Source organism: Ranitomeya imitator, chromosome 1 (genome assembly GCF_032444005.1).
Source record: "Ranitomeya imitator isolate aRanImi1 chromosome 1, aRanImi1.pri, whole genome shotgun sequence".
NCBI classification, from domain to species: Eukaryota; Metazoa; Chordata; class Amphibia; order Anura; family Dendrobatidae; genus Ranitomeya; species Ranitomeya imitator.
The window spans coordinates 782,233,623-782,810,338 of record NC_091282.1 but is presented as its reverse complement, the minus strand read 5'-3'; the positions used below and the strand labels follow the sequence as shown (position 1 = coordinate 782,810,338).

The 576,716-nt window shown below is 47.2% G+C and overlaps 1 protein-coding gene, 1 long non-coding RNA gene and 1 pseudogene across 2 annotated transcripts; 1 reads left to right on the top strand and 2 right to left on the bottom strand.

The window, feature by feature from the left end:
* Nucleotides 1–186,812: 186,812 nt before the first annotated feature.
* UNC79 (unc-79 homolog, NALCN channel complex subunit) lies at nt 186,813–492,664 on the bottom strand. The gene is made up of 51 exons (XM_069737139.1): nt 492,479–492,664; nt 475,625–475,745; nt 439,164–439,468; nt 436,434–436,604; nt 398,294–398,389; nt 387,701–387,756; nt 387,362–387,491; nt 381,811–381,875; nt 381,496–381,584; nt 375,894–375,934; nt 356,416–356,444; nt 355,689–355,924; nt 355,106–355,277; nt 354,614–354,844; nt 353,940–354,130; nt 353,598–353,721; nt 352,031–352,171; nt 351,726–351,947; nt 350,200–350,427; nt 343,781–343,928; nt 343,316–343,395; nt 343,069–343,217; nt 319,097–319,254; nt 303,246–303,427; nt 257,449–257,650; nt 253,433–253,612; nt 253,047–253,115; nt 252,486–252,772; nt 247,962–248,144; nt 246,533–246,695; nt 246,169–246,321; nt 244,671–245,804; nt 243,808–243,909; nt 239,439–239,522; nt 239,120–239,222; nt 238,900–239,040; nt 238,780–238,818; nt 228,465–228,577; nt 228,300–228,385; nt 225,633–225,806; nt 225,341–225,409; nt 225,135–225,245; nt 224,094–224,198; nt 217,413–217,490; nt 200,731–200,820; nt 200,473–200,648; nt 200,202–200,388; nt 198,678–198,875; nt 198,119–198,196; nt 188,821–188,862; nt 186,813–187,801 (listed from the first exon to the last, which is right to left on the bottom strand). The coding sequence occupies exons 1-51, from the start codon at nt 492,498–492,500 to the stop codon at nt 187,601–187,603; spliced, it is 7,935 nt and encodes a 2,644-aa protein (XP_069593240.1). The 5' UTR covers nt 492,501–492,664; the 3' UTR covers nt 186,813–187,600.
* LOC138658113 (large ribosomal subunit protein eL37 pseudogene) lies at nt 206,748–207,103 on the top strand (annotated as a pseudogene).
* A 33,215-nt stretch (nt 492,665–525,879) lies between the features above and the next one.
* Nucleotides 525,880–536,779, bottom strand: LOC138658112 (uncharacterized). Its single transcript, XR_011317349.1, has 2 exons — nt 536,610–536,779; nt 525,880–526,139 (listed from the first exon to the last, which is right to left on the bottom strand). It is a non-coding gene; the product is annotated as an uncharacterized lncRNA (long non-coding RNA).
* Between the last annotated feature and the right edge of the window lie 39,937 nt (nt 536,780–576,716).

Genomic DNA, 576,716 nt, shown 5'->3' with positions numbered 1-576,716 from the left:
AGATCAGCGGTGACATCACTGAGAATGCCTCCTATCCATCACTAGAGATCAGCTGTGACATCACTGAGAATGTCTCCTATCCATCACTAGAGATCAGCGGTGACATCACTGAGAATGCCTCCTATCCATCACTAGAGATCAGAGGTGACATCACTGAGAATGACACCTATCCATCACTAGAGATCAGAGGTGACATGACTGAGAATGCCTCCTATCCATCACTAGAGATCAGAGGTGACATCACTGAGAATAACACCTATCCATCACTAGAGATCAGAGGTGACATGACTGAGAATGCCTCCTATCCATCACTAGAGATCAGCGGTGACGTCACTGAGAATGTCTCCTATCCATCACTAGAGATCAGCGGTGACATCACTGAGAATGCCTCCTATCCATCACTAGAGATCAGCGGTGACATCACTGAGAATGCCTCCTATCCATCACTAGAGATCAGCGGTGACATCACTGAGAATGCCTCCTATCTATCTCTAGAGATCAGCGGTGACATCACTGAGAATGCCTCCTATCCATCACTAGAGATCAGCGGTGACATCACTGAGAATGCCTCCTATCCATCACTAGAGATCAGCAGTGACATCACTGAGAATGTCTCCTATCCATCATTAGAGATCAGCAGTGACATCACTGAGAATGCCTCCTATCCATCAATAGAGATCAGAGGTGACATCACTGAGAATGCCTCCTATCCATCACTAGAGATCAGCGGTGACATCACTGAGAATGCCTCCTATCCATCACTAGAGATCAGCGGTGACATCACTGAGAATGCCTCTTATCCATCACTAGAGATCAGCGGTGACATCACTGAGAATGCCTCCTATCTATCTCTAGAGATCAGCGGTGACATCACTGAGAATGCCTCCTATCCATCACTAGAGATCAGCGGTGACATCACTGAGAATGCCTCCTATCCATCACTAGAGATCAGCAGTGACATCACTGAGAATGTCTCCTATCCATCATTAGAGATCAGCAGTGACATCACTGAGAATGCCTCCTATCCATCACTAGAGATCAGAGGTGACATCACTGAGAATGCCTCCTATCCATCACTAGAGATCAGCGGTGACATCACTGAGAATGCCTCCTATCCATCACTAGAGATCAGAGGTGACATCACTGAGAATGCCTCCTATCCATCATTAGAGATCAGAGGTGACATCACTGAGAATGCCTCCTATCCATCACTAGAGATCAGCGGTGACATCACTGAGAATGCCTCCTATCCGTCACTAGAGATCAGCGGTGACATCACTGAGAATGCCTCCTATCCATCACTAGAGATCAGCGGTGACATCACTGAGAATGCCTCTTATCCATCACTAGAGATCAGCGGTGACATCACTGAGAATGCCTCCTATCCATCACTAGAGATCAGCGGTGACATCACTGAGAATGCCTCTTATCCATCACTAGAGATCAGCAGTGACATCACTGAGAATGCCTCCTATCCATCACTAGAGATCAGCGGTGACATCACTGAGAATGCCTCCTATCCATCACTAGAGATCAGAGGTGACATCACTGAGAATGCCTCCTATCCATCACTAGCGATCAGCGGTAACATCACTGAGAATACCTCCTATCCATCACTAGAGATCAGCGGTGACATCACTGAGAATGCCCCCTATCCATCACTAGAGATCAGCGGTGACATCACTGAGAATGCCTCCTATCCATCACTAGAGATCAGCGGTGACATCACTGAGAATGCCTCCTATCCATCACTAGAGATCAGCAGTGACATCACTGAGAATGACTCCAAACCATCACTAGAGATCAGAGGTGACATCACTGAGAATGCCTCCTATCCATCACTAGAGATCAGCGGTGACATCACTGAGAATGCCTCCTATCCATCACTAGAGATCAGCGGTGACATCACTGAGAATGCCTCCTATCCATCGCTAGAGATCAGCGGTGACATCATTGAGAATGCCTCCTATCCATCATTAGAGATAAGCAGTGACATCACTAAAAATGCCGCCTATCGATCACTAGAGATCAGCGGTGACATCACTGAGATTGCCTCCTATCCATCACTAGAGATGAGCGGTGACATCACTGAGAATGCCTCCTATCCATCACCAGAGATCATCAGTGACATCACTGAGAATGCCTCTTATCCATCACTAGAGATCAGCGGTGACACCACTGAGAATGCCTCCTATCCATCACTAGAGATCAGCGGTGACGTCTCTGAGAATGCCTCCTATCCATCACCAGAGACCAGAGGTGACATCACTGAGAATGCCTCCTATTCATCACTAGAGATCAGTGGTGACATCACTGAGAATGCCTCCTATCCATCACTAGAGATCAGTGGTGACATCACTGAGAATGCCACCTATCCATCACTAGAGATCAGCGGTGACATCACTGAGAATGCCTCCTATCCATCACTAGAGATCAGCGGTGACATCACTGAGAATGCCTCCTATCCATCACTAGAGATCAGAGGTGGCATCACTGAGAATGCCTCCTATCCATCACTAGAGATCAGAGGTGACATCACTGAGAATGACACCTATCCATCACTAGAGATCAGAGGTGACATCACTGAGAATGCCTCCTATCCATCACTAGAGATCAGCGGTGACGTCACTGAGAATGCCTCCTATCCATCACTAGAGATCAGCGGTGACATCACTGAGAATGCCTCCTATCCATCACTAGAGATCAGCGGTGACATCACTGAGAATGCCTCCTATCCATCACTAGAGATCAGAGGTGACATCACTGAGAATGCCTCCTATCCATCACTAGAGATCAGAGGCGACATCACTGAGAATGCCTCCTATTCATCACTAGAGATCAGCGGTGACATCACTGAGAATACCTCTTATCCATCACTAGAGATCAGCGGTGACATCACTGAGAATGCCTCCTATCCATCACTAGAGATCAGCGGTGACATCACTGAGAATGCCTACTATCTATCTCTAGAGATCAGCGGTGACATCACTGAGAATGCCTCCTATCCATCACTAGAGATCAGCAGTGACATCACTGAGAATGCCTCCTATCCATCACTAGAGATCAGCGGTGACATCAATGAGAATGCCTCCTATCCATCATTAGAGATCAGAGGTGACATCACTGAGAATGCATCCTATCCATCACTAGAGATCAGCAGTGACATCAATGAGAATGCCTCCTATCCATCATTAGAGATCAGAGGTGACATCACTGAGAATGCATCCTATCCATCATTAGAGATCAGCAGTGACATCAATGAGAATGCCTCCTATCCATCATTAGAGATCAGAGGTGACATCACTGAGAATGTCTCCTATCCATCACTAGAGATCAGCGGTGACATCACTGAGAATGCCTCCTATCCATCACTAGAGATCAGCGGTGACATCACTGAGAATGTCTCCTATCCATCACTAGAGATCAGCGGTGACATCACTGAGAATGCCTCCGATCCATCACTAGAGATCAGCGGTGACATCACTGAGAATGCCTCCTATCCATCACTAGAGATCAGCGGTGACATCACTGAGAATGCCTACTATCTATCTCTAGAGATCAGCGGTGACATCACTGAGAATGCCTCCTATCCATCACTAGAGATCAGCAGTGACATCACTGAGAATGCCTCCTATCCATCATTATCGATCAGCAGTAACATCACTGAGAATGCCTCCTATCCATCACTAGAGATCAGCGGTGACATCACTGAGAATGCCTCCTATCCATCATTAGAGATCAGAGGTGACATCACTGAGAATGCATCCTATCCATCACTAGAGATCAGCGGTGACATCACTGAGAATGCCTCTTATCCATCACTAGAGATCAGCGGTGACATCACTGAGAATGCCTCCTATCCATCACTAGAGATCAGCGGTGACATCACTGAGAATGCCTCCTATCCATCACTAGAGATCAGCGGTGACCTCACTGAGAATGCCTCCTATCCATCACTAGAGATCAGCGGTGACATCACTGAGAATGCCTCCTATCCATCACTAGATATCAGAGGTGACATCACAGAGAATGCCTCCTATCCATCACTAGAGATCAGCGGTGACATCACTGAGAATGCCTCCTATCCATCACTAGAGATCAGCAGTGACATCACTGAGAATGCCTCCTATCCATCACTATCGATCAGCGGTAACATCACTGAGAATACCTGCTATCCATCACTAGAGATCAGCGGTGACATCACTGAGAATGCCTCCTATCCATCGCTACAGATCAGCGGTGGCATCACTGAGAATGCCTCCTATCCATCACTAGAGATCAGCGGTGACATCACTGAGAATGCCTCCTATCCATCGCTACAGATCAGCGGTGGCATCACTGAGAATGCATCCTATCCATCACTAGAGATCAGCGGTGACATCACTGAGAATGCCTCTTATCCATCACTAGAGATCAGCGGTGACATCACTGAGAATGCCTCCTATCCATCACTAGAGATCAGCGGTGACATCACTGAGAATGCCTCCTATCCATCACTAGAGATCAGCGGTGACATCACTGAGAATGCCTCCTATCCATCACTAGAGATCAGCGGTGACATCACTGAGAATGCCTCCTATCCATCACTAGAGATCAGCGATGACATCACTGAGAATGCCTCCTATCCATCACTAGAGATCAGAGGTGACATCACTGAGAATGCCTCCTATCCATCACTAGAGATCAGCAGTGACATCACTGAGAATGCCTCCTATCCATCACTAGAGATCAGAGGCGACATCACTGAGAATGCCTCCTATTCATCACTAGAGATCAGCGGTGACATCACTGAGAATGCCTCCTATCCATCACTAGAGATCAGCGGTGACATCACTGAGAATGCCTCCTATCCATCACTAGAGATCAGCGGTGACATCACTGAGAATGCCTACTATCTATCTCTAGAGATCAGCGGTGACATCACTGAGAATGCCTCCTATCCATCACTAGAGATCAGCAGTGACATCACTGAGAATGCCTCCTATCCATCACTAGAGATCAGCTGTGACATCACTGAGAATGCCTCCTATCCATCATTAGAGATCAGAGGTGACATCACTGAGAATGCATCCTATCCATCATTAGAGATCAGCAGTGACATCAATGAGAATGCCTCCTATCCATCATTAGAGATCAGAGGTGACATCACTGAGAATGTCTCCTATCCATCACTAGAGATCAGCGGTGACATCACTGAGAATGCCTCCTATCCATCACTAGAGATCAGCGGTGACATCACTGAGAATGTCTCCTATCCATCACTAGAGATCAGCGGTGACATCACTGAGAATGCCTCCTATCCATCACTAGAGATCAGCGGTGACATCACTGAGAATGCCTCCTATCCATCACTAGAGATCAGCGGTGACATCACTGAGAATGCCTACTATCTATCTCTAGAGATCAGCGGTGACATCACTGAGAATGCCTCCTATCCATCACTAGAGATCAGCAGTGACATCACTGAGAATGCCTCCTATCCATCACTAGAGATCAGCGGTGACATCACTGAGAATGCCCCCTATCCATCATTAGAGATCAGCAGTGACATCAATAAGAATGCCTCCTATCCATCATTAGAGATCAGAGGTGACATCACTGAGAATGCATCCTATCCATCACTAGAGATCAGCGGTGACATCACTGAGAATGCCTCTTATCCATCACTAGAGATCAGCGGTGACATCACTGAGAATGCCTCCTATCCATCACTAGAGATCAGCGGTGACATCACTGAGAATGCCTCCTATCCATCACTAGATATCACAGGTGACATCACAGAGAATGCCTCCTATCCATCACTAGAGATCAGCGGTGACATCACTGAGAATGCCTCCTATCCATCACTAGAGATCAGCGGTGACATCACTGAGAATGCCCCCTATCCATCACTAGAGATCAGCGGTGACATCACTGAGAATGCCTCCTATCCATCACTAGAGATCAGCGGTGACATCACTGAGAATGCCTCCTATCCATCACTAGAGATCAGCGGTGACATCACTGAGAATGCCTCCTATCCATCACTAGAGATCAGAGGTGACATCACTGAGAATGCCTCCTATCCATCACTACAGATCAGCAGTGACATCACTGCGAATGCCTCCTATCCATCACTAGAGATCAGCGGTGACATCACTGAGAATGCCTCCTATCCATCACTAGAGATCAGAGGTGACATCACTGAGAATGCCTCCTATCCATCACTAGAGATCAGCGGTGACATCACTGAGAATGCCTCCTATCCATCGCTAGAGATCAGCGGTGACATCATTGAGAATGCCTCCTATCCATCATTAGAGATCAGCAGTGACATCACTAAAAATGCCGCCTATCGATCACTAGAGATCAGCGGTGACATCACTGAGAATGCCTCCTATCCATCACTAGAGATCAGCGGTGACATCACTGAGAATGCCTCCTATCCATCACTAGAGATCAGCGGTGACACCACTGAGAATGCCTCCTATCCATCACTAGAGATCAGCTGTGAAGTCTCTGAGAATGCCTCCTATCCATCACCAAAGACCAGAGGTGACATCACTGAGAATGCCTCCTATCCATCACTAGAGATCAGTGGTGACATCACTGAGAATGCCTCCTATCCATCGCTAGAGATTAGCAGTGACATCACTGAGAATGCCTCCTATCCATCACTAGAGATCAGCGGTGACATCACTGAGAATGCCTCTTATCCATCACTAGAGATCAGCGGTGACATCACTGAGAATGCCTCCTATCCATCACTAGAGATCAGCGGTGACATCACTGAGAATGCCCCCTATCCATCACTAGAGATCAGCGGTGACATCACTGAGAATGCCTCCTATCCATCACTAGAGATCAGCGGTGACATCACTGAGAATGCCTCCTATCCATCACTAGAGATCAGCGGTGACATCACTGAGAATGCCTCCTATCCATCACTAGAGATCAGAGGTGACATCACTGAGAATGCCTCCTATCCATCACTAGAGATCAGCAGTGACATCACTGCGAATGCCTCCTATCCATCACTAGATATCAGCGGTGACATCACTGAGAATGCCTCCTATCCATCACTAGATATCAGCGGTGACATCACTGAGAATGCCTCCTATCCATCACTAGAGATCAGCGGTGACATCACTGAGAATGCCTCCTATCCATCACTAGAGATCAGCGGTGACATCACTGAGAATGCCTCCTATCCATCACTAGAGATCAGAGGTGACATCACTGAGAATGCCTCCTATCCATCACTAGAGATCAGCAGTGACATCACTGCGAATGCCTCCTATCCATCACTAGATATCAGCGGTGACATCACTGAGAATGCCTCCTATCCATCACTAGAGATCAGAGGTGACATCACTGAGAATGCCTCCTATCCATCACTAGAGATCAGCGGTGACATCACTGAGAATGCCTCCTATCCATCGCTAGAGATCAGCGGTGACATCATTGAGAATGCCTCCTATCCATCATTAGAGATCAGCAGTGACATCACTAAAAATGCCGCCTATCGATCACTAGAGATCAGCGGTGACATCACTGAGCATGCCTCCTATCCATCACAAGAGATCAGCGGTGACATCACTGAGAATGCCTCTTATCCATCACCAGAGATCATCAGTGACATCACTGAGAATGCCTCCTATTCATCACTAGAGATCAGCGGTGACATCACTGAGAATGCCTCCTATCCATCACTAGAGATCAGCGGTGACATCACTGAGAATGCCTCCTATCCATCACTAGAGATCAGCGGTGACATCACTGAGAATGCCTACTATCTATCTCTAGAGGTCAGCGGTGACATCACTGAGAATGCCTCCTATCCATCACTAGAGATCAGCAGTGACATCACTGAGAATGCCTCCTATCCATCACTAGAGATCAGCTGTGACATCACTGAGAATGCCTCCTATCCATCATTAGAGATCAGAGGTGACATCACTGAGAATGCATCCTATCCATCATTAGAGATCAGCAGTGACATCAATGAGAATGCCTCCTATCCATCATTAGAGATCAGAGGTGACATCACTGAGAATGTCTCCTATCCATCACTAGAGATCAGCGGTGACATCACTGAGAATGCCTCCTATCCATCACTAGAGATCAGCGGTGACATCACTGAGAATGTCTCCTATCCATCACTAGAGATCAGCGGTGACATCACTGAGAATGCCTCCTATCCATCACTAGAGATCAGCGGTGACATCACTGAGAATGCCTCCTATCCATCACTAGAGATCAGCGGTGACATCACTGAGAATGCCTACTATCTATCTCTAGAGATCAGCGGTGACATCACTGAGAATGCCTCCTATCCATCACTAGAGATCAGCAGTGACATCACTGAGAATGCCTCCTATCCATCACTAGAGATCAGCGGTGACATCACTGAGAATGCCCCCTATCCATCATTAGAGATCAGCAGTGACATCAATAAGAATGCCTCCTATCCATCATTAGAGATCAGAGGTGACATCACTGAGAATGCATCCTATCCATCACTAGAGATCAGCGGTGACATCACTGAGAATGCCTCTTATCCATCACTAGAGATCAGCGGTGACATCACTGAGAATGCCTCCTATCCATCACTAGAGATCAGCGGTGACATCACTGAGAATGCCTCCTATCCATCACTAGATATCACAGGTGACATCACAGAGAATGCCTCCTATCCATCACTAGAGATCAGCGGTGACATCACTGAGAATGCCTCCTATCCATCACTAGAGATCAGCGGTGACATCACTGAGAATGCCCCCTATCCATCACTAGAGATCAGCGGTGACATCACTGAGAATGCCTCCTATCCATCACTAGAGATCAGCGGTGACATCACTGAGAATGCCTCCTATCCATCACTAGAGATCAGCGGTGACATCACTGAGAATGCCTCCTATCCATCACTAGAGATCAGAGGTGACATCACTGAGAATGCCTCCTATCCATCACTACAGATCAGCAGTGACATCACTGCGAATGCCTCCTATCCATCACTAGAGATCAGCGGTGACATCACTGAGAATGCCTCCTATCCATCACTAGAGATCAGAGGTGACATCACTGAGAATGCCTCCTATCCATCACTAGAGATCAGCGGTGACATCACTGAGAATGCCTCCTATCCATCGCTAGAGATCAGCGGTGACATCATTGAGAATGCCTCCTATCCATCATTAGAGATCAGCAGTGACATCACTAAAAATGCCGCCTATCGATCACTAGAGATCAGCGGTGACATCACTGAGAATGCCTCCTATCCATCACTAGAGATCAGCGGTGACATCACTGAGAATGCCTCTTATCCATCACCAGAGATCATCAGTGACATCACTGAGAATGCCTCCTATCCATCACTAGAGATCAGCGGTGACACCACTGAGAATGCCTCCTATCCATCACTAGAGATCAGCTGTGAAGTCTCTGAGAATGCCTCCTATCCATCACCAAAGACCAGAGGTGACATCACTGAGAATGCCTCCTATCCATCACTAGAGATCAGTGGTGACATCACTGAGAATGCCTCCTATCCATCGCTAGAGATTAGCAGTGACATCACTGAGAATGCCTCCTATCCATCACTAGAGATCAGCGGTGACATCACTGAGAATGCCTCTTATCCATCACTAGAGATCAGCGGTGACATCACTGAGAATGCCTCCTATCCATCACTAGAGATCAGCGGTGACATCACTGAGAATGCCCCCTATCCATCACTAGAGATCAGCGGTGACATCACTGAGAATGCCTCCTATCCATCACTAGAGATCAGCGGTGACATCACTGAGAATGCCTCCTATCCATCACTAGAGATCAGCGGTGACATCACTGAGAATGCCTCCTATCCATCACTAGAGATCAGAGGTGACATCACTGAGAATGCCTCCTATCCATCACTAGAGATCAGCAGTGACATCACTGCGAATGCCTCCTATCCATCACTAGATATCAGCGGTGACATCACTGAGAATGCCTCCTATCCATCACTAGATATCAGCGGTGACATCACTGAGAATGCCTCCTATCCATCACTAGAGATCAGCGGTGACATCACTGAGAATGCCTCCTATCCATCACTAGAGATCAGCGGTGACATCACTGAGAATGCCTCCTATCCATCACTAGAGATCAGAGGTGACATCACTGAGAATGCCTCCTATCCATCACTAGAGATCAGCAGTGACATCACTGCGAATGCCTCCTATCCATCACTAGATATCAGCGGTGACATCACTGAGAATGCCTCCTATCCATCACTAGAGATCAGAGATGACATCACTGAGAATGCCTCCTATCCATCACTAGAGATCAGCGGTGACATCACTGAGAATGCCTCCTATCCATCGCTAGAGATCAGCGGTGACATCATTGAGAATGCCTCCTATCCATCATTAGAGATCAGCAGTGACATCACTAAAAATGCCGCCTATCGATCACTAGAGATCAGCGGTGACATCACTGAGCATGCCTCCTATCCATCACTAGAGATCAGCGGTGACATCACTGAGAATGCCTCTTATCCATCACCAGAGATCATCAGTGACATCACTGAGAATGCCTCCTATCCATCACTAGAGATCAGCGGTGACACCACTGAGAATGCCTCCTATCCATCACTAGAGATCAGCGGTGAAGTCTCTGAGAATGCCTCCTATCCATCACCAAAGACCAGAGGTGACATCACTGAGAATGCCTCCTATCCATCACTAGAGATCAGTGGTGACATCACTGAGAATGCCTCCTATCCATCATTAGAGATCAGCAGTGACATCACTGAGAATGACACCTATCCATCACTAGAGATCAGCGGTGACATCACTGAGAATGCCTCCTTTCCATCACTAGAGATCAACAGTGATATCACTGAGAATGCCTCCTATCCATCGCTAGAGATCAGCGGTGACATCACTGAGAATGCCTCCTATCCATCGCTAGAGATCAGCGGTGACATCACTGAGAATGCCTCCTATCCATCACTAGAGATCAGCGGTGACATCACTGAGAATGCCTCCTATCCATCACTAGAGATCAGCGGTGACATCACTGAGAATGCCTCCTATCCATCACTAGAGATCAGCGGTGACATCACTGAGAATGCCTCCTATCCACCACTCGAGATCAGAGTTGACATCACTGAGAATGCTGCCTATCCATCACTAGAGATCAGCATTGACATCACTGAGAATGCCTCCTATCCATCACTAGAGATCAGCGGTGACATCACTGAGAATGCCTCTTATCCATCACTAGAGATCAGCGGTGACATCACTGAGAATGCCTCCTATCCATCACTAGAGATCAGCGGTGACATCACTGAGAATGCCTCCTATCCATCACTAGAGATCAGCGGTGACATCACTGAGAATGCCTCCTATCCATCACTAGAGATCAGAGGTGACATCACTGAGAATGCCTCCTATCCATCACTAGAGATCAGCGGTGACATCACTGAGAATGCCTCCTATCCATCGCTAGAGATCAGCGGTGACATCATTGAGAATGCCTCCTATCCATCATTAGAGATCAGCAGTGACATCACTAAAAATGCCGCCTATCGATCACTAGAGATCAGGGGTGACATCACTGAGAATGCCTCCTATCCATCACTAGAGATCAGCGGTGACATCACTGAGAATGCCTCTTATCCATCACCAGAGATCATCAGTGACATCACTGAGAATGCCTCCTATCCATCACTAGAGATCAGCGGTGACACCACTGAGAATGCCTCCTATCCATCACTAGAGATCAGCGGTGAAGTCTCTGAGAATGCCTCCTATCCATCACCAAAGACCAGAGGTGACATCACTGAGAATGCCTCCTATCCATCACTAGAGATCAGTGGTGACATCACTGAGAATGCCTCCTATCCATCATTAGAGATCAGCAGTGACATCACTGAGAATGACACCTATCCATCACTAGAGATCAGCGGTGACATCACTGAGAATGCCTCCTATCCATCGCTAGAGATCAACAGTGATATCACTGAGAATGCCTCCTATCCATCGCTAGAGATCAGCGGTGACATCACTGAGAATGCCTCCTATCCATCGCTAGAGATCAGCAGTGACATCACTGAGAATGCCTCCTATCCATCACTAGAGATCAGCGGTGACATCACTGAGAATGCCTCTTATCCATCACTAGAGATCAGCGGTGACATCACTGAGAATGCCTCCTATCCATCACTAGAGATCAGCGGTGACATCACTGAGAATGCCCCCTATCCATCACTAGAGATCAGCGGTGACATCACTGAGAATGCCTCCTATCCATCACTAGAGATCAGCGGTGACATCACTGAGAATGCCTCCTATCCATCACTAGAGATCAGCGGTGACATCACTGAGAATGCCTCCTATCCATCACTAGAGATCAGAGGTGACATCACTGAGAATGCCTCCTATCCATCACTAGAGATCAGCAGTGACATCACTGCGAATGCCTCCTATCCATCACTAGAGATCAGCGGTGACATCACTGAGAATGCCTCCTATCCATCACTAGAGATCAGAGGTGACATCACTGAGAATGCCTCCTATCCATCACTAGAGATCAGCGGTGACATCACTGAGAATGCCTCCTATCCATCGCTAGAGATCAGCGGTGACATCATTGAGAATGCTTCCTATCCATCATTAGAGATCAGCAGTGACATCACTAAAAATGCCGCCTATCGATCACTAGAGATCAGCGGTGACATCACTGAGAATGCCTCCTATCCATCACTAGAGATCAGCGGTGACATCACTGAGAATGCCTCTTATCCATCACCAGAGATCATCAGTGACATCACTGAGAATGCCTCCTATCCATCACTAGAGATCAGCGGTGACACCACTGAGAATGCCTCCTATCCATCACTAGAGATCAGCGGTGAAGTCTCTGAGAATGCCTCCTATCCATCACCAAAGACCAGAGGTGACATCACTGAGAATGCCTCCTATCCATCACTAGAGATCAGTGGTGACATCACTGAGAATGCCTCCTATCCATCATTAGAGATCAGCAGTGACATCACTGAGAATGACACCTATCCATCACTAGAGATCAGCGGTGACATCACTGAGAATGCCTCCTTTCCATCACTAGAGATCAACAGTGATATCACTGAGAATGCCTCCTATCCATCGCTAGAGATCAGTGGTGACATCACTGAGAATGCCTCCTATCCATCGCTAGAGATCAGCAGTGACATCACTGAGAATGCCTCCTATCCATCACTAGAGATCAGCGGTGACATCACTGAGAATGCCTCTTATCCATCACTAGAGATCAGCGGTGACATCACTGAGAATGCCTCCTATCCATCACTAGAGATCAGCGGTGACATCACTGAGAATGCCCCCTATCCATCACAAGAGATCAGCGGTGACATCACTGAGAATGCCTCCTATCCATCACTAGAGATCAGCGGTGACATCACTGAGAATGCCTCCTATCCATCACTAGAGATCAGCGGTGACATCACTGAGAATGCCTCCTATCCATCACTAGAGATCAGAGGTGACATCACTGAGAATGCCTCCTATCCATCACTAGAGATCAGCAGTGACATCACTGCGAATGCCTCCTATCCATCACTAGAGATCAGCGGTGACATCACTGAGAATGCCTCTTATCCATCACCAGAGATCATCAGTGACATCACTGAGAATGCCTCCTATCCATCACTAGAGATCAGCGGTGACACCACTGAGAATGCCTCCTATCCATCACTAGAGATCAGCGGTGAAGTCTCTGAGAATGCCTCCTATCCATCACCAAAGACCAGAGGTGACATCACTGAGAATGCCTCCTATCCATCACTAGAGATCAGTGGTGACATCACTGAGAATGCCTCCTATCCATCATTAGAGATCAGCAGTGACATCACTGAGAATGACACCTATCCATCACTAGAGATCAGCGGTGACATCACTGAGAATGCCTCCTATCCATCACTAGAGATCAACAGTGATATCACTGAGAATGCCTCCTATCCATCGCTAGAGATCAGCGGTGATATCACTGAGAATGCCTCCTATCCATCGCTAGAGATCAGCGGTGACATCACTGAGAATGCCTCCTATCCATCACTAGAGATCAGAGGTGACATCACTGAGAATGCCTCCTATCCATCACTAGAGATCAGCGGTGACATCACTGAGAATGCCTCCTATCCATCACTAGAGATCAGCGGTGACATCACTGAGAATGCCTCCTATCCACCACTCGAGATCAGAGTTGACATCACTGAGAATGCTGCCTATCCATCACTAGAGATTAGCAGTGACATCACTGAGAATGCCTCCTATCCATCACTAGAGATCAGCTGTGACATCACTGAGAATGCCTCTTATCCATCACTAGAGATCAGCGGTGACATCACTGAGAATGCCTCCTATCGATCACTAGAGATCAGCGGTGACATCACTGAGAATGCCTCTTATCCATCACTAGAGATCAGCAGTGACATCACTGAGAATGCCTCCTATCCATCACTAGCGATCAGCGGTAACATCACTGAGAATACCTCCTATCCATCACTAGAGATCAGCGGTGACATCACTGAGAATGCCCCCTATCCGTCACTAGAGATCAGCGGTGACATCACTGAGAATGCCTCCTATCCATCACTAGAGATCAGCGGTGACATCACTGAGAATGCCTCCTATCCATCACTAGAGATCAGCGGTGACATCACTGAGAATGCCTCCAATCCATCACTAGAGATCAGCGGTGACATCACTGAGCATGCCTCCTATCCATCACTAGAGATCAGCGGTGACATCACTGAGAATGCCTCCTATCCATCGCTAGAGATCAGCGGTGACATCATTGAGAATGCCTCCTATCCATCATTAGAGATCAGCTGTGACATCACTAAACATGCCGCCTATCGATCACTAGAGATCAGCGGTGACATCACTGAGAATGCCTCCTATCCATCACTAGAGATCAGAGGTGACATCACTGAGAATGCCTCCTATCCATCACTAGAGATCAGCGGTGACATCACTGAGAATGCCTCCTATCCATCACCAGAGATCATCAGTGACATCACTGAGAATGCCTCCTATCCATCACTAGAGATCAGCGGTGACACCACTGAGAATGCCTCCTATCCATCACTAGAGATCAGCGGTGACGTCTCTGAGAATGCCTCCTATTTATCACCAGAGACCAGAGGTGACATCACTGAGAATGCCTCCTATCCATCACTAGAGATCAGTGGTGACATCACTGAGAATGCCTCCTATCTATCACTAGAGATCAGTGGTGACATCACTGAGAATGCCTCCTATCCATTACTAGAGATCAGCGGTGACCTCACTGAGAATGCCACCTATCCATCACTAGAGATCAGCGGTGACATCACTGAGAATGCCTCCTATCCATCACCAGAGATCATCAGTGACATCACTGAGAATGCCTCCTATCCATCACTAGAGATCAGCTGTGACATTACTGAGAATGCCTCCTATCCATCACTAGAGATCAGCGGTGACATCACTGAGAATGCCTCCTATCCATCACTAGAGATCAGCGGTGACCTCACTGAGAATGCCACCTATCCATCACTAGAGATCAGCGGTGACATCACTGAGAATGCCTCCAATCCATCAGCAGAGATCATCACTGACATCACTGAGAATGCCTCCTATCCATCACTAGAGATCAGCTGTGACATCACTGAGAATGCCTCCTATTCATCACTAGAGATCAGCGGTGACATCACTGAGAATGCCTCCTATCCATCACTAGAGATCGGCGGTGACATCACTGAGAATGCCTCCTATCCATCACTAGAGATCAGCGGTGACATCACTGAGAATGCCTCCTATCCATCACTGGAGATCAGCGGTGACATCACTGAGAATGCCTCCTATCCATCACTAGAGATCAGCGGTGACATCACTGAGAATGCCTCCTATCCATCACTAGAGATCAGCGGTGACACCACTGAGAATGCCTCCTATCCATCACCAGAGATCATCAGTGACATCACTGAGAATGCCTCCTATCCATCACTAGAGATCAGCGGTGACATCACTGAGAATGCCTCCTATCCATCACTAGAGATCAGCGGTGACATCACTGAGAATGCCTCCTATCCATCACTAGAGATCAGCGGTGACATCACTGAGAATGCCTCCTATCCATAACCAGAGATCATCAGTGACATCACTGAGAATGCCTCCTATCCATCACTAGAGATCAGCGGTGACACCACTGAGAATGCTTCCTATCCATCACTAGAGATCAGCGGTGACGTCTCTGAGAATGCCTCCTATCCATCACCAGAGACCAGAGGTGACATCACTGAGAATGCATCCTATCCATCACTAGAGATCAGCGGTGACATCACTGAGAATGCCTCCTATCCATCACTAGAAATCAGTGGTGACATCACTGAGAATGCTTCCTATCCATCACTAGAGATCAGCGGTGACATCACTGAGAATGCCTCCTATCCATCACTAGAGATCAGCGGTGACATCACTGAGAATGCCTCCTATCCATCACTAGAGATCAGAGGTGACATCACTGAGAATGCCTCCCATCCATCACTAGAGATCAGAGGTGACATCACTGAGAATGACAACTATCCATCACTAGAGATCAGCGGTGACGTCACTGAGAATGTCTCCTATCCATCACTAGAGATCAGCGGTGACATCACTGAGAATGCCTCCTATCCATCACTAGAGATCAGCAGTGACATCACTGAGAATGCCTCCTATCCATCACTAGAGATCAGCGGTGACATCACTGAGAATGCCTCCTATCCATCACTAGAGATCAACGGTGACATCACTGAGAATGCCTCCTATCTATCTCTAGAGATCAGCGGTGACATCACTGAGAATGCCTCCTATCCATCACTAGAGATCAGCGGTGACATCACTGAGAATGCCTCCTATCCATCATTAGAGATCAGCAGTGACATCAATGAGAATGCCTCCTATCCATCATTAGAGATCAGAGGTGACATCACTGAGAATGCCTCTTATCCATCACTAGAGATCAGCGGTGACATCACTGAGAATGCCTCCTATCCATCACTAGAGGTCAGCGGTGACATCACTGAGAATGCCTCTTATCCATCACTAGAGATCAGCAGTGACATCACTGAGAATGCCTCCTATCCATCACTATCGATCAGCGGTAACATCACTGAGAATACCTCCTATCCATCACTAGAGATCAGCGGTGACATCACTGAGAATGCCCCCTATCCATCACTAGAGATCAGCGGTGACATCACTGAGAATGCCTCCTATCCATCACTAGAGATCAGCGGTGACATCACTGAGAATGCCTCCTATCCATCACTAGAGATCAGCGGTGACATCACTGAGAATGCCTCCTATCCATCACTAGAGATCAGAGGTGACATCACTGAGAATGCCTCCTATCCATCACTAGAGATCAGCGGTGACATCACTGAGAATGCCTCCTATCCATCACTAGAAATCAGCGGTGACATCACTGAGAATGCCTCCTATCCATCACTAGAGATCAGAGGTGACATCACTGAGAATGCCTCCTATCCATCACTAGAGATCAGCGGTGACATCACTGAGAATGCCTCCTATCCATCGCTAGAGATCAGCGGTGACATCATTGAGAATGCCTCCTATCCATCATTAGAGATCAGCAGTGACATCACTAAAAATGCCGCCTATCGATCACTAGAGATCAGCGGTGACATCACTGAGAATGCCTCCTATCCATCACTAGAGATCAGCGGTGACATCACTGAGAATGCCTCTTATCCATCACCAGAGATCATCAGTGACATCACTGAGAATGCCTCCTATCCATCACTAGAGATCAGCGGTGACTCCACTGAGAATGCCTCCTATCCATCACTAGAGATCAGCGGTGACGTCTCTGAGAATGCCTCCTATCCATCACCAAAGACCAGAGGTGACATCACTGAGAATGCCTCCTATCCATCACTAGAGATCAGTGGTGACATCACTGAGAATGCCTCCTATCCATCATTAGAGATCAGCAGTGACATCACTGAGAATGACACCTATCCATCACTAGAGATCAGCGGTGACATCACTGAGAATGCCTCCTATCCATCACTAGAGATCAACAGTGACATCACTGAGAATGCCTCCTATCCATCACTAGAGATCAGCGGTGACATCACTGAGAATGCCTCCTATCCATCACTAGAGATCAGAGGTGACATAACTGAGAATGCCTCCTATCCATCACTAGAGATCAGCGGTGACATCACTGAGAATGCCTCCTATCCATCACTAGAGATCAGCGGTGACATCACTGAGAATGCCTCCTATCCACCACTCGAGATCAGAGGTGACATCACTGAGAATGACACCTATCCATCACTAGAGATCAGCGGTGACATCACTGAGAATGCCTCCTATCCATCACTAGAGATCAACAGTGATATCACTGAGAATGCCTCCTATCCATCGCTAGAGATCAGCGGTGATATCACTGAGAATGCCTCCTATCCATCGCTAGAGATCAGCGGTGACATCACTGAGAATGCCTCCTATCCATCACTAGAGATCAGAGGTGACATCACTGAGAATGCCTCCTATCCATCACTAGAGATCAGCGGTGACATCACTGAGAATGCCTCCTATCCATCACTAGAGATCAGCGGTGACATCACTGAGAATGCCTCCTATCCACCACTCGAGATCAGAGTTGACATCACTGAGAATGCTGCCTATCCATCACTAGAGATTAGCAGTGACATCACTGAGAATGCCTCCTATCCATCACTAGAGATCAGCTGTGACATCACTGAGAATGCCTCTTATCCATCACTAGAGATCAGCGGTGACATCACTGAGAATGCCTCCTATCGATCACTAGAGATCAGCGGTGACATCACTGAGAATGCCTCTTATCCATCACTAGAGATCAGCAGTGACATCACTGAGAATGCCTCCTATCCATCACTAGCGATCAGCGGTAACATCACTGAGAATACCTCCTATCCATCACTAGAGATCAGCGGTGACATCACTGAGAATGCCCCCTATCCGTCACTAGAGATCAGCGGTGACATCACTGAGAATGCCTCCTATCCATCACTAGAGATCAGCGGTGACATCACTGAGAATGCCTCCTATCCATCACTAGAGATCAGCGGTGACATCACTGAGAATGCCTCCAATCCATCACTAGAGATCAGCGGTGACATCACTGAGCATGCCTCCTATCCATCACTAGAGATCAGCGGTGACATCACTGAGAATGCCTCCTATCCATCGCTAGAGATCAGCGGTGACATCATTGAGAATGCCTCCTATCCATCATTAGAGATCAGCTGTGACATCACTAAACATGCCGCCTATCGATCACTAGAGATCAGCGGTGACATCACTGAGAATGCCTCCTATCCATCACTAGAGATCAGAGGTGACATCACTGAGAATGCCTCCTATCCATCACTAGAGATCAGCGGTGACATCACTGAGAATGCCTCCTATCCATCACCAGAGATCATCAGTGACATCACTGAGAATGCCTCCTATCCATCACTAGAGATCAGCGGTGACACCACTGAGAATGCCTCCTATCCATCACTAGAGATCAGCGGTGACGTCTCTGAGAATGCCTCCTATTTATCACCAGAGACCAGAGGTGACATCACTGAGAATGCCTCCTATCCATCACTAGAGATCAGTGGTGACATCACTGAGAATGCCTCCTATCTATCACTAGAGATCAGTGGTGACATCACTGAGAATGCCTCCTATCCATTACTAGAGATCAGCGGTGACCTCACTGAGAATGCCACCTATCCATCACTAGAGATCAGCGGTGACATCACTGAGAATGCCTCCTATCCATCACCAGAGATCATCAGTGACATCACTGAGAATGCCTCCTATCCATCACTAGAGATCAGCTGTGACATTACTGAGAATGTCTCCTATCCATCACTAGAGATCAGCGGTGACATCACTGAGAATGCCTCCTATCCATCACTAGAGATCAGCGGTGACCTCACTGAGAATGCCACCTATCCATCACTAGAGATCAGCGGTGACATCACTGAGAATGCCTCCAATCCATCAGCAGAGATCATCACTGACATCACTGAGAATGCCTCCTATCCATCACTAGAGATCAGCTGTGACATCACTGAGAATGCCTCCTATTCATCACTAGAGATCAGCGGTGACATCACTGAGAATGCCTCCTATCCATCACTAGAGATCGGCGGTGACATCACTGAGAATGCCTCCTATCCATCACTAGAGATCAGCGGTGACATCACTGAGAATGCCTCCTATCCATCACTGGAGATCAGCGGTGACATCACTGAGAATGCCTCCTATCCATCACTAGAGATCAGCGGTGACATCACTGAGAATGCCTCCTATCCATCACTAGAGATCAGCGGTGACACCACTGAGAATGCCTCCTATCCATCACCAGAGATCATCAGTGACATCACTGAGAATGCCTCCTATCCATCACTAGAGATCAGCGGTGACATCACTGAGAATGCCTCCTATCCATCACTAGAGATCAGCGGTGACATCACTGAGAATGCCTCCTATCCATCACTAGAGATCAGCGGTGACATCACTGAGAATGCCTCCTATCCATAACCAGAGATCATCAGTGACATCACTGAGAATGCCTCCTATCCATCACTAGAGATCAGCGGTGACACCACTGAGAATGCTTCCTATCCATCACTAGAGATCAGCGGTGACGTCTCTGAGAATGCCTCCTATCCATCACCAGAGACCAGAGGTGACATCACTGAGAATGCATCCTATCCATCACTAGAGATCAGCGGTGACATCACTGAGAATGCCTCCTATCCATCACTAGAAATCAGTGGTGACATCACTGAGAATGCTTCCTATCCATCACTAGAGATCAGCGGTGACATCACTGAGAATGCCTCCTATCCATCACTAGAGATCAGCGGTGACATCACTGAGAATGCCTCCTATCCATCACTAGAGATCAGAGGTGACATCACTGAGAATGCCTCCTATCCATCACTAGAGATCAGCGGTGACATCACTGAGAATGCCTCCTATCCATCACTAGAGATCAGCGGTGACATCACTGAGAATGCCTCCTATCCATCACTAGAGATCAGCGGTGACATCACTGAGAATGCCTCCCATCCATCACTAGAGATCAGAGGTGACATCACTGAGAATGACAACTATCCATCACTAGAGATCAGCGGTGACGTCACTGAGAATGTCTCCTATCCATCACTAGAGATCAGCGGTGACATCACTGAGAATGCCTCCTATCCATCACTAGAGATCAGCAGTGACATCACTGAGAATGCCTCCTATCCATCACTAGAGATCAGCGGTGACATCACTGAGAATGCCTCCTATCCATCACTAGAGATCAACGGTGACATCACTGAGAATGCCTCCTATCTATCTCTAGAGATCAGCGGTGACATCACTGAGAATGCCTCCTATCCATCACTAGAGATCAGCGGTGACATCACTGAGAATGCCTCCTATCCATCATTAGAGATCAGCAGTGACATCAATGAGAATGCCTCCTATCCATCATTAGAGATCAGAGGTGACATCACTGAGAATGCCTCTTATCCATCACTAGAGATCAGCGGTGACATCACTGAGAATGCCTCCTATCCATCACTAGAGGTCAGCGGTGACATCACTGAGAATGCCTCTTATCCATCACTAGAGATCAGCAGTGACATCACTGAGAATGCCTCCTATCCATCACTATCGATCAGCGGTAACATCACTGAGAATACCTCCTATCCATCACTAGAGATCAGCGGTGACATCACTGAGAATGCCCCCTATCCATCACTAGAGATCAGCGGTGACATCACTGAGAATGCCTCCTATCCATCACTAGAGATCAGCGGTGACATCACTGAGAATGCCTCCTATCCATCACTAGAGATCAGCGGTGACATCACTGAGAATGCCTCCTATCCATCACTAGAGATCAGAGGTGACATCACTGAGAATGCCTCCTATCCATCACTAGAGATCAGCGGTGACATCACTGAGAATGCCTCCTATCCATCACTAGAAATCAGCGGTGACATCACTGAGAATGCCTCCTATCCATCACTAGAGATCAGAGGTGACATCACTGAGAATGCCTCCTATCCATCACTAGAGATCAGCGGTGACATCACTGAGAATGCCTCCTATCCATCGCTAGAGATCAGCGGTGACATCATTGAGAATGCCTCCTATCCATCATTAGAGATCAGCAGTGACATCACTAAAAATGCCGCCTATCGATCACTAGAGATCAGCGGTGACATCACTGAGAATGCCTCCTATCCATCACTAGAGATCAGCGGTGACATCACTGAGAATGCCTCTTATCCATCACCAGAGATCATCAGTGACATCACTGAGAATGCCTCCTATCCATCACTAGAGATCAGCGGTGACTCCACTGAGAATGCCTCCTATCCATCACTAGAGATCAGCGGTGACGTCTCTGAGAATGCCTCCTATCCATCACCAAAGACCAGAGGTGACATCACTGAGAATGCCTCCTATCCATCACTAGAGATCAGTGGTGACATCACTGAGAATGCCTCCTATCCATCATTAGAGATCAGCAGTGACATCACTGAGAATGACACCTATCCATCACTAGAGATCAGCGGTGACATCACTGAGAATGCCTCCTATCCATCACTAGAGATCAACAGTGACATCACTGAGAATGCCTCCTATCCATCACTAGAGATCAGCGGTGACATCACTGAGAATGCCTCCTATCCATCACTAGAGATCAGAGGTGACATAACTGAGAATGCCTCCTATCCATCACTAGAGATCAGCGGTGACATCACTGAGAATGCCTCCTATCCATCACTAGAGATCAGCGGTGACATCACTGAGAATGCCTCCTATCCACCACTCGAGATCAGAGGTGACATCACTGAGAATGCTGCCTATCCATCACTAGAGATCAGCGGTGACATCACTGAGAATGCCTCCTATCCATCACTAGAGATCAGCGGTGACATCACTGAGAATGCCTCCTATCCATCACTAGAGATCAGCGGTGACATCACTGAGAATGCCTCCTATCCATCACTAGAGATCAGAGGTGACATCACTGAGAATGCCTCCTATCCATCACTAGAGATCAGCAGTGACATCACTGAGAATGCCTCCTATCCATCGCTAGAGATCAGCGGTGACATCACTGAGAATGCCTCCTATCCATCACTAGAGATCAGAGGTGATATCACTGAGAATGCCTCCTATCCATCACTAGAGATCAGCGGTGACATCACTGAGAATGCCTCCTATCCATCACTAGAGATCAGAGGTGATATCACTGAGAATGCCTCCTATCCATCACTAGAGATCAGCGGTGACATCACTGAGAATGCCTCCTATCCATCGCTAGAGATCAGCGGTGACATCATTTAGAATGCCTCCTATCCATCATTAGAGATCAGCTGTGACATCACTAAAAATGCCGCCTATCGATCACTAGAGATCAGCGGTGACATCACTGAGAATGCCTCCTATCCATCACTAGAGATCAGAGGTGACATCACTGAGAATGCCTCCTATCCATCACTAGAGATCAGCGGTGACATCACTGAGAATGCCTCCTATCCATCACCAGAGATCATCAGTGACATCACTGAGAATGCCTCCTATCCATCACTAGAGATCAGCGGTGACACCACTGAGAATGCCTCCTATCCATCACTAGAGATCAGCGGTGACGTCTCTGAGAATGCCTCCTATTTATCACCAGAGACCAGAGGTGACATCACTGAGAATGCCTCCTATCCATCACTAGAGATCAGTGGTGACATCACTGAGAATGCCTCCTATCTATCACTAGAGATCAGTGGTGACATCACTGAGAATGCCTCCTATCCATCACTAGAGATCAGCGGTGACCTCACTGAGAATGCCACCTATCCATCACTAGAGATCAGCGGTGACATCACTGAGAATGCCTCCTATCCATCACCAGAGATCATCAGTGACATCACTGAGAATGCCTCCTATCCATCACTAGAGATCAGCTGTGACATCACTGAGAATGCCTCCTATCCATCACTAGAGATCAGCGGTGACATCACTGAGAATGCCTCCTATCCATCACTAGAGATCAGCGGTGACCTCACTGAGAATGCCACCTATCCATCACTAGAGATCAGCGGTGACATCACTGAGAATGCCTCCAATCCATCAGCAGAGATCATCAGTGACATCACTGAGAATGCCTCCTATCCATCACTAGAGATCAGCTGTGACATCACTGAGAATGCCTCCTATCCATCAATAGAGATCAGCGGTGACATCACTGAGAATGCCTCCTATCCATCACTAGAGATCGGCGGTGACATCACTGAGAATGCCTCCTATCCATCACTAGAGATCAGCGGTGACATCACTGAGAATGCCTCCTATCCATCACTGGAGATCAGCGGTGACATCACTGAGAATGCCTCCTATCCATCACTAGAGATCAGCGGTGACATCACTGAGAATGCCTCCTATCCATCACTAGAGATCAGCGGTGACACCACTGAGAATGCCTCCTATCCATCACCAGAGATCATCAGTGACATCACTGAGAATGCCTCCTATCCATCACTAGAGATCAGCGGTGACATCACTGAGAATGCCTCCTATCCATCACTAGAGATCAGCGGTGACATCACTGAGAATGCCTCCTATCCATCACTAGAGATCAGAGGTGACATCACTGAGAATGCCTCCTATCCATCACTAGAGATCAGCGGTGACATCACTGAGAATGCCTCCTATCCATCACTAGAGATCAGCGGTGACATCACTGAGAATGCCTCCTATCCATCACTAGAGATCAGCGGTGACCTCACTGAGAATGCCACCTATCCATCACTAGAGATCAGCGGTGACATCACTGAGAATGCCTCCTATCCATCACCAGAGATCATCAGTGACATCACTGAGAATGCCTCCTACCCATCACCAGATTTCATCAGTGACATCCCTGAGAATGCCTCCTATCCATCACTAGAGATCAGCGGTGACATCACTGAGAATGCCTCCTATCCATCACTAGAGATCAGAGGTGACATCACTGAGAATGCCTCCTATCCATCACTAGAGATCAGCTGTGACATCACTGAGAATGCCTCCTATCCATCAATAGAGATCAGCGGTGACATCACTGAGAATGCCTCCTATCCATCACTAGAGATCGGCGGTGACATCACTGAGAATGCCTCCTATCCATCACTAGAGATCAGCGGTGACATCACTGAGAATGCCTCCTATCCATCACTGGAGATCAGCGGTGACATCACTGAGAATGCCTCCTATCCATCACTAGAGATCAGCGGTGACATCACTGAGAATGCCTCCTATCCATCACTAGAGATCAGCGGTGACACCACTGAGAATGCCTCCTATCCATCACCAGAGATCATCAGTGACATCACTGAGAATGCCTCCTATCCATCACTAGAGATCAGCGGTGACATCACTGAGAATGCCTCCTATCCATCACTAGAGATCAGCGGTGACATCACTGAGAATGCCTCCTATCCATCACTAGAGATCAGAGGTGACATCACTGAGAATGCCTCCTATCCATCACTAGAGATCAGCGGTGACATCACTGAGAATGCCTCCTATCCATCACTAGAGATCAGCGGTGACATCACTGAGAATGCCTCCTATCCATCACCAGAGATCATCAGTGACATCACTGAGAATGCCTCCTATCCATCACCAGATTTCATCAGTGACATCCCTGAGAATGCCTCCTATCCATCACTAGAGATCAGCGGTGACACCACTGAGAATGCCTCCTATCCATCACCAGAGATCATCAGTGACATCACTGAGAATGCCTCCTATCCATCACTAGAGATCAGCGGTGACATCACTGAGAATGCCTCCTATCCATCACTAGAGATCAGCGGTGACATCACTGAGAATGCCTCCTATCCATCACTAGAGATCAGAGGTGACATCACTGAGAATGCCTCCTATCCATCACTAGAGATCAGTGGTGACCTCACTGAGAATGCCACCTATCCATCACTAGAGATCAGCGGTGACATCACTGAGAATGCCTCCTATCCATCACCAGAGATCATCAGTGACATCACTGAGAATGCCTCCTATCCATCACCAGATTTCATCAGTGACATCCCTGAGAATGCCTCCTATCCATCACTAGAGATCAGCGGTGACCTCACTGAGAATGCCACTTATCCATCACTAGAGATCAGCGGTGACATCACTGAGAGTGCCACCTATCCATCACTAGAGATCAGCGGTGACATCACTGAGAATGCCTCCTATCCATCACTAGAGATCAGTGGTGACATCACTGAGAATGCCTCCTATCCATCACTAGAGATCAGCGGTGACATCACTGAGAATGCCTCCTATCCATCACTAGAGATCAGCGGTGACATCACTGAGAATGCCTCCTATCCATCACTAGAGATCAGAGGTGACATCACTGAGAATGCCTCCTATCCATCACTAGAGATCAGAGGTGACATCACTGAGAATGCTTCCTATCTATCTCTAGAGATCAGCGGTGACATCACTGAGAATGCCTCCTATCCATCATTAGAGATCAGCAGTGACATCAATGAGAATGCCTCCTATCCATCATTAGAGATCAGAGGTGACATCACTGAGAATGCCTCCTATCCATCACTAGAGATCAGCGGTGACATCACTGAGAATGCCTCCTATCCATCACTGGAGATCAGCAGTGACATCACTGAGAATGCCTCCTATCCATCATTAGAGATCAGCAGAGACATCAATGAGAATGCCTCCTATCCATCATTAGAGATCAGAGGTGACATCACTGAGAATGCCTCCTATCCATCACTAGAGATCAGCGGTGACATCACTGAGAATGCCTCTTATCCATCACTAGAGATCAGCGGTGACATCACTGAGAATGCCTCCTATCCATCATTAGAAATCAGCAGTGACATCAATGAGAATGCCTCCTATCCATCATTAGAGATCAGAGGTGACATCACTGAGAATGCCTCTTATCCATCACTAGAGATCAGCGGTGACATCACTGAGAATGCCTCCTATCCATCACTAGAGATCAGCGGTGACCTCACTGAGAATGCCACCTATCCATCACTAGAGATCAGCGGTGACATCACTGAGAATGCCTCCTATCCATCACCAGATTTCATCAGTGACATCCCTGAGAATGCCTCCTATCCATCACTAGAGATCAGCTGTGACATCACTGAGAATGCCTCCTATCCATCATTAGAGATCAGCAGTGACATCAATGAGAATGCCTCCTATCCATCATTAGAGATCAGAGGTGACATCACTGAGAATGCCTCCTATCCATCACTAGAGATCAGCGGTGACATCACTGAGAATGCCTCTTATCCATCACTAGAGATCAGCGGTGACATCACTGAGAATGCCTCCTATCCATCATTAGAGATCAGCAGTGACATCAATGAGAATGCCTCCTATCCATCATTAGAGATCAGAGGTGACATCACTGAGAATGCCTCTTATCCATCACTAGAGATCAGCGGTGACATCACTGAGAATGCCTCCTATCCATCACTAGAGATCAGCGGTGATATCACTGAGAATGCCTCCTATCCATCACTAGAGATCAGCGGTGACCTCACTGAGAATGCCACCTATCCATCACTAGAGATCAGCGGTGACATCACTGAGAATGCCTCCTATCCATCACCAGATTTCATCAGTGACATCCCTGAGAATGCCTCCTATCCATCACTAGAGATCAGCTGTGACATCACTGAGAATGCCTCCTATCCATCACTAGAGATCAGCGGTGACATCACTGAGAATGCCTCCTATCCATCACTAGAGATCAGCGGTGACACCACTGAGAATGCCTCCTATCCATCACCAGAGATCATCAGTGACATCACTGAGAATGCCTCCTATCCATCACTAGAGATCAGCGGTGACATCACTGAGAATGCCTCCTATCCATCACTAGAGATCAGCGGTGACATCACTGAGAATGCCTCCTATCCATCACTAGAGATCAGCGGTGACATCACTGAGAATGCCTCCTATCCATCACCAGAGATCATCAGTGACATCACTGAGAATGCCTCCTATCCATCGCTAGAGATCAGCGGTGACATCATTGAGAATGCCTCCTATCCATCATTAGAGATCAGCAGTGACATCACTAAAAATGCCGCCTATCGATCACTAGAGATCAGCGGTGACATCACTGAGAATGCCTCCTATCCATCACTAGAGATCAGCGGTGACATCACTGAGAATGCCTCCTATCCATCACCAGAGATCATCAGTGACATCACTGAGAATGCCTCCTATCCATCACTAGAGATCAGCGGTGACACCATTGAGAATGCCTCCTATCCATCACTAGAGATCAGCGGTGACGTCTCTGAGAATGCCTCCTATCTATCACCAGAGACCAGAGGTGACATCACTGAGAATGCCTCCTATCCATCACTAGAGATCAGTGGTGACATCCCTGAGAATGCCTCCTATCCATCACTAGAGATCAGTGGTGACATCACTGAGAATGTCTCCTATCCATCACTAGAGATCAGCGGTGACATCACTGAGAATGCCTCCTATACATCACCAGAGATCATCAGTGACATCACTGAGAATGCCTTCTATCCATCACTAGAGATCAGCTGTGACATCACTGAGAATGCCTCCTATCCATCACTAGAGATCAGCGGTGACATCACTGAGAATGCCTCCTATCCATCACTAGAGATCAGCGGTGACCTCACTGAGAATGCCACCTATCCATCACTAGAGATCAGCGGTGACATCACTGAGAATGCCTCCTATCCATCACCAGATTTCATCAGTGACATCCCTGAGAATGCCTCCTATCCATCACTAGAGATCAGCTGTGACATCACTGAGAATGCCTCCTATCCATCACTAGAGATCAGCGGTGACATCACTGAGAATGCCTCCTATCCATCACTAGAGATCAGCGGTGACACCACTGACAATGCCTCCTATCCATCACCAGAGATCATCAGTGACATCACTGAGAATGCCTCCTATCCATCACTAGAGATCAGCGGTGACATCACTGAGAATGCCTCCTATCCATCACTAGAGATCAGCGGTGACATCACTGAGAATGCCTCCTATCCATCACTAGAGATCAGCGGTGACATCACTGAGAATGCCTCCTATCCATCACCAGAGATCATCAGTGACATCACTGAGAATGCCTCCTATCCATCACTAGAGATCAGCGGTGACACCACTGAGAATGCCTCCTATCCATCACTAGAGATCAGCGGTGACGTCTCTGAGAATGTCTCCTATCCATCACCAGAGACCAGAGGTGACATCACTGAGAATGCCTCCTATCCATCACTAGAGATCAGCGGTGACATCACTGAGAATGCCTCCTATCCATCACTAGAGATCAGCGGTGACACCACTGAGAATGCCTCCTATCCATCACCAGAGATCATCAGTGACATCACTGAGAATGCCTCCTATCCATCACTAGAGATCAGCGGTGACATCACTGAGAATGCCTCCTATCCATCACTAGAGATCAGCGGTGACATCACTGAGAATGCCTCCTATCCATCACTAGAGATCAGCGGTGACATCACTGAGAATGCCTCCTATCCATCACCAGAGATCATCAGTGACATCACTGAGAATGCCTCCTATCCATCGCTAGAGATCAGCGGTGACATCATTGAGAATGCCTCCTATCCATCATTAGAGATCAGCAGTGACATCACTAAAAATGCCGCCTATCGATCACTAGAGATCAGCGGTGACATCACTGAGAATGCCTCCTATCCATCACTAGAGATCAGCGGTGACATCACTGAGAATGCCTCCTATCCATCACCAGAGATCATCAGTGACATCACTGAGAATGCCTCCTATCCATCACTAGAGATCAGCGGTGACACCACTGAGAATGCCTCCTATCCATCACTAGAGATCAGCGGTGACGTCTCTGAGAATGCCTCCTATCCATCACCAGAGACCAGAGGTGACATCACTGAGAATGCCTCCTATCCATCACTAGAGATCAGTGGTGACATCCCTGAGAATGCCTCCTATCCATCACTAGAGATCAGTGGTGACATCACTGAGAATGTCTCCTATCCATCACTAGAGATCAGCGGTGACATCACTGAGAATGCCTCCTATACATCACCAGAGATCATCAGTGACATCACTGAGAATGCCTTCTATCCATCACTAGAGATCAGCTGTGACATCACTGAGAATGCCTCCTATCCATCACTAGAGATCAGCGGTGACATCACTGAGAATGCCTCCTATCCATCACTAGAGATCAGCGGTGACCTCACTGAGAATGCCACCTATCCATCACTAGAGATCAGCGGTGACATCACTGAGAATGCCTCCTATCCATCACCAGATTTCATCAGTGACATCCCTGAGAATGCCTCCTATCCATCACTAGAGATCAGCTGTGACATCACTGAGAATGCCTCCTATCCATCACTAGAGATCAGCGGTGACATCACTGAGAATGCCTCCTATCCATCACTAGAGATCAGCGGTGACACCACTGACAATGCCTCCTATCCATCACCAGAGATCATCAGTGACATCACTGAGAATGCCTCCTATCCATCACTAGAGATCAGCGGTGACATCACTGAGAATGCCTCCTATCCATCACTAGAGATCAGCGGTGACATCACTGAGAATGCCTCCTATCCATCACTAGAGATCAGCGGTGACATCACTGAGAATGCCTCCTATCCATCACCAGAGATCATCAGTGACATCACTGAGAATGCCTCCTATCCATCACTAGAGATCAGCGGTGACACCACTGAGAATGCCTCCTACCCATCACTAGAGATCAGCGGTGACGTCTCTGAGAATGTCTCCTATCCATCACCAGAGACCAGAGGTGACATCACTGAGAATGCCTCCTATCCATCACTAGAGATCAGCGGTGACATCACTGAGAATGCCTCCTATCCATCACTAGAGATCAGCGGTGACATCACTGAGAATGCCTCCTATCCATCACTAGAGATCAGCGGTGACATCACTGAGAATGCCTCCTATCCATCACTAGAGATCAGAGGTGACATCACTGAGAATGCCTCCTATCCATCACTAGAGATCAGAGGTGACATCACTGAGAATGCCTCCTATCTATCTCTAGAAATCAGCGGTGACATCACTGAGAATGCCTCCTATCCATCACTAGAGATCAGCGGTGACATCACTGAGAATGCCTCCTATCCATCACTGGAGATCAGCAGTGACATCACTGAGAATGCCTCCTATCCATCATTAGAGATCAGCAGTGACATCAATGAGAATGCCTCCTATCCATCATTAGAGATCAGAGGTGATATCACTGAGAATGCCTCCTATCCATCACTAGAGATCAGCGGTGACATCTCTGAGAATGCCTCTTATCCATCACTAGAGATCAGCGGTGACATCACTGAGAATGCCTCCTATGCATCACCAGAAATCATCAGTGACATCACTGAGAATGCCTCCTATCCATCACTAGAGATCAGCGGTGACACCACTGAGAATGCCTCCTATCCATCACTAGAGATCAGCGGTGACGTCTCTGAGAATGCCTCCTATCCATCACCAGAGACCAGAGGTGACATCACTGAGAATGCCTCCTATCCATCACTAGAGATCAGTGGTGACATCCCTGAGAATGCCTCCTATCCATCACTAGAGATCAGTGGTGACATCACTGAGAATGCCTCCTATCCATCACTAGAGATCAGCGGTGACCTCACTGAGAATGCCACCTATCCATCACTAGAGATCAGCGGTGACATCACTGAGAATGCCTCCTATACATCACCAGAGATCACCAGTGACATCACTGAGAATGCCTCCTATCCATCACTAGAGATCAGCTGTGACATCACTGAGAATGCCTCCTATCCATCACTAGAGATCAGCGGTGACATCACTGAGAATGCCTCCTATCCATCACTAGAGATCAGCGGTGACCTCACTGAGAATGCCACCTATCCATCACTAGAGATCAGCGGTGACATCACTGAGAATGCCTCCTATCCATCACCAGATTTCATCAGTGACATCCCTGAGAATGCCTCCTATCCATCACTAGAGATTAGCTGTGACATCACTGAGAATGCCTCCTATCCATCACTAGAGATCAGCGGTGACATCACTGAGAATGCCTCCTATCCATCACTAGAGATCAGCGGTGATACCACTGAGAATGCCTCCTATCCATCACCAGAGATCATCAGTGACATCACTGAGAATGCCTCCTATCCATCACTAGAGATCAGCGGTGACATCACTGAGAATGCCTCCTATCCATCACTAGAGATCAGCGGTGACATCACTGAGAATGCCTCCTATCCATCACTAGAGATCAGCGGTGACATCACTGAGAATGCCTCCTATCCATCACCAGAGATCATCAGTGACATCACTGAGAATGCCTCCTATCCATCACTAGAGATCAGCGGTGACACCACTGAGAATGCCTCCTATCCATCACTAGAGATCAGCGGTGACGTCTCTGAGAATGTCTCCTATCCATCACCAGAGACCAGAGGTGACATCACTGAGAATGCCTCCTATCCATCACTAGAGATCAGCGGTGACATCACTGAGAATGCCTCCTATCCATCACTAGAGATCAGTGGTGACATCACTGAGAATGCCTCCTATCCATCACTAGAGATCAGCGGTGACATCACTGAGAATGCCTCCTATCCATCACTAGAGATCAGCGGTGACATCACTGAGAATGCCTCCTATCCATCACTAGAGATCAGAGGTGACATCACTGAGAATGCCTCCTATCCATCACTAGAGATCAGAGGTGACATCACTGAGAATGCCTCCTATCTATCTCTAGAAATCAGCGGTGACATCACTGAGAATGCCTCCTATCCATCACTAGAGATCAGCGGTGACATCACTGAGAATGCCTCCTATCCATCACTGGAGATCAGCAGTGACATCACTGAGAATGCCTCCTATCCATCATTAGAGATCAGCAGTGACATCAATGAGAATGCCTCCTATCCATCATTAGAGATCAGAGGTGACATCACTGAGAATGCCTCCTATCCATCACTAGAGATCAGCGGTGACATCACTGAGAATGCCTCTTATCCATCACTAGAGATCAGCGGTGACATCACTGAGAATGCCTCCTATCCATCATTAGAGATCAGCAGTGACATCAATGAGAATGCCTCCTATCCATCATTAGAGATCAGAGGTGACATCACTGAGAATGCCTCTTATCCATCACTAGAGATCAGCGGTGACATCACTGAGAATGCCTCCTATCCATCACTAGAGGTCAGCGGTGACATCACTGAGAATGCCACCTATCCATCACTAGAGATCAGCGGTGACATCACTGAGAATGCCTCCTATCCATCACCAGATTTCATCAGTGACATCCCTGAGAATGCCTCCTATCCATCACTAGAGATCAGCGGTGACCTCACTGAGAATGCCACCTATCCATCACTAGAGATCAGCGGTGACATCACTGAGAATGCCTCCTATCCATCACCAGATTTCATCAGTGACATCCCTGAGAATGCCTCCTATCCATCACTAGAGATCAGCTGTGACATCACTGAGAATGCCTCCTATCCATCATTAGAGATCAGCAGTGACATCAATGAGAATGCCTCCTATCCATCATTAGAGATCAGAGGTGACATCACTGAGAATGCCTCCTATCCATCACTAGAGATCAGCGGTGACATCACTGAGAATGCCTCTTATCCATCACTAGAGATCAGCGGTGACATCACTGAGAATGCCTCCTATCCATCATTAGAGATCAGCAGTGACATCAATGAGAATGCCTCCTATCCATCATTAGAGATCAGAGGTGACATCACTGAGAATGCCTCCTATCCATCATTAGAGATCAGCAGTGACATCAATGAGAATGCCTCTTATCCATCACTAGAGATCAGCGGTGACATCACTGAGAATGCCTCCTATCCATCACTAGAGATCAGCGGTGACATCACTGAGAATGCCTCCTATCCATCACTAGAGATCAGCGGTGACCTCACTGAGAATGCCACCTATCCATCACTAGAGATCAGCGGTGACATCACTGAGAATGCCTCCTATCCATCACCAGATTTCATCAGTGACATCCCTGAGAATGCCTCCTATCCATCACTAGAGATCAGCCGTGACATCACTGAGAATGCCTCCTATCCATCACTAGAGATCAGCGGTGACATCACTGAGAATGCCTCCTATCCATCACTAGAGATCAGCGGTGACATCACTGAGAATGCCTCCTATCCATCACTAGAGATCAGCGGTGACATCACTGAGAATGCCTCCTATCCATCACCAGAGATCATCAGTGACATCACTGAGAATGCCTCCTATCCATCACTAGAGATCAGCGGTGACACCACTGAGAATGCCTCCTATCCATCACTAGAGATCAGCGGTGACGTCTCTGAGAATGCCTCCTATCCATCACCAGAGACCAGAGGTGACATCACTGAGAATGCCTCCTATCCATCACTAGAGATCAGTGGTGACATCACTGAGAATGCCTCCTATCCATCACTAGAGATCAGTGGTGACATCACTGAGAATGCCTCCTATCCATCACTAGAGATCAGCGGTGACCTCACTGAGAATGCCACCTATCCATCACTAGAGATCAGCGGTGACATCACTGAGAATGCCTCCTATCCATCACCAGATTTCATCAGTGACATCCCTGAGAATGCCTCCTATCCATCACTAGAGATCAGCTGTGACATTACTGAGAATGCCTCCTATCCATCACTAGAGGTCAGCGGTGACATCACTGAGAATGCCTCCTATCCATCACTAGAGATCAGCGGTGACACCACTGAGAATGCCTCCTATCCATCACCAGAGATCATCAGTGACATCACTGAGAATGCCTCCTATCCATCACTGGAGATCAGCGGTGACATCACTGAGAATGCCTCCTATCCATCACTAGAGATCAGCGGTGACATCACTGAGAATGCCTCCTATCCATCACTAGAGATCAGCGGTGACATCACTGAGAATGCCTCCTATCCATCACCAGAGATCATCAGTGACATCACTGAGAATGCCTCCTATCCATCACTAGAGATCAGCGGTGACACCACTGAGAATGCCTCCTATCCATCACTAGAGATCAGCGGTGACGTCTCTGAGAATGTCTCCTATCCATCACCAGAGACCAGAGGTGACATCACTGAGAATGCCTCCTATCCATCACTAGAGATCAGCGGTGACATCACTGAGAATGCCTCCTATCCATCACTAGAGATCAGTGGTGACATCACTGAGAATGCCTCCTATCCATCACTAGAGATCAGCGGTGACATCACTGAGAATGCCTCCTATCCATCACTAGAGATCAGCGGTGACATCACTGAGAATGCCTCCTATCCATCACTAGAGATCAGAGGTGACATCACTGAGAATGCCTCCTATCCATCACTAGAGATCAGAGGTGACATCACTGAGAATGCCTCCTATCTATCTCTAGAGATCAGCGGTGACATCACTGAGAATGCCTCCTATCCATCACTAGAGATCAGCGGTGACATCACTGAGAATGCCTCCTATCCATCACTGGAGATCAGCAGTGACATCACTGAGAATGCCTCCTATCCATCATTAGAGATCAGCAGTGACATCAATGAGAATGCCTCCTATCCATCATTAGAGATCAGAGGTGACATCACTGAGATTGCCTCCTATCCATCACTAGAGATCAGCGGTGACATCACTGAGAATGCCTCCTATCCATCACTATCGATCAGCGGTGACATCACTGAGAATGCCTCCTATCCATCACTAGAGATCAGAGGTGACATCACTGAGAATGTCTCCTATCCATCACTAGAGATCAGCGGTGACATCACTGAGAATGCCTCCTATCCATCACTAGAGATCAGCAGTGACATCACTGAGAATGACGCCTATCCATCACTAGAGATCAGCGGTGACATCACTGAGAATGCCTCCTATCCATCACTAGAGATCAGCGGTGACATCACTGAGAATGCCTCCTATCTATCTCTAGAGATCAGCGGTGACATCACTGAGAATGCCTCCTATCCATCAGTAGAGATCAGCGGTGACATCACTGAGAATGCCTCCTATCCATCACTAGAGATCAGAGGTGACATCACTGAGATTGCCTCCTATCCATCACTAGAGATCAGCGGTGACATCACTGAGAATGCCTCCTATCCATCACTATCGATCAGCGGTGACATCACTGAGAATGCCTCCTATCCATCACTAGAGATCAGAGGTGACATCACTGAGAATGTCTCCTATCCATCACTAGAGATCAGCGGTGACATCACTGAGAATGCCTCCTATCCATCACTAGAGATCAGAGGTGACATCACTGAGAATGCCTCCTATCCATCACTAGAGATCAGCAGTGACATCACTGAGAATGCCTCCTATCCATCACTAGAGATCAGCGGTGACATCACTGAGAATGCCTCCTATCCATCACTAGAGATCAGAGGTGACATCACTGAGATTGCCTCCTATCCATCACTAGAGATCAGCGGTGACATCACTGAGAATGCCTCCTATCCATCACTATCGATCAGCGGTGACATCACTGAGAATGCCTCCTATCCATCACTAGAGATCAGAGGTGACATCACTGAGAATGTCTCCTATCCATCACTAGAGATCAGCGGTGACATCACTGAGAATGCCTCCTATCCATCACTAGAGATCAGAGGTGACATCACTGAGAATGCCTCCTATCCATCACTAGAGATCAGCAGTGACATCACTGAGAATGCCTCCTATCCATCACTAGAGATCAGCGGTGACATCACTGAGAATGCCTCCTATCCATCACTAGAGATCAGAGGTGACATCACTGAGATTGCCTCCTATCCATCACTAGAGATCAGCGGTGACATCACTGAGAATGCCTCCTATCCATCACTAGAGATCAGAGGTGACATCACTGAGATTGCCTCCTATCCATCACTAGAGATCAGCGGTGACATCACTGAGAATGCCTCCTATCCATCACTAGAGATCAGCGGTGACATCACTGAGAATGCCTCCTATCCATCACTAGAGATCAGCGGTGACATCACTGAGAATGCCTCCTATCCATCACTAGAGATCAGCGGTGACATCACTGAGAATGCCTCCTATCCACCACTAGAGATCAGCGGTGACATCACTGAGAATGCCTCTTATCCATCACTAGAGATCAGCGGTGACATCACTGAGAATGCCTCCTATCCATCACTAGAGATCAGCTGTGACATCACTGAGTATGGCACCTATACATCACTAGTGATCAGCGGTGACCAACTTTCTAATAGCCTTTTGTCCCAATTAATCAAGGTGTTTTCGCCAGAATTCTGACGTAAAAATAAACAGTGTACTCCTATGCCATTTCAGGCTGGCTCAGGCTTTTGTAAATGTGAGCAGAGCTGAGATAGGGCGTGATGAAGAGCTCCTGGCTAATTCAAGCCAATGTATGCTGCTAAGGTTTATGACTAATAACAGCAGAAATATTCCCCAGTCCCTGAGAGAATTAATATTTATTGAGAACAAAAGTTGAAGGATTCCCCAAATGCACTAAGAGTAGCATGAATCTACTAGTCTTTATGAATCGCGCTCTTTGTGTTTTAATTCCCATTCATTTTTAAAATCTCTTCTTACTGTCAGTGAAGGGAAATGTTTATTTCTCCAGGATGAAAACTCTTCACAAATGTATCCAGTTCTGAGCTAAAGATTCAGAAATGCAGATTGATACACTTTACCTGTACTGATACATTATAACAAAATTAGAACATCTAAGTTATTACATTAATTTTTTTCAGCATTATCTAAACTAGATAAAAATTGAAACAAACCCTCAGCTGTCAGATGAATATTCCTATTTCTCACACAGATGTTGATCGGGTAGGATTTAACCTGCTCTAAACCCCGATGTAAAACTATTCACACCTCCAAAGTGATTGCAGATATTCGCCTCCATCTCCCGAGCGTTGGAATAACTGGGAGCTGTCAGGTCCCGCTATCACTGTTTCCTCTGAGGTGTCAGCCAGTTTTTAGTTGTGACAGGTCTGGGATCCAGCGATACGTAAAAATGTCAGGTTGAATATTTGTTGGCGTCTATAACAAGATGACATTGGAGTAACACCGCGCCCGCCTCCTGCCCTGGTCTCATTTGATTTGTTCACCACCCGGCACATATTCTCAGCTCCAGGCTACGAGCTTCGTGTCACCCGCTGCTGGCATCGCCCTAATAATCTTTCCTGTCACAGGATACTTTCCAGCTGTCTTATCCGATGCATCTAATCAACCTGCTGGGGCGAGTGCTATTATTCCACGTGTGCGGCTGATTGGAGTGAAGCAGGACGCGCACCCGACCCAGCCCACCGATCGGTCACACAGCGCTCAAGTAGCACTTAATCTGATCGACACTTCAAAGAGTCCGCAGGTATCAGCGGTCGGACCAAGATTAAAAACTTTTGATGCATTGTTGATTTACTTTGTAGTGAAAACTGAGTGTGGCCACGTCTGCGAGAGACTGCATAATAATATAACAATAATAATAATTTTATTTATATAGCGCCAGCATATTCCGCAGCGCTTTACAAATTATAGAGGGGAGTTGTACAGACAATAGACATTACAGCATAACAATAATCACAGTTCAAAACAGATACCAGGAGGAGTGAGGGCCCTGCTCACAAGCTTACAAACTATGAGGAAAAGGGGAGATACGAGAGGTGGATGGTAACAATTGCTTTAGTTATTCGGACCGGCCAAAGTGTAAGGCTCGGGTGTTCATGTAAAGCTGCATGAACCAGTTAACTGCCTAAGTATGTAGCAGTACAGACACAGAGGGCTATTAACTGCATGAAGTGTGTTCTGTCTTCTTCCACGTAGGATGCTGTGTGGATTCCAACATACGGCTAAACCTTCATCCACATCCCAGTAAACAGACTGTGTTGATGCTTAAGTCTTATTTATTAGGGTGATGATAACCAAAACTATAACGTTGAACAACAATGGTGGACAGTATTCATAGTAGATGATCGAATAGTGAATGATGTTGATGTACAAAGTGGATGTTCAGTGAATAATCATAGTGGATGACTGATTATAGTGGATGACTGGTGAAAAACTGTAAAGAATAACAGCATTTCAGTATATGCACATACAGGGTGCAATCACATAAATAACTGGGACATTACAGCAAGGATTATACAGAGTGCATTACACAGTAATTCTAACAGCACTGCCCTATTCTATACAAGAATGCATCTATCTACATGCAGAGTACACCTGAACCTAACTGCAAGCTGCAAAGCACATCTGCCTAACTATATCTGACTATAGGAGCTGCATAAGGCTTAAATACTAACACAAACATAAGATGCATTAAACCTTTATAAACGTACCGAGATCCGTTAGGACAGGGGTAAGAAAGTAAGCGAGACAGGAGCACGTGTGCCTCTCTGCAGATCTCAGGAAAAATGGCTACTGAAGCTTGTCTTCACAAGAAGAATGTGGGCGGAACTAACCCATAAGACATTGCTCTTAGGAGGGAAAGGTTGGTAAACAACATGAAAAGTAGGCAACTGATGACCTCCAGTGGCCACAACTTGAATAACATGATAATTAACTATGCACATTAAGATGGGCAGAACACTCCCCGCTTGGCGTCAACAGATGCCACAATTAGGTTCTTTTGGGGAAAATAATAATACAAGCTCGGTAACGGGTCTGAGGAACAGTTTGTTTTCTCCAAGCTCGCACACTCTGACCTTTACTTTCCGCACTTTCCCATCTTTACTGGGAAGGGTCTTAATGACTAGGCCGAGTGGCCAAACGTTCCGATGTGACTGACTGTCTTTGACGAGTACAACATCGCCAGATTGAATGTTCGGGCGGTCTTTCTGCCACTTTGTCCTGCTTTGCAGAGTGGAGAGATACTGTTTCCTCCATCTATTCCAGAAGACGTTGGACACGCTTTGTACCTGCCTCCATTGTCGTCTGTAGAGGTCTTTGTCATTGAATTCTCCGAGTGGAGCTTTCGGGACACAGGTTTTCTGTGTGAGTAACATTGCAGGAGTAAAGATGGATGGATCTCCAGAATCACTAGAAAGTGCTGTCAGTGGCCTGGCATTCATGATGGCTGAGACCTCTGCCAAGAACGTGGATAAACTCTCTTGTGTAAGTCTGGTGTTAGCTTGCAAGAAGATAGAGTCTAATATTCTGCGTGCTATCCCTATCATCCTTTCCCACGCACCTCCCATGTGCGAAGAGTGTGGTGGATTGAAGGTCCAGGTACATCCTTGCTCACCTAGATACCTTTCCACATTATCGATGTCCAGATTGGAAGGGATTTGGAGTTCTCTTGCCGCTCCGACGAAATTCGTACCTCGGTCAGAACGAATATGCTTCACAGGTCCTCTGATTGCGATGAAGCGTCGAAGTGCGTTTCTAAAACTTGATGTGTCCATCGATTCGATTACTTCGATATGAACGGCTCTGACGGACAGACACGTGAATAGAACCGCCCAACACTTTGCTTCCGTAAGTATTTTTCTAGTCCGTCGTGTAGCCACAGACCAAGGACCGAATACATCTAGTCCAACGTTGGTGAAGGGAGGTTCAGAACTGAGTCTGTCGGGTGGAAGATTGGCCATCTTCGGATTTTGGAATGTGCCCCGGAGTTTGCGACACGTAACACAGTCGAAGATGAGTTTGCTCACTCTTCTCTTAGCTCCAACTATCCATAGTCCAGCTGCCCTTAGGTTTCCTTCAGTGAACAAACGGCCTTGGTGTCTCACCAAGACATGATGGTGTTGAATCAGCAGGGTTGTTACGTGATGACGTCCAGGAATTATCACCGGGTGCTTCTCTGAAACTTCTACCTCAGCTTCTTGAAGACGACCACCGACTCTCAGCAGCCCTTCTTGATCGACAATCGGATCGAGCTTCCTCAGCCCACTGACCTCAGGAATGGGTTGTCCCTTGTTGAGGTTGTCTATTTCTCTGCCATAGGTTTCTCTTTGTACGGCACGAAGTATTATAACCTTGGCTCTTTCCAGGTCGGGAGCAGTAAACGCAAGCCTGCAGTGATGCCAACCTTTACAACGTCTCTGGCTATCAGGTAGTGCTGACTTGTAGGACTGGGTTACATGAAATAGACAAGCTATAGCTCGAACAAGTGACTTCCATGTGGAGAACCTGCTGAACCGGTGAGATTCGAGGTGGCAGCTTGAAATCTCTGTATGTAGAGCAGACACTTGAGGTCGGATCTCTTCGTCTGTGTCTGGACCCACTAGTTCGAAAGTTTCAGGCCTGCTGATGTGGGACATCGAACGGTACAAAGAGGTAGGACCTGTGAACCATGAAGTGTCCTTCAGATGACTGGGTGCAACGGATCTAGTCGCGTGGTCCGCAGGATTGTGATGAGTAGGTACGTAGTGCCACTGATTAGGGTCGGTGGATCTTCTTACCCGAAGTACCCGGTTGCTGACGTAGAAGCGTCGTGTCTCGTTACAGATGTACCCCAGTACCACCTTGCTATCGGTGTAGAACTCTGCATCCCCGATCTTCAGGCCCATCGCAGCCGAGACCAGCTCGGCCAACTCAACTGCGAGGACAGCAGCACAGAGTTCCAGTCTGGGTATCGTGTGTTCACGAAGTGGCGCCAATTTCGTCCGGCTCATAACGAACCCGATATGGCATTGTCCGCTTACGTCTGTGGATTTGAGGTACGCTACTGCTGCAATCGCTTTGACTGATGCATCACAGAAAATACAAAGTGTTTGCGTTTTGACCTCTGTGGATGGCACAGGAGCATACGGTCGTTTCACACGAAGGTTGGTCAGGGCTTCAAGAGACTTCCTCCACTCTGCCCACAGGTCAGCCTTTCCCGCTGGAAGTGGATCATCCCAATCAGTAGTGTCTTGGGTGAAGTCCCTGAGCATCAGCTTTCCTTGGATGGTTACTGGAGCTACGAACCCCAAGGGGTCATATAAACTATTCACGAAGGAAAGAACTCCTCTGCGCGTGAAGGGTTTCTCATCCTTGCTGATCTGAAAGGTGAAGGTATCTGTCTTCAGGTCCCACAGCAATCCAAGGCTCCGCTGCTTAGGAAGGGGGTCGATGCTGAGGTCTAAATCCTTTAGATCGCTGGAATAGTCTTCAGAGGGAAAGGCTTCCATCAACTCTCGGCTGTTGGAAGAAATCTTGTGTAACCTTAGGTTAGACTGAGCGAGCATGTCACGAGTCCTCTTTAGTAGACTGATTGCGGCCTCACTTGTCGGTGTGGACTTCAAACAGTCATCCACGTAAAAATCCTTTTCCACAAAGGACCTGACGTCCGAGCCATACTCTTCTTCACCCTTTTTGGCAGAATCTCGGAGGCCGTAGATTGCGACCGCTGGGGAAGGACTGTTCCCAAAGATGTGTACCCGCATCCGGTACTCTGCGATGTCTTCGTCCGGGTCATTGTCACGGTACCAGAAGAACCTCAGGTAGTTTCTGTGTTCCTCTTTGACGAGAAAACAGTGGAACATCTGTTGTATGTCGGCCATAAATGCCACTGAATCTCTACGGAAACAGAGTAATACTTCCAGAAGTCTGTTGTTGAGGTCTGGGCCCGACAGTAAGACATCATTCAATGACACGTCTTCGCATTTGGCACTTGAGTCGAATACCACTCTAATTTGACCTGGCTTCTTAGGATGGTACACTCCGAAGATGGGCAGGTACCAACACTCCTCTCCGTGTCGAAGTGCAGGCGCAATCTCTGCGTGGTTGTTCTGGAATATCTTTCCCATGAAGGTAAAGAAATGTTCCTTCGTCTCAGGTGACTTCTGAAGCTTGTGTCTTAGGGAGATGAATCTGCGGTAGACCAATTCCTTGTTGTTGGGTAGGCGTCTCCTCTGAGGTCGAAATGGTAGAGGTGCGACCCAACTATTCGCCGTATCCTTGACTATTTGTTCGTCCATGATGTCCAGGAATATCTTGTCTTCTATAGACATCGCTACCTTGTTGTCTTCCTTCGTCCTGTGGAAGACTGTACATCCTATATGGTCTTGTTCACCTTCACAGGCGTGGTCTTCGTTGATAGGAACTGAGAAAGGGCAAGGTAGGGGAGTGCTGCTCGGTAGTTCCTTTACCAGCAGACTATTGTGACACGGCTGGAAGAGAGATGGACGTCCATTTTCTAGTGTGCTGGTAAGCATACTGTTGACTGAGACCGGCTTGTGTGCTCCTCCTAGACAGACATCTCCTACAATGACCCATCCAAGGTCTTGCCTCTGCGCGTATGGAGCATTCAGTGAGCCGTTGATATATTCTCTAGTCTTGTGGACTCGTAGTATATCTCTTCCCAGAAGTAAAGCTTTTGGCGCTTCTGGTTCCAACTTAGGTATCAGGTGGGCTATACGCTTCAGGTGGGGGTGATACGTTGCCACCTCTGGTGAAGGTATCTCAGACCTGTTGTCAGGAATCTGGTTGCACTCCAGGATGGTCGGTAGTGACAGACAGGTCTGGCCATCCATGGACTCCACTTTGTATCCGGTTGCTTTCCTCCCCGCCGTCTCGACAGTACCTGAACATGTCCTAAGGGAGTAGGGAGAACTGGGGCCTACAATGCTGAAGTTGTCAAAGAAGATGGACCTGGCTAAAGACCTATTACTTTGGTCATCTAGGATTGCATATATCTTGAGCGCTTTGTCTCTGTGGCCTGTTGGATAGACTCGGACAAGGCAGATTTTTGAGCAGGATCTTCCTCCCTTGAGTCCCTTACAGATCTCCGTACATTGAGAGGTGACCGCAGGGGTGTCTTCGACGGTGTTCTTCTGTTTCTCATCGTGCTCCTCTGCTTGTGACAACACTCCTGGAGGTGGTCCAGGATGCAAGGCTGTATTGTGATCCGTGCTGCTGCATTCTGCACATTTCACGCTAGCTCCACAGTTCCTGGCGAAGTGAGAGGTCGTAGCACAGCATTTGAAGCAGATGTTGATTTCCTTGAGGAAACCTTTGCGATCGTCTAAAGTCTTCTCCCTGAAGGCTCTGCACTTTAGTAGAGGATGTGGTTTCCTGTGTAGAGGACACTGCTTACTGACATCCTGAGGTTTGCTCTCTTCCGTAGGGGGCTTAGTTATCTTGTGTGGAGGACCTGTGGAATCAATATCAGTTTTATGGACTGCCACGGGTGTCTTACTGGGTTTGACACCAGGGGTAGTGGAACTTGACAGAGTGAAATAAAAACTAGGGTCATTTCTGATCTTGGCTTGCTGGGTGACAAACTCAACAAATACAGTAAAAGGAGGGAATGGTACGTTATGAATTTGTTTATACCGTGAGCCATGTATAATCCACCTTTCTTGAAGATTGTAAGGAAGTTTTTGTACTATTGGATTGACACCCCTAGCAGTGTCTAAGAATGCCAATCCAGCCAAGTGACCTTCCTTCTGGGCGACCTGTAACTCAATCAATAAATCACTCAATTCTCTAAGTCTTTGATAACCCTTGGGCCCTATCTTAGGGAAATCATCAATTCTTTTGAATAAAGCATTCTCTATTACTTCTACGGACCCATAGCATTCGTCAAGTCTTTCCCACACTTTACGTAAACCTATGTGTGGGTATTCTATGTTAATGTCTCTTAGTCTTTTAGCATGCTCGACCGATTCAGTTCCAAGCCACTTTACCAGGAGATCTAACTCCTCACTACTAGAAAGGTCCAGTCCCTGAATGGCGTTCTGGAACGAAGCTTGCCATGACCTGTAGTTTTCGGCTTTGTCAGTGAACTTTACAAGTCCTTTTGTTACCAGTTCTCGGCGGGCAAAGAACTTTGCCAAGTCTATGGTGGCTTGATCAGTGTTGGTACGAGCCGGTATGTTATAGCCATGTCTAGTGTGTGGTGCATCACCATACCTGTGAGACGCTCTTGGCTTCGGACAGTCTGCATAGTACCTTTCTGGTGAAGAAGATGTCTCTTTAAGGTGAGGTGGGAGCTGTACCTTCTTCTCAGTGGAACGATAGCTGTGGCCGACTCCTCTGTGTTGGACGTCTTCTTGTTTGTAGTAGCGAAGTTCGGGGTTAGATCGATGATAATCGGCGTAGGCTGATCGTTGTAGTCTGTCGAGGGTGTTGTCCATGCTGGAGTGTCGATGAACGTACTCTGCGACGCGCTGAGCTGGATCTTGCTGCTCTAGATCTGTTCCAAGAACGTTGCTGCGTCCCTCATAATCAGGATCCTTCATGGCTTCCAAGTACTCTGCCTTAGCTATTGCAGCTGCTGCCTCTTTGTCTACCATAAGTCTTTCTAGAGACACTTGCAGGCGCGCACCTTCTGCTTCTTGCTCTGCCCGCAAACGTGCGGTTTCAGCCTGCAAACGTGCATTTTCTGCTTCATGCTCTGCTTTTCTCAGCTTTAGATGCATTTCTTTCTCGGCAAAGGAGGACCTCGCTTTGGCTGCTTCAGCTTCAGCACGAGCGACAGCAGCCAGCTCTGCTAATGATGACCTGTTAGAGCTTGCTCGTGACCTCGTTTTGAGTGAGGATGTGCTGTTTCGAGACATTGTGCGCTTAGCTGCGTACTGCTGAGTGTTTTGGCGGGAAACTGAGTCTAGGTGCGGTGAGCTTCCGTGTGGCAGGAATGATGTAGCTTCTCTTGGCGGGCTGCAGTATAGTCCCGTGGCTGTATGGCGGCTGCTGTGATACCCGAATGCGGAGCAGTGTGGGTGTTAGCGGTTCCGTGCAGTCTGAACAACTACAGCCTGCGACCGGCTATCAGTTTCGCTGAAGGCAGCTAATCTGTTCTTACTTTACAATCACCGCCTGCGACTGGCGGTCTCGTTTTTCACTGTTCTGTCTTCCTCCACGTAGGATGCTGTGTGGATTCCAACATACGGCTAAACCTTCATCCACATCCCAGTAAACAGACTGTGTTGATGCTTAAGTCTTATTTATTAGGGTGATGATAACCAAAACTATAACGTTGAACAACAATGGTGGACAGTATTCATAGTAGATGATCGAATAGTGAATGATGTTGATGTACAAAGTGGATGTTCAGTGAATAATCATAGTGGATGACTGATTATAGTGGATGACTGGTGAAAAACTGTAAAGAATAACAGCATTTCAGTATATGCACATACAGGGTGCAATCACATAAATAACTGGGACATTACAGCAAGGATTATACAGAGTGCATTACACAGTAATTCTAACAGCACTGCCCTATTCTATACAAGAATGCATCTATCTACATGCAGAGTACACCTGAACCTAACTGCAAGCTGCAAAGCACATCTGCCTAACTATATCTGACTATAGGAGCTGCATAAGGCTTAAATACTAACACAAACATAAGATGCATTAAACCTTTATAAACGTACCGAGATCCGTTAGGACAGGGGTAAGAAAGTAAGCGAGACAGGAGCACGTGTGCCTCTCTGCAGATCTCAGGAAAAATGGCTACTGAAGCTTGTCTTCACAAGAAGAATGTGTCAAATAAGACATTGCTCTTAGGAGGGAAAGGTTGGTAAACAACATGAAAAGTAGGCAACTGATGACCTCCAGTGTCCACAACTTGAATAACATGATAATTAACTCATTGCACATTAAGATGGGCAGAACAAAGTGTATGAGAACATGATATGAGGAACCTGATTATGTTTTTGCTTTTTTGAAAGGGCCACACAGGGATCGTTAGGTTAATGCGTTGAGGCGGTAGGCCAATCTGAACAAATGAGTTTTTAGGGCACGCTTAAAACTGTGGGGATTGCATGATTTTAAGAATACGCAGCCCATAGATTATTTATTTTTTTTTTTTTATAGAACCATTGATTCCACGGTGCTGGACATGAGGAGTTACATACAATACACAAATAGAAATGACAATGCACACACTAATAGTGACAGACAGGTAAAGAAGGAAGAGGGTCATGCCCTTGCGGGCTTACATCTTACTGGATAATGTAGGAGACAGTAGGTTTGGGGGTCTCCAGGTCCGGCGTCAGCACCCGGCGCACCCGGGCAAGTGCTGGGGCCCTGAGCAGGCAGGGGGCCCACTCGCCGTCAGGGACACTGGCGTGCTATAGTGCCGGCCCCCACGAATTGGACTCCCGGCCTGCTCCGGGCCCCGGCACTTGTGATACTTACCTCTCCTGGTTCCAATGCTGCAGCGTCTTCCATCCTCTGACTGTGACTTTCAGGTTCAGAGGGTGCGATGACTTCACTAGTGCGCGCTCTCTGCCTGAGCAGTCGCAGCACAGAGAGCAGGAAGAGGCTGACGCTGAGGAGTCCAGAGCAGAGCAGCGCCAAGCAACGAGGTCAGTATTTCATTTTTTGTAATATTTGGAGGAATATATGGGGACTATCAGAACGGGCCCATATATGGAGCATTATAAGGGGCTAATTCTATATGGAGTATCTTATGGGGCCTATAATATAGGGAGCAACTTATGAAGCCAATTCTACAGGGAGCATTATATGGGGCCAATTCAATATGGAGCATCTTATGTGGCCAATTCCATATGGAGCAGTATATGGGGCTAATTACATATGGAGCAGTATATGGGGGCCAATAATATATGAAGCATCTTATGGGACTAATTATATATGGAACATTTTATATCGCCAATTATATATGGAGCATTATATGAGGCCCATTATACATGGAGCATCTTATGGGGCCAATTATTTTTGGAGCATTATGTGGGACCCATTCTGTAAGGAGTATTATATGGGGCCCATTCTGTATGGAGCATCACATGGGGCCCATTCTGTATGGAGCAATATATGGGACTCAGTATACTGTATGGGGCTGATCATATACTGTATGGAGCATTATATGAGGCCCATTATATATGGAGCAATAGATGGGGCCCATCATATACTGTATGGAGAATTATATGTGGCTCACTATACTGTATGGAGCATTATATGGGGTCAATTCCGTATGGAGCAATATATGCGGCTCATTCTGTATGGAGCACTCTGTGGTGCCCATTATACTGTATGGAGCATTATATGAGGCTCATTATTCTGTATGGAGCATAATATTGGGCTCATTATTCTGTTTGGAGCAATATATGGGGCTCATTATTCTGTATAGAGGAAGATTTGGTGCCAATTATACTGTATGGAGCACAATATGGGGCCACTATACTGTATGGGACAATATATGGGGCTCATTATTCTGTTTGGAGCAATGTATGGGGCTCATTATTCTGTACTAGATGGTGGCCCGATTCTAACGCATCGGGTATCCTAGAATATGCATGTCCACGTAGTATATTGCACAGCCCACGTAGTATATTGCCCAGTCACGTAGTATATTGCCCAGCCACATAGTATATTGCCCAGCCACGTAGTATATTGCCCAACCACGTAGTATATTGCCCAGCCACGTAGTATATTGCCCAGCCACGTAGTATATTGCCCAGCCACGCAGTATATTGCCCAACCACGTAGTATATTGCCCAGCCACGTAGTATATTGCGTAGTATACTGCCCAGTCACGTAGTATATTGCACAACCACATAGTATATTGCCCAGCCACGTAGAATATTGCCCAGCCATGTAGTATATTGCCCAGCCACATAGTATATTGCCCAGCCACATAGTATATTGCCCAGCCACATAGTAAATTGCCCATCCACATAGTATATTGCTCAGTCACATAGTATACAGCACAGAGCCACGTAGTATACTGCCCATTCACGTAGTATATTGCCCAGTGACATAGTATACAGCACAGAGCCACGTAGTATATTGCACAGCGGCGTAGTATACAGCACAGAGCCACGTAGTATACTGCCCATTCACGTAGTATATTGGCCAGTCACGTAGTATATTGCCCAGTCAAGTAGTATGCACCATATCCCTGTTAAAAAAAAGAATTAAAATAAAAAATAGTTACATACTCACCTTCCGGAGCCCCCGAATCGAAGAGGCCGGTTACCGATGCTCCTCGCGCGCTCCGGTCTGAAGAGTGCATTGCGGTCTCGCGAGATGATGACGTTGCGGTCGCTTCGATCCCGGGGCTCCGGAAGGTGAGTATGTAACTATTTTTTATTTTTTTTTTATTATTTTTAACATTAGATCTTTTTACTATTCATGCTGCATAGGCAGCATGAATAGTAAAAAGTTGGTCACACAGGGTTAATAGCAGCATTAACCGAGTGCGTTACACCACGGTCAACGCTGCCTTTAACCCTGTGTGAGCGCTGACTGGAGGGGAGTACGGAGCGCGCACTGACTGCGGGGAGGAAGGAGCGGCCATTTTTCTGCCATCGCTGATTAGTCGCGGCAGCCATGACAGGCAGCTGGCAAGACCAATCAGCGACTTGGATTCCATGACAGACAGAGGCCGCGACCAATGAATACCCGTGACAGACAAACAGAAGTGACCCTTAGATAATTATATAGTAGATAGCGGACTATACTGTCCGGTTTCTGAGCTAATGTAGAATGTGCAATAGATATCAGTCATGTAATGTAAGAAGTAAGTGAAATCTTTGGCATTGTACTATAACTATATTTCTCTGCCGTATCCGTGCATTATGAATTGTGGTATGAGTTAAAGGGGCCCACCGGGACTCTTTCGCCCGGGGCCCATGAAAACCTGGAGCCGGCCCTGGGGGTCTCAGCAGCTATGGTGGGGGTGAGGTGGCAGCGGGGTCATTGCAGGTTGTAAGCTGTTCTGAAGAGATGGGTTTTCAAGCTCCTCTTGAAAATCTCAAGTGTAAGGCATAATTGGACGTGTTTGTGCACAGAATTCCAGAGGATTGGGGATACTCGGGAGAAGTCTTGCAGGCGATTGGGTGAAGAATGGAGGAATTTGTGGAGGAGACAAGGTCTTGGGAGGGCCGAAGACTATGTGTGGGTAGATTTTAATAGATTAGTTCAGAGATATATGAGGGAGACAGATTATAGTTGAAGTATAGAGGTGGATACGTTAGGGAGTTGGGAGCCCATGAAGGGCTTTGCAGATGGGAGAAGCGGAAGAGTAGCGAGGACAGAGATTGATTAGGCTACTTTCACACTAGCGTCGTTTGGCCTCCGTCGCAATGCGTCGCTTTGGAGAAAAAACGCATCCTGCAAAGTTGGCCGCAGGATGCGTTTTTTCTCTATAGACTTTCATTAGCGACGCATTGCGACGGATTACCACACGTCGCATCCGTCGTGCGACGGATGTGTCGTGTTTTTGCAGTCCGTCGGGACAAAAAAAGTTCCATGCAACGTTTTTTTGTCCGTCGGTTCCGATTTTTCCGACCGCGCATGCACGGCCAGAACTCCGCCCCCTCCTCCCCGGACCTTACAATGGGGCAGCGGATGCGTTGAAAAACTGCATCCGCTGCCCCCGTTGTGATTTTATTTCAAACTGCACTGCGATGGGCCCGTACCGATGCTAGTGTGAAAGTAGCCTTAGTCGTGCAGCAGAGTTAAGGATGGACTGGAGAGGTGGGAGTGTTAGCAGTGTGGCCACAAAGGAGGATATTGCAGTAGTCCAGGCAGAAGATGATGAGGGCATGCACTATTATTTTAGTGCTATTATTCCTCGGGGGGCCAGCGTGGAAGCTGTGGGCAAAACGCGCGTAGGGGCGCGTCTTGGCACTAATGGAGAAAGAGAAGGGTAAGACTACATTATGGGACTACTAGTCCCTTTTGCATTTGTGACATTTTGGGTCACTGGACCATAGGATATATCCCTCTTATATCTGTGCAATAGTGGGTCTTTGTAGTTGCGCACTGGCACTTTATCATGTTACAATGGGTGACTACTGGAACTCATTTTTGTCATAATCTATGCCCCTCTCTGTTTCCATGGTGCAACACTGATTGTTTTTGGTGCACCCATATATGATACTCAAATAACTCTGTATGTTATATCTCTTTGGAAATATTATTGGATCATAGTTTGTCCTTTTTAGTGTTAATAAAATATACCTTTTTATACAAATTTTGTGTGCTTCTATACTTTATTTTCTTTGGTTATCATCTGATTACATCTTGTAGCGCCCGCATCTCTGCCTGCAGTCCCTCTCTCCGTGCAGAGACACCAGCGTACTCACTACCGTGGCCTTGCACCTTCCGGGTCTGCTGCTGCCTGGGGACCTGTGTGCTTAGGGCGTGCATGTACACTTCCTTTTCCTTAAAGGGGTTGTGCTCGTTCCTCTAAAGTGTCCCCATCCAATAGCTGGAGGACTTACTATTTAAAGTATCTCCTCCAACATGGAGGTGCCTGTGCAATATTGTGAGTTTATTTTCCAAACACTCTTGGAAGTTCTCAGGTCCAGTGATTGTATCTCAGCCCGCTGCACCCGCCAGTGCTCATCTCAACGGCAGCTGATCCTGCTGAACCGCCAGTGCTTATCTCAATAGCAGACGATTCCACTGCCCCCGCCAGTGCTCACCTCAACGGCAACCAGTCCCACTGCACCTGCCAGTGCTAATATCAATGGCAGCTAGTCCCGCTGCACCCGCCAGTGCTCATCTCAACGGTAGCCAGTCCCGCTACACCTGCCAGTGCTAATCTCAATGGCATCCGGTCCCGCTACACCTGACAGTTCTCTTCGCAATGGCAGCTGGTCCAGTTGCACCTGTCAGTGCTCATCTGAACAGCAGCCGGTCCAGTTGAACCCGCCAGTGCTCATCTCAACAGGGCTAGATCCCGCTGAACCCACCAGTACTTATCTCAAAAGCAGCCTGTCCTGCTGCACCTGCCAGTGCTCATCTCAAGAGCAGCCAGTCCCACTACACCCGTCAGTGCTCATCTCATCAGTAGCAGGTTCAGTAGCACCTGTGAGTGCTCACCTCAATGGCAGCCAGTCCTGTTGCTCCTGCCAGTACTCATCTCAAGGACAACTGGTCCCACTGCACCTGCCAATGCTCATCTCAACGCCAGCCAATCCTGTTTCTCCTGCCAGGCCTCCTCTCAATAGCAGCCAGTCCCGCTGCACCCACCTGGGCTCATCTCAACGGCAGCCGGTCCAGTTGCAGCTGCCAATGCTCATCTCTCCATCAGCCGGACATCGGGCCACCTCAGCTACTCGTTCCTAGGAGTCAGCTGCCATCTACCCAAGTTCTATCCTGGAGTAGGACCTGGACGACCTTCCTTGTCTCTCCTCGGATCTCAGTGTCGTTAGCTGCTATGATCCATGGTCAGATTGGGTGAGGCTCCTAGTCACGCCCAGCTAGATCTTCCTTGGGCTTCGGCACACTGGTTACAACACCCAGCCAGTTACAGTTTGCACAAGCCATGGAATCCGCAGGCTCCCAAGCGTCTTCTATCTTGGACCTACACCAGGATGTCTCTCACCAGAAGTATCAGCAGGATAAGATTCTGTCCTATATACGAACTGTGAATACCCATCTAGACATGCTGGAAGTACCGGCCACTTTCACATCTTCTCAGACGGCAGTCACCATGACGGTAACCCACCAGGCTGCCAGTTATGCACTAGGCTACGGACCTCGTCTGTCGGCTCGTCCACGCTTTGGCAGAGATCCTGCCCTGTGTTGGGGGTTCATTAACCAGTGCACACTTCATCTATCTGGTGAGGCCCTAGCATGGCTCAACCCTCTGTGGGAGAGAGGGTATCCGTCGAACCTACAGTCCCTCTTCGAAGCCTTCCGTTTTTCCTTGTACTCCACTCCCTGATGCATTCCTCTGTTATATGTGAATGAATATTTGTACTTCTGGTATTTTCAGTTACCCTTGTTTGTGTTGCCTTGTTCATCGGGTTGGTGTACTGCGAGGCACGGCAGTGCCCCTGTTCTCTGGGTGGGGGAATGGAGGGCTGATTTAGGAGATAAGGCAAGGGTGGAGGCCCGGCATCTTCACCTTCAGAAGTATCCCGGGGAATAAGGCAAGCCAGGGCACCCCATAGTTGTTCTGGCGCTGCCCCCAGTTCCAGGCCCTCACCTGCTTCTGCTCCCGAGGCAGCCTCTGCACCTGTGCGAGATCCCTGCCTGGATCCTCGCTCTCTGTCTGTTCCTCGGCAACCTGATGCTGTCTCTCTCTCCCCCACTTCCTGGCACGCTGCCAGCAGGCCTCCAGGGAGAATGCTTAGAACACGCACGTGTAACGTGTACCTCCGGTCTCTTAAAGGGACAGCGCGCATTTAAAAAAAATCTTAATTAACCAATGGCGGCTTACTGATTACTACTTCTGGCCTCTCCGTCATAGGGAGGGTGCCGGAGCAACGAGTATCTACTCTTGATATTTCCGGTTCTGTTCCTGTTCTGACTGCGCTGTAATAGCATTCCATTGTGCACTCTGCTTATACTGTTTGTTTCCACAGAATATCAGGGTCCAGTTGTTTGGCAATCCTAAGACGACTCCTGCACCTTTATACTCAAGTGCCATCCCGTTTCACCACCCGCCATCTGTATCCCTGGACTACGCTAAAGGTGCCAGAGCCAGCTTTCTCTCATCTACCCTGAATCTGACTACCCTCACCAGAGCCAGCTTTACATCTCATACCTGGTGTCTGTCGGTCTGCTCCACTATCTCTGCTATATTTGTTTACTTGTTTGTCCCACTGGGACAGCTGCCACGTGTCCGGGGTCTAACTGGAGGTAGCATCTGTGTCCCCCAAAGGGCCGGACTGGCCATCGGGCAGTTCTGGCAAATGCCAGAAGGGCCGATGGCAGTAGTGGGCCGCTCGAGTGTGCCGCTGTCGGCACACTCCCGGCCCCGCATTCAACTATACCGGCGTCATAGACGCCGGTACAGTCAGTGGCCTAGGAAGGGGGGTGCGGGTCGCCCCGGGCGGCACAATGCGGGGGGTGGGTCACAGGGTGACAGACTGCAGGGCATCAGGAAGAAGCCGGGTGTAAGTGCAGCACTCCACCAGTCATCTGGGTCTCCAACAAAATGGCTCCGGGAGGCGGAAGTGATGACATTGCCAGCTGCCACCTCTAGCGGAAGCACAGGGCGCGCCTGTGAGTACTGTCCCCCATCTTCCTGCACATGTGCTGCCTGAATTCCGGGCTGTGCAGCGCCATCACTGCACACTATGGAGGTGGCCCAGAAGTGGCTCACACTACCCAGCCAGCCCAGTCTGAAGAAGCTGACTGACCCCAGCTATGGAATGCCTGGACGTCAGCAGCACCCGCCGCTGCAGGACCTGACCAGGGCTCACACCGAGAGCTTCAATGAGGCCATGACTGACGGCCTGTACCGGGTGATCCAGGTGAGGAGCCGGCCCGGCTCTGCATGGGACTTGCTGCACTAGGGGTTATGCAGGATCTTTAAGGACAGAGGCTAGTTTTGCTCTTGCAGTTGTCCTTTTCTTCCAAAACAATGCAGACTTTTGTTTTTGAGGGATCATTTGTATTTTTTTTCCTTGCACTTTCCCGTATAATATGCATAGAGTCGTCAGAAAAAATTCCCAAGTGCGAGCGATGAATTGGTGAAAAAGCAATGTCTCCTCCCTTGTTTCGTTACGTTCGTCTTTGTGCTGTAGAAATAAGCCGATAGCCCGATTCCCGGGGCGGAACGATGGCGGCGACACTAAACTTGTGAGGTTTTATGTTAGTGGCTCTGCTGAAATGTGGATTGTTGCCAATGTCCGCGCCCCGCGGGCTTGTGTTATATCTGGTGAGGTGCGGCTTTTATTCGTGCAGTTTGTTCGCTTTTATGAAGCACAGCAGTATTCCGCACACAATGGACGGTACAAGGTAGATAGAATTGTGCTAATCTCTCAGCTGCGATTACCATAACACCGGGAAGGCTCCAGGTCACTGACAGCAAACAGAGATCATAAACATTACAGAGGAATTCCAGAACAAATAATAATACAAGTTTCAGAATGATCTTCTATTACACGTCACCAGCTCTGTGCTCACAGTGTGCCACACATAAAATACAGGGCACCAAACTCAGGAACAGCCCCGGGCGGCAAAAGCTCTAGCTACGCCCGTGGAGTTGAATGCAATGATGGGGAGAGAGGGTCTGCTGTCGCTCCCTCTCCCATCATTCCCCGCTTTCTGCCGCTTACACTGCGGGTGCGCGATGACGTCATATCATTGCGCACCTGCTGTGTGACCGGGCGGGCAGACTGCAGCTGCTGAGACCGGAGCCAGGAGCAGCGCGGGGCAAGAGGAAAGGTGAGTAGAGTCAGTGTTTTTTTTTATTATTATTACATGGCATGGCTGCATTACATTCTATGGGGCTGGGCAGCGCTGCATTATATTGTATGGTGGCTGTGCTGCACTACATTCTATGGGGACTGGCTGCATTACATTCTATGGGACCTGTGCTGCATTACATTCTATGGGGACTGGCTGCATTACATTCTATGGGGGCTGAGCTGAAATGCTGGATATAGCTGTAATTATATGTTATATAGTCGTGTTACACTCCCCTCACTTCTTGTAATCTACAAGTGTACAAAGATATTATACAGTCACCATGTGACAAGTGGGCCTGTGTGACTTCAAATGCCAGGGCTAAATTTTAGTCCCAGTCCAGCCCTGGTCCCCCAGGTATTCCACTCTGGTCCTGTTCGAGGGATCTTACTACGGATACCTGGGGCTCATTAGTTACGACCCCTTCGGAGCCCCCCGGTCCGAGGTTCCACTCAAAAAATAAAAAAATGTGAATTTCATCACCTGAGCCTCCACTTCCATTCGTTACACTAGTGTTAGGGACAGGGAAGGATCCCTGGTCTCGGGTCACCTGACAGCTGTGTCATGACAGGAACCTTCTGGGAAGGCCTCTCCAAGCGAATCAAGGATGAACTGGCTGGGCGGGAGGTATCGACCTCTCTGGATGACCTGATGTCCCTGGCAAACCGAATTGACATTAGGTTCCAGGAGTGGACCAAAGATGTGAACTGTGATAGAAGATCGGTACTCTTGGCTCCCACTGATCATTATGCAAGTTCCTGCTGCGACTTCCTTCCTTGAACCCATGCAGATTGACCAGGTGAAGCTATCCAAGCACCGCCAAGAGGTTCGATGTGCTGAAGGAACATGCTTCTAATGTGGCAGATCCGAACACTTCATTCGTTCCTGGTCCGAGAGACTGGTAAACGCCAGTGCTTAGTGTCGGTAGGAGAGGCTACCCTGGGCAAGACTTCTTCCTCTCCATCATTGACCCTGACTGTATTGGCCTCCTGCAGCAAAGGATCTTTGGTTGAGTTGGCCAACATGGATTCTGGCTATATGGGCAATTTTGTTCAACAGGCTGTCTTTGAGCGGTATAAGATCCCGATCCTATGTCTCCCGGATCCGTTGGTGATTTCTTCAGCGGATGGAAAGCCTCTTCCCAGACCATACAGTTCATAACGGAGCCCATGGAGCTTCAGGTAGGGATGCTACATTCTGAGAAAATTTCACTTCATGTGTTGTCTGGTCTCTATTATCCTCTGCTTCTAGGTCTCAAAAACACAAACCTGTTCTGGACTGGAGGTCTGAAGAAGTACTCCGTTGGGGTTCAGCTGGTCACAAAAAGTGACTTGTTTCTGCGCCAGAGGGAGAAAGCCGACGGCTGGGGGCCAATATTTGTAGCCTTAATTTATTAAAAAAGAAAAACTGAAATATCACATGGTCATAAGTATTCAGACCCTTTGCTCAGACACTCATATTTAAGTCACATGCTGTCCATTTCCTTGTGATCCTCCTCGATATGGGATAGATAGTTAGATAGATAGATAGATAGATAGATAGATAGATAGATAGATAGATAGATAGATAGATAGATAGATAGATAGATATGGGAAAGATACATAGATATGGGATAGATAGATAGATAGATAGATAGATAGATAGATAGATAGATAGATAGATAGATAGATAGATAGATAGATAGATAGATAGATATGGGATAGATAGATATGGGATAGATAGATAGATAGATAGATAGATAGATAGATAGATAGATAGATAGATAGATAGATAGATAGATAGATAGATAGATCAATATGGGATAGATAGATATGGGATAGATAGATAGATAGATAGATAGATAGATAGATAGATAGATAGATAGATATGGGATAGATAGATAGATAGATAGATAGATAGATAGATAGATAGATAGATATGGGATGGATAGATACATAAAGAAATATATCTATCCATATATCTATCTATAGATACAGTACAGACCAAAAGTTTGGACACACCTTCTCATTTAAAGATTTTTCTGCATTTTCATGACTATGAAAATTGTACATTCACACTGAAGGCATCAAAACTATGAATTAACACATGTGGAATTATATACTTAACAAAAAAGTGTGAAACAACTGAAATTATGCCTTATATTCCAAGTTCTTCAAAGTAGCCACCTTTTGCGTTGATGACTGCTTTGCACACTCTTGGCATTCTCTTGATGAGCTTCAAGAGGTAGTCACCGGGAATGGTCTTCCAACAATCTTGAAGGAGTTCCCAGAGATGCTTAGCACTTGTTGCCCTTTTGCCTTGACTCTGCGGTCCAGCTCACCCCAAACCATCTCGATTGGGTTCAGGTCTGGTGACTGTGGAGGCCAGGTCATCTGGCGTAGCATGCCATCACTCTCCTTGTTGGTCAAATAGCCCTTACACAGCCTGGAGGTGTGTTTGGGGTCATTGTCCTGTTGAAAAATAAATGATTGTCCAACTAAACGCAAACTGGATGGAATAGCATGCCGCTACAAGATGCTGTGGTAGCCATGCTGGTTCAGTATGCCTTCAATTTTGAATAAATCCCCAACAGTGTCACCAGCAAAGCACCCCCAAACCATCACACCTCCTCCTCCATGCTTCACAGTGGGAACCAGGCATGTAGAGTCCATCCGTTCACCTTTTCTGCGTTGCACTAAGACACGGTGGTTGGAACCAAAGATCTCAAATTTGAACTCATCAGACCAAAGCACAGATTTCCACTGGTCTAATGTCCATTCCTTGTGTTCTTTAACCCAAACAACTCTCTTCTGCTTGTTGCCTGTCCTTAGCAGTGGTTTCCTAGCAGCTATTTTACCATTAAGGCCTGCTGCACAAAGTCTCCTCTTAACAGTTGTTGTAGAAATGTGTCTGCTGCTAGAACCCTGTGTGGCATTGACCTGGTCTCTAATCTGAGCTGCTGTTAACCTGCGATTTCTGAGGCTGGTGACTCGGATAAACTTATCCTCAGAAGCAGAGGTGACTCTTGGTCTTTCTTTCCTGGGGCGGTCCTCATGTGAGCCAGTTTCTTTGTAGCGCTTGATGGTTTTTGCCACTGCACTTGGGGACACTTTCAAAGTTTGCCCAATTTTTTGGACTGACTGACCTTTGTTTTTTAAAGTAATGATGGCCACTCATTTTTCTTTACTTAGCTGCTTTTTTCTTGCCATAATACAAATTCTAACAGTCTATTCAGTAGGACTATCAGCTGTGTATCCACCAGACTTCTGCACAACACAACTGATGGTCCCAACCCCATTTATAAGGCAAGAAATCCCACTTATTAAACCTGACAGGGCACACCTGTGAATTAAGAACCATTCCCTGTGACTACCTCTTGAAGCTCATCAAGAGAATGCCAAGAGTGTGCAAAGCAGTCATCAAAGCAAAAGGTGGCTACTTTGAAGAACCTAGAATATAAGACATATTTTCAGTTGTTTCACACTTTTTTGTTAAGTATATAATTCCACATGTGTTAATTCATAGCTTTGATGCCTTCAGTGTGAATGTACAATTTTCATAGTCATGAAAATACAGAAAAATCTTTAAATGAGAAGGTGTGTCCAAACTTTTGGTCTGTACTGTATATCTATAGCTATATCCATAGATATATCTATAGATATAGCCATAGATATATCCATGTTTCCTAATGAACAATATGTTTCACTTAAAAAAAAAAAAAAAAAGGCGTGGGCTCCTGTGCAATTTTCTGCGCCAGAGGGGGAAAGCCGACAGCCGGGGGCCAATATTTGTAGCCTTAATTTATTAAAAAAGAAAAACTGAAATTTCACATGGTCATAAATATTCAGACCCTTTGCTCAGACACTCATATTTTAAAGTCACATGCTGTCCATTTCCTTGTGATCCTCCTTGATATGGAATAGATAGATATGGGATACATAGATAGATATGGGATAAATAGATAGATAGATATGGGATAAATAGATAGATAGATAGATAGATAGATAGATAGATAGATAGATAGATAGATAGATAGATAGATAGATAGATAGATAGATATGGGATAGATAAATAGATATGGGATAGATAAATAGATATGGGATAGATAAAAAGATATGGGATAGATAGATAGATAGATAGATAGATAGATAGATAGATAGATAGATAGATAGATAGATAGATAGATAGATAGATAGATAGATAGATAGATAGATATGGGATAGATACATAGACAGATATGGGATAGATAGATATGGGATAGATAGATATTAGATAGATAGATAGATAGATAGATAGATAGATAGATAGATAGATAGATAGATAGATAGATAGATAGATAGATAGATACAGTGGGGCAAAAAAGTATTTAGTCAGTCAGCAATAGTGCAAGTTCCACCACTTAAAAAGATGAGAGGCGTCTGTAATTTACATCATAGGTAGACCTCAACTATTGGAGACAAACTGAGAAAAAAAAATACAGAAAATCACATTGTCTGTTTTTTTAACATTTTATTTGCATATTATGGTGGAAAATAAGTATTTGGTCAGAAACAAAATTTCATCTCAATACTTTGTAATATATCCTTTGTTGGCAATGACAGAGGTCAAACGTTTTCTGTAAATCTTCACAAGGTTGCCACACACTGTTGTTGGTATGTTGGCCCATTCCTCCATGCAGATCTCCTCTAGAGCAGTGATGTTTTTGGCTTTTCGCTTGGCAACACGGACTTTCAACTCTCTCCAAAGGTTTTCTATAGGGTTGAGATCTGGAGACTGGCTAGGCCACTCCAGGACCTTGAAATGCTTCTTACGAAGCCACTCCTTCGTTGCCCTGGCGGTGTGCTTTGGATCATTGTCATGTTGAAAGACCCAGCCACGTTTCATCTTCAATGCCCTTGCTGATGGAAGGAGGTTTGCACTCAAAATCTCACGATACATGGCCCCATTCATTCTTTCATGTACCCGGATCAGTCGTCCTGGCCCCTTTGCAGAGAAACAGCCCCAAAGCATGATGTTTCCACCACCATGCTTTACAGTAGGTATGGTGTTTGATGGATGCAACTCAGTATTCTTTTTCCTCCAAACACGACAAGTTGTGTTTCTACCAAACAGTTCCAGTTTGGTTTCATCAGACCATAGGACATTCTCCCAAAACTCCTCTGGATCATCCAAATGCTCTCTAGCAAACTTCAGACGGGCCCGGACATGTACTGGCTTAAGCAGTGGGACACGTCTGGCACTGCAGGATCTGAGTCCATTGTGGCGTAGTGTGTTACTTATGGTAGGCCTTGTTACATTGGTCCCAGCTCTCTGCAGTTCATTCACTACGTCCCCACGCGTGGTTCTGGGATTGTTGCTCACCGTTCTTGTGATCATTCTGACCCCACGGGGTGGGATTTTGCGTGGAGCCCCAGATCGAGGGAGATTATCAGTGGTCTTGTATGTCTTCCATTTTCTAATTATTGCTCCCACTGTTGATTTCTTCACTCCAAGCTGGTTGGCTATTGCAGATTCAGTCTTCCCAGCCTGGTGCAGGGCTACAATTTTGTTTCTGGTGTCCTTTGACAGCTCTTTGGTCTTTACCATAGTGGAGTTTGGAGTCAGACTGTTTGACGGTGTGCACAGGTGTCTTTTTATACTGATAACAAGTTTAAACAGGTGCCATTACTACAGGTAATGAGTGGAGGAAAGAGGAGACTCTTAAAGAAGAAGTTACAGGTCTGTGAGAGCCAGAAATCTTCATTGTTTGTTTCTGACCAAATACTTATTTTCCACCATAATATGCAAAAAAAATGATAAAAAAACAGACAATGTGATTTTCTGGATTTTTTTTTCTCAGTTTGTCTCCCATAGTTGAGGTTTACCTATGATGTAAATTACAGACGCCTCTCATCTGTTTAAGTGGTGGAACCTGCACTATTGCTGACTGACTAAATACTTTTTTGCCCCACTGTAGATAGATATGGGATGGATAGATACATACAGAAATATATTTATCCATATATCTATCTATAGATATTTGCATATATATATATATATATATCTATAGATATTTCCATAGATATATCCATATCCATGTTTCTTAATGAACAATGTTTCACTTAAAAAAAAAAAAAAAAATGGTGTGAGCTACCGTACAATTTTCTGCGCCAGAGGGGGAAAGCCAACGGCCGGGGGCCAATATTTGTAGCCTGGGAAGGGGGTAATACCCATTGCCTCTTCTCAGGCTATGAATATCAGCGCAGAGCTGTCTGCATAGCCTTTACTGGCTATTAAAATAGGGAGACCCCCCCAAAAAATGATGTGGGGTCCCACTATATTTTATAGCCAGAAAGGCTATGCAAACAGCTGCGGGCTGATATTCATAGCCTAGAATGGGGCCATGGATATCGCCCCCCCCGGCTACAAATACCAGCCCGCAGCCGCCCAGAAATGGCACTTAGCCCCTCTCTTCCCACTCTCGTGTAGCAGTGGGATATGGGGTAATAAGGGGTTAATGTCACCTTGCTATTGTAAGGTGACATTAAGCCCGGTTAATAATGGAGAGGCGTCAATAAGACGCCTATCCATTATTAATCCTATAGTAGGAAAGGGTTAAAAAACACACACAAGACTAAAGTATTTTAATGAAATAAAACACAACACGATTTTCATATTTTTATTGCACACCCAGATCCAAGCGAAGCCCCAGGTCTCCTATAATAAAAAGTAAAAAAATAAACCAACCGTATACTCCGCAGTCCAATTAATAATGAGTGTCCTACGAAGATTTCCCCTATAAAACAGTGACATCAGGTGGTGTCACTGCTCTATAGGGTCTCCCAGTGATGAACTTACAGGAGACAATGGCTCCTGCAGTGCATCACTGTGGTTACCTGAGTTCAGGCTCTCACTTTACAGCAATGCTGCATGAGAATTAGGGTTAGGGGACCTCTTTCCCAGCAGCGGAGGGATACACAGCAATCCTCCGCCAGTCAATTCACCACTGGAGCCCCTGTAGAGCACTGACATCACCCGAGATCGCCGTGGGACCCTTGTTATTAATTGTACTATGGCAGAAAGGTAAGTATAGGTTGGTTTATTATTTTCGTTTTATTAAAGGAGACAAGGGCTTCAGGGAATTAGGTGATTGGTAAGTATGTAATCTGTATTATGTCTTGTGTGTTCTGTATGTGTTTTTTTACATTCAACACATTAGCCGAATGATGGGACTACTACTGTCCCATCATTGGCTAATGTGTCACTCACTGACAGTGTAGCAGGCATAGCCCGATGGGACTTGTAGTCCCATCGGACCATGCCTGTATACACATACACACACACACATTACTATGGCTATGTGCGGGGGGTCTGCGGTCTGTGCAGGGGGGTCTGGAAGCTGTGTGTGTGTGTATGCGTATGCAGGCATCGGACGATTCCAGCATACACACACACATACAGCCCGCAGACCCCCCGCACAGCCTGCAGACCCTTCCCGCACAGCCCCGCAGACCCCCCACAGCCTGCAGACCCCCTCGCACAGCCAGCAGACCTCAGCACCGCCCACAGCCCAGTCACTCTTGATAAGTGACCGCTGTCTGTGGAGGCTGGGTCCCGTCTACTGATGATGTCATGTCAATTTCCAGAGTCAGGAAATTGACGTGACGTTGGTAGATATTAGCGGCGGCTGCAGCCTGGGGGTTATGTGACCCAGACTCAGCCGCCAGCATAGCGCCGCTCACAGGCAGTATCGGCAACAGAAGGTATTTACAAAATTCATTAGGGGCCCCGGGGGGATACATTGGGGGGTTAATTGAAAGTAGTGGACAACCCCTTTAATGTGAAAAAAATAACTTTTTGAATTTACCAAATGGCTGCAATGAAACAAAGGGTGACAAATTTAAAGGGATCTGAATACTTTCCTTACCCACTGTATGTGTGTGACAGCATACATAGGCCACATCTTGGTATTCTCTACCAATCTGCCAACACACAGGAGGGACGTTCACCAGGCTCTGCCAAGATTAAGAACCGTCTCTGCATTTTCATCCTGGACTGCTCCTATTTCTGCCCTGACCCGCATGGGAGCCAATCCTAAGGAATGAACTGCATAAGCAGAAGACGCCTTTGTATCCCTTAATCAGGCATTCTCCTCGGCTCCTGTGCTGCATCGCCCAAACCATAAGAAGTTCCTCATGGACGTGGATGTATCTTCCACAGGGGCCAGTGCCGTTCTAACTCAGAAGTCTTCATCCAGTTACATGGTGTCCTCTGTCTTCTTCTCTAAGCTCTTCTCTGCACCGGAACACAATTACTCTATTGGCAATAAAGAAATGCTCACGATAAAGCTGGCTCTGGAGGAGTGGATGTACTTGTTGGAAGGAGCGTTGCACCTGTAGTAATATACACTGTCCACAAGAATATTGCTTATCTGCAGTCCGCACAGTGGCTTAACCCTTGTCAAGGCGGATGCTCTCCAGGTCCTTCAAGGCCTCCAACCAGGAGGAGGAGTGACCCCTCAAAAATAATCATTCTCTCTTTATGTGGACATTTCCTTTTTCTCTGTGCTAATTATTTTGGTCTCCTGACCTTTGGCAGATGACCAATATTTACAGTTTGGTTGTTACATGCCATATTACAATAAGGAACGTGTTATGTGTACATCGTTTACCCTATGCCTGATACTTTAAAGTGTGGAACAGTGCAATGGATTTTTTTGACACTGTGCGCCACTTGTCCATCGCCTTTTCCTTATAATGTGAGTTTTTGGTAATATTATTTTGTGTTAATGTTATTTTTTTTTTATATATGTTTGGATTTTGTACTCTATGTATCTTGTAGGTTATATGGATGTTACTTTGGATTTCTCATCTTTCTAACATCGTCAGTCCAATAGCCAAGTGGAACGAATCAATTATCTCCTAATTTTCTCCGGCACTTTGTCCATGCTCACCACAGTGACTGGCCTGAACTCCTGCCTTGGGCTGAATTCTCTTACAATAACCATGTGACTGAGTCTTCTGCCACATTTCCGTTTATTTGTGGTCTATGGTCAACACCCCAAGGTCCCATTTCCTGTGGCTGTCACCTCCGATATTCCTGCTGCTGATTCCTTCATCAGGAACTTTCCTGAAATCTGGGTGGACACCAAAGTGTCCTTAGTGAAATCCTCTGAATTGATAAACTGACACGCATATAAGAGACATTTGGATATGCCTCTGTTTCATCCTAGTCTAGCTATCATTTAAGTATATCTATCTGAAGATACCGTCCTTTAAATTGGGTTCTTGCTTCATCGGCTGCTTCGAGGTGTTGAAAAGAATTTATCCAGTAGTCTACAAACTCAAACTTGTCTACTTCGAATCACCATTTCCTTCCATGTGTCTCTTCTCAAACCTGCTGTCAGTTCTTTTTTCAAGGTTCCTGGTACGACTCAGGCTACTGTCAGAACTGAGGTAGAGAATATTTTGGCCACCAAGAGGGTAAGAGAAAAGACCTTCTTTCTTCCAAGGAGCCTATGGAGAACATCCATGCCCCTCTCCTTCGGGAGAAATTTCTGGCAGGCTTGAAAAAGATGGGGCCTAAGGGGGAAGGGGTACTGTAGAACTGGCGTCTCTGCCGGTAGTCCCTCTCTCCCTACAGAGACACCAGCGTACTCACCACCACTGCCCCTGTCCTGCTCCTTCCAGGTCCGCTACAGCTTGCTGCATCGCCAATGCTCTTCTCAACGACAGCCAGTCCCACTGCACCCACCAGTGCTCATCTTAATGGCAGCCAGTCTAGTTGCACCAGCCAGTGCTCATCTCTTCTTCAGCCAGTCCTGTCTGCCGCTTCAATTCCTGTCATCTTTCTCTGCCTGCCTGCATCTGTTAGACATTTCCTTGGGACGCCCAACTACCCGTTCTTAGGGGTCAACTGCCATCTACCCAAGGTCAGTCCTGGAATAGTCCAGGTGGAATAGCACTTTTAAGCATTTATATGTGTGTCTCTATGACATACAGTACAGACCAAAAGTTTGGACACACCTCATTAAGGCTACGTTCACATTAGCGTCATGCGACGCTGCGTCGTCGACGCACGACAACGCATGCGTCATGCGCCCCTATCTTTATCATTGGGGACGCATGCGTTGCGTTGTCGTGCGTTTTCGGTAAAACGCACAACGCATGCGTCGTTTCACCGCACCTGGGTGGCGTCGGAGACGCTACATGTTGCATTTTTGTAGCGTCCAAAAATCGCACGCGTCGCACTTGCGTCGCTCGTGCATCGTCAATGCGTTACAATTTCCCATTGAAACCTATTGACAACGCACTTGCGTCGCGTGTGTGCGTCGTGCGTGCGTTGTGCGACGCATGCGTCGTTAGATAAAATTAAACAAAAAAGTGTCTAGACAGTGTCTAGACAGTGCAAACAGTGATAAAAACATCCCCCATATATAAAGAAAATGTTTGGATTGTTTGTCACTTCTGCTGCAGGCTACACATGAGACTAGACACTACTAGACACACTACAAGATTGTCTTTTCATCCGCTGTCCAGAGATGTAAGTATAGAATGATTCTGTGCATTTTCTACATGTTTTTTAAAATTGTTTTTGCAAGTTGTGTATTATATTCTGCACTGTGGTTTTTTAAAGATATTGTTGTATTTTTAGTCTGGTTGTGATGTATGGCGTTGTATAGAATGGCGTTTCATTGTCTGCGGCCTGTTCTTTACAGGATAGATTTTTCTTTTCCATTTTTTGGTTTGGTGGTGTTTTTTGTATTCAGTTGTGATGTTTTCTTGCCTTATATGATGGCGTTTAATAGTCTCCGGCCCTGTCGGTTTTATTGTTAAGTATGGTAGTATAGAATGATTCTGCGCCCTTTTATTAAATGTAATAATTTTTTAATGCAAGTTGTGTATTATGTTCAGCACTGTGGTTGTGTAAAGACATTGTTGTATGTTTCTGGTTGTGATGTATGGCGTTGTATGGCCTTTTATATTGTATCCGTCCCTGTTGGATTTATTGTAAAATATGGTGTGTTATTTCTGCCCTTAATTTTTGGGGGTTGATAATTTTTACCTTTCAAAAATCTATTGTGTTTTTTGGGTTTGTCCATGCATACTGTACTTTAAAAAAAAAAAAAAAAAAATACTCTTTTGGGATTACTACATAGGGTCTGTTGTAGATTAGTTTTCTTATCTTTAGGCTTTTGTTTACTTTGGCATTGGGTTGTCTCTGCCATTGTTTCTTTTAATCAATGTGGCAGTGTTGTTTGCTCATCGTTAGTTCAGTTGGAGTGCAATGTTCTTTGTGGTTGAAATGAAAATGTTTTTTTTTTTTATATTGCTGGATTGTGCATAGGAGCATAGGATCAATGTTATTTTTTTTTTTTTTTCAGAATCAGAATTGCATTATGGCCAGCGATACCAGCAACACCCCACCGCTGACGAGTCCGGTGAGTACATGATCTACTATTGCTTACTATATTCGCTGTCATTTGTAGATGGGTCACTCAACTTTTTGGTAAACTATTTTGCAGGCTTCTTCAAGTGAGGAGGAGAACCAGGAGGAACAGAGGGAGCAGGAGCAGGGACCACGGGGCCAAGCTGTGGCTGCAGGACGGAGAGTAAGTTTTTATTTCAAACCTATTCATTTTTTTTGTGTAATTTTTTTGTTTTTGCGGGTATGGGGGGTGGTGGGAGGGGGTGGTGGTGTTTGTGGTAGGTGGCGGTGGAGGAAGTAGGAACAACTTTTTTTTTTTTTCTTGCAAACATTAATATTTTCCTTTTATTCTAGGTTTCACAACGGGCCCTGGATGAACCACTGGATATTGACCTGATGGTGGCATCCATAGAAGCACGGGGCCCGTTGTGGGACAGCCGTGACCCCCGGCACGCGGACCAGGGCATATTGCGGCGTCTGTGGTTAGAGGTGGCACAATCGCTGTGGGATGGCTTTGACAGCGCTTCCCCCAAGGCCAAAGCTAGTTTCCGTAAGTATTTCCAAAATGCTGCTGTGACCCATCATGCCAGGATTACACAACCGTCTGTGATGTCTTCTATTGGTATTGCACACGGTTGCGTAATCGTTTTCAATATATTCTCTAAAACATTTTTTATTTTTTTAATTTATACACAGTTAAACAATTGAAGACCAGATGGCGCTCCATGAAGGACCGCTTCAGGAGGGGCCTGAAAAAGGAGGGACAGAGCCGTAGTGGTGCTGCCGCTTCAAGGACCTCGGTGTACAAGTACAACCGTATACTGCAGTTCTTGCCACCGGTCCTTGAAAGCAGAGAGTAAGTATAGTACCTATGCACACACCTAGTTTTTACAACATGCATATTCACCTACTATATTCCAGTCACGTAGCTTATTGCCCAGCCAGTTATTTTGGCAAGTACAAAGTATAGAAATGAAGAAAAAAAGGAAAGCTCAACGAGGCGTGAAAAGTAAAAAATACATACTTTTATCCTCTTCAATAATAAGCAGAGGATGAAACATCAGCACAATACAATAGACACTATGTACGCGTTTCAGGTGACACGGAACATCCGACCTGAAACGCGTAGATAGTGTTTTTATTGTATTGTGCAGATGTTTCATCCTCTGCTTCTGATTGAAGTGAATAAAGTATTTATTTTTTACTTTTCACGCCTTGTTGACCTCGAATTTTTTATTCATTTCTGGTCTTCTCACACTTGACACAGCGGCTCCCTTCTGTGATTACTACAATGGAGAGCTTTACTTACTAGTAATTTCCCTGAAATCATAAGTATACAGAAAACAGAAAGATAGTAGATTGGCCATGCCCAGGCAATATTTCATAGTGGAGTAGTATAGTGCCCATCCTGTTGTATCCCAGATTTTTTATACACAAAAAATTAAAATATAATAGACACGTCATACCTTCAACTGCAAGGCAGGTTATGTTCCCATGGTTGCTCAGCTCGCAGGACCTGTGATGTTGTCTCGGTCACATGACCGTGACGTCATGGCAGTTCCAACGTAAGCATAATTGTCTGGCGTTACAAACCGCAACCATGGGTGACTATTTGTAATTAAATAAATGCATTTTTTTTTAATATTGATGGTGCATATGCAGTGTCAATATTAAAAATAGGTTAATATTAATGGCGGCAATGGATACCTGGCGGTAAAGTTAATTAATGACGCATGTGAAATGTGATATTTAGTATAGTAATGGTTTCATTATGTTTTCACAGAACACACAGCAGCACCCGCGAGCCTGTCCGACCCTCTGGAGCGGTCCTTTGTGAAGCGCCATCTGAACTGTCGCAGCCATCCCACAGCGAGAGCAGGTCTGCACCACCACAATCTGGCGAACCGGCAGCCGGTCCATCAGATGTTCCCCTGGCCGAGGCCTCTGGCGTTCCTTCCTTCGGGTCTTCCCGACAGCGTCAGCGGGCCTCGGACAGGGCGGTCATGCCCGAATTTTTACATTTGAGCACCGTATTTCAGAATGGTTTCAAGGCGCTGTGCGATAAAATGTCCAATATCGAGCGGCGTCTTGAAAACATCGAATCGGATCTCTCGAGGCCGGCCAAACATTTTTTTAGTGCCATTCACAAGGGCATGGTTGAACATCTTACGCCGGAACTCCAGATTTCGGTCATGCAGGGCTGCAATAATGCATATGTCACTGCTCTGCAGCAGGCTCGGGTCATGCAGTCAGCGACAAATGTGCCCGCAGTACCATCGCTGGCTGCCATGACTCCGACTCCTGCTGCAGAGCACCACCACAGAGCTCCGCGTGCCGAGGGCCACCGCCACCGCCACCACAGAACAGAGCCCCAAAGTTCAGAGCATGACAGGCCTTCAAGGGCACACAGACGGGAAGCCGACCCACACCCAGAGGGAGAGAGGAGGCAAAAAAAGAAGAAGACAGCGACGACAAGCACTACGACCTTGGCTATGGCTGCTCCCAAAACTACCACCAGAACACAGCCTGGGTCGACCCGGAGCACACCAAGTACCCAGGCTGGGTCTACACGGAGTACACCCAGTACCCAGCCTGGGTCTACAAGGAGTACACCATCACAGCCTGGGTCTACCCGGAGCCGGAGTAGCCAGCCAAGGACACTGGTCGTCCCTCCTCCTCCCTCACCTCCTGCTTTGGCAGTCTCGCCACCATCAACTGCCTGGATTGATGTCGGCATCCCGTCTAGTGTGATAGACTATGCTGCTTCCTGCCCCTCGTCCTCCTCCTCGGTCTCCTCAACACCCCCAAAAAGTGGGGGATATCAATCCCCTTTAATCGCTGATGTTGATACCCCCTAACATTTCCCATTCCCTTTTTTTTTGGTGTCTCTAAATAAAATTTATATTTTTAAAAAAAAAAATAGTTTTTATTGTCTCAAATAAAGTTTGCACCAAATCACACCTTGCGCCGTATACACAAATCTTGTCTTTGTAACACCTGATGTGCAATGTCTGACAATATTTTTTCTATTTTTTTTTTTTATTTTTTTATAGGGCTGTCGCTCATTGTACTATCAGATGTTACAAACACAAACAGCATTGCTCAATATGTCAAGTTTAAAATGTACCATCACACAACGATTTCAGTATCGATAAAGTTGGTTTTTGTGTGTACCGACGTTATCTTTTCTGAAATCGTAAAACGATTAGGCCCCTGCTGTGTCAGCGAATGATTTGGAATTTTTTGGGGTAACTGGTCACACGCTGTCATTGTTGGATCGGCGTGTTTGACACCGATCCAGCGATGTCTTTGTTTTAAACAAGGGAATATTGGGTTACTAGCGCAGTGTTTTAAACACTCAAATAAAATGTGAACAATACCCCACAAATATAAAAAGGTGTCAACCACGTCCCTCGCCGTCATCTTTCCGCACTGACTGACACTGTGATTCCCGCCCGTAAAGCAGAGCACACCGTTGACTTAATAATAAACGCTGTGCTGTGCTTTAGGGCTGGCACAGTACGGAAAGCTGACGGCGATGGACGTGTCACACACCGGAATGTAAGGGTTTTTTGTATTTTTTAAAATTACATTTACAATGGTAAACATCGTGAGTGCGGCCATAACACGGGGACTTGCTCTTTTTTGATCGCTGGAGAGCTGTCTGTGTGACAGCTCTCCAGCAACCACGCGACAAATAAACAACGATCACGGTCCGGTCGTATCACTGGTTGGTCTCGTTGGATAATAGTTTTATTAATGTACATTAAGAATATTGGTCAGGTGAGGTGGTAGCAATGTTCACAGTGTCGCCACTATTTGACTCTGGACGATTTATAGCATCCTGAGTACAATAGTGTTAACTCTGTAGAGTTTTGCAAACATGATCGTCTCCCTCCTTGTCAAGCCAGGTTCCATATGCAAATAGTCTGCAGGATTAAAAATGGTTGACAAGGTGGGAGCCGATTATGTTATACGTCAAAACTATGGAACACACAAATTTTGTGGGACACACATTACTTTCAATAAAATTGGATTTTATTACTATTACTATGGAAAAAAGTATGGGAGATTTGTTTTTTGAAAACGGAAAGGCACAAGAACTTTATTTCAAAACACAACGCATTAGACAATCAGGGGACATTATAGGATGGTTAAATGACATGGACTCCACAGTGTTTACATGACATCATAATAACAAGAAGAATTAAACCATTTGATCTTGCCATGAAACACGGCCAACATCTGAAATAAAGTATGCAGCAAATTGGTCCCTCATATGAGCAATCTCCACAGTTGTCCGCAGAGGATGATCTTGATAATCAGGCAATGGATTTTGTATGGGTTCATCGAGTTCCACGTTGACTCTCTCTTTATCAATAATAAAATTGTGGAGAACCACACACGCCTTCACGACCTCATCCACTGTCTCAATTTTCAAATTTATAGCGGATCCTAAGATACGCCATTTGGAGACAAGGATTCCAAAGGCGCACTCCACAGTTCTTCTGGCCCTGGACAGTCTATAATTAAATATAGTTTTGGTGCGGTCCAACCCCCGACTGGAGTACGGTTTAAGTAGGTTGCCACTCATTTGAAAAGCCTCATCCCCAACAACAACAAATGGCAGGGCCGGGCCTTCGGTGTTGGGAAGAGTTCGTGGATGGGGGAAATTAAAATTGTTATTGTACAATCTTCGGCCCATATCAGACTCCTTAAATGTCCGTGAATCATTTGCACGGCCAAACGCTCCAATGTCCACAGCGAGAAACCTGCAGTCCGCACCTGCAATTGCCATCAGCACGGTGGAAAAGTATTTTTTATAATTAAAAAAAAGAGATCCACTTCTTGAAGGCTTGGTAATCCTAATGTGCTTCCCATCCACGGCTCCAATACAGTTAGGGAAAGAACACACTTGTTCGAATTTTTGGGCGTTGGCCTGCCATATTTCTCTTGTAGGGATGGGTAAAAATTCCTCCCGGAGGTTGTCCCACAATGCGCGGCATGTGTCGGCAATAATACCAGACAGTGTGGAGACTCCAATCCGAAACTGGAAATGCAGTGATCTCAATGTCTCTCCGGTAGCAAGGAAACTGACAAGAAGAAAAATAAATAAATGTAATTAATTAAATTGATTTGAAAACATTTTTCATTCATAATTACAATCCCCCACCCCACAATAGCAAAACACATTACTTTAAAAAATAGCAAGAACATATAAATCCTTCACATTGCATTACGTACCGTAGAGTCACCAGCAGACGTTCCTCGGGGGAAATCGATTTACGGAGCTGCGTGTCCTGCCTGGAAATGCTTCCTTCCACCAGACGCAGCAGATATCGGAAGCTGTTTTGTGACATCCTGGTGTATTCGAAGTATTTCTCCTGGTTCTCATTTAATTCACCAAACAGACAATGGTAGGCTCCACGACTCTCTCGGACTTCCACTATAGGGTGTAGCCAAAAACGCCGACGACTCCTTCTCCGTAGTTTGTCTCTTTTCCTCTGTTCATGACAGGCAATAGCATAAGCAATAGCAAGGGCTAATTCCAGCTCAAAATTGAGGTAGATACTCTCCATGGTACGCTCCATCCTGATGCTGTATGGTTGGAAATAATCTATGTCGGGGTATATATACCACTATTACATTAATACCCACCCTCATCTACCCATTGGTGGCATTATCTATTGTCTAGACACTAGACCCACCCTCTTCTATTCATTGGTGGTGTTATCTAGTGTCTAGACACTAAATTGTGTGTAAAGATATAATCATTGTTTGACAACGCATGCGTCGTAAAACGCTGCGTTTTTTGTAAAAACGCAACAAAAACGCACAAAAAACGCTGCGTTTTACGACGCATCCGTCCGACGCTTGCGTCAAAAAAGGTGCGTTTTTGCGTGCGTTTCCGATCCATCGTGCGTTGCGTCGGCGACGCAGCGTCGCATGACGCTAATGTGAACGTAGCCTAAAAGATTTTTCTGTATTTTCATGACTATGAAAATTGTAAATTCACAATGAAGGCATCAAAACTATGAATTAACACATGTGGAATTATATACTTAACAAAAAAGTGTGAAACAACTGAAAATATGTCTTATATTCTAGGTTCTTCAAAGTAGCCACCTATTGCTTTGACGACTTCTTTGCACCCTCTTGGCATTCTCTTGATGAGCTTCAAGAGTTAGTCACTGGAAATGGTCTTCCAACAATCTTGAAGGCGTTCCCAGAAATGCTTAGCACTTGTTGGCCCTTTTGCCTTCACTCTGCGGTCCAGCTCTCCCCAAACAATATACATACCTTCCGTTGATCTGTAACGTCCCACGCTGTAAATCCATCTGAAGGGGTTAAAATATTTTACAGGCAGGAGCTCTGCTATAATGCAGCTGTGCTCCTGTCTGTAAAACCCCGGGGAATGAAGGTGATGTAGGTCAATGACCTATAGTTACCTTCATTCGCGGTGATGCGCCCTCTGCTGGATGTCCTCATATGAACTCGAGCCTGGGAGCTTTCCAGGAAAGTTCCCACGCTCGAGGTCATTTGAGGACATCCAGCAGAGGGCGCATCACCGGGACTGAAGGTAACTATAGGTCATTGACCTACACTACCTTCATTCCCCGGGGTTTTACAGGCACGAGCACAGCTGCATTATAGCGGAGCTCCTGCCTGTAAAATATTTTAACCCCTTCAGATGGATTTACATCGTGGGACGTGACAGATCATCGGAAGGTATAAAGAAAACACTCCTACCCCGTGACCATAGACCTACCAGAGATTAACACCACACCAGGATCTTAATCATTAAAATTAATTTTTATTATACAATTCAAAATAGCAACATTACAACAACATATAAAATCAAATACCAGTACGCACCACAGGACAATAATATAATAATAATATAATATACAATATACTAGCAGCAATACCCAGAGCAATATAGATCCCTACCAATGTTATATTTATAGAATGCAGTATCCAAATTTAATATACAGCAAAAAGAGCAATTTTTACAGAAAATATTGATATGAAACTATATAACTGTTGAAGTATTAAAAAGAAGACTAGATGTAATAAATAAAGTGTTTATATGCTACAAAAATCTATTCTATCACAGAATGATCAAACCAAGGTAAAAAAATATATACACAAAAATCCGTGAAAAAACTAAAAATCATAAAAAAATATATATAAATATATGATATATATATAAGAAAAATGTGCCCATAAGACAGTCAATACATATTCTGCCACACACTAGTGTATATAAAAAAATATGCTGAAGTGCTGTAAACCAAAAAAGAAATGCCACATGCAGGAGTATGCAAAATCCAACTGATTACTATTACCAAATAGTGCTTCCTCACTTAAATGAGTAAGATCACATGAAAAGTGCTATGTGCTGTGCATATGAAGACTATATATCTGTGCCACAGAAAACAGGTAATTGCTCAGCTGTAGGTGATGTACTGAATACAATAGAGCGCTGTGATATCTGGGTTACAATAAAGCGCACACTAAAAGTGCTGTGTGCTGTGCATATAAAGAGTCTATGTATGTGCCACAGAAGCACTGGCGTAGGAAGGGGGGTGCGGGGGGGGCGGTCCGCCCCGGGCGGCACAATGCGGGGGGCGGCCGGCGCTGCAGGAGAAGAAAAAAAAAAAAAAGACGCCCCTTTAAATCTTCGGGCGGCGCCGTCCGCCGCCACGACCAGGGCCAGCTCCCCCCACCACCGGACCCCGCCCCCCGCTCTATACTCACCTCTCCTGGTTCCTGCGGCGCCGGCAGCTGCAGCGTCCTCTGACTCTGCGACGTCTCAGAGCAGAGGGCGCGATGACGTGACTACTGTGCGCGCCGCTCTGCCTCTCTGTCCTGAGCGTCGCAGAGCCGGAGAGACGCTGACTGCACCGGACCTGCGCTAGGAACGGGAGAGGTGAGGATTTTACTTTTTTTTTTTTTCTTTATGTCTGACTGTCTGGGGCTGGGGCAATGCTGGACACACTGGGGCAATACTGGAGACCATGGGGCAGATTGCTGGACACACTGGGGCAATACAGGAGACCATGGGGCAGAATGCTGGACACACTGGGGCAATACAGGAGACCATGGGGCAGATTGCTGGACACACTGGGGCAATACTGGAGACCATGGGGCAGAATGCTGGACACACTGGGGAAATACTGGAGACCATGGGGCAGAATGCTGGACACACTGGGGCAATACAGGAGACTATGGGGCAGATTGCTGGACACACTGAATACTGGAGACCATGGGGCAGATTTCAGGACACATTGAGGCAATGCTGGAGACCCTGGGCAGACTTCTGGACATACTGGGGCAATACTGGAGACCATGGGGCAGATTGCTGGACACACCGAGGCAATACTGGAGACCATGGGGCAGAATGCTGGACACACTGGGGCAATACAGGAGACCATGGGGCAGATTGCTGGATACACCGGGGCAATACTGGAGACCATGGGGCAGAATGCTGGACACACTGGGGCAATACAGGAGACCATGGGGCAGATTGCTGGACACACTGGGGCAATACTGGAGACCCTGGGGCAGATTTCTGGACACATTGAGGCAATGCTGGAGACCCTGGGGCAGACTTCTGGACACACTGGGGCAATGCTGGACACTGGGGCAGATTGCTGGACACACTGGGGGTAATATGCTGGACACACTGGGGCAATGCTGGACACTGGGGGTAATATGCTGGACACACTGGGGCAGACTGCTGGACACACTGGGGAAAGGCTGGACACACTGGGGGCAGTGCTGGACATACTGGGGCAGATTGCTGGACACACTGGGGGTAATATGCTGGACACACTGGGGCAGATTGCTGGACAACATGGGGGTAATATGCTGGACACACTGGGGCAGATTGCTGGACAACATGGGGGTAATATGCTGGACACACTGGGGGCAGGACTTGAGGCATGGGCAGAATGTAGATACGGGGCATGATTGGAGACACGGGGCAGGATTGGATCATGGGGCAGGACGGATACGATGGAGGCTGGTGGGGCAGGATGTGGAGATCATATGGGGTAGAATGGATACTCATGAGGGCAGGATGCGAGAACATATGGCTGGAGCCAGGAATGAGAAACGGGGCCAGGGTGGGGAATATTATTACCATAGGGGCTAATTAAGGGATATTATTACTGCAGTGATGTATTTATTTTATTTTTTGAGTATACTGTTTTAAATGGGGGGGCGGTCCTGTTACTGTGCAGAGTGACACTATATCACCTTTTTTTCTTCATGTGATGTAATGTAGAAGTTGTGAAAAATTAAGTAATGTGTTCTGCAAGCGGAGCTCGAGATAACTGTGTTATTTCCTGCAGAAACGAGTCCTGGCTGGAAGGAATGATGGCGGTCTGTGCTGGATGAAAGATGAAGGACTTCACCTAGAGACGTCACTGGTGAGTCAGTGTTACCTATACACTGACACTATACACTGTATACTATATAGAGGTCCTGTGTATAATGTCACCAGTGATCTCTGTATTACCTCTACACAGACACTGCATACTAAGTACAGATCTCCTGTGAATACTGGCACTTATGGTGATAGTATTGTGGTTTTTTTTTTTATTACTGATCAGTATTGTAGTATTCAGTCACTATGTGGTGGTAATATGTGGTCTGGAAATGGTGTTGTGGTATTTGTCCCTTGTACAGTTAGGTCCATATGTATTTGGACAGAGACAACATTTTTCGAATTTTGGTTATAGACATTACCACAATGAATTTTAAACAAAACAGTTCAGATGCAGTTGAAGTTCAGACTTTCAGCTTTCGTTTTAGGGTATCCACATTAAAATTGGATGAAGGGTTTAGGAGTTTCAGCTCTTTAACATGTGCCACCCTGTTTTTAAAGGGACCAAAAGTAATTGGACAGATTCAATAATTTTAAATAAAATGTTCATTTTTAGTACTTGGTTGAAAACCCTTTGTTGGCAATGACTGCCTGAAGTCTTGAACTCATGGACATCACCAGACGCTGTGTTTCCTCCTTTTTGATGCTCTGCCAGGCCTTCACTGCGGTGGTTTTCAGTTGCTGTTTGTTTGTGGGCCTTTCTGTCTGAAGTTTAGTCTTTAACAAGTGAAATGCATGCTCAATTGGGTTGAGATCAGGTGACTGACTTGGCCATTCAAGAATATTCCACTTCTTTGCTTTAATAAACTCCTGGGTTGCTTTGGCTTTATGTTTTGGGTCATTGTCCATCTGTAGTATGAAACGACGACCAATCAGTTTGCTGCATTTGGCTGGATCTGAGGACACAGTATGGCTCTGAATACCTCAGAATTCATTCGGCTGCTTCTGTCCTGTGTCACATCATCAATAAACACTAGTGACCCAGTGCCACTGGCAGCCATGCATGCCCAAGCCATCACACTGCCTCCGCCGTGTTTTACAGATGATGTAGTATGCTTTGGATCATGAGCTGTACCACACCTTCACCATACTTTTCTCTTTCGATCATTCTGGTAGAGGTTGATCTTGGTTTCATCTGTACAAAGAATGTTCTTCCAGAACTGTGCTGGCTTTTTTAGATGTTTTTTTTATCAAAGTCCAGTCTAACCTTTTTATTCTTGATGCTTATGAGTGGCTTGCACCGTGCAGTGAACCCTCTGTATTTACTTTCATGCAGTCTTCTCTTTATGGTAGATTTGGATATTGATACGCCTACCTCCTGGAGAGTGTTGTTCACTTGGTTGGCTGATGTGAAGGGGTTTCTCTTCACCACGGAGATTATTCTGCAATCATCCACCACTGTTGTCTTCTGTGGGCGCCCAGGTCTTTTTGCATTGATGAGTTCACCAGTGCTTTTTTCTTTCTCAGGATGTACCAAACTGTAGATTTTGCCACTCCTAATATTGTAGTAATTTCTCAGATGATGTTTTTCTGTTTTTGCAGCTTAAGGATGGCTTGTTTCACCTGCATGGAGAGCTCCTTTGACCGCATGTTTACTTCACAGCAAAACCTTCCAAATGCAAGCACCACACCTCAAATCAACTCTAAGCCATTTATCTGCTTAATTGAAAATGACATAACGAGGGGATTGCCCACACCTGTACATGAAATAGCCTTGGAGTCAATTGTCCAATTACTTTTGGTCCCTTTAAAAACAGGGTGGCACATGTTAAGGAGCTGAAACTCCTAAACCCTTCATCCAATTTTTAATGTGGATACCCTCAAATGAAAGCTGAAAGTCTGAACTTCAACTGCATCTGAATTGTTTTGTTTAAAATTCATTGTGGTAATGTCTATAACCAAAATTCGAAAAATGTTGTCTCTGTCCAAATATATATGGACCTAACTGTATGTAGTATTATTCGGTCACTATGTGGCCTGGTCATGGTGTGGTGGTATTAAGTCACAGGTGTGGCATGTGGGGGTGACACCATTAGGCCCAGTTTAAGTTCTACAAAACAGGAAAACCGTTTTTGGTAACCTTTGTGTGTGGGGGGGGGGGCGCCAAACTCGGGAACAGCCCCGGGCGGCAAAAGCTCTAGCTACGCCTCTGCACAGAAGTACTACTAAATCTAGTGCTAAAAAAATTATTCGCTCAGCTACGAGGGATGCACAGGATACAATAAAGCACCGTGCTATCAGAAATACAATGAGGCGCACACAGAAAGTGCTATGTGCTATGTATATAAAGAGTCTGTATGTGCCACAAAAGGTTCTGCTATATATAGTGCTCAGCTGCGGGGGATACACGGGATACAATAGACCGCTGTGCTACCAGGGTTACAATGAAGTACTATATACTTATAACAAATGCGAAAGGGATCTAAAAATATATTGCCAATATATACCTTGGGTTGCTGAGTCCTGTGGGAAACGCACCCCGACGCGCGTTTCGGAAGAATTCCTTCGTCAGGGGGTGTTCTGTCTAAGTCTGAAGGGGGTTATATACCAGCGTACAACCTATTCCTAGCGCCACTAGTGCCGGCGGCGCATGCGCGGTCAGGAGGATCCGGTGAGCCGACGTCACGCCCCACGTGACCGGACGCACGGGCCAGAATACCCGGCGTTACCAAGGACACGGGGACGCAACAACAGCGCACGGAACACAGACCGCACATGCGCTCCACCAGGAGCGCAGTATAGGAGGTAACGCGTTACCTATAAGTGTCCAAAATCATCTGGTTAGATACGTGTTCTCAACATTAAGCCATAAAGGGAGGGATTTCATATATTTGCACTCATGGAGACTACTGCTGAGATAAAGTAATTGCAGAGTATTTATAAAATGAACATTTAGGTAGCAAATCCAATTGGGTGTACTTGATTCAATAAGCAGAACATTTAGGCACAATATGTCTCATGATAAGAACTATATATGGGGTAAAACCTATTACTACTTTATGTATTTCCACACTTATGTTTTGCAAATATCATTTGTTGTTAAAAAATGTGATCATATATGGATTAACCATGTTAAAGTGTCCCACATGACACATATCCCTTGCTTCCCATGTATTTACCCAAATGAGAATTATCCAATATCAATATTATTTGTGTGGATGTATGAGCATAACTACATATATATGGCAGAAATATATAAGTATATACACCACGGATACCCTCTTACATAACACATAATCTTCGGGCTCAAAATCATGTAGGTGGCATATATACGTGATGTCTAGAAAAAATTTTTTTTTCTTTTTACTATCACAAAATATAAAGGAATATATAAAAAACAAAATACATATAAAGTAGATTTTTGTGATATTTTGTATCTGTATGAGCAATATATATAGGTATTGTTATATACATCTGGTTTGGCCATATATGATGTCACATAGGGTATTGAGATATATTTGATATATATACTCATATGTATTTTGTTTTTCATATATATCCTTGGTAACGCCAGGTACTCTGGCCCGTGCGTCCGGTCACGTGGGGCGTGACGTCGGCTCACCGGATCCTCCTGACCGCGCATGCACCGCCGGCACTAGTGGCGCTAGGAATAGGTTGTACGCTGGTATATAACCCCCTTCAGACTTAGACAGAACACCCCCTGATGAAGGAATTCTTCCGAAACGCGCGTCGGGGTGCGTTTCCCACAGGACTCAGCAACCCAAGGTATATATTGGCAATATATTTTTAGATCCCTTTCGCATTTGTTATAAGTATATAGTCCTTCATTGTAACCCTGGTAGCACAGCGGTCTATTGTATCCCGTGTATCCCCCGCAGCTGAGCACTATATATAGCAGAACCTTTTGTGGCACATACAGACTCTTTATATACATAGCACATAGCACTTTCTGTGCGCGCCTCATTGTATTTCTGATAGCACGGTGCTTTATTGTATCCTGTGCATCCCTCGTAGCTGAGCGAATTATTTTTTTAGCACTAGATTTAGTAGTACTTCTGTGGCACATACATAGACTCTTTATATGCACAGCACACAGCACTTTTAGTGTGCGCTTTATTGTATCCCAGATATCACAGCGCTCTATTGTATTCAGTACATCACCTACAGCTGAGCAATTACCTGTTTTCTGTGGCACAGATATATAGTCTTCATATGCACAGCACATAGCACTTTTCATGTGATCTTACTCATTTAAGTGAGGAAGCACTATTTGGTAATAGTAATCAGTTGGATTTTGCATACTCCTGCATGTGGCATTTCTTTTTTGGTTTACAGCACTTCAGCATATTTTTTTATATACACTAGTGTGTGGCAGAATATGTATTGACTGTCTTATGGGCACATTTTTCTTATATATATATCATATATTTATATATTTTTTTTATGATTTGTAGTTTTTTCACGGATTTTTGTGTATATATTTTTTTACCTTGGTTTGATCATTCTGTGATAGAATAGATTTTTGTAGCATATAAACACTTTATTTATTACATCTAGTCTTCTTTTTAATACTTCAACAGTTATATTGTTTCATATCAATATTTTCTGTAAAAATTGCTCTTTTTGCTATATATTAAATTTGGATACTGCATTCTATAAATATAACATTGGTAGGGATCTATATTGCTCTGGGTATTGCTGCTAGTATATTGTATATTATATTATTATTATATTATTGTCCTGTGGTGCGTACTGGTATTTGATTTTATATGTTGTTGTAATGTTGCTATTTTGAATTGTATAATAAAAATTAATTTTAATGATTAAGATCCTGGTGTGGTGTTAATCTCTGGTAGGTCTATGGTCACGGGGTAGGAGTGTTTTCTTTACTCCGTGTGGTGGTGGTAAACACACATCTTTTCACAGAGTACCTGGAATCACTACTTTAAATAATTTATGGTATATGTGGCATAGACATAGATTTTGTGATATTCCGTGGTAACTTCTGTGTTATATAATTCATCGGAAGGTATGTATATTGTTGTTTTTTTATTTTTCCTTTGTTACAGAGCGAGGGTCTTCAGGTGGATTGAGAGTACAATAAAATATTACAACAACCTGTGTGTTTATTTCATTAAAATACTTTTTAATAATGTGTGTGTGTTTTTTTTTAACCCTTTCATACAATTGGATTAATAATGGATAGGTGTCATAATTGACGCCACTCCATTATTAATCTGGCTTAATGTCACCTTACAATAGCAAGGTGACATTAACCCTTCATTACCCCATATCCCACCGCTACACGGGAGTGGGAAGAGAGTGGCCAAGTGCCAGAATCGGCGTATCTTCCAGATGTGCCTTTTCTGGGGTGGCTCGGGGCAGATGTTTTTAGCCAGGGGGGGGGGGCAATAACTGTGGACCCTCTCCAGGCTATTACTATCTGCCCTCAGTCACTGGCTTTACCACTCTGGCGGAGAAAATTGCGCGGGAGCCCACGCCAATTTTTTCCGCGATTTAACCCTTAAATTTAATAGCTAGAGCGCCGAAATTTTGCACATACACACTACTAAAATTAGTAGTGTGTAATATGCAAAGAAAGGGGGATATGACATGGTTTACTGTATGTAAACCATGTCTCATATCATGTCGGGTTTAGGCAGGAGAAATGAAAAGCTGGCAATTGAATTACCGGCTTTTCTGCTATATCGCGCTGCAGTAAATATAAAAAAAAAAATAAATTCCCATTGACTTTGCATTGGGTTTCGTGTTTCGGCCGATCCCCGACCCCGACTTTTCAATAAGATTGGCTGATTTTACTCGACCCGACTTTTCAGAAAGTCGGGTTTCGCGAAACCCGACTTGACCTGAAAAAATGAAAAGTCGCTCAACCCTAATCAGGAGGCATCTGATCTGATTGGCTCCAAATTTATTCTGCAGCCGGACGACTCCCAACATTCAGCCAATGTCATTAAAGGGACTCTGTCACCCCTTCCAGCCGTTAGAAACTAAAAGAGCCGCCTTGTGCAGCAGACTGAAGTGTGGCGTTTGCAGCAGGGGGGTTAAGACCTGCCTCCCTGTCTAAAGACAGGTATTTTGGCGAAATTATAAAACGCTTTATTTTGGCTTTAACTGCACCAATAACTAAAAGAGCCACCTTGTCAGAATGCTGCATTACTGATGCACAAGGTGGCTCTTTTAGTTTCTAACGGCTACGGCTAATGAGCCGTTAAGTAATGATCCAGCTCCCACAGATCCCTGATCTCACATCATCCCTTCTGTCTGGGATCACATGAAGATACAGAAGGGTCCACACAAGCCTCATACACAGAATATCTGGGGTCAGGTCTCCAAGATGTTTGGAACAAAATCTTGCCGAGATCCTTCGTAACCTGTGTACAAGTGATGAGAAGTGATGGAGGCCATGGGCGGTCACCAGATACTGATTATGGAGGTGCCAGGTGGTCAGCAGATACTGATGATGGAGGTGCCGGGCGGTCACCAAATACTGATGATGTAGGCGCCAGGTGATCACCAACCATTGATGATGGATGGCTGGATGGTCACCAGATACTGATGATGGAGGCACCAGGTGGTCAGCAGATATTGATGGAAGCGCCAGGTGGTCATCAGATACTGATGACAGAGGCAACCGGCGGTCACCATGCATTCATGGGATTTACAATTCTCTTTTGTCCATTTACTTTGCATTTTGTTAATTGATAAAAATAAACTATTCTCAACTATTATGCCTAAAACATTTGAAAAGTACTGATACATACAGTAGATCTATCTTATATAGCTCTGGCAAAAATTAAAAGACCACTGAAAAATTTTCAGTTTGTTTGATTTTTCTTTTTATAGGTATATTTTTGAGTAAAATGTAAATTGTTCTTTTATTCCATAAACTTCTGACAACGTCTCCGAATTTCCAAGCAATACTTTTTTTTTTCTGAAAAAGGAGAAATGGTCCAAATAAAACAAAACAAAACAGTGCTTTCAGACCTCAAATAATGCAAAGAAAACAAGTTCATAATCATTTAGAAACAACAATACTAATGTTTTAACTCAGGAAGAGTTCAGAAATCAATATTTTGTGGAATAACCATGATTTTTAATCACAGGTTTCATGCGTCTTGGCATGCTTTCCACCAGTCTTTCACACAGCTTCTTGAGCAAAAATGTAAGCAGTTCTTCTTTGTTTGATGGCTTGTGACTATCCATCATTCTCTTGATTACATTCCAGAGGTTTTCAAAGGGGTTCAGGTCTGGAAATTGGGCTGCCCATGGCAGGGTTTTGATGTGGTGGTCTCTTCATCTTTGCCAGAGCTGTATTATGCTATTATCCATTTGTCTAATATCTATATGATATCTAGATATGTTGATAGATAGACAGATAGATAATAGATATCCACATTATATCCAGTAATGCAGTAATCAGGTTACATAGCGCAGCTGCACACTTCTCAGTGCAGTGCATATATCACTGACATCAGGGGAAATAAAAACTACAAACATAATTAATTGATAAAAATTCCTACAGGAAATCAACAGTAATTAATTTGACCTAATCAATAGTAATTAGAGTTGAGCGACCTTGACCTTTTTAGAGTCGAGCCGGGTTTTGCGAAACCCGACTATGTCCAAAGTCGGGTCGAGTGAAATCGGCCGATTATGACGTAAAGTCGGGATCGACCGAAACACGAAACCCAATGCAAGTCAATGGGGCAGCATAGTCGGCAGTGAGTGGGGGCCAGGAAAACACCTAGAGTGCCCATTTTAATGTCAAAACCATCCATTCTTCTTAATGAAGCTTGTCAAGCGTAATTTACCTTAAAATAATTGGAAGGCATTTGAAATTGGGGGTCATTTGGCTAAAGTTGTGGGGGGTAGGGCTGGTTCAAGTAATTAGTGGGCCCAGTAAATCTGGACCACGTCACGGCAGTGGAGCAGGGAGAGGTAAGTATTTCAACTTTGCAAGTGCTGTGATCCTGAGCAAGCAGGGGGGGCCCACTCGTTGGCATTGGCACTGGCACAGGGCCCCTCAAAGTACAGCGGTGTGTTTGCACGGCGGGGGCGCCTCCCACCGGCAGCAACACTTTTGCGTACTATGAGAGGCCCTGTGCCAGTGACGTCGCCAACTAGTATTCCTCCCCCCACCTGATGAAGGAACCTGCACTTTCATCTGCACCTTCCTCTTTGTCCCCGTGTAAGGTGGTATGGTATGCGGGAAGAGCAACCTGACTTTCAGCAGGGTCACAATGTTGTTGTGTAGCGTGCACGGGGAATGTTGCGTTATGGGTCAATGTACCAGCAGACTCATCTATCACTGGCTGGGCAATGGGCACGATGAAGTGGAAACACAGATATAGGCCCAAAGAAGAAAGTGGGCTAAATGCAGTTCAAAATTGGTAACACAGGAATAACCAGGGGGCATTGCAGTGGAGGACAACTGGAATGAGAGGCTGACACAGAGAGTAGGGCCAAATCAGTAAGTAGTCGAAATGCAGTTCAAAATTGGCAACCGTAGTAAACAGGCGGCACAGCTTTGTTCAGTGGAGGAGAACAGCAAGGAGTGGCAGACACCGATAGTAGGCCCCAACCCAACTAGTAGGCCAAATGCAGTCTAACATTAACAACTACTTAACGAGAGGCTGAAAATGGAATTTCAGGACAGGAAACCAGGAGAACAGCAAGGAGTGGCAGACACCGATAGTAGGCCCCAAACCAACTAGTACGCCAAATGCAGTTGTTCCATTTAACCACAATTTAATGAGAGCCTGAAGATAGAAGCTCAGGAAAGGCAACCTGGGGAACACCTTGGAGTGTAACACACCATCTCTCTCCACCCCATACCCATTTTGTAGGCCTAATGCTGTGTACTTTTCTACAACTACTAAACGAGAGTCGGAAGACCGAAGCAATGGCAAGGAAACCTGGGGAACACCTTGGAGTGTAACACACCATCTCTCTCCACCCCATACCCAATTTGTAGGCCTAATGCAGCCTACTTTCCGACACCTACTAAACGAGAGCATGAAGATCGAAGCTCAGGAAAGGCAACCTGGGGAACACCTTGGAGTGTAACACACCATCTCTCTCCACCCCATACCCATTTTTTAGGCCTAATGCAGTGTACTTTTCTACAACTACTAAACGAGAGTCGGAAGACCGAAGCAATGGCAAGGAAACCTGGGGAACACCTTGGAGTGTAACACACCATCTCTCTCCACCCCATACCCAATTTGTAGGCCTAATGCAGCCTACTTTCCGACACCTACTAAACGAGAGCATGAAGATCGAAGCTCAGGAAAGGCAACCTGGTGAAAACCTTGGAGTGTAACACAACCTGTCTCTACACCCCATACACAATTAGTAGGCCTAATGCAGCGTAGTTTCCAACAGCTACTAAACGAGAGCCGGAAGATCGAAGCTCAGGAAAGGCAACCTGGGGAACACCTTGGAGTGTAACACAACCTCTCTCTACACCACGGAAGGGCTGATTCTTAGGAAGGAAGGCTGTTGTAAATAAGCATTGCGCGTCCGAGGGTGATTATATTCTTATTCGGTATCTACTCACCCTCGGACGCGCCATGCTTCTTGATTTGTAATTAATGTTTATTTGCAATGTGCTTTTGACTTACTCAATTATTTTTTTAATTATTGATTTTATTAAATTAATAGTTTAACATCTTATTGGAAATAATTTAAAGGAGACGCGACAGGACAACACTCGGTGGATGCCATATCTGTGTTAACAACTCCAAAAAACTTTCAGTTAACTTCTTGCAGGAGAAAGAAATTGTAGCTGTTGGACCTTTGTAGTACAGTTCCAGATATTTGTTGTGTGTTTGTTTTGATTGTTAAAATGTCTGCATTTGAGATCTCAACACGATCTTATTTTTTATAATCAAATTAATTTTTTAAATATTTTATTAGGTTGGTTCAAGGGGTACACGGGCCGCAGTAGACAGGTCAGTGGAGGCCTAGTGGAAGGAGGGACCGCAGATGCGCCACTGTTTCACCCATACACAATTAGTAGGCCTAATGCAGCGTAGTTTCCAACAGCTACTAAACGAGAGCCGGAAGATCGAAGCTCAGGAAAGGCAACCTGGGGAACACCTTGGAGTGTAACAACAACCTCTCTCTACACCACGGAAGGGCTGATTCTTAGGAAGGAAGGCTGTTGTAAATAAGCATTGCGCGTCCGAGGGTGATTATATTCTTATTCGGTATCTACTCACCCTCGGACGCGCCATGCTTCTTGATTTGTAATTAATGTTTATTTGCAATGTGCTTTTGACTTACTCAATTATTTTTTTAATTATTGATTTTATTAAATTAATAGTTTAACATCTTATTGGAAATAATTTAAAGGAGACGCGACAGGACAACACTCGGTGGATGCCATATCTGTGTTAACAACTCCAAAAAACTTTCAGTTAACTTCTTGCAGGAGAAAGAAATTGTAGCTGTTGGACCTTTGTAGTACAGTTCCAGATATTTGTTGTGTGTTTGTTTTGATTGTTAAAATGTCTGCATTTGAGATCTCAACACGATCTTATTTTTTATAATCAAATTAATTTTTTAAATATTTTATTAGGTTGGTTCAAGGGGTACACGGGCCGCAGTAGACAGGTCAGTGGAGGCCTAGTGGAAGGAGGGACCACAGACAGGCATCGAAGGCCTAAAATAATAACACATGGCTGTAGGCAATTTTAAATTGGTTCCAGGGGTACACGGGCAGCAGTGCCCTGGTCAGTGTAGTAGTAGTTGAAAGAATGGACCGCAGACAGGCATCGAAGGCCTAAAATAAAAAAATTGGGCTGGCTGTAGGCAATTTTAAATTGGTTCCAGGGGTACACGGGCAGCAGTGGTGTGGTCAGTGGAGGCCTAGTGGAAGGAGTGACCGCAGACAGGCATCGAAGGCCTAAAATATTAACACATGGCTGTAGTCAATTTTAAATTGGTTCCAGGGGTACTTGGGCAGCAGTGCCCTGGTCAGTGTAGTAGTAGTTGAAAGAATGGACCGCAGACAGGCATCGAAGGCCTAAAATAAAAAAATTGGGCTGGCTGTAGGCAATTTTAAATTGGTTCCAGGGGTACACGGGCAGCAGTGGTGTGGTCAGTGGAGGCCTAGTGGAAGGAGTGACCGCAGACAGGCATCGAAGGCCTAAAATAATAACACATGGCTGTAGGCAATTTTAAATTGGTTCCAGGGGTACACGGGCAGCAGTGCCCTGGTCAGTGTAGTAGTAGTTGAAAGAATGGACCGCAGACAGGCATCGAAGGCCTAAAATAAAAAAATTGGGCTGGCTGTAGGCAATTTTAAATTGGTTCCAGGGGTACACGGGCAGCAGTGGTGTGGTCAGTGGAGGCCTAGTGGAAGGAGTGACCGCAGACAGGCATCGAAGGCCTAAAATAATCACACATGGCTGTAGGCAATTTTAAATTGGTTCCAGGGGTACACGGGCAGCAGTGGTGTGGTCAGTGGAGGCCTAGTGGAAGGAGTGACCACAGACAGGCATCGAAGGCCTAAAATATTAACACATGGCTGTAGTCAATTTTAAATTGGTTCCAGGGGTACTTGGGCAGCAGTGCCCTGGTCAGTGTAGTAGTAGTTGAAAGAATGGACCGCAGACAGGCATCGAAGGCCTAAAATAAAAAAATTGGGCTGGCTGTAGGCAATTTTAAATTGGTTCCAGGGGTACATGGGCAGCAGTGTATGGTCAGTGGAAGTCTAGTGGAAGGAGTGACGGCAGACAGTCTTCGAAGGCCTAACATAACAAAATTGGGCTGACTGTAGGCACTTTTAAATTGGTTCCAGGGTAACACGGCCAGCAGTGGCCTGGTCAGTGTAGTAGTTGTAGAAAGAAGGGACCGCAGACAGGCTTCCAAGGCCTAACATAACAAAAATGTCAAAACAATGGTATTGTCAGTGCCAGGCATTGAAGGATGTCAGCGCCTAGACTACACATTGGTGAAGCTGTGAGAGATAATTTTGCTAGTGGTAGAGCACTGTTTGAGCTGGGGGGGGGGAACTGGCTTGTGGCCGGCGGTACAGGCACAGGGCCCCTCATATTACAACGGTGTGTCTGACGTTGGGTGCGCACCACCACCGCCAGAGACACTTTATTGTACTATGAGGGACCCAGTGGCAGTGCCGTCGACCAAAAGCGGCCACACCCACCTCTTCAGACAAACAGCACTCTCAAGGGTCCAAGCGCAAAGTGGCGATAGCACGGCCCCGTGTGGGGAGTTTGGCCATTTCGTGAGGTGGAAACATGTCGTATGCTGGACAATCAGGTGAAGAAAATTACGAGATTGGAAAAGTCATTCAGAATAGTCCACAGGCAAGACCTTTTCATAGGAAAGCTAGGTGTCAGCCGGGCAGGGTGGGGCAAAAGATTTTGAAATCCAGTTGTGGTTCATTTTAATGAAGGTTAGATCATCTACATTTTGGGTAGCCAGACGAGTCCTTTTTTCTGTTAGTATTGAACCTGCAGCACTGAATACTCTTTCTGATAGGACACTAGCTGCCGGGCAAGCAAGCTCCTGCAATGCATATTCTGCCAATTCTGGCCAGGTGTCTAATTTGGATGCCCAGTAATCAAATGGGAATGACGGTTGAGGGAGAACGTCGATAAGGGATGAAAAATAGTTTGTAACCATACTGGACAAATGTTGTCTCCTGTCACTTTGAATTGATGCTGCAGTACCTGTCCTGTCTGCGGTCATAGAAAAATCACTCCACAACCTGGTCAGAAAACCCCTCTGGCCAACGCCACTTCTGATTTCTGCCCCTCTAACACCTCTGGTCTGCTGGCCCCTGGAGCTCGTGTGAGAACGATCACGGGCGCTGTGTGCAGGGAATGCCAGAAGCAAACGGTCAACAAGAGTTGATTGTTTTGTTGCTAATATTAGTTCCAAGTTCTCATGTGGCATAATATTTTGCAATTTGCCTTTATAGCGAGGATCAAGGAGGCAGGCCAACCAGTAATCGTCATCGTTCATCATTTTTGTAATGCGTGTGTCCCTTTTGAGGATACGCAAGGCATAATCCGCCATGTGGGCCAAAGTTCCCGTTGTCAAATCTGCGGTTTGTGCTTGGTTGAGGGGCAGTTGCAGGCAAATCTACGTCACTTGTGTCCCTCAAAAAACCAGAACCCGGCCTTGCCACGCCACCAATTTCCCGTGCCCCCGGGAAAGCTTCCTCATTAAAAATATACTCATCCCCATCATCCTCCTCATCCTCCACCTCCTCTTCGCCCGGTACCTCGTCATGTACACTGCCCTGACCAGACAATCGCTGACTGTCATCAAGGCTTTCCTCTTCCTCTGGTGCAGACGCCTGATCCTTTATGTGCGTCAAACTTTGCATCAGCAGACGCATTAGGGGGATGCTCATGCTTATTATGGCGTTGTCTGCACTAACCAGCCGTGTGCATTCCTCAAAACACTGAAGGACTTGACACATGTCTTGAATCTTCGACCACTGCACACCTGACAACTCCATGTCTGCCATCCTACTGCCTGCCCATGTATGTGTATCCTCCCACAAAAACATAACAGCCCGCCTCTGTTCGCACAGTCTCTGAAGCATGTGCAGTGTTGAGTTCCACCTTGTTGCAACGTCTATGATTAGGCGATGCTGGGGAAGGTTCAAAGAACGCTGATAGGTCTGCATACGGCTGGAGTGTACAGGCGAACGGCGGATATGTGCGCAAAGTCCACGCACTTTGAGGAGCAGGTCGGATAACCCCGGATAACTTTTCAGGAAGCACTGCACCACCAGGTTTAAGGTGTGAGCCAGGCAAGGAATGTGTTTCAGTTGGGAAAGGGAGATGGCAGCCATGAAATTCCTTCCGTTATCACTCACTACCTTGCCTGCCTCAAGATCTACAGTGCCCAGCCACGACTGCGTTTCTTGCTGCAAGAACTCGGACAGAACTTCCGCGGTGTGTCTATTGTCGCCCAAACACTTCATAGCCAATACAGCCTGCTGACGTATGCCAGTAGCTGCCCCATAATGGGAGACCTGGTGTGCAACAGTGGCAGGTGCGGATGGAGTGTTTGTGCGACTGCGGTCTGTGGACGAGCTCTTGCTTCTGCAGGAGGACGAGGAGGAGGAGGAGGAGGGGGTGCGAACGGCTACAGACAACTGTTTACTAGACCGTGGGCTAGGCAGAACTGTCCCAAACTTGCTGTCCCCTGTGGACCCTGAATCCACCACATTTACCCAGTGTGCCGTGATGGACACGTAACGTCCCTGGCCATGCCTACTGGTCCATGCATCTGTTGTCAGGTGCACCTTTGTGCTCACAGATTGCCTGAGTGCATGGACGATGCGCTCTTTAACATGCTGGTGGAGGGCTGGGATGGCTTTTCTGGAAAAAAAGTGTCGACTGGGTAGCTCGTAGCGTGGTACAGCGTAGTCCATCAGGTCTTTGAAAGCTTCGCTTTCAACTAACCGGTAGGGCATCATCTCTAACGAGATTAGTCTAGCTATGTGGGCGTTCAAACCCTGTGTACGCGGATGCGAGGCTAAGTACTTCCTTTTTCTAACCATAGTCTCATGTAGGGTGAGCTGGACTGGAGAGATGGAGATCGTGGAACTAGCGGGGGTGCCGGTGGACATGGCAGACTGAGAGACGGTGGGAGATGGTATTGTTGCCGCCGGTGCCCTAGATGCAGTGTTTCCTACTACGAAACTGGTGATTCCCTGACCCTGACTGCTTTGGCCTGGCAAAGATACCTGCACAGATACAGCAGGTGGTGCGCTAAATGGTGGTCCTACACTGCCGGAAGGGATGTTGCGTTGATGACTAGCTTCATTGGCCGAGGGTGCAACAACCTTAAGGGACGTTTGGTAGTTAGTCCAAGCTTTCAAATGCATGGTGGTTAAATGTCTATGCATGCAACTAGTATTGAGACTTTTCAGATTCTGACCTCTGCTTAAGGAAGTAGAACATTTTTGACAGATGACTTTGCGCTGATCAATTGGATGTTGTTTAAAAAAATGCCAGACTGCACTCTTTCTAGCATCGGATACCTTTTCAGGCATTGCAGACTGAGCTTTAACCGGATGGCCACGCTGTCCTCCACCAGGTTTTGGCTTTGCCACGCGTTTTGGGCAAGATACGGGCCCGGCAGATGGAACCTGTGGCGATGTTGATGCCTGCTGCGGCCCCTCCTCCTCCTCTGCTTCAGAACTGCTGCCGCCTGCACCCTGTTCCCCCAATGGCTGCCAATCGGGGTCAAGAACTGGGTCATCTAATAACTCTTCTTGTACCTCCTGCGCAACTTCGTCTGTGTCACCGTGTCGTTCGGTGGTATAGCGTTCGTGATGGGGCAACATAGTCTCATCAGGGTCTGATTCTTGATCAGCACCCTGCGAGGGCAATGTTGTGGTCTGAGTCAAAGGACCAGCATAGTAGTCTGGCTGTGGCTGTGCGTCAGTGCACTCCATGTCAGATTCAATTTGTAATGGGCATGGACTGTTAACTGCTTCACTTTCTAAGCCAGGGACGGTATGTGTAAAGAGCTCCATGGAGTAACCCGTTGTGTCGCCTGCTGCATTCTTCTCTGTTGTTGTTTTTGCTGAAGAGGACAAGGAAGTGACTTGTCCCTGACCGTGAACATCCACTAACGACGCGCTGCTTTTACTTTTACCAGTTTCACGAGAGGAGGCAAAAGAGCTAGAGGCTGAGTCAGCAAGATAAGCCAAAACTTGCTCTTGCTGCTCCGGCTTTAAAAGCGGTTTTCCTAATCCCAGAAAAGGGAGCGTTCGAGGCCTTGTGTAGCCGGACGACGAACCTGGCTCCACAGCTCCAGACTTAGGTGCAATATTTTTTTCCCCACGACCACCTGATGCTCCACCACTACCACTACCCTCATTACCAGCTGACAATGAACGCCCCCGGCCACGACCTCTTCCACTAGACTTCCTCATTGTTTTAAAAACGTAACCAAACTAACGTTATTTGTTGCAGTCACACAACTTACACGGTGAGCTATAACTTCAGTATGATTTAGCTACCCCTTTACAGGTTGGTGAGACCACAGCGAAAATCAGGCCCAATGTTACACACTCTTTTTTTGGTGGCTGCAAATTAGAGAGATGCCCCACACGCAGGACTGTCACTGAAGCACAAATGTTAATATTAATGTCACACTATTATTTTTTTTTTATTTTTATTTTTTTCAGGAACACTTTAGAAACCCCCCCAAAAAAAAAAAATTGATTTTTGCAGGGAGAATTTAGAAAACAAATGTAACAAACTATATGCTTTCTATGGGCCACTGAGTGAGAGATGACGCACACAGGAATCAGGAGTGGCACACAAGCCCAGAGGCCAATATTTTTCTACCAATGATTGATGGAGTTATTTTCTCTGGTAGATTTTGGAACCCAAATCAAGGAAAAAAAATATAGGCTTTCTATGGACCACAATTGGAGAGAGAGAGAGAGAGAGAGAGAGAGAGAGATGGCACACCCAGGAGTCAAGACTGGCACACAAGCAGAAAGGCCAATATTAATCTCCCACTGTTTTTTTTGGTTGTTTTTTTTTTTTTTTTCAGGGAGACTTTAGAAAAAAAAATAATAAAAAAAATATGATTTTATCAGGAAGAATTTAGAAACCAAATAAAATAAAATGATTTTTTCAGGGAGAATTTAGAAAACAAATAAAACCAAAAATAGGCGTTCTATGGCCCACTGACTAAGAGAGAGAGAGAGATGGAACGCTTAGTACTGGCACACAAGCCCAAAGGGCAATATTAATCTCCCTTTTTTTTTCCAGGGAGAATTTCTAAAACCCCCCCAAAAAAAAAAAATAGGCTTTCTATGGCCCACTATTTGTGAGAGAGATGGGACGCTCAGGACTGGCACAGATGGCACGCTCAGGACTGGCACAGAAGCCCAGAGGCCAATATTAATCTCCCTTTTTTTCTGGGAGAATTTATAAAACCAAAAAAATATTTAAATAGGCTTTCTATGGCCCACTATTTGTGAGAGAGATGGCACGCTCAGGACTGGCACAGATGGCACGCTCACAACTGGCACACAAGCCCAGAGGCCAATATTAATCTCCCTTTTTTCAGGGAAAATTTATAAAACCAAAAAAAAAATTAAATAGGCTTTCTATGGCCCACTATTTGTGAGAGAGATGGCACGCTCAGGACTGGCACAGATGGCACGCTCACAACTGGCACACAAGCCCAGAGGCCAATATTAATCTCCCTTTTTTCAGGGAAAATTTATAAAACCAAAAAAAAAATTAAATAGGCTTTCTATGGCCCACTATTTGTGAGAGAGATGGGACGCTCAGGACTGGCACAGATGGCACGCTCAGGACTGGCACAGAAGCCCAGAGGCCAATATTAATCTCCCTTTTTTTCTGGGAGAATTTATAAAACCAAAAAAATATTTAAATAGGCTTTCTATGGCCCACTATTTGTGAGAGAGATGGCACGCTCAGGACTGGCACAGATGGCACGCTCACAACTGGCACACAAGCCCAGAGGCCAATATTAATCTCCCTTTTTTCAGGGAAAATTTATAAAACCAAAAAAAAAATTAAATAGGCTTTCTATGGCCCACTATTTGTGAGAGAGATGGGACGCTCAGGACTGGCACAGATGGCACGCTCAGGACTGGCACAGAAGCCCAGAGGCCAATATTAATCTCCCTTTTTTTCTGGGAGAATTTATAAAACCAAAAAAATATTTAAATAGGCTTTCTATGGCCCACTATTTGTGAGAGAGATGGCACGCTCAGGACTGGCACAGATGGCACGCTCACAACTGGCACACAAGCCCAGAGGCCAATATTAATCTCCCTTTTTTCAGGGAAAATTTATAAAACCAAAAAAAAAATTAAATAGGCTTTCTATGGCCCACTATTTGTGAGAGAGATGGCACGCTCAGGACTGGCACAGATGGCACGCTCACAACTGGCACACAAGCCCAGAGGCCAATATTAATCTCCCTTTTTTCAGGGAGAATTTATAAAACCAAAAAAAAAATTAAATAGGCTTTCTATGGCCCACTATTTGTGAGAGAGATGGCACGCTCAGGGCTGGCACAGATGGCACGCTCAGGACTGGCACACAAGCCCAGAGGCCAATATTAATCTCCCTTTTTTTCAGGGAGAATTTATAAAACCCAAAAAAAAATAAAATAGGCTTTCTATGGCCCACTATTTGTGAGAGAGATGGCACACTCAGGACTGGCACACAAGCCCAAAGGCCAATATTAATCTCCCACTGTATTTTTATCAGGGAGAATTTATACACCCCACAAAAAAAAATACAGAAAAATGAAAAGGCTTTCTATGGCCCACTATGTGAGAGAGATGGCACACACAGGGATGGCACTCTAGCAGAAATGCCAAATTGCCAATCTTAATCTCCCACCAAAAAAAAAAAAAAAAAAAAAAACAGGGAATGTCCTACAATTACTATCTCCCTGCCTGCAGTAATCTCAGCCAGGTATGGCAGGCAGCTACTATCTCCCTGCCTGCAGTAATCTCAGCCAGGTATGGCAGGCAGCAATAAGGAGTGGACTGATGCACAAATGAAATAAAAAGTGTGGACAAACAAAAAAGATAGCTGTGCAGAAAGGAAGGAACAAGAGGATTTGTGCTTTGAAAAAAGCAGTTGGTTTGCACAGCGGCGTACACACAGCAATGCAGCTATCAGGGAGCCTTCTAGGGCAGCCCAATGAGCTACAGCGCTGAGGGGAAAAAAAAAAAAAAAAAACTTCCACTGTCCCTGCACACCGAGGGTGGTGTTGGACAGTGCAAATCGCTGCAGCACAAGCGGTTTTGTGGTTAATGGACCCTGCCTAACGCTATCCCTGCTTCTGACAAAGCGGCAGCAACCTCTCCCTAAGCTCAGATCAGCAGCAGTAAGATGGCGGTCGGCGGGAACGCCTCTTTATAGCCCCTGTGACGTTGCAGACAGCAAGCCAATCACTGCAATGCCCTTCTCTAAGATGGTGGGGACCAGGACCTATGTCATCACGCTGCCCACACTCTGCGTTTACCTTCATTGGCTGAGAAATGGCGCTTTTCGCGTCATTGAAACGCGACTTTGGCGCGAAAGTCGCGTACCGCATGGCCGACCCCGCACAGGGGTCGGATCGGGTTTCATGAAACCCCGACTTAGCCAAAAGTCGGCGACTTTTGAAAATGTTCGACCCGTTTCGCTCAACCCTAATAGTAATTACTTAAAGCATTAATGAGCTGACCACTAAGGAACCAGGAGGAGGAATGCTTATTGTTGAGTTTCCACATGGACTGTTCATGTATAAAACTGTGGAAGTGTGAATGTCAAAAGCAGACTAAAGTGGAGAAGGGGGCGCCGTCTTCGCCTGTGTGCAGTATACGGTTGAGGAGGAGGAGGCGCCGTCCTCACCTGTGTGCTCTATACAGCTGAGGAGGAGGCGCCGTCCTCACCTGTGTGCTCTCTACGGCTGAGGAGGAGGCGCCGTCCTCACCTGTGTACTCTCTACGGCTGAGGAGGAGGAGATGCCGTCCTCACCTGTGTGCTCTATACGGCTGAGGAGGAGGCGCTGTCCTCACCTGTGTGCTCTATATGGCTGAGGAGGGGACGCCGTTCTCACCCGTGTACCGTATACGGCGGAGGAGGAGGCTGCGCTATCCTCACCTGTGTGCTCTCTATGGATGAGGAGGGGGCGCCGTCCTCACCTGTGTGCTCTCTACGGTTGAGGACGAGGCGCCGTCCTCCCCTGTATGCTCTATACAGCTGAGAAGAAGGGGGTGCCGTCCTCACCTGTGTGCTCTATACTGCTGAGGAGGAGGCGCCGTCCTCACCTGTGTGCTCTGTACGGCTGAGGAGGAGGAGGCGCCGTCCTCACCTGTTTGCTCTATACGGCTGAGGAGGAGGAGGCGCCATCCTCACCTGTGTGCTCTATACGCCTGAGGAGGAGGAAGCGCCGTCCTCACCTGTGTGCTCTATACGGCTGAGGAGGAGGAGGCGCCATCCTCACCTGTGTGCTGTATACGGCTGAGGAGGAGGGGGCGCCATCCTCACCTGTGTGCTTTATACGACGGAGGAGGCGCCGTCCTCACCTGTGTGCTCTATACGGCTGAGGAGAAGGCGCCGTTCTCACCTGTGTGCTCTATACGGCTGAGGAGGAGGAGGTGCCATTCTCACCTGTGTGCTCTATACGGCTGAGGAGGAGGAGGCGCCGTCCTCACCTGTGTGCTCTATACGGCTGAGGAGGAGGAGGCGCCATCCTCACCTGTGTGCTCTATACCAGGGGTCCCCAACTCCAGTCCTCAAGGCCCACAAACATGTCATGTTTTCAGGATTTCCTTAGTCTTGCCCAGGGAATAATTGCATCACCTGTGCAATGCAAAGGAAATCCTGAAAACATGACCTGTTGGTGGGCCTTGAGGACTGGAGTTGGGGACCCCTGCTCTATACGGCTGAGGAGGAGGAGGCGCCGTCCTCACCTGTGTGATCTATACGGCTGAGAAGGAGGAGGCGCTGTCCTCACCTGTGTGCTGTATACGGCGGAGGAGGAGGCTGCGCCATTCTTACCTGTGTGCTCTATACGGCTGAGAAGGAGGAGGCGCCGTCCTCACCTGTGTGCTCTATACGGCTGAGAAGGAGAAGGCGCCGTCCTCACCTGTGTGCTCTATACGGCTGAGAAGGAGGAGGCGCCGTCCTCACCTGTGTGCTCTATACGGCTGAGGAGGAGGAGGCGCCGTCCTCACCTGTGTGCTCTATACGGCTGAGGAGACGCCGTCCTCACCTGTGTGCTCTATACGGCTAAGGAGGAGAAGGCGCCGTCCTCACTTGTGTGCTCTATACGGCTGAGGAGGCGCCGTCCTCACCTGTGTGCTCTATACGGCTGAGGAGGAGGAGGCGCCGTCCTCACCTGTGTGCTCTATACGGCTGAGAAGGAGGCGCCGTCCTCACCTGTGTGCTCTATACGGCTGAGGAGGAGGAGGCGCCATCCTCACCTGTGTGCTCTATACGGCTGAGGAGGAGGAGGCGCCGTCCTCACCTGTGTGCTCTATACGGGTGAGGAGGAGGAGGCGCCGTCCTCACCTGTGTGCTCTATACGGCTGAGGAGGAGGCGCCGTCCTCACCTGTGTGCTCTATACGGCTGAGGAGGAGAAGGCGCCGTCCTCACCAGTGTGCTCTATACGGCTGAGGAGGAGGAGGCGCCGTCCTCACCTGTGTGCTCTATACGGCTGAGGAGGAGGAGGCGCCGTCCTCACCTGTGTGCTCTATACGGCTAAGGAGGAGGAGGCACCGTCCTCACCTGTGTGCTCTATACGGCTGAGGAGACGCCGTCCTCACCTGTGTGCTCTATACGGCTAAGGAGGAGAAGGCGCCGTCCTCACTTGTGTGCTCTATACGGCTGAGGAGGAGGAGGTGCAGTCCTCACCTGTGTGCTCTATACGGCTGAGGAGGAGGCGCCATCCTCACCTGTGTGCTCTATACGGCTGAGGAGGAGGAGGTGCAGTCCTCACCTGTGTGCTCTATACGGCTGAGGAGGAGGCGCCATCCTCACCTGTGTGCTCTATACGGCTGAGGAAGAGGAGGCGCCGTCCTCACCTGTGTGCTCTATACGGCTGAGAAGGAGGAGGCGCCGTCCTCACCTGTGTGCTCTATACGGCTGAGGAGGAGAAGGCGCCGTCCTCACCAGTGTGCTCTATACGGCTGAGGAGGAGGAGGCGCCGTCCTTACCTGTGTGCTCTATACGGCTGAGGAGGAGGAGGCGCCGTCCTCACCTGTGTGCTCTATACGGCTGAGGAGGAGGAGGCGCCGTCCTCACCTGTGTGCTCTATACGGCTGAGGAGGAGACGCCGTCCTCACCTGTGTGCTCTATACGGCTGAGGAGGAGAAGGCGCCGTCCTCACCTGTGTGCTCTATACGGCTGAGGAGGAGGAGGCGCCGTCCTCACCTGTGTGCTCTATACGGCTGAGGAGGAGGAGGCGCCGTCCTCACCTGTGTGCTCTATAGGGCTGAGGAGGAGGAGGCGCCGTCCTCACCTGTGTGCTCTATACGGCTGAGGAGGAGGTGCCGTCCTCACCTGTGTACTCTATACGGCTGAGGAGGAGGAGGCGCCGTCCTCACCTGTGTGCTCTATACGGCTGAGGAGGAGGCGCCGTCCTCACCTGTGTACTCTATATGGCTGAGGAGGAGGAGGCGCCGTCCTCACCTGTGTGCTCTATACGGCTGAGAAGGAGGAGGCGCCGTCCTCACCTGTGTGCTCTATACGGCTGAGGAGGAGGAGGCGCTGTCCTCACCTGCGTGCTCTATACGGCTGAGGAGGAGGAGGCGCCGTCCTCACCTGTGTGCTCTCTACGGCTGAGGAGGAGGAGGCACCGTCCTCAGCTGTGTGCTCTATACGGCTGAGGAGGAGGCGCCGTCCTCACGTGTGTGCTCTATATGGCTGAGGAGGGGACGCCGTTCTCACCCGTGTACCGTATACGGGGAGGAGGAGGCTGCGCTATCCTCACCTGTGTGCTCTCTATTGATGAGGAGGGGGCGCCGTCCTCACCTGTGTGCTCTCTACGGCTGAGGAGGAGGCGCCATCCTCACCTGTATGCTCTATGCGGCTGAGAAGAAGGGGGCGCCGTCCTCACCTGTGTGCTCTATACGGCTGAGGAGGAGGAAACACCGTCCTCACCTGTGAGCTCTATACGGCTGAGGAGGAGGAGGCGCCGTCCTCACCTGTGTGCTCTATACGGCTGAGGAGGAGGAGGCGCCGTCCTCACCTGTGTGCTCAATACGGCTGAGGAGGAGGAGGCGCCGTCCTCACCTGTGTGCTCTATACGGCTGAGGAGGAGGAGGCGCCATCCTCACCTGTGTGCTCTATACGGCTGAGGAGGAGGAGGCGCCGTCCTCACCTGTTTGCTCTTTACGGCTGAGGAGGAGGCGCCGTCCTCACCTGTGTGCTCTATACGGCTGAGAAGGAGGAGATGCCGTCCTCTACTGTGTGCTCTATACGGCTGAGGAGGAAAAGGCGCCGTCCTCACCTGTGTGCTCTTTACGGCTGAGGAGAAGGCGCCGTCCTCACCTGTGTGCTCTATACGGCTGAGGAGAAGGAGGCGCCGTCCTCACCTGTGTGCTCTATACGGCTGAGGAGGAGGAGGCGCCGTCCTCACCTGTGTGCTCGATACGGCTGAGGAGGAGAAGGTGCCGTCCTCACCTGTGTGCTCTATACAGCTGAGAAGGAGGAGGCGCCGTCCTCACCTGTGTGCTCTATACGGGTGAGGAGGAAAAGGCGCCGTCCTCACCTGTGTGCTTTATACGGCTGAGGAGAAGGCGCCGTCCTCACCTGTGTGCTCTATACGGCTGAGGAGGAGAAGGCGCCGTCCTCACCTGTGTGCTCTATACGGCTGAGGAGGAGAAGGCGCCGTCCTCACCGGTGTGCTCTATACGGTTGAGGAGGAGGAGGCGCCGTCCTCACCTGTGTGCTCTATACGGCTGAGGAGGAGAAGGCGCCGTCCTCACCTGTGTGCTCTATACGGCTGAGAAGGAGGAGGCGCCGTCCTCACCTGTGTGCTCTATACCGCTGAGGAGGAGGAGGCGCCGTCCTCACCTGTGTGCTCTATACGGCTGAGGAGGAGAAGGCGCCGTCCTCACCTGTGTGCTCTATACGGCTGAGAAGGAGGAGGCGCCGTCCTCACCTGTGTGCTCTATACCGCTGAGGAGGAGGAGGCGCCGTCCTCACCTGTGTGCTCTATACGGCTGAGGAGGAGGCGCCGTCTTCACCTGTATGCTCTATACGGCTGAGAAGGAGGAGGCGCCGTCCTCACCTGTGTGCTCTATACGGCTGAGGAGGAAAAGGCGCCATCCTCACCTGTGTGATCTATACGGCTGAGGAGAAGGCGCCGTCCTCACCTGTGTGCTCTATACCGCTGAGGAGGAGGAGGCGCCGTCCTCACCTGTGTGCTCTATACGGCTGAGGAGGAGGAGGCGCCGTCCTCACCTGTGTGCTCTATACGGCTGAGGAGGAGGAGGCACCGTCCTCACCTGTGTGCTCTATACGGCTGAGGAGAAGGCGCCGTCCTCACCTGTGTGCTCTTTACGGCTGAGGAAGAGGCGCCGTCCTCACCTGTGTGCTCTATACGGCTGAGGAGGAGGAGGCGCCGTCCTCACCTGTGTGCTCTATACGGCTGAGGAGGAGGCGCCGTCCTCACCTGTGTGCTCTATACGGCTGAGGAGGAGGAGGCGCCGTCCTCACCTGTGTGCTCTATACGGCTGAGGAGGAGGCGCTGTCCTCACCTGTGTGCTCTATACGGCTGAGGTGGAGGAGGCGCTGTCCTCACCTGTGTGCTCTATACGGCTGAGGTGGAGGAGGCGCTGTCCTCACCTGTGTGCTCTAGACGGCTGTGGAGGAGAAGGCGCCGTCCTCATCTGTGTGCTCTATACGGCTGAGGAGGAGGAGGCGCCGTCCTCACCTGTGTGCTCTATACGGCTGAGAAGGAGGAGGCGCTGTCCTCACCTGTGTGCCTTATACGGCTGAGGAGGAGGCTGCGCCATTCTTACCTGTGTGCTCTATACGGCTGAGAAGGAGGAGGCGCCGTCCTCACCTGTGTGCCTTATACGGCTGAGGAGGAGGCTGCGCCGTCCTCACCTGTGTGCTCTATACGGCTGAGGAGGAGGCGCCGTCCTCACCTGTGTGCTCTATACGGCTGAGGAGGAGAAGGTGCCGTCCTCACCTGTGTGCTCTATACGGCTGAGGAGGAGGAGGCGCCGTCCTCACCTGTGTGCTCTATACGGCTGAGAAGGAGGAGGCGCCGTCCTCACCTGTGTGCTCTATACGGCTGAGGAGGAGGAGGCGCCGTCCTCACCTGTGTGCTCTATACGGCTGAGGAGGAGGCGCCGTCCTCACCTGTGTGCTCTATACGGCTGAGGAGGAGAAGGCGCCGTCCTCACCAGTGTGCTCTATACGGCTGAGGAGGAGGAGGCGCCATCCTCACCTGTGTGCTCTATACGGCTGAGGAGGAGGAGGCGCCGTCCTCACCTGTGTGCTCTATACGGCTGAGGAGGAGGAGGCGCCGTCCTCACCTGTGTGCTCTATACGGCTGAGGAGGAGAAGGCGCCGTCCTCACCTGTGTGCTCTATACGGCTGAGGAGGAGGAGGCGCCGTCCTCACCTGAGTACTCTATACGGCTGAGGAGGAGGAGGCGCCGTCCTCACCTGTGTGGTCTATACGGCTGAGGAGGAGGAGGCGCCGTCCTCACCTGTGTGCTCTATACGGCTGAGAAGGAGGAGGCGCCATCCTCACCTGTGTGCTCTATACGGCTGAGGAGGAGGAGGCGCCGTCCTCACCTGTGTGCTCTATACAGCTGAGAAGGAGGAGGCGCCATCCTCACCTGTGTGCTCTATACGGCTGAGGAGGAAAAGTCGCCGTCCTCACCTGTGTGCTCTATACGGCTGAGGAGAAGAAGGCGCCGTCCTCACCTGTGTGCTCTATACGGCTGAGGAGGAGGAGGCGCCGTCCTCACTTGTGTGCTCATTACGGCTGAGGAGGAGTAGGCGCCGTCCTCACCTGTGTGCTCTATACGGCTGAGGAGGAGGCGCCGTCCTCACCTGTGTGCTCTATACGGCTGAGGAGGAGGAGGCACCGTCCTCACCTGTGTGCTCTATACGGCTGAGCAGGAGGAGGCGCCATCCTCACCTGTGTGCTCTATACGGCTGAGGAGGAGGCGCTGTCCTCACCTGTGTGCTCTATACGGCTGAGGAGGAGGAGGCGCTGTCCTCACCTGTGTGCTCTATACGGCTGTGGAGGAGAAGGCGCCGACCTCACCTGTGTGCTCTATACGGCTGAGGATGAGGAGGCGCCGTCCTCACCTGTGTGCTCTATACGGCTGAGGAGGAGGAGGCGCTGTCCTCACCTGCGTGCTCTATACGGCTGAGGAGGAGGAGGCGCCGTCCTCACCTGTGTACTCTATACGGCTGAGGAGGTGGAGGCGCCGTCCTCACCTGTGTGCTCTCTACGGCTGAGGAGGAGGAGGCACCGTCCTCAGCTGTGTGCTCTATACGGCTGAGGAGGAGGCGCCGTCCTCACGTGTGTGCTCTATATGGCTGAGGAGGGGACGCCGTTCTCACCCGTGTACCGTATACGGAGGAGGAGGAGGCTGCGCTATCCTCACCTGTGTGCTCTCTATTGATGAGGAGGGGGCGCCTCCCTCACCTGTGTGCTCTCTACGGCTGAGGAGGAGGCGCCATCCTCACCTGTATGCTCTATACGGTTGAGAAGAAGGGGGCGCCGTCCTCACCTGTGTGCTCTATACAGCTGAGGAGGAGGAGGCACCGTCCTCACCTGTGAGCTCTATACGGCTGAGGAGGAGGAGGTGCCGTCCTCACCTGTGTGCTCTATACGGCTGAGGAGGAGGAGGCGCCGTGCTCACCTGTGTGCTCTATACGGCTGAGGAGGAGGAGGCGCCATCCTCACCTGTGTGCTCTATACGGCTGAGGAGGAGGAGGCGCCGTCCTCACCTGTTTGCTCTTTACGGCTGAGGAGGAGGCGCCGTCCTCACCTGTGTGCTCTATACGGCTGAGGAGGAGGCGCCATCCTCACCTGTGTGCTCTATACGGCTGAGGAGGAAAAGGCGCCGTCCTCACCTGTGTGCTGTTTACGGCTGAGGAGAAGGCGCCATCCTCACCTGTGTGCTCTATACGGCTGAGGAGGAGGAGGCGCCGTCCTCACCTGTGTGCTCTATACGGCTGAGGAGGAGGAGGCGCCGTCCTCACCTGTGTGCTCTATACGGCTGAGGAGGAGAAGGTGGCGTCCTCACCTGTGTGCTCTATACGGCTGAGAAGGAGGAGGCGCCGTACTCACCTGTGTGCTCTATACGGCTGAGAAGGAGGCGCCGTCCTCACCTGCGTGCTCTATGAGGCTGAGGAGGAGAAGGCGACGTCCTCACCTGTGTGCTCTATACGGCTGAGGAGAAGGCGCCGTCCTCACCTGTGTGCTCTATACGGTTGAGGAGGAGAAGGCGCCGTCCTCACCTGTGTGCTCTATACGGCTGAGGAGGAGAAGGCGCCGTCCTCACCTGTGTGCTCTATACGGTTGAGGAGGAGGAGGCGCCGTCCTCACCTGTGTGCTCTATACGGCTGAGGAAGAGAAGGCGCCGTCCTCACCTGTGTGCTCTATACGGCTGAGAAGGAAGAGGCGCCGTCCTCACCTGTGTGCTCTATGCCGCTGAGGAGGAGGAGGCGCCGTCCTCACCTGTGTGCTCTATACGGCTGAGGAGGAGAAGGCGCCGTCCTCACCTGTGTGCTCTATACGGCTGAGAAGGAGGAGGCGCCGTCCTCACCTGTGTGCTCTATACCGCTGAGGAGGAGGAGGCGCCGTCTTCACCTGTGTGCTCTATACGGCTGAGAAGGAGGAGGCGCCGTCCTCACCTGTGTGCTCTATACGGCTGAGGAGGAAAAGGCGCCATCCTCACCTGTGTGATCTATACGGCTGAGGAGAAGGCGCCGTCCTCACCTGTGTGCTCTATACCGCTGAGGAGGAGGAGGCGCCGTCCTCACCTGTGTGCTCTATACGGCTGAGGAGGAGGAGGCGCCGTCCTCACCTGTGTGCTCTATACGGCTGAGGAGGAGGAGGCACCGTCCTCACCTGTGTGCTCTATACGGCTGAGGAGAAGGCGCCGTCCTCACCTGTGTGCTCTATACGGCTGAGGAAGAGGCGCCGTGCTCACCTGTGTGCTCTATACGGCTGAGGAGTAGGAGGCGCCGTCCTCACCTGTGTGCTCTATACGGCTAAGGAGGAGGCGCCGACCTCACCTGTGTGCTCTATACGGCTGAGGAAGAGAAGGCGCCATCCTCACCTGTGTGCCCTATACGGCTGAGGAGGAGGCGCTGTCCTCACCTGTGTGCTCTATACGGCTGAGGTGGAGGAGGCGCTGTCCTCACCTGTGTGCTCTATATGGCTGACGTGGAGGAGGAGCTGTCCTCACCTGTGTGCTCTAGACGGCTGAGGAGGATAAGGCGCCGTCCTCATCTGTGTGCTCTATACGGCTGAGGAGGAGGAGGCGCCGTCCTCACCTGTGTGCTCTATACGGCTGAGAAGGAGGAGGCGCTGTCCTCACCTGTGTGCTCTATACGGCTGAGGAGGAGGCTGCGCCATTCTTACCTGTGTGCTCTATACGGCTGAGAAGGAGGAGGCGCCGTCCTCACCTGTGTGCTCTATACGGCTGAGAAGGAGAAGGCGCCGTCCTCACCTGTGTGCTCTATACGGCTGAAGAGGAGGCGCCGTCCTCACCTGTGTGCTCTATACGGCTGAGGAGGAGAAGGTGCCGTCCTCACCTGTGTGCTCTATACGGCTGAGGAGGAGGAGGCGCCGTCCTCACCTGTGTGCTCTATACGGTTGAGGAGGAGGAGGCGCCGTCCTCACCTGTGTGCTCTATACGGCTGAGGAGGAGAAGGCGCCGTCCTCACCTGTGTGCTCTATACGGCTGAGAAGGCGGAGGCGCCGTCCTCACCTGAGTGCTCTATACCGCTGAGGAGGAGGAGGCGCCGTCCTCACCTGTGTGCTCTATACGGCTGAGGAGGAGAAGGCGCCGTCCTCACCTGTGTGCTCTATACGGCTGAGAAGGAGGAGGCGCTGTCCTCACCTGTGTGCTTTATACGGCTGAGGAGGAGGCTGCGCCATTCTTACCTGTGTGCTCTATACGGCTGAGAAGGAGGAGGCGCCGTCCTCACCTGTGTGCTCTAGACGGCTGTGGAGGAGAAGGCGCCGTCCTCATCTGTGTGCTCTATACGGCTGAGGAGGAGGAGGCGCCGTCCTCACCTGTGTGCTCTATACGGCTGAGAAGGAGGAGGCGCTGTCCTCACCTGTATGCTCTATACGGCTGAGGAGGAGGCTGCGCCATTCTTACCTGTGTGCTCTATACGGCTGAGAAGGAGGAGGCGCCGTCCTCACCTGTGTGCTCTATACGGCTGAGAAGGAGAAGGCGCCGTCCTCACCTGTGTGCTCTATACGGCTGAGGAGGAGGCGCCGTCCTCACCTGTGTGCTCTATACGGCTGAGGAGGAGAAGGTGCCGTCCTCACCTGTGTGCTCTATACGGCTGAGGAGGAGGAGGCGCCGTCCTCACCTGTGTGCTCTATACGGTTGAGGAGGAGGAGGCGCCGTCCTCACCTGTGTGCTCTATACGGCTGAGGAGGAGAAGGCGCCGTCCTCACCTGTGTGCTCTTTACGGCTGAGAAGGAGGAGGCGCCGTCCTCACCTGTGTGCTCTATACCGCTGAGGAGGAGGAGGCGCCGTCCTCACCTGTGTGCTCTATACGGCTGAGGAGGAGAAGGCGCCGTCCTCACCTGTGTGCTCTATACGGCTGAGAAGGAGGAGGCGCCGTCCTCACCTGTGTGCTCTATACCGCTGAGGAGGAGGAGGCTCCGTCCTCACCTGTGTGCTCTATACGGCTGAGGAGGAGGCGCCGTCTTCACCTGTGTGCTCTATACGGCTGAGAAGGAGGAGGCGCCGTCCTCACCTGTGTGCTCTATAAGGCTGAGGAGGAAAAGGCGCCATCCTCACCTGTGTGATCTATACGGCTGAGGAGAAGGCGCCGTCCTCACCTGTTTGCTCTATACCGCTGAGGAGGAGGAGGCGCCGTCCTCACCTGTGTGCTCTATACGGCTGAGGAGGAGGAGGCGCCGTCCTCACCTGTGTGCTCTATACGGCTGAGGAGGAGGAGGCACCGTCCTCACCTGTGTGCTCTATACGGCTGAGGAGAAGGCGCCGTCCTCACCTGTGTGCTCTATACGGCTGAGGAAGAGGCGCCGTCCTCATCTGTGTGCTCTATACGGCTGAGGAGGAGGAGGCGCCGTCCTCACCTGTGTGCTCTATACGGCTGAGGAGGAGGCGCCGTCCTCACCTGTGTGCTCTATACGGCTGAGGAGGAGGCGCTGTCCTCACCTGTGTGCTCTATACGGCTGAGGTGGAGGAGGCGCTGTCCTCACCTGTGTGCTCTATACGGCTGAGGTGGAGGAGGAGCTGTCCTCACCTGTGTGCTCTAGACGGCTGTGGAGGAGAAGGCGCCATCCTCATCTGTGTGCTCTATACGGCTGAGGAGGAGGAGGCGCCGTCCTCACCTGTGTGCTCTATACGGCTGAGAAGGAGGAGGCGCTGTCCTCACCTGTGTGCTCTATACGGCTGAGGAGGAGGCTGCGCCATTCTTACCTGTGTGCTCTATACGGCTGAGAAGGAGGAGGTGCCGTCCTCACCTGTGTGCTCTATACGGCTGAGAAGGAGAAGGCGCCGTCCTCACCTGTGTGCTCTATACGGCTGAGGAGGAGGCGCCGTCCTCACCTGTGTGCTCTATACGGCTGAGGAGGAGAAGGTGCCGTCCTCACCTGTGTGCTCTATACAGCTGAGGAGGAGGAGGCGCCGTCCTCACCTGTGTGCTCTATTCGGCTGAGAAGGAGGAGGCGCCGTCCTCACCTGTGTGCTCTATACGGCTGAGGAGGAGGAGGCGCCGTCCTCACCTGTGTGCTCTATACGGCTGAGGAGGAGGCGCCGTCCTCACCTGTGTGCTCTATACGGCCGAGGAGGAGAAGGCGCCGTCCTCACCAGTGTGCTCTATACGGCTGAGGAGGAGGAGGCGCCATCCTCACCTGTGTGCTCTATATGGCTGAGGAGGAGGAGGCGCCGTCCTCACCTGTGTGCTCTATACGGCTGAGGAGGAGGAGGCGCCGTCCTCACCTGTGTGCTCTATACGGCTGAGGAGGAGGAGGCGTTGTCCTCACCTGTGTGCTCTATACGGATGAGGAGGAGGCGCCGTCCTCACCTGTGTGCTCTATACAGCTGAGGAGGAGGCGCCGTCCTCACCTGTGTGCTCTATACGGCTGAGAAGGAGGAGGCGCCGTCCTCACCTGTGTGCTCTATACGGCTGAGGAGGAGAAGGCGCCGTCCTCACCAGTGTGCTCTATACGGCTGAGGAGGAGGAGGCGCCGTCCTCACCTGTGTGCTCTATACGGCTGAGGAGGAGGCGCCGTCCTCACCTGTGTGCTCTATACGGCTGAGGAGGAGGAGGCGCCGTCCTCACCTGTGTGCTCTATACGGCTGAGAGGGAGGAGGCGCCGTCCTCACCTGTGTGCTCTATACGGCTGAGGAGGAGAAGGCGCCGTCCTCACCAGTGTGCTCTATACGGCTGAGGAGGAGGAGGCGCCGTCCTTACCTGTGTGCTCTATACGGCTGAGGAGGAGGAGGCGCCGTTCTCACCTGTGTGCATGATACGGCTGAGGAGGAGACGCCGTCCTCACCTGTGTTCTCTATACGGCTGAGGAGGAGAAGGCGCCATCCTCACCTGTGTGCTCTATACGGCTGAGGAGGAGGCGCCGTCCTCACCTGTGTGCTCTATATGGCTGAGGAGGAGGAGGCGCCGTCCTCACCTGTGTGCTCTATACGGCTGAGGAGGAGGAGGCGCCGTCCTCACCTGTGTGCTCTATACGGCTGAGGAGGAGGAGGCGCCATCCTCACCTGTGTGCTCTATACGGCTGAGGAGGAGGAGGCGCCGTCCTCACCTGTGTGCTCTATACGGCTGAGAAGGAGGAGGCGCCGTCCTCACCTGTGTGCTCTATACGGCTGAGGAGGAAAAGGCGCCGTCCTCACCTGTGTGCTCTTTACGGCTGAGGAGAAGGCGCCGTCCTCACCTGTGTGCTCTATACGGCTGAGGAGGAGAAGGCGCCGTCCTCACCTGTGTGCTCTATACGGCTGAAGAGGAGGAGGCGCCGTCCTCACCTGTGTGCTATTTACGGCTGAGGAGGAGGAGGCGCCGTCCTCACCTGTGTGCTCTATACGGCTGAGGAGGAGGCGCCGTCCTCACCTGTGTGCTCTATACGGCTGAGGAGGAGGCGTCGTCCTCACCTGTGTGCTCTATACGGTTGAGGAGGAGGAGGCGCCGTCCTCACCTGTGTGCTCTATACGGCTGAGGAGCAGGCGCCGTCCTCACCTGTGTGCTCTATACGGCTGAGGAGGAGAAGGCGCCGTCCTCACCAGTGTGCTCTATACGGCTGAGGAGGAGGAGGCGCCGTCCTCACCTGTGTGCTCTATACGGCTGAGGAGGAGGCGCCGTCCTCACCTGTGTGCTCTATACGGCTGAGGAGGAGGAGGCGCCGTCCTCACCTGTGTGCTCTATACGGCTGAGGAGCAGGCGCCGTCCTCACCTGTGTGCTCTATACGACTGAGGAGGAGAAGGCGCCGTCCTCACCAGTGTGCTCTATACGGCTGAGGAGGAGAAGGCGCCGTCCTCACCTGTGTGCTCTATACGGCTGAGGAGGAGGCGCCGTCCTCACCTGTGTGCTCTATACGGCTGAGGAGGAGGAGACGCCGTCCTCACCTGTGTGCTCTATACGGCTGTTGAGGAGAAGGCGCCGTCCTCACCTGTGTGCTCTATACGGCTGAGGAGGAAGAGGCGCCGTCCTCACCTGTGTGCTCTATACGGCTGAGGAGGAGGAGGCGCCGTCCTCACCTGTGTGCTCTATACGGCTGAGGAGGAGGCGCCGTCCTCACCTGTGTACTCTATACGGCTGAAGAGGAGGAGGCGCCGTCCTCACCTGTGTGCTCTATACGGCTGAGGAGGAGGCGCCGTCCTCACCTGTGTGCTCTATACGGCTGAGGAGGAGGCGGCGCCGTCCTCACCTGTGTGCTCTATACGGCTGAGAAGGAGGAGGCGCCGTCCTCACCTGTGTGCTCTATACGGCTGAGGAGGAGAAGGCGCCGTCCTCACCAATGTGCTCTATACGGCTGAGGAGGAGGAGGCGCCGTCCTCACCTTTGTGCTCTATACGGCTGAGGAGGCGCCGTCCTCACCTGTGTGCTCTATACGGCTGAGGAGGAGGAGGCGCCGTCCTCACCTGTGTGCTCTATACGGCTGACGAGGAGACGCCGTCCTCACCTGTGTGCTCTATACTTCTGAGGAGGAGAAGGCGCCGTCCTCACCTGTGTGCTCTATACGGCTGAGGAGGAGGAGGCGCCGTCCTCACCTGTGTGCTCTATACGGCTCAGGAGGAGGAGGCGCCGTCCTCACCTGTGTGGTCTATACGGCTGAGGAGGAGGAGGCGCCGTCCTCACCTGTGTGCTCTATACGGCTGAGAAGGAGGAGGCGCCTTCCCCACCTGTGTGCTCTATACGGCTGAGGAGGAGGAGGCGCCGTCCTCACCTGTGTGCTCTATACGGCTGAGGAGGAGGAGGCGCCGTCCTCACCTGTGTGCTCTATACGGCTGAGGAGGAGGCGCCGTCCTCAACTGTGTACTCTATACGGCTGAGGAGGAGGAGGCGCCGTCCTCACCTGTGTGCTCTATACGGCTGAGGAGGAGGCGCCATCCTCACCTGTGTGCTCTATACGGCTGAGGAAGAGGAGGCGCCGTCCTCACCTGTGTGCTCTATACGGCTGAGAAGGAGAAGGCGCCGTCCTCACCTGTGTGCTCTATACGGCTGAGGAGGAGAAGGCGCCGTCCTCACCAGTGTGCTCTATACGGCTGAGGAGGAGGAGGCGCCGTCCTCACCTGTGTGCTCTATACGGCTGAGGAGGAGGAGGCGCCGTCCTCACCTGTGTGCTTTATACGGCTGAGGAGGAGAAGGCGCCGTCCTCACCTGTGTGCTCTATACGGCTGAGAAGGAGGTGGCGCCGTCCTCACCTGTGTGCTCTATACGGCTGAGGAGGAGAAGGCGCCATCCTCACCAGTGTGCTCTATACGGCTGAGGAGGAGGAGGCGCCGTCCTCACCTGTGTGCTCTATACGGCTGAGGAGGAGGAGGCGCCGTCCTCACCTGTGTGCTCTATACGGCTGAGGAGGAGAAGGCGCCGTCCTCACCTGTGTGCTCTATACGGCTGAGGAGGAGGCGCCGTCCTCACCTGTGTACTCTATACGGCTGAGGAGGAGGAGGCGCCGTCCTCACCTGTGTGGTCTATACGGCTGAGGAGGAGGAGGCGCCGTCCTCACCTGTGTGCTCTATACGGCTGAGAAGGAGGAGGCGCCATCCTCACCTGTGTGCTCTATACGGCTGAGGAGGAGGAGGCGCCGTCCTCACCTGTGTGCTCTATACGGCTGAGAAGGAGGAGGCGCCATCCTCACCTGTGTGCTCTATACGGCTGAGGAGGAAAAGGCGCCGTCCTCACCTGTGTGCTCTTTACGGCTGAGGAGAAGGCGCCGTCCTCACCTGTGTGCTCTATACGGCTGAGGAGGAGAAGGCGCCGTCCTCACCTGTGTGCTCTATATGGTTGAGGAGGAGGAGGCGCCGTCCTCACTTGTGTGCTCTTTACGGCTGAGGAGTAGGAGGCGCCGTCCTCACCTGTGTGCTCTATACGGCTGAGGAGGAGGCGCCGTCCTCACCTGTGTGCTCTATACGGCTGAGGAAGAGGAGGCGCCGTCCTCACCTGAGTGCTCTATGCGGCTGAGGAGGAGAAGGCACCGTCCTCACCTGTGTGCTCTATACAGCTGAGGAGGAGGAGGCGCCATCCTCACCTGTGTGCTCTATACGGCTGAGGAGGAGGCGCTGTCCTCACCTGTGTGCTCTTTACGGCTGAGGAGGAGGAGGCGCCGTCCTCACCTGTGTGCTCTATACGGCTGAGGAGGAGGCGCCGTCCTCACCTGTGTGCTCTATACGGCTGAGGAGGAGAAGGCGCCGTCCTCACCTGTGTACTCTATACGGCTGAGGAGGAGGAGGCGCCGTCCTCACCTGTGTGCTCTATACGGCTGAGGAAGAGGCGCCGTCCTCACCTGTGTTCTCTATACGGCTGAGGAGGAGGAGGCGCCGTCCTCACCTGTGTGCTCTATACGGCTGAGGAGGAGAAGGCGCCGTCCTCACCTGTGTGCGCTATACGGCTGAGGAGGAGGAGGCGCCGTCCTCACCTGTGTGCTCGATACGGCTGAGGGGGAGGCGCTGTCCTCACCTGTGTGCTCTATACGGCTGAGGAGGAGGCGCTGTCCTCACCTGTGTGCTCTATACGGCTGTGGAGGAGAAGGTGCCGTCCTCACCTGTGTGCTCTATACGGCTGAGGAGGAGGAGGCGCCGTCCTCACCTGTGTGCTCTATACGGCTGAGGAGGAGGAGGCGCTGTCCTCACCTGCGTGCTCTATATGGCTGAGGAGGAGGAGGCTCCGTCCTCACCTGTGTACTCTATACGGCTGAGGAGGTGGAGGCTCCGTCCTCACCTGTGTGCTCTCTACGGCTGAGGAGGAGGAGGCACCGTCCTCAGCTGTTTGCTCTATACGGCTGAGGAGGAGGCGCCGTCCTCATGTGTGTGCTCTGTATGGCTGAGTAGGGGACGCCGTTCTCACCCGTGTACCGTATACGGTGGAGGAGGAGGCTGCGCTGTCCTCACCTGTGTGCTCTCTATTGATGAGGAGGGGCCGCCGTCCTCACCTGTGTGCTTTCTACGGCTGAGGCGGAGGCGCCATCCTCACCTGTATGCTCTATACGGCTGAGAAGAAGGGGGCGCCGTCCTCACCTGTGTGCTCTATACTGCTGAGGAGAAGGAGGCACCGTCCTCACCTGTGAGCTCTATACGGCTGAGGAGGAGGAGGCGCCGTCCTCACCTGTGTGCTCTATACGGCTGAGGAGGAGGCGCCGTCCTCACCTGTGTGCTCTATACGGCTGAGGAGGAGGAGGCGCCATCCTCACCTGTGTGCTCTATACGGCTGAGGAGGAGGAGGCGCCGTCCTCACCTGTTTGCTCTTTACGGCTGAGGAGGAGGCGCCGTCCTCACCTGTGTGCTCTATACGGCTGAGAATGAGGAGGCGCCGTCCTCACCTGTGTGTTCTATACGGCTGAGGAGGAAAAGGCGCCGTCCTCACCTGTGTGCTCTTTACGGCTGAGGAGAAGGCGCCGTCCTCACCTGTGTGCTCTATACGGCTGAGGAGGAGGAGGCGCCGTCCACACCTGTGTGCTCTATACGGCTGAGGAGGAGGAGGCGCCGTCCTCACCTGTGTGCTCTATACGGCTGAGGAGGAGAAGGTGCCGTCCTCACCTGTGTGCTCTATTAGGCTGAGAAGGAGGAGGCGCCGTCCTCACCTGTGTGCTCTATACGGCTGAGGAGGAGGCGCTGTCCTCACCTGCGTGCTCTATGTGGCTGAGGAGGAGAAGGCGCCGTCCTCACCTGTGTGCTCTATACGGCTGAGGAGAAGGCGCCGTCCTCACCTGTGTGCTCTATACGGCTGAGGAGGAGAAGGCGCTGTCCTCATCTGTGTGCTCTATACGGCTGAGGAGGAGAAGGCGCCGTCCTCACCTGTGTGCTCTATACGGTTGAGGAGGAGGAGGCGCCGTCCTCACCTGTGTGCTCTATACGGCTGAGGAGGAGAAGGCGCCGTCCTCACTTGTGTGCTCTATACGGCTGAGAAGGAGGAGGAGCCGTCCTCACCTGTGTGCTCTATACCGCTGAGGAGGAAGAGGCGCCGTCATCACCTCTGTGCTCTATACGGCTGAGGAGGAGGAGGCGCTGTCCTCACCTGTGTGCTCTATACGGCTGAGGTGGAGGCACCGTCTTCACCTGTGTGCTCTATACGGCTGAGAAGGAGGAGGCGCCGTCCTCTCCTGTGTGCTCTATACGGCTGAGGAGGACAAGGCGCCGTCCTCACCTGTGTGATCTATACGGCTGAGGAGAAGGCGCCGTCCTCACTTGTGTGCTCTATACCGCTGAGGAGGAGAAGGCGCCGTCCTCACCTGTGTGCTCCATACGGCTGAGGAGGAGGAGGCGCCGTCCTCACCTGTGTGCTCTATACGGCTGAGGAGGAGGAGGCGCCGTCCTCACCTGTGTGCTCTATACGGCTGAGAAGAAGGCGCCGTCCTCACCTGTGTGCTCTATACGGCTGAGGAAGAGGCGCCGTCCTCACCTGTGTGCTTTATACGGCTGAGGAGGAGGAGGCGCCGTCCTCACCTGTGTGCTCTATACGGCTGAGGAGGAGGCGCCGTCCTCACCTGTGTGCTCTATACGGCTGAGGAAGAGGAGGCGCCGTCCTCACCTGTGTGCTCTATACGGCTGAGGAGGAGGCGCTGTCCTCACCTGTGTGCTTTATACGGCTGAGGAGGAGGCGCTGTCGTCACCTGTGTGCTCTATACGGCTGTGGAGGAGAAGGCGCCGTCCTCACCTGTGTGCTCTATACGGCTGAGGAGGAGGAGGTGCCGTCCTCACCTGTGTGCTGTATACGGCGGAGGAGGAGGCTGCGCCATTCTTACCTGTGTGCTCTATACGGCTGAGAAGGAGGAGGCGCCGTCCTCACCTGTGTGCTCTATACGGCTGAGAATGAGAAGGCGCCGTCCTCACCTGTGTGCTCTATACGGCTGAGGAGGGAGGCGCCGTCCTCACCTGTGTGCTCTATACGGCTGAGGAGGAGAAGGCGCCGTCCTCACCTGTGTGCTCTATACGGCTGAGGAGGAGAAGGCGCCGTCCTCACCTGTGTGCTCTATACGGCTGAGAAGGAGGAGGCGCCGTCCTCACCTGTGTGCTCTATACGGCTGAGGAGGAGGAGGCGCCGTCCTCACCTGTGTGCTCTATACGGCTGAGGAGGAGGCGCCGTCCTCACCTGTGTGCTCTATACGGCTGAGGAGGAGAAGGCGCCGTCCTCACCAGTGTGCTCTATACGGCTGAGGAGGAGGAGGCGCCGTCCTCACCTGTGTGCTCTATACGGCTGAGGAGGAGGCGCTGTCCTCACCTGTGTGCTGTATACGGCGGAGGAGGAGGCTGCGCCATTCTTACCTGTGTGCTCTATACGGCTGAGAAGGAGGAGGCGCCGTCCTCACCTGTGTGCTCTATACGGCTGAGAATGAGAAGGCGCCGTCCTCACCTGTGTGCTTTATACGGCTGAGGAGGGAGGCGCCGTCCTCACCTGTGTGCTCTATACGGCTGAGGAGGAGAAGGCGCCGTCCTCACCTGTGTGCTCTATACGGCTGAGGAGGAGAAGGCGCCGTCCTCACCTGTGTGCTCTATACGGCTGAGAAGGAGGAGGCGCCGTCCTCACCTGTGTGCTCTATACGGCTGAGGAGGAGGAGGCGCCGTCCTCACCTGTGTGCTCTATACGGCTGAGGAGGAGGCGCCGTCCTCACCTGTGTGCTCTATACGGCTGAGGAGGAGAAGGCGCCGTCCTAACCAGTGTGCTCTATACCGCTGAGGAAGAGGAGGCGCCGTCCTCACCTGTGTGCTCTATACGGCTGAGGAGGAGGAGGCGCCGTCCTAACCTGTGTGCTCTATACGGCTGAGGAGGAGGAGGCGCCGTCCTCACCTGTGTGCTCTATACGGCTGTTGAGGAGAAGGCGCCGTCCTCACCTGTGTGCTCTATACGGCCGAGGAGGAGGAGGCGCCGTCCTCACCTGTGTGCTCTATACGGATGACGAGGAGGAGGCGCCGTCCTCACCTGTGTGCTCTATACGGCTGAGAAGGAGGAGGCGCCGTCCTCACCTGTGTGCTCTATACGGCTGAGGAGGAGGAGGTGCCGTCCTCACCAGTGTTCTCTATACGGCTGAGGAGGAGGAGGCGCCGTCCACACCTGTGTGCTCTATATGGCTGAGGAGGAGGCGCCGTCCTCACCTGTGTGCTCTATACGGCTGAGAATGAGGAGGCGCCGTCCTCACCTGTGTGCTCTATACGGCTGAGGAGGAGAAGGCGTCGTCCTCACCAGTGTGCTCTATACGGCTGAGGAGGAGGAGGCGCCGTCCTCACCTGTGTGCTCTATACGGCTGAGGAGGAGGAGGCGCCGTCCTCACCTGTGTGCTCTATACGGCTGAGAAGGAGGAGGCGCCGTCCTCACCTGTGTGCTCTATACGGCTGAGGAGGAGAAGGCGCCGTCCTCACCTGTGTGCTCTATACGGCTGAGGAGGAGGAGGCGCCGTCCTCACCTGTGTGCTCTACACGGCTGAGGAGGAGGAGGCGCCATCCTCACCTGTGTGCTCTATACGGCTGAGGAGGAGGAGGCGCTGTCCTCACCTGTGTGCTCTATACGGCTGAGGAGGAAAAGGCGCCGTCCTCACCTGTGTGCTCTTTACGGCTGAGGAGCAGGCGCCGTCCTCACCTGTGTGCTCTATACGGCTGAGGAGGAGAAGGCTCCGTCCTCACCTGTGTGCTCTATACGGCTGAGGAGGAGGAGGCGCCGTCCTCACCTGTGTGCTCTATACGGCTGAGGAGGAGGCGCCGTCCTCACCTTTGTGCTCCATACGGCTGAGGAGGAGGCGCCGTCCTCACCTGTGTGCTCTATACGGCTGATAAGGAGGAGGCGCCGTCCTCACCTGTGTGCTCTATACGGCTGAGGAGGAGGCGCCGTCCTCACCTGTGTGCTCTATACGGCTGAGGAGGAAGAGGCGCCGTCCTCACCTGTGTGCTCTATACGGCTGAGGAGGAGGAGGCGCCGTCCTCACCTGTGTGCTCTATACGGCTGAGGAGGAGGCGCCGTCCTCACCTGTGTACTCTATACGGCTGAGGAGGAGGAGGCGCCGTCCTCACCTGTGTGCTCTATACGGCTGAGGAGGAGGCGCCGTCCTCACCTGTGTGCTCTATTCGGCTGAGGAGGAGGAGGCGCCGTCCTCACCTGTGTGCTCTATACGGCTGAGAAGGAGGAGGCGCCGTCCTCACTTGTGTGCTCTATACGGCTGAGGAGGAGAAGGCGCCGTCCTCACCAGTGTGCTCTATACGGCTGAGGAGGAGGAGGCGCCGTCCTCACCTGTGTGCTCTATACGGCTGAGGAGGCGCCATCCTCACCTGTGTGCTCTTTACGGCTGAGGAGGAGGAGGCGCCGTCCTCACCTGTGTGCTCTATACGGCTGAGGAGGAGGCGCTGTCCTCACCTGTGTGCTCTATACGGCTGAGGAGGAGGAGGCGCCGTCCTCACCTGTGTACTCTATACGGCTGAGGAGGAGGAGGCGCCGTCCTCACCTGTGTGCTCTATACGGCTGAGGAGGAGGCGCCGTCCTCACCTGTGTGCTCTATACGGCTGAGGAGGAGGAGGCGCCGTCCTCACCTGTGTGCTCTATACGGCTGAGAAGGAGGAGGCGCCGTCCTCACCTGTGTGCTCTATACGGCTGAGGAGTAGAAGGCGCTGTCCTCACCAGTGTGCTCTATACAGCTGAGGAGGAGGAGGCGCCGTCCTCACCTGTGTGCTCTATACGGCTGAGGAGTAGAAGGCGCCGTCCTCACCTGTGTGCTCTATACGGCTGAGGAGGAGGAGGCGCCGTTCTCACCTGTGTGCTCTATACGGCTGAGGAGGAGGAGGCGCCGTCCTCACCTGTGTACTCTATACGGCTGAGGAGGAGGAGGCGCCGTCCTCACCTGTGTGCTCTATACGGCTGAGGAGGAGGCGCCGTCCTCACCTGTGTGCTCTATACGGCTGAGGAGGAGGAGGCGCCGTCCTCACCTGTGTGCTCTATACGGCTGAGAAGGAGGAGGCGACGTCCTCACCTGTGTGCTCTATACGGCTGAGGAGTAGAAGGCGCTGTCCTCACCAGTGTGCTCTATACGGCTGAGGAGGAGGAGGCGCCGTCCTCACCTGTGTGCTCTAAACGGCTGAGGAGGAGGAGGCGCCGTCCTCACCTGTGTGCTCTATACGGCTGAGGAGGAGAAGTCGCCGTCCTCACCTGTGTGCTCTATACGGCTGAGGAGGAGACGCCGTCCTCAACTGTGTGCTCTATACGGCTGAGGAGAAGGCGCCGTCCTCACCTGTGTGCTCTATACGGCTGAGGAGGAGGAGGCGCCGTCCTCACCTGTGTACTCTATACGGCTGAGGAGGAGGAGGCGCCGTCCTCACCTGTGTGCTCTATACGGCTGAGGAGAAGGCGCCGTCCTCACCTGTGTGCTCTATACGGCTGAGGAGGAGGAGGTGCCGTCCTCACCTGTGTACTCTATACGGCTGAGGAGGAGGAGGCGCCGTCCTCACCTGTGTGCTCTATACGGCTGAGGAGGAGACGCCGTCCTCACCTGTGTGCTCTATACGGCTGAGGAGAAGGCGCCGTCCTCACCTGTGTGCTCTATACGGCTGAGGAGGAGGAGGCGCCGTCCTCACCTGTGTGCTCTATACGGCTGAGGAGGAGGAGGCGCCGTCCTCACCTGTGTGCTCTATACGGCTGAGGAGGAGGAGGCGCCGTCCTCACCTGTGTGCTCTTTACGGCTGAGGAGGAGGAGGCGCCGTCCTCACCTGTGTGCTCTATACGGCTGAGGAGGAGGAGGCGCCGTCCTCACCTGTGTGCTCTATACGGCTGAGTAGGAGGAGGCGCCGTCCTCACCTGTGTGCTCTATACGGCTGAGGAGGAGACGCCGTCCTCACCTGTGTGCTCTATACGGCTGAGGAGAAGGCGCCGTCCTCACCTGTGTGCTCTATACGGCTGAGGAGGAGGAGGCGCCGTCCTCACCTGTGTGCTCTATACGGCTGAGGAGGAGAAGGCGCCGTCCTCACCTGTGTGCTCTATACGGCTGAGGAGGAGGAGGCGCCGTCCTCACCTGTGTGCTCTATACGGCTGAGGAGAAGGCGCTGTCCTCACCTGTGTGCTCTATACGGCTGAGGAGGAGGAGGCGCTGTCCTCACCTGTGTGCTCTATACGGCTGTGGAGGAGAAGGTGCCGTCCTCACCTGTGTGCTCTATACGGTTGAGGAGGAGGAGGCGCTGTCCTCACCTGTGTGCTCTATACGGCTGAGGAGGAGGCGCCGTCCTCACCTGTGTGCTCTATACAGCTGAGGAGGAGAAGGCGCCGTCCTCACCTGTGTGCTCTATACGGCTGAGGAGGAGGAGGCGCCGTCCTCACCTGTGTGCTCTATACGGCTGAGGAGGAGGCGCTGTCCTCACCTGTGTGCTCTATACGGCTGAGGAGGAGGCGCTGTCCTCACCTGTGTGCTCTATACGGCTGTGGAGGAAAAGGCGCCGTCCTCACCTGTGTGATATATACGGCTGAGGAGAAGGCGCCGTCCTCACCTGTGTGCTCTATACGGCTGAGGAGGAGGCGCTGTCCTCACCTGTGTGCTCTATACGGCTGAGGAGGACAAGGCGCCGTCCTCACCTGTGTGATCTATACGGCTGAGGAGAAGGCGCCGTCCTCACCTGCGTGCTCTATACCGCTGAGTAGGAGGAGGCGCCGTCCTCACCTGTGTGCTCCATACGGCTGAGGAGGAGGAGGCGCCGTCCTCACCTGTGTGCTCTATACGGCTGAGGAGGAGGAGGCGCCGTCCTCACCTGTGTGCTCTATACGGCTGAGGAGAAGGCGCCGTCCTCACCTGTGTGCTCTATACGGCTGAGGAAGAGGCGCCGTCCTCACCTGTGTGCTCTATACGGCTGAGGAGGAGGAGGCGCCGTCCTCACCTGTGTGCTCTATACGGCTGAGGAGGAGGCGCCGTACTCACATGTGTACTCTATACGGCTGAGGAGGAGGAGGCGCCGTCCTCACCTGTGTGCTCTATACGGCTGAGGAGGAGACGCCGTCCTCACCTTTGTGCTCTATACGGCTGAGGAGGAGGCGCCGTCCTCACCTGTGTGCTCTATACGGCTGAGGAGGAGGAGGCGCCGTCCTCACCTGTGTACTCTATACGGCTGAGGAGGAGGAGGTGCCGTCCTCACCTGTGTGCTCTATACGGCTGAGTAGGAGGCGCCGTCCTCACCTGTGTGCTCTATACGGCTGAGGAGGAGGAGGCGACGTCCTCACCTGTGTGCTCTATACGGCTGAGAAGGAGGAGGCGCCGTCCTCACCTGTGTGCTCTATACGGCTGAGGAGGAGAAGGCGCTGTCCTCACCAGTGTGCTCTATACGGCTGAGGAGGAGGAGGCGCCGTCCTCACCTGTGTGCTCTATACGGCTGAGGAGGAGGAGGCGCCGTCCTCACCTGTGTGCTCTATACGGCTGAGGAGGAGGAGGCGCCGTCCTCACCTGTGTGCTCTATACGGCTGAGGAGGAGACGCCGTCCTCACCTGTGTGCTCTATACGGCTGAGGAGAAGGCGCCGTCCTCACCTGTGTGCTCTATACGGCTGAGAAGGAGGAGGCGCCGTCCTCACCTGTGTGCTCTATACGGCTGAGGAGGAGGAGGCGCCGTCCTCACCTGTGTGCTCTATACGGCTGAGGAGGAGGAGGCGCCGTCCTCACCTGTGTGCTCTTTACGGCTGAGGAGGAGGAGGCGCCGTCCTCACCTGTGTGCTCTATACGGCTGAGGAGGAGGAGGCGCCGTCCTCACCTGTGTGCTCTATACGGCTGAGTAGGAGGAGGCGCCGTCCTCACCTGTGTGCTCTATACGGCTGAGGAGGAGACGCCGTCCTCACCTGTGTGCTCTATACGGCTGAGGAGAAGGCGCCGTCCTCACCTGTGTGCTCTATACGGCTGAGGAGGAGGAGGCGCCGTCCTCACCTGTGTGCTCTATACGGCTGAGGAGGAGAAGGCTCCGTCCTCACCTGTGTGCTTTATACGGCTGAGGAGGAGGAGGCGCCGTCCTCACCTGTGTGCTCTATACGGCTGAGGAGAAGGCGCTGTCCTCACCTGTGTGCTCTATACGGCTGAGGAGGAGGAGGCGCTGTCCTCACCTGTGTGCTCTATACGGCTGTGGAGGAGAAGGTGCCGTCCTCACCTGTGTGCTCTATACGGTTGAGGAGGAGGAGGCGCTGTCCTCACCTGTGTGCTCTATACGGCTGAGGAGGAGGAGGCGCCGTCCTCACCTGTGTGCTCTATGCGGCTGAGGAGGAGGCGCTGTCCTCACCTGTGTTCTCTATACGGCTGTGGAGGACAAGGCGCCGTCCTCACCTGTGTGATATATACGGCTGAGGAAAAGGCGCCGTCCTCACCTGTGTGCTCTATACGGCTGAGGAGGAGGCGCTGTCCTCACCTGTGTGCTCTATACGGCTGAGGAGGACAAGGCGCCGTCCTCACCTGTATGATCTATACGGCTGAGGAGAAGGCGCCGTCCTCACCTGTGTGCTCTATACCGCTGAGGAGGAGGAGGCGCCGTCCTCACCTGTGTGCTCCATACGGCTGAGGAGGAGGAGGCGCCGTCCTCACCTGTGTGCTCTATACGGCTGAGGAGGAGGAGGCGCCGTCCTCACCTGTGTGCTCTATACGGCTGAGAAGGAGGAGGCGCCGTCCTCACCTGTGTGCTCTATACGGCTGAGGAGAAGGCGCCGTCCTCACCTGTGTGCTCTATACGGCTGAGGAAGAGGCGCCGTCCTCACCTGTGTGCTCTATACGGCTGAGGAGGAGGAGGCGCCGTCCTCACCTGTGTGCTCTATACGGTTGAGGAGGAGGCGCCGTCCTCACCTGTGTGCTCTATACGGCTGAGGAGGAGGAGGCGCCATCCTCACCTGTGTGCTCTATACGGCTGAGGAGGAGGAGGCGCTGTCCTCACCTGTGTGCTCTATACGGCTGAGGAGGAGGAGGCGCTGTCCTCACCTGTGTGCTCTATACGGCTGTGGAGGAGAAGGCGCCGTCCTCACCTGTGTGCTCTATACGGCTGAGGAGGAGGAGGCGCCGTCCTCACCTGTGTGCTCTATACGGCTGAGGAGGAGGAGGCGACGTCCTCACCTGTGTGCTCTATACGGCTGAGAAGGAGGAGGCGCTGTCCTCACCTGTGTGCTGTATACGGCGGAGGAAGAGGCTGCGCCATTCTTACCTGTGTGCTCTATACGGCTGAGAAGGAGGAGGCGCCGTCCTCACCTGTGTGCTCTATACGGCTGAGAATGAGAAGGCGCCGTCCTCACCTGTGTGCTCTATACGGCTGAGGAGGGAGGCGCCTTCCTCACCTGTGTGCTCTATACGGCTGAGGAGGAGAAGGCGCCGTCCTCACCTGTGTACTCTATACGGCTGAGGAGGAGGAGGCGCCCTCCTCACCTGTGTGCTCTATACGGCTGAGGAGGAGGAGGCGCCGTCCTCACCTGTGTGCTCTATACGGCTGAGAAGGAGAAGGCGCCGTCCTCACCTGCGTGCTCTATACGGCCGAGGAGGAGGAGGCGCCGTCCTCACCTGTGTGCTCTATATGGATGACGAGGAGGAGGCGCCGTCCTCACCTGTGTGCTCTATACGGCTGAGAAGGAGGAGGCGCGGTCCTCACCTGTGTGCTCTATACGGCTGAGGAGGAGGAGGCGCCGTCCTCACCAGTGTGCTCTATACGGCTGAGGAGGAGGAGGCGCCGTCCTCACCTGTGTGCTCTATATGGCTGAGGAGGAGGCGCCGTCCTCACCTGTGTGCTCTATACGGCTGAGGAGGAGGAGGCGCCGTCCTCACCTGTGTGCTCTATACGGCTGAGGAGGAGGAGGCGCCGTCCTCACCTGTGTGCTCTATACGGCTGAGTAGGAGGAGGCGCCGTCCTCACCTGTGTGCTCTATACGGCTGAGGAGGAGACGCCGTCCTCACCTGTGTGCTCTATACGGCTGAGGAGAAGGCGCCGTCCTCACCTGTGTGCTCTATACGGCTGAGGAGGAGGAGGCGCCGTCCTCACCTGTGTGCTCTATACGGCTGAGGAGGAGAAGGCGCCGTCCTCACCTGTGTGCTCTATACGGCTGAGGAGGAGGAGGCGCCGTCCTCACCTGTGTGCTCTATACGGCTGAGGAGAAGGCGCTGTCCTCACCTGTGTGCTCTATACGGCTGAGGAGGAGGAGGCGCTGTCCTCACCTGTGTGCTCTATACGGCTGTGGAGGAGAAGGTGCCGTCCTCACCTGTGTGCTCTATACGGTTGAGGAGGAGGAGGCGCTGTCCTCACCTGTGTGCTCTATACGGCTGAGGAGGAGGCGCCGTCCTCACCTGTGTGCTCTATACAGCTGAGGAGGAGAAGGCGCCGTCCTCACCTGTGTGCTCTATACGGCTGAGGAGGAGGAGGCGCCGTCCTCACCTGTGTGCTCTATACGGCTGAGGAGGAGGCGCTGTCCTCACCTGTGTGCTCTATACGGCTGAGGAGGAGGCGCTGTCCTCACCTGTGTGCTCTATACGGCTGTGGAGGACAAGGCGCCGTCCTCACCTGTGTGATATATACGGCTGAGGAGAAGGCGCCGTCCTCACCTGTGTGCTCTATACGGCTGAGGAGGAGGCGCTGTCCTCACCTGTGTGCTCTATACGGCTGAGGAGGACAAGGCGCCGTCCTCACCTGTGTGAAATATACGGCTGAGGAGAAGGCGCCGTCCTCACCTGTGTGCTCTATACTGCTGAGTAGGAGGAGGCGCCGTCCTCACCTGTGTGCTCCATACGGCTGAGGAGGAGGAGGCGCCGTCCTCACCTGTGTGCTCTATACGGCTGAGGAGGAGGAGGCGCCGTCCTCACCTGTGTGCTCTATACGGCTGAGGAGAAGGCGCCGTCCTCACCTGTGTGCTCTATACGGCTGAGGAAGAGGCGCCGTCCTCACCTGTGTGCTCTATACGGCTGAGGAGGAGGAGGCGCCGTCCTCACCTGTGTGCTCTATACGGCTGAGGAGGAGGCGCCGTACTCACATGTGTACTCTATACGGCTGAGGAGGAGGAGGCGCCGTCCTCACCTGTGTGCTCTATACGGCTGAGGAGGAGACGCCGTCCTTACCTTTGTGCTCTATACAGCTGAGGAGGAGGCGCCGTCCTCACCTGTGTGCTCTATACGGGTGAGGAGGAGGAGGCGCCGTCCTCACCTGTGTACTCTATACGGCTGAGGAGGAGGAGGTGCCGTCCTCACCTGTGTGCTCTATACGGCTGAGTAGGAGGCGCCGTCCTCACCTGTGTGCTCTATACGGCTGAGGAGGAGGAGGCGACGTCCTCACCTGTGTGCTCTATACGGCTGAGAAGGAGGAGGCGCCGTCCTCACCTGTGTGCTCTATACGGCTGAGGAGGAGAAGGCGCTGTCCTCACCAGTGTGCTCTATACGGCTGAGGAGGAGGAGGCGCCGTCCTCACCTGTGTGCTCTATACGGCTGAGGAGGAGGAGGCGCCGTCCTCACCTGTGTGCTCTATACGGCTGAGGAGGAGGAGGCGCCGTCCTCACCTGTGTGCTCTATACGGCTGAGGAGGAGACGCCGTCCTCACCTGTGTGCTCTATACGGCTGAGGAGAAGGCGCCGTCCTCACCTGTGTGCTCTATACGGCTGAGGAGGAGGAGGCGCCGTCCTCACCTGTGTGCTCTATACGGCTGAGGAGGAGGAGGCGCCGTCCTCACCTGTGTGCTCTATACGGCTGAGGAGGAGGAGGCGCCGTCCTCACCTGTGTGCTCTTTACGGCTGAGGAGGAGGAGGCGCCGTCCTCACCTGTGTGCTCTATACGGCTGAGGAGGAGGAGGCGCCGTCCTCACCTGTGTGCTCTATACGGCTGAGTAGGAGGAGGCGCCGTCCTCACCTGTGTGCTCTATACGGCTGAGGAGGAGACGCCGTCCTCACCTGTGTGCTCTATACGGCTGAGGAGAAGGCGCCGTCCTCACCTGTGTGCTCTATACGGCTGAGGAGGAGGAGGCGCCGTCCTCACCTGTGTGCTCTATACGGCTGAGGAGGAGAAGGCGCCGTCCTCACCTGTGTGCTCTATACGGCTGAGGAGGAGGAGGCGCCGTCCTCACCTGTGTGCTCTATACGGCTGAGGAGAAGGCGCTGTCCTCACCTGTGTGCTCTATACGGCTGAGGAGGAGGAGGCGCTGTCCTCACCTGTGTGCTCTATACGGCTGTGGAGGAGAAGGTGCCGTCCTCACCTGTGTGCTCTATACGGTTCAGGAGGAGGAGGCGCTGTCCTCACCTGTGTGCTCTATACGGCTGAGGAGGAGGAGGCGCCGTCCTCACCTGTGTGCTCTATGCGGCTGAGGAGGAGGAGGCGCCGTCCTCACCTGTGTGCTCTATACGGCTGAGGAGGAGGCGCTGTCCTCACCTGTGTGCTCTATACGGCTGAGGAGGAGGCGCCGTCCTCACCTGTGTGCTCTATACGGCTGTGGAGGACAAGGCGCCGTCCTCACCTGTGTGATATATACGGCTGAGGAAAAGGCGCCGTCCTCACCTGTGTGCTCTATACGGCTGAGGAGGAGGCGCTGTCCTCACCTGTGTGCTCTATACGGCTGAGGAGGACAAGGCGCCGTCCTCACCTGTGTGATCTATACGGCTGAGGAGAAGGCGCCGTCCTCACCTGTGTGCTCTATACCGCTGAGGAGGAGGAGGCGCCGTCCTCACCTGTGTGCTCCATACGGCTGAGGAGGAGGAGGCGCCGTCCTCACCTGTGTGCTCTATACGGCTGAGGAGGAGGAGGCGCCGTCCTCACCTGTGTGCTCTATACGGCTGAGAAGGAGGAGGCGCCGTCCTCACCTGTGTGCTCTATACGGCTGAGGAGAAGGCGCCGTCCTCACCTGTGTGCTCTATACGGCTGAGGAAGAGGCGCCGTCCTCACCTGTGTGCTCTATACGGCTGAGGAGGAGGAGGCGCCGTCCTCACCTGTGTGCTCTATACGGCTGAGGAGGAGGCGCCGTCCTCACCTGTGTGCTCTATACGGCTGAGGAGGAGGAGGCGCCATCCTCACCTGTGTGCTCTATACGGCTGAGGAGGAGGAGGCGCTGTCCTCACCTGTGTGCTCTATACGGCTGAGGAGGAGGAGGCGCTGTCCTCACCTGTGTGCTCTATACGGCTGTGGAGGAGAAGGCGCCGTCCTCACCTGTGTGCTCTATACGGCTGAGGAGGAGGAGGCGCCGTCCTCACCTGTGTGCTCTATACGGCTGAGGAGGAGGAGGCGCCGTCCTCACCTGTGTGCTCTATACGGCTGAGAAGGAGGAGGCGCTGTCCTCACCTGTGTGCTGTATACGGCGGAGGAGGAGGCTGCGCCATTCTTACCTGTGTGCTCTATACGGCTGAGAAGGAGGAGGCGCCGTCCTCACCTGTGTGCTCTATACGGCTGAGAATGAGAAGGCGCCGTCCTCACCTGTGTGCTCTATACGGCTGAGGAGGGAGGCGCCTTCCTCACCTGTGTGCTCTATACGGCTGAGGAGGAGAAGGCGCCGTCCTCACCTGTGTACTCTATACGGCTGAGGAGGAGGAGGCGCCCTCCTCACCTGTGTGCTCTATACGGCTGAGGAGGAGGAGGCGCCGTCCTCACCTGTGTGCTCTATACGGCTGAGAAGGAGAAGGCGCCATCCTCACCTGTGTGCTCTATACGGCCGAGGAGGAGGAGGCGCCGTCCTCACCTGTGTGCTCTATACGGATGACGAGGAGGAGGCGCCGTCCTCACCTGTGTGCTCTATACGGCTGAGAAGGAGGAGGCGCGGTCCTCACCTGTGTGCTCTATACGGCTGAGGAGGAGGAGGCGCCGTCCTCACCAGTGTGCTCTATACGGCTGAGGAGGAGGAGGCGCCGTCCTCACCTGTGTGCTCTATATGGCTGAGGAGGAGGCGCCGTCCTCACCTGTGTGCTCTATACGGCTGAGGAGGAGGAGGCGACGTCCTCACCTGTGTGCTCTATACGGCTGAGAAGGAGGAGGCGCCGTCCTCACCTGTGTGCTCTATACGGCTGAGGAGGAGAAGGCGCCGTCCTCACCAGTGTGCTCTATACGGCTGAGGAGGAGGAGGCGCCATCCTCACCTGTGTGCTCTATACGGCTGAGGAGGAAGAGGCGCCGTCCTCAACTGTGTGCTCTATGCGGCTGAGGAGGAGGAGGCGCCGTCCTCACCTGTGTGCTCTATACAGATGAGGAGGAGACGCTGTCCTCACCTGTGTGCTCTATACGGCTGAGGAGGAGAAGGCGCCGTCCTCACCTGTGTGCTCTATACGGCTGAGGAGGAGGAGGTGTAAGAGGGTGAACTGTAGTCCCACTGAGAGGGCACTAGGACCCTGTGGTTTTTGCCTATTGCAGAAGAGAACAGACCGTGCAAAACTCCCAGAGACAATGTGTGCTGCTGGGTGGGGTCTAGTGTCTCGGGTGTAAAGTGAAACTTGGAAGTGAGAGCTGAGAGAGAAAAAAGGCGGGAAGCAAAGGCAGAAGCTGCTGTGAGATCTTAACCCTCCGTCACATACAACTGATCTGACAGGCGCTTCTCTTTTACTTTCATTTCTCCTTCCTCACCAGATTGTGAGGAAACCCCCTCCCTCCAGGTAGTCTCCTGTCTCTTGAAGGTCTGTGAAACCTGATATCACAGTTGGATTTCAGAGCTTCAGGGGAGAGGATATAGCTGCACAGATCTCTCAGGCTCATTGTATGTGAATACGTCACATTCAGTAAGGTTGGTATTTTATGTTTTTATTCATCACAATAGTTTATTTAGCTTGTTTTATGAATGTATAGCACAAAATGTGAGGATATTTCATAGAAATAAGGGAGATTTTATTAAAGAAAGTGTGCTGCTCAGGCATATACAGTAGTTCCCTAACATATTCCTTCTCTTGCTTCAGATTATCTGCTGAAATGGAGAGGAAAATGTACAATTTATCCAAACAACTTGATGTTGAGGAAGTAACAAACATGCTGTTAGATGATAGAGACCTCACACTGAATGAGGATTTAGGAGAGGAAAGTGAGATTGATTCTCATGATGAGGTGGAAGAATGTGTCCTGGATTCTGAAACAGAGCAAGATGGTGACAGTGGTGAGGATGAAGAAGTTGGATCATATTATATTGGAAAAGATAAAAATACTAAATGGAACAAGAAGCCATTCCAGAAAAAACGTAGGGAACCTTTAAACATTATTACTCACCTTCCTGCAGTAATAGGAACTGCACGTAATGCAAAAACTGCAGTTGAATGCTGGAACAGTATATTTACAGATGACATTCTGGATTCTATTGTCACATATACCAACCAATATATAGACATTATAAAGGACAAGTACATCTGCAACAGAACCATCAAGCCCACAGATGAAATAGAACTGCATGCTTTTTTTGGATTACTGTACCTTGCAGGAGCTTATAGGGCAAATAGACAAAGTTTGGAGGAACTTTGGGGTAAAGATGGGGATGGAGTTAAAAAATTTAGCCTTGTTATGTCCATAAACAGATTCAAGATTCTAATTCGTTGCCTTCGGTTTGACGACAGAACTACCCGAACTGAACGCAAAACACATGACCGACTTGCTCCAATTCGTGATATATTTCAAAGATTTGTTGTAAACTGTAAACAAAGTTATTACCCTGGAGAGAATCTCACTATTGACGAAATGCTCCCTGGTTTTCGTGGTAGATGTGCCTTTCGTCAATATATTCCATCAAAGCCAAACAAATATGGAATAAAAATTTATGCCCTTGTTGATGCCAGTAAGACCTACACTTACAACCTGGAAGTTTATGCAGGAAAACAACCAGAAGGTCCTTACTGTGTGAGCAACAAACCCATTGATGTTGTAAAAAGACTGGCTGAACCCTTATTTGCATCGGGTCGCAATATTACAGCTGACAATTGGTTTACAAGTTGTGATCTGATTGATTATCTGAAAATTCAGAAGCTGTCATATGTGGGAACTGTAAGAAAAAACAAAAGGGAATTGCCGCCACAGTTTGTAAGTGTGAAAGAGAGACAACAGTACAGCAGTATGTTTGCATTCCATAATGGAAAGGCTTTAGTTTCCTATGTACCACATGCCAAAAAAATCGTACTTCTTCTATCAACACTTCATGATGATGCTGCCATCGATTCTGGGACTGGGGCAGAAAAAAAACCGGAGATAATTACATTTTACAATGCCACCAAAGGGGGTGTGGCTACAGCAGATCAGATGTGCTCCACTTTCAACGTCAGCAGAAACATCAAACGCTGGCCAATGGTCATATTTTTTGCTATGTTGAATTTGCGTGGCATAAATTCACAAGTAATTTATCTTGAAAACAAGCTTGAACCACTCCGTAGACGATTGTATCTGAAAAAATTGGCCCATGAACTAGTACTTGGAGAGCTACGCAGGAGAAGCGTGAAAACAATCAGTATCCCCTCTCGCCTTCAAGTTCAGCTCAAAAGGTTCCGCCCAGAAGATGATGGTGAAAAGTCACCATCTGCACCACCTCACAAAAGAAGGAGATGCACCACCTGCCAAACGGAAAGCGGAACCAGAAGGCTTTCAAATTATGAATGTCTCAAATGTCATAAAGCAATTTGCCTGACACATGCAAAAATGGTGTGTAATTCTTGCTATTTGCTCTGCAAGTGTGACTTTTCTGAGGAAACCTCAGCATCTACTTCTGATTGAATATGTTTTTAATAGTACTTAAGGTACCTTAAAATTAAGTTTGTGTTCAAAAATTTTCTTTGTACATTTTTTTGAGAGAGTCGAACTGGGGACTATTTGGCGGGAGTTTTGAAAAGTTTGTATTTCATAGTTATTAGTTTTATGTTAAGTAAATGTTTTTTTTTTGCAACTGATTATGTGTAGTCTCTTTTATTACATCCCTATGAAGGTCACTGATCACTTTTAGAGCACTGAAATTGCAAACATTAGATATTATAGGTATTTTTCCAGCAGGCGCCTGACAGGCACATTGTATGTGAACTCGTTAGTCCGAATATTGTATGTGACGGAGGGTTAAAGAGAGACTGTGTGTGGATTTACTGCAAGTGTTTTTGGAGGAAAAGAAGCTTTTGAGAGACTTTTTGTTGCTAACGTTCCCCTGGAGAAGAATTAACCTTTTGTTTAACTCTGTGAGAGACTTGTGTGGCTAACGTTTCCTGGAGAGGAGTTAACCCTTTATTTAACAAAAGACTGAGACTTTACTAAGAACCCAGTACGTATTTGGAAGTCTGTGGATTCCCTGTGCATTGAGTGGAGAACCAAGTCTGGACAGACTGCTGATACAGAGACGGACGGATTGTCGTGGAAGCATTCCTAGGAGCTACAGAAGCAGAGACTACATCGTGAGACCACTAACTAAGTCCCCGGCGTTTGGGCTCGGCATCGGCCGACAAGACAAGAGGAGTTTGCTGTAACTTATTGGCGCTGAAAATATGAACTGGCTGCAGCCTGTGCGGATTCCTGCCTGAGAGGAAATCCATCTCAGGATACGGTACCATAGTTATAGATACCCGGGTATCTCTGCTCAGAGTGTTAAGTTGTTACTTTAGAGGTGTATCTTATATTAGAGTTGTGTACGTTATACTCAATGTGCCATTCCAGGGGCTCCCTTAATAACACTACATTCAATTTACACTTGTTCCTGTTTTTAGTTGCCTGTTAGGTAAATTTCTTACTAGTCTGTTGTAGTACACAGTTCTCAGGAGACCTTGGAGTGGCACAGTGATTTCAGCTGCTGCTGAGCTAGTGTATCTTTGGGGTGCATCTGTCTTAATATTCTCCATATTACCTTGATTATTTTGCCTTTGAGTAAATACCGTTGGAGATTTCTGCCTTGGTCTTGGTTTGTGACTCACTGGATCTTATTCGGACCTCTGGTCATTACATTTTTGGCGTAGTCGGCAGGATCCAGTGTTTGTCATGGACGAGGGCGATGGTGGAAATGACCCCGCTGTATCCGCATCCTCCTCGGGGGTTGGGGTTCCCCTGGCAGCCGCGGCGACTTCGGGAGGGTATGTGCCTGTAGGAGCTTTACTTCAGCACATGCCGAAATACGATGGGCGCAATATGGCGTTGCAAGATTGGGCTGAGAGAATCCGGAGTATTCTGCGCATGTGTAATTTGACCCCCGCGTTACGCGCTGAGCTGGCATTAAATGCACTGGAGGGTGATATTAGGCGTATGGTGATGGTGCGCCCAGAATCAGAGAGGGATACATTAGAAAAGATTTTGGAACTGTTAGAGGGGAGTTTGGGGGGCCGAGCGCGCGTGGCCCAGCTTCGGTCCCTATTCTTTAATCGTCCCCAGAGAGAGTGTGAGTCCCTGATGCAGTACTCTAATATTTTGCAAGAGATGTTGAATGAGATGCAGCGACTAGACCCGGGGGCCATGGGGGCATTCCGGGAGGTAGACCGCTTGCTCCGGGACCAATTCATCACCGGTGTAGCCAATAGACTTCTCCGGGACAAACTGTTGGAAATGGTCCGGGTTGCACCAGAGTTATCTTTCTGGCAGATTTACCGAGCTGCAGTGGAAAGGGAAGAGAAATCGGCCTATGTTCCCGAGGGGTCAGTGAACAGTGCCCAGCTGGAGGAAGGTGGTTCATCAGGGTCGGGGGGAGAGGGGCTGGTAAGCGTGGTACAAGCTCTGCGTGCTGAGGTGAAGGAGTTGAAGCTGAAATTGTCTCAACTGACAGTTGATCCCGCCTCTACCCCCTCGCGGGAACCTCCTGCCTCACCCCCTGGAACGGTGACCCCGCAAATGGCCAGGTCGTCCTATCATAATGAGTCAAGCCCTCGCCCACGAGGAACAATCACCTGCTGGAAGTGTGGCCGCCAGGGACACATCTCGCGTTACTGCCGGGCGCTTACAGCCCCAGAAACCCCGTCGCCGGCTTTAAACTTCCGGCCGCTGCCATGAGAGGGCAAGCAGCAGCGGCCCCACCCACACAAAGCCCTCGACGGAATGAACAAGATTTGTTTGCATGTAGTCCAGTGATAGAAGCAGAGTTTGAAGGGCGGAAGATGAGGTGCTTGGTTGACACGGGATCCGAATGTACTATAATGCCTCTAGAAGTATATGAGAGATACTTCAGTCGACTAGTGATTCCAGAGGATGGCCGAGTGATACGACTGACCGCCGCAAATAATGGTCAATTGTCAGTAAAAGGGATCGTGTGGATGCAACTAAAAATGTTTGGTCAAGAGCTGGGGCAGAAAGGGGTAGTACTGGTGGATCACCCCCCTAGAAGAGGGATGGAAGTGACGCTCGGAATGAACGTGCTGCGAGATTTGAATCACCAGATGTATGCCAGTGAAGGACCCCGATACTGGGCCCGTGCGACAAGACACCGACCCACACAGAGAATTCTACACCGTCTAGTGCTGAGTTGCGACTTGCTGAAAAGTGCGGTCCCAGGTGGCCGGGTGGGCCGGGTCCGAGTGACTTCGAGGGCCCCGATCCTGCTGGGACCCAGACAAGAGGAACTCTTAATGCTGCCTGTGGGAGCTGCACAGAGATTGAATGGGCTTGAAGTGCTACTTGAGCCCGCCCGAGAGGGTTCCTCATTTGCCAAGGTACATGTGGCCCGTTCTTTGGCGATTGTGAAGAATGGACGAGTACCGGTCCGATGCATCAATGTTTTAGATGAAGCTGTTGCAATTCCCGCTGGGACCATACTGGCTGAACTGTTCGTACCGGCAGAGAAGGTGCCGGAAAATGCAGGGTTCGAATTGCGACCAGACCAACAGTCATCCTGGACATTCGCGGTCGAGGTAGGCCGGACTGAACCTCCTACGGAGGAATGGAATGTTCATGTGATCATGGAGCAGATGGGAGTGGATCGGGAGAAGCTGACCCCCGTGCAGTTGGAGCAGTTGGAGAGAGTTTTGTGGGAACATCAAGAGACCTTTTCCCGACATGGAGAGGACTTCGGGTGTACCCAGACGATTGAGCATGAGATTCCAACGGGGGATACTCCACCCATTAGAGAAAGATATCGCCAAATTCCTCCGGCGCTCTATCAAGAGGTGAAGAGCATGGTGGCCAGTATGCTGGACAACCAAGTGATCCGAGAGAGCCGGAGTCCCTGGGCGGCCCCTGTAGTCTTGGTCCGCAAGAAGGATGGGACACTCCGATTTTGTGTGGACTATCGGAAATTGAATGCCCACACCGTACGGGACGCATATCCTTTACCCCGTATTGAAGAATCCCTGTCGGCCCTGGGTCGGGCCAAGTATTTCTCAACGTTGGATTTGGCAAGCGGGTACTGGCAGGTCCCAATGGCTGAAAAAGATCGGGCCAAGACGGCGTTTGTATTGCCAATGGGGCTCTTTGAGTTCAACCGGATGCCCTTTGGCCTCGCTACCGCCCCGGGAACCTTCCAACGCCTGATGGAACATTGCTTGGGTGATCTAAATTTTGAATCAGTCCTGATATATTTGGACGACATTGTGGTGTTCGGAACCTCATTTGAAGATCATCTGGAGAAGCTGCGTCAAGTTCTCCGGCGGCTCAAGAGCTACGGCCTGAAAATAAAGCCAAAAAAATGTCAGCTGTTACGAAACCAGATTGAATATTTGGGGCATCTGGTGACCCCGGACGGGGTACTACCTTTAGCCAGTAAGATTAAGGCGGTACAAGAGTGGCCACCTCCTTGTGACCTGCGAGAAGTGCGGGCCTTCCTGGGCCTAGCAGGATACTATCGGCGGTTTGTGCCTAAATTCTCACAAGTGGTGAGTCCCTTGAATGAACTTTTGAGAGGGACAGCGCTGGGTCCTCGAAATCGCCCCATTCCATGGGGGCCCCTACAGAAAAAGGCATTTGATGGAGTGAAAACCGCCCTAACGAGTGCCCCATTGCTGGCCTACGCCCGGTTTGACACCCCTTTTTTGTTGTATACCGATGGTAGTCTTCATGGGTTGGGGGCAGTACTAGCATAGGTGCAGGACGGCCGAGAACGAGTGATTTCTTATGGCAGCAGATCTTTAAGAGACTCTGAGCGAAATCCGGCTAACTACAGCTCATTCCGTCTGGAATTGCTGGCCCTGGTGTGGGCAATGACAGAACGCTTCGCCGAGTATCTAACAGGAGCTGAGGTGCTAGTCATGACAGATAACAACCCGCTAGCTCACTTAGAGAATGCAAAACTGGGGGCGTTGGAGCAGCGGTGGGTCGCCAGACTGGCCAAGTTCAATTACCGCATTAAATTTCGCTCTGGTCGAGAGAACGGCAATGCAGATGCATTGTTAAGAGTGCCCCTTGGGTCATCCGGGGAAGATGTTGATGAACAACTTGAGGATACTGAAACTCCAGCTTTGGGGCAAATACCTATCTTCCAAAGTGTGGTACACTCAAGTGGGGTGGCCACCGGGATGCCCTGTGTCCTGGGTAAAACACCCTCAGATTGGACAAGAGTCCAGGATGAGTGTCCGGACGTTGCACTTGTGCGCCGTTGGGTACAAAACAAGGCCTGGCCCAGTGCAGAGGACAAGGCTCAGTTGTCCATGGAAGGAATGAAACTCCTTCGACAATGGGATAAATTGTGTGTGGAACAAGGTCTTTTGTATCGTAAGGTGTACCTGCCATCGGAGCTGCAGCATCGGTACCAACTGATAATTCCTGTGGGGATGGGGCCGGTGGTCGCTCGTGAGGCGCATGAGAAGGGGGCCCATTTTGGAAGTGAAAAGACACTTCAGTGGTTGCAGCGAGTCCTCTACTGCCCTGAGTTGGGAGGGATGGTGGCCGACGCGTGTCGGCAGTGCCGAATTTGTGGGCTCAACAAAAGCCCTGAGCAGCGGGCTCCCACACAGTCTATTAAGACTTCAGCTCCACTGGAACTACTCATGATTGACTACGTGTTGATAGGGTACTCTACATCAGGGTACTCCTACTGCCTGGTGATGACAGATCACTTTACCAAGTATGCTGTAGCGGTGCCGACAAGAGATCAGACGGCCAAGTCGGCGGCTGAGGCAGTGTGCCGACATTTCTTCCAAGTGTTCGGGTGTCCGCAGAGAATACATTCAGATCAAGGGGCCTGCTTTCAGGGAACGCTGATGAAAGAGTTGCACCAGCTCTATGGTATCGAGCAGTCGAGAACAACGCCTTACCACCCTCAGGGTAACGGGGCGTGTGAGCGTTTTAATCGGACCCTGTTGCAAATGTTGAGGTCCTTAGAGAGTCAGCAACAGACATGCTGGCCTGAGTATCTCCCCGAATTGATGTGGGCTTACAATAACAGGGTGCACAGTACTACTGGTTACTCACCACACATGTTGATGTTTGGTAGACCTGGCCGAGACATTGAGGATTTGAGCATGCCAGATCCCTCCTCCGCCCCCCTTCGGACTGCATCCGAGTGGGTACGAGAGCATCGGCGGCGGTTGAGGGTGGTGCATCAGGTGGTGGGTGACCGCCTTCGCCAGGTGGTCCATAAGGACACGCGTCCTGTACAAACAGAGCTGTTCTCTCCGGGAGACAGAGTGTTGGTGAGGACAAAACGACGGTCAGGAAAGCTGAGTGACCGATGGGAGGCGATACCGTATCTGATAAAAAAACAGGTGAACCCTGAGATTCCAGTGTACGAGGTCGAACCGGTGGGGACAGGGGGGCCAACCCGTAATTTGCATCGTAACATGTTACAGCGGTGCTGGTTTGAAGATTCGGCGCCTACCCCCCTAGAGCCAGAGGCCATGTTTCAAGGGGCGGAAGCTCTGAATGATCTTGAGTTTGATGGTGTGCTTACTCCTGCGCCTGCTTATTTGCCCCCTGTGACCGATCTGGCCTCGGGTGATGAGAATGTTGGGGATATGGAGGATGTTGTTGAGGAGAGTGCATCAGGTCAACTGCTTGGTCCTGACGCTGTATCACAGGACATCGAGCCGCAGGAGGAGACAACTCCACTTACGCCCACTGACACGACCATGGAAGAGACTCTAGCTCCCTCTAAGGTCGCACCTGTTGATGTAGGACTCAGGAGAACTACACGATCTACGGCAGGAATACCGCCTCAGCGATATGCTCAAGATGAATTTGAGTGGGAAGGTATGTCGAGGACGCCAACCTCTAGTGGGGTGGCATGTAAGAGGGTGAACTGTAGTCCCACTGAGAGGGCACTAGGACCCTGTGGTTTTTGCCTATTGCAGAAGAGAACAGACCGTGCAAAACTCCCAGAGACAATGTGTGCTGCTGGGTGGGGTCTAGTGTCTCGGGTGTAAAGTGAAACTTGGAAGTGAGAGCTGAGAGAGAAAAAAGGCGGGAAGCAAAGGCAGAAGCTGCTGTGAGATCTTAAAGAGAGACTGTGTGTGGATTTACTGCAAGTGTTTTTGGAGGAAAAGAAGCTTTTGAGAGACTTTTTGTTGCTAACGTTCCCCTGGAGAAGAATTAACCTTTTGTTTAACTCTGTGAGAGACTTGTGTGGCTAACGTTTCCTGGAGAGGAGTTAACCCTTTATTTAACAAAAGACTGAGACTTTACTAAGAACCCAGTACGTATTTGGAAGTCTGTGGATTCCCTGTGCATTGAGTGGAGAACCAAGTCTGGACAGACTGCTGATACAGAGACGGACGGATTGTCGTGGAAGCATTCCTAGGAGCTACAGAAGCAGAGACTACATCGTGAGACCACTAACTAAGTCCCCGGCGTTTGGGCTCGGCATCGGCCGACAAGACAAGAGGAGTTTGCTGTAACTTATTGGCGCTGAAAATATGAACTGGCTGCAGCCTGTGCGGATTCCTGCCTGAGAGGAAATCCATCTCAGGATACGGTACCATAGTTATAGATACCCGGGTATCTCTGCTCAGAGTGTTAAGTTGTTACTTTAGAGGTGTATCTTATATTAGAGTTGTGTAAGTTATACTCAATGTGCCATTCCAGGGGCTCCCTTAATAACACTACATTCAATTTACACTTGTTCCTGTTTTTAGTTGCCTGTTAGGTAAATTTCTTACTAGTCTGTTGTAGTACACAGTTCTCAGGAGACCTTGGAGTGGCACAGTGATTTCAGCTGCTGCTGAGCTAGTGTATCTTTGGGGTGCATCTGTCTTAATATTCTCCATATTACCTTGATTATTTTGCCTTTGAGTAAATACCGTTGGAGATTTCTGCCTTGGTCTTGGTTTGTGACTCACTGGATCTTATTCGGACCTCTGGTCATTACAGAGGCGCCGTCCTCACCTGTGTGCTCTACACGGCTGAGGAGGAGGAGGCGCCATCCTCACCTGTGTGCTCTATACGGCTGAGGAGGAGGAGGCGCTGTCCTCACCTGTGTGCTCTATACGGCTGCGAAGGAGGAGGCGCCGTCCTCACCTGTGTGCTCTATACGGCTGAGGAGGAAATGGCGCCGTCCTCACCTGTGTGCTCTTTACGGCTGAGGAGAAGGCGCCGTCCTCACCTGTGTGCTCTATACGGCTGAGGAGGAGAAGGCGCCGTCCTCACCTGTGTGCTCTATACGGCTGAGGAGGAGGAGGCGCTGTCCTCACCTGTATGCTCTATACGGCTGAGGAGGAGGCGCCGTCCTCACCTGTGTGCTCTATACGGCTGAGAAGGAGGAGGCGCCGTCCTCACCTGTGTGCTCTATACGGCTGAGAAGGAGGAGGCGCCGTCCTCACCTGTGTGCTCTATACGGCTGAGGAGGAAGAGGCGCCGTCCTCACCTGTGTGCTCTATACGGCTGAGGAGGAAGAGGCGCCGTCCTCAACTGTGTGCTCTATACGGCTGAGGAGGAGGAGGCGCCGTCCTCACCTGTGTGCTCTATACGGCTGAGGAGGAGGCGCCGTCCTCACCTGTGTACTCTATACGGCTGAGGAGGAGGAGGCGCCGTCCTCACCTGTGTGCTCTATACGGCTGAGGAGGAGGCACCGTCCTCACCTGTGTGCTCTATACGGCTGAGGAGGAGGAGGCGCCGTCCTCACCTGTGTGCTCTATACGGCTGAGAAGGAGGAGGCGCCGTCCTCACTTGTGTGCTCTATACGGCTGAGGAGAAGGCGCCGTCCTCACCAGTGTGCTCTATACGGCTGAGGAGGAGGAGGCGCCGTCCTCACCTGTGTGCTCAATACGGCTGAGGAGGCGCCGTCCTCACCTGTGTGCTCTTTACGGCTGAGGAGGAGGAGGCGCCGTCCTCACCTGTGTGCTCTATACGGCTGAGGAGGAGGCGCCGTCCTCACCTGTGTGCTCTATACGGCTGAGAAGGAGGAGGCGCCGTCCTCACCTGTGTGCTCTATACGGCTGAGGAGGAGGCGCCGTCCTCACCTGTGTGCTCTATACGGCTGAGGGGGAAGAGGCGCCGTCCTCACCTGTGTGCTCTATACGGCTGAGGAGGAGGAGGCGCCGTCCTCACCTGTGTGCTCTATACGGCTGAGGAGGAGGCGCCGTCCTCACCTGTGTACTCTATACGGCTGAGGAGGAGGAGGCGCCGTCCTCACCTGTGTGCTCTATACGGCTGAGGAGGAGGCGCCGTCCTCACCTGTGTGCTCTATACGGCTGAGGAGGAGGAGGCGCCGTCCTCACCTGTGTGCTCCATACGGCTGAGAAGGAGGAGGCGCCGTCCTCACTTGTGTGCTCTATACGGCTGAGGAGGAGAAGGCGCCGTCCTCACCAGTGTGCTCTATACGGCTGAGGAGGAGGAGGCGCCGTCCTCACCTGTGTGCTCTATACGGCTGAGGAGGCGCCGTCCTCACCTGTGTGCTCTTTACGGCTGAGGAGCAGGAGGCGCCGTCCTCACCTGTGTGCTCTATACGGCTGAGGAGGAGGCGCCGTCCTCAACTGCGTGCTCTATACGGCTGAGGAGGAGGAGACGCCGTCCTCACCTGTGTACTCTATACGGCTGAGGAGGAGGAGGCGCCGTCCTCACCTGTGTGCTCTATACGGCTGAGGAGGAGGCGCCGTCCTCACCTGTGTGCTCTATACGGCTGAGGAGGAGGAGGCGCCGTCCTCACCTGTGTGCTCTATACGGCTGAGAAGGAGGAGGCGCCGTCCTCACTTGTGTGCTCTATACGGCTGAGGAGTAGAAGGCGCTGTCCTCACCAGTGTGCTCTATACGGCTGAGGAGGAGGAGGCGCCGTCCTCACCTGTGTGCTCTATACGGCTGAGGAGGAGGAGGTGCCGTCCTCACCTGTGTGCTCTATACGGCTGAGGAGGAGACACCGTCCTCACCTGTGTGCTCTATACGGCTGAGGAGAAGGCGCCGTCCTCACCTGTGTGCTCTATACGGCTGAGGAGGAGGAGGCGCCGTCCTCACCTGTGTACTCTATACGGCTGAGGAGGAGGAGGCGCCGTCCTCACCTGTGTGCTCTATACGGCTGAGGAGGAGACGCCGTCCTCACCTGTGTGCTCTATACGGCTGAGGAGGAGGCGCCGTCCTCACCTGTGTGCTCTATACGGCTGAGGAGGAGGAGGCGCCGTCCTCACCTGTGTGCTCTATACGGCTGAGTAGGAGGCGCCGTCCTCACCTGTGTGAACTATACGGCTGAGGAGGAGGAGGCGCCGTCCTCACCTGTGTGCTCTATACGGCTGAGGAGGAGGAGGCGTCGTCCTCACCTGTGTGCTCTATACGGCTGAGGAGGAGGAGGCGCCGTCCTCACCTGTGTGCTCTATACGACTGAGGAGGAGACGCCGTCCTCACCTGTGTGCTCTATACGGCTGAGGAGAAGGCGCCGTCCTCACCTGTGTGCTCTATACGGCTGAGGAGGAGGAGGCGCCGTCCTCACCTGTGTGCTCTATACGGCTGAGGAGGAGGAGGCGCCGTCCTCACCTGTGTGCTCTATACGGCTGAGGAGGAGGAGGCGCCGTCCTCACCTGTGTGCTCTATACGGCTGAGTAGGAGGAGGCGCCATCCTCACCTGTGTGCTCTATACGGCTGAGGAGGAGACGCCGTCCTCACCTGTGTGCTCTATAAGGCTGAGGAGAAGGCGCCGTCCTCACCTGTGTGCTCTATACGGCTGAGGAGGAGGAGGCGTCGTCCTCACCTGTGTGCTCTATACGGCTGAGGAGGAGAAGGCGCCGTCCTCACCTGTGTGCTCTATACGGCTGAGGAGGAGGAGGCGCCGTCCTCACCTGTGTGCTCTATACGGCTGAGGAGAAGGCGCTGTCCTCACCTGTGTGCTCTATACGGCTGAGGAGGAGGAGGCGCTGTCCTCACCTGTGTGCTCTATACGGCTGTGGAGGAGAAGGTGCCGTCCTCACCTGTGTGCTCTATACGGTTGAGGAGGAGGAGGCGCTGTCCTCACCTGTGTGCTCTATACGCCTGAGGAGGAGGCGCCGTCCTCACCTGTGTGCTCTATACGGCTGAGGAGGAGAAGGCGCCGTCCTCACCTGTGTGCTCTATACGGCTGAGGAGGAGGAGGCGCCGTCCTCACCTGTGTGCTCTATACGGTTGAGGAGGGGGCGCTGTCCTCACCTGTGTGCTCTATACGGCTGAGGAGGAGGCGCTGTCCTCACCTGTGTGCTCTATACGGCTGTGGAGGAGAAGGTGCCGTCCTCACCTGTGTGCTCTATACGGCTGATGAGGAGGAGGCGCCGTCCTCATCTGTGTGCTCTATACGGCTGAGGAGGAGGAGGCGCTGTCCTCACCTGCGTGCTCTATACGGCTGAGGAGGAGGAGGCGCCGTCCTCACCTGTGTACTCTATACGGCTGAGGAGGTGGAGGCGCCGTCCTCACCTGTGTGCTCTCTACGGCTGAGGAGGAGGAGGCATGGTCCTTAGCTGTGTGCTCTATACGGCTGATTAGGAGTCGCCGTCCTCACGTGTGTGCTCTATATGGCTGAGTAGGGGACGCCGTTCTCACCCGTGTACCGTATACGGTGGAGGAGGAGGCTGCGCTGTCCTCACCTGTGTGCTCTCTATTGATGAGGAGGGGCCGCCGTCCTCACCTGTATGCTCTATACGGCTGAGGAGGAGGAGGCGCCGTCCTCACCTGTTTGCTCTTTACGGCTGAGGAGGAGGCGCCGTCCTCACCTGTGTGCTCTATACGGCTGAGAAGGAGGAGGCGCCGTCCTCACCTGTGTGTTCTATACGGCTGAGTTGGAAAAGGCGCCGTCCTCACCTGTGTGCTCTTTACGGCTGAGGAGAAGGCGCCGTCCTCACCTGTGTGCTCTATACGGCTGAGGAGGAAGAGGCGCCGTCCTCACCTGTGTGCTCTATACGGCTGAGGAGGAGGAGGCGCCGTCCTCACCTGTGTGCTCTATACGGCTGAGGAGGAGAAGGTGCCGTCCTCACCTGTGTGCTCTATAAGGCTGAGAAGGAGGAGGCGCCGTCCTCACCTGTGTGCTCTATACGGCTGAGGGGGAGGCGCTGTCCTCACCTGCGTGCTCTATGTGGCTGAGGAGGAGAAGGCGCCGTCCTCACCTGTGGGCTCTATACGGCTGAGGAGAAGGCGCCTTCCTCACCTGTGTGCTCTATACGGCTGAGGAGGAGAAGGCGCCGTCCTCATCTGTGTGCTCTATACGGCTGAGGAGGAGAAGGCGCCATCCTCACCTGTGTGCTCTATACGGTTGAGGAGGAGGAGGCGCCGTCCTCACCTGTGTGCTCTATACGGCTGAGGAGGAGAAGGCGCCGTCCTCACTTGTGTGCTCTTTACGGCTGAGAAGGAGGAGGCGCCGTCTTCACCTGTGTGCTCTATACCGCTGAGGAGGAAGAGGCGCCGTCATCACCTGTGTGCTCTATATGGCTGAGGAGGAGGAGGCGCCGTCCTCACCTGTGTGCTCTATACGGCTGAGGTGGAGGAGCCGTCTTCACCTGTGTGCTCTATACGGCTGAGAAGGAGGAGGCGCCGTCCTCACCTGTGTGCTCTATACGGCTGAGGAGGACAAGGCGCCGTCCTCACCTGTGTGATCTATACGGCTGAGGAGAAGGCGCCGTCCTCACCTGTGTGCTCTATACCGCTGAGGAGGAGGAGGCGCCGTCCTCACCTGTGTGCTCCATACGGCTGAGGAGGAGGAGGCGCCGTCCTCACCTGTGTGCTCTATACGGCTGAGGAGGAGGAGGCGCCGTCCTCACCTGTGTGCTCTATATGGCTGAGGAGAAGGCGCCGTCCTCACCTGTGTGCTCTATACGGCTGAGGAAGAGGCGCCGTCCTCACCTGTGTGCTCTATACGACTGAGGAGGAGGAGGGGCCGTCCTCACCTGTGTGCTCTATACGGCTGAGGAGGAGGCGCCGTACTCACCTGTGTGCTCTATACGGCTGAGGAGGAGGAGGCGCCGTCCTCACCTGTGCTCTATACGGCTGAGGAGGAGGCGCTGTCCTCACCTGTGTGCTCTATACGGCTGAGGAGGAGGAGGCGCTGTCCTCACCTTTGTGCTCTATACGGCTGTGGAGGAGAAGGCGCCGTCCTCACCTGTGTGCTCTATACGGCTGAGGAGGAGGAGGCGCCGTCCTCACCTGTGTGCTCTATACCAGGGGTCCCCAACTCCGGTCCTCAAGGCCCACCAACATGTCATGTTTTCAGGATTTCCTTAGTCTTGCCCAGGGAATAATTGCATCACCTGTGCAATGCAAAGGAAATCCTGAAAACATGACCTGTTGGTGGGCCTTGAGGACTGGAGTTGGGGACCCCTGCTCTATACGGCTGAGGAGGAGGAGGTGCCGTCCTCACCTGTGTGCTCTATACGGCTGAGAAGGAGGAGGCGCTGTCCTCACCTGTGTGCTGTATACGGCGGAGGAGGAGGCTGCGCCATTCTTACCTGTGTGCTCTATATGGCTGAGAAGGAGGAGGCGCCGTCCTCACCTGTGTGCTCTATACGGCTGAGAAGCAGAAGGCGCCGTCCTCACCTGTGTGCTCTATACGGCTGAGGAGGGAGGCGCCGTCCTCACCTGTGTGCTCTATACGGCTGAGGAGGAGAAGGCGCCGTTCTCACCTGTGTACTCTATACGGCTGAGGAGGAGGAGGCGCCGTCCTCACCTGTGTGCTCTATACGGCTGAGAAGGAGGAGGCGCCGTCCTCACCTGTGTGCTCTATACGGCTGAGGAGGAGGAGGCGCCGTCCTCACCTGTGTGCTCTATACGGCTGAGGAGGAGGCGCCGTCCTCACCTGTGTGCTCTATACGGCTGAGGAGGAGAAGGCGCCGTCCTCACCAGTGTGCTCTATACCGCTGAGGAAGAGGAGGCGCCGTCCTCACCTGTGTGCTCTATACGGCTGAGGAGGAGGAGGCGCCGTCCTCACCTGTGTGCTCTATACGGCTGACGAGGAGGAGGCGCCGTCCTCACCTGTGTGCTCTATACGGCTGTTGAGGAGAAGGCGCCGTCCTCATCTGTGTGCTCTATACGGCCGAGGAGGAGGAGGCGCCGTCCTCACCTGTGTGCTCTATACAGATAACGAGGAGGAGGCGCCGTCCTCACCTGTGTGCTCTATGCGGCTGAGAAGGAGGAGGCGCCGTCCTCACCTGTGTGCTCTATACGGCTGAGGAGGAGGAGGCGCCGTCCTCACCAGTGTGCTCTATACGGCTGAGGAGGAGGAGGCGCCGTCCTCACCTGTGTGCTCTATATGGCTGAGGAGGAGGCGCCGTCCTCACCTGTGTGCTCTATACGGCTGAGGAGGAGGAGGCGCCGTCCTCACCTGTGTGCTCTATACGGCTGAGAAGGAGGAGGCGCCGTCCTCACCTGTGTGCTCTATACGGCTGAGGAGGAGAAGGCGCCGTCCTCACCAGTGTGCTCCATACGGCTGAGGAGGAGGAGGCGCCGTCCTCACCTGTGTGCTCTATACGGCTGAGGAGGAGGAGGCGCCGTCCTCACCTGTGTGCTCTATACGGCTGAGGAGGAGGAGGCGCCGTCCTCACCTGTGTGCTCTATACGGCTGAGGAGGAGACGCCGTCCTCACCTGTGTGCTCTATACGGCTGAGGAGGAGAAGGCGCCGTCCTCACCTGTGTGCTCTATACGGCTGAGGAGGAGGAGGCGCCGTCCTCACCTGTGTGCTCTACACGGCTGAGGAGGAGGAGGCGCCATCCTCACCTGTGTGCTCTATACGGCTGAGGAGGAGGAGGCGCTGTCCTCACCTGTGTGCTCTATACGGCTGAGAAGGAGGAGGCGCCGTCCTCACCTGTGTGCTCTTTACGGCTGAGGAGGAAAAGGCGCCGTCCTCACCTGTGTGCTCTTTACGGCTGAGGAGAAGGCGCCATCCTCACCTGTGTGCTCTATACGGCTGAGGAGGAGAAGGCGCCGTCCTCACCTGTGTGCACTATACGGCTGAGGAGGAGGAGGCGCCGTCCTCACCTGTGTGCTCTATACGGCTGAGGAGGAGGCGCCGTCCTCACCTGTGTGCTCCATACGGCTGAGGAGGAGGCGCCGTCCTCACCTGTGTGCTCTATACGGCTGAGAAGGAGGAGGCGCCGTCCTCACCTGTGTGCTCTATACGGCTGAGGAGGAGGCGCCGTCCTCACCTGTGTGCTCTATACGGCTGAGGAGGAAGAGGCGCCGTCCTCACCTGTGTGCTCTATACGGCTGAGGAGGAGGAGGCGCCGTCCTCAGCTGTGTGCTCTATACGGCTGAGGAGGAGGCGCCGTCCTCACCTGTGTACTCTATACGGCTGAGGAGGAGGAGGCGCCGTCCTCACCTGTGTGATCTATACGGCTGAGGAGGAGGCGCCGTCCTCACCTGTGTGCTCTTTACGGCTGAGGAGAAGGCGCCGTCCTCACCTGTGTGCTCTATAAGGCTGAGAAGGAGGAGGCGCCGTCCTCACCTGTGTGCTCTATACGGCTGAGGGGGAGGCGCTGTCCTCACCTGCGTGCTCTATGTGGCTGAGGAGGAGAAGGCGCCGTCCTCACCTGTGGGCTCTATACGGCTGAGGAGAAGGCGCCTTCCTCACCTGTGTGCTCTATACGGCTGAGGAGGAGAAGGCGCCGTCCTCATCTGTGTGCTCTATACGGCTGAGGAGGAGAAGGCGCCATCCTCACCTGTGTGCTCTATACGGTTGAGGAGGAGGAGGCGCCGTCCTCACCTGTGTGCTCTATACGGCTGAGGAGGAGAAGGCGCCTTCCTCACTTGTGTGCTCTTTACGGCTGAGAAGGAGGAGGCGCCGTCCTCACCTGTGTGCTCTATACCGCTGAGGAGGAAGAGGCGCCGTCATCACCTGTGTGCTCTATATGGCTGAGGAGGAGGAGGCGCCGTCCTCACCTGTGTGCTCTATACGGCTGAGGTGGAGGAGCCGTCTTCACCTGTGTGCTCTATACGGCTGAGAAGGAGGAGGCGCCGTCCTCACCTGTGTGCTCTATACGGCTGAGGAGGACAAGGCGCCGTCCTCACCTGTGTGATCTATACGGCTGAGGAGAAGGCGCCGTCCTCACCTGTGTGCTCTATACCGCTGAGGAGGAGGAGGCGCCGTCCTCACCTGTGTGCTCCATACGGCTGAGGAGGAGGAGGCGCCGTCCTCACCTGTGTGCTCTATACGGCTGAGGAGGAGGAGGCGCCGTCCTCACCTGTGTGCTCTATATGGCTGAGGAGAAGGCGCCGTCCTCACCTGTGTGCTCTATACGGCTGAGGAAGAGGCGCCGTCCTCACCTGTGTGCTCTATACGACTGAGGAGGAGGAGGCGCCGTCCTCACCTGTGTGCTCTATACGGCTGAGGAGGAGGCGCCGTACTCACCTGTGTGCTCTATACGGCTGAGGAGGAGGAGGCGCCGTCCTCACCTGTGCTCTATACGGCTGAGGAGGAGGCGCTGTCCTCACCTGTGTGCTCTATACGGCTGAGGAGGAGGAGGCGCTGTCCTCACCTTTGTGCTCTATACGGCTGTGGAGGAGAAGGCGCCGTCCTCACCTGTGTGCTCTATACGGCTGAGGAGGAGGAGGCGCCGTCCTCACCTGTGTGCTCTATACCAGGGGTCCCCAACTCCGGTCCTCAAGGCCCACCAACATGTCATGTTTTCAGGATTTCCTTAGTCTTGCCCAGGGAATAATTGCATCACCTGTGCAATGCAAAGGAAATCCTGAAAACATGACCTGTTGGTGGGCCTTGAGGACTGGAGTTGGGGACCCCTGCTCTATACGGCTGAGGAGGAGGAGGTGCCGTCCTCACCTGTGTGCTCTATACGGCTGAGAAGGAGGAGGCGCTGTCCTCACCTGTGTGCTGTATACGGCGGAGGAGGAGGCTGCGCCATTCTTACCTGTGTGCTCTATATGGCTGAGAAGGAGGAGGCGCCGTCCTCACCTGTGTGCTCTATACGGCTGAGAAGCAGAAGGCGCCGTCCTCACCTGTGTGCTCTATACGGCTGAGGAGGGAGGCGCCGTCCTCACCTGTGTGCTCTATACGGCTGAGGAGGAGAAGGCGCCGTTCTCACCTGTGTACTCTATACGGCTGAGGAGGAGGAGGCGCCGTCCTCACCTGTGTGCTCTATACGGCTGAGAAGGAGGAGGCGCCGTCCTCACCTGTGTGCTCTATACGGCTGAGGAGGAGGAGGCGCCGTCCTCACCTGTGTGCTCTATACGGCTGAGGAGGAGGCGCCGTCCTCACCTGTGTGCTCTATACGGCTGAGGAGGAGAAGGCGCCGTCCTCACCAGTGTGCTCTATACCGCTGAGGAAGAGGAGGCGCCGTCCTCACCTGTGTGCTCTATACGGCTGAGGAGGAGGAGGCGCCGTCCTCACCTGTGTGCTCTATACGGCTGACGAGGAGGAGGCGCCGTCCTCACCTGTGTGCTCTATACGGCTGTTGAGGAGAAGGCGCCGTCCTCATCTGTGTGCTCTATACGGCCGAGGAGGAGGAGGCGCCGTCCTCACCTGTGTGCTCTATACGGATAACGAGGAGGAGGCGCCGTCCTCACCTGTGTGCTCTATGCGGCTGAGAAGGAGGAGGCGCCGTCCTCACCTGTGTGCTCTATACGGCTGAGGAGGAGGAGGCGCCGTCCTCACCAGTGTGCTCTATACGGCTGAGGAGGAGGAGGCGCCGTCCTCACCTGTGTGCTCTATATGGCTGAGGAGGAGGCGCCGTCCTCACCTGTGTGCTCTATACGGCTGAGGAGGAGGAGGCGCCGTCCTCACCTGTGTGCTCTATACGGCTGAGAAGGAGGAGGCGCCGTCCTCACCTGTGTGCTCTATACGGCTGAGGAGGAGAAGGCGCCGTCCTCACCAGTGTGCTCCATACGGCTGAGGAGGAGGAGGCGCCGTCCTCACCTGTGTGCTCTATACGGCTGAGGAGGAGGAGGCGCCGTCCTCACCTGTGTGCTCTATACGGCTGAGGAGGAGGAGGCGCCGTCCTCACCTGTGTGCTCTATACGGCTGAGGAGGAGACGCCGTCCTCACCTGTGTGCTCTATACGGCTGAGGAGGAGAAGGCGCCGTCCTCACCTGTGTGCTCTATACGGCTGAGGAGGAGGAGGCGCCGTCCTCACCTGTGTGCTCTACACGGCTGAGGAGGAGGAGGCGCCATCCTCACCTGTGTGCTCTATACGGCTGAGGAGGAGGAGGCGCTGTCCTCACCTGTGTGCTCTATACGGCTGAGAAGGAGGAGGCGCCGTCCTCACCTGTGTGCTCTTTACGGCTGAGGAGGAAAAGGCGCCGTCCTCACCTGTGTGCTCTTTACGGCTGAGGAGAAGGCGCCATCCTCACCTGTGTGCTCTATACGGCTGAGGAGGAGAAGGCGCCGTCCTCACCTGTGTGCACTATACGGCTGAGGAGGAGGAGGCGCCGTCCTCACCTGTGTGCTCTATACGGCTGAGGAGGAGGCGCCGTCCTCACCTGTGTGCTCCATACGGCTGAGGAGGAGGCGCCGTCCTCACCTGTGTGCTCTATACGGCTGAGAAGGAGGAGGCGCCGTCCTCACCTGTGTGCTCTATACGGCTGAGGAGGAGGCGCCGTCCTCACCTGTGTGCTCTATACGGCTGAGGAGGAAGAGGCGCCGTCCTCACCTGTGTGCTCTATACGGCTGAGGAGGAGGAGGCGCCGTCCTCAGCTGTGTGCTCTATACGGCTGAGGAGGAGGCGCCGTCCTCACCTGTGTACTCTATACGGCTGAGGAGGAGGAGGCGCCGTCCTCACCTGTGTGATCTATACGGCTGAGGAGGAGGCGCCGTCCTCACCTGTGTGCTCTTTACGGCTGAGGAGAAGGCGCCGTCCTCACCTGTGTGCTCTATACGGCTGAGGAGGAGAAGGCGCCGTCCTCACCTGTGTGCTCTATACGGCTGAGGAGGAGGAGGCGTCCTCACCTGTGTGCTCTATACGGCTGAGGAGGAGAAGGCGCCGTCCTCACCTGTGTGCTCTATACGGCTGAGGAGGAGGAGGCGCCGTCCTCACCTGTGTGCTCTATACGGCTGAGGAGAAGGCGCCGTCCTCACCTGTGTGCTCTATACGGCTGAGGAGGAGGAGGCGCCGTCCTCACCTGTGTGCTCTTTACGGCTGAGGAGAAGGCGCCGTCCTCACCTGTGTGCTCTTTACGGCTGAGGAGAAGGCGCCGTCCTCACCTGTGTGCTCTATACGGCTGAGGAGGAGAAGGCGCCGTCCTCACCTGTGTGCTCTATACGGCTGAGGAGGAGGAGGCGCCGTCCTCACCTGTGTGCTCTATACGGCTGAGGAGGAGAAGGCGCCGTCCTCACCTGTGTGCTCTATACGGCTGAGGAGGAGGAGGCGCCGTCCTCACCTGTGTGCTCTATACGGCTGAGGAGGAGACGCCGTCCTCACCTGTGTGCTCTATACGGCTGAGGAGGAGAAGGCGCCGTCCTCACCTGTGTGCTCTATACGGCTGAGGAGGAGGAGGCGCCGTCCTCACCTGTGTGCTCTACACGGCTGAGGAGGAGGAGGCGCCATCCTCACCTGTGTGCTCTATACGGCTGAGGAGGCGCTGTCCTCACCTGTGTGCTCTATACGGCTGAGAAGGAGGAGGCGCCGTCCTCACCTGTGTGCTCTTTACGGCTGAGGAGGAAAAGGCGCCGTCCTCACCTGTGTGCTCTTTACGGCTGAGGAGAAGGCGCCGTCCTCACCTGTGTGCTCTATACGGCTGAGGAGGAGGAGGCGCCGTCCTCACCTGTGTGCTCTATACGGCTGAGGAGAAGGCGCCGTCCTCACCTGTGTGATCTATACGGCTGAAGAGAAGGCGCCGTCCTCACCTGTGTGCTCTATACGGCTGAGGAGGAGGCGCCGTCCTCACCTGTGTGCTCTATACGGCTGAGAAGGTGCCGTCCTCACCTGTGTGCTCTATACGGCTGAGGAGGAGGCGCCGTCCTCACCTGTGTGCTCTATACGGCTGAGGAGGAGAAGGCGCCGTCCTCACCTGTGTGATCTATACGGCTGAGGAGAAGGCGCCGTCCTCACCTGTGTGCTCTATACGGCTGAGGAGGAGGCGCCGTCCTCACCTGTGTGCTCTATACGGCTGAGGAGAAGGCGCCGTCCTCACCTGTGTGCTCTATACGGCTGAGGAGGAGGCGCCGTCCTCACCTGTGTGCTCCATACGGCTGAGGAGGAGGCGCCGTCCTCACCTGTGTGCTCTATACGGCTGAGAAGGAGGAGGCGCCGTCCTCACCTGTGTGCTCTATACGGCTGAGGAGGAGGCGCCGTCCTCACCTGTGTGCTCTATACGGCTGAGGAGGAAGAGGCGCCGTCCTCACCTGTGTGCTCTATACGGCTGAGGAGGAGGAGGCGCCGTCCTCAGCTGTGTGCTCTATACGGCTGAGGAGGAGGCGCCGTCCTCACCTGTGTACTCTATACGGCTGAGGAGGAGGAGGCGCCGTCCTCACCTGTGTGCTCTTTACGGCTGAGGAGAAGGCGCCGTCCTCACCTGTGTGCTCTATACGGCTGAGGAGGAGAAGGCGCCGTCCTCACCTGTGTGCTCTATACGGCTGAGGAGGAGGAGGCGCCGTCCTCACCTGTGTGCTCTATACGGCTGAGGAGGAGGCGCCGTCCTCACCTGTGTGCTCCATACGGCTGAGGAGGAGGCGCCGTCCTCACCTGTGTGCTCTATACGGCTGAGAAGGAGGAGGCGCCGTCCTCACCTGTGTGCTCTATACGGCTGAGGAGGAGGCGCCGTCCTCACCTGTGTGCTCTATACGGCTGAGGAGGAAGAGGCGCCGTCCTCACCTGTGTGCTCTATACGGCTGAGGAGGAGGAGGCGCCGTCCTCAGCTGTGTGCTCTATACGGCTGAGGAGGAGGCGCCGTCCTCACCTGTGTACTCTATACGGCTGAGGAGGAGGAGGCGCCGTCCTAACCTGTGTGCTCTATACGGCTGAGGAGGAGGCGCCGTCCTCACCTGTGTGCTCTATACGGCTGAGAAGGAGGAGGCGCCGTCCTCACTTGTGTGCTCTATACGGCTGAGGAGAAGGCGCCGTCCTCACCTGTGTGCTCTATACGGCTGAGGAGGAGGAGGCGCCGTCCTCACCTGTGTGCTCTATACGGCTGAGGAGGCGCCGTCCTCACCTGTGTGCTCTATATGGCTGAGGAGGAGGCGCCGTCCTCACCTGTGTGCTCTATACGGCTGAGGAGGAGGAGGCGCCGTCCTCACCTGTGTACTCTATACGGCTGAGGAGGAGGAGGCGCCGTCCTCACCTGTGTGCTCTATATGGCTGAGGAGGAGGAGGCGCCGTCCTCACCTGTGTACTGTATACGGCTGAGGAGGAGGAGGCGCCGTCCTCACCTGTGTGCTCTATACGGCTGAGGAGGAGGCGCCGTCCTCACCTGTGTGCTCTATACGGCTGAGGAGGAGGAGGCGCCGTCCTCACCTGTGTGCTCTATACGGCTGAGAAGGAGGAGGCGCCGTCCTCACCTGTGTGCTCTATACGGCTGAGGAGGAGAAGGCGCTGTCCTCACCAGTGTGCTCTATACGGCTGAGGAGGAGGAGGCGCCGTCCTCACCTGTGTGCTCTATACGGCTGAGGAGGAGGAGGAGCCGTCCTCACCTGTGTGCTCTATACGGCTGAGGAGAAGGCGCCGTCCTCACCTGTGTGCTCTATACGGCTGAGGAGGAGGAGGCGCCGTCCTCACCTGTGTACTCTATACGGCTGAGGAGGAGGAGGCGCCGTCCTCACCTGTGTGCTCTATACGGCTGAGGAGGAGGAGGCGCCTTCCTCACCTGTGTGCTCTGTACGGCTGAGGAGGAGACGCCGTCCTCACCTGTGTGCTCTATACGGCTGAGGAGGAGGCGCCGTCCTCACCTGTGTGCTCTATACGGCTGAGGAGGAGGAGGCGCCGTCCTCACCTGTGTACTCTATACGGCTGAGGAGGAGGAGGCGCCGTCCTCACCTGTGTGCTCTATACGGCTGAGTAGGAGGCGCCGTCCTCACCTGTGTGCTCTATACGGCTGAGGAGGAGGAGGCGCCGTCCTCACCTGTGTGCTCTATAAGGCTGAGAAGGAGGAGGCGCCGTCCTCACCTGTGTGCTCTATACGGCTGAGGAGGAGGAGGCGCCGTCCTCACCTGTGTGCTCTATACGGCTGAGGAGGAGACGCCGTCCTCACCTGTGTGCTCTATACGGCTGAGGAGGAGGCGCCGTCCTCACCTGTGTGCTCTATACGGCTGAGGAGGAGGAGGTGCCGTCCTCACCTGTGTACTCTATACGGCTGAGGAGGAGGAGGCGCCGTCCTCACCTGTGTGCTCTATACGGCTGAGTAGGAGGCGCCGTCCTCACCTGTGTGCTCTATACGGCTGAGGAGGAGGAGGCGCCGTCCTCACCTGTGTGCTCTATAAGGCTGAGAAGGAGGAGGCGCCGTCCTCACCTGTGTGCTCTTTACGGCTGAGGAGGAGAAGGCGCTGTCCTCACCAGTGTGCTCTATACGGCTGAGGAGGAGGAGGCGCCGTCCTCACCTGTGTGCTCTATACGGCTGAGGAGGAGGAGGCGCCGTCCTCACCTGTGTGCTCTATACGGCTGAGGAGGAGGAGGCGCCGTCCTCACCTGTGTGCTCTATACGGCTGAGGAGAAGGCGCCGTCCTCACCTGTGTGCTCTATACGGCTGAGGAGGAGGAGGCGCCGTCCTCACCTGTGTGCTCTATACGGCTGAGGAGGAGGAGGCGCCGTCCTCACCTGTGTGCTCTATAGGGCTGAGGAGCAGGAGGCACCGTCCTCACCTGTGTGCTCTTTACGGCTGAAGAGGAGGAGGCGCCGTCCTCACCTGTGTGCTCTATACGGCTGAGGAGGAGGAGGCGCCGTCCTCACCTGTGTGCTCTATACGGCTGAGGAGGAGGAGGCGCCGTCCTCACCTGTGTGCTCTATACGGCTGAGGAGAAGGCGCCGTCCTCACTTGTGTGCTCTATACGGCTGAGGAGGAGGAGGCGCCGTCCTCACCTGTGTGCTCTATACGGCTGAGGAGGAGAAGGCGCCGTCCTCACCTGTGTGCTCTATGCGGCTGAGGAGAAGGCGCTGTCCTCACCTGTGTGCTCTATACGGCTGAGGAGGAGGCGCTGTCCTCACCTGTGTGCTCTATACGGCTCTGGAGGAGAAGGTGCCGTCCTCACCTGTGTGCTCTATACGGTTGAGGAGGAGGAGGCGCTGTCCTCACCTGTGTGCTCTATACGGCTGAGGAGGAGGCGCCGTCCTCACCTGTGTGCTCTATACGGCTGAGGAGGAGGAGGCGCCGTCCTCACCTGTGTGCTCTATACGGCTGAGGAGGAGAAGGCGCCGTCCTCACCTGTGTGCTCTATACGGCTGAGGAGGAGGAGGCGCCGTCCTCACCTGTGTGCTCTATACGGCTGAGGAGAAGGCGCTGTCCTCACCTGTGTGCTCTATACGGCTGAGGAGGAGGAGGCGCTGTCCTCACCTGTGTGCTCTATACGGCTGTGGAGGAGAAGGTGCCGTCCTCACCTGTGTGCTCTATACGGCTGAGGAGGAGGAGGCGCCGTCCTCACCTGTGTGCTCTCTACGGTTGAGGAGGAGGAGGCGCCGTCCTCAGTTGTGTGCTCTATACGGCTGAGGAGGAGGCGCCGTCCTCAAGTGTGTGCTCTATATGGCTGAGGAGGGGACGCCGTTCTCACCCGTGTACCGTATACGGCGGAGGAGGAGGCTGCGCTATCCTCACCTGTGTGCTCTCTATTGATGAGGAGGGGGCGCCGTCCTCACCTGTGTGCTCTCTACGGCTGAGGAGGAGGCGCCATCCTCACCTGTATGCTCTATACGGCTGAGAAGAAGGGGGCGCCGTCCTCACCTGTGTGCTCTATACGGCTGAGGAGGAGGAGGCACCGTCCTCACCTGAGCTCTATACGGCTGAGGAGGAAGCGCCGTCCTCACCTGTGTGCTCTATATGGCTGATGAGGAGGCACCGTCCTCACCTGTGAGCTCTATACGGCTGAGGAGGAGGAGGCACCGTCCTCACCTGTGAGCTCTATACGGCTGAGGAGGAAGCGCCGTCCTCACCTGTGTGCTCTATACGGCTGAGGAGAAGGCGCCGTCCTCACCTGTGTGCTCTATACGGCTGAGGAGAAGGTGCCGTCCTCACCTGTGTGCTCTATACGGCTGAGGAGGAGGAGGCACCGTCCTCACCTGTGTGCTCTATACGGCTGAGGAGGAGGAGGCACCGTCCTCACCTGTGAGCTCTATACGGCTGAGGAGGAAGCGCCGTCCTCACCTGTGTGCTCTATACGGCTGAGGAGGAGAAGGCGCCGTCCTCACCTGTGTGCTCTATACGGCTGAGGAGGAAAAGGTGCCGTCCTCACCTGTGTGCTCTATACGGCTGAGGAGGAGGCGCCGTCCTCACCTGAGTGCTCTATACGGCTGAGGAGGAGGCGCCGTCCTCACCTGTGTGCTCTATGCGGCTGAGGAGGAGAAGGCGCCATCCTCACCTGTGTGGTCTATACGGCTGAGGAGAAGGCGCCGTCCTCACCTGTGTGCTCTATACGGCTGAGAAGGCGCCGTCCTCACTTGTGTGCTCTATACGGCTGAGGAGGAGGCGCCGTCCTCACCTGTGTGCTCTATACGGCTGAGGAGGAGGCGCCGTCCTCACCTGTGTGCTCTATACGGCTGAGGAGGAGAAGGCGCCGTCCTCACCTGTGTGCTCTATACGGCTGAGGAGGAGGAGGCGCCGTCCTCACCTGTGTGCTCTATACGGCTGAGGAGGAGGCGCCGTCCTCACCTGTGTGCTCCATACGGCTGAGGAGGAGGCGCCGTCCTCACCTGTGTGCTCTATACGGCTGAGAAGGTGCCGTCCTCACCTGTGTGCTCTATACGGCTGAGGAGGAGGCGCCGTCCTCACCTGTGTGCTCTATACGGCTGAGGAGGAGAAGGCGCCGTCCTCACCTGTGTGATCTATACGGCTGAGGAGAAGGCGCCGTCCTCACCTGTGTGCTCTATACGGCTGAGGAGGAGGCGCCGTCCTCACCTGTGTGCTCTATACGGCTGAGGAGAAGGCGCCGTCCTCACCTGTGTGCTCTATACGGCTGAGGAGGAGGCGCCGTCCTCACCTGTGTGCTCTATACGGCTGAGGAGGAGAAGGCGCCGTCCTCACCTGTGTGATCTATACGGCTGAGGAAAAGGCGCCATCCTCACCTGTGTGCTCTATACAGCTGAGGAGGAGGCGCCGTCCTCACCTGTGTGCTCTATACGGCTGAGGAGAAGGCGCCGTCCTCACCTGTGTGCTCTATACGGCTGAGGAGGAGAAGGCGCCATCCTCACCTGTGTGCTCTATACGGCTGAGGAGGAGGCGCCGTCCTCACCTGTGTGCTCTATACGGCTGAGGAGGAGGAGGCGCCATCCTCACCTGTGTGCTCTATACGGCTGAGGAGGAGGCGCCGTCCTCACCTGTGTGCTCTATACGGCTGAGGAGGAGGCGCTGTCCTCACCTGTGTGCTCTATACGGCTGAGGAGGAGGAGGAGCTGTCCTCACCTGTGTGCTCTATACGGCTGTGGAGGAGAAGGTGCCGTCCTCACCTGTGTGCTCTATACGGCTGAGGAGGCGCCGTCCTCACCTGTGTGCTCTATACGGCTGAGGAGGCGCCGTCCTCACCTGTGTGCTCTTTACGGCTGAGAAGGAGGAGGCGCCGTCCTCACCTGTGTGCTCTATAGGGCTGAGGAGGAGGAGGCACCGTCCTCACCTGTGTGCTCTATACGGCTGAGGAGGAGGAGGCACCGTCCTCACCTGTGAGCTCTATACGGCTGAGGAGGAAGCGCCGTCCTCACCTGTGTGCTCTATACGGCTGAGGAGGAGAAGGCGCCGTCCTCACCTGTGTGCTCTATACGGCTGAGGAGGAGAAGGTGCCGTCCTCACCTGTGTGCTCTATACGGCTGAGGAGGAGGCGCCGTCCTCACCTGAGTGCTCTATACGGCTGAGGAGGAGGCGCCGTCCTCACCTGTGTGCTCTATGCGGCTGAGGAGGAGAAGGCGCCATCCTCACCTGTGTGGTCTATACGGCTGAGGAGAAGGCGCCGTCCTCACCTGTGTGCTCTATACGGCTGAGAAGGCGCCGTCCTCACTTGTGTGCTCTATACGGCTGAGGAGGAGGCGCCGTCCTCACCTGTGTGCTCTATACGGCTGAGGAGGAGGCGCCGTCCTTACCTGTGCTCTATACGGCTGAGGAGGAGGAGGCGCCGTCCTCACCTGTGTGCTCTATACGGCTGAGGAGAAGGCGCCGTCCTCACCTGTGTGATCTATACGGCTGAAGAGAAGGCGCCGTCCTCACCTGTGTGCTCTATACGGCTGAGGAGGAGGCGCCGTCCTCACCTGTGTGCTCTATACGGCTGAGAAGGTGCCGTCCTCACCTGTGTGCTCTATACGGCTGAGGAGGAGGCGCCGTCCTCACCTGTGTGCTCTATACGGCTGAGGAGGAGAAGGCGCCGTCCTCACCTGTGTGATCTATACGGCTGAGGAGAAGGCGCCGTCCTCACCTGTGTGCTCTATACAGCTGAGGAGGAGGCGCCGTCCTCACCTGTGTGCTCTATACGGCTGAGGAGAAGGCGCCGTCCTCACCTGTGTGCTCTATACGGCTGAGGAGGAGGCGCCGTCCTCACCTGTGTGCTCTATACGGCTGAGGAGGAGAAGGCGCCGTCCTCACCTGTGTGATCTATACGGCTGAGGAAAAGGCGCCATCCTCACCTGTGTGCTCTATACAGCTGAGGAGGAGGCGCCGTCCTCACCTGTGTGCTCTATACGGCTGAGGAGAAGGCGCCGTCCTCACCTGTGTGCTCTATACGGCTGAGGAGGCGCCGTCCTCACCTGTGTGCTCTATACGGCTGAGGAGGAGGAGGCGCCATCCTCACCTGTGTGCTCTATACGGCTGAGGAGGAGGCGCCGTCCTCACCTGTGTGCTCTATACGGCTGAGGAGGAGGCGCTGTCCTCACCTGTGTGCTCTATACGGCTGAGGAGGAGGAGGAGCTGTCCTCACCTGTGTGCTCTATATGGCTGTGGAGGAGAAGGTGCCGTCCTCACCTGTGTGCTCTATACGGCTGAGGAGGAGGAGGCGCCGTCCTCACCTGTGTGCTCTATACGGCTGAGGAGGAGGCGCCGTCCTCACCTGTGTGCTCTTTACGGCTGAGAAGGAGGAGGCGCCGTCCTCACCTGTGTGCTCTATAGGGCTGAGGAGGAGGAGGCGCCGCCCTCACCTGTTGAAGGATTTGAAGCTGCGACTCTTTGTTTGCTAGTCTGTTCCTTTGCTTGGTGAGCTATGTGGAACTTGCTTGACTTCTGCCTGAAACCATATGAACTTCGTCTGGGATAGAGATCATCACCTGCCCTGCTGATTTGTCCCCACCCTGATTGAGCTTGATTGGACCTGCTATATATACCTGGCCCTGTGCAGCTTCCTGTTGCTGAGTATTTTGTGTGCTCAGTCTAACTGAGTGAAGCAATCTCTGAGCTCCTGGTTGGAAGGTGTCTTGCTGGCATCTTTCTGTTTCTTATTGACATTCTGCTGCTACTACCCTGAACTCCTGCTGCTCAGACGGACTTTGTGCACGTGTGTGATCCAGGCCGGCCCTGGCTCGGGCTGGTCCTTGCATCTGCGGATATATTGAAGTGCCACTGCCATATATTGCATCTCCCGAGGTCTTTCCACAGTCCGGTCACTTGTATACATCTGCTTCGGCCACTGATCTTCAGTCCTGTATCGCCAGTAACGTGACAGGATACTCAGCCCAAAAATGGAGGCCGCTGGGGCAGAAACTATGGAGACACGTGTCAGAAAACTGCAGGGTGCAATGTCCAATCTGCACGCCGAACAGATGAATGGAAAAGCACGGATGGACGCATTTATTATACAAAACGACCATAATGTCCAGAATCTCCAACAAACTATCCAAGATTTGCAGAATACGGTACAGGTGTTGACTGTCCGAATTACACAGCTAGAAGGACAAGCTTCCGTCTCAGGGTCTGACAGGCCCCCTAAATTGCCACCGTTTCGTTTTGGAGCTGATCGAGATAAATTTCGTGGATTTTTGAACCAATGCTATCTGTTCTTCGATACACATAATAATCAGTTCCCAAAGGATAAATCAAAGGTGTTATGCATCATTATGCTGTTAACCCACAAAGCGATCGCTTGGGGCGAATCCTCTGATTGAGACTCGGGACGCACGTTTAGACAATTTGAATGAGTATATTCGGGCGATGCAGCAGATGTTTGATGACCCAAATCGTGCAGCTACAGCTGAATCAACGTTGCTGGCATTACGACAAGGCAAACGTCCCGTCGCAGAATATGCTATGGAGTATAGGAGGTGGGCCGTCGACACTGAATGGAATAATGCAGCAAAAGTAACCTTCTTTAAAAGAGGACTTTCTAGTGCAAAAAAGGACGAACTTGCCCGTGGAGAGACCCCTTCAGATTTGGATGATTTCATCAAACATTGCGTCCGGATTGATACCCGTCTGTCTGAACGACGACAAGAGAAGTGGAATTCCATGAATCGCTCAACAAACTCATATAACCCTTCCCTGCCATCGGTCATCAAAGAAGTGCCTAGCCGGAATCCCCGGGATACAGAATCAGAGCCGATGCAAGTAGACGCGATCCAGAGACGAGCGAGTGCAGAACGAAGAGAACAAAGATTTAAAGAGAATCTATGTCTGTACTGCGGGGAAGCAGGACATTTTCTGATTAACTGTCCAAGTCGTCCCACAAGCCGTTCACGAAAAATGGTGGCGGCCATAATGGACCCTGACTCCTCCGACGAGGAGTCTTACATTTCAGAGACTGATTATGCTAAGGATGAGATCCAGTCTATATCATCCATAGCTCCACATGTTAGGAAAGAGAACCGAGAATCCCATTATTTTGTAACTATTAAACTGAAGGTCAACTCCATGTGGATCACCGCATCAGCCATGATCGATTCTGGGGCCAGCGGGACTTTCATGGATTCTGCGTTTGCTCAAAAACATGGCATAGAGGTGCAGAAAAGACGTTCACCTATTGTGATGGAGACAGTAGATGTATCTCCACTGAATTCGGGGCCAGTGGACCATGAGACAGGACTTTTGGAGATCTATATTGAGCCACAGCACCGCGAGATGTATACATTCCTCATTATTTCTTCCCCACATTTTCCCATTATTTTAGGTCTGCCCTGGTTACAGAAGCAAAATCCTTGCATCGACTAGGAGATGAAAAAGATCAGTTTCCCCGTAATGGACGTTCGGGCTGAAGTTCCAAGTGAGTCAACATTAGAAACAGCCCAGAATTCAGAATTACCTCAGCTACCAGCGGTGTATGAAGATTTTCTAGATGTCTGTGACAAGAGGGGGGCAGATACACTTCCCCCGCATCGACCATACGACTGCCCAATAGAGCTACTCCCGGGGGCGGCTATACCGTTTGGAACTATCTACCCTCTAGCAGGTCCTGAACTAAAGGCTCTCAAAGAATTTATTGAAGAAAATCTAAACAAAAAATTCATTTGTCCATCATCCTCGTGTGCTGGAGCTCCAATATTCTTCGTTAAAAAGAAGGATGGAACACTTCGGCCAGTAGTGGACTACAGGGAGCTTAATAAAGTGACGATTAAAAATCGTTATCCCTTACCGTTGATCCCGGAACTCCTAGAAAAGGTGCGATGTGCGAAGATCTTCACTAAGTTAGATTTACGCGGGGAATATAACTTAGTACGTATAAGACCTGGGGATGAGTGGAAGACAGCTTTCCGTACCCGATATGGACACTTTGAGAGTCTAGTGATGCCCTTCGGACTTTGCAATGCTCCAGCTACTTTCCAGCACTTGGTGAATGATATTTTCCGAGACCTGTTGGACCAGTACTTGGTCGTTTATCTAGACGACATCCTGATTTTTTCTAACTCTGTGGAAGAACATCAGACGCACGTAAGACGAGTGCTAGAACGTTTAAGAGAGAATTCATTGTATATTAAATTAGAAAAATGTGAATTCCATCGAGAAGAGATCCAGTTCCTCGGATACATCATTTCACCTCAAGGATTACGGATGGATGCTAAGAAAACGCAAGCTATCACCGAGTGGCCTATCCCTAAAAATGTGAAAGATGTCCAGCATTTTGTGGGGTTCGCCAACTTTTACAGACGTTTTATTAAACATTTTTCAGAAATTGTGGCACCCATCACGCAACTGACAAAAAAAGGAGCAAATTTCATCTGGACTCCCCAGGCGCAAGAAGCATTCTCTCGTTTAAAAATGAAATTCACGACGGCTCCCATATTACGCCATCCTGACCCAGAATTGGTATTCATCATCGAGGTGGATGCCTCCGATTGTGCGGTTGTTGCTATCCTCTCTCAGAGGACAGGGGAAAAGAGGTTGCTGCATCCATGTGCATTTTTCTCACAACGTATGTCCTTAGCCGAAAAGAACTATGACGTGGGTAATAAAGAATTGCTCGCCATTATATCAGCATTCAAAGAGTGGAGACATCATCTTCAAGGGGCTGCACAGCAAATTTTGGTGTTGACCGATCATCGCAATCTAGAGTTTATCAGGTCTGCAAAATGCCTCTCTCCTCGGCAGACCCGTTGGAGTCTGTTTCTGAATCAGTTTAATTTTGTAATTTCATATCGACCAGGCTCCCGCAACAAGAAGGCAGATGCATTATCCCGAATGTTTTCAAGTGATGTTAACCTCGTAACAAAACCCAAGCCTATTGTGGCCGATACTAAAATCGTGGGAGTAATACATGATGGAGATTTGCTGGAAGATCTGAAAGCAGCATACGAAACAGACTCTTTTCTATCACGTCCATCAGGGGACGTACACCTATTTTTCAAAAATCAAGTATGGACTGATGGTCGACGACTATATGTGCCAGAAGCAGCTCGGTTAAAAGTTCTACAACTAGTGCACGACTCTAAAGTTGCAGGCCATAAAGGGGTACAGAAAACGCAGGAGTTTTTGTCACGTTTCTTTTGGTGGCCGAACTTTCAAGAAGACGTGAAGAAGTACGTTAAGTCTTGTGACATCTGTGCCAGACATAAGACCCCACGTGTATCTCCTATGGGACTACTGCAGCCTCTTGCCATTCCAACACGGCCATGGGGATCGATTTCAATGGACTTCATAGTGGATCTACCTGATTCCAAGGGAAAGAGATCCATTCTGGTAGTAGTGGATCGACTTACGAAAGCAGCGCATTTTATCCCGTGTACAGGTCTGCCTTCAGCAAAAGATACAGCTGATCTGATAATTTGCAATGTTTTTCGTCTCCACGGAGTGCCGGATGAAGTCGTCTCAGATCGAGGTGTGCAATTTACATCTAAATTTTGGCGCAGTCTGTGCTCAGCACTAGACATCAAGGTACGATTGTCAACCGCTTATCATCCACAATCTAACGGTCAAACAGAACGTACAAACCAAACGCTGGAGCAGTATCTTCGTTGCTATATTTGCCATCTGCAAGATGACTGGATAGATTTGTTGCCATTTGCGGAGTTTTCATACAACAATTCACAGAATGCCTCTACGAAACAGACGCCATTTTTTGCAAATCTTGGATATCATCCAAACATCCTTCCCAAGAATCCTGTGGCGCCATTAATACCAGCAGTCGCAGAAAGAATCTCTCTCCTACAGAAAAATCTGAATGTCCTGAAAGACACATTAAGGGAAGCTCAGGAGAAATATAAAAAAGCTGCTGACAGGTATCGTAGACCCACTCCCACGTTTAGGATTGGAGATCGAGTGTGGTTATCCACTAAGAATTTGAAATTGAAGATTCCTTCTCCTAAATTAGGACAGAAGTTAAATCAATAAGATTGTGAGTTCATTGGCTGTACGTTTACAGCTACCAAAATCAATGAAGATTCATCCCGTATTCCACGTGTCTTTGTTGAAAGCCGCCACTGCCAATCCATTCCCAGAGCGATCCCCTCTGCTTCCCGATTCAATTGAAGTGGACGGACAGGAGCAGTTTGTGGTGGAGAAGATCTTGGATTCTCTAATTCATAGAAATGGTTTACAATATTTGATCAAATGGCAGGGCTACGACACGGAAGAAAATTCATGGGAACCGGTAGGCAATGTCAATGCTCCCCGTTTAGACAATTTCATCAGCGGCATCCTGCAAAGCCTGGGCAAGTTGCGTCCAGAGGCCGCCGTTAAGAGGGGAGTATTGTTAGGATTTGAACCTGCGACTCTTTGTTTGCTAGTCTGTTCCTTTGCTTGGTGAGCTATGTGGAACTTGCTTGACTTCTGCCTCAAACCATATGAACTTGGTCTGGGATAGAGATCATCACCTGCCCTGCTGATTTGTCCCCACCCTGATTGAGCTTGATTGGGCATGCTATATATACCTGGCCCTGTGCAGCTTCCTGTTGCTGAGTATTTTGTGTGCTCAGTCTAACTGAGTGAAGCAATCTCTGAGCTCCTGGTTGGAAGGTGTCTTGCTGGCATCTTTCTGCTTCTTATTGACATTCTGCTGCTACTACCCTGAACTCCTGCTGCTCATACGGACTTTGTGCACGTGTGTGATCCAGGCCGGCCCTGGCTCGGGCTGGTCCTTGCATCTGCGGATATATTGAACTGCCACTGCCATATATTGCATCTCCCGAGGTCTTTCCACAGTCCGGTCACTTGTATACATCTGCTTCGGCCACTGACCTTCAGTCCTGTATCGCCAGTAACGTGACACCTGTGTGCTCTATATGGCTGAGGAGGGGACGCCGTTCTCACCCTATACGGCGGAGGAGGAGGAGGCGCCATCCTCACCTGTGTGCTCTATACGGCTGAGGAGTAGGAGGCGCCGCCCTCACCTGTGTGCTCTATATGGCTGAGGAGGGGACGCCGTTCTCACCCGTGTACCGTATACGACGGAGGAGGCGCCGTCCTCACCTGTGTGCAGTATACAGCGAGGAGGAGGGGGCGCCGTCCTCACCTGTGTGCTATATACGGCTGAGGAGGAGGGGGCTCTGTGGTGTTCTAAATTTATGCATGTTTTGGGAGTGCTGGATCCGCCAATCTGTTCTTGATTTATTCTAAAGATGGGTCACAATATATGTCTGGGACCACCCATTTAATATCTCGTTTGGCTACCAGCCCTATACAGCCTAAGGTCATAGGTGTTTCTGTGGGTCGGTTTTCCCTCATGGCGGATGATAAGAAGCCTGTGCAGGTTGTGGTGTTACTGTGCAGTCAGCAGACTGCGGTGTCTCCCTCTTCTTGTCCTCCTCCCTTCTGACCTTGCTGCTCTGTCTTCTTCAATATCCCTTAAAACACATCAGCACTAAACCAAATTTAAAAGAGGGAAACCTAATTAGCAGTGGAAACAATGGATTAACGAGCCAGGACCATGTCACAGCGGGAGCCGCGTCTCCCCAGATAATCACCCTGTGCTGGACTCCGGCCACAAAAATTAAATTCCCTGTAATATCGTTTACATTAAAATATCAGCAAAGGCTCCAGGATTACATTGCGGCTCCTGACAGGGACATTCATCTTGCTCGGGTTCCTGTTTTTGTTGGATATTGAGTGCCCCGCGGTTTGTTTTCTGCGCTGACAGGCCGGCACAAGGCGCTATGCGACTGTTCTCAGCCCTGAAACAATGTAAATGCTCAAGGTCAAAGTCATCTGATCGGACAACGGACAACTCACAGCTACAAGAAGAAATAAGTTTCCAATATGTTTGATCTCCGCTTGCTGTCAGTAAATAGGGATGTTCTTGTATATATTCAAATCCTACACCGAACGCGTCTCAGGTACTGAGGATTTATAGCTGCTGTATTTCATCTAGACCAGGACTTGGGAATCTTTTTTCTGCCAAGGGCCATTTGCATATTTATACTGTCCTTCGGGGGCCGTACAAGTTGCGTGCTAACTCCTGATGCTGGCACTGGTGTCAGGACGTAATCTTTCGTTGCACGCTCCTCAGTGATCAGTGGTGAACACTATGCACTTCTGCTCACAGAGAAAGAAGAAATGAATGGCCGCCGTCACAATACAGCAGCCGGCCCAAGCACTGTTGTCCCAGGGAATATGCCCAGGGGCCGAATAAAAAGTCATCAAGGGCTGTAAATGGCCTGCAGGCCTGAGGTTTCCCATCCCTGGGCTAGACAATCCTGTGAGATATCCCAGCTGACTCATTGTAACAACACTGATACATTTATTTCATAACATTTATGTACATGTTCAGGATCCACAAAGGTGAAAGCCACCATCCAACCTCTGCGACGGGTACCCCACCTTACCCTGATACATAGAAAAGACCTGGCCACTGAAGTCTAAGGGAAGTCCACCTGCTGCCAGCTGGATAGGATCACCGAACGACCTGAACGGAGGTCAACTGGTGGAAACTCTAGGCCTTTCTTTACCCTGAAGCTGATCTTGGTAATAGTGGATTCAGCCATTTATTGCCAGCTGAACTAATATTGAAAGCTCAGACTCGGCACCATCAATCCATCACCTTACAGAGGGGCAGATCAAGAAGTGCTGCAACAGTGACACCTGGGGAACAATTGTGGAAACTGCACCATCACTGTTTCCAATTTATATAAAGCAAATAATATACCAAATGTGTACATATACAACCCCTGGCAAAAAATATTGAATCACCGGCCTTGGAGGATGTTCATTCAGTTGTTTAATTTTGTAGAAAAAAAAGCAGAACACAGACATAGCACAAAACTAAAGTAATTTCAAATGGCAACTTTCTGGCTTTAAAAACCACTAAAAGAAATCAAGAACAAAAAATGTGGTAGTCAGTAATGGTTACTTTTTTTTAACCAAGCATAGGGTAAAAATTATGGAATCACTCAATTGTGAGGAAAAAATTCTGGAATCATGAAAAACAAAAAGACATTCCAACACATCACTAGTTTTTTGTTGCACCACTTCTGGCTTTTATAACAGCTTGCAGTCTCTGAGGCATGGACTTAAAGGGACACTGTCACCTAAATTTGGAGGGAACAATCTTCAGCCATGGAGGCGGGGTTTTTGATTCACCCTTTCCTTACCCGCTGGCTGCATGCTGGCTGCAATATTGGATTGAAGTTCATTCTCTGTCCTCCGTAGTACATGCCTGCACAAGGCAATCTTACCTTGTGCAGGCATGTACTACGGAGGACAGAGAATGAACTTCAATCCAATATTGCAGCCAGCATGCACCCAGCGGGTAAGGAAAGGGTGAATCAAAAACCCCAAAACCCCGCCTCCATGGCTGAAGATTGTTCCCTCCAAATTCAGGTGACAGTGTCCCTTTAATGAGTGTCAAACAGTACTCTTCATCAATCTGGCTCCAACTTTCCCTAATTGCTGTTGCCAGATCAGCTTTGCAGGTTGGAGGCTTGTCATGGACCATTTTCTTCAACTTCCACCAAAGATTTTCAATTGGATTGAGATCCGGACTATTTGCAGGCCATTACATTGACCTTATGTGTCTTTTTTCAAGAAATGCTTTCACAGTTTTTGCTCTATGGCAGGATGCATTATCATCTTGAAAAATGATTTCATCATCCCAAAACATCCTTTCAACTGATGGGATAAAAAAAGTGTCCAAAATATCAATATAAACTTGTGCATTTATTAAAGATGTAATGACAGCCATCTCCCCAGTGCCTTTACCTGACATGCAGCTCCATATCGTCAATGACTGTGGAAATTTGCATGTTCTCTTCAGGCAGTCATCTTTATAAATCTCATTGGAACGGCACCAAACAAAAGTTCCAGCATCATCACCTTGCCCAATGCAGATACGCGATTCATCACTGAATATGACTTTCATCCAGTCATCCACAGTCCACGATTGCTTTTTCTTAGTCCATTGTAACCTTGTTTTTTTTCTGTTTAGGTGTTATTGATGGCTTTCTTTTAGCTTTTCTGCATGTAAATCCCATTTCCTTTAGGTGGTTTCTTACAGTTCGGTCACAAATGTTGACTCCAGTTTCCACCCATTCATTCCTCATTTGTTTTGTTGTGCATTTCCTGTTTTGGAGACATATTGCTTTAACCCCTTAGTAACAGAGCCAATTTGGTACTTAATGACCGAGCCAATTTTTACAATTCTGACCAGTCACTTTATGAGGTTATAACTCTGGAACGCTTCAACGGATCCCGCTGATTCTGAGATTGTTTTTTCGTGACATATTGTACTTCATGTTAGTGGTAACATTTCTTCGATATTACCGTATATACTCGAGTATAAGCCGACCCGAGTATAAGCCGACCCCCCTAATTTTGCCACAAAAAACTGGGAAAACTTATTGACTCGAGTATAAGCCTAGGGTGGAAATGCAGCATTTACCGGTGAATTTCAAAAATAAAAATAGATCATTATTTCCCCATAGCTGTGCCATATAGTGCTCTGCACCGTTCATATTTCCCCATAGGTGTGAACCATATAGTGCTCTGCACCGTTCATTGTGCCCCATAGATGTGCCATATACGGTGCTCTGCACCGTTCACTGTGCCCCATAGCTGTGCCATATACGGTGCTCTGCACCGTTCACTGTGCCCCATAGCTGTGCTGTGCCATATACGGTGCTCTGCACCGTTCACTGTGCCCCATACATAGCTGTGCTGTGCCATATACGGTGCTCTGCACCGTTCACTGTGCCCCATAGCTGTGCTGTGCCATATACGGTGCTCTGCACCGTTCACTGTGCCCCATACATAGCTGTGCTGTGCCATATACGGTGCTCTGCACCGTTCACTGTGCCCCATAGCTGTGCCATATACGGTGCTCTGCACCGTTCACTGTGCCCCATAGCTGTGCTGTGCCATATACGGTGCTCTGCACCGTTCACTGTGCCCCATACATAGCTGTGCTGTGCCATATACGGTGCTCTGCACCGTTCACTGTGCCCCATAGCTGTGCTGTGCCATATACGGTGCTCTGCACCGTTCACTGTGCCCCATAGCTGTGCTGTGCCATATACGGTGCTCTGCACCGTTCACTGTGCCCCATACATAGCTGTGCTGTGCCATATACGGTGCTCTGCACCGTTCACTGTGCCCCATAGCTGTGCTGTGCCATATACGGTGCTCTGCACCGTTCACTGTGCCCCATAGCTGTGCTGTGCCATATACGGTGCTCTGCACCGTTCACTGTGCCCCATACATAGCTGTGCTGTGCCATATACGGTGCTCTGCACCGTTCACTGTGCCCCATAGCTGTGCTGTGCCATATACGGTGCTCTGCACCGTTCACTGTGCCCCATAGCTGTGCTGTGCCATATACGGTGCTCTGCACCGTTCACTGTGCCCCATAGCTGTTCCACATAAATTTGTGCCGCCGCTGCCGCAATAAAGAAAAAAAAACACATACTCACCTCCCTTGATTGCAGCTCCCGGCGTCTCGTTCCGGCGCCTCCATCTTCCCGGCGTCTCTGCTCTGACTGATCAGGCAGAGGGCGCCGCGCACACTATATGCGTCATCGCGCCCTCTGCCTGAACAGTCAGAGAGCAGAGACGCCGGGAAGATGGAGGCGCCGGCCGGGAAGATGGATCGGCGCCCGGCGGCTGGAACGAGGACAGGTGAATATGCTATACTCACCTAGTCCTGGCGATCCTCGCGCTGTCCCCTCCTGTCTTCGGCGCTGCAGCTTCTTTCTCTATCAGCGGTCACCGGCACCGCTGATTAGAGAAATGAATAAGCGGCTCCGCCCCTATGGGAGGTGGAGCCGCTTATTCATTTCTGTAATGAGCGGTCCCACGTGACCGCTGAAGAGAGGAAGAAACTGCAGCGCCGAAGCCCGTGGGACGGCAGGGACAGCGCGAGGATCGCTGGGACTAGGTAAGTATACCTCAGCGCCCTCACCCCCTCACCCGCCGACCCCACCGCTACCGTGACTCGAGTATAAGCCGAGGGGGGCACTTTCAGCCCAAAAATTTGGGCTGAAAATCTCGGCTTATACTCGAGTATATACGGTACTTGCGATTATTTATGAAAAAAAAACGGAAATATGGCGAACATTTTTAAAATTTTGCAATTTTCAAACTTTGTATTTTTATGCCCTTAAATTAGAGAGATATGTCACAAAAAATAGTTAATAAATAACATTTCCCACATGTCTACTTTACATCAGCACAATTTTGGAACCAACATTTTTTTTTTGTTAGGGAGTTATAAGGGTTAAAAGTTGACCAGCAATTTCTCATTTTTACAACAGCATTTTTTTTTAGGGACCACATCACATTTGAAGTCATTTTGAGGGGTCTATATGATAGAAAATAACGAAGTGTGACACCATTCTAAAAACTACACCCCTCAAGGTTCTCAAAACCACATTCAAGAAGTTTATTAACCCTTTACGTGCTTCACAGGAACTGAAACAATGTGGAAGGAAAAAATGAACATTTAACTTTTTTTTGCAAACATCTTAATTCAGAACCATTTTTTTTTATTTTCACATGTGTAAAAACAGAAATGTAACCATAAATTTTGTTATGCAATTTCTCCTGAATACGCCAATACCCCATATGTGGGGGTAAACCACTTTTTGGGCGCACCGCAGAACTTGGAAGTAAAGGAGCGCCGTTTGACTTTTTCAATGCAGAATTGGCTGGAATTGAGATTGGACGCCATGTCGCGTTTGGAGAGCCCCTGATGTACCTAAACAGTGGAAACTCCCCACAAGTGACACCATTTTGGAAACTAGACCCCTTAAGGAACTTATCTAGATGTGTGGTGAGCACTTTGAACCCCCATGTGCTTCACAGACGTTTATAACGTAGAGCCGTGAAAAAAAAAATCGGATTTTTTTCTACAAAAATGATCTTTTTGCCCCCAAATTTTTATTTTCACAAGGGTAACAGGAGAAATTAGACCATAAAAGATGTTGTAGGATTTCTCCTGAGTACGTCGATACCCAATATGTGGGGGTAAACCACTGTTTGGGCGCACCGCAGAGCTTGGAAGAGAAGGAGTGCCGTTTTACTTTTTCAATGTAGAATTGTCTGGAATTGAGATCGGACGCCATGTTGCGTTTGGAGAGCCCCTGATGTGCCTAAACAGTAGAAATCCCCCACAAGTGACCCCATTTTAGAAACTAGACCCCCCATGGAACTTTTCTAGATGTGTGGTGAGAAGTTTGAATGCCCAAGTGCTTCACAGAAGTTTAGAATGCAGAGTCGTGAAAACAAAAAATATTTTTTTTTCCACAAAAAAGAATTTTTAGCCAAGTTTTTATTTTCACAAGGGTAACAAGAGAAATTGGACCCCAAAAGTTGTTGTCCAATTTGTCCTGAGTATGCTGGTACCCCATATGTGGGGGTAAACCACTGTTTGGGCGCACGGCAGAGCTCGGAAGGAAGGAGCGCCGTTCTGGAATGCAGACTTTGATAGTATGGTCTGCGGGCGTTATGTTGCGTTTGCAGAGCCCCTGATGTACCTAACCAGTAGAAACCCTCCACAAGTGACCCCATTTTGGAAACTAGACCCCCCAAGGAACTTATCTAGATGTGTGGTGAGAACTTTGAATGCCCAAGTGCTTCACAGAAGTTTAGAATGCAGAGTCGTGAAAATAAAAAATATTTTTTTTCCACAAAAAAGATATTGTAGCCCCCAAGTTTTTATTTTCACAAGGGTTACAGGAGAAATTGGACCACTAAAGTTGTTGTTCAATTTATCCCGAGTACACTGATGTGCCATATGTGGGGGTAAACCACTGTTTGGGTGCACGGCAGAGCTCGGAAGGGAAGGAGCGCCGTTTTGGAATGCAGACTTAGATAGAATGGCCTGTGGGCGTTATGTTGCGTTTGCAGAGCCCCTGATGTACCTAAACAGTAGTAACCCCCCACAAGTGACCCCGTTTTGGAAACTAGACCCCCCAAGGAACTTATATAGATGTGTGGTGAGAACTTTGAAAGCCCAAGTGCTTCACAGAAGTTTAGAATGCAGAGTCGTGAAAATAAAAAATATTTTGTTTTCCACAAAAAAGATATTGTAGCCCCCAAGTTTTTATTTTCACAAGGGTTACAGGAGAAATTGGACCACTAAAGTTGTTGTTCAATTTATCCCGAGTACACTGATGTGCCATATGTGGGGGTAAACCACTGTTTGGGCGCACGGCAGAGCTCAGAAGGGAAGGAGCGCCGTTTTGGAATGCAGACTTAGATAGAATGGCCTGCGGGCGTTATGTTGCGTTTGCAGAGCCCCTGATGTACCTAAACAGTAGTAGCCCCCACAAGTGACCCCGTTTTGGAAACTAGACCCCCCAAGGAACTTATATAGATGTGTGGTGAGAACTTTGAAAGCCCAAGTGCTTCACAGAAGTTTAGAATACAGAGTCGTGAAAATAAAAAATATTTTTTTTCCACAAAAAAGATATTGTAGCCCCCAAGTTTTTATTTTCACAAGGGTATTAGGAGAAATTGAACCCCAGAAGTTGTTGTCCAATTTATCCCGAGTACGCTGATGCCCCATATGTGGGGGTAACCCACTGTTTGGGCGCACGGCAGAGCTCAGAAGGGAGGGAGCACCATTTGACTTTTTCAGCGCAAAATTGGCTGTCGTGTTTGGAGACCCCCTGATGTACCTAAACAGTGGAAACCCCCCAATTCTAGCTCCAACCCTAACCCCAACACACCCCTAACCCTAATCCCAACCTGATCCATAATCCTAATCACTAACCCTAACGATATTCACAACCCTTACCCCAAAACAACCCTAATGTCAACCCTAACCATAACCCTAAATCCAACACACCCCTAATCCTAATCTCAACCCTAACCTCAAACCTAACCCCAATACACCCCCAATCACAACCCTAATCTTAACCCTAATCCCAAACCTAACCCTAATCCCAAGCGTAACCCTAATGCCAACCCTAACCCTAATACCAACCGTAATCCAAACCCTAACCCTAATCCCAACTCTAACCCTAACCTTAGCCCCAACCCTAGCCCTAACTTTAGCCCCAACCCTAACCCTAAGGCTACTTTCACACTGTGCAGTGTATATATACAGGAGGAGTGGTACTGTGCAGTGTATATATACAGGAGAGGTGCTGTGCAGTGTCGTGAGCAGGGCGTTGTTGTATCAGAAAATCTTTTCTGTTTTGAGTTTTTCTATGAAACAAAGACTTTACTACATAAACAACGTTGTTTGGTTTTGTGGCCCTAACAGATCTGTGCTACAAAGTAACAGGCGGCTCGGGCATTAATGAGGGACCTGATACTGAATCCTTTCCACAAACCCTAATGACCCAATTAGTGCCCCGTCATTAGAAGCTCATTAAACGCCTCCCTGTCCCGAGCAGTCATGTACAGTATGGGGGGATCCTGCAGCCCACCCCCTGACTGCTCCATACCATACACTGCCCTCTGTCGCGCTCACTATTATCCTGTGCATTTCTCCGTCATCATTACCCCATGTTACACTTGTCACCCCCCACTACAGAGTAGCAGGGCAGCCAATGTCACAGGTCACCTCCTCCCGGACCCTAATGGCAGCAGGAAATGTCTGCTCCTCTATTGGGTTGGAACCTGATTTAAGGAATAATGTGGATTTGTTGCCAGTGGCTGCAGGGGAAGGGTTAAGTGATGCCATGTCCGTGGTGGGAGCAGTGGCAGCTGCTGGGACCTGAACAGACACAACCAATGTTGCTGTGACTGCACAGTGTGACCTGGAGGAGAGAAGCTGAGACTCCGGAGCAGAAATCACCCACATGCCAGCACTGGGCAGAGTCCCTCCAGTCACCAGCCTGGAGCCACGGGGCCCCAACCTACAGCCCACAGCTCAGTTTTATCCATGGCAGCAGCTCCCCTTCCTCCTGGCATCTGGTTAACTCCATTTATGCGGGTCGGAATGTTATCTGTAAGGTTCAGCAATAACCTTCATACAGATGGGAAGGGGTTAAGCCTCTTCCTACCCCACTGGTGCAGGTTCGGGTGGGGCATGCATGTATTCTGGGGTTTTTGGGGTGATAGATTCCCTTTAAATATTGTAGTTAGGTGAGTTGTGACGACTGGAGGTGAGGAGAGGGAATGGGGTCAGTAGTGCATGTAGTCGGACGAGAAGAAGAGAGGAGCCTGGAGACTTCTTCTGTGATGGGATCAAATGTGGAGAGTGAGCCAGGGGAAATGCAGGGAGGGATGGGAGTCACTGAACTTGGTGGTTGGGAGCGGATTTCCTGACGGATGTTATCTATTTTCTGAAGCCCATCTTCAGCAGGAGCTCCACAACCTTAGACCTTGGAGAACATGCATCACTGCCCCTCTACCGAAGATGGTCCACATTCCTATGCACACTACTTGGCCCGGCTGTTGGGAGGGACCACACTGCATCCCCCCTTTTTGCTCTCGGACGGCCCCGAGGCCATGCCTCTCTATTCAGAAGGATAGATCAACCTCTTGACCCTCTACCATTAGTGATCTCTCCCCCTTCTTTAGAGCCTCCAGGAGATGCCGCTGCAACATGCCAACCCAAGAGCCCGGTGACAAGGAGGACGCCCTATTTCCTCCGGAGGTGACAGCGGCATAACTACTGATGGGTGCTGCCGCCACTGAGGGGGCAACCGAACCAGTGTGCACATCGACACCAACAGTATTACTATTACCCACCTCCATAAACCCCTCACCCTCCACCAAGACAGCTACCACACCACTAGAGAATTTTTCTCATTCATATCCCCACCACATTCACTCCTGCTGCGCAAGTGACAACAGGGGGTGACATTTTGACCTCCGCATCATCAGGCACAAGGGGCTCAGCCTCCTCCACTGGAGACGACCTCACCCTATGTCTTATGTGTGCCCTCTGCATCATCAGTTGGTAATTTCCGCTGTTTCACAGTTGACACCAGACGCTGCTGATAATTTGCTGCTGTGAGGCGTCGCTGATCCTTTATATCAATATTTGTTGACCAGTAGCGCCAACACAGAATAAGACTTTGGGAGGACCGGAACTCGCAGCCCCAGCAACCCCCTCACACTGCTGCCGCATCTCAACTAAGTGATCAGCGGCATTAGCATTCAGGGGTGCCGAGGCTACCGGAGCTGCCCCCGATACTGGGCCGCTCCAACAATTCACTGAGGAGCAGACCACAGTATCGTGGTCTGACTGAACGCCCGCCGCCGGGCCGCCCTCACTGTCCAGTCTCTCGGCTAATGCACCTCCTGCTGCATCCCCGCTACTACAAGCAGAGACAGAACTCTGTGCCTCACTACCATGCTCTGTACTCTCCCCGCAACTTTGCACCGTATCCACAGCAGAACCCAGGCTGGGCTGGGCAATGGGGCTTATACAGCGAGCTGACCCTACAGCTGACTCAGGGGGTACAGAGAGGGGGGGCATACAACATTGCTTACCGCTTCCTGCAGCTTTGGCTTGGTGGTCTTCTTTGTCTCTTTCTTCAGGCCCCCAGGCAACTTCTCTGGTAAATCATCGCCAAGATGGAAGTTCTGAAGTCACACTGGGGACTCCAGGAGCTTTATCTCTGCCATTAGCGCCCCTCCCTAGCCGCTGTTATCACTGTCTTCCCCAGAGCCAGCAGAACTGCGACCAGATGCCAATGTCGCCTGTAATGCAGGGAGCTCAGTGCACGTGGCCTGCGGGTGACTTTGCAGGCCGCCAGGTGGGGCTTTCTGCTCGTCATCATCCTCCTCCTCATCATCATCCACCTGGGTCTCTGGCTGCAGCCCCATCAGCCTTTGCTCTGTTATCAGCCATTTCTCTGAATCAGTCTTCATTTTGCAGCACTATTCTGCTGGTGCGATCACTGTGTACATACATTACATTACTGATCCTGTACTTATCCTGAGTTACATCCTGTAATATACTCCAGAGCTGCACTTACTATTCTGCTGGTGCAGTCACTGTGTACATACATTACATTTCTGATCCTGTACTGATCCTTAGTTATGCCCTGTATTATACTCCAGAGCTGCACTCACTATTCTGCTGGTGCAGTCACTGTGTATATACATTACATTACTGATCCTGTATACTCCAGAGCTGTGCTTGCTGGGTGTCTTGCGTGTATGTAGCTGTGTAGTGACCAGGGATACAGACATAGTGTTTGGCCATTCTGCTCTGTGCATGATCTGTAGTAATCACACGTCCAGAATTCAGATACGAGTAAGCTCGTATTCCTGGGCATCTGTCTATTTGTGTCACAAAGATGAGTGGCACGTCTGATGAGTGCTGCTCTGTTATGTGACCTGACTTTGATGTGACCTCTTCTTAGATTCTTCTTGCCTCGGAGACATCTAGATTTCGGGCTTAGGAGTGTTTATCAGCATCATTGCCAGGATGTAAAATATTCACAATCTGCAATGTGCTCTTCCAGACTATTAATACATGCTGCGTACAGTCCGAGCGCAGCGCCTCCAAGTGCAAGTTAAAATGTGCCATACAACAGGACGGAAAGATGATTTTCCTGATTAATCTCCTGCCAGCACAGAATGAAAAATAATCCAAAAAATGACAGGTTCCTGTATAATATCTGGTCACAGCACATAAATGAGAACCCAAAAATCTAAAAATGATCTGGAAATAACAGTGTCAGTCTGCCGTCACACTAGCATTATTTGGTCAGTATTTTACATCAGTATTTGTAAGCCAAAACCAGGAGTGGAACAAATAGAGGAAAAGTATAATAGAAACATATGCACCACTTCTGCATTTATCACCCACTCCTGGTTTTGGCTTACAAATACTGATGTAAAATACTGACCAAATACTGCTAGTGTGACGGCAGCCTCAGGGAAACAGATTCAGGGTGGCACAGACACAAAGCCCATATGAGATGGCCAGATGGACACACTGTGTATGACAAAATATACACAAATGTTTAATAGATTCATTTTACATTGAATTACTGCCACACAGACAAGACTACTAAAATTTAGATACAGTTGACTAATTGGTGTATGCCCAAAATGTACTAATTTGTCTGTGCTCACCAGCCCCAACATGAGACAGATCAGCGTAGGATACTTTAATTGAAAAGTCACTTGTCATGGCTGGTGGGCACACACAACAAGGCCAATTTGTTCTCCAAATACCTGATAGTAATGAAGTTTACATTATCTACATGCAATGTCCACATACCTCGGTTGCTTGCACTTGCTCACATTTGCTTCATTTTGTAAATTTCCTTGCGGCGTATATTAGGGGGTAGTGACTGCCTCCATACTCACCTGAGCACTCCTTATATCAGTATATTGCTATTTTCAATTAATGAAGAATCCCATCTTCCCAGTATATTTTAGGCCAGGAGAGGCATGTCTGATAAGGATCCATCAAAGAGGTGCGTCTTGTCATGGCGGGTGGGCACACACAAATTGGCCAGTTTATAAGATATGTACCTCAATTTTTTAAATCTATTCTGTATGGTAGTAATTCAGTCTACATTATACATATTTAATGCTTGCATAGATCTTGGTGCACACAGTTTGTATATATTGCAGTCACAGCAGCTTGAACCAGTTCACATTTGCTTGATTCTCTTAGGAAGTGCTGGTCAGATTTGTTCTATACAGATATGATATTGATACATTTAGTTAGGGACAGAAACACAAGTGACACAAGTTTTGGCATTTTAGCCGTTTTCCAAAACATATTCCAGATCCAGTTATATAAACAATCTGGACTTAAAGTGCTGACTCAAAACTTTAATTTGAGGTGATTCACTTCCTAATTGGAGGAAGGGTTTAGAAATCAAAGCTCTTTAATATAAAGCTGCTACTTTTTTAAGAGATCAAAAGTAATTGAACAATTATGTTTAAAGCTCTTTAATGACTGCATGGGCTATTCCATCATTAATGAAGCAGGTAAAAGGTCTGCAGCTGATTCCAAGTGTGGCATTTGCAAAGTGTTGCTCTGAACCCACAACATGCAGTCAAAGTAGCTCTCAATGGAAGAGAAACAGACCATCATTAGGCTGAAAAAAGAACAAATCCATCACACAGCTAGCAGAAATGTTATAAGTGGCCAAACCAACAGTTTGGTACATTCTGCAAAAAAAACAAAAACGCACTGGTTAGCTTGGGAACCCGAAAAGGCCTGGACATCCACAGAAGACAACAGTGGTAGATCATCCCAGAATCCTTCCCATGGTGAAGAAAAATCCCTTCAGAACATGCCCCCAAGTGAAGAACTATCTCCAGGAAGTCGGTGTCCAGTATCTAAGTCACCATAAAGAGAAGACGTCACGAGAGAAAACACGGGGTCACCACATGGTGCAAACCTTAATCAGCCTGAAAATATAAAGCTCAGATTGGACTTTGCCAAAAACATCTAACGAAGCCGCCCAGGTCTGGAAAAGCAAAAATAACATCAACCTGTACCAGTATGATGGCAAGAAGAAAGTCTGGAGAAGGCTTGGAACGGTTCCTGATCCTTGGCACATCCTCTGTAACACATGGCGGAGGCAGTGTGATGGTGCGGGCATGCATGGCTCCTAATGTGGTTATTGATGTGACAGAAGCAGCCAGATAAATCCTGTGTGTACAGGGCAATACTTTCTGCTTAGATTCACCCAAATGCAGCAAGGCTGATGGACGACGCTTCACAGGACAGATGGACAATGACCCAAAATATCATGCGCAAAAAAGAAGTGGAATATTCTGCAATGGCCAAGTCCTCACCAGTTTTCAGCCCATAGAGCTGCATTTCACAGGCTGAAGGCAAAACTGAAAACAGAAAGAGCCACAAACAAGCGAGAACTGAAATCAGCAGCAAAACAAAAGGTTTTAATACTAGAAACAGAATAGGACCATCCCAATGGGTACGCCTTGTGACGGTGGGATGAATTTCACACTTTTTTGATCAAAATAGGGATAACTAAGCACTTTATGTTATTTGTATGTACTATTACTATTTATTTACTATAAGGTATATGCTCATTTTGCTTTTTTCTTGGGTTTTATCTGTGAAATGGATTTGGATTTGCTCTAGTTTCTTGAACAAACAGGGGTGTGGCTCCCCTTTCTGAGCTAGGCATTTCATCTATATAGCTTCCCATGGACAGGTGTCTGACCAGTTGGGTCCCTGTCCTGCTCTGCCCTTGTTCACATTAGCGCTGGCTAACACAAGTTAAGTGTCATAGAGAAAAATTAAAATCCATAAAACATCTCCGGAGAGGGGAAATATCACCCACGCATTGAACATACAGAATTAATTATAGCTAGGGAAGAGTGAAGGTTAATTATAGATAGGGAAGAGAGAAAACTAATCAGGGAACTGACATTTCCACCTCCATTGAAGTAGGGGCCTCCTGCAGTGACCAGAGGAGGAGTACTACAGGAGCTTCTTCTGTTCAAAGTATTGTTCCGAGAGTGTTTAACTTTTTGGAGCCAGTGGTCCGAGATAAATATTGGAGTTTGCAGTGAATCAATATTTATGGGAGATATATTTTCTGTGTTAGTGAAGATATTAACATAATGCATTCACTGACATAACCATAAGGTCATTCTAACCCCTCCAACTTAACATCAGGCCTGATGGATGGTGCTATCCATGCCATGTTTCATATCTATAGACAAGTAAAATCGCGATAAGAAATATGACAATATCTACCATCTGGGATCTCCAGGGGTGAAGATATCCTGAAAGTTAATGATCTCATAAAATTCTAACAGAACTAGCACATCCCCCAACCAGCCAGCCCCCCCCCCCCCCCCCCCCTATGAGCTCACCAAGGGGAGGTATGTGTGTTTAACCTTGATCTAATAAAAATGAGAGTTTGAGTTTCTGTCTTTGTTCATTCTGGAAGACAGTTCGCTGTGAGAGTGTTCTACTTTTCTAATCCTTCTAATTAGAAGGCTTTGTACAAAAATAGTTTCCAAGGGATTTTAGATTGTGAGTCCCATCGGAGACAGTGATCATAATGTGTGCAAACTGTAAAGCGCTGCAGAATATGTTAGCGCTATATAAAAATAAAGATTATTTTTATTAAATACGCAAATTGCCTCTTCAGAGAGGAAGAGCACTAGAACTCTAGTGCCACCTATTGGAAGTAGCAATACTGAAAGTCAATATTAACCCTTTAAAGAGCCTTGCACATAACTTAGGATAGAAGTCAAACCAGAGTCTCTATTTGCAGACATGGTGTTTTTGGGCGCTGCACAGTATTAGATCAGATTTGGTTAGGAGAAAGGCTTAAGACTGGGATATAAGGGGTAAGGTTTCTCCTTGTGGAGAGTGACAAGCCAGGCCTGGCATGTCAGAGTGAGGACACTTACGCCATGTATGCTTTTCTGGGAAATTAAATATGCATAGAAAAATGGTTGCATTTCCTAAACGTTTTACTGGATATTTTTGTTTAACCCCTTTACTTAAACCTGGAAGTCTCCACTTCCTTTGCATCTTAGTTGTTTCACTTTAAATCCAAAATAGCGGCCTGCAGAGCTGAAATCACAAAGATTCGGTATCTGTCAAAATACTTCTAGACCTACCTGTAGAATCTAGGATGATGGTCTTTTGACTAATGGGAGTCCAGTTGATGTGTTTTCCTACAGGTCTTTGGAAGTTTAAGTGTAAATTTGTCCTATAACCCCCTGGGGCGATTCTATGAATAAATGATGGCTTTTCGCTCTTTGAGAAGATTCTTTCTGGAGCTTCAATCAATTTTTGTCTGACTCTAATTGATTAATCCATGTTAGTCATCAGATACAATGTTTTTGTCACCTCCAGAGAGTTTCCGTGTCTTGTATCACCGCAAGCGTCTGTTCACGTCCTTGTGCGCAGTAATCGACTCAATGGAAACTTTACAGAGATGGAACATTCAAGAAGATGACCTTGAGATCCATGTAAAACAGTAAAACCGTTGGGCTCAATGCAGAGCTCTAGAAAGTGGCCCTGAGTTAGTGTGTTAAGTATCTTCATACCAATGTCAGGAAGCTGTCCATAAATCTGGTTTGAGGAACACAAGTAGAGGGACAAAGTCACATTGACCTGACCTTTATTACCAAAGAACAGGGCTATCACGTTTGATGAGCCTATTTTAACATAATGAGATATAATCCCTGTCTTCTTCTGTCACCATTGGTCCTCTACCGCGTAATGAGGTTAGATGGCCATTGGAAACAGACCTACTGAAGGCCCCTGAATAGTTTCAAATTTCTTCTTGATGCAACACACAAAGAATGACCATGGTTACGGACAAGGCCAAAAAAGGTGACCACCCCTAAACCAGAATAGCAAGGTGATTCCAAAATATGACGGATCACTAGCACTAATTGTTGGCCTAAGCAACCTCCAATTCTAACCCTCATGGGTGATAGGACCACAAATGCTGAGATGAATAGGGCCAAAGATCTTTTTAGGCCACGTATGGGGACCCAAGATAAGAAGACTCACATCCATGAGTCCACTTTTGGCTTCTATCTATAGGAAGGATCCATGGATTAGATATTCAGCTCAGCCTTCATGGATCATGCACCCAGCACGGAGTGTTCCATGTGGATCTTCAGACATCAGTCTTGCATTGTCTCATGCATGCCTCATTCAATACACAATAAATATATTAACCGATCATCTGTTTTGCCTCGCTCTTCTTTTATGCACTTGTTTACGACTCTCATAAAATACGTCTTCGGGCCATAAAATCTTCATCTAGCAGATTTATGGCTCAGTAGAACTAAGGGTTCGGGCTATAAAATCAAGGAGTTGTTCCTTAGCACTTTTTCCAGGACAGTAAGTTTTATGGTTCCTCTGCGCCTCATTCTGAGAAACACGTGTGGTCAGCTGGATTTTCTGAATGTCTCAGAGATTGTAAATAATGTAGATTTATGTAAATGTGACATCTTGGAACAATCACAGGGATGGAGGCTCAACAGATGAGTGAAAGGGATTCATGGTAACACAGCCATCATGGTGGAGTCTGACATTATGCAGCCAATTTGCAGGCGACATTGATGCCTGGACGCAGGGGTAGGGGTGGATAAATTATTTTGTAACCCTCTATGATTGCCTTGGAGCGTCCCGAAAGAAATCTGCCAAACTCCACCCAGAAAGACACGTCCCCTACAAAGCCATGAGGGTTTACTTTATTTAAATAGAGGTGGCTATGACACTGTATATGGGGGAAGACTCTCGGGATGTTACTAAATATGGAGACTATCTTTGGCTGCCAATGTTTATCGGGACACTAGATGGTACTGCTTATGGGGGGCTCTGTTGTCAAGGTTTACATGGGCATTCTGTAAGGCTCAGATTATAGTGGCTTGCTCTGTATGGCTCAGATTATAGCGGCTCCCTCTGTATGGATCAGATTATCGCGGCTCGCTCTGTATGGCTCAGATTATAGCGGCTTGCTCTGTATGGCTCAGATTATAGCGGCTCACTCTGTATGGCTCAGATTATAGTGACTCGCTCTGTATGGCTCAGATTATAGTGGCTCACTCTGTAAGGCTCAGATTATAGCAGCTCGCTCTACATGGCTCAGATTATAGCGGCTCGCTCTCTATGGCTCAGATTATAGCAACTCGTTCTGTATGGCTCAGATTATAGCGGCTTGCTCTGTATGGCTCAGATTATAGCGTCTCGCTCTCTTTGGCTTAGATTATAGCGGATTGCTCTGTACGGCTCAGATTATAACGGCTCACTCTGCATGGCTCAGATTATAGCGGCTCACTCTGGCTGTCAATATTTATAAAGACTCTGGAACTGTTTATAGAGCTCACGCGGCTCACTGTCTGGATGACACTAATTATAAGGGCAATTTCTGTCTGGCAATGATACTATACTACTATAGGCACTGTTTATGGAGACACTGACAGACGGAGTTTATGGCGGTCTTTGTATGATGATAATTATGGGGGCATTCTGTTGGACACACAGGGTCGTATTTGCCACTAGGCACTTGAGGGCAGGTGCCTAGGGTGGCACAATGCGTGGGGGGCAGCACCTGAGCAAGGTTTTTTGTTTTTTTATAAAGTCCGGGCCGGCGTCACCTTAAACCCTGCCCCCCCCAGCCCCCTCCCCCTTGCCTCCCTCAAGACACCATACAGTAAGAATCATACTGTATGAGTCCTACTCACCTACTCCAGCGATGCCTGGTCTGGTCTCAGCGACGGCAGCTAGTGCTGTGTGAACGGTCACGTGGTACCGCTCATTAAGGTGATGAATATGGACGCATATTCATGACCTTATTGAGCGGTACCACGTGACCGCTCACGCAGGCAGAAGGAGGACGGGGAGCCGTGCCATACAAGATGGGAGCGGCGGGGAGCCGATGAGCCATGCATGGAGGGGGCCAAGGAGGAGAGATGAGCCCTGCAAGATGGGAGCAGCGGGGAGCCGATGAGCCATGCATGGAGGGGGGCCAGATGAGCCCTGCAAGATGGGAGCAGATGAGCCTTGCATGGAGGGGGGCCAGGGGGGAGAGATGAGCCCTGCAAGATGAGAGCAGCGGGGAGCAGATGAGCCATGCATGGAGGGGGCCAGGGGGGAGAGATGAGCCCTGCAAGATGGGAGCAGCGGGGAGCAGATGAGCCATGCATGGAGGGGGCCAGGGGGGAGAGATGATCCCTGCAAGATGGGAGCAGCGGGGAGCAGATGAGCCATGCATGGAGGGGGGCCAGGGGGGAGAGATGAGCCCTGCAAGATGAGAGCAGCGGGGAGCAGATGAGCCATGCATGGAGGGGGCCAGGGGGGAGAGATGAGCCCTGGAAGATGGGAGCGGCGGGGAGCAGATGAGCCATATATGAAGGGGGGCCAGGGGGAGAGATGAGCCCTGCAAGATGGGAGCTGATGAGCCATGCATACAGGGGGGGAGATGAGCCAGAGCCACCCATGCATACAGGGAGGGGGAGATGAGCCACGCATACAGGTGGGGGAGATGACTGAGCCACCCATGCATACAGGGAGGGGGAGATGAGCCACCCATGCATACAGGAGGTGGGAGATGAGCCATGCATACAGGAGGGGGGAGTTGGGAGAGATGAGCCATGAATGATGGGAGCGGGGAGCCGATGAGCCATGCATACAGGGAGGAGGGGGAGATGAACCATGCATACAGGGAGAGGGGGAGATGAGCCATGCATACAGGAGGGGGGAGTTGGGAGAGATGAGCCATGAATGATGGGAGCGTGGAGCCGATGAGCCATGCATACAGGGAGGAGGGGGAGATGAACCATGCATACAGGGAGAGGGGGAGATGAGCCATGCATACAGGTTGGGGGGGGGGGGGGAGATGAGCCATGCATACAGGGAGGAGGGGGAGATGAGCCATGCATACAGGATGGGAGGGGTGAGAGATGAGCCATGCATGATGGGAGCAGGGAGCCGACGAGCCATGCATACGGGGGGAGATGAGCCATGCATACAGGATGGGAGGGGGGGTGGGCCATTATACAGTATGCATGGAGCATCATATGTGGCCGTTGTTCAGTATGGAGCATCATGTGTGGCCATTATACAGTATGGAGCACTGTGTTGCCATTATACAGTATGGAGCATCATGTGTGGTCATTATACAGTATGGAGCATCATGTGTGGCCATTATACAGTATGGAGCATCATGTGTGGTCATTATAAGGTATTGAGCATCATGTGTGGCTATTATACAGTATTGAGCATCATGTGTAGCTATAATATAGTATTGAGCATTATGCGTGGCTATTATACAGTGTGGAGCATCATGTGGGGCCATTATACAGTATTGAGCATCATGTGTGGCCATTATACAGTATGCAGCATCATGTGTGGTCATTATACAGTATTGAGCATCATGTGTGGCACTGGCCATTATACAGTATGGAGCACTGTGTGGCCATTATACAGTATGGAGCATCATGTGTGGCCATTATACAGTATGTAGCATCATGTGTGGTCATTATACAGTATTGAGCATCATGTGTTGCTATTATACAGTATTGAGCATCATGTGTTGCTATTATACAGTATTGAGCATCATGTGTTGCTATTATACAGTATTGAGCATCATGTGTGGCCATTATACAGTATGGAGCATCATGTTTTGCCGTTATACGGTATGGAGCACTGTGTGGCCATTATACAGTATGGAGCATCATGTGTGGTCATTATATAGTATGGAGCATCATGTGTGGCTATTATACAGTATTGAGCATCATGTGTGGCCATTATACAGTATGGAGCATCATGTGTGGTCATTATACAGTATTGAGCATCATGTGTGGCACTGGCCATTATACAGTATGGACCACTGTGTGGCCATTATACAGTATGGAGCACTGTGTGGCCATTATACAGTATGGAGCATCATGTGTGGTCATTATACAGTATTGAGAATCATGTGTGGCACTGGCCATTATACAGTATGGAGCACTGTGTGGCCATTATACAGTATGGAGCATCATGTGTGGCCATTATACAGTATGTAGCATCATGTGTTGATATTATACAGTATTGAGCATCATGTGTGGCCATTATACAGTATGGAGCATCATGTTTTGCCTTTATACGGTATGGAGCTCTGTGTGGCCATTATACAGTATGGAGCATGATGTGTGGTCATTATATAGTATGGAGCATCATGTGTGGCTATTATACAGTATTGAGCATCATGTGTGGCCATTATACAGTATGGAGCATCATGTGTTGCCTTTATACAGTATGGAGCACTGTGTGGCCATTATACAGTATGGAGCATCATATGTGGCTATTATACAGTATCAGTAATAGAATGATAAAGTCCATATAGTAATCCTACAGTGTCTGCTGGACATGGTATGGGGAGAGTATATAGTTCAGTTAGTACACAGACACCATACTTCTTGTGGTTAACCAGTTAATGCTCTCTTGTCCACCACACTGCTGTGTCAAAAGAGGAAGACGGCGAGACAGGCAGCTCCCTATGGGACTTGCGAACATGTGCAGCACTTGCGGTTTTGCACTTACGATGAGACAAAAAAAAAACTGCTAGCAGCATTTTTTTCCGTTGCTGCAAGTACCGCATTTACCGGATCACGGCAAAACCGCACGTGCCGCACATGTCCGCAAGTCCCACAGGGAATGAATGAGGCCGAAAGCAGTGTTGCCGTAAGTGATGTGTTACGTGGCAGATGCAGAAAAACTGCCGAATCTGCCGCAAATGGTAAAAATCGCTGATGTGAAAGTAATCTAAGTCACTGCCGACAGTGTCTTCATTAGTCATACTCACCAATGGGGGAGGCAGCACGAAAAGTGCCTAGGGTAGCATAAACTCTAAATGCGGCCCTGTGGACACAGATTATTGAGACATACTCTGCGGCACTGTTTGCTAAGGCATTTTGTCCAATATTGCTTGTATGGTGGTATTCTAACTTATTTTGTCTATCAGGACACTATTGGGCTGATACAGAATATGGGAACTGATAATATAACAACATTATCACTGAGTTAGTGATGATGGGGGACCGGACTGGCTTTGTGAATGAGTACTGTCTTTTCTGATACGGATTATGGGGATACTATTTGGACAGAACCAATTATGGGAACAAAATCAGCATGGCACCGGTTATGGCAAGACTGCATGACACTAATTTTGGGAACACTGTGGATGGCACTTATTATGAGGTCACTACCTGGATGCAACTGATTATGGAAAAGCTCTGTGAATGGAACTGACTATGGGAACACTCTCTATATGGCACTAACTATGGGGACACTCTTGATGGCACTGATTAAGGGAACACTCTATATGGCACTAATTATGGGGACACTCTTGATGGCACTGATTATGGGAACACTCTCTATATGGCACTAATTATGGGGACACTCTTGATGGCACTTATTATGGAACCACTCTCTATATGGCACTAATTATGGGGACACTCTTGATGGCACGGATTATGGGAACGCTCTCTATATGGCACCAATTATGGGGACACTCTCTATATGTCCAACCAAATCACAAAGGGGAGTATACTAGCAACACCGTCAAACAGAAAACTACCCCTAAAACATTAATCTTTACTAATAACCACAGGTAATACCAACAATCAAAAATAGATTAAAAACATCCCACCAGGGATTCTCAGCCCGGGAATCTGGGCAACGGCCCGAATCGGGAGGAATATACCAGAAAAAAAAATGAAAATAATAAAAAAAAAGTGATAAAAATGAAAAAATAATATACAATATATAATATAGCTTCCCTGTCCCTAATAGGCCCTAAAGTCTGATAACCTTCCTGTCAGCGGAGGTTGGCACCCTAATTAGTGGTTATTAATAAAGATTAATGTTTTAGGGGTAGTTTTCTGTTTGGTGGTGTTGACACTCTCTATATGGCACCAATTATGGGGACACTCTTGATGGCACTGATTATGGGAACGCTCTCTATATGGCACCAACTATGGGGACACTCTTGATGGGACTGATTATGGGAACACTGTCTATATGGCACTAATTATGGGGACACTTGATGGCATATATTATGGAACCAATCTCTATATGGCACTAATTATGGGGACACACTTGATGGCACTGATTATGGGAACACTGTCTATATGGCACTAATTATGGGGACACTCTTGATGGCACGGATTATGGGAACACTGTCTATATGGCACTAATTATGGGGACACTCTTAATGGCACGAATTATGGGAACACTGTCTATATGGCACTAATTATGGGGACACTCTTGATGGCACGGATTATGGGAACACTGTCTATATGGCACTAATTATGGGGACACTCTTAATGGCACGAATTATGGGAACACTGTCTATATGGCACTAATTATGGGGACACTCTTGATGGCACGGATTATGGGAACACTGTCTATATGGCACCAATTATGGGGACACTCTTGATGGCACGGATTATGGGAACACTGTCTATATGGCACTAATTATGGGGACACTCTTGATGGCAGGGATTACGGAAACACTGAGTACATGCCACAGATTATAAGTACACTCTCTGGATGATACTTATCAAGAGACCACTATCCAGGTGGCACTCATTATGCCATCAATACCTGAATGGCACTGATAATGGGAACACTATGGCTAATACTTCGTGGACACTATGTTCATGCTACTGTTTTGGGGGGCATTTCTAGGCTAGTAATTTTTGTTGGGTCACTATAGCCCCATAAATGTGTTGACAGGTAATGTATGGGCATGTTGGCATTTGTGACCCCTTTGCATGCAGCATTTGAGCACTCGTTTTTATAATATACACAGGACATTTCTCTGTAATAAATAATCTGGATTTATTTCATTTAACACATGTTTATCAGTAAATCACATATAATAACTTTTCATTATTACAGTCATTGACATAAAATAAAATGTATCAAAAAAAGTAAAGAATTTGTTAGGACCTTGATTTTTTTTTCTCTTTTGCTGGCAACCCCTCCCCCCCCGCCCCCCCCCCCCCCCCCCAAAAAAAAAACCCAAAAAAACAGACATGATGGGGATAACTAGGCAGAGATCACCCTGTGAGGCATCTGTCACTGTGGCCATACTGTAAGGGCACTGATAATTGACCCGCCCAGTGTCCTTTGAAGGTGCAGTTCAGCCCTTGGTTCAGGATTATCTCTGTAGTCTTTACTTATGGAGCAGTCTTTAGTCCCTCGTGTGTAGCGCAAACCAACACAAAATGAGCCTCTTGTAACGCGTCAATATTGGATCAAACAAATACAAGCCCCTGGGGCACCTACAAATAGTTTTTTTTAATTGGGTCCTTCATCAAATACAAAAAAACCCACAAAAACACAGCAAAATAAAACTTTGATCACAGTACTTCTACAGGAATTCTAAGTGCACTTTAATGGTGCCGAATTCACGGCTGGCTCACAAGGAAACTGACCAATTCCTATCTGGTGCAGCTTTACTGAATCTGGGTTACTACAGGTATATATTAGGATTTTTCACACCTTAAAACTTCACTTCCTAAACTAAAACTTACCTTGTCACAAGATAGGACTGGGAATTGTGCAACGTAAGTCACCGTGTGGCCTCAGCTTAGTCAGGAAATATCATCAACAATCCTATGACAGATATACGATCATCTCATGTCATTATAGGCTTATTACAACCTCTACAATATAGAAGATAACATATTAGGGGGCATTTACACCATTACTCCTGTCACTTTATGGGGTAACCCTTTCCATTAAGTACCGTAGGTCATTCTGAATAAAGAGAGGTCCGCTCTGCCTGCATACATTATACACATGTAATATAAGAGGTCCCCGGAAAAATCTCACACTGGCCATGATAAAAAACAGAAATCATTAGCAGTCCATTGTTTGCTTGTATTGGTTTTACCTTTGCGCTATGGGTTAAGAGCCTTAATAATGTATTATTGGATTAGCATTTCAATGGTTTTTTATCTCAATTTTGGCAAAAAAAAATATTTGAAAAATAAACATGGGAGAAATCCCAGGATCATTTACATTTGTATCAATAGAAAATTAGGTATAGAAATAGTGTATAAGATACAGGTATGTATACGCTGCGCAGTGCATTGTATATACAGCTATATGTACAAAGCTGCTGCAATTTACCACAGGACACAATATGGCGCCAAGTCCTATCAATAAGAACTTTTTATATCTGTTTCTGGGAAAAGACGGAACCGTGACACCAGCGTTGACATCTGTGAAAAGATGGCCGCAGCCATAAAGTATTCAGAACAACGTGGTGAGCCCGAATCTGATCACTTTCTATCTGCGATTTGTTCTCTATCGGTTCTAAGATCTGCACTGTGGTTGTGGTTACAACACAACGCTAATTCTTATTCTGAGCACATTTTACCACCATGATTTATAACCGGAGTCACCCTGTATCAGCTCTCTGATCTGTCACCTCCTCCGTACTCCATGTTCTGGATTTATCCACAGGACATCAATTAGGATTGATAAAAGATGCACAGGTCAGCGAGTGACATGAATCCATCAGTATGACTGCTCCGCAGACAGCCAAAGCTGCAATGTATCAGTGCGGAATTAAAGGCAATGTGTCCATCACTGGGTACCATGTTGTTACAGGTTACATATAAAACTATCCAACACATCCAGCATAGTTACTGTGCACATACATTACATTACACATCCAGTATTATACTCCAGAGCTGAACTCACTATTCTGCTGGTGCAGTCACTGTGTACATACTGTACATTACATTACTGATCCTGAGTTACATCCTGTATTATACTCCAGATCTACACTCACTATTCTGCTGGTGCAGTCACTGTGTACATACATTACATTACTGATCCTGTATTATACGCCAGAGCTGCAATCACTATTCTGCTGGTGCAGTCACTGTGTACATACATTACAGTACTGATCCTGAGTTATATCCTGTATTATACTCCAGAGCTGCACTCACTATTCTGATGGTGCAGTCACTGTGTACATACATTACATTACTGATCCTGTACTGATCCTGTATTATACGCCAGAGCTGCACTCACTATTCTGCTGGCGCAGTCACTGTGTACATACATTACATTACTGATCCTGTGTTACATCCTGTATTATACCTCAGAGCTGCACTCACTATTCTGCTGGTGGAGTCACTGTGAACATACATTACATTACTGATCCTGAGTTACATCGTGTACTATACTCCAGAGCTGCACTCACTATTCTGCTGGTGGAGTCACTGTGAACATACATTACATTACTGATCCTGAGTTACATCCTGTATTATACGCCAGAGCTGCACTCACTATTCTGCTGGTGCAGTCACTGTGTACATACATTACATTACTGATCCTGAGTTACATCCTGTATTATACCCCAGAGCTGCACTCACTATTCTGCTGGTGGAGTCACTGTGAACATACATTACATTACTGATCCTGAGTTACATCCTGTATTATACCTCAGAGCTGCACTCACTATTCTGCTGGTGGAGTCACTGTGAACATACATTACATTACTGATCCTGAGTTACATCCTGTACTATACTCCAGAGCTGCACTCACTATTCTGCTGGTGGAGTCACTGTGAACATACATTACATTACTGATCCTGAGTTACATCCTGTATTATACGCCAGAGCTGCACTCACTATTCTGCTGGTGCAGTCACTGTGTACATACATTACATTACTGATCCTGAGTTACATCCTGTATTATACCCCAGAGCTGCACTCACTATTCTGCTGGTGGAGTCACTGTGAACATACATTACATTACTGATCCTGAGTTACATCCTGTATTATACCTCAGAGCTGCACTCACTATTCTGCTGGTGGAGTCACTGTGAACATACATTACATTACTGATCCTGAGTTACATCCTGTACTATACTCCAGAGCTGCACTCACTATACTGCTGGTGCAGTCACTGTGTACATACATTACATTACTTATCCTGAGTTACATCCTGTATTATACCCCAGAGCTGCACTCACTATTCTGCTGGTGGAGTCACTGTGAACATACATTACATTACTGATCCTGAGTTACATCCTGTATTATACTCCAGAGCTGCACTCACTATTCTGCTGGTGGAGTCACTATGAACATACATTACATTACTTATCCTGTACTGGTCCTGTTTTACAACCTGTACTACACCGCAGAGCTGCACTTATTATTCTGCTGGTGGAGTACAACAGAAGAATAGCGAGTGCAGCTCTGAAGTACAACCTGAATGTAACCCAATACTGACAAGATGTATAATGTCATGTGAAATAGATTATATTGAACATGGTGGTCGATAATGGAGGGGGTGTGAGTCCTTTTGCAAGCCTAATTACAATCACATGCTGGGTTTTCAGCAGCCTCTCGTGCTCGGGTTGATAATGGTGCAGATCATGCACATACAGACAATCAGGATCATTCTGTCAGCAGTCTTTAACCTTCTTGATAATAACAACGGCACCACAGTGGTGATGGATCGGGTAAAGCAGGTACGGCCATGACTCCATCCGCTCCAATGTGTCCTTTACAGATGAGATGACTCCGTGCATCTTTGGTATGTATCATCAGACTGCAGAGTGCTGCCCGTCCATGGCTGTGCACCCCAAATCTACACAGCGGAGGCGCCCACACCTCCTCTGCCACCTAATAAGTGTATGACACCTACTGAGGGCCGAGCACGTGCCACTCCATTCCTCACCTGTCCTAACACCTATTCATACTATCCCACTCTGCTTTATGGCATGCTCCTGAATATTTGACCCCTGAACTTGTGACCCCCAGGATCGGCAGCCCCAAGCCCGGGTGTCTGCACATTAAAGGGGATAGAACTGTGATGCAGCTTCCGACGATTGAATCTCCACCTGCGCCATTTTGAACTGTGTGCATTGCAGCCATTTCTTCAGGACCCCCGAGTTGTGGCTGAACTGGGCAGATCCTTGTAACATCCGCAGGTTCTGCTGGTTGGCATTGTTCTGTATCGCCTGCAGGCGCAGCTGCAGCCCGGCTGATAAATGCTGTTCAGAAGAGACATATATTAGCGTATATATCTACAGAGAATCAGAAGCTCGTCTAATCCTAGACTGAAAACATACTGATCTCTGCTTGCTGTCAGCAAATGGAAGCTCACAGACCATTGTCTACACTGGATAGGAATGGCAGACCCTTGGCTGTAAGAAGTCCTACTTCTGTATAGATTTTCACCATGGCTTCCAACGTGTGCCTTTCCAACTGTTGTAAAACTACAACTTTCAGAATGCCTTGCTTGCGGCGAACTATAATTTTTCAGCTGTTAAAGGAGCACCGGTTGGGGACCTCTGCTGTACAGAGAAAGCAGACCACTACTTTGCTACAAGGCATAGGAAGAAGGGGCTTTTAAACCCAATCAAACCTTTATGCCTCAATGGGGCACTCGCCCTTCTATTTTCGGCCCTGCCAAGAGAATTAAATAAGAAAGGGTCCTGTGTTGAATTCTCAGAAACTGCTTCACTAAGAATTCTGTGCAGGTCTGGATTGGGGGTACATGAGGGTATTATCTGTAGTCCCCAATATATCTCATCTATTGCATAACATCCATGGGGGAAAGTGGGTAGAATCTAAAGTTGCTCTTGGTGACGAACGGCCGCTCTGCAACCTCATACTAAACGTGTAACATAGAAAAAAATTGGAGTCCGGCGCAACAGGACTGGATTTTCCTTTTCTTTTTCAAAAGAAAATATGGTGCATATAAATTGAGTCATGAGTAAGACTGCCTAGTGCAGTCGAAACGCGTCGTCTGGATTATGTCGACCATGCAAATTTTTCTTTTGTATGCACCATATTTTCTTTTGAAAAATAAAAAGAAAAGGAAAATCCAGTCCTGTTGAGCCGGATCTAATTTTTTCTATTATCCTTGATGTGAGGCCAGGGTGAGGCCGGTGTCTGAGCCCCAGGTGGATGAGCATAGACCAACTGGGTGAGCTGGAATCAAGTTTCTATAACTAAACGTGTATGTATGTGAATAGTGACAAGAAAGTCAGAAGCAGAGATCACTCACCTTTATATTTGACTGGATCATCGGTAACCACATTGGTATCAACTGCAGAAAAAGATGCAAAAACTTACTAAAAAATGTATACACGCTGCAAAAAAATTAGATCCAAGCAGTGGGAGATAAACCTGATCGTTTTAGCTGGAGATAAGCGGGAGCAGAAGTAACGTGAAGACAAGAGTGTGAAATGGGGACCATGGCACCGAGGCATGGGCTATGGGTTTGGCCAATTCCTAATACACATGATCCAGGGGCACACGGGGGTACAGTCTGACGTGCCTGGTTATTTCCCTCTGTTATCTGCCCCATTCACTTCATTTGGATTCTGCTGAGGCACCACGCAGGGCGAATGAACGTCTATTGCTTAATTAGACCCTGGCCGCTGCGTTTCGGATCCAGAATATGAATGCAATTACGTCCTTTTAACATTATCAAGGTCTGCAATTACACCTCTAAATCTGGAGGCCGGGGATAATTGGTATTGACTATCTGTGATGAGTCACCTCGTGCTCCGCTCTGGAAAAGCGGCACGGCTTCCTATATATCATGTCACAGAACACAAAAAGCTTTCAGGGTAATTAGATTTCGTGCATTGTTACATCATACTCCCTGCCTCAGACTACAGATTCTGGCTTTACATGAATAAAAATGTTTGATAGGGAGGTTAGATGGTGCTGGGGCTGCTTGTTTTGTATGTCATACCTCTACATCCTCATATATGGTGGTTAGGGCAGCATTCACAGACACCGGGTGTGCCAGGAACAGGAGACCAAGTGCCTTAGGTTTAGGGGTGTTCATGGTGCACCTTGTATCATGGCAGCTCTATGAATTAACCCCTTAGTGACAGAGCCAATTTACAGCTTAATGACCAGGCCAATTTTTACAATTCTGACCACTGTCACTTTACGAGGTTATAACTCTGGAACGCTTTTCATGACATATTGTACTTCATATTAGTGGTAAAACTTCTTTGATATAACTTGTGTTTATTTATGAAAAAAATGGAAATATGGCGAAAATTTGAAAAATTTTGCAATTTTCAAACTTTGAATTTTTATGCCCATAAATCAGATAGATAGGTCAGAAAAAAATCCTAATAAATAACATTTCCCACATGTCTACTTTACATCAGCACAATCTTGGAGACCACATTTTTTTTTGTTAGGGAGTTATAAGGGTTAAAAGTTGACCAGCAATTTCTCATTTTTCCAACACCATTTTTTTTAGGGACCACATCACATTTGAAGTCACTTTGAGGGGTCTATATGATAGAAAATAACCAAGTGTGACACCATTCTAAAAACTGCACCCCTCAAAACACGTTCAAGAAGTTAATTAACCCTTTACATGCTTCACAGGAACTAAAACAATGTGGAAGGAAAAAATGAACATTTAACTTTTTTCACAAACATTTTATTTCAGAACCGTTTTTATTTTTTAAATGTAAAAAGAGAAAATGAACAACAAAAGTGGTTGTGCAATTTCTCCTGACTACGTCGATACCCCATATGTGGGGTTAAACCACTGTTTGGGCACATGGCAGAGCTCAGAAGGGAAGTAGCGCCGTTTGACTTTTTAAATGCAAAATTGGCTGGAATTGAGATCGGACGCCATGTCGTGTTTGTAGAGCCCCTGATGTGCCTAAACAGTGGAAACCCCCACACGTGACACCACTTCAGAAACTAGACCCCCCAAGGAACTTATCTAGATGTGTGGTGAGCACTTTGAGCCCCCAAATGTTTCACTAAAGTTTATAACGCAGAGCAGAGAAAATAAAAAAAATTTTCCACAAAAATTATTTTTAAGCCCCCAATTTTTATTTTCACAAGGGTCACAGGAGAAATTAGATCCCCAAAGTTGTTGTGAAATTTGTCCTGAATACGCTGATACCCCATATGTGGGGGTAAACAACTGTTTGGGCACAGGACAGAGCACGGAAGGGAAGGAGTGCCGTTTGACTTTTTCAATGTAGAACTGGGTGGAATTGAGATGGGACGCCATGTTGCGTTTGTAGAGCTAGTGATGTGCCTAAACAGTGGAAACCCCCACAAATGACACCACTTTGGAAACTAGACCCTCTAAGGAACTTATCTAGATGTGTTGTGAGAACTTTGAACACCCAAGTTTTTCACTAAAGTTTATAACACAGAGCCGTGAAAATAAAAAATATTTTTTTTTGCCACAAAAATTATTTTTTAGCTCTCAATTTTTTATTTTCACAAGGGTCACAGGAGAAATTGGACCACAAAAGTTAATGCCCAATTTGTCTTGAGTACGCCGATACCCCATATGTGGGGTTAAACGACTGTTTAGGCGCACGACAGAGCTTGGAAGGGAAGGAGCACCGTTTGACATTTTCAACACAGAATTGAGATCGAACGCCATGTCGCGTTTGGAGACCCCTGATGTGCCTAAATAGTGGAAACCCCCCAATTCTATCTCCAACCCTAACCCCAACACACCCCTTACCCTAATCCCAACCCTAACCCCAACACACCCCTGACCATAACCCTAACCACAAACCTAACCTTAATCCCAACCCTAACCCTAATCCAAACTCTAACCCTAGTCCCAACCGTAAACGTAATCCAAACCTAACTTTAGCCCCAACCCTAATCCTAACTTTAGCCCCAACCCTAACCATAACCCAAACTTTAGACCAACTCTAACCCTAATGGAAAAATGGAAATATAGGGATTTTTGTGTGTACTCACCGTAAAATCCTTTTCTCCGAGCCACTCATTGGGGGACACAGGACCATGGGTTATGCTGCTGTCACTAGGAGGCTGACACTAAGCTGAGACAAAAAAGGGTTAGCTCCTCCCCTGCAGTATACACCCTCATGCTGGCATGCAGAGACCCAGTTAAGTGCAAAAGCAGTAGGATAATGAGAACAATATATCAAAAAACATTGGAACATAACATGTCAAACAACAGTCAAAGACTAAAAAAGATAACTAGCCGTAAGGCTACCAGGGTGGGTGCTGTGTCCCCCAATGAGTGGCTCGGAGAAAAGGATTTTACGGTGAGTACACACAAAAATCCCTATTTCTCCTTCGCCTCATTGGGGGACACAGGACCATGGGACGTCCCAAAGCAGTCCCTGGGAGGGAAACAATACAACCACGTAACTTCATGTACCATCTGACTACCAATGCGCAACGGCCGCCTGCAGGATACGCCTGCCAAGGGCCGCGTCCGCAGAGGATTGGATATGCACATTGTAATGCTTTGTGAAGGTATGCAGGCTGGACCACGTTGCGGCCTTGCAAACCTGCTCCGCTGATGCCTGGTGCCGGATGGCCCAGGAAGCACCCATCGACCGAGTGGAGTGAGCTCTAATCCCCGCCGGGATAGGACTGCCCCTGACCCGATAGGATTCCTGGATAGCAGATCGGATCCATCTAGCTATCGTGGATTTAGACGCCGCCTAACCCTTTCTGTGACCCTCCGGGAGCACGAAAAGGGCGTCCGATTTTCTGAAGTGTGCCGTTCTGGAAATGTACCTCCTGAGAGCCCGTACCACGTCCAGAGTATGGAGAGCCTTCTCGACCCTATGTTTAGGCTGCGGACAAAAGGAGGGAAGGATGATGTCCTCGTTAAGGTGGAAAGATGAGACCACCTTTGGAAGAAACGCGGGAGAAGGACGTAGGACTACCTTGTCCTGATGAAAGGCAAGGAAACGTGCCCGACAGGATAGAGCGGCGAGCTCTGAAACCCTTCTGATGGACGTCACCGCTACCAGGAAGGCAACCTTCCAAGAGAGAACAGAGAGCGGAACGTCTTGAAGGGGTTCGAACGGCGGTTCCTGGAGAGCCCCCAGGACCAAATTGAGATCCCAGGTCTCCAAAGGCATCCTGTAAGGAAGAACAACATGGGAGACTCCCTGAATGAAAGTCTTGACCTGAAGGTTGGTGGCGATCCTACGCTGGAACAGCACGGATAAGGCTGAGATCTGACCTTTAAGAGAGCTCAGGGCCAAACCGGAATCCAGACCGGACTGAAGGAAATTCAGGATACAAGGGATGGAGAAGCTGAGCGGAGGGAGCCCTCGGAGCCTGCACCAAGAAAAGAAGGTCTTCCAGACGCGGTGGTAGATAGAGGCAGAGGACGCCTTGCGAGCACTTAGCATGCTAGGAATGACCTGCTGAGAGAAACCAGCACGAGCTAGAATCCAGGTTTCAACAGCCACGCCGTCAAACGTAGGGCCCCTGAGCTCTGATGGTAGATCGGTCCTTGGCGAAGTAGGTCTGGGCGGTCTGGCAACCGCAAGGGGACGTCGGCTACGAGCTGAACGAGCTCCGCGTACCAAGCGCGACGAGGCCAGTCTGGGGCGACCAGAATGACCGGGCCTCCCTCCGTCCTGATCTTTCGGATGACCTTCGGCAGTAAGGGAAGAGGAGGAAACACGTATGGGAGTTGAAAATGATGCCACGGAGAAATTAGCGCGTCCACTCCCGAGATCGAGCGATGAAGTTGTGGACCTTGGCGTTCCATCTGGATGCCATCAGATCCACGTCCGGGGTCCCCCAGCGAAGACAGATCTGGTGAAAAACTTCTGGGTGAAGTTCCCATTCCCCCGAGGCAAGGCCCTGGCGGCTCAGGAAGTCCGCTGCCCAGTTCTCGACTCCCGGAATGTGCACCGCCGAGATGATGGAGTGGTTGGTCTCGGCCCAACGAAGGATGAGAGAGACTTCCCTCATCGCCGCCCTGCTGCGGGTACCCCCCTGGTGGTTGATGTAAGCCACCGCCGTGACGTTGTCCGATTGCACTCTTATTGGGTGACCCACAAGCAGAGCGTGGAAGTGAATCAGAGCAAGTCTGATAGCACGAATCTCCAGAATGTTGATGGGGAGGCTGGATTCCCGAGCAGTCCAACGACCCTGGGCCGAGTGGTGAAGAAACACCGCCCCCCAGCCAAGAAGACTGGCGTCGGTGGTTACCACTAACCAGCGGAACGGGAGGAAGGACTTCCCCTGGAGAAGAGATGGTCCCAGGGTCCACCAAATGAGAGAATGTCTGACCCGAGGAGACAGGGGACAAGGGAGGTCGAGAGAAAAGAGACTCCTGTCCCAGTTGTCCAGCAGAGCCTGTTGTAAGGGGCGGAGATGGAGTTGAGCGAAGGGAACAGCTTCGATTGCCGCAACCATCTTTCCCAGGATCTTCATGGCGAACCGAATGGTTCGCGGGCGAGGATGGCAGAGTGTACGGACTCCCTGCTGGAGCGCTTGGACCTTGGACCGAGGAAGCAAAACCAGCCCCCTTGAAGTGTCCAGGATCATTCCCAGAAAGGAGATCCGACGGGAAGGAACGGGAGATGACTTGTCTAAGTTGATCAGCCAGCCCAGGCGAGAAAGCGAATCCAGGGTAATGTGGACGCTTGACTCGCAGGCCTGAAACGACGGGCCCTTTATGAGGAGATCGTCTAAGTAAGGTAATACGACGACTCCTCGAGAGTGAAGAATGGCCATGACAGCCGCCATGACCTTGGTGAACACCCTGGGCGCCGTGGCGAGACCGAAGGGCAAGGCTGTGAACTGAAAATGGTCCTCTCGAATGGCAAAGCGAAGGAACCTCTGATGAGGCGGGAAGATCGGGATGTGAAGATAGGCATCCTTGATGTCTATCGAGGCCAAAAATTCCCCTCTTTCCATGGAGGAGATGACCGATCTGAGCGATTCCATCCTGAAGTGCCGGACTCTCACGCACCTGTTCAGAAGCTTCAGATCCAAAATGGGACGAACGGTCCCGTCCTTCTTTGGCACGACGAAGAGGTTTGAGTAGAAGCCTCTGAACCTCTCGTGTTCCGGGACCGGCACGATGACCCCGCTCTGGCGGAGGGAGTGGATGGCGCAAAGAAGGGCGCGAGACTGAGCTCCCGAACTGGGAAGACGAGAGGGGAAGAACCGAGTGGGAGGGGGAGAGGAGAACTCTATCTTGTAGCCAGACGATACCAGATCTCTGACCCATTCGTCGTGAACGACGGAGAGCCAGGCTTGTTGAAAAAGGAGTAGACGACCGCCTACTCTTCTGGGATCGACTGGCGCTGTTCCCGAGTCATTGAGAAGGGAATCTGGGAGGTCTGGAACCTCTGGTTCGGGGCTGCCTCGGTTTCCCGCGCCAGGAGGGATTAGGTCTGAAGGATGGACGAACGTCTCTGTCTGCGCGGGCGGAGCGGTCCGATCTGGGAAGGCCAGAGGGATTGGACCAGGCAGAGTTGGTACGAAAAGGCCGAAAACGAAAGTAAGGCTGGCGCTGGAAAGCCGCCTTGGGCCTCTGTTGGGGAAGAAACTTGCTCTTTCCCCCTGTGGCGTCGGAAATAAGCTGGTCAAGCTTTTCGCCGAAAAGACGCCCGCTTTGAAAAGGGAGAGAAATCAGGGATTTTTTAGAGGAAGAGTCTGCGCGCCAATCTCTGAGCCAAAGGGCCCTTCTAATAGCGATGGCGTTGGAAGCCGCCGAAGCAGCGCAATTTGCCGCGTCGAGAGATGCGAACATAACATAATCGCTGGCCATGGCTAGCTGCTTAGCCAGGTCCGCCATCTCCGAGGGGAGGTCCTGCTCATTAATGGATTTCGCTAGGGCATCCGCCCAGGAAACCATAGCCTTGGACACCCAGGCCGCGGCGAAGGAGGGAGACAGGGACGAGCCAGAGGCTTCGTACACCGAGCGAGCTAGAGAGTCTATCTGGCGTTCGGTGGGACTCTTAATTGAAGCGCCCTCCGGGACTGAGAGAAGAGTCTTAGAAGCCAGGCGCGAGACCGGCGGATCTACCGTGGGGGGATCCGTCCAGTCTTTCACGAGATCAGCTGAGAAGGGATACTTGGAAACCAAGACCTTCTTACCCGTGAAGCGCTTGTCTGGGTGTTCCCTGTGACGCCTGACTATGTCCAGGAAGGCTGGATGAGAGGCAAAAGCTTTGTGAGAACGCTTGGTTCTGGAAAAGGAGACCGCATGTTCCGGAGCGGAATTAGAATCGTCATCCACCTTTAGTGCGTGATTGACTGCTACGATGAGGGAGTCAACCGTGGCTCTGAACTCCGGAGCCTCCGGATCCAAAGAAATTTCAGACTCATGTTCAGAGTCCTGAACGCTTCGAGCCCCCAAAGAGGGTGAGCGAGAGGTGGAGCTGCCAGAGTCTGAGTGACGAGGAGAACGCTCCGGAGAGGTAGTACGGGTCCGTTTTCTGGACGACCGTGCCTCTTTAAGAGGCGAGCGGCCCCTGCTGGCCGACGATTCCCCTGCTATGGAGGGATCCCTTAGCACCTGTAGCGGATTGCCCCGTTCCCCGGGAGGATTTTGAATGGACTTGATGGCGTTAGCTAAAAAATCCACGGACTGAGAAAGCGAGGCGACCCACGGGGGGGGGGCTAGGTACTCCAGGGTCGGCGGCGGTGGAGGGCTCCTGGGCACACGGGGCATCGCAGGCAGAGCAGAGGGGAGAGCTTTGAGGCCTGGGAAGAGGGGCCTGGCAGGTGGTACACGCAGAAAAGAAGGTTGTATGCACCTTAGAAGATTTTTTAGACCTTGACTGCGACATGATGCTAATGCAGACAAAATTACAGGGTCTATATAGAGGTGACCAGTGACTGAGAGGGCGCTGCAGAGGGGAGCTAACGATGTCTCCTTACCCCGGTCCTGTGTCCCGCTATCCAGGAGAGACGAACTGCTGGGGTGTTCACTCTGAGAGGAGGAAGCCGGCTGCACGTGGGCCACTGACGCACCAGAGATGCGACAGGCAGGAGCTGCGGCGCTGAGGAGAGGGACCAAGATGGCCGCCGAGATCAGGAAGAGAAATCTCGGCGGCTGTGAGAAGCGCCAGGAGCGGGGGGCGGCGCCACAGACACTGGCTGGAGTGGGCGGAGCTTAGCGGCGGCGACCAGCGGCTAGGCCGAAGCCGGGGACTAAATTTGCGGCCTCGGCCCGGCGCGCGGTCGCGAGCGCCGGAAAGGGACAGGGACCGCCCAAAAAGCCTGCAGATGGAGCCCAGGGATGAGGAGCCCTCCTGACCGCCGGCGACACCCCCCCCCAGTCCCCCCACCGGGCACTTACCCTGAAATGGAGGTGAGAGGGAACCATGGTGCCATATATAGGAACGGTGCAGGGGTTGGGAAGCCTTCTATCCACCTACCCCACATGGGGGGTGGAGAGGAACCGTCCACCACCTGAGTCACAAGTCACATTGGTGATGCAGTGTGGTCTGCACGGACGCCACTGGGATAAAGCCACTGTACAGCCGAGGGTAGAACCTGGTGGACAGGGCAGATGTCCGGCAATAAAAAGGCCTGGCTGCAGAGGAGGATACTGGAGGTAGGAACACCAGTGCTCGTCTGTATAAGGGGAGATCGGGGCCCATTAGGGGAGAAACCGTCGCCCAAAAAAAGGACAGCTCAGGCAGTGGCTCCCACGTCGCAGGAGAGGATACGGTGAGGTGAAACTCCCGTGCTCGCCTGTTGTTGGTTCGGGGGAGATCGGACCTTAGAAGAATCCGTCGCCCCCTTCGTCCGGAATAGATGAAAAAAGAGAGAAAAAATCAGTGTGCCTCCTACGGACACTAAGCTTAAACTGGGTCTCTGCATGCCAGCATGAGGGTGTATACTGCAGGGGAGGAGCTAACCCTTTTTTGTCTCAGCTTAGTGTCAGCCTCCTAGTGACAGCAGCATAACCCATGGTCCTGTGTCCCCCAATGAGGCGAAGGAGAAAAATAAAGTATCCTTATTTCATTATTTTTTCCTATCTAAGGGAGTGATAAAGGCGGGGTTCATTTACAATTTTTTTTATTCTGATCTCTGTGATAGGGTCTATTAAAGTGATTAAAATGAACCAATATGAAAAAATCTATTGTTGTCGGGTGCCTGCCGGCAGATCTTGGCGAGCGCACTACGCATGCGCCTGCCATTTTCTTACCGAAAGAAGATGCCAGCGCTTGTGGGGGAGGAGGACCCGGGGGGGGGGGACCCTATTTCTTTCTCCTCTGATGAGCGATCACATAAGAGGAGAGAGAAATTAAATGGCATATCGGACTTTTTTTTCGGGGTTGTAACCCCGGTATCAGTAAAAACCGACCCGAATTATGCTCTCTGGGGTCTCAGCTACCCCCAGCAGCCGAGACCCCGGAGAAAATCCGACTCTGGGGGGGAGGGCGCTATACACTTTTCCACAGTGCCGTTAATTAACGGTGCTGTGGTTTAAGTACCCTTAACTACTGCTGTGAAAAGGCATATAGGCAGTCGTTAAGGGGTTAATGCCCCCTCTGTGTGCAGCCCTGACAGTCCAATTTGACAGACAGCAGGTAGGGGCGTCTTACCTTTACAAAAACTGTGGAGTTGCACTCCTGCAGCGCTTCCATTAAGCTGATCAAATGTAGACAGACCATCTCCACCATCTGCAAGAACAGGAAACATTACGGCGGTCGGCAGCAGTCATCTAGCAGAAGTCGCTATAACTTTTGCTGTCAGCATGATCTCCACTGTTGTATGTGATGTCTATACTAAGCAGAAAACGTTCTAGGGCAAATAAAAAAAGTCCCCACCTTCCGTCCTGCAATATCAGTACCCCCTTTTTTGCTTTTCCAATCAAATTCCCAAAGGCTGCAAAATATCAGCAACCAGAACAGGTAAAAGTAAAGGAATCTAGAAGGAAAATGGCCCTCCCCGAAGCACTAAATTTGCATTCTGCAGGCAGGTTTCTCAGCCTCGCTCCTGCGTTCTCTAAATGCCACTCAGGGCTGGACAGAAAGCAGCCCAGTGATATTATCTGCATAATCACATTTGCAGCGTGGAGATGAAATTAGTCGAGCTCTACAGGAACGCCAATTACCAGTGATTGACTGGACCATGCAGAGGAGTCCGGGCATCCATACTCACCACAGTATTGTGCGCCATGAGCTGCAGGATGCTGGGGGTGACTCTGCTCCAGAACTCCAGAGCCGTCAGGATGGCCGTGAAGCTGAACTCGTTTTGGTTCTGAACGGTTGGAGCGATGGCTGCCTGCTCGCAGTACACGGTCCACAGCTGGGCAAAGATGAAGGCATGGAAGAGCGAGCACATGTGGAGCACAGAGGTCTGCAGACATGAAATTTGCGTTATAGAGGCTGTCTGGATAAGAAATCCCATTATTCAATACCAGAAGTTAAATATCTGGGCTACAGATAGTGTCTCTTCCTCTGGAGGATACAGCATGACTGGCATTACAAAGACAGCTCCTTTAATAAGAAGGAAACTGTACAACAGTGTGTCCGTAAAGTCATGGTGCACTTTTGACTAGTCACCACAGGATCTATTTACAGTTTACATTTTGGCGCCCTTTCTCTGGCCCAATCATATCAGACCTGTTCATGGGGAGAGATAACAAGAACCAATCAAACAATACAAACTCATTTAAGCTGTTGCTGAGCCCCCAGCCAAATTAACCCCTGATAAACTGAACTCTGATTGATACACTGCCAGGTCTGTGACATCATGCAACCACAAGCTTATGCCAGCTGTGTGGTTTTCCATGCCAGTCGAGAGGTGGACGGTACAGAGGAAAGTTCAATGTGTTCTGTGCCTCGCTAGATTCGAATCCGTGACAAAAGTGATATGTGAATATTGGCGCATTTATAACGAAGCGCCACCACATAGGAATAAGGATAAGTAGTTGAAGGAAACCGGCAGTTTGGGTGAGAAACCCGGTGATAGGCCCATTTTTTATCTCGGAGCGGTCTGTGACGGCAAACACGTATCTTGACATGTTGGAATTGTATGCAATGCCACAAATTCCAGAAGGTGTCATCTTTCAACAGGACGGCGCTCCTCCACACTACGCCATCATTGTTCGTGAGTTTCTGGATGGAACATTCCCCAGGTGGTGGATAGGCAGTGGTTCTGTCAAGCCATGGCCACCACGATCCCCGGATCTGACACCCTTAGACTTTTACTTTTGGGGTTATGTGAAGCAACATGTGTACACTGAACGTATTAACAACATTAATAACTTAAAACAGAGAATAACAGACGTTATTCACTCTGTTACACCAGACGTCCTTACCCGTGTGTGGCAAGAACTTATCGTTTGGATGTGTGTAGGGCAACAAATGGAGTCACATCAAACTGCACTGAATAGGTTTGAAACTGGGAGAGTTTTTCTTTTATTTGTAGCAGATTTCTCATTTCTATCGTTTTTTGTTGCTTTCCAGTGACTGGTCAAAAGTGCACCATGACTTTACAGACACGCTGTATATATCAGTCTAATTGGACAATCCCTTTAAATCACAACTTCAAACACAATACGCTTTCCCTGCCCTTTGATTAATAATCACACTACCTGCGGTCTGATATGTCCTTATGCACTAAGACTGTCTATGTTCATATACAGAGTTGTCATGTTTTTTTGTCTTGCTGCTGCCTTACCTTTGATTGTTCAGGAAACCCGATGAGAATGACGATCAGATGATCAGCCACGTGAGAGCCGGCATCTAATGGGATTGGCATACAGGGTGAGGGTGAATTCACACAGACCACACCATGCGTAAGAGACCCCAAGAGAAGCCACGATAGAAGTCGGATGTGAGTGACACATTCGATGAACTCTTTAGGACTGCGGGGTGAGAAAGACAGAAACTGACTAGTATCATGTAGATTAATTTACACATTTCCCAGAATGCTCTGTTCTTGTCCTCACCCCTGCTGCATGGCTGATGGCGGATGGTATAACCAGGGAAGATATCGTATCACCGCTTTATTGTCCCGATGGTTTCCACGTGTTATTTCCATAGCAGCAATCTGGGCAAGACCAACCTTGAGATGTCCACCGAACGTGTCCTCATGCAAAGGCTGTGAGCAGGTCTTCATGTGGCTCTATGGGAGAGAGGAGGTAGGCTCATCACATGATATGCCAGACATGAGCGTCCGTGGTGGCCTTCCAAGGCTCCAGACTTACCTTCAGCTTGGTCAGTGTGTGCATATCTGCAATGAAATCCAAGATCTCCCCAATGTACTGTCTGGTGCACTCCATGGCTGCCGTGCCGCACTACAAAGGAGGACACAGGCAATGTCATCACATTGGAGACAGACCTTTTACTTCACAAAACCTTGAAGTGACAAGACACAAAGAGGACACAGAGAGAACACAGACAGGACAGACAGGACAGAAACCGGACAAAGATCGGTCCGCAGCAGCTTTCCATGCGTTTACAGTACAATGTAAACCTATGGATAATGCAATCCGCAGTGCCCATGCTGCGGAAAAAAACGCGCGGAAACGCTGCGGGTTACATTCCACAGCATGTGAATTCTTTGTGCGTTTTACACCTGCAGATTCCTGTTATGGAGCAGGTGTAAACCACTGCGGAATCCGCACAAAATCTGCGGCAAATCCGCAGGTAAAATGCAGTGCCTTTTACCTGCGGATTTCTCAAATCCGCTGCGGAAAAAGCCGCAGAGCTCAAAACCACGTGTGCACATACCCTAAATGTTTATATTTTTCTTCACCGAATACAGATTTTACCCATAAAGTGAGAGTGAAATATCAGTCAAGGAGGTAAAAGAAGCAATTTCTCTAATAAAGATATTATCAAGTTGCTGATTTTCATAAGTACTGCTGATTTATGAAATGAGAATGATAATTACACTTTCAAGTATTTTTCAAATCTACAGCTTGCTGTCACTTGAAAAAATACTATTAACCTGCAGATCTTGCAAAAAGGAAGAACGCAGCAGCACTCTGTAGAGAACAATAAATATGCGAACACAAAATCTCTCGTAATGGCTGAGTAAACTGTCATAAAAAGTAAAAAAAACTGAAAAAATTACTTAAGAAAGTGAAGGTTCTTAGCGCATTAATTGGCCAATTTATGTGAGCCCATCAACCGCGACAAGGTGACACTTCCCTGATAGGTCCTATCTATTTATATAATTGCCTTGTAATGTTTTAATTTCCTGTTCTGTCCAAATGTTACCGTATCCCAGAATTCCAAGCGGAGGAAGTTCACCGACCGCTATATTGGCACAGTTTTAATGTGACCGCCGCTATCTGTCTGCACAAAGATGGCGGCGGTTTGATTTATTGCGAATTACGCACAGGTGCAGTGAATCATTTGGCTGATCCCGGGGTTTTCCCACGAACCAAAGTTCATTTTAAAAATTGACTGTGTCTGACCGTGTACGGAGCATACCACATCTCCTGGGCAGGGAAGGAAGCAAAAAATAATACTGACATTACAGCAGGGGATCACAGTGGATTCATTTTGTGAGATAAAATATTTCACTGTTTTAAAAAAAATATTTTACCTCACAAAATGTAACCGCTGCGATCTCTTGCTGTAATGTCAGTATTGTCTTTTGCTTCCTCCCCTGCCCAGGAGCTGTGGTGAGTGTGTCTGACCTTGTACGGCGCATACCACATCTCCTGGGCAGGGGAGGAAGTAAAAGACAATACTGACATTACAGCAGGGGAACACGGTGGTTTCATTTTGTGAAGTAAAATATTTCACTGACAGTTTTTAAAAAATATTTTACCTTACAGAATGTATCCTCTGATCTCCTGCTGTAATGTCAGTATTGTCTTTTGCTTCCTCCCCTGCCCAGGAGCTCTGGTATGTTCGGTACATAGTCAGACACAGACAATTTTTAAAATGAACTGTTGTTTGAGGGAAAACCCCTTTAAAAAGCAAATATCAACACCAACATGACTCCTCCTAAAAAGTACGCCAATGACAATGAAAGGAAAGCAGCAAAGGCACATGTCAAAGACAACAAAGGGCAAATGAGACTCTTGAAGAGCAACAGCATCACTGGGACAAAAACAATGCATATAAGCGTAGGCGTCAAGCACATGAGTCCCCTGATACAAAAGTCATTAGATTATCACAGGATGCCATTAGGCAACAACAGCGCCTCATGCCTACCCCCATCATGACATTACTGCCCTCCCGATGCGATAGCATCAGGCCTCCATCTAGTCATCTAATAAATGCCTCTCTTGTGCTATAAAAGTCTACAGTGTGAATAGGGAAACATGCCTCTCCTGGGTTACAAATGTGCACATTAAAGTAAGCTGTTAGGAACCAGAGTTGATTATAAATACGCTTGGGCTGATGGGTGGGGTGCAGAGTCAGAAAGGAGGAGGTAACAACCTCTGATGGGGTTAATCTGCATATTAATGGCATTGTGAATCTGTCCGGTGCTGACACTTAAGGTACCTTCACACTGAGCAACTTTAGAACGATAACGATCCGTGACGTTGCAGCGTCCTGGATAGCGATATCGTTGTGTTTGACACCCAGCAGCAATCAGGATCCTGCTGTGACATTGCTGGTCGGAGCTAGAAGGCCAGAACTTTATTTTGTCGCTGGATCACCCGCTGACATCGCTGAATCAGCGTGTGTGACGCCGATCCAGCGATGTGTTCACTTGTAACCAGGGTAAACATCGGGTTACTAAGCGCAGGGCCGCGCTTGGTAACCCGATATTTACCCTGGTTACCATTGTAAATGTAAAAAAAAAAAACACTACATACTTACATTCCGGTGTCTGTCGCGTCCCCCGGCGTCAGCTTCCCTGCACTGTGTCAGCGCCGGCCGGCCGTAAAGCAGAGCACAGCGGTGACGTCACCGCTCTGCTTTACGGCCGGCGCTTACACAGTGCAGGGAAGCTGACGCCGGGGGACGCGACAGACACCGGAATGTAAGTATGTAGTGTTTTTTTTTTTACATTTACAATGGTAACCAGGGTAAACATCGGGTTACTAACTGCGCTTAGTAACCCGATGTTTACCCTGGTTACCCGGGGACTTCGGCATCGTTGGTCGCTGGAGAGCTGTCTGTGTGATAGCTCTCCAGCGACCACACAACGACTAAACAGCGACGCTGCAGCGATCGGCATCGTTGTCTATATCGCTGCAGCGTCGCTTAATGTGACGGTACCTTTAGACCCACGATGCTAGAAAGAAATTAACTTTATTCCCCCGGGAGGGTTCTGGATTCAGTCCCCGTGGTGGCGACTACACGGGTTCAATCACTGCTCACAGTATAGAGAACGGCTTAATGACAGCAGCTCATCATTAGGGCCACTGTCAGTCAGTGCGGGGGGCGCGGTTACAGCCGACGCTCTATATACACTGAGCGGTGACTGAACCAACGTCAGCGTGGCCCCCCATGACTAAAACCGAAAACCTGCAGGGGGGGAATAAAATTAATTTCTTCCTGACAGTGTGGATCTGAGTGCCAGCGCTGCCGGGAGGAGTCCCTTATCACCTTTATGGTTTGCGCTGGTCATAGAGCCACTGGCCATACGTATCAGATCAGACCAAATTTATAGAGGAATAATTCACAAATCTGGGTAGGATCATCTGACCTATGTATCTGCTATTATTTGTATCATCACCAGATACATCAATCTCATTCTTGCTATATCAAAGATCCAACTTACTAATTTCCGTGGTATTCGCTCTAAGTGTGGAAAATGAACTCAAACACCTAGGTATTGTTTCATCTAGTAAAGCCTTGGAGATGATCACTCTTAATGTTTCCCCCCTTGATTCCCTTATTTATGGATACAGTTAAACTATGAACTGCCCTCGCTCTCTCTGCAGAAGACAGAATTATTCTTATTAAAATTGTTGCCCAACTTAAATGCTTATATATTTTACAACACATTTTTATATGGATATTAAATTCCTTTCAACAAACCCTCAATGCTATGATCATCTCCATAGTGTGTGGATCTTCTAGACCCAAGGTACAATTGGCAAAATTACAAAGACCCAAAACATGCTAGAATGGCGCTCTCTAACATGTTTTTATATTTTTTGTCAAGTCAGCTTAAATACCTAGAGCAGGGGTCCCCAACTCCAGGCCTCGAGGGCCGCCAACAGTGCAGGTTTTCAGGATTTCTTTAGTATTGCATCGGTGGTAATGTGATCATCTGCACAGGTGATGATTCCAACCCCTGTGCAATACTAAGGAAATCCTGAAAACCTGCACTGTTCGCGGCCCTCGAGGCCTGGAGTTGGGGACCCCTGACCTAGAGCCTTGGGTTCAGGCCGATGTGACTAAACCTGAAAGGTAATTGGCGAATTGTCTGGATTCTACTCTCTTATGGCCTATACTCGAAGATCAAATCTGTCCAAGAAAAAACAAGCTACTTCCCATTCATAAATTGTCCAGAAAACTATGGATGGAAGTTAAAAAAGTACGTATATAATTACAGGAATATCCCACTGGAAGCCCCACTATGGCATAACCCTGGACTACTTCATTTTGAAATACTTCTGAATTTTGCATTGTGGGGGAAGAGAGGGATATTAACCGCTTCACGTCATGACCATTTTCCCGTCCCCTTCTTCCAAGAGCCATAACATTTTTATTTGTCAATATAGCCGTTATGAGGGCTTGTTTTCTGCGGGAAGAGTTGTACTTTTGAATGACACCATTCATTTTACCATACGGAATACTAGAAAACAGGAAAGTAATTCCAAGTGTGGTGACATTGCAAAAAAAGGGCAATTCCACAATTGTTTTCTGTGTTTTTTATTTACCAGTCTCACTCTATGGTAAAACTGACATGGCAGTATGATTCCCCAGTTCCGAGTACGCCCATACCAAACATGAATAGTTTATTTTATATTTAAGACCTTAGGTATCCATGGTTACGACCACTGATAGTGTAACAGTTAGCTAGTTCCTAGTGGTCGTGGATAAATATCTACAGATACGACACACACTTAATATACAGTTTTCTGGTAGAAATGTGTTTTTTTCCTCTTTTCCTCTAATTGGTATTGTCAAATCTCAAGGCCTAGGTAGATTGATCTCTAGGGTATATTCCTTGCTCATACATGCTAATACACTTGTAGATTGTGAGCCTTCGCAGGCAGGGTCCTCACTCCTCCTGTACCAGTTATGACTTGTATTGTTTAAGATTATTGTACTTGTTTTTATTATGTATACCCCTCCTCACATGTAAAGCGCCATGGAATGAATGGCGCTATAACAATAAATAATAATAATAATACACTGGATATATGGAAATCCAAGATTCCATCACTGGGCGATGAGTTAGCTGTGGATTTACTTGAATCCCATCTATATTTGTCTCTGGATGTAAATAATAAGTTAATTAAGTTATGTATCATGCATCAGAGTTCTCTCACACTGGTTAGGTGGAGGAAGATGGGCAAAATTAGGGATGCCATGTGCTTAAAGTGTGGTTCTAAAAATGTGGATTTTTGGCAGATGATGTGGCAGATTCTTTTGAGAAGAAACACTAGAATTTTTATCTATATAATAAATCAGTATCGTTATATTTGTTTGGATAATGAAACATGGCCCCATCATTTTCATATATTTCTCAGAGAGTCTTTATTTCTAGCTAGGAAAACAATAGCTATGCAATGGATAGACGACCTCCAAATCATTCCATGTGGATAAAAATGGTGAAATCTGTGCTTTCATATGAACACTGTATACATAAAAATAGGAAGTGCCCAGAAAAGTTTCAAAAAGTGTTAGGGGATATTGGTTAGATCTCAGCAAACAGGAAAAACTCCTAAACCCCTTTTGGCTAACGTTCAAGACATGGTGAAAATAGTGGGTAGAGGTTATAACAATAAGGTTTAATATAAATTACATTCTGAAACTAGATCCTGAGTCAAGTAAGTCTTGTTCATCTATAAGTTGTTGATTTGTATGATTTATCGACATCTCACTCTGAGTGACGTTGTAATTGTATAACTGCAATGCATGAAGCCTGATTAATCTTCAGCATGCTTTGTTACGAGTCTGAATATTCAGAATTGATTGTTATCATTTAAAAAGTCACTATGTTGTTGGCCATTGTCATATTATTACCTTTTCAATAAAACGAGTGAAAAAAAACAAAACTCCAGAGGAGCATAGGAGATCTGGATTGTGGCGGCAGAAGACATCTATAGTTATCAGAAGTTTATTAGTTTGCTCTATCGTATCGGCCGCTGGGGAAGATGACGAAGGGAACATCGTCATTCGGAAAGCGTCGCAATAAGACGCACACTCTGTGCCGTCGCTGCGGGTCTAAGGCCTACCATCTGTGGAAAGTGTGGATACCCAGCCAAGCGCAAGAGAAAGTACAACTGGAGTGCCAAGGCGAAGAGACGCAATACCACCGGCACTGGCCGCATGCGACATCTGAAAGTTGTGAACCGCAGATTCAAAAATGGATTCCGTGAAGGCACAACACCTAAACCCAAGAGGGCCGCAGTGGCGGCTTCAAGCTCATCTTAAGGACAGAAATTTGTTATAATAAATGTGGCGGAAAAAAAAAAAAAAAAAAAAGAAGTTTATTAGTTTGACAGGATATTAAGCAGCACCCACACTAAATCCACTATAAAACCTACATTCTACTGTCTAAATCTCCCTTTATACTGATTGATGTCTGAGACTTAATGAGACCTCATAGAGTTACTGTTTACAGTGAGAAAATCTGACACGGGAGCGCCCCACTGCATAAATCTGTAGCATTACCACGGACAAGCAGCGCCAGCCTGATAGACTAACAGTTGCGGCCCCAGCAAGTCTCCCCGGCATCCATTAATTTTTATCTATTTAATGAAGATGAAATATGTCAAATTTTAAAGGCAGAAGGAGAAGACGAACAAAAAGTCTGATCATCCTCTCCACATAACCAGGGAAGATACCAGAAAAAAATGCACACGTGAAGATTCCATTACACAGACAAATCTATCACACTCCACATGAAATCTGCTCCCAAACACACACACCAACATATCAGAAATACAAAGTCAGCTCACAGGCGGCAACGAAAATAATAAATTATTACAGCAGTATTACAGTAGTTATATTATTGTACATAGGAGCAGTATTATATTAGTTATATTCTTGTACATAGGGGGCAGTATTATAGTAATAATATTCTTGTACATAGGAGCAGTACTATAGTAGTTATATTCTTGTACATAGGGGCAGTATTATAGCAGTTATATTCTTCTACACATAAGCAGTATTATAGTAGTTATATTCTTGTACATAGGGGCAGTATTATAGTAGTTATATTCTTGTACATAGGGGGCAGTATTATAGTAATAATATTCTTGTACATAGGGGAGTATTATAGTACATATATTCTTGTACATAGGGGCAGTATTATAGCAGTTATATTCTTCTACACATGAGCAGTATTATAGTAGTTATATTCTTGTACATAGGGGCAGTATTATAGTAGTTATATTCTTGTACATAGGGGCAGTATTATAGTAGTTATATTCTTGTACATAGGGGCAGTATTATAGTAGTTATATTCTTGTACATAGGGGCAGTATTATAGTAGTTATATTATTGTACATAGGAGCAGTATTATAGTAGTTATATTCTTGTACATAGGGGCAGTATTATAGTAGTTATATTCTTGTACACAGGGGCAGTATTATAGTAGTTATATTATTGTACACAGGAGCAGTATTATAGTAGTTATATTCTTGTACATAGGGGCAGTATTATAGTAGTTATATTCTTGTACACAGGGGCAGTATTATAGTAGTTATATTATTGTACATAGGAGCAGTATTATAGTAGTTATATTCTTGTACATAGGAGCAGTATAATAGTAGTTATATTCTTGTACATAGGAGCAGTATTATAGTAGTTATATTCGTGTACATAGGGGCAGTATTATAGTAGTTATATTCTTGTACATAGGGGCAGTATTATAGTAGTTGTATTCTTGTACATAGCAGCAGTATTATAGTAGTTGAATTCTTGTACATAGAGGCAGTATTATAGTAGTTATATTCTTATACATAGGGGGCAGTATTATAGTAGTTATATTCTTGTACATAGGGGCAGTATTATAGTAGTTATATTCTTGTACATAGGGGCAGTATTATAGTAGTTATATTATTGTACATAGGAGCAGTATTATAGTAGTTATATTCTTGTACATAGGAGCAGTATAATAGTAGTTATATTCTTGTACATAGGAGCAGTATTATAGTAGTTATATTCGTGTACATAGGGGCAGTATTATAGTAGTTATATTCTTGTACATAGGGGCAGTATTATAGTAGTTGTATTCTTGTACATAGGAGCAGTATTATAGTAGTTGAATTCTTGTACATAGAGGCAGTATTATAGTAGTTATATTTTTATACATAGGGGCAGTATTATAGTAGCTATATTCTTGTACATAGGGGCAGTATTATAGTAGTTATATTATTGTACATAGGAGCAGTATTATAGTAGTTATATTCTTGTACATAGGAGCAGTATAATAGTAGTTATATTCTTGTACATAGGAGCAGTATTATAGTAGTTATATTCGTGTACATAGGGGCAGTATTATAGTAGTTATATTCTTGTACATAGGGGCAGTATTATAGTAGTTGTATTCTTGTACATAGGAGCAGTATTATAGTAGTTGAATTCTTGTACATAGAGGCAGTATTATGGTAGTTATATTTTTATACATAGGGGCAGTATTATAGTAGTTATATTCTTGTACATAGGGGCAGTATTATAGTAGTTATATTCTTGTACATAGGGGCAGTATTATAGTAGTTATATTATTGTACATAGGAGCAGTATTATAGTAGTTATATTCTTGTACATAGGGGCAGTATTATAGTAGTTATATTCTTGTACACAGGGGCAGTATTATAGTAGTTATATTATTGTACACAGGAGCAGTATTATAGTAATAATATTCTTGTACATAGGAGCAGTACTATAGTAGTTATATTCTTGTACATAGGGGCAGTATTATAGCAGTTATATTCTTCTACACATAAGCAGTATTATAGTAGTTATATTCTTGTACATAGGGGCAGTATTATAGTAGTTATATTCTTGTACATAGGGGGCAGTATTATAGTAATAATATTCTTGTACATAGGGGAGTATTATAGTACATATATTCTTGTACATAGGGGCAGTATTATAGCAGTTATATTCTTCTACACATGAGCAGTATTATAGTAGTTATATTCTTGTACATAGGGGCAGTATTATAGTAGTTATATTATTGTACATAGGAGCAGTATCATAGTAGTTATATTCTTGTACATAGGGGCAGTATTATAGTAGTTATATTCTTGTACACAGGGGCAGTATTATAGTAGTTATATTATTGTACACAGGAGCAGTATTATAGTAGTTATATTCTTGTACATAGGGGCAGTATTATAGTAGTTATATTCTTGTACACAGGGGCAGTATTATAGTAGTTATATTCTTGTACATAGGGGGCAGTATTATAGTAATAATATTCTTGTACATAGGGGAGTATTATAGTACATATATTCTTGTACATAGGGGCAGTATTATAGCAGTTATATTCTTCTACACATGAGCAGTATTATAGTAGTTATATTCTTGTACATAGGGGCAGTATTATAGTAGTTATATTATTGTACATAGGAGCAGTATTATAGTAGTTATATTCTTGTACATAGGGGCAGTATTATAGTAGTTATATTCTTGTACACAGGGGCAGTATTATAGTAGTTATATTATTGTACACAGGAGCAGTATTATAGTAGTTATATCCTTGTACATAGGGGCAGTATTATAGTAGTTATATTCTTGTACACAGGGGCAGTATTATAGTAGTTATATTATTGTACATAGGAGCAGTATTATAGTAGTTATATTCTTGTACATAGGAGCAGTATAATAGTAGTTATATTCTTGTACATAGGAGCAGTATTATAGTAGTTATATTCGTGTACATAGGGGCAGTATTATAGTAGTTATATTCTTGTACATAGGGGCAGTATTATAGTAGTTGTATTCTTGTACATAGCAGCAGTATTATAGTAGTTGAATTCTTGTACATAGAGGCAGTATTATAGTAGTTATATTCTTATACATAGGGGGCAGTATTATAGTAGTTATATTCTTGTACATAGGGGCAGTATTATAGTAGTTATATTCTTGTACATAGGGGCAGTATTATAGTAGTTATATTATTGTACATAGGAGCAGTATTATAGTAGTTATATTCTTGTACATAGGAGCAGTATAATAGTAGTTATATTCTTGTACATAGGAGCAGTATTATAGTAGTTATATTCGTGTACATAGGGGCAGTATTATAGTAGTTATATTCTTGTACATAGGGGCAGTATTATAGTAGTTGTATTCTTGTACATAGGAGCAGTATTATAGTAGTTGAATTCTTGTACATAGAGGCAGTATTATAGTAGTTATATTTTTATACATAGGGGCAGTATTATAGTAGCTATATTCTTGTACATAGGGGCAGTATTATAGTAGTTATATTATTGTACATAGGAGCAGTATTATAGTAGTTATATTCTTGTACATAGGAGCAGTATAATAGTAGTTATATTCTTGTACATAGGAGCAGTATTATAGTAGTTATATTCGTGTACATAGGGGCAGTATTATAGTAGTTATATTCTTGTACATAGGGGCAGTATTATAGTAGTTGTATTCTTGTACATAGGAGCAGTATTATAGTAGTTGAATTCTTGTACATAGAGGCAGTATTATGGTAGTTATATTTTTATACATAGGGGCAGTATTATAGTAGTTATATTCTTGTACATAGGGGCAGTATTATAGTAGTTATATTCTTGTACATAGGGGCAGTATTATAGTAGTTATATTATTGTACATAGGAGCAGTATTATAGTAGTTATATTCTTGTACATAGGGGCAGTATTATAGCAGTTATATTCTTGTACACAGGGGCAGTATTATAGTAGTTATATTATTGTACACAGGAGCAGTATTATAGTAATAATATTCTTGCACATAGGAGCAGTACTATAGTAGTTATATTCTTGTACATAGGGGCAGTATTATAGCAGTTATATTCTTCTACACATAAGCAGTATTATAGTAGTTATATTCTTGTACATAGGGGCAGTATTATAGTAGTTATATTCTTGTACATAGGGGGCAGTATTATAGTAATAATATTCTTGTACATAGGGGAGTATTATAGTACATATATTCTTGTACATAGGGGCAGTATTATAGCAGTTATATTCTTCTACACATGAGCAGTATTATAGTAGTTATATTCTTGTACATAGGGGCAGTATTATAGTAGTTATATTCTTGTACATAGGGGCAGTATTATAGTAGTTATATTCTTGTACATAGGGGCAGTATTATAGTAGTTATATTATTGTACATAGGAGCAGTATTATAGTAGTTATATTCTTGTACATAGGGGCAGTATTATAGTAGTTATATTCTTGTACACAGGGGCAGTATTATAGTAGTTATATTATTGTACACAGGAGCAGTATTATAGTAGTTATATTCTTGTACATAGGGGCAGTATTATAGTAGTTATATTCTTGTACACAGGGGCAGTATTATAGTAGTTATATTATTGTACATAGGAGCAGTATTATAGTAGTTATATTCTTGTACATAGGAGCAGTATAATAGTAGTTATATTCTTGTACATAGGAGCAGTATTATAGTAGTTATATTCGTGTACATAGGGGCAGTATTATAGTAGTTATATTCTTGTACATAGGGGCAGTATTATAGTAGTTGTATTCTTGTACATAGCAGCAGTATTATAGTAGTTGAATTCTTGTACATAGAGGCAGTATTATAGTAGTTATATTCTTATACATAGGGGGCAGTATTATAGTAGTTATATTCTTGTACATAGGGGCAGTATTATAGTAGTTATATTCTTGTACATAGGGGCAGTATTATAGTAGTTATATTATTGTACATAGGAGCAGTATTATAGTAGTTATATTCTTGTACATAGGAGCAGTATAATAGTAGTTATATTCTTGTACATAGGAGCAGTATTATAGTAGTTATATTCGTGTACATAGGGGCAGTATTATAGTAGTTATATTCTTGTACATAGGGGCAGTATTATAGTAGTTGTATTCTTGTACATAGGAGCAGTATTATAGTAGTTGAATTCTTGTACATAGAGGCAGTATTATAGTAGTTATATTTTTATACATAGGGGCAGTATTATAGTAGCTATATTCTTGTACATAGGGGCAGTATTATAGTAGTTATATTATTGTACATAGGAGCAGTATTATAGTAGTTATATTCTTGTACATAGGAGCAGTATAATAGTAGTTATATTCTTGTACATAGGAGCAGTATTATAGTAGTTATATTCGTGTACATAGGGGCAGTATTATAGTAGTTATATTCTTGTACATAGGGGCAGTATTATAGTAGTTGTATTCTTGTACATAGGAGCAGTATTATAGTAGTTGAATTCTTGTACATAGAGGCAGTATTATGGTAGTTATATTTTTATACATAGGGGCAGTATTATAGTAGTTATATTCTTGTACATAGGGGCAGTATTATAGTAGTTATATTCTTGTACATAGAGAGCAGTATTATAGTAGTTATATTCTACATAGGGGCAGTATTATAGTAGTTATATTCTACATAGGGGCAGTATTATAGTAGTTATATTCTTGTACATAGAGAGCAGTATTATAGTAGATATATTATTCTACATAGGGGCAGTATTATAGTAGTTATATTCTTGTACATAGGGGCAGTATTATAGTAGTTATATTCTTGTACATAGGAGCAGTATTATAGTAGTTATATTCTTGTACATAGGAGCAGTATTATAGTAGTTATATTATTATACATAGGGAGCAGTGTTTTAGTAGTTATATTCTTGTACATAGGGGGCAGTATTATAGTAATAATATTCTTGTACATAGGAGCAGTACTATAGTAGTTATATTCTTGTACATAGGGGCAGTATTATAGCAGTTATATTCTTCTACACATGAGCAGTATTATAGTAGTTATATTCTTGTACATAGGGGCAGTATTATAGTAGTTATATTCTTGTACATAGGGGGCAGTATTATAGTAATAATATTCTTGTACATAGGGGAGTATTATAGTACATATATTCTTGTACATAGGGGCAGTATTATAGCAGTTATATTCTTCTACACATGAGCAGTATTATAGTAGTTATATTCTTGTACATAGGGGCAGTATTGTAGTAGTTATATTCTTGTACACGGGGGCAGTATTATAGTAGTTATATTATTGTACATAGGAGCAGTATTATAGTAGTTATATTCTTGTACATAGGAGCAGTATAATAGTAGTTATATTCTTGTACATAGGAGCAGTATTATAGTAGTTATATTCGTGTACACAGGGGCAGTATTATAGTAGTTGTATTCTTGTACATAGGGGCAGTATTATAGTAGTTGTATTCTTGTACATAGCAGCAGTATTATAGTAGTTGAATTCTTGTACATAGAGGCAGTATTATAGTAGTTATATTCTTATACATAGGGGGCAGTATTATAGTAGTTATATTCTTGTACATAGGGGCAGTATTATAGTAGTTATATTCTTGTACATAGGGGCAGTATTATAGTAGTTATATTATTGTACATAGGAGCAGTATTATAGTAGTTATATTCTTGTACATAGGAGCAGTATAATAGTAGTTATATTCTTGTACATAGGAGCAGTATTATAGTAGTTATATTCGTGTACATAGGGGCAGTATTATAGTAGTTATATTCTTGTACATAGGGGCAGTATTATAGTAGTTGTATTCTTGTACATAGGAGCAGTATTATAGTAGTTGAATTCTTGTACATAGAGGCAGTATTATAGTAGTTATATTTTTATACATAGGGGCAGTATTATAGTAGCTATATTCTTGTACATAGGGGCAGTATTATAGTAGTTATATTATTGTACATAGGAGTAGTATTATAGTAGTTATATTCTTGTACATAGGAGCAGTATAATAGTAGTTATATTCTTGTACATAGGAGCAGTATTATAGTAGTTATATTCGTGTACATAGGGGCAGTATTATAGTAGTTATATTCTTGTACATAGGGGCAGTATTATAGTAGTTGTATTCTTGTACATAGGAGCAGTATTATAGTAGTTGAATTCTTGTACATAGAGGCAGTATTATAGTAGTTATATTTTTATACATAGGGGCAGTATTATAGTAGTTATATTCTTGTACATAGGGGCAGTATTATAGTAGTTATATTCTTGTACATAGAGAGCAGTATTATAGTAGTTATATTCTACATAGGGGCAGTATTATAGTAGTTATATTCTTGTACATAGGGGCAGTATTATAGTAGTTATATTCTTGTACATAGGGGCAGTATTATAGTAGTTATATTCTTGTACATAGGAGCAGTATTATAGTAGTTATATTATTATACATAGGGAGCAGTGTTTTAGTAGTTATATTCTACATAGGGGCAGTATTATAGTAGTTATATTGTTGTACATAGAGAGCAGTATTATAGTAGATATATTATTCTACATAGGGGCAGTATTATAGTAGGTATATTATTATACATAGGGAGCAGTGTTTTAGTAGTTATATTCTACATAGGGGCAGTATTATAGTAGTTATATTGTTGTACATAGAGAGCAGTATTATAGTAGATATATTATTCTACATAGGGGCAGTATTATAGTAGTTATATTATTATACATAGGGAGCAGTGTTTTAGTAGTTATATTCTTGTACATAGGGGCAGTATTATAGCAGCTATATTCTTGTACATAGGAGCAGTATTATAGTAGTTATATTCTTGTACATAGAGGGCAGTTTTATAGTAGTCATAATCTTGTACATAGGAGCAGTATTATAGTAGGTATATTCTTGTACATAGAGGGCAGTATCATAGTAGTTATATTCTTGTACATAGAGGGCAGTGTCATAGTAGTTATATTCTTATACATAGGGGGCAGTATTATAGTAGTTATATTCTTGTACATAGGAGCGGTATTATAGTAGTTATATTCTTGTACATAGGGGCAGTATTATAGTAGTTATATTCTTGTACATAGGGGCAGTATTATAGTAGTTATATTCTTGTACATAGGAGCAGTATTATAGTAGTTAAATTCTTGTACATAGGGGCAGTATTATAGCAGTTATATTCTTGTACATAGGAACAGTATTATAGTAGTTATATTCTTGTACATAGGGGCAGTATTATAGTAGTTATATTCTTATACATAGGGGCAGTATTATAGTAGTTATATTCTTGCACATAGGGGCAGTATAATAGTAGTTATATTATTGTACATAGGAGCAGTATTATAGTAGTTATATTCTTGTACATAGGAGCAGTATTATAGTAGTTATATTCTTGTACATAGGAGCAGTATTATAGTAGTTATATTCTTGTACATAGGGGGCAGTATTATAGTAGTTATATTCTTGTGTATAGTAGCAGTATTATAATAGTTATATTCTTGTACATAGGGGCAGTATTATAGTAGTTACATTATTGTACATAGGAGCAGCATTCTAGTTATTATATTCTAGTACATAGGGGGCAGTATTATAGTAGTTATATTCTTGTACATAGAGAGCAGTATTATAGTAGATATATTATTCTACATAGGGGCAGTATTATAGTAGTTATATTCTTGTACATAGGGGCAGTATTATAGTAGTTATATTCTTGTACATAGGGGCAGTATTATAGTAGTTATATTCTTGTACATAGGAGCAGTATTATAGTAGTTATATTATTATACATAGGGAGCAGTGTTTTAGTAGTTATATTCTTGTACATAGGAGTAGTGTTATAGTAGTTATATTCTTGTACATAGGGGGCAGTATTATAGTAGTTATATTCTTGTGTATAGTAGCAGTATTATAATAGTTATATTCTTGTACATAGGGGCAGTATTATAGTAGTTACATTCTTGTACATAGGAGCAGCATTCTAGTTATTATATTCTAGTACATAGGGGGCAGTATTATAGTAGTTATATTATTGTACATTTTGAGCGGTGTTACAGTGTAACTAAACATTCAGGATGCAGACCTTTTTATTTTATTGTGGTGCTGATGAAAATATTACAATAATATAGCAGCGAGCTGTAATGCAAGATGCCTGATCATGAGCCTTATTTTATTTCTGAGCTGCTAAATTTTCTTAAAAATTACTTTTAACATTTCCTGGTGAGATCATGCATTTAAAAAATGCTGTTTTTATCCTGACATTATTAAAGTCCTGACTAATTTTTTATTAGCAAGAGAGGCGAGCAGGAATCCCAACATTGACTTTTTATAATAGCATTAGTGTAGTCTGCAGCAATGTACCATAATTAATAGATATCGATTATAGTTCATATGAAAGCCACAGAGATTTTTCAGGTTGATGAAGAGCAGTGATGCAGCAGAGGAGGAGTTAATGCAGCTTGTCCAACGGCAGAAAGGAAGAGGTTAAATGTGTGTAAGGTCCCACCATGAGCAGAAGTCCTGTGATATGATAATGTGGCAGATACTCATTGTGTTGAACTGGACCCGACTGTCTCACAGATTGATATGTCTGACAGGAACACAAACATAGGAGTGAAGAGACGGACAGAGGTGCTGACCCGTTCTGCAGGACTGACAGCGCTGGAGTCATGGAGGGTGGAGATGATCTGTCCATCCATCTATAGATCTCATACCTTTTTTCTTTTTTATCTATCTAATATTTTCATTCCATCCTATCTACCTTTCTCATATATTATCTATCTCCACTAAAGCGCCCCATGTGGACGAAGAGCAGGACTGAGCAGATGCAGAACATCTTACTTCTGTTTCATTATCTACTTATTGCAGATCATCACTCACCGAGGGCAATGACGCGATCATCTGCCTGTGAATGATCGTCGACTCTGACAACTTCGTTCCAAAGTCTGCGCAGATGAACTGACAACACAACAAGAGTCAATATCAAGACAATTAAAAAAAACCAAAAGATCGGGAGGGTTATTCTAAATACATAAGGCACGAGAAGAGAGCCACCTGGTGGCCATAGTGCCATCAAAAATAGTAAGACACACAAAGCAGAGAATATGTGACACCTGGTCTGTGCCTGAGTGATGGTGGCAGGTGCACTTTAATTCTCCTACTTCTTTTAAGTAGGTCACATTTGCTTAGAAACGATCCCACGAGCTGAGATGCAAATACAGATCCTTAATGCCGGCCCTTTAATTTAATAAAAGGGCTCAGCCCATAAAAACAGGATTTTTGGTTGCTTACCGTAAAATCTGTTTCTTGAAGCCTCCATTGGGGGACACAGGAACCATGGGTGTATGCTGCTGCCACTAGGAGGCTGACACTATGCAAATAAAAAAGTTAGCTCCTCCTCTGCAGTGTACACCCCACCGACTGGCATTATACTCTTCAGTTAGTGAGAAAGCAGTAGGAGAAAAGAACAAGGTTGAAAAACCATAACCACAAACTTGAGAACTGTAAACGTGAGAACAGTCATAAAACAGATAACAGAAACATTGGGAGGGAGCTGTGTCCCCCAATGGAGGCTTCAAGAAACAGATTTTACGGTAAGCAACCAAAAATCCTGTTTTCTTTATCGCCTCTCATTGGGGGACACAGGAACCATGGGACGTCCCAAAGCAGTCCCACGGGTGGGAAAGACAGACTTCCATCAGGTCAGAGGACTCACCACTGCCGCCTGCAAGATCCTTCTGCCTAGGCCGGCGTCCGCCGAAGCGTAGGTATGGACCTTGTAAAATTTGGCGAACGTGTGGATGGAAGACCAAGTTGCCGCTTTGCAAAGCTGTAAGGCGGAAGCCCTGTGGTGCACCGCCCAGGAGGCGCCGACTGCCCGGGTAGAGTGAGCCTTAATCCCAGGAGGGGGCACTCTGTTCTTGACCCGGTAAGCCTCCAAAATTGCCAATCTGATCCAGCGAGCAATAGTCGCTTTAGAAGCCGGTTGGCCTCTGCGCGTGCCATCAGGAATGACGAAAAAGGAATCCGTCTTCCGGAAAGTGGACGTTCTGTCCAGATAGATCCTCACTGCCCTGACGAGGTCCAGCTTGTTCAATGATCGCTCCAGAGGATGAGTCGGAACTGGACAAAAGGAAGGTAGAACGATGTCCTCGTTGAGGTGGAAGGTGGAAACCACCTTAGGAAGAAAGGAAGGTGGGAGCCGGAAGACCACCTTGTCCTGGTGAATGACCAAAAACGGAGGGCGGCAAGACAGGGCCGCCAACTCGGAAACGCGGCGAATAGACGTGATGGCCACAAGAAAGGTCACCTTCCAAGATAGAACTGATAGAGGAATCTCCCTAAGAGGTTCAAAGGGGGAAACCCTCAGAACGTCCAGTACCAGGTTTAAGTCCCATGCCTCCACAGGGGCCCTGTACGGCGGGACAGCATGGGCTACCCCTTGAAAGAAGGTCTTAACTTGTGGCCGAGAGGCCAAGGTCTTCTGAAAGAGGATGGAAAGCGCAGAGACCTGACCCTTCAGGGAGCTAAGCGCCAGGCCCGAATCCAGTCCTGCCTGAAGGAAGGCCAAAAGAGAAGGCAGGGAAAAAACCATAGGCGGAACGCGGTTGGACTCGCACCAACGGAAGTAAGCCTTCCAGGTGCGGTAGTAAATCCTGGAAGACGAAGGCTTCCGAGCCTGAATCATAGTGTGAATCACCCGGTCCGAGAGGCCGGACGCTCTTAAAACCGCGGTCTCAACAGCCACGCCGTTAAACTGAGCGACCGAGAATTCGGGTGGCAGATCGGACCCTGGGACAGCAGATCGGGCCTGTCTGGAAGGCGCCAGGGAGCGTCCGCGAGAAGGTTGACGAGCTCCGCGAACCAAGCTCTCCTGGGCCAATCCGGGGCGATCAGGATGACCGGCACCCCTTCCGCTTTGATTTTCTTCAACAGCTTGGGAAGTAATGGAAGGGGTGGGAACAGGTAGGGCAGCTCGAACTGTGACCAAGGAATGGCCAGAGCATCGACGTCCACTGCGAGAGGATCGCGGGACCTGGAGACGAACTGCGGAACCTTCCTGTTGATTCGAGACGCCGTGAGATCCACATCCGGAGTCCCCCATCGAAGGCAAATCTGATGGAAGACCTCCGGATGCAAGGACCATTCCCCTGCCGCGAGGCCCTCGCGGCTGAGGAAGTCGGCGGCCCAGTTGTCCACGCCGGGGATATGCACCGCGGATATCACCGGAACCGTTGCCTCTGCCCAAAGGAGGATCTTGGATACCTCGGCAAGGGCCAAGGAGCTCCGGGTCCCCCCCTGATGGTTGACATACGCCACAGCCGTGGCGTTGTCCGTCTGGATCCGGACTGGAAGGCCCCTGAGGATCCTTTCCCAGTGGCGGAGGGACAGAAAGATGGCCCGAATCTCGAGGACATTGATTGGCAGAGTTGACTCCTGCAACGACCAACGGCCCTGAACCGTCAGGTGGCGAAAAACCGCACCCCAGCCGATCAGGCTGGCGTCCGTTGTCACCACCTGCCAGTGAACTGGAAGGAAGGACCTGCCCTGGGAGATGAGAGGTGACATCAGCCACCAGTTGAGGGACCGCTTGACCCGAGAAGAGAGCCTGATCGGCCGATCCAGGGAGAAGACAGACCTGTCCCACTGAGACAGAATGGCTTGCTGAAGGGGTCGCGAATGAAATTGGGCGAAGGGAATCGCTTCCAAGGTAGCCACCATCCTCCCCAAAACCTTCATGGCCGATCGGAGGGAGGGAGGCCGAGGACCCTGGAGCAAGCGTATGTCCCGACAAAGAGTGGATCTCTTGTCCTTGGGAAGGAAGACTCTGCTCTGACGAGTGTCGAAAAGCATGCCCAGAAAGATGATGCGCTGAGAAGGGATAAGGCAGGACTTCTTCCGGTTGACCAGCCACCCGAAACGGGCTAAGGTGTCGAGAACAATGGACAGGCTTTCGTGGGCCTGAGCAAAGGACGGAGCCTTGATGAGAATGTCGTCTAGGTATGGAAATAGGACCAGGCCTCTGACTCTCAATATTGCCATCAGCGCCGCCATGATCTTCGTGAACACCCTTGGAGCGGTTGCGAGACCGAACGGCAGGGCGACGAATTGAAAGTGTTCCTGTTGTACTGCGAAGCGCAGGAAACGGTGATGTCCGGGAAATACCGGGACATGGAGGTAGGCGTCCTGGATATCTATTGAGCATAGAAATTCCTGGGCCTCCATGGAAGCAATTACTGAACGAAGGGATTCCATCCTGAAGTGTCTCAGGCGAACTCTCCTGTTCAGCCATTTGAGGTCCAGAATGGGGCGAACCTTGCCGTCTTTTTTCGGTACCACAAAAAGGTTCGAGTAGAAACCCGTGAACCGTTCTTTCTCTGGGACGGGAACGATTACCCCGGATTTGAGCAGAGAAGCGATGGCTGCGAAGAAGCCCGGAACTAGAGCGGGATCTCTTGGAGGACGGGATTGGAAGAAACGATCCCTGGGTCGGGAGGCGAACTCTATCTTGTATCCCGAGGATACAACTTCCCTGACCCATGCGTCCTCCACTGCGGAAATCCAGACGTCCCTGAAGAAGAGAAGACGGCCGCCCAACCTGGGAGGTGGGCTGGGGTCTTGCCGAGAGTCATGCCGAGGTGGATCTTCCAGTCCTGGGCCTGGAGGATCTACCCTGGGAATAGCGAGGACGCCAGGACAGAGTGGGCCTAAAGGACACCGCCTTCTTCTCCTGACGTGCCTGTGGCCTCTGTTGCTGCTGGGAAAAGGAGTTTGACGCAGCGAAGCGACGAAAGGGCCGAAAAGAGCGAAACTGCCGTCTAGGAGGAGGGCGACGAGGCTTAGCCTGGGGGAGAAGAGAACTTGTACCCCCGGTGGCGTCCTTAATGATTTGATCCAGCTGGGAACCAAAGAGACGAGAGCCCTGGAAGGGCAGACTAGTGAGGGACTTTTTAGAAGATAAATCCGCCTGCCAGGCCTTGAGCCAAACGGTGCGGCGGATGGCAACGGCATTGCTGGAAGCCTGAGCCGCACAAGACGCGACATCCAGGGAGGCAGAGACCAGGTATTCACCGGCGTGGGAAATCTGGTTGGCAAGCTCCGCTAGTTGCATGGGAGGCGCCCCGTCCAGGATACCTCGACGGAGTTCTTTGGCCCATTTGGAGATGGATTTAGAAACCCAAGTGGAAGCAAAAGCTGGGCATATGGCCGCTGCAGCTGCTTCAAAAGCTGACTTCGCAAAGGATTCTATAGCCCTATCATTAGAGTCCTTCAGAGATGCTCCGCCTGACAGAGGAAGCACCGTGTTGGTGGACAGCCTGGACACAGGTGGATCCACCGAGGGAGAGACCGTCCAATTGGCGGTAACTTCTGGAGAAAAGGGATATAGCACACCCAGGCGTTTTCCCCTCTGAAAACGCCTAGTGGGGTTCTCTCTCTCTCTGGACATGATTTCCTCGAATTCAGGATGAGGAGCAAAAAACTTGGAAGGTGGTTTGGCCCGTCTAAACGAAACCGCCTGATCTGCGGGTTCCGTAGAGGGATCCTTTATGCCACAAGATTGGTTTACTGCCACAATGAGATTCTGGACCATCTCCCTCATGGTGGCGATTTGGTTAGAATCCAGCTCCGAAATATCCTCCGAGGGCGCATCAGAGTGTGCCTCGCCTGACTCAGGGGAGGAGGGTCGAGGAGATGCCGACCGCAGGGGAGGGCCGAGTGGCGAGATGGAGCGCGAAGAGGACTCAGACCGACGTTCCTGTCTGGACCTTTTGTGGCTTATCAAGGAGGGCTCGGGCGGCGGTTCCTGCGACCCGCTGGCCACGGCAGGGGTCTGCAGGGGTAACCGATCCAGCGCGGACACCAGGGTTTGAGATACCCGTGTTAAATCCGCCACCGATTGTGACAGAGAGGCGGCCCAGCCTGGGATGGGGGGGTCAGTCTCGGGCGGAACAGCCGGGGGATCCTGGGCGGTGGGAACAATCGGGTTGCTGCAGGACTGACACAGCGGGGAGGACTGACCTGAGGGAAGTTTGCTGTTACAGGACGAACATGCAAAGTAGGTGACTAGGGCAGAAGATGAAGAAGTCGGAGGACGAGAGCGGCCCCCTTTAGAGTTAGACATTTTGAAGAGGTCCCTGAAGAAAATGCCAGCAGGTTAGGGGACAGTGGGGCAGAGGAGGGTGTCAGTCTGCAGTGCAGAGCTACTCACGGCAGACGAAAAGCCCGGATACCAGGAGCTGCAGGAAGATGCTATGGATCCCCGGCGCAGATGGCGTGCTGCGTCCCCGGACCGAGCGCTCTGCGAAGTTTCCCGGCGCAGGAGCGTGGCAGAATGAAGGAGACTCGTGCCCTAAGCGTCCAGCAGCGGCGTGGAGGAAGGGGCGGAGCCAGACGAGATGGCGCCGGTGGGAGGAGAATGCGGAGTTTGTCGGGCGGGAGAAAGCCCGCCCGATGATACCGGAAGTGGGCGAGCGCGTCACCGGAAGTAGGCCCCGGGGAAAGCCGGGGCCTAAATTAGAAGCCGGTGACCGCCGAAAAGATGGTAATCGGCGGTGCGGCGCAAAAAACAGTGCGGGCGCCGCCCGGCTGATAGGCGCGGCAGCCGCCGCAGGAAAGGGGGGAGCGCCGATGCCGGCGCCGGAAGTAGGCCCGGGAAGAGCCGGGGCCTGTATTAGAAGCCAGCGGCCGCTGGATAGGACCGCGGCCGCGCGTCACCTCCCAAGGTACGGCCGCCGGGGAAAACGGTGCGGCTGCCTGAAGGGGGCCGCGCCACAAAGATTAAAAGGATGCGGCCGCAGGTAAGGCAGTGCGACTGCCTGTGAAAACGCGGCCGCGGTGGAAAACTGCGGGAAGGAATGGGGCCTAAGTGTCACCCAGATCGGTGGGTCTCCGAAAAAGGTGCGGCCGCAGGTGGAGAAGTGTGGCCGTAGAAATAGCAGTGCGGCTGCCAGTAAGGCACCGCGCTGCTCAAAAGAAAAACTGCGCAGGAAACGTAGAAGTGGAAGGTATTAGACGTCCGTGTAGGTGGTGACGGACGTCCTCGTCTCCTCCGACCGACAGGCTCTGGTGGGCGAGTGGGTGGGGGACGGAGCCAGGACCGGACTTCTGAGCACGCTTCTGTGCCAGGATCTTGGTCCTGCTGTGGGATCTATGAGGATACGGGGTGGCAGTACACGCCGTACTCATAGTCCATAATGTGGGAGTACAGGTGTGACTGCTCACCCTGTATCCCTCCGGAAACCTGAAAAGGAACGACGCACATTGAGGTAGATAAGGGTCTAATGAAAGACCCGTGTCCACCTCCTACTGACACTAAGCTAAACTGAAGAGTATAATGCCAGTCGGTGGGGTGTACACTGCAGAGGAGGAGCTAACTTTTTTATTTGCATAGTGTCAGCCTCCTAGTGGCAGCAGCATACACCCATGGTTCCTGTGTCCCCCAATGAGAGGCGATAAAGAAAGAGCGTCTGCTGGGGGGAGCTGCTGATGGAATGGTCCATTTATTTCTCACTGTAATTACATCTCCTCCTCACACGTGCAGTCAGGGGAAGCGTTTCATACCTGCACAAGCAGAAGGAGGTTGGTGTCTGGCAGGGGAGACTTTAATTTCAAGGCTTGTAGTAGGTCCAGGATCACGCTGCGGGTCAGGTAGTACTTGTCCCGTTCCTGCAATTCAAGATGGCCCCGTAAAAATGTAAAGTGCCTGTCCCTCCTTACCATGAGCTCAGGCCTTACAGGTAGGAGGTTTGTAGAGCTTTGGTCCTTCAACCAAGTAATACCAAAATGGCCTCTTGATCAGGGTCTAGAGGGCACAAAGGGGGCATCATTCATTTGTAAGTGGCACGGAGACATCATCCGCCTCCATCAAAGGCAGAAACAACAAATGGAACCATATTCAGGGCCCCTGGACAACAGGACAGACTCGCATAACCGCAAAGATCGGTCATACTGCCCTGCACAATCCCACACAAGGCCGTGAATCATCGAGATGAAGCCCCCTGTATGCCAAACTCCGATCAATACCATTGATCAGCTGCTGCATTAACATAATTTCCAATTAGTGAAGCCGGCTGTAAAGTCGCTGACCCTCACAGGTCGCTCATTGATCTCGCTTTTTCTTAATTGACTTCTTGAATATTTCACAATCACCGGCTCGCTGCCGTTTTTGCACTCAAGCACAAATCCTGAAGATGGATCCGTACAGAATGGAAGCTGTATGGAGAAAGACTGTCGGGGAAATTGTAGCAAGGATATGCACAGAATAGGTGGTAGCTGCTGCTACTCCCACCTGAGGCCAGATGGGGGGTCTTATGCTCCATGTTTAATTGGAGTCTTGTATGTGCGCTGATGCTTTATTCATTACCTAGCAGACTCGCGGAGACCGTAGCAATGGAGACTCAATGCACGACGGCCGATCTCCAGTGATGGGACCCCAGTGATCAGATGCTTATCACCTCTCCTGCGTTTAGTTGTGGCAGGAGAGAACTGAGCACTGATTACACCACATGGGTCTGACCGCCTTCATACACAGGCTTGCTGACTGTTTCTGATAACAACAAGCAGTACATTTATAGATGAATTATATTGATTACTGCCACCCACCTTGGTGAACGCTCGGTAACAAAGCCCACAGAGCTCGACGAGGTACGCCAAGGTGAACAGCCCGTTTTGAATGACGAAACTCAGCAACTTGGAGAACGGCTCTAGCAGACTCTGTAATAGGGAGATAATGATGTTTTCACAAGGAGTCCAATCAATGCCTCATACTTCCATAAAGATGTGAGACGAGCAGGGTGGACTGCACTTACTCTGGTGGCGTTATATGTCGGGATCTTCAGAAGACAAATCATTATCCGAAGACTGGAATCTAAGGAACACTGGCAGCAAAAACAGTCATAAGATTAGTCAGAATCTGAGAGGTCAACATGAATATGTAGGAATCCAGCCACAGGACAGAATGTGGTGACCAATTTACTCAAAATCCAGGAATCTGGCCACATAACCGTCCACAAAGGACACGTTCTGACGTGGGCCATCTGGTGGCCATAGGCGGTACTGCAATATGCAATGTAAACCGTTGAGGATAGAAAATGTCTTTACCTTTAGTGGAAGGACAGAAGGCAATTTTGTGAAAAAGGTTTGGAACTGATTGCAGATGGTGGTCCACAGATTACTAGGGGAATCCATAGGCAAGGCTTCCACGAATGTGGCAATATTTTCCAAGCACCTCAACATCGTACCACCAGCCGGTAAATTTTTCTTGTTATTCAACCCCTGAAAAGGAATAGGACTCCAACAGTGATCATTGCCCTGTCTTTGTGCATTGCAAGGGGTAGCAAATTTTCACATTTTTGGAATAAACCAACTAATGCTAAATTCTATTATTTAAGCTCTGTGTATTTCTTGGGGAGGGGAGGCATTGCACATTTCCAGCAAGAAAGACCTTTTGCTTTTTTATACTGCACTTTCTCTTATTTTTATATTAACTTTATTACTATTTGTTTTACTCTTTTTAATAAGACCTCAGTGGCCTAATTTTTTTTTAAATTAATTATATACAGTAACTTTCTATTTCATTATTTTACCTCAAACTCTTATTTTTTATTGCATTTTTAAAATTACTTATTTGTTGTTATCAATGTATAATTTGTACATCTTTCAGGGTTTTCCTTAATGTAAGCTTAGCTGTTTGAATTTAGTTTATTTTCATTTAAACTTGCAAGTAATAATTGTCAGTTACCTATAAGACCTGTGGTTTTCACTTTCACTAGTAATTTTTTTGTATAAATCAGGTTTATTGATCAAAGCAAAAAAAATAAAGGTAAACGGTACAACCAAGTAAATCAGCAGGATACTAGGCAATGGTTACAAGTTACCGTAATCAAGTGATACGTTGTGACATCACCATAAATCTTGCAATTTAACATTCTGGTAGATAATATTACTGGTTATATTGGTATTATAAAGTATTAAAAATAAAGAACAACAGGAATAGTTGATAACCATTACTAAATCTCTTTACGATTATTCGAGAATCACAATGTTCATTCAAACTCAAAACAAACAAAGAAAGTAAGATAAAGAAGAGGAAGGGGATAGAGAGAAGAGGAGAGGAATGGCTGGAGGTGTGGAATATGCTGGAAAGAAGTGTGGCTGTCATCCCGTTCCAGCAGCCAGGGCGCGGACTGAAAAATGGTTCAGTTTTCTTTAACGAGGGCGAGCCACGTAATACGTCAGGTTCTAGAAATCCAGAGGTCTAGATCAGGGGTTTCCCTAAAAGCAATCCAGGGAGCCCATGTATTGTAAGTTTTGTCTACATTGCCTGGAGACTGATTTATCAACTGCTCCATTCTATAAATGTCATTGAGTTCTGCCACAAACTCCGCACGTGAAGGAAATTTTTCTTGTTTCCAAAAGCGTGGAATTAGCGGTAAGAAAGTGTCTTGAGGATGCCCCTCTTAAATCGAGAAATCGACAAATCACATAGGGACAATAATGCTAGGCTTGCTGAGGGTTGGATCTGTGTGATGGACATCTTATTATGAAGTTCAAAGACGGCCAACCACAAGTTATTTATGCGGGGGCAATCCCACCAAATATGCATATAAGAGCCTATCTCTTTTAAGCATCTCCAACAGGTGTCAGGAGTCGTGGGGAACACCGCATGCACCATGGAGGGACATCTATACCATAAATAAATAAATAAATAAATCTTTATTTTTATATAGCGCTAACATATTCCGCAGCGCTTTACAGTCTTGTTAGAATCTTATAGCTCCTCTCCTGTGACACCGCGCATAATGACGATCTAAACGTGAAGAGAAGAATTTTTTCTCTGTCTTCAGGTGATAAGGGCCTTCCCAAATCACCCACCTATTTTGAGAAGAACATTGGCGAACCTCGCAGCGGAGCCCTCCTCCCCTGAAAGATTTTATATAGCAGTGAGACAGTATGGTCCGGAGGGTTTGTTGATGTGCAAAGCATCTCAAAAGGAGTTAGCGGCCTGCCAATATTGGTTTGTTTAGAAATCGCGTAAATAAAACTCTGGAGCCTATGCCATTTTTCTAAATCTAAGTTGAATTTTTGCAGAGCCTAAAATTAGCCTAAAATAATTTAGATGTCTTGCCTGTAATTTTAATGCCCAAGTAGGTGAGGAAGTCAAAACGCCATTTGAATGGAAAGGTCGTCCTTAATTGGTCGACCAAGGGGAGTTGTAATGAAATGTTTAAGATTTCGGATTTGTGAGAGTTTATTTTAAAATTACTTAGAAGGCCAAATTTGTGCAGTTCCGAAATGATGTTTGGTAGGCTCATAGATGGAGATGTGATATATAGAAGGATATCATCTGCAAAAAGTGCTAACTTATGTTCTTCAGAACGTAATTTTATACCTTTAATTGAGGGGTTATTTCTTCACTAGTAATTTTTAATATATTTTAGCATTGTTGTATGTGTGTACATTACATGATGTTCCTCTAAATTATAATATTTTGCCAACAGGCCCAGGCTGGGGTAATAAAGAAATAAAATCGCAATCGCTGATTGGTTGCAGCGGTCGTGTGAATCCTCCTCAGAATGAGACTAGAGGACACTATAGTAAAAGCAGAGTCTGGGTGGTGAGTATAGGATGTTTTTTATTATCCCACTGACCATTGGCAATTACCTTTAAAGTATGGGGGCACCCTTAATATATTAACTGTGAGAGCCTCCGCTGCAGATTTTGCATTTGATTGCACATCGGGGCTGCCGCTCTCTGACCGTCACTTACCTCCAGTAGTTGGCTTAAGGCGGCAAAAGAGCTGAGCTCACTGAAGTCCATCAGAGAAGCTGCTAATGTGCGTAAGAAGCTGCCGTCTGTAGAACAGAGAATAGGAGAGTGTCGGCGAGTGTCGCGATAATGGCGATGAACGATGAGTGCGCTCTGATCCCTCACCTTTGATATTGCTCTGGAACAGCTGTGAAAAGATACCATTGGGAGCCAGCTGATGGAAAACACAGCGCAGGAACTGCTTGGCCACCCCTGCCACGTTCCCCGGGATCATCATACTGTGGACGAAGCACAGATGGACAATGAGATCACTATCAAGTTTAGAAGGAAAATGTTTTAATTTTTTCATGTATTTTTATATGTTTGTTCTTTGCATGTATCTGAGTTCCATTTTAAATTATGTATGTGTGCCTTCAGTAGCCTCTGTGTTGCCTTACATATCCCTGGCTGCTGAATGAGTTAACTGAGAACCCATCAGCGAACTTCTGCTGACATCGTTTGTAACTTGTTCATCTGTCATTTTTTGAGCTTCTCTCAGCTGATTTATGAGCACAAGTTGAATATGCAGGGAAACAAAGTGCCTGAGCAAAAATTTTAATGAAACCCAACTGCATGTATTTAAGACAAATAAATTGTCCCCAAAAGGTGGACAAACTCTTTAAGAGCCGGTTGCATACTGTTAATACCTTGCACCCAATAATAAAGGCGGTATGCAGTGAACTTCTGAGCTCCCCAAAGTGATGAGGGTCTTGTGTCTTTAATTTGAATGGAGCAATGTTTACAGGCGTCTGTGGCACTCATGGGGCGAGATAACCGCAATGAGTTGCAGATCATTAGGAGACAAGTACAAGTCTCCTCTCCTGACACTGACGTAATCATGGAGGTGAGTTACCGCCGCTTTTTAGTTGCCTTTTGTCACCCGGGTTAGAGATTGCTTTGTTGTCTCGGCTGCCAGTGACATTTACATCTACAAATCTTTCACTGTGACTTAATTAAAAGGATGAAATCATTGTTCTCATTAGTGTGAAACTCTACCGGGAGCCATTAATTATTGTTTTGTCATGTGACGTCCATAGCAAATCATAGTGCAGTAACAGAAGCTTTATTGAAGAACGCCGCTTCTGAGCAAAGATCAGCGCAGAAAAAACTAACATGATAGGAACTTTGCTTTACTTCTACGCTATTGAGTTACATGATTATTTCTCCTCCACTCACATCCCAAGCTAATTGCTCATGTCAGCAATGCATTGTGGGAGATGAGAAGACCGTTATAAAGTTAGAACTAAAAACACATGCCTGACAGCAGGGGTGGAGCTAAAACAGGTCACATGTCTGACAGCAGGGATGGAGCTAAAACAGGTCACGTCTTACAGCGGGGATAGAGCTAAAACAGGTCACATGTCTGACAGCGGGGATGGAGCTAAAACAGGTCACATGTCTTACAGCAGGGGTGGCGCTAAAGCATGTCACATGTCTGACAGCGGGGATAGAGCTAAAACAGGTCACATGTCTGACAGCGGGGATGGAGCTAAAACAGGTCACATGTCTTACAGCAGGGGTGGAGCTAAAGCATGTCACATGTCTGACAGCGGGGATAGAGCTAAAACAGGTCACATGTCTGACAGCGGGGATGGAGCTAAAACAGGTCACATGTCTTACAGCAGGGGTGGCGCTAAAGCATGTCACATGTCTGACAGCGGGGATAGAGCTAAAACAGGTCACATGTCTGACAGCGGGGATGGAGCTAAAACAGGTCACATGTCTTACAGCAGGGGTGGCGCTAAAGCATGTCACATGTCTGACAGCGGGGATAGAGCTAAAACAGGTCACATGTCTGACAGCGGGGATGGAGCTAAAACAGGTCACATGTCTTACAGCAGGGGTGGCGCTAAAGCATGTCACATGTCTGACAGCGGGGATAGAGCTAAAACAGGTCACATGTCTTACAGCGGGGATGGAGCTAAAACAGGTCACATGTCTTACAGCAGGGGTGGAGCTAAAGCATGTCACATGTCTGACAGCGGGGATAGAGCTAAAACAGGTCACATGTCTTACAGCGGGGATGGAGCTAAAACAGGTGACATGTCTGATAGCAGGGATGGAGCCAAAACAGGTGACGTCTTACAGCGGGGATAGAGCTAAAACAGGTCACATGTCTGACAGCGGGGATGGAGCTAAAACAGGTGACATGTCTGACAGCAGGGATGGAGCTAAAACAGGTCACATGTCTGACAGCAGGGATGGAGCTAAAACAGGTCACATGTCTGACAGCGGGGATAGAGCTAAAACAGGTCACATGTCTTACAGCGGGGATGGAGCTAAAACAGGTCACATGTCTTACAGCAGGGGTGGAGCTAAAGCATGTCACATGTCTGACAGCAGGGATAGAGCTAAAACAGGTCACATGTCTTACAGCGGGGATAGAGCTAAAACAGGTCACATGTCTTACAGCGGGGATGGAGCTAAAACAGGTCACATGTCTGACAGCGGGGATGGAGCTAAAACAGGTCACATGTCTTACAGCAGGGGTGGCGCTAAAGCATGTCACATGTCTGACAGCGGGGATAGAGCTAAAACAGGTCACATGTCTTACAGCGGGGATGGAGCTAAAACAGGTGACATGTCTGATAGCAGGGATGGAGCTAAAACAGGTGACGTCTTACAGCGGGGATAGAGCTAAAACAGGTCACATGTCTGACAGCGGGGCTGGAGCTAAAACAGGTGACATGTCTGACAGCAGGGATGGAGCTAAAACAGGTCACATGTCTGACAGCAGGGATGGAGCTAAAACAGGTCACATGTCTGACAGCGGGGATAGAGCTAAAACAGGTCACATGTCTTACAGCGGGGATGGAGCTAAAACAGGTCACATGTCTTACAGCAGGGGTGGAGCTAAAGCATGTCACATGTCTGACAGCGGGGATAGAGCTAAAACAGGTCACATGTCTTACAGCGGGGATAGAGCTAAAACAGGTCACATGTCTTACAGCGGGGATGGAGCTAAAACAGGTGACATGTCTGACAGCAGGGATGGAGCTAAAACAGGTGACGTCTTACAGCGGGGATAGAGCTAAAACAGGTCACATGTCTGACAGCGGGGATGGAGCTAAAACAGGTGACATGTCTAACAGCAGGGATGGAGCTAAAACAGGTGACGTCTTACAGCGGGGATAGAGCTAAAACAGGTCACATGTCTGACAGCGGGGATGGAGCTAAAACAGGTCACATGTCTTACAGCAGGGGTGGCGCTAAAGCATGTCACATGTCTGACAGCGGGGATAGAGCTAAAACAGGTCACATGTCTGACAGCGGGGATGGAGCTAAAACAGGTCACATGTCTTACAGCAGGGGTGGAGCTAAAGCATGTCACATGTCTGACAGCGGGGATAGAGCTAAAACAGGTCACATGTCTGACAGCGGGGATGGAGCTAAAACAGGTCACATGTCTTACAGCAGGGGTGGCGCTAAAGCATGTCACATGTCTGACAGCGGGGATAGAGCTAAAACAGGTCACATGTCTGACAGCGGGGATGGAGCTAAAACAGGTCACATGTCTTACAGCAGGGGTGGCGCTAAAGCATGTCACATGTCTGACAGCGGGGATAGAGCTAAAACAGGTCACATGTCTGACAGCGGGGATGGAGCTAAAACAGGTCACATGTCTTACAGCAGGGGTGGCGCTAAAGCATGTCACATGTCTGACAGCGGGGATAGAGCTAAAACAGGTCACATGTCTTACAGCGGGGATGGAGCTAAAACAGGTCACATGTCTTACAGCAGGGGTGGAGCTAAAGCATGTCACATGTCTGACAGCGGGGATAGAGCTAAAACAGGTCACATGTCTTACAGCGGGGATGGAGCTAAAACAGGTGACATGTCTGATAGCAGGGATGGAGCCAAAACAGGTGACGTCTTACAGCGGGGATAGAGCTAAAACAGGTCACATGTCTGACAGCGGGGATGGAGCTAAAACAGGTGACATGTCTGACAGCAGGGATGGAGCTAAAACAGGTCACATGTCTGACAGCAGGGATGGAGCTAAAACAGGTCACATGTCTGACAGCGGGGATAGAGCTAAAACAGGTCACATGTCTTACAGCGGGGATGGAGCTAAAACAGGTCACATGTCTTACAGCAGGGGTGGAGCTAAAGCATGTCACATGTCTGACAGCAGGGATAGAGCTAAAACAGGTCACATGTCTTACAGCGGGGATAGAGCTAAAACAGGTCACATGTCTTACAGCGGGGATGGAGCTAAAACAGGTCACATGTCTGACAGCGGGGATGGAGCTAAAACAGGTCACATGTCTTACAGCAGGGGTGGCGCTAAAGCATGTCACATGTCTGACAGCGGGGATAGAGCTAAAACAGGTCACATGTCTTACAGCGGGGATGGAGCTAAAACAGGTGACATGTCTGATAGCAGGGATGGAGCTAAAACAGGTGACGTCTTACAGCGGGGATAGAGCTAAAACAGGTCACATGTCTGACAGCGGGGCTGGAGCTAAAACAGGTGACATGTCTGACAGCAGGGATGGAGCTAAAACAGGTCACATGTCTGACAGCAGGGATGGAGCTAAAACAGGTCACATGTCTGACAGCGGGGATAGAGCTAAAACAGGTCACATGTCTTACAGCGGGGATGGAGCTAAAACAGGTCACATGTCTTACAGCAGGGGTGGAGCTAAAGCATGTCACATGTCTGACAGCGGGGATAGAGCTAAAACAGGTCACATGTCTTACAGCGGGGATAGAGCTAAAACAGGTCACATGTCTTACAGCGGGGATGGAGCTAAAACAGGTGACATGTCTGACAGCAGGGATGGAGCTAAAACAGGTGACGTCTTACAGCGGGGATAGAGCTAAAACAGGTCACATGTCTGACAGCGGGGATGGAGCTAAAACAGGTGACATGTCTAACAGCAGGGATGGAGCTAAAACAGGTGACGTCTTACAGCGGGGATAGAGCTAAAACAGGTCACATGTCTGACAGCGGGGATGGAGCTAAAACAGGTCACATGTCTTACAGCAGGGGTGGCGCTAAAGCATGTCACATGTCTGACAGCGGGGATAGAGCTAAAACAGGTCACATGTCTTACAGCGGGGATGGAGCTAAAACAGGTCACATGTCTTACAGCAGGGGTGGAGCTAAAGCATGTCACATGTCTGACAGCGGGGATAGAGCTTAAACAGGTCACATGTCTGACAGCAGGGGTGGAGCTAAAACAGGTCACATGTCTGGCAGCAGGGGTGGAGCTAAAACAGGTCACATGTCTGACAGCCGGGGATAGAGCTTAAACAGGTCACATGTCTTACAGTTATAGTTATAAGCTGCCCGCCAATCAGAGGATGGCAGTTGACATCAGCGCACACGTCGCCGGAGAATGACGTCATTGTCATTCGCCGGCGAGTGCGCGCCTGGGCTGCGTTGAAGAAGCATCGCCGCAGGAGTGCAGCCAGGTAAGGAGAAAGTTTTTTTTTTTTTTTAATTGAAAGAGGCAAGCCCGGGGCAGAATGGGAGACATGGGGGCATGATGGAAGACACGGGGGCAGGATGGGAGACACGGAGGGGAACAATGGAGACACAGGAGGAAGAATTGAGATATAGGGGGAAGAATGGAGAAACGGGGAAGTATGGAGACACAGTGGGCAAAATGTTTATACAGGGGGAAGAATAGACACACAGGGGCAGAATGGAGACAAGGGGAAGAATGTAGATACAGGGGGAAGAATGGAGATACAGGGGGAAGAATGTAGACACAGGGGGAAGAATGGAGTTACAGGGGGCAGGATGTAGACACAAGGGGCAGGATGGCAGACACAGGGAGTAGGATGAGAGACACAAGGGGTAGGATGGGAGACAAGGAGGCAGGATGAGAGACACCGGACAGGATGGGAGACACAAGGGGCAGGATGGGAGACACAAGGGGCAGGATGGGAGACATGAGGCAGGATGGGAGACACGGGGGGCAGGATGGGAGACACGGGGATAGGATGGGCGACACAAGGGGCAGGATGGGAGACACAAGGGGCAGGATGGGAGACATGGGGGCACGATGGGAGAGACAGGGAAGGGTGGGAGACACGGGCAGGATGGGAGACACGGCAGCAGGATGGGAGACACGAGGGCGGGATGGGAGACACGGGACAGGATGGGAGAGACGGAGGTTCAGTTAAACTCTATTGTCGTGTGGGCCCAGACCCGCACAGCAATAGTTAAAAGCTGCCAGCCAATCGGAGGATGGCAGCTGACATCAGCCCGCATGTCACCGGCGTATGGAGTCATACGGGGGGAACAATGGAAACACGGGGGAACAATGGATACACAGGGGGAAGAATGGAGAAACAGGGGTAAGTATGGAGACACAGTGGGCAGAATGTTTATACAGGGGGAAGAATGGACACAAAGGGGGCCCAGACCCGCACAGCAATAGTTAAAAGCTGCCAGCCAATCGGAGGATGGCAGCTGACATCAGCCCGCATGTCACCGGCGTATGGAGTCATACGGGGGGAACAATGGAAACACGGGGGAACAATGGATACACAGGGGGAAGAATGGAGAAACAGGGGTAAGAATGGAGATACAGGGGGAGAATGGAGATACAAGGGGGAAGAATGGAGATACAGGGGGAAGAATGGAGATACAAGGGGCAGGATGGAGATACAGGGGGAAGAATGGAGACACAGGGGCAGAAGGGATACACAAGGGGAAGAATGGAGATACAGGGGGAAGAATGGAGATACAAGGGGCAAGATGGAGATACAGGGGGAAGAATGGAGACACAGGGAAGAATGGAGATACAGGGGGAGAATGGAAATACAGGGGGAAGAATGGAGACACAAGGGGAAGAATGGAGATACAGGGGGCAGGATGAAGACACAGGGGGTAGGATGGCAGACAGGGAGCAGGATGGGAGACACAGGGGGCAGGATGGGAGACACGGGGGCAGGATGAGAGGCAGGGGGCAGGATGGGAGACACAAGGGGCAGGATGGGAGACACGTGGGCAGGATGGGAGACACGGGGCAGGATGGGAGACACGGGGGCAGAATGGGAGACACGGGGGCAGGATATGAGACACAAGGGGCAGGATGGGAGACACAGGGCAGGATGAGAGGCACAGGGGAAAAAATGGGAGACACATAGGGCAGGATGGGAGACACAGGGGGCAGGATGGGAGGCACAGAGGGCAGGATGGGAGACACAGGGGGCAGGATGGGAGACACAGGGGGCAGGATGGGAGACAGGGGGCAGGATGAGAGGCAAGGGGCAGGATGGGAGATACGGGGGCAGGATGGGAGACACGGGGGCAGAATGGGAGACACGGGGCAGGATGGGAGACACGGGACAGGATGAGAGACACAAGGGGCAGGATGGAAGACACAAGGGGCAGGATGGGAGACACAAGGGGCAGGATGGGAGACATGGGGGCAGGATGGGAGACATGGGGGCAGGATGGGAGACACGGGGAAGGATGGGAGACACAGGGGGCAGGATGGAGACAGATGGGGCAGGATGGAGACACATGGTGCGTCAGGTAAGAAGAATGTTTTTTTATTTTTATTGAAAGCGGCTAGCTGCAATATTTTTCGACAGCAGGATGGAGACGGGGCAGGATGGAGACACAGGGGGGCAGGATGGAGACACAGGGGGCAGGATAGAGACAGATGGGGCAGGATTATGGGGCAAGATGGAAACAGATAGGGCAGGATGGAGACAGATGATGCAGGATCATGGGGCAGGATGGAGACAGATAGGCAGGATCATGGGGCAGGATGGAAACAGTTGGGGCAGGTTCACGTGACAGATGGGGCAGGATCACGGGACAGATGGAGCAGGATCACAGGACAGATGTGGCAGGATCACGGGACAGATGGGGTAGGAGTAGTGGACAGATGGGGCATGATCACGGAACAGATGGGGCAGGATCACGGGACAGATGGGGCAGGATCGCACATCACATGGGACAGAATGGATACTCATAAGGGCAGGATGGGAGAACATATGAGGGCAGGATGGGAGAACATATGGGGCCAGGATGGGAGAACATATGGGGCCAGGATGGGAGACCATATGGCTGGAGCCAGGAATGAGACAGACGGAGACCAGGATGGGGGATATTATTACCATAAGGGCTAATTAAGGGATATTATTACTGCAGTGATGTATTTATTTTATTTTTTGAGGATATTGTTTTAAATGTGGGAGGCAGTCCTGTTACTGTGCAGAGAGACACTATGTCATCTTTTTCTCTTCAACTGGTGTAGTTGAGAAGTTGGGGTTTTATTGGTTACCATGTGGTGGTAATATGTGATCTGGACATGGTGCGGTGGTATTTGCCCCTTGTATGTGAAATTGTTTGGTCACTGTAATGGTAACATGTGGTCTGGACATGGTGTGGCGGTATTTGTTCCTTGTATGTGGTATTATAGGTGTCTATGTGGTGGTAATATGGTGTCTGGTCATGGTGCGGTGGAATTTGTCCCTTGTATATGATATTATTGGTTATTTTAAAAATAGAAAAATAAATACAAATATACCTAAATTGTATTGGATATTTTAACAAATGATTAATAGGTTAGAGTAGAGTAGAGCCCGGCCAAAAGAGTCTACCTTGTCATGGTGGCGGCTTAAATTATCTTTTGGCCAAAACAAAAGCTGCTTTCTATATGTGTGATCTGGGGATGGGAACTGTGTGTCACGGTCCGGTTCGGCGCCTCCTATCTTCATCAGATGACGTCCTCTTCTTGTCTTCATGCTGCGGCTCCGGCGCAGGCGTACTTTGTCCTCCCTGTTGAGGGCAGAGCAAAGTACTGCAGTGCGCAGGCGCTGGGAAAGGTCAGAGAGGCCCGACGCCTGCGCACTGCAGTACTTTGCTCTGCCCTCAACAGACAAAGTACGCCTGCGCCGAATCCGCAGCGTGAGGACAAGAAGAGGACGTCATCGTAAGAAGATGGGAGGCCCCGGACCATACTGCGACACCCATCGTATTGGGACCGCCCCTGGGTGAGTATAATCTAACCTCTTTTTCTCATCTTTCAGGATACATTGGGGGCTTATCTACAACATTACAGAATGCTGTAGATAAGCCCCTGATGCTGGTGGGCTTAGCTCACCTTCGATTTTGGGGGTGACAGGTTCCCTTTAATTTTAATATCTGTAGTGCAGGGGTTACTGCCATACAACTGGATTTTAGTGGTTCTGACCCCTCCAGGCTGATTCAGTGTTCAGCGGTATCTGTAGGTCTGAACACTCCTCTGTATAATCAGGCAGAGTGACTGATGAATGCTCTGTGCAATTATTAACCCCTTCATGACCTTGCGTTTCGTTCTTCCTTCCTTTCTTCCAAGAGTCATAACTTTTTTATTTTTCAGTCAATATTGCCATATGAGGGCTTGTTTTTTTCAGGACGAGTTGTTCTTTTGAGTGGAGCTGTTGATTTTACTGTACAGGAAACTGCGCTAAAAATTTCAAGTGCAAAATCAGTGCAATTCCAAAATTGTTTTTTTTTTATTTACCTTGTTCACTGTATGGTAAAACTCACTTGGCACTTGAATAAAATATACACGTTTGCTAAAAAAATAATATATATCTCTTATGCTGCCATTTTCCAACCAGTAGTTTTTTTATTTTTTGGGATCTGTGGCTGTGTAAGTGCTTATTTTTTGTGCCCTGTGCTGGAGTTTTCATTGCTACCAATTTGGGGGTAGATACAATGTGCTGATCGTCTCTTATTGCATTTTAATGCAATGTTGCGGAGGTGAAAAAACCCTATTTCTGGCTTTTCTAATTTTTTTCTCGTTATTCCTTTTTTACGGATCAGATTGTTTTTAAAATTTTGATAGATCTAACTATTCTTAAAGCTATAAGACCAAATATGTGTATTTTTCATATATTTTTTTAAATTGTATTATTTTCAATGGAACAAAATGGGAGTGATTTAAACTTGTGTTTTAAAAAAAAAACTACTTTTTTCATGCTTTTTACTGACCTCAATAGTCCCCATAGGAAACGTGAAGCTGCGATCGCCAGATCGAATGTGCTACACATAGCAGGGCTTCTGCAGATCCCCGTTTTCATGACAACCCATCGGCGCCCCGCGATCAAGTGACAGGACTGCTGATGGGCAGGGATTTGTGATGTGATGCTGGCTGTCGCTTGTTAAATCCCGCTGTCAGTGATTGACAGCAAGATTTAACTGGTTTAATAGCCACTGGTGAACAACTCAATCCCACCAATGGTTGTTAGAGGCACTTGGCGGCTGATTAAATCAGCCATCAATTGTGGTAAAAAATGTGGGCTATGCCCATATCAAAGGCAGGGACAAGATCTTTACATCAAAGGTCGTGAAGAGGTTAATGGGATGCTTTTCATAAATAGGGGCTGCTGCACATAGAGGGAACAGTGTCACAGACACTTGGGACTCTCACTGAGCAAATGCGTTTGCATATAAACTGAAAAAGATGCTGAATAATTTTACCTCTCTGCCTGGTTAGAGAAGCTGGTGCTGCAAGCCAACCTAGGAGAGAAGAAATTGGGCCATTAATGAAGCCACACAGACCCACTACGCTCCACAGTGGTGGCTCTAGAAGGCACTGACCTCCCGACAGACTGCATGATATCAAGCAGCAGGGGTGCAGCCAAATCTGGGCTCAAGTGTATGAATGTCAGGAGAACCACGATCGCCAGGCCCAGGGTCTCTTCATCATATTCCTCCAGGATAGCCCCACAGTCATGACACCTGCAACGATACACCTCTTCGATGATACCTGGGGGCTGCAGGTCGCTTACGTCGGCCCTGTTTACAGTTAGGCACTTACTTGTCAGACATAACCGTAGGCTGCTCATCAGAAAAGTCTTCGGGTGCTGGGACAAACATGCTGACAATGCTGGGAGCGGACAGGAGGCTGGACTTGGTGGCTCCTAAAAAGAAAAAAAAAATAATGTGCTACTACACAGAAAAAAGGAATTTGGAGAGGAATATATCATGTGCCTGACAATCCCCAATGCTGGGCAATGTAGATCCATGTCCTCTGGGGGGGGAGCATAAAGCACAGCAGGTTAATAAAGCATGTTGGCGGACCCCATTGCCAGTCCAAATGTCACACACACCGTCTTTGTTCATTACATATCACTCACCTATCTGAATATAAGGAATGCTTGTCCTTCCCATCGACACTTCTGAGATGCTTCCTAACACTTCATGTGCTGCTTTAGGATCATCTAAAGAACAAAAAGTGATCGCAGATTAATTACTGTTAATCATTTTCACGCAAGAGAAAAACAAAAAATGACTACCTACAAGTAGAAACTGTCATGATCAAAGACATTTACACCAGTCAGGTCTGAAAGGGTTAATCTATTACTTTTCTGCAGAATGTAAGAACAAAAAACTACTTGTGGCTTCCTATGCTCCTCACACACATTAGTGCTTATTTTCTATAATAAAGAGGCAGCCGAGTACTGCCAATGTACTATTACATCCTGTATTATACTCCAGAGCTGCACTCGCTATTCTGTTGATGCAGTCACTGTGTACATACATTACATTACTGATCCTGAGTTACATCCTATATTATACTCCAGAGCTGCACTCACTATTCTGCAGGTGCAGTCACTGTGTACATACATTTCATTACTGATCCTGTATTATACAGGATGTATCGCCGGATTATTAATGTAATGTATGTACACAGTGACTGCACCAGCAGAATAGTGAGTGCAGCTCTGGAGTATAATATAGGATGTAACTCAGGATCAGTAATGTAATGTATGTACACAGTGACTGCACCAGCAGAATAGTGAGTGCAGCTCTGGAGTATAATACAGGATGTAACTCAGGATCAGTGCAGGATAAGTAATGTAATGTATGTACACAGTGACTGCACCAGCAGAATAGTGAGTGCAGCTCTGGAGTATAATACAGGATGGAACTCAGGATCAGTAATGTAATGTATGTACGCAGTGGCTACATCAGCAGAATAGTGAGTGCAGCTCTGGAGTATAATACAGGATGCAAATCAGGATCAGTAATGTAATGTATGTACACAGTGACTGCACCAGCAGAATAGTGAGTACAGCTCTGGAGTATAATACAGGATGTAACTCAGGATCAGTAATGTAATGTATGTACACAGTGACTGCACCAGCAGAATAGTGAGTACAGCTCTGGAGTATAATACAGGATGAAACTCAGGATCAGTAATGCAATGTATGTACACAGTGGCTGCACCAGCAGAATAGTGAGTGCAGCTCTGGAGTATAATACAGGATGTAACTCAGGATCAGTAATGTAATGTATGTACATAGTTACTGTACCAGCAGAATAGTGAGTGCAGCTCTGGGGTATAATACGGGATGTAACTCAAGATCAGTACAGGTCAAGTAATGTAATGTATGTACACAGTGACTGCACCATTAGAATAGTAAGTGCAGCTCTGGAGTATTATTCAAGATGTAACTCAGGATCAGTACAGGATAACTAAGGTAATGTTCGTACACAGTGACTTCCCCAGCAGAATAGTGAGTGCAGCTCTGGAGTATAATACAGGATGTAACTCAGGGTCAGTACAGGATCAGTACTCTAATGTATGTACACAGTGACTGCACCTGCAGAATAGTGAGTGCAGCTCTGGAGTATAATACAGGATGTAACTCAGGATCAGTAATGTAATGTATGTACACAGTGACTGCACCAGCAGAATAGTGAGTGCAGCTCTGGAGTATAATATAGGATGTAACTCAGGATCAGTAATGTAATGTATGTACACAGTGACTGCACCAGCAGAATAGTGAGTGCAGCTCTGGAGTATAATACAGGATGTAACTCAGAATCAGTGCAGGATAAGTAATGTAATGTATATACACAGTGACTTCACCAGCAGAATAGTGAGTGCAGCTCTGGAGTATAATACAGGATGTAACTCAGGGTCAGTACAGGATCAGTACTGTAATGTATGTACACAGTGACTGCACCTGCAGAATAGTGAGTGCAGCTCTGGAGTATAATACAGGATGTAACTCAGGATCAGTAATGTAATGTATGTACACAGTGACTGCACCAGCAGAATAGTGAGTGCAGCTCTGGAGTATAATATAGGATGTAACTCAGGATCAGTAATGTAATGTATGTACACAGTGACTGCACCAGCAGAATAGTGAGTGCAGCTCTGGAGTATAATACAGGATGTAACTCAGAATCAGTGCAGGATAAGTAATGTAATGTATATACACAGTGACTGCACCAGCAGAATAGTGAGTGCAGCTCATAGTGAGTACAGCTCTGGAGTATAATACAGGATGGAACTCAGGATCAGTAATGCAATGTATGTACACAGTGGCTGCACCAGCAGAATAGTGAGTGCAGCTCTGGAGTATAATACAGGATGTAACTCAGGATCAGTAATGTAATGTATGTACATAGTTACTGCACCAGCAGAATAGTGAGTGCAGCTCTGGGGTATAATACGGGATGTAACTCAAGATCAGTACAGGTCAAGTAATGTAATGTATGTGCACAGTGACTGCATCATTAGAATAGTAAGTGCAGCTCTGGAGTATTATTCAAGATGTAACTCAGGATCAGTACAGGATAACTAAGGTAATGTTCGTACACAGTGACTTCACCAGCAGAATAGTGAGTGCAGCTCTGGAGTATAATACAGGATGTAACTCAGGGTCAGTACAGGATCAGTACTGTAATGTATGTACACAGTGACTGCACCTGCAGAATAGTGAGTGCAGCTCTGGAGTATAATACAGGATGTAACTCAGGATCAGTAATGTAATGTATGTACACAGTGACTGCACCAGCAGAATAGTGAGTGCAGCTCTGGAGTATAATATAGGATGTAACTCAGGATCAGTAATGTAATGTATGTACACAGTGACTGCACCAGCAGAATAGTGAGTGCAGCTCTGGAGTACAATACAGGATGTAACTCAGGATCAGTACAGGATCAGTACTGTAATGTATGTACACAGTGACTGCACCTGCAGAATAGTGAGTGCAGATCTGGGGTATAATGCAGGATGCAACTCAGGATCAGTAAAGGATCAGTACTGTAATGTATGTACACAGTGAATGCACCTGCAGAATAGTGAGTGCAGCTCTGGGGTATAATGCAGGATGTAACTCAGGATCAGTAATGTAATGTATGTACACAGTGAATGCACCTGCAGAATAGTGAATGCAGCTCTGGGGTATAATGCAGGATGTAACGCAGGATCAGTAATGTAATGTATGTACATAGTGACTGTAGCAGCAGAATAGTGAGTGTAGCTCTGGGGTATAATACAGGAGGTAACTCAGGATCAGTACAGGATAAGTAATGTAATGTATGCACACAGTGACTACTAGCAAATATGCAAATTGCCCCTTCAGAGAAAAAGAGAACTACTAGCAAATAGTGAGTTCAACTCTTGAGTATAATACAGGATTAGTAATGTATTTACAACAACCTTTCATGACATCTCAATACAAGCTGTAAATTATTGAGCTGGATTCAGAACTTTATATACCATTTCTATAACACATTAACAGCACACAGCGATTTATGGAAATGGTGCTGTAATTATAAAGCAGGTTTTCATCCATAGTATCCCCCCTTTTTGTAGCGCACACTGTCCTTGTTGGAGGATTGTGCCCTTTTTGCATTGCACACAAGGTATCCCGTGTATCGGACGTATGTGTGATGGGTGGTCATGAACAAGGTGAGTTGGTCTTCACCTACCCGGGTCCCAGGTACTGATGTGGGGTGCACAGGATTGGTGATCGAGCTGCCTCTTCAGGAGCTGGGCCATAGTAAGCGCACCAACAGAGCCCCTTTTCATTTGCCTATATTGCGCTTTGTGGACATAAATATATTACGATATATTAGGAAGGAGCAGCTGTTCCGGAATTACAGATGCTCCACAATTGTGGCTCCCTACTGCACAGACCCCCACTTCTTGCTATGAATATCCTCATATATATCTGCTAGAAAAATAAACCACACCCCCTGCATTTCCAAGCTTCGCCCAGCTCTGACCCTCTTTTTTTGCAGGGGACCCATGAGTTGTTTCGCTGCACAAATATCACAAACAGACACATATGGATATGGTCTTTTGGACCAGTCTTTGCACGTAGCGGGATCTCTAGCTGAATTTACAGAACGCTTTACAATAATACAATTTTTCTTCCATCCTTTTATTATTTTCAAGATCTCTGCTTGCTTTTGGGAATGGGAACACTCTTAATTACATCCAGTGAGCGAAAACCAGCCCTGACGGTAATACTTCTCAGTAAAGCCAACAGTATCTATGCCAGACAGGGTGCCAATCATGGCAGAGATTGGGCATGCTATTAGCAAAGTCACCATGACTAGTCACCACTGCATCTCTGCCCAGATGACATCTGAGAGCTACATGTAGCACTTTTATATCTCACACTCCCAATTCTGTGAGCTTCTACATGAATTCCAGGAGCGTGAATCTTCCTTATATCACTACATACATGTACACGACCTACTTGCGAGTGATGAGCGACTACTGGGCTCAGGAACACCGGCCTCCAAGGTGGGAGCAGAAGACGATTCCCGAGGCAATATTGACAGCGCTTTAGTATCAGTCTCTGGAAAAATGACAGATAAGGGAAATGTCAGTCCTGAGCTGTGTCCAACAGTCTGGTTACTATGGAACATTGTATAACAGCAAGTCTATAACCCTGAAACAATGTGATTTTTCTTGGAGTTGTGTCATAGTTGTGTGAGGGTTTGTTTTTTACAGGATAACTTGACTTGACTTGACTTGTCATTCTCATTGGCACCTTTTTGCAATGCTTCTGACTTTATGATCAGCTTTAATTCCATTTCTTGGAGTAAATCAGAATGTGCATTCTTTAGCTTTATGGTGTTTATTGTGCAGAATAAATTAAGAGTGTTCAGGTTATTGTAGAGCTAATAGCAATTATATATATATTTTTTCAAATGTTTTTAACAATTTTTTTCTAGTTCCATAATACAATAATACACAAAATGTTTGCTACATTGTGCAGCCTTTTTGGCCCCACTCCAAAGAACTGGGCCTGATACAATGCATCCAAGGGTCCATAGACATTAAATGAATGTGGGCCGAACCCACTGACTATGGTGGGACCAGACTACCATGTGATATGCATGGGGGCTTTCCAACTCTCCATCCAACAGTTATCAGGATCAGGAAGATAAAAATTAAATGCCCGACCCTTTTTGTTTTCAGAGGACAGTTGCTAACACACTAGAAATCCCACTGAAAAGACAAGCCGAGTGTTCGTGCGTGGCGGGAGATGGGACGAATGGCGGTCAGATGCCTATCCCATGGGTAGGGTTTGTCTGCTTTCTATTAGGACTGTACCTGTGTCTTTCTGCTCTCCCAGCTTGTCCAGGATGTTGAAGGTGATGTCCAGGTATTCCCTCTGGATCGCACTGACCGCTATCTTTCTTTGCTTGCGTTGTCTGGGGACTATCTGTATCTTAAACTCTTCTGTCTCTTCCTTCTGTTCAGCATTTTGCTCCGGGTCAGACTCTGTACCGGCATCAGGTTTCTCACTGTCCGTATGGTTTTCGCCATCCTCTGGAACGTTGAGTTGGACACTTTTGACGGGAGATTTATTTTCTTCCACGGCGTCCTCCTCATTGTCATCCAGAGACGTGTCGGCAAGAGCACAGGACTTGCGTAGCTGGTCCCTCTTCTGCTTCAGGGTGAGGGGGCTCCCAGTGGACACTTCTAGGATATCTTCTGGTTTTGCAAAGGCTTTTTGATCTTCTGCACCTTGGGAAGGGATTTCTTCTATTTGTAAGTCCGGACTGTAGCAGAAATCATCAGAAGTGAAGGTTTTCGAGCAATCCTCGATGCTCACTTGGACCAGCGGTGTCATGCTGAGGCTAAGCACGGACGAACTGATGGGAGTTGAAGTAGCCGACACCATAATGCTTCCACTGTTGATGAGCTGGAATTCTTCATCATCGCTCTCCACAATTCTCAAGGGCGGCAGAGGCTCGAACACCAAAGAGTCGCTGTCAGAGGTGGATAATATGGACTGTTTCTCGGGACCTGAGGTGGAGTCTGAAGATAAATCTATCAGGTCCAGGTCTTCTTTCGGAGAAGGCGGCTTCACCGGAGAATCTACCTTCACCTCAAAGGTCTCCATGCAACTCAACCTCACCTCTGGAATAACAGGTCTCCGGACTTCATGACCGCTGTCTCGTTCCATAGGGTTTTCGTTGGAGTCTCCAATATCAGCCTTGTTGGAGGAGTTCTGACGGGACTGAGCGTAGTCGTTCATCTTCTGGCTGTGACTGAGGTCACACCGGTCTATGCAGGACTTCCGCCGATGCTCATCCAAGGTGAATAGCAAGGAGTCCGTATTGCCAATGTCTAAGGACTTCTGCTTAAGGGAGCGTAGCCGCTTCTTCTGAATGGTGTCTTCTCTTACACAGCGCAGAATACTGTCTCCGGATTCTCTGTATTCAGCCAGTTCTATTTCACCTAGATAAAAAGCCATAAATAAGTAGAAAATACCCTACAATGCTGCATCCTATAAAACACTTGATGCCAGTTTGAGCCTAAACAAACACATTTTTTTCCTGGTGCAACAACCACAGCCCCCTCCCCCCCCATTACTCCTGGCTTATCTGTCCCTGTGGTAGGTCAAATGTAGGAAAACCCTCTTGGATCCAGATTTCTACAAGACTGCTGCCCCAATTCAGATACACTAAGGTCACAGATATCAATGGGAAGTGGACATTTCCTCTGACAGTGAAAATATGGTGGCTTCTGCTCAGGGGTTTGTGAGTTGTACCAACCACTAGGAGAAAAGAAATGAATAGAAAGATGTTCATATTGCTCCTACTTCTCTGTCCGCTCATGTCCACCGGTTGATATTTCACCATCTTGCTCCCTCCGATCCTCTTCAGGCGAGCAAAGAAAGTCTGGGACTCCTTGTTACAGGCTCCTGTGGGCGTTTCGTGGATGTCGGATTCATCAAAGACACTGTCTTCCTCTGCTAGGGATGTGAGAAAATCAGTCTAAGCTGGGAGAGCTGGGTGACAAGCAACATGGACAACATTACAGCTTCCAAACTGATCACCACCCAGCTTTCCCAGAACCCCGGTCAGTGAATGTGTGGAGTTACAGAGTGATAAAGGATCAGGGGACTATGACGAGCAGCAGCTCCTGTGGAGGGTAATGGTGGACCCGTTCCCATCAGCAGTCACCTTTCTCCTTCTCGCTGTACCGGCTGATGTTGCTGTTGTCGCTGTACAGCGGGCCGGCTGTCGCATGCGGTTTGCAGCTGTGATACTGAGCGTTCAGCGTGTTCACCGTGATGTGGATGAGATGTAACACAATCTTCCCCAGATCGGCTTCTCGGTACGGATACTGCTCCAAAACAGAACAGAAATCATTCTGCAACTCTTGAATATACTGCCATAGTGTATTCAATATCTCTGCTGTCAATGACTGGATCCTAACCATGTGGTGCTCACACAGTTACTTTGTTACCATGCACAAGCATAGACAATCCTCTGTGACCAGTCAGACCTAGGGTAGAGCCTAACGGTGAGGCCGGCTGCATGCACTGTCGCGCCGTCTACTCTATATCTCCCGTGACATCCTGTTTCAGTTACCTGACAGCTGCAGCCAATCACAGGCAATCAGATGACCAAACAGGATGTCATTGCTTCCTGTCCTGAGACCACCGGAGGGGCCCAAATGACAGCAATCAGAGATGTTGAATTTATGAAACATTATTTAATCACAGCGAGAAACAGGATAGAAAACATTCACTGCCACATCGACCTCATCATTCTCTGCTGGGGAACTACAAGTGCCATAGTGCCTCCACATGGTCTGGGTGCTGTACATCCCATCAGCAGTGACTGCCTGGACGGATCTGCCCATCATTAGCTGATTTATTAATGTATTCCCCATGGTCCATGGCGAATTGTCTCACCTGGCAAGAGCCGACGGTTCTGTGACAGCTGACAGACAGTCGGAGCACTATGTGTCACCAGAAATGACAGACATATGGAATAAAGGTGACCCAGGTCTGGTTATTTCCATATTCAGCCGCCGTATGAAGGAGAGGTCTGCATATTAATGGGCTACTTGTATAAACCAAGACAAACTCAGGGGACTGCTGAAAGACCCCACAGTCTGCCGCTGACAGCACAGGGACCATACAGCAGGAATGTATTAATATGGATCCAAGTGTGTAAGAACATAGTGTTTGATTAAATCAATTGAAACCGAGTAAATACTTTACACTTCGGCACTGCTCCATTAGCGCACAATTATGGTCTAATAAAGGCTGAGGTAGTATTAAAGGGGTTGTTCAGTGCCGTTCACTTCTGATGATGTTATGACCCCACATACCTGAGAAGCATGCATGTTTGTCCTGTACATCAGATTAGGACATGTGCACAATCCCTGGAAATCATGTACAAGATTCGGTAGATATGTGTGGTGGTAACATCATCGGCACCGTATACCTCCAATGCAGTAGTGAGCAGCACTGGACACCCCCTTTAAGTCCACCTCCTCAGAGGCTCCACACTTTATACTGCAGCTCTGCTTCTTCTGATCAGCTACTGTGTATAAGGACAAACTCAGCAGAAAGTCAGTGAGTGGAAATGACCACCATACCTTATAGAGGATGACGAGGAGCGCTTTCAGCCACATCTGCCGGATGTGCGGCCTCAGAGACCAGAGCGAGCAGCGCGGGGGTTGCTGGAAGTAATGCCTGAGCTGGGGGCACGTGCAGTATTTCAGGACTTGAACAACGAGAGGCAGAAGATGCTTCCCCAAGTTGATGTTATAATCCATCACCTACAACACAAGCAGCATCACCGATCAGACACCAGAAATATACGCACCGTCCACATATAAGTCTAGGGGTTGTGATGCACTGCTATATGCCGTCACCCAGCTTTCTCCAGACCCTGAAAACTACAGCTGTCTGTGTGTCAGTGTTCACTGTACCTCACTTTTGATACAGGAAAGAAATATATCTTGGTACCGTGTTAGCCAGTGGATAGAAAAATATTTAGAATTGAGAGTCCTCAGTGGTTGATACCTTTTAATGGCTAACTGAAAAGATGGTAACAAATTGCAAGCTTTCGAAAGCTTGCAATTTGTTACCATCTTTTCAGTTAGCCATTAAAAGGTATCAACCACTGAGGACTCTCAATTCTAAATATTTCACTGTACCTCAGGCATTACATTCACGAACCAATAGATTTAACACTTCTATAGTTATTGCTTTTACAGAAAGGGGGCAAAGGTGGCTCTTAGGGGCCCCGTGGAGAAGAACGAGTGTTCATTAGCCGGCCATGTGGTCTGATAGTGAATAAACTCTTCATTTCCGCTGTTAATGGAGGGAAGCTCTAGTTGTCATTAAAAATCATGTATAATTATCTTAACCCGTCTTCCCCCGGAAGTCAGTCACGGTAAATTATGCGATATGCGATAATTTTAATCATGAGAAAGGAAATTCCAAAACTTAGAATGAATTTAAGATTAATAAAACTTGGCCTCGTTTCCGCAGACTGTGAGAATTTAGCAATGACCGATAAAGCAGGGGCATTTATGGAAAAGGTGAAACAGGAGGCTGGATTCACACACGACCATGTTGTGCCAGAGGTTTATATACTGTAGGATCTGTATTATTGCTGCTACTCCTAGGCTGGACTGCGAGTCTCCACACCTGAACCTAAAGCCTCTATATACCTACCGTACAGTGGGAAAAAAAAGTATGTAGTCAGCCACGTATGCAAGTTATCCCTCTTAAAAAAATAAGAGTCAAAATGAGAAAACAAATCCAGAAAATCACCTTGTCTGATTTGGCAAGATTTATTTTGCAAATTATGATGGAAAATAAGTATTTGGTCACCTAAAAACATGCAAGATTTCTGGCTCTCACAGACCTTTAACTTCTTCTTTAAAGGTACCTTCACACTGAATGATATCGCTAGCGATCCGTGACGTTGCAGCGTCCTGGCTAGCGATATCGTTCAGTTTGACAGGCAACAGCGATCAGGATCCTGCTGTGACATCGTTGGTCGGCACAGAAAGTCCAGAACTTTATTTCGTCGCTGGACTCCCGCAGACATCACTGAATCGGCGTGTGTGACGCCTATTCAGCGATGTCTTCACTGGTAACCAGGGTAAACATCGGGTTACTAAGCGCAGGGCAGCGCTTAGTAACCCGATGTTTACCCTGGTTACCAGCATAAACGTAAAAAAAAACAAACACTACATACTTACATTCCGGTGTCTGTCCCCCGGCTGTGCTTTCCGGCTGGCGCTCACAGTAAGTGCACAGCGCCGGGGGACAGACACCGGAAGGTAAGTATGTAGTGTTTTTTTTTTTTTTTTACGTTTACGCTGGTAACCAGGGTAAACATCGGGTTACTAAGCGCGGCCCTGCACTTAGTAACCCGATGTTTACCCTGGTTACCCGGGGACGGCATCGTTGGTCGCTGGAGAGCTGTCTGTGTGACAGCTCTCCAGCGACCACACAGCGACGCTGCAGCGATCGGGATCGTTGTCTAGATCGCTGAAGCATCACTAAATGTGACGGTACCTTAGGAAGGTGAGCAAAATTCCCAAAACCACACGGGGGGACCAAGTGAATGACCTGCATAGAGCTGGGACCACCGTAACAAAGGCTACCATCAGTAACACACTACGCCGCCAGGGACTCAGAGAATGCCAAGAGTGTGCAAAGCAGCCATCAAAGCAAAAGGTGGCTACTTTGAAGAACCTAGAATATAAGACATAATTTCAGTTTCACACTTTTTTGTTAAGTATATAATTCCACATGTGTTAATTCATAATTTTGATGCCTTCAGTGTGAATGTACGATTTTCATAGTCATGAAATTACAGAAAAATCTTTAAATGAGAAGGTGTGTCCAAACTTTTGGTCTGTACTGTATATCGTGAGATTTTGAGTGCAAACCTCCTTACATCAGCAAGGGCATTGAAGATGAAACGTGGATGGATCTTTCAGCATGATAATGATCCCAAGCACACGCCAGGGCAATGAAGGAGTGGCTTCGTAAGAGGCATATGAAGGTCCTGGAGTGGCCTAGCCAGTCTCCAGATCTCAACCCCATAGAAAACCTTTGAAGAAAGTTGAAAGTCTGCTTTGCCCAGCGACAGGCCCAAAACATCACTGCTCTAGAGGAGATCTGCATGGAGGAATAGGCCAACATACCACCAACAGTGTGTGGCAACCTTGTGAAGACTTACAGAAAACGTTTGACCACTGTCATTGCCAACAAAGGATATATAACAAAATATTGAGATGAACTTTTGTTAATGACCAAATACTTATTTTCAACCATAATTTGCAAAACAAATCTTGCCAAATCAGACAAGGTGATTTTCTGGATTTGTTTTCTCATTTTGACTCTCATAGTTGTGGTCTACCTGTTTACATGCGTTTTTACACCCGCGGATTCCAATTATGGAGCAGGTGTAAAACGCTGCGGAATTCGCACAAAGAATTGACATGCAGCGGAAAATAAACCGCAACGTGTGCACATACCCTAAGTGGGAGAACTTGCACAATTGGTGGTTGACTAAATACTTTTTTCCCCACTGTATATGCATCTACTTTCTAAGTGTGTCTATATACCTATATGTCTCTACATACTGTGAGGGGTTGACACGCTTAGCTGCTCCTCGAGGTAGACCCAGGACCATGTTTGGTTAAAAACTCTCTGTGGTTTATTGCATCATAACCCAGTAACCCAAAATGGTAACAGATAAACAGCCTGTCCTGCTGAAAAGAAAGTAAACAGTTCATACACAGTCCAGTCCAGTCCTTCTGGGACAACACCTATGGCAGCTCTCACAGGAGCTTCAGTACAGAGGATTCCTTCCTCCACACAACACAAGCAGAGAAAAAAAAAGGCTGGACATTTAACTCCCTCCAACCACATCCTGGAGGTGGAGATATGGTGGGTAGGCATCCTGCCCATCTCTGACCTACCCACCTTGAAAGCCAGGCCCATATAGCGACTGGATTGCTCTCAGCACATATCATGCTGGAGAAAACACTTATGGCTTTGACATCACGCAGGAAAGCAACCTTTGTGACACATATCTCCCCTCATGTACAACACCAGTGACTCTGTCACAATACCTATATGTATGCCTCTATATACCTACAGTATATGCCTCTACTTGCTAAGTGTTTCTATGTACCTATATGCCTCTATATACCTACATTATACGCCTCTACTTGATAAGTGCTTCTATATCCCTATATGCCTATATATATCTACAGTATATGCCTCTATTTGCCACATGCGCCTATATAACAATATACCTCTACATACCTACATGTATGCCTCTATATACCTACAGTATATGCCTCTATTTGCTGCGTGCTCCTATATACCAATATACCTCTACATACCTACATGTATGCCTCTATATACCTACAGTATATGCCTCTATTTGCTGCGTGCTCCTATATACCAATATACCTCTACATACCTACATGTATGCCTCTATATACCTACAGTATATGCCTCTATTTGCTGCGTGCTCCTATATACCAATATACCTCTACATACCTACATGTATGCCTCTATATACCTACAGTATATGCCTCTATTTGCTGCGTGCTCCTATATACCAATATACCTCCACATACCTACATGTATGCCTCTATATACCTACAGTATATGCCTCTATTTGCTGCATGCTCCTATATACCAATATACCAATACATACCTACATGTATGCCTCTATATACCTACAGTATATGCCTCTATTTGATACGCGATTCTATATACCGCTATGCCTCTATATACCTACTCTACATGCCTCTATAAGTGTCTATATAGTTAGGTGTCTCTATGTGCCTATGAGACTTTTAGTTCAGGTCAGGAGACATGTGGTCAGGGCAGGACTTGAGGACATAACAGGGACCGTAATTTATGGCATCCATGTGGTCTGAATGCACCCCAAGGCTCCTTGCCAATTGCATCTGAGCTTGTCAGCAGTGGTGGCATAAGACCGTGTGGGCATTCATTGCCATTAGTTGCTAGTAGGATCTCATTATAGAAAAAAAAGGATCTCTGGGAAAGCTGGATGAAATGTGCAGCTGGAGGCATAATGGCAGCTGTATGGCTGATAGATCCAGTCATCATACCTGTGCTATTCCTGCAATGAACGCATTGAAGCACGTAGATGTGCGCATTTTTTGAGGAGCGATCATGAAACACCCCTCCTGCTGATCGAAGCCCAGCAGCACGTACAAATGGCGTTTCACAGTGTTAAAAGCTTTGGCACTACTGATGTCGGCTTCGGCGCTGCTCTTGTCCTTGGCCATGAACTTCATGAGTACGGTGATGAGGTGGTGCACCGTTTGGTGGTCGATCCCTGCATCTTCTGGCAAAGGATCCTTGATTATGTTGTCATTTTCTGGAGACTCTTGACCTGTTCATAAAGGTAAATGTTCAGCTGGTGGCACAGGTGCAGCCAAAGCAAGAGACCAAGGCGAACAATCCTTTTAACTAGCAGATGGGATCTCAACCATCTATGAAATGGAGGTGCTTGAGTGCGCTCTAGGCGCCTGTTATTTAATAAGGCTCACTTATAGGCCACACATGGACGTGTAGGAAGACGATCTAAAGGGGGCACTAGAGAGACAGTTATCTGCCATCGGGAGGAGACAGATTGTGCACTAAGTCACAGTCTCCCGCAGACTCACCCTGAGCTTGCTCCGCCGTACCGACACCGAGTGCTGGTGCAGACTGCTCGTGTCTTGTCAACCTGACAGCTAAATAGAGAAAATATCGAACCTGAGATGACGCTGAGCAATGACATGTCACGAAAATGCCGACCGAGAGTTCATATGTTGCTATCCCAAAATTCTGCAAATAGAGGATATCTGCTTATCTTGTTAAAGAACACTACAGTCAGCCTCTTCCCAACCTATAATGGCTGATAACAGGGAGCAATAGATTAAGTGAACTGTAGAGCACAGAGAGGGAAGGTGGATTGTGGGGATGGTACCAATTTAATAAATGAGACTGATGATTAACACTGAAATGAAGGCACAACATAGGGCGAGGGGCGCATTACTCAATACTCAACGGATTTTGGTGCTGAGAGTCTCTGGCAGGGAGAGCGCTCTCTTGGATTCTCCAGCTCCTTTCACGCTGTCTCGCAGGGATCGAACGCTTTTCTGTCGGTTGCGTGCAAATCGTGCTCTTTTGATCTTCCACATGGCGGCGTCACTTAAATTAGCAACATTTGTCCTCACTGCTGTGATCGCTACATAATAACAGAGAGCAAAAGGAGAGAAGACAAGTATAAGAAAAAGGACTGCAGAACTGTGAGCGCAGCTCTGGAGTAGGAGGGAACTCAGGATCAGTATAGGATTAGCAATGTAATGTTTGTACACAGTGACTGCACCAGCAGAATAGTGATTGCAGCTCTGGAGTATAATACAGGATGTAACTCAGGATCAGTAATGTAACATATGTACACAGTGACTGCACCAGCAGAATAGTGAATGCAGCTCTGGAGTATAATACAGGAGGTAACTCAGGTTTGCAATGTATGTACACAGTGACTGCACCTGCAGAATAGTGAGTGCAGCTCTGGAGTATAATACAGGATGTAACTCAGGATCAGTACAAGATCAGTAATGTAATGTATGTACACAGTGACTGTACTAGCAGAAGAGTGAATACAGCTCTGGAGTATAATACAGGATGTAACTCAGGATCGCAATGTATGTACACCGTGACTGTACTACCTGAATAGTGAGTGTAGCTCTGGAGTATAATACAGGATGTAACTCAGGATCAGTAATGTAATGTATGTACACAGTGACTGCACCAGCAGAACAGTAAGTGCAGCTCTGGAGAATAATACAGGATGTAACTCAGGATCAGTAATGTAATGTATGTACACAGTGACTGCACCAGCAGAATAGTGAGTGCAGCTCTGGAGTATAATACAGGATGTAACTCAGGATCAGTACAGGATCAAGTTATGTAATGTATGTACACAGTGACTGTAATAGCAGAATAGTGAGTGCAGCTATGGAGTATAATACAGGATGTAACTCAGGATCAGTAATGTAATGTATGTACACAGTGACTGCACCAGCAGAATAGTAAGTGCAGCTCTGGAGTATAATACAGGATGTAACTCAGGATCAGTAATGTAATGTATGTACACAGTGACTGCACCAGCAGAATAGTGAGTGCAGCTCTGGGGTATAATACAGGGTGTAACTCAGGATCAGTAATGTAATGTATGTACACAGTGACTACACCAGCAGAATAGTGAGTGCAGCTCTGGAGAATAATATAGGATGTAACTCAGGATCAGTAATGTAATGTATGTACACAGTGACTGCACCAGCAGAATAGTAAGTGCAGCTCTGGGGTATAATACAGGATGTAACTCAGGATCAGTAATGCATGTACACAGTGGCTGCACCAGCAGAATAGTGAGTGCAGCTCTGGAGTACAATACAGGATGTAACTCAGGATCAGTAATGTAATGTATGTACACAGTGACTGCACCAGCAGAATAGTGAGTGCAGCTCTAGAGTATAATACAGGATGTAACTCAGGATCAGTAATGTAATGTATGTACACAGTGACTGCACCAGCAGAATAGTAAGTGCAGCTCTGGAGTATAATACAGGATGTAACTCAGGATCAGTAATGTAATGTATGTACACAGTGACTGCACCAGCAGAATAGTAAGTGCAGCTCTGGAGAATAATACAGGATGTAACTCAGGATCAGTATACGATCAGTAATGTAATATATGTACACAGCGACTGCACCAGCAGAATAGTAAGTGCAGCTCTGGAGTATAATACAGGATGTAACTCAGGATCAGTATTATAATGCATGTACACAGTGATTGCACCAGCAGAATACCATAGCTGCACTAGCTCTGGAGAATAATACAGGATGTAACTCAGGATTAGAGATGGGTGAACCCGAACAGTAAAGTTCAGTGTCCGTACCAAAGACCTACTGTTCGGGCACGGACATCGAACACGGACTTCACTAGGAAGTCCGTGTTACTGTTTGGGTTCAGCCCCCTGAACACAGGGTGTTTGTTGCGCCGTCATGTGCAAATACAGTTCAAATTCACTGCAGTCAAATTCTCTCGGCGAACTCACCTCTGCACTGTGAAGCTTTCTCACGGTGCTAGCGGTGATCTCACTGAGGTTTGTCATTTTTAAATAAAAAAGTAAAAGTGTTTTGTTTTATTTAAAATAAAAGGCTTTATTCTTGCTGTGTGCTTATTTACAATGTAGCTACCATATTTTTCGGACTATAAGACGCAACGGACCATAAGACGCACCTAGGTTTTAGAGGAGGAAATAAGAAAAAAAACAAAACTGAAGCAAAAAATGTGGTCAATTCTGTACTTAAGGTCACCTATCCTGGTAAATATGGTTCCTTCATCCCTATCCTGGTATGCATAGCCATCATCCCCATCCTGGTATGCATGGCCCATCCTTATTCTGGTATTCTGAATATTCATTTCTTTTATGTATCGGCACACGTGACCGTCGGCAGCAGTAGGAAGCAGGCGGCTGACAGTGTGCACTACTGAAGAGGAATGAATACTCACTGCGATCTCTGATGAACACCCGGTGAGTATAACGGAAGCTGTGCTCTGCTTGTGAGCAGCGCATGATGTCCCTGCCATGCGCTGGTTACAAGCATTAAGCAGCTGCTGGCACTGGAGCAGGATGCTGTGACTGCGAGGCTGCGGAGGAAGGTAGGAAGGTGATGGGGCCATGGATACCAGGACTGGGATGGGGCCAATATACCAGCAAGGGGATGGAGCCAATCAAACCAGCAAGGGGATGGGGCCAAACAATCACACCAGGATTCCAGGAAGAAATGAATATTCATTGCCCTCCACGCCCATGGGCGTAGAATGCAGTGCATATTCATTTCTCTTTAGCAGCGGGCACAGGACTTAGCTGGAGCCACCAGATCCTTCCTCTGTCACCCGCTGCTCCTCCGTTACAGCTCCCCCACGTCCCCACCACAGACAGAGCCAATATATCTGGACTATAAGATGCACCACCCATTTTCCTCCACATTTTGGGAGGAAACAAGTGCATACATAGTCCGAAAAATACGGTATATGATTAGCAATGGATAGATGTCTTATAAACGCCTCTCCATTACTAAGCCGTGGACTTGATGTCACTACCGTGGGGTTCACATTATTATTATTATTATTTTTTTTTTTTACCTGCACCAGCAGAATAGTTAGTGCAGCTCTGGAATATAATACAGGATGTAACTCAGGATCAGTACAGGATCAGTAATGTAATGTATGTACACGGTGACTGCACCAGCAGAATAGTGAGTGCCGCTCTGCAGTGTAATACAGTCTGTAACTCAGGATCAGTAATGTAATGTATGTACACGGTGACTCCACCAGCAGAACAGTGAGTGCAGCTCTGGAATATAATACAGGATGTAACACAGGATCAGTAATGTAATGTACTGTATGTACTTAGTGACTGCACCAGCAGAATAGTGAATGCAGTTCTGAAGTATAATACAGGATGTAACTCAGGATCAGTATAAGGGTCAGTAATGTAATGCATGTACACAGTGACTGCACCAGGAAAAGAGAATTTTAGTAACTTTCGGGACATGGATTAATACATAGCCCAGGCCTTAGGCTACTTTCACACTAGCGTTAACTGCAATCCGTCACAATGCGTCGTTTTGCAGAAAAAACGCATCCTGCAAAAGTGTTTGCAGGATGCGTTTTTTCTCCATTGACTAACATTACGCGACGCATTGCGACGGATTGCCACACGTCGCAACCGTCGCGCGACGGTTGCGCCGTTTTTCGGCCGACCGTCGGCCGCAAAAAACGTTCCATGTAACATTTTTTGCAGCCGACGGACCGTCTTTTCCGACCGCGCATGCGCGGCCGGAACTCCTCCCCCACCTCCCCGCACCTCACAATGGGGCAGCGGATGCGCTGAAAAGCAGCATCCGCTGCACCCGTTGTGCGGCGGAGGCAACGCTAGCGTCGGTAACCTCGGCCCGACGCACTGCGACGGGCCGGGCCCGACGCTAGTGTGAAAGAAGCCTTACTTGTAGGGAATGGGAATTCCTTGTTGCAATCAAGGTGTAGCTGAGCCTCCAGGGACAATGTGTCAAATCTGTTCACAAAGAACTCCCAGCTCAGAGCAGGGATGTCTTGCTTCAGGAAATGAAGGAGAAGCAGCTTGCTGAGGATTGTCGGCCGATCCTTCACCACAGTGTCAAACTGGAAATCCAGGCAAAGGCAAAGACCCTGCAAAGAGAGAAAAGGAGCCAAGATGGAAAAATGCACTTTAAATGTAATATCTCTGATTCTTCATTGTAGAGGCAGGACACCCCTTTACACATTAGATAACTGTCCGCTTAATTTGTAGATTCAGCTGAACTGCAGCTAATTAGCATGAACACCTTTAAAAAAGTGCTGCAAAAGAGGGATTTTTGGTACTCTAGTTAGAATCTCTTTCTTGGAGCCTTCAGTAGGGGACACAGGTAACCATGGGTGTATGCTGCTGCCACTGGGAGGCTTACACTAGGCAAAAAAGAAAAATAGCTACTCCTCAGCAGTATACACCCACCGACAGGCACAATGCACCTCTGTTAGTGTTAAAGCAATAGGACAAGCAACCAAAACTCAACGTTTTTACCAACCCAACAAAAAAAGCACATTGGCCCAATAGAGGTATTTAGGGAGGGTATTGTGTCCCTCAATGAAAACTCCAAGAAAGAGATTTTACGGTGAGTACCAAAAATCCCTCTTTTATCACTTCACTGGGGGACATCGGTAACCATGAGACATCCAAAGCAGTCCCAAGGGTGGGAACAAAAGGAATGCAAAGGAAACAGACTTAGGTCGGCCGACGCATAACCGCCGCCTGCTGCACCTTCCTTCCCAGGCCTGCATCAGACGAAGCATGAGTATGAACCCTTTGAAACCTCGAGAAGGTGTGCAAAGACGACCAGGTCGCGGCTATACAAATCTGTAAAGCTCTGGTTGGCGATGGGGCGCATTACCAGGAGCAGGGGAGCAGCGCCGGGCAGGATCACGGTCTTTGTACCTGTGCCCGGGAAAAATCAAGATGCTGCCGCAGCACTCGCCATGCGGCCGACGGCAGTGTGGAGCGCTGTGGGGGTCTGATCTCCTGACATTGGGTCAGACCTCATCGGAGAGGAGCATCAGTGGTATGGAGCAGGCACAGGAGGAGCTGGCCAGATCACCATCCAAGAGTTCGGAGAAATCAGGCACCAAACCACAAGTATATGCACCTGACACAGGACACAGCTCTGCCCCCCATCACAGAGGCCACACTAAAGTTCCTGCTAGGCGAGCTAAAGCAGGCTATACATAGTGATATTACCTCAGCCTTCACTGCACTACAGAAAGAAATTGTGCACATAGGGGATAGAACAGTCCACATTGAGGAGAAGCTGGAAGAGTTCACCACTGCCCACAACCACTTAGTGGACGCTCACAATGAGGCAGATGAGGAGATCACCGCTCTAAGACCGCTGTCACACTTGCGAGGTCAATGCGAGAAACTCGCGCGAGTCTCTCGCATCAAGTCCCAGCACTCGGGACTGGAGCGTTCAGCTGCACAAAAATACATGCAGCCGCACGCTACGGTCCCGAGTGCCGGCGGCAGTGATGGGGCTTGATGCGAGCGACACATGCAAGTTTCTCACGTTGAACTCGCAAGTGTGACCCCGGCCTAAAACTGAAGCTGGTGGACCAGTCCAGACGCAGCAATCTGCGCTTCAGGGGGATACCATAAAGTGTTGCTGCAGACACATTGAAGGAGTTCCTAACATTTTTTTTACCACACTTGTCCCGGAAGCGGAGCAACGAGACCTCATAATAGACAGCGCACACGGAAAGTGCCCCCGCCTCTGCACCCAGGGATGTAATTGTCCAACTTCACTTTTTCCACTTCAAAAAAGACATCAGTAAAGCAGCTGTGGGCTGACCAGAGCTCCCGGAGAGGTTTAGGGGCATCCTGGTGTTCACAACCTCTCCGCTGTCACCCTGAACAGGAGGCGGGAGTTCTCCACAGCCACCAAGATCTTACGAGACAACAGGATTGCGTACAAGTGGGGCTACCCGGTGAAGCTGATCGTCACCAAGAAAGGAGCCATGAAGGTCCTGACACCCCCCCCCCCGAGAGGCCATGACTCTGCTGCAGCAGTGGTCACTGGCGATTGTGGACGAAGAGACCAGATCCCCGTCAAAGAAGAAGCCATCCACACTGATGAAAGAGTGGACATGAACAGGAGACCAGAAGACTATCTTTTACAATGGTCTGCAGAGGCAGGAGAGGAGAATTTTTGTTTCCCTCAATATCCCCCACTATACACTGGATAACGGAGCATATCCAGGAGGGACAAGGGTCCCTTAGAACCGAACTCTATTTTTTAAACGGGTACCGTTTTTCACAAATCTAAGATTTGGTTTTTGTTATTCCCCCATTTTTGTCTAGTGGTGACATATAGATTTTATCTGTAATTTGTATATGGTTCTTCACATCCCCAGCTGTTGTGAATTCCGCTCTTGGGCTCCCTCCGGTGGTTGTAAGTGGCACTTTTGTGAGTTCTGCTCTTGGGCTCCCTCTTGTGGTTTCTAGTGGTATGGCTGCTCCTTGGAGTTAGCTGTCATCAGCTGCCTCCACTTATCGTCTCTTCTGCTCCGCTATTTAAGTCTGGCTCTTTCTTCAGCCTGTGCTACTTGTCAATGTTTCCTGGCTGGATTCACATCTCTGCTTGGATTCTCCTGGTTTCCTGACCAGTTCTGCAAAGATAAGTTCTGGCTTTGCTCATTTCAGTCCACATGTTGTGGACTTATTGTTCTGTGCATTCTATATTTGTCCAGCTTGTCAGTATGGATTATTTCTGTTAGCTGGAAGCTCTGGGAAGCAGATTTACCCTCCACACCTTTAGTCAGGTGTGGAGATTTTGTAAACTCTGTGTGGATTGTTTTGTAGTTTTTATACTGACCGCACAGTATCCTTTCCTGTCCTATCTATCAAGCTAGACTGGCCTCCTATGCTAAAATCTGATTTCATTTCTGCGTATGTTATTTTCCCCTCCTCTCACCGTCAATATTTGTGGGGGGTTATCTTTCCTTTGGGGATTTTCTCTGAGGCAAGATAGGTTTCCTGTTCCATCTTTAGGGGAAGTTAGATCTTAGGCTGTGCCGAGGGGTCTAGGGAGCGTCAGGTACCCCCCACGGCTATTTTTAGTTATGCTGCTAGGTTCAGAGTTTGCGGTCCGTACAGATACCACCTCCTTCAGAGCTTGTCTCATGTTGTTCCTAAACTACCAGATCATAACACCCAGCATTAAAGTAAAAGGGCTGAATAGTCTGTTCAAAAGATCCCTTCTATGGAAAGAGGCCCAATCCCTAAAAGCCGACGTATTATGCGTTCAGGAAACCCACCTAAATAGCACTGACGCCCACAGACTGCAGAATAGAAACTTCCCAAATGTATTTCACTCCCATGCAATTGACAAAAAAAGAGTAATAATTGCAATAAAAAAACACAGTCACCTTCCAGCTAATCACTAGCATAGTGGACGATGAGGGCCTAGTCTGCAGCATAAATAACAAGACCTACACAATTGTCTCTATTTACGCCCCTAATTCCAAGCAGGTTCTATTTCTTAAAGACACCCTGGCTGTAGTAGCAAAGGTTAAAAAAGGTGCCCTTTTAGTCTGCGGGGACTTTAATATCACCCCTTGCCCCAACATTGACAAATCGGTACACCCTCAAAAGAAAGAAAATAACCAATCACTCTCTCAGACCCTCCTAGCGGATGAACTCTATGATATCTAGCAGGTTCTGCAGCCTCCTACTCACACTCACATAGAGGCTACTCCAGAACTGATCTAATGGTCACAGATAAATGGTTATTACAGGATATCCAAACGGCCACGATAGGGAACATCACCTGGTTGGATCACCCCCCCATCTCCTGCCAAATTACAGAGGGGTACAACTACCCGACATATTCTCCATGGAGAGTAAATAATTATTTAATCACATCCCATAAAATTAGGCCCCAATTACAGGAGGTACTAATATAATATTTCTCAATTAATAACACCTGATGTCTCCTCACCAACAGGCCTACACAAGGCCTACATCCAGGGTAAACTATTCCAAGTAGCGTCCCAAAATAAAAAAGCGAGATTATGCCAAATAAAGGAAATCAAAACATAGCGGCACTAGAAGAAATGCAAACATAGCCCCACAAATATAATTTTCCAAAAACTACAGGAACTAAGGCATGAACTATACCAACTGCTCCAACACAAATACGAGCATAATCTATGGAAAAGCAAAGCCAAATATTACTGACAAGGAAACAAAGCAGGCAAAATACTAGCCAACAAAATCAAAGCCAAAATGATCAAACAAAGGTTATCCCACAGACTGCGGAGACCCGTGTGTCGTAAATAGTGCCTTCCCCCCTACCACCAATCCCGAAAAGACAACACGAACAGGCTTAGATGGATTGAACTAGTCGGTCACAGTTTATTAATTTGATAAGCAGGGAGGGGCAAATTACATTTCGCAACGGGCTCACAGCTGTGGGCCCAGTCTGCGACCGTCAGGCGGCCAGCCAATGAGCGGCTACGAAGCTTCGCCCATCCCTCCACTTCCGCTGTGACTTAAAATTAACAGTATTATTATCGTCAGCTTTAAGGTTCAAGTATTAAAAACAATTTTTAAACGTCACAAAAACATTAGCCAATATGTAAGGGAAGGAGGGTGGGACAATTGCTTCCAGAGGGTCAGCTGGGGAGAAAGAGGAAGGGACTGACCCCGGCACCTGGATTTAACCCTTGTGGGTGTGGCCGGACGCCCCTTCCTCTCTCTTCCCGCTGGTCAGCTGGGCGTCCAAATTAGTGTATCACCTGTGGGAGTAGTGTGAGGGGGGGAATTGGCACTGCACGGTGTTTCCTACTAGCTTCATCTATCAGGGGCTCCGCAGTCAGAGGCACATTCCCTATGCGGTACTGTGCCTACCATACAGAACGTCAAAAAAACATGCGGTAATATATAACCCTATGGAAATTGCCAATACCTTCTCAAACTACTACGCATACCTTTACAATCTACAGGAAAATACCACAATACCACAACCCACCCCTCAACAAAATTCTATGCAAACCGGCAGTGTGGAGCATACTGATCAATAAAGTGCACACTATTAAATTGGTGCTCTCTAAAGCCCCATAGAGACTTTGGAACGGTGTATTCTGGACCTCCAGATCCAAAACTGGAAATCTCTGGGAGTCCTACTGATTGGGGACATGTATGAGGAAGGAATATTGTTATCCTTCTCTATGATCAGAGAGAAATACCACCTTCCATATAAAGATCAGAAATATTTACAAATAAGACAGGGAAAAAAAGATATAGTATTCTCACAACCTTCCAAACTATATACAATGCTCCTCACCCCAGTGCGGCAGATAAGAGCGCTATCCATAAGCTACAACCATATGCTGGAGGAGATGTTCCCCTCTTTGGACACGAATCTCCACAAATGGGAAAAGGATCTATAATGCGGGATTACCCTGATTACCCTGGGGCAATGGCAGACATCCTTCTCAATGATTGGTGCACTTAGGCCATGTGCACACGTTCAGGATTTTTCGCGTTTTTTTGCTATAAAAACGTGATAAAAACGCGAAAAAAACGCTTACATATGCCTCCTATTAATTACAGTGTATTCCGCATTTCTAGTACAAATGTTGCTTTTTTTTCCCGCGAAAAAATCGCATTGCGGAAAAAAAAGCAACATGTTCATTAAAAATGCGGAATTGCGGGGATTCCACACACCTAGGAGTCCATTGATCTGCTTACTTTCCACATGGGGCTGTGCACACCATGCGGGAAGTAAGCAGATTATGTGCGGTTGGTACCCAGGGTGGAGGAGAGGAGACTCTCCTCCACGGACTGGGCACCATATAATTAGTAAAAAAAAAAAAGAATTAAAATAAAAAATAGTCATATACTTACCCTCTGATGGCCCCGGTGTCTTCCCGCCTCTCTGCGCTGCATGCTGCCGCTTCTGTTCCTATAGATGGTCTGTGTGAAGGACCTACGATGACGTCGCGGTCCTGTGATTGGTCGCGCGACCGCTCACGTGACCGCGACGTCATCGAAGGTCCTGCACACACACACCATCTATAGGAATGGACGCCGCTGAGGAGATCGGCTGTCTGCAGGGTGAGTATATCCATTTTTTTAATTTTTTTTATTATTTTTAAACATTCTATTTTTTACTATAGATGCGGCATAGGCAGCATCTATAGTAAAAAGTTGGTCACACTTGTCAAACAGTATGTTTGACAAGTGTGACCAACCTGTCAGTCAGTTTTCCAAGCGATGCTACAGATCGCTTGGAAAACTTTAGCATTCTGCAAGCTAATTTCGCTTGCAAAATGCTAAAAAAAACGCAAAAAAAACGCAAAAAAAAATGCGGATCTCTTGCAGAAAATTTCCGGTTTTCTTCAGGAAATTTCTGCAAGAAATCCGGATGTGTGCACATACCCTTAGAATGTATCCCTATCACCTGGAGAAGGCCAGCAAGCTGCTATACAGGTGGTACTTCACACCATAAAGATTGTCCAAGATCTACCGCAACTCCTCAGATGTGTGCCGGAGGTGCGGAGATGCTAACGCAGATATGATGCATGTCTGGTGGAATTGCCATAAAGCAGCTCTGGGATGCAATCTATCTAGTGTCTCAACTTAGTGGCATCCCAATGAAAATTAGGAAATAGTAGGTGCTTCTGGCCATTGACCTGGATTTAATTTCGCACGAGTTCCGGACAGTGCACATCCTCATAGCTACTAAAAATTAAGATTGCAGGATATTGGAAAAAACCCAAATGTCCATCATTGACTGAAATTGTAGCATTGGTAAATGACAATTGTTTATCAGAGAAAATAATTGCTTCACCCACCAATAATACAATATTATATCTCAGGAAATGGGATAGCTGGCTATCATTCAGACTAAACACTGTGGTCGTAGAGATGTAATAGAGTTATTAATGGTAATACACAGGTATAATAATCTGAAGTTATCACCCCTTCCCTTCCCCCTTCTTTTTCCCATATTTACTGCAGTTATGTTTAAAATAGAGATTTTTGTGTACTCACCGTAAAATTCTTATCTCTGAGCCACTCATTGGGGGACACAGACCGTGGGTGTATGCTGCTGCCACTAAGTTAAAGGGAACCTGTCACCACTTTTTTGCTCTATCAGCTAAAAATATAATTTAATTGATTGTCAGGTATGCATTCCACATCTACATTTCAAACCCTCTGACACTCCATGCATCACCCATAAAAACCTTTTTTATTTGTCCAGCGCTGTATGTTAATCTGTTCAGTCCGGTCCAAAGGCGTTGTCTCTGTTCCCTCACTCCTCGGCTTGCTGTATGCATTCTTCGCCGTGAATCTCGCAGAGCGCGTACAGATTTTGCGCGTGCGCATTGCAATGTGACCTTGCGCATGCGCAGTATGCTTGCCCAACTGCAGGCAAAGCCGAAAAGCAGTACGGCGCAGTACTGGCGCATGCGCCATAGTGCTTTTCAGCTTTGCCCACAATTGGGCAAAGCATACTGTGCATGCACAAGGTCACATTGCAATGCGCAATGTGTAAAGCCGGGAAGGAAAGAAACGAGCTGGGAGACACAAAGTAAAATCGATTTTGTATCCGGAAGACACTAGGTCTCTGACCCATTTATCGTGAACGACTGAGAGCCAGACCTGGTGAAAAAGCAGGCAACCGCCTACCCTGCTGGTGTCGACCGGTTAACGCCATGAGTCATTGGGCAGAAAATCTCTGGGACCTAGATCCCTTAGATCCAGACTGCTTGGGCCGACCCTTCCATTGCTGACTGGACCTATAGGATGTCTGGGTTCCTGCGTGGAGAGCATCCTGATCCTGAAGAGGTAGTGGTAGTGGACCAAACCGGATTGGCACGAAAGGATCGAAAACGGATTTGTTGTTGACGCCAAAAAGGACGCCTAAGCTTCTGCTGGGGAAGAAATTTGCTAATTCCTCCCGTAGCATCCGAGATAAACTGATCCAGCTTCTCTCCATATAAACGCCCACTCTGGTAAGGAAGAGATGTCAGAGACTTTCCATTCTCTGAGTCATAAAGTCCTTCTGATGGTGGTGGCATTTGCCGCTGACAGAGAAGCACAGTTAGCTGCATTCAAAGCGTGTACCAGGTAATCTATTGCCTGAGAAATCTGGCTAGCCAGCTGCGCTGCCTTCGGAGGAAGATTACTGCTCTGAATTGAATAAGCTAAGGTCTCCGACCAGGAAACCATTGCTTTAGCTACCCATGCTGCAGCGAAGGAAGGATATAGAGCCCCACCTGAGGCCTCGAAGACAGATCGAGCCAAATTTTCAATCTGGCAGGTTGTGGGATTTTTAATAGATTATCTGTCCGGCAGGGATAGAAGGGTTTTGGATGCCAGGTGAGAGACTGGAAGGTCTACTACAGGGTACTCGGCACAATCTTTTCTCAGATCAGCTGAGAAAGGGTACTTTGCCTCAAGCAGTTTTTGTCCTGTAAAGCGCTTACCCGGTCGTTCCCTGTGTTGATTAACTATGACCTGAAACTCAGAGTGAATGGCGAATGTTCTATGAGGCCGCTTAGCTTTTTTGAAGCACACAGCGTGATCCGGCACAGAGCCGGAGTCTTCATCAACCTTCAGAGTATGGTTAACGGCCTCTATCAGAGAATCAACCGTCCTCTGAAAGTCTGGCGAATCCGGATCTAAGGAGACGTCCCATTCATACTCAGAATTGAGTTCGCTACCAACGTCTGGAGAGGGAGAACGAGAAACAGAGCTCACAGACTCCATGGCATGTGATTGTACTAGAGACGTACTACGTATGCCTCTCCTAGAAGCTTACAAGTTTCTAGATTGTGTGCGGCCCCTGCTAGCTGATTGTTCCTGTTTGGGGAGGGTCCCTCTACTTCAGATGTGCGAACTCCACGATCCCCCAGAAGGAACATTGAAGGATTCAAGCGCTTCGGCCAGAGAAGTCATAGATTGCGACAGAGACGAGACCCACTCAGGGGGACTAAGGACACTGGGCTTAGTGTCAGCAGGGGTCTCCTGAGCACATTTGGAGTGACAGCTTTGCAGAGCGGCGAACTCTGAGCTTTTGGAAACGCAGACTGGCAGGAGTTACATGAAGTGAAGACTGTAAGAGTCTTATGGAACTTTTTAGGTGCCTGAGGCTGGGACATGATGTACTCCTATGTGCCCCCTTAATCAAGGTTCCCACAGACGAAAGGATACTGAAAGGGAGAGCTAATGCAGCGCTCCTTACCCAGATCCGGTGTCCAAGCTATGAGAAACACACTCCGCGTCGCTATCCGAGAAGCTGGAGGCTTCTTGAGCATCCAAAGGCCCTGTCAGCTTGTGGCAGGGTGTAGGAAGATGGCCGACGAGATTTCATGGCGCCTCTCGATCAGAACGAGAACCACCAAAAAAGTGGGTGGGGCCACCAGAACACGTCATAGTGGGGGCAGGGCTTTGGCCTGCACAAGGCCAAAACCAGGGACTTAATTTTTACCCAGGCCCAAAAAATAGAAAAACGTCTCCCCAGCCGGGAAAAGTCTGCTGCCTGTGCCCAAACTGCTCAGAGGCCCCCCTAATTCTCAGCGCTTACCCGGAGAGGCTGGAGGTGTCCTTCAGATGATGCTGCAGGTACCTTTGCTGTACTGTAGGTAACTCCGTTGTGCAGCTGCTGTCGCTGGTGATTTCTGGACGGTGCAGGGATAAGGTTAAAAACCCTCAATCCACTCTCCCTTTCATAAGGAGATGGAGAGGAACCGTCTGCCTCCTTGCTTCATCTGCTAGACCGTGGGGGCTGCACGGAGGCCAAAACGGAGGGTGCCTCTGTGCATCCAAGGGGTTCATTCATGGTAGACAGGGCTGGTTGCCCGGCATTAGGCCTGGCTGCAGAATAGGATACATGGAGGCAACACTCCATGTGCTCATCTGTTGAAGCGGGGAGATCGGTGCCCTTTAAGAAACCTGTCGCCCCTAAAAAACAGCACAGGCATGGCATCCCACGCTGCAGGAGAGGATACGTAGAGGCGACACTCCACGTGCTCGCCTGTTGTTGGTTCTGGGAGATCGGAGCCTTGAAAGGATAGGTCGCCCCTTCATCCAGGTAAATAATCTTAAGAATTAAAAATTAAAAGTAAAAATAAAAAAGAGGTTTTGGTCTGAATAGCAGACCCATGTGCCTCCTACGGACACTAAGCATGAACTGGTTCTCTGGGAGCCAGCATGAGGGTGTATACTCCAGGGGAGGAGCTAACTTTCTTTGTATTAACTTAGTGTCAGCCTCCTAATGGCAGAAGCATAACACCCATGGTTCTGTGTCCCCCAATGAGGCAAGGAGAAATTAATATTATGTTTAGCTGATAAATGATTGAGAAAGATATTGTAATGATGTACGATGATTGAAGGCTAAATTGTTGTAAAGTATGACTTTATAGAACAATAAAAAGTTAATGGTTAAAAAAATTAATGTGAACTGAAGAGACCACCTTAGGTAGGAACTAAGAAGGAACAGATCTGAGAACCACCTTGTCCTGATGTAGAATCAGGAACGGAGAACGGCAAGATAATGCCGCTAACTCAGAAACACTCCTGATGGACGTAATGGCAACTAAGAAAGCAACTTTTCATGACAGGAGAGAAAACGGAATGTCTTGAATGGGCTCAAACGGAGAACGCTGGAGTGTGCCAAAGAAAAGGTTAAGATCCCATGGATCTATCGGAGGACTATAAGAAGGTGCCATTTGGGCGACTCCTTGAAGAAAAGTCTTTACCTGGGAACTAGAAGCCTGATTCCATTGAAAAAGAATTGACAGAGGGGAAACTTGCCCCTTAACCCCTTTCTGCCATTAGACGTACTATTGCGTCCATGTGGGGTGGGCTTTACTTCCCAAGGACGCAATAGTACGTCATGTGCGATCGGCAGCGCTCACGGGGGGAGCGCCGCCGATCGCGGCCGGGTGTCAGCTGTTTATCGCAGCTGACATCCGGCACTATGTGCCAGGAGCGGTCACGGACCGCCCCCGGCACATTAACCCCCGGCACACCGCGATCAAAGATGATCGCGATGTGCCGGCGGTACAGGGAAGCACCGCGCAGGGAGGGGGCTCCCTGCGGGCTTCCCTGAGCCCCCCGCAGCAACGCGATGTGATCGCGTTGCTGCGAGGGTCTCACCTCCCTCCCTGCTCCCTCCAGCCCCGGATCCAAGATGGCCGCGGATCCGGGTCCTGCAGGGAGGGAGGTGGCTTCACAGAGCCTGCTCAGAGCAGGCACTGTGAAGCAGCCTGCACTCCTATCAGATCAGTGATCTGACAGAGTGCTGTGCAAACTGTCAGATCACTGATCTGTGATGTCCCCCCCTGGGACAAAGTAAAAAAGTAAAAAAAAAAATTTCAAATGTGTAAAAAAAAAATAAAAAAAAATATTCCAAAATAATGAAAAAAAAAATAAAAATATTATTCCCATAAATACATTTCTTTATCTAAATAAAAAAAACAAAACAATAAAAGTACACATATTTAGTATCGCCGCGTCCGTAACGGCCCGACCTATAAAACTGGCCCACTAGTTAACCCCTTCAGTAAACACCGTAAGAAAAAAAAAAAAAAAACGAGGCAAAAAACAACGCTTGATAATCATACCGCCGAACAAAAAGTGGAATAACACGCGATCAAAAAGACAGATATAACTAACCATGGTACCGCTGAAAACGTCATCTTGTCCCGCAAAAAACGAGCCGCCATACAGCATCATCAGCAAAAAAATAAAAAAGTTATAGTCCTGAGAATAAAGCGATGCAAAAATAATTATTTTTTCTATAAAATAGTTTTTATCGTATAAAAGCGCCAAAACATAAAAAAATGATATAAATGAGGTGTCGCTGTAATCGTACTGACCCGAAGAATAAAACTGCTTCATCAATTTTACCAAACGCGGAACGGTATAAACGCCTCCCCCAAAAGAAATTCATGAATAGCTGGTTTTTGGTCATTCTGCCTCACAAAAATCGGAATAAAAAGCGATCAAAAAATGTCACGTGCCCGAAAATGTTACCAATAAAAACATCAACTCGTCCCGCAAAAACCAAGACCTCACATGACTCTGTGGACCAGAATATAGAAAAATTATAGCTCTCAAAATGTGGTAACGCAAAAAATATTTTTTGCAATAAAAAGCGTCTTTCAGTGTGTGACGGCTGCCAATCATAAAAATCCGCTAAAAAACCCGCTATAAAAGTAAATCAAACCCCCCTTCATCACCCCCTTAGTTAGGGAAAAATTAAAAAAATTTATTTATTTCCATTTTCCCATTAGGGCTAGGGTTAGAGTTAGGGCTAGGGTTAGGGCTAGGGTTAGGGCTAGGGTTAGGGCTAGGGTTAGGGCTAGGGTTAGGGTTAGGGCTAGGGTTAGGGCTAAGGTTAGGGCTAGGGTTAGGGCTAGGGTTAGGGTTAGGGCTAGGGTTAGGGCTAGGGTTAGGGCTAGGGTTAGGGCTAGGGCTAGGGTTAGGGCTAGGGCTACAGTTTGGGTTGGGGCTAAAGTTACAGTTAGGGTTTAGATTACATTTACGGTTGGGAATAGGGTTGGGATTAGGGTTAGGGGTGTGTCAGGGTTAGAGGTGTGGTTAGGGTTACTGTTGGGATTAGGGTTAGGGATGTGTTTGGATTAGGGTTTCAGTTATAATTGGGGGGTTTCCACTGTTTAGGCACATCAGGGGCTCTCCAAACGCGACATGGCGTCTGATCTCAATTCCAGCCAATTCTGCGTTGAAAAAGTAAAACAGTGCTTCTTCCCTTCCGAGCTCTCCCGTGTGCCCAAGCAGGGGTTTACCCCAACATATGGGGTATCAGCGTACTCAGGACAAATAGGACAACAACTTTTGGGGTCCAATTTCTCCTGCTACCCTTGGGAAAATACAAAACTCGGGGCTAAAACATATTTTTTGTGGGAAAAAAAAGATTTTTTATTTTCACGGCTCTGCGTTATAAACTGTAGTGAAACACTTGGGGGTTCAAAGTTCTCACAACACATCTAGATTAGTTCCCTGGGGGGTCTAGTTTCCAATATGGGGTCACTTGTGGGGGGTTTCTACTGTTTAGGTACATTAGGGGTTCTGCAAATGCAATGTGACGTCTGCAGACCATTCCATCTAAGTCTGCATTCCAAATGGCGCTCCTTCCCTTCCGAGCTCTGCCATGCGCTCAAACGTTGGTTTCCCCCAACATACGGGGTATCAGCGTACTCAGGACAAATTGGACAACAACTTTTGGGGTCGAATTTCTCCTCTTACCCTCGGGAAAATACAAAACTGGGGGCTAAAAAATAATTTTGGGGGGAAAGATTTTTTTTTTTAATTTTCACGGCTCTGCGTTACAAACTGTAGTGAAACACTTGGGGGTTCAAAGCTATCACAACACATCTAGATGAGTTCCTTAGGGGGTCTAGTTTCCAAAATGGTGTCACTTGTGGGAGGTTTCTACTGTTTAGGTACATTAGGGGCTCTGCAAATGCAATGTGACACCTGCAGACCATTCCATCTAAGTCCTCATTCCAAATGGAGCTCCTTCCCTTCCGAGCCCTCCCATGCGCCCAAACAGTGGTTCCCCCCCACATATGGGGTATCAGCGCACTCAGGACAAATTGGACAACAAATTGTGGGGTCGAATTTCTCCTTTTACCCTCGGAAAAATACAAAACTGGGGGCTAAAAAATAATTTTTGTGGGAAAAAATTTTTGTTTTATTTTTACGGCTCTCCATTATAAACTTCTGTGAAGCCCTTGGTGGGTCAAAGCGCTCAGCACACATCTAGATAAGTTCCTAAGGGGGTCTACTTTCCAAAATGGTGTCACTTGTGGGGGGTTTCTACTGTTTAGGTACATTAGGGGCTCTGCAAACGCAATGTGACACCTGCAGACCATTCCATCTAAGTCTGCATTCAAATGGCACTCCTTCCCTTCTGAGCCCTCCCATGTGCCCAAACAGTGGTTCCCCCCACATATGGTGTATCATCGCACTCAGGACAAATTGGGCAACAAATTTTGGGGTCCAATTTCTCCTGTTACCCTCAGGAAAATACAAAACTGGGGGCTAAAAAAATAATTTTTGTGGGAAAAAAATTTTGTTTTATTTTTACGGCTCTGCATTATAAACTTCTGTGAAGCACTTGGTGGGTCAAAGTGCTCACCACACCTCTAGATAAGTTCCTTAGGGGGTCTACTTTCCAAAATGGTGTCATTTGTGGGGGGTTTCAATGTTTAGGCACATCAGTGGCTCTTCAAACGCAACATGGCGTCCCATCTCAATTCCTGTCAATTTTGCTTTGAAAAGTCAAACGGCGCTCCTTCCCTTCCGAGCTCTCCCATCCACCCAAACAGTGGTTTACCCCCACATATGGGGTATCCGCGTACTCAGGACAAATTGTACAACAACTTTTGGGGTCCAATTTCTTCTCTTACCCTTGGGAAAATAAAAAATTGGGGGCAAAAAGATAATTTTTGTGAAAAAATATGATTTTTTATTTTTACGGTTCTACATTATAAACTTCTGTGAAGCACTTGGTGGGTCAAAGTGCTCACCACACCTCTAGATAAGTTCCTTAGGGGGTCTACTTTCCAAAATGGTGTCACTTGTGGGGGGTTTCAATGTTTAGCCACATCAGGGGCTCTCCAAACGAAACATGGCGTCCCATCTCAATTCCAGTCAATTTTGCATTGAAAAGTCAAATGGCACTCCTTCGCTTCCGAGCTCTGCCATGCGCCCAAACAGTGGTTTACCCCCACATGTGGGGTATTGGCATACTCAGGACAAATTGTACAACAATGTTTGGGGTCCATTTTCTCCTGTTACCCTTGGTAAAATAAAACAAATTGGAGCTGAATTACATTTTTTGTGAAAAAAAGTTAAATGTTCATTTTTATTTAAACATTCAAAAAATTCCTGTGAAGCACCAGAAGGGTTAATAAACTTCTTGAATATGGTTTTGAGCACCTTGAGGGGTGTAGTTTTTAGAATGGTGTCACACTTGGGTATTTTCTATCATATAGACCCCTCAAAATGACTTCAAATGAGATGTGGTCCCTAAAATAAAATGGTGTTGTAGATATGAGAAATTGCTGGTCAACTTTTAACCCTTATAACTCCCTAACAAAAAAAAATTTTGGTTCCAAAATTGTGCTGATGTAAAGTAGACATGTGGGAAATGTTACTTATTAAGTATTTTGTGTGACATATCTCTGTGATTTAATTGCATAAAAATTCAAAGTTGGAAAATTGCGAAATTTTCATAATTTTCGCCAAATTTCCGTTTTTTTCACAAATAAACGCAGGTACTATCAAATAATTTTTACCATTGTCATGAAGTACAATATGTCACGAGAAAACAATGTCAGAATCACCAGGATCCATTGAAGCGTTCCAGAGTTATAACCTCATAAAGGGACAGTGGTCAGAATTGTAAAAATTGGCCCGGTCATTAACGTGCAAACCACCCTTGGGGGTAAAGGGGTTAAGAGTACTGAGTGATAGACCCGGGCCAAGCCCTGTTTGTAGAAAACCAAGAATGGAAGGAAGGGAAAAGGACATAGGGACCAAATTGTTGTCCTCTCTCCACCGGAAGAAGGCCTTCCAGTATTTGTGGTAGATATGTGAGGATGCTGGTTTTCTCACCATAATCATGGTCTGAATAAACTGATGGGAAAAACTAGCATGGACGTCCGGTGTGCCCCATTTCTGACATATCTGGCTGAAAACGGTGGGACTGAGAGACCACTCGCCCAATGCGAGACCGTGACGGCTCAGAAAATCGGCTACCCAATTTTCCACTCCCGGAATGTGCACGGCAGATATGGCGGGAACATGATGTTCCGCCTATAGCAGAATCCTGGTTACCTCTACCATAACTTATTTGCTGCGAGTCCCACCCTGATGGTTTATGTAAGCCACCGGAGTGGCATTGTCCAACTGTATGCAGAACGGCTGGCCTGCGAAAAGGGACTGCCAACGGCGAAGGGGAGAGCGGCTTCTTGAGCGTTCCAGCGACCCTGCGCTGTTTGATGAAGAAGACTGCTCCCCAACTGAGGAGACTGGCGTCGGTGGTGATGAACTGCCACCAGAGAGGAAGGAAGGACTTCCCTCGTTGTACTGATGCTGATAGCGTCCCCCAGGTCAGGGAGTGCCTCACTTTGAGAGGTAGAAGTACGGACCGATCCAGGGAGATGGTCTTTTTGTCCCAAGCTGACAAGAGGGCCAAATGAAGAGGACGGGTATGGAACTGGGCAAAAGGCATGGCTTCCATGAGGCCAATCATCTTCCCCAGAACGCTCATGCAGGACCACAGGGGGAGAGGGGCAGGTCGCTTTAGAATGCGGATCCTCTGGCAGAGGGATAAAAACTTCTCCTTTGAAAGGAAGACACTGGCTTGGGTTGTGCAGACCTGCTACCCAGAAACACCAGGTGCTGAGCTAGGGTCAGGGAGGACTTCTCCCTGTTGACTATCCAGCCGAAACAGAACAGAGTGTCCAGAGTCATCTGAAGACTCTGGTCGCAGTCTTGGCAGGACGGCCCCTTGATAAGAAGATCATCCAAATGAGGAATTATGAGAATCCCCTTGAAACGAAGGATGGCCATGACCGCTGCCATAACCATCGTGAATACTCTGGGGGCAGAGGCCAGGCCGAAGGGAAGGGCCGTGAATTGATAGTGATCCTCCTGGATCACAAACTGTAGGAATCTCTGATGCTGAACACAAACAAGAATGTGAAGATAAGCATCCTGAATGTCACACAGGGGGCGTGGCCTAGCGGGCTATGTGAGCAGTCGTCAGCAAGAGCTACCCCGCTGCACATATTGCATTAAACGGAGGCGGCACCAAATGCCTGATAAAGCTGCTTGAGTGCCCGGGAATGTGGTGAGCAGAGGGAACCTGGTGGTGACAGTACCTGGAGTCTGGATGACGCGCAGGAGACAGAAGGAGTTTGGGACGGAAGGCAGCTCCCGGTCTTAAGATGGTGCCAAGTCAGCAGAGGAGGCGACAAATGCAAGTGACGCATACAGGAGAAAGATGGAGGTAATATCCAAGCTGGAGAAGTTCACCAGGATGGAGGGGGCAGAGAAGCTGCGGCTGAGAGCTAGAGATGAGGAGGCTGGAAGTGTGGATGACCCAGGGGAGCTGATTGAAAAGCAGTCCCGGGGCACAGGGCAGTGTCATGACTCGGCAGACCCGTATGCGTTCTGATAAGGGACCTGAAAAGTGTGACACATCCCCCAAGCCCCTATACACAATGCCCAGCCTGTGATTCTATGTGAAGCAGATATGGATGAACTGACACTTAAAGATATATTTTCAGCAGTGATATTTTGCAAATCTGTACTCTCAGACCCTGACTTTGCAGGTTGATGGCTTAAAGGGTGAAATGGCTACTTTCATATCTGCCATGCAAAAAGTGAAGGAGAGAATGGAGGTGGTGGAGAAGCATGTAGGGGGTGTGGAGGATCAGATTGCTGAACTGCTAAAAAGGGAGAAAAAATATATTCAACGCATCTGGAATTTAAAACTGATGACCTTGAAAACCGTTCCCGTAGGAACAATTTAAGAATAATTTGTGTGCCTGAAAAGGTGGAAGAGAATAACCTCACGGATTATATTGAGTCATGGCTGAAAACCAGAGTGGGAGGAGATAGCCTGAACCGTGATATTCTACTTAAGAAAGCCAGGGACATAGATGACTTAACTATTGATGGCAACCGGATATCTATTTACCCTGACTATTCTGCGACAGTTCAGAAGCTCAGGATAAAATTTGGAGAGGTCAAGAGAAGATTGCGAGAACTGGGTTTGGCCTATTCTATGCTATATCTGGCTAAATTAAGAGTAGTGGCCCTGGGAGGGGTAAACTTTTTTTCAGAACCCTAAGAAGGCGACAAACTGACTGGATCAAAACGCGAAACGGGCTCGCTGAAGATGGCTTTATGTATTCATGGGACAATTGTTAAGTGCTAGTTGTTATTAAGACTGAAAATTTTGAATAGTTATGGGATAACTGTATTGTGTCACTGCGGGATGGAATTGTTCGAGATGGTTGTGTTTGGCATTTTATTCTGTTGATGGTGGGAGGGAGAGATGAAGATGTGGAGAGCTACCTAGAAGAGTACTAAGCGTCTGGAATCTCAGACTTTCATAACTGCTAAGTTGTGGAAAAGCATTCCCCTTTTCTCGTATAGGGAGGGTGATTTAGGTATTGGCACAAAGGGTTGATATAGTTCCTGTGAGAAGTGGGTGGGGGAAGTTGGAGGGGTAGTTAAGTTGAGTTTTAATAATGAGGAATTGGGGGGTGGTATGTTGGGGGGGTGGAGGTCTAAAGGGGAGGAGACAAAATTTTGATGACATTGAGTGTGATGGGAGGGTTATAATTTTGAGCTGGAACGTAAGGAGTCTATCTAATAACACGAGGCGCACAGCAATATTATAATATATTTTGAAACAGAGGCCCTTAGTGCTATGCCTTCAAGAAACACATCTGGTTAATGAAAAAATAGCTTTGCTACAGAGGAGATGGGTGAGGAAGGCATATCATTCAACGTTCTCAGCATATGCTAGAGGGGTGTCAATACTGGTACACACAAGAATGCTGTTTGCGGAGGTGGAGGTCGTGATAGATAAAGAGGGGCAATACGTGTTTGTAGTGTGTAAGATTTTTAATAGATTATTATGTATAGTGTCGGTATATATTCCTCCACCATTTTCTGGAAAAAAGTTACAAGAAATATTAGAAATATCAGGTAGGTGGGCAGGGGTTCCTTTACTTATAGTGGGGGATGTGAATAATATTGCCAATGACCACTGGATAAGATAAGACATGCCTTGTTAAAGAGAGAGGGGAATGAGACATTGGTAAGTATTTGAAGGAAGTAGACTGGACGGATCTATAGAGAGTACGGAATGTAACATAGTAACATAGTAACATAGTTAGTAAGGCCGAAAAAAGACATTTGTCCATCCAGTTCAGCCTATATTCCATCATAATAAATCCCCAGATCTACTTCCTTCTACAGAACCTAATTGTATGATACAATATTGTTCTGCTCCAGGAAGACATCCAGGCCTCTCTTGAACCCCTCGACTGAGTTCGCCATCACCACCTCCTCAGGCAAGCAATTCCAGATTCTCACTGCCCTAACAGTAAAGAATCCTCTTCTATGTTGGTGGAAAAACCTTCTCTCCTCCAGACGCAAAGAATGCCCCCTTGTGCCCGTCACCTTCCTTGGTATAAACAGATCCTCAGCGAGATATTTGTATTGTCCCCTTATATACTTATACATGGTTATTAGATCGCCCCTCAGTCGTCTTTTTTCTAGACTAAATAATCCTAATTTCGCTAATCTATCTGGGTATTGTAGTTCTCCCATCCCCTTTATTAATTTTGTTGCCCTCCTTTGTACTCTCTCTAGCCTTGTGCAAGCATGTACTACGGAGGACAGAGAATGAACTTCAATCCAATATTGCAGCCAGCATGCAGCCAGCGGGTAAGGAAAGGGTGAATCAAACACCCGAAAACCCCGCCCCTATGGCTGAAGATTGTTCCCTCCAAATTCAGGTGACAGAGTCCCTTTAAGGGGAATTTTGTTCAGAGACGTATCAAGGCATAAGACTATATCTACAACCTCTGATAGAGCGGTAATGGAGGAACTGAGGACAGAAAAGGAAGTGCTGAGTAATCAATGTACACAAGATACACAAAATCGTATGAAGGCAGCTCAGGAGGAGGTAAATAAACTAGATGGGCATTTCCTGAAGGAAATACATGGTGCTTGAACAGCGCTGCCAGCTTTACAGCAGTGTATCAGGTGTCGACTGTAAGAAAGTTAGAATATGAATGTTGTGTATAGCGATGGCACAACCTGGGATGGGTTGTCTATGCAGCCAATGGGAGTGATGTAGTGATGTCACCATCATATAATATTGGGTGCAGGCTAAAGGACCTGTGTCATGTCACCACCATTTGCTTCAAGGGGACGCTGGGAACCACAATGATGAAATGAATGGGATCCGGACACTTGTGAAGAACAGGCAAACTGTCCTAGGCAGAGTCTGTATGTAAGAAATTGTAGCTGCTCAGTTTGATTCATTGATTTCACTAGAAATTCTGATTGCAATGAATAATCTCTCTAGCAGCAAGTTCTCACAGGTAGACTCTGCTAATATAGCCACTTTTGCCACTTAGCAGCCACTTTGGCACATTCGGCACCTCTGTAGCCACTTTAGCCACTTGGTAGCCACTTTAGCCACTTGGTAGTCACTTTGGCACATTCGGCACCTCGGTAGCCACTTTGGCCACCTGGTAGCCACTTTGGCACATTCGGCACCTCTGTAGCCACTTGGTAGCCACTTTGGCCACTTGGTAGCCACTTTGGCACATTTGGCACCTCGCTAGCCACTTTGGCCACTTGGTAGCCACTTTGGCACATTCGGCACCTCGATAGCCACTTTGGCCACTTAGTAGCCACTTTGGCCACTTGGTAGCCACTTTAGCACATTTGGCACCTCGGTAGCCACTTTGTAGCCACTTTGGCACATTCGGCACCTCGGTAACCACTTTGGCACAGTCGGCACCTCTGTAGCTACTTTGGCCACTTGGTAGCCACATTGGCCACTTGGTAGCCACTTTGGCACATTTGGCCCCTCGGTAGTCATGAGTGAGAGTCACGAGTCAGAGTCACATTATTCTGATGTTTGATGTTTGTACATTTGCATAGCTGCCATCTTTGTAAGGTCTGTGCAGCTGCGCTGTGGCTTCAATCCATGTCAGTTGGGGGTCATGGAAAGGTCGCCATTAATTCCTATGGGAACATTTTTGCTTAAAATGTGATTTTTTTAAAAACTACAAATCAGATGGACTCCAAAAATACATAGCACACCTGTCCTCACCGAGGGCTTCGAAACGCCGCCTGAATGGGGTCTCTGTGCCAAGTGGTTCGGGCTGCATTAATTGCAGAAAACGCATAGAAGAAGTAGAATAATACGGTAATAAAATATAAGAAATCTGATTACAATCTGTTGCTTGAACCTAGAGGGTTCAAGCACCATAATTACATTTGCGTAAGGCAGAGAGGATGAGGGCATTTCAAAATGAAGCTTTTTATGCGGAGGGTGAACAAGTAGAACATCTGCACTCAGTGGTGGCATCTGCGCAGCGAGACTTGGCACACGTACTGTATATGCATTAAAACTAGAGAATGGCAGTGAAGTTACGCAGGGGGAACAAATCTTAGAAGTTTTAGGGGTTTCTATAGTAAGTTATATTTACAGTCGCAGCAAGTGGAGGGGGAAATGGATAGGTTTCTAGGGGAGGAAAACCTACCTAAATTAAGCAATGAAGATAGGAACTGGCTTGATGAACCGTTCTCAGCGGAGGAATTGAGAGAGGCTTTGGCGCCCATGGCGGGGGACAAAATTGCTATGGGTATTCAATGAGTTGTATGAGAGGGGAGTGTTGCCTGCATCTATGAGGGAGGCCATTGTTGTGCTTATCCCTAAAGTTGAAAAAGATTCACTGTTGCTGGAGTCGTATAGACCAATATCACTCCTGACAGCAGATATTAAGATTCTGGCAAAGGCCCCGACAAACAGACTAATCCAGGTATTAGATTAATTCGGACCATTCAAGTTTATGCCTAATAAATTCACTGCTGTCAATCTAATCTTAGATATGCAAATCCCAGCTGAAAATGCAGGTAAGAGAGTGGTGGAATCCCTAGATGCACATAAATCCTTTGACAGCGTGGAATGGAACTACCTGTGGTCGGTGCTGGGTCGTTTTGGGTTTGGGCCAGTGTTTAGCTTGTATTGGAGAGCTTTCCGCTGTTTAGGGGTATGAGACAGGGGTGTCTGCTGTCCCCGTTGCTTTTTGCCCTGGCTGTGGAGCCATTAGCTGCTAAAATAAGAATATCGCAGGAGGTGAAGAGGTTTGTGTATGGGAATTTGGAGGAGAAGGTGGCCCTATATGCTGACGATATTCTGCTTTTCTTGGAGGACCCTGGGAAGTCTTTTGAGAAATGTAGTGATACTAATAAGTCGTGTGTTTTGCCAATAGATGGAGAAAATGACTGTACCAGGGAGGTGGAAATATACAATAAATTAAAGGTGGTTCAAAAATTTAAGTATTTAGGGATTCATATAGCTCTTCCATTGATGAGATTTGAGGAGCTCAACTTATTTCAGCGTGGAATAAGTTGCATTTATCGGAGGTGGGTAGAGTGAACCTCCTCAAAATGATTGTGATGCCGTAACTATTATATGTGTTATATATGAATAAGAGGGTGCTCAACTGCACTGTAGAGGTGCCAGGAGAAAAATCCAATATTCTCTAAAAGTAGAAACTCCGGCACACAATAAAAATGCGTATATATAATTGTTCATCAACTTTATTCCAAAGGAAAAAAGGGTTGGTGGGTTCCACATGCAAAAGAAACTTCAAACAGCTTATATGTAATCTCAACGTTTCGGCATATTATTGTTAAGCCTTTTTCAAGAGATCGCTGTCTGTAACATACATAAGCAAATATATAGTTGAAATGCAACTTAAAATGACATGACACCAACAACATAACAATGAAAAAGATTTTTTTACAAAAAGTTGTACATAAAATATGCTTTGCTCCGTATATTTATGAACACAGTCTGGAGCCACCAACACATGTGAATTCATTGTACCTTAATAACAAATTACTGCCTATGACATAGATTGAAAAAATGGTAGAAAAGGGAAAAAAAGAAAAAAACAAATGACATAAATTTCTCCCATATAACAAGTGAAACAGATCAAAAATTGCAAAAAAATGATGAGAAAATGAAAAATGGTGAAAAAATCGCGAAAAAATCGTGAAAAAAAACGAAGGAAAAAGTGCCTATAAAGAGCAGTATAAAAGGAATTAGTCCCTTATCTCTGGGAAAATAATGGAAATGATGTAAATAGAATCATATGGAATAATATATGACATCGGCACCCCATGGTGAGTTAATATATGGACCCATATATATACAAGGGGAAGAAAAAGAAAGAATCTATATATGCTACCAGCACCTCCTAATAAATCTATATGAACACCACCTATGTGTTTTAAGTAAACGAAAAAGATCTTACTTATAAGTATATAGAGCAAGGGTGGAACTCCCACTGTAAAGACATTGTTACCGCTGTTGCGGCTGCGGCTCGCCGCGGTCCCGGTGTCGGCTCTAGTCGCGTCCGCTCGTCCTCTCCTGCTGGGGTCTCTGATCTTCCTGCGGCGCGCTCTCGCCGCTCTGTTCTATCCCCTGCAGCGGCGCGTCCCCGGCATTCCACTTCCGGGTTCAGGTGTCCCGCCGGCTCCGCTTCACTTCCGGAGTCTTCGGTCACTGGGGGCTTGCTGACCCTGCGCAGGCGCTCTGGCTTCCACAATAGGGGCAGGCGCATCGCACCCAATACCATTCCCAGGGATAGGTCAGTATAGTCTCAACCAATCCCTGCCCGTGTCCTTGCTATATTAGGCGTCCTTCTCTGTGCCTCTTTGCCTGATTGTCTTTGCATTTCCTGTGCTTCTGGCTCTCTCGCTTGTGCTCGTTCTTTGCCTCGCTGTTCGCCGTCTCTTTTGGCGGACTGCGTTCCTTTCCGTTTTCGTCCTCTGTTCTTGTGATTCCAGTTTCTGTTTTGCTTAGTATTCCTAACCTTCCTTTTTGTTTTGTTCCACAGTCTCCCGCTGGCGTCCGTGTTCCCCTTCTGGTTTACAGTCCTTTCGAGTCTCCTTTCGTGCCTTTTTGTTCTCTTCCCTGGAGCCGTCCCTCTCGGTACTTCCACTGTGGGTAAGTGACCTCTGGGCCTGCCCCTTACGGTCCCTGTATAGGGGTCGGTTCATCTCTAGGTCTGCTCGCCCAGGGGTAGGGCTGCCCACGGTCCAGAGGGTCCACTCTTAGTTCTAGTAGTGTCCGTAATAGTACAATCAGGCCATGGACCCCACTAGTACACCCTTCTCGGCTCAGAAAGAGTTGGCCCTTTTGCGCGATAACCAGCAGCGCATTATGGCCTTTATGAAGAATATGGAGTCACGCTTAACCTCCCTGCAAACTGCTGATCCAGTAAACGCCGCTCAGCTAGCTAACCTACAGCAAGAACTTTCTCAACAGCGGGATACTCAAACCCGTATGTTGAGTTATATGGCATCTATTGATGATCGCTTATTCAGCTTACAGTCGGCTCCTATTGCCTCCGCTCATGCGTCATCTCCGGATTCCGCTTCCGTACTAACCTCTCATCCTCCACCTCGTCTGGGTAAACCTCCCCGGTATTCTGGCGATCCCAAACTCTGCAGAGGGTTTTTGAATCAATGCCGTCTCCATTTCGAGCTTCTACCTCTGTAGTATCCTACTGAACGAGCCAGAGTAGCGTTTATAGTGTCTCATTTGGAGGGAGAGGCTTTAGCCTGGATAAATCCCTTGTGGGAGCGAGACGATCCCATAGTCTCCCACTTGGAAGATTTCCTTGAGACCTTCCGTAAGGTTTTTGACGAGCCCGGACGTTTGGCCTCAACTACTGAGTCTCTGTTTAATTTACGTCAGGGTTCCCTGTCAGTGGGACAGTATGCCATCCGCTTCCGTACCCTGGCGTCGGAGCTCGGATGGAATAATGAAGCTCTAGTGGGTGCGTTTTGGCGGGGCTTGTCCAGCCGTATTAAGGACGAACTCGCTGGACGAGATACTCCAACCACTTTGGAGGATCTTATCTCTCTCGCTACACGTATAGATCTTCGCTTTCAAGAGCGTTCTCGTGAATCTGCTTGTGCTAGAAGGTCTAATGTCTCTACTCCTCCCCGTCGGTCCAGTAGCCCTCGAGTTCCCGCTGCAGCGTCTTCTTCCTCTTCTTCACCCGAACCCATGCAAGTGGATCGAGTAAGGTTGGCGGAGCAACGTCGCAAGGAGAGGCGTACCCAAGGCCTCTGCTTCTATTGTGGTAGCGCCGCTCACTTGCTACGTAGCTGTCCGGAGAGACCGGAAAACTTCTCCGCCTAGGTCAGGTAAGAGAGGCCTCCCTAGGTGTTTCAGCTTCATCTCAGCCTTTAACCCTTTCCGTTTTACTAATTTCCGATCTAGGTCGCTTTTCTGAGACTGCGTATGTGGATTCGGGCGCGGCAGGTAATTTTATCAGTCTTGACGCGGTTCGGAGGCTTCGCATCCCAGTCTTCTCTTTGGACTCTCCTCGTTTAATTGCTTCTGTGGATGGGAGACCCTTACAAGAAGCTATCTCGTTGGTTACAGAGGAGGTGGAGATACAGATTGGGGCTCTTCACCACGAGAACATTGCCCTCTACGTTCTACCAAATCTTTCTCACGCATTATTGTTTGGTCTTCCGTGGCTTCGAGTACATGAACCGACCCTTAATTGGCGTACCGGAGATGTCCTACGATGGGGGCCTACTTGTCATTCACGTTGTCTACAGTCAGTTCGCCCAGCCCAGCCGTCTCTGTCTGCTTGTGTTCCGGAAGGTTTACCAACACCTTACTGGTCCTACGCGGACGTCTTCGACAAGAGAGAGGCTGAAAGTCTTCCTCCACACCGTCCTTATGACTGCCCGATTGATCTCCTTCCCGGTTGTTCTCCACCCAGAGGTAGAATCTACCCTCTATCGGCAGCTGAGACCCAGTCTATGTCAGAATACATTAAGGAGAATCTGGCTAAAGGGTTTATTCGAAAATCTTCTTCCCCTGCCGGAGCAGGTTTTTTCTTCGTGAAAAAGAAAGACGGTTCTTTACGTCCCTGTATCGACTATCGAGGATTGAACAATATTACGGTCAAGAACAGGTATCCTCTACCTCTCATTCCCGAGCTCTTCGACCGCCTCCGTGGTGCCCGTATCTTCACCAAGCTTGATCTTCGGGGCGCTTACAACCTTGTGCGTATACGCGCCGGTGACGAATGGAAGACCGCTTTTAACACTCGAGACGGTCACTACGAATATTTGGTTATGCCATTCGGGCTTTGCAACGCCCCCGCAGTTTTTCAAGAGTTCGTCAACGATATATTCAGAGATCTTCTTTACTCATGTGTTGTGGTGTATCTGGATGACATTCTTGTTTTTTCCACTGATCTTCCATCTCATCGTAGATGTGTTCGCAAGGTCCTGCAGCGTCTGAGAGAGAACCACCTGTTCGCCAAATACGAGAAATGTCTGTTTGAACAAACCTCCTTGCCGTTTCTGGGATACATCATCTCGGATTCGGGTCTTAGGATGGATCCTGAGAAAGTGAGCGCCATACTCAAATGGCCACAACCCTGTGGAGTGAAGGCCATCCAACGATTTATTGGGTTTGCCAATTACTATAGACAATTCATTCCGCACTTCTCATCTATAATCCAACCTCTTACCATTCTCACCCGAAAAAGTTCCAGCTCTAAGGTATGGACTCCGGAAGCAGAAGTCTCCTTCGAATCTCTCAAGAAGTCGTTTTCCTCCGCTCCAGTCTTGCATCATCCGGAGGTTAATAAACCCTTCATTCTGGAGGTAGACGCGTCCGCTACGGGAGCTGGAGCTGTGCTCTCGCAAAAGACTTCTGAAGGGCGAGTGGTTCCTTGCGGTTTTTACTCTAAGAGTTTTTCTAACTCCGAACGAAACTATACCATTGGTGATCGTGAGTTATTAGCCATCAAATTGGCCTTGGAAGAGTGGAGGTATCTGTTGGAGGGGTCTGTACATCCATTCGTAATCTACTCCGATCATAAAAACCTTGCGTATCTACAAACTGCACAAAGACTAAACCCTCGACAGGCCAGATGGTCTCTGTTTTTTGCTCGCTTCGAATTTGAGTTGCGCTTTCGGCCCGGCAACAAGAACCTTAAAGCAGATGCACTGTCCAGGTCCTTTCAGCCGCCGGACACGGAGGAACGGCCAGCGTACATTATCGACCCCGCCAAAATCATGACTGTGGCACCACTACAGATGTTTTCTCCGCCTCCAGGTAAAACCCTCGTCTCGGACTGCAACAAGGTGAGAGTGTTGTCTTGGGGTCATTCCTCCAAACTGGCTGGACATGCGGGTTCTAAGAAGACTTTCCTTCTCATCTCGCGGTATTACTGGTGGCCTACTCTACGCCAAGATGTCAGAGAATTCGTTGCATCCTGTCCCTCCTGTGCTAGGAACAAAGTGCCCAGACAGTTACCTTTTGGCAATCTCCTTCCTCTACCGGTTCCATCTGTACCTTGGCAGCATATAGCCATGGATTTCATTACCGATCTACCACGTTCCTCTGGTTGCACCATCATCCTTGTCGTAGTAGACCGGTTTTCCAAGATGGCTCACTTCATTCCTCTTCCCGGTTTACCGTCTGCGCCTGAGTTAGCTAAAATATTCATCCGGAACATTTTCAAACTCCATGGCTTTCCTCTTCATATCGTCTCCGACAGAGGAGCACAATTTACCTCTCGATTCTGGAGAGCTCTGTGCAAGCTCCTTAAAGTTTCTCTGGATTTCTCTTCCGCCTACCATCCTCAAACAAATGGTCAAGCCGAGCGGACTAACCAGACTTTAGCCGCCTATCTGCGACACTTCACCAATGTTCATCATAGTGATTGGGTCGATCTACTTCCTTGGGCGGAGTTTGCTTTCAATAACCATTCCAGTGAAGCCTCTACGAAGACTCCTTTCTTTGTGGTGTTTGGTCAACATCCAGGTCTGCCCCTACCAGTCTCTTCTGTCTCCGGAGTTCCAGCAGCAGACTCGTCTGCTCGCAATTTTTCTACGATCTGGGGTGAGGTTAAAAAATCGCTCGATAGAGCATCCTTAAAGATGAAGAGGCAAGTAGACAAGAAGCGCTTGGATCCTCCTCCTTTTGTACCCGGTGACAAGGTCTGGCTTTCTTCGAAATACATCAGGCTCAAGATTCCCTCCTATAAGCTTGGTCCACGCTACATTGGTCCTTTTGAGATTCTGCGTCGAGTTAACGATGTCACCTACAAGCTGAAGTTACCTGCCTCGCTCCGTATTCCCAATACTTTTCATGTCTCTCTTCTCAAACCAGTTATTTTTAACCGCTTCCATTCTCCGTCTACTTCTTCCTCGCAACCTATCAGTGCAGATAATATTTTCGTTGTGAAGGATATCTTAGCGGTTAAGAAAATCCGTGGAAAGGACTTTTTTTTGGTTGATTGGAAAGGTTTTGGTCCTGAGGAGAGATCTTGGGAGCCCTCCGAAAACATTAATGCTCCTCGTATTCTTAACAGATTTTTTGCCCGTTTACGTAAGGGGGGTTGTAAGGAGGGGGGTACTGTTACCGCTGTTGCGGCTGCGGCTCGCCGCGGTCCCGGTGTCAGCTCTAGTCGCGTCCGCTCGTCCTCTCCTGCTGGGGTCTCTGATCTTCCTGCGGCGCGCTCTCGCCGCTCTGTTCTTTCCCCTGCAGCGGCGCGTCCCCGGCATTCCACTTCCGGGTTCGGGTGTCCCGCCGGCTCCGCTTCACTTCCGGAGTCTTCGGTCACTGGGGGCTTGCTGACCCTGCGCAGGCGCTCTGGCTTCCACAATAGGGGCAGGCGCATCGCACCCAATACCATTCCCAGGGATAGGTCAGTATAGTCTCAACCAATCCCTGCCCGTGTCCTTGCTATATTAGGCGTCCTTCTCTGTGCCTCTTTGCCTGATTGTCTTTGCATTTCCTGTGCTTCTGGCTCTCTCGCTTGTGCTCGTTCTTTGCCTCGCTGTTCGCCGTCTCTTTTGGCGGACTGCGTTCCTTTCCGTTTTCGTCCTCTGTTCTTGTGATTCCAGTTTCTGTTTTGCTTAGTATTCCTAACCTTCCTTTTTGTTTTGTTCCACAGTCTCCCGCTGGCGTCCGTGTTCCCCTTCTGGTTTACAGTCCTTTCGAGTCTCCTTTCGTGCCTTTTTGTTCTCTTCCCTGGAGCCGTCCCTCTCGGTACTTCCACTGTGGGTAAGTGACCTCTGGGCCTGCCCCTTACGGTCCCTGTATAGGGGTCGGTTCATCTCTAGGTCTGCTCGCCCAGGGGTAGGGCTGCCCACGGTCCAGAGGGTCCACTCTTAGTTCTAGTAGTGTCCGTAATAGACATAAAGAGGAAACTTAGAAAAAAACTTAGAAAGCTAACACGATACATTAACTCCCACTAAGATAGTGAGAAAACCTGTGAAAGGATATTACCTTAGCAGAGAGACGCCGCTTAAGTGTCCGGTGTGGAGGTCCGGGAGGAGTCTGTGACCGCTCAATGTGGAGGTGAGAGTGTGAGGTGTATTGCTGTTTATATAGACCCAGTATAATAGAACAGGTGTGTGAGCTCAGTGTTTCAGGACGAGGAAGAAACCTCATAACGCCAAGTGCGCCGAGGTTCGGAAAGAGCCGAAAGATGCCGAAGGGAGCCGAGTGCCCGCAGAGTCACGCATGTGTAGTGCAATAGCGTTCTGATCCTAGTTCCCGCCCGTGTGCTGAAAGAAAAAAGAAAAAAATTTTTTAAAATGCAGTCAATTTCGCCGCATAGATTAATGTCAAAACAATATGACATATTGCCTGTAGGACATTATTGCAAGAGAGCTTGGCTGAGTAGATTACACAAGAAGGAAAACACACAGCAAGTCAGCAGGATCTAGGAGCAACATGGCAGATGTGACAACCTACATGGTGAGCTGCAGCATGTGCTACATGTTCACAGATCGACCAGAAGAAGAATCCAATTTCACCTGTCAGAAGTGTAGACTAGTGGCCCTTTTAGAAGAAAAGGTGCGGGGTCTGGAAGAAAGAATAGCAACTTTGAAACTCATCAAAGAGAATGAAGACTTTCTAGACAGAACAGAAGCATCTCTACTGGTCACAGAAGGTGCAAAAAGTGTCAGAGAACCTCCAAAAGCAGATGAGTGGAAGCATGTGACCAAAAGAAGCAAGAAGACCATGGAGAAATCACCAACCACACAACTGAAGAACCGATATCAAATCTTTGTAGAGGATGAAGATGGCACACCTAAGAATGAAGCAATACCAGCAAGCAAAAAAGAAAAGGGCACACAGCAACAAGTGACAGCAAAAAGTACAGCCAAGAAGCAACGAAGAGTGGTGGTGGTGGGAGACTCACTACTGAGAGGCACAGAAGCAGCCATCTGCAGACCGGACATAACTGCAAGAGAAGTATGCTGCCTTCCAGGTGCGATGATCAAAGATGTGACCGATAGGATACCAAAGCTCTTCAGCTCCAAGGACGTCCACCCATTTCTTCTGATACATGTTGGCACCAATGACACGGCAAGGAAGGACCTACCGACAATCTGCAAGGACTTTGAAGAGTTGGGGAAGAAAGTAAAGGAACTGGATGCACAGGTAGTTTTTTCTTCTATCCTTCCAGTAGATGGGCATGGCACCAGGAGATGGAACAGGATCCTTGATGCAAACAACTGGCTAAGACGATGGTGCAGACAACAAGGATTCGGATTCCTGGACCACGGTGTGAATTACTTGTACGATGGACTCCTCGCCAGAGACGGACTACACCTCAACAAACCTGGGAAACACACATTCGCCAGAAGACTCGCTACACTCATCAGGAGGGCGTTAAACTAGAAGAAGAGGGGACGGGAAGAAAAACATTAGACTCGAACAAAGACGACCCAGGAAAACATACTCAGAAGGGAGGTAAGAACATTTCTAAAACAATCCACAGTGAGGAGATTGGAACAAAACAAAATCCTCTAAACTGCATGTTCGCAAACGCCAGAAGCCTGACAAACAAGATGGAAGAACTAGAAGCAGAAATATCTACAGGTAACTTTGACATAGTGGGAATAACCGAGACATGGTTAGATGAAAGCTATGACTGGGCAGTTAACTTACAGGGTTACAGTCTGTTTAGAAAGGATCGTAAAAATCGGAGAGGAGGAGGGGTTTGTCTCTATGTAAAGTCTTGTCTAAAGTCCACTTTAAGGGAGGATATTAGCGAAGGGAATGAGGATGTCGAGTCCATATGGGTTGAAATTCATGGAGGGAAAAATGGTAACAAAATTCTCATTGGGGTCTGTTACAAACCCCCAAATATAACAGAAACCATGGAAAGTCTACTTCTAAAGCAGATAGATGAAGCTGCAACCCATAATGAGGTCCTGGTTATGGGGGACTTTAACTACCCGGATATTAACTGGGAAACAGAAACCTGTGAAACCCATAAAGGCAACAGGTTTCTGCTAATAACCAAGAAAAATTATCTTTCACAATTGGTGCAGAATCCAACCAGAGGAGCAGCACTTTTAGACCTAATACTATCTAATAGACCTGACAGAATAACAAATCTGCAGGTGGTTGGGCATTTAGGAAATAGCGACCACAATATTGTGCAGTTTCACCTGTCTTTCACTAGGGGGACTTGTCAGGGAGTCACAAAAACATTGAACTTTAGGAAGGCAAAGTTTGAACAGCTTAGAGATGCCCTTAATCTGGTAGACTGGGACAATATCCTCAGAAATGAGAATACAGATAATAAATGGGAAATGTTTAAGAACATCCTAAATAGGCAGTGTAAGCGGTTTATACCTTGTGGGAATAAAAGGACTAGAAATAGGAAAAACCCAATGTGGCTAAACAAAGAAGTAAGGCAGGCAATTAACAGTAAAAAGAAAGCATTTGCACTACTAAAGCAGGATGGCACCACTGAAGCTCTAAAAAACTATAGGGAGAAAAATACTTTATCTAAAAAACTAATTAAAGCTGCCAAAAAGGAAACAGAGAAGCACATTGCTAAGGAGAGTAAAACTAATCCCAAACTGTTCTTCAACTATATCAATAGTAAAAGAATAAAAACTGAAAATGTAGGCCCCTTAAAAAATAGTGAGGAAAGAATGGTTGTAGATGACGAGGAAAAAGCTAACATATTAAACACCTTCTTCTCCACGGTATTCACGGTGGAAAATGAAATGCTAGGTGAAATCCCAAGAAACAATGAAAACCCTATATTAAGAGTCACCAATCTAACCCAAGAAGAGGTGCGAAACCGGCTAAATAAGATTAAAATAGATAAATCTCCAGGTCCGGATGGCATACACCCACGAGTACTAAGAGAACTAAGTAATGTAATAGATAAACCATTATTTCTTATTTTTAGTGACTCTATAGCGACAGGGTCTGTTCCGCAGGACTGGCGCATAGCAAATGTGGTGCCAATATTCAAAAAGGGCTCTAAAAGTGAACCTGGAAATTATAGGCCAGTAAGTCTAACCTCTATTGTTGGTAAAATATTTGAAGGGTTTCTGAGGGATGTTATTCTGGATTATCTCAATGAGAATAACTGTTTAACTCCATATCAGCATGGGTTTATGAGAAATCGCTCCTGTCTAACCAATCTAATCAGTTTTTATGAAGAGGTAAGCTATAGACTGGACCACGGTGAGTCATTGGACGTGGTATATCTCGATTTTTCCAAAGCGTTTGATACCGTGCCGCACAAGAGGTTGGTACACAAAATGAGAATGCTTGGTCTGGGGGAAAATGTGTGTAAATGGGTTAGTAACTGGCTTAGTGATAGAAAGCAGAGGGTGGTTATAAATGGTATAGTCTCTAACTGGGTCGCTGTGACCAGTGGGGTACCGCAGGGGTCAGTATTGGGACCTGTTCTCTTCAACATATTCATTAATGATCTGGTAGAAGGTTTACACAGTAAAATATCGATATTTGCAGATGATACAAAACTATGTAAAGCAGTTAATACAAGAGAAGATAGTATTCTGCTACAGATGGATCTGGATAAGTTGGAAACTTGGGCTGAAAGGTGGCAGATGAGGTTTAACAATGATAAATGTAAGGTTATACACATGGGAAGAGGGAATCAATATCACCATTACACACTGAACGGGAAACCACTGGGTAAATCTGACAGGGAGAAGGACTTGGGGATCCTAGTTAATGATAAACTTACCTGGAGCAGCCAGTGCCAGGCAGCAGCTGCCAAGGCAAACAGGATCATGGGGTGCATTAAAAGAGGTCTGGATACACATGATGAGAGCATTATACTGCCTCTGTACAAATCCCTAGTTAGACCGCACATGGAGTACTGTGTCCAGTTTTGGGCACCGGTGCTCAGGAAGGATATAATGGAACTAGAGAGAGTACAAAGGAGGGCAACAAAATTAATAAAGGGGATGGGAGAACTACAATACCCAGATAGATTAGCGAAATTAGGATTATTTAGTCTAGAAAAAAGACGACTGAGGGGCGATCTAATAACCATGTATAAGTATATAAGGGGACAATACAAATATCTCGCTGAGGATCTGTTTATACCAAGGAAGGTGACGGGCACAAGGGGGCATTCTTTGCGTCTGGAGGAGAGAAGGTTTTTCCACCAACATAGAAGAGGATTCTTTACTGTTAGGGCAGTGAGAATCTGGAATTGCTTGCCTGAGGAGGTGGTGATGGCGAACTCAGTCGAGGGGTTCAAGAGAGGCCTGGATGTCTTCCTGGAGCAGAACAATATTGTATCATACAATTATTAGGTTCTGTAGAAGGACGTAGATCTGGGGATTTATTATGATGGAATATAGGCTGAACTGGATGGACAAATGTCTTTTTTCGGCCTTACTAACTATGTTACTATGTTACTATGTTACATAGAAGCACACGAAACATATACCAGGAAAAAATGAAAACGATTATATGAAGAAGGGAAACAAAGAAAGAAAAAATGGAAAGACAATTGATAGTCATCACTCTTATGGTGATGACAAATGGAAAAATATCATGTTTAAGAAAAAATCTCAGGTTTAAGGAAAAATCTTCTGGAGATCTTAAAAACATTCGCTTATACGTGAAAAAGGAACCCCTACTACATATTAATAATAAGTTCCTGAATACATAGAAACAAGGAACCACTAGGTCAGGTACTGTAACAATATTATGACATCATATCTATTATTATGTTATTATTATGTTGTAACATTAAACCATTTGATGTTACAATACAATGACTTATAACCAGTTCTATCCTATTTAATACATAAGTTATATCCTACATGAGATATTACATAACAGGGATGGATCAAAAGGAATCAACTTAATACGACACCTCATACTCCCTATTGAGTCCTAGGGGAGTAAGGGTTTGGAGCGTATGAATCCAAAAGGATTCCCGCACTTTCAACTTCTTGATCCTATCTCCCCCTCTTCTGGCTAATGGTACGTGCTCTATCACCTGATATCTCAATTGAGCCACTGTATGGTTATTCTGTATAAAATGAGCCGGAATTGGAAGTAAAGTTTTACAGCACCTAATGGTTGATTTGTGCTGTGAAATGCGGTCCCGGATATGTTGGGTAGTCTCACCCACATATCCGAGACCGCACGGGCATTTAATTAAGTACACAACGAACGTAGTATTGCATGTGAAATGACCTTTAATTGAAAATCTTTTCCCTGAACGAGGATGTGTAAAGGAATCCCCTTTAATTATATTAGAACACTGGAGACAGCCCAAACAAGGAAAGGTTCCACGGCGGGGTGTGGAGAAGACTCTCTGTGCTGATTCTCTCTTGGGGGAACCCACATCTGCTCTAACTAATTTATCCCTTATACTAGGACATCTCTTGTTACTAATGATTGGTACGGAGTTAAACTCCTTAATATGTGGATAGGCCTTTTTGAGAATGTCCCAATGTCGAGTCACGCATGTTTTAATGAGATTATTAAAAGGATGATACGTGTTCACAAAAGCTAACCGGGAAGTGTTCTGTTCCCTCTGGAATCGTGTAGTGTTACGTTGTGTATGCAAAATGTGAGGTGGATAGCCCCTACTGAGAAACTTGAAATCCATTTCTTTATGTCTCATACAGCTGATCTCTGGTTTGGATACTATTCTTTCAACACAGTCATGTTGAGATATAGGTAAAGATTTTTTGATATGCTTTGGGTGACAGCTATCATACCTAAGCAAACTGTTACGGTCAGTGGGCTTAACATATAAGTCAGTCTCTAGGAATCTCTCACTATTCACATTCACCATAGTGTCCAGGAAGTTCATAGAAGATTTGCTATAGGAAATAGAGAATGTAAGGCCTGGTAAACTGGAATTGAGATCTTGGTGAAATGTCATAAGGGTTTCGACACGGATCAGAACAACGTCGTATGACCACCAGATCTCAGGTATTGAGGACATTAACAACATAGTGCATAATATTTCATCGCAGTGCCTTTCTCCCACAGAAATGACTGTCCTACAAAAAGGACTTACTTTTTGTCCTGTTCCTAAGTTTAACACTTTTCTACTAGATCGGGAACTACATCGTTTTTTTTAGGAATGTTAGACTTAGGCCATGTTCACACTATGCGGTTTTTACTGCGGAACCGCGGCGATTTTGCCGCTGCGGGTCCACAGCTGTTTTCCATGCAGGGTACAGTACAATGTTACCCTATGGAAAACAGAAACCGCAGTGCACATGATGCGGAAAAACCCGAAAAAAACCGCGCTGAATTGCTGCGGAAAAAAAGAAGGACCATGTCACTTCTTTGTGCAGAATCGCAGCGATTCTGCACCCATAGAAATGCATTGATCCGCTTACTTCCTGCATGGGGCTGTGCCCACCATGCGGGAAGTAATGCGGATAATGTGCGGGTTATACCCGGGGTGGAGGAGAGGAGACTCTCCTCCAGGCCCTGGGAACCATATTTGTATTAAAAAAAAATAATTAAAATAAAAAATCATGATATACTCACCTCTGAAGTCTCAGCGCTGCACGCGGCCGTCCGGTCTCAGGTTTGCTATGCGACCAGGACCTTCGGTGACGTCGCGGTCACATGACCGTGACGTCACCGAAGGTCCTGGTCGCACAGCATCTTTGGAACCGGACCGCCGCCTGCAGCGCCGAGGAGATCGGGACGTCAGAGGGTGAGTATACCATGATTTTATTATTTTTAACACTACTATTGATGCTGCATATTGCTGCATATGCAGCATCAATATTAGGGGTAAAATCCCGCAGCGGAACCCGCAGGACAAACCGCGATAAATCTGCAGGGATAACCGCAGCGGGTTTGCCCTGCAGATTTATCAAATCCGCTGCGGGAGAACCCGCAGGATAAAAAGGAACGTGTGAATGTGGCCTTAAGGTTCATTTTTGAAACATTTCTGACAACATCTCAACAGTAGTTACTTCTCCTGAATCTAGGTTTTCCTTGGACTCTTTAAAACTTCGTGTTCGTAGTTCTTTCCAACCTCCTCGCACACATCATCCAGTAGAGACTTATATTCACTTTGTGGAAAAAGATGTCAAACGGGTTCTTGAATCCATAGAACGGGGACAGGTTCACATCAAACAAAATTTAACGAGGGATGAACATAATGCCTTAATTTCCCTAAAAAACAACAAACGACTAATAATAAAACCGGCGGACAAGGGGGGCTCAATAGTGGTATTAGACCGGGACTATTACATACAGGAGATATATACACAGCTTGGCGATGTAGATACTTACCAATTGGTTAATAGCAATCCGTCGTTTGAGATAGCGAGAGAAATAAAAGAATTCATAACTCACTATTTGACGTTGGGTATAATTGATGAGAAATTGGGCAATTATTTACTCAATCAGCATCCTGTTCTACCTGTTTTTTATACCCTTCCCAAGATTCATAAACATCCTTCACGTCCTCCGGGACGTCCTATAGTTGCCTCGACTAATTCTCTATTGTCTACACTTGCTATCACACTTGAGAAAATATTGTCCCCCCTTGTCCCCCTTATTAAATCATATTTGAAGGATACCTCCGACTTTTTGAAGTCTCTTCGGGATTTAGGACCTATACCTGAAGGTTGCCTATTGGTGACCATGGACGTGAATAGCTTGTACACGAGTATTAACCACGAAGATGGTATAAGAGCGGTCATGTCCTTCCTTACTGAACATACTAATTTTTCTCACCACCAACGAGATTTTTGTAGGGATATACTTACATTAATTCTAACTAGGAACTTTTTTATCTTTGAGGATCAGTTTTTGTACAAAAGAGGGGGGCTGCCATGGGGTCCAATATGGCACCCCCCTATGCCAACATCTTCATGGACAGTTTTGAAAAGGCATATGTTTATTCACACCCTAGCTTCCAGTCATCAGTGAGTTATTGGCGCAGATATATAGATGACGTCTTTCTAATATGGACGAGTGACATCGAAACCCTTATGACATTTCACCAAGATCTCAATTCCAGTTTACCAGGCCTTACATTCTCTATTTCCTATAGCAAATCTTCTATGAACTTCCTGGACACTATGGTGAATGTGAATAGTGAGAGATTCCTAGAGACTGACTTATATGTTAAGCCCACTGACCGTAACAGTTTGCTTAGGTATGATAGCTGTCACCCAAAGCATATCAAAAAATCTTTACCTATATATCAACATGACCGTGTTGAAAGAATAGTATCCAAACCAGAGATCAGCTGTATGAGACAAAGAAGTGGATTTCAAGTTTCTCAGTAGGGGCTATCCACCTCACATTTTGCATACACAACGTAACACTACACGATTCCAGAGGGAACAGAACACTTCCCGGTTAGCTTTTGTGAACACGTATCATCCTTTTAATAATCTCATTAAAACATGCGTGACTCGACATTGGGACATTCTCAAAAAGGCCTATCCACATATTAAGGAGTTTAACTCCGTACCAATCATTAGTAACAAGAGATGTCCTAGTATAAGGGATAAATTAGTTAGAGCAGATGTGGGTTCCCCCAAGAGAGAATCAGCACAGAGAGTCTTCTCCACACCCCGCCGTGGAACCTTTCCTTGTTTGGGCTGTCTCCAGTGTTCTAATATAATTAAAGGGGATTCCTTTACACATCCTCGTTCAGGGAAAAGATTTTCAATTAAAGGTCATTTCACATGCAATACTACGTTCGTTGTGTACTTAATTAAATGCCCGTGCGGTCTCGGATATGTGGGTGAGACTACCCAACATATCCGGGACCGCATTTCACAGCACAAATCAACCATTAGGTGCTGTAAAACTTTACTTCCAATTCCGGCTCATTTTATACAGAATAACCATACAGTGGCTCAATTGAGATATCAGGTGATAGAGCATGTACCATTAGCCAGAAGAGGGGGAGATAGGATCAAGAAGTTGAAAGAGCGGGAATCCTTTTGGATTCATACGCTCCAAACCCTTACTCCCCTAGGACTCAATAGGGAGTATGAGGTGTCGTATTAAGTTGATTCCTTTTGATCCATCCCTGTTATGTAATATCTCATGTAGGATATAACTTATGTATTAAATAGGATAGAACTGGTTATAAGTCATTGTATTGTAACATCAAATGGTTTAATGTTACAACATAATAACATATTAATAGATATGATGTCATAATATTGTTACAGTACCTGACCTAGTGGTTCCTTGTTTCTATGTATTCAGGAACTTATTATTAATATGTATTAGGGGTTCCTTTTTCACGTATACGCGAATGTTTTTAAGATCTCCAGAAGATTTTTCCTTAAACCTGAGATTTTTCCTTAAACATGATATTTTTCCATTTGTCATCACCATAAGAGTGATGACTATCAATTGTCTTTCCATTTTTTCTTTCTGTGTTTCCCTTCTTCATATAATCGTTTTCATTTTTTCCTGGTATATGTTTCGTGTGCTTCTATGTCATATTGTTTTGACATTAATCTATGCGGCGAAATTGACTGCATTTAAAAAATTTTTTTTCTTTTTTCTTTCAGCACACGGGCGGGAACTAGGATCAGAACGCTATTGCACTACGCATGCGTGACTCTGCGGGCACTCGGCTCCCTTCGGCATCTTTCGGCTCTTTCCGAACCTCGGCGCACTTGGCGTTATGAGGTTTCTTCCTCGTCCTGAAACACTGAGCTCACACACCTGTTCTATTATACTGGGTCTATATAAACAGCAATACACCTCACACTCTCACCTCCACATTGAGCGGTCACAGACTCCTCCCGGACCTCCACACCGGACACTTAAGCGGCGTCTCTCTGCTAAGGTAATATCCTTTCACAGGTTTTCTCACTATCTTAGTGGGAGTTAATGTATCGTGTTAGCTTTCTAAGTTTTTTTCTAAGTTTCCTCTTTATGTCTTTACAGTGGGAGTTCCACCCTTGCTCTATATACTTATAAGTAAGATCTTTTTCGTTTACTTAAAACACATAGGTGGTGTTCATATAGATTTATTAGGAGGTGCTGGTAGCATATATAGATTCTTTCTTTTTCTTCCCCTTGTATATATATGGGTCCATATATTAACTCACCATGGGGTGCCGATGTCGTATATTATTCCATATGATTCTATTTATATCATTTCCATTATTTTCCCAGAGATAAGGGACTAATTCCTATTATACTGCTCTTTATAGGCACTTTTTCCTTCGTTTTTTTCACGATTTTTTCGCGATTTTTTCACCATTTTTCATTTTCTCATCATTTTTTTGCAATTTTTGATCTGTTTCACTTGTTATATGGGAGAAATTTATGTCATTTGTTTTTTTCTTTTTTTCCCTTTTCTACCATTTTTTCAATCTATGTCATAGGCAGTAATTTGTTATTAAGGTACAATGAATTCACATGTGTTGGTGGCTCCAGACTGTGTTCATAAATATACGGAGCAAAGCATATTTTATGTACAACTTTTTGTAAAAAAATCTTTTTCATTGTTATGTTGTTGGTGTCATGTCATTTTAAGTTGCATTTCAACTATATATTTGCTTATGTATGTTACAGACAGCGATCTCTTGAAAAAGGCTTAACAATAATATGCCGAAACGTTGAGACTACATATAAGCTGTTTGAAGTTTCTTTTGCATGTGGAACCCACCAACCCTTTTTTCCTTTGGAATAAAGTTGATGAACAATTATTATTATATGTGTTATATAATTCCCGTTTGGCTCCCATAGTGTTGTATCTGTAGGATAAAATCATTATTTGGGGAACTAGTGTGGGGTAGAAAGAGTCCGAGACTCAAACAGGAAATATTGCAGAGGCCGAAGGCGGAGGAATGTTTAGAACTCCCTAATCCCTGGTTATATTTCTTATCTGCACAATGCCAGCACCTCAAAGGTTGGGGTGAGACATTGGGTAAGGGTACCGTCACACTATACGATTTACCTACGATCACGACCAGCGATATGACCTGGCCGTGATCATAGGTAAATCGTAGTGTGGTCGCTGGGGAGCTGTCACACAGACAGCTCTCCAGCGACCAACTATGCCGAGGTCCCTGGGTAACCAGGGTAAACATCGGGTAACTAAGCGCAGGACCGCGCTTAGTTACCCGATGTTTACCCTGGTTACAAGCGTTAAACTAAAAAAAAACAAACAGCACATACTTACATCTGGTGTCCGTCAGGTCCCTTGCAGTCTGCTTCCCGCACTCAGTGACTGCCGGCCGTAAAGTGAAAGTGAAAGCACAGCCGCTGTGCTTTCACTTTCACTTTACGGCCGGCAGTCACAGTGCGGGAAGCAGAGACTGCAAGGGACCTGACGGACACCAGAATGTAAGTATGTGCTGTTTGTTTTTTTTTAGTTTAACGCTTGTAACCAGGGTAAACATCGGGTAACTAAGCGCGGTCCTGCGCTTAGTTACCCGATGTTTACCCTGGTTACAAGCGAACGCATCGCTGGATCGCATCGCTAGATCGCTAGATCGGTGTCACACACACCGATCTAGCGATGACAGCGGGAGATCCAGCGATGAAAGAAAGTTCCATACGATCTGCTACGACGTACGATTCTCAGCAGGATCCCTGATCGCTGCTGCGTGTCAGACACAGCGATATCGTAACGATATCGCTGGAACGTCACGAATCGTACCGTCGTAGCGATCAAAATGTTATAGTGTGACGGTACCCTAAGGGACGGATACTTAGTAGTGTGGAGTATCTGATAAAGTCCTTGCTGCTGAGTATGGGTCTTGAGGCAGGACTTTTAAAAAATTGGGGGTCTCAGTACCATACTATTAACCCCTTAAGCCCCAAGGGTGGTTTGCACGTTAATGACCGGGCCAATTTTACAATTCTGACCACTGTCCCTTTATGAGGTTATAACTCTGGAACGCTTCAACGGATCCCGGTGAATCTGACAGTGTTTTATCGTGACATATTGGGCTTCATGATAGTGGTAAAATTTCTTTGATATTACCAGCGATTATTTGTGAAAAAAACGGAAATTTGCCAAACATTTTGCAATTTTCCAACTTTTAATATTTATGCCCTTACATCACAGAGATATGGCACACAAAATACTTAATAAGCAACATTTCCCACATGTCTACTTTACATCAACACAATTTTGGAACCAAATATTTTTTTGTTAGGGAGTTATAAGTGTTAAAAGTTGACCTGCAATTTCTCATTTTTACTGCACCATTTTTTTAGGGACCACATCACATTTGAAGTCATTTTGAGGGGTCTATATGATAGAAAATAACCAAGTGTGACACCATTCTAAAAACTGCACCCCTCAAGGTGCTCAAAACCACATTCAAGAAGTTTATTAACCCTTCAGGTGTTTCAGGAATTTTTGGAATGTTTAAAAAAAATTAACATTTAACTTTTTTTTCACAAAAAACGTACTTCAGCTCCAATTTGTATTATTTTACCAAGGGTAACAGGAGAAAATGGACCCCAAAAGTTGTTGTACAATTTGTCCTGAGTACGCTGATACCCCATATGTGGGAGTAAACCACTGTTTGGGCGCATGGCAGAGCTCGGAAAGGAAGGAGCACCATTTGACTTTTCAATGCAAAATCTACTGGAATTGAGATGGGACGCCATGTTGCATTTGGAGAGCCCCTGATGTGCCTAAACATTGAAACCTCCCACAAGTGACACCATTTTGGAAAGTAGACCCCCTAAGGAACTTATCTAGATGTGTGGTGAGCACTTTGACCAACCAAGTGGTTCACAGAAGTTTATAATGCAGAGCCGTAAAAATAAAAAATCATATTTTTCACAAAAATGATCTTTTCGTCCCCAATTTTTTTTTATTTTCCAAAAGGGTAACAGGAGAAAATGGACCCGAAAAGTTATCTAGATGTGTGGTGAGAACTTTGAACCCCCAAGTGCTTCACAGAAGTTTATAACGCAGAGCCGTGAGAATAAAAAATACATTTTTCAGCAAGCAATTTTTTATTTTCACAATGGTAACAGGAGAAATTGTACCCCAAAAGTTGTTGTCCAGTTTGTCCTGAGTACGCTGATACCCCATATGTGGGGGGGAACCACTGTTTTGGCACACCACGTCAGGGCTCGGAAGGGATGTAGTGACGTGTTGAAAAGCAGACTTTGATGGAATGGTCTTCAGGCGTCACATTGCGTTTGCAGAGCCCCTGATGTGCCTAAACAGTAGAAACCCCCCACAAGTGACCCCATTTTGGAAACTAGACCCCCCAAGGAACTTATCTAGATGTGTGGTGAGCACTTCGAACCCCCAAGTGCTTCACAAAAATTTATAACACAGAGATGTGAAAATAAAAAATCATGTTTTTCCCCACAAAAATAAGTTTTCAGCCCTAATTTTTTTATTTTCCCAAGGGTAACAGGAGAAATTAGACCCCCAAAGTTGTTGTGCAATTTTTCCTGCGTACGCTTGTGCCCCATATGTTTGGGTAAACCACTGTTTGGGCGCACGTCGGGGCTCGGAAAGGAGGGAACACCATTTGACTTTTTGAACGTAAGATTGGCTGGAATCAATGGTGGCGCCATGTCGCGTTTGGAGACCCCTGATGTGCCTAAACAGTGGAAACCCCTCAATTCTAACTCCAACACTAACCCCAACACACCCCTACCCTAATCCCAACTCTAGCCATAACCCTAATCACAACCCTAACTCCAACACACCCCTAACCACAACCCTAACCCCAACACACCCCTAACCCTAATCCCAACCCTAACCCTAATCCCAACCCTAACCCTAAGCCCAACCCTAACCGATAACCCTAACAACAAGCCTAACCCTAACCCCAACATACCCCTAATCCTAATCTTAACCCTATTTCCAACCCTAACCCTAATTCCAACCCTAACTCTAATTCCAACCCTAACCCTAAGACTATGTGCCCCGCACAGTTTTTGAAAGCTCCGCAGGTAAAACGCACTGCACCAGTGTTTTTTTGTGCCAATTTCACATGCGGATTCCTATTGAGGAACAGGTGTAAAACGCTGCAGAATCTGCACAAATCCGTGCAGCCAAATCCGCACCGTGTGCACATAGCCTAATTCTAACTCTAACCCTAATTCTAACCCTAACCCTAGTTCTAACCCTAATTCTAACCCTAACCCTAGTTCTAACCCTAATTCTAACACTAACCCTAATTCTAACACTAACCCTAATTCTAACCCTAACCCTAGTTGTAACCCTAACCCTAGTTCTAACCCTAATCCTAGTTCTAACCCTAATTCTAACCCTAACCCTAGTTTTAACCCAAACCCTAGTTGTAACCCTAACACTAGTTGTAACCCTAACCCTAGTTGTAACCCTAACCCTAGTTCTAACCCTAACCCTAGTTCTAACCCTAATCCTAGTTCTAACCCTAATCCTAGTTCTAACCCTAATCCTAGTTCTAACCCTAATTCTAACCCTAACCCTAGTTTTAACCCAAACCCTAGTTGTAACCCTAACACTAGTTGTAACCCTAACCCTAGTTGTAACCCTAATCCTAGTTCTAACCCTAACCCTAGTTCTAACCCTAATCCTAGTTCTAACCCTAATCCTAGTTCTAACCCTAATCCTAGTTTTAACCCTAGTTGTAACCCTAACCCTAGTTCTAACCCTAACCCTAGTTCTAACCCTAATTCTAACCCTAACCCTAGTTTTAACCCACACCCTAGTTGTAACCCTAACACTAGTTGTAACCCTAACCCTAGTTGTAACCCTAACCCTAGTTGTAACCCTAACCCTAGTTCTAACCCTAATCCTAGTTCTAACCCTAATCCTAGTTCTAACCCTAATCCTAGTTCTAACCCTAATCCTAGTTCTGACCCTAACCCTAGCCCTAACCCTAGTTCTAACCCTAACCCTAGTGGAAAAATAAAAGTAAATACATTTTCTTTATCTTATTATTGTCCCTACCTATGGGGGTGATAAAGGGGGGTTTATTTACCATTTTTTTTTATTTTGATCGCTGTGACAGAAGCTATCACAGCGATCAAAATGTACCTGGAACGAATCTGCCTGCCGGCAGATTCGGCGGGCGCACTGCGCATGCTCCCGCGATTTTGGAAGATGGCGGCGCCCATGGGGAAGACGGACAGACACCAGGAGGGACACCGGAGCTCGGTAAGTATGGGGGGGTGGGAGCGGAGCAAGGGGGGAGCGGACAGGAGGACGGAGGGGAGCAGAGGACAGGACGGGGGCAGTGGATCGGTGGCGGGGGCAGACCGCAGTCTCCAGCCATATCCGATGATATTGCAGGATCAGCCATGGCTGGATTGTAATATTTCACCAATTTTCATTGGTGAAATATTACGATTGCTCTGATTGAAAGTGAAACGTCACTTTCAACAGCTAATCAGAGTGATCGTAGCCACGGGGGGATGGGGGCGAAGCCACCCCCCTGGGCTCAAGTACCACTCCCCCTGTCGCTGCAGGTCGGGTGAAATTACAGTTAACCCTTTCACCCGACCTGCAGTAGCTCGATTCGACCATGACGCATATGCTGCGTCACAGGTCGGACTGGCACAGGTTTTCATGACGCATACGCTGCGTCAAAGGTCGGGAAGGGGTTAAATGAGCGACAGTGACTGGGCAAAGAGTACCAGGAAGAAGTGTGGCCTGCCTTGCGGGCCTGACAGTGGGTGATGTGGGTGACACCACACTGCTCTCTCAGTCGCATAAGTATGGGAAAATAGGGTGAGAAATTACACCCTGTTACCCTAAGAGAAAGGAACCTGAAAGACAAAGGGAAAAGGTTAATAAACACAAACAGGGAACCTGAAAAGGAAAATGCGGATCTGGTAGCAGATCCAAGTCCGCCTCCTACAGACACTAAGCTTAAACTGAGGTATTTTGTGCCCGTCGGTGGGTGTATGTTAAATATGCTTATTTTGCACATTTATTTACTCAGGACTATTCACCAGGTGCTTACTCTTAAAGAAAAATGTCATGATATTCTCATAAAAAATATAGTGGTTTATTGAATTGTCCACAGGAAAACCAAATTGCAGCAAAACATAAAAATAGATGAAATAGTTACGAACAGATTGTCCATGTGTAAATATCAGCGCTTGTTACTCATCTTTCCCAAAGTTCTGAATGGTAAAAATCGTCTGTCTGTGTGAAGTCTGAAGTCATCATGGCTACCCGCTGTTCTTTCCTTGTGTGATTTGTCTGATGTCCATGGAGAATGATGGTGAAGGCAGGAGGTGACAGATCCCACGTGACAAGCCCCCACGTGACAAGCCCCCACACCCTCCTAAGAGATGTTATTTATATGTCCCACAGACCACATGTTCCCTTTATATGGTGTTGACTTATACTCTGAGCTATAAATATATATATAGAAATAGCTTTTGTAATGTCAGCAAGAAGCAATGTGCTCAGTACAGAATAAGAATAGATCAATTAATAATTAATATTTAACAGTGTATACTGCTGAGGAGGAGCTATTTTCCTTTTATGCCTAGTGTCAGCCTCCTAGTGACAGCAGCATACACCCATGGTTACCTGTGTCCCCCAATGAAGCGATAAAGAAAATCCCTCATCCCTGAGAAATGGCACTAACCAGAGCCGCTGTCCCCAGTCTCACCTGTAGAGCAGGTCTTTTAATGGTGTCCAGTAAAAGTCCAGCTCTGGTAGCCACGGCTGGGTTCACGTCCTCCACCGCGGTTAGGAAGCAGCAGAAAGCATGGGCCAGGGAATACTTCAATAGATGGTTTTTGGTGACTGAGTGAATGTCCAGAAATCGGCACAAGATGGCAACTTTCTCCACTGTAACAATAAGCAATCATAAATAGTAATATCTGTCCTTAACCCCTTTACCCTCGTGGGTGATTTTCACGTTACTGACAGGGCCAATTTTTACAATTCTGACCACTTTATGTGGCTATAACTCTAGAACACTTTCCTCGGATCCTGGTGATTCAGAGAGATTTTTTTTGTGACATATTGTACTTCAAGATAGTGGTAACATTTCTTTGATGTGACTTGCGTTTATTTGGAAAAAAATGTAAATTTGGCGAAAATTTAGCAATTTTCAAACTTTGAATTTTCATGCCCAGAAATCACAGAGATATGTCAAACACAATAGTTAAAACATTTCCCACAAGTGTACTTTACATCAGCACAATTTTGGAACTATATATTTTTTTCTTAGGAAGTTCTAAGGGTTAAAAGTTGATTTACAAAACCATTGTTTTTAGGGACAACATCACATTTGAAGTCACTTTGAGAGGTCTATATGATAGAAGATACCCAAAATTGACACCATTCTAAAACCTTTACCCCTCAAGGTGCTCAAAGCCACATTAAAGAAGTTTATTAACCCTTCAAGTGCTTCACATGAATTTAAAAAGAAAAAAAAAAGATGAACGTTTAACTTTTTTTCACAAAAAATTGACTACAGATCCAATTTTTTTTATTTTGACACAGATAACAGGAAAAATTGAACCACAAAATTTGTTGTGTAATTTCTCCTGAGCATGCCGATACCCCATATGAGGAAGAAAACCACTGTTTGGCGCATGGCAGAGCTTGGAAGGGAAGGAGCGCCATTTTACTTTTTTAAAGCAAAATTTGCTGGAACAATTGGCGGACACCATGTCACACTTGGAGAGCCCCTGATGTAACTAAACAGTGAAAATCCCCTATAAGTGATGCCATTTTGGAAACTAGAGCCCTGAGGGAACTGGTCTAGATGTGTCATGAGCACACTGAATCCTCAGGTGCTTCACAGAAGTTTATAACGTTCAGCCATAAAAAAAAAAAAAAAATCAAATTTTCCTCACAAATATGTTTTAAGCACAAAATATTAAATTTTTTTAATAAGGGTAACAGGAGAAATTGCACCATACAATTTGTTGTTCAATTTCTTCTGAGTACGCAGATACCCAAAAAGGAGAAAACTACTGTTTGGTCGCACGGCAGGGTTTGAAAGGGAAGGTGCGTCATTTGATTTTTTTTAAAGTAAAATTTCCTGGAATCATTAGCGGACATCATGTCCCATTTAGAGAGCCTCTGATGTGCCTAGACAGTGGAAACCCCCTGCAAGTGACCACATTTTGGAAACTAGATCCGTCAAGGAATGTATTTAGATGCATGGTGAGCACCTTGAACCCTCAAGGTGCTTCACAGAAGTTTATAACGTTGAGCCATGAAAATAATAAAATCAAATTTTCTTCACAAAACAGGGATTATTGTGTACTCACCGTAAAATCCTTTTCTCCAAGCCACTCACTGGGGGACACAGAACATGGGTATATGCTGCTTGCCACTAGGAGGCTGACACTAAGTTAACACAAAAAAAGTTAGCTCCTGCTCTGCAGTATACACCCTCGTGCTGGCTCCCAGAGAACCAGTTCAGTGCAAAAGCAGTAGGAACAAACAGTAACAACAAAGAAGAGTACAACATGTCAACTTAAAAGAAAAGGCAAAGCCATATAAGCCATTAGGCTAACAGGGTGGGCACTGTGTCCCGCAATGAGTGGCTCGGAGAAAAGGATTTTACGGTTAGTACACAAAAATCCGTATTTCTCCTTCGCCTCATTGGGGGACACAGACCATGGGACATCCCAAACCAGTTCCTGGGTGGGAAACAACACAAAGTATTATGCTTCATGCAACAACTGCCTAAATGTGCCCCATCGCTGCATGCAGAATTCTTCTGCCAGAATCGCATCCGCTGAAGTCTGAGAATGAATATTATAGTGCTTTCCGAAGGTATGTAAACTGGACCAAGTCACAGCTTTGCAGACCTGCTCCACCATCGCCTGATCCTGAATGGCCCAAGAAGCCCCCACCGTCCGAGTGGAGTGTGCTGTGATCTTCACTGGGATGGGTTAACTTCTGACTCGATATGACTCCTGGATGGTGGAACGAATCCACCTGGCTATCGTGGCCTTAGAAGCGGCAAGACCCTTCCTGTGACCTTCCGGGAGAACGATCAGAGCATTTGTTCTTCTGAAGGACGCCGTCCTTGAGACATACCTTCGCAGAGCTCTGACCAGGTCCAGAATGTGGAGAGCTCTTTCAACCCTGTGAATAGGGGCCAGACAAAAGGAAGGAAGAATGACCTTTGGCAAGAAGGACGGTGATGGCCTGAGGACAACCTTGTCCTGATGGAAATTAAGGAAAGGCGCCCGGCAGGATAAGGCGGCTAATTCCGAAACTCTTCTGATCGACACAAGGAAGGCAACCTTCCAGGACAGAAAAACCAACGAAATGTCCTGAAATGGTTTAAAGGGAAGTTCCTGAAGGGCACTTAGCACCAAGTTGAGGTCCCAAGGCTCTAAAGGCATGAGATGGGGAGGAGCAACATGTGACACCCCCTGCAGAAAAGTCTTAACCTGAAGTCTTGACAAGATGCGTCTCTGAAATAAGACCGACAGGGTGGAGATTTGGCCCTTGAGAGAGCTGAGTGTCAGCCCGGAGTCCAGACCGGCCTGTAGGAACTCTAAAATGGTGCGAACTGAGAAGACGAGAGGAGAAAGACCTGGTACTCCTTCCGCCTTGATTTTCCTGATTACTATGGGGAGTAACGGTAGAGAAGGAAAAATGTACGGAAGGTGGAATTGGTGCCATGAAAGAACCAGAGAGTCGACACCGATGGCTCTTGGATCTCGAGACCTCGCTATAAACTCCGGAACCTTGGCATTTAGTCTGGACGTCATGAGGTCCACATATGGGATTCCTCAGCGAAGACAGATCTCTTTGAAGACTTCCGGATGGAGCTCCCACTCCCCCGAAGTGAGACTCTGACGGCTGAGCAAGTCCGCTGTCCAGTTTTCCACTCCTGGAATGTGCACGCAGAGATCACCGAGCGTTTGTTGTCTGCCCATTGAAGGATGTGAGTTACCTCGGACATGGCCGCCCTGCTGCGGGTATTCCCCTGATGATTGATGTATGCCACAGCCGTAGCGTTGTCTGATTGGATACGGATGGCGTGACCCGCCAGAAGATGATGGGAGTGTTGCAGGGCCAGTCGAATAGCACGGATCTCCAGAACGTTGATCGGTAGCTTCGATTCCTCAATTGACCAGCGGCCCTGAGCAGTGTGGTGGTGGTGGAAGACTGCTCCACAGCCCGAAAGACTGGCATCAGTAGTCACCACTAGCCAATGAATGGGTAGAAAAGACTTCCCCCAATTGAGGGAAAAGTTCAAGGTCCACCACCTGAGAGTCTGTCTGACCTGCGGGGATAAGCGGCACCTTCGGTCGAGGGAGAAAGGGTTTCTGTCCCAAGCTACCAGAAGGGCATGTTGTAGGAGACGAAGATGCAGTTGCGCAAAGGGGACAGCTTCCATTGCGGCCACCATCTTTCCTAGTACCCTCATTGCAAATCGGATGTAGTGAGGGTAAGACTGACGAAGCGCTCGGGCTCCTTGTTGAAGGGCTAAGACTTTGTCTGGAGGGAGAATTACCAATCCCCCGAGATGAGTCCAGGGACATTCGTAGAAAGGAAATCTGCTGGGCTGGGACCGGAGAGGATTTGCTTAAGTTTATCAGCCAGCCCAGGCGAGAAAGAGTATCGTAATTAATTAAAACGGACTCCGCGCAGTCGTGGAAGGACGGACCTTTGATCAACAGGTCGTCCATATAGGGCAGAACGATCACGCCCCGAGAGTGCAGGACGGACATGATGGCCTCCATGACCTTTGTGAACACTTTGGGGGCAGTAGCCAGGCCGACGGGCGGGGCCATGAATTGGAAATGCTGGTCGCGAATGGCGAAGCGCAGAAATCTCTGGTGAGGGGGAAAAATTGGAATGTGCAAGCGTCTTGGATGTCGATTGAATCCAAGAATTCCCCTTGTGATAACTGAACGCAGAGATTCCATGCGGAAATGATGGACCTAGACAAACTTGTTTAGAAGTTTGAGGTCTAGTATAGGTCTTACCTATCCGTCCTTCTTTAAGATGACAAAAAGGTTTGAATAGAAACCTCAAAACCTTTCGCTTTCTGGGACGGGGACAGTGCCGCCATCATGACACAATGCGTCTATGGCCCGGAAGTTTGCCCTTGCCTCTGAAAAGGGAGGACGGGAGGGAAAGAAACGTGAAGGGGGAGGAGTAACAAAGTCGATTTTGTATCCGGATGACACCAGATCTTTGACCCACTCGTTGGAGACGACGGAAAGTCAGACCTGGCGAAAGAAAAGTAGGTGGCCGCCTACCCTGCCGGTGTCATCCGGATAGCACTGATAGCGTGAGGAAAATCTCTGGGACCTAAGTCCTTTAGGCCTCAATTGTTTGGGTCTGGACTTCCAATGCTGGCTAGGTCTGTACGAGACCTGAGTTCCTCCATCTCTTTGTAGAGAACGTCTTGAACCGGACGAAGTAGTGGTAGTGGCCCAGCTTGGAGTGGAACGAAAGGAGCGGAAATGGATTTGTTGTCTCTGATGCCTAAGTCTCTGTTGGGGAAGGAATTTACTCTTTCCTTCTGTAGTATCGGAAATGATCTGATCCAGCTTTTCTCCAAATAAGCGACCGCTTTAATAAGGAAGGGAGGTGAGAGACTTTTTTGATGCAGAGTCCGCCTTCCACTCTCTGAGCCATAATGACCTTCTGATAGAGATGGCATTGGCTGCTGACTGAGCAGCACAAGCGGCCGCATCCAAGGAAGCATGTACCAAGTAATCGCCTGCTCTGGAAATTTGGTTGGCAAGGTGCGTCGACTCTGGAGGAAGGTTACTGTTCCAAAGTGAATTAGCTAAGGTCTCTGACCAGAAAACCATAGCCTTAGCTACCCATGCTGCGGCAAAGGATGGATAGAGAGCCGAACCTGAGGCCTCAAAAACAGATCGGGCCAAGCTATCTATCTGACGGTCCGTGGGATTTTTGATGGATGAGCCATTCGGCACGGACAGGAGAGTTTTGGATGCTAGGCGGGATACTAAAGGGTCTACCACCGGAGAATCCACCCAATCCTTTTTCAGATCAGCTGACAAAGGATACTTGGCTTCAAAAGGCCTTTGTCCTGTGAAGCGTTTATCCGGGCGCTCTCTGTGCCTATTAACTATGGCTCTAAATTCAGGGTGAATAGCAAAAGCCTTATGAGAGTGTTTAGTCCTCTTTAAGGACACAGTCTGATCCGGAGCGGAGCCGGAATCTTCCTCAACCTCTAAAGCCTGGTTGACTGCCTCAATAAGCAAATCCACTGTCTTCTGAAACTCTGGCGAATCCAGATCAAAAGAACCATCAGATTCGCAGTCAGATTCGCTTTCGCTACTGACCTCTGGAGAGGGAGAGCGAGAAACAGAGCTCTGAGGTGACAAGGCAAGTGTCTGCTGAGGAGACGTGCTACGGATCCATTTTCTAGGTGCCTGACGACTTCTAGAGTGCTTTTGGCCCCTGCTAAGCGACTGCTGCCGGCTAGGGGAGGATCCGTCTACATCAGTCCTGCAGACGCTCTGGTCCCCAGAAGGATCACAGAGGGATTCAATCGCTTTGGCCAGCAAAGACATGGATTGAGACAGTGATGAAGCCCACTCAGGGGGATTAGGTACACTGGGCTTGGTGGCGGTGGAGGGCTCCTGAGCGCAGTTGGGGTCACAGGCATTGCAGAGCGGTGAACGCAGATTGGCAGGAGGAGCATGAAGTAAAGAATATAGCGATAGTCTTGTTAGACCTTTTTGATGCCTTAGGCTGGGACATGATGTACCCTTCTATGTGGCCCTATAATATTAGGGGCTGCTAAGAAGGGGTACTGCCAAGAAAATAAGGAGTTACAGCAGGGAGAGGGATTCAATCTGTAAAATGCAGCGCTCCCTTTCCCAGGTCTGTGTCCCCGCTCCTCCTGCGTTACTCCTCCTGCGCGGACCCCTGCTGTCTCTGTCCTGATGGCAGATAGTGCTGAGGCTGTCAGGGAGGGGGGGGGGGGGGAGGGGAAGATGGCCCCCAAGATTTCAGAGGCGCTTCTCTTACAGTGCGAGAAGAGCCAGGATTGGTGGGTGGAGCCTCCGCATCACATCATAGGGTGGGCAGAGTCATGGGTTAGGCCTAGAATAGGGCCAAAGCCAGGGACTAAATTTGCGGTGCTGGCCGGCGCCAATGTGCGCCCCCGCAATGAGAATAAGTCCCCCTTACCCAGCTCCGCCCCAGACCGCCTGAAAGGAACCCTCCATCCCCGGCACTTATTCGGAGAGGCTGCCGGGTGGCAGATAAGGCAGCTTGCTGCAGGTCCTCCTGTGCCGCTGGTTTGGACAGTGCAGGGATAGGGGGGAAAACCCTCAATCCACCATCCCTTTAGGAAAGAGGTGGAGAGGAACCATCCGTCTCCTTGTACCAACCGCTTTAACAGTGGTGGTGTATTGGGGGTTGCTCGGACGCCACGAGGTGGGCCTCTGTACATCCAAGGGGGTTAATCCTTTAGGATGGGACAGGGCTGAATGTCCGGCAATAGGCCTTGCTGCGGAAGAGGATACAAGGAGGCGACACTCCATGTGCTCGTCCGTTGAAGGTGTGGGGAGATCAGTGCCCTTGAAGGGACCCGTCACCCCTAAGAATCAGCTCAGGCGTGGCATTCCACGTCGCTGGAGAGGATACGGAGAGGCGACACTCTCCATGCTTGCCTGTTGATGGTTCAGGGAAATCAGAGCCTTGAAAGGATCCGTCGCCAGTTTGTCCATTGTAAAAAATAATATCAAAAATGTAAAAATTGTAAAAATAAAATAATAAAGAGTTTTGGGTCTGAATAGCAGACCCGTTCGCGTGCCTCCTACGGACACTAAGCAATAACTGGGAGCCAGCACAAGGGTGTATACTGCAGAGGAGGAGCTAACTTTTTTGTGTTAACTTAGTGTCAGCCTCCTAGTGGCAAGTAGCATACAACCCATGGTCAGAGCATGGTCTGTGTCCCCCAATGAGGCGAAGGAGAAAACATTTTCTTTGGAAGAAAGACACGGGCTTGGACTGTGTCAAACCTCATACCCAGAAACACCAGGTGCTGAGCTGGGGTCAGGGAGGACTTCTCCCTATTGTCTATCCAGCCGAGATGAACCAGAGTGTCCAGAGTGATCTGAAGACCTCTGGTCACAGTCTCGGTGGGACGGCTCCTTCATCAGAAGATCGTCCAAGTAAAGAATTATGAGAATCCCCTTGGAGCGAAGGATGGCCATGACCACTGCCAAGACCTTCGTGAACACTCTGGGGGCAGAGGCCAGGCCGAAAGCAAGGGCCGTGAACGGATAATGATCCTCATGGATCGCGAACCGAAGGAATCTCTGATGCTGAACACAAACAGGAATGTAAAGATATGGAAATGGCGGATCCGAACGTGGCGGTTCAACTGTTTAAGGTCCAAAATCCGACTAAGCGATCCGTCTTTCTTTGGGACTACGAAAAAATTGGAGGAGAATCCTGAAAACTGTTCTTTCCAGGACACGGCCTGAAAAATCCGTGAGGTCTGAGACAGGTGTCTTGGCAGGTGAGACAGAAAGAAACGTCTTCCTGCGGGGGGGGGGGGGGGAAGAAAGATCGATATTGTAACCGGACGTAACTATCTCTCTTACCCAGGCATCGTCGACCACCGACAACCCTGCGTCCCTGAAGAAAAGAAGCCAGCCTCCCACCCTGGAGATATTGCCAGGTAGAGGTAGCCCATCACTTAGAAGAGAACCTGTGAGAGCGAGACCCAGAGGGCTTGGAGGAGCGACCCTTTGGCCTCTAGTGAGGTGCAGGTTTGAAGGATGGTTTCTTCCTTCCGCTGGGACGGAAGAGCGATCCTGTTGGGAGGAAGTCCCTGAAGAAGAGATGGGTTGAAAGGAACGAAAAGGCAGGGGCCCTTTCTTATGGAAAGGACTGAGGAAGAGAGGTACTTTTCTCCTCAGGAGCGTCCAAAATGATCTGATCCAGTTTGGACCCGAAAAGCCTAGAACCCTGAAAGGTCAGGCTAGTGAGAGACTTTTTTGAGGGTGGATCTGCATTCCACGCCTTCAACCAGAGGATACGGGATATAGAATTGATGTTGCTGTTTGCCCTGTCGGAACAACCGGCCGCATCCAAAGAGGCAGTCAAAAGATATTTGCCAGCGTGTGCAATCTGGTCTGCCAAATCTGCCATCTCGTCCGGAGGAGCTGCTGCTAGGATGCCCTGGCGAAGAATTTTTGCCCTGGCAGAGATGGACTTTGCCACCCAGGTGGAAGCGAAGCTGGGGCAGAAGGAGGCGCCAGCCGCTTCAAAGACTGATTTAGCCAAAGACTCGATCTGCAAACCATCGGGTAGAGACGGAACTGTCTCGAAAGACAGGAGAGGAAACCGGCAGGTCCACCTTAGGGGACTCTGCCCTTTTACCAAGAAGGTCTGGGCAAAAGGATGTCTAGCTGCTTCCTTCCCGGAAAGCGCTTTTCGGGATGTTCCCAATGTTTAGCTACAGTCACTTCAAATTCTCTGTGATTGGGAAAGGTCCGGGAAGGACGTTTTACCCGTTAGAAGGTAACAGAGTGCTCCTGAGCGGGAACCTCGCACTACTTTAGGTTAAGAATCTGGGTAATAGCCAATATAAGGCTATCTACCATATCCTGCATTTTTAGGCCTGGTCTGATTCAGACTTAGACTGGGAATCCACATCGGACCCAAAAGCCACCTCCGAGGGGGCATGGGGAGAGGAGTGCATCTTAGATGATGCAGAGGGACCCGGGGAACTGTATGAGGAGCTAGAAAGAGCCCACTTTCTAGGCTTTGTACCCGATATGTCCCTGTGAAGGTCTTGGTCAGGTGGTGCGAATCACCGTGAGAGGCGTTCGGAGCACTGTTGGTGCCAGATAGATGTGGAAGATGTTCCACGACCTGGATCAGGGTGTAGCGCTCGCGCCCTGACTGGGTGGCGCGAGTGAGGATTGTGGCCCCACTGTGCCACAAACCAGACTACCCTGGAGGGGCGTTACTAAGCAGCTACCTTGGTGTTCACTGGAGGTCAGGCTTGTGCGGCAGGTAGCTACCAGGTACCACTCCAGTGCGGTGTCTGGCTGTAGCAGCTGATCCCACTGGGGGACGGAATACTTGTGACAGGTGCGAGCTAGTACAGACGGGCAGACTGGAGCTCTGGCAGGCACGACTGGTACTCTGGCAGGCAAGCGGCAAAGCTGGCACTCTGGCAGGCAGATGGGTATGACTGGCACTCTGGCAGGCAGGCACGGCTGGCAAACTGGCAGGCAGGTGGGCACGGCTGGCACTCTGGCAGACAGACGGGTATGACTGGCACTCTGGCAGGCAGGCACAGCTGGCAATCTGGCAGGCAGGTGGGCACGGCTGGCACTCTGGCAGGCAGGGTTGGCACTCTGGCAGGCAGGCGGGCACAGAACACACTGGAGGAATCGGGATGGTAACAGGTAGGACAGAAACACAGGCAGGTACGAGTAGGATAAGGGAGCAGGTAGGAACCAGTTCAGACTGGAGGGACAGGAGCTGTTAGGAACCAGTTCAGACTGGAGGGACAAAGACACACAGGGTGCAGAGCAGGAGCAAAGCAGAGCTGCAAAATGCAGCGAGCAGAGCCGCAGGATGTGGGACGGGAGCAGAGCCGAACAGCAGGATGCGGGACAGGAGCAGAGCAGAGCCACAGGATGCGGGACGGGAGCAGAGCAGAGCCACAGGATGCGGGACAGGAGCAGAGCAGAACTGCAGGATGTGGCGATCAGAGCAGAGCCACAGGATGCAGCTAGAAGAGCAGAGCCACAGATTGTGGAACAGGAGCAGAGCCGCAGGGTGCGGAACAGAAGCAGAGCCGCTGGGTGCGGAGAGCAGAGCCGCAGGTTGTAGAACAGGAGCAGAGGAGAGCCGCAGGGTGCGAACAGGAGCAGAGCAGAGCTGCTGGGTGCGGAGATTAGAGCAGAGCCACTGGGTGCAGCGAGCAGAGCCCAAGGTTGCGAAACAGGAGCAGAGCAGTACCACAGAATGTGGAACAGGAGCAGAGCAGAGCTGCTGGGTGCGGCGAGCAGAGCCACAGGATGCGGTGAGCAGAGCAAGACGCGGAGAGCAGAACAGAGCAGAGCAGAAGGAGTGGACACAAGGATACACACAACTGAGTAGGGAAGGTAACAAACAAGGATACAAACAGGTACAGGTATAGGACAAATTTCAGACAAGGACAGACACGGGAACAAGTTCAGGACAAAGGATTCAGGCCTGGGTATACAGCCCCCAGGGTGACGGAAACAGGACACAGAGAGCACAGAAACGGGCCTGGGTATGCAGCCCCCACGGAGGTGGAAAACAGGACACAAAGAGCATAGAAACGGGCCTGGGTATGGAGCCCCCAGGGAAACGGAAAACAGGACAGGACCTGGAAACTCAGTAGCAGAATACAGACTGAGAGAAATTGTTGCTCAGGCATCTCCCTGTGGGTGGAGAAGCCTTAAGAACCTGATGCCTCTAGGCAATTGGCTTGGGACACCTTAGGAAGGTGCACACTGTCTCTTTTAGAATCAGGGAGTGCCGGCACCGCCCCCCTAAGCACACAGCCAGGAAGTATGAAAACAGCAGGCAGGAGACATAAGTAAGTAAGATGGTGTATCTGTCTGATGGGAGATGGAAAGCCATGCAATGATTCCGGCAGGGACATTATACAGGGACTGTCATACTTTAGTCAAGTCAGAGACTGACTGTGACATGGCAACAGCCCACTCCGAAGGCGTTAGAGTGCTCCTGTGGGGCAGACATGGTGGAAGGGCTGCAGGACAGACAGAAAGGTGAAGACTGACCTGAAGACCAATTTCTTTTGCAGCGGGCGCAGGCGTAATGAATCACAGTGGGCTTAGAAGGAGGACGAGAAGCCCCTGCAGAGTTGGGCATAAGTTGAGCCTTTGTGATACTACTGAAAAGGGGCTATAAGAGGGACAGAGGCAAGGAAAGAGAGAGAGAGAGGGCAGAGCCTACCGGATGCCAGCGATGAACAGCAGATGAGTGATAGGTTAGCTGTGTCCTCCTTGTCAGATGTCCGCAGGTATATGCAGCGAGGTCTGATGCCAAATGCGCAGAAGAAAGCAGGGAAAGACAGTGTCACAGACAGAACGCGCAATCTGCTGAGGCACAAGATCCAAGATGGCATCGGCAATGCTGAAACAGCAAGCGAGCTGCAGAGCGGTGGGCGTGGCTAAGGTGGCAGCTGGTGAAAACGAAAGACTGCATCCGATTAGCTGGCGCACCCTGGAGCATGGCCAGCCCGGAGGATCTGCAGGCCGGCAGAAACAGAAAGCGCCCCTCTGATTGGAGAATCGCAGGGGGATGTGTCTAGGCCGGGAGAGGGAGCTCCGATAGGAGGAAATAAAAAAGGCGCAGAAAAGACGTGCGCAAAGCGGGGGGCGTGGCCTGGCCACAGAAGAGACTCTTTGACCCAGCGAGGCATCCTACTGGCCCAAAAAGAGTGCGAAATTCAAGTGCTCGATAGGGAATTGCCAAGGAAGCCAGAACCAGAGAGGGGGCGCAGCCAAAGATGAAAAGGGGATACCTGGTACCGAAAATGGCCACGGCTGCAAAAAATAATGCTTAAAGCCGCCCTGTCCCTGTTAAAGAACGGAAATGTGACGAGTCTTGCCTGCGCCGCTGCGGTGGAATGGAAACATATATTACCCGCAAGGTGGGTTCACAGTTCCTCTTCGCAGATGAGGATCACGTCAGGAGCCCTCGGGTGGAAGAAGGTCCCTGGAAACAGGGATCCTCTTTCCCGCACCATCTCCAGACGGTGCAGAAGACGGCATCAACCCCTTACAAGAAGAGGGGAGGCCACCACTGGTGACCACCGTCTTCCTCTCAGCTCTCTCTGAGGAGAGGGGTGAGGTGGGGAAAAGGCAAGGACTGGCCACCAGAAATCACCCTGAAACACCAATAAGGATGACAGGGGATAAAGTCCTGCCTGCGGATCCGAGAGTGGGTGATGTGGGTGACACTACTCTGCTCTCTCAGTCGCATACGAACGGGAAAACAGGGTGAGAAATTACACAGATACCCTAAAAAGATGAACCTGAAATACAAAGGGAAAAGATTAATAAAACACAACAGGTGACCTGAAAAGGAAAAACTGCGGAACTGGGATCAGATCCAGGTCCACCTCCTACAGACACTAAGCTTAAACTGAGGTGCTTTGTGCCTGTCAGTGGGTGTATACTGCTGAGGAGGAGCTATTTTCCTTTTTTGCCTAGTGTCAGCCTCCTAGCGACAGCAGCATACACCCATGGTTACCTGTGTCCCCCAATGAAGCGATAAAGAAAATTATTTTTGCATCGCTTTATTCTGACAGCTATAACTTTTTTATATTTCTGCTGATGGAGCTGTATCGCTGCTTTTTGTTGTTGTTGGACAAGATGACTTTTTCAGCGGTACCAGGTTTATTTATATCCATCTTTTTGATCGCATTTTATTCCACTTTTTATTCGGCAGCATGATGATAAAGCATTGTTTTTTGCCTTGTTTTTTATTGATTTTATTTCTGGTGTTCACTAAAGGGGATAAATAGTGGGACAGTTTTATAGGTCGGGTAGTTGCGGACGCAGCGATATCAAATACAGTGCCTTTCGAAAGTATTCGGCTCCCTGGAACTTTTCAACCTTTTCCCAAATATCATGCTTCAAACATAAAGATACCAAATGTACATTTTTGGTGAAGAATCAATAACAAGTGGAACACAATTGTGAAGTTGAATTTATTGGTTATACAAAATTTTTGTGGCAATTCAAAAACTGAAAAGTGGGGCGTGCAATATTATTTGGCCCCTTTAACTTAATACTTTGTTGAATCACCTTTTGCTGCGATTACAGCTGCGAGTCGCTTGGGGTATGCCTCTATTAGTTCTGAACATCGAGAGACTGAAATTCTTGCCCAATCTTCCTTGGCAAACAGCTCGAGCTCAGTGAGGTCTGATGGAGATCGTTTGTGAACAGCAGTTTTCAGCTCTTTCCACAGATTCTCGATTGGATTGAGGTCTGGACTTTGACTTGGCCATTCTAACACCCGGATACGTTTATTTGTGAACCATTCCATTGTAGATTTTGCTTTATGTTTGGGATCATTGTCTTGTTGGAAGACAAATCTCCATCCCAGTCTCAGGTCTTTTGCAGACTCCAACAAGTTTTCTTCCAGAATGGTCCTGTATTTGGCTCCATCCATCTTCCCATCAATTTTAACCATCTTCCCTGTCCCGGCTCAAGAAAAGCAGGCCCAAACTATGATGCTGCTACCACCATGTTTGACAGTGGGGATGGTATGTTCAGGGTGATGAGCTGTGTTGCCTTTAAGCCAAACAAATCATTTGGCAATGTTGCCAAAAAGTCCAATTTTGACCATCTGACCAGAGCACCTTCTTCCACATGTTTGGTGTGTCTCCCAGGTGGCTTGTTGCAAACTTTAAACCACACTTTTTATGGATATCTTTGAGAAATGGCTTTCTTCTTGCCACTCTTCCATAAAGGCCAGATTTCTGCAGTGTACGACTGATTGTTGTCCTATGGACAGACTGTCCACCTCAGCTGTAGATATCTGCAGTTCATCCAGAGTCATCATGGGCCTCTTGGCTGCATCTCTGATCAGTCTTCTCCTTGTTTGAGATGAAAGTATAGAGGGACGGCCAAGTCTTGGTGGATTTGCAGTGGTATGATACTCCTTCCATTTCAATATGATCGCTTGCACAGTGCTCCTTGGGATGTTTAAAGTTTTGGAAATCATTTTGTATCCAAATTCGGCTTTAAACTTCTCCACAATATTATCACGGACCTGCCTGTTGTGTTCCTTGGTCTTCATGATGCTCTCTGTGCATCAAACAAAACCCTGAGACACACAGAGCAGGTGCATTTATACGGAGACTTGATTACACACAGGTGGATATTTATCATCATTAGGCATATAGGACAACATTGGATCATTCAGAGATCCACAATGAACTTCTGGAGTGAGTTTGCTGCACTGAAAGTAAAGGGGCCGAATAATATTGCACGTCCCACTTTTCAGTTTTTGAATTTCCACAAAAATTTAAAATAACCAATTCATTTCGTTCAACTTCACAATTGTGTTCCACTTTTTGTTGATTCTTCACCAAAAATTTACATTTGGTATCTTTATGTTTGAAGCATGATATGTGGGAAAAGGTTGAAAAGTTGCAGGGAGCCGAATACTTTCGCAAGGCACTGCATGTGTGCTATTATTTTTTTATTGGTTTTTTTTTTTCATTCAAACGTTTATTTATAGATACAAAATCTTTAAATTTTTTAATTATTATTTTTTGATTTAAAAAAATATATATTTTTTACAATTATTGCATATACTCGAGTATAAGCTAACCCGAGTATACAGAAAACTGGGTAAGTTTATTGACTCGAGTATAAGCAGGGTATGCATTGTCCCCTCATCCCTGTCCTAGTATGCGTGGCTCCCCCGTCACTGTCCTGGTATGTGGCTTCCCCATCCTGTCCTGGTGTGTGGCTCCCTCGTCCTGTCCTGGTATGTGGCTCCTCTGTTTTGTCCTGGTATGTGTGGCTCCCCCGTCCTATCCTGCTATGTGTGGCTCCCCCTGTCCCGGTATGTGCGACTCCCCAGTCCTGTCCTGGTATGTGTGGCTCCCCCATCCTGTCCTGCTATGTGTGGCTCCCCCATCCTGAACTGCTATGTGTGGCTCCCGACCGTCCTGTCCTGGTGTATGTGGCTCCCTTTGTTGTATGCATGGCTCCCCGGTCTAGCATGGCTACCTCCCCCCCCCCCCCCCCCGTCCCATCGTTGTATGCATGGCTCACCCCCCGTCCTACTCACCCTTCTCGCACCGTCGCTGCATCTCCGTTGTCTCGGGGCAGCAAGCTCTCCTGTACTGAGTGGTCACGTGGCACCGCTCATAATGGTAATGAATATGCGCTTGACGCCTATGGGAGTGGAGACCCGTGCATATTCATTACCTTAATGAGTGGTACCACGTAACCGCTCAGACAGGAAAAGCCGCCGGGACGGAGATAGAGCAGGGACAGAGATGCAGCGACGGCGTGAGGAGGGCGAGTATGATGTCTTCTGCTAGTCAGCTTCTGCCACTGCACCGCCGCTTCCCCTAGCCCCCTGCCTTTCTGGACAATGACTCGTGGGGCATTTTCAGCACCAAAAACATGCTGAAAATCTCGGCTTATACACAAGTATATACGGTATGTCAAAAACATTTTTTTACTTTTTTATTTTGTCCCACTATGGGACTATCATTTTTTGAAGGCTGAACACTTTGCACAAACAGAGAAACTTACTGATCATGCACTGCGCATGATCAGCAAGTTTCCTAGCACATGACGACATCCGGTCACCATGGCAATGATCGGGACTCTGCAAGGTCTCCGATCCAAAGGCAGAGGGGCTGTAAGCCCTCTGCTGGAACCCGGAATGCTGCGATCGGCACTGGAAAGCTGGGTTATAGCCCCTATGAACTGTGTTCCAGCAGCCATATAGTCACCCAGATTTCCCAGAAATAGAAACAGAAATGGATTTTACCTGCTTCAAACCTCATCTTCCAATCTTTGCTATTAAAGTTGGAGTTTATCACTGTCCAGAAAATATCTGCTCCATAGGGAAGGGATAGAGAGTGCAGAAGCAGGGGGACCCCCAAAGATGACAACTGCGAGAACTCAGACTTCAGAACTCGCCACAAGCTGCGGAAGAAAACAATGATTGGTCCTTTATGTTCAAGTATCAAGGCAGCAAACATACACAGCAAGAAATTACAGATATGAATCCTCAAAGCTGCAAACACTTTTCTTATAGATTTACAGTGGGTACGGAAAGACCCCTTTAAATTTTTCACTCTTTGTTTCATTGCAGCCATTTGGTAAATTCAAAAAAGAGGGATTTTTGGTACTCACCATAACATCTTTCTTGGACACAGGTAACCATGGGTGCATGCTGCTGTCGTTAGGAAAAAAAGAAAAATAGCTCCTCCTCCGCAGTGTACACCCCACCGACAGGTACAAAGTAGTACCTAACTCAGTTAGTGTTAAAGCAGTAGGAGAAGCAACCAAAAACTCAACATATGCATCAACCCAACAACAAAGGCACATGGTCCCAGTAATGGTACAAACAATTAGGGAGGGTGCTGTGTAATGAAGGCTCAAAGAAAGAGATTTTACGGTTAGTACCAAAAATACCTCTTTCTTTATCGCTTCATTGTGGGACATAGGTAACCATGGGACGTCCCAAAGCAGTCCCTAGGGTGGGAGAAAACGGACTCAGGTCGGCCGTTGCGAAACTGCCGCCTGCAGCACCTTCCTTCCCAGGCCTGCATCAGACGATGCATGAGTATGAACCTTGTAAAAACTCCCAAAGGAGTGCAAAGATGATCAGGTCGCGGCCTTACAATCTGGAAAGCCAAGGTCTGGAGACGAACAGCCAGGAGGCCCCATCCACTGAGCGGAGTAAGCCTATACCCCCAGAGAAGGCTGTCTGTCCTGAACGCGATATGCCTCCACGGCAATAGTGAACTTAGAAGCTAGAAGCCCATTACGACAACCTTCAGAGATGAAAAACAGAGCATCAGATTGATGAAAGGGAGCAGACCTTGAAAGGTAGACTAGGATAGCTCTGACGGGATCCAGCTTATGGAGGGACTTCTCCAGGGGATGGACTGGAGAGAGTCACAGAGAAGGAAGGACAATGTCTTCATTAATGAAAAATGAAAAGACCACCTTAGGTAGGAAGGAACAGGCCTGAGAAGTCCCTTGTCCTGATGTAGAATCAGGAGAGAGGAACGGCAGGACAATGCCGCTAACTCGGAAACTCTTCTGATGGACGTAATTCAACTAAGAAAACAACTTTCTATGACAGGAGAGAAACGTAATGTCTTGAATGGGCTCAACAGGAGCGCGCTGGATGGTGTCAAAGACAAGGTTAAAATCCCATAGATCTATCGGAAAACGATAAGGAGGTGCCAGGTGGGCAAATCCTTGAAGGTCTTTACCTGGGAACAAGAAGCCAGATTTCGTTGGAAAAGAATAGACTGAGCGATACACCCGAGTCAAGACCCGCTTGTAGAAAACCAAGAATGGAAGGAAGAGAAAAGGACAGAGACCTATCCATTGTCCTCACTCCACCAGAAGAAGGCCTTTCTTTCAGTATCTGTAGTAGATACGAAAGGATGCTGGTTTTCTGGCCCTAATCATGGTCTGAATGACCTGATGGGAAAAAACAGCCTCTCTCAGGACTACGGCCTCAATGGCCATGCTGTTAAACTCAAAGAAGATCTGGACAGCCTGGAAGCTTTCAGGAGGCGTCCATGTGCATGTTCACCAGGCCCTTCTTGGCCAGTCTGGAGCTATCAGAATTACGAGGATCCCTTCTGCCTTTATCTTTTTTTTTCACGACTCTCGGATCAAGGAGAGAGGCGGAAAAAGATAAGGCAATTGGAATTATGACCATGGGATTACTAGGGCATCGCAACGGATGGCTAGCGGATCCTGGGGCCTGGCTATGGACTGGGGAACCTCGTGGTTCATCTGAGACGCCATCAGGTCGACGTCTGGGGTGGCCCATTTCTGCATATCTGGATGAAGAGGGCGGGGCTGTGCGACCACTTGTCCGAAGCGAGACCCTGATGGCTCGATTTTCAACCCCCGGGATGTGCACGTCTGATATGGTGGAAACATAATGTTCTGCCCATTGCAGAATCCTTGTTACCTCTATCATAACTTGTTTGCTGCGAGTTCCGCCTTGATGGTTTATCCGCCTGTATGCAGACTGGCTGACCCACGAAGAGGGTCTGCCAGTGGGGAAGGTGAAGAAAACTGCCCTGATCTCCAGGAGATTGATGGGGAGAGCGGCCTCTTGGGCCTTCCAGCGGCCCTGTGCTGTGTGGTGAAGGAAAATACGCTCCCCAACTGAGGAGACTGGCGTCGGTGGTGAAGACCTGCCACCGGAGAGGAAAGAAGGACTTCCCTCATAGGACTGATAGCATCACCAGGTTTGGGATGGCCTCACCTTGAGAGGTAGAAGCATGGGCCCATCCAGGGAGACGGTCCTCTTGCCCGAAGCTGACCAGAGAGCGAACTGAAGAGGACAGGTATGGAACTAGAACTCTCATGCAGAACCGTAGGGGGATAGAAGCTGGTCGCTTTAGAGTACGGATCCCCTGGCAGAGGAATGAAAACTTCTACTTTGGAAGGAAGACACGGCTTGGGTCGTGTCGAACATTATACCCAGAAACACCAGGTGCTGAGCTGGGGTCAGGGTGGACTTCTCTCTGTTGATATTCCAGCAGTCTCGGCGGTGCGGCCCGTTGATCAAAAGATCATCCAAGGAAGGAATGTGAATAAATTCTCCCTGTTCCATGGAAGCACGATTACCGGACATAGGGACTTCGACCTGAAATGGCAAATCCGAACGTGACAGTTCAATCATTTGAGGTCCAAAATCGGACGGAGCGATCCATCTTTCTTCGGGACTATGAAAAGAATAGAGTAGAACCCCGAAAACTGTTTGTTTCTGGGGACGGGGACGATTACTCCTGTGCGTGGTAGGGAAGAGACGGCCTGAAGAACCCCTGGGGCCTGCAAAGTATATCTTGGCAGGCGAGACAGAAGGAAACGTCTTCCTGGGGGAGAAGAAATGTCAATTTTGTAGCCGGAAGTCACTAACTCTCGAGATTGAATCTTATCCTATTAAAAGGACGTTTAGCCTTAGACCGGGGAAGCGAGGTGCTTTTCCCGCTGGTAGCATTCGAAATTATTTGATCCAGCTTGGACCCAAAAAGTCTAGAGCCTTGGAAGGCAATGCCAGTGAGAGACTAATTTGACGGCGGATCCGCCTTCCACGCTTTCAGCCAGAGAATGCTACGTATAGCAACGATGTTGCTGGTAGCCCTGGCGGAGCAACCAGACGCATGAAAGGAAGCGTTCATGAGATATTTGCTGGCATGGGCAATATTAAAAACCCATCTCTTCAAACAAGCCTACTACATCAACTACTCAGTAAACTAACTTTGTCCTTTTCCCTACTTCCAAATATTATCTGCATGTGAATCTGCACCCTACTATTCATCTGTCTCCACACCCTCCATGCACACGATAACTGCACTTGATACTTGACTATTGCACTTAAACACACGGGCTGATGACCGCATCATGCAGCTTCATATGAAAATCCCTATTTATTATAATTGCCAGACCTGAAATAACAAGCACTTTTCACCTATTGTGTCCCCCCATTTCCTTGTAGATTGTAAGCTTGCGAGCAGGGACCTCACCCCTAATGTCACTGTTTAAATTGTCTTAACTTATACTGAATTTATTGTCTGTACATGTCCCTGCTTAATTGTAAAGTGCTGCGGAATATGTTGGCGCTATATAAATAAAAATTATTATTATTATTATAATATGATCTGCCAGATCTGCTATCTCATCCGGAGGAGCTGCCGCTAGAATACCTTGACGAAGCATTCTTTCCCAGGCAGACATGGACTTTGCCACCCAGGTGGAGGCAAGTATGAGACAGAGGGAGGCACTAGCTGCTACAAAGGCTGACTTAGCCAAGGATTCAATCTGTCTATCCATAGAATCCTTAAGAGATGCATCGTCCGGTAGAGACAAGACTGTCTTTGAAGACAGGCGAGAAACCAGCAGACCCACATTAGGTGATTCTGCCCATTTATCAACGAGGTCTGGGCTAAAGGGATAGAGAATGTTTAGCTTCTTCCTAAAAAGCGCATTTCAGGGTGTTCCCAGTGTTTAGACATAATTGTTACAAATTCTCTATGATTAGTGAAATTCCGGGAAGGACATTTTTCCCCGTTTGAAGGAAATGGAGTGCTCCTGAGCAGGTGCCTCGTCCTCCCTTAGGTTCAGAATTTGGGTATTTACCAAGATGAGGCTATTGAGCATATCCTGCATCCTTTAGGTCTGGTCTGTATCAGACTGAGACTCAGAATCCATGTCCAACCCAAAAGCCGCCTCCGACGAGTGGGCATGGGGTGAGGAATGCATCCAGGAGGATGCAGAGGGACCTGGAGAACTAGAGGAAGAACTGGAAATATCCAGCTTCCTTTGCTTTGTACCCAATTTGTCCATGTGAAGGTCGTGGTCAGGTGCGTGCGAATCACCGTGAGAGGCGTTCGGAGCACTGGTGGCAGCAGACAAATATGGAAGTCGCTCCAGGACCTGGACCAGGGACTGTGAAACTTTTGTCAGGTCTGAGACCGACTGTGACATGGCAACGGCCCACTCCGGAGGGAGGGGAGTGCTCTCATCCCGGGCATTAGAGGGCTTCTGTGTTGATATGGTGGAGGAGCTGCAGGACAGACAGGAATGGGCCTCTCTGAGATTGTGCATAAGTGAGGGACTAGGGCTACTGCTGGGGAGAGCTAAGCCCTTGTGAAGCAACAATAATAACCAGTCTGGGCTGGTCCTACCTGATAACAGAGACGGCACTGTCACTGCACAGGCTGCAATGTCCTCCAGATCCAGTGCAGGTTAGTGATGGATGCCTGCTGTGCCCTTTGGAGCCGGAAGTCGATGGTGACAGACAGATGCAGGATTCTTCACACGCTTAGTAGACAGAGACACGCCAAGCGACGGTCGTCTCAGGTGACAGGGAGAGAGGGATAGAGAAAACACACTCTCTCATTAGGCCAAAAATTGTGCTCATCGGAGGGGGCCACACTGATAGGCTGAGGGTCCAGTAAGAGGGCGTGGCTTAGCGGAAGGGGACCTCTGATTGGCCAGGGGTCCGGTAAGGGGGCGTGGTTACACAGAGTCCGGGAGAAGGCCCAAAGCCAGGGGCTAAATTAACAGAGGACCTGGAATTAGCTTAGACGCCTCGACACCCGCAGTGAAGGACTGGCAAATGGAGATAACAAAGGCATGAAAATTGGCCACGTCTGTACATTGGTGGGCTTGGCTGGCCGATTTGTGCTGGTCGGTGTCAAGAAGTAGGGCCCCCCCGATTGGCTATGCCACCGGAGGTGTGCCCTCGGCAGGGAGAGAAGGCTCCGTGATAGGGGGAAAAGTGCATGATGAATATGTGTGCTTAATGTGGGGGGCGTGGCTCTGGCCAGCACAGAAGGAGAGAAACCGGCCCTCTGATTGAGTACAGTAGCGCGTGCTACAGGAAAGGGGCGTTAACAAAGCACTAGCCGAGATGAAGAAAAAATGGCCGCAGCCGTTCAGTGGTGCCATATACGAATTTTTGTATACTCATAGTAAAATTCTTTTCTCCGAGCCAATCATTGGGGGACACAGGACCATGGGTGTTATGCAGCTGCCACTAGGAGGACACTAAGTGAACACAGAAAGTTTACCTCCTCCTCTGCAGTATACACCCTCCTGCTGGCTCTAATTTAACCAGTTCAGTAACAAAGCAGTAGGAGCTTATAACCATTAACAAGAATAAACTATGTCACAAACTAAGAACAAACACAAGTCATTAGACTAACAGGGTGGGTGCTGTGTCCCCCAATGACTGGCTCGGAGAAAAGGATTTTACAGTGAGTACACAAAAAACCCTATTTCTCCTACGCCTCATTGGGGGACACAGGACCATGGGACATCCTAAAACAGTCCCTAGGCGGGGAACAACACAACTGCTATTACCCCATGTACCGACAAGTTACAGATGTGGTACTGCCGACTTCAGAATCCGCCTGCCGAGAGCCGCATCTGAGAATGAGTACTGTAATGTTTTGTGAAAGTATGAAAGCTGGACCAGGTCGCAGCTCTGCAGACTTGTTATGCTAACGCCTGGTGTCGAATGGCCCATGAGGCGCCCACTGACCGAGTGGAGTGTGCCTTAATCCCTGCTGGGACAGGTTCGTCCCTGACAAGGTAGGACTCTTGAAAAGCTGAGAGAATCCACTTGGCTATTGTGGCCTTTGAAGCGGCTAGGCCCTTCCTATGCCCAGCCGGAAGCAAGAATAGGGCATCTGACTTGCGGAAAGACACCGTCCGCGAGACGTACCTCCTAAGAGCTCTCACTAGATCCAGAGTGCGAAGAGCCTTCTCGATACGACGTACTGGTGCTGGACAGAATGAGGGCAAAACAATATCCTTGTTGAGATGGAACGAAGAGACAACTTTCAGCAGAAAAAACGGGGACGTTCTCAGAACCACCTTGTCTTGATGGAAAATCAGGGACGGAGCGTGGCAGGACAGCGCCGCCAATTCCGAGACTCGCCTGATTGACGTAACCCTGACTAGGAAAGCTACTTTCCAAGAAAGGAATGTTAGTGAAACATCCTGCAGTGGTTCGAAAGGGACCCCCTGTAAAACCCCAAGGACCAAATTAAGGTCCCATGGTTCCATGGGCATTTTATAGGGAGGCACCACATGGGAAACTCCCTGAATGAATGTCTTCACCTGTAATCTGGTGGCAATCCTGCGCTGGAACAAAACGGATAAGGCTGAAGACCTGACTCCAAAATGAAGGGAATGGAGAACATGAGAGCAGAGCGTCCAAGGTCTTTGCACCATGAGAAGAAGGTCTTCCAGGTGCGATGATAAATGTGTATAGATGCGGGTTTCCTAGAACTAATCATAGTGGAGAATCTTGCTTGAGCTAGAACCCAGGATTCAACGGCCAAGCTGTTAAACACAGGGCCCCGGAGTTCTGGTGGTAAATCGGACCCTGTGAAAGCAGATCTGGACGATCTGGCAGTCGTCAGGGAACTTCTTCTGATCCAGAAGATAAGGTTGTAGAGGAACAATTGGTATTGATGCGAAAAGGCCGGGTCTGGACCTGTTGTTGACTCTGAAACGGTCGAGTGGGCCTTTATTGGGGAAGGAATTTACACCTCTGCCCTGTGAACCATTTATCTAGCCGATCCCTATGTTTCTGGACATTGTCCTGAAACTCGGGATGATTGGCAAACACCCTGTGAGGATGTTTAGCCCTCTTAAAAGACACTACATGATCCGGAGGAGATATAGATTTCTCGTCCAACCTCAGTGCCTTGTTAACTGACTCCATGAGAGAATCAAGTGTTTCCTGATAGTTCAGCAAGTCCTGAACTAAGGACACATCAGACTCGTATTCCGAATAATGTTCACTGCGAACCTCAGGAGAGGGGGAGCGAGAAACTGAACTCACGGACCCTGAAGCACGAGCATGCTCGGGGGACGTGTCATGGGTCCTTTTTCTAGAAACCTGAGTACGCTCTGACAGAGTACGACCCCAGCTGGTTGACAGTTCCCGACCGTCGTAAAGGACCTCCGCAGCCGATAAACTAATGTCGTAACTTAAGGAGGGGCTCCGGAGAGAGTCTATTGCCTTGGCCAGCTAAGCCATAAACCGTGACAGAGACGCAGCCCACTTAGGGGGACTAGGCTCACTGAGGTCGGTAGCGGAGGTGGGTGGCTCCTGGGCACATGCCGGGTCACAAGCCGTGGAGAACGGAGTACTGTGAGCTCGGGGAAAGGCAGTATTGCAAGTGGTACATGAGGCAAAAAAGACTATCTGTGTTTTGTTAGCCTTTTTGGGTGCCTTAGATTGCGACATAGTGTACCCTTGAAATGATAGAGGGAGTATGTGCAGAGAAAAAGGTGCGCAGAGAAGGGTTCAAGCTGTCAGCTCTAGGGGATTCAGCTTACCCAGGTCCTGCTCTTGTGTCTCCAGGGAAGGTGTCGGTGTCCTCACTCCTCATAGCGCTTCTGTCAGCGCTGCTGTTATTGTCACCGCTGTCAGGAAACCGGCTCCGTATTCTCTCTGAGGTGCAGAAAACAGGATTTTTGGTTGCTTACCGTAAAATCTGTTTCTTGGAGCCTTCATTGGGGGACACAGGAACCATGGGTGTATGCTGCTGCCACTAGGAGGCTGACACTATGCACAAAAAAGTTAGCTCCTCCTCTGCAGTGTACACCCCACTGACTTCAGTTAGTGAGAAAGCAGTAGGAGAAAAAACAATAAAGTTGAGATAACATAATCACAAATATGAGAACTGTAAGCATGAGAACAGTCATAGAACACAGAATAAGAGAAATTGAATAATATGGGAGGGTGGTGTGTCCCCCAATGAAGGCTCAGAGAAACGAGATTTTACGGTAAGCAATCAAAAATCCTGTTTTCTCTATCGCCTCATTGGGGGTCACAGGAACCATGGGACGTCCCAAAGCAGTCCCTGGGGCGGGAAAAACAGACTTCCATCAGGTCAGAGGACTCACCACTGCCGCCTGCAAGATCCTTCTGCCTAGGCTGGTGTCCGCCGAAGCGTAGGTATGGACCTTGTAAAATTCGGCGAACGTGTGGATGGAAGACCAGGTTACCGTTTTGCAAAACTGAAGGGCGGAAGCCCTATCGTGCACCACCCAGGAGGCGCCGACTGCCCGGGTAGAGTGAGCCTTAATCCCAGGAGAGGGCACTCTGTTCTTGACCCAAGATCTCCTGGGCCAATCTGGGGCGATCAGAATGACCGTCACGCCTTGATCTTGTTCAACAGCTTGGGAAGCAAGGGCAGGGGTGGAAACAGATAAAGGAACATGAACTGCGACCAAGGAATGGCCAGAGCGTCGACGCCCACTGCAAGAAGATCGCGGGGCCTGAAGACAAACGGAGGGACCTTTCTGTTCATTCGGGACTCCGTGAGGTCCACAACCGGAGTCCACCATCGGAGGCAAATCCGATGGAAGACCTCCTGATGCAAGGACCATTCCCCTGCCGCGAGGCCCTCGCGGCTGAGGAAGTCGGTGGCTCAATTGTCCACGCCGGGGATATGCACCATGGATATCACCGGAACCGTTGCCTCTGACCAAAGGAGGATCTTGGATACCTTGGCAGAGGCCAGAGAACTCCGAGTCCCCCCCTGACGGTTGACATATGCCACTGTTGTGGCATTGTCCATCTGGATTCGAATTGGCAGACCCCTGAAAAACCTTTTCCCAGTGAAGAAGAGGCAGAAAGATGGCCCGAATCTCGAGGGCATTGATCGGCAGAGATGACTCCTGCGCCGACCAACGACCCTGAACAGTAAGGCGACGAAACACCGCACCCCAGCCGAAAAGGCTGCCGTCCGTCGTAACCACCTGCCAGAGAACTGGGAGGAAGGACCTGCCCTGAGAGATGAGAGGTGACGTCAGCCCCCAGTTGAGGGACCGTTTGACCCGAGGCGAAAGCCAAATCGGACGATCCAGGGAGAAGACAGACCTTCCCACTGTGATAGCTGCTGGAAAGGTCTTGAGTCAAATTGGGCAAAGGGAATCACTTCCGATGAACCTTTGTGGCCGATTGGAAGGAGGGAAGCCGAGGACCCTGGGGGAAGCAAGCTTCTCGACTAAGGATGGATCTGTTGTCTTCGGGAAGGAAGACTGGTCTGACTAGTGTCGAAGAGCATGCCCAGAAATATGAGGCGCTGAGAAGGCACAAGACAGGACTTCTTCCTGTTGACAAGCTACCGAAACGGGCTAAAGCATCGAGGACGATGGACAGACTGTCGTGAGCCTGAGAAAAGGACAGAACCTTGATGAAGATGTCAACGATTTACGGACAGGGTACCAGGCCTCTGACCCTCAAAATGGCTATCAGCGCTGCCATGATCTTCGTGAAAACCCTGGGAGCGGTTGCGAGATCAAACGGCAGGGCGACAAACTGAAAATGGTCCTGATGTACTGCAAATTGCAGGAATCTGTGGTGTCCTGGGAAAATCGGGACATTGAGGTAGGCGTCCTGGATGTCTATGGAGCACAGAAATTCCTGAGCCTCCATGGAAGCAATCACTAAACGATGGAATTCCATTCTGAAGTGTCTCCGATGAACCCTCCTGTTCAGCAATTTGAGATCCAGAATGGGACGAACCTTGCCGTCTTTTTTCGGTACCACAAAAAGATTTGAATAAAACCCTGTGAACCGTTCTTTTCATGGACGGGAATGATTACCCCGGACCCCAGAGCGGGGTCTCTTGGACGTCGGAATTCGAGGAAAGGATCCCGTGACCGTGAAATGAACTCTATTTTGTATCCTGAGGATACAACTTCCTTGACCCATGCATCCTCTACTGAGGAGATCCAGACGTCCCTGAAGAAGAAGAGACGGCTGCCAAGCTTGGGAAGTGGGCTGGGGAATAGTCGGGAGTCATGCCGAGGTGAAACTTCCAGTCCTAGACCTGGAGGATCTACCTTGGGAGTAGCGGGAATGCCAGGAAGGAGTGGGTCTGAAAGAAACCTTCTTCTTCTCTTGACGTGCCTGTAGCCTCTGCTGTTGGGAAAAGGAATCTGACGCCGGGGAACGATGAAAAGGGCTGAAAGGACAGAAATTGTCGCCTAGGGGGAGGTCGGTGAGGTTTGCACTGGGGGAGAAGGGAACTTGTGTCCCCAGTGGGGTGCTTAATAATTTGGTCCAGCTTGGAACCAAAGGACGTGATCCATGAAAAAAAGGCAGGCTGGTAATGGACTTTTTAGATGACAGATCCGCCTGCCAGGCCTTGAGCCAAGCGGTGCGACGGATGGCAACAACATTATTGGACGCCTGAGCAACACAAAATGCGGCGTCCAGGGAAGCAGAAACTAAATATTCCCCAGCATGGGAAATCTGTGTAGAGAGATCCGCCAGCTGTTCTGGTGTGGCTCCGGCCAGGATGCCCAGACGAAGTTGTTAGGCCCAATCGGATGTAGACTTCGCAACCCAGGTGGAAGCAAAGGTCAGACATAGGGTAGACGCGGCCGCTTGGAAGGCCGACTTGGCAAAGAATTCAATGATTCTATCGTTAGAATCTTTCAGAGATGCTCCGCCAGACAGCGGAAGGACTGTGTTGGAGGATAGTCTAGACACTGGTGGGTCCACAGAGGGAGAAGAAATCCCGATGGCGATGAGATCCGGAGAAAACGATATAAGACGCAAAGGCGATTTCCTCTTTGAAAGCGACTGGTCAGATTTTCTCTTTCTCGAGCCAGGAGCTCATTAAATTCAGGATGAGGAACGAAAACCTTGGGAGGTGGTTTAGACCGTCTAAACGAAACCGCTTGATCTGCGGGTTCTGTAGAGGGATCATTGATGCCACAGGTCTGATTGATCGCTCCAATGAGACTCTGAACCTTATCCCTAATGGTAGCGATTTCGTTCGAGTCCAGCTCCAAATTATTCTCCGAAGGCACATCAGAGAACGCCTCGCCTGACTCAACGGGATCTTTTGCGGCCTATATTGGAAGTCTCAGACGGAGCTTCCTGCGACCCACTGGCTACTGTGGAGGTTTGCAGGGACAGCCGACCAAGTACGGACACAAGGGTCAGAGAAACCCGTGTTAGATCCGCTACCGATTGTGACAGAGGAGGCCCAGGTTGGGGTGAGGGCTGCGCTCTCCAGCGGAGCAGCAGGGGGGTCCTGGGTGGTAGGCATAATGAGGTTGCTGCAGGCCTGGCAGAGCTTGCAGTTACAAAACGAACACACACAGTATTTGACTAAGACAGAGGAAGAAGAGGAGGCCCTTAGAATTAGACATGGAGAACGAGCCCCAGGGAAATGCCAGGTTAGGGGACAGGAGGGCAGAGGAGAGTGTCAAGTCTGCAGTGCAGAGCTACTCACGGCAGGCGGAGCGATTTCTAGAAGGAAGGCTGCACGACTATGAAGATGGTCTTCAGGAGCGATGGTCCTTCAGGCAGGTGTATAGGCAGTCAGGGAAGAACTCTGGGACCCTCTCCTGTCCGGAGCCTGCTGCAGGGCTAAGGCGACCGCAAGATATCACCGGAACCGTTGGAATGCCAGGATCCGCGCTTTTGGAGGGGGCAGGGCAAGACATTCCTGGAGCCGAAAAGAAAATATATACAGCGGCACAAGAGGTGGGGGGCTGTTGTGAATTCTGTTGTTGAACTTCCTCCTGTGGTCGTGAATGGTACTTTGGCGAGTTCTGTCCATGGACTCCCTCTGGTGGCTGTGAGTGGAGCTGCTGCTTCTGAGGTTCCTTCCACAGGTGATGTGATTTATCCTTTGGTTGGCTGCTCTATTTAACTCCACTCAGATCGTTACTCCATGCCAGCTGTCAATGTTCCTGCATTTGTTCAGTTCGCTCTTGGATCTTTCTGTCTTCTCCAGCAGAAGCTAAGTTCCTGCCAGTTATTATTTGTTCATTGTTGCCTTGTCCAGCTGGATATCATGATTTTGCCTTACTAGCTGGAAGCTCTGGGATGCAGAGTGGCATCTCCGCACCGTTAGTCGGTGCGGAGGTCTTTTTGCACACTCTGCGTGGTCTTTTGTAGTTTTTTGTGCTGACCGCAAAGATACCTTTCCTATCCTCTGTCTGTTTAGTAAGTCTGGCCTCCCTTTGCTGAAACCTGTTTCATTTCTGCGTTTGTGACTTTCATCTTTACTCACAGTCAATATATGTGGGGGGCTTCCTTTTCCTTTGGGGAATTTCTCTGAGGCAAGGTAGGCTTTATTTTCTATCTCTAGGGCTAGCTAGCTCTTAGGCTGTGAAGAGGCGTCTAGGGAGAGTCAGGAACGCTCCACGGCTATTTCTAGTTGTTGTGATAGGATTAGGGGTTGCGGTCAGCAGAGCTCCCACATCCCAGAGCTTGTCCTGTGTCAGTTTTTTTTTTAATCAAATGTTTTTATTAAACAGTGAGAAAAATATATGCAGATTACATTACTGCAAACAGTACACATCTATGTTTTGCATTTTCAATAAACTTTCAGCGCCAAACCAACCTCCCTCCCCCCACTCACCCCCACCCCTGGAGACCTAACAAGAACCACTCCGATCTACCCGAATGTCCATTATTAACCAGGAACAAGAAGGCGTCGTATCAATACTGCTCCCACGGGGATATATGTTCCAAAAGCACGAGCAAGGTCTCCAGATCACGTCGACTCGATCCAGGGATTCCATAACCTGTTGAAAAGGTCCATCTTGTTTCTTTTAGAATAGATGCTCGTCTCCAATGCAACAATATGGTCTACTTGCATCATGAAATCTCTTCTCGTTGGTGGCTCAACCCTAATCCAGAACTTAGCGATCAACTTTCGTGCAATAAACAGCAATCTAGCAATAACTGTTTTATACAAGTTATCAGTTACAATTTCCTCCACGTAACCTAATATGCATACCAGAGGGTCCCGTGGTACCGAACAATTGTATGTTAGTCCCACTTTGTTTATCACTACAATCCAAAACGAGGCCAGCCTAGGGCACTGCCACATCATATGGAAGATACCCGCCTCGGATTGCGAGCACCTAGGGCACTCAGGATTAGGTCTTAAACCTGCCCTGAACAGCATATCCGGAGTTCTATAGGCCCTATGAATAACAAACAATTGTGACAACCTCCCAGGCTCACTCATCGAGATCTTGGGCACGTATTCCAATATTGAGTCCCACCGATCGCCGTCAATCGCCCCCAAATCGGCCTCCCACTTCGCCCTGGCTCTGATAGGATGTTTCTCTAAAAAGGAAAATAGCAGGAACTCATATATTCCCGAGATCACCCCCCTTGTGCTTTCCCCCATAAGGATAAAGTCTAGCATCAGGTCCACCTGAATCTCTATAGGCCCCCTCCTACATTGTGCCCGATATGCATGAGAGATGCGATTATACTGATACAGTTCAGAGCTTGGCAGCAGAAATTCCTCCTGTAATGTCTTGAAATCCTTAATTCTACCTTGGTGCAAAACCTGGCTCATCCGAGAGATTCCCGCTCCCTTCCAAACCTGAAATCCCTCCATCTGTCTAAACTCCTGTAGGAGACAATTATTCCACAAGGGCGAGAACCTAGTAAGTGCCCTCACTCCCCTAATTCCCTTAACTTTGTCCCAAACCTTTTGGATAAGCCTAATAGTGCAGAATTTAGTACCCTTCTCTCGAAAATGCCCACCCTCCAGGCCCTCACTCAGTACCCTTGACCCAATCAAATTCCTCAGACTGCAGGGTGTCCGCTCCCAACCCGATTCCTCACCCCATCCCCTAAAATGTTGACATTGTGCAGCCAAAAAGTATAACCATGGGTTGGGCAATGCCACTCCTCCTTCCGTCTTTGGTCTTTGTAGAATTTCTTGTTTAAATCTAGAACTTTTCCCATCCCAAATCAGCTCGCCAAATAGAGATTTAATCCTCCTAAATCTATTCTGCGATATCCACATAGGGGAGTTGTGTAGCACGTAGAGAAGTTGCGGCATCACAATCATCTTTATTAGATTTATTCTACCAATAACCGATAAATGTAGCTTTTTCCACGCCTGAACCTTAGTGCGTATCTTCCGCAAAAGTGGCGCCAAATTTAGTTCCTCAAAGCTAGTCAGAGGCAACGCGATCTGGATCCCCAGGTATTTAAATTTATCTACTAACCTCAGCTTTGTAGGAGAGTCCCGTATTTCACTATTCTCATAGTCCCCATCTACTAACATCATATTGGACTTTTCCCAGTTGATTCTCAAACCAGAATAACTCCCAAATTCCTCAATAATGGCCTCCGCCCCTGCCAGGGTCTCCCCCGAATCCTCCAAGAATAGCAAAATATTATCTGCGTATAACGCAATCTTTTCTTCCGAAACCCCATACATAAATCCTTTCACCTCCCGGGAGCCTCTAATTTTCGCAGCAAGGGGCTCCACCGCCAGGGCAAATAGCAGTGGGGACAAAGGACATCCCTGTCTAGTTCCCCTAGACAGAGAGAAAGTCTCAGAAAGGACATTATTCACTCTAATTTTGGCCACTGGAGAAGAGTACAACAGCCGCACCCATGAGATGAATTTAGGTCCAAATCCCAAACGTTCCAACACTGACCACAAATAGCCCCACTCCACACAGTCAAAGGCCTTGTGGGCGTCCAATGATACCACAACCCTTTTGCCAACATTGTCCGAAGGGATTTGTAAATTTAAAAACAGCCTTCTCAGATTGAGTGCCGTTGATTTGTTTGGCATGAAGCCTGACTGATCAGGGTGTACCAATTTGTCTATCACCCTACTTAACCTATTTGCCAAGGTTTTTGCCAAAATCTTAATATCGGCAGTCAGGAGTGAAATTGGTCTATAAGATTCTGGCATCAGTGGATCTTTGTCGGCCTTAGGGATAACCACCACAATAGCCTCTCTCATCGACAAAGGCAACTCCCCTCTTTCCAACGAGCTATTATACACCCCTACCAATTTGGCCAACAGAGTTTCTTTCAGGGTCTTATAAATCTCAGCTGGAATGCCGTCCGCTCCCGGAGCCTTACCCCCCGCAACGCCCGCCAATGCAGCCCCCAATTCTTCCTCCCCAATCGGTTCTTCCAACAATTCACACTCCTCTCTACTCAACCGGGGCAAATCAATTTCTTCCAAATATTTTGCCATATCTTCGGGTCCCCTCTCCACACTGGACGCGTATAATTTGTCATAGAATTTCCTGAACACTTCCAAGATCTGCACCCCCTGAGTGACCACCGTTCCCTCCTCCGTCTTAATAGAGTAGACATGTGAAGATTCTCTTTGCGCGGACGCCACTACCGAGAGCAAGTGCCCCACTTTTTCCCCCTCTGAGTAAAAGGTTTCTTTCTGGAAGGCCCTCAACCTCTCCGCCTTTTTCAAAAATAGCTGGTCAACCTCCCTCTGAGCTGCCCTCATACGATTCCGAGATTCCACAGTACGATGTTCCCCCAATGCCGCCTCTGCTGCCTTCAATTCCTCTAGGACACCCTGATCCCGCTCTCTGGTCCTTGTCTTATGTCTTGAGATGTCCCTAAACAAAATTCCCCTTAGATACGCTTTCATGGTGTCCCACACTACATGGCATTCTGCGCTCCCTTCATTGATCTTAAAAAACTCCTCTATCTCTGCCCCCACCTTTTCCATGTCCAAAATTTGTAACCAAACTGGGTGAATTTTCCATCCCGCCTTCCCCAAACCATCCTGACTTGACAACTTTAAAGAGACCTGGACAGGGCTGTGATCTGATAAAATCCTAGGATTATATTCCACCCCGTTTAACAGTTCGTTCATCCTATCGTTTCCCAAGGCGACATCAATTCTTGACATCGAGCCATATGTAGTCGAGTAACAGGAATAGGAATATGTGTTGACATTGCGGACCCTCCACAGATCAGTCCAGCCTATTTCTCTGAGATAATTACCAAAGGGAGTGTCATTACCGTCCCTACGCTTAGGTGCATGGTTACTCTTGTCCCAGTGGTCATTTGCTATATTATTTACATCCCCCACCACCAAAAGAGGGATCCCATCCCAACCTCTTATAGACTCCAATATGTCCTGGATCTTCCTTCCAGAGTATGGCGGAGGTATATACAATGATACTATGCATATTAAACGATTAAAGAGTTTACACACCAACAAAACATATTGACCATCCGTGTCAATTTTGACCTCAACTTCCTCAAATGGGGTATTAGTGTGAATCAATACTGACACACCTCTTGCATAACTAGAGAACGTCGAATGATACGCCCTGCGCACCCATATTTTCTGTAACATATCAACTTTTTCCTTCACTAGATGGGTCTCTTGCAGGCAAATCACCGAGGGACTCTGTTTCAGTAAATACTGAAATATTGCTGCGCGTTTAGTGGCGTCCGCTAATCCCCTAACATTCCAGCTTATAATGTTAACATCCCCTCCCATTTCCTAGAAACAAAATGATTAGTTAGAGCAGTCTCCTTCAGGTCTCCCCCGATACCCACCTCCCCCCTCCCCGCCCCTTTCCTCGACTCCCCCATCTAAAACTCAATGGAGTTCAACTAGAACAAACTTTCTTTCTCTGTATGAGAACTGAGAGCTGTCATGTGTCAGTTTAACTATCAGGTCGTGCCGGGTGCTCCTAACCACCAGGTCCATAACAGGGGGCGAGCTAACAGCCTGACCAGGAGCACCAAGATGGCGGAGGGGGCAGAGCTCGCTGAAGATAAGCAAGGCGCCAGTGGATAGACGGGCGGGAGAAAAGCCCACATGAGAAACAGGAAGTGGGCGGAGTCGCGGGGCCTAAATTAGAGGCCGGAAAAAGGCAGTGGCGCCAGGAAAAGGTGAGGCCACCGGGAAAAGCGGCCGCCGCGCTGGGAGACAAACAGAGGCGTAGCTAGAGCTTTTGCCGCCCGGGGCTGGTCCCGAGCTTGGCGCCCCCCCCCCCCCCCCCCCCCCCGCAGGAATAAGACCTCAGATGTAGAACTTTAATTGTTTCGCCGGTGAATGTTACCATCACATGATCGGGACTGCAAAAATAACCAAGTTCTGCTTACCTGACCGCGCTCCTGCTCTCTCCATGCAGCTGAAACGTGCACTCGCCGGCGACTGACAATGATGTCAGACGCCGGCGACATGCACACTGGGACTGACGTCAGCTGCCAGCCTCAGATTGGCTGGCGGCTGTTAACTATTGACGTGCGGGCGCGGGCCCACACGTCAATAGCGTTAAACAGCTGCAGCGCCGGCCGCAGCCCGGTGACCCACCCCCAGGGCCGGCTCCAGGTTTTTGAGGGCCCCGGGCAAAAGAGTCTCAGTGGGTCCCCCCCCCCCCCTTTAACACATACCACGATTCATGATGCCCAGATACGGCAGAGAAATCTAGGTATAGTCCAATGCCAGATTTCACTTCTTATATGAGTGACAGCTATTGTAAATTCTACAGTGTATATATACAGGACAGGAGGAGTGGTACTGTGCAGTGTATACATACAGGAGGAGTGGTACTGTGCAGTGTATATATACAGGAGGAGTGGTACTGTGCAGTGTATATATACAGGAGGAGTGGTACTGTGCAGTGTATATATACAGGAGGAGTGGTACTGTGCGGTGTATATATACAGGAGGAGTGGTACTGTGCGGTGTATATATACAGGAGGAGTGGTACTGTGCAGTGTATATATACAGGGCAGTGGTGCTGTGCAGTGTATATATACAGGAGGAGTGGTACTGTGCGGTGTATATATACAGGAGGAGTGGTACTGTGCGGTGTATATATACAGGAGGAGTGGTACTGTGCAGTGTATATATACAGGGCAGTGGTGCTGTGCAGTGTATATATACAGGAGGAGTGGTACTGTGCGGTGTATATATACAGGAGGAGTGGTACTGTGCAGTGTATATATACAGGAGGAGTGGTACTGTGCGGTGTATATATACAGGAGGAGTGGTACTGTGCAATGTATATATACAGGACAGGAGGAGTGGTACTGTGCGGTGTATATATACAGGAGGAGTGGTACTGTGCAGTGTATATATACAGGAGGAGTGGTACTGTGCGGTGTATATATACAGGAGGAGTGGTACTGTGCAGTGTGTATATACAGGAGGAGTGGTACTGTGCAGTGTATATATACAGGAGGAGTGGTACTGTGCAGTGTATATATACAGGAGGAGTGGTACTGTGCGGTGTATATATACAGGAGGAGTGGTACTGTGCAGTGTATATATACAGGGCAGTGGTACGGTGCAGTGTATATATACAGGGGAGTGATGGTACTGTGCAGTGTATATATACAGGGGCAGTGGTACTGTGCATTGTATATATACAGGGCAGTGGTACGGTGCAGTGTATATATACAGGGGCAGTGGTACTGTGCAGTGTATATATACAGGGCAGTGGTACGGTGCAGTGTATATATACAGGGGCAGTGGTACTGTGCATTGTATATATACAGGGCAGTGGTACGGTGCAGTGTATATATACAGGGGAGTGATGGTACGGTGCAGTGTATATATACAGGGGCAGTGGTACTGTGCATTGTATATATACAGGGGCAGTGGTACTGTGCATTGTATATATACAGGGCAGTGGTACGGTGCAGTGTATATATACAGGGCAGTGGTACTGTGCATTGTATATATACAGGGCAGTGGTACTGTGCATTGTATATATACAGGGCAGTGGTACTGTGCATTGTATATATACAGGGCAGTGGTACGGTGCAGTGTATATATACAGGGCAGTGGTACGGTGCAGTGTATATATACAGGGGAGTGATGGTACTGTGCAGTGTATATATTTCAGCAGCCGCCCAGCCCAGGCCCCCAGCACTTGTCCTGTATATATATTATATATACTGTCATGCAGGCTGTATAGATACAGTATATACATATACAGGACAGGTGCTGGGGACCTGGGCGGCTGCTGAAGTATATAATATACAGTATATCAGCTGTGGCCGCCCCAGGTCACCCAGACTGTCAGAATACAGGGATACATCGCACTCACTCAGGGCGGCAAGGCTTGCCAAGGAGTTCCTCCAGAATCTGCCTGTCCTGATGTAAGTTCAGCAGTCAGCGAGGGGCGGGCGGAGGAGCAGAGCAGGAGAACTCTCCGCCCACAAAACAATGTCACGCTGGCTGCCTTGTTAACCCCGATGTGCCCTGCACTGCCTGGCCCTGCACTGACTGAAGAGATGCTTGTGCCAGCAGGGCTAGATGCCCGCCCCCCGCATTGTGCCGCCCGGGGCGGCCCGCCCCCCCCGCACCCCCCTTCCTACGCCACTGGAGACAAACAGTGCAGCCGCAGGAAAGGCAGCGCGGCAGCCTGTAAGGCCGCCGCACCAGCTTCAGAGAGCAAAGCCCAGGAAAGAAGGTAGCGCAGCTGCCAGAAAAAAAGGCCGCTATGCAAAAGGAGCGACGACCCCCGCCCCATGTAACTCTGCCTGCGGTCAGGAAGGACCGACCAGGCCTAGAAAAAAAACTCTGCCCCCTGCGAAAAAAGGGGATCCCAAGCCGTCCGTTACTAACCTCAAACCGGGGAGGGTATCAGACGTCCAGGGAGCTGGTGATGGACGTCCTCGTCTCCTCCAACCGACAGGCTCTGGTGGGCGAGTGGGTGGGGGACGGAGCTAGGACCGGGCTTCTGAGGACGCTTGTGTGCTAGGGGTCTTGGTCCTGCTGTGGGATCTATGAGGATAAGGGGTGGCAGTACACGCCGTACTCATAGTCCGTATTGTGGGATTACAGGTGTGACTGTTCACCCTGTATCCCTCCGGAAAACCTGAAAGAAAACTACGCACATTGAGGTAGACATGGGTCTAATGAAAGACCCGTGTCCATCTCCTACTTACACTAAGCTAAACTGAAGTGCATAATGCCAGTTGGTGGAGGTACACTGCAGAGGAGGAGCTAAATTTTTGTGCATAGTGTCAGCCTCCTAGTGGCAGCAGCATACACACATGGTTCCTGTGTCCCCCAATGAGGCGATAGAGAAAGATGGCCGCCGAGAGCAGGATGGGCGCTTCTCGTGTAGGACTAGAAGCGCCAGAATTGGGGGCGGGGTGGCCGCAGTGGGCGGAGCCATGAATGTGCAGCCTAGACTGGCTAGAAGCCGAGGACTAAATTTATAAAGCCTGCCGGAAATGAGCGTCGGCGCAAACCGATAGCCCACAAATTAGTGTAAAACACCACTGGACTCCGTGACACCGCTCCCCCCAGGGACCAGAACCCCGTCTATGCATCTGGATGGTGCCAGCCGCAGTCATACTCAAAGAGGTGATGTAGCAGAGCTGGAGCTGCGGTGTTGTTGGTCATGGGACTCCCCCCTCAAGCCAGCATCCCCATAATAAAAATTTACAGAAAAATGTTGGGGTCTGAAAACCAGACCCAAGTGCCTCCTACAGACACTAAGCAAGAACTGGTTCAATTAGAGCCAACAGGAGGGTGTATACTGCAGAGGTGGAGTTAATCTATGTTTACGCAGTGTCCTCCTAGTGGCAGCAGCATAACACCCATGGTCCTGTGTCTCCCCATGAGGCGTACGAAAAATTCTGTGCAGCGTCCTGTCGCAGGTAAACAGTGAGGCAGGCAGGTAGCTGCCGGGGACAGAGAAAAGGACATGCTTGTAAAGGCGAGTCCCGAATCCCTCTTCACTGACGAGGACATCATCAGGAGCCCACGGATGGATGAGGGTCACTGGTAGAAAAGGGTCCTCCTTCCCGCAACATCTCCGGACCGTCGTCTTCCTGTCAGCCCTCTCCGAGGAGAGGGGTGAGCAGGAGAAAAGGCAAGGACTGGCCACAGGGAATCACCCTGAAACACTCATAAGGGTGACAGGGGATTAGGTCCTGCCTGCGGGTCCGAGAGTGGGCGATGTGGGTGACGAGAGTGGGCGATGTGGGTGAAACCACACTGCTCTCTCTGTCGCATAAGTGTGGGAAAACAGGGTGAGAAATTACACCATTACCCTGAAGCCAAAGAAAGCTGAAAAACAAATAAAAAAGATTAATAAAAACAACAGGTGACCTGAAAAGGAAAAGACGGATCTGGGATCAGATCCAGGTCCGCCTCCTACAGACACTAAGCTTAAACTGAGGTACTTTGTGCCTGTCTGTGGGTGTATACTGCTGAGGAGGAGCCATTTTCCTTTTTTGCCTAGTGTCAGCCTCCTAGCCACAGCAGCATTCACCCCATGGTTACCTGTGTCCCTCAATGAAGTGATAAAGACAGTTCATTTTTTTCTCATTAATGTACGCTCTGCACCCCGATCTTGACTGAAAAAAAACCCAGAAATGTAGACATTTTTTCTAATTTATTAAAAAACAAAAACTGAAATATCACATGGTCATAAGTATTCAGACCCTTTAGTCAGTATTGAGTGGAAACACCCTTTTGAGCTAGTACAGCCATGAGTCTTTTGGGAATTATGTTTTTCACACATGGATTTGGGGATCCTCTGCCATTTTTCCTTGCAGATCCTCTCCTGTTCCATCAGGTTGGATGGTGAACGTTGGTGGACAGCCATGTTCAGGTCTCTCCAGAGATGCTCAATTGGGTTTAGGTCAGGGCTCTGGCTGGGCCAGTCAAGAATGGTCAGAGTTGTTCTGAAGCCTTTGTTATTTTAGCTGTGTGCATTGTCTTGTTGGAAGGTGAAGCTTGGACAAGTATGAGGTCCAGAGCACTCTGGAGAGGTTTTCATCCAGGATCTGTACTTGCCTGCATTCATGTTTCCTTCAATGACAACCAGTCGTCCTGTCCCTGCAGCTGAAAAACACCCCCATAGTATGATTCTGCCACCACATTTCACAGTTGGGATTGCATTGGGCAGGTGATGAGCAGTGCTTGGTTTTCTCCACTCAAAACACTTAGAATTATCACCAAAAAGGTCTATCTGCGTCTCATCAGACCAGAGAATCTTATTTATCACAGTCTGGGAGTCCTTCCTGTGTTTATTAGCAAACTCTGTACGGGTTTTCATATGTCTTGCATAAAGGCCTGACTGGTGCAGGGCTGCAGTGATAGTTGACATTGTGGAACTTTCTCCCATCTCCCTACTGCATCTCTGTAGCTCAGCCACTGTGAACTTGGGGTTCTTCTTTACCTCTCTCACCAAGGCTCTTCTCCCACGATTGCTCAGTTTGGCTGGACGGCCAGGTCTAGGAAGACTTCTGGTGGTCCCAAACTTCTTCCATTTAACCCATTACTTGCCAAATTAAAATTTTTACAAGTACGAATTTTTCAGAAAAGGGCATCCCAATATTCAATTAAAAAAGAAAATGACACGATTTCCTATTTTGAAAACATTCATTTTACAAACACAACACAAAATATTGGACCTAATTATAAAAATTATAAATTCTTAGTTGCTAGAAGCTAAAGATTAGGCGTCCCCAAAAAAGGACATTGCTAGATAATGGGTTAAGGATTATGGAGGCCACTGTGCTCTTAGGAACCTTGAGTACTGCAGAAATTCTGTTGTAACCTTGGCAAATCTCTGCCTTGCCACAATTCTGTCTCTGAGCTCCTTGGCCAGTTCCTTTGACCTCATGATTCTCATCTGGTCTGACATGCACTGTGAGCTGTGAGGTCTTATATAGACAGGGGTGTGTATTTCCAAATCAAGTCCTATCAGTTTAATTAAACACAGCTGGTCTCCAATGAAGTAGTAGAACCAACTCAAGGAGGATCAAAAGGAAATGGACAGCATGTGACTTAAATATGAGTGTCTGAGCAAAGGGTCTGAATACTTATGGCCATGTGATATTTCAGTTTTCCTTTTTAAATAAATTTGCACAAATTACTACATTTTTGTTTTTTTTTCAGTCAAGATGGGGTGCAGAGTGTACATTAATGAGAAAAAAATTAACTTTTTTTAATTTACCAAATGGCTGTAATGAAACAAAGAGTGAAAAATTTAAAGGGGTCTAAATACTTTCCGTACTCACTGTACATTAGGTTACATTATGCACTCACAAACAAAGCTGTAAAAATCCTGCAAGCTTCCTACACCGTGATGCCTTTTTGGAAGCTCAGATTAAATTAAATCAGTGCTAAAGACCCCAATGTATATTAGATAAAAGTCATTCAAGGATCGAGTGATTTCAATCGCCCGATCCTTTTGTTTGGCATGGAAATATAGATATATAATAACCATTGCATAATTGCATATAAAATAGAGGAGCACACGACTGAGCTGAGCGCTCCTTTAAGTGGCGAAGCAGCTCTGGATGTGACTGATGCACACAAATGAAAGGTAAACCAATCATATGGCTATATTCTGGAAAACAGACCTTTCACAATCAGCATCGTATTATTGGAAAATACCAAAAGTAAATTCTCCGAAAGCACCACCATAATATTCTCAATTACACCCTTTGTTCTGCTATTGAACATTCACCTGGAGATTAGCATGTGTTCCTGAATGTACGCCAAGAACGGCAAGTGATCCTTTTTGGCAATATATAGGCACTCGCCGTGGAGACACAGGATTTTCAGGCAGTTCAGCATGTTAAAAAGGATGTCTGGCTCGTCAAACTTTGCCATTTCCTATTAAAAACAAAGATAAAAGTTGCAAGAAAAAATCAAACCAGATATATTACTGGAATTACAAGGCTATTCTCCGGTAATACACAGGGGCCTCATACCTGAAGGATGGTGTAGATCAATTTCAGGGTAACAGGAAGTTGCTGGTAACAGAATTTATGGTCGGTGTCATTTTTGACAGCTGAAATGGAAGAACAACTTGCTGAAGAGCAGATGAATGGTTTTCACTGCAAAACTGGGGGTTAAATTTAATGAAAAGGTGAAGCAGATGTAACGAAATAAGTGATATCTCCTCCCCTCTCCATTATGAAGATATTATGTATAGTCATGTATCAGTCTATTTCAGGGCTGCACAGGTGTCATATTTATGCACCACTTAAAGGACAGACGCAATGTTCTGCCGCTCTGAGCACTTATCTGTTATCACAGATGGATGCAGGAGTTGCATCTCCCATTACAATGCTAATCCCATTGTAAACCATATGGTGATGACCATTTATGAGCAGCTGAATGCCGCAGACGTGTGTTGTGGGTGCATTAGTGACACTGTATATTGGGTGTCACACCTGTGTTGGACGGGTCTGCAGTCTCTGTGTGCGTTCCTGGATTATCTCCATGTTTATCTGATGGATTCATTTCTTCTTCCCCTTCATTCCCGATGATAAATTCAGCTCTTGAGAACAGAAGACTGTCTTCTAGACTGTCTGTTGGCTCCTGAGAAAAATATGAGCCCTCGTTAGAGTTTTACAAACCATTTATAATGCAGCATTTCTTACAGACTTGTTTTCTGCAGTGTGGCTCATAAATCTGACAGAATCCCCTGCTGGGGATGATCTTCATGGATGTTTCCTATATGAGAAGTGTTCTATGGACTCGCCTGTTCCTCGTCTCTGACACGTCCATCAATTCCCTGATAATATGGAACCATTTATCATAAAAGTTGCTGAAACACGGATCCGGTGTGGAAACCTTAAATTCAGCCCATCAATCAGGTACACCTTAATACAGGCGCCGCATTACCAATCCTGCTGAGCTGTCATGTAAGCGAGAATATCCCCTGAACACCATCAGCTCCACATTTCTCAAAGTGACAGCAAGAAGCACAAAGAGATTACAGGAGCGAGGGCTGGAGAGAGAAAACATCAAGTCTGGAAATCATCCCTGTCTCCCGAAATCCTTCTTTATATCCCTACTTATTAAATCAGAGGTCATCTCATGGTCTTAAAAAAGTTTTTTCCTGGAGTCAGAAATTAGAGAGTTTCAGATCTCTGTTTTGTCACTACCCTCTGCTTTATACTGCATCTCTCCTCTATATGGGCACAGCTATGATCAGTGAAAACATCTTAGATGTCTCACCTATTGAAATCCACAACCTATTATTGGTGGTCAGGGCTACTATCAAGTCCCTTTTCTTTTTTTTTTAAATCAAATTTTTTTTTAATTGAATTTCATAAAGATTACCACAAAGAGAAAAACAACAACGACCAGACAAACACTGGAGAAACACAGCTCACCAGCCCCCAACCTTAACCCCTTCAAGTCGCGGCCCTTTTTAGTTTTTGCGTTTTCATTTTTCACTTCCCTCCTTCCCAGAGCCATAACTTTTTTATTTTTCCGTCAATATGGTCATGTTACGGCTTATTTTTTGTGGGACGAGTTGTCCTTTTGAACGGCACCATTGGTTTTAACATGTCTTTTACTAGAAAACGGGGAAAAAATTCCAAGTGCGGTGAAATTGCAAAAAAAGTGCAGTCCCACACTTGTTTTTTGTTTGGCTTTTTTGCTAGGTTCATTATATGCTAAAACTAACCTGCCATTATGATTCTCTAGGTCATTACGAGTTTATCCCGTGGTTGTTCCTTCCCGGGGAAAGGCCTGGCTATTCATCGCTTGCGTTGAGAAACATGTGATGGTGTCTCCGCAGCTTACTTTACATGCCATTACGACTTCATAGACATCTAACATGTCTAGGTTATTTTTTATCCAAGTGGTGAAAAAAAAATTCCAAACTTTGCTTAAAAAAATAAAAATAAAAAAAAAAGTGCCATATTCCGATACCTGAAGCGTCTCCACTTTTCATGATCTGGGGTCGGTTGAGGGCTTATTTTTTGCGTGCCGAGCTGACGTTTTTAATTACACCATTTCGGTGCAGATATGTTCTTTTGATCGCCCGTTATTGCATTTTAATGCAATGTCGCGGCGACCAAAAAACGTAATTCTGGCGTTTCGGATTTTTTTCTCGCTACGCTGTTTAGTGATCAGGTTAATGCTTTTTTTTTTTATTGATAGATCGGGCGATGATTCTGAACGCGGCAATACCAAATACGTGTAGTTTTTTTTTTTTAATTGTTTTATTTAGGATGGGGCGAAAGGGGGGTGATTTAAACTTTTATATTTTTTATATTTTTTTCATATTTTTAAAAACATTTTTTTTTTACTTGTGCCATGCTTCAACAGCCTCCATGAGAGGCTAGAAGCAGGCATAGCACGATCGGCTCTGCTACATAGCAGCGATCATCAGATCGCTGCTATGTAGCAGAAATGCAGGTGTGCTGTGAGCGCCGACCACAGGGGGGCGCTCACAGCAGGCCTGCATCAGTAACCATAGAGGTCTTAAGGACCTCTATGGTTACCTTCCTGATGCATCGCCGACCCCCGATCATGTGACGGGGGTCGGCGATGACATCATTTCCGGCCGCCCGGCCGGAAGCGCCGGTTAAATGCCGCTGTCTGCGTTTGACAGCGGCATTTAACAGGTTAATAGCGGCGGGTGAATAGCGATTTCACCCGCCGCTATTGCGCGCACATGTCAGCTGTACAAAACAGCTGATATGTCGCGACTTTGATGTGGGCTCACCGCCGGAGCCCACATCAAAGGGGGAGACACGACATGCGCCGTACTATTACTGTGCATGTCGTGAAAGGGTTAAGGTACATTATTCATGCACTATGTATACATCTTGGCTCTGCAAAACCAGTAAAATTGGATGAACAAATATTTGAAAATAGTAACAGTAGCCAAAACAATTACATATACAGTTAAGTCCATATATATTTGGGCAGAGACAGCATTTTTCTAATTTTGGTTATAGACATTACCACAATTAATTTTAAACAAAACAATTCAGATGCAGTTGAAGTTCAGACTTTCAGCTTTCATTTGAGGGCATCCACATTTAAATTGGACGAAGGGTTTAGGAGTTTCACCTCCTTAACATGTGCCACCCTGTTTTTAAAGGGACCAAAAGTATTTGGACAGTGAATAATTTTAAATAAAATGTTCATTTCTAGTACTTGGTTGAAAACCCTTTGTTGGCAATGACTGCCTGAAGTCTTGAACTCATGGACATCGCCAGACGCTGTGTTTCCTCCTTTTTGATGCTCTGCCCGGCCTTCACTGCGGTGGTTTTCAGTTGCTGTTTGTTTGTGGGCCTTTCTGTCTGAAGTTTAGTCTTTAACAAGTGAAATGCTGCTCAATGGGGTTGAGATCAGGTGACTGACTTGGCCATTCAAGAATATTCCACTTCTTTGCTTTAATAAACTCCTGGGTTGCTATGGCTTTATGTTTTGGGTCATTGTCCATCTGTAGTATGAAACGACGACCAATCAGTTGCATGCTGCATTTGGCTGGATCTGAGCACACAGTATGGCTCTGAATACCTCAGAATTCATTCGGCTGCTTCTGTCCTGTGTCACATCATCAATAAACACTAGTGACCCAGTGCCACTGGCAGCCATGCATGCCCAAGCCATCACACTGCCTCCGCCGTGTTTTACAGATGATGTGGTATGCTTTGGATCATGAGCTGTACCGCGCCTTCGCCATTCTTTTCTCTTTTTATCATTCTGGTAGAGGTTGATCTTGGTTTCATCTGTCCAAAGAATGTTCTTCCAGAACTGTGCTTGTTTTTTAGATGTTTTTTAGCAAAGTCCAGTCTAGCCTTTTTATTCTTGATGCTTATGAGTGGCTTGCACCGTGCAGTGAACCCTCTGTATTTACTTTCATGCAGTCTTCTCTTTATGGTAGATTTGGATATTGATACGCCGACCTCCTGGAGAGTGTTGTTCACTTGGTTGGCTGTTGTGAAGGGGTTTCTCTTCACCATGGAGATTATTCTGCGATCATCCACCACTGTTGTCTTCCGTGGGCGCCCAGGTCTTTTTGCATTGATGAGTTCACCAGTGCTTTCTTTCTTTCTCAGGATGTACCAAACTGTAGATTTTGCCACTCCTAATATTGTAGCAATTTCTCGGATGGGTTTCAACTCCTTTGACCGCATGTTTACTTCACAGCAAAAACTTCCAAATGCAAGCACCACACCTCAAATCAACTCCAGGCCTTTTATCTGCTTAATTGAGAATGACATAACGAAGGGATTGCCCACACCTGTCCATGAAATAGCCTTGGAGTCAATTGTCCAATTACTTTTGGTCCCTTTAAAAACAGGGTGGCACATGTTAAGGAGCTGAAACTCCTAAACCCTTCATCCAATTTTAATGTGGATACCCTCGAATGAAAGCTGAAAGTCTGAACTTCAACTGCATCTGAATTGTTATGATTAAAATTCATTGTGGTAATGTCTATACCCAAAATTAGAAAAATGTTGTCTCTGTCCAAATATATATGGACTTAACTGTAGGTTGTGAAAACACTAAAAAAACTTTATTAATTTTTAAAGAAGTTGAATTTGATGCATCATATAAACATAGCTCAAAGCAAGCGAGGAGAAATCTCCTCAATTCCCTAGATGTCGAACCAGAGCCATCAATCCATAGACCCCATATCTTGTCAAATTTAGAGATAGCATCTCTTTTTAGGTATATGTCTTTTTCCAAATTTACTAACCAGTTAACTTTATCAATAAATTCTGATATCATAGGCTCCTGATAAGCTATCCATTTTTGGGCTATCAATTTTCTTGCCATATATAACATACGTGCCGCCGCAATTTTGCCGTACTCATCAATAGACAGATCTTCAACATATCCCAATATACATACTAATGGTGTAAGCTCTACATCAACTGAATAAACCCTGTCAATCGTTGTTACAACACTCCTCCAAAAGGACACCAAGTTAGGACAGTGTTAGGACAGTTCCACATCATATGAAACATATCTGCTATGTTAGGTTTGCATCTAGGACAGTAGGGACTTGACCAAAATCCCTTATTAAATAAGAATTGAGGTGTCCTGTATACCTGGTGTATCACATTTACATGGGATAATCTATGGGATTCGCTTAAAGACAGCTGTGGAACTCTTTCCAGTATATCTAACCAGTGATTTTCCTCTATGGGTCCCATTGCCCTATCCCATTTCTCTTTTGATCGCATCGGCTGGTTTGTCAATATAATGTCTAAGAGAACGTTATAAATAAAGTCCCTTTTCTATGCATTACACTGTAGCCCAAAAACTCAGGAGCCCCACTTAGGATAGGACTGGAGGCCTTTGTACTGGAAATCTAAACAAAACACTTACTGTATTTTCATCGGTAGCTGCTGCTCGTCTGAAATCTACCTCCGTTCTTATTAAAGGCTCAAGCTGCTGCTCTGTCCCATCACCATGCTTAAGGCTGTGTGCACACGTTCCGGATTTTTCACGTTTTTTCACTATAAAAATGCGATAAAACCGTGAAAAAAAATGCTCACATTAAGCATCCTATTAATAGAATGCAATCCGCATTTTGTATGCACATGCTGCGTTTTTTTTCCGGAGCGGAAACGCATTCCGGAAAAAAAACGCAGCATGTTCATTAATTTGCTGAATCGCGGGGATTCCACACACATAGAAATGCATTGATCGGCTTACTTCCCGCATGTGGCTATGCCCACCATGCGAGAAGTAAGCGGATCATGTGCGGATGGTACCCAGAGTGGAGGAGAGGAGACACTCCTCCACAGACTGGGCACCATATAATTGTTAAAAAAAAAAGAATTAAAATGAAAAATAGTGATATACTCACCTTCTGATGGCCCCCGGAGTCGTCTCGCCTCTCAGCGGTGCATGCGGCGGCTTCCGTTCCCAGGGATGCTTTGTGCGTAGGACCTGGGATGACGTTGCGGTCACGTGACCGTGACGTCATCCCAGGTCCTTCGCACAAAGCATCCCTGGGAACGGAAGCCGCCGAGTGCACCGCTAAGATCGGGGGCAACCGGAAGGTGAAAATAACCATTGTTTTAATCATTTTTAACATTAGATCTTTTTACTATTGATGCTGCATAGGCAGCATCAATAGTAAAAAGTTGGTCACACTTGTCAAACACTATGTTTGACAAGTGTGACCAACCTATCAAACAGTTTTCCAAGCGATGCTACAGATCACTTGGAAAACGCTAGCATTTTGCAAGCTAATTACGCTTGCAAAATGCTATTGTTTAGCAGGAAAATGCATGCCAATTCCGCATGCGATATACCCGCGGCAGGAGTTGCAGAATTGCCGTGGAAATTTCCGCGGCAATTCTGCAACGTGTGCACTTAGTCTTATACTGCAGCCCTACTTGTTCAGACTGGCTGCTATATATTATTGCGAGTCTGTGCATGGAAAACTGATTTCTTTTTTTTACATGCAAATTGCCTCTTCAGAGAAAAAGAGGACTTGAACTCTATAGCACCACCTATTGGAAGCGGCGACCCTACAAGTCACAATCAACCCTTTAACGAGTCGTGCAATATGACTTAGGATAAGAGCCAAATCAGTATCTCAATTTGCAGACACGGTGTTTTGGGCTGTTGGCCCTCGTCAGTGCGAAGCATGAGAATTGATTAGGCTAGATGAGAGGCTCTGGACCGAGGTCTAAGGGGTAAGGGTTCCCCTTGTGGAGAGTGACATACCAGCTCTGGCTTGTCAAGGTAAGGAGGCTTTTTTTTTACAGAAAACACTAGAGATAGGAGGTCTATAGAAAGAGGACAGGGGCCTGATAAATACCTCCTCATGCCTAGAAAAATGAACAATGGTGAAACAATCAGTAAGCAGGACCCTCACCACCAGTCGGATCTCCTCCTTAGGGGCCAATCGCTCGAGCAGCTCACAGGCCATCTGGTAGCAGAGGATGCTGGACTGGCACAGGCTGCACTCTACGGCCTTCTCATCCTTCTGGCAGGTGTGAGATCCGCCCCAAGGAGCTTGGAACACGTTATTAATGATGGAAATGATGTCCTTGGACAGACTGTTCTCCAGCCCCAGAGTGATGCCATCATCCTGCAGCTCCATCTGAAAAAGAGAAAATATCCAGAAGCTTCCATATTAATGACCTGACTACATATGATGGCCAGGGCTGGTGGAGAGACAGGAAGTAATCAGTGTTGCTGCCATTCTCATGTGTGATGATTACATTTTAACTATTAGACCCACAAAATGCAGTATCCCACCTCTACGTAGTCCAGAAATAGTCTCCTGCTCCCCAACGGCAGCTTCCTGCATGTCTACATCTTGTTAGAAGCCTTTGCCATATCCCGGCCTCACTCTTGTCTGCCCAATTGCATTTACCTCCTTTTGCTAGGATTGTCTATGATGCTAAACTTAGCTGTTTTATGGCTAAGGGTCAAAACTGTTACTTCTAACATTCATTGCCCCCTCCCTGGTATCAACCCTCAGCTATCCTCACATGCTTATCTGTATTACTGATACATGGACAGATGCCAATGGCAGTCCCAAAAACTAAACCTATGGCGGTCTCAATATGGGACACTTCCTACAATTGAACCCAGGGCATGCCTCATGACTAAACCCATGGCAGGCAGGCAGGAGAACCAAACTCATGGCAGCTGGTACAACTAAACCCATGGCGTTCCCCATCAAATGAGCGTTCAGCCATCTTAACAAGTAAGCCAATAGAAGTGCCTACAACCAAGTAAATTGTGGTTGTGGCAGAAAAGACCAGGACAGTCCCTACAAGGGAGAACTTGGCAGCCCCTACAACTAAACCAATGAAATTCATCATAAGTAAACCATGGCATTTGCTACAACTAAGCACAGCCACCAAATGGTTATTAGCAAAAACATAGCCAATGGCCACGCCTGTAACTAAAACAGTCCCCTAATGACAGTTACTGTAATTAAGTCGATAACGCTCCCTACAACTAAGCCCAAGGCAGTCGCTACAACTAAGACTATGGCAGGCTCCACAATTAAGCCCATGGCGGTCCCCTTTAATAATCTGAACAACTAAGCCCATAGCAGTCTCTGAAAACAAGACAATTGTGCTCACGCTTAAGCCCAGAACAGTCTTTACATATAGTGCTTGGCAGCCTATATTACTAAACCAATGAAATTCCCTGTAACAAAGCTTATAGAAGATGCTGCAACAAAATACAAACAAGCACATGTTTTGTTAGCTAAAACACAGTCCATGGTAGCTCCTGTAACAGTTCCTTTAATTAAGCCCATAGCGGCCCCTTCAACAGAGCCCATGGCAGTAGGTACAACAAAGAGCATGGTGGACTTCACAATTAAGCCCATGGTGGTCCCCTCAACAAAGCCCATGTAGCCCCTTCCTGCCTGTTCCTTACTTGTTTCAATATGAGGTCGAACATGAGGATGAAACAGTTGAGATTCATCTCATCATCATCACAGTCGAAGTCAATGGTTCTTCCAGTAGGATGTCCATAGTTCTTAAAGGGACTTCGAAAGGGACTGCGCATGGGGCTCCGAAAAGGACTGTGAAAAGGGCTAGGGAAAGGGCTCAGCATGCTGTGCAACACCCGGCGGCCTGGATCTGAAGCGATGCTGCCCTGCAAGAAAGAGTTGCCTTTATTGGATGGGTTCTGTGGCTGTCAATGGCCTCCCCACTGGGTAATAGTTGTGTTTGTCTTACCCTGTGACCTGGAACATTTCCTGAAAGTTCTGTGATCCGGACTTTCCTTTGATTGGCCAGTTCTTTCACAGAGTTCACCCCATCAGAAAACATACTGATCAACAGCTGTAGGGGGACCACGATATCTAGCTCTGACAATACCTGCAAGATGGAAAGTCAGGGATAAAAAGAAAAATTCACACACGGCTGTCTGCACTGTTAATATACGCCTGCTACACTCCTCCCTATTCAAGGCAATTTCTGACCATTTTCCAAATGTTACCACATATTAATGAGGTTGTCCCTTACTAGGACAACTACTTCTCTTACCCCATACTTGGTCCCGATAAAATTAAAAAAAAAACTGATACTCACCTTCCATGCTGGCTATGTTCCCATGGTGTCGGCACTCGCTCACCCCGGGGCTCTCATGCGGTGTTGTGACTCGTGGCCCCGGCTCCCAATCAGCACTGACATCATTGTTTCCACCAGTGACTGAACATGAAGAGGAAGTCAAAGATCAGCTGCAGCCCAGACTTCCTCTACAATCCATTACTAAGGTGGGGACAGTGATGCCAGCGCTGACTGGGCAGCGGGGTCACGTGTCACAACAACCGCAAGAGAGCCTCGGGAAGAGCGAGTGCTGACACCGCGGGAATGGCGTCAGCACGGGAGCTTTAATATTTTAATCGGGGACAGGCGTGAGGTAACTAAATCCATGCAACTAAATCCGCAGTAGCATCAAATTTAAGCTGACGACAGTTCCCCAAAACTAAGTCTGGAGTAATCACAAGAAACACCAAGAGGTTTTTACAACTAAGTGCATGGAATTCATTAGAATGTAGCACATGGCAGCATCTGAAACGTAACCAATGGCATGTCCAATGACTAAACACATAGCAGTCTCCACAACTAAGCCCATAGCAGTCCTTACCAATATGCCCAGCTAGTTTTCCATCTCTAAACCCAGAGGTCCCCAAGATTGAACCCATGGCTATCCCCACAACAAAGCTGCACATAGTGATACTCAAAACTAAGCTCTTGGCAGTCCCTACAATTAAACCAAAGTTGGTCCCTTTAACTAAGCGAATGGTGGTTCCCACAAGTAAACCCATGGCGGTCCCAACATTAAGCCTATAGTAGTCCTCACAATTAAACCCATGTCGGTCCCCACGAATAAGCCCATGGTGGTCCCTACAAATAGGCCTACGGTAGTCTTCACAAATAAATCCATGGCAGTCCCCACAACCAAGTTCATGGTGTTTCAACAACTAAGCCAATATTAGTCCTCATAACTAAATCTATATGGCATTCCCCAAAACAAAGCCCATGGTGGTCTCCACAACTAAGTCAATAGTGTTCCTCACAAGTAAGCCCAAGGAGATGCTTACAATTGAGCCCACAGCAGTCTCTACAACTAAGCCCATGGCAGTCCTCACATTAAGCTCAAGGAGGTCCCTACAACAAAGCCAATGGAGGTCCCTAAAACTAAGCCCATAGCAGTTCCCCACAGCCCATACAACTGTATTCATTTTCTTAAATCTTGAAACAAAAAATATAGAACTTGTCAGAAATGAAAAATGATTACGTGAAGCCAAAGCAAAGCTTGTTCCTGAACAGAAGAGGGATAACCGGTGAACCGGCAGCTGATGAATCCGAACATCTCCTCCATAGAGAAAGGCAACGGGCAAAGCTCAATGTCGAACATTTTACTACGAAGATAAAACAGACAATGGAAATAAATGTAATATCTAACAAAGGACAGAGGGGAAGAACGCTTTAGATGCTCGGATCATGTTTCTAAAATTCCAAACATTCAGTCCATTCCAGGACATGGAAAACCATATCTCGAAGGAATAATTAGTTATGTGCAATTCACTTCTGTAATTATAAAAACTAAAGTATAGCATTAAGTTTCATTGTTACCAACCTGAGGACCTCCCGAAATTCCTTGAGCTGATTGTCTGGCACTTCTGTCCTGATGGACTCCAACCACTCTGGCATGATGCATTCCCAGATTGGCTGGTTGATGACATTATATGGGATAAGGCACAGAATCCTATTGAGACCTTCTTTCAGCTGGGTGACTGTACTGCAGGACTTGTCCCAGTATCCGCCGACCTGACCACACACAAAGTTAGCCATATTTACATGTCTGAATTTTTCTGTCTCACCTTCCAAGTGTTATAACTCTTTTTACATACATAAATATTTTTTTATATTTTTATGTTTTCTATTCCTCCATTTGGGAGCTTGAACTTGTGATCGCAGTAAATTACTGCTCACCTTAAAAGCCCAGCTACCAACATGGTAGACACCGGGACTTCGTCATGTGCTTGGCTACAAAGATAACACAATGGGCCAGTTACAGTTTCCAAGCTTTAAATGCTGTCAACGCAAGTGACAGAATTATTAAGAGGTTAAAATGCTCATTGTGGGCCCCGATACTGGCCCAGGTTTGTCTGGTGCTGGCGCTGTGTGCACTACCCTTTGAGTACTACTTCAAATAATTGTTTGATATGTCACCAGTAGCACCACCTATTATCACAGGAGCGGCGCCAAATCATTTTCATAGATATAATACCGCTCAGTTATAATCATTACCCGGGCAAATTCCATGGGTTTGGGCAGCAAGCACATGACCATCACGTCAAAACGGATGTCGCAAACGATTTTCAGCCACTTGGTGACGAACTGTGGTTTGAGTTTCTCCACCAGGCTGCCGACCTCGTCATCCATCATGTACGCTGTAGAGTGGAACCACTGAAAGACCATGCTGACCAGGCGTGCTAGGCTTTCCGTGGGCGTATTTTCATTGGGAGTGCAGAGGCTGACCTGTGCCGCGAGACAACATGGAGATTAATTGGGACTTTAGAAAGGAACAGGCTAAAGCGTAAGGATGCATAACGCTAACTGACACGTGCATTATTACACTTCTCATTCTATGCTCCGGTCACATTCAAAGCTGCATTATACAGAAGGGTAAGCGCCAGCTGCAATCTCTGTACACACAGATACACAAGGTCAGGTTGAATTATAAATACAGCTTTGGATGCGACCGGAGAACAAACAGTGATATAGTGAAATGACTCTCACCAAGAACCAGATTCCAAACTGGCTCAGAAGTCGCTGGTCATGTTTATCGTCATCCTTATTGTCGAAGTCCGTGTTGTCCAGCGAGTGACGTGAGGAGGCCAAGCCCATCTGCCTCCTGCGGTTCATCTCGTATTCTCGCTGCTCCGCATGATATTCCGCTTCCTTTAGCAAGCTGCAAAATCCATCAAGAAAGTCATTCAAGCTGCCATAGAAAGTGTATTACCGGGGTAAGGCCAAGCACAGAGCTTGTCCTGAGACCAGCGGATCAGCAGCAATCAGAAAGTGTCCGCTTTCCCTGCAGTGCCGCCTCAGGTGAAAAAAGGTATTGCATGGTGATATTACTGGGCTGCTAGCATGATGCTTGGATATGCGGGACCCTCTAGAGAAGCTCTTTGTAGCCAAATTACTTTACATCCCCTTCTATTACCCAGAATGCCATTCACATCTGAGCTCACGACATAAAGGGCATACAAACTATGATGTCCCGCCATACCTCCAGCACGTCCAATGTGTGTGGTTACAGCCCTTTTTTTATCAGACGGTCCAGTTTTCCATTGATTAGTAATAGATAGGTGTTTAGTACCTGATGACCGCCTCCACGGCGCACACGAGCTCCTCCGCTCCGCACTCCCGCGTGTTGATGGGAGGTGGCGAAGTTTGGAATAAGTGAGTCTCTGATGAGGACGCTCCCCCGGCTTCGCTGCTGTGGTGGTAGGAATGGCACCGTTTACAGTATCGTACCGGCCGGTTCCCATGACGGTCGCAGCATCCGGCAGAGAAGCACGTCACCACCGCCCTCCGGACATGCGAGCTGCAGTTCTGGAAATAAGCAGAGGTAATCATTACTACATGCTAAATAACACTGCCTGCATACTGCCGCATTAAGAGGCCGACTACTAGGCAACAACGGGTATTAGGATAAAATTAAAGGGGTCAGAAATAGTGCTGGGATCCATTTAAGAACAAATTTCTATGGGCAATAGGTCAGTGTCTTGAATCGTATTTTATTGCAACCACCACCTTTAGAAATTCACTTGGGCAAATAGGTCCTGATAAAGAACTACAAGTGTCAACATGCCACCAATGACATCTCTGCAAGCGCTGTGAGGAAGATGGCGAACACTCACAAAACGTTTTATGATGGGAGGCGCGACAACAGGAAACATTGATTTTGCGCATGCAAATGTACGATTAAGCGGTGTGATTACAGGGGCTTTCTGGATTTATGTATTGACGATAATGACAGGCCACAGACAGACACTTTACGGAGATGGACGGCAAGACTGACGGTAAAGCTGAGCGGTTCTTACCTTCTTCTGACAAATGGCTGAAATCTCAGCTGTGTGAGACACGTACACAAAGCTCAGTAAACAGCACAATCCCTGCAGCATCTCATTCACATTATCAGAGCGGAGCCCCCAGCACTTTATTCAATGCAATCACTACAAAATCAAAGTCACTGAGTGCCATCTAGTGGCAACTATTGGAGCTTTCACTTTGCACAGAGCAGGTTCCCGGCTACGCAGGGGAATTAGCTGTGCACATATTTTCAACTATATGATTCTTTCCTTAATTTATTTTATATTTATTTTTGTTTGTTTTTTTATTTTCATCTTAGGTTATTTTGATTAAATAACATTATGAATTTATTTTTTCAGTTTATTAACATATTTTACTACATTACAATATTTTTTTCTTGACTTATTTCATTTCTTATAACTATTCTGCTATTTTTTTAATGAATTAGTTTTTCTATATGTTTTCATCCCCTTGGCAAAGTGTACAGACTTATTGGCAGATTGTCAGAGTTTTCCTGTGATCTGCTGATGCCTGTCGCTGGTATTTCCAGGGGTTTGCTCACCTTTGGTGCCAGGATCGATACATAATATCCTAAAACCTACAGAGCTGCCATACAATGTGGGGATATCACATCGATCCTATTATAATGTTTATACATTGTAATGATGAAAGCCTAACCTCATGGGGTGACAGCCTCTGACAATATAATATGAGGTTGTCAGAGCCCGACTCCTTGTTACAAGGTAATGCTCAAGTTCTTTAACCCCTTCCCCCCGAATGTGGTTTATGGTTAATGGTTGGGCCAATTTTTACAATTCTGACCACTGTCGCTTTATGTGGTAATAACTCTAGAACATATCAACGGATCCCGGTGATTCTGAGATTGTTTTCTCGTGACATATGGTACTTCACGATAGTGGTAAAATCTCTTTGATATGACCTTATTTGTGGGAAAAAAATGGAAAAATTTTGAAAATTGCGCAATTTTCCAACTTTGAATTTTCGTACCCTTAAATCACAGAGATATGTCACACAAAACAGTGATTTTTGTGTACTCACCGTGAAATCCTTTTCTCCGAGCCACTCATTGGGGGACACAGGACCATGGGTGTATGCTGCTGCTGCTAGGAGGCTGACACTGAGTGAATATAACAAAATTAGCTCCTCCTCCTCTGCAGTATACACCTATTGGCTCCAGCCCGAACCAGTTCAGTGACAAATCAGTAGGAGATCAAAATCATCAAATACTGATACAACATGTCAAACCAAAGAACAAACAAAGCCATCAGGCCAATAGGGTGGGTGCTGTGTCCCCCAATATGTGGCTCGGAGAAAAGGATTTCACGGTGAGTACACAAAAATCCCTGTTTCTCCTTCGCCACATTGGGGGACACAGGACCATGTGACGTCCCAAAGCAGTCTCTGGGTGGGAACGAACAGGTCAGACAACCTCAAGCACCATCAGCCCAGAGATGCGTTAACGCAGTCTGAAAGATCCATCTTCCCAGACTCGCATCTGCTGAAGGCTGAGTGTGAATGTTGTAGTGCTTCAAGAGGGTGTGCAGACTGGACCGCCGACACCTGGTGCCAAATGGTCCAGGAAACATCCACCAAACGAATGAAGTGTGCCCTAATCCCACTGGAGTAGGCTTGCCTCCGACACAGTAAGACTCCTGAATAGTTGAGCGTATCCACCTGGCTATTGCGGATTTGAGCGTGGCATTTGGGCCCCTGGGCCATGAGATCGGAGACAAACGGCATACACACTGGAAAAAGAATGGATTCCTGTCCCAGCTGATAGTGAGGCAAAAGGCTGACAAGCTGCCTGAGTCCCCTGTTGAAGGGCTATGACCCATGTCTCGTGGACAAATTACCAACCCTCGGGAGGTGTGTAGGATCATACCTAAAAGGGATACCTGCTGAGCCAGGACTGGGAAAGATTTGTTTAAGTCTATCCGCTGTTATGCTAGGCAATTCAGTAACACAATGTACATAGCGATCAGAGCACATACAGTGATCTGACAATAACCCAAAATAATAGAACGAGCTCTGAGACGTGGAAACTCTGTAGACCGCAATTCCTGATCCTCTCCAAACACAACTAGAGGCAGCTGTGGATTGCGCCTAAGGCTCCCTATGCAACTCGGCACAGCCTGAGAAACTAACTAGCCTGAAGATAGAAAAATAAGCCTACCTTGCCTCAGAGAAATACCCCAAAGGAAAAGGCAGCCCCCCACATATGACTGTGAGTAAGATGAAAAGACAAACGTAGGGATGAAATAGATTCAGCAAAGTGAGGCCCGATATTCTAGACAGAACGAGGATAGGAAAGATAACTTTGCGGTCTACACAAAACCCTAAAGAAAACCACGCAAAGGGGGCAAAAAGACCCTCCGTACCGAACTAACGGCACGGAGGTACACCCTCTGCGTCCCAGAGCTTCCAGCAAAACAAATAGACAAGCTGGACAGAAAAAATAGCAACAAATAGCAAAGAAGCACTTAGCTATGCAGAGCAGCAGGCCACAGGAATGATCCAGAGAAACACAAGTCCAACACTGGAACATTGACAGGAAGCATGGATCAAAGCATCAGGTGGAGTTAAGTAGAGAAGCAGCTAACGACCTCACCAGATCACCTGAGGGAGGAAACTCAGAAGCTGCAGTACCACTTTCCTCCACAAACGGAAGCTCCCAGAGAGAATCAGCCGAAGTACCACTTATGACCACAGGAGTGAACACTGCCACAGAATTCACAACAGTACCCCCCCTTGAGGAGGGGTCACCGAACCCTCACCAGAGCCCCCAGGCCGACCAGGATGAGCCACATGAAAGGCACGAACAAGATCGGGAGCATGGACATCAGAGGCAAAAACCCAGGAATTATCTTCCTGAGCATAACCCTTCCATTTAACCAGATACTGGAGTTTCCGTCTTGAAAGACGAGAATCCAAAATCTTCTCCACAATATACTCCAATTCCCCCTCCACCAAAACCGGGGCAGGAGGCTCAACAGATGGGACCATAGGTGCCACGTATCTCCGCAACAATGACCTATGGAATACGTTATGTATGGAAAAAGAATCTGGAAGGGTCAGACGAAAAGACACAGGATTAAGAATCTCAGAAATCCTATACGGACCAATAAAACGAGGTTTAAACTTAGGAGAGGAAACCTTCATAGGAATATGACGAGAAGATAACCAAACCAGATCCCCAACACGAAGTCGGGGACCCACACGGCGTCTGCGATTAGCGAAAAGATGAGCCTTCTCCTGGGACAAGGTCAAATTGTCCACTACCTGAGTCCAAATCTGCTGCAACCTGTCCACCACAGTATCCACACCAGGACAGTCCGAAGACTCAACCTGTCCTGAAGAGAAACGAGGATGGAACCCAGAATTGCAGAAAAACGGATAAACCAAGGTAGCCGAGCTGGCCCGATTATTAAGTGTGAACTCAGCCAAAGGCAAAAAGGACACCCAGTCATCCTGATCAGCAGAAACAAAGCATCTCAGATATGTTTCCAAGGTCTGATTGGTTCGTTCGGTCTGGCCATTAGTCTGAGGATGGAAAGCCAAGGAAAAAGACAAGTCAATGCCCATCCTACCACAAAAGGCTCGCCAAAACCTCGAAACAAACTGGGAACCTCTGTCAGAAACAATATTCTCTGGAATGCCATGCAAACGAACCACATGCTGGAAGAACAAAGGCACCAAATCAGAAGAGGAAGGCAATTTAGACAAGGGTACCAGATGGACCATCTTAGAAAAGCGATCACAGACCACCCAAATGACTGACATCTTTTGAGAAACGGGAAGGTCAGAAATAAAATCCATAGAGATATGTGTCCAAGGCCTCTTCGGGACCGGCAAGGGCAAAAGCAACCCACTGGCACGAGAACAGCAGGGCTTAGCCCGAGCACAAATCCCACAGGACTGCACAAAAGTACGCACATCCCGCGACAGAGAGGGCCACCAAAAGGATCTAGCCACTAACTCTCTGGTACCAAAGATTCCAGGATGACCAGCCAACACCGAACAATGAAGTTCAGAGATAACTCTATTTGTCCACCTATCAGGGACAAACAGTCTCTCCGCTGGGCAACGATCAGGTTTATTAGCCTGAAATTTTTGCAGCACCCGCCGCAAATCAGGGGAGATGGCAGACACAATTACTCCTTCCTTGAGGATACCCGCCGGCTCAGATAAACCCGGAGAGTCGGGCACAAAACTCCTAGACAGAGCATCCGCCTTCACATTTTTAGAGCCCGGAAGGTACGAAATCACAAAGTCAAAACGGCCAAAAAACAACGACCAACGAGCTTGTCTAGGATTCAAGCGCTTGGCAGACTCGAGATAAGTCAAGTTCTTATGATCAGTCAATACCACCACGCGATGCTTAGCTCCTTCAAGCCAATGACGCCACTCCTCGAATGCCCACTTCATGGCCAGCAACTCTCGGTTGCCCACATCATAATTTCGCTCAGCAGGCGAAAACTTCCTGGAAAAGAAAGCGCATGGTTTCATCACTGAGCAACCAGAACCTCTCTGTGACAAAACAGCCCCTGCTCCAATCTCAGAAGCATCAACCTCGACCTGGAACGGAAGAGAAACATCTGGTTGACACAACACAGGGGCAGAAGAAAAACGACGCTTCAACTCTTGAAAAGCTTCCACAGCAGCAGAAGACCAATTGACCAAATCAGCACCCTTCTTGGTCAAATCGGTCAATGGTTTGGCAACACTAGAAAAATTGCAGATGAAGCGACGATAAAAATTAGCAAAGCCCAGAAACTTTTGCAGACTTTTCAGAGATGTCGGCTGAGTCCAATCATGGATGGCTTGGACCTTAACCGGATCCATCTCGATAGTAGAAGGGGAAAAGATGAACCCCAAAAATGAAACCTTCTGCACACCAAAGAGACACTTTGATCCCTTCACAAACAAAGAATTAGCACGCAGGACCTGAAAAACCGTTCTGACCTGCTTCACATGAGACTCCCAATCATCCGAGAAGATCAAAATGTCATCCAAGTACACAATCAGGAATTTATCCAGGTACTCACGGAAGATGTCATGCATAAAGGATTGAAACACTGATGGAGCATTGGCAAGTCCGAACGGCATCACTAGATACTCAAAATGACCCTCGGGCGTATTAAATGCAGTTTCCCATTCATCGCCTTGCCTGATTCTCACCAGATTATACGCACCACGAAGATCTATCTTAGTGAACCAACTAGCCCCCTTAATCCGAGCAAACAAATCAGATAACAATGGCAAGGGGTACTGAAATTTTACAGTGATCTTATTAAGAAGGCGGTAATCTATACACGGTCTCAGCGAACCATCCTTCTTGGCCACAAAAAAGAACCCTGCTCCCAATGGCGACGGCGACGGGCGAATATGCCCCTTCTCCAGGGATTCCTTCACATAACTGCGCATAGCGGTGTGCTCAGGCACGGATAAATTAAACAGTCGACCTTTTGGGAATTTACTACCAGGAATCAAATTGATAGCACAATCACAATCCCTATGCGGAGGCAGGGCATCGGACTTGGGCTCATCAAATACATCCCGGTAATCAGACAAGAACTCTGGAACCTCAGAAGGGGTGGATGACGAAATTGACAGAAATGGAACATCACCATGTACCCCCTGACAACCCCAGCTGGACACCAACATGGAATTCCAATCCAATATTGGATTATGGGCTTGTAGCCATGGCAACCCCAACACGACCACATCATGCAGATTATGCAACACCAGAAAGCGAATATCCTCCTGATGTGCAGGAGCCATGCACATGGTCAGCTGGGTCCAGTACTGAGGCTTATTCTTGGCCAAAGGTGTAGCATCAATTCCTCTCAATGGAATAGGACACTGCAAGGGCTCCAATAAAAACCCACAACGTTTAGCATAATCCAAGTCCATCAAATTCAGGGCAGCGCCTGAATCCACAAACGCCATGACAGAATACGACGACAAGGAGCATATCAAGGTAACGGACAGAAGAAATTTTGACTGTACAGTACCAATGGCGGCAGACCTAGCGAACCGCTTAGTGCGCTTAGGACAATCAGAGATAGCATGAGCGGAATCACCACAGTAGAAACACAGCCCATTTAGACGTCTGTGTTCTTGCCGTTCAACTCTGGTCATAGTCCTATCGCACTGCATAGGCTCAGGTTTAATCTCAGGTAATACCGCCAAATGGTACACAGATTTACGCTCACGCAAGCGTCGACCGATCTGAATGGCCAAAGACATAGACTCATTCAAACCAGCGGGCATAGGAAATCCCACCATGACATCCTTAATGGCTTCAGAGAGACCCTTTCTGAAAATGGCTGCAAGCGCAGATTCATTCCATTGAGTGAGCACGGACCATTTTCTAAATTTCTGGCAATATAGCTCTATCTCATCCTGAGCCTGACAAAGAGCCAGCAAATTTTTTTCTGCCTGATCTACTGAATTAGGCTCATCGTACAGCAATCCAAGCGCCAGGAAAAACGCATTGATATCACTCAATGCAGGATCTCCTGACGCAAGAGAAAATGCCCAGTCCTGAGGGTCGCCACGCAAAAAAGAAATGACGATCCTAACCTGTTGCGCTGGGTCACCTGAGGAACGAGGTTTCAAAGCCAGAAACAGTTTACAATTATTCTTGAAACTCAGAAATTTAGTTCTATCTCCAAAAAACAAATCTGGAATAGGAATTCTCGGTTCTAACAAAGAATTCTGAACCACAAAATTTTGAATATCTTGAACTCTTGCCGTGAGCTGATCTACACATGAAGACAGACCTTTAATGTCCATTGTAACACCTGTGTCCTGAACCACCCAAATGTCTAGGGGAAAAAAAAGACAAATCACAGTGCAAAGGAAAAAAAATGGTCTCAGAACTTCTTTTTTCCCTCTATTGAGAATCATTAGTACTTTTGGCTTCCTGTACTGTTATGCTAGGCAATTCAGTAACACAATGTACATAGCGATCAGAGCACATACAGTGATCTGACAATAACCCAAAATAATAGAACGAGCTCTGAGACGTGGAAACTCTGTAGACCGCAATTCCTGATCCTCTCCAAACACAACTAGAGGCAGCTGTGGATTGCGCCTAAGGCTCCCTATGCAACTCGGCACAGCCTGAGAAACTAACTAGCCTGAAGATAGAAAAATAAGCCTACCTTGCCTCAGAGAAATACCCCAAAGGAAAAGGCAGCCCCCCACATATAATGACTGTGAGTAAGATGAAAAGACAAACGTAGGGATGAAATAGATTCAGCAAAGTGAGGCCCGATATTCTAGACAGAACGAGGATAGGAAAGATAACTTTGCGGTCTACACAAAACCCTAAAGAAAACCACGCAAAGGGGGCAAAAAGACCCTCCGTACCGAACTAACGGCACGGAGGTACACCCTCTGCGTCCCAGAGCTTCCAGCAAAACAAATAGACAAGCTGGACAGAAAAAATAGCAACAAATAGCAAAGAAGCACTTAGCTATGCAGAGCAGCAGGCCACAGGAATGATCCAGAGAAACACAAGTCCAACACTGGAACATTGACAGGAAGCATGGATCAAAGCATCAGGTGGAGTTAAGTAGAGAAGCAGCTAACGACCTCACCAGATCACCTGAGGGAGGAAACTCAGAAGCTGCAGTACCACTTTCCTCCACAAACGGAAGCTCCCAGAGAGAATCAGCCGAAGTACCACTTGTGACCACAGGAGTGAACTCTGCCACAGAATTCACAACAATCCGCCAGTCCAGGCAGGAAAAGAGTGTCCAAAGGGATACAGACACCTATGTGCAGGCTTGGAAAGACTGCCCCTTGATCAGAAGGACACTAGGTATAACAGGACAACCCCACATGCAGAATGAACAAGACAACCGCCATGACCCTTGTGAACGCCCTGGGATCGGCAGTGAGGCCGAAAGGAAAAGCCTTAAATTGGAAATGATCCTCTCGGACGGCGAGATGCAGGAACATTCAAGGGTCGGAAAGATTGAGATATGAAGGTAAGCATCCCATATGTCGATGGATGCTAGTAAACTCCCTCTTTTACGATGAGTAGCTTCAGGTCCAGTATAGGCCATACCGCTCCGTCCTTCTTTCTCCAGGGACGAACCGTGCTGTAGACTGAGAGGAAACACTGTCTTGAATGAAAGACACAAGGAAACTGGCTCATTTGTCATCAAAGACAGAGAGCCAGATATGACAAGACAGGAATAGACATCCGCCTACTAAAGGACCGGAAACGTTCCTATTGATGAAAAAAGGACGCCTAGACTTTTGCTAGGGAGAGAATTTTGTTTTCTCCTGTAGTGTCATATATAAGCTAATACGGCTACTTGCCGAATAAGCACCCGGTCTGCTAGGGCAGAGACGTGAAGGAATTTTTTTTTTTTGGGACACAGCGTCAACTCACCATCCCTGAACCACAGTGCCCGTCGGAAGATGATGGCAGTTGCAGCTGTAAGCACAGCATAGAGCAGAGTGTAGGGACGAGTACAAGAGACATTCCCTGGCCAAGGAGATCTGATTGGATAGTTCTGCTGCTTCCAGAGGAAGGTCAGTGTCCTGTATGTTCCTGCTCAGGGTATCGGCCCAAGAGACCATAGCATTAGATACCCACACCGTGGCAAAAAAAAAAGGGGAAGTGCCGAAACCGAAGGCAGGAAAAAAACAAATGGCTCGGGTTGACTATCTGCCAGTCTGTGGGGCTTTAATTGAGAAATCATCTGACAAGGACTGAAGGGATTTTGAGGTCAAGCGCTGACAGGTGGATAAACCAGAGAGGATTCTTCCCATTTTTTCCACACTCAGGGGAAAGAGCAACCTGCCTCTATAAGCCTCTGACTTGTGAAGCTTATGTTCGATCGCTTTTCGTGCTGGCGAGCTATATCCTAGGCTTCCATCTACCCACTCCGAGTCAGAAGAGGGGAGACGTACCGCCATCTCCCTGCCATCCCCGCAGTTTATCAGGGCCGATGGAAAGGAGGCTGCACGGACACAGTAAAAACCTCTGGACATCCAAGGAGGTTAACTTATTGATGATGAGTAAGGGCTGTTGGTCCGGAAGGGGTACATGGAGACGACACTCCGCGCTCCCGCCTATTGTAGATTTGGGGAGAGCAGAGCCCTTAAAGGGAACCTGTCACCCCCTGGCGTTTTTAACTAAAAGAGCCACCTGGTGCAGCACTAATGTTGCATTCTGTCAAGGTGGCTCTTTTACTTGTAGTCCCTTCCAACACTGCAATATTCGTTTTTTAAATTAGCCCGCCATACCTATAGTCTGTCTGGAGGGCATGTCTTTTTCCCCAGACACAAAAGCCTCCCAGCCATCCCTCAGCCCCAGATTTTAAATTTTTTCATAAGAAGTGGGTAAAAACGGCACCAAAGTTTGCCCCACAAATTACTGAAAGGGGCAATACCCCATATGTGGCTGTACAGTACTACTTAGTCATACGGAGAGACTCGGGCGGAAGGGATCGCTATTTGCCTCCTGGAGCAGATGTTCCTAGAACAGTTTGCGGACTCCATATACAGAGCCCCTAAGTGCTAGAAGATCAGAATCCCCCCTCAAGTGACCCCATTTTGGAAATTCCCCACTGGGAATTTATCTGCAGGTGTAGTGACAATTATGACTCCATGTGTATTTTCCAGACACAAGCAGCAATGAATATTGCCAAGTGAAAATTGCAAACTGCCGTTGTAGTGACCAGTACGTTGCAGTCACCAGTACATTATGCCCAGCCCGTGCTTCTGGAGGGATGCACCCGTTAGGCGGGCTCTCATCACTTTAGAAATGCCAAACATGGATGCAATATGTGGTTTAGGCACACTGGGGCTCAGAAGGGAGGGGGGGATTTGGATTTGAGAGCAGAGAATTTGTTGAATTTCTTTTGGAGGGAGAGGAGCCATTTCTCTTTTCCAGAGCCCTTGTACTATGTTAGAATCAGGCTGCACTCAGATGTCGTCCGAGTGCAGTCTGTAACGCCGAAGGAGACGGGAACAAAGAGTGGACTGTTAGAATCAGGCTGCACTCAGATGTCGTCCGAGTGCAGTCTGTAACGCCGAAGGAGACGGGAACAAAGAGTGGACTGTTAGAATCAGGCTGCACTCAGATGTCGTCCGAGTGCAGTCTGTTACGCCGAAGGCGACGAGAACAAAGAGTGGACCCACTGGACCGTGGCACCGAACCTCCCCTGAGCGAGCACTCCAGAGTGGAACCAACCCCTATACAGGGACTATTAGAAGGCAAGCACAGGGAAAACTAGTACCACGGAGGTCAGGACCAGGGATCGGCTCCAGGAAAAGGAAACAGGGAGAAAAACGGGGAAAAACAGAAAGGGAAGAAGGTGACGGAGGAAAACCTGGGTGAGAAGTAAAGGAGCTGAGGAACGGACTGAGGAAAGGGAAAACACAGGAACTGCGGAACACAGGAGCAGGAACTGAAAGAGAAAACAGGAGAACAAGAGGTTAAACAACACAGGGCTGGAAAGGCACAAGACTGGGAATGCACAGGACTGGTAAAACACAGAAAACTATGCGGCCTAACTAAAGCAGGAAAACACAATAATCAGGCGCCTCCACAAAGGGAGGAGGGCCAGAAATGCCTGAGGCCAGACTTTGATTGGCAGGAAGTACTTCCGGGTCAGGTCATGGAGGGATAGAAGAGCAGAAGGAGCACGCGCGGTCAGAACCTACTGCGCCTGCGCAACCCACAGGAGCGCGCAGCTGAGTGCAGGGAGGACGCGCACCGGGATGCAAGCACCGAGCCCCGGAGTGAGGAGGACGCAGCAAGGACATCAGCTGACCTGGACTCGGCGGCAGCAGGAGGAGTGCCAGGAACAGGAGCCGAGGTAACATACTACCAGTAACATGGAAGCCCCCTATATTTCCATTAACAGATGACAGACCTGAGTGGGGACTTGCTTTTTTTGTGGATTAAGTTGAAGCTTTTTTGAGACCATTTTACATAACGTTTGGGATCACATTTATCCGGCGCTCTACGTTGAGCACTTACTTTGGGGTTTTCCATCTAAATCTCTTAGTGGCGTGATTCAGATGAGACCCCCGAGGGATCCATTCACTATAAACTCTGTCTGGCCTCTGTTCAGCATTGTCCTTCATTTCAGAAGTGCACCAAACTGTGACCGACGACACTTTTATACAATCCTAAAAAGACGAACACCGCCGGATCACAGGTCAGACAGCGTCCACAGTGCCTCCATGTGCCTCATTATAGGGAATCTTACACTGGGGGTTTTGTCTGAATCATGTATTTCAGAGATTCATATGGAAACCCTAATGTAAGCACTCAGCGCAGAGTGCAGGATAAATGTGCTCCGAGCCTTACTGCGATCTTTGAGACACAGAATGAAAAAAATAAAAAAAATCAACAGCAGGTGAAGAAATGGTTTTATTTATTTTTACGCCGTTCCTCATACGGTATAAGTGACTAGGCAAATGTATTCTTAGGGTCGGTGCAATTACAGCGATACCAGATTTATATCGGGTTTTTATGTTTGGCAGCTGTCACACACTAAAAGACGCTTTTTATTGCAAAAAATAGTTTTTGCATCACCACATTTTGAGAGCTATAATTTTCCGTATTTCATGGCACAGAGTCATGTGAGGGCTTTGTTTTTTGCGGGACGAGCTGACGTTTTTATTTGTACCATTTTCAGGCACGTGACATTTTTTGATCGCTTTCTATTCAGATTTTTGGGAGGAATAATGAACAAAAATCAGCAATTCATGAATTTCTTTTGGGGTTGGGGGTTTATACCATTCCTTGTGTGGTAAATTTGATAAGGCAGTTTTATTATTCTCAGTACGATTAACCATGATACCTCATTTATGTAGTTTTTTGGCGCTTTTACACAACGAAAACTATTTTATAGAAAATTGTTTTTGCATCTCTTTATTCTGAGAGATAACACTTTTTTATTTTTCTGCTTTCGACTGCAGCATTTAGGGGGTTAAAGTGCCGGAAGCTGTGCGTGACCTCTCCAGGAACTTAGTCAGAATCAGCTGACACCCGGAAGCGATCGCCCGCGCACCATCCGTGTGTGCGCGCGATCGCCATGCAGTAATAAGACGTCCCTGTTAACATAGGCCCAGAGCGCAGGAAGGTATTATGACGATACATGTCAGAAAGGGGTTAATGGGTAAATTTGTATAGTGCTTGTGAAAAACAGCGGCTTTTCCTTATTAACCCCTTTCTGCCATTGGACGTACTATCCCGTCCATGTGCCCTGGGCCCATCTAACCATGGCTGGAACAGTACATCATGGGCGATCAGCCACTCTCAAGGGGGGAGCGCGGCTGATTTCGGCTGGGTGTCAGCTAATTCTCACAGCTGACACCCAGCACTAAGTGCCAGGAGTGGTCACCTACTGCTCCTGGCACTGTAGCCCCTGAAACACTGCGATCAAACATAGGGGGCTGAGAGCCCCTCTGTGTTTGGATCGAAGACCCCGCAGCATGATGCGGGGTCCCGATCGCTGTCATGGAGACCCGATGGTTTGCATGCTATAGAAGCAATCAGCCTGCACAAAAGGAGTGTCCCATAGTGGGACAAAGTGTAAAAGTAAGAATTAAATTTAAAAAAAATTGAAATAATTGTAAATATATTTTTAAAAAATAATAAAAAAAAATACTCAGTATTTATTCCATCAATAAATAAATATTTGAATTAAAAAAATCTAAACAATACAAGTACACATATTTAGTATTGCCATGTCCGTAACGACCTGACCTATAAAACTGTCCTAATAGTTAACCCCTTTACTGAACACCATTAAAAAAAACAAGGCAAAAAACATCATCATACCGCCGAACAAAAAGTGGAATAAAACGTGATCAAAAAGACAGATATAAATAAACATGGTACCGCTGAAAATGTCATCTTATCCCACAGAAAACAAACTGCCATACAGCTCCATCAGCAGAAAAATAAAAAAGTGTTATCTCTCAGAATAAAGAGATGCAAAAACAATTATCTTTTCTATAAAATAGTTTTCATTGTGTAAAAGCGCCAAAACATAAAAAAATGATATAAATGAGATATCGCTGTAATCATATTGACCCGAAGAATAAAACTGATTTACCAATTTTACCACATACGGAAAGGTACAAACACGCCACCCAAAAGAAATTCATGAATTGCTGGTTTTTGTTCATTCTGCCTCCCAAAAATCGGAATAGAAAGCGATCAAAAAATGTCATGTGCCCGAAAATGTTACCAATAAAAATGTCAACTCGTCCGGCAGAAAACAAGACCTCACATGACTCTGTGGGCCAAAATATGTAAAAATTATAGCTCTCAAAATGTGGTGATACAAAACTATTTTTTGCAATAAAAAGCGTCTTTTAGTGTGTGACAGCTGCCAAACATAAAAACCCGATATAAAAACGCGCTAAAAATAGTAAATCAAACCCCCTTCATCACCCCCTTAGTTAGGGAAAAATAATAAAAATGTATTTATTTCCATTTTCCCATTAGGGTTGGGGTTAGGGCTAAAGGTAGGGTTAGGGTTGGGGCTAAAGTTAGGGTTGGGGCTAAAGTTAGGGTTAGGGCTAAAGTTAGGATTACGGTTACATTTGGGATTACGGTTAGGGTTGGGATTAGGGCTAGGGGTGTGTAAGGGATAGGTATGTAGTTAGGGTTATGGTTATGGTTGTGATTAGGGTTAGGGGTGTGTTGGGGTAATGGTTGGAGTTAGAATTGCAGGGTTTCCACTGTTTAGGCACATCCGGGGCTCTCCAAAAGCGACATGGCATCCAATCTCGATTCCAGCCAATTTTGCATTGAAAAGTCAAATGGCGCACCTTCCCTTCCGAGCTCTGCCGTGCGCCCAAACACCCCCACATTAGGGGTATCAGCGTACTCAGGACAAATTGGACAACAACTTTTGGGCTCCAATTTCTCCTGTTATCCTTGGTAAAATAAAACAAATTGGATTTGAAGTACCATATTTTTCGCTTTATAAGACGCACCTGATTATAATACGCACCCCCAAATTTGGTGAAGAAAAAGAGAAAAAAATAATTTTATGTTAAATGGGGGTCTGTCTTATAATGCCAGTGTCCATCTTACAAATCATATATATGCCCCTCATCCTGGTATCTATATAACCCCCATCCTGGCATATGGCCCCCCCTGTGCTGGCACATTGCCCCCCATCTCATCCTGGATATGGCCCTCCGTCACTATAAGCCCCCCTGCTGCCACGCACATGGCCCCCCTCTTTCTATATGCCACTTACTGGCACGCACATGGCCCCCCCTCTATATGGCACGCACATGGTCCCCCCAGTCACTACATGCCCCCCTGCAGGCACACACATAGCCCCCATTCACTACATGCCCCCCCGCAGGCACACACATGGCCCCCCCAGACACTACATGCCCCCTGCAGGCACACACATGCCCCCCCCAGTCACTACATGCCCCCCTGCAGACACACACATAGCCCCCCCCCCCCCCAGTCACTACATGCCCCCCTGCTGGCAGGCACATGATAAAATAACAAACAGTTAACTCACCTTCTGATGATGGCTCCTTGCTCACAGTTCCTCGGTTGCACTTCCTGTTTCCCAGGCATCAGATCATGTGACCTGGGCACACAGTGATGACATCACTGTGCTGTGCCGATCACATGATCGGATGTCGGCACAGACTCAGGAAGAGCCACGGGAGAACTGGGAGCATGGAGCCATCATCAGAAGGTGAGTTAAGTGTTTGTTATTTTATCATGTGCCTGCCAGCAGGGGGGCATGTTGTGACTGGGGGGGACTATGTGTGTGTCTGCAGGGGGGCATGTAGTGACTAGGGGGGCTATGGTGTGCCAGCAGGGGGGCATATTTATGATGGGAGGGGAGAGTGCAGGCACACAGTGGTGTATCTAGGGGGGGGGGGGGGGGGGACTGGCAGCCGGGGCATGTGCCCCGGGCGCAGCCGGCAGGGGGGCGCAGTTGGGCTGCCTAATGCAGTGGTCCAAAGTGTCTCCCCCGGCGGCTGCATTCTGCCGCCCCCCGCGCTGGGAGTCAGCTGTTCTCTGTGCCAACTGTCAAGCTGACAGCCGGCACAGAGAAGCTGCAGCGCGCCGGCTCCCGGAGATCAATTGTACTCACATCTACCAGCTGCGAGTACAATTGAGGCTCTGACCGCTGGGTCCGAGCGACGCCAGCAGCGTGATCAAGTCATGTGATCACGCTGCTGATGTCCCTATCCGGCGCGCAGGAGAAAGAAGAGACTTGGTGGTAAGTGCTCCTGTAGTTGTGGAGCTGAAGACACCGAAGATTCAGCGTGGGGTGGGTGGGTTTATGGAGAATATTTATTCAGTGTTTGGGGGGAGATTTATTTAGTGTGTGTGTTGGGGAGTCAGGATTTAATCAGTGTGTTGGGGGGGGGGGGGTTAGGGATTTATTCAATGTGCGTGGGGGGGATTTATCCTCTGTGTTGGGGGGGGATTTATGTTGTGAATTCTACTTTTGGGCTCTCTCCGGTGGTTGTAGGTGGTAATGCAGTTGTCCCTGGCCTGCAGTCCTGGACAGGTGTATCTGCTGATTGCAATTCTGACTGGGGTATTTAGGTTTGCAGGACTCATTAGTCCTTTCCAGTTGTCAATGCTTCTTGGGAAGTGTTGGATCTCTGTCTGGCTTCTCCTGCTTAGCTGCCAATTCAGCAAAGATACGTGTCTGTTTCTTTTTCTATGGCACACAAGCTGTGTGCTGGATTTTGGATTGTATTCCTGCTCTGTGTTTAGGATTCTCTGGAGTTGCAGATATACGTTCCACGTCTTTAGTTAGATGGAGGAATTTTTTGTATAATCTGCTGTGGATATTTTTGGAAGGGTTTTAATACTGACCGCACAGGACTCTGTTCTATCCTTTCCTATTTTAGCTAGAGTGGCCTCTTGTGCTAAATCCTGTTTTCTGCCTGTGTTTGTCTTTCCTCTCCTACTCACAGTCAATATTTGTGGGGGGCTGCCTATCCTTTGGGGTTCTGTTCTGAGGCAAGGTAGTATTCCTATTTCCATCTATAGGGGTATTTAGTCCTCCGGCTGTGACAAGGTGTCTAGGGTTTGTTAGGTACACCCCACGGCTACTTCTAGTTGCGGTGTTTAGATCAGGGTTTGCGGTCAGTATAGTTACCACCTACTCCAGTGAAAGTTTTCATGCTGCTCCAAGGTCACCGGATCATAACAGATTTATTCAGTGTGTGGGGGGGATTTAGTCAGAGTGTATGGGGGGATTTATCCTCTGTGTTGGGGGGATTCAGTGTGTGGGGGGGATTTAGTCAGAGTGTATGGGGGGATTTATTCAGTGTATGTGGGGGGGATTTAGTCAGTGTATGTGGGGGGGATTTAGTCAGAGTGTGTGGGGGGGATTTAGTCAGAGTGTATGGGGGGATTTATTCAGTGTGGGGGGGGATTTAGTCAGTGTATGTGGGGGGGATTTAGTCAGTGTGTGGGGGGGATTTAGTCAGAGTGTATGGGGGGATTTATTCAGTGTGTGGGGGGGATTTAGTCAAGAGTGTATGGGGGGGATTAAGTCAGTGTATGTGGGGGGGATTTAGCCAGTGTATGTGGAGAGGATTTAGTCAGAGTGTGTGTGGGGGGGATTTAGTCAGAGTCTATGGGGGGGATTTATTCAGTGTGTGGGGGGGATTTAGTCAGAGTGTATGGGGGATTTAGTCAGTGTGTGTAGGGGGGATTTATTCAGTGTGTGTGGGGGGATTTATTCAGTGTGTGTGGGGGGATTTATTCAGTGTGTGTGGGGGGATTTATTCAGTGTGTGTGGGGGGATTTATTCAGTGTGTGTGGGGGAGATTTATTCAGTGTGTTTGGGGGGGATTTATTCAGTGTGTGTGGGATTTATTCAGTGTGTATGTGGGGAGTGGGAATTTATTTAGCATGTGTGGGGCAGGGTGCATTTATTCTGTGTGAAGGGGGATGGATTTATTCTGTCGGAAGGGGAGTGGATATATTCTGTGGGGGTAAGGGGGGAGATGGGGGTGGACACAGTAGCGAGGGGAAAAATGTGTGCTGACACAGTATTGGGAGCAAGGGTGATAGGATGTGTGAGGACAGTATGGGGAGTCGGGGGAATGTGCGAGGAGGAAATATGGAGAGCAAAGGGGTATGTTAGCAGGGGGGATGAACATGAGGAGGCTATTATAAATGTGTGCAGACAGTATGGGGGGAGGAAAGTGTGAGTGGGCACAGAATAGATACCGAGTAGTGTGAGGGTAACAGCCAGGAGGAGACAGCATGCCAAGTAGGACAGTATGCCAAGTAGGCACAGTAGAGAGACTGGGCTCTCTAGGAGAGACACAGTATGAGAAGGCAGCGTGAACTATGGAAAAGAGAGAGGGCAGTGTGGATGGCATGTACCATAAGAGGGACAGTGAGGGTCATATTATGTGCTGGGAATAAAGTGAGGGGCATTTATTTACTTGGGGGCTCAGACTAGGGCAGATATTTTTATTCTGGAGCATTATAATAACACTGCTATCTTTAAGGGTGTTGTGTCGGGATGTGCTGCAGAAGACTGGAGAAGATGGAAGTCTGCAGAAACGAGCTCTGCCGGTGGATGAGAAGCGTCATCATGGCATCTGGACAAGATGAAAAGAAAGAGGCGACTCCAGAAACAACGTCATCTATCAGGTACCTGGATGTAAATGTGTTTTTTTTTGTGATACTAATTCTCATATTTTTATTTATGTTAGGAACATTAAAAGGGATGTCCAAGGTTGTGAGGAGTCTGCAGTCATACTATGTGACTGCAGACTTCTGAATTCTCAGTGCACACTGCTATCATAATTCTCTGATGTTGGTGATTTACATGCATGTGGTCACGTGCTGACTAGACATGTGTGGCCTCATTCAATGAAAATGAATTGACTGAGGCCGGACACATCTAGTTAGAATGTGGCCAGAAGTATCCAAATCACATACTTGTGCTGGCATGACCGTCCACTCTGGCCACCGGCAAGGGAGAATCCTAAAAGTGTGCAGTGCTTGCGCTGTGAGAATTCAGAAGCCTGCAGTCACATAGAATGACTGCAGACTTTCATCTCAAACCTGGACGCACCCAATTATAAAATGAAGCCCTGTAGCCAGTCCTAACAACGTGTAATATCCTAACTGTCAGGATTAAGCTCTGCTTTCAGGTTCCAGCAATCATCACATGGCCACTTCACTCATATGTGATTTTCATATTTGCTGTCATGTGACAATGAGGTGTTCTTCCTGCTTCTCTCAGTATTTCACTGAACGTTGAGAGAATTAGGGAGAGCAGCTCGTTGGCGCGTGACTAAGTGTGCAAATCACGTATGTGCTGAGGGGGGGGAGGGGGGGACGCCAAGCTGAATTCTTGCCCCGGGTGCCAGAAAACCTAGATACACCTCTGCAGGCACATGTAATATTCGCTGCTTCCCTGTCAACCAACTCAGTGCGGCTTCAGCACCGAGGTGATGGACAGTGGGTGCAGTGAATATTACATGAGGCTAATGAGCAGGAGCTCAGGATCTCTTGCTGTCTCTGCAGTCTGCAGCCAGCCCACCCCAGCCCCCTGACACCACTTCAGAGCCGCCCCCCTCCTCTACAGCACATCACACAGATTCGGATTATAAGACGCATCCCCCTACTTTCTCCCAAAATTTGGGGGAACAAAAGTGCGTCTTATAATCCGAAAAATACGTAATTTTTTTGGTGAAAAAAGTTAAATGCTAATTTTTTTTTTAAACATTCCAAAAATTCCTGTGAAGCACCTGAAGTGGTCCCTTAACAACAATTGTTTTGTAAAAATGAGAAATTGCTGGTCAACTTTTAACCCTTATATCTTCCTAACAAAAAAAACTTTTCGTTCCAAAATTGTGCTGATGTAAAGTAGACATGTGGGAAATGTTACTTGTTAGGTATTTTGTGTGACATATCTCTGTGATTTAAGGGCATGAAAATTTTTGCCAAATTTACATTTTTTTTCACAAATAAACGCAAGTCATATCAAAGAAATTTTACCACTATCATGAAGTACAATATGTCACGAGAAAACAGTGTCAGAATCACTGGGATCCATGGCAGCATTTCAGAGTTATTACCTCATAAAGGGACAGTGGTCAGAATTATGTAAAAATTGGCCTGGTCAATAACATGCAAACCACCCTTGGGGGTAAAGGGGTTAAAAATCCTCCCTGTTCTTAAGACTGGAGGGTCTTTTAATACTATGGTTTAATGCTTGTTGCTTAGGATACAAGCCCCAGATGCAGACTATCAGAGTGGCTGGTTTCCAACGCAAAAGTGTCCTGAAAGAGCTGCAACCATGCCGCTGATCCAAACGGTCACCCGGTCAGGATCATTGTCCCCCGACAAGCAGGAAGCCAAAGGCAGAGGCACAGCACCATCTACACTAATGCTGTCAAAACTGCCCCCTATGGATAAGAGCCATGTAACCGATTGCACTACACGTACCTTGTGGCAGGAGAACATCTATCAGCCAAGCACTGTGATCCCTGCATTAAAAAAAAACAGATCCGTTAGCAGGAGACAGACACTTCTAAACAATACCCCACCTCCCAGAATGAAAGCTCAAAGGGCCCTTAAAGGTAACATCCAGGAGCCACAACCTGAAATGACGTTGTACATGAAATTTGATGCAATGGTTCAAATAACATAAAGCAAGCTCAGTAGCCAAGCCTGTGCCATACTGGGCAGATGCTGGCTGTACTATACAGCTGGCAACTGCAATTGGAGCTGAGCTCTGATCATTGCTGTTCAATCATCTGAATGCGGCTGTCAGTAACTTGAATAGCCAGCTTGCTAGTGATCCGCACACGGACTGATAAGACAATTGCGGAGAGGCGATGGGTTTACATGGTGGTCACGAACACCTGCCATCATAGTCCTCCTGCGAAACATTAGTTACACCATCATACTATGGTATTGCAGTATATAGTGTAAGATATCAATCATATGAATGCAGGTTCGAAGGACTAAAAAATAAAGTATAAATATTAAAAATGGTGTGTGTGTGTGTGTGTATATATATATATATATATACATATACACAGTGGGCACGGAAAGTATTCAGACCCCTTTAAATTTTTCATGTAATAGTTGAGTTTTTCTTTTTTAATAAATTTGCAAAAATGTCTGCATTTCTGTTTTTTTTTTTCAGTCAAGAGAGTGTACATTAATGAGAAAAATAAATAATTAACTTTTTTGAATTTACCAAATTTACACATATGTATATATATATATATATATATATATATATATATATATATATATATATATATATATACATACACACATATGATATGTGCACACAAACATACATGTTTAAATCACCCTCTTTCCCCATTCAAATAAAAAAAAAAAACTGAAAAAATGTAAAAGAGATTTGGCTTCATCATTTCCATACAAGTCTGATCTGTCAAAATATAAAAAAGAAAAAAATTATTAACAATCATAACTGTCTCTTTTTAGTTGCCTTCCCCTTGTGGGCCCCCCCCCAAAAAAACGTAATAAAAAGAGATCAAAATGTCACCTGAACCTCAAAATGGTATCAGTAAAACTATCTACATATTGGGAATTCAGGACAGCCAAATCTTGGGTGTTATTTGAGCACACTAATAATTAAATCATCTGGGTTATTACACCCTTGGAAATCCCTTTGTTTTTTTTTTGTTTTGTTTTTTCTCCTGGTTCACTGCGCTCTCACATTTTTCAGTACCCTACTACTACAAGGGTCCAAATTTTTCTGCCAGGGCTAGCAATATTGGGACAGCCGTCGAGGAGTGGGGGCGCCATTGCGCAGGTCTAGGGTGCCAACCCCCGCTGATAGGTAGGGTGAGTGTGAGGGATAGTATCTACCTATATATTAACCCGTCGAGGTGGGGTGGGCCCCTATGACCATGGACGGGATAGTACGTCCAGCGCGATCGGCGGCGCTCACGGGGGGAGCGCCGCCAATCGCGGCCAGGTGTCAGTTGTTTATCGCAGCTGACATCCGGCACTATGTGCCAGGAGCGGTCACGGACCGCCCCCGGCACATTAACCCCTGGCACACCGCGATCAAAGATGATCGCGATGTGCCGGCGGTGCAGGGAAGCATCGCGCAGGGAGGGGGCTCCCTGCGGGCTTCCCTGAGCCCCCCGCAGCAACGCGATGTGATCGCGTTGCTGCGAGGGTCTCCTCACCTCCCTCCCTGCTCGAGCCCCGGATCCAAGATGGCTGCGGATCCGGGTCCTGCAGGGAGGGAGGTGGCTTCACAGAACCTGCTCAGAGCAGGCACTGTGAAGCAGCCTGCACTGCTCTCAGATCGGTGATCTGACAGAGTGCTGTGCACACTGTCAGATCACCGATCTGTGATGTCCCCCCCTGGGACAAAGTAAAAAAGTAAAAAAAATTATTTTCAAATGTGTAAAAAAAAATTAAAAAAATATTCCAAAATAATGAAAAAAAAAAATATTATTCCCATAAATACATTTCTTTATCTAAATAAAAAAACAAAATAATAAAAGTACATATATTTAGTATCGCCGCGTCCGTAACGGCCCGACCTATAAAACTGGCCCACTAGTTAACCCCTTCAGTAAACACCGTAAGAAAAAGAAAAAAAAACGAGGCAAAAAACAACGGTTTATTATCATACCGCCGAACAAAAAGTGGAATAACACGCGATCAAAAAGACAGATATAAATAACCATGGTACCGCTGAAAACGTCATCTTGTCCCGCAAAAAACGAGCCGCCATACAGCATCATCAGCAAAAAAATAAAACAGTTATAGTCCTGAGAATAAAGCGATGCAAAAATAATTATTTTTTCTATAAAATAGTTTTTATCGTATAAAAGCGCCAAAACATAAAAAAATGATATAAATGAGGTGTCGCTGTAATCGTACTGACCCGAAGAATAAAACTGCTTTATCAATTTTACCAAACGCGGAACGGTATAAATGCCTCCCCCAAAAGAAATTCATGAATAGCTGGTTTTTGGTCATTCTGCCTCACAAAAATCGGAATAAAAAGCGATCAAAAAATGTCACGTGCCCGAAAATGTTACCAATAAAAACGTCAACTCGTCCCGCAAAAAACAAGACCTCATATGACTCTGTGGACCAAAATATGGAAAAATTATAGCTCTCAAAATGTGGTAACGCAAAAAATATTTTTTGCAATAAAAAGCGTCTTTCAGCGTGTGACGGCTGCCAATCCTAAAAATCCGCTAAAAAACCCGCTATAAAAGTAAATCAAACCCCCTTCATCACCCCCTTAGTTAGGGAAAAATAAAAAAAATGTATTTATTTCCATTTTCCCATTAGGGTTAGGGCTAGGGTTAGGGCTCGGGTTAGGGTTAGGGCTAGGGTTAGGGCTAGGGTTAGGGCTACAGTTTGGGTTGGGGCTAAAGTTAGGGTACGGCTTGGGGCTAAAGTTACAGTTAGGGTTTAGATTACATTTACAGTTGGGAATAGGGTTGGGATTAGGGTTAGGGGTGTGTCAGGGTTAGAGGTGTGGTTAGGGTTACTGTTGGAATTAGGGTTAGGGGTGTGTTTAGATTAGGGTTTCAGTTATAATTGGGGGTTTCCACTGTTTAGGCACATCAGGGGCTCTCCAAACGCGACATGGCGTCCGATCTCAATTCCAGCCAATTCTGCGTTGAAAAAGTAAAACAGTGCTTCTTCCCTTCCGAGCTCTCCCGTGTGCCCAAACAGGGGTTTACCCCAACATATGGGGTATCAGCGTACTCAGGACAAATAGGACAACAACTTTTGGGGTCCAATTTCTCCTGTTACCCTTGGGAAAATACAAAACTGGGGGCTAAAAAATAATTTTGGGGGGAAAGATTTTTTTTTTTAATTTTCACGGCTCTGCGTTACAAACTGTAGTGAAACACTTGGGGGTTCAAAGCTATCACAACACATCTAGATGAGTTCCTTAGGGTGTCTAGTTTCCAAAATGGTGTCACTTGTGGGAGGTTTCTACTGTTTAGGTACATTAGGGGCTCTGCAAATGCAATGTGACACCTGCAGACCATTCCATCTAAGTCCTCATTCCAAATGGAGCTCCTTCCCTTCCGAGCTCTCCCATGCGCCCAAACAGTGGTTCCCCCCCACATATGGGGTATCAGCGCACTCAGGACAAATTGGACAACAAATTGTGGGGTCCAATTTCTCCTGTTACCCTCGGGAAAATACAAAACTGGGGCTAAAAAATAATTTTTGTGGGAAAAAATTTTTGTTTTATTTTTACGGCTCTCCATTATAAACTTCTGTGAAGCCCTTGGTGGGTCAAAGCGCTCAGCACACATCTAGGTAAGTTCCTAAGGGGGTCTACTTTCCAAAATGGTGTCACTTGTGGGGGGTTTCAATGTTTAGCCACATCAGGGGCTCTCCAAACGAAACATGGCGTCCCATCTCAATTCCAGTCAATTTTGCATTGAAAAGTCAAATGGCGCTCCTTCGCTTCCGAGCTCTGCTATGCGCCCAAACAGTGGTTTACCCCCACATGTGGGGTATTGGCGTACTCAGGACAAATTGTACAACAATGTTTGGGGTCCATTTTCTCCTGTTACCCTTGGTAAAATAAAACAAATTGGAGCTGAATTAAATTTTTTGTGAAAAAAAGTTAAATGTTCATTTTTATTTAAACATTCAAAAAATTCCTGTGAAGCACCAGAAGGGTTAATAAACTTCTTGGATATGGTTTTGAGCACCTTGAGGGGTGTAGTTTTTAGAATGGTGTCACACTTGGGTATTTTCTATCATATAGACCCCTCAAAATGACTTCAAATGAGATGTGGTCCCTAAAAAAAAATGGTGTTGTAGAAATGAGAAATTGCTGGTCAACTTTTAACCCTTATAACTCCCTAACAAAAAAAAAATTTTGGTTCCAAAATTGTGCTGATGTAAAGTAGACATGTGGGAAATGTTACTTATTAAGTATTTTGTGTGACATATCTCTGTGATTTAATTGCATAAAAATTCAAAGTTGGAAAATTGCGAAATTTTCATAATTTTCGCCAAATTTCCGTTTTTTTCACAAATAAACGCAGGTACTATCAAAAAATTTTTACCATTGTCATGAAGTACAATATGTCACGAGAAAACAATGTCAGAATCACTGGGATCCGTTGAAGCGTTCCAGAGTTATAACCTCATAAAGGGACAGTGGTCAGAATTGTAAAAATTGGCCCGGTCATTAACGTGCAAACCACCCTTGGGGGTAAAGGGGTTAACACCCTCCTCATCAAACTACACATATACATTTTTCTTTCCCCTTCCCAATAGAGTCTGATAGATCAGGAGGGACAGTCGACGTTGAGCGGGGGCGCCACTGCGCAGGAATAGGGTGCCAACCTCCGCTGGCAGGTAAGGTACTGAAAAGTGCTAGGCTACTAGGGACAGGCACCTCCCTAGGTTCTTTTTCTATTTTCAAGTGTTTTTTTTTTTGGTGATGGATTTGTATGCACTTTGTTGTTTTTTTAAATATTGCTAATAAAGATATTTTTAGTAATTTTTTTGGGGGGATTGCTTTCTGTGAAATTGTTCTACTTTCAATTCCCTCAATAGTGTTTTTTCTGTGAGATTGTGTTGCTTTTTGTTACAAAATGTTAACAATGAAAATACTTTGATAATTTCAGTCTTACTGTAATGGTACTGATCAGGTCACCAGATCATTTTTACTGCACAATGAGCGCCGAAAAATATAAACCCCAAATATTATGGTAGAACTTTGATTTTTCACCACACTTGGAATTTTTTTCTCATTTTTAGTGCACTATATAGTAAAGTGAATGTGAAATTTGAAACTACAATTCGTTCTGCAAAAAAACAAGCTCTTGTAAGATATTACAAAGATCAATACAAAAGTTATGGTTCTCTGCACATCAGTCGAACATGCAACAGATATGTAGACAACAGCGGCTCCTCTACTATTCTACATAATAAATGAGACAATTGTTTTTGTATGAAGAAGTGATAAGATATGGAGGAACAAACAAAATGAGCAGTGAGGCAACTTTGCAGGTGATACCTTTCACCAATATCAGACATCCATTCAGTTACTCACCCTGTGATTCTTTGGCTGCACTCCTCACATAGGTACAGAGGGGGCGGTTTGTCCCCCAAAGCCACAGAGAGCCCAGCATCAATACACATCTGCAGATTCAAAAGAAAGAGATCAAGTAACATATATTATAGCCCGCTGACATCTAGTGGTAATACCAGTGCACTACAAGCCTGACAATATCACAAGCTGAGAGATCAGGAGCTCTTTGCTGGTGAACTCTTCTACCAGTATTAGACACAGCTGTGGCTCAAAGCGATAAGAGAAAAAAGATCAAGCACAACTACTGATACATCACACATAGGGAAAATGAAGTACCTTCACCGCTGGCTTATTGATGGCGTTGTGGCATTCAATGTGCTGACAATGAATGGGATTCCAGGCTGGGAAGAGAAAACACTCATGTAAGTACAGAGCTGCACTCACCTTTCTGCTGGTGCAGTCAATGTGTACATACATTACTGATCCTATACTGATCCTGAGTTACATCCTGTATTATACTCCAGAGCTGCACTCACTATTCTGCTGGTGCAGTCACTGTGTACATACATTACATTACTGATCCCGAGTTACATCCTGTATTATACTCCAGAGCTGCACTCACCATTCTGCTGGTGCAGTCACTGTGTACATACATTACTGATCCTATACTGATCCTGAGTTACATCCTGTATTATACTCTAGAGCTGCACTCACTATTCTGCTGGTGCAATCACTGTGTACATACATTACATTACTGATCCTGTACTGATCCTGAGTTACATCCTGAATTATACTCCAGAGCTGCACTCACCATTCTGCTGGTGCAGTCACTGTGTACATACATTACTGATCCTATACTGATCCTGAGTTACATCCTGTATTATACTCCAGAGCTGCACTCACTATTCTGCTGGTGCAGTCACTGTGTACATACATTACATTACTGATCCCGAGTTACATCCTGTATTATACTCCAGAGCTGCACTCACCATTCTGCTGGTGCAGTCACTTTGTACATACATTACTGATCCTATACTGATCCTGAGTTACATCCTGTATTATACTCTAGAGCTGCACTCACTATTCTGCTGGTGCAATCACTGTGTATATACATTACATTACTGATCCTGTACTGATCCTGAGTTACATCCTGAATTATACTCCAGAGCTGCACTCACCATTCTGCTGGTGCAGTCACTGTGTACATACATTACTGATCCTATACTGATCCTGAGTTACATCCTGTATTATACTCCAGAGATGCACTCACTATTCTGCTGGTGCAGTCACTTTGTACATACATTACTGATCCTATACTGATCCTGGGTTACATCCTGTATTATACTCCAGAGCTGCACTCACTATTCTGCTGGTGCAATCACTGTGTACATACATTACATTACTGATCCTGTACTGATCCTGAGTTACATCCTGAATTATACTCCAGAGCTGCACTCACCATTCTGCTGGTGCAGTCACTGTGTACATACATTACTGATCCTATACTGATCTTGAGTTAGATCCTGTATTATACTCCAGAGCTGCACTCACTATTCTGCTGGTGCAGTCACTGTGTACATACATTACATTACTGATCCTGAGTTATATCCTGTATTATACTCCAGAGCTGCACTCACTATTCTGCTGGTGCAATCACTGTGTACATACATTAAATTACTGATCCTGTACTGATCCTGAGTTACATCCTGAATTATACTCCAGAGCTGCACTCACCATTCTGCTGGTGCAGTCACTGTGTACATACATTACTGATCCTATACTGATCCTGAGTTACATCCTGTATTATACTCCAGAGCTGCACTCACTATTCTGCTGGTGCAATCACTGTGTACATATATTACATTACTGATCCCGAGTTACATCCTGTATTATACTCCAGAGCTGCACTCACTATTCTGCTGGTGCAATCACTGTGTACATACATTACATTACTGATCCTGTACTGATCCTGAGTTACATCCTGAATTATACTCCAGAGCTGCACTCACCATTCTGCTGGTGCAGTCACTGTGTACATACATTACTGATCCTATACTGATCCTGAGTTACATCCTGTATTATACTCCAGAGATGCACTCACTATTCTGCTGGTGCAATCACTGTGTACATACATTACATTACTGATCCTGTACTGATCCTGAGTTACATCCTGAATTATACTCCAGAGCTGCACTCACCATTCTGCTTGTGCAGTCACTGTGTACATACATTACTGATCCTATACTGATCCTGAGTTACATCCTGTATTATACTCCAGAGCTGCACTCACTATTCTGCTGGTGCAGTCACTGTGTACATACATTACTGATCCTGCGTTACATCTGTATTATAGTACATACATTACATTATCGTGTACTGATCCTGAGTTACTTCCTGCATTATACTCCAGAACTGCACTCACTATTCTGCTGGTGGAGTCACTATGTACATACATTAGATTACTGATCCTGTACTGATCCTGAGTTACATCCTATATTATATTCCACAGCTGGACTCACTATTCTGCTGGTGCAGTCACTGTGTACATACATTACTGATCCTATACTGATCCTGAGTTACATCCTGTATTATACTCCAGAGCTGCACTCACTATTCTGCTGTTGGAGTCACTATGTACATACATTAGATTACTGATCCTGTACTGATCCTGAGTTATATCCTATATTATATTCCACAGCTGGACTCACTATTCTGCTGGTGCAGTCACTTTGTACATACATTAGTGATTCTGTACTGATCTTGACTTACATTCTGTATTATACTCCAGAGCTGCACTCAATATTCTGCTGGTGCAGTCACTGTGTACATACATTACTGATCCTGCGTTACATCCTGTATTATACCCCAGAGCTCCACTCACTATTCTGCTGGTGCAGTCAAAGTGTACATATATTACATTACGGATCCTGAGTTACATCCTGTATTATACTTCAGAGCTGCACTCACTATTCTGCTGGAGCAGTCACTGCATACATACATTACATTACTTATCCTGAGTTACATCCTGTATTATACTCCAGAGCTGTACTCACTATTCTGCTGGTGCAGTCACTGTGTACATAGATAAATGATCCCGAGTTACATTCTGTATTATATCCCAGAGCTGCACTCACTATTCTGCTGGTGCAGTCACTGTGTACATACATTACTGATCACCGAGTTACATTCTGTATTATACCCCAGAGCTGTACTCACTATTCCGCTGGTGCAGTCACTGTGTACATACATTACATTACTGATCCTGAGTTACATTCTGTATTATATCCCAGAGCTGTACTCACTATTCTGCTGGTGCAGTCACTGTGTACATACATTACTGATCACCGAGTTACATTCTGTATTATACCCCAGAGCTGTACTCACTATTCCGCTGGTGCAGTCACTGTGTACATACATTACTGACCCTGTACTGATCCTGAATTAGGCTAAGTTCACACTTGCGTTTGACAGGTCTGCGTATTTCCTTCTTAAGCTCTGCCTATGCTCCGCCTACTTCCGCATGCATCCTGCGTCGTCTTGTGTACCTATCTTTAAAATTGGGTATGCAGGGACATGCGTTGTATGCAGATGCGTCCGTATGCGGTGTTTTGATGTGCCTGCCGACCGCAAGAAAAAGCAACATGTTTGCGTTCAGTGGGCACGTCAAAACGCCGCATGCGGACGCATCCACATACAACGCATGTCCCTGCGTACCCAATGTAAAAGATAGGTACACAGGCCACATGCGGAAGTAGGTGGAGCTTAGACAGGGCTTAAGGGAGGAAGTACGCAGCCATACGCAGACCAGCCAAACGCAAGTGTGAACCCGGCTTTACATCTTGTATTATACTCCAGAGCTGCACTCACTATTCTGATGATGCAGTCACTGTGTACGTACATTACATTACTGATCCTGAGTTACATCCTGTATTATACCCCAGAGCTCCACTCACTATTCTGCTGGTGCAGTCAAAGTGTACATACATTACATTACGGATCCTTAGTTACATCCTGTATTATACTTCAGAGCTGCACTCACTATTCTGCTGGAGCAGTCACTGTATACATACATTACATTACTTATCCTGAGTTACTTCCTGTATTATACTCCAGAACTGCACTCACTATTCTGCTGGAGCAGTCACTGTATACATACATTACATTACTTATCCTGAGTTACATCCTGTATTATACCCCAGAGCTCCACTCACTATTCTGCTGGTGCAGTCACTGTGTACATACATTACATTACTGATCCTGACTTATATTCTGTATTATACTCCAGAGCTGCACTCACTATTCTGCTGGTGAAGTAACTGTGTACATACATTACATTACTGATCCTGAGTTACATCCTGTATTATACTCCAGAGCTGTACTCATTATTCTGCTGATGCAGTCACTGTGTACATACATTAATGATCCCGAGTTACATTCTGTAGTATACCCCAGAGCTGCACTCACTATTCTGCTGGTGCAGTCACTGTGTACATACATTACTGATCCTGAGATACATCCTGTATTATACTCCAGAGCTGCACTCACTATTCTGCTGGTGGAGTCACTGTGTACATACATTACATTACTGATCCCGAGTTACATCCTGTATTATACTCCAGAGCTGCACTCACTATTCTACTTTTTACAGTATAGTGAGTGCAGATCTGGAGTATAATGCAAAATGTAATTCAGCGTCAGTGCAGGATAAGTAATGAACCGTATATACTCATATATAAGCCGAGATTTTCAGCACAATTCTTTGTGCTGAAAACACCCCCCTCGGCTTATACACGAGTCAATTGTCCAGAACGCTGGCGGGGGAGCGGACATCATACTCACCCTCCGTCGCTGCATCTCCATTGTCATGGCGCCAGCAGCTCTCCTCTCTTCTTCCATGACAACGGAGATGCACGGACGGAGATGCAGGCACCAGGAGGGTGAGTATGACTTTGAGTGGGGGGGCAATGTGAGCCATGCATACAACCAGGGGAAGTGGGGAGCCAAGCCATGCGGGACAGGGGGAGCTGACTAATGTGGGACCGGGGGAGCTGAGCAATGCGGGACCAGGGGAGCTGAGCAATGCGTGACCAGGGGAGCTTAGCTATGCTGGACCGGGGGAGCTGAGCAATGCGGGACCGGGGGAGCTGAGAAATGCGGGATCGGGGGAGCTGAGAAATGCGGGATCGGGGGAGCTGAGCAATGCGGGACCGGGGGAGCTGAGCTATGCTGGACCAGGGGAGCTGAGCTATGCTGGACTGGGGGAGCTGAGCTATGCGGGACCGGGAGAGCTGAGCAATACAGAACCAGGGGAGCTGAGCAATGCGGGACCGGGGGAGCTGAGCAATGCGGGACCAGGGGAGCCATGCATACAACAGGGGGAGCCACATACCAGGACAGGACAGGACGAGCCACATACCAGGACAGGACAGGGGGAGCCACATACCAGGAAAGGACAGGAGGAGCCACACATAGAAGCACAGGACAGGGGGAGCCACATACTAGGACAGGACAGGGGGAGCCACACATACCAGGACAGGACAGGGGGAGCCACACATACCAGGACAGGACAGGAGGAGCCACGCATAGCAGGACAGGGATGAGGGGGAAAATGCATACCCGGCTTATACTCGAGTCAATAAGCTTACCCAGTTTTCCGTGGCAAAAGTATGCCTCCACTTATACTCGAGTATATACGGCAATATATGTGCACAGTGAGTGCAGCTCTGGAGCATAGTAATGGCTACACAGCTTTACGCCATGACACTGCAGACTGCCATCAATTATATGTGCTAAGTTGTGTGACCACCTAGAATGGCTGCCATTACTAACCCCCAGCCTCTGCTGCCTGTGCAGGGGGTGAAGATATCAGAATATATTTCTATCTTACCTGTATACTGTAATCCTCGGTATTCGCTAATGGCCCCGGGAGGTTTCAAATTAGGCCAGTAATGAAAAAGCATTTGTACTGCTGGGGGTTTCACTTGGGAGGGTCCATAAGCGATTACATAAAGTAAATCCTACGGGGAAAAAATGTATATTAGAAGAATCCATGATGTAGTGCAGTGTCCAAAAGGAAATATGCAGTAACTCTGCTAACGGACACTGAATAAAGACTGGTCAGAAGCTCCCACTGCTCATACTGGTCAGACCCTATAGTGTCTGCACTGAACCTTTACTGCAGGTGGCCCTCTCATACTTCCCCCATGTTCTCCAGCTTCTTACTTACTTTCCACACCTCCTGCTTATACTTCATGAGACATTCCAGCAGCTGGCAGTGGTATACTGGGGAGAACGGGCAGGAAAAAGACTAGTGTTATTTAGATTTTCTGGTTCTGTGTAAAGGTGTATTCTAAGACTCCAATTCACTAACAGCAAACACAAAAATCAAATCACAGCGTCTAATAGCAAATGGAAGAAGTGATTTTGATAAGGGGATAAGGGAGACTACCTGAAGGTCTTATACAGTGTTGTGCAAAAGTATTAGGCAGGGGTTGCTGCAGAATAAAAAGCTTTCACTAACAGAAAAGTTAATAATTTTAGCAATTAACAAAATGCAAAGTGAATGAAGAAAAGAGAAATGTAAATCCCATGGGTATATGGTGACCATACATCACCTCCATCATCAATATCTGGGGACTGCCCTTCACCTCCCTCATAAATATTTGGTGACCGCCCAACTCCTGCATCATCAGTATATGGTGACCGCCCTTCGCCTCCATCATTGGTATCTGGTGACCGCCCGTCACCTCCATCATCAGCATCTGATGACTGCCCGTCACCTCCATCATCAGTATCTGGTGACCGCCTGTCGCCTCCATCATCAGTATCTGGTGACCGCCCGTCACCTCCATCATCAGTATCTGGTGACCGCCTGTCACCTCCTTCATCAGTATCTGGTGACCGCCCATCACCTTCATCATCAGTATCTGGTGACTGCCCATCACCTCCATCATCAGTATCTGGTGACCGCCCATCACCTACATTGTTTCTTCTCGTCACCTGCACGCAGTTTATGAATGAATTTGGCAGGAGGTTGTCCCAAACATCTTGGAAAACTGACCACAGATCTTCTGTGGATGTTAGTCAGTTTTCCAAGAAGTCTGTAACAACCACCTGCCGAGTTCCTCAATAAACAACGTGCAAGTGCTGAGAAAAAGTGATGAAGGCATCTCCATACTACTGCCATACAGGTTCTGTATATTGTTGAACACAGCAGATCAGCTACTGTTCACTTGAATGGAAGATAAAGCACAATACGTCACAGCAGCCGCTAAACAATGACCAAGGCTGCTGTGATCTGCTCTGTACATAGCTCTTACTGCGGCTGGATGTAAGAAAAGTCAAGAGTCAGACCTCCATCAATCTCCCACCAATATGTCATCAATATAAGACTGAAAACCCCTTTAATGCCACCATGGACACTCTCATGGGGGTTTAGACCATGGTAGGGGAAGGGTGACAAAGGATCTGGAACAAAGTGGTTAAGATCTTGAGGATATCTTTTATACAGCAACCTTAATTTGAGTCTGTCACCCTCAAGATGCAAACTCAGCTACTTGAACATTTATATAGAGGATCTCCTGTTCTGTCAGTCTGTGAACGCCACTACCTAAGGGCATTTTCACACGTCGTGATATTCCTTGTCCTGGAAAAAAACAGTAATGGAAGCATCTGCATCCGTGTTTGTGTGTTTAATATGTGTTGCATGCGTGTGCCGACCGTGTACCGAATCAGTATCACACAGGTGCTGAAGACAGCTCTCATCACTCTGCCCTGCTCGCGCTGTAATCAGAGCTGTTCTCAACTGTTAACAGTGAGCCCAGGCTGATGAGCATTGAAAAGCCGCCGCCTGCGCTATAAATATAATAATATGAATATAATAATAATAAGAAAATGACGTGGGGTTCCCCTGTATTTTTGATAACCAGCCAGGAAAAACTGACAGGTGTGGGCTGCAAACCTCAGGTGTCAGCATTAGCAAGGCTGGTTATCAAGAGTAGAGGGGTCCCAACGCCGTATTTTTAAATTCAATTTTTGACAACCAGCCAAGCTAAAGCAGGCAGCTCGGGGCTGGTATTCTCAGGCTAGTATGGGGACATGGATATTGCTCACCCAGCCTAAAAATAGCAGTCCCCAGCTGCCCAGAAAAGGCGCATCTATTAGATGTGCCAATTCTGACAATTTGCCAAGCTCTTCCCACTTGCCCACTTAAAACAAAAATAAAAATCAATCATATCCCTCATCTGAGCAGGAGTGAACTCACTGAGCTATGTTTACTGCAGTGAACTCACTGACTTTCTCCTGGTGCTGAGGTCACCGCAGTTCAGCCCAGAAGGGAACGCAGCCTCAGAGACTGGCGGTAACCTCGATGACCGATGATGCTGCCCTCGCAGTAGCTCATTCATAAGTGGTTCTCAGCCTAGACGATGGCATCTTGGCACCATTTAGGTTGAAAACTGTTTATCCCCAGATATGGATTACGGTGTGGGACAGAACGACACCGGACAGGTGAGGTATATGGTTGTTTTTTTATTTCTGTTTTATTACAGGAGACGAGGGATTCAGTTGAATTAGGCATTAGGTGACTATAGCTGTGTTTGTTATTTTTAATAATAAAGGAAAAGTGTGTTATGTTTTTGTCACGGAATATATAATGACCCCACAAGGGGTCGGTCAGCGGATGGCACGACACACACACACACAACGGGATGGTATAGGGGAGAGGAAGGCCCTACCGATAGGGAATGAGGGATGGTCACCACCTGAACTCAAACCTAAGTCTGTCACTGCACTAATGCCCTACGTGGGTCCTTCCCCCCACCGCCATCAGGAACCTCATCCCTCGCTGTCAACTCACACTGTCCTGGCTAGTGCACCGGCCGGCAAGAGCGCTAGTCTCGCCACTACAAATGGTAACAAACACAGGGGACAGTGACAAACAAGAGAGGGACAAGGAATAAGCACAACACAGAAACAGGACTCCAAAACTCCAGAAATAGCTGACACCAGACAACTGCAACTCCACGGCTAGTCTTCATAGAAAAACTATCACTAACAGTCAGCTGATGACCATTTACAGGATAGTGGGAGTGGTCACCACCCACATCAGCTGACCCAGCACTCTGCAGTTGCAGCAAATTGCCAGCGAGGGACAAACTGACATTAACCCCCGCTGGTCCTGAAAGTAAAAGAGCTACATTTAAAACAGAGTGGATTCAGAGCTGCCACAAATCCAAAAATGGATCGTGACAGTTTTTATTTCAATTAAAAGACTTTATTCTGGCTGTGTGTTTATTGATAATACAACTATAGGGTTAGTAATGGATAAGTGTCTTATAGACCCCTCTCTATTACTAAGTCATGGGCTTGATGTCACCAGACAATACTGTCATGCCCTCAGCCGCAGGTTCGGTCTCCGCTGTGCAGGGAGACCGGCGCCTATCACACAGCCTTACTTACCCTGTCCGTGGCTCCAGACGATCTGCGGCTTCTTTCTCTGCTAAGAACCTGCATCCTCTTGGCAGGTCTCCTGGAAATGCTCTTAGGAGCCGCGCCCCGCTTCCTGCACATACTTGAAACAGCAGGACACCTGTTCGCTATTAGGGTCGTCTGTGTTATGATGCTCTGTGCATAAAAAGCACCCTTCCCTTTAGGGAGGTGCCTGGGCTATGTGTTCATTCTTTGGATTGTTGCCGCAGCTCTGCTGTGCTCTGCACTTTACTTATGTCTCTATTTTCACAGAGTCCTCTTCTGGTGAATCCCATTCTGGACTTCTCTGGTCTCTCCGGTTCTCACTCCAGGTTGTCTTGCCTCTCCTCATGGAATCCTCCAGATCCTGCTACCAGTGGAAACTACCTTGCTGGATTTCATGGAGCTTCTGGGATTGTCCCCACCAGCTGGCCCAAGTATTCTACTGTGTTGCTAGTTTGTCAGTATGGGTCGTCCTCTGGTCCTGGATTCGTAGCATTCAGGCCACCTGGTGTTGTGACGGGGGAATCCCTGTATAGGGGTACACCTTGCCCGGTGCTCCACTACGTGGTACAGTGCTGTGATCCAGAGGTTCTTTCCCTCTGACACCTGTTTCCTTTTTGTTAATAAATATCTTCTGGTTTATGAGATCTACTCTCCTGTCTTTTGAGTATCGGGTATAGAGCCGCCACTGCACCATCACTGGTCTAGTGAGTCCACTTTACCTTGTCACACCCTGTGGGCGTAACAGTTAGCCCAGGCCATGGACTCCGCTGATACCCGATACTCAGTCCAGAGAGAGCTAGCTGCGCTTTGTCAAAGCCAGGATCAGCTAGTTTCCTTCATGCAAACTCTGGATACCCGCTTATCTACTCTACAGGCTACCGAGTCCACCAACGTGACCCAGCTAGCAGAGCTCCGTCTGGAATTCAATCGCCAACATGAGACGCAGGCCCGCTTGTTGGACTACATGACCTCTGTGGATGACTGGTTAACTAAGGTACAGCATCCTACGCTTGAGCCCACCATGAGACACTGTCCTCCTCGTCTCTGCAAGCCTCCTCGTTACTATGGTGACCCCAAGTTGTGCAGAGGATTTCTTAACCTATGCTTGCTGCATTTTCGTTTTTTGCCTCAGCATTTTCAGACAGACATGGCCAAGGTGGCTTTCCTTGCCTCTCATCTGGAGGGAGAGGTTTTAGCTTGGTTCAACCCCCTAATGGAGCGGAATGATCCCATCGTGTCTGATCTGCAGGTATTCTTGGACACGTTCCGCAAGATATTTGATGAGCCTGGTCGTGTCACATCTGCCATGGAGTCTCTCTTTGATTTGCAACAGGGCTCTCTGTCTGTCGGTCAGTATGCCGTTTCCGTACCTTGGCTTCGGAGCTCCAGTGGACCAATGAGCCCCTGGTCGGAGTCTTCCGGCGAGGGTTGTCTGGAAGAGTCAAGGACGAATTGGCAGGCAGGGACCTACCCGAGACCCTGGATGATCTTATATCCCTCGCCATTCGGATTGACATGCGTCTTCAGCAGCGCTCCAGAGAGAGGCTTCTCGAGAAGCAATTTCCTCATCCAGCGTCTTCTTCACCGAAACCTCGGTTTCCGTGTCCTGCTCCGGTCTTTAAGGATGTGCCCATGGAGCTTGACCGCGTGAGGGTGAAGAGGAATCAGCAGGAGGAAATTCCCACTAGGAATCCATATCGTTATGGTGGACGCTCCACTTCCGGTCAATGCAGTGGAACTGAGAGGTCAGAAGAACTCTTCCGCCTAGGACAGGTAAGGGAGACCTCCCTAGGTGAGAATGACTCTTCTCTCCCGCTAACCATATCCATACAGGTAATCTTCGGGAAGGTGCGGTTCTCCGAGACAGCCTAACTGGACTCTGGATCTGGTGGAAATTTCATCCAGCAAGCTGTGGCCAGGCAGTTCGGGATTCCAATTGTCCCACTGCAGCGGTCCTGGCGCATCATCTCCGTAGATGGTAGACCCCTGAAAGATGCCATTATCGGTATCACCGAAGAGGTGGAGCTTCAAATCGGAGCACTACACAAGGAAAAGATTACCTTCTATGTGTTACCGAATCTTTCTCCACCATTCCTTCTAGGTCTTCCGTGGCTGCGCCTCCACGAACCTGTTCTGGATTGGCGGTCTGGAGATGTCCTTCGATGGGGTCAGTCTTGTCACGAACACTGCCTCATACCAGTACGGCCTGGTTCTACCCCACGGCCTCCGGCAGCTTTACCCGGGTTACCGTCTGCCTACTGGTCCTTCGCAGATGTATTCAACAAGAGGAAAGCCGAGACACTTCCACCGCACAGGCCTTACAATTGCCCCATCGATCTTATCCCTGGATCTACTCCGCCTCGAGGTAGGATCTACCCTCTTTCTCCTACTGAGACTCAAGCCATGTCCGATTACATCAAGGAGAATTTGGCTCGAGGGTTTATCCAGAAGTCCTCCTCCCCAGCTGGAGCTGGGTTCTTCTTCGTCAAGAAGAAAGATGGGTCTCTTCGCCCATGCATCGACTACCGTGGTCTCAACCTTATAACGGTAAAGAACAGATACCCACTTCCCTTAATTCCTGAGCTCTTTGATCGGCTTCGAGGTTCCAGGATTTTCACCAAGTTGGATCTCCGTGGGGCTTACAACCTCGTCAGGATACGATCCGGGGATGAGTGGAAAACCACCTTCAACACGCGAGATGGTCATTACGAATATCTAGTCATGCCTTTCGGGTTAAGCAATGCTCCCGCCGTTTTTCAGGAGTTTGTCAATGATGTATTTCGTGACCTGCTCTATGTTTCTGTGGTGGTGTATCTGGATGACATCCTGGTGTTTTCTCCCGACTTACCAACTCACAGGAGGAATGTTCATCTAGTTCTTCAAAGATTGAGGGAGAATCGTCTCTACGCAAAGTTTGAGAAATGTCTGTTTGAACGGAGGTCTTTACCCTTTCTTGGCTATATTATTTCCGATACAGGTCTCGAGATGGATCCAGAGAAGGTTTCTGCCGTGTTAAAGTGGCCAAAACCTGAGGGAATCAAGGCCATTCAGCGGTTCCTAGGATTCGCCAACTACTATCGGCAATTCATTCCACAATTCTCCTCTCTGGTAAGACCACTCACTGCCCTGACTTGTAAAGGAGCCAAACCAAAGGATTGGACTCCTGAGGCAGAATCAGCTTTCGCCTCCCTCAAACAAGCCTTCTCAACCGCCCCAGCTCTTCATCGGCCTATGATCAACAAACAGTTTTTCCTTGAAGTGGACGCTTCGTCATCCGGATCCGGAGCAGTCCTCACACAAAAATTGCCTACTGGTAAGATGGTGACCTGTGGTTTCTTCTCCAAGGCATTTACACCCTGTGAACGTAACTACTCAATTGGTGATAGAGAGTTACTAGCAATTAAGCTAGCCTTAGAGGAATGGCGATATCTGCTTGAAGGCGCAGTTCATCCAGTCATCATTTACACTGATCATAAGAATCTGTCCTATCTTCAGTCTGCTCAAAGACTCAATCCTTGCCAGGCTCGTTGTTCATTGTTCTTTGCTCGGTTCAATTTCTCTCTCCATTTCCGTCCTGCAGAGAAGAATATCAAAGTCGATGCGCTTTCCAGGTCCTTCTTGTCTGACGACCTTGAAGAGGAGCTTCAGCATATCACTGAACCATCCAAGATGATCACGGTGGCTCCAGTCAGGCTGTCGCAACTCCCTCCCGGTAAGACCCTTGTAACTGAAAGAGACAAGAAGCGAGTTTTACACTGGGGCCATTCTTCTAAGCTTGCCGGACAAGCTGGTCAAAAGAAGACGTTACAACTAATTTCTCGACACTACTGGTGGTCCACTTTGTGCCAAGATGTTCTGAACTTTGTTGCAGCCTGTTCCTCCTGTGCTCGTAATAAAACACCCAAGAAACTACCAGCCGGTCACCTCCTCCCTCTCCCGATTCCGTATGCTCCCTGGCACCACATTGCCATGGATTTCATCACAGATCTGCCAGCATCATCCGGTTGTACAGTAATCTGGGTTGTTGTAGACCGGTTCTCCAAGATGGGACATTTCACTCCACTGTCTGGTCTTCCTTCCGCTCCTAAACTCGCAAAGCTCTTCATTCAGCATGTCCTTCGGCTTCACGGACTTCCACTCCACATTGTTTCCGACAGAGGAGTCCAATTCATTTCCCGATTCTGGCGGTCCCTCTGTAAACTGTTGGATGTCATTCTGGACTTCTCCTCGGCCTATCACCCACAATCTAATGGCCAAGTGGAGAGAGTGAATCAAGTCCTCACCAACTATCTGCGACACTTCGTGAATGGTCACCACAGCGACTGGGCCGACCTGCTGCCATGGGCTGAGTTTTCCTACAATAATCATGTCGGTGAGTCCTCCTCTAACTCCCCATTTTTTATTGTTTATGGACAGCATCCTAAGATCCCGACTCCACTGCCTTCTTGCTTCCAGCAATCCAGCAGCTGAGTCCCTGGCCAAGGACTTCACAAAAGTCTGGACTGAGACGAGGACCTCACTGGAGCAGGCATCTGTTCGAACCAAGGAACATGCGGATAAGAGACGTCTGGATCCTCCACCTTTCCATCCCGGAGATAAGGTATGGCTGTCTTCCAGGCACATCCGACTTAAAGTCCCTTCTTATAAGCTGGCTCCTCGTTTCATCGGTCCTTTTGAAGTACTCCACCGAATCAACGATGTGTGCTATCGTTTGAAATTGCCTGCCTCCTTACGGATCCATAACTCCTTCCATGTATCCCTGCTGAAACCAGTTGTCCTCAGCCGCTTCACCCAGGATCCTGGTAATTTTCTTTCTCCTGTCGGTTCCGAGGACGTTTATGAAGTGAAGGACATCCTGGCCATGAAGAAAAGAGGGGGCAGGTCCCTCTTTCTGGTTGACTGGAAGGGATACGGTCCTGAGGAGAGATCCTGGGAGCCTGTGGAGAACATTAATGCCCCAGTTCTTCTTAGAAGGTTCCTGACAGGTTTGAAGAAGGGGGGCATAAGGGGGGGTACTGTCATGCCCTCAGCCGCAGGTTCGGTCTCCGCTGTGCAGGGAGACCGGCGCCTATCACACAGCCTTACTCACCCTGTCCGTGGCTCCAGACGATCTGCGGCTTCTTTCTCTGCTAAGAACCTGCATCCTCTTGGCAGGTCTCCTGGAAATGCTCTTAGGAGCCGCGCCCCGCTTCCTGCACATACTTGAAACAGCAGGACACCTGTTCGCTATTAGGGTCGTCTGTGTTATGATGCTCTGTGCATAAAAAGCACCCTCCCCTTTAGGGAGGTGACTGGGCTATGTGTTCATTCTTTGGATTGTTGCCGCAGCTTCAGGCCACGCTCTGCTCTTTACTTATGTCTCTATTTTCACATAGTCCTCTTCTGGTGAATCCCATTCTGGACTTCTCTGGTCTCTCCGGTTCTCACTCCAGGTTGTCTTGCCTCTCCTCACGGAATCCTCCTGATCCTGCTACCAGTGGAAACTACCTTGCTGGATTTCATGGAGCTTCTGGGATTGTCCCCACCAGCTGGCCCAAGTATTCTACTGTGTTGCTAGTTTGTCAGTATGGGTCGTCCTCTGGTCCTGGATTCGTAGCATTCAGGCCACCTGGTGTTGTGACGGGGGAATCCCTGTATAGGGGTACACCTTGCCCGGTGCTCCACTACGTGGTACAGTGCTGTGATCCAGAGGTTCTTTCCCTCTGACACCTGTTTTCCTTTTTGTTAATAAATATCTTCTGGTTTGAGATCTACTCTCCTGTCTTTTGAGTATCGGGTATACAGCCGCCACTGCACCATCAGTGGTCTAGTGAGTCCACTTTACCTTGTCACACCCTGTGGGCGTAACAAATACAAAGATGACATCAACCTCACAAATATGAAACAAATATGAAACCCACATGCAACCGCTACAGGGCAAGTGGGAAGAGGCGGGAAAAGTGCCAGAATCTATTAGATGCGCCTTTTCTGGGTGACTGCGGGCTGCTATTTTTTATACTGGGGGTGGGGGCAATATCCATGGCCCCTTACCAGTCTGAAAATACTAGCCTCCAGCTGTCTGATATAGTTTAGTTGGTTGTCAAAAATGGGGGGAACCCCATGCCATTTTTATTTTATTAATTTAAATAAATAAAAAATGTGATGACCCCTCTATTCTTGATAACCAACCTTGCTAAAGCTGACAGCTGAGTGTTGCAGCCCGCAGCTGTCAGTTTTGCCTGGCTGGCTATCAAAAATACAGGGGAACCGCACATCATTTTTTTTTATTATTTATTAATAGCGCAAGCGGCAGCTGATAAATACACCCATCAGACGCAGCCTGCTCTTGCTGTTATCAGTTGAATACAACATTCTCCCCTGCTAGATCTGATCACAGCACGAACAGGGGAGAAAGATGACTGCTATCTTCAGCACCCAGAGCCACTGCTTCCCAGGTGCCAGTACGTGTCACACAGATGACACACGAATGTCATCCGTGTGCAAGAAAATGGACATGTCAGCGTGTTTTGCCCATGGACACATGGTCCGTGGAAACACACTGACATGTGCACAGACCCATTCACTTGAACGGGTCAACGTGTGTAAGTGTCACCAGGATATGTGAAAACTGTAACCACATGTGCTGAACACACTGAGGTCTGAAAGAGCCCTGAACCTGGAAATGCTGCTGAGACTGAGTGCCGCTGCTTTCCTCCGGTATCAGTTGCACACACAGGATAAGATATTTGAGTTTTGTGAGCGCTCGCTGTGAGAAAGCCGAAATATGATAAATTGGGGGAAGTGACGGGCACTGAGCCATTATTCACACCAAGTGAATTTATCTGCAGCTACAGCACTAATATGTCACTTACTGGTCTGATTATTATAGAGGCAGAGTCAAATTTAGAACTGTTTACATTTGGGTGTGACAGACCCCTTTTACCTAGAAAATTATATCACTCACGAAAACATTGTTGCATTAGCCTCAGTGCCCCGAGCTGCTAGTAACCACTCAAGTCATGGGTCCCTGTTGCTGCACCTTCGACCATGTGCCGACGAAAGCCTGCTTCACATGTTGGCAGGTGACCAGAGCAGTGACTGGAGGGGGTTGTCTAACAGCTCATTTCAATAGTCAAAAGTATTGTGTAGGATTAGAAAAGCATGGCTGCTGTCTTCCAAGACACCCTTGCCTTGCAGGTCAGCTCCATGGACATGAACAGAACGGAGCTGCAGGACCACACGCGACCTGTAAATGGATGTGGTACTTATTCTGAAAGAAAGCAACAGTGTTTTTCACATCATGGACAACCACTATAAGCTGATAAGAAACTTGAACCTTAATTCCCGTCTTGTAGAGGATACGCACCAGGGTTTGTTGTATACTGCATTGCGATCATAAGCATTGAAGATGCGGAGAGGTTGACATGAGCGGGGACGCCACTCTCTCTCCTGCTAGACCCCACTGCAATGAGAAAAGACACTTAGCATTGTGTTCCTGCACTGAGACCTGAGCGGCTCCATAGGGAAGATACTGATACACTGTAACAAACACTGTAGTCATATGAAATCTGCACCATGTGGCAGGGTGAGGCTTGTTTGAGAAGACAGAATCTACATGAACCCACATGCCCTGAGTAATATGCTGTGTGCTTTAGTAGGTCCTTTTTTAAGACCTCTGCTTGATTGCAATGGAAACTTGCACAAGTGCAATGAGGTATAAACTGGCCAGGATTTTTACTTCTGGGTTTAAACCAGAATGTTTCCATTCACTCACGGCAAGCAGAGGTCTTAAAATTGTGAAAAATTTAAACAAAAAGTCTGTTAAAACGCAGAAGAACCTTGGATGAGCCAACGATTTTGCTTCATTGTCTCTGCTCTGATTACTTTTCACATAAGGTGGAAACAGTCAGCAAGTGGCCGTTGACTAACCCTTTGCTCCTGTTGTCCTCCAAGTCTGTATTTTGCACGTTGAAATCATAACATCCTGTACTGAATGGACAGTGGGCTTCATTAGCTCATACCTTGTAGATTTGGATGGTGATATATCAATAATAAAATATTCATAGGATGAACTGTCATTGATATTCACAAAAAATACAAAAATGTTATGAAAATGAAAGCATAAAAATTTTTAACCTACTTGGTGATGGTTTCCACCAAGCAAAGTTTTTAAAACACTTTTCAACAAACCGATAAGAAATAAAAGAAGGGAAAATGTATGTATGAATGTAACCTAAAAGTCAACTAATTACTATTTTCACTCCCACATTTCCTTACTATAATTATTAGATCTTATTAGGCCAGGGTCACACCTAACGTATAAAAATACGGTCCGTTTTTTTACGGCCGAGATACGCAGAAAAGTTAATGCAGCAGCTCCTGGCTGTAAAAGACTGGGAAATGAATGAAATGAAGGTAACGTAGCTTTGGTGACTAGCGGTCCGTCATCGAAGCTGCGCCCCCTGGTGGCATAAACTCATATGAACAGTAGCGTGGGAGTTTTTCTGAATATTTTCTCATGCTACTGTTCATATGAGTTCATGCCATCAGGGGGCGCAGCTTCGGTAACTGTATTTAACCCCTTCAGATGGACTTACAGTTTGGGACATGACTGTACGGTGGACAGGTATGGGATATTGTTGCTTTTTTATTTTGGAATTTTGTTCTAGAAAAACATGATTTTCATGCAGGACAATGCTCCATCACATGCCTCCAACTACTCCACAGCGTGGCTGGCCAGTAACGGTCTCAAAGAAAGAAAAATAATGACATGGCCCCCATGTTCACCTGATCTGAGCCCCATAGAGAACCTGTGGTCCCTCATAAAATGTGAGATCTACAGGGACGGAAAACAGTCCACCTCTCGGAACAGTGTCTGGGAGGCTGTGGTGGCTGCTGCACGCAATGTTCATCGTAAACAGATCAAGCAACTGACAGAATCTATGGATGGAAGGCTGCTGAGTGTCATCATAAAGAAAGGTGTCTATATTGGCCACTAATTTTTTGGGGTTTTGTTTTTGCATGTCAGAAATGTTTATTCCTAAATTTTGTGCAGTTATATTGGTTTACCTGGTGAAAATAAACAAGTGAGATGGGAATATATTTGGTTTTTATTAAGTCGCCTAATAATTCTGCACAGTAATAGTTACCTGCACAAACAGATATCTTCCTAAGATAGCCAAATCTAAAAAACCCCACTCCAACTTCCAAAAATATTAAGCTTTGACATTTATGAGTCTTTTGGGTTGATTGAGAATATAGTTGTTGATCAATAATAAAAATAATCCTCCAAAATACAACTTGCCTAATAATTCTGCACGCAGTGTAGTATAGGTATATACATATACAGTGGGGCAAAAAAGTATTTAGTCAGTCAGCAATAGTGCAAGTTCCACCACTTAAAAAGATGAGAGGCGTCTGTAATTTACATCATAGGTAGACCTCAACTATGGGAGACAAACTGAGAAAAAAAAATCCAGAAAATCACATTGTCTGTTTTTTTATCATTTTATTTGCATCTTATGGTGGAAAATAAGTATTTGGTCAGAAACAAACAATCAAGATTTCTGGCTCTCACAGACCTGTAACTTCTTCTTTAAGAGTCTTTAAGAGTCTCCTCTTTCCTCCACTCATTACCTGCAGTAATGGCACCTGTTTAAACTTGTTATCAGTATAAAAAGACACCTGTGCACACCCTCAAACAGTCTGACTCCAAACTCCACTATGGTGAAGACCAAAGAGCTGTCAAAGGACACCAGAAACAAAATTGTAGCCCTGCACCAGGCTGGGAAGACTGAATCTGCAATAGCCAACCAGCTTGGAGTGAAGAAATCAACAGTGGGAGCAATAATTAGAAAATGGAAGACATACAAGACCACTGATAATCTCCCTCGATCTGGGGCTCCACACAAAATCCCACCCCGTGGGGTCAGAATGATCACAAGAACGGTGAGCAAAAATCCCAGAACCACGCGGGGGGACCTAGTGAATGAACTGCAGAGAGCTGGGACCAATGTAACAAGGCCTACCATAAGTAACACACTACGCCACCATGAACTCAGATCCTGCAGTGCTAGACGTGTCCCACTGCTTAAGCCAGTACATGTCCGGGCCCGTCTGAAGTTTGCTAGAGAGCATTTGGATGATCCAGAGGAGTTTTGGGAGAATGTCCTATGGTCTGATGAAACCAAACTGGAACTGTTTGGTAGAAACACAACTTGTCATGTTTGGAGGAAAAAGAATACTGAGTTGCATCCATCAAACACCATACCTACTGTAAAGCATGGTGGTGGAAACATCATGCTTTGGGGCTGTTTCTCTGCAAAGGGGCCAGGACGACTGATCCAGGTACATGAAAGAATGAATGGGGCCATGTATCGCGAGATTTTGAGTGCAAACCTCCTTCCATCAGCAAGGGCATTGAAGATGAAACGTGGCTGGGTCTTTCAACATGACAATGATCCAAAGCACACCGCCAGGGCAACGAAGGAGTGGCTTCGTAAGAAGCATTTCAAGGTCCTGGAGTGGCCTAGCCAGTCTCCAGATCTCAACCCTATAGAAAACCTTTGGAGGGAGTTGAAAGTCTGTGTTGCCAAGTGAAAAGCCAAAAACATCACTGCTCTAGAGGAGATCTGCATGGAGGAATGGGCCAACATACCAACAACAGTGTGTGGCAACCTTGTGAAGACTTACAGAAAACGTTTGACCTCTGTCATTGCCAACAAAGGATATATTACAAAGTATTGAGATGAAATTTTGTTTCTGACCAAATACCGTATATACTCGAGTATAAGCCGAGATTTTCAGCCCAAATTTTTGGGCTGAAAGTGCCCCCCTCGGCTTATACTCGAGTCACGGTAGCGGTGGGGTCGGCGGGTGAGGGGGTGAGGGCGCTGAGGTATACTTACCTAGTCCCAGCGATCCTCGCGCTGTCCCTGCCGTCCCACGGGCTTCGGCGCTGCAGTTTCTTCCTCTCTTCAGCGGTCACGTGGGACCGCTCATTACAGAAATGAATAAGCGGCTCCACCTCCCATAGGGGCGGAGCCGCTTATTCATTTCTCTAATCAGCGGTGCCGGTGACCGCTGATAGAGAAAGAAGCTGCGGCACCGAAGACAGGAGGGGACAGCGCGAGGATCGCCAGGACTAGGTGAGTATAGCATATTCACCTGTCCTCGTTCCAGCCGCCGGGCGCCGATCCATCTTCCCGGCCGGCGCCTCCATCTTCCCGGCGTCTCTGCTCTCTGACTGTTCAGGCAGGGGGCGCGATGACGCATACAGTGTGCGCGGCGCCCTCTGCCTGATCAGTCAGAGCAGAGACGCCGGGAAGATGGAGGCGCCGGAACGAGACGCCGGGAGCTGCAATCAAGGGAGGTGAGTATGTGTTTTTTTTTCTTTATTGCGGCAGTAGCAGCGGCAGCACAAATTTATGTGGAACATCTATGGGGCACAGTGAACGGTGCAGAGCACCGTATATGGCACAGCACAGCTATGGGGCACAGTGAACGGTGCAGAGCACCGTATATGGCACAGCACAGCTATGGGGCACAGTGAACGGTGCAGAGCACCGTATATGGCACAGCACAGCTATGGGGCACAGTGAACGGTGCAGAGCACCGTATATGGCACAGCACAGCTATAGGGCACAGTGAACGGTGCAGAGCACCGTATATGGCACAGCACAGCTATGGGGCACAGTGAACGGTGCAGAGCACCGTATATGGCACAGCACAGCTATGGGGCACAGTGAACGGTGCAGAGCACCGTATATGGCACAGCACAGCTATGTATGGGGCACAGTGAACGGTGCAGAGCACCGTATATGGCACAGCACAGCTATGGGGCACAGTGAACGGTGCAGAGCACCGTATATGGCACAGCTATGGGGCACAGTGAACGGTGCAGAGCACCGTATATGGCACAGCTAGGGGGCACAATGAACGGTGCAGAGCACTATATGGTTCACACCTATGGGGAAATATGAACGGTGCAGAGCACTATATGGCACAGCTATGGGGAAATAATGATCTATTTTTATTTTTGAAATTCACCGGTAAATGCTGCATTTCCACCCTAGGCTTATACTCGAGTCAATAAGTTTTCCCAGTTTTTTGTGGCAAAATTAGGGGGGTCGGCTTATACTCGGGTCGGCTTATACTCGAGTATATACGGTACTTATTTTCCACCATAATATGCAAATAAAATGTTAAAAAAACAGACAATGTGATTTTCTGGATTTTTTTTTCTCAGTTTGTCTCCCATAGTTGAGGTCTCCCTATGATGTAAATTACAGACGCCTCTCATCTTTTTAAGTGGTGGAACTTGCACTATTGCTGACTGACTAAATACTTTTTTGCCCCACTGTATATGTCATTGACACACATATATATATTTATATTTCATACAGAGCTAGATAGCATAAAGGCCAGTAATTCAATTGTTGGCTTTTGCTAAGTCCTTACCGAACCCGACAGGATATGAGACATGGTTTACATACAGTAAACCATTTCATATCTGTTAGATTTTTACATATTCCTCACTAATAATGTTATTAGTTTGTGTGTGCAAAATTTGGGAGCTCTAGGTGTTAAAATAAAGGGTTAAATCACAGAAAAAACTGGCGTGGGCTCCAGTGCAATTTTCTCCGCCGGAGTGGGAAAGCTAGTGACTGAGGGCAGATATTAATAGCCTAAAGAGGGACCATGGTTATTTGCCCCCTTGCTAAAAACATCTGCCCCCAGCCACCCCAGAAAAGGCACATCTGTAAGATGCACCTATTCTGGCACTTAGCCTCTCTCTTCCCACTCCCCTGTAGTGGTGGGATATGGGGTAATAAGGGGTTAATGTCACCTTGCTATTGTAAGGTGACATTAAGCCTGGTTAATAATGGAGAGGAGTCAATAAGACACCTATCCATTATTAATCCAATAGTACGAAATGGTTAATAAAACACACACACATTATTAAAAAGTATTTTAATGAAATAAAGACACAGGGTGTTTATAATTTTATTATACTCTTAATCCACCTGAAGACCCTTGTCACCTGACACAGAGTTAAAAAAAACAAACAACAATATTCCATGCCTTCCGTCGTTACAGTCTTGTCCCACGCTGTAAATCCATCTGAAGGGGTTAAATCATTTTACACCCAGGAGCTCTGCTAATGCAGCCGCCCCTGCCTGTAAAACCTGGTGAATGAATGGAATGCAGGGGAATGTACTGTAGTTACCTCGAGTCGCGGTGATGCGCCCTCTGCTGGATGAACTTATATGAACTCGAGCTTGGGAACTTTTCAGAATATTTTCCCACGATCGAGTTCATATGAGGGGTTGGGATTGGGACCATCAGTTGTGTTGAGCAGAAGCATGGTGGATGCCCAACTGATAGTCCTACTGAATAAACTGTTAGAAATTGTATTATGGCAAGAAAAAAGCAGCTAAGAAAAACAAGTGGCCATCATTACTTTAAGAAATGAAGGTCAGTCAGTGCAAAAAATTGGGGATACTTTGAAAGTGTCCCCAAGTGCAGTGGCAAAAACCATCAAGCGCTACAAAGAAACTAGCTCACATGAGGACCGCCCCAGGAAAGGAAGACCAAGAGTCACCTCTGTTTCCGAGGAAAAGTTTATCCGAGTTACCAGCCTCAGAAATCGCAGGTTAACAGCAGCTCAGATTAGAGACCAGGTCAATGCCACACAGAGTTCTAGCAGCAGACACATCTCTACAACAACTGTTAAGAGGAGACTTTGTGCAGCAGGCCTTCATGGTAAAATAGCTGCTAGGAAACCACTGCTAAGGACAGGCAACAAGCAGAAGATACTTGTTTGGGCTAAAGAACACAAGGAATGGACATTAGACCAGTGGAAATCTGTGCTTTGGTCTAATGAGTTCAAATTTGAGATCTTTGGATCCAACCACCGTGTCTTTGTGCGACGCAGAAAAGGTGAACGGATGGACTCTACATGCCTGATTCTCACCGTGAAGCATGGAGGAGGAGGTGTGATGGTGTGGGAGTTCTTTGCTGGTGACACTGTTGGGGATTTATTCAAAATTGAAGGCATACTAAACCAGCATGGCTACCACAGCATCTTGCAGCAGCATGCTATTCCATCCGGTTTGCGTTTAGTTGGACTATCATTCATTTTTCAACAGGACAGTGACCCCAAACACACCTCCAGGCTGATAAGAGCTATTTGACCAAGACGGAGAGTGATGGGGTGCTACGCCAGATGACCTGGCCTCCACAGTCACCAGACCTGAATTCAATCGAGATGGTTTGGGGTGAGCTGGACCTCAGAGTGAAGGCAAAAGGGCCAACAAGTGCTAAGCATCTCTGGGAACTCTTTCAAGATTGTTGGAAGACCATTTCCGGTGACTACCTCTTGAAGCTCATCAAGAGAATGCCAAGAGTGTTCAAAGCAGTCATCAAAGCAAAAGGTGGCTACTTTGAAGAAGCTAGAATATAAGACATATTTTCAGTTGTTTCACACTTTTTTGTTAAGTATATAATTCCACGTGTTGATTCATAGTTTTGATGCCTTTAGTCATGAAAATACAGAAAAATCTTTAAATGAGAAGGTGTGTCCAAACTTTTGGTCTGTATTATATAGACTGTATATATGTTTTTAAGAATATTTGAGCCGATGGATCCATGATATGTCCATTTTGAGATATATATATATATATCAGTGAGACACATACCTCTCTGTGTTCATCGTCTCATTAAATACATTTACATTTGACCAGCTTGGTTTTCCTGATATTGCCTGCGCCCCCGACAACCAATGTGCGAAAATTTCGTACGGGCCAACTAGTACCTCTATATTTGTGTGGTCAGCAGAGCCAAGCACTTCGTTATTCACATTATAAATGAGTGGCTAGAGTGTCATAGAGCTTAGCCAGAAGGCAGAATACAAATCTATCCCGCTGGTCGCAGGTATATATATATATCCGGTCAGCGAGAGAGACTGTATTCAGGTGTATCAACCACGCATGCCGTCTCCCCTAACGAATGAGCGTGCCAGTCCTGCAGCATTCATTGTTATAAGTTATACAGCTACAAGAGGATCAGCTGTACTACAGATGGAAAAATACAAAAGTAGTTATGGTTCTGGGAAGAAGGGCGAGCAAAAAACGGAAACTCAAAAACTCCAAGGTGGCGAAAGGGTTAAAAAAAGGGAAAACTAAGCGGTACTAATGAAAAACAGCTAGAGAGTCGATTTTCAACTAAATCACATGTTAAAAAAAAGAGCTCGTTAGAGAGGCAGAGATTGTCAGAGCTTCACCAGCCTGTGAACTGCGTCTAAAAATTGTGGAACAATTTCAGAAAAATGTTCATCAACGTAAAACTGCAAACACTATGGATATATCATCATCTACTGCACATAATATCATCAAAAGATTCAGAGATTCTGGAGAAATCCATGTGAACAAGGGATAAGGCCAACAGGTAGTATTGGATGCTTGTGATTTCCGGGCTCTCAGGTGGCACTGCATTAAATACAGGCAGGATTCAGACAACGCAAATCACTGCATGGGCTCAGGAACTCTTCTAGAAATCGTTGTCTAAGAACACAGGTCACCGTGCAATCTACAAAAGTGAAAGCTAAAGAAGTCGTGGATCAGCACAATCCAGAAATGACCACAGCTCCTTTATAATGGACAGAGGCTGTGGAAAACTGTTCTGTGATCGGATGGTCGAAAATGTAAAATTCTTCACAGAAACCCCAGAAGCAATGTCCTGCGGATTCAGGAGGAAAGGGACCATCCAGCTTGTTATCAGCAAGCAGTTCTGCATCTCTGATGGATGGGGCTGCACTTGTGTCTACAGCAGGGTCAGCAGATACATGACACTATCGATGCTGAGCATTCTATAGAGGTGATAGACGTTGCCTGGATGAAAAAAAAAGTAAAAGAACCAACACTATGGATGACCATGAAATACCAGACTAGGTAATATTGATAAAAAATAACTAATACATAATAATCAGGACAAAGGAAAATTATTATTATTATTATTATTATTTATTGTTATAGCGCCATTTATTCCAATCCAAAATCTTTCCAAAACGGGGATGCACACACCATAGAGACCAGGCGGCCTTAAAGGTATAGACCCCTAATTTGATCTGCACCTACCTTTGTCACATTGCACTTTGCTCCTATATGGAGATCTCCATTTGTCTTTTTCTTTTTTTGCACTTTATCTTGGTACAATCATATGAATATTTCCTGTTCCACTTTATTTTTAAATTTTTGTATATCTATTTTTTACATATTATGGGACCACAATAAAATTATTGGTCTGGTAGGAAGCACTTTATAAGGGTCCAGTGGGTCTTTTTGGTCTAATTATATATTGCAATTTCTATTGGTCTAAATGCTCGATTTATTTTAATTTTGGTATATGCTCTATGTTGTGTGAACATTTTAATTTATTATCCCTACTGTTTTATGTATTAATAAAGGTATTTTTTATCAATATTACCTAGTCTGGTATTTCATGGTCATCCATAGTTTTGGTTCTTTTACTCTTTATGAGTATTTTTTTACTCGTTTTTTTAGTACAACGGGGGGTCTTATATTTTACTACTATAATATTTCTCTTTTTATTGTTTAATATTTGTTTTTATCCCGTAGGTGTTACTATTGTGGTTGCCTAGATGGAGCAGATGTTGTACTATTCAGAGAACACTTTGTATATTTCAGCATGACAATAGTGAACCATATCTGCAGAAGAGGCCGCCTGCAGTCCGGACCTTTCACCAACAGAAAACATTATGAAACGAAAAATCCATCAAAGACCCCGAACTGCACATCCCGGTACATCTGTTCTGACAAGTGTCGCTACCATCAATTTCTAAATTAGTTAATTTTTTCAAATGAATTCAACTTCTGATCATCTTCCTGTATTCTATGTGATAAAATATGGATATAAGGGATTTCCGAATAATTGAATTCTGGTTTTCGTCATAATTTACACAGTGTCACAACTTTTTAGGAATTGGGTTGTACATTATGTATTACAATTCATTATTATTATAATTATACATTATTATATTCTACTATTACAATTATCAAATTATACATTGTTCCAATTATTATTTCTTAGTACATATTATATAAAACAGATTATACACTATTATTTATTATACATTACAATTACCGTATTATACAGTATTATCTATTATAATTATCATACAGTGCCTTGAAAAAGTATTCATACCCCATGAACTTTTCCACATTTTTCACCTTACACCCACAAACTTAGATGTTTTATATTGGAATTTTATGTGATACCAACATAAAGTAACAAGTATTTGTGACATTTAAAGGGAAGGTACCGCGTTTGTAGGTCATTAATAAATCACTGTAATGTAGCATAACATGCTGCTATAAGCAAGTTTGAAATGCATGTGAAACAGATTTCATGTGTTATATGAGTTTAAAGAATACACTGGGGGCTGACATCTTGGTTTTGCAGCAGTAGCAGGGCACTATCAGTGTCAAATTACGGCCCCCCATGGACATAGGAGATAATAGACCAGCGCTGACCCTATCTGTAACATTGCAGCAGCATTAGCAGTGAGCTGGGCACGCCTCTGTGGGCTGCACAACTCACTGCTGTAGGTGTGACTAGCTGCCATTTTATTATAGCCCTGTGCTCTCTATCGCAGGACAGAAGAAGCCCTCACTGCTCCTCTGTACTCCAGGCAGGCACATCCTCTGCTCCTCACACGCTGCCCTGTGTGCTTCTCCTGCTGTGTCTCTGCCTCCCCCTCACACACAGTCCCTGTGATCTCCGGTAAGCTGCACTCACAGCCTGCAGAGAGGGAGGTGACACCTGGACCTGGAGAGAGAGCAGGGCAGCTGACAGGACAGGGATTAAGGTGGGGAAGGGGGATGGCAAGAATGTTATTCACAAAAAAAACTATATGTGATATTTGCACCTTGTCGGCTTCAGCTCTATACACGCGGCCGCCACTGCCTGTGCACGGCAGTTACCAAGCTCTGGGGGAGTACGCTAGTCACCGGCCGGGACAGCGTCTCCTATACTACTATTTGCTCTGCAACATATTGGATATTTCCGGAACAGAGATTCAGAGAAGGCTTCAGATACCAACCTTACAGCACATGAGTGAACGACCTTCCCGCATGTCAGCACTGGACACAGATTTCCTTTTCTTTGATATTAAGGTAAACACATCTTGTTAATCACAGTCCTGTATGGGGAACCTTGTTTATGACATTTCCCAGTATTTTAACTATTTATGGCTTCATATAGGTGAACTTAGCGCAAATATCACATATAGTTTTCTTTGATTAACGACTTCTGGGACGATTGGGAGTGATTTCGTCCATATATTTGCTGCTTATTCACCTGGAGCAACTAAGCAGCGCCGTATGGTTCATTTTTAGACATATTTATTCACAAAAAATGCTGCTGAGCCCACTGTGTTCTGCTCCTCTGTAAACAAGCTGTGCCTCTGATGCAGTAACTGCTGGTGATAGCAAGTCACAGGGCAGTCACACACAAAATGGCTCTGCCCTGTGATGCTGCTCTTCATTCTTACTGTTAGCAGCAAAATTGGGGCAGTAACTGCTGACATCACCATTTCCCTCCCCTTTTGGGTGGTCTAATATCCCTGGGGCAGAACTGCTAAATGTTACTATAGCTGCTTGAGGTCTTAGGCTATGTTCACACTTTGCAGATTCCACTGCGGATTTTTCCGCAGCAGAATTCCAAAATCCGCAGTGAAAACCCATCGCGGTTTTTACTGCGGATTTATCGCGGTTTTTACTGCTTTTTCTTCTGATTTTCATCTGCAGTTTTCTATTGGAGCAGGTGAAAATCCGCAGAAAAGAAGTGACATGCTGCGGAAGTAATCCGCAGCGTTTCCGCGCGGATTTTTCTGCAGCATGTGCACAGCGTTTTTTGTTTCCCATAGGTTTACATTGTAATGTAAACTCATGGGAAACTGCTGCGGATCCGCAGCGGTCAAATCCGCTGCGGATCCGCAGCAAAATCCGCAAAGTGTGAATATAGCCTAAAACGGAAAATGCTCCCCCTAGTGGTAAATATGTATATTTGTAGAAAAATATATAATATTTTTCATATAGAAATGTTTGCAAACAGTGCAAACATTGCATTAATACATTTTAATTACTATTTTAAGCATAATTTCACAAAAAAACAAAATACAAGAAAACTGGTGGCACCTTCCCTTTAAAGAGAATGATATGTCGTTTACTGGTTTTCTAAATATTTTTCAAAATATAAATGTGAAAAAAGTAAGGTGCATTAGTATTCAGCCCCTCTGAGTGAATACTTTGTAGGACCACCTTTCACTGTAATTCCTGCTGCAGAATACTGGGATCTGTCTCTCCACCTTCCTCTGCAGTCTTTAGGGGTCTGTCTCTCCAGCTTTGCACATCTAGAGGTGACAATTTGTCCCTTCTCCTTTGCACAATCGCTCTCAGTGCCATTGGATGGAACGATCTGTGATCAGTAATTTTCACGTTTTGTCACAAATTCTCTTGGATTTTGGTCTGGAAGGTGACTGGGCCGTTTACACACATGAATATGCTCTGATCTAAACCCTCCATTGTGGCTCTGGCAGGATGTTTAGGGCTGTTGTGCTGCTGGAATGTGAACCTATGCCACAGTCTCAAATCTTTTGCAGCCTGTAACAGATTTTCCTCTAGGACTGCCCTGTATTTAGCTCTATCCATCTTCCCATCAGCTCTGAACAGCTTCCCTGCCCCTCCTGAAGAAAAGCCTCCCCACAGCATGATGCTGCTACCACCATGTGTGATAGTGGGGAAGGGGTTTTCAGGACGATGTGCAGTGTTACACTGACAAGCAAAAGGATAACAATGTTTTGAACTTCTAAATTTCAGTCTCCAAATCTCACCATCCACTTCTGCTTTGAACGTGACACTACCATCATTTTATAGACAATCATCTTTGCTATTTCATACATAAATTTGACTTGCAACTAGGGTTGAGCGACTTTTAGTTTATTAGGGTCAAGTCGGGTTTTGCAAAACCCGACTATCTCAAAAGTCGAGTCGAGTGGAATCGGCCGATTATCGCGAAAAGTCGGGCATCGACCGAAACACGAAACCCAATGCAAGTCAATGGGGGAGCATAGTCGGCAGTGAGTGGAGGCCAGGAAAACACTTACAGTGCCCATTTTAATGGCAAAAACATCCATTCTTGTTACTGAAGCTTGTCAATCTTAATTTACCTTATAATAATAGTAAGGCATTGGAAATTGGTGGTCATTTGGCTAAAGTTGTGGGGAGTAGGGCTGGTTCAAGTATTTAGTGGGCCCAGGAAATCTGGACCACGTCACGGCAGTGGAGCAGGGAGAGGTAAGTATTTAAACTTTGCAAATGCTGTGATCCTGAGCAAGCAGGGGGGGCCCACTCATTGGCATTGGCACTGGCACAGGGCCCCTCAAAGTACGGCGGTGTGTTTGCACGGCGGGGGCGCCTCCCACCGGCAGCGACACTTTTGCGTACTATCAGGGGCCCTGTGCCAGTGACGTCGCCAACGAGTATTCCCCCCCACACCTGATGAAGGAACCTGCACTTTCATCTGCACATTCCTCTTTGTCTCCGTGTAAGGTGGTATGGTATGCGGGAAGGGGAACCTGACTTTCAGCAGGGTCACATGCTGGCTGTGTAGCGTGCACGGGGAATGTAGCGTTATGGGTCAATGTACCAGCAGACTCATCTATCACTGGCTGGGCAATGGGCAGGATGAGGAGGAAACACAGATATAGGCCCAAAGAATAAAGTGGGCTAAATGCAGTTCAAAATTGGTAACAGGACTAACCAGGGGGCATTGCTTTGTTCAGTGGAGTACAACTGTAATGAGAGGCTGACACAGTGAGTAGGCCCAAATCAGTAAGTAGGCTAAATGCAGTTCAAAATTGGTAACAGAAGTAAACAGGCGGCACTGGTTTGTTCAGTGTAGGAGAACATCAAGGAGCGGCAGACACCGTTAGTAGGGCCAACAAAACAAGTAGGCCAAATGCAGTGTTATATTAAAAACAATTTAACGAGAGCCTGAAGATAGAAGCTAGGGAAAGGCAACCTGGAGAACACCTTGGAGCGTAAGACACCGTTTGTAGAACCCAGACCCAACTTGTAGGCCTAATACAGTGTTGTTTCAACAACTACTTAACGAGAGCCTGAAAATGGAATTTCAGGACAGGAAACCTGGAGAACAGCACGGAGCGGCATACACCGTTAGTAGGCCCCAACCAAACTAGTAGCCTCACTGCAGTTGTTCGATTAAAAAACTATTTAACAATAGCCTGAAGATTGAAGCTCAGGAAAGGCAACCAGGAGAACACCTTGGAGCGGCAGACACTGTTAGTAGGCCCCAACCAAACTAGTAGCCCCATTGCAGTTGTTCGATTAAAAAACTATTTAACGGGGGGCGTGGCCTGAAGGTGCAAGAGAGCAGTCGCACATCGCAAGAGCTCCTGCTCTGAGACTGCTTTCCACAGGGATTTTTTGGCCCCATCGAGCCCAAAGACTCCTCTGACCGGCAAGGGAGGCCTGCGATCGCCCTTAGACTACCCGGAGGGCAGGGAGAACTCTCTGCCCCAGCACAAGCCCAGCGTTTCCCCTTGGAGGGACGGGGAAGCGGCACAGACGCCGCCATCTTGGAAGCTACACAGGCCGGGAGCACGCAAGCTGCTGGGACGCCGGGAAGGTACACTCCACCCCCCTTCCCCGGCTACTCTACCTTCTCCCTGACTCTTCGCTCGCTCCCTGCTGAGCTGACAGCCGCTGGCCGGCGCCTCTGCGCTCCGGTGCGCCCCGGATTCCTCTGAGTGGTGCGGACCTGCACACCACTGAGCCCCGGCTGCTGCCCCCTGTTGGTGCGGCCGGTCAGAAGAGAGGTTACGCTTACTGGAGAGGGTGCTGAGTGAATTGCCAGCTGCGGCGCTCTATCCCTCGGCCGCTCCGGTGGATTGGTGTCTGTGGGGGTGAGAATCTGCCGGCGGTGGAGATTCTGGGGATTTCCCGCCACTCCCGGCGCCATCTTGTTGCCCCTGCAAGGGGCTGGAGTGCCTGTGTGTGTGCGCCGCTGGCGGTCTGTGCCCACCTCTCCTTCGTGGCGCGGCACTGCGTCCCTGCTACTGCCCCATACCCACCAGCTTCTGGGTCACGCTGGAGGAGGCTTAAAGCAACGCTAACACCCTGTAAAACGACACACATTTACATAGCCCCTGTGGCACCTGCTCCCCCCTGAGACTCATAGTGGAATAACACAGTAACCCTTTGGCTGCCCAGAGTTAAAAACAGTTGCACTATAGACTTACGCACGCATCTCGGAGGGGGCTTGCTGATGGGGGGCCACGGCTAATGTGGTGATGGCTGCACCCCCATGCTCCCCTAAACATTTATCTGGGATATAATTGATAGCAGCAGACATCTATGGGCAAAAACAAAAAGATCTCTGAAAACCCCACAAGCCTGCATAAGGAACCTCTTCCGGAGGATATGAAACGGTTTCTAAATCAGCCGACCCAAACAAGGAGCACGAGATCAACAATGTCGCAAGCCCCACATAAAAGCAACTCTTCTTCGGGAGAGTCACAGGCTCCACATGTTTCTCCCAAAAAATCAGCAGATATCAATAAGGGAGACAAAGACTTGCCTGAAGATATGAATATAGCTGATCTAAGCAAATACATTAAAGCTCTACCAACAAAAATGGACCTGGAAGGCTTTGCATGCAGGCTTGAGAACTCGTACAAAAAGGAGATACATAACCTACAGAAGGAGTTTACATCACGGATAGAGGATGTAGAAAAGACGCAGGATGACATCTCACAGGAACTTCAGGCACATAGAGAAATTTTAACGGACCATACTATAAGAATGGAGGAAATGTCTTCTGGCCTTGAGGATCTGGAAAATCGCAACAGGCGTAACAATATTCGCATACGGGGCCTCCCAGAGTCCGTTAGTCCTCAGGACTTAGATCGCACAGTCCAAAAAATATTTCTAGACATTCTGGGTGATTGTGAAGATAGTACCATTGAATTTGATAGGATCCATAGATCTCTTGGTCCCAAACCCACCTCTGATTTACGCCCTAGAGACGTCATTTGTAGGGTGCATTACTTCAGAACCAAGGAATCCATCATGATGGCCTCTAGGAAAAAGGGACCTCTCCAGTATGAAGGCCAACCAATTTTACTTCTATCAGACTTATCCAGGCGTACCTTGTTTTTGCGCAAAGCCCTAAAACCCCTGTTAGCAGTTCTTAAGGAAAAAGATATCCCTTATAGATGGGGGTTCCCATTTCAACTAACAGCATTCAAAAACGGGAAAAGCGCATACTTCCGCCGAATTGGGGACCTGGCCAATTTCCTAGGAACATTTGAACTGCCGTTAATAGATCTCCCAGAATGGCCTTCAACCCCAACACTTCCGGACGCTCCTCCAAGGTGGCTCAAGGTCCCTCAGTCCAAGAAAAAGCTCTCTAATGAGGTCCCTTCTGATCCTCCATGAAGTCCTTCTTTCTTCTTTTTGTTTTCTACATTTTTTTTTTTCATTTGTTTCAATAAGTTCCTGGCAATTATTGTGTTGTGTCCAGATGTTCTGCTGCAGTTAGATAGGTCCTATGTTAGTATATTGTTAATGGGCCGATCCCCCTGGCCGGATAGGCGGACATACTGGCGGCCTGCCATGGGGGTCTGGCTCAAGTTCTGAACCTTTAAATTTATGGTATCGCGAATGTTATTAATGTTTTACAACTCTCTGTCAATAAGCGAGACACCTTGATCTTATTAGATATGCTATTAATATTACTATTATTCTGCTTTGCTTGAATATCATATGCATGTAGATTCTTGATCGTAGGACCTATCAAGTTCATGGGGAAGTGGGGGGTCGGTGTTCTCCTCGGCTTCCTTTTTCCATTTGAGGTGCATGGCTCGGGGACAGGAGGGGAGCTATCTCTTCCCCTTCTGGTCGCCTCCGCCATACTGATGCGAGACCAGACTCGGTGCGTCAATCTCAACGCACCTTTTCCTATGTTCTTCACATATTTCTACCTTTTTCCTACCCTGTCTTTCTTCCCTCTTTCCCATTGTTTTTCCCCTACCACACCTGGCTATCCCGTGTCCCGGCGGGTGGGGCGCACGATGTCGCGAGAAACTGTCAAAATTTTAGATTATGGATAAAATAAAACTCTGCTCCTTTAACGTAAAGGGGCTAAATATTCCAGAGAAAAGGAGGCGGATCCTGTTCGATAGTCATAAACAACGGGTCTGTGTGCTATTGCTCCAGGAGACTCACTTCAAAACTGGAGTGATACCGCATTGTGTCACGAAAAATTATCCCAAATGGTATCACAGCTCTAACCCGTATTCCAAATCGAAAGGTGTTTCAATAGCTTTCCACAAATCCTTCATGCCTGAAATTCTAGATTCTTTAATCGACAAAAATGGCAGATATATCTTCCTACTCATCTCATGGGCAACGTATAAACTTGTAATAGCCAATGTTTATTTTCCAAACCAAGGGCAACAGACTTTTGGAGCTGAATGCAAGAGGCGTCTTGGGGAGTTTGCTGGCTCCTCTCCTGTGATACTTGGAGGCGACTTTAACATTCCAATGGACCCTGCGGTGGACGTCTCTTCAGGTAGGTCCTCCTATTCTTCATCTTCTATCAACAAAATTAGATCCCAACTACGCAGCCTGAGACTAGTAGATGTCTGGAGAGTTCTAAATCCTACAGTCAGGGATTATAGCTTCTTCTCGAAAATCCATAACACATACAGCAGAATAGATTACTTCTTTATTTCACATAGGTTACTGGACTTACAGATGGAGGCGGACGTGGGGTCGATACTGTGGTCGGATCATGCACCTATTTACTTATCTCTTTCACTTCATTCCGCCTTGGGATCGGGATTCTCCTGGCGTTTGAATGAAAATCTGCTCCTGGATCCATTATGTAAATCCGAGATTGAACAGACAATCGCGAATTTCGTGGCCGACCATGGTGGGGACACCACGTCTCCCACTATGAGATGGGAGGCTTTGAAATGTGTAGTGAGAGGCGTTCTCATTTCCCACGGCGCCCGGTTGAAAAAAGAGAGAGCGGCGGAAATAATTATCCTAACAGATCAAATCCACCAATTAGAAAATCAGCATAAACGAGATCTCGACGCCAGTACATTTGCTCGGCTTACTTCAGTTAGGCAGAAATTATTGACTATCATAGATCAAAAGTCCAAGTGTCTCAGGGAGAGACTCAGAAGCCGCTTTTACCAACTCGGCAATAAAAGTGGTAAACTTTTAGCCAGAGCCCTTAACAAACACAGCCCTAATACCTACATTCCCTTTATCAAAAACAAAGAAGGGAATAAAGTGTTCAACACTAAAGATATCCTTTCCAACTTTAGTAGATATTACGAATCTCTGTACAATATAGCAGGACATTATAAAGATGCACCTCCACAATTTCTTCATAATAAAATTAAATCATATTTGCAGGAACACAAATTGCCCATATTGCCTGAAGGCGACCTAGCCGACCTCGAAAAGGAATTCTCTACAGAAGAGGTATCCGAAACCATTAGCGCCCTAAAACAAGGGAAAAGCCCGGGCCCGGATGGGTTCTCAGCGGGCTTCTATAAATCATTTACTACATCACTGTGCCCACTGTTTCTGGAGGCCTGCAATTTTGTCTCTTCGGGAGGTTCTTTCCCTGCTCAATCACTCGCCGCCCACATTACAGTGCTTCCCAAACCTGGTAAAGACCTTTCTACATGTAATAATTATCGGCCGATTTCTTTGATAAACGTTGATATTAAAATATACGCTAAAATGTTAGCAAATAGATTATGCCCCCTCTTACCTAAACTAATAAACCAGGACCAGGTAGGCTTCGTTCCAGGGCGAGAAGCGAGAGACAACACAATCAGAACTATCTCTCTACTCGACAGAGCGAGCAGGGAGGGGGACCCCCTGTGTATCATGTCAATTGACGCTGAAAAAGCTTTTGACCGGGTTCACTGGGAATTTATCTTTCAAACCCTGGAAGAAATTGGCTTAAAAGAAAATATGATGCACAGAATTTCTGCTCTATATACCTCTCCTAGTGCCCAGGTCAAGGTCAACGGCAAACTTTCAGACGTGTTTCCGGTCGGGAATGGTACAAGGCAGGGGTGCCCACTCTCTCCCCTCTTATATATACTAACAATGGAGCACTTGGCTGTGGCATTGAGAAATAACCCCTCAATCAAAGGGATAAAACTGCGTTCCGAAGAACATAAGATAGCACTTTTTGCAGACGATATTCTGCTATACATCACGTCCCCATCTACGAGCCTACCAAACATTATCTCGGAACTGCACAAATTCGGCCTCCTAAGTAATTTTAAAATGAACTCCCACAAATCCGAAATCTTAAACATCTCATTACAACTTCCCTTGGTCGAACAACTAAAGTCCACCTTTCCATTTAAATGGCGCTTTGACTCCATCACTTACTTAGGCGTTAAAATAACCAGCCAGATATCCAAATTGTTTGAGACCAATTTTACAACAGCCCTACAAAAGGTTAATCTAGATTTAGAAAAATGGCATAGGCTCCAGTTGTCTTGGCTAGGCAGGATCAACGCAGTAAAAATGGACCTCTTACCGCGCCTTTTATACCTTTTCCAAACAATACCTCTATACTTGCCAGCTTCCTTTTTTTCTCGCCTTAAACAAATAATCACCAGGTTTATATGGTCTCATAATCGGGCACGCATTTCCTACACGTTATTAAGCAGATCAAAACTGACAGGTGGTCTGGGCCTCCCGGATCTTGCGACCTATAGTTACGCCTCATTAGGAACATGTATACTAGACCTCTATCACAACATAAATAGTAAAAAATGGGTAAAGCTAGAGAATGATCTGAATGGCTGTGACTCTCAGATTATTCTCTGGTCCGGGGGTGGATCGGGAATGGGCGCCCACCTGCCCTTCCTTACACGAAACATATCGCTTCTCATTAAAAATAGAAACTCAGACCTCAAGATCACAACTCTCCCAGGACCTTTGATCCCAATCTACGACAACCCTGCCTTCCCTGCGGGGCTAAAAAGAGAGATGTATTTAAACAAGAGAAAAGATTCCAAACCCATTCTCCATGACTATCTAAAAGAGAACAGGATGAAATCCCTCCAGGAACTATTTCCAGAGGAGGAAGCACCCTTTGCTGATTGGTTTTTTTATGAACAACTCAAAAGTTTCATTTACGCAATCTCTAAACAAACCAATATTGGCAGACCGCTAACTCCTTTTGAGACGCTTTGCACATCAACATGCCCTCCAGATCATACTGTCTCGCTGCTATATAAAATCTTCCAGGGGGGAAGGGCTCCACTGCAGGGATCACCAGCATTCTTCTCGAAATGGGAAGGTGATCTGGGAAAGCCTTTACTGCCTGAGGATAGAGAAAAAATTCTTCTCTTCACGTTTAGATCGTCATTATACGCGGTATCACAGGAGAGGAGCTACAAGATCTTGGCAAGATGGTATAGATGTCCCTCTATGGTACATGCCGTGTTCCCCACTACTCCTGACACTTGTTGGAGATGCTTAAAGGAGACTGGCTCTTATATGCACATTTGGTGGGATTGCCCCCCCATAAAAGCCTTATGGTTGGCTGTCTTTGAGCTTTATAACAAGATGTCTATCATTCAGATTCAACCTTCTCCATGCATAGCATTACTATCCTTATGTGATTTGTCGATTTCCCGATATAAAAAGAGCATCCTCAGACACTTCCTCACCGCGGTTAGGAACTTGATTCCACGCTTTTGGAAACAGGAAAAATTTCCCTCACGTGCGGAGTTTGTGGCGGAACTCAATGACATCTATAGGATGGAGCAGTTAATAAATCAATCTCTAGGCAATGTAAATAAAACCTATATCACATGGGCCCCCTGGATAGCTTTCAGGGAAACCCCTGACCTGGATCTCTGGATTTCTGAAGCCCGATGTAATACATGACTCGCTCTCGCTTATCATTAGATCATTCATCAGTTTACGTCCTGACAACTGGGACGGGATGATGGCCGCGCCTTTCCCCACCCTGCCCCATTACCCTACCCAATCCTCTCTTCTTCTTTCTACCCCTCTATCTCTTCTCTACTCTAATCTCTTTGTTTGTTTCCCACCCCTTCTTTAGTTTGAATATGCATTGTGATTACTGAATAGTCATAATGAGAATTAATATAGGTTATTATTCACTTCAATTGTTCTTTACTGTCAACATATTACAATATCAATCAGTAGTATTACTTTTTAGAATGTTAAGTGCAAGATACATGATGTTGCTGTAATGCATTTCTTGTCTAACGTGTAATTTTACCTGGTATTTTGCTGATATACTAGAGTGCATCGTTTACTTTTATTCTTCTTGCTTCACTCAATAAACATGATTTAAACAAAAAACTATTTAACAAGAGCCTGAAGATTGAAGCTCAGGAAAGGCAACCAGGAGAACACCTTGGAGCGGCAGACACTGTTAGTAGGCCCCAACCAAACTAGTAGCCCGACTGCAGTTGTTCGATTAAAAAACTATTTAACAAGAGCCTGAAGATTGAAGCTCAGGAAAGGCAACCAGGAGAACACCTTGGAGCGGCAGACACTGTTAGTAGGCCCCAACCAAACTAGTAGCCCCACTGCAGTTGTTCGATTAAAAAACTATTTAACAAGAGCCTGAAGATTGAAGCTCAGGAAAGGCAACCAGGAGAACACCTTGGAGCGGCAGACACCGTCTCTACAACCCAGACCCAACTTGTAGGCCTAATGCAGTGTTGTTTCAACAACTACTTAACAAGAGCTTCAAGATAGAAGCGAGGGAGAGGCAACAGAGAACACCTTAGAGCGGAAGACTCTGTTTGTAGACAACAACGTAACTTGTGGCCCCAATGCAGTGTTATAATTCTGACAAGCTGAAAATCAGCCTTTTCAGCCTTTTTTTTTTTTTTTTTAAAGGAGGAGGACAGCTGTATTAAGTGGCGCAGACAGACACTGCTAGTAGGCATTACACCACAAAGTAGGCTCACTGCAGGATGAAAAAAAGTTACATGGGTACACGGTCGGCATTGGTGTGCTCAGCGGAGGACAAATGGAAGGAGGGACCGCAGACAGACTTAGTAGGCCTAAAATTTTAAAAAATAGGCTCAAAGCAGTTTGAATTATCTTGCAGGGGTACACAGGCAGCATTGGTGTGGTCAGCGGAGGACGATTGGAAGGAGTGTCTGACACAGTACTCCCAAAAAATAAATAGATGTTAATGTCTAGCAAAACAACAAAACCAAAAAACAAAAGGGTGGCATACTTAGGTAGAGGGGTGGGCTCCTCTGCTGAGTTTCAGACATAGTAATTTGGCGCTAAGAATTTACTGGTGTCAATATAGGACACTGACCCTGACTATTTTAACTAGCATCATACATGTCAACAAATTGGTATTGTCAGTGCCAGGCACTGAAGGATGTCAGCGCATAGACTAAACACTGGTGGAGCTGTGAGAGATAATTTTGCAAGTGGTAGAACAGTGTTTGAGCTGGGGGGGGGAGAACTCTCTTGTGGCCGGCGGTACAGGCCCAGGGCCCCTCATGTTACAACGGTGTGTCTGACGTTGGTTGCGCGCCACCACCGCCAGGGACACTTTATTGTACTATGAGGGACCCAGTGGCAGTGCCGTCGACCAAAAACGGGCACACCCACCTCTTCAGACAAACGGCACTCTCACGGGTGCTTGCGCCAAGTGGCGAGACCACGGCCCCGTGGGGGGAGTTAGCCCATTTAGGGAGGTGTAAAGATGTCGTATGCTGGACAAACAGCTGCTGCAATTTAAGAGATTGGAACAGTAAGTAAGACCAGTCCACAAGTGAGACCTTTTTATAGGAGAGCTAGGTGTCAGCCGGGAAAGGTGGGGCAAAATAATTCGAAATCCATGAGTGGTTCATTTTAATGAAGGTTAGATCATCAACATTTTGGGTAGCCAGACGAGTCCTTTTTTCGGTCAATATTGAACCAGCAGCACTGAATACTCTATCTGATAGCACACTAGCTGCTGGGCAAGCAAGCTCCTGCAATGCATATTCTGCCAATTCAGGCCAGGTGTCTATTTTGGATGCCCAGTAATCAAATGGGAATGACGGTTGAGGGAGAACATCGATAAGGGATGAAAAATAGTTAGTAACCATACTGGACAAATGTTGTCTCCTGTCACTTTGAATTGATGCTGCAGTACCTGTCCTGTCTGCGGTCATTGCAAAATCACTCCACAACCTGGTCAGAAAACCCCTCTGTCCAACGCCACTTCTGATTTGTGCACCTCTAACACCTCTGCCCTGTTGCCCCCTGCAGCTCGTGTGAGAACCATCACCGGCGCTGTGTGCTGGGAATGCCTGAATCAAACGGTCTACCAGAGTTGCTTGTATGGTTGCTAATATTTGTTCGAGGTTCTCATGTGGCATGATATTTTGCAATTTGCCTTTATAGCGAGGATCAAGGAGGCAGGCCAACCAGTAATCATCATCGGTCATCATTTTAATAATGCGTGGGTCCCTTTTGAGGATCCGCCATGTGGGCCAAAGTTCCAGTTGTCAACTCTGCGGTTGTGCTGGGTTGAGGGGCAGTTTCAGGCAAATCTACGTCACTTGTCTCCCTCAAAAAACCTGAACCCGGCCTTCCAACGCCACCAGTTTCTATTGGCCCCGGAGAAGCTTCCTCATTCAAAAAATACTCATCCCCATCATCCTCCTCGTCCTCCTCTTCGCCCGCTACCTCGTCCTGTAGATTGCCCTGACCAGACAATGGCTGACTGTCATCAAGGCTATCCTCTTGCTCGGCTGCAGACGCCTGCTCCTTTATGTGCGTCAAACTTTGCATCAGCAGACGCATTAGGAGGATGCTCATGCTTATTATGGCGTTGTCTGCACTAACCAGCCATGTGCATTCCTCAAAACACTGAAGGACTTGACACAGGTCTTGTACCTTCGACCACTGCACACCTGACAACTCCATGTCTGCCATCCAACTGCCTGCCCGTGTATGTGTATCCTCCCACAAATACATAACAGCACGCCTCTGTTCGCACAGTCTCTGAAGCATGTGCAGTGTGGAGTTCCACCTTGTTGCAACGTCGATGATTAGGCGATGCTGTGGAAGGTTCAAAGACCGCTGATGGTTCTGCATACAGCTGGAGTGCACGGGCGAACGGCGGATATGCGAGCAAAGACTGCGCACTTTGAGGAGCAGGTCGGGTAACCCCGGATAACTTTTCAGGAAGCACTGCACCACCAGGTTTAAGGTGTGAGCCAGGCAAGGAATGTGTTTCAGTTGTGAAAGGGCTATGGCAGCCATAAAATTCCTTCCGTTATCACTCACTACCTTGCCTGCCTCAAGATCTACAGTGCCCAGCCATGACTGAGTTTCTTTCTGCAAGAACTCGGACAGAACTTCCGCGGTGTGTCTGTTGTCGCCCAAACACTTCATTGCCAATACAGCCTGCTGACGCTTGCCACTAGCTGTCCCATAATGGGACACCTCGAGTGCAACATGGGCAGCTGCGGATGGAGTGGTTGTGCGACTGCGGTCTGTGGACGAGCTCTCGCTTCTGCAGGAGGACGAGGACGGGGGGCGGCGAACGCCTACAGCCAACTGTTTCCTAGACCGTGGGCTAGGCAGAACTGTCCCAATATTGCTGTCCCCTGTGGACCCTGCATCCGCCACATTAACCCAGTGTGCCGTGATGGACACGTAAGGTCCCTGGCCATGCCTACTGGTCCATGCATATGTTGTCAGGTGCACCTTTGTACTCACAGATTGCCTGAGTGCATGGACAATGCGGTCTTTTACATGCTGGTGGAGGGCTGGGATGGCTTTTCTCGAAAAGAAGTGTCGACTGGGTAGCTCGTAGCGTGGTACAGCGTAGTCCATCAGGGCTTTGAAAGCTTTGCTTTCAACTAACCGGTAGGGCATCATCTCTAATGAGATTAGTCTAGCAATGTGGGTGTTTAAACCCTGTGTACGCGGATGCGAGGATAAATACTTCCTTTTCCTAACGAGAGTCTCATGTAGGGTGAGCTGGACTGGAGAGCTGCATATGGTGAAACTAGCGGGGGTGCCGGTGGACATGGCAGACTGAGAGAGGGTTGGTGATGGTATTCTTGCTGGTGCCCTACATGCAGTGTTTCCTACTACGAAACTGGTGATTCCCTGACTGCTTTGGCCTGGCGACGAAACCTGCACATTTAGTGCAGGTGGTGCGGGAAATGGTGGGCTTACAGTGAGGGAAGGGATGTAGCGTTGCTGACTAGCTTCATTGGCCGAGGGTGCTACAACCTTAAGGGACGTTTGGTAGTTAGTCCAGGCTTGCAAATGCATGGTGGTTAAATGTCTATGCATGCAACTTGTATTTAGACTTTTAAGATTCTGACCTCTGCTTAAGGTAGTTGAACATTTTTGACAGATGACTTTACGCTGATCATTTGGATGTTGTTTAAAAAAATGCCAGACTGCACTCTTTCTACTATCGGATACCTTTTAAGGCATTGCAGACTGAGCTTCTTTAACCGGATGGCCACGCTGTCCTACAACTGGTTTTGGTTTTGCCACGCGTTTTTGGCCAGATACGGGCCTGGCAGATGGAACCTGTTGCGATGTTGATGTCTGCTGCGGCTCCTCCTCCTCCGCTTCAGAGCTACTGCCGCCTGCACCCTGTTCCCCCAATGGCTGCCAATCGGGGTCAACAACTGGGTCATCTATGACCTCCTCTTCTATCTCGTGTGCAACTTCGTCTGTGTCACCGTGTAAGCCGGCGGTATAGCGTTCGTGACGGGGCACCATAGTCTCATCAGGGTCTGATTCTGGATCAGTACACTGCGAGGGCAATGTTCTGGTCTGAGTCAAAGGAACAGCATAGTAATCTGGCTGTGGCTGTGCATCTGTGCACTCCATGTCCGATTCAACTTGTAATGGGCATGGCCTGTTAACTGTTTCACTTTCTAACCCAGGAACGGTATATGTAAAGAGCTCCATGGAGTAACCCGTTGTGTCGCCTGACGCATCCTTCTCTGTTGTTCTTGGTGAAGAAGACAAGGAAGCGACTTGTCCCTGACCGTGAACATCCACTAACGACGCGCTGCTTTACATTTAGCAGTTTCAGAAGAGGAGGCGAAAGAGCTAGAGGCTGAGTCAGCAAGGAAAGCCAAAACTTGTTCTTGCTGCTCCGGCTTTAAAAGCGGTTTTCCTACTCCCAGAAAAGGGAGCGTTCGAGGCATTGTGTAGCCAGACGACGAACCTGGCTCAACAACTCGAGACTTAGGTGCTATATTGCTTTTCCCACGACCACCTGATGCTCCACCACCACTACCATCATTACCAGCTGGCAATGACCGCCCATGGCCACGACCTCTTCCACCAGACTTCCTCATTGTTTGAAAAACGTAACCAAACTAACGGTATTTGTTACTGTAAAACCAGTTACAAGGTGAACTCAATCTTCTGTTGGATTTATATATTCCTTTATAGGTGTGTGAGACTGCAGGGAAAATCAGGCCCAATGTATAACAGTACACAGCTTCAATGGCAGACAGATATGCCACTAACAGGACTGACGCTGATGCAGACACTACCAATAAAAATCTCCCCCTTTTTATTTTTTCTGGGAGAGTATTGAAGAAATGTGGCCCACTCTTATACAGTATATGTTCTGTGGCACAAAATTAGAGACAGATGCCACACACAGCACTGGCAATGAGGCAGAATTGCCAATCTTAATCTCCCACTATTTTTTTTTTCAGGGAGAATTTAAAAGAAATCTGGCCCAGTATTATACACTAGGTTTAATGTGGCACAAAATTTGAGACAGGTGGCACACACAGGACTGGCACTGAAGCAGAAATGGCAATCTTAGTCTCCCACTACTTTTTTATTTTTCAGGGAGAATTTAAAAGAAATCTGGCCCAGTGTTACACACGAGGTTTAATGTGGCACAAAATTTGAGACAGGTGGCACACACAGCACTGGCAATGAGGCAGAATTGCCAATCTTAATCTCCCACTATTTTTTTTTTATTTATGGGAGAATTGGCAAGAAATCAGGCCCACTGTTAGACTGTATGTTTTCTGTGCCAGAAAATGAGACACAGATGCCACACACAGGACTGCCACTGATACAGATTTTCCAATTTTAATCTGCACCCTTTTTTTTTTCTTCTTCAGGGAGACTAGTGAATAAATCTGGGCCACTGTATTAGAGTATATTTTCTGTGGCAGAAAGTGGCTTGAAGAGATATAACGAAACAAAAAAAAAAAAAGGGACTGTCCTACAATTACTATCTCCCTGCAGTAATCTCAGCAGAGTATGGCAGGCAGCAATAACAAGGAGTGGACTGCTGCACAAAAAAGTCAAAAGTGTGGACAAACAAACAAGATAGCTGTGCAGAAAGGAAGGAGCAACAGGATTTGTGCTTTGAAAAAAGCAGTTGGTTTGCACAGCGGTGTACAAACAGCAATGCAGCTATCAGGGAGCCTTCTAGGGCAGCCCAATGAGCTACAGCGCTGAGGAAAAAAAATGTAGCCTCCACTGTTCCTGCAAACAAAAGGTGGTGTTGGACATTGGAAATCGCTACAGCACAAGCGGTTTGGGGGTTAATGTACCCTGCCTAACGCTATCCCTGCTTCTGACGAAGCGGCAGCAACCTCTCCCTATGCTCAGATCAGCAGCAGTAAGATGGTGGTCGGCGGGAACGCCCCTTTATAGCCCCTGTGACGCCGCAGAAAGCAAGCCAATCACTGCAATGCCCTTCTCTAAGATGGTGGGGACTGACTGAGACCTATGTCATCACGCTGCCCACACTCTGCGTCCACCTTCGTTGGCTGAGAAATGGCGCTTTTCGCGTCATTGAAACGCGACTTTGGCGCGAAAGTCGCGTACCGCATGGCCGACCCCACACAGGGATCGGGTCGGGTTTCATGAAACCCGACTTTGCCAAAAGTCGGCGACTTATGAAAATGACCGACCAGTTTCGCTCAACCCTACTTGCAACTATTAAGCATATGATTAGCTATGTAGATTATTGTCAGGTCATTGCATTGTTACTGTTTTGCTCCTAGTGGTAGAAAAATATTTTTCATCCTGTAAACTACAAACTACAACCTATTCTCACATTCACCAGTAGCTCAGTGTGCTTGGTTGATTCCTCAGCGAAAGGTCACTGGTTCGAATCGAGAAACAGCCATGAAGATGATTTCCCAGGAAAAGAGAAACAGCTTCATTCAGCTCAACGACAGCGGTCTCTCAGCCAAGAAAATTGCCAAAGTGCAACATGTGAGTGTCATGACAGCTGGAGGAATACGAAATAAAGTCTGTCCATCCATTCAGAAGCGAAGAAGTTGAAGTCCAGGCGAAATATCGACGTCAACAAGTCGGCTCATCACAAGGTTTATCAGTTCTGGTGCATATTAAATAAACCCAGCACTTATCTTAAGTGACCAACAGAATTTAATGTAGTTCACTGTAGTGAAAACGTTTCGGTCTTGACCTCAGACCTTTATCAGTTACAGTGTATAGGAGTGCCAATTTGCTGAAGGCATTAGTTGATCACAATTAGATCGCTATTTCAGAAATGCTTATTAGAAGAGGAACAGTATGGCATGGATAAAGTAAGCCTCTGTGCAGAACCAGTGTAGCATACCGCCGTGACGCTCATGGACGCAGTGTCCACCGCTAGTCCAGTCTGCTGGAGTCCACCGCAGACTGGACTAGCGGTGGACACCGAGTCCATGAGCGCTACGGCGGTATGCTACACTGGTTCTGCACAGAGGCTTACTTTATCCAAACAAACACTTGTGGGCGGAGTTGAAGAAAAAGCTGTGTACATACCCAAGTGAGGTGACCAGTATGCACCAACTTTGGGAACGTGTACAAGAGACCAGGGATCAGAATTCGGTCAAGACAAGTTGGCCCATGCAAAATTTTCGCATATTGGTTGTCGAGGGCGCAGGCAATTTCACGAAAATCAAGCTGGTCAAATGTAAATGTATTTTAATGAGATGATGAACACAGAGAGGTATGTGGCCTCTCCACTCTTCCTCCAGTCTCTGGGACCTTGATTTCCAAATGAAATGCAAAATTTACTTTCATCTGAAAACAACACCTTGGACCACTGAGAACAGTCCAGTTCCTTTTCTTCTTGACCCAGGTAAGACGCCTCTGGCGTTGTCTATCGGTCATTAGTGGCTTGACACAAGGAATGTGACACTTGTAGCCCATGTCCTGGATACATCTGTGTGTGGTGGCTCTTGAAGCAATGACTCCAGCAGCAGTCCACACCTTGTCAATCTCCCCTAAATTTGTGAATGGCTTTTTCTTAACAATCCTTTTAAGGTTGCGGTTATCCCAATGGCTTGTACACCTTTTTCTACCACACTTTTACCTTCCACTCAGCTTTCCATTAATATGCTTGGATACAGCACTCTGTGAACAGCCAGCCTCTTTTTTTTTGTTTAAATAGTTTTTTATTGAAAGCAAACATGCACAATACAATTTATGCACTGTCCAGTATTTTACAAAAATTTTAACATTTTCCAAACCCCCAACAATCCCAACCATACCCAAACCTCCCCCTCCCCTGACAGCTCCTTCCCAGTTATACTTTTGTTACCAGTATTGATGGTTCCTTGAGCCATTTGACTCACTTATGTTCGCTTGTTCCTCTAGCACTCTCTTCCTTTCAGAGGCTCTCACTCTCCCATTTTCCATAACTACTCATCCCAGCTCGAGCCACGGAGACTACATTTTGTCAAACGTTTCTATTTTCCCACGTCTTTTATAGACCCCCTTTTCCAGATTGAGACCATGTTTAACATAATTCAGGAATTCACCCCTTGTAGGCGGTTCCTCCTTGATCCAGCTCCTTGCTATTACCTTCCTTGCCATATATAATAGCCTAGCTATTGCTATCTTCCAGATGTTATCCACTCTAATTTCCTCTACATGTCCTAGTATACACACTATCGGATCTCTCGGCACTCTGCATTTATACGCCCCTTCCACACGGCTCATTACCACCAACCAGAAAGCAACCAGTCTTGGACATGTCCACATCATGTGGTATATTCCTGCATTCCCAGTCTTACATCTCGGGCATTCAGAGTCAGCACGCAACCCCGCTCTGCACAACACTTCCGGTGATTTATAGACTCTGTGCAAGATGTACAGCTGCGATAGTCTATACGGCTCGCTCAGCGACACTCGTGGAACCGACTCCAACACCGACTCCCAGGTTTCATCCTCCATTGGGCCTAAATCTCTTTCCCATTTCGCTCTCGCTTTTAAAGGGAAGTCTAGCAAATATGCATGTAGAAGGTCCTTATAAAGGGTGGTAATGACTCCCCTTGTGGACCCTTCCCCACACACGTATTCCAGAACTATGTCCTCTTGGATCTCAACACCACCGCCCCTGTTTTGAGCTTTAAAAGCATGTTTCATCTGAGCATATTGATACTCCCCAGTCGGTCTCAGTCCAAACTCCCCTTGCAGCTGCGAAAAGGACTTTAATCCTCGTTGTTGAACTATCTGAGCCACCAAGTGGATTCCTTTGGCCCTCCACTCCGCCAGCACTCCAAGGGCCGCAAACTCAACCAAATTATTATTAAACCATATCGGTGTAAATTTAGTCAGCCCCGTAACCCCCCGAATCTGTCGCAGTCTGGTCCATAATTTATATATCAAAAACATAGTTGGGTATAATTTCCCCAATACTCCCAAGGAACCATCCTCCAGACACTGCGCTACCGGTCGTCGGTCTGTCACCCTCTCCATCAAGTGCTGTACCGCACTGGAGGACACCTCCCGTGCCCAGCCCTTTAAATGTTGGCTCTGGGCTGCAAGAAAATATAACTCAGGATTGGGTAAAGCCAATCCTCCATCTTCCTTGGGTCGCTGAAGCGTCTCCAGGCGAATACGTGGGTACCGCCTCCCCCATATCAGACTTCTAAATAGAGCATTAATCTGCCGGAATTTCCCACGTGGAATCCAAACTGGCGCGTTATGTAGGACGTAGAGTAATTTGGGCATCAGAACCATTTTAATTAGATTAACCCTCCCCACCACCGATAAGTGCAATTTATTCCATGCATCCACTTTTGCTTTAAGGGCGCCCACGAGAGGTGTCAAATTCCTATACAGAAACTCTGTAACTGGCATCGAGATCCATATTCCCAGGTATCTGAAAAGGGATACTACCCTAAGCCGCCCCTCTCCCAATGGCTCACTTCTGCTCTCCTCCACCCCATCCACCTCAAAGAGGACCGATTTATCCCAGTTTATCCTCAATCCCGATAAGTCTCCAAATTTCCCAACGATCTCGATAGCCCCATTCAAGGCTTCATCCGGGTCCGCTAGGAACAGTAGGATGTCGTCTGCATATAACGCAATCTTCTCCTCAACACTCCCATAACTGAACCCAGGGACTTCATCCGACTGTCGGATCTTGGCGTCCAATGGCTCCACAGCTAAGGCAAACAGAAGGGGTGACAGTGGGCAACCCTGCCTCGTACCTCTGGCCAGCTTTATAGGCTGAGAAAGTTCCCCATTCACTCTAATTCTAGCTGTTGGTAGTGAATATAACAGTTGAGTCCACGCCACAAATTGCGGACCAATACCCATACATTTCAACACCCGCCAGAGATATCCCCACTCCACACTGTCAAACGCCTTATGGGCGTCCAAGGATGCAATAACCCTTCGGCCACAATTGTCAGACTTCAGCTGCAGGTTCATATGCAGCCTTCCGCAGATTAACCGCTGTAGACCTGTCAGGCATAAAACCAGACTGATCCGGATGCACAAGGTTAGTAATGACACTAGACAGACGGGTAGCTAACACCTTGGCCAAGAGTTTGACATCAATGGTTAACAGAGAGATTGGCCGATATGACTCAGGCTTCCCCAGATCCTTATTCTCCTTCGGAATAACCACTATAATAGCCTCCCTCATAGATGCTGGGAGATACCCTTTACATCCAGCCTCCTCCAGTACTAACTTTAATCTGGGAATCAGCACTTCCTCCAAACTTTTATAGATTTCGGCTGGTAACCCATCAACCCCAGGTGCCTTCCCATTGGCCATAGACTTCAGCGCCCGACTCAGTTCCTCCTCGGTGATAGGGGCATCGAGGCTCACTCTATCCTCCTCACTCAATTTCGGAAGACCCAGACTCTCAAGGAAAGTCTCCGTATCTCCGGCTGACTCATTGACCCTGGAGGAATATAAGTCTGCGTAAAAGTCCGCAAAGACCTTTATAATATCAGGTGTTTCAGATACCCTGCTCCCCCCATCCGAAACCAACGAGTGTACATATGAGGTACTACGCTGAGCCGCGGCTACCACCGATAGCATGTGTCCCACTGTTTCTCCCTCCTGAAAATAAGCCACCCTCTGAAACTCCCGCTTCCTTTCAGCTTTTCCCAGCAGAATCTTTTCCATACAATTTTGCGCTGTTCTCAACCTTTTCTCTGCCTCGGAGGTCCCCAGTACTACCATCTCGTCCTCCGCGGCTTTCAACTCTTCCAATGCCACTCTCTCCGCTTCCCTTGTCCTCCTCTTACACCTACTAATGTCTCTAAATAGTAACCCTCTCAGGTACGCTTTCATTGCATCCCAAACAGTCAGAGCATCTGTACTCCCATCATTTAACGCAAAGAATTCCGTCACCTCCTTCCCTATACCGTCCAAGTCAATACTCTGTAACCAGTTAGGATGGATCTTCCATTCTCTCCCGCTTGTAGTCCGTGTCCCCAACAACCTAACCTCCACCTCAATTGGACTATGATCCGAAAGGGCCCTCGGCAGATAACGCACCTCCCCCACCATTGTGTCCAACAGGCGGTTACCCAGTGCCATATCAATTCTGGATAGCGCAGCATGAGCCGGCGAATAGCACGAGTATCCTCTCTCCCCAACATGTCTGACTCTCCATAGATCAATCATGCCTAATTCACGCACATAGGTTCCAAATGTTGTAGTGTGCCCCTCCGACCTATTCTGGGTGTTCTTATTTTTATCCCAAAAGTCATCGCATATATTGTTCAAATCCCCAATAATTAAGAGTGGCAGTGGTTCCCATCGTTCCACCCTCTCCAATACCTCCCTGATCTTCTTACTTGAATATGGAGGTGGAATATACATTGCCGCAACACACAATCTCACTCCATACAATATACATTGTATCACCACATACTGACCCTCAGCATCCACGCACACTTTCACCTCTTCATACTGCACTCCCACCGGCACCAACACTGACACACCTCTTGAGTACGTCGAGAAGGTAGAGTGATACCCTTTCTGTATCCAACGTCTATTTAGTACGTCCACTTTCTCCTGTATCAAGTGCGTCTCTAGCAAGCATATCATAGAAGCCCGTTGATCCTTCGCATACTGCAAGCTCGCAGCTCTCCTAGACTTATCCGCCAGGCCTCTCACATTCCAGCTCAATATCTTAAAGCGGTCCCCTATTATGTGGCTCATCATCCTTAGTTATGTCAATACTCCCGGTTCTGAGCTGTCTAACTTCCCTCCCCACCCTCACCCCCCCCCCTCCCCCACTCCCCCCAATATTATACATTCTGCCTCTTATCAAGAGTGGGGCACCATCACCCGTTGCGAACACTCTTGCTAAACCTTCTCTTTCCGCCTCCCGCTACCGTTTATAACAGAATTCGGCGCAATTCTTAGAAGAACAGTATAATTAAACCTGTATTATATTACAACTGCAAGAAACTAAATAAACTTTTTAGTACGCTGCACACCCTTCCTCCCTCATATTTCACCGCCGCACCAGCTCTCCCAGTGCGTTCCCTGAGTAATACCCAACTCCACCCTTCAACCTTCACATTTCAATTACCAGTGTACTGTCAGTCAATCTCTTTTTTTCCCTTTTTGAAAGAATTAAGATACCTCCCGACCAACCCGCCCCACATTTTCAATCTCCTTTCCCTTTAAGTTTTTTAGCGTTAAGATCTATCCACTGGGTAGCGTCCTCCGGCGTCTGGAAAAAGTGAATCTTATCCATCGCTACCACTCTCAGTCGTGCCGGAAACATCATGGAGTATTGCACTCCCAGTTCTCTCAGCCGTCTCTTGATACCCGTGAACATCATCCGTTGTTTCTGTACCAGGGCGGAATAGTCAGGGTAAATAGCAATTCTTTGACCTCCAATTGTCAGATCCGTCATGTCTCTAGCCTTCCTCAGGATAATGTCTCTGTCTCTGTAGTTTAGGATTTTGGCAAGCATGGTACGGGGACTTGCTCCAGGGACAGGTGGTTTCGGTGGGACCCTGTGGGCTCTCTCTACCGCAAATACTTTTGTCAGTGCTGCATCACCAAAAGTCTCAAGGAGCCAGCTTTCAATATACTCCGTGGGATTCCTCCCCTCAGTTTTTTCAGGGACACCCACTATGCGAATGTTATTTCTTCTGGACCTATTCTCCAGATCCTCATTTTTTGCAGCTAGCTCCGATATTGTTTGAGCAAACTTCCTCTCCGCTTTCTGCAGCTGCACTATATGGTCTTCTGCCGTGCTCACTCTTTCCTCCACAGCCCCCACACGTTTGTCAATCTTCTGCAGGGCTGCATTTATCTGGGCTGTATCCCCTTTAACCTCCTGTAGCTGCTGGGTCAGGGATTGTTTGCAGGATGATACCAGTGCAAAGACATCTCTAAGGGTGGGCTCTGCTCCTGACTCCTTATCTTCAGGTCCCCCTACTACCACCGCCATGTCACCATCCCTGCTCCCCTGTTGTACCTCCTGCTCCTCTGCTGGGCTTTCCTCCTCTCCTTCTGTGTCTGTGTCCACTTCGTCGTCCTCCTCTGCTTTTCCTGTGTTCCCTGCGGCTTCCACTCCAGCAAACTGCTGGAGCTTTGCCGCCGCCGACATTCTCTTCTGGCATGCCGCGTTGTCCTTCTCCGCCTTCTCCCTGGCGTCGGCGCCATCTTGGCTGGTCCCTGCCTCGCCGGCTCCGGCGTCTCTTTGTCTCCTCCTGGTCATGTTCACCGACCTCGGGGCCGCCGCTATTCACCGCCGCACTCCCGGGACTCTCCTGCAGTCGGTAAGCGCTGTGAATCGCCGCTCAGCTGCGGCTTATAAGGATAATATTAACTTTGGCAGCGGGAGCGCTCTGTCATGCGTCCGCTCACATGGACGTTCAGGCCATGCCCCCAACAGCCAGCCTCTTTAGCAATGACCTTTTGTGGCTTACACTCCTTGTGGAGTGTGTCAATGACTGACTCCTGGACATCTGTAAAGTCAGCAGTCTTCCCCAGGATTCTGGAGCCTACTGAAACAGACTAAGGGACTTTTTAAACACTTAGGAAGCCTTTGCTGGTATTTTTTGTTAAATATTCTAATTTACTGAGATAATGACTTTTTCATTGGCTGTAAGCCATAATCATTAACATTAACAGAAATAAACATGTGAAATAGATCACTCTGTGTGTAATGACTCTAAATAATATATGAGTTTCATTTTTTTGTACTGAAGAATTGAAATAAATTAACTTTTTGATGATATTCTAAATTAGTGAGAAGCAATTATAATTATGTGACTTCTGGAGTGATTGGTCACTCAGGATTTTATTTAGGTGGATCAGACTCTAGAGGGTTGAATACATATACATGGCACAATTCTAAAATTTATATTCTTAAAGTAATTATAAAACTTTGTATCATTCCTTGACACATCACAAGTACTTGCTACTTTGTGTTGATGTCACATAAACATTCCAAGAAAATACATTTTAGTTTGTAATAATAATAATAATCTTTATTTTTATATAGCGCTAACATATTCCGCAGCGCTTTACAGTTTGCACACATTATCATCGCTGTCCCCGATGGGGCTCACAATCTAAATTCCCTATCAGTATGTCTTTGGAATGTGGGAGGAAACCTGAGTACCCGGAGGAAACCCACGCAAACACGGGGAGAACATACAAACTCTTTGCAGATGTTGTCCTTGGGGTTTGAACCCAGGACTCCAGCGCTGCAAGGCACATTACTCGAGATTTCCCGAGCATGCTCAGGTGATCTCCGAGTATTTGGATGTGCTCGGAGACTTAGTTTCCATCTCCGTAGCTGCATGATTTGCGACTGTCAGCCAGCCCGAATACATGTGGGGTTCTAACAAACAGGCTACCCCCCACATGTACTCAGGCTGTCCAGCAGCCGCAAACCATGCAGCCACAAAGACAGAAATAATGTCCGTAGATGTAGATGTAATGTGAAAAAATAGCAAAAAAGTTCATGGGGTATGAATACTTTTTCAAGGCACTGAATATGATATACAATTATATATTATAAATAATTATTGCAATTTGTATACATTATAAATTAGACATTGCTAGTACAATTATACTTTATATACAATCACTATACATTATAACAATTATTATACACATTTCAGCACTCTGTCCGATGTCTCGATGGTTCTGTCCCCATCAGTGGAGCCATGAAGTCATCAGCATCATCATTCAAGGAGAGATATAAATGGAGTAAGAGAATGATCCGCAGGATCCCAGTCAGGTACGAAACCATGGTACATGAGAGATACCATGACATGAGCGCCACTCACAAGCAAGACGTTAAGATGGGCATAGTAATGATAAAGGAAGAAAATCCATCAAATATAACAGATAAAAACATCGATTTTAAGGGGCCAGGGTTAATATTTCAGCTTGTACTACTGAACTTGTGACAAGTGTCCTTTAAATCTGATGTTTCGACCAATTAGTTTTTTTTTCCTTTTGTTTTGTTTTTTTATTAATCTACAATTTTACCATAATGTGTTCTTTTTTTCCCATCAAATCATTACAGTCCCTTAAACAAATCCAGCTTATGTCAAATTATATAAGTGAGGATTGACCTATAAAAGAAAAGATAAAATCCATCCCTTTAAAAATACATTTGTTCACTTTTTGCTGTTTTTGTTAAGCTTTTCAGTACGTGTTCACTTTGTGCAATTGTATGGAAACCATCAGCTAGTAGGTAAGCGGATGACAATTGATCTTACCATTGCTCTTATTTTAATCTGATTAGGGTTTGTGTGAACGCTCAGGACAGTGCGACACATTATCACCCAAGTAATTTTATTGACATATAAATACTAAAACCGAAAGTAAAAATAACAAATCTGTCCTCAGCAGCTCATTGATGGTTCCCAGTTAGTTAAAAACTAAAATAGAAATACACAGAAATAACCATCTGGTAATGAAATAACAGCAAAAATGTCATTAAAGGGACTCTGTCACCTGAATTTGGAGGGAACAATTTTTAGCCATAGAGGCAGGGTTTTCGGGTGTTTGATTCACCCTTTCCTTACCCGCTGGCTGCATGCTGGCTGCAATATTGGATTGAAGTTCATTCTCTGTCCTCCATAGTACACGCCTGCGCAATGCAAGATTGCAATATTGCAGCCAGCATGCAGCAAGCGGGTAAAGAAAAGGGCGAATCAAACACCCGAAAACCCTGCCTCTATGGCTAAAAATTGTTCCCTCCAAATTCAGGTAACAGAGTCCCTTTAACATACATTCCAGGGTGTTCAGATTTTCCATTTTCTTGCTCAAAGGTGGAACTTTACGTTACAGAAGGGTTGCTATAAAGTGGCAGCGTGGACAGATAAATAATATTATGGACCTAGCCCACAGAAGTAACATGGCGGTACATACATAGACTAATGGGGACAACTACAGCAGGAGAGGGGCTTGGAAATACAGGCTGCAAACAAGAAAAGCAGAGGAGCCAAGTGCCATGAAACAGCTGCAAAAGCCAAGTGCAATCGTAGCAGGGAAAATATCAAAGGCGCCCTTTTTGACACATATATAGAAAGCAGTTGGCAAACAAACTGTTCTGTTTTCAGAGCTTATGGGCCACCAGCTGCAGCACTTACGTCACCAGTATATGAAAGAATTCTTTCCAGTACAAGCAGTATTAAAATGGGTATTCCCATCAACAAGATCATGTATGTAGTAGGTGTAATAATAATAATATTAGCAATGTATAGTTTGTCTGATTCGCTATGTTGCTTCCCCCATATGCAGGACATTGCAGGAGCTTAGATATCCATGCTTACAACCACTCATATAGTGATAACTGATTGCTACTGGTCATAACTATGGACACCTAAGCTACTGCAATAGGGATAGGATCTCAGAGATGAGAATACCACTTGAACTCCTGAATACCCAAAGCAAGAGGTAAAAGGACGCGACTCTTCTGTTACAAATAGGGTTAAAATAAGTTACGGTTCTTTATGCATCACACTTCAGCAACTCTGCTGCGGGTATCTGCACCCCATCTGCACCCCCTGGAGAAGCACCCGTTTTCTACGTGATGGCAATAATTCAATAAAACTCAAAGTAACGAAGAAGCAGGAAATTATGAGAGTACTTACATATCGCCATGGGTAAGAACGAAGTACTGAGATACTCGGTGATGTCCTTGTGTAAGAAGGGAGGGAAAGTGGCCAAGGTGGAGATCATGGTATAGGGTAAAGTGCTTAATATATCATCGCTCAGGAAGGGCAACAGACAAGCGGTCGTATAAAATATTGACTGTCCCAGATCTGGAAACGGGAAATGAAGTTAGTGAGAAAAAAGAGAAATGTAACATAACGTGATACAATGTGACGAAACGCTACAAGGCTATACTGCAAAGAACTGGGGGGGCCGGACACAGGGTCTCTACATAACAAGTTCCTGAGCTGATCTTTTTTGATCATGTTTTATACTCAACTCCTGACTGGAGCTGCAGCCAAAATCTTGATGATTCCTAAAAAGTCTATGTTTTAGAGTCACACATGTGCTCTGAATGGGTAACTATTATCTGACCTGCACTTCTTTAAAAGGCAGCAGAACTATGAATGCAGCTCTGAATGTTGCTCTGGTAGTGACTTAGGTTACCCCTGGTAGGATGTGAAATATGAGTGGTCACTCACACTCCTGCTCTGTCCATGGGACTGATATCACAGTTACACAGCTCAACCTGCTGCACTCTCATGGCCAGTGGTGTAACTTGAAACTCATGGGCCCCGATGCGAAAGCTCCAACGGGGCCCCCAAATACTTTAAATCTTTAATAGCAATAGTCTTTTTCTATAGGCCAAAGGGACTTTTACGGCCCCCTAGGCTCCAGGGTCTGGGTGCGATTGCAACCCCTGCATCTGTTGTAGTTACGCCCCTGCTCATGGCACTGTCTACTGGATGATCATGAATATTTTGGAAGACCTCTCCAAACATTACTTGAAGGACTCTCATAGAAATGCTTATCAGACTCTCATAGTTCTACCCAAAGAACTCCCACAGCAATTCCTGGGGACTCTCATCTCTGCGCCTGCGGGACTCTCATCTCTGCGCCTGCAGGACTCCCATCGCTGCTCCGGCGGGACGCTCATCGCTGCTCCTGCGGGACTCTCATTGCTACGCCTGCGAGACTCTCATCGCTGCTCCAGCGGGACTCTCATCGCTACGCCTGCGGGACTCCCATCGCTGCTCCGGCGGGACGCTCATCGATGCTCCTGCGGGACTCTCATTGCTACGCCTGCGGGACTCTCATCGCTGCTCCAGCGGGACTCTCATCGCTATGCCTGCGGGACTCTCATCGATGCTCCAGCAGGACTCTCATCGCTACGCCTGTGGGACTCTCATCGCTACGCCTGTGGGACTCTCATCGCTACGCCTGTGGGACTCGCATCGCTGCTCCTGCAGGACTATGATCGCTGCTCCTGCGGGACTATGATCGCTTTGCCTGCAGGACTCTCATTGCTGCTCAAGCGGGACTCTAACAGCTATTTTAGGTCTCATTCACACATCCGTGATTAAACACGTATATAAAAAATTATACTGGTGTCATCAGTGTTTTGCATCAGTGTGTCCGTTTTTACCCTCAGTATCATGAGTGTTTTTCACAAATGGATAAAGAAAGAAATTCCAAGGCTTCTCCTATACTTTGCAATGTTAAACACGAACAGCACATGGATGGCACACTTGTACTGGCTTTTGCTATCCGCTGCCGGAAAAAAACGAACACGTGAATAGCACCATAGGTTATAATGAGTACATGTTCTAGCCGTGAACAAAATGAATACAACACGTACATGTAACGCGGACGTCTGAATAAGGCCTTAGTCAGACTTTCATGGATATGCTTATAGAATTTTCTGAGCAATTCCTACAGAATCCCGACGGATATGCAAGTTAGTTCTCCAGGCAATGCTTGCAGGACTCTTATCACTATGCCTGCTATAAATGCAGGGCTCTCTCTGCTATGCCCGCAGGACAGGACACCCACGACTCTACTGAAGCGTTCACTGATGGATTTCTCCTTTAAATAGCAGAACAATACAAGGTATAATACCAATAAAGATTATGTTTTTACTTTAAGTACTTGTTATCTCACTTACTGACCCTTACTACTGAGGCAAATAAAAATGCCTTCAAAATCTCACTCTCTCATTATTCTGCCATTTGGCAAATATTAATAATTATGGTAATCCTAATTGACCTAAAACAGGAAAGGTTTACTCTGATTTCATGTCAGATATTGAGAAAAACATGCAGATGTGTCTTTTATATAGTGGATGGTATCTAGTTTCAACTGTACATGCTCCTGATACATGCTGCCCAAACCGTAGGAAGCACGTGTCACCTGTCAGATTCCCTTAAAATCTGAGAGATAAAAGTAAGCCCCCTCCACTGATCATGGTGACAGACTACCCCAAATAACTATTCTGTTTTCGAAGGGAAAGAGATAAATCTAAAATCTCCAAACCAAAAACTCGCCATAAAAAGTAGGGTAAGTTCTTCTTTGGAAAAGGTATGTAACAATATTAAAGGTTATGCCCTATCCATATGATAGTGGTTAACTTCCAGATCACTGGAAGTCTGGCTGTAGGGACCCTAACTTGCGCTCCATTCAGAATGCTATCTCATGATCGGTGGGGGTCTCAATGGTTAAACCCATATTGATTGTGAAGTTATCCCACAGGAATAACCTTCAAACGTGCCACAAACCCCTTTGAAAAGAAAATTGAAAAATACAAAATTACTTGCCTTTATTCTAAACCCAACTTGTGCACCCCTGGTCCTATCTAAAGAAATTGCCATGTAAAAAAAATAATCTCTTACCATGTTGTCCATGCTGAAGCAATGGGACTAGATCCAACAGGGTCACCAGAGTCACATAGAGCCCCTGATAGTCCAAAGAAGGGTACTCTGATAACTGAGCATCTCGACTTTGTTGGCCTCGTTCTGATGGAGAATCTCGCAGGACGCTGTAAAGGAGGGAGCGAGTAACAGTAGGGTTGATGGAACTGACCTGTGGTCTTAGAGATGGAGTGAGTGGGAATGGCACAGGAAAAAGACACATAGTCATGGGCACTGTCAAATTGGAGGCATCTTGATTTTCCTTCTTGCCTGACCGGGACAAAATGCTGTTGAGGGGACAAAGAAAAAAAAGAGACAACAAAGACACAAAAAAACAGCACATTACATTGAAATGACACTGTAAAACAAAGAATAAAACACCAGATACGCGCCACATTAGATGCAATGCCTGCCAATCTGGTGCCAGGCTCTAGACTAGATTGCTTCACTTTCACGCTTAACAAGAGGAAATTGCAAAAAAAATCATATTTCTCTATTTTAGTTTCATTTTATCTTTTTTTATTTATTTTTTGTCTCTGCTCAACAATCTCATTGCATCTCATGTGTTATCTGGTTCATAAGGAGCAAAACCATAAGGATGCATGTTTCAGTGTCACACCCATGCTTTGCAGGCACCCATGCTTTGTAACAATCCAAAACCCAATGGGTAAAAGGCCAATTTGAGCATCCAATTGTGTCACAGTCCTCCAATCTGAAACTTTTTACATTGTATCCTTGTTGTTTTTATTTTGTTTCTTTTTTACTTTTGTTTTGCCTTTCTTTCAATGTCTCGATACATTATAAATCCAACCCTGTAAAATATAGGTGTGGCACTTCCAGAAACATGTTTTAGCCAGTAATAAACATGTGAGTTTGTTAAGAGGTTTTAGTTTTTCTTAAAAAACACATGTTTATTGCACCAAAATAATGTCTGTATGTATTTTATGATACTGTTTCATGACATTCCATCAGTATCATTTGACATAATGAGGTTTCAACAGGCACATGGATTAAGAAATCATATTTCTTTCCAAAAATGTTCACTAAGCTACTGGGAGGAAGCTTTGAAAAATAAGATATAATTGATGATTTGTAGCATAGGTGGAGCTAATGGCAATGGCGGATTATGCGTTTATAATTTAACATTGTCCATGTTTGGGGAAGAAACAGATTATTTTAACAATACAAACACTATTTTGTTAACTTGATACCTTTATATTTTGCTGACTAGTCACACAATATCATATCTGTGCTAAATAGGGTCATCGAATATTATCGTGGATCTGAATTTTTCCTGCAGTGTACCTTTAAAAGGATCACAATTTTTAAAGCATATACCCAATTATACAGGTTACAGATTGTAATAGACAGAGGAATCACTGTGTGCACTATTCTGCTGGTACAGTCGCTATGTACAGTACATACATTACATTACTGATCCTGAGTTACATCCTGTATTATCCCCAAGAGCTGCACTCACTATTCTGCTGGTGCAGTCACTGTGTGCATACATTACATTACTGATCCTGAGTTATATCCTGTATTATACTCCAGAGCTGCACTCACCATTCTGCTGGTGTAGTCACTGTGTACATACATTACAATACTGATCCTGAGTTACATCCTGTATTATACTCCAGAGCTGCACTCACCATTCTGCTGGTGTAGTCACTGTGTACATACATTACATTACTGATCCTGAGTTACATCCTGTATTATACCCCAGAGCTGCCCTCACCATTCTGCTGGTGTAGTCACTGTGTACATACATTACATTACTGATCCTGAGTTACATCCTGTATTATACCCCAGAGCTGCACTCACTATTCTGCTGGTGCATTCACTGTGTACATACATTACACTACTGATCCTGAGTTACATCCTGTATTATCCCCAAGAGCTGCACTCACTATTCTGCTGGTGCAGTCACTGTGTGCATACATTACATTACTGATCCTGAGTTACATCCTGTATTATACTCCAGAGCTGCACTCACCATTCTGCTGGTGTAGTCACTGTGTACATACATTACATTACTGATCCTGAGTTACATTCTGTATTATACCCCAGAGCTGCACTCAGTATTCTGCTGGTGCAGTCACTGTGTGCATACATTACATTACTGATCCTAAGTTACATCCTGTATTATCCCCAAGAGCTGCACTCACTATTCTGCTGGTGCAGTCACTTGTACATACATCACATTACTGATCCTGAGTTACATCCTGTATTATACTCCAGAACTGCACTCACTATTCTGCTGGTGCAGTCACTGTGTACATACATTACATTACTGATCCTGAGTTGCATCCTCTATCATACCCAAGAGCTGCACTCACTATTCTGCTGGTGCAGTCACTTGTACATACATTACTGATCCTGAGTTACATCCTGTGTTATACTCCAGCACTGTATTCACTATACTGCTGGTGCAGTCACTGTGTACATATATTACATTACTGATCCTGAGTAACATACTGCATTATACCCTAGAGCTGCACTCACTATTCTGCTGGTGCAGTCACTGTGTACATACATTACATTACTGATCCTGAGTTACATCCTGTATTATCCCCAAGAGCTGCACTCACTATTCTGCTGGTACAGTCACTTGTACATACAATACATTACTGATCCTGAGTTACATCCTGTGTTATACTCCAGCACTATATTCACTATTCTGCTGGTGCAGTCACTGTGTACATACATTACATTACTGATCCTGAGTAACATACTGTATTATACCCCAGAGCTGCACTCACTATTCTGCTGGTGCAGTCACTGTGTACATACATTACATTACTGATCCTGAGTAACATCCTGTATTAGGGTATGTTCACACGTTCCTGATTTCCATCCTTTTTTTTTCAGGACTGAAACCGCAGCTCTTGGCAGAAAACGCAGGTCCTTTTTTTGTGCTTTTTTGGTGCGTTTTTTGATGCGTTTTTTGATCCTTTTTTTATGCAGTTTTCTATGCAGAGTCTGTGTGTTTTCTAGGAAGTTTTTTAGGGTTAAAATGGCTGAAAATACCCTACCCCTACCCCTAACCCTACCCCTACCCCTACCCCTAACCCTAACCCTACCCCTACTCTAACCTTAGTGGAAAAAAAAAAAATTCTTAATTTTTTTATTGTCCCTACCTATGGGGGTGACAAAGGGGGGGGTGTCATTTACTATTTTTTTATTTTGATCACTGAGATATAACCTATCTCAGTGATCAAAATGCACTTTGGAACGAATCTGCCGGCCGGCAGATTCGGCGGGCGCACTGCGAATGCGCCCGCCATTTTGCAAGATGGCGGCGCCCAGGGAGAAGACGGCCGGACGGACATCGGGAGGCCGGGTAAGTATAAGGGGGGGAGATTAGAGCACGGGGGGGGCATCGGAGCACGAGGGGGGCATCGGAGCATGGGGGGGTGGGATCGGGGCAGCCACACTCCGCCCACGCACTTCCGCCCGCTTCCCCGCACTTCCTGCTGCAGCGGTTCGGCACCACAAACCGCAATAAAACCCGCAGATATATTTTTGATCTGCGGGTTTTACTGCGGGTTTGACCTCACAATGGAGGTCTATGGGTGCAGAACCGCTGCGGCTCCGAAAAAAGAAGTGACATGGTACTTCTTTTTTCCCGCAGCTATTCAGCGCGGCTTTTTTTTTTAAATTCAGGAACATGTGCACAGCGGTTCCTGTTTTCCATAGGGTACATTGTACTGTACCCTGCATGGAAAACAGCTGCGGAACCGCAGCGGCAAAAACGCTGCGGTTCCGCAGTAAAAAACGCACTGTGTGAACATGGCCTCATACTCCAGAGCTGCACTCACTATTCTGCTGGTGCAGTCACTTGTACATACAATACATTGCTGATCCTGAGTTACATCCTGTGTTATACTCCAGCGCTGTATTCACTATTCTGCTGGTGCAGTCACTGTGTACATACATTACATTACTGATCCTGAGTTACAACCTGTATTATACCCCATAGCTGCACTCACTATTCTGCTGGTGCAGTCACTGTGTACATACATTACATTACTGATCCTGTACTGATCCTGAGTTATATCCTGTATTATTGCACGCAATATTATGCTGGTGCAGTCATGGTGTAATACATTACTAATCCTGAGTTAGATCCTGTATTATACTCTGTAGCGCCGAAGTCCCTGCACGCTGCCCCTCTTCCCCGGCAAGGACGCCGACTAACTCACCGCTATGGCCCACATCCTGCTCCTCCTTCTCCTTCCTACTCTGCTGCTGCCCAGGATATGAGCACGGCGTGCATATCTCCGGGAACTATGCTTAGGGAGCGAGTGCTATCGCATTCTTATAGAGGTCACGCACGCACCGTCCTAAAGTGTCCCCAGCCAATTGCTGGGAGACACTATTTAAGGCACCTCCATTTACATGGAGGTGCCTGTGCAACATTGTTAGTCTGTTTCTTAAATACGCTTGCTAATTCTCAGGCCCCAGTGCTAGTATTCCAGTATACCTGTCCTGTACATCAGCAGTGCTCGCCAGTCTATCAGCAGTGCTTGCCTGCCTACCTATCAGCTGTGGCTGCCTGCACCTGCCTGCCAAGATACCAGTTGTGCCCGCCAGTAATAGCCTGCCTGTGTGTCTGTTGTATCAGTCATTATACCAGCCACTACTTTCCAAGTTTAACATTCCTGGCCATTTCTGCCTCCTGTCCCTTGGGGGTCAGTTGCCATCCACCCGAGGTCAGTCCTGGTGTAGAACCTGGTCTCGCCCCCCTCATATCATTAGTCGCAAGGCATCAGTGAGGCACCTAGTCACGCCCCTCCAGGATCTCCTCGGATCACGGCATAGCGATTCCACCACCCAGTACGTCACACACTCCAGAGCCGCACTCAGTATTCTTACTATTCTAACCCAGGATCAGTATATATAAGTCATAAATGTATGTAAACATAAACTCTACTGTATAAAGAGATTATTTCTTTATATAACCTGTAACATTTTCTGCTTTAAAATATAGAAAACACGTACAAGATCCGCAATAATAAAGAATATGGGGAATTTACGTTTATATATAGCATTATCACTCTTTTAAAGGCACTTGCATAACATTATCCAGCATTTTTGTTTTATTTATTCAATTCACAGAAATCATTTTTTCCTTTTATGACCACCAGATTTTTTGGGATCCCCTGTACTATCAGTATTAAAGGCCCCATAGGTTCCTTTAGCTGATAAATTACTGTTATTAATGTTGATGAGGATGGCTTCACTGCCAGTGTCCCTATAAGTGCTTCTCAACCACATTAGAATATCATCAAAAAGTCCATTTATTTCAGTTCCTTAATACAAAAAGTGAAACTCATATTGTATAGAGTCATTACAAACAGAGTGATCTAGTTCAATTCTTTATTTCTGTTAATGTTGATGATTATGGCTTACAGCCAATGAAAACCCAAAAGTCATTATCTCAGTAAATTAGAATACTTTATAAAACCAGCTTGAAAAATGATTTTAAAATCCGAAACGTTGCAGAGCAGGCGCTGGTAAGCCAGGAGCAGTGCATGTCAGATCGCTGATCTGACATAGTGTATTGCAAAGTGTCAGATCAGCGATCTGACCTTATAACATGATGCCCCCCCCCCCCCCCCAAAGTTAAAAAAAAAAATATTTAGATGTGTAAAAAAAAAAAAAAAATCCTAAATAAAGAAAAAAAAATATTGTTCCCATAAATACATTCCTTTATCTAAATAAAGAAAAAAACAATAAAAGTACACATATTTAGTATTGCCGCGTCCGTAACAACCCGACCTATAAAACTGTCCCACTAGTTAACCCCTTCAGTGAACACCGTAAAAAAAAAAAAAAAAAACGAGGCAAAAAACAACGCTTTATTATCATACTGCCATCATACCGAACCAAAAGTGGAATAGCACACGATCAAAAACACAGATATAAATAACCATGGTACCGCTGAAAATGTCATCTTGTCCCGCAAAAAACGAGCCACCATACAGCGTCCTCAGCGAAAAAATAAAAAAGTTATAGTCCTCAGAACAAAGCGATGCAAAAATAATTTTTTCTATAAAATAGTTTTTATCGTATAAAAGCGCCAAAACATAAAAAAATCATATAACTGAGGTGTCGCTGTAATCGTACTGACCTGAAGAATAAAACTGCTTTATCAATTTTACCAAACGCGGAACGGTATAAACGCCTCCCCCAAAAGAAATTGGTGAATAGCTGGTTTTAGGTCATACAGCCTCACAAAAATCAGAATAAAAAGCGATCAAAAAATGTCACATGCCTGAAAAATGTTACCAATAAAACCGTCAACTCGTCCCGCAAAAAAACAAGACCTCACATGACTCTGTGGACCAAAATATGGAAAAATTATAGCTCTAAAATGTGGTAACGCAAAAAATATTTTTTGCAATAAAAAGCGTCTTTTAGTGTGTGACAGCTGCCAATCACCCTTGGAGTTAGGGGTGTGGTTAGGGTTACCGTTGGGATTAGGGTAAGGGGTGTGTTTGGATTAGGGTTTCAGTTAGAATTGGGGGTTTCCACTGTTTAGGCACATCAGGGCTCTCCAAACGCGACATGGCGTCCGATCTCAATTCCAGCCTATTTTGCATTGAAAAGTCAAATGGCGCTCCTTCCCTTCCGAGCTCTGCCATGCGCCCAAACAGTGGTTTAACCCCACATATCGGGTATCGGGGTACTCAGGACAAATTGTACAACAACTTTTGGGGTCCATTTTCTCCTGCTACCTTTGATAAAATAAAACAAATTGGAGCTGAAGTAAATTTTTGGTGAAAAAAAATTAAATGTTCATTTTTTTTTAAACATTCCAAAAGTTCCTGTGAAACACCTGAATGTGGTTTTGAGCACCTTGAGGAGTGCAGTTTTTAGAATGGTGTCACACTTGGTTATTTTCTATCATATAGACCCCTCAAAATGACTTCAAATGTGATGTGGTCTCTAAAAAAAATGGTGTTGTAAAAATGAGAAATTGCTGGTCAACTTTTAACTTTTATAATTCCCTAACAAAAAAAAATTGTTTCCAAAAATGTGCTGATGCAAAGTAGACATGTGGGAAATGTTACTTATTACGTATTTTGTGTGACATATCTCTGTGAGTTAAGGGCATAAAAATTAAAAGTTGGAAAATTGCGAAATTTTCCCCAAATTTCAGTCTTTTTCACAAATAAACGCAGGTAATATCAAAGAAATTTTAAACACCCAAAAAACCCTGCCTCCATGGCTGAAGATTGTTCCCTCCAAATTCAGGTGACAGTGTCCCTTTAAGGATTATGGAGGCCACTGTGTTCTTAGGAACTTTGAGTACTGCAGAAATTCTTTTGTAATCTTGACCAGACCTGTGTGTTGCCACAGTTCTGTCTCTGAGCTTCTTAGCCAGTTCCTTTGACCTCATGAGTTGCATCTGGTCTGACATGCACTGTGAGCTGTGAGGTCTTATATAGACAGGCGTGTGCCTTTCCAAATCAAGTCCTATCAGTTTAATTAAACACAACTGGACTCCAATGAAGGAGTAGAACCATCTCAAGGAGGATCACAAGGAAATGGACAGCATGTGACTTAAAGGGACACTGTCACCTGAATTTGGAGGGAACAATCTTTAGCCATGGAGGCGGGGTTTTTGGGTGTTTGATTCACCCTTTCCTTACCCGCTGGCTGCATGCTGGCTGCAATATTGGATTGAAGTTCATTCTCTGTCCTCCATAGTACACGCCTGCGCAAGGCAAGATTTCCTTGTGCAGGCATGTACTACGGAGGATAGAGAATGAACTTCAATCCAATATTGCAGCCAGCATGCAGCCAGCGGGTAAGGAAAGGGTGAATCAAACACCCAAAAACCCCGCCTCCATGGCTGAAGATTGTTCCCTCCAAATTCAGGTGACAGTGTCCCTTTAAATATGAGTGTCTGAGCAAAGGGTCTGAATACTTATGACCATGTGATATTTTCGTTTTTAAAAAATATGCAATAATTTCTACATTTCTGTTTTTTTTCCAATCAGCCAAGATGGGGTGCAAAGTGTACATTAATGAGAAAAATGAACTTTTTTGAAATTACCCAATGGCTGCAATGAAACAAAGAGTGAAAAATTTAAAGGGGTCTGAATACTTTCCGTACCCACTGTATGTTCAGTAACTGCACTCAATACTTGGTAGAGGCTCCTTTGGCATCAATTACTGAATGAAGGCGGCGTGGCATGGAGGTGATCAGCATGTTTCACTGTTGAGGTGTTATGGAAGCCCAGGTTGCTTTGATAGGAGCCTTCAGCTCATCTGCATTGTTGAGACTGGTGTCTCTCATCTTTCTCTTGATAATACCCCATAGATTCTCTATGGGGTTAAGGTCAGGCGAGTTTGCTGACCAATCAAGCACAGTGATACTGTTGTTTGTAAATCAGGTATTGGTACTTTTGGCAGTGTGGACAGGTGCTGAGTCCTGCTGGAGAATGACATTTTCAGCTTCAAAAAGCTAGTCGGCAGAGGGAAGCATGAAGTGTTCTAAAATGTCCTGGTAGACGGCTGCACTGACTTTGGTCTTGATAAAACACAGTGGACCTACACCAGCAGATGACATGGATCTCCAAACCATAACTGATTGTGGAAGCTTCACATTAGACCTCAAGAAGCTTGGATTGTGGCCTCTCCACTCTTCCTCCAGACTCTGGGACCTTGATTTCCAAATGAAATGCAAAATTTACTTTCATCTGAAAACAACACCTTGGATCACTGAGCAACAGTCCAGTTCTTTTTCTCCTTGGCCCACGTAAGACGCTTCTGTGGCTTTACACAAGGAATGTAACACTTGTAGCCCATGTGCTGGATACGTCTGTGTGTGGTGGCTCTTGAAGCAATGACTCCAGCAGCAGTCCACTTTTTGTGAATATCCCCCAAATTTTCTTCCAAGGCTGCGGTTATCCCGGTTGCTTGTGCACCTTTTTCTACCACACTTTTTCCTGCCACTCAATTTTCCATTAATATGCTTGGATACAGCACTGTGTGAACAGCCAGCTTCTTTAGCAATGACCTTTTGTGGCTTACCCTCCTTGTGGAGTGTATCAATGGCTGCCTTCTGGACATCTGTAAAGTCAGCAGTCTTCCCCCATGATTGTGTAGCTACAGACACAGACTAAAGGTACCGTCACATTAAGCGACGCTGCAGTGATCTAGACAACGATCCCGATCGCTGCAGCGTCGCTGTGTGGTCGCTGGAGAGCTGTCACACAGACAGCTCTCCAGCGACCAACGATGCCGGTCCCCTGGTAACCAGGGTAAACATCGGGTTACTAAGCGCAGGGCCGCTCTTAGTAACCTGATGTTTACCCTGGTTACCAGCGTAAATGTAAAAAAAAAAAAACACTACATACTTACATTCTGGTGTCTGTCCTCCGGCGCTGTGCTTTCCTGCACTGTCAGTGCCGGCCAGCCGTAAAGCAGAGCGGTGACGTCACCGCTGTGCTTTATGGCTGGCCGACGCTCACAGCCAGTGCAGGAAAGCATAGGACATAATCTGCATAGGACATATCTTTATTACAATATACTTAATTTAATTCCCACTCCATAGCTCTATATAACCACATTGTTATAATATCTATTGGACTTTATATCCGTTAATAATAACCAACCAAATTTAGAAATTCACATGTGCAACATTTTAATTTGGAAAACCTAATAAGTCACTGATCTTAAAGGGGAAGTCCACACCACTGTCCACTGAGCCGCATCCAGCATAATCCTCTCCTGAGCAGAAATTACAATGTGCAGTCACCAGCACGACATTCTCCTTTTATAGTGAATCTGTCAACAGTTTTCACAATACAAACTGCACATATTATTAGATGTCTTTTAGACATAATCACATAAGAAAGTTCAACTCGTTGTTGGCCTTTCTATCATTATTGACAGCTCCTCAGTGTCCCTCCCCATGCTGCTGAGATCTCACATTGCTCAGCAGAAGCTGGAGCTTTTAGTCAGGCTAAGATTGTGGGTGTAGCTTAAATAGCTGTCAGTCAGGCTAGGTGGGTGGAAACTAAATGACTATCAGTCAGGGTGAGTGGGTGGAGACTAAATGGCTGTCAATCAGGCTGGGTGGGTAGAGACTGAATAGCTATCAGTCTGGTTGGGTGGCCAGAAAATAACTAGCTTTCAGGCTGGGCGGGGAGTGAATATACTTGGACTCATGTAATTTCCCACTCTGTGCCTAGACTTATAAAATTTCCATTTTAACATCACGATTATACAACAGTATGTAGTCAATATACCAGTTTCATGAGGTCTGCGAAATGCAATTCTTAATTTCCAAAGTTTGTTTACTGAGATTTGATGACAGAGCCACTTTAACGCTGTCATCCAGTCTTACACCAATAAAGCTTAAAGAGTAACCTTCATTTTAATATTTTATTCACAAATCAATGGAACACGTGAAGATAAGAAACTTTGTAATACATCCTATCAGACAAATCTGCGTCTTTCTCTGCCAAAATTGATAATTAATTCTCAAAATTTTCAATTCTGGGGTAAAATCGTAGAGGGGATGGTTTAGGAGGGAGGAGCTAGAGGCTGAGCTCCTCCTTCCCTGATAGCAGATAGTAGTTACTACAAATGAGATTCTTTGTAGAGGGAAGGGGTTAGGAGGGAGGAGCTAAAGACAGAGATCCTCCCTCCCTGATAGGGGATAGCAGTTACTACAGATGAGATTCTATGTAGAGGGAAGGGGTTAGGAGGGAGGAGCTAAAGACAGAGATCCTCCCTCCCTGATAGGGGATAGCAGTTACTACAGATGAGATTCTTTGTAGAGGGAAGGGGTTAGGAGGGAGGAGCTAAAGACAGAGATCTTCCCTCCCTGATAGGGGATAGCAGTTACTACAGATGAGATTCTATGTAGAGGGAAGGGGTTAGGAGGGAGGAGCTAAAGACAGAGATCCTCCCTCCCTGATAGGGGATAGCAGTTACTACAGATGAGATTCTATGTAGAGGGAAGGGGTTAGGAGGGAGGAGCTAAAGACAGAGATCCTCCCTCCCTGATAGGGGATAGCAGTTACTACAGATGAGATTCTTTGTAGAGGGAAGGGGTTAGGAGGGAGGAGCTAAAGACAGAGATCTTCCCTCCCTGATAGGGGATAGCAGTTACTACAGATGAGATTCTATGTAGAGGGAAGGGGTTAGGAGGGAGGAGCTAAAGACAGAGATCCTCCCTCCCTGATAGGGGATAGCAGTTACTACAGATGAGATTCTATGTAGAGGGAAGGGGTTAGGAGGGAGGAGCTAAAGACAGAGATCCTCCCTCCCTGATAGGGGATAGCAGTTACTACAGATGAGATTCTTTGTAGAGGGAAGGGGTTAGGAGGGAGGAGCTAAAGACAGAGATCTTCCCTCCCTGATAGGGGATAGCAGTTACTACAGATGAGATTCTATGTAGAGGGAAGGGGTTAGGAGGGAGGAGCTAAAGACAGAGATCCTCCCTCCCTGATAGGGGATAGCAGTTACTACAGATGAGATTCTATGTAGAGGGAAGGGGTTAGGAGGGAGGAGCTAAAGACAGAGATCCTCCCTCCCTGATAGGGGATAGCAGTTACTACAGATGAGATTCTTTGTAGAGGGAAGGGGTTAGGAGGGAGGAGCTAAAGACAGAGATCTTCCCTCCCTGATAGGGGATAGCAGTTACTACAGATGAGATTCTATGTAGAGGGAAGGGGTTAGGAGGGAGGAGCTAAAGACAGAGATCCTCCCTCCCTGATAGGGGATAGCAGTTACTACAGATGAGATTCTATGTAGAGGGAAGGGGTTAGGAGGGAGGAGCTAAAGACAGAGATCCTCCCTCCCTGATAGGGGATAGCAGTTACTACAGATGAGATTCTATGTAGAGGGAAGGGGTTAGGAGGGAGGAGCTAAAGGCAGAGATCCTCCCTCCCTGATAGGGGATAGCAGTTACTACAGATGAGATTCTATCAGATCAAAATGGAATGTCCAAGTAATGTGGTACCATAAACAAATCTAGCAAATCAAAACGTATTGCCTCAAATCAATCCACTAACAGGGGGATGGAGCATACAAAGATAACTTGAAGAGGATTATTTTAAAAATTATATACTTTAATTAAATTTACAATCCGCAAGACATATAGTGTTAATAATAAAGCAGAAGGTGCCTCTTGTGTGAGAGGCTGCACTTTAGATAATCCCTAGATATATGCAGTGATAAGTAAACGGATCATGTTAGCAGGTTCTTATTAGAATTCAATAGGTTGTATGCAGGATATATATGGTCACAAGATTCTTGTATTGAAAATCCTAAAGGCAGGCAAGGAAAGTGCGAGTGCATAAAGTTATAATAAATATGTGCCAAGTGGCCATTCTGTGTTTATGTATATGGATGTCTAGGATAACACCACAATAAGGAAAGAAAGGAATTTTACCTGTTGGTACAGGGAACTGTGAAAATCCTCTGTGCTGCTGCCACTTGGCATATATTTATCTATCTAGATAATCGTCTAAGGGTCACTTCCGTCTGTTTGTCTGTCACGGAAATCCCGCATCACTGATTGGTCGCGGCCAGAAGCGACCAATCAGCGACGGGCACAGTCCGGCCGCGAATTCACCCTTCCCTACTCCCCTCCAGTCAGTGCCCCCTCCCTACTCCCCTCCAGTCAGTTCCCCCATAGCGGTTTAGCAGTCCGTTAACGCTGCTATTAACCCTGTGTGACCAACTTTTTACTATTAATGCTGCCTATGCAGTATCAATAGTAAAAAAATCTAATGTTAAAAATAATAAATAAAATAAAAAATCATTATATTCTCATCTTCCGGCGCCTTTCCCGCTCCTCGCGACACTCCGGTCCCAAGAATGCATTGCGGGAATGACCGGAGATGACGTAGCTATCTCGCGAGACCGCTACATCATCACGTGTTATTGCCGCAATGCATTCTTGGGACCGGAGCGTCGCGAGGAGCATCGCTAAACGCCTCTCCTGGATCTGGGGGCCGCCGGAAGGTGAGTATATAACTATTTTTTATTTTAATTATTTTTTTTAACAGGGATATGATGCCAACATTGCTATATCCTACGTGGGCTGTGTTATATACTGCGTGGGCTGTGTTATATACTGATTGGCCTGTGTTATATACTACGTCTCTGTGCTATATACTACGTGGGCTGTGCTATATACTACGTGGCTGTGCAATATACTACGTGGCTGGGCAATATACTACGTGGGCTGTTATATACTACGTGGGCTGTGCTATATACTACTATACATATTCTAGAATACCCGATGCGTTAGAATCGGGCCACCATCTAGTTATAACATATTTATTATTTAGTATATAATTTTTAAAATACTCCTCTTCAAGTGGTTATCTTTGGATGCCCCTTCCCCGTTAGGGTATGTTTCCACGCGCAGTAAACGCTGCGTGTTTGACGCTGCATAGAAACGCAGCATCAAACACGCAGCGTCCAGATGTTACAGCATAGTGGAGGGGATTTAATGAAATCCCGTCTCCACTATGCGTGGTAACACGCACGCGGCGGCCCTGCGACTCCGGACATGCGGCGCGTCTTTTAAGATCGCAGCATGTCCGTATACCTTGCGGCGACGCTGCGTCACCGCAAGGTATAACACAGGGCCCTATGGTGGGGTGCGATGATCCCGGATGTGTGCTATGAACACATCCGGCATCATCGCGTCCAAGAAAGGGGGCGGAGCTTAGCGCAGAGCGGGTTTGCCGCTCCGACGAAACCGCCGGCCATCCTGATCGTGGACACATACCCTTAATGGATTGATTAGAGGTAATATATTTTGATTTGCTAGATGAGATTCTATGTAGAGGGGAGGGGTTAGGAGTGAAGAGGAGCTAAAGGTAGAGCTCCTCCCTCCCTGATAGGAGATGGAAGTTACTACTGATGAGATTCTATGTAGAGGACGCTAAAGGCAGAGCTCCACCCTACTACATAGAATCTTATCAGCACTAACTGTCCTCTCCCATCTCAGTAATATAAATGTCTTCACTGAATACAGATTTTACCCGAGAATTGAGACTTCTGAGAATGAAAGATCAGTCCAGGTAGAGAAAGAAGCTGATTTTTCTGATGAGATAAATTACAAAGTTTCTTAGTTTCATGTCTGTTAAAACAATTAATACAACGGTTACTCTTTAAATATTGTATAATAAAAGCTCCAGTACTTTCCAGTACAGTATGTGTAATAATTCCTCATCTGTTTTAGATCTCTGCTTGCTGTCAATGACTATAAGTATTCCTGACTAGGTCCTCCTGCTCACACAGCTGCTTAGCTCCTCACAATGCATCAGTCAAGACTTGTTGTCAACCTCTGGTTCTCCAACTATTTTATAGGTAGGAAGGGTCCAGACAATTATGCTACTCACAAGATGTGACTGTCAGGTCCTGCTGGGAGTTGTAGCTTTACAACAGCTGGAGAGGCCCTGCTAAAAGATCACTGGTCTGCAAAATCTTCTGTAAACTAAACACAGTGTCAGAGAAAATCTCTCATGTTCTGATTACAGAGGATTGCATACATGGGATACATTTTAACAAACTGAAACTGTGAGCAGGGCTAGGTCATCAATTGCATGTGAACAAAGGTTTCCACTCAATAACAGCAGGCAGAGATCTTAAAAATTGTGAGGTATTGAAATACAAAGTCTGTTAGAAAGTTGCAGAACTTTTCCTTATAAAGTGATAACAATGAATTTACATAAAACTGGACAACAGCCCTTTAAATCCATCTATGAGTGCAATCAGCACTCCTCAGCATTAAAATTGAAACATTAAGAAGAAAATCTCTGGGAACAATGGAAATCACACAATGGAGACTTATCTGCAAATTGTGTTTCAAAGGAACAACATTTTCAACACCTCTGGATTCTTCATGCTGGAGTCTGAGCCATGTGCGGTAATCCCGGCACTTCCAGCCTCGGCTGCTGTTACTGAGGTTATTAATAGTCGTCTGAGGAAGGTTCTGGCATTGATTGTACAAGTCATCAGGATCCGCTGCCAGCAGCTAGTGTTTAATCAACAATCAATGACGTCACCAATGTGCTCCATGGAGACAAGTCCAGAGACGCTGCAGCCACAGGAGCAAATTTAAAGGGAACCTGTCACCCCCAAAATCGATGGTGAGGTAAGCTCACCGTCATCAGGGGCTTATCTACAGCATATCTACAGGTGTCTCAGGTCCGCTCAGACGTCTCTTATCTTCATTCCATGACGTCCTCTTCTGGTCTTCACACCGCGGCTCCGGCGCAGGCGTACTTTGTCTGTCCTGTTGGGGGCAGAGCAAAGTACTGCAGTGCGCAGGCGCCGGAAAGGTCAGAGAGGCCCGGCGCCTGTGCCCTGCAGTACTTTGTTCTGCCCTCAAGAGGGCAGACAAAGTATGCCTGCGCAGTAGCCACGGCGTGAAGACCAGAAGAGGACGTCATGGAATGATTTTGGAGGTGCCGGAGCGGACCTGAGACACCCATTTGACCAGACCGCAGCGGGACTGCCCCTGGGTGAGTATAATCTAACGTCTTTTTCTCCTCTTTCAGGATACATCGGGGGCTTATCTACAGCATTACAGAATGCTGTAGATAAGCCCCTGATGACGGTGAGCCATTTTTCAACAAGACAACCCCAGGCCGCATGTTGCCGGTGCTACTGTGAGCCGCCTGCTTGATCTAAACCTGCTCCTGTAGCTGCAGCGTCTCCAGACTTGTCTCGATTGAGCACATCCGGGACGTCATTGATCGGTGATTACACAGGAGCTGTCGGCAGCGGATCCTTACAATTTGTACAATCATGGCAAAACCTTCCTCAGATGACATTAACATTAGTGACAGCAGCTGAGGATGGAAATCCCTGTCTCACAACCCTGAACAGCTTTTCAACACTTTCAATTCTTTACTCGGTACCCCAGCACCTCCTCCCTCTCCTCTCAGTTCTGCTGAAGACTTTGCCTTTTTCTTTAAGCAGAAGATTGATAAGATCAGAAAGCTTTGTCCTGCAGCCTCCAATGCCCCTCTTAGCTGCTCAGCCCTGTTCCTCCAAAACCAGCTTCTCCACCATGACAGAAGATAAGCTCTCCACCCTTCTGTCAAGATCACATCTCACCACTTGCACACTTGACCCGCTCCCATCCCACCTAATCCCTATCCTCGCCAGTCTTCATCCTAACTTTAACACACTTCTTCAACCTCTCACTTACAAATGGTGTCTTCCCCTCATCCTTTAAACATGCCTCGATCAAACACATATACACAAAGCCCCCCCTCGACCCATTCTCTCTGTCTAGCTATCGCCCCATATCACTTCTCCCTTATGCCTCAAAACTGTCCTCCTACAACCTCTCCTCCTGCTCCCTCTTTGACCGATTACAATCGCATCACTCAACTGAAACTGCTCTAAATAAAGTCACCAACGACCTACTAACCGCCAAGAGCAAGCGACACTACTCTGTTCTCCTTCTCCTGGACCTGTCTTCTGCCTTCGACACTGTCCATTCCCTCCTGCTACAGATTCTCTCATCTTTAGGCATCACAGACTTGGCCCTATCCTGGATCTCGTCATATTTAACAGACCGAAAACTCAGAGTCTCCCTCTCCCACAGCACCTCCTCACCTCACTCCCTGTCTGTCGGTGTTCCCCAAGGCTCAGTCGTAGGGCCCCTACTCTTCTCCATCTACACCTTCGGCCTGAGACAGCTCATAGACGGTTTTCAGTATCATCTCTATGCCGATGACACACAGATATACCTATCTGGACCCAATCTCACCTCCTTACTGACCAAAATCCCACAATGTCTGTCTGCTATTTCAGCTTTCTTTTCTGCTCGCTTTCTAAAACTGAACATGGACAAAACAGAATTCATCATCTTTCCCCCCAATCTCACTCTACCCCTCCACGAGACCTGTCCATCAATGTCAATGGCTGCTCACTTTCCCCAGTCTCACATGCTTGGTGCCTCGGGGTGATTGTCGACTCTGCCCTCTCTTTCAAGCCACATATCCAAGCCCTTGCCTCCTCCTGCTGGCTCAAACTCAAAAATACTTCTCAAATCCGTGGATTCCTTGACCATGAAACCACAAAAACACTAGTGCATGTCCTCATCATCCCCCATCTCGACTACTGCAACCTCATACTCTCTCGCACTATGGCACCACTCCAATCCATCCTACACTCTGCTGCCCGACTAATCTACCTGTCTCCCCATTTTTCCACAGCCTCTCCTCCCTGCCAGGCCCTTCACTGGCTTCCTATTGTCCAGAGGCTCCAGTTCAAAACCCTAACTATGACATACAAAGCCATCCACAACCTGTCTCCTCCATACATCTGTGACATGGTCTCCCGATGCTAGCCCACACGCAATCTTCAATCCTCTCAAGATCTCCTTCTCTACTCCCCTCTTGTCTCTTCTTCCCACAACCAAATACAAGACTTCTCCCGTGCTTCCACCATACTCTGGATCTCTCTACCCCAACACATCAGACTCTCGCCTACCACGGAAACCTTCAAAAAGAACCTGAAGACCCACCTCTTCCGACAAACCTACAACCAGCAGTGATCCTTAGTCTGCTGAACCGCGGCATGACTAGCTCTACCCTCTCCTAGAATATCCTCACCCATCCCCTGTAGACTGTGAGCCCTCGCAGGCAGGGTCCTCTCTCCTTCTGTACTTCTGTGTGCCTTGTTTTGCTCATGTCTATTGTACGTGTCTATATTTGCCCCTTTCATGTGTAAAGCGCCATGTGGAATAAATGACGCTATAAAAATATATAATAATAATTAGTGATGAGCGAATATACTTGTTACTTGAGATTTCCGGAGCACGCTCAGGTGACCTCCGAGTATTTTTAGTGCTCGGAGATTTAGTTTTCATCGCTTCAGCTGAATGATTTGCAGCTATTAGCCAGCTTGATTACATGTGAGGATTCCCTAGCAACCAGGCAACCCCCACATGTACTTATGCTGGCTAATAGCTGCGAATCATTCAGCTGAAGCGATGAAAACTAAATCTCCGAGCACTAAAAAATACTCGGAGGTCACCCGAGCGTGCTTGGGAAATCTCAAGTAATGAGGATATTCGCTCATCACTAATAATAATAATAATAACTAGATGGGCATTTCCTGAAGTAAATACATGGTGCTTGAACAGCGCTGCCAGCTCTACAGTAGTGTATCAGGTGTCGACTGTAAGAAAGTAAAGTTAGAATATGAATGTTGTGTATAGCGATGGCACAACCTGGGATGGGTTGTATATGCAGCCAATGGGAGTGATGTAGTGATGTCACCATCATATAATATTGGGTGCAGGCTAAAGGACCTTTGTGATGTCACCACCATATGTGAAGTCCAAGACCCACTTTGTTGTGCGGGCCCCCTCAGGAGCCAGTCTGATTCCCAGGGCCCCTCAGAAACCACTTTGGTGCCAATAAACCTCAGGAGCAAGTCTGTAATGCAGGGCCCTGCCCCTGGGTAGCCATTTTGGCCTCTTGGTAGCCACTTTGATGTGGGGGGCCCCTTGTTAGCCACTTTGGCCACTTGGTAGCCACTTTGGCCCCTCGAGAGTCAGAGTCGGGAGTCGGAGTCAGATTTGGGAGTCAGAGTCACATTATTCTGATGTTTGACTTTGATAAATGATCATGTCCTAAACTGGACACCGTACATTTGCATAGCTGCCATCTTTGTAAGGTCAGTGCACCGGCGCTGTGGCTTCAATTCATGTCAGTTGGGGGTCATGGAAAGGTCGCCATTAATTCCAATGGGAATTTTTTTTTTCAAAATGCGATTTTAAAAAAAACTACATATCGGATCGACTCCAAAAATACATAGCACACCTGTCCCCACCGAGGGCTTCGAAACGCCGCCTGAACGGGGTCTCTGCGCCGAGTGGTTCGGGCCGCATTAATTGAGGAAAACGCGGAGAAGAATAACTACAGTGGGGCAAAAAAGTATTTAGTCAGTCAGCAATAGTGCAAGTTCCACCACTTAAAAAGATGAGAGGCGTCTGTAATTTACATCATAGGTAGACCTCAACTCTGGGAGACAAACTGAGAAAAAAAAATCCAGAAAATCACATTGTCTGTTTTTTTAACATTTTATTTGCATATTATGGTGGAAAATAAGTATTTGGTCAGAAACAAAATTTCATCTCAATACTTTGTAATATATCCTTTGTTGGCAATGACAGAGGTCAAACATTTCTGTAAGTCTTCACAAGGTTGCCACACACTGTTGTTGGTATGTTGGCCCATTCCTCCATGCAGATCTCCTCTAGAGCAGTGATGTTTTTGGCTTTTCGCTTGGCAACACGGACTTTCAACTCCCTCCAAAGGTTTTCTATAGGGTTCAGATCTGGAGACTGGCTAGGCCACTCCAGGACCTTGAAATGCTTCCTACGAAGCCACTCCTTCGTTGCCCTGGCGGTGTGCTTTGGGTCATTGTCATGTTGAAAGACCCAGCCACGTTTCATCTTCAATGCCTTTGCTGATGGAAGGAGGTTTGCACTCAAAATCTCACGATACATGGCCCCATTCATTCTTTCAGGTAACCGGATCAGTCGTCCTGGCCCCTTTGCAGAGAAACAGCCCCAAAGCATGATGTTTCCACCACCATGCTTTACAGTAGGTATGGTGTTTGATGGATGCAACTCAGTATTCTTTTTCCTCCAAACACGACAAGTTGTGTTTCTACCAAACAGTTCCAGTTTGGTTTCATCAGACCATAGGACATTCTCCCAAAACTCCTCTGGATCATCCAAATGCTCTCTAGCAATCTTCAGACGGGCCCGGACATGTACTGGCTTAAGCAGTGGGACACGTCTGGCACTGCAGGATCTGAGTCCATGGTGGCGTAGTGTGTTACTTATGGTAGGCCTTGTTACATTGGTCCCAGCTCTCTGCAGTTCATTCACTAGGTCCCCCCGCGTGGTTCTGGGATATTTGCTCACCGTTCTTGTGATCATTCTGACCCCACGGGGTGGGATTTTGCGTGGAGCCCCAGATCGAGGGAGATTATCAGTGGTCTTGTATGTCTTCCATTTTCTAATTATTGCTCCCACTGTTGATTTCTTCACTCCAAGCTGGTTGGCTATTGCAGATTCAGTCTTCCCAGCCTGGTGCAGGGCTACAATTTTGTTTCTGGTGTCCTTTGACAGCTTTTTGGTCTTCACCATAGTGGAGTTTGGAGTCAGACTGTTTGAGGGTGTGCACAGGTGTCTTTTTATACTGATAACAAGTTTAAACAGGTGCCATTACTACAGGTAATGAGTGGAGGACAGAGGAGCCTCTTAAAGAAGAAGTTACAGGTCTGTGAGAGCCAGAAATCTTGATTGTTTGTTTCTGACCAAATACTTATTTTCCACCATAATATGCAAATAAATTGTTAAAAAAACAGACAATGTGATTGTCTGGATTTTTTTTTCTCAGTTTGTCTCCCATAGTTGAGGTCTATCTATGATGTAAATTACAGACGCCTCTCATCTTTTTAAGTGGTGGAACTTGCACTATTGCTGACTGACTAAATACTTTTTTGCCCCACTGTAGATGGGCATTTCCTGAAGGAAATACATGGTGCTTGAACAGCGCTGCCAGCTTTACAGCAGCACTTTTCACACACAGGACCAGGAAGGGGGGGGGGCACTTACTTTTCACACACAGGACGGGGGGCACTTACTTTTCACACACAGGACGGGGGGCACTCACTTTTCACACACAGTACCGGGGGGCACTTACTTTTCACACACAGGACGGGGGGCACTTACTTTTCACACACAGGACGGGGGGCACTTACTTTTCACACACAGGACGGGGGGCACTTACTTTTCACACACAGGACAGGAGGGCACTTACTTTTCACACACAGGAGTGGGGGGCACTTACTTTCACACACAGAACTGGGGGGGCACTTACTTTTCACACACAGAACCGGGGGGCACTTACTTTTCACACACAGGACCGGGGGGCACTTACTTTTCACACACAGGACCGGGGGGGTACTTACTTTTCACACACAGGACCGGGGGGCACTTACTTTTCACACACAGGACCGGGGGGCACTTACGGTGTGGGATGTCAGGTGTCGGAGTGTCGGGTGTCATAGTCACTTTATTCTGATGTTTGACTTTGATAAATGATCATGTCCTAAAATGGACACCGTACATTTGCATAGCTGCATTAATTGCGGAAAAAGCGGAGAAGAAGAATAAAATATAAGAAATCGGATTACAATATGTTGCTTGAACTCAGAGGGTTCAAGCACCATAAATATAAGAAATCAGATTACAATATGTTGCTTGAACCTAGAGGGTTCAAGCACCATAATAATAATAAAACAGTGCCCATAGGTGGCGCCTTACTCCACGAGTCGTGACTGACAGCTGCATTCCAAGACGATCGCCAAGGAATTGGTACAAGTGTTTAGTCGGGTGGGAATTCCAAAACAGATACTCACCGACCAGGGGACTCCCTTTATGTCGAGGGTAATGAAGGAGCTCTGCAGACTCTTACAAATAGACCCGTTGCGTACGTCTGTCTATCACCCTCAAACAGATGGCCTGGTTGAGCGGTTCAACAAAACCTTAAAACAGATGCTCCGGAAGGCGATAGACAAAGATGGGAAGAACTGAGATTACTTGTTACCCTATTTGCTGTTTGCCATTATGGAAGTTCCCCAGTCTTCCACAGGGTTTTGGCCTTTCGAACTGTTGTACGCCCGACTGTTGGACGTCGCAAAAGAAACCTGGGAAGGTCAAGTCACTCCCTTTAAAACGGTGATCGACCATGTAACACAAATGCAGGACCGTATTGCCGCTGTCATGCCCATTGTTAGGGACCATATGTTACAGGCCCAGGGAGCCCAGAGGCAAAGTTATGATAGAGGCGCTAAGGTCCGTACATTTGCATCCGGGGATAGGATGTTGATCCTAATCCCTACGGTGGATAGTAAATTTCTGGCGAAATGGCAGGGTCCCTTTGAGGTCCTGGAAAGAGTTGGTGAAGTAAACTATAAAGTGTACCAGCCTGGTAAGAGAAAACCAGAACAGATTTATCATGTGAATCTGATAAAACCCTGGAAAGACCGCTCTGCCCTAACGGTAGATCTGCCCCGTCCGGTTTGTTCACCTACCGTACCGGAGGTGCAGATTGCCGAGACTCTCTCGGAACGACAAAAATCTGAGGTTAAGCAGTTTTTGTTACAGAACCGACAGTTTTTCTTGGAAAAACCTGTCCGGACTGAGCTAGTGAAACATGAGATCGTCACAGAGCCTGGTGTCACAGTTCATGTGAAGCCCTACCGGATTCCGGAAGCGCGCCGTGAAGCCGTCTCCCGGGAAGTGAGGGCAATGTTGGACTTAGGAGTCGATGAGGAGTCGCACAGCGCCTGGTCCAGTCCAATCATGTTGATACCTAAACCGGATAGCTCCATACGGTTTTGTAATGACTTTAGGAAACTGAATGCGGTTTCTAAATTTGATGCGTACCCTATGCCCGGGTCGATGAGTTGATCGACCGGCTCGGTAAAGCCCGATACATTACGACCCTGGATCTAACAAAGGGGTACTGGCAGATCCCTCTGGCCGAGGCGGCCAGAGAGAAGACGGCATTTGCTACACCGGAAGGTCTGTTCCAGTATGTCTACATGCCGTTTGGACTTCACGGAGCTCCCGCAACGTTCCAGAGATTGATGGATCGAGTCTTGAGGCCCCACAGACAGTACGCTTCTGCCTACCTGGATAACATCGTAATTTATAGCATGGACTGGGAAACTCACCTCCGGAAGGTACAAGCGGTGATTGATGACCTGCGAGATGCAGGCTTAACGGCAAAACCCAAGAAATGTCACATCGGGCTTGAAGAAGCCCGATACTTGAGCTACGTGATTGGCAGAGGAGTGGTTAAACCCCAGATCGACAAAATACAGGCAATCCAGGGCTGGCCACAACCAGTGAACAAGAAACAAGTACAAGCTTTCCTGGGGATTGCCGGCTATTATCGCCGGTTCATACCCAATTTTGCAGCCATGGCTACCCCCTTGACGGATCTTACCAAAGGGAGGGATTCCGTCATGGTAAAGTGGACCTCAGCTGCTGAAGAGGCCTTGCACAGCCTGAAACGGGCTTTGTGCTCTCAGCCCGTACTAGTGACTCCTGATTTCAGCAGCGAGTTTGTGGTGCAAACTGATGCCTCTGATACTGGTGTCGGAGCTGTACTTTCCCAGGTGAGGGACGGAGTCGAACACCCGGTCCTCTACCTCAGCCGGAAACTGAATGTACATGAGCAGAGGTATGCAGTGGTTGAAAAAGAGTGCCTAGCCATTAAATGGGCTCTCGACTCCCTCAAGTATTACCTGGCCGGTAGGAAGTTTAGGCTGGTCACGGACCATGCCCGTCTCAAGTGGATGCACCTCCACAAGGACCGTAATAGTCGGGTAACCCGGTGGTTCCTTGCCCTGCAGGCTTACTCTTTTACGGTGGAGCACCGACCTGGGGTGCAGATGGGGAACGCCGATGCCCTGTCCCGAGTGCACTGTTTCAAGAGTGTTCTTGCTCGACCGGAGTGGTCTGAGCAGGAGGGGGGGGATATGTAAGACTCAGGTCGGTGTGGTAGTTGGGGGCAGGTATATCTCGCCCAGGTATTTGTCCTATGTGAATTAGGCCGCTCAGTATCTTCAGGATGCTAATGGGTTAACAAGTGCAGGAATAAAGGATGACCAGCTGGGGGTTTCCAGCGTCAGCCTGGGGCACACAGATTGCCTGTCTGTGTGAGACAAACGTGAGTGAGAGCTGTGCTCAAGGATTGTGTGATGTTAGCTGGGTGGGAGAAGCCCCCCCAGTTGTTGAGATAGCAACGTGTTGGTTTAGTTAGCGCCGGACAGGCTAGGATTTATTTTTATGTTTTGTTTTATCTATGTTGCTTTCACGTTAATAAATCTGACCTGAGGTCAGCCTGCTCGGGAAACCTGCTGTACGCCTCAGATTCAATGCACAAACCACGTGGCCTTTGACCCCAGCAAAGGCGATTCCGGAGTATTGTGTCACAGTACTAACAGAAAATGTGCAATCTGCATTGAAACAAAATTTGACAGGTGCATAAGTATGGGCACCCCACCAGAAAAGTGACATTAATATTTAGTAGATCCTCCTTTTGCAAAAATAACAGCCTCTAGTCGCTTCCTGTAGCTTTTAATGAGTTCCTGGATCCTGGATGAAGGTATTTTTGACCATTCCTCTTTACAAAACAATTCCAGTTCAGTTAAATTTGATGGTCGCCGAGCATGGACAGCCCTCATCAAATGATCCCACAGATGTTCAATGATATTCAGGTCTGGGGACTGGGATGACCATTCCAGAACAGTGTAATTGTTCCTCTGCATGAATGCCTGAGTAGATTTGGAGCGGTGTTTTGGATGATTGTCTTGCTGAAAGATCCATCCCCTGCGTAACTTCAACTTTGTCACTGATTCATGAACATTATTGTCAAGAATCTGCTGATACTGAGAGGAATCCATGCGTCCCTCAACTTTAACAAGATTCCAGGTGCCGTCATTGGCCACAAATGCCCCAAAGCATGATGGAACCTCCACCAAATTTTACTGTGAGTAGCAAATGTGTTTCTTGGAATGCTGTGTTTTTTGGCCACCATGCATAACGCCTTTTTGTATGCCCAAACAACTCAATCTTTGTTTCATCAGTCCACAGGACCTTCTTCCAAAAAGAAATTGGCTTCTCCAAATGTGCTTTTGCATACCTCAGCCGACTCTGTTTGTGGCATGCTTGCAGAAACGGCTTCTTTCGCATCACTCGCCCATACAGCTTCTCCTTGTGCAAAGTGCTTGTATAGTTGACCGATGCACAGTGACACCATCTGCAGCAAGTTGATGCTGCAGCTCTCTAGAGGTGGTCTGAGGATTGTCCTTGACTGATCTCACCATTCTTCTTCTCTGCCTTTCTGATGTTTTTCTGGGCCTGCCACTTCTGGCCTTAACAAGAACTGTACCTGTGTTCTTCCATTTCCTTACTATGTTCCTCACAGTGGAAATTGACAGGTTAAATCTCTGAGACAGGTTTTTGTATCCTTCCCCTGAACAACTATGTTGAATAATCTTTGTTTACAGATCATTAGACAGTTATTTTGTGGAGCCCATGATGCCACTCTTCAGAGGAGATTCAAACAGGAGAACAACTTGCAAGTGGCCACTTTAAGTAGCTTTTCTCATGATTGCATACACCTGGCTATGAAGTTCAAAGCTCAATGAGGTTAGAAAACCATAAAAAGTGCTTTAGTAAGTCAGTAAAAAGTAGGTAGGAGTATTTAAAACAAGAAAATGATAAGGGTGCCCATACTTATGCACCTGTCAAATTTTGTTTCAATGCAGATTGCGCATTTTCTGTAAGTACAATAAACCTCATTTCAAGGCAGAAACATTACTGTGTCCAACAGTTATTAGATATATGACACTGAAATAGCTGTTGCAAAAAAAACAATTTTTATAAAACATTAAGCGTAACCCCTTAATCCCATATGACGTACTATCCCGTTGAGGTGGGGTGGACCTTAATTCCCACCGACGGGATAGTACGTCATGGCGATCGGCCGCGCTCACGGGGGAAGCGCGGCCGATCGCGGCCGGGTGTCAGCTGACTATCGCAGCTGACATCCGGCACTATATGCCAGGAGCGGTCACGGACCGCTCCCGGCACATTAACCCCCGGCACACCGCGATCAAACATGATCGCGGTGTGCCGGCGGTACAGGGAAGCATCGCGCAGGGAGGGGGCTCCCTGCGTGCTTCGCTAAGACGATCGGTACAAGGTGATGTACTCACCTTGTACCGAGCGTCTTCTCCCTGCAGTCCCCGGATCTAAAATGGCCGCGGGGCTGCATCCGGGTCCTGCAGGGAGTACTGCCGGGTCGACTGCAGGCGCTGGTAAGCCAGGCTAAGCCAGCAGCTATGTGAGATGTCCCCCCCTGGGACAAAGTAAAAAAAAAAAATTTCCACATGTGTAAAAAAAAAAATGTAAAAAAATTCCTAAATAAATAAATAAAAAATATTATTCAAATGAATACATTTCTTTATCTAAAAAAAAACAAAAAAAAACAATAAAAGTACACATATTTAGTATCGCCGTGTCCGTAACGACCCAACCTATAAAACTGTCCCACTAGTTATTCCCTTCAGTGAACACCGTAAGAAAAAAAAAAAATGATGCAAAAAAACAACGCTTTATTATCATACCGCCAAACTAAAAGTGGAATAGCACACGATCAAAAAGACAGATATAAATAACCATGGTACCGCTGAAAATGTCATCTTGTCCCACAAAAAACGAGCCACCATACAGCGTCCTAAGCGAAAAAATAAAAAAGTTATAGTCCTCAGAATAAAGCGATGCAAAAATAATTTTTTCTATAAAATAGTTTTTATCGTATAAAAGCGCCAAAACATAAAAAAAATGATATAAATGAGATATCGCTGTAATCGTACTGACCCGACGAATAAAACTGCTTTATCAATTTTACCAAACGCGGAACGGTATAAACGCCTCCCCCAAAAGAAATTTATGACTAGCTGGTTTTTGGTCATTCTGCCTCACAAAAATCGTGAAAGTAATAAAAAGTGATCAAAAACTGTCAAGTATCTGAAAATGTTACCAATAAAAACGTCAACTCGTCCCGCAAAAAACAAGACCTCAGATGACTCTGTGGACCAAAATATGGAAAAATTATAGGTCTGAAAATGTGGAGACGCAAAAACTTTTTTGCTATAAAAAAGCGTCTTTTAGTGTGTGACAGCTGCCAATCATAAAAATCCGATATAAAAAACACTATAAAAGTAAATCAAACCCCCCTTCATCACCCCCTTAGTTAGGGAAAAATAATAAAATTAAAAAAATGTATTTATTTCCATTTTCCCATTAGGGCTAGGGTTAGGGCTAGGGTTAGGGCTAGATTTGGGGCCAGAGTTGGGGCTAGGGTTAGGGTTAGGGCTAGGGTTGGGGCTAGGGTTAGGGTTGGGGCTAGGGTTGGAGCTAAAGTTAGGGTTGGGGCTAAAGTTAGGGTTAGGGTTTGGATTACATTTACGGTTGGGATTAGGGTTGGGATTAGAATTAGGGGTGTGTCAGGGTCAGGGGTGTGGTTAGGGTTACTGTTGGGATTAGGGTTAGGGGTGTTGTTGGTCATCAAAAAAAGAAAAAAAGCAAGCCGCACAGCCTTTAGAAGACCACATCAATCTGTGTGTCAGGAATCTGGCATTCACGGGAGGTGCTCGTGTGTAAACCAACAGTGAAAACATCCGATAGATAAGAGCAAAACACGGCAACACTCACCGGTCCTGTGATGCAAAGCTTGTCTTTATTAAAGCTTGTGTCAACACATAAATCTTCATGGCACGGGGGAGTACGATGGAGTGAGGAGTGAACAGACGAGGACGACAGCTGTTTCACGCCCGATCGGCGCTTCTACAGGTGTTGTTGGATTAGGGTTTCAGGTAGAATTGGGGAGTTTCCACTGTTCAGGCACATCAGGGGCTCTCCAAACGCGACATGGCGTCCGATCTCAATTCCAGCCAATTCTGTTTTGAAAAAGTAAAATAGTGCTCCTTCCATTCCGAGCTCTCCGGTGCGCCCAAACAGGGGTTTACCCCAACATATGGGGTATCAGCGTACTCGGGACAAATTGGACAACAACTTTTGGGGTCCAAGTTCTCTTGTTATCCTTGGGAAAATAAAAATTTGGGGGGCTAAAAAATAATTTTTGTGGGAAAAATAAGATTTTTTTATTTTTACGGCTCTGCGTTGTAAACTGCAGTGAAACACTTGGGGGTTCAAAGTTCTCACAACACATCTAGATAAGTTCCTTGGGAGGTCTAGTTTCCAATATGGGGTCACTTGTGGGGGGTTTGTACTGTTTGGGTACATCAGGGGCTCTGCAAATGCAACGTGACGCCTGCAGACCAATCCATCTAAGTCTGTATTCCAAATGGCGTTCCTTCCATTCCGAGCTCTGCCATGCGCCCAAATAGTGGTTCCCCCCACATATGGGGTATCAGCGTACTCAGGACAAATTGGACAACAACTTTTGGGGTCCAATTTATCCTGTTACCCTTGTGAAAATACAAAACTGGGGACTGAAAAATCATTTATTTTCACGGCTTTGCATTATAAACTGTAGTGAAACAATTGGGGGTTCAAAGCTCTCAAAACACATCTAGATAAGTTCCTTAGGGGGTCTACTTTCCAAAATGGTGTCACTTGTGGGGGGGGGTTAATGTTTAGGCACATCAGGGGCTCTCCAAACGCAACATGGAGTCCCATCTCAATTCCAGTCAATTTTGCATTGAAAAGTCAAATGGCGCTCCTTCCCTTCCGAGCTCTGCCATGCGCCCAAACAATGGTTTACACCCACATATGGGGTATCAGCGTACTCAGGACAAATTGCACAACAACTTTTGTGGCCTACTTTCTTCTCTTACCCTTGGGAAAATAAAAAATTGGGGGCAAAAAGATAATTTTTGTGAAAAAATATGATTTTTTATTTTTATGGCTCTGCATTATAAACTTCTATGAAGCACTTGGTGGGTCAAAGTGCTCACCACACATCTAGATAAGTTCCTTACGGGGTCTACTTTCCAAAATGGTGTCACTTGTGGGGGGTTTCAATGTTTAGGCACATCAGGGGCACTCCAAACGCAACATGGCGTCCCATCTCAATTCCAGTCAATTTTGCATTGAAAAGTCAAATGGCGCTCCTTTCCTTCCGAGCTCTGCCATGCGCCCAAACAGTGGTTTACCCCCACATATGGGGTATCAGCGTACTCAGGACAAATTGTACAACACATTTTGGACTCTGGGGGTTCATTTTCTCCTGTTACCCTTGGAAATAAAATAAATTGGAGCTGAAATAAATTTTGTGTGAAAAAAAAGTTAAATGTTCATTTTTATTTAAACATTCCAAAAATTCCTGTAAAACACCTGAAGTTTTAATAAACTTCTTGAATGTGGTTTTGAGCACCTTGAGGGGTGCAGTTTTTAGAATGGTGTCACACTTGGGTATTTTCTATCATATAGACCCCTCAAAATGACTTCAAATGAGATGTGGTCCTTAGAAAAAATGGTGTTGTAAAAATGAGAAATTGCTGGTCAACTTTTAACCCTTATAACTCCCTAACAAAAAAAAATTTGGTTCCAAAATTGTGCTGATGTAAAGTAGACATGTGGGAAATGTTACTTATTAAGTATTTTGCATGACATATCTCTGTGATTTAAGGTCATAAAAATTCAAAGTTGGAAAATTGCAAAATTTTCAAAATTTTGCCAAATTTCCGTTTTTTTCTCAAATAAACGCAAGTTATATCGAATAAATTTTACCACTAACATGAAGTACAATATCTCACGAGAAAACAATGTCAGAATCGCCAAGATCCGTTGAAGCGTTCCAGAGTTATAACCTCATAAAGGGACAGTGGTCAGAATTGTAAAAATTGGCCCGGTCATTAACGTGCAAACCACCCTCGGGGCTTAAGGGGTTGAGATTAATAGGGGTGCCCAAACTTTTTCATATAACTGTACATCATACACTGATCAAAAAAATAAAGGGAACACTAAAATCCCACATCCTAGATATCACTGAATGAAATATTCCAGTTGTAAATCTCTATTCATTACACAGTGGAATGTGTTGAGAACAATAAAACCTAAAAATTATCAACGTAAATCACAACTAATATCCCACGGAGGTCTGGAGTTGGAATGATGCTCAAAATCAAAGTGGAAAATGAAGTTACAGGCTGATCCAACTTCAGAGGAAATGCCTCAAGACAAGGAAATGATGCTCAGTAGTGTGTGTGGCCTCCATGTGCCTGTATGACCTCCCTACAATGCCTGGGCATGCTCCTGGTGAGGTGACGGATGGTCTCCTGAGCGATCTCCTCCCAGACCTGGACTAAAGCATTCGCCAACTCCTGGACAGTCTGTGGTGCAATGTGACGTTGGTGGATGGAGTGAGACATGATCTTCCAGATGTGTTCAATCGGACTCAGGTCTGGGGAATGGGCTGGCCAGTCCATAGCTTCAATGCCTTCCTCTTGCAGGAACTGCTGACACACTCCAGCCACATGACGTTTGGCATTGCTCTGCATTAGAAGGAACCCAGGGCCATCCGCACCAGCATATGGTCTCACAAGGGGTCTGAGGATCTCATCTCGGTACCTAATGGCAGTCAGGCTACCTCTGGCGAGCACAAGGAGGTATGTGCAGCCCTCCAAAGAAATGCCACCCCACACCATTACTGACCCACTACCAAACCAGTGAAAAAAGGAACCTATAGTATGGAAATCGAGAATATGATAAAACCTTACATGGGTGTATAAAGAATACCCAGGTAAAAATAAAAAATAATAAAAAATAAATAAAAAATATATAAAGATAAATATAAAAAGCCAAGGAAAGGTACAATGAACTAAAATGCCTTTATTACATAAATATATATTTTATACAGGGCAACAATAGGCAACCACAAAAAGTGTGCCTGTAACTGGAGGACAGAATAATAAAAATATAGCAGCAAAAGATAGCAGCAATATAGTAACGGACACAGAGAGGGCTAAAATATACAAAAAATATATAAAAATAAGGAGCAATATACACGTTGTGTGATTACTGGTGTTTTATCACTCAGTAGTCCTTTTGTACTTCTAGTCGGATATATATTTTTTATTTATTTTTTATTATTTTTTATTTTTACCTGGGTATTCTTTATACACCCATGTAAGGTTTTATCATATTCTCGATTTCCATACTATAGGTTCCTTTTTTCACTCTTACACCGAATGGTCTGCCATTCATGTATTAAGTAGTGGTCCTCTTGTATTTGCACATTTTGTACAACCTTTTAATTATTACTATTTCAGCCCATCTGTGGGTGTAATATTCTCAGTTATTGGATCGACCGCTACTTCTGTCCCACTACCAAACCAGTCATGCTGAAGGATGTTGCAGGCAGCAGATCGCTCTCCACGGCGTCTCCAGACTCTGCCACATCTGTCACATGTGCTCAGTGCGAACCTGCCTTCATCTGTGAAGAGCACAGGGCGCCAGTGGCGAATTTTCCAATCCTGGTGTTCTGTGGCAAATGCCAAGCGTCCTGCACGGTGTTGGGCTGTGAGCACAACCCTCATCTGTGGACGTCGGGCACTCAGACCATCCTCATGGAGTCGGTTTCTAACCGTTTGTGCAGACACATGCACATTTGTGGCCTGCTGGAGGTCATTTTGCAGGGCTCTGGCAGTGCTCCTCCTGTTCCTCCTTGCACAAAGGCTGAGGTAGTGGTCCTGCTGCTGGGTTGTTGCCATCCTACGGCCCCCTCCACGTCTCCTGGTGTACTGGCCTGTCTCCTGGTAGTTCCTCCAGTCTCTACACTGACAGATACAGCAAACCTTCTTGCCACAGCTCGCACTGCCATCCTGGATGAGCTGCACTACCTGAGCCACTTGTGTGGATTGTAGAGTCCGTCTCATGATACCATGAGTGTGAAAGCACAACTAACATTCAAAAGTGACCATAACATCAGCCAGAAAGCATTGGTACTGAGATATGGTCTGTGGTCCCCACCTGCAGAAACACTCCTTTATGGAGTGTGTCTTGATAATTGACAATAATTTCCATCTGTTGTCTATTCCATTTGCACAACAGCATGTGAAATTGATTGTCACACAGTGTTGCTTTCCAAATGGACAGTTTGATTTTTTGGAGTTTTATTCTGTTGTTTAAGTGTTCTCTTTATTTTTTTGAGCAGTGTATTACTGATCCTGTATGGCTCCTGAGTTACATCCTGTATTATACTCCAGCACTGCACTCACTATTCTGCTGGTGTAGTCACTGTGTACATACATTACATAACGGATCCTGAGTTACATCCTGTATTATACTCCAGCACTGCACACACTATTCTGCTGGTGTAGTCACTGTGTACATACATTATATAACTGATCCCGAGTTACATCCTGTATTATACCCCAGAGCTGCACTCACTATTCTGCTGGTGCAGTCACTGTGTACATACATTACATAACTGATCCTGCGTTACCTCCTTTATGATACTCAAGAGCTGCACTCACTATTCTGCTGGAGCAGTCACCGTGTACATACATTACAATACTGACCCGGAGTTATATCCTGTATTATACCCCAGAGCTGCACTCACTATTCTGCTGATGCAGTCACTGTATACATACATTACTGATCCTGAGTTACACCCTGTATTATACTCCAGAGCTGCACTCACTATTCTGCTGGTGCAGTCACTGTGTAGATACATTACATTACTGACCCTGAAGTTACCTCCTGTATTATATACTCCAGAGCTAAACTCATTCAGACTTGTCAACCATTGTCAGGATATGTAAGAAGTTGAAGTTTTAGGCTATGTTCCCACGATGAGTATTTGGTGCGTTCTTGCAAATTTTCTGCAGCATCAGATAGGTAAATTAGGTTACTTGCGTTTTTTCATTCTTCACGGCTGCGTTTATGATCTCCTTTTAATGTTTTTTGTTTTAAATAAAACTGATTTCTTTTGATACGTCCTTTTACTTTGCTTTAAAAAAAAACGTTATTGCTAAATTCATGTGCAGATTAAATGCATTTTTAGAGCATTTCCGCTGCAAGAACGCATTAAAATTTACACATGCGTTTTTACTACCTGCAGATTTTCAAATCTATGGGGAAAGTTTGCAAACAAATCGCATATTTACCACAAGAGAAATTAACATGTTGTGGATTTCAAAATCATTCCGTAGATCTGTTTCCACAAAGTAAAAAAAAAAAGTGTAATACTGGAAGAGTAATTCATTGGATTTTTTTGTATAGAGAAAATAAGCAGGGTCAAAAATGCACCAAATCCTTGTGGTGAGAGCTTCGCCTTACAGTCACTGACTCGCACTCCGCAGTCTTCATACATTGTGCCTCTTCGCTGTGATGTCTGCTGTCAGCTCTCACCACCCACACGCCAGCCGTACCTGTCTCTGCACGCACTGCCATTCTTAAATGGATTAGCTGTATGTGCAATGGGAATTGAGTTGCAATAATATTAACCACGTGTTCCCCGATTGGTTGATATTACTGGGAATGACGACCACATAATGCCAGTACATGGGGCCATGTATACATTACAGAACACTTCCCCCTCAAAGCAGAATTCCCCATTAAATATCAATTCCTGAGTCAACTTCTTCTGTTAAGGTGAGAACATTTGGAAAACTGGTTGGCTTTCCAAGTGTTCTGATCCTGGGAATGGAGGATCAATCGTTATTTAGTGCTACATCCTGTTCCAGTTTCCCTCAGCACCATGATTGCTCCCAGTAAAGCAGCTGCAGCATAGTGCCATTCTCTTGTGGCCTGGGACTAATTACAGGGGGGTGCAGCAATAAACTAGCAGTGCATCCACTTCATTCTCGGGAAAGATGTTGGCCTAAAAGATCAGACCGCACTAATCATAACTAGTGATGAGCGAGTGTACTCATTGCTCGGGTTTTCCAGAGCACGCTTGGGTGACCTCCGAGTATTTGTTAGTGTTCGGAGATTTAGTTTTCAACACGGCAGCTGAATGATTTGCAGCTATTAGCCAGGCTGAGTACATGTGGGGGTTGCCTGGTTGTTAAAGGGACACTGTCACCTGGATTTGGAGGGAACAATCTTCAGCCATGGAGGCGGGGTTTTTGATTCACCCTTTCCTTACCCGCTGGCTGCATGCTGGCTGCAATATTGAATTGAAGTTCATTCTCTGTCCTCCATAGTACACGCCTGCGCAAGGCAAGATTGCACCTTGTGCAGGCATGTACTACGGAGGACAGAGAATGAACTTCAATCCATTATTGCAGCCAGCATGCAGCCAGCGGGTAAGGAAAGGGTGAATCAAAAACCCCAAAACCCCGCCTCCATGGCTGAAGATTGTTCCCTCCAAATCCAGGTGACAGTGTCCCTTTAAGGAATCCCTACAGGTAATCAAGCAGGCTAATAGCTGTAAATCATGCTGCTGAGGAGATGAAAACTAAATCTCCGAGCAGTCATAAATACCACCCGAGCGTGCTTGGGAAACCCGAGCAACGAGTACACTCGCTCATCACTAATCATAACGTGGTGTATTTCTTAGCAAGATGGCATCAGTTATGAAACAGGAATTCAAAGAAAACATCGGGATGTAGATTTAAAAGAGTAGGCCCACTAAAACAACTTTTCATCTTTCCAAGAGTCTGTTTTTCAAATAATTTTTATTGAAAGTTTTTTTTAATAACTCTGGGGAGGGAGGGAAATGGGGAGGAGAAGGGGGGGAAGATAGGGAAGGGAAGGGTAGGGAATGAAAGAAAGTAGGGATAAAAGGAAATACCCCTATGGAAATAGGGGAGAGACAAGCAAACCAATGGGGCTGTGACCACTACGAATAAGTGATGGTCACGAATGTGCAAGGCCGCTAAGTGCTGTACCTAGATAACGCCTTCAGTCCCATAGATAGTGTCATTGCTCATACAACCCCTGGCAAAAATTTTGGAATCACCGGCCTTGGAGGATGTTCATTCAGTTGTTTAATTTTGTAGAAAAAAAGCAGATCACAGACATGGCACAAAACTAAAGTAATTTCAAATGGCAACTTTCTGGCTTTAAGAAACACTAAAAGAAATTAAGAACAAAAAATGTGGTAGTCAGTAATGGTTACTTTTTTTTAACCAAGCATAGGGGAAAAATTATGGACTCACTCAATTCTGAGGAAAAAATTATGGAATCACTCTGTAAATTTTCATACCCAAAACTAACACCTGCATCAAATTTGATCTGCTCGTTAGTCTGCATCAAAAAAAGAGTGATCACACCTTGGAGAGCTGTTGCACCAAGTGGACTGACATGAATCATGGCTCCAGCACGAGAGATGTCAATTGAAACAAAGGAGAGGATTATCATCACCCAATGGTGCAAAAGATGTTGGTTGTTCACAATCAGCTGTGTCTAAAATCTGGACCAAATACAAACAACATGGGAAGGTTATTAAATGCAAACATACTGGTAGACCAAGGATTCGAAGACATCAAAGCGTCAAGACCGGAAATTTAAAGCAATATGTCTCCAAAACAGGAAATGAACAAAAAACAAATGAGGAACGAATGGGTGGAAACTGGAGTCAACATTTGTGACCGAACTGTAAGAAACCGCCTAAAGGAAATGGGATTTACATACAGAAAAGCTAAACGAAAGCCATCATTAACACCTAAACAGAAAAAAACAAGGTTACAATGGGCTAAAGAAAAGCAATCGTGGACTGTGGATGACTGAATGAAAGTCATATTCAGTGATGAATCATGAATCTGTATTGGGCAAGGTGATAATGCTGGAACTTTTGTTTGGTGCCGTTCCAATGAGATTTATAAAGATGACTGCCTGAAGAGAACATGCAAATTTCCACAGTCATTGATGATATGGGACTGCATGTCAGGTAAAGGCACTGGGGAGATGGCTGTCATTACATCTTCAATAAATGCACAAGTTTATGTTGATATTTTGGACACTTTTTTTATCCCATCAATTGAAAGGATGTTTGGGGATGATTAAATCATTTTTCAAGATGATAATGCATCCTGCCATAGAGCAAAAACTGTGAAAACAATCCTTGAAAAAAGACACATAAGGTCAATGTAATGGCCTGCACATAGTCCGGATCTCAATCCAATTGAAAATCTTTGGTGGAAGTTGAAGAAAATGGTCCATGACAAGGCTCCAACCTGCAAAGCTGATCTGGCAACAGCAATCAGAGAAAGTTTGAGCCAGATTGATGAAGAGTACTGTTTCACACTCATTAAGTACATGCCTCAGAGACTGCAAGCTGTTATAAAAGCCTGAGGTGGTGTTCTTTTTTGTTTGTTTGTTTTTCATGATTCCATAATTTTTTCCTCAGAATTGAGTGATTCCATAATTTTTCCCCTATGAATGGTTAAAAAAAATAACCATTACTGACTACCACATTATTTGTTTTGATTTCTTTTAGTGTTTCTTAAAGCCAGAAAGTTGCCATTTGAAATTACTTTAGTTTTGTGCCATGTCTATATCTCCTTTTTACTACAAAATTAAACAACTGAATGAACATCCTCCAAGGCCGGTGATTCCATAATTTTTGCCAGGGGTTGTGCATGACCACTGCTCCATTCAGACCCATTGTTGGGATCGCTGAAGATCCAGCAGTCAGACACTATGCATCATCTATACACAGGATGCTCGTTATGGCGGGTCAACCTTTTAAAAAGCTTTTTTCAGATTTTGAGGAGGAAATGCTGTTTAGATCTCTGGCAGTGGTGATCGTGTGGTTAATAGGATTGTCTTAAAGGAGCATTGACAAAGCAGAAATCCAGGCAGGAATCTATGGGCTTTTATTCCATTCATTGTGTAGACACTAGAAATGCTGAAATCTCACCTTAGCAGTGTCTGGGAGAAGTACTTCAGGGTGTTAGCAATGTCTGTCCCTGTTGGCACTGGGTATGTGTTGTGGATGACCCGGTGGTGGTACTCGTGAAGGTATCGGATCTTGGAAGCAACTGCATGTAAAAAAAAAAGTATAAAATCAGAGATTAGCAGTGTGAGTAGACATCGGGGGACAAGGCATGAGTCAGACACCATTGATAGGGACAATATCATGGCCGTCATCACAGCTCATTTAGAAGTCCATTTTTCATGTATTTGATCTGTTGTTTCCATCATAGTCTCTAGTGCTCACACCTCCATGTTTTTTGCAGACTGCATTTGACAACGTCTACATGATCGGTCCAAGTGCTGTCCATGGAAAAATCTGAAATAACATTGTTCAGTATGTAGCCTATGTGATGTATTTTTTCATGCGGACCTAATGTGCATGTGAAAAAATGATCAGCATGCACGAGTCTCTTATGTATTTTGGATGAGACTCGCCTATTCAAGTCTATGAGTGCGGAAAAAAAATCATCTGATTGTTAAAGATACAATGCAATGTAAATTATATTCACTGCTGATGTATAAAAATGAATGCCGAAGGGCTAACAAAACAGATGAAAAGCAAGACTATTTTTTTATCAGTCATGTGAACTTAGCCTTAGGCTCATACGCCCATATAAAAAAAAAACATACAATTTTCAAACAGTAAAAAAAGACGATTTTTTTTTTAAATTCTTCAATCATGTGACAGTGAAAAGTATGTTAGGAATTGTAATTGCGGTCTGTATGAAGAAACTGTCATCTAAACTGCCCAATTCAATAACGCTGCTCCTGGTGAGGTCCGAGTGATGTTAGTTTATTCCACACATCGTGGATAGTGGAAGTGCAGCGCCCCAGAGATCTGGTCGTTGCAGTATGACACTCTGCCACTAAGGGGAGTGATGGTACGTCTGATGGCAACTGAAGGAATTCTACTGACCAGGTATCACCAGCACACATTACACTTCACACTCCGGCCACTAGGGGGAGCAAAGTGCTTTATTTATTGGGCCAATCCTCACATTGGTAAAACTAGGGGTTGGATAGGAAGTTAGTCAGAAGCTGACTGGGTTGGATTCAGGCAACATCCCGTGGCAGGGGGTGTTGCAGGGAGAAGACACAGGGGGGGTCCCTGTCAGGCGTGGGAACCTGGCAGGTGCCTAGCGAACAGAGCAGAACGTAACGGAGCCGTGCCTGCACCTCCTTGCGGCGGTATCCTAAGAAAGAGACATGAAGCGAAGGATATTGTGGAACAGTGAGAAACGAGATCAAGCACAAAGGAGAACCAGAAGGAGTCGTGCCGTGAGACCGAGGCAACATCCTACTGAGGCGCGTAGCCGGTGGCCGGAACACCGCGGGAGTAACTGACTCTAGGCCTTACTTCGAACTCCGCAGGACAGTTAATTATAGGTTGGCTGTCTACCTTAAATTTCCTACGAAGACATAGGGGGCAACGCGTGGAGAGGGGCGTTTCTAGGGTCCCGGAAGAGCTCCGAGCCTTCCCGTCATACGGGTGCGTCCTAGCCATAACATACCTGGGGGACGAGAAACTAGTAACATCTGAAACAAGCGAGAGAGAATTAGAAAGAACGAACGAACGAGAACAGAAGTTGTGAGGACTATTCCGAATGCTCAGCAGGGTAGCACTACAACACACAGGCGCTAGTGGTAGGCACTAATTTCCACCTGCAAAATGGAATTCTGGATGTGCCCATCGGACCGGCCGGTCTCAGATAGCCCTGTTAACTGTGCTCTGGATTGAGGATCCTGAAGTCTTCAGTAAAGAGGTAAAGAGACTGCAACCTTGTGTCCTCGTTATTGACTGCACCTCACACCATCACCAGCCACCTTTCTGGGAAGCCCTGGGGACACACTTCACCTGTGGGAAGGTATACCATCCAGCTGCCATTCCATCACCCCAGCGGACCCCATAGCAGCGTCGGTCACCCTGACCGAACACCACAGGTGGCGTCACGAAACCTTGTCAGACTCCTATCACCTTTTATTGGACGCCCCTTAGCAGGGTCACGGACCGGGTCTAGCCACCGTGACAGTCTCAGAACCGAACCAGAGAGGCCGGTACCGAGAACTCGTGGCCCTGTGTCTGGGGGCACTGCAGAAGCTTTGCAATTTTTTTTTACTGATGGTAAAAGCTGACGTACTAACAAAAGGCTGATGAAAATCAGTCCCCTTATTTCACAAACAAAAAAAAAGCGGATGACTGAAACGGGCTTTACCAGGGAGCATCACCCAGCTCTCCTATACTCCTGGTAGGAGTTATATAGCTCCCCATTCCATAACAAGGAGTATTTAACATTTAGGTCAGGGTCACACTTGTGAGTGCAATGCAAGAAACTCACGCGAGTCTCTCGCATCAATACCCGGCGGGACCGAAGCGTGTGGCTGCGTGCATTTCTATGCAGTTGAACGCTCCAGTCCCGAGTGCCGGCAGCAGTGCCAGGTAGTGATGCGAGTCTCTTGCATTGCACTCGCAAGTATGACACCGGCCTTAGGCTTCAAGTCATGGTATAGCCAGCTGTTAAGGTATGCTGAGAGTTGCAGTTTTACAATAGCAGGAAATAATAATAATTTTTATAGTGCCACCATATTCCGCAGCACTTTACAGTTTTAGGGGGAGGGGACTTGTACATAAGTTTGGGACCACCACCAACTGAACCAACTTGGTCGTCAATAATCCTGTGCCGTCAGGTCATCGCTCTTATCCGCTGGCCTCCTGCAGAATATCTCATCTCCTTCTGCTGCCACTTCAATGGTAGGAAATAAACTTGGAGACTGACATGCTATTGTTATCTGCCATCAGCTATTTCAGGTTGGACATAGACTGACTGTAGAGTAGGTGAGTACAATCTATTTGGCCGGCGTCACACTAGCGAGTTTTATGGACGTATGAGCGCATAAAATACGTCCGTAAAACACGCATTACACACGGCCCAATGATTTTCAATGGGTCAGGTCCTATCAGCCGTATATTACGCACCCGTATTATACGGCTTTCTACGGCCGTAGAAAATCGCAGCATGCTGCGTTTGTCACCGTATTGCGCAAATAATACGCCAACGAAAGTCTATGGGGGCGAGAAAAATACGGATTACACATGGACCAGCAGTGTGACTTGCGAGAAATACGCAGCGGTGTTAGAGAGAAAAGCCGGCAATTCAGTGCGGTGTACAGTAACCCTCGCTCTGTAACAAAGGCAAAATAAAAAACAACAATATCTCATACCTTCCGATGATCTGTCACATCCCACGATGTAAATCCATCTGAAGGAGTTAAAAAATTTTACAGGCAGGAGCTCTGCTAATGCAGCTGTGCTCCTGGCTGTAAAACCCCAGTAGGTCAATGACCTGTAGTTACCTTCAGTCGCGGTGATGCACCCTCTGCTGGTTGTCCTCATATGAACTCGAGCCTGGGAACTTTTCTTTTTTTTCCCCACGCTCGAAGGACATCCAGCAGAGGGCGCATCACCGCGAATGAAGGTAACTACAGGTCATTGACCTACTTCACATTTATTCGCTGGGGTTTTACAGCCAGGAGCACAGCTGCATTATAGCAGAGCTCCTGCCTGTAAAAATTTTTAACCCCTTCTGATGGATTTACATCTTGGGACGTGACAGATCATCGGAAGGTATGAGATATTGTTGTTTTTTTTATTTTGCCTTTGTTACAGAGCGAGGGTCTTCAGGTGGATTACCAGGATAATAAAATATTCCAACAACCTGTGTTTTTATTTCATTAAAAGACTTTGTAATAATGTGTTTGTTTTTTTTAACCATTTCAGACTATTGGATTAATAATGGATAGGTGTCATAATTGACACCTCTCCATTATTAATCTGGCTTAATGTCACCTTACAATAGCAAGGTGACATTAACCCTTCATTACCCCATATCCCACCTCTACACGGGAATGGGAAGAGAGTGGCCAAGTGCCAGAATAGGCGCATCTTCCAGATGTGCCTTTTCTGGGGTGGCTGGGGGCAGATGTTTTTAGCGAGGGGGGGGGCCAATAACCGTGGACCCTCTCCAGGCTATTAATATCTGCCCTCAGTCACTGGCTTTACTACTCTGGCGGAGAAAATTGCGTGGGAGCCCACGCCAATTTTTCCTGCAATTTTACCCTTAAATTTAATAGCTAGAGCGCCCAAATTTTGCACATACACACTACTAACATTAGTAGTGTGGAATATGCAAAAAAAATGGGATATGAGATGGTTTACTGTATGTAAACCATGTCTCATATCATGTCGGGTTTAGGAAGGAGAAAGAAAAAGCCAGCAATTGAATTACCGGCTTTTCACATATCTCGCGCTGAATGAAATATAAATACAGTGTGTGTATATATATATATATATATATATATGTGTGTGTGTCTCAATGATATATATATATATATATATATATATATATATATATATATATATAGAGTATATATATATATATATATGTACTGTATATATGTTTTAACGAACAATTGAGCCCATAAATCTATTAGATGTCGGTTTTGCAAGCCTGCGAGAAAATCTCGCAGTACATATGCCATACGGATTACATACGGAGGATGCCATGCGCAAAATACGCTGCCACACCCTGCCTACGGATGACATACGGATCACTATTTTGGGAACATTTCTGCGTATTACGGCCGTATTACAGCCGTAAAATACGGACCGTATTGTCTTACGCCGAGTGTGACGCCGGCCTTTCTCTGACTGATCTGGCCTGGCCCAGGCCCCGCCTGGGGAAAAACTTTGGGGCCTGATCCTAGCTCGGATAATTCCTGAACTTTGTGGCCAGAGCTGGATCAGGGGTGGCGGGATAGTTAGAGAAGGTGTGTGTTATATATATATATATATATATATATATATATATATATAATGGAAAAAGAAAAAATATATAATAATAAAGGGGAAAAAATGGGTTAATCTGTACACTGTATTGTATTTAGGTTTGTTGTAGGGTGAATGTGATGGTGTAAGGGGGTGGCTGTAAGGTGAGGCAGTGGGACCAGTAGGGTTTTGTTGTGTTTGCGGTGTTGTATAAATCGGTTTAGTGTAATATGTTTATAGTGTATATATTGTATATATGACGGTGTGAATGTAGTTGGGGTTGTATATAGTAGTATTAATGAAGCTGGGCCGGGGGTTTTACATGATTTTTTACTATTTATAATTTTTACAGGGGTATTCATGTAAGTTATGAGTATTTTGTTTGTTGTCTTTTAGTTTTGCTTTCTTTATTTTATTGGAATTTTTCTTTCTTGTCCCTGATTTGTAGGTCATGAACTTTCTCCATTTTGGTTCCATTTCTGGTTTATTTCTTTGTGATTTTTGTCGTTTGTTGTCGTCTGATTGTAGCTTTGTTCTTATGTTTTGTTCTGTTGTGTTTTATTTGTAATGTATCATAGTTAGTGTCACGTGAAAGTATTTTTTATTTAATAAAAGACCTACAATAATCGATTACTCCTTGCTATCAGCGATTACTGCAGGCAGTCGACTGTAGAACAGGTTACAATAATCGATTACTCCCTGTTATCAGCGATTACTGCAGGCAGTCGACTGTAGAACAGGTTACAATAATCGATTACTCCCTGTTATCAGCCATTACTGCAGGCAGTCGACTGTAGAACAGGTTACAATAATCGATTATTCCCTGTTATCAGCCATTACTGCAGGCAGTCGACTGTAGAACAGGTTACAATAATCTATTACTCCCTGTTATCAGCCATTACTGCAGGCAGTCGACTGTAGAACAGGTTACAATAATCGATTACTCCCTGTTATCAGCCATTACTGCAGGCAGTCGACTGTAGAACAGGTTACAATAATCGATTACTCCCTGCTATCAGCGATTACTGCAGGCAGTCGACTGTAGAACAGGTTACAATAATCGATTACTCCCTGTTATCAGCCATTACTGCAGGCAGTCGACTGTAGAACAGGTTACAATAATTGATTATTCCCTGTTATCAGCCATTACTGCAGGCAGTCGACTGTAGAACAGGTTACAATAATCGATTATTCCCTGTTATCAGCCATTACTGCAGGCAGTCGACTGCAGAACAGGTTACAATAATCGATTATTCCCTGTTATCAGCCATTACTGCAGGCAGTCGACTGCAGAACAGGTTACAATAATCGATTACTCCCTGCTATCAGCCATTACTGCAGGCAGTCGACTGCAGAACAGGTTACAATAATCGATTACTCCCTGCTATCAGCCATTACTGCAGGCAGTCGACTGCAGAACAGGTTACAATAATCGATTACTCCCTGTTATCAGCCATTACTGCAGGCAGTCGACTGCAGAACAGGTTACAATAATCGATTACTCCCTGCTATCAGCCATTACTGCAGGCAGTCGACTGCAGAACAGGTTACAATAATCGATTACTCCCTGCTATCAGCCATTACTGCAGGCAGTCGACTGCAGAACAGGTTACAATAATCGATTACTCCCTGCTATCAGCCATTACTGCAGGCAGTCGACTGCAGAACAGGTTACAATAATCGATTACTCCCTGCTATCAGCCATTACTGCAGGCAGTCGACTGCAGAACAGGTTACAATAATCGATTACTCCCTGCTATCAGCCATTACTGCAGGCAGTCGACTGTAGAACAGGTTACAATAAGCGATTACTCCCTGCTATCAGCCATTACTGCGGGCAGTTGACTGTAGGATGGATGTCACTTATTATACAATGTAAAGTTCAGTATCCTCACAATATAGTTGGCCTATGAGCATTTTCAAGACCTCTGCTTGTTGTTAGTAGATTGAAACTTTCCTGCTTACATCGAGAAGCTGAAAGCCGGTCATGAGCTAGTACATCCCACATCTGAGGGTCTGTTAGGCTATGTTTCCAGGTGGCGTACCGGCAGCACTTCGAACGCACTTCGATCCCTGCTCCGTCCAAAACGATGCCGGATTTTGTATACGCGCGGTGATTCCCCATGTGTTCATTGAACCATGCGGAATCACCGCGTCCTATACATAGAATGGTGCTATTTATCTTGCGGAGAAGCACAGTCTCCACGGTCTATAAAGACGCGCCGCATGTGCGTAAACGCAGGTTTCTCACCTGCGTCTTTGTACGCATAGTGGATATGGGATTTCATAAAATCCCCTCCACTATGCTGTAACATCTGGACGTTGCGGCTGTACACAGCGGCTAATCCGCAGCAAATACGCCACGTGGAAACATACCCTCACTCTTTTATCCAGTGTGGATAATCGTCTGTGAGCTAAGCTTCCTGAATTCAAGTCCAATACAAAGTATCAGTGCAGGTAAAATGTAATAGGCTATGTTCCCACCATCAGGAAGTAGCAGCGCTTTGGAAGCAGTGTATTTTCGCTGCGTCACATAGAAGTCACATAGAAGCACAGTAGGCATGGGATTTCTATAAATCCATCCACTGTGCCTGTACTGTACAATGCAACGTTTTGAAAGCAGCGCGATTGTGCTGTGTCCAAAATGCTTCTATTACTGATTATGGGCACGTATGGAGCCCTGAAATGAATTTCAGGGAATGTCGGTCTTTTAGCTAAGTTTACAAACTATTTTTTGATTTCAATAAACCAATGTCAATAGCAAAACACAATAATGTAACAAGTGATTTCTCCATTTCAGTCCAAATCACCACTTTTACTGACTACTGCAATCTCAGTATAATTTACCCCCTGAAAAGAACAGAACATTTGATTCCAGCACCGACGTAATAATCCTGGGCTTTATTAGCACATCAGGCGCTGAAGATAAAACACAAGAAATAATCAAATTAGCTAGGGATTCTGTGTCTGATGTGTGGCCAAATGATGGAGATATGGCATAGTCAAGGGAGTAGTTCAAAAGTTAAAGGGAACCTATCAGCTGATAGATGTTGTTGATCCCCAGGCTGCATGATTTCATCCATGTGATTTCAGAGAAAACCATACATTAGTAGCTGCCTGGTTCCGAGCCACACAACAGACTAGTGGGACAGGTGAGTCCCTGGTGGCTTCTGCCAGTGACTAATAGAGATCTATCAGGCACTGCTGAGAGAAGCCACTAAGGACCCGCCCAACTATTGTGTGGCTCGGTCGTGGACAGCATCTAAAGTATGGTTTTCTATGAAACGCCGCAGTGTTTCCGAGTCAAACATACATGGCTGTAATTATGCTGCCGCTGGATCAGCAGTGTGTATTAGGTGTCAGCTTCCCTTTAAAAGAAGAGAGCATTGCAGCAGGACACAGGGCGGCGCACGTGATTCTATCGCACTTTATCTTTCTCCAAGAGAGGATGGGAGACGTGGGGGATTAGCATGAATGTGGAGGATTAGGGAAGCATTAAATTAATTTCAAATCATTGCATATGGATGAACGTCAAAGGCAAAATCATTTCACCCTTTGTTATACATCATGAAACTGTATATATATGACCGAATGTTCACCTATAGATATTACCATTATGATTCACATTATTATCTTCTACATGACCCCCAATATTATAGGTCTATACCACATCTCCATATGACCCCAATATTTATAATATTCTACTAGTGATGAGCGAGTGTACTCGTTGCTCGGGTTTTCCAGAGCTCGCTCGGGTGTCCTCCGAGTATTTGTTAGTGCTCGGAGATTTAGTTTTCATTGCGGCAGCTACCAGCCTGCTTGATTACATGTGGGGATTCCCTAGCAACCAGGCAACCCCCACATGTACTCAGCCTGGCTAGTAGCTGTAAGGCTACGTTCACATTTGCGTTCTGCCAGGCTGCGTTGGGCGCAGCCGCGGCGACGCATGCGCCATACTCTCCTATATTTAACATGGGGGCGCATGGACATGCGTTTGCATGCGTTTTGCGATGCATGCGTCTTTTTTGCCGCAAGCGTTAGGGCGCAGAGGACGCAGTAAGATGCTTTTTTTTTTGCGTCCAAAATCCGCCAAAGAAAGGACGCATGCGTCGCAAAACTATGCGTTTTGCATGCGCTCTTGTTTGCGTTGTGCGTTGCTTCGCCGACGCAGCAGCGCACAACGCAAATGTGAACGTAGCCTAAATCATTCAGCTTCCGCGATGAAAACTAAATCTCCGAACACTAACAAATACTCGGAGGTCACCCGAACGTGCTCAGGAAAACCCGATCAACGAGTACACTCGCTCATCACTATATTCTACATCATACCAAATATAATAAAGCTGACCCCCATCATATTCTTCATTGCCCCATTATATTCTATATGACCAACATACTACTGTGCTCACACCTATTGCATTCTATAGAACCCTCGATATCACTGGGTTGACCCCCATTATAGTCTATATGACCCAGATATTACCGGACTGACCCCATTATATTCTGCATTGCTCCAATATTACCGGGCTGACCCCCATTATATTCTATATGACCCAGATAATACCGAGCTGACCCTCACTATATTCTACTAGATGGTGGCCCGATTCTAACGCATCGGGTAACATAGTAACATTATAGTTATTAAGGTTGAAGGAAGACTTTAAGTACATCTATTCTAGCATAAGTATATATGTCTATAGCAGGCACATTGTATATAGCACAGGCTACGTAGTATATAGGAGCCATGTAGTATATAGCAGATACGTAGTCAATAACACAGCCACGTAGTATATAACACAGCCCACGTAATAAATAGCACAGCCCACGTAGTAAATAACACAGCCCACACAGTATATAACACAGCCCACGCTGTATATAACACAGCCCACGCAGTATATAACACAGCCCACGTAATAGCACAGCCCACGCAGTATATAACACAGCCCACGCAATATATAACACAGCCCACGTAGTATATAACACTGCCCACACAGTATATAACACAGCCCACGCAGTATATAACACAGCCCACGCAGTTTATAACACAGCCCACGTAATAAATAGCACAGCCCACGCAGTATATAACACAGCCCACGCAGTATATAACACTGCCCACGCAGTATATAACACTGCCCACGCAGTATATAACACAGCCCACGTATGGGAACGGAAGCTGGCAGCAGCCGCACGCGCATCAGCGGATGACGGAAGGTGAGAATAGCAGGTTTGTTTTTTTTAAATTATTTTTAACATTAGATCTTTTTACTATTGATGCTGCATAGGCAGCATCAATAGTAAAAGTTGGTCACACATGGTTAATAGCAGTGGCATAACGCGGTCCGGTAACGCTGCCATTATCCCTGTGTCAGTGCTGACTGGAGGGGAGTGTGGAGCGGGCGCCGGGCACTGACTGGACGGAAGTAGGGAGGGACTAATTCTCAGCCGGACTGTGTCCGTCGCTGATTGGTCAACGACATGGGATTTCCGTTACAGATAGACAGACAGCCAGAAGTACCCCTTAGACAATTATATAGTCGATGACCCAGATATTACGGACTGACCCCCATTATATTCTATATTATATGAGCCTCATACTACTGTGCTCACACCTATTGTATTCTATATAACCCCCGATATCACTGGGTTGATCCCCATTATATTCTATACTAAATGGTGGCAAGATTCTAACGCATCGGGTATTCTAGAATATGCATGGCCATGTAGTATATTGCTCAGCCCACATAGTATATTGCCCAGCCACGTAGTATATTGCACAGCCACGTAGTATATTGCCTAGCCACGTAGTATATTGCCCAGGCACATAGTATATTGCCCAGCGACGTAGTATACAGCACAGAGCCACGTAATATATTGCAGAGCGACATAGTATACAGCACAGAGCCACGTAGTATATTGGACAGCGACGTAGTATATTGCCCAGTGACGTAGTATACAGCACAGAGCCAGGTAGTATATTGCCCAGTGACGTAGTATAAAGCACAGAGCCACATAGTATATTGCCCAGTGACGTAGTATACAGCACAGAGCCACGTAGTATATTGCCCAGCCACGTAGTATATTGCCCAGTGATGTAGTATATTGCCCAGCCACGTATGTCACAGGTTAAAAATTAAAAAAATAAACATACTTACCTAACGATCCGAGGGCCCCTTGTAGTTCTAACATACTCACCATTCTCGTCGCTGCTCCTCAGCGTCCCGTCTCTCCGCCTCCTGGGATCCAACGGCGCTGTACCGATGAGCGCGCGGCTCGCGAGACCGCTAGGTCTTCTGGGTAATTTCGCAAAGCATCGCTGGGAAAGGAAGATGGCGGCAGGCGCGAGCACCTCAGCGGACAACGGAGGGTGAGTATAGCAGGTTTTTAGTTTTTTTAACATTACTTTTTTTACTATTGATGCCGCATAGGCAGCATCAATAGTAAAAGGTTGGGGGACACACAGGGTTAATAGCGGCGGTAACGGAGTGCGTTACCGGCGGCATAACGCGGTCCGTTACCGCCGGCATTAACCCTGTGTTAGCGGTGACCGGAGGGGAGTATGGAGCGGGCGCCAGGGAGAGTGACTGCAGGGAGCATGGAGCGGAGCGCCGGGGACAGTGACTGCGGGGAGCGGGGAGTCTGGAGTGGACGCCGGGGACACTACGGGGAGTATGGAGCGTGCGCCTGGGACACTGCGGGGAGCGGGAAGTATGGAGCGGGCACCGGGGACACTGCGGGGAGCGGGGAGTATGGAGCGGGCACCGGGGACACTGCGGGGAGCGGGGAGTATGGAGCGGGCGCCGGGGACACTGCGGGGAGTATGGAGTGGGCGCCGGCCACTGACTGTGGGGAGTAAGGAGCGGCCATTTTCTTCCGGGCTGTGCCCGTCGCTGATTGGTCGTGGCTGTTTTGCGGCGACCAATCAGCGACTTGGATTTCCATGATAGACAGAGGCCACGACCAATGAATATCCGTGACAGACAGACAGACAGAAGGACAGACGGAAGTACCCATTAGACAATTATATAGTAGATGACCCAGATCTTACCGAGTAAAACCCATTATATTCTCCATTGCCTCAGATATTACTGGACTGACCCCATTATATTCTACACTGCCCGAATATTACAGGTCTCACCCCTATTATATTCTATATGACCAAGATCTTACCGGGTAGAACACAATATATTCTCCATTGCCCCAGATCTTACCGGACTGACCCCACTATATTCTACATTGCCCAATATTACAGGTCTGACCCCCATTATAGTCTATATGACCCAGATAATACCGAGCTGACCCCATTATATTCTGCACTGCCCCAATATTACAGGTCTGACCCCCATTATAGTCTATATGACCCAGATAATACCGATCTGACTCCCATTATATTCTATATGACCCAAATACTACTGTGCTCACACCTATTGTATTCTATATAACCCCCGATATCACTGGATTGATCCCCATTATATTCTATACTAGCTGTTTCCAGCCAGCTAACGCTCGGCATGCTCATTGATATCTAATTAACGCTGCTGGTGATTATGCAATTAAATGTACGTTTACCTTGGCTTAAGGGTTGAATTACATAGAAAGGAAGTGCTGCGTGTGGTAATGTGGGGGGACGCAGCCTCATGCGGTAATGTGTGGGGACGGAGCCTCGTGTGGTAATGTGTGGGGACGGAGCCTCGTGTGGTAATGTGTGGGGACGGAGCCTCGTGTGGTAATGTGTGGGGACAGAGCATTGTGTGGTAATGTGTGAGGACGGAGCATTGTGTGGTAATGTGTGGGGACGGAGCCTCGTGTGGTAATGTGTAGGGACGGAGCCTCGTGTGGTAATGAGTGGGGACGGAGCCTCGTGTGGTAATTTGTGGGGACAGAGCATCGTGTGGTAATGTGTGAGGATGGAGCCTCGTGTGGTAATATGTGGGGACGGAGCCTAGTGAGGCAATTTGTGGGGACGGAGCCTCGTGAGGTAATTTGTGGGGACGGAGCCTCGTGTGGTAATGTGTGGGGAAGGAGCCTCGTGTGGTAATGTGTGGGGACGGAGCATCATGTGTTTAATGTGTGAGGACGGAGCATCGTGTGGTAATGTGTGTGGACGGAGCCTCGTGTGGTAATGTGTGGGGATGGAGCCTCGTGTGGTAATCTGTGGGGACGGAGCCTCGTGTGGTAATGTGTGGGGATGGAGCTTCGTGTGGTAATGTGTGGGGAAGGAGCCTCGTGAGGTAATTTGTGGGGACGGAGCCTCGTGTGGTAATGTGTGAGGACGGAGTCTTGTGTGGTAATGTGTGTGGACGGAGCTTCGTGTGGTAATGTGTGGGGACAGAGCCTCATGTGGTAATGTGTGGGGACGGAGCCTCGTGTGGTAATGTGTGGGGATGGCGCCTTGTGTGGTAATGTGTGGGGACGGAGCCTTGTGTGGTAATGTGTGGGGACGGAGCCTCGTGTGGTAATGTGTGGGGACGGAGCCTCGTGTGGTAATGTGTGGGGACGGAGCCTCGTGTGGTAATAAGTGAGGACGGAGCATCGTGTGGTAATGTTGGGGGACGGGATTATGTGTGGTAATGGGGTGGGGGGCGGGATTATGTGTGGTGATGTGGGGGGCGGAGCTACTGTGCAGGTGGCGGGATTAGCGAGTAATCACGATGCCTCTTATATATATAGATTAGCTCCATTACTATTTCACCAACATAGTACCAGGGAGACACCCATAGTAATGAGGTGACCTCTATACTACAGAGGTGACTCTATATCACCAGTGTGACCCCCATATATATCCCTTATATTGTAAGGGTGACCCCATCATATGAAGCCCTGAAATGGAAATCTGTACTAGCAAGCATCTGGTCTTCACAGTCGATTTGAATAAACTATTAGGCTGTGGTCACACTTGACCTATGAAAAATTGGTCCGAGTCTCCCTGCCGAGAGTTGCAGGAGTGTTCTCCATATGGTCTCCGTGTGTAATGCGATGATGCGATTTCCTCACACCTATGTATCCGCATGACATCCGTATGGCTTTACATTTCTCACTATTTTTTCCCCATTGAATTTAGTGGCTCAATGGGCTGAAATGAGGAAAATGTGTGCGTACTTGTCGCAAGCTAGACAAATGGTCCGTGTGGTGTCTCATAGGCTTGCATTGGCGAGTCTCGGACGATATACGCATGTAGAATACGCATGAGAAAAAAAATCCGGTGATATGAGCTGCCCCATAGATTAACACTGGGCCGAGTGCTATGCGATGTTTTCTCACATAGCACTTGTCTGTATTCTACGGTAGTATGACCCCGGCCTTAGAATAAAAGTTGCAATTAAAAAGAATAAGAAGGGAAAAAAAGAAATAGGTGTACAGAGAGCATAGTGATAAAGGCCTGGTTTTCTCCTGCAGTATTTAATGAGGGCTTGGTTTGTTCAAACCAAAATAGTATTGTGGATTACAAAGAGTCAGGAATATATAACAATGGCCAGGATCATCTGATGATTTCCATTTGTCCTTCACTTACAGACTAGAAGTCTCTGTGCTAAATCCTTGTTCTTCAAAGCATCCGGCTGAGCAAGGCAATGTGCACTGCAGTATGATGTACTAATAGGAACATGATTATTAATGAGGCTCAGCAACATTGGCAACTTACAGATTATAATAGCTATATTCATTGTCTAAATCACCCCCAAATTACCAAGCTGATCCCTGTTATATTCTTTCTGACCCCAATAATATCCCTCATCATTATACGGCCCCCATAATACCTGGCTGCCTCTCACATTGCCAAGCTGCCCCCATATCACTCGGCTGCCCCCCCATACTACCATGCTGGCCCCATATCACTGGGCTGCCCCCATCATTTGTGTGCTCCCATATTACCAGGTTGCCCCCTTATCACCAGGCTGCCCCCATATTAACAGGTTACCCCACATATTACCAGGCTGCCCCTGCCCCCACATCATCGGTCTGCCCCCATGTTATCTGGCTCTCATATTACCAGGCTACCCCCCATAATCGGAGACTGCCCCCATATCACCAGGCTGCCCCCCCATATTATCATGATGCCCCCCATATCGCCAGGCTGCCCCCTTATTATCAGGCTGCCCCCTATTATCGTCTCTCCTCCCCCATATTACCAGGCTGCCCCCCCATATCACCAAGATGCCCCTATATTATCAGGCTGCCCCCATATTACTGTCTCCCCTCCCCCATATCACTGGGCTGCCCCCCCATATCACCGTCTCCCCTCCACTATGTTACCAGGCTGCCCCCTATATCACCAGGCTGCCCCCCCCCCCCTATTACCATGTCCTCTCGCCCATGTTACCAGGCTGCCCCCCCATATCACCAAGATACCCCAATATTATCAGGCTGCCCCCCATATTACTGTCTTCCCTCCCCCATATCACTGGGCTGCCCCAACTCCCCATCTCCCCTACACCGTGTTACCAGGCTGCCCCCTATATCACCAGGCTGCCCCCCCATATTACCATGTCCCCTCCCCCATATTACCACACTGCCCCCCATATCAATAGGCTGCCGCACCATATCCTCATCCAGAGGATACCAGGCTACCCCCATATCATCAGGCTGCCCCCCATATCTATAGCGATGAACTCCGGCACTCAGAAAAATAGTTCATATGATTCTTTATTTATAATCAATGATTTTCATACTCAGCAAAAGTCATACTATGATGCCACAGATAATGTAGACATGATGGTTGTTCACAGACAATTTATACACAACGTTTCGGCTTATTACGCCTTTCTCAAGTTATATCTGTGTTTTAGTACATAGGTCCCTCTATGGCGAGGTAATACGGCATCCCACTGAGAATGTCGGACCGGCAGAGCCTGCAGGGCTGGGGGGGCTGAGAGCCAAGTGAAGTCCGGGACGTGGAGCCTAGCCGCGTTCCAAAGTGAGGGACCTATGTACTAAAACACAGATGTAACTTGAGAAAGGCGTAATAAGCCGAAACGTTGTGTATAAATTGTCTGTGAACAACCATCATGTCTACATTAGGCCTCTTTCACACTTCAGTCTTTTGGCGACAGTCACTACCGACATAGTGACGGATTGACGGATCCGTCACAATTGTTGCGAAAACGGTTCTAACGGATCCGTTTTTTTGACGGATCCGTTACTTGGGGGTTGTCTGGGAGAAGTATCTACTTTTTGGAGCATGCGCAATTGAAAAAACGGATTGGGGCGACGGATCCGCCGAAAAAACGGTTGCGGCCGATCCGTCGCCCATAGGCGCCCATTCTATGGAATGGCGGACGCGACGGATCCGTCGCGATCCGCCATTTCGGCGTTGACAAAAAACGTTCCAATGTCCGTCTATTTTCAGAAAACGTCCGCCAAATTTCGACAGATCCGTCGCATGGCGGATGGAACGGACGACCATCCGTCACAATCCGTCACTAATGCAAGTCTATGGGAAAATAACGGATCCATCAAAAAAAATGACGGATCCGTTATTTGAGGAAAATGGCGGTTTTAGACTGACGCCAAATAACTGAAGTGTGAAAGAGGCCTTATCTGTGGCATCATAGTATGACTTTTGCTGAGTATGAAAATCATTGATTATAAATAAAGAATCCTATGAACTATTTTTCTGAGTTCCGGAGTTCATCACAATAGACTGTTTATATTTCTCAAGAGCACCGATACTTACTGTGAGCACCCCATAAGCATTTTTGCTCCCCCATATCACCAGGTTGACCCCTCATATCATTGGTCTACCTCCCATACCGCCAGGCTGCCCCCCATATCACCGAGCTGCCTCCAAATATCACCGGGCTGCCCCCCCACCACATATAACCGAGCTGCCCCCCACATCACCAGGCTGCTCCCATATTACTGAGCTGCCCCCCAATATCCCCAGACTGCCCCTCATATTACCATCTCCCCTCGCCCATATCACCGGGCTGCCCCCATATCACCCCACCCCCACCTCCTCAGCACCGCGGACAGCTCACTCACACTGCTCGGCTTTGGTAGACATGACGTCCAGCTGGAGGCGTCTGGCGCTGGGGTCCGTGATGCTGGCGGGTCCGCGCTCTCCCCGTGTCCCGGAGAGGCCGGAGCGCGGTGCTAGTGCGGGCCCTGAGCCCCGGAGCTGGGCGGCTGTGCGGTCACCGGAGACATCGGGGCTGAGGCGACAGAGGCCGAATCAGCAACGGGGTGGTGCTGACAGAGGGGCGGGGCCTCTCGTAGCCAATCCCGGTCCGAGAAGCGAGTGATGACAGTGACTGACACAGTGGTGGGCGCATAGCCTGTATATACCGCTGTACACACCCGCTGACTGTATGTGTACCGCATATATGTATCCTCCTGAGTCAGGTCCACACCTTATATACAGTCACTGTGAGGGGGAATAAGCAAACAACCCTGTCGAGAAGAGGATGCTTCCAGCAGCCAATCAGATCCATCCTCTCACCTGAAGTAAATTGAAAGCTACACTCTGATTAGTTGCTATGTGCAACGTCTCAGAAATCTGATGAGGAGATGCCCCTGGCAACCAATTAGATTCCTCCTGTCATCTCACTGAAACCTTCAACCTGATTGGTTGCTATGGGAAACTCCTCACGTTTACACTGAATAGAACATAAAACCTGATGAGGAGATGCCCCTATAGCAACCAAGCAACCAATCGCACTCCACTTCAAATATCACAGTGAGATCTTTGGAAAATAAAAGCTGCAATCTGATTGGTTGCTTCGGGCAACCCATATTTACAGTGGGTTAAAAATAAAGTCACCAATGTGTGGCGGCCATTTTAAAATAGTAATAGAAATTATGGCCCTGTATGGTAGCCGACAGCTTGAAAATGTTCAAAATCTGGAACTGAAGATATATAATGTATAGAACGCATTTTTAATGTCCTGGCGGAGGGAGGCTGTCACTCGGGATTTTACTGAACATGGCTCCATCCATTCTCCCATTGATGCGGTGAAGTAGTCCTGTGCCCCTAGCAGAGAAACACCCCCCCAAAACATAATGTTTCCACCTCCATGCTTTGATGCTGCGCCGAACTGCGTCGAACCCAACATGTTGCATTTTGTTGCGGTCGGCGCAGCATCAAAACAACGCATGCGAAGGCATCCACATACATCTGCATGGCCTCCGTACCCAATGTTAAAGATAGGTATGCAGGACGCATGCTGACGTAGGCGGAGCTGAATGGAAGAGGTGCAGCAGTGGGCGGGTCTTAATGGAGGAAGTACACAGCCCTCCGCAGCTCTGCCCAATGCAAGTGTGAAACCAGCCTAAGACAGCTGTCTTTAATGCAGGTGATTAGGAGCGTTTACGGCTATGTGCACACGTTGCGGATTTACTGCGGAGCTGCAGCGTTTTTTTCCGCGCAGAACCACATGTGATTTACAGTACAATGTAAATCAATGGGAAAATAAAAGTGCTGTGCTAATGGTGCGGAAAATTCCACACGGAATCCGCAGCGGAAGAAGGACCATGTCAATTCTTTGTGCATTTCGGCAGCGTTTCTGCACCCATTCCATTATAGGAAAACGCAGGAGTAAAAATGCATGAAATCCGCAGCAAATCCGCAGGAAAAACGCGCAGATTTTGACCTGCGTTTTCTGCCAAGAGATGCAGACTCCGCTCGGAAAATTCCACAGGCAAATCCACAACATGTCTGTCTGTAGGAGCCAGAACTCATAATGGTTGGTAGGGGATCAAATCCTTACTTCTCACTGCAAAATGCAGATATTCTATCTCTCAATATTAAAATGAACCTACCCTTAAAATGATAGAATGTTCATGTCTTTGTTAGTGGGCAAACTTACAAAATCAGCAAGGAATCAAATACTCATTTCCCCCACTGTAAGCAATCGCAGGTTCTAAAAGATGGAATAAAAGATACGTAAATAGTAGTAGAAAAAAAAGAAATGTAATAAAAATTGTAAATAAATAAATATTATTAGTGATGATGAGCGAGTATACTCATTGCTTGGGTTTTCCCTGTAAATCATTCAGCTGCCGCGATGAAAACTAAATCTCCGAGCAGTCATAAATTCTCGGCGGTCACCCGAGCGTGCTCTGGAAAACCCGAGCAACGAGTATGGATCGCCCCCAGACACTGGGCCACAGGATACTCGGTACCGGTCCTTTCTGTCTCAGTTCTGGGGTTGTCACGGTGGCTGGACCCGGTCCGTGACCCTGCTAAGGGGCGTCCAATAAAAGGTGATAGGAGTCTGTCAAGGTTTCGTGACGCCCAGGGCCGGCGTCAGCACCCGGCGCACCTGGGCAAATGCTGGGGCCCTAGAGAGAGAGGGGGGCCCACTCACGCTGTCATAGATACAGCTGGGAGAGCAGAGAAGGAGAACATGCTCTCTCCGCCCACAAAGTCACTGCTGGCTGCATTCTCTTAACCCCTATGTGCCAGCTCTGACACAAGCATCTTCTCACTCAGTCAGTGCAGCCAGGCAGGCACACATAGGGGTTAAGAGAAGGCAGCCAGTGTGACATTGTTTGTGGGCGGAGAGAGCATGTTCTCTGCTCTGATCTCCGCCCCTGGCTGGCTGCAGTGCTGAAGTTTATCAGGCAGATTCCGGAGGAGCTCCTACCAGTGCCTGTCCCTGAGTGAGTGCAAAGGTATCCAGCAGTGGTTGCAGTTGGTCTTATGGCTCAGTCTGCTGCCTAAAAATGTCTCCGCTGCCTAAAAATGTGGGTGATGTCTGGAGGAGCAGCTGGTGGGGTGCAGCCTGCAGTCGCCCAGCTCACCAAGAACCCCAGAATACATGCATGCCCCACCCGAACCTGCACCAGTGGGGTAGGAAGAAGCTTAACCCCTTCCCATCTGTATGAAGGTTATTGCTAAACCTTAAAGATAACAATCCGACCTGCATAAATGGGGTTAACCAGATGCCAGGAGGAAGGGGAGCTGCTGCCATGGATAAAACTGAGCTGTGGGCTGTATGTTGGGGCCCCGTGGCCCCAAGCTGGTAACTGGAGGGACTCTGCCCAGTGCTGGCATGTGGGTGATTTCTGCTCCGGAGTCTCAGCTTCTCTCCTCCAGGTCACACTGTGCAGTCACAGCAACATTGGTTGTCTCTGTCCAGGTCCCAGCAGCTGCCACTGCTCCCACCAAGGACATGGCATCACTTAACCCTTCCCCTGCAGCCACCGGCAACAAATCCACATTATTCCTTGATTAAATCAGGTTCCAACCCAATAGAGGAGCAGACATTTTCCTGCTGCCATTAGGGTCCGGGAGGGGGTGACATTGGCTGCCCTGCTACTCTGTAGTGGGGGGTGACAAGTGTAACATGGGGTAACGATGAAGGAGAAATGCACAGGATAATAGTGAGTGCGACAGAGGGCAGTGTATGGTATGGAGCAGTCAGGGGGTGGGCTGCAGGATCCCCCCATACTGTACATGACTGCTCGGGACAGGGAGGCGTTTAATGAGCTTCTAATGACGGGGCACTAATTGGGTCATTAGGGTTTGTGGAAAGGATTCAGCATCAGGTCCCTCATTAATGCCCGAGCCGACTGTTACTTTGTAGCACAGATCTGTTGGGGCCGCAAAACCAAACAACGTTGTTTATGTAGAAAAGTCTTTGTTTCATAGAAAAACTCAAAACAGAAAAGCACCTCTCCTGTATATATACACTGCACAGAGCCTTTCCTCCTGTATATATACACTGCACAGCACCTCTCCTGTATATATACACTGCACAGCACCTTTCCTCCTGTATATATACACTGCAGAATTTACAATAGCTGTCACTCATGTAAGAAGTGAAATCTGGCATTGTACTATACATTTCTCTGCCGTATCTGTGCATCATAAATCGGGGTATGTGTTAAAGGGGGGGCCCACTGAGACTCTTTCGCCCGGGGCCCTCGAAAACCTGGAGCCGGCCCTGGTGACGCCACCTGTGGTGTACGGTCAGGATGACCGACGCTGCTTGGGGTCCGCTGGGGTGATGGAATGGCAGCTAGATGGTATACCTTCCCACAGGTGAAGTGTATCCCCAAGGCTTCCCAGTGACGTAGATGGCGATAGTGTGAGGTGCAGACAATAACGAGGACACAAGGTTGCAGTCTCTTTACCTCTTTACTAAAAACTTCAGGATCCGCAATCCAGAGCACGTTTAACAGGGCTTTCTGAGACCGGCCGGTCCTATGGGCACATCCAGAGTTCCCTTTGCAGGTGGAAATCAGTGCCTACCACTAGCGCCTGTGTGTTGTAGTGCTACCCTGCTGAGCATTCGGAATAGCCCTCACAACTTCTGTTCTCGTTCGTTCTTTCTAATTCTTTCTCTCTCTCTCTCTTGTTCCAGATGTTACTAGTTTCTCGTCCCCCAGATATGTTATGGCTAGGACGCACCCGTATGACGGGAAGGCTCGGAGCTCTTCCGGGACCCTAGACACGCCCCTCTCCACGTGTTGCCCCCTATGTCTTCGTAGGAAATTTAAGGTAGACAGCCAACCTATAATTAACTGTCCTGCGGAGTTCGAAGTAAGGCCTAGAGTCAGTTACTTCAGCGGTGTTCCGGCCACCGGCTACGCGCCTCAGTAGGAAGTTGCCTCGGTCTCACGGCACGACTCCTACTGGCTCTCCTTTGTGCTTGATCTCGTTTCTCACTGTTTCACAATACCCTTCGCTTCCTGTCTCTTTCTTAGGATACCGCCGCAAGGTAGTGCAGGCGCGGTTCCGTTACGTTCTGCTCTGTTCGCTAGGTACCTGCCAGGTTCCCACGCCCGACAGGGACCCCCCTGTGTCTTCTCCCTGCAACACCCCTTGCCACGGGATGTTGCCTGAACCCAACCCAGTCAGCTTCTGCCTAACTTCCTACCCAACCCCTAGTTTTACCAGTGTGAGGAGTGGCCCAATAAATAAAGCCTATTTCTCCCCCTAGTGGCCGGAGTGTGAAGTGTAACGTGTGCTGGTGATACCTGGTCAGTAGAATTCCCTCAGTGCCATCAGACGTACCATCACTCCCCTTAGCGGCAGAGTGTCATACTGCAACGACCAGATCTCTGGGGCGCTGCACTCTCCCCCCCCCGGTTAAATCCAGTACTCCTGGACTGGGAAGAAGAACAACAATACATATCAGCACAAGACATACAAAATTTCGAAATGCTTGAAACAAGTAAATATAACAAAGCTTCCCTTTATGGGAGGTGAGGACACTTGAACGCTACAAACAAAAGCAAGATTAAATATTTTTAAATAACATCCTGACTATAAATAACTTCTAGTACCCTGCCGGGTATTCTACTAAGTGCAAATTCTGAACAATAATTTAACTTTTCCTTTAAGGGCGTGTAAGCTAAACCCACTAAAGGCCTACTATAAAATACTATAAAATAACTCAACTTTTTCTTTCTCTTCTTTCTAGCGTCACCAATGCAGGACCGCCTAGCTCCTGGGCTGGGCCTACTGTCATTGTCTCTCTTTCAGTCTACAGTTCTCAGGAGGACTCTCTCTCTAACCCCCACGGTTTCACTTTTGACCTTTCCTGTCCTCAATCTCTAGCAACATTATCAAACTTTTCTGAATCACAACATTATTAACATTTTAACTTTTCTTAAGGCAACATGCAAACATTCCCTTTAAGAGGGAACCAAGTCTCTCTGAGGTAGTGCAGATTCTCTCCGTCTGAAAGTCCAACGAAAGCAAGACCCTCTGCGTCATGTCCAAAACAGTATCTTCGCAAAGTCTTCTTTTGATGTAAAACCAGTAGGGAGCACCTTTAAGAAGGTACAAACTATGTACAAAACAGTTTTGGAATCATTCACTGTTCATGATCCGGCAGTCTTTGGAAAACAATGATAACTTATGCAAAGTAGAAAAAGAAGAAATGTAAAACAATAGGGATCCCGGGTCAACAAAGGGATCCCTTTAAGAAATAACCCTGGATGGGTTTAGCAGCAAAAGAGCAGGAAACAGTTAACTATTTACAGTCATCGGGCCTCCGAGGTTTATTTCTTTGATGTGGGGGGTTGTGGCTCCGCAAGCAGGACACCACACGCACAGGGGGTGGTATTGCTGGGTCCAGTGGGGTCAGGGGTCAATGGAGTTCCGCCACCAGTTTCGGTCGGGATCGTAGATGGCGCGACCACGAGCACGCAGCGTTTGACTCTCTTGGCATACCACCCTCGCTCACTCCAGTGGCGGGTGTAGGTCACATGGTCCCCTCTGTACAAGTTTCGGAGTGGAGGTACACTGCGGGACTGGGGTTCCACATTGCAGCTAGTCACAAAGACTTCAGTCAGCAGCCCTGGCTCTAATATGAAGCCGCAACCCCTCCCCCGGTGGAAGGCTAGCACAATCCCCTGTTTCACCAAACTCTCAGGGCAGCAATTGACGAGGGGCACCCGTTCCTCTGGTCGGACAGTCTGTTCCATTCGTTCCCTGTCATGCCATTGTGAAATCAAGCTTCGTCTATACTGATCCCAGGTGAGCCTGATGACGTAGGAGCCCTCCTGTCGGGACCCATCTGGTTGGAACCAGGGAGCATCCCATTCAAAGACCACCCCCCTGGGACTCACTTCTATCAGTTTACCCAGTGGTGTCGGCAGCGGGGGCAGTATCCCCTTCATGGCGTAAAGGGCCGCCACCACAATCTCAGTAGCGGGAGACCAGTCATCAATGGGCTGGGGAGCGGTCACCGGAGCCGGATCGGTCGGTGGGGCAGGGTCGCTTTTGGTACCTGCTTCTGATGTGGTTCCACCGATGTCGGTCGGCTGCACTGACGAGGACGCTGGAGTCCGCTGCGGCCCTGACCACGGCTCCCCCTGGGCGATCTTCCAGCACAGCTCCGACTTCCATTTCCTCGCCGTCGCCAACCCCCCGGCTGGAGTCGGGTGGTCCGATGCCTCCGCCGGCAATTCCAGGGGATCCGGGTTCCCCTGTGGCGGCAAGTCCTGGTTCGGCTCCGCTGGGCTGCTGTGATCCCGGGTCACTTCATCGTCGTTCAGGTACCCGCTGGTCGTCAGCTCTGCTCCTTGGTCTGCAGCGGCACACACACGAGGCTCCGCCATTTTCTGGGGTTTGAGCTCCTCCATTCCTGAGCTCGTCATCCAGCAGCCGTAGTCGGAGGGGGCGGTCGCTACTTTTCGCGCCGCTTTCGCGATCTCCTCCCATGTCACGCCCTCCTTCTCCTGCGCTCCTCGTGGCACAGCAATGGCGGCGGGTTTGGCGGGAATCATGCGGCAGATAGCAATACACAGTCCTTGCAATAAATCACAGTTCAAACACGTTTCAATCACAGTTCCAAGGCACACATGACCTGCTTCTCAGGCTTAAGTACGATCCTGTTCGTGACGCCAAGTTGAATCGCCCCCAGACACAGGGCCACAGGATACTCGGTACCGGTCCTTTCTGTTTCAGTTCTGGGGTTGTCACGGTGGCTGGACCCGGTCCGTGACCCTGCTAAGGGGCGTCCAATAAAAGGAGATAGGAGTCTGTCAAGGTTTTGTGACGCCACCTGTGGTGTTCGGTCAGGATGACCGACGCTGCCTGGGGTCCGCTAGGGTGATGGAATGGCAGCTAGATGGTATGCCTTCCCACAGGTGAAGTATGTCCCCAGGGCTTCCCAGTGACGTAGATGGCGATGGTGTGAGGTGCAGACAATAACGAGGACACAAGGTTGCAGTCTCTTTACCTCTTTACTGAAGACTTCAGGATCCGCAATCCAGAGCACGTTTAACAGGGCTTTCTGAGACCGGCCAGTCCGATGGGCACATCCAGAGTTCCCTTTGCAGGTGGAAATCAGTGCCTACCACTAGCGCCTGTGTGTTGTAGTGCTACCCTGCTGAGCATTCGGAATAGTCCTCAAAACTTCTGTTCTTGTTCGTTCTTTCTAATTCTTTCTCTCTCTCTCTTGTTCCAGATGTTACTAGTTTCTCGTCCCCCAGGTATGTTATGGCTAGGAGGAACCCATATGACGGGAAGGCTCGGAGCTCTTCCGGGACCCTAGAGACGCCCTCTCCACGTGTTGCCCCCTATGTCTTCGTAGGAAATTTAAGGTAGACAGCCAACCTATAATTAACTGTCCTGCGGAGTTCGAAGTAAGGCTTAGAGTCAGTTACTTCCGCGGTGTTCCGGCCACCGGCTACGCGATTAAGTAGGATGTTGCCTCGGTCTCACGGCACGACTCCTACTGGTTCTCCTTTGTGCTTGATCTCGTTTCTCACTGTTTCACAATACCCTTCGCTTCCTGTCTCTTTCTTAGGATACCGCCGCAAGGTAGTGCAGGCACGGTTCCGTAACGTTCTGCTCTGTTCGCTATGTACCTGCCAGGTTCCCACGCCCGACAGGGTCCCCCCTGTGTCTTCTCCCTGCAACACCCCCTGCCACGGGATGTTGGCCGAATCCAACCCAGTCAGCTTCTGCCTAACTTCCTACCCAACCCCTAGTTTTACCAGTGTGAGGAGTGGCCCATTAAATAAAGCCTTTTTCTCCCCCTAGTGGCCGGAGTGTGAAGTGTAATGTGTTCTGGTGATACCTGGTCAGTAGAATTCCTTCAGTGCCATCAGACGTACCATCACTCCCCTTAGCGGCAGAGTGTCATATTGCAACGACCAGATCTCTGGGGCGCTGCAAGTACACTTGCTCATCACTAATTATTATTTATTGTATAATTGAGTGTATTTGGTATTGTCGTGTCCGGAAAAGTCTGATCTCTCAGAAAATAAAATGAATTACCGTATATACTCGAGTATAAGCCGAGATTTTCAGCCCAAAATTTGCAGCAGCAGCAATGGCAGAGCTTTCTATGGCACAGCTATGGGGCAGTACTGAACGGCACACAGCACTATATGGCAGCTATGGGGCAGTACTGAACGGCACACAGCAGTATATGGCAGCTATGGGGCAGTACTGAACGGCACACAGCACTATATGGCAGCTATGGGGCAGTACTGAACGGCACACAGCACTATATGGCAGCTATGGGGCAGTACTGAACGGCACACAGCAGTTAATGGCAGCTATGGGGCAGTACTGAACGGCACACAGCACTATATGGCAGCTATGGGGTAGTACTGAACGGCACACAGCAGTATATGGCAGCTATGGGGCAGTACTGAAGAACGGCACACAGCACTATATGGCAGCTATTGGGCAGTACTGAACGGCACACAGCACTATATGGCAGCTATGGGGCAGTACTGAACGGCACACAGCAGTATATGGCAGCTATGGGGCAGTACTGAACGGCACACAGCACTATATGGCTGCTATTGGGAATGTTTTTTCGTACGTCGCATCTGCCATTTTCTACCGCGCATGTGCGGCCGGAACGCCGCCCCTCCTCCCCGGGACTTTAGAATAGGCAGCGGATGCGTTGAAAAACTACATCTGCTGCCCACGTCGTGCATAATTTTCACAACGTGCGTCGGTACGTCGTGCCGACGCTTAGCGACGGACCCGAACCGACGCAAGTGTGAAAGTAGCCTTAGTCTGAAGTGTGGTAGATCTGGCACGTAATTATAGTGCGAATGCGACCAGAGCTTTAAAGTGCCACGTAACGTTTGTTTACATTACAGTACACATGAAAAATATAGTAGTCATAAAGAGAAAAAGGAGCCAAAAAAATCCCAAGTATAATTACCTATATGCAACATATACCATGAGAAGCCTTTAAAAAAAAAATTACAACATTTTTATTGAATAACAAATACATAAACATAACCAAAAAAATACATATAAAAAAATAATAAATATAGGACAGGTAAGTAATGTGACAATGCATACAAGCAGTGACAAACTATCCACCATTTCAAGGGCTCTCAATGAATAACCACAATTATACATATACCTAAAACAAGGTGGCATGGATATAAATAACCTAATGAGAACCCTATAAGTATATGGGTGAGCTGCAGGTAAGTAACACCAGACTCCATTACTCCATATTTGAAGTGTGTCCAACCCATAATACAGATCAATATAAGTAGTCACCGGAGAGGAGATGCTGGAGAAAGTAAAGTCTCACCCATTAGGATAGAAATAAGGCACTGCTCCGATACCCCAACGCGCGTTTCGCTGCTTCCTCAGGGGGCAGTGTCTGAAGGTGCCAAGCCACAAGTTAATATAGCCCGCTCCAGGGCGGATAGCCAATCACCGGCAGTAAGTATGATTCAATCCAGCCGTGTCCAGCGAGCGCATGGAGGCGGAGCCACACAACCCCTGCCATCACTTCCAGCGTCACAGGGCATAGTAATGCGTTCCCATGGAGATAATTCATGTATCGCCCTGTACAGACGCCAGACAGGATGTAAGGAGGAGGAGTCAGCCGCGGACATGCGCTACCCACGGCAGGAAGGAAGCAATATGCCATTTTGAATGAGGGCAGCAGACCAACAAAGACGCCATAAGTATGTACTCACATATCGTATATAGAATACACTCAGTGCGTTTGATCAACATAACATATCAGCATTGGCACCGAACGTATTTACAAATACAACAGGTAGAACACGCAGAGTATAAGCCGCCCATATATTGCTGTGTACACATGAAAATAAGCAACTTTATGAGGGAACTCGGCTTCTTTCTCCTCCGGATTAATTTTCACCCTCAATTCATGGGTAAAATCAGTGTTCAGTGGATACAGGTGACCCATCACTTACACAAGAGATGACAGTTGGTGCTCATAATGTTCTATGCAGAGGGAGGAGCCAGAGGCCACACTCCGTTACATTTAACTGTATCAGTCTGGAGGCTCACAGAGGATTGTCTGGACTGGATACAATTGTAGCAAACCCTTAGCTGGGAATTTTACATCTATTTTGGCTTGAGGTTCTGTTCACAGATCTTGGAAACATAAAGTACATTACAAAGTCCCAGAACTTCCCAGTTTTAAATAAACAACGATAATCTGCAACTTAATCAGGCTTTAATTTCTCCCCATTTCAAGAGCTCTGCTTGCTGTCAGGGCTCATCTGACAACCTTTGATTTATGTTATCTTATCACCAATGGGGCTCTTTTTTTAAATTTCAGCTACTGATATGGAAGGCAAGAATATGTAACTCTCTATGTCATCCACTAGGGGGCAGTGTAATACAGCTTCCTCTTGAGCAAGCGCTGTACCTCTATCTGCTCCCCCCAGCAGGACCTTTGCTTAGATTCTGGGGTCATTTTTGATATGGCAGTTACGGTACATCCGGATTTTTTGCTAACCAAATCCTGCATTTTTTGGTTGTTGTTGCTAATTTCGTTATGGAAATGCTGTAGAGTTTTTTGTAGATTTTACCACGTTTGCAAAGGGTTAATCCGCAGTGAAGATCCGCAGCATAAATTGACATATTATAGGAGCGGTATTATCAGGTGATATGTGTAACCCCTTATCGCCTTCAGACGAGACCCCGTGACCTCGCAGCATCCACATAAACCAGCACAGTGCCGGGATACAGAGTTCCAGTAGGGATGTGCAGTCATAAGGCGGAAATGGGAAAATGATGACCTGAGTGGAGTGCGGAGACCCCCATATTCCCCAACAGACATAACCATGGTTTTAAATGAGGACACATATGCAGAGCAATTGCAAAAAAAAAAAGACGAAGTTCTGACATTCTTTTGGGGAGGTTTTGTCTTTTAACAGAGTTCATTGTACAGTAAAAATGAAGGCACATCACACATAGCAGGGAGAAAGCATTAATATCTACAGGGAGGGCAGATCACACAGACTGTATAGTGCACATGTTAGGGGAAAAGCTTCCTCATCTTCATGAGGAAGCAGAGGTATATCTATGGTGGGTGTCAGGGATGCAATCGCCCCTGGAGACTGAAGCATGGGGGCCCAAAGGGCCCCTTTTGCCCATTTGAGAAGACCACTGATAAAAAAAAAAAGACCTGTAATAGTTGGGGACCCTGTTGGATGTTTTGCCTTAAGGTCTGCAAGCTTTAAATTATGCAACTGGTATGAAGATCATTACTACAGACCTCGCATGGGGAAGGCAAAGCATCCACGTCTTTAGGGAGGGCAGAGCACACATACCTTATATTGCGCACGTTAGGAGGGTAAATAACAGACTGTGTCTGTGGGAAATGGAAAAAAAGCAGACTGTGCAGGGAAAACAGTAATCATACAACAATTCTGCAACTTTCTAATAATTTAACTTCTTACCATTTTAAGCTGTTTACATCCAGATGCTGAAAACCCACCTTTACTTAACAGTTCTCACAGCTGAGGATTTGCTGCAATCGAAATCAGCTTGGACAATCCTCTGTGAGAGGCCGGGGTCACACTTGCGAGTTCAATGAGAGAAACTCGCGCCAGTCTCTCGCATCATGTCCAGGCACTGCCGCTGGCACTCGGGACCAGAGTGTGCGGCTGCATGTATTTCTATGAAGCTGAACGCTCCGTTCCCGAGTGCCAGCGGTAGTGCCGGGACTTGATGCGCGAGTTTCTCGCATTGAACTCACAAGTGTGACCCCGGCCAGAGAAGCAGTCCGCAGCGACAGACTAAATGGGTTTGTATGTAGTCACATAGGTTTGCATTAGTACTGTATAAATAAAATGGCAAGAAGACCTTTTTGCTTCACTTTGTATTTTAGATGCATCGGAACAATGAAAACACACCTTTCTCGGAATCAGACAAAACTATCAATACTTAACATAAATTGTAACAAACACTAAAAAGAAGTGTCAAGGATAACACTGGAGAGATCCCACAGATCCCACCACTGCCACCAGTTTGTCAGGAGACGAGATGCAACTCTGCTGCCTCCAATTGTCAGGGAACTCACACAATACAGCTAGCATATGGTATATAAACCTCCGATTCCACCGTATGGAATATATATATATATACATATATATATATACCCCAGTACGGTCAATGCTAACTCCACAATAACAAAAAGAACAACTCGCTTCCACCACCAATCGTTTATACAGGCCTTATACCCTTTACAGGTAGTGTTTTGCTTCAGGGGTGCGGTTTATAGAACAAGAGGAACAGAGGTATTACATTTTATATGTTGAACCCCAAAAGGCAGGCAGTGTTTATACAAAATATACAAAGATGTTACAAAATGGGAAGAAAACAATACGTGTATACAATCATATAAAATAATAGCGATAACAAAAGAAAAAGTAATAAACATGATGTCACGGAAATGGCTCAGAGCTTAGCGGAGAGAGGTACTCCTAGGAAAACTGACAGAACCCACAGCAAGCTGCACCATGCAGGACTGACAAAATACAAAACCCCAAATTCTGCTTTTTATTAGATTAAGGTTACACCCTCATACCTCCCCTTGGTGACCTCATATGGGGGCTGATTATGGGATATGCTGGGTTTCTTAGAATTTTATGAGATCCTTAAACCTTCAGGTTATCTTCACTCCTGGAGGTCATAGGTGGTAGATGATGATGTCAGGTTTCATATCGCGATGAAACATGGCATGGATAGCATCATCCATCAGATTTATATTAAGTTGGAGGTGTTAGAATAGCCTTTCGGTGATGTGAGTGAATGCGTTATGTTAATTCTTTTGCTCTGATGCCAGAAATATATCTTCCATAAATATTGAATCAATGCAAACCCCAATATTTCTCACTGACTACTAGTTGCAAAAGGTCTTTGAACAGCCTCAGAGTAATCTGCATCTTGGTGGCTAGTTCTCAGAGCAAATCTCCAGTTGCAATTACCTGTTCACTGCAGCAGGTCCCTGCTTCAATGGAAGTTGAAGTGTCAGCTCTTTCTCTCTTCCTCAGTTATAATGAATCCCATATGTTCAATGTGAGAGTGATACATGTCCCCTCTCCGGATATGTCTTCTTGTATTTTAATTTTTCTCTATGACAAAAAGCAAAATGAAAACTAATCAGAATCTGTGAAGACAGCGTGTGCAATCGAGGCGGACGTGTAATTTATAAGAGATAATGAGAATGTCGCCTGCAGAACATTTGCCTGATAATTATATTATTAGATCACGCGGTGTAACATTGGATTTACCACCATGACAACATGCAGGAGGATGGGGGCAATGGCATTAATACATGTGATCTGTGCTGCAGCTTCATCACACCTGCCGACGCAATTCATCTAATTCACTGTGTGAAGAAGCATCCACTAAGATCTGCTGATACTCTAGTCAGAAATTAGGCTTAGGCCGGCGTCACACACAGCGTAAAACAATACGGTCCGTATATTACGGCCGTAATACGCTGAAAAGTCCCCAAAATAGTGGTCCGTAGCTCCTCCGTAGGCTGGGTGTGTCAGCGTTTTTTGCGCATGGCATCTTCCGTATGTAATCCGTATGGCATCCGTACTGCGTGTATTTCTCGCCGGTTTGCCAAAGCAACATACAGCTATACAAGGGATCCATGTGTTAAAAAAAAAAAATATATATATATATACTGTCTATATATATATATATATATATATATATATATATATGTCAGTAGACACATATATATATATTAATATTTCTTCCAGCGCGAGATAGCTTTAAAGCCGGTAATTCAATTACCGGCTTTTGCTATCTCCTTCCTAAACCCGATATGATATGAGACATGGTTTACATACAGTAAACCATGTCATATCCCCATTTTTTTTGCATATTCCACACTACTAATGTTAGTAGTGTGTATGTGCAAAATTTGGCCGTTCTATCTACTAAATTAAAGGGTTAAATGGCGGAAAAAATTGGCGTGGGCTCCCGCGCAATTTTCTCCGCCAGAGTAGTAAAGCCAGTGACTGAGGGCAGATATTAATAGCCTGGAGAGGGTCCACGGTTATTGCCCCCCCCCCTGGCTAAAAACACCTGCCCCCAGCCACCCCAGAAAAGGCACATCTGGAAGATGCGCCTATTCTGGCACTTGGCCACTCTCTTCCCATTCCCGTGTAGCGGTGGGATATGGGGTAATGAAGGGTTAATTGTTGTGAGTTCTGTTTTTGGGCTCCCTCTGGTGGTTACTGATGGTACTGGGTGACTTGTGTTCTCTGCGGTCTCTGGTGTCCACCTGTTCCATCAGGTTATGGGAGTTTCCTATTTAACCTGGCTTTTTTGTCATTTCCTCGCCGGCTATCAATGTAATCAGCGTGTCTTTTTACCTCTGCTACCTGCGTCTGTTATCTTCAGGACAAGCTAAGTTTTGATTTTCCTGTTCCACGTTTTGCTTAATTTTTGTCTTAGTCCAGCTTGCAGATATGTGATTCCTTGCTGCTGGTTGCTCTAGTGGGCTGAAATTACTCCTCATGTTCCATGAGTTGGCACATGAGTTCAAGTAATTTCAGGATGGTTTTTTGAAGGGTTTTTCGCTGACGCGCAGTTCACTTTTGTATCCTCTGCTATCTAGCTTTAGCGGGCCTCATTTTTGCTGATTCTATTTTCATAACTACGTATGTGCTTTCCTCTCATTTCACCGTTATTACATGTGGGGGGCTGCTATTTCTGTGGGGTGTTTCTCTGGAGGCAAGTGAGGTCTGTGTTTCTTCTAATAGGGGAAGTTAATCCTTCGGCTGGCGCGAGACGTCTAGGAATCATCGTAGGCACGTTCCCCGGCTACTGCTAGTTGTGTGTTTAGGTTCTGGATCGCGGTCAGCTCAGGTTCCATCACCCTAGAGCTTGTTTTGTTTTTGTGCTTGTCCTTTTGTGATCCCCTGCCATTGGGATCATGACAGTATAGCCGGCCTTAAAAAAAAATTGGTAATCGTTTTGGCTGAAGTAGGAGGAAAAGTAGTCTGAGGAAGTTTTTTTTTTTTTTTTCCCCTCCTCAGTGTTTGCTGCCTAGCCTTAATTGCAGCTTGGCTGCTTTTTTCCTCCTCTTAATCCTTGAATGGCTCTGACCTCAGCTGTTTATCATGGACGTCCAGAGTTTGGCTTCCAGCCTGAATAATCTTGCTGCTAAGGTTCAAAATATACAAGATTTTGTTGTACATACTCCTATGTCTGAACCTAGAATTCCTATCCCAGAGTTTTTTTCTGGAGATAGATCTAGTTTTCTGAATTTTAGGAACAATTGCAAGTTGTTTCTTTCCTTGAAATCTCGCTCCTCTGGAGACCCTGCTCAGCAGGTCAAGATTGTTATATCTTTCCTGCGGGGTGACCCTCAGAATTGGGCATTTGCATTGGCACCAGGGGATCCTGCGTTGCTCAATGTGGATGCGTTTTTTCTGGCATTGGGTTTGCTCTATGAGGAACCTAACCTAGAGATTCAGGCTGAAAAAGCTTTATTGGCTCTCTCTCAGGGGCAAGATGAAGCAGAAATATATTGTCAGAAATTTCGGAAATGGTTGGTGCTTACTCAGTGGAATGAGTGCGCTCTGGCTGCAAAATTCAGAGATGGCCTTTCTGAGGCCATTAAAGATGTTATGGTGGGGTTCCCGGCGCCTACAGGTCTGAATGAGTCCATCACTATGGCTATTCAGATTGATCGGCGTTTACGGGAGCGCAAACCTGTGCACCCTTTGGCGGTGTCTTCTGAACAGGCACCTGAGATAATGCAATGTGATAGAATTCAGTCCAGAAGTGAACGGCAAAATTATAGGCGGAAAAATGGATTGTGTTTTTATTGTGGTGATTCAGCTCATGTTATATCAGCATGCTCTAAACGCACAAAAAAGGTTGATAAGTCTGTTGCCATTGGTACTTTACAGTCTAAGTTCATTCTATCTGTGACTCTGATTTGTTCATTATCATCCATTTCCGTCGATGCCTATGTGGATTCAGGCGCTGCCCTGAGTCTTATGGATTGGTCATTTGCCAATCGCTGTGGGTTTAGTCTGGAACCTCTGGAAGTTCCTATTCCTTTGAAAGGAATTGACTCTACACCTTTGGCTATGAATAAACCTCAGTACTGGACACAAGTGACCATGCGTATGACTCCCGTTCATCAGGAGGTGATTCGCTTCCTGGTACTGTATAATTTATATGATGTCTTAGTGCTTGGTCTGCCATGGTTACAAACTCATAACCCAGTCCTGGACTGGAAAACAATGTCTGTGTTAAGCTGGGGATGTCAGGGGGTTCATGATGATGCATCTCCGATTTCTATCGCTTCATCTACTCCTTCTGAGGTTCCGGTATTTTTGTCTGATTATCGGGAGGTTTTTGAGGAGCCTAAGCTCAGTTCGCTTCCTCCTCACAGGGATTGCGATTGTGCTATAGATTTGATTCCTGGCAGTAAATTCCCTAAAGGTCGTTTGTTCAATCTGTCAGTGCCAGAGCATACTGCTATGCGGAATTATGTTAAGGAGTCCTTGGAAAAGGGACATATTCGTCCATCTTCGTCCCCTTTGGGAGCAGGTTTTTTTTTCGTGGCCAAAAAAGATGGTTCCTTGAGGCCTTGCATAGATTATCGTCTTTTGAATAAGATTACAGTCAAATATCAGTATCCTTTGCCATTGTTGACTGATTTGTTCGCTCGCATTAAGGGGGCTAAATGGTTCACTAAGATTGATCTTCGGGGTGCGTATAATCTTGTGCGGATAAGGCAGGGTGATGAGTGGAAAACCGCATTTAATACGCCTGAGGGCCATTTCGAGTATTTGGTGATGCCTTTTGGACTTTCTAATGCTCCTTCTGTCTTCCAGTCTTTTATGCACGATATTTTCCGTGAATATCTGGATAAATTTATTATCGTGTATTTGGATGATGTTTTGGTTTTTTCTGATGACTGGGAGTCTCATGTTCAGCAGGTAAGGAAGGTGTTTCAGGTCCTGCGGGCCAATTCTTTGTTTGTAAAGGGTTCTAAATGTCTCTTTGGAGTCCAGAAGATTTCTTTTTTGGGGTATATTTTTTCCCCTTCTACTATTGAGATGGATCCCGTCAAGGTTCAGGCTATTTGTGACTGGACGCAGCCTACATCTCTTAAGAGTCTACAGAAGTTCTTGGGCTTCGCTAATTTTTATCGTCGCTTCATAACTAATTTTTCTAGTGTTGTTAAGCCTTTGACGGATTTGACTAAGAAGGGTGCTGATGTTACTGATTGGTCTCCTGCGGCTGTGGAGGCCTTTCAGGAACTTAAGCGCCGGTTTTCTTCTGCTCCTGTGTTGCGTCAGCCAGATACCTCGCTTCCTTTTCAGGTTGAGGTTGATGCTTCCGAGATCGGAGCGGGGGCGGTTTTGTCACAGAGAAGCTCCGATGGCTCAGTGATGAAGCCATGTGCGTTCTTTTCTAGAAAATTTTCGCCCGCTGAACGGAATTATGATGTTGGTAATCGGGAGCTTTTGGCCATGAAGTGGGCATTTGAGGAGTGGCGTCATTGGCTTGAGGGTGCTAGACATCGTGTGGTGGTCTTGACTGATCACAAAAATCTGATGTACCTTGAGTCTGCCAAGCGTCTGAATCCTAGACAGGCTCGTTGGTCACTGTTTTTCTCCCGTTTCAATTTTGTGGTTTCATACCTGCCAGGTTCAAAGAATGTGAAGGCGGATGCTCTTTCTAGGAGTTTTGTGCCTGACTCCCCTGGAAATTCTGAGCCCACTGGTATCCTTAGGGATGGGGTGATTTTGTCGGCTGTCTCCCCAGACTTGCGACGTGCTTTGCAGGAGTTTCAGGTGGATAAACCTGATCGTTGTCCACCGGAAATACTGTTTGTTCCGGATAATTGGACCAGTAGAGTCATCTCCGAGGTCCATTCTTCTGTGTTGGCAGGTCATCCTGGAATATTTGGTACTAGAGACTTGGTGGCCAGGTCTTTTTGGTGGCCTTCCTTGTCGAGGGATGTGCGTTCTTTCGTGCAGTCTTGTGGAGTTTGCGCTCGGGCTAAGCCTTGCTGTTCTCGGGCCAGTGGATTGTTGTCACCTTTGCCTATCCCGAAGAGGCCTTGGACGCACATTTCCATGGACTTTATTTCGGATCTCCCTGTCTCTCAAAAAATGTCCGTCATATGGGTTGTGTGTGACCGCTTTTCTAAGATGGTTCATCTGGTACCCTTGCCTAAGTTACCTTCCTCCTCTGAGTTGGTCCCTCTGTTTTTTCAAAACGTGGTCCGTTTGCATGGCATTCCAGAGAACATCGTTTCTGACAGGGGATCCCAGTTTGTGTCTAGATTTTGGCGGACGTTCTGTGCTAAGATGGGCATTGATTTGTCCTTTTCGTCTGCATTCCATCCCCAGACGAATGGCCAGACAGAACGAACTAATCAGACTTTAGAAACTTATTTAAGGTGTTTTGTTTCTGCTGATCAAGATGACTGGGTTTCCTTTTTGCCGCTTGCCGAGTTTGCCCTTAATAATCGGGCTAGTTCTGCTACCTTGGTTTCTCCTTTCTTTTGTAATTCGGGGTTTCATCCTCGTTTTTCCTCTGGTCAGGTAGAGCCTTCTGATTGTCCTGGAGTGGACATGGTGGTGGATAGGTTGCTTCAGATTTGGAGTCATGTGGTGGACAATTTGAAGTTGTCCCAGGAGAGGGCTCAGCAGTTTGCTAATCGCCGTCGCCGCGTGGGTCCTCAACTTCTTGTTGGGGACTTGGTGTGGTTGTCTTCTCGTTTTGTTCCTATGAAGGTCTCTTCTCCTAAGTTCAAGCCTCGGTTCATCGGTCCCTATAGGATCTTGGAAATTCTTAACCCTGTGTCGTTTCGTTTGGATCTCCCGGCATCGTTTGCTATTCATAATGTTTTCCATCGGTCGTTGTTGCGGAAGTATGAGGTACCTGTTGTTCCTTCGCTTGAGCCTCCTGCTCCAGTGCTGGTGGAGGGTGAATTGGAGTATGTTGTGGAGAAGATCTTGGATTCTCGTGTTTCCAGACGGAAACTCCAGTATTTGGTCAAGTGGAAGGGTTATGGTCAGGAGGATAATTCTTGGGTGATTGCCTCTGATGTTCATGCTGCCGATTTGGTCCGTGCTTTTCATAGGGCTCATCCTGGTCGCCCTGGAGGTTCTCGTGAGGGTTCGGTGACCCCTCCTCAAGGGGGGGTACTGTTGTGAGTTCTGTTTTTGGGCTCCCTCTGGTGGTTACTGATGGTACTGGGTGACTTGTGTTCTCTGCGGTCTCTGGTGTCCACCTGTTCCATCAGGTTATGGGAGTTTCCTATTTAACCTGGCTTTTTTGTCATTTCCTCGCCGGCTATCAATGTAATCAGCGTGTCTTTTTACCTCTGCTACCTGCGTCTGTTATCTTCAGGACAAGCTAAGTTTTGATTTTCCTGTTCCACGTTTTGCTTAATTTTTGTCTTAGTCCAGCTTGCAGATATGTGATTCCTTGCTGCTGGTTGCTCTAGTGGGCTGAAATTACTCCTCATGTTCCATGAGTTGGCACATGAGTTCAAGTAATTTCAGGATGGTTTTTTGAAGGGTTTTTCGCTGACCGCGCAGTTCACTTTTGTATCCTCTGCTATCTAGCTTTAGCGGGCCTCATTTTTGCTGATTCTATTTTCATAACTACGTATGTGCTTTCCTCTCATTTCACCGTTATTACATGTGGGGGGCTGCTATTTCTGTGGGGTGTTTCTCTGGAGGCAAGTGAGGTCTGTGTTTCTTCTAATAGGGGAAGTTAATCCTTCGGCTGGCGCGAGACGTCTAGGAATCATCGTAGGCACGTTCCCCGGCTACTGCTAGTTGTGTGTTTAGGTTCTGGATCGCGGTCAGCTCAGGTTCCATCACCCTAGAGCTTGTTTTGTTTTTGTGCTTGTCCTTTTGTGATCCCCTGCCATTGGGATCATGACAGTTAATGCCACCTTGCTATTGTAAGGTGACATTAAGCCAAATTAATAATGGAGAGGCGTCAATTATGACACCTATCCATTATTAATCCAATACTAGTAAAGGGTTAAAAAAATTATTATTATTATTATTATTTATTGTTATAGCGCCATTTATTCCATGGCGCTTTATATGTGAGGAGGGGTATACATAATGAAAACAAGTACAATAATCTTAAACAATACAAGTCATAACTGGTACAGGAGGAATGAGGACCAAAAAATACACAAACACATTATTAAAAATTATTTTAATGAAATAAAAACAAAGGTTGTTGTAATATTTTATTCAACGCCCAATCCAATCACTGAAGACCCTCGTTCTGTAACAAAAAAAAAATAATAAACCAACAATATCCTTACCTTCCGCAGATCTGTAAAGTCCAACGATGTAAATCCATCTGAAGAGGTTAAAATATTTTGCAGCCACGAGCTTTGCTAATGCAACGTTGTTCGTGGCTGCAAAACCCCGGGGAATTAAGATAAAGTAGGTCAATGACCTATATTTACCTTCATTTACGGTGAGGCGCCCTCTGCTGGTTGTTCCTAGATCGTGGGAACTTTCCTAGAAAGCTCCCAGGCTCGAGTTCATATGAGGACAACCAGCAGAGGGCGCCTCTTATGAAGTCGAGCCTGGGAGCTTTCTAGGAAAATTCCCACGATCTAGGAACAACCAGCAGAGGGCGCCTCACCGCAAATGAAGGTAAATATAGGTCATTGACCTACTTTACCTCCATTCCCCGGGGTTTTGCAGCCACGAACAACGTTGCATTAGCAAAGGTCGTGGCTGCAAAATATTTTAACCTCTTCAGATGGATTCACATCGTTGGACTTTACAGATCTGCGGAAGGTAAGGATATTGTTGGTTTATTATGTTTTTTTGTTACAGAACGAGGGTCTTCAGTGATTGGATTGGGCGTTGAATAAAATATTACAACAACCTTTATTATTATTTCATTAAAATAATTTTTAATAATGTGTTTGTGTACTTTTTTAACCCTTTACTAGTATTGGATTAATAATGCATAGGTGTCATAATTGACGCCTCTCCATTATTAATTTGGCTTAATGTCACCTTACAATAGCAAGGTGGCATTAACCCTTCATTACCCCATATCCCACCGCTACACGGGAATGGGAAGAGAGTGGCCAAGTGCCAGAATAGGAGCATCTTCCAGATGTGCCTTTTCTGGGGTGGCTGGGGGCAGATGTTTTTAGCCAGGGGGGGGCCAATAACCGTGGACCCTCTCCAGGCTATTAATATCTGCCCTCAGTCACTGGCTTTACTACTCTGGCGGAGAAAATTGCGCGGGAGTCCATGCCAATTTTTTCCGCCATTTAACCCTTTAATTTAGTAGATAGAACGGCCAAATTTTGCATATACACACTACTAACATTAGTAGTGTGGAATATGCAAAAAAAATGGGGATATGAGATGGTTTACTGTATGGAAACCATGTCACAAATCATGTCGGGTTTAGGAAGGAGAGAGCAAAAGCCGGTAATTGAATTACCGGCTTTAAAGCTATCTCGCGCTGGAAGAAATATTAATATATATATGTGTTTCACTGATATATATATATATACATATATATATATATATACCTATTCTATGTGTACACATTTATTCTACCTATTCTTCTGTAACCTGTCAGTGTGATTTTACTGTACACCGCAATTAATTACCGGCTTTTCTCTCTAACACCGCTGCGTATTTCTCGCAAGTCACACTGCTGGTCCGTGTGTGATCCGTATTTTTCAGGCTTCCATAGACTTTCATTGGCGTATTTCTTGCGCAGTACGGTGACAAAAGCAGCATGCTGTGATTTTCTACGGCCGTAGAAAGCCGTATAATACTGATCAGTAAAATACGGCAGATAGGAACAGGGGCATAGAGAATAATTGTGCCGTTTGTTTTGCGAGTTTTACGGACGTATTTTCTGCGCTCATACGTCCGTAAAACTCGCAAGTGTGACTGCGGCCTTAGACAAAGGTCACATGTACCAGATTGTGCTGCGCTTTTCTTTGAGTTTTTATATATTTTTTTTTAATAAATGCTTCAACCAAATATTAGCTGTAAATCACCCCTTGCCCACTTGTCTCCTTCAAAAGAGTGTTTTCTCTCCTAGGATCTTCTGTGCCCCTTTTCACCTTCATACCTTTTTACCCCCTCCAGATTGATGTTTTCTGATACTTTCCTCGGCTGTGCAACGTCTCTCCTATTCTGATACATTCCTCGTCTGTGCAGCTCCTCTCTTCTTCTAATACTTTTCTTGGCTGCACAGCATCTCTCCTATTCTGATACTTTCCTCAGCTCTGCAGCTCCTCTCCTCTTCTGATACTTTTCTTGTCTGTGCAGCTTCTCTCCTCCTACTTTCCTCGACTGTGCAGCACCTCTCCTCTTCTGATACTTTTATTGTCTGTGCAGCTTCTCTCCTCTTACTTTCCTCGACTGTGCAGCTCCTCTCCTCTTCTGATACTTTTCTTGTCTGTGCAGCTTCTCTCCTCTTACTTTCCTCGACTGTGCAGCACCTCTCCTCTTCCGATACTGTTCTTGGCTGTGCAGCGCCTCTCCTCTTCTGATACTTTCCTCGGCTGTGCAGCGCCTCTCCTCTTCTGATGCTTTTCTTGGCTGTGCAGCTTGTCTCATCTTCTGAAACTTTCTTTGGTTACACAATGCGTTTTCTCCTCTGATACTTTCCTCGGTTGCACAGTGTCTTTCCTCTTCTGGTACTTTCCTTCAGGGTCGGACTGGCCTGGCGGGATACTAGGGAAATCCCTGGTGGACCCTTGGCTGTGGGAAGAAGGAGAGGAAGAGACGAAGAAAAAAAAAAGTCTGCGGTTTTTAGGGGCACAGACCCTTTCAAAGCGCAGGCCGCGTACGTGCGGGGGGGGGGGGGGGGGGGGGCGCATGCAGATTTCATTACCTGAACCTGCCGCGTCGCAAGTCCTGATCGATACTGTCAAGTGTGCGCCCGTCGTCACCAGCATATGACGTCAGTGTCTTGCGCCGCATGCAACAGGCGCACATTCACTGCCGGCCTCTACTATGTCGGCGGCCATTTTACTATGTGCATGCCGGACCTGCAGAGAAGAGGAGGAGGACGCCGCCTGGTGCTGGAAGCGCAGGAAGGTAAGAGGAATCTTTTAGGGCAGTCCCACACGTCCAGATAATTCCGGTACCGGAAAAATCGGTACCGGAATTGTCTGTGTCCGTGTGCCAGTGCGTTTCTGTGGCACATCAGTGTGGCACATGTGCGGCACACGTGTGCCGCACAGACTGGGTACCACACGCACCATGCAGGAGACAGCGCTAGAGATAAGCGCTGTCCCCCCCACGTGGTGCTGAAGCCGCGATTCATATCTTCTCTTCAGCAGCGTTTGCTGAAGAGAAGATATGAATAATCCTTTTTTTTTGTTGTTTCTCGTGTTTAACATAAAGATCCCTGTCCCCACCCCCTGTGCGCCCGCCCGCTGTTATTAAAATACTCACCCGGCTCCCTCGCTGGCTGGCGCTGCTTCCTGTTCTGGCCGCACCTTCTACTGTATGAGCGGTCACGTGGGGTCGCCAATTACAGTCATGAATATGCAGCTCCACCTCCCATAGGGGTGGAGCCGCATATTCATTACTGTAAATGAGCGGCCCCACGTGACCGCTCATACAGTAGAAGGTGCGGCCAGGACAGGAAGCAGCGCCAGCCAGCGAGGGAGTCGGGTGAGTATTTTAATAACAGCGGGCTGGCGCACAGGGGGTGGGAGGGGGGTGGGGACAGGGATCTTTATGTTAAACACGAGAAACAAAAAAAAAAAGGATTATTCATATCTTCTCTACAGCAAACGCTGCTGCAGAGAAGATATGAATGGCGGCTTCAGCACCATGTGGGGGGGACAGCGCTTACTGTAGCGCTGTCTCCTGCACGGCACACGGACTGCACATGGACAACGTCCGTGTGTGGTACGTGTTTTACATGGACCCATTGACTTTAATGGGTCCGTGTAATCCGTGCGCTCCCACGAACACTGACATGTCTCCGTGTTTGGCACACGGAGACACGGTCCGCAAAAAATCAATGACATCTGCACAGATGCATTGATTTGAATGTGTCTACGTGTGTCAGTGGCTCCGGTACGTGAGGAAACTGTCACCTCACGTACCGGAGCCACTGACGTGTGAAACCGGCCTTACACAGGTAACCATGGGGTGTATGCTGCTGCCACTAGGAGGCTGATACTAGGCAAAAAAAGAAAAATAGCTCCTCCTCAGCAGTATACATCCACTGACAGGCACAAAGCACCTCAGTTTAAGCTTAGTGTCTGTAGGAAGCGGACCTGGATCTGATCCCAGATCCACATTTTCCTTTTCAGTTATCTTGTGTTTTTATTCATCTTTTCTCTTTGTATTTCAGGTTCTTCTTCCTTAGTGTAACAAGGTGTAATTTCTCACCCTGTTTTCCTGTACTTATGCAGCGTGGTGTCAACCACATCTCCCACTCTCGGGCCCGCAGGTCAGGATCTAATCCCGTCACCTTTACGGGTGCTTCAGGGTGATTCCAGGTGGCTGGTCCTTTGCCATTTCCCCACCCCACCCCTCTCCTCAGAGAGGGCTGGGAGGAAGTCGGTGGTCACCAGCTGTGGCCTCCCCCTTTCTTCTAAGGGGTTGACCTCGTCTTCTGCACCGCCTGGAGATGGTACGGGAAGGATGATCCCTGATTCCAGCGACCCTCATCCACCCGAGGGCTCCTGATGTGATCCTCATCACTGCAGAGGGACCGGGACTCACCGCAGGTAAAGGTCATTGGGGGAAACAATACCCTCCCTAACTGTGGCTCTATTGGGCCTATGTGCCTTTGTTGTTGGGTTTGTACATATATTGAGTTTTGGTTGCTTCTCCTACTGCTTTAACACCAACTGAGGTACTTTGTGCCTGTCAGTGGGTGTATATGGATCGCCCCCGTAGGGCTGTGGGGTACTCGGTACCGGGTCCTTCGGTTCTCAAGGGGGATGTCACGGTTGCTGACCCGGTCCATGGCTCTAGGGACGTCCGTTGATAAAAAGGGGGAAAGGTCTTTAAAGGGATAATGTTCGTAACGCCACCTGTGGTATTCGGTCAGGGTGACCGACGCTGCTTAGGGGTCCGCTGGGGTGATGTTATGGCAGCTGGTTGGTATACCTTCCCACAGGTGAAGTATGTCCCCAGGGATTCCCAGTGTATAGATGGTGGATGGTGTGAGGCACAGTTAATAACGAGGACACAATGTTGCAGTCTCTTTACCTTTTACTGAAGGTTTCAGCATCCACAGTCCACAGCACCAGATCACAGGGTAGGCAGAGTCCGGCCGGTCTGAAGGCAAATCCAGAGTCCCCTTATCTAGGTGGAAATCAGTAGCCTTCCTCTAGCGCCTGGATGTTGTAGTACCTTACTGCTGAGCCTCTCATAAGGTCCTCACAATTGTTGTTGGTGTTCTAGATGTTATGTTTCTCTCTCTGTCCCCCAGATGGATAGGAACAACCCGTATGACTGATGGCCTGAGGCTTTTTACAGGGACTCTAGCACGCCCCAGCCCCCACAAGTTGCCACCGTGCCTCCTGGGTATAGGTCGGGCAGGTAACGTGGAATTAGCTGTCCTGCCGGTCTCTGGAGCAAGGCATGGAGACGATTGCTCGCTCGGTGTTCCGGCTACCGGTTCCTGCGCCTCAGAAGGAGGCAGCCTTTTGCAGGGCAGAACTCCTTCTGGTTTCCTCTCCTTTTGCTATGACTTCGTTTCTCACCCTCTACAATACAATTCTCTTTCGTGTCCTTCCTTAGGCTGCTGCCGCACGCCGGGCCGACGCAGCTCCGTGACCTTCTGTCTAGGCCTCTGACAGGCTCCCACCCCTGTCAGGGACCCTCTGTCGGCAACTGTTCGATTTTCCTCCTTTCCTCTGTCTGCCTGACAGGTGCTGCCTGGGTGAAGCCCATTCAGCTTCTGACTCACTTCCTATCCAGACCACCAGTTTTACCTAATCTTGAAGAGTGCCCTAATAAATAGGAGCATGTCTCCCCCTGGTGGACTGAAGTGTGTTGTGTGGTTTGTGATACCTGGTAAAGAGATCTCCTTTATTGCCTTCAGACGTAACATCACTCTACCTGGTGGAAGAATGACATTACTGCAACGACCAGGACCCTGGGGCGCTGCACTTACTGCTGAGGAGCTATTTTCCTTTTTTGTGTAGTGTCAGCCTCCTAGCGACAGCAGCATACACCCATGGTTACCTGTGTGCCCCAATAAAGGCTCCAAGAAAGATTTTACAGTGCGTACCAAAAATCCCTCTTTTTCTCTCTCTCTCTCTCTCTCTCTCTCTCTATCTCTCTCTCCATGAAGCCAGGAAAAGGGGCCAGGATGGATATATGGGGGGCAGGATGGATATATGGGGGGCAGAACAAAGGACCAGGATGGATACATATGGGGTGCCAGGATGGATACATATGGGGCGCAGGATGGATATATGGAGGGGCAGGACAAAGGACTGGGATGGATATATATGGTGGGCCAGGATGGATATATTGGAGGCCAGGGTGCAGATATATGGGGGGCAGCACAAAGGACCAGGATGAATACATTTAGGGGGCAGGGTGGATACATATGAGGGGCCAGGTTGGATACATATGGGGGGGCAGGACAGAGGACCAGGATGCATGTATATGGGGGGCAGGATGGATACATATGGGGGGCAAGTTTGAATTTATGGTGGAGCCAAGAGGCATATATATGGGGGGCAAGGATGCATATATAGGGGGGGGGCAGGATGGATATAGTAGAGCCAGAATTCATATATATATATATATATATATATATATATATATATATATATATATATATATATAGTCGGGATGGATTTATGGGGGGCAGGACAAGAGACCAGGATGCATATGTATGGGGGTAGGGTGCATATATGTGGTGGGGGCCAGGATGGATATATGGGGGCAGGAAAAGGGACCAGGATGGATATATATGAGGGAGCCAGGATGCATATATATGGGAGCCAGCATTCATATATATATGGGGGATCCAGGATGGATATATGGGGAACCAGGATGGTTATATAGTATGTGGGAGCCAGGATGCATATATATGGGGGTCCAAGATGGATATATCGGGGGGCAGGACAAGGGACCAGGATGCATATATATGGGGGGCCAGGATGCATATATATGGGAGCCAGCATTCATATATATGGGGTGGCCAGGATATGTACCACCTCAGGTTCCTGGTTGTTACAGTGGCATTGCTTTCCTCACGGGGAAAGTGGTGTCATGCTTGGAAGCGAGGAAGGATCTCTTTATCAGGTATTCAGCACATACAGCACTGTTCTGATTCCAGGCCAGAAGGGGGAGCTCTGAACCCGGTTTCAGGGGAGCTTCCCTAGATAGATACACATTCTGGTCTGGAGGAGTTAGTCTGTTGGAGGGAGAGCCAGAGAGAGGAGTTGGTGAGAGGAGAGTGAGGAAGGAGTTCTGGGGCTGTGCAGCCACGTGAGGTGCTGCAGCTCCTGAGAAGAGCAAAGAGGAAAGCAGAGCAGTCTGTAAAGAGACTGAGAGGGGAAGTGGAGTGCAGCAGAATAAAGAGCTGGAGAGAGAAGCTGCGACTGAGCTTCCTCCACGCTGAGCGCTGATACCGGTAGCCGGAAGACCGAGGTTGTGGGGGTAACTTAATGCCCCATGGCAGAAACCGGCGGATGGCTGGACTTCAAGTCACCTGTCCACCATTAACACCCGAGGACACAGTAGCAGATAGAGCCCCAGTTGTGATAGAGATCCTGTAAAAAGGCTTGAGTTACCTGTCGTACGGGCAGTGTCCTACCAACAAGGGGGACAGAGAGAACATGAGGACCTTGTGTGAGGCCTAAGGCAGCAAGGGACTGCAACACCGCTCTAGAAGGAAGGCTTCCAACCCCACCTGGTTAAGGGGGTTCCGGATTTGCTTCCAAGCTGGCCAGACCATACCAGTACCTGTGATCCGGTACCCTGGACTATGGCTGACTTGCATCAGTAAACCAGGTAAGGAGACTGCAACCCTGTGTCCTCCGTTGATTTCCGGCAACACACCATCCTTGCCAAACACATCGGGAGCCCTGGGGCCCCAACTTCACCTATGGGAAGCCATACCATCCCAGCTGCCATAACATCACCCCAGTGGACCCCTTTAAGCAGCGTCGGTTACCCCTGACCGAATACCTCAGGTACAGAGACAGAATGTGAGCACTACTGAAGAGGGTGCATGGGTAGGTTCCCACACCTTACATATAAAGAGAACCCGGGACTCAACTTAAGTACAGTATATGTGATGTACTTGTTTATTTGTAGTACCAGCAATAAACGTTTCGGTCCTGGAGACTTTCATCAGTTGCATACTAACGTAAACGAGAATGGTGAGTTATGAACTGCGGTAAGTCCAGAGAAAATGTTTATCTGTATAATCAGTGTTGTAACACCTTCTGATCGGATCCAAAGAGATCAGTGCTGCTTCTGTGGTGGTGAACGGCCCTGGTGAACGTTCCAGATATATGGAGGACCCAGGATGCATATATATGTGGGTCCAGGATGGATATATGGTGGAAGATAGGAGCGGTACCCACATGCCACTACTCCCACTGACAAGCGGTGGATACCGCGTAAGCTCCTATGTTCCACCACCGCAGAAGCAGCACGGATCTCTTTGGATCAGATCAGAAGGTGTTACAACACTGATTGTACAGATATTTTCTCTGGACTTACCGCAGTTCATCCCTCACGATTCTCATTTATGTTAGTATGTAACTGATGAAGGTCTCCAGGACCGAAACGTTTATTGTTGGTACTACAAATAAACAAGTTCATCACATATACTTAAGTTGAGTGCCGGGTTCTCTTTATCGAATACCACAGGTGGCGTCACAAACTTTTATTACTTCACAAACCCCTTTAAAGACCTTCCCTTTTACTTTGGCGCCCCGGGGCTAAGGACCGGGTCACCGCCGCCGTGACACATTCCTTTAAGTACTGGACCCGTTACCGAGTACCCCACGGCCCTGGTGAACGTTCCAGATATATGGGGGACCCAGGATGCATATATATGTGGGTCCAGGATGGATATATGGGGGAGCCAGGATGAATTTTTAGGGGAGGGTAGGGGGCCAGGATGGATATATGGGGGTCCGGGAGAGATATATGGGGGGTGGGGCAGGACAAGGGACATATGAGGGCCAGTATGGATAGCTGTGGGGCAGGATGGATATCTGGGGGCCAGGCTGGACAAGGAACATAGGGGTCCTGGTTGGGGCATAATATAAAATAAAGGGGGCCAGGCTGGGCGAGATTATTAAATAAAGGGGGCCAGGATGAGGGACTTAAATACTGTTTGGTGGCCAGAATGAGGAACATGCTATATTAGTTTATGGTGACAAGTAGGGAGCATCATTTCTTTAGGGTTCAATCAGGGACATTACTAAAAAGTAAATATTACAGTAGTAATAAACTATTTTCCATGGAGGGAACAAAAGGGGGTCCTGTTTCTGTACAGGGCGTCACTAGGTCACTTTTTTTCTACATCTGAGGCAGTGTAGAAGACAGGGAAAAAGTGGGGAACGTGTTGTGGAAGCGATCAGATAATGATCACTGTCATTTTTTGCAGGCTGGAAGAAGTGATGGCGGTCTGTGCGGGAAGAAGAAGAAAAGCAAAGATGAAGGACTTCAACTACAGTCGTCATTGGTGAGTTAGTGTATTACATGTACACGCACACTATATACCAGTGTTCCCCAACTCCGGTCCTCAAGAGCCACCACCAACAGGTCATGTTTTCAAGATTTCCTTAGTATTGCCCATGTGATAACTGCATCACCTTCACAGACAATAATTCCATCACCTGTGAAATACTAAAGAAATCCTGAAAACATGACCTGTTGGTGGCTCTTGAGGGACTGGAGTTGGGGAACACTGCTATATACTGTGTACAGAGTTCCTGTGTATAATGTCTCCGGTGAGCACTGTATTACCTGTACAATATATACTTTATACAGAGCTCCTGTGTATAATGGCACTGGTGATCCCTGCATTACCTGTACACACACTATATACAGAGCTCCTGTGTATAATGTCACTGGTGATCACTGTATTACCTGTACACTATATACAGAACTCCTGTGTATAATGTCACTGGTGATCACTGTATTACCCATACACTGACACTATATACAGAGCTCCTGTGTATAATGTCCTCGGTGATCACTGTATTACCTGTACACTGACACTATATACAGAGCTCCTGTGTATAATGTCACTGGTGATCACTGTATTACCTGGACACTATATACAGAGCTCCTATGTACAATGTCACTGGTGATCACTGTATTACCCGTACACTGACACTATATACAGAGCTCCTGTGTATAATGTCACTGGTGATCACTGTATTACCTGTATGTGGTATTATTTGGTCACTATTTGGTCTGGTCATGGTGTGGTGATATTTCTTTTCGGTATGTGGTATTATTCGGTCACCATGTGGTGGAATATGTAGTCTAGTTATGGTGTGGCGGTATTTCTCCTTGTATATGGTATTATTTGGTCGCTATATGTATTGTTCAGTCATTATGTGGTCTGGCTATGATGTGGTGGTATTTCTTCCCTGTATGTAGTAATATTGGTCTTGGTATAGGGGATTGTGTTGTGTATGGTGGTCATTTATTCTCTCCGATATTAATTAGGAGAAGATTCTTTATTTCCATTGGAGATTAAATACCTGGAACACAGCGGCAGAGATGCACTTACAGGGGTTCTCCTGTGAAAAAAGTAATCACCTCTCCACAGGACATAGTGATAACGTATTATTTGGTGGGGGTCTGACTACTTGTACCTAATCGGCAGAATGTGGTACTTTTATCCCCATTAGACTGGAGTGGCATGTCTGTCTTGACCACTGATCCATTATTTCGCTGTTTTTTTTCTGGAAGCCCCAAAGAGGATGAATGGAGATGTGGTCAGACATCCCACCTGCTACATTTTAAAATGGGGATAAGTGTCCTATCAACCATAAAACTTCCTCATTCTTCTGATCGGTGCAGTTTCTAATGGTCGGACCTTAGCGATCACCTATCCTGTGGAGCCCATGGATCGGTGATAACTTGTTTCAACCAAAGATCCCTTTAATGTAAACTACCGTAATTGTACATCACAGTTATGGGGGTGCACAGTAGATGTGCATGAGCCGCCTGTGTTTTACATCCGATGCTCCACTATAATGGGGATAACGACTGACATATATTTGCATATAGCTGTAGGGTGGGCCCCTAGAGTCCATTCCCCCTGTGGTCCCCAGACACTCCAGTCCGAGCCTGCTTTCCGTTGTTGCACACTTTTTCTCCGCTGATACTTTAATTGCCTCTGCAGCGTCTCCTCCTATTCTGATACTTTTCTTGGCACCGACCATCAAAGGCTCCATGTTTATTGTATTATTCAGTAAATAAAGTGGGAGCGGAGCCGCTGCCAGCAATAATCAGCAGAGGATTCGGGGAGGATGTGTACTGGCAGATCACCAGCCTGATGGACTGAGAACCAACGGGTCATGGGGGATCCGCGGTCCGGGGATGCACGTATCTCTGTATATAAATGACTGGTGAAACACAATCAATAGAGTCACATAGCAGAATAATGCCCAGAAAACATCGTAGTATCTAATCCTATCCTGTGTGATACTGTCTGCTGAGCTGTGTATCCAATCCTGTCCTGTGTGATACTGTCTGCTGAGCCGTGTTTCTAATCCTGTCCTGTGTGATACTGTCTGCTGAGCTGTGTATCTAATCCTATCCTGTGTGATACTTTCTGCTGAGCTGTGTATCTAATCCTATCCTGTGTGACACTGTCTTCTGAGCCATGTATCTAATCCTATCCTGTTTGATACTGTCTGCTGAGCTGTGTATCTAATCCTTTCCTGTGTGATACTGTCCGCTGAGCCTTGTATCTAATCCTATCCTGTGTGATACTGACTTCTGAGCCATGTATCTAATCCTATCCTGTTTGATGCTGTCTGCTGAGCCGTGTATCTAATCCTATCCTGTGTGAAACTGACTGCTGAGCCGTGTATCTAATCCTATCCTGTCAGATACTGTCTGCTGAGCCATGTATCTAAACCCATCCTGTGTGATACTGTCTGCTGAGCAGTGTATCTAATTCTATCCTGTGTGATACTGGCTGCTGAGCCGTGTATCTAATCCTATCCTGTCAGATACTGTCTGCTGAGCCATGTATCTAAACCCATCCTGTGTGATACTGTCTGCTGAGCCGTGTATCTAATCCTATCCTGTGTGAAACTGACTGCTGAGCCGTGTATCTAATCCTATCCTGTCAGATACTGTCTGCTGAGCCATGTATCTAAACCCATCCTGTGTGATACTGTCTGCTGAGCCGTGTATCTAATCCTATCCTGTGTGATACTTTCTGCTGAGCCATGTATCGAATCCTATCATGTGTGATACTGTCTGCTGAACTGTGTATCTAATCCTATCCTGTAAGATAGTCTGCTGAGCTGTATCTAATCCTATCCTGTAAGATACTGACTGCTGAGGTGTGTATCTAATCCTATCCTGTGTGTTACTGTCTGCTGAGCCGTGTATCTAATCCTATCCTCTGTGATACTGTATGCTGAGCCGTGTATCTAATCCTATCATGTCTGATACCACCTAAGAAAACGACTCCATAGTAATAATCCCTTAGAGGCAGAGATGAGACGTGTGTGGATGAGATACATATAATTGGGGCTGTGGTACACACTCTGTAGTGAATATGGCGCATACAGTTCTCTGACATTAGATCTCTTCCCGCGGTGATCTGCTGGTTCTTTCACCTTCCATCTTGAATGATGATGTAATCGTGATGTCACTGGTGACCGTGGCTGTTCTCCCTCTAGTGTTTCGGCTGCTCCGGGAGGTGGCACAGAATCCACGCTGCTGGGGACAAGAGGCCGAGGGACAAAACTGAAAACCCCACAATGGTTTCCTGCAAGAACAAGAGCAGATGATTTTCATACGTAGTTATGAGCGTGCGAGCGACCACGGTCAGGCCAGAGCGAGCGCTGCTGGGTGTCACTCACACATTGTAACCAGCCATTGTAACCTCACCGGCTGATTTTAACTTATGCTACTTTCACACTAACGTCGGACTCGGCCCGTCGCAGTGCATCGGGCCGAGGTTCCGACGCTAGCAGTGAATGCGCCGCACAACGGGGGCAGCGGATGCATTTTTCCTGCGCATCCGCTGCCCCATTGGAGGTGGGGGCGGAGTTCCGGCCGCGCATGCGCGGTTGGAAAAAGCGGTCCGTCTGCAGCAAAAAACGTTACATGTAACGTTTTTTGCTCCCGGCGGTCCGCCACAAAACGGCGCAACCGTCGCACGACGGTTGCGACGTGTGTCAATGCGTCGCTAATGTTAATCTATGGGGCAAAAACGCATCCTGCAAACAACTTTGCAGGATGCGTTTTTTCCCATAAACCATGCATTGCGACGTATTGCAAAAAACGCCAGTGTGAAAGTAGCCTTACTTTGTTTCAATATTCATTGACAGCAAGCAGCATGTTTCCCATCACTAAAGAGTTAATACATTAGATCTAAGAAAAACATGTAAGAACCTTTCATTGTCTATGGACGGTCAGAGGTCGAGGAGTACAGCGTATAACAATCTCCACTATCCCCGTAGTCATGAAGGCAGCACCCATGGACAGATTCCTCAGCATTCTACCAGCACAATAGGTGCTGAAATTTACTTTAGTTCACCTTCCAGCATGCATTGATCCTGCCATTGTCCATGGCTTCCCTGCTACGAACAGGAAGCGTGCCTCTTTGCCATGTCTGTATGCAGTGTGATAGACTGGAGAGCAAGTGCAGAAAGATCAACCCCTGCCCATTTCCTATAAAGAAAGACTGGCCATTAAATCCCGTAGAAGGACAAAACCCCTCCGCCACAATAAAGAAACAAAGTCCTGACCTCTACTCCTTATACAGAGGAAGTCCCGCCCCATCTTCTTATACAGAAGTCCTGCCCATACTTCTTCTACAGAGGAAGTCCCGCCCCATCTTCTTATACAGAAGTCCTGCCCATACTTCTTCTACAGAGGAAGTCCCGCCCCATCTTATACAGAAGTCCTGCCCATACTTCTTCTACAGAGGAAGTCCCACCCCATCTTCTTATACAGAAGTCCTGCCCATACTTCTTCTACAGAGGAAGTCCCGCCCCATCGTCTTATACAGAAGTCCTGCCCATACTTCTTCTACAGAGGAAGTCCCGCCCCATCTTCTTTTACAGAAGTCCTGCCCATACTTCTTCTACAGAGGAAGTCCCACCCCATCTTCTTATACAGAAGTCCTGCCCACACTTCTTCTACAGAGGAAGTCCCGCCCCATCTTCTTATACAGAAGTCCTGCCCATACTTCTTCTACAGAGGAAGTCCCGCACCATCTTCTTATACAGAAGTCCTGCCCACACTTCTTCTACAGAGGAAGTCCCACCCCATCTTCTTATACAGAAGTCTTGCCCATACTTCTTCTACAGAGGAAGTCCCACCCCATCTTCTTATACAGAAGTCCTGCCCATACTTCTTCTACAGAGGAAGTCCCACCCCATCTTCTTATACAGAAGTCCTGCCCATACTTCTTATACAGAGGAAGTCCCACCCCATCTTCTTATACAGAAGTCTTGCCCATACTTCTTCTACAGAGGAAGTCCCGCCCCATCTTCTTATACAGAAGTCCTGCCCATACTTCTTATACAGAGGAAGTCCCAGCCCATCTTCTTATACAGAAGTCCTGCCCATACTTCTTCTACAGAGGAAGTCCCGCCCCATCTTCTTACACAGAAGTCCTGCCCATACTTCTTCTACAGAGGAAGTCCCGCCCCATCTTCTTATACAGAAGTCCTGCCCATACTTCTACAGAGGAAGTCCCGCCCCATCTTCTTATACAGAAGTCCTGCCCATACTTCTTATACAGAGGAAGTCCCAACCCATCTTCTTATACAGAAGTCCTGCCCATACTTCTTCTACAGAGGAAGTCCCGCCCCATCGTCTTATACAGAAGTCCTGCCCATACTTCTTCTACAGAGGAAGTCCCGCCCCATCTTCTTATACAGAAGTCCTGCCCATACTTCTTATACAGAGGAAGTCCCAACCCATCTTCTTATACAGAAGTCCTGCCCATACTTCTTCTACAGAGGAAGTCCCGCCCCATCTTCTTATACAGAAGTCCTGCCCATACTTCTTCTACAGAGGAAGTCCCGCCCCATCTTCTTATACAGAAGTCCTGCCCATACTTTTACAGAGGAAGTCCCGCCCCATCTTCTTATACAGAAGTCCTGCCCATACTTCTTCTACAGAGGAAGTCCCGCACCATCTTCTTATACAGAAGTCCTGCCCATACTTCTACAGAGGAAGTCCGACCCCATCTTCTTATACAGAAGTCCTGCCCATACTTTTACAGAGGAAGTCCCGCCCCATCTTCTTATACAGAAGTCCTGCCCATACTTCTTCTACAGAGGAAGTCCCGCACCATCTTCTTATACAGAAGTCCTGCCCATACTTTTACAGAGGAAGTGCCGCCCCATCTTCTTATACAGAAGTCCTGCCCATACTTCTTCTACAGAGGAAGTCCCGCCCCATCTTCTTATACAGAAGTCCTACCCATACTTCTTCTACAGAGGAAGTCCCGCCCCATCTTCTTATACAGAAGTCCTGCCCATACTTCTTCTACAGAGGAAGTCCCGCCCCATCTTCTTATACAGAAGTCCTGCCCACACTTCTTCTACAGAGGAAGTCCCGCCCCATCTTCTTATACAGAAGTCCTGCCCATACTTCTTCTACAGAGGAAGTCCCGCACCATCTTCTTATACAGAAGTCCTGCCCACACTTCTTCTACAGAGGAAGTCCCACCCCATCTTCTTATACAGAAGTCTTGCCCATACTTCTTCTACAGAGGAAGTCCCACCCCATCTTCTTACACAGAAGTCCTGCCCATACTTCTTCTACAGAGGAAGTCCCGCCCCATCTTCTTACACAGAAGTCCTGCCCATACTTCTTCTACAGAGGAAGTCCCGCCCCATCTTCTTATACAGAAGTCCTGCCCATACTTCTTCTACAGAGGAAGTCCCACCCCATCTTCTTATACAGAAGTCCTGCCCATACTTCTTATACAGAGGAAGTCCCACCCCATCTTCTTATACAGAAGTCTTGCCCATACTTCTTCTACAGAGGAAGTCCCGCCCCATCTTCTTATACAGAAGTCCTGCCCATACTTCTTATACAGAGGAAGTCCCAGCCCATCTTCTTATACAGAAGTCCTGCCCATACTTCTTCTACAGAGGAAGTCCCGCCCCATCTTCTTATACAGAAGTCCTGCCCATACTTCTTCTACAGAGGAAGTCCCGCCCCATCTTCTTATACAGAAGTCCTGCCCATACTTCTTATACAGAGGAAGTCCCAACCCATCTTCTTATACAGAAGTCCTGCCCATACTTCTTCTACAGAGGAAGTCCCGCCCCATCTTCTTATACAGAAGTCCTGCCCATACTTCTTCTACAGAGGAAGTCCCGCCCCATCTTCTTATACAGAAGTCCTGCCCATACTTCTTATACAGAGGAAGTCCCAACCCATCTTCTTATACAGAAGTCCTGCCCATACTTCTTCTACAGAGGAAGTCCCGCCCCATCTTCTTATACAGAAGTCCTGCCCATACTTCTTCTACAGAGGAAGTCCCGCCCCATCTTCTTATACAGAAGTCCTGCCCATACTTTTACAGAGGAAGTCCCGCCCCATCTTCTTATACAGAAGTCCTGCCCATACTTCTTCTACAGAGGAAGTCCCGCACCATTTTCTTATACAGAAGTCCTGCCCATACTTCTTCTACAGAGGAAGTCCGACCCCATCTTCTTATACAGAAGTCCTGCCCATACTTTTACAGAGGAAGTCTTGCCCCATCTTCTTATACAGAAGTCCTGCCCATACTTCTTCTACAGAGGAAGTCCCGCACCATCTTCTTATACAGAAGTCCTGCCCATACTTTTACAGAGGAAGTCCCGCCCCATCTTCTTATACAGAAGTCCTGCCCATACTTCTTCTACAGAGGAAGTCCCGCCCCATCTTCTTATACAGAAGTCCTGCCCATACTTCTTCTACAGAGGAAGTCCCGCCCCATCTTCTTATACAGAAGTCCTGCCCATACTTCTTCTACAGAGGAAGTCCCGCCCCATCTTCTTATACAGAAGTCCTGCCCATACTTCTTCTACAGAGGAAGTCCCGCCCCATCTTCTTATACAGAAGTCCTACCCATACTTCTTCTACAGAGGAAGTCCCGCCCCATCTTCTTATACAGAAGTCCTGCCCATACTTCTTCTACAGAGGAAGTCCCGCCACATCTTCTTATACAGAAGTCCTGCCCATACTTCTTCTACAGAGGAAGTCCCAACCCTGCTCCTTATAAAGAGAATACAGTCTCGTCCCACTCTTATTCCTTAGACAGAGGAAAAAATTCCCACACCTACTCCTTATAGAGAAAAAGATCCACCCCTATTCCTTATACAGAGGAAAAGTCCCATCCCTATTGTAACAACCCTGCCGGTATCACTGCATGGCCTTCATTCCCCGCCTGCCTGTTACATCAACTCACTCACCCAGTGCCATGCTGTGAGATCTGTCTGCTGCCAGCTCCATGCTATGTGCTCCATGGCCGCTTACTCAGTGTACACTTCCTGGCTGTGTGCATAGGGGGCAGAGCCAGCAACTCCGGATTCTTATTGAGCCTGTGTGCACCTCCCTAAAGTGTCCCTGGCCAATGGCCTCTGATACTTAAGGCATCCTCACCCATTGGAGGATGCCTGAGCAAACTATTTCCCTCAGTTAGCATTTGCTGCTGAGCTGTCAGGTCGTGTCTGTTTCCTGTCTCTGATGGCTGCAATACGCAGGCCTTTATCTGTGTTCTGTCTGTGTCTCTGTGTATACCACCCAGTGGGGCGTCGTACCCTGGTCTGAATCTGTGTTCCATTACTTCTGTGTCTGAACTCTGGTCTGTTCCTGTTCCTTCTTTGTTTACCATTCTCACTCTGCTGTGTTTATTTCTATGTTTCCTCTCTGCTCTGCTTGCCACAATCAGTGGTTCTGCATCTCTCTGCTGTGCGCCCACAACCTGCGGTTCTGTGCCTCTCAGCTTTGCTTGCCACAACCTGTGGCTCTGCACCCTCTAGCTGTTGGCGTTGCCTCCTGCGGTCTTGGCTCCGCCTCCATTGGCTCCGTTCTTGGCTCTGCCTTCTCCTCTGCTCTTGGCTCTGCCTTCTCTGCCAGAGTGCCCGACTGTCTGCCTGTATCTCTGTCAAGCCAGTCTGCCCATCAGGGCCTCTGCCGTACCCGTTCGCCAGCCAGTGTCACAGCCCTGCCTGCCTATGTCTTGTCCCTGGTGGGATCAGCATCCACATTCAGACTCCACCCTGGAGTGGTACCTGGTAGCTTCCTATTGCACAAGTCTGACCTCACCATCAGAGGTTCTAGCGAACACCTAGGAAGCTACTTAGTTACGCCCCTTCCAGGGATGTTTGGTCTGTGGTCCAGTGGGGCCGCACGCCCGCGCCAACCAGTCTCGACGTGAGCGTTACACCTATTCATTACAAAGAGAAAAAGTCCTGCCTCGTCTCCTTATATAGAGAAAAAAATCTGGCCCCTACTCCTTATACGCCAAAGCCCTGCCTCATAGTGACAAAGCTCCGCCTCCTGTAATCCATGTTGATGTCTCGGCTGCAGACGGATCACAGTAAATTACACAGAAGGGCGACACCTAGTGGTTGACACTTTTTAGGGATTTTTTTGGCTTCAATGCTTAGGCCGTGAGATAATTCGGATCGTTTAAAATCATTGATCAGTGACCATTGAAGACATAGTGAATTTCTGGGGGAGTCTCTAGAAATATCATTTGCATCCTGTGACAAGATGACAATTTCAGTCACATTTTACAGAAAAATCACAGATTACAACACATCCTCCACCCGAGAAATCCTTAAATAAGGGAATTTCCACTAGAAAGTAGAAATGCAAATGGCTCGCACAACAAAGATGGTGTATATCACAGGTGTGCGGGTGTATAACTATATGTAGCAGAGGCGGTATATATCACAGGTGTGTGGGTGTATATCTATATGTATCGTTTCTGACCCCACTCACCCTCTGTCTGCTATTACTGTGTTTGTTTGTTTTTCCTTCCTGCATGTTTTCTCACCTTAATTCCTTGATGCCAACACATAGTTGGCTTTATCTGTCCATTTGGATCTGACTATTTCCTGTATGTATTTTTGCTTCTGACTTCTAATTAATCCCCTCCTGTGTTTGTGATTAGTCTCCCTGCTGCCCCTCCCTCCTGATCACACCTGGCCTATATCATGTGCACTTAGCATGTTATAAATTCAGAGCCGCAGGTTTGTCTGGACCGTGGTCTGTCTCCATAAGGATGGCTCTAAAAGGATAAAGCTGAAATATGCCAGAAATGATCCAGAAGTGAACAGAAGGTACGACTAACCACTGTAAATAAAAGTATTAATCTTCTTTCTCTTTCCTCTAGACTTACTCATCAGCTGACATAAGCTCTAACAGTTGTGGCTCCATTACTCCTCACTCTCCTTCGCTATCCCCAAACCCCAGCACCCTCTAACCAAGTAATAATCTCTCCCCACCTGACCTCCTCCGCTGACATGCTCCTCATCCTCAGATCTCTCCTAATAAAACACAAAAAAAACAAGCCGCCCTTCTCCCACCTGCTCTGTCTTTCTCTGCTTCTCCTCACTGCTGGCGACATATCTCCCAATCCTGGACCGCCACAGCTCATACCTCCTATTACCCCCTCCTATCGCTCCCAACCTAATATAAATTCTCGAAATCTTGTCCACCTCAAATCCGTGCCTTTGACGCCCACCACGCTGCACCCTCTCTCTGGATCACTATGGAATGCCCGCTCCATCTGCAATAAACTCCACGTGATTCACAACATCTTTACCTCTCATAATCTCATAATCCTTCCTTTCTGGGCATCACTGAAACATGGCTGACACCCTCTGACACAGCCTCCCCTGCTGCACTATGTTACAGTGGAGGCCACCCAATCCCACCTCTACCCTGCCTTATCCTCCTATCTTTTGAAGTCCACTCTGTCTGCATCTACTCCCCCTACAGCCTCAAAATGGCCATCATATACCGACCTCCATGCCCGACCACTGCCTTTCTTGACAAATTCTCCACCTGGCTCCTTCACTTTCTGTCTGCTGATATTCCCACCATCATCATGAGTGACTTCAACATCCCCATTGACACCCACCAGTCAGCAGCCGCCAAACTCCTGTCCCTTACTTCATCTTTTGGACTTAATCAGTGGTCCTCCTCAGCCACCCACACAGACGGACACACATTAGACCTAGTCTTCACCCGTCTCTTCTCCCTATCTAACTTCACAACCTCCCCTCTCCCTCTGACCACCATCTACTCATTTTCTCATCCCTGGCACAATAACATTACTAACTAGCTTCGGCAAGTGTCCAGAATTGCAGAAAGGCGTTGGAAGAAAACGCATTCACAAGATGATTTTACTGCATTCAAACAAGCATCACTCACATTCAAATCAGCTCTCACCTCTGCTAAACAAGCCTATTTTACATCCCCTCTATCTTCTTTATCCCACAATCCCAAACAGTTGTTCAACACTTTTAACTCCCCCCTCCACCCACCACTGCCCCATCCAAATTCCCTAATCTCTGCCGAGGACTTTGCCATGTACATCAAAAGTAAGACAGACCAAACAAGGCAAGTCTTTGTTGACAAACCAGCACAACCCCTTTGTATGCTAGACCAATGCCCTAAGGCTACGTTCACATTAGCGTTTTGCGTGTTTGCGTCGGGCGACGCAGCGGCGACGCATGCGTCATGCGCCCCTATATTTAACATGGGGGACGCATGGACATGCGTTGTGCTGCGTTGTGCGACGCATGCATTTTTTTTGCCGCAAGCGTCGGGCGCAGAAAACGCAACAAGTTGCATTTTTCTTGCGTCCAAATTTCAGCAAAAAAGGACACATGTGTTGCAAAACGCAGCGTTTTTGCGTGCATTTTGGTGCGTTTTTATTTGCGTTATGCGTTGTGTCGCCGACGCAGCGGCGCACAACGCAAGTGTGAACGTAGCCTAACCCCATAACTTCCCTTTCCAAAATCACTGAAGGAGAGCTTGCTCATCTTCTCTCCAAATCACCTCACCACTTGTGCGCTTGACCACATCCCATCCCACCTCCTCTACAACCTCACCACTACACTAATCCCATCCCTAGCCCATCTCTTCAACCTATCACTAACTTCTGGTACCTTCCCCTCTGCTTTCAAACATGCCACAATCACCCGTATTCTCAAATATTCTCAAAAAGCCATCCCTTGACCCAAATGCTATGTCCAGCTATTGCCCCATATTTTTGCTCCAATTTGATTCCAAACTCCTTGAGCAGCACGTCCATGCTGAACTTTCCTCTCACCTTGCATCTAAAGCTGGGGTCACATTGCGTTATGTGGCCGCGTTTAACGGACTACGTTACACCGCGGCATAACGCGGTGTAACGTAGTCCGTTAACGCCGCCATACCCTGTAATGGCGAACGCATTGCTAGCGCACGCCCACATTGGGCGTGCGCTAGCGATGTGCCGTCATTTGAGTGATGGACCGCGATCTGCGCTAGCGGGATCGGCTAATGCGATCCCTTTTGGGACATTGCGTTAGCGCAGTCCGTAGCGCTATGCGCTAAATGGACTGCCCTAACGCAATGTGACCCTAGCCTAACTCTCTCTTCGACAACCTACAATCTGGCTTCCGTCCCCACCATTCCACTGAGACTACCCTGACCAAAATTACTAACGACCTACTTACAGCCAAAGCTAACAGACAATTCTCTATACTCCTCCTTCTAGACCTGTCCTCTGCCTTCGGCACAGTTGACCACTGCCTCCCACTACAGATCCCCTCTTCCTTTGGTGTCAAAGACCTTGCCCTATCGTGGATCTCCTCATACCTTACCAACCGTGCATTTAGCGTTTCCTACTCCCATACTACCTTTTCATCTAGCCCCCTCTCTGTTGGTGTCCCTCAAGGATCTGTCCTAGGTCCCTTACTCTTCTCAATCTATATACTTGGCCTGGGACAACTCAAAGTCCTATGGATTCTAGTACAATCTATATGCTGATGACACTCAGATCTACCTCTCTGGCCCAGATGTCACCTCTCTACTCTCCAGAATCCCAGAGAGTCTATCAGCCATATCCTCCTTCTCCTCTCGCTTCCTCAAGCTCAATGTGGACAAATCTGAACTAATTATCTTTCCTCCATCTTGCATATCTTCCCTACCTGATCTATCAAAATTAATTAAATCACACTTTGCCCTGTCCCCGAAATCCGCTGTCTCAGAGTAACCCTTGACTCTGCCTTATCCTTCAAATTGTACATCCAAGCTCTTGCCACCTCCTGTCGCCTCCCGCTCAAAAATATTTCCAGAATCTGTCCTTTCCTCAACCCTCACTCTACCAAAATTCTTGTGCATGCCTTAATCATCTCCTGCCTCGACTACTGCAACATCCTGTTCTGTGGCCTACCATCTAACACTCTTGCACCTCTTCAGTCCGTCCTTAACTCTGCTGCCCGACTAATTCATCTCTCTCCTCGCTACTCCTCTGCTTCCCCTCTTTGCAAATCCCTTCACTAGCTCCCAATTTCCCAGGGTATCCAGTTTAAACTACTAACACTGACCTACAAAGCCATCCATAACCTTTCTCCTCTGTATATTGCCAAACTCTTCTCTCAATATCTTCCCTCACGTAATCTCCGGTCCTCCCAGGACCTCCTTCTCTCCTCCTCACCCAATCGCCTCCAAGACTTCTCCCAAATATCTCATCTGGAATTCTGTGCCCCAACACATCCGTTTATCCACATTTGGATCCTTCAAAAGAAACCTGAAAACCCACCTCTTCAAAGAAGCCTGTAATGACCACGCTTGCCACCTCAACACCATTGGAGCTATTGCAACCCCCGACCTACTGTCTCCTTCCCCATAATCCTGTAGATTGTAAACCCGCAAGGGCAGGGTCCACTCCTCTCTGTATCAGTCTGTCATTGTTAGTTTTGTTTACTGTAAGTGATGTTTGTATTTTGATGTAACTGCTTCACATGTACAGCACCATGGAATTAATGGTGCTATATAAATAGATAATAATAATATTTAGCATGGCCGGTGTATATCACAGGTGTGCAGGTATATATCTATATGTAGCAGAGACGAGTTTGCCAGTCTCATATCACAATGTGTCACCTCTGCTTTTACATAGGACTGCAAGCAAGCCTGAAGAAACTTATCAATGGTGTCAAGCAGTAGAGTGCAAACCCAGCTCTGCTCCACCTATAAAAGAATATAGAGAGATACTCACAAATAGTCCAACCTCCTTCTTAGGGGGCTTGGTGTGATACCTGCCAGGGGTCTTCAAAGTGATGGATGACCACCATGGCCCCCTCAGAATGGCTCTGTAGACTCCGGCGGACATGGTGCTGTCACTAGTGGTGGATCCCTGTATGATGTGACTTCCCAGAGATGTGGGAAATGGATGGAAGGAGCAGAAGCTCGGCCCCCCCTCGCCGGACCCCACTGATCATCCGGTGACTGACACTAATAATAATTTCATTCATTATGTCATTGTGCGATGCTGGAGAAAAGATAAAAGCCCTCCGTGCCGGGGGGGGGGTAGCAACTGCCCTCAACATGAATATTAATAAACAGCCGCTGCAGTCCTATGTAAATCTCCGTGTAATTTCTGAACCAGTCTCACTGACTTTGCAAAAACTTTGTAGCATTAAGAGTTACCGAGTAATAACTGTGCAGTTACCGATGAGGAAAAGAGCGAACGTTCATTCAGGAGGAGGATTCACAGGAAATTATCCCAGAGAGTCTGAAAAATCAATTGTGTAACTAGTGACCCACTCTGCGCGGTTTCCAGCACCTCTGCTTGCTGACAATGACTTACACCTGGAGGAGGCCATCATCTGACCCAGCAGCAGTTTTCGAACATTGGGGACAACTTACTAACCTCCTCTAATTTTTAGGTGGCATAAATCTTACTCTGGGCGCCAAATTTATTAAGGGGCTTCGATATTTGGTGCTGACAGTTAAGAATGCATTGGTGCTTTTTTTGTGTGCATTTTACTCAAACGTTTTAAGCATCACAGGAGAGGGGATAAATGAGGGGTCCGACTTCTAGAAACCCCGGTGATCGTGAAGATGGAGGTCCCAAAGTCAGCTGTGTCAGGGGAGCAGCTGTGAGACCCCTGCTCCAGTAGTTGCTTCTCCAGCTGTCCAATAGAAGGGACTTTGGGACCCCTGTTCTTGGATCTGGAGGGGACCCTAGAATTCAGACTCTCGGTGATCAGACATTTATCACCTATGCTGTAGATACTATATACTGGTTATGTACTGCCCCTCTATACTGGACTGGGTATGTACTGCCCCTATATACTGAACAGGGGATATACTGCCCCTATATTATGGACTGGGTATGTACTGCCCCTATATACTGGAATGGGTATGTACTGCCCCTATATGATGGGCTAGGTATGTACTGCCCCGATATACTGGAGATGTACTGCCCCTCTATACAGGACTGGGTATGTACTGCCCCTATATACTGGAATGGGTATGTACTGCCCCTATATGATGGGCTAGGTATGTACTGCCCCTATATACTGGGACTGGATATGTACTGCCCCTCTATACTGGACTGGGCATGTACTGCCCCTGTCTACTGGACATGTAGATACTGTCCCTATATACTGGACATGTACTGTCCTTATACACTGGACTGGACATGTACTGCCCCTATATACTGGACATGTACGTACTGTCCCTATATACTGGACATGTACATACTGCCCCTATATACTGGACATGTACTTCCCCTATATGATGGCCTGGGTATGTACGCCCCTATATACTGGACTGGGTATGTACTGCCTCTATATACTGGACATGTACTGCCCCTATATACTGGACTGGGCATATACTGCCCCTATATACTGAACTGCACATGTACTGCCCCTATATACTGGACTAGACATGTACTTACCCTATATACTGGACTGCACATGTACTGCCCCTATATACTGGACTGGACATGAACCCCCATATACTCCTGTTGCCTCCAGGTCAAAAATATTTCCAGAATCCGACCTTTCCTCAACCCTCACTCTACCAAAATGCTCGTGCATGCCCTAATCATCTCCCGCCTCGACTACTGCAACATCCTCCTCTGTGGCCTACCTTCTAACACTCTCGCACCCCTCCAATTTGTCCTTAACTCTGCTGCCCGACTAATCTCTCTCCTCGCTACACTCCTGCTTCCCCTCTTTGCAAATCCTTTCACTGGCTCCCAATTTCCCAGCGTATCCAGTTTAAACTGCTAACGCTGACCTACAAAGCCATCCATAACCTTTCTCTTTCATATGTTTCCAAACTAATCTCTCAATATCTACCTTCACGTAATCTCCGGTCCACCCAAGACCTCCTCCTTTCCTCCATGCTTATTCGCTCCTCACTCAATCGCCTCCAAGACTTCTCCCGAATATCCCCCATCCTCTGGAATTCTGTGCCCCAACACGTTCAGTTATCCACTACATTTGGATCCTTCAAAAGAAACCTGAAAACCCACCTCTTCAAAGAAGCTTACAGCCTGTAATGACCACATGGCCATCTCAACACCATCGGAGCTACTGCATCCCTCGACCTACTGTCTCCTTCCCCACAATCCGGTAGAATGTAAGCCCGCAAGGGCAGGGTCCTCGCCCCTCTGCATCAGTCTGTCTTTGTTAGTTTTGTTTACTGTGATATTTGTATTTTGATGTAACCCCGTCTCATGTACAGCACCATGGAATTAATGGTGCTATATAAATAAATAATAATTATAATACTGGACTGGACATGTACGTACTGCCCCAATATACTGGACTGGACATGTACTGCCCCTATATAATGGACTGGGCATGTACTTCCCCTATATGATGGACTGGGTATGTACTGCCCCTATATACTGGACTGAGTATGTACTGCCCCGTATACTGAACTGTGTATGTACTGCCCCTATATACTGAACTGGGTTTGTACTGCCCCTATATACTGAACTAGGCATGTACTGTCCCTATATACTGTACATCTACATATTGCCCCTAAATACTGTACTGGGCATGTACTGCCCCTTTATGATGGACTGGGTATGTACTGCCCCTATATACTGGAATGGGTATGTACTGCCCTTATATACTGGACTGGACATGTACTGCCCCTATATACTGGATATGTACTGCCCCTATATACTGGACATGCACTACCCCTATATGCTGGACTGGACATGCACTGCCCCTATATACTGAACTGGACATGCACTGCCCCTGTGTGCTGGATTGGACATGCACTGCCCCTATATACTGGACATGCACTGCCCCTATATACTTGACTGGACATGCACTGCCCCTATATACTGAACTGGACATGCACTGCCCCTGTATGCTGGATTGGACATGCACTGCCCTTATATACTGGACATGCACTGCCCCTATATACTGGACTGGACATGTACTACCCCTATATACTGGACATGCACTTCCCCTATATACTGGACTGGATATGTACTGCCCCTATATACTGGACTGGATATGTGCTGCCCCTATATGCTGGACTGGACATGTACTGCCCCTATATACTAGACTGGACATGTACTGCCCCTATATACAGGACTGCACATGCACTGCCCTTATATACTGGACTGCACATGCACTGCCCCTTTATATTGGACTGGACATGATCTGCCCCTATATACTGGACATGATCTGCCCCTATATACTGGACTGGACATGAACTGCCCCTATATACTGGACATGCACTGCCCCTATATACTGTACATGTACTGCCCCTATATACTGGACTGGACATGCACTGACCCTATATACTGGACTGGACATGCACTGCCCCTATATACTGGACTGGACATGCACTGCCCCTATATACTGGACTGGACATGCACTGCCCCTATATACTGGACTGGACATGCACTGCCCCTACAATATATACTGAACTCGACATGCACTGCTCCTATATACTGGACATGCACTGCCCCTATATACTGGACTTGACATGCACTGCCCCTATATACTGGACTGGACATGCACTGCCCCTATATACTGGACTGGACATGCACTGCCCCTATATACTGGACATGTACTGCCCCTATATACTGGACTGGATATGCACTGCCTCTATATACTGGACATGTCCTGCCCCTATATACTGGACTGGATATGCACTGCCTCTATATACTGGACATGTACTGCCCCTAAATACTGGACTGGACATGCACTGCCCCTATATACTGGACATGCACTGCCCCTATATACTGGACTGGACATGCACTGCCCCTATATACTGGACATGTACTGCCCCTATATACTGGACTGGACATGCACGGCCCCTATATACTGGACATGCACGGCCCCTATATACTGGACATGCACTGCCCCTATATACTGGACTGGACATGCACTACCCCTATATACTGGACATGTACTGCCCCTATATACTGGACTGGACATGCACTGCCCCTATAAACTGGACTGGACATGCACTGCCCCCATATACTGGACATGCACTGCCCCTATAAACTGGACTGAACATTTACTGCCCTTATATACTGGACTGAACATGTACTGCCTCTATATACTGGACATGTACGTACTTTCCCTATATACTGGACATGTACATACTGCCCCTATATACTGGACATGTACTGTCCCTATATACTGGACATGTACTGTCCCTATATACTGGACATGTACTGCCCCTATATACTTGACATGTACTGTCCCTATATACTGGACATGCACTGCCCCTATATACTGGACATGCACTGCCCCTATATACTGGACATGTACTGCCCCTATATACTGGACTGGACATGCACGGTCCCTATATACTGGACATGCACGGCCCCTATATACTGGACATGCACTACCCCTATATACTGGACTGGACATGCACTACCCCTATATACTGGACATGTACTGCCCCTATATACTGGACTGGACATTCACTGCCCCTATAAACTGGACTGGACATGCACTGCCCCATGTACTGGACATGCACTGCCCCTATATACTGGACTGAACATTTACTGCCTTTATATACTGGACTGAACATGTACTGCCTCTATATACTGGACATGTACGTACTTTCCCTATATACTGGACATGTACATACTGCCCCTATATACTGGACATGTACTGTCCCTATATACTGGACATGTACTGTCCCTATATACTGGACATGTACTGCCCCTATATACTGGACTGGACATGCACGGCCCCTATATACTGGACATGCACTGCCCCTATATACTGGACTGGACATGCACTACCCCTATATACTGGACATGTACTGCCCCTATATACTGGACTGGACATGCACTGCCCCTATATACTGGACTGAACATTTACTGCCCTTATATACTGGACTGAACATGTACTGCCTCTATATACTGGACATGTACGTACTTTCCCTATATACTGGACATGTACATACTGCCCCTATATACTGGACATGTACTGTCCCTATATACTGGACATGTACTGTCCCTATATACTGGACATGTACTGTCCCTATATACTGGACATGTACTGTCCCTATATACTGGACATGTACTGTCCCTATATACTGGACATGCACTGTCCCTATATACTGGACATGCACTGTCCCTATATACTGGACATGCACTGCCCCTATATACTGGACATGCACTGCCCCTATATACTGGACATGTACTGCCCCTATATACTGGACTGGACATGCACGGTCCCTATATACTGGACATGCACGGCCCCTATATACTGGACATGCACTACCCCTATGTACTGGACTGGACATGCACTACCCCTATATACTGGACATGCACTGCCCCTATATACTGGACTGGACATTCACTGCCCCTATAAACTGGACTGGACATGCACTGCCCCATGTACTGGACATGCACTGCCCCTATATACTGGACTGAACATGTACTGCCTCTATATACTGGACATGTACGTACTTTCCCTATATACTGGACATGTACATACTGCCCCTATATACTGGACATGTACTGTCCCTATATACTGGACATGTACTGTCCCTATATACTGGACATGTACTGTCCCTATATACTGGACATGTACTGCCCCTATATACTGGACTGGACATGCACTACCCCTATATACTGGACATGTACTGCCCCTATATACTGGACTGGACATGCACTACCCCTATATACTGGACATGTACTGCCCCTATATACTGGACTGGACATGCACTGCCCCTATAAACTGGACTGGACATGCACTGCCCACATATACTGGACATGCACTGCACCTATATACTGGACTGAACATGTACTGCCTCTATATACTGGACATGTACGTACTTTCCCTATATACTGGACATGTACATACTGCCCCTATATACTGGACATGTACTGTCCCTATATACTGGACATGTACTGTCCCTATATACTGGACATGTACTGTCCCTATATACTGGACATGCACTGCCCCTATATACTGGACTGGACATGTACTGCCCCTATAAACTGAACAGGGGATATACTGCCCCTATATTATGGACTGGGTATGTACTGCCCCTATAAACTGGACTGGACATTCACTGCCCCTATAGGAAGATGCCCAGTCTACACCAGAGGGGCACAGAACGAGGTGCTGGGGGGCAGCTTGGACTTAATAGGACCTAGCAGCGGACCCCCATTAGTGTGACACATCACACACATATGACTGAGCGGCCGACTCTAAATACGATTATTTACAAGAAATGGAAGCAGCTGTTTGGCAGCCATCTCTTTCCATGACCTCGGACACGTTACCAGATGGAGCTGAGATGGGGAACATTCTGCACATTTCTGGTCCCTTCATGTAACCACATTGTGCATGAGAACAGACTGAGCGATGCGCTGTTCCAACTCTGCTACATGCGGTCCCACACAACGTCTTAAAGGGCCACGTACCCTATAGCCGGCAATGGCAGCCTGTGATCCTGTCACATACGCCCTGCAGATAGGAGACATAAAACAATGATTATGGGGGAATTCATTCATCTGGAGGAGGGATATCTTTTCTCCTTAAATGGCTGAAAACAGAGAGCAACAGACACAGCACACTATGTCTTAGGCCGGCGTCACACTTGCGAGTTTTACGGACGTAAGAGCGCAGAATCTACGTCCGTAAAACTCGCAAAAAATACGGCACAATTATTCTCTATGCCCCTGCTCCTATTTGCCGTATTTTACTGATCAGTATTATACGGCTTTCTACGGCCGTACAAAATCGCAGCATGCTGCGTTTGTCACCGTACTGCGCAAGAAATACGCCAATGAAAGTCTATGGAAGCGTGAAAAATACGGATTACACACGGACAAGCAGTGTGGCTTGCGAGAAATACGCAGCGCTGTTAGAGAGAAAAGCCGGTAATTCAGTGCGGTGTACAGTAAAATCACACTGACAGCTTACAGTAGAATAGGTAGAATAAATGTGTACACATAGAATAGGTATATATATATATATATATATGTCAGTGAGACACATATATGTATATATATTAATATTTATTCCAGCGCTAGACAGCTTGAAAGCCGGTAATTCAATTACCGGCTTTTTCCTTCTCCTTCCTAAAACCCGACATGATTTGAGACATGGTTTACATACAGTAAACCATGTCTTCTCTCCATTTTTTTTGCAGATTCCACACTACTAATGTCAGTAGTGTGTATCTGCAAAATTTGGCCGTTCTAGCTCTTAAAATAAAGGGTTAAATGGCGGAAAAAATTGGCGTGGGCTCCCGCGCAATTTTCTCCGCCAGAGTAGTAAAGCCAGTGACTGAGGGCAGATATTAATAGCCTGGAGAGGGTCCACGGTTATTGGCCCCCCCCTGGCTAAAAATATCTGCCCCCAGCCACCCCAGAAAAGGCACATCTGGAAGATGCGCCTATTCTGGCACTTGGCCACTCTCTTCCCATTCCCGTGTAGCGGTGGGATATGGGGTAATGAAGGGTTAATGCCACCTTGCTATTGTAAGGTGACATTAAGCCTAATTAATAATGGAGAGGCGTCAATTATGACACCTATCCATTATTAATCCAATACTAGTAAAGGGTTAAATAAAACACAAACACATTTTTTAAAATTATTTTAATGAAATAAAAACAATGGTTGTTGCAGTATTTTATTCAACGCCCAATCCAGTCACTGAAGACCCTCGTTCTGTGAGTAAAAAAACATAATAAACCAACAATATACTTACCCTCCGCAGATCTGTAACGTCCAACGATGTAAATCCTTCTGAAGGGGTTAAAACATTTTGCAGCAAGGAGCTGTGCTAATGCACGCTGCTCCTCGCTGCAAAACCCCAGGGAATGAGGCTAAAAATAGATCAATGATCTATATTTAGCTTCATTTGCGGTGAGGCGCCCTCTGCTGGCTGTTCATAGATCGTGGGAAATTACCTAGGTAAAGCCAGGGAGCTTTCTAGGTAATTTCCCACGATCTATGAACAGCCAGCAGAGGGCGCCTCACCGCAAATGAAGCTAAATATAGATCATTGATCTATTTTTAGCCTCATTCCCTGGGGTTTTGCAGCGAGGAGCAGCGTGCATTAGCACAGCTCCTTGCTGCAAAATGTTTTAACCCCTTCAGAAGGATTTACATCGTTGGACGTTACAGATCTGCGGAGGGTAAGTATATTGTTGGTTTATTATGTTTTTTTACTCACAGAACGAGGGTCTTCAGTGACTGGATTGGGCGTTGAATAAAATACTGCAACAACCATTGTTTTTATTTCATTAAAATAATTTTAAAAAATGTGTTTGTGTTTTATTTAACCCTTTACTAGTATTGGATTAATAATGGATAGGTGTCATAATTGACGCCTCTCCATTATTAATTAGGCTTAATGTCACCTTACAATAGCAAGGTGGCATTAACCCTTCATTACCCCATATCCCACCGCTACACGGGAATGGGAAGAGAGTGGCCAAGTGCCAGAATAGGCGCATCTTCCAGATGTGCCTTTTCTGGGGTGGCTGGGGGCAGATATTTTTAGCCAGGGGGGGGCCAATAACCGTGGACCCTCTCCAGGCTATTAATATCTGCCCTCAGTCACTGGCTTTACTACTCTGGCGGAGAAAATTGCGCGGGAGCCCACGCCAATTTTTTCCGCCATTTAACCCTTTATTTTAAGAGCTAGAACGGCCAAATTTTGCAGATACACACTACTGACATTAGTAGTGTGGAATCTGCAAAAAAAATGGAGAGAAGACATGGTTTACTGTATGTAAACCATGTCTCAAATCATGTCGGGTTTTAGGAAGGAGAAGGAAAAAGCCGGTAATTGAATTACCGGCTTTCAAGCTGTCTAGCGCTGGAATAAATATTAATATATATACATATATGTGTCTCACTGACATATATATATATATATATATACCTATTCTATGTGTACACATTTATTCTACCTATTCTACTGTAAGCTGTCAGTGTGATTTTACTGTACACCGCACTGAATTACCGGCTTTTCTCTCTAATATATGTGTCTACTGACATATATATATATATATATATATATATATAGACAGTATATATATATTTTCTTTTCTTTTTGGGACACATGGATCACTTCTATAGCGGTATGTTGGTTTTGCTAGCCTGCGAGAAAACCACGCAGTACGGATGCCATACGGATTACATACGGAGGATGCCATGCGCAAAAAACGCTGACACACCCTGCCTACGGAGGAGCTACGGACCACTTTTTTCGGGACTTTTCAGCGTATTACGGCCGTAATATACGGACCGTATTGTTTTACGCTGTGTGTGACGCCGGCCTTAGACTGTAAAGACCCCCAACAGATTTATCCACAGACTGGTGTCCGATAACAACTCCCATGGCTTATTAGGATATGATGGGAGTGAAAGTCCCACAAGTGAGCCATCCGCAAAGTGAATTCATAGAAAAATATTAAAAGAGCAACACCAGGCGGACAAAAACGAAACCACAGCATAAAAGGATTAGCTATACGACTCAGCAGACAGTATCACCAGTGGTGGATTAGATACACGGCTCAGGAGACAGTATCACCAGGGGTGGATTAGATACACGGCTCAGCAGACAGCATTACACAGAATAGGATTAGATACACTGCTCAGCAGACAGTATCACACAGGATAGGATTAGATACACAGCTCAGCAGACAGTATCACACAGGATAGGATTAGATACACTGCTCAGCAGACAGCATTACACAGAATAGTATTAGATACACAGCTCAGCAGACAGTATCACACAGGATAGGATTAAATACACGGCTCAGCAGACAGTATCACACAGGATAGGATTAGATACACAGCTCAGCAGACAGCATCACACGATAGCATTAGACAAACAGCTCAGCAGACAGTATCACACAGGATAGGATTAGATGCATGGCTCAGCAGACAGCATCACACAGGAGAGAATGAGGCTATGTGCACATGTTGCGGATTCTCTGCGGATCCGCAGCGTTTTTGAGGTGCAGAAACGCTGCAGATCCGCAATTGATTTACATTACAATGTAAATCAATGAGAAAAAAAAAATGCTGTGCACACTTTGCGGAAAATCCGCTGTGGAAACGCTGCGGTTTAAAAGAAGTAGCATGTCACTTCTTTTTTTGCGGATCTACAGCGTTTTTGTACCCATTCCATTATAGAAAACCGCAGGGGTAAAAAACGCAGCAAATCCACAAGAAAACCGCAGCAAAAACGCACAAAAAAACCTTAACAAATCCGCAGGTGCGCTTTCTGCCAGGAGAGGCAGAATCCGCACCAGAAATTCCTAAGCCTAATCCGCAACGTGTGCACATAGCATTAGATGCATGGTTCAGCAAACAGTATCATACAGGACAGGACCGGACTGGGACTAAAATTCAGCCCTGGCATTTGAAGTTACACATGCCCACTTGTCACATGGTGACTGTATAATATCTTTGTACACTTGTAGGCAGGGCCGGTTTTAGGCAAAGTGGGGCCCTAGGCAAAGTTTAAAATGGGGCCCCAAATGCTAACATATTGCACATCACACAGAAGCATTTCGGTTGTATTTACATGCGCTGATCTCAGGCCGCTAAATGAGTTTGAGCGACAATACTGAAGATGTTCAACACTTGTTTCCCGGCCTCTTTCCACCAGCTGAGGAATAATGATGGGACAGAACCATCACTAATAGATCACTAAGGGTATGTTTCCACATTCAGGAAACGCTGCATGTTTGATGCTGCGTAGAGCTGCAGCGTCAAACACGCAGCGTCCAGATGTTACAGCATAGTGGAGGGGATTTCATGAAATCCCGTCTCCACTATGCATTAAAAGACGCATGCGGCAGACCCGCGGAAATGGACATGCGGCGCATCTTTTCAGAACGCAGCATGTCCTTACATTGCAGAAACAACGCAAGGACAGCGCAGGTGACCTGCCAGTGACCTCAGGTGCAGAATTGGTCAGGATTTTATCTGAGTAAAATCCTGACCAAATGCTGATGCAATCCTGAACGTGGACGCATACCCTAACAGATCACCATACAGTATCATGTTATCAGCAGCACATCTACAGTTTACGCTGGCGATGTGCTGCTGAGAACAATGATTTTTGTTCCAGCAAAAACAATCTGAATATGCAGCATTTTACTTGTTTAGTAAAATATACCCCATAGTCCTCCATATATTATAATGTGCACCACAGTCCTCCATATAGTATAATACACTCCCTATAGTCCTCCATATATTAAAATACACTGCTCAGTCCTCCATATAGCATAATACACTCCTCATAGTGCTCCATATAGTATAATGCACCGCCATAGTCATCCATGTAGTACAATTCACTTCCCATAGTATAATGCACCCCATAGTTCTTCATATAGTTTAACGTATTCTCCATAGTCCTCGATACAGTATAGTGCAGCCCACATATAGTATAATGCAGCCACCACCCTACAGAATATAATGCAGCCACCCCAGAGTATAATGCAGCCACCCCATAGAATAGAATGCAGCCCCCCTCCCTCATACAGTATGATGCAATCACCCCTCAAAGAATATAAATATAATACAGCCCCCCATAGAATATAATGTAGCCCCTAATAGAATATAATACAGCCCACCACCCCACAGAATATAATGCAGCCCCATCAAAGAGTATGATGCAATCATCCCTCATAAAATCTAATACAGCCCCCAATAGAATATAATATAGCCCACCTCCCCATAATATATAATGGAGCCCCCATATAATATAATGCAGCCCCCATATTATATAACACAGCCTTCCCCATAGAATATAATATACCCCCATAGTATATAACACAGCCTCCCCTATAGAATATAATATTCCCCTTATAGTATATAGCAAAGCCTGCATAGTATATAGCACAACCAGCATAGTATATAGCACAACCCGCATAGCAGATAACACAGCCCACTTAGCAGTATACAGCACAGCCCATTTAGCAGTATACAGCACAGCCCACTTAGCAGTATACAGCACAGCCCACATAGCGATATACAGCACATCCCACTTAGCAGTATACAGCACATCCCACTTAGCAGTAAACAGCACATCCCACTTAGCAGTATACAGCACATCCCACTTAACAGTATACAGCACATCCCACTTAGCAGTATACAGTACATCCCACTTAGCAGTATACAGCACATCCCACTTAGCAGTATACAGCACATCCCACTTAGCAGTATACAGCACATCCCACTTAGCAGTATACAGCACATCCCACTGAGCAGTATACAGCACAGCCCACTGAGCAGTATACAGCACAGCCCACTGAGCAGTATACAGCACAGCCCACGTAGCAGTATACAGCATGCCCACGTAGCAGTATACAGCACGCCCACGTAGCAGTATACAGCACAGTCCACATAGTAGTATACAGCACAGCCCACATAGTAGTATAGAGCACAGCCCACATAGTAGTATACAGCACAGCCCACATAGTAGTATACAGCACAGCCCACATAGTAGTATACAGCACAGCCCAGGTAGCAGTATACAGCACAGCCCACGTAGCAGTATACAGCACAGCCCACATAGTAGTATACAGCACAGCCCACATAGCAGTATACAGCACAGCCCACAGAGTAGTATACAGCACAGCCCACATAGTAGTATACAGCACAGCCCACGTAGCAGTATACAGCACAGCCCACTTAGCAGTATACAGCACAGCCCACATAGTAGTAAACAGCACAGCCCACATAGCAGTATACAGCACAGCCCACAGAGTAGTATACAGCACAGCCCACAGAGTAGTATACAGCACAGCCCACAGAGTAGTAAACAGCACAGCCCACATAGTAATATACATAGTAACAAAGTTATTAAGGTTGAAGGAAGACTTTAAATCCATCTAGTTCAACCAATAGCCTAACCTAACATGCCCTAACATGTTGATCCAGAGGAAGGCAAAAAAAAAACATGTGGCAAAGAGTAAGCTCCACATTAGGGAAAAAAATTCATTCTCGACTCCACATATAGCAATTAGACTAGTTCCCTGGATCAACACCCTATCAAGGAATCTAGTATATACAGTCATGGCCAAAAGTATTGACACCCCTGCAATTCTGTCAGATAATACTCAGTTTCTTCCTGAAAATGATTACAAACCCAAATTCTTTGTTATTATTATCTTCATTTAATTTGTCTTAAATGAAAAAACACAAAAAGAATTGTCCTAAAGCCAAATTGGATATAATTCCACACCAAACATAAAAAAGGGGGTGGACAAAAGTATTGGCACTGTTCGAAAAATCATGTGATGCTTCTCTAATTTGTGTAATTAACAGCGCCTGTAACTTACCTGTGGCACCTAACAGGTGTTGGCACTAACTAAATCACACTTGCAGCCAGTTGACATGGATTAAAGTTGACTCAACCTCTGTCCTGTGTCCTTGTGTGTACCACATTGAGCATGGAGAAAAGAAAGAAGACCAAAGAACTGTCTGAGGACTTAAAAAACCAAATTGTGAGGAAGCATGAGCAATCTCAAGGCTACAAGTCCATTTCCAAAGATCTGAATGTTCCTGTGTCTACCGTGCGCAGTGTCATCAAGAAGTTTAAAGCCCATGGCACTGTGACTAACCTCCCTAGATGTGGACAGAAAAGAAAAATTGACAAGAGATTTCAATGCAAGATTGTGCGGATGTTGGATAAAGAACCTCAATTAACATTCAAACAAGTTCAAGCTGCCCTGCAGTCCGAGGGTACAACAGTGTCAACCCATACTATCCGTCGGCATCTGAATGAAAAGGGACTGTATGGTAGTAGACCCAGGAAGACCCCACTTCTTACCCCGAGACATAAAAAAGCCAGGCTGGAGTTTGCCAAAACTTACCTAAAAAAGCCTAAAACGTTTTGGAAGAATGTTCTCTGGTCAGATGAGACAAAAGTAGAGCTTTTTGGGCAAAGGCATCAACATAGAGTTAACAGGAGAAAAAAAGAGGCATTCAAAGAAAAGAACACGGTTCCTACAGTCAAACATGGCGGTGGTTCCCTGATGTTTTGGGGTTGCTTTGCTGCCTCTGGCACTGGACTGCTTGACCGTGTGCATGGCATTATGAGGTCTGAAGACTACCAACAAATTTTGCAGCATAACGTAGGGCCCAGTGTGAGAAAGCTGGGTCTCCCTCAGAGGTCATGGGTCTTCCAGCAGGACAATGACCCAAAACACACTTCAAAAAGCACTAGAAAATGGTTTGAGAGAAAGCACTGGAGACTTCTAAGGTGGCCAGCAATGAGACCAGACCTGAATCCCATAGAACACCTGTGGAGAGATCTAAAAATGGCAGTTTGGAGAAGGCACCCTTCAAGTATCAGGGACCTGGAGCAGTTTGCCAAAGAAGAATGGTCTAAAATTCCAGCAGAGCATTGTAAGAAACTCATTGATGGTTACCGGAAGCGGTTGGTCGCAGTTATTTTGGCTAAAGGTTATGCAACCAAGTATTAGGCTGAGGGTGCCAATACTTTTGTCTGGCCCATTTTTGGAGTTTTGTGTGAAATGATCAATGTTTTGCTTTTTGCTTCATTCTCTTTTGTGTTTTTTTCATTTAAGACAATTTAAATGAAGATAATAATACCAAATAATTTGTGATTGCAATCATTTTCAGGAAGAAACTGAGTATTATCTGACAGAATTGCAGGGGTGTTGTCACGATATGGTATGAAATATCATAAGTAGTTCTCTTGTTAGCCTGCGTGGGCTAAGCCCCCCCTTCTTTGAGTGATGCTGCAACAGTTTGTAGCTTCAAATTCCTTCCCTTTCACTCAGCCAAGAGCTGCTTTGCCAGTGTAGATGGGGGAGGAAGAGATTATTACCTCTAGCTCAGAGAGCCGAAGTATTTACGACCGGCATTCTTGCAGTGGAAAGTGACAGGCTAGAACTGGATTCTAACTTTCCAGAAATGCATGGAAGTCCTTTGTCTTGTTTTGTTAAGATATTACACAACCCGTTTACGTAAAAAACACGAAAATATATATTCTTTACTGGATCTATTCACCACGTAAAGCCTGAGCTTCTAGCTCCATCTGGTAAAGAAGTAGGGTTTTCTCTGTAAAAATGTATCCCAGATAGGACATATTTGATCTCATTACAATGCGCACGTTAATCTGAGATGAATGCTAGGTTTGTTATGACTCTGACATGTTTTGTAGTGAAGTTATAGAAATCAGAGAAAATAGTTTAAAGTTTACCCAGAATGTAGAGAGAGTAGGGTCTGGATAAGCCGGCCTTTCTGTGATGTCACAGCCTTAAGGTTTTAAGTGTCTGGCAGGCTTCCCCAGCTCAGATTTCTTCCTGACTTCTTGTCTTCTCCTGAAGCCAGCAGCACGTCCAATGAGGTGGGACGTATGGAAAAACTCCCCTAGCCTGATTGCCTGCCATGCTTTGAACATGTGAGTGTTACCTTCTCATTTAATCCCTGTTTATTTCATAATTACCCTTGTACATATTTGCAATTGTCTCATTTGTAACATCTTTGTAAAATATTTTGATAAAACACTGCCTGAAACTTTTGATGGGGTATATTATTTAACACTAGTTCTTTCTCCTGTTCTAAACCGTACCCTAAGTCTCTTGAAGGGAAAATACGCTACTGTTGTGTTGGGTTAGCTTCAGACCCGTTTAATCGAAGCTGGTGGCAGCATACATTTTGTACTGGGTAGTTGGGTGGCGTTATAGCGACTGCGGCGTTGATAATTATTGATCCTGCCTGAGTGGGAGTAGTTTATCGCGTCGCTGCAGCAGGCCCAATAGCCAGTACATAGCAGGCAGCCTTTCTGGCGACTAATAACCCAGGGTGCAGTACCTAATCTGACCTGAGAGTAAGGGGGGCGCCAGAGAGCTGCAAGTGTTAAGTGGAACTGTAAGCGGGATATACATAAATCCCTGCAGTTCGTGGTACATAGAAAAGCAGTGGGATACCTAAAATAGGCCTCTGCTGTAAACTAAGAGGTCAATAGCCTTGTGTGTGGTTTTTCATCACATCATGGAGTGGAGGGATAACTAAGATAAGCCCCCCTGCACATGTGATAGCCGTCTGTTGGCCTAAAGTCACCTCGATCCGTGACGTAGGGGTGACGGTCACGGTGGGAATCGTGACAATTGGTGGCAGCAGTCAGGGGAATCCTGACAATTGGTGACAAGGCGGTGGGATATCTTAGAGCATTAGTGATTTGGTCTGAGCAATCATTCCTCTCACTAAAAACTTGCAGAAAGTTCTTGCGAGGACTCTGCGCAAATAAGTTTGGAGAACGAACTCAGTGTTTTATTAGTCTTGAGACAATTGCGTACTGGTAATTATCCCCTCCCTTCTCTTCGTTTTTCTATCCTATCTTTTATTTGGCAACCATGGCTGCGAAAGGGGAAGCCTGGTACAACCAGCAGAAGAAGGACATTCTTGCTGGGATATGCATGTACCACGGCCTGAACCCCCAGGACAAGTCCAAGGCTCAAATGGTCGCTGACCTGGTGCAATTTGAAGCCGACCAAGCCAGTTCACAGAGCCCAGAGGCCGCAGAAGCCAGCACCAGCGAACATGGTGCTGCAGCAGAGGTCCAACCACTGAATGCTGGCCCTGTTAGCGATCCGGGCGAATTGGACCCCCACCTGCAGGCGGCCTTGAAAGAATTCCCCACTGACGACCATGAGGGACGTCAGCAGCTGATTCAGCAATACCGGCAGGAGGCTCAGGCTGATCAGAAGCACTGGTACGACCAGAACGCCCGGGAGCGGACCTACCACATGGGTCAAAAGGTGTGGGTGCTGGTCCCCGTACCAACGGATAAGCTTCAGGCAGCCTGGGAGGGCCCGTACGTCGTCCACCAACAGCTCAACCCGGTCACTTACGTGGTCACGCTTGACCACGCTCGGGGTAGGCGAAAGGCCTTTCACGTCAACATGATGAAGGCTCATCACGAACGTGAACCTTTCGTCCTACCGGTCTGCAGCTTGCCCGAAGATGGTGAGGAAGACACCCTCCTGGACCTGCTGGCCCAAGCCAAGGCCAATGGGTCCATCGAGGACGTGGAGGTAAGCGCCTCGTTAACTGAACCCCAGCGGTTGCAGTTGCAAACCACACTGGAACCCTTCCGGGTCGTGTTCTCCAACCGACCTGGGAGGACTGAGTTAGCCGTCCACGAGGTGGACTGTTATGAAAGGCAATTCAGTACCACAATGGACATAGCGGTCAGAGCACATACAGTGATCTGACAATAACCCAAAATCATACAACGAGCTCTGAGACGTGGGAACTCTGCAGACCGCAATCCCTAATCCTCTCCAAACAACACTAGAGGCAGCCGTGGATTGCGCCTAACTCTACCTATGCAACTCGGCACAGCCTGAGAAACTAACTAGCCTGAAGATAGAAAAAAAACCTACCTTGCCTCAGAGAAATACCCCAAAGGAAAAGGCAGCCCCCCACATATAATGACTGTGAGTAAGATGAAAAGACAAACGTAGGGATGAAATAGATTCAGCAAAGTGAGGCCCGACTTTCTTAACAGAGCGAGGATAGGAAAGATAACTTTGCGGTCTACACAAAACCCTAAAGAAAACCACGCAAAGGGGGCAAAAAGACCCTCCGTACCGAACTAACGGCACGGAGGTACACCCTTTGCGTCCCAGAGCTTCCAGCAAAACAAATAGACAAGCTGGACAGAAAAAATAGCAAACAAATAGCAAAGAAGCACTTTGCAGAGCAAATGCAGGCCACAGGAATGATCCAGGGAAAAACAAGTCCAACACTGGAACATTGACAGGAAGCCAGGATCAAAGCATTAGGTGGAGTTAAGTAGAGAAGCACCTAACGACCTCACAAGATCACCTGAGGGAGGAAACTCAGAAGCCGCAGTACCACTTTCCTCCACAAACGGAAGCTCCCAGAGAGAATCAGCCGAAGTACCACTTGTGACCACAGGAGGGAGCTCTGCCACAGAATTCACAACAGTACCCCCCCCTTGAGGAGGGGTCACCGAACCCTCACCAGAGCCCCCAGGCCGACCAGGATGAGCCACATGAAAGGCACGAACAAGATCGGGAGCATGGACATCAGAGGCAAAAACCCAGGAATTATCTTCCTGAGCATAACCCTTCCATTTAACCAGATACTGGAGTTTCCGTCTAGAAACACGAGAATCCAAAATCTTCTCCACAATATACTCCAACTCCCCCTCCACCAAAACCGGGGCAGGAGGGTCAACAGATGGAACCATAGGTGCCACGTATCTCCGCAACAATGACCTATGGAATACGTTATGTATGGAAATAGAATCTGGAAGGGTCAGACGAAAAGACACAGGATTAAGAACCTCAGAAATCCTATACGGACCAATGAAACGAGGTGTAAACTTAGGAGAGGAAACCTTCATAGGAATATGACGAGAAGATAACCAAACCAGATCCACAACACGAAGTCGGGGACCCACACAGCGTCTGCGATTAGCAAAACGTTGAGCCCTCTCCTGGGACAAGGTCAAATTGTCCACTACATGAGTCCAAATCTGCTGCAACCTGTCCACCACAGTATCCACACCAGGACAGTCCGAAGACTCAACCTGTCCTGAAGAGAAACGAGGATGGAACCCAGAGTTGCAGAAAAATGGCGAAACCAATGTAGCCGAGCTGGCCCGGTTATTAAGGGCGAACTCAGCCAAAGGCAAAAAGGACACCCAGTCATCCTGATCAGCAGAAACAAAACATCTCAGATATGTTTCCAAGGTCTGATTGGTTCGTTCGGTCTGGCCATTAGTCTGAGGATGGAAAGCCGAGGAAAAAGACAAGTCAATGCCCATCCTACCACAAAAGGCTCGCCAAAACCTCGAAACAAACTGGGAACCTCTGTCAGAAACTATATTCTCTGGAATACCATGTAAATGAACCACATGCTGGAAGAACAATGGCACCAAATCAGAGGAGGAAGGCAATTTAGACAAGGGTACCAGATGGACCATCTTAGAAAAGCGATCACAGACCACCCAAATGACTGACATCTTTTGAGAAACGGGAAGATCTGAAATAAAATCCATAGAGATATGTGTCCAAGGTCTCTTCGGGACCGGCAAGGGCAAAAGCAACCCACTGGCACGAGAACAGCAGGGCTTAGCCCGAGCACAAATCCCACAGGACTGCACAAAAGTACGCATATCCCGCGACAGAGATGGCCACCAAAAGGATCTAGCCACTAACTCTCTGGTACCAAAGATTCCAGGATGACCAGCCAACACCGAACAATGAACCTCAGAGATAACTTTATTCGTCCACCTATCAGGGACAAACAGTTTCTCCGCTGGACAACGATCAGGTTTATTAGCCTGAAATTTTTGCAGCACCCGCCGCAAATCAGGGGAGATGGCAGACACAATTACTCCCTCCTTGAGGATACCCGCCGGCTCAGACAAACCCGGAGAGTCGAGCACAAAACTCCTAGACAGAGCATCCGCCTTCACATTTTTAGAGCCCGGAAGGTACGAAATCACAAAGTCAAAAGGGGCAAAAAACAGCGACCAACGAGCCTGTCTAGGATTCAACCGCTTGGCAGACTCGAGATAAGTCAAGTTCTTATGATCAGTCAATACCACCACGCGATGCTTAGCTCCTTCAAGCCAATGACGCCACTCCTCGAATGCCCACTTCATGGCCAGCAACTCTCGGTTGCCCACATCATAATTTCGCTCAGCAGGCGAAAACTTCCTGGAAAAAAAAGCGCATGGTTTCATCACTGAGCAATCAGAACCTCTCTGTGACAAAACAGCCCCTGCTCCAATCTCAGAAGCATCAACCTCGACCTGGAACGGAAGAGAAACATCTGGTTGACACAACACAGGGGCAGAAGAAAAACGACGCTTCAACTCTTGAAAGGCTTCCACAGCAGCAGAAGACCAATTGACCACATCAGCACCCTTCTTGGTCAAATCGGTCAATGGTTTAGCAATACTAGAAAAATTGCAGATGAAGCGACGATAAAAATTAGCAAAGCCCAGGAACTTTTGCAGACTTTTCAGAGATGTCGGCTGAGTCCAATCATGGATGGCTTGGACCTTAACAGGATCCATCTCGATAGTAGAAGGGGAAAAGATGAACCCCAAAAATGAAACCTTCTGCACACCAAAGAGACACTTTGATCCCTTCACAAACAAAGAATTAGCACGCAGGACCTGAAAAACCGTTCTGACCTGCTTCACATGAGACTCCCAATCATCCGAGAAGATCAAAATGTCATCCAAGTACACAATCAGGAATTTATCCAGGTACTCTCGGAAGATGTCATGCATAAAGGACTGAAACACTGATGGAGCATTGGCAAGTCCGAACGGCATCACTAGATACTCAAAATGACACTTGGGCGTATTAAATGCAGTTTTACATTCATCGCCTTACTTAATTCGCACCAGATTATACGCACCGCGAAGATCTATCTTTGTGAACCAACTAGCCCCCTTAATCCGAGCAAACAGATCAGATAACAATGGCAAGGGGTACTGAAATTTAACCGTGATCTTATTAAGAAGGCGGTAATCTATACAAGGTCTCAGCGAACCATCCTTCTTGGCCACAAAAAAGAACCCTGCTCCCAATGGCGACGACGACGGGCGAATATGCCCCTTCTCCAGGGATTCCTTCACATAACTGCGCATAGCGGTGTGCTCAGGCACGGATAAATTAAACAGTCGACCTTTTGGGAATTTACTACCAGGAATCAAATTGGTAGCACAATCACAATCCCTATGCGGAGGTAGGGTATCGGACTTGGGCTCATCAAATACATCCCGGTAATCAGACAAGAACTCTGGGACCTCAGAAGGGGTGGATGACGAAATTGACAGAAATGGAACATCACCATGTACCCCCTGACAACCCCAGCTGGACACCGACATGGATTTCCAATCTAATACTGGATTATGGACTTGTAGCCATGGCAACCCCAACACGACCACATCATGCAGATTATGCAACACCAGAAAGCGAATATCCTCCTGATGTGCAGGAGCCATGCACATGGTCAGCTGGGTCCAGTACTGAGGCTTATTCTTGGCCAAAGGTGTAGCATCAATTCCTCTCAATGGAATAGGACACTGCAAGGGCTCCAAGAAAAACCCACAACGCTTAGCATACTCTAAGTCCATCAAATTCAGGGCAGCGCCTGAATCCACAAATGCCATGACAGAATACGATGACAAAGAGCAGATCAAGGTAACGGACAGAAGAAATTTTGACTATACTGTACCAATGGTGGCAGACCTAGCGAACCGCTTAGAGCGCTTAGGACAATCAGAGATGGCATGAGTGGAATCACCACAGTAGAAACACAGACCATTCAACTCTGGACAAAGTCCTATCGCACTGCATAGGCTTAGGTTTAATCTCAGGTAATACCGCCAAATGGTGCACAGCTTTACGCTCACGCAAGCGTCGACCGATCTGAATGGCCAAAGACATAGATTCATTCAGACCATCAGGCATAGGAAATCCCACCATGACATCTTTAAGGGCTTCAGAGAGACCCTTTCTGAAAATCGCTGCGAGCGCAGCTTCATTCCATTGAGTGAGTACAGACCACTTTCTAAATTTCTGACAATATACCTCTATCTCATCCTGACCCTGACACAAAGCCAGCAAATTTTTCTCTGCCTGATCCACTGAATTAGGCTCATCGTACAGCAATCCGAACGCCAGGAAAAACGCATCAATATTACTTAATGCAGGATCCCCTGGCGCAAGGGAAAATGCCCAGTCTTGAGAGTCGCCACGCAAAAAAGAAATAATAATTCTCACTTGTTGAGCTGGGTCACCAGAGGAGTGAGGTTTCAAGGCCAGAAACAGTTTGCAATTATTTTTGAAATTCACAAACTTGACTCTATCACCATAAAACAAATCAGGAATAGGAATTCTTGGTTCAAACATAGGCTTCTGAACCTCCAAATCTTGAATCTTTTGTACATTTATAACGAGATTATCCATTGAAGAGCACAGACCCTGAATGTCCATGTCCACACCTGTGTCCTGAACCACCCAAATGTCTAGGGGAAAAAAAAGGCAAAACACAGTGCAAAGAAAAAAAAATGGTCTCAGAACTTCTTTTTTCCCTCTATTGAGAATCATTAGTACTTAAGGCTTCCTGTACTGTTATGAAAGGCAATTCAGTACCACAATGGACATAGCGGCCGTTGTCTTTTCCCTGCTCACCTCCTCATCTTTCCTGCTCCCCCGTGCCGTCAGTATGCTACTTGCACTGTAAGTGTCTGCAATAAAGGATTCGGACCACGCAACCTTCGGTGAGTGCTGTTGCATTTTTTCTTCTATTTGTCCTGGACTTATCATTTATCTTCATGCGAGCACCGCTGTTGGGAGGATTAGGTTTTTTCCATCATACCACCACGAGGTTACTGCAACTGGTAGTATAAGCGGCTGTGCAGCTTTACTTTTTTCTTGGATAAATAGCAAAGAAGCACTTAGCTATGCAGAGCAGCAGGCCACAGGAATGATCCAGGGAAAAACAAGTCCAACACTGGAACATTGACAGGAAGCCAGGATCAAAGCATTAGGTGGAGTTAAGTAGAGAAGCACCTAACGACCTCACAAGATCACCTGAGGGAGGAAACTCAGAAGCCACAGTACCACTTTCCTCCACAAACGGAAGCTCCCAGAGAGAATCAGCCGAAGTACCACTTGTGACCACAGGAGGGAGCTCTGCCACAGAAATCACAACAGTGGACACCGGGAATCACGCCCCACTACGGCGAACACCCTATCGAATCTCTGACCAGGTGCAGCAGATTATGCGCCAAGAGATCGATGAGATGTTACAGCTGGGGGTGATTCGACGGTCAAAGAGTGCGTGGGCATCACCTGTAGTTCTTGTGCCAAAGAAGGACCGGACCACCCGGTTCTGCGTGGACTACAGGGGGCTCAACGCCATTACAGCCTCTGACGCGCACCCCATGCCGCGCATCGAGGAGCTGCTTGAGAAGTTAGCTGGCGCCAATTACCTAACAATAATGGATCTGAGTCGAGGATACTGGCAGATTCCCCTGAGCCCTGAGGCACAGGAGAAGTCCGCCTTTATCACACCCTTTGGACTGTACGAGTCCACGGTCATGCCCTTCGGCATGAAGAATGCCCCTGCCACTTTCCAGCGGATGGTCAACCTCATGCTTCAGGGACTGGAGAAGTACGCCGTGGCGTACTTGGATGACATTGCCATCTTCAGTTCCTCCTGGGAGGAACACCTGCAGCATCTCGAGGAGGTGCTCAGGCGAATTCACCAAGCAGGACTGACTATCAAGCCAGGAAAGTGCCAGAAGGGCATGAGGGAGGTTCACTACCTGGGGCACCGGGTAGGCGGGAACACCCTGAAGCCAGAGCCTGACAAAGTGGGAGTGATCGTGAACTGGCCCACTCCCGTGACCAAGAAACAGGTGATGTCCTTCTTGGGCACTGCAGGGTACTATAGGCGCTTTGTACAGCACTATAGTAGCCTGGCAAAACCTTTGACGGACCTCACCAGGAAGAAGCTACCCCACATCGTCAACTGGACAGATGGCTGTGAGGGGGCCTTCCAGGCGTTGAAAACCGCACTGTGCAACGCCCCTGTGTTGAAAGCAGTCGACAGCAGTCGACCGTTCTTGGTGCAGACCGACACCAGCGAGTTTGGCCTTGGTGCTGTGCTCAGCCAGGTTGACTCGGAGGACCAAGAGCACCCCGTGTTATACCTAAGCCGGAAGCTTTTGCCGAGGGAAGTGGCCTACTCCACCACCGAGAAGGAGTGCCTGGCCATAGTCTGGGCCCTGCAGCGCTTGCAGCCCTACTTGTACGGTCGCCCCTTCACTGTGGTGACCGACCCCAACACTCTGCGCTGGCTGAACGCCGTGTGTGGAACCAACGGCAGGTTGCTACGCTGGAGCCTTGCCCTTCAGCAGTTTGACTTCACCATTGAACACAAAACGGGCAAAGAGCATAGGAATGCAGATGGACTTTCCCGCCAGGATGAACCTACTGAGGTGCCCATGGAGGCATACCGTGGGGTTCTGCCTCCCTAGCGCACACCAAAAGGAGGAGGTGTCACGATATGGTATGAAATATCATAAGTAGTTCTCTTGCTAGCCTGCGTGGGCTAAGCCCCCCCTTCTTGGAGTGATGCTGCAACAGTTTGTAGCTTCAAATTCCTTCGCTTTCACTCAGCCAAGAGTTGCTTTGCCAGTGTAGATGGGGGAGGAAGAGTTTATTACCTCTAGCTCAGAGAGCCGAAGTATTTACGACCGGCATTCTTGCAGTGGAAAGTGACAGGCTAGAACTGGATTCTAACTTTCCAGAAATGCATGGAAGTCCTTTGTCTTGTTTTGTTAAGATATTACACAACCCGTTTACGTAAAAAACACGAAAATATATATTCTTTACACCCCTCGGTGGATCTATTCACCACGTAAAGCCTGAGCTTCTAGCTCCATCTGGTAAAGAAGTAGGGTTTTCTCTGTAAATATGTATCCCAGATAGGACATATTTGATCTCATTAGAATGCTCACGTTAATTCGAGATGAATGCTAGGTTTGTTATGACTCTGACATGTTTTGTAGTGAAGTTATAGAAATCAGAGAAAATAGTTTAAAGTTTACCCAGAATGTAGAGAGAGGAGGGTCTGGATAAGCCGGACTTTCTGTGATGTCACAGCCTTAAGGTTTTAAGTGTCTGGCAGGCTTCCCCAGCTCAGATTTCTTCCTGACTTCTTGTCTTCTCCTGAAGCCAGCAGCACGTCCAATGAGCTGGGACGTATGGAAAAAACTCCCCTAGCCTGATTGCCTGCCATGCTTTGAACATGTGAGTGTTACCTTCTCATTTAATCCCTGTTTATTTCATAATTACCCTTGTACATATTTGCAGTTGTCTCATTTGTGACATCTTTGTAAAATATTTTGATAAAACACTGCCTGAAACTTTTGATGGGGTATATTATTTAATACTAGTTCTTTCTCCTGTTCTAAACCGTACCCTAAGTCTCTTGAAGGGAAAATACGCTACTGTTGTGTTGGGTTAGCTTCAGACCCGTTTAATCGAAGCTGGTGGCAGCATACATTTTGTACTGGGTAGTTGGGTGGCGTTATAGCGACTGCGGCGTTGATAATTATTGATCCTGCCTAAGTGGGAGTAGTTTATCGGGTCGCTGCAGCGTGCCCAATAGCCAGTACATAGCAGGCAGCCTTTCTGGCGACTAATAACCCAGGGTGCAGTACCTAATCTGACCTGAGAGTAAGGGGGGCGCCAGAGAGCTGCAAGTGTTAAGTGGAACTGTAAGCGGGATATACATAAATCCCTGCAGTTCGTGGTACATAGAAAAGCAGTGGGATACCTAAAATAAGCCTCTGCTGTAAACTAAGAGGTCAATAGCCTTGTGTGTGGTTTTTCATCACATCGTGGAGTGGAGGGATAACTAAGATAAGCCCCCCTGCACATGTGATAGCCGTTTGTTGGCCTAAAGTCACCTCGATCCGTGACGTAGGGGTGACGGTCACGGTGGGAATCGTGACAATTGGTGGCAGCGGTCAGGGGAATCCTGACAGGTGTCAATACTTTTGACCATGACTGTATAACCTGTAACATACTTTTCAAGAAAGGCATCCAGTCCCCTCTTAAATTTAAGTAATGAATCACTCATTACAACATCATACGGCAGAGAGTTCCATAGTCTCACTGCTCTTACAGTAAAGAACCCGTGTCTGTCATTATGCTTAAACCTTCTTTCCTCCAGACGTAGAGGATGCCCCCTTGTCCCTGTCTCAGGTGTATGATTAAAAAGATCATCAGAAAGGTCTTTGTACTGTCCCCTCATATATTTATACATTAAAATAAGATCACCCCTTAGTCTTCGTTTTTCCAAACTAAATAGCCCCAAGTGTAATAACCTATCTTGGTATTGCAGACCCCCCAGTCCTCTAATAACCTTGGTCGCTCTTCTCTACACCCGCTCCAGTTCAGCGATGTCTTTCTTATACACCGGAGACCAGAACTGTGCACAATATTCTAAGTGTGGTCGAAACAGTGACTTGTATAGAGGTAAAATTATGTTCTCCTCATGTGCATCTATGCCTCTTTTAATGCATCCCATTATTTTATTTGCCTTTGTAACAGCTGCCTGACACTGGCCACTGAATATGAGTTTTTCATCCACCCATACACCCAGGTCTTTGTCATTGACGGTTTTACCCAGAGTTTTAGAATTAAGCACATAGTTATGCATCTTATTACTTCTACCCAAGTGCATGACCTTACATTTATCCCCATTAAAGCTCATTTGCCATTTATCAGCCCAAGCTTCTAGTTTACATAAATCATCTTCTAATATAAAATTGTCTTTCTCTGTATTAATTACCCTGCAGTAATTTAGGGTCATCTGCAAATATTGAAATTCTACTCTGTATGCCCCTACAGGATCTACTATATAATTGTCTAAGGGTCACTTCCGTGTTTCTGTCTGTCCTTCTGTCTGTCACGGATATTCATTGGTTGCGGCCTCGGTCTGTCATGGAATCCAAGTCACTGATTGGTCATGGCAAAACGCCCACGACCATTGCCACGACCAATCAGCGACGGCCACAGTCCGGCGGCAATATGGCCGCTCTTTCCTCCCGTCCAGTCATCCAGTCAGCCCTCACACAGGGTTAATGCCAGCGTTACTGGAGCGCGGTGTAACGCACTCCAGTTACGCAGCTATTAACCCTGTGTGACCAACTTTTTACTATTGATGCTGCGTATGCAGCATCAATAGTAAAAAGATCTAATGTTACAAATAAGAATAAAAAAAAGGTTATTCTCACCCTCCGACGTCGCGTCCTGTCCTCGGCACTGCAAGCGGCAGGTTCCGGTGCGAAGGATGCTATGCGAGAAGGACCTGCCATGACGTCATGGTCATGTGACCGCGACATCATCACAGGTCCTGCGCTCATACCAACCCTGGGACCGGAAGCTGCCGCGTGCACCGCACACAGGCGACAGGACTACAAGGGGCCCTCGGAAGGTGAGTATATGTTTATTTTTTAACCTGTTACATACGTGGCTGGGCAATATACTATGTAACTGGCCAAAACACTACGTGACTGGGCAGTATACTATGTGGCTCTGTGCTGTATACTACGTCGCTGTGCAATATACTACGTGGCTGGGCAATATACTACGTGACTGGGCAATATACTACGTGGCAGGGCAACAGGGGTGGATTAAGGGTAGCCAGGGCCCCGGGCTGTTCACACACTGTGGGCCCCCCCAGTCATGTGACGGGGGTCATGTGACGGGGGTCATGTGAAGGGGGTCATGTGACGGGGGGTCATGATATACCCGAACCAGATTATTCCAGAAAAAGGGCCGGGCCCTACTCTACTGTAACCTAGGAAATATTTGTTAAAATCTGCAATACAATTTAGGTATATCTTGACCAATAATATCACATACAAGGGACAAATACCACCGCACCATTTCCAGACCACATATTACCATACCTCCCAACTTTTGAAGTTGGGAAAGAGGGACAACGTTTGCGGCGCGTGTTGCGCGCCGCAGCAAATTTTAGGCCACACCTCTGACCACGCCCACTCACTAGTCACACCCATATCCATGTCTCAACCACACCCATTTAGCACTGCTGATCACACTGTTCATAAAGAATAATTATAAAAAAAAAATATGGCCCCACATGATGCTCAATACTGTATAATGGCCCCACATGATGCTCCATACTGTATAATGGCCCCACATGATGATCCATACTGTATAATGGCCCCACATGATGCTCCATACTGTATAATGGCCCCACATGATGCTCCATACTGTATAATGACCCCACATGCTCCATACTGTATAATGACCCCACATGCTCCATACTGTATAATGACCCCACATGATGCTCCATACTGTATAGTGACTGCACATGATGCTCCATACTGTATAATGACCGCACATGATGCTCCATACTGTATAATGGCCACACATGATGCTCCATACTGTATAATGACCGCACATGATGCTCTATACTGTATAATGGCCACACATGATGCTCCATACTGTATAATGACCGCACATGATGCTCCATACTGTATGACCGCACATGATGCTCCATACTGTATAATGACCCCACATGATGCTCCATACTGTATAATGGCCACACATGATTCTCCATACTGTATAATGACCGCACATGATGCTCAATAATACTGTATAATGACCGCACATGATGCTCCATACTGTATAATGGCCACACATGATGCTCTATACAGTATATTGGCCGCACATGATAATGGCCACACATAGCTACTCCTACACACGCGGCTGCGCTCCGTAAACTTTGCATACACGGCTCCGCTCCGTACACACGGCTCCACTCCATACATCTCATACACACACGGCTCTGCTCCGTTCACATTCAGGTCCGCTCCATACACCTCATACACGGCTCTGCTCCATACACCTCATACACACACGGCTCCGCTCCATACACCTCATACACACACGGCTCCGCTCCATACATCTCGTACACACGGCACTACTCCGTACACCTCATACACACACCGCTCTGCTCCATACACATTGCACACACTGCTCCGCATACCTTGCACACACACAGCTCCGCTGCGTACACCTCATACACATACGGCTCCTCTCCATACATCTCGTACACACACGGCACTACTCCGTACACCTCGTACACACGTGGCTGTGCTCCGTACACCTCGTACACACGGCTCCGTACACCTCTTACACACGACTCCGCTCCGTACACCTTGTACACATGGCTCCGTACACCTCTTACACATGACTCCGCTCCGTACACCTCGTACACATGCGGTTGTGCTCCGTACACCTTGTACACATGGCTCCGTACACCTCTTACACATGACTCCGCTCCGTACACCTCGTACACATGCGGTTGTGCTCCGTACACCTCGTACACACGCGGCTGCGCTCCGTACACCTCGTACACACGGCTCCGTACACCTCTTACACACGACTCCGCTCCGTACACCTTGTACACATGGCTCCGTACACCTCTTACACATGACTCCGCTCCGTACACCTCGTACACATGCGGTTGTGCTCCGTACACCTTGTACACACGACTCCGCTCCGTACACCTCGTACACACGCTGCTCTGCTCCGTACACACGCGGCTGCGCTCCGTACACCTCGTACACACGGCTCCGTACACATCGTACACACACGACTCCGCTCCATACACCTTTCACACGCTGCTCTGATCCATACACCTCGTACACACACAGCTCTGCTACATCCACCCTGTAAACACCTCCTGACCTCACACATACGCTGCCTTACCCTCCTCCGGCGCCATGGCAACCAGCAAAGTCCTGTACACGGAGGTCCTCCTCCCGATCATGTGACCCCTGACTCCTCCCATCCTGTGACCTCATCACAGGTCCTGTGCACAGAGCAGCCATTATGTGGTGTGCTGCTGTGCAGGCCTGGTGCAGGGACTCGGAGCTCTCAGCTTACCGGCTGATACACGCACCTCCCAACCAATGCGGGCCCCCTCTCTCTGCCCACCGGGCCCGGGGGCACACAAATGCCGGCGGGCATTCAGACAATTAGTGGAGGGTCAATCTGTGCGGTAGCCCAGGGCCCCCCCAGACCACTGGGCCCTGGGCTACCGCCCATATTGACCCTCTGATAGTCCGCCCCTGCAGGGCAATATACTACGTGGCTGGGCAATATACTACGTGGCTGGGCAATATACTACGTGGCTGGGCAATATACTACGTCACTGGGCAATATACTACGTAGCTGGGCAATATACTATGCGACTGGGCAATATACTACGTGACTGGCCAATATAAGGTACTACGTGACTGGGCAGTATACTACGTGGCTCTGTGCTGTATACTACGTCGCAGTGCAATATACTACGTGACTGGGCAATATACTATGTGACTGGGCAGAATACTACGTGACTAGCCAATATACTACGTGACTGGGCAGAATACTACGTGACTGTGCTGTATACTACGTGGCTCTGTGCTTTATACTACTTGGTTCTGTGCTGTATACTACGTCGCAGTGCAATATACTACGTGACTGGGCAATATACTACGTGACTGGGCAAAATACTACGTGACTGGGCAAAATACTACGTGGCTGGGCAATATACTACGTAGCTGGGTAATATACTACGTGGCTGGCCAATATACTACGTGGGCTGTGCAACATACTACGTGGACATGCATATTCTAGAATACCCGATGCGTTAGAACCGGGCCACCATCTAGTCATTAATAATAATAATAATAATAATAATTTTTATTTATATAGCGCCAACATATTCCGCAGCGCTTTACAAATTATAGAGGGGACTTGTACAGACAATAGACATTACAGCATAACAGAAATACAGTTCAAAACAGATACCAGGAGGAGTGAGGGCCCTGCTCGCAAGCTTACAAACTATGGGGAAAAGGGGAGACACGAGAGGTGGATGGTAAGAATTGCTTTAGTTATTCGGACCAGCTATAGTGTAAGGCTCAGGTGTTCATGTAAAGCTGCATGAACCAGTTACCTGCCTAAATGTTAATAAATGTTAAAAAAGAAGAGGGCCCAATACTGACCCCTGTGGTACCACACTGCTAACCGGTACCCAGTCCGAGTGTGCTCCATTAATAACCACCCTTTGTTTCCTATCCCTGAGCCAGCTCTTAACCCACTTACACATATTTTCCCCTATCCCCATTATTCTCATTTTATGTATCAACCTTTTGGGTGGCACCGTATCAAAAGCTTTTGAAAAGTCCATATACACTACGTCCACTGGGTTCCCTTGGTCCAGTCCGGAAGTAACCTCCTCATAGAAATTGATCAGATTTGTCTGACAGGAAGGGTCCCTAGTAAACCTATGTTGATACTGGGTCATGAGGTTATTCCTCTTCAGATACTCCAGTATATCATCCCTTAGAATGCCCTCCAGGATTTTACTAGAGGTTAAGCTTACTGGCCTATAATATAGTTCAGTTTTTGTCCCCTTTCTAATATTGGCACCACATTTGCTATACGCCAGTCCTGTGGTACAGACACTGATATTATGGACTCTTTAAAGATTAAAAATAATGGGCTATCAATGACTGTACTTAATTCCTGCAGTACTCGGGGTGTATCCCATCTGGGCCCGGAGATTTGTAAATTTTAGTGATTTTTAGACGCCGACGTACTTCCTACTGGGTTAAGCAGGTGACATTAAATGGGGAATTTTTGTAATCACTGATCATATTGTCCATAATGGGATTTTCTTGTGTAAATACTGATGGAAAAAAAGTCATTTCGCATATTGGCTTTTTCCTCACCCTCGTCCACCATTTCACCCAGACTATTTTTAAGCGGGCCAACACTATCATTTTTTTAGTTTCTTACTATTTACGTAGATAAAGAATATTTTGGGATTATTTTTACTCTCTCTGGCAATGAGTCTTTCTGTCTCAATCTTTGCTGCCTTGATTTGCTTTTTACAGAATTTATTTAATTTTCTGTATTTATTTAATGCCTCATCACTACCTACTTCCTTTAATTCTCTATATGCTTTCTTTTTGTCACTTATTGCGCCCCTTACAGCTCTATTTAGCCATATTGGTTTCCTCCTATTTCTAGTATGTTTATTCCCATACGGTATATACTGTGCACAGGTCCTATCCAGGATGCTAATAAACGTCTCCCATTTTCTTTGTGTATTTTAATGTCTCAGGATATCGTCCCAGTTAATTGCACCAAGATCATCTCTCATCCGTTGGAAATTTGCCCTCCTGAAGTTTAGTGTCCTTGAAACCCCTCTACTACACATCTTTTTAAAGGATACATGAAAACTTATTATTTTGTGATCACTATTCCCCAAGTGACCCCCAACCCTTATATTTGATATGCGGTCTGGCCTGTTGGTTAATATTAGGTCTAATAGTGCCCCCCTTCTTGTTGGGTCCTGAACCAATTGTGAAAGTTAATTGTCTCTCATAGTTGTCAAAAAACGATTACCTTTGCTGGAACTGCAGATTTCCGTTCCCCAATCTATTTCAGGGAAGTTGAAGTCCCCCATAATAATGACTTCTCCTTGAGTCGCAGCGTCATCTATTTGCTTTATGAGGATATTCTCCGTTGCTTCCATTATTTTTGGAGACTTATAACAAACCCCTATCAGTAATTTATTATTTTTTTCCCCCTCCCCTTATCTCCACCCACAGGGACTCTACATTTTCATTAGATTCACCTATATTATCACGCAGGATGGGTTTTAAGGACAATTTTACATATAGGCACACCCCTCCCCCTCGCTTATCCGTTCGGTTATTTCTGAACAGACTATAACCCTGTAAGTTAACAGCCCAGTCATGGCTCTCGTCCAGCCACGTTTCAGGTATCCCCACCATGTCATAATTATGCTCCAACAACATTAATTCTAACTCGTCCATTTTGTTGGCAGGGCTTCTGGCATTAGTATACATACATGTTATGTATCTCTCTGCACCTCTATTCTTTCTTAAATTATTAATTGATCTAACCCCACCCCCCATGTCACCGCCACCCCCATCTTCCTTATTTGTGCCAAGGTCTTTATCTGCACTATCTTCCTCTCCTATAAAATGAATACCCTCCCCCAATCCCTAGTTTTAACACTCCTCCAACCTTCTAGCCATTTTCTCCCCCAGCACAGCTGCACCTTCCCCATTGAGGTGCAGCCCGTCCCTAGCGCAGAACCTGTAGCCAACTGAAAAGTCGGCCTAGTTCTGCAGGAACCCAAACCCCTCCTTCCTACACGAATTCTTGAGCCACTTACTTGTTAACCTCCCTACTCTCCCGTTGCCTCTCTGGCGTGGCACGTGGAACAGGCAGTATTTCGGAAAATACCACGTTGGAGGTCCTTGCTTTCAGCTTGCAGCCTAATTCCCAGAAATCATTTTTAAGGACCTTCCACCTACCTCTAACTTTGTCATTTATGCCAATGTGCACCATAACCGCTGGGTCCTCACCAACCCCTCACAGTAATCTATCAACCCGATCAGCGATGTGTCGGACTCGAGCGGCAGGTAGGCAGTACACCCTTCGATGATCCCTGTCTGTGACAGATTGCCCTATCTGCTCCCCTAATAATTGAGTCCCCCACTACCAGCACCTGTCTGGCCTGCCCTGCTCTCCTATTTCCCTCCTAAGGCTAGTTTCACATTTGCGTTCGAATCCGCAACGTTTAATCCGCATCCGCAAGTGCAGGAAAAAATGCATAGAAACACATACAAACGCAGCGTTTTTTAGACGCATGCGGTTACTAAAACGCCGCTTTTCACGCTTTTCCATGAGTTTTGTCATGCGTTTGCGTTTTTTGTGCACATGGTGGAAAACTTTACAGGAGAAAAATCTAGATAACCAGACACCGCCAATGGGACTACAGAGGGTGTGTATTATGGGATCTCTATATATAGACCCCAGGACTGCTGAAATCTTAACAGTTTGCTACTGTATCCTGTGTCATGATTGATCTTCGCATGGAGAGCTTTTATTTCAACCTGGATTTAAGCATCAAGCTGTTTCTTGCCTGTGCGTTTGCTTGGGAGCAACACAGAAATCGTGAAAGATGGAGAGGGACATGGCGTAGGCGTTTTTGGAGACACCCCATTATCGAACTACGTGAGAGCCGTGGAGCCTATCACACATTGTATGGCGAACTTAATGCCAACCCGGACAAATTCCCGGAATATACAAGGATGTCGCAAGACTCTTTCCGGGATTTTCTTGCTCGTGTCCAAGGAGCCATACGGAGACAGGACACCCAGCTACGTAGAGCGATTCCACCAGAGGAACGTCTGCTGGTTACATTAAGGTACGTAACAAATGCCAGTGCTAATTTTGGGTGTTCTGACATGTATTCTTTGTATTTTCCTTTATGTCTTTAGCATAACAACACCATAAATAGAATTGATTGTAATTGTTTTTTTTTTTTTATTATTATTATCTTCCAGATTTCTGGCAAGCGGTGAGAGTTTATCATCCCTCCACTTCCAATACCGGCTTGGAATTTCTACCCTGTCTGGAATAGTTGCGGACACCTGCCGGGCTTTGTGGAATGTTCTCCGGGATGAGTTTATACCCCTACCCACAGCGGACATGTGGATTGAAATTGCTGAAAAATTCTGGAGTGTGTGTGATTTCCCCAACTGTTTAGGAGCGGTGGATGGAAAGCACATCCGCATTATCAATCCAGCCAGAAAAGGATCGGAGTACTTCAATTATAAAAAATATTTTTCTGTTGTGCTCATGGCAATAGCCGATGTGGACTGTCGCTTCATCGCCGTGGACATTGGAGCTTTTGGCCGTGGCAACAATTCCCAGACTTTTAAGAACTCTGATATGGGCCGCCGTGTGTATGGCAAAAATTTTAATTTTCCACGGCCACGACCTCTCCCCAACACTCAAGGTCCACCGATGCCATTTGTTATCGTTGAGGATGAGGCCTTTCAGATGTGTGAAAACCTACTGAAGCCATATTCCAGTCGGGACTTGAACCACACTAAAAGGATTTTTAACTACAGACTGACCAGGGCCCGAAGAACAGTAGAGTGTACCTTTGGGATTCTGGTCTCAAAATGGCGCATTCTTGCAACAGCCATTAATCTAAAAATGGAGACAGTCGACGAGGTGGTCAAAGCCTGTGTGGTTCTCCACAATTACATAATGGCTAAGGAGTGACCCAACATTGAACTGGATGAACCAGTTGCAAACCCATTGCCCGATTACCAGCATCACCTGCTGCGGTCAACTGCTGAAGTTGGCCACATGCGGGCCCAATTTGCGGCCTTTTTTGAATCAGATATTGGATGTGTGGCATGGCAGGACAATGTTGTGTAAATGTCCTGTTGGGATTTTGTCTGTACCAGTTATTTTCTTAAATGTTACTAATATTTGTTGTTAATAAACTTTATTTTTTTGTATCTTGACCGTGTCTTCTATGTATTTGCTCTACAAACCAAGGCTACCGGCACACTAACAGTATTTGGTCAGTATTTTACATCAGTATTTGTAAGCCAAAACCAGGAGTGGAACAATTAGAGGAAAAGTATAATATTAACATATTTAGCACTCCTGCATTTATCTCCCACTCCTGGTTTTGGCTTACAAATACTGATGTAAAATACTGACCAAATACTGCTAGGGTGCCGGCAGCCAGGTTGTTAGTGGTAAGGTTGTTGACGTCATTGCATCCTGATTCTGTTCTGCAGTATCCATTGGACACAGACTGAACAGACAATGACTGTCATACAAAACAGATCTATACTCAAGTCAGGTGCCAGAAATAATGAATTCATGATGCACATATAACAGCCTCATGAATTCACTATTTCTGACACATGTCCAGGTAAGCATAGATATGCCTTGTATGACCACCATCGTCCCTTCACTTTGTGTGAAATAGATTATGTACACAGAAGAGAAAATGGAGGTTATACAAGGCAGTTCTCTACTTACCAGGTCAGGTATCCTAACTAATGAGTTTTTGGACACCTGACCTGTTGAGTATAGTTCTGCATTGTATTGCCACCATTTTATCTTCAGTCTGCAACACTAGTCACAGACTAAAGGCCCCTTCACATTTAGCGACGCTGCAGCGATACCGACAACGATCCGGATCGCTGCAGCGTCGCTGTTTGGTCGCTGGAGAGCTGTCACACAGACAGCTCTCCAGCGACCAACGATCCCGAAGTCCCCGGGTAACCAGGGTAAACATCGGGTTACTAAGCGCAGGGCCGCGCTTAGTAACCCGATGTTTACCCTGGTTACCAGCGTAAAAGTAAAAAAAAACAACCACTACATACTTACCTACCGCTGTCTGTCCCCGGCGCTCTGCTTCTCTGCACTCCTCCTGTACTGGCTGTGAGCACAGCGGCCGGAAAGCAGAGCGGTGACGTCATCGCTCTGCTTTCCGGCTGACCGACGCTCACAGCCAGAGCAGGAGGAGTGCAGAGCACAGCGCCGGGGACAGACAGCGGTAGGTAAGTATGTAGTGTTTGTTTTTTTTTTTACTTTTACGCTGGTAACCAGGGTAAACATCGGGTTACTAAGCGCGGCTCTGCACTTAGTTATCCGATGTTTACCCTGGTTATCAGTGAAGACATCGCTGGATCGGTGTCACACACGCCGATCCAGCGATGTCCACGGGAGATCCAGCGACGAAATAAAGTTCTGGACTTTGTTCAGCGACCAATGATCTCCCAGCAGGGGCCTGATCGTTGGTCGCTGACACACATAACGATTTCCTTAACGATATCGTTGCTACGTCACAAAAAGCAACGATATCGTTAACGATATCGTTATGTGTGAAGGTACCTTAAGCAGAAGGAAGAGATTATGGAGAAAATCAAAGTATAAAGTTTTTGGCCCACCTCATATCTCTATACTAAAGACACACAAAGCTGCAGTTTTGTACTTGCTAACTACTGGAGCTATGATATGGCCAAAAAATAAAGTGTGCGGCACAGTGTTTTATTTGGCGCACGGTGTGTGTTGTCGACGGCGAAATACACAATTAACCACACATAATTGGGGGCAAAAAACATTATTATTTATTTTCTTACAAACAAAATTTTTATTTAACTGCGCCGGCTTGGGGTAGAGTGATGGAAATGGGGGGTGTGAAGCTCTGAGGCCAGGCCTGGCTAAGTGTGGACGACGCAGGGGTGGCAGGAGAAGGGGCAATTAAACTAGTGGGGTCTGGTAGTTCGGGGATGGGGCTTGACACATGAGAGGCCTGAGACGCATTGGAAGGGTGAGACAAACTTGACATTACAGACACACTGGGAGGTGAGGGGGGAGGAATACTGATAGTACGCATTTTTTTTATTTTTTTTCCCTTTCTGGGATCTACGTGTTCTGGGAAGCCTCGGTGGGCTCATTTGTCACGGCATGGTCATGGTGGGTGACCTGTCAGGGTCCGGCTGCACTGTGCTTGTAGAGCGTGCAGCCATGCCAGAGTCCATAGTGTTCGTAGAACGGGCAGCCATGCCAGAGTCCATAGAGCTCGTACAGCGGAAGGCCATGCCAGGGTCCATGGTGCTCGTAGAACGGGCAGCCATATCAGAGTCCATAGTGCTCGTAGAGCGGAAGGCCATGCCAGGGTCCATTGTGCTGGTAGAGTGGGCAGCCATATCAGAGTCCATAGTGCTCGTAGAGCGCAAGGCCATGCCAGGGTCCTTTGTGCTCGTAGAGTGGGCAGCCATATCAGAGTCCATAGTGCTCGTAGAACGGAAGGCCATGCCAGGGTCCATTGTGCTTGTAGAGCGGAAGGCCATGCCTGGGTCCTGCTGCATTGTGGTGGTGGTGGAGTGGAAGGCCATGCCTGGGTCCTGCTGCATCGTGGTGGTGGTGGTGGTGGAGCGGAAGGCCATGCCAGGGTCCTGCTGCTGCATGGTGGCGGCAGTGGAGGAAGTCCAAGCAGGAGCAGCAGTTGTCATGGTGGTGGCAGTGGGCTGTCCAACTGCACTCGGCATGGTGGTGGTGCTGTAGTGGTGTCCGGCAGTGCTAGGAATGGAGGTGGCCGTGCAGTGGTATGCAGCAGAGGTCGGCATAGAGGTAAAGCGTGACAGTGTAGGCACAGGTGGATATGCCGCCACTGTCTGCTGAAAATACCGACTCTGCTGCATAGCTGCACCTTAACAGCATTGCAGGCCTGCATGACACTAAGCTGGAGATCAGGAGTAAGGTGCCCTGTTCAATTTGGTTAAAACAATGATGTGCTGGCCTCTAGATGTTGGGTTTTACTTGGTCAAGGCTTTTGGTGACCTCCTGGATACGTGTATTCATATGGCTAATGGCAGTATCTAGTCGGTCACCCAAAGCCTTGAGTCCATCGTGAAAAACCAAGCTCAAGTGCAAAAACTCGGATATGAGTGGCCTGTCCGATGCCCTCAGCCGCTGCCGGGTTGAGCCCCCCAAAAAAGGGGCAGAGGACTGGGAAAGGGGAACAACTGATGGACCAGCTTCCTGGTCTCCAGTTACTGTGGCAGGCCCACTTGCTGCAGTGCTGCTGGATGGCTGGGATGGGTCCGTGGCTGTCTGATGAAGGACCGCTCCAGGTCCTGGGTCAACAGTGCTGCTCCATGTGCTGTGAAAAAAGGAAAAAAAAGAATACCAAAAACTAAAAAAAAAGCCAACTCCTGTTGAATAGAAACATACAGATTATGGCAATACAACACAACCTAATGCATGAGAGAAATACTTACGTTCTCTGGGCAAGGACTGGTCTTAAAAATGCCAGAATGTGGTGGTATTTATACTTTCGGATCCTTGTCCCTGAACCACTGGGAACACGGCTCTCTTGACGCAGGTCCTTGTTAAAGCGGTCCTTCATCGAACGCCAACGTCTTTTGACTTTAAGCACAGTTGAAAAAACAAAAAATAATGGTTAGACAATGGACTTTTAGCCATGCTCACACAACTGTGTGTGATGAGAGAACCTCCTGAGAGTTTGTGTCATCACACACAGTTTAGTGAGCACGGCCAAGGTCTCTGCTGCTTCACACTGCATTGCAATACTTACAAAATGCATTTCGGACCCGAGTCGGGGCGTTGTCACAGCCATCCCACATCTCTTTGGCCACCTCATTCCATAGCCGCCAGATCGTCACATTGTCCGAGTGCTGGGGAACCCGGTTGTCCCACAACGGGACTCGCTCATGGACCAGGGAGATGAGGATATTGTTGTCAATGAGGTCCTCATCCCGTTCTGGAACCTAAAAAACAAAAGAAGACATTAAAGGGAACCTGTCACCCTGTTTTTTCAGATTGAGATAAAAATACTGTTAAATAGGGGTTTGCATCTCGGCTTCAGGAAAATGGCCGCCGCGATCTCCATCTGCGCAGGCGCGGCATCCCGCGGCCATTGTCCTGAAGCCCCGTGCAGCAGAGCACTCCATCTGCACACGCGCGGCCTCAGGAAAATGGCCGCCCCCACCGATGACAAGGGTAATAGCGCAGATCGCGCGCTTTTTCTTCACCTGTGCGCAGTGGATTCGGCACTTGGACATGCGCACACCACTACGCCACCAACGGAAAGCTGGGGAAGAAACAGCGATGTCACCACGCCCGCCCGACCTGACCAGCCTGATTGACAGGCGAAAACGGCGACTTTGGTAATGTATTTCGCAGCATAGGTGGGGAATCGGGGTACACTACATACACTATTGTAACGCACAGCGCAGGCTCTATTTAACAGTATTTTTATCTCAATCTGAAAAAACGGGGTGACAGGTTCCCTTTAATGTTGGATACATTAACATAAGGAAAAGAAAGAAAACAGAGGCAGAGAAATGACATAAGGAAAGTCAAGATAAAAAAGGAGTACAGAATAAAAATGTAAAGAAAGGAAGATTCAAGAATACTAAAGTGAGGATACAGTAAACAGTCATCCAGGTATACTTACAAGCTGCCGTCTTGCCACCTGACCGTGACCCCGCTGCTCCTGCTCAGCCTCTGCCGCAGTGGAAGAAGTTCTCTAGAAAAAAGGGAAAAAAAATTGTCGCATGTGTAGATGTGACAGTGAATACTTACCAATCTGAGGAGTTGAGTACTCAATTCACTGACATGTTCGGCTTGAGAAGGCCCACAATGTTGCTCCTCATCAGAAGATGACAACATTCTGATGCAGAAAGAAAGAAAGAAATGGCAGAAATTAGGACATGTAGAGACAGAAAATAAAGGCATTGGCTTTGATATACTCACATTGTTCAGTGTCTTGTTTCCTCCAAGGTTCTTGCCTGCGTCTGCTCTGCTTCTCTGTCTGCTGAGTAGTGCCCTGCAACTGTCCACTCCCTCCCTTTATCAGTTTGTATGTGGGGGTGGATAATCAGT

Coding starts and splice junctions, on each gene's coding strand:
- UNC79 (XM_069737139.1), bottom strand. CDS start 492,500: ATGTCTACCAAAGCCGAGCAGT. Junction 475,746..492,478: donor GTCTACCAAAGCCGAGCAGT/GTGAGTGAGCTG, acceptor TTTTACATGCAG/TTGCTTCCAAGATCCGATAC. Junction 375,935..381,495: donor TGCAGCCAAAGAATCACAGG/GTGAGTAACTGA, acceptor TTTTTAATGCAG/GGATCACAGTGCTTGGCTGA.